Source organism: Thunnus albacares, chromosome 13 (assembly GCF_914725855.1).
Source record: "Thunnus albacares chromosome 13, fThuAlb1.1, whole genome shotgun sequence".
In the NCBI taxonomy this organism is placed as follows: Eukaryota; Metazoa; Chordata; class Actinopteri; order Scombriformes; family Scombridae; genus Thunnus; species Thunnus albacares.
In genome coordinates this window covers 7,760,833-8,200,578 of record NC_058118.1, presented here as the reverse complement: position 1 = coordinate 8,200,578, position 439,746 = coordinate 7,760,833, and the positions used below count along the sequence as shown (strand labels likewise).

The window sequence follows — 439,746 nt, the reverse complement described above, 5'->3', positions numbered from 1 at the left end:
ATTTTAACGTGCAACTATGTAGTCTCCAGAGGGGCCATAGCGACTGTAGAAATGGGTCAACTCTCCTTCTATAAAAATGAGCACTTATAAAGTACAAATGTAACATTAAAAGGCATGCATATCCTTTATTTGGACCACAAGTCCTGAGTGTTAAACTTAGAATATGGATACACATTTAGATGTAAAAATTCTGATATTTCCTGTATGGTTCTAGTCTCGTTTCTTGCACCCCAGATTAAATATGCTTTTTCTACACAACCTGAATCATAGGCTCCTGAGACAACATTTACGAGAAGTTTTCAGATTGATAAATGATATGTTGTGTGAAGAGAAAGCCTATCTATCAAGCACCAGAAAAGAGGGAATACACATTGTTTAATGTGTATAACCTCCAATTTAAAAGTTTGGTTATAAGATCAGGATGTTATGCCAAATCAGACAGTTGACTCACAGTGGTGAAAATGTTCCTGGCTGTTACACTTAAAACACTGATGCTGTTTGGATGCTGTATCATGTGTTATGTATTAGTTACACTGATAATGTGCATTATTCTTTAAAACTTCTTTTTTTGGTGGAAACTCTGGTTTAGCCAAAGCTGAGCCCTCTTCTTTTCACTTTCAAGAGTACCAAAATTGACTGGTAATGAAGGGGATAGAGAAAAGTGTGCTGAGCCAGGTAATAAATTGCAGCGGATCAGCTGCTAGTTTCCAGTGGGGACTCCAGAGGGAGCCAGTATGTTGGTTAGTAGCAGTCATCCACCATTAATGTGACTCATCAAATAGCTCATCATGAGGAGGGTTAAGAAGCTAACTTGAAGGAAAGGTTCCCAATTTTTCAAGTCTGTCTTAAAACAACATTTTTCTCGCCTTAATCTTTCCTCACATTCATGCTGACCACTGGAAGATCCCTTCATAATGCACCTACAAAGTAAGTGATGGGGGCCAAAATCCACAGTCCTCCTTCTGTGCAAAAATGTATTTAAAAGTTCATCTGAAGCTAATATGAAGCTTCAGTCATCCAGATTTGTCAAATCAAGTAGATATCTTTCAATGTTACAGTCTTTTCAGTGCCAAAGTCCCTCTTTTTGTTGCTATACTTCCATCACAGCTCAACAGGGAAACACTGTCTGAGGAAACACAAAGAGGGAATGTGATGCTGAAAAGACTTGGAAAACTTGGACCTGGATTTAGTGTCACCTCCTGCCCGAGCAGTCTCAAATTTTAGTTCAAGAAAGGCATCCCTAAAGTGAGTGTAAAACAGTGGAAACAAGAGCAGAGTCATGACAATGGCTACCATTTAAGTTAGGGCTAATTACATTACTAAAGGCCTTTTCTGTTGTCACCTGAGCAGCACAGACTACTTCTGTGACGGTTTCACCTGATTAGACCTCTGGTTCCTGTGTTTTAAGTGTGTTTTGTTGCATGATTACCATCCTCCTGTCATGTTTGTCCCACATCTGCCAGTCCAGGGTTTCCTGTGGTATTTTACAGTGGAGGTGGACCACCTCACCTGATACAAAAACCTTCAAGGAAAAAGAGGAGAGGTGCTATTTTACACTGAAGAAGCCATATAGTTGGTGAGTGCACTTATGAGTCTTTTTCACAGTAGACATTTTAAGATGTCACAGTGGGAAAAGCACAGGTGTAAATAATAAACTTAATAATGGCTGAATTCCATTTAGCTGCTTCAGTTTCAGGGTCCTGGTATTGTGAATGAACCAGAATGGCTCACTGTCATAGTTTAATGGGACACTTGAAGCCATTGTTAATATTGTGTGCTTTTCCTATTAAATTACAAGTCAAAATGTCTGCTGTGAAAAAGGCTGATTGTTTAGGATGTCATGAGATACCTCAGCTAAACAAGACCCTGAAAGAAACCCTGAAGTCCCCTGAACATTCACCTGCCTGCGCATCTGCAACCTATCTTCTCTACTAATCTGCTCATGTAATCTCATTCAGTTTTACAGTACTCTTTTGCTGACTGAGAGACTGAATTCATACCAAGTAAAGACTGGTTTATCCTCTACTACTTTGTCTGTCGAATCACATTGTCTACTCTTGAAACCACGGCTTTGATAGGCTTTTTCATGGTATAAATAATAAAATGAAAGGTGGCTGAATTCTGTCTAGCTTCTTCAATTTCAGGGTCACTGGGACACTTGAATAGAACAGGGGCATCGTTAATGTTATTAGTTCTCTTTTAGTCCCTGAACTTCATGGAGGTGCCATAATAAATTTCTGAAGTTCTAACTTTAATGTTGTCTTGTCTTGCCCTGCGGTGATGTCAAAATGTTATGAAAAAGGCAGGTATAATCTTTCTACAGCTAACTGTAAGTGTGTGGTGACAAGAAATGAATATCCCAGTACTTGTGTAAATTAAAACCAAATTATATGACTATACCACTAAAGGTGAATGAGAATATATGTTGTTGTTTTGTTTTGTAATTTATATGAACCCTTTAACATTAACTGTAACTAAGTGTACCATGTTACAGCAGGTCCAGACCTGGACAGGTGGCTTTAAGTTCACATATAACAACTCTAGTATGCTGTAATGTCTGATAAAAGACATTATGACCAAGAGGTGACCAACACATTTGTTCCATACATCCTGGTATTGACGTAAAGGGAACCACACATGTCTGGAGCTCTATCCTGATGGTCTGAAAAACATTGGTTGGACATTGGATTTTGAATCTGGTAAAACTGAGTGAAATTCAGTATTGTCAGTGATAAATCAGAGCCAGCCCATGCCCATGGGAGGTGGATGGGATGTGGGTGGGAGTGTGGAAGAATTGAACATTGTGAGCGGGAACAAACCTGGAAGAAAAGATTGTGACAAAGGGGAAGAGAACTCCTAAGATAACGATATGGATAACATACAGGTAAAAGCAATGAGGTCAGAGCAAAACAATGAAGAGAACTATAAAGTCCTAATTAAAGCTAAGAGGGGCCCTAGTTTTTCATCTGTCTGTCCCCTGAAACTATCAAAAGAACTTAAAAAGAAGGTAGGTGCATGGTGCATGCCACTATTTTGAAAAATGGAATGATCTCCACCATATTTAAGTCAGCTGTGCAACAAATCAGAACACTCAAGATTATGTGTAAAGGTGAAAATGGCAGAGGAACTACCCCAGCACTCCTCACCTTTAAAGATGATGAGTTACCGAAGGCGGTAATGCTGGGATACATGAGCTACTCTGTGAAAGCATATGAGAGGCCCCCTTTAAGATGTTTTAACTGCCATAAGTATGGGCATGTGATAGCTGTGTGCAAGGAAAAATGATGTGGCAAAGATCATGATTGGAGAGAATGTAATGAAGTAATCAAATGTTGCAATTGTAGAGGCGATCATCCAGCTTCCAACAAAGGATGCCCTAATTATGTCAAAGCGGAAAATGTAGAGAGAATAAGGAAGGAAAACAATATGCAGAAGCACCGAGTAGGATGGAAGGTACAAGCGAACAAGTGTGAGCTGATTCTGTTAGCAGAGATCCAACAAGGGGAACTGCTAGACCCACTAATGATGACTCAGTGGTGGTTAGCAGAAAGGTGCTATTAGCATTTCTGGTTGAAGCAATGTGAAGAGTAAAACTGGTAGCAAACAAAAAATCAGATGTGGCATGAGAAATTGCCTCTGCTGCAGAGAAGTTGTAATGCTTTAAGGGAATAAAACCACGGGAGATACAGGATTTTACTTATTTCCCAGACAGTGAAGGACAAAAGTCAAATGGGAGTCAGTACCTAGGAATGGATGAGGAAGAAGAAAACTTTAGAAATAAGATCAAATCTAAGGTGGAGGAAACTGGTATTATCAATATTAATGTGTGTCCTCCAGTTGTAGCATCATGGCTAATCCCAGAACCTGAAGTTGATCTATGCATACTGTTGTAATGAAACATCTACTGATGCTAAGCTAGGGCACATCGTCAGTGATGTACCCTGAGGTCATCGGGTGTTTCGGGTCCTTCAAACATCAGACACCCTCACTCAAGTGACCCGGCTGAGATTGATCAAGGCTCAGCTTGTGCCTAGCTGCACTCTCCCACAGATCCACTCTCTTACTCTCTTGATCCAGAGCCATCTGGAGGTTTTCTCAGCAGCCTCTTCGTTGTTGTAGATGGCCCTCCTCCTCTTACCTGTGATGCCAAGCACAGTGTAAGCCCTACACAGCAGCTGTCCTACAAGGCCTCTGCACCCTACTTCCACAGGCAAGCACCTTGCCTTCCAGCCTTGTCTGTGGCAGTTGCTGACTAGTCCCTCGTATTTCTCCCTCTTGCGCTCGAAAGCCTCCTCCATACGATCCTCCCATGGCACCTTGCCGTGCTGCCAGTGATATTGGCCTTCCTCCAGAGCCGTTGGACAGCAGCTCAAGATGTGCTCAAGGGTCCCCTTTCTCTGGCAAAGAGAGCATGCTGGTGTATCGACCAAGCCCCAGCAGTGAAGGTTGGACAGGCTAGGGAGGACATCATAGACAGAACCTGATGTGGTGTGGCTGTGACCTCCAGAGGTCAGTCCACGAGATCTTCCTCTCCACAACTTGCTCCCATCTAGTCCAGGCGCCTTGCTGTCTCTCTCCCACTGCTCTGCTGGACCTCTCTTTCTCCACAGCAGCTCTCACCTCATTCTGGACTAGTTGCCACTGCTCCTTTCCCCGAGCCTTGTCATAATGGGGAGATGCGCTGGTTCCTAGCCCAGCCCTTCCTCTGGCCACTGTTTTCATACTGAATAATAACAAGAAAGAAACCAGGGGAAATAATCAAGGAAGTTAATACCCATCTGCAACAAGAGTGGACATCATATTTACAGATTTATACAGACAGATCATAGGATCTAGAGAGTGGGAAAGTGGCATTTGGAGTAACTATTCCTGAATTAAGAATTAAAAAGGAACATAGAATTTCAGATCACATGTCAATATTCAAAGCAGAGATGCTGACAATATTATGGGCACTTTGGTGGATAGAGGATCAATAAACCAGACAACTCAGTCATATGCAGTGATAAAGCAGCAGCTTTAACTACAATACGAGAAATCAAATCCAAGTCCAGACCTAATATATTGACAGAGATTTATCAAACATTATACAGAATTCACAAAGCATGGTGTGAGGTGGGTTTTATTAAGGGAGCAGCACACATGGGTGTAGAGGAAAATGAGGAAGCATATTACTTGGCAAAGAACATTGTACATGAGGATAGAGTAGAAATTGCTCAACAATATGAACTGTCAGAATACCTTCTTAGTAAAAGAAATGTGGCAGAAAACACAGGAAACAGAAAAGAAAGAGGGGGCTTACTTTATCATAGAAAAAACAGTGGAAAAAAGCAATTTTGCCTACAAAAGAAAAGATTCAGTTGTCATAACCAGGTTGAGGCTTGGGGATTGTGGTCTTTGGAAGGCCTTTGGAGGAAGCTGTTCAAAGACCTGTGAGCAGCTGGACAAACAGTTTTTGGATCCTTCCATGGAAACTGCTCAGATTGGTACTTGGAATTTTAAGACTTTTGATCATAACCAGACATAGAATTTAGTATTTCATAGCATGAAGAATATGTTAGACCTGCAATAAAACATATTTTGCAAGCTCAGGCACTATTTTTTTAAATTTAATTTTACACTAAAGCCTGTGACGGGGGTGGAAAGAGTCAAAGTAATATGGCCAAAATTCTCTCTGTTGTCAAAGCTAACAGCACACTTAGCATGCAGCTAAATGAGAAAATCATGTTTTATATAAATACATTTTGAAATTTTCATTTAAAAGTAGTTTTCCCATGTTTTTTGAGTGATGATGTGGATATGTTATGCTTGACAGAGAAGGTTTTGAAAGAAAAATGTATCAAAAAATGTTCTAAAAGAAAACCAAAACTAACCAGCATTTGAATTTGTCTTCTTCAAACTCTTAAATGATGTAATTTCCTCTTAGTGATGTCACTTAAATGACATAAACTTAAACTTCAGGGTGCAGAAATACATTAGTGTGACAGGGTGGAACATGAAACTTATGGACATACATTAATCATTCTATTTTAACCAAAATATGTGTTGTGTGTTTTTTTTTTGTTTTTTGTTTTTTAAAATTTGATTAATATTGATCAGAGTGGACATAAGAAAATGACTATAGTTTAACAGAATAATAGTTTAACAGTATAAGAATATAAAAAATGCAATTTCATTATTTATTTTTATTTTACTTCATGCTAATAAGTACACTTGAATTAGTGTCCTCAGCCATTGAAAACAATATTGACGTTTTGTAACAGTTTTCATGGAATGACTCCTTCTACTCTGCACACTTTACTGAACCTGCATAACTGGAATAAAATGAAGAAACTGATGGAGTATCAGTATTATTACCAGTATTGGACTGTATAACAAAATATAAATAATTGTCAAAAGGAACATCAATAACAAACAGCAGAGGACGAGAGAGTAGAGATGGTTGCTGATGCAGCAAGAATGTTTTTGGATATTGTGGAGATTACTGGAGATGAAGTGCAGGGCTGTGACGAGAGGCTTCCAGGCCCTCTCAGAGGCTAAATTGAGAAGTTATATTAGAGAATAGGATGAGGGGTGGGGAAGAACTTTATTTATTTACTTATTTTCATTTTATTTTACTTTATATATAATCATTTAGATTAGATAGGAGAATTAAGTATTATTTTAAATCCAACCGCCTTTAAAAACAACGAAGAAGAAGAAGACAAACAGTAGGCCAAATTTGTTTTCCTAGGACGGCGAAGTCATAATCCGCTCTACTCTGCCTCTGATTAGCCAGTACTCGTTGGTTGTGTTGTTTAGGTGCCGTACTTTGCCGTATAAATAATCTTAACGTATAACTCTTTATACGGCTCTGGTTAGATTTAGGTGTGAAGAGTGATATTGGTTTGGGTTTTGGTAAAAATATCAAGGAAATCCAATCAGAGGCAGAGTAGGGCGGGTCATGACTTCGCCATCCTGGGAAAAAAACTGCTAACAGTAGATGGCAGCAGTACGCCACTGCAGCATCTAGTCTGTTTATTCCAAAGAAGAAGAAGAAGAAGAAGGAGCTGACTTTGTGATTTGTAATGGCAGGTTGTTAAACATTACACCTAACAACAGGCGAAACCATGTAGTGTTTAATAATTAATCTCGGACTTACTTTTCGAAGTAATATATTTTATGAGATTAAACACTTGCCTGTGTGAAAGTGAAGCGCCAAAGGAGTAAAAAAGCGCACTACTAGACTATTTGTGGTGGGGGTCTGTACCGACTGCACGGTGACTCCTCAGGAAAGTACGTTAGAGTGTATTTTAAGGTGCGAGTTTATTTAATTGATCAATTGATCAAAACTATGTTTACTCCCGCGATGTTCGGGACGTTAAATAGTAAACTGCGACCTGCTTATAAACAGACTCAGCTACTGTGTAGCCTCAGAAACACACAGATACCATGGAGACACAAGACGCAGACCCGAGCCTGCTCTGCGCCTGCAGCGACTTTCCACTTACTTGATGACTGTCTTGGTGAGTTTAATGACATCCTTGTAACCCAGTTACAACCAGAAGTGTTATTTCTGACAAATCTTTTGTTTTACTTTATTAAAACCACCCGTCAATAACCTCTGAATATGAATTCACCAGTGCTCAACTATGGAGGCACCCCTATGCATTTTAACTACGTGTGGCTTCGGGATCACTGTCGCTCTGCCTCTTCATACAACGCCAAGACTAACCAGAGAAACCTGGACACTGGAGGTATAGACCTCACCATTCGCCCTGATAATACAAGAGTGGAGGATGGTCATCTCGTCCTCACGTGTAAGTCAGTTATAAGTGCAGTACTGTTAAACTGAATGTCTGGAAACTAAAGGATGAGTTGCTGAAGCGGTGAGTGTTGAAGTTAAATACAGCTGTCTGCACCTCTGCATTCAATATAAATGCAGAGTAATGACTCAGTCAGTTATTAACTCATAAAACAAGGCTGGATTGCTAACTGGGCAAGATGACAGCTGCCCTCAGATGGCCAGGTTCACTACATGTCAGCTGGTGGTCATTTGAATAATTGCAAATTTGTTGAAGAAGTAGCAAAATATCAACTAAAGTAGGTTCTGCATTGCTGCATGTGCACGACAATGTGTCAAAATCTGTTTTTAAGACTATATTTTGTGCTCATGTAGTGCGTATTCTTAAATAAAGATGCATTTAATCAAATTGCTTGATAAAGTACCTGACACACAGAAAACCTGGGGCCTGGTAGCACCCCATCATAGGAGTGCTGATTGGTACTCTGGGTCTCTCTGGGTTTATACAGTGGTAAAGCAGTCATGTGTAGTCTGCTGTGTGCACAGTACTGGGCCAACTACAAATGTTTATCCCAGTGCTTTTAACAATTAACAACATTTAATAAATTAACCTCTGACAGTTGTAAAGGACATCACAAGAAATTTATGAATGGTTGGAGCAAAGAACCTTATAGTTTCAGGCTTAAAGGCCAGAGAAATAAACATTGATTTTTGCATTTAACAACAAAAGTCATTATTTGGATACATTCAGATTTAATATATTTTGATATTATGTTATTCATAATCTACTCAAATAAATCACAGCTTGTTTAACACACAGTTATACATGGTATGTTACAAAATGTATTCCAAAAAATTCCAGTAATCTTTTCAAAATCCTTGTATCAGCCATTGACAAAAGTAATGGTTTTCACTGAGTCAGCAAAGGTTTAAGAAAATATGTACCAAAGACACTAATCCATAAAAGATTAAACAACACGGCACTACATCATGTAGCCTGAGTTCAGATTTAATCATTTACTTTTAGTGAACTGATAAATTGCATCCAGGAATTGTCTCTAGGTATCTCTGCTTGTAATAAACTAAGAGATAATGTATTTGAAGCATGCTAATTTTTGGCGTTCATTTCTAGTTTGGCACTTGCACACAACACATAAGGAGAATATACTGTAGCTGTAAATGACAACAGTGAAGGCACATAATTATGACACATGACATATAATGTTCTCTCCACAGGGTCATATTCTATTGTCTAAAGATTCAAAGGGTGCAATCAGGTAATGAAATAACACCCTTGACTGTTTCAGTTGTATGTCATAAAACGTGATGAAAGGGCATTATGTAACCAGGGTTTAGATTCTAATCTCCATTATAATCAGGGAATTGCAACATATGGAAACAGTTGGCCTCAAATGGACAATGTCACAAAAAAGATGAGACTGAAAATATATTACATGCTTATTTAATGTATTCTGTGGAGAAATCAAAGCTGCCAGTTTTCAGACACAATGAAAAAGAAGTGTAAACATCAAAGCTTTTGTTATTGTGTCCAATACAGCTGGTGAACACATTTTATTCTAGAAAACTGTAACACCACCCAAGAAGCATCTTGGCTTTGAGGCAGAGATGACTGGTTTTGCACAGGATGCAGAAAGGATTATAGATTTCTCTCACATTACTCACCAGTGAAGAAACACTTTCCATAGCCATAGCAAAGCCATGTTAGAGGAACAAACAATCCCACAACAGCCAGGTGTGGAAATAGAAACAGGTGTTGCCAGTGAAATCTGCTGGCTTCATGTGCAAGCACTCAACCTTAAGTTTCCCCTGCCTTGTCACCACACAGCTTTAATGTCTGTGACCCCTCATTCCAGCTTGGGGCAGCTCTAACATGAGCAGTAAGCCTGCTGGAACATTCAGTTTTTAAAATGGGGAGCACAATATGGACTGGAGGATACATCACTGCAAGCTTTTAATACCATAGCAGTGCAGTCAGAGTCTGGTAGCTTGGAGATGCCCGTGCTTTCTCTTTCGCCTGTGGCACTCAGGGTCATGCTAAAAACTGATGCCTCCCTGTAGGCTGCTCCAGCATTTTTGGCGCAGAGGATGGACTGTCACAGTGTTTTTATGTACACACTAGAGTGACACTGTATCTTACATAAAGTGACAAATGAGGACGTGCCAGCCTCAAGACAGTTGATGATGCACATACTCCTGTGGGCGTACTGGTAATTATGCCTCTCCCTGTTAGTGGTGCATACTCAAGGTCAGTCGAGTCTAAGTGTGCACATTCTCTCTATCCATGAACAGTTTTTATTCTGCAAGTGCAGCCTACTCTAGCAGCACATCTAGTTACCAAAAAAGGTCTTTACCTATTTCACCCCATCCCTCAGATCCCATGGATTCTGGACAAGAAGATGGCAGAACAGACGATATCTCATTCAGATAGCTTCGTATTAGCCATCATTGACTTAGTCTTCTAAATACTCAATCTCAATGGTGCAAGGGCCCTCATGGATATTCATGTTGCACGCGGATCAGAGCCCCATTTACTCATTTGCTGCATGCATACATGCATATTGTATATGGCAAGCTTTTATGAGCTGAGTTTCCAGTATACTTGAATCCAGCAGTTGGATAAAGAGAAAATGTCTTATATGTTACTTATTAACCTGGCCAGTCATGATCATTTTAGATGTGTGTTGCTAATATTGAACAACAAATTAAGTTAGCATTTTGACAATATAAGTTGAATCATCACCCTGAATATGCTTTAACCTTTTGTTCAGAATTGATAAAGACAAGTCGAAATCATGTCAACCATAGTATTAAATGCGCTTGAGTTATACGGAATACCAATATTTTTCTTCTCTGCTTCCCAGGGCCTGGTGGTCATGTATCAAAGTACAGCCTGGGCTGGCTAGCTGAGAACAGCTATGAAAGACAGAAGCAGATGACTGTACAGCCACGCGTCCTTTGGAATTCAGACATCTATACAAAAGCAAACATATCTTCTGCCAAATGGGACAAGTTTATGAGCTGTGATGATGAACTAAAGAAGTTTCTTCAGAGCTATCTTCTGTATGGGATCGCTTTTGTCGATGATGTCCCAGCTACAGTTGAGGCCACAGAGGCAGTTACCCAGAGAGTCAGTCTTATCAGGTATGAAGTGCTTCTTTTTGGCCTGTGCTACAGTGCAACTGTGTTTCCTACTAATTATAAACATACACACTATTCTGCATTTGCATTCTGTGGCAACAATCACTGGTAATACAGGAAATGTTCGGCCTTGTCTAATTATTCCTAATCCACCTGTGTTTTGTGTGTTACTTGTCCACAAGAGAGACTACATATGGACGAATGTGGTCCTTCACTTCAGATTTTTCCAGAGGAGACACTGCCTACAGCCAGCTGGCCCTAGACCGTCACACTGACACCTCATACTTTCAGGAACCATGTGGGTAAGGTCTGAGGTGGGATTTCAAAACACCCCCGAAGAAATTAAAGAGAAGGGAGACAATGTGTCCTTCCAGGAACAATGTTAGGCTGAATAATCCACAGATTATTCACAATGTCCACAATGTTTTCTTTATACTGAACAGTTTTACATACCCTTACCTAAACCCAAGAAATGTAATGTTGTTAGTATTTTTTCTAGCAACCCATGCAGTGGTTTTAAAAAACAGTTTATTATGGTAATTTTATTGCACCATTTTACTGCTTTAATACTGTGTTTTTTGTTGTTGCAGAATTCAGGTTTTCCATTGCCTCAAGCATGAGGGAACTGGAGGAAGGACACTACTTGTGGATGGTTTCTATGCTGCTGAAAAATTACGGCAGAAGTCACCTGAAAATTTCGAGCTGCTTGCCCGTACACCCATCAGACACGAGTACATTGAAAACACTGACAACCACCGAAACCACATGACAGGCATCGGCCCTCTGGTTAATGTCTATCCTTGGAACAATGAAGTTTACATGATCCGGTATGTCAGTGATTTCATTTTGAATGATGTTTTTCTTACTCATTTTTGTGCAATAGTGAATTATTAGACATCTATACTTATATAGCGTTCTAAGAAGGAGTTTGAGTGGAGGTCAGGTATTGGAGGGGTGATTTAAAAAAAGCTTTAAACATCCCTTCAAGACATATAAAAATACTTTGCTTTGTCTGTCTGTGTCCTACTTCACCAAAAACTTTTCTTTTAGAAGTAATAGGTGATCATTTCCTAACAAAGGAACTTATTAAAAGTTTAAGGAATTTTGTACAAAGCTTATCTTTTGCTATGTTTTTTAAGGCTACATTAAAAGATTTTTAACAATTATATCATTGATGATTGTTATTTTTCCAAAGAAATTAACTTAAAAGAGGCTGCTTTTTTCTTTTAACTTTTTTTTTTAACAGATACAACAACTATGACAGATCAGTGATTAACACAATCCCCCATGATGCTGTTCAGCGCTGGTATGTGGCACATCGAGAGTTGACCACAGAACTAAGGCGTCCAGAGAACGAGCTGTGGGTGAAACTGACTCCAGGAAAAGTAAGAAGGTTACATTTCTTAAAGGGAAAACAATAATTATAAATGCTTCTCCAAATGTCAAAATCAATCAATGAATATACAGCTTTAAGATAATTGAAGAGTAAATAGAAAGATGCAAATGTCATTGTAATTCAGTGTAATCTAAGGATTTTACCCTCTCTTGTCTTCATGAGGTGATTTTCATTGACAACTGGCGTGTCATGCATGGGAGGGAGTCTTTCACTGGTCTGAGGCAACTCTGCGGATGCTATCTGACCAGAGACGACATCCTCAGCACTGCACGCTGCTTCGATCTGCAGGCATGACCCTGGACAAGAAGGTCCCTTCACTTCTGTGCCTTATCAGTTGGCCTGTAATGTACAGCAGGTTTAAATCTCAGATGCTGAAAATTCTCTTGATTCAAGACAATCAACCAGTCCCACTCATGGTGCATATTGTACCTCACCTATCCCTGTGTATTCTTTTGTAATTGATGTTTGTTCCCAAACAGCTTGCAATTGTTGAGCTCATACAATCATATGATCAAATGAAATGATGTAATGGAGAATTGAGCAAAATGCATTAAGAAGTCAGTGAGTTACAGTCATGTTTACTGCACAGTGTTGTGTTTGGCAAACAAGTATAGTATTGGATGTTGAGTTAAAATACTGAACATGTAGGTCTTCATGACAAAAAGCTGTGGAGCAATAAAAGAAAAACAACTCCATTGTTAGAATCCAAAGTCCAAGAGTTCAAGTGACACCAGCATTATTGTATTCTACAGTAGTGAGGTGTGTGTGCGTACACGTGATGGTTTTTAGAATCACTGTCAAATACCCATCTACAGATATGATGAAGTCAGAAATAATAATTCAAAATTGTCAGAATACTGACGGCCAGTATGCAAAGGAACAAATGAGCCACTTTGTTACATAAAATGTACATAGTTGCACACAATTTATGAGTAATTACTCTTGACTAATATTTATTGTTATTTACTTATTATTTGAGATGTATACCTTATCATAATTGCAGTTTTAATTGAATTTCTGTATGTTTCCACCTCCTAACAGTAAAACCATCATTTGAAGCCTGAGACCAGACTCAGCCATATTCACTATTTCAAAAACAATGTGCCCAGAGTGTGTAAAGATGGCTGACTTTATTGGTAGGGTGATTATGTGTTTTTCCCACTGTGTAAGTGTGGAACTGTCCTCAAATGCTGCCAAACAAGCTCTATGAGTTTATGACTCTATGGCTGTGGTACAATGTTGGCAGTGATTTATACAACAGCAGCTCACTGAAAACAGACAAAGGCAAATTAGGTTGGTAAAATCTATTTAAAGCTAATGTGTAATCTGTGTAAGACTAATTAAAATTAAGGTGCTGTGAGTAAAGTATACTCACCATTTGTCTCCATAAAGACATCAAGTAGCTCTTTAATATTTCTTAGTGAAAGGAAACATATTGAAAGCGCTGCCTTCACACTTGTCAAATATTCATAAATTTGTGGATACTAGTTTTGCTTTGTCAGAGGGTACACAAGATGCCTTGCATTAAATTTATGGATTTGGTTGTGCCAAAGAAAGAGCCGTTTAATATTTGCTTTTACTAATGGGGAAATAAATAAGGTTGCCCTGAATCTGTAGTACAAAATGTCCATAATTCATATGCAGCTGTTAATATAGTTGGAGATCAAAACCAACGACCCAGTGATTTCTGGCTTTTACTTTTTGTCCTGGAATGAAATGGATCAAGTTTTTCAGCGCTGTCCTAACCATTTATAACTTGAATTAAAATATGGAAAGGTGTAGAGTAATCTGAAGACATGTACATGTGTATTCTTGATATGTAAAAGTAAGATCTCAGTCAAACATACGGTGGACTATTTCAGAATTAAACCCTTATTTTGAAGGACAATCTGTGGGAAAAGACTTATCTGACACTGAGGTTTTAATTTTATTCTTAATATGAGGTCACACAGATCACTGGTTTCTCCCCTTTGAGTGGTGAAACAGATGTCTACTGTACAGTTGAATGGCTCCTTGTCTGCGAGAACCCACCGGAAGCATGTAAGCAAAACCAAAGTGTAGAACCAAGACGCTCAAGTTAGAGAATCCAAACCTACACGTGTGTGAAAATAGTAAGAGTCGTGAGTATAGGCTTGTTTTCTTCCTCCATTCGGGTAGCCACATGGCTTACACAATACTCAAGAAAGAAGGACACTGAAACCCACATGTCAAATCTTCGTAGTCCAAGGGACTCTAACCTGACACTATGCTTGAGTTTTAGTGTGAGGCTCCAACGTAAGTCTGCTGCCACCTAGATGATACTTGATATAGTCAGCTATGGTCAAACAGGAAGCAGCATGAATCAGCAACTCAGAAAAACATTATTTAATCATGATCTGCAAATTGCTTGAACATTATTAAACAAAATAGTCATACTTCATCTACAGTTGCTTTACAGTTCTTATTACCAAAGATCAATTAACCTTTCAATCTTGCTGTTTGTAATAGCCATTTAGTATGAAAAAGGATTTGATTTTTTATTGTAGCTGTAATATTTAACATATTTTATGATTTTTATCATTGAGTTTTAAAACAACAATGTCTTACTATAAAAAACAAACAAGCAAACAAAAAAACTTAACTGTAAAAGACAAAAACACATGTTATTGTAACCCCCAGTATTAGGACATCAGTGATCAATTTATCACATTGATCCTTTGCATGATGCAGACTCTGCAAGTGTCATTAAACATACCTACATGTTTTGATTCTTACAATAAATTCAGATATTGGTTCTGATGTAATGTAAATCTAAGACCGAATGAGTCATCAATATGCACTGATTGTCACACTTACTATTAAATGGTAAGACAAACAAATGAAAGCACTAAGAACAAACTAAAAAATGCTTTGTGTGGTCTAACACTACAAGAAAAGCTGTAGAAGACTGAACTGATTGTGAGCAGAATAACTTTTTTGATTCACAACACATGTAACAAAGCACGGACATGAGCTTCATCATGTTGATTAAATCTGAGAATGACGTATCTGGAAGACTGAACATCCTGTTGTTCAGAACTGTGACGTCATCCCAGTTGTTTTCACCAGGCCTTTTTTTAGGCTTGGGGGTCATCTGCCTCAGCGTGGCGGTTGCCGGCTGTGGTTGCTACGGGAACGCTGTCTGAGGCTTCCTGAGCCTGTGGAGGGCTCCTCCTAGTGGACAGAGAGAGAGTTAATGTTACACCCTTCAATTACAAACGACATGATGAAATGTAGCATTAAGATCCTCACTTCATCTCGTTGGCCTCCGACATTTTGAGCGCTCTGTATTTGTGCTTCTTCACGGTGTGAGCGATGAACCACACAATTAGGATGATCAGGAGACATCCGAGCAATGCGCCGATCACTGCACCAGCAATCACCCCGTCTCCCGCTTCTGTACACACACACAAGTTTTTACCCATGAATGAAGCCCTTTTTATGATCTCAGCTGATGTACTTTTTTGTACAGATATTCTCAAAAGTAAAAGTAAATGTGAACATACCAGGACTCAGCTCGATAGTGCAAGTTGAAAATCCCACTGCATTTGTAGCATTGCACTGGTACTCCCCAAACTCAAACTGGGATATATTTCTGATTTCCAATATTCCAGTTTTGGTCACTGAAGAAACAAGTGCACATGTGTTTCATAAAAAGGATGAATGTGCACATATTTATATCACAAGCAGTACTCACCTCTTCCCAGTATGGGCCTCCTTGTCCTTGTCTGATCCAGTCTGATCCAGGTGTATGTTGGGGTCGGGCTCCCACGCTCACTGTGGCAGGTCAGAGTGACCAGGTGACCTGATTCCACGTCACCGTGGACAGCGCAATAAGGAACAGAGGGCCTCTCTGACAGACCACAAGGAGGATGCAAGAGTTTATATAGGTGATATATTCAGTCTTAGATCTACTAGACATTATTATGCAGCGCATGCATCATATGTTGAGACCATTGACATTTTTCATAGCATTTCAGCAAGAGTTTCTGGCTGAAATAATCAGCTTAGGTAAGAATATAGAATTTGATGGAACATTTAAATTGTAATAAGAGGCAATTATCATTTTAATGCTAACAAGACTTTGCTTAGTCAAAATAGGTCATGAAAGTCATATCAAAGTGGAGAAAAGGTGTGTAACAAAGACCGTTTTCAGATTTGAGTTTGTTGAAAACCTTGTTAATCAAACACAGTGTCACATGTCTCATCATTAGTCATCATGAGGTGGGAAGTGTGTTGGGAGTGTCCTCACAAGTCTACTGCTCCTGAGTTGAGACTGAATCCTTTCTGTGTATTTCATGGTGCCTGACTATTCATCATTAGGCTTTTCAATATTGATATGACGACTCTGCTAAAACATTTTTACAATTGTGTTTTCACATTAGTTAAATATTGATTAGGAACATAAATATTACCATAGTATAATATGTAAAAGTAAGTGATGAAAATTGTCTTTGATCCCATGATAATCAGCATGAGAACATCCATACATATTCATACGGTGCTTATTCATGCATCACATTCAGTGTGTAGAAAGTGTCCTGCAAACATTTTCATATGAAGTGTGGTTAGCATGCAGCAGATGCTGATATATATTCTGTATGCAGTACAAGGATGCAGTCACAGTCCTACTCTAATTTCCAACACTGACAATGAGGAGACTGCTGCAGTAACCATGGAAACTACTGAGGATACTGAGGCCTGCGAGGTTGTCCTGGTAACTCGGTGAATGAGAGGATTCAAACTGAATGTAATTCCCTAATCGCACTATTCAGGGCCACTATTTTAATAGATGTGTTAATGTTACGACACTGATAATAGATGCTGTAATCTCAGATGTGGATTTCACCCACAGTAATTCAGACTGGAATTTTGTGTTACTCAGGTGAAAGTAAAAGAATCGTTCACTCAGACATGACTTAAGTAGCCCTACTTTCCTTGAAAAACATTAAGGGGGGACAAAATGACAAATGTGGAAGCAGAAGGGTTACTGTTGGATCCTAAAAATGTTAAAATACAAATTTAGATTACAAATAAAACTTCAATGTTACATTATTTTCATTCTCAGAGACCAGAAACTTCAAAGAGACTGCTGGTGTGCTTCGGCTCTCCCTTTCCAGGTATAGCCACACCTTTACAATCGAGAATAATGGTCGACGCACCAGCAGGAGGTTCAGATTAGGCCTTTTCACTTTTTTAAAAGCTGTTTCAAACAGCACCAGCAGCTTATGCTGTCAGACTAGACCCATGTCCAGGTGTGAACACTACTTCGAAAGTAGAACATCGGAGCGCCATTTTGACACAAAAATAATCAGTCACTCTTACTTCCTCTCATAATGCAAATATTCAAGCGATACTACTAACGGGTGTGGTCCAGTTGTATGAAATCTCCTACACACTCATTGTATTCTCTTCTTATATTACTTGAAGTAACGACCAGTCGGTGAATAAACTCACCGTAGGGAAGTTTAAATTTGCAATATTAAAAGTTCTTCTTTTTTCTTGAAGGTGTTTAACTTAAATCTGAGAGGGTACAATAAAGTACTTGAATATTGATAATGCAGTCAAAACACTTTCGACACCTCCCTGGAGTTAACCAAACTTACCGAGAACTTTCACATGGATATTGACCTGAGACTGTCCGGACACATCAGGAAGGTTGTGAACCTCACAGGTGTAGACTCCGGCATCAGATGGCTGCATGTCGCTGATTATTATTGAGGCGTTTTTGGTTTTGCTGGGATCAGGGGGAGGCTGAATCCGGCCCTCATAAGATTTCAAAGTGACAGACTTTCCTCCTTGATAGTAATACACCTAAAAGCAAACGGCAAGAAATCAACACAGTAAAGACACTTTCCAAATGATACCATAGTAAAAACTCATGTTGTGGGGCTGGTTTGTTCGAGAGGTCTGAATGTAATCATTTAGAGAAATGAATTCAAAGTTGGCTAACTAAATTTATAGATACAGAAACTCAGTTTTACATTGGAGTTGTGCTCAACTCAGACTGTGAGGTCAACTCAGGCACATTTTATTCAGTCTCTGCTTGCTAGGTACCATGTACATTTCTTTAAAAGCATTTTTTTTTAGTTGGATAAAACTGCACTTAAGAAAAGCAGCTGCAGTTGGTTAAATTGGCATTATAAAAAAAAACAGATTTTTTACTTATTCAAAAACAGCACTAAAAAACAGTAATACATATTCTTGACTAAGTACATGTCAAATAAAAAAAAAGTTGTCCTAAGGGCCTGAATGATTTACTTTTAGTGTAATTACATCAATTGGATGGTAACATTTTATGTAAAAAGCAACTTGACTATCTGTGACTCTGACAATTAATCATACACATTACTATCTGCAATGATTCTGTTTTGTTTTTTTAAAATAAAATCTGTTATTATCTGACTTCTCAGTCACGGGCTTTGTTGTATCAGCAAGGTGTGGTTCCTAACAGTTCATCAAGAACACGCTGTATTTGGAAAAATTGAGCTAACCTGTGTGTGTGCACGAGCAGGTTTTTTTGCTGAATATTCAAGCTTTATAGAGTTTCTGTGAGTATTTCAAAATACAAGCAAGTTAAACTCTGAATATCCTCCTAAATGCTGAGTTTTGTGGTGAGATTCCGCCCAGTTTAAATCCAACTGAAGTGTTGTTTCCGTAATTAGGCCCAAAATGACATAAATGCCAGTCAACATGCTGTGTAACGTGTTTGGTAAAGAGCTGTAATTTTGACCTCTATGGTGGTGAAGCACACAAGCTTGAAAGAAACACAGAATGACTGATGTCTTACCAAGGCTTGCTGCCTTGTACAATCATTAAACAAACACAGTGAGCTACTGGACAAACTTTGAGGAAAAATGATTACTTTTGTGCTCAATCAAATTTTTATTTAATTTAACAATTTGAATTATTCTTATTCGTCACATTTGATCAAATCTGCTTCATTTGGTGCAGAGCTTGGATCTGAGCAGCAGTGTGTATCTACCTGTTGTGGGGACATGGAAGACGATGAAACAAAGTCCCACTGGATGGTAAGGCTGGTGGTCGGTTCATTAGTCTCAAAGTTACACTGGAGAAGGACATTTTCTCCCTTTGTAACATTGACATATTTGTGCAGAGTTGTGACTGTGATCAGCTCAACACATCCTACAAAAGAACAAGTTTACCAGGTTTCAAGTATCATTGGTTAAATCCAAAACCGCGCATTCTTCACTAAATGCACCATGTAATTCAAAAACTCCCTAAAACACAGAATCACAAGAGGAAAAATAATGAAATATAGTTACCTATTATGCTTGTAAGCACCAATAAGCGCAGCATGGAGCACATCTTCACAAAATGTTGGAGTATGCTCACAGATCTGAAACAAAGAAAAAACTGAACTTGGCCACTGAGTCCCTAACTCTCGCAAGCAGCGCCGGCAGAGTGTGTGTAACGTTACAGTTTCATAGGTAAGGGTACATTATGCTTCGTAATGGACTGGCTGATACTGTGCATGTTGATAACACAATGTTTGCATATCCATGTTTGCCAGACTGGGTGTGTATACTCTGTTGTTTTTCAAAAACCACTGATTTAGCCGTTAATTTTGGGTGGAGGCAGATTAAAAGGAGATTTTTTTCCTCACACATATACATATAACTCAGTAAATGCAGTGTACATTAAAAAACAAACAAACGAACAAAAAAACAGCAAAAGAAGTCAAAGCAGCCTATAGTGTGTGTTTCAGGTTGTTGACTTTATATGGCAGCTTAGGGGCACAGTGTGTTGTGACACTGATGGCTAATTCATTTTTCAGTGCTTTGGCAGTAGTTTAGCTACAGCTCATCACTCCATCCTCCTTGTCTTGTAAGTCATTCTCGGTCAGGGCTTCTGGCGAAGGAATTAATGTAATTTAATCTCCACCTGGCCTTTATCACTCGCCTCAAGGAAGTGTAAGCCAAAGCACTGCAACATGCTGCTTATCATTGGGGAGTTCACTCCCTGGTGCTGCGTACTTAATAAAGGCAGTTTCACCTTTGTCGTTTTCGCTCACACAGTGTAGAGCACAGTGCTGACAGAGAGAGACAGTGAATCACACATGATTAATTGTCTATAATTAGCAGAAGCTGACATAAGTGATTAACAATGTGAAAAATGTTGATCAGGGGTGACTGAAGAGGTGACGGAGGGAGGCTGTGGATAATGTGGGAAGTGGAGGCAAGCATGTAGAGCTCATTATCCTGAAGGCACTTGATAGGCTGGGAAGTTAGATGATCTCAGTGTCTTAAAACTTTATCTGAACTTGTGTTGGCGGCTATGTGTTTAGGCGGAACTGTACTGCGCCAAAACAAGGGGCAAATAAATGAAATCAACAGCATGACTCATGACCAACTTATCAGCGTCCAAGACCGAGAAACATTTAAAAATCATCTTGCCAGCATGAGTAAATAAGAGATAATGGGGTTGAATTAATTTTGTATTTGAATAAAATAAATTTTAAAAAATGAATAAAATCATTAATAATGCATTAGTTGAATGCACAGTTAAATTTTGGAACTGGGTGTTATTCATTCTGACATAAGTTGTTCATCAGATCCAGAAAAAATACAGTGAATGCTCCCTTGTTCGATTGTTCCCTTTGTATTTCCTCATCGTGAAAGTCTGCAGCCATGCTAGCAGCTCTGTGAGGCTGTACTCGAGCTAAAGGCTAACATCAGCATGCTAACATGCTCAAAATAATAATACCAAATTTGACTGGATGGCTGAGATGGAAAAGTAAGGGCATCACCAACATGGATATCTGTTCCAAATTAATGTTTTGTTGAATCAGTTTTTTGCTTCTTCCTGGTGCTCTTCATGATTTGTGTGCTGTCTTGTAAATGCTGATTTTGTTGATTTTGCTGTCATTTTGGCATCTTATTAACCTGTTACTTCATTGGTTTTGGAACATCTTGGTGAAGGACTGCAGTTGAAAATTAGCCAGCTGGTGAATACTGGTACATTTACAGAAATTTTGATTAATGCGTGTCGCCCTTATCCTCCTCTGGGGACCATGAATATCTGTACAAAATATCATGGCAGCCCATCCAATAGAGAGGATTTTCAGTTTTTAAATGTTAGATTGTTGCCATTTTATGACAGATTCACCTCTCAGCATACTATACTTATTCTTAATGATATTATTATACGTGTGTGGAGGGCCGATGACAAATCCAACCTCCTGCATGCACAAACCTCGAGAGCTGTGTCATACAGTGAAATGAAACTTGCTGGTCCTGGAAATGTGTCCTACTCAGACCTACAGCAGCAGGTTTCAGTGTAATACCTCCACACAGACTTATTCATCCGCCCCCTCCAACCAGTGTTTCCGTGTCAGCAGACTGTGAGGAGGTGTGAATCAGAGCTTTGGCTCAGATGGGGTGAGTACACATTTAAGGTGTGGTGTTGTTTTTCCACTTTTTTCTGTTTGACAGACCTGTGTAATGATAGCTTTGACATTACAACAACAACATATACTCAAGTATTTATAAGTGAATTGTTTTATTAATGTATTTATCCACTTACTGTATTTTGTAGCAGTATAGTTTGGTTGAGATACTGTTACTGCTGTTGCTTTTAATGTGGATGCAGTTCAGATGTAGACCAGCAGATGACAGGCCAGGCTGTTAGATATTGAGTGTTTGTGTGTGTGTGTGTGTGTGTGTGTGTGTGTGTGTGTGTGTGTGTGTGTGTGTGTGTTGAGGCAGCCGATGGCACTAGAGACAGGAGCGCCACACTCCGGCTTTGGCAGGCCTCACTCCTCCTCACTCTCCTCTCCCACTCTCAACAGCCTTGGAAAAAAATATATAGGCCAGACATTTAGCATGACTTCACTTACTATCCCTACAGCTACCAAGCACCACTTATAAAAATAGTGATGGTACAAAACCAAATCATATGCGAGAATAACAGCACAGAGCCACAAACAGTAGTGCGAAACATCATCTGACTTGTGCAGAGGAAAAGGTCTCCTTTGCATTGCTTTTTTTTTTTCCCTTGGCACTAAAAGCAAATGCAGTGACACTGAACTATCATCTTACATCGGCATCAAATGCAAGCATGAAACACTGCTTTCACAAAGATTGACACAAGTGTGGAAATAAACCTACAAAAAAAAAAAAAAAAAAGTGGGGCACTCACAGTCAGAGGCAATATCTCCTGATACTTTTGTCATCTCTGAAATTCAGTCTGTTATTGGCGTAGGTGACCTATCATGAACTGTCTAAGGAAGAAAACATGAAACAAGGGGCAGAGGAAGAAGAAGAAGAGTAAGTTTACATCAACAAACAGTCTCCAGTAATAGACAGCCTGTCAGTGCTGCATATGAGCTCTAACTTTCATACAGTGTTGGCAGTAAAAAAAGGAGTGAGCACACACAGTTGACCCTTACTGGCGTAGAGAAACATTATGCCTTCCTGAGACACATTATGTTCCCATATCCACTTTGTCTAAAGGCAGTTTTGATCATCTAAAATGTGTCCTTCTGTGACTGTCTTCATTCCAGGGGAAAATGCCAAAATAAATTAAGGAGGATGTTGAGATTTGCCAGAAAAGTATAATTTGATGTGATCTTATCCAGATTTCACTTTTGCATGTACCAAACTAATGTTTTGAAGTGATTCTTGCACTGCGCTCTCTACCTCTAAGATAAAATACTGATCTCCATGCATTGTACATACCTTCTTACTGTACATTCATCATACAAAAATGCAGAGTTTACATTTTCTCTGGCACATAGTATATGAGCCAGAGAAATACTATATGTGCATTTTATATGTTTATATAATTTCTTCTTTAACTGCCCCACCGACACCATCCTTTTTGCTATACCCTAGGATTTTCGAAATGATGCCCCTGGGGGGTGGATTTAGTGGTTCAGCGATGGTCACATTGCATAAAAGAGATGTGTCTTAATATTTTATTAGACACATTATGTTTCCACTCTTCTTTGTCTCTTCACTCGCTTTTCAACCCCCAAACAAGAACTCCATGGCAACACAGATGAACATCCTGTAAAAGGAAAATAGATGGACACACCGGGCCACAAGAGGAGCATGGTTTGACATTTTATCATGTCAAAAACTGCGCCTTTACTTGAGAACTTGAGATTTTTGTTTTGGGAGTAACTAACAGATATAACTGTTTATTGGCTGAATAATTGATTATTTTAGTGGGCATTATCTATTATCTAGGTTTATCTTTGCCCTGAATCCAAAAAATCTACTGTTTATTACTGATTTATGTCTTTGTTAACATGAGCTGTGCTTGAAATATAGGATTAATTTAAGGTGTTGCATGACTGTGACAATCACAACTGTAAGATCAAAAGCTTTACATTAATCTGCAAGTTGCATAAGAACAAATGTTCAAATCATATTCCATAAAAAACTGTAGGTCAACCTTAACACATTGGTTAGAATAAGTGAAGACAATTTATTAAAAATTATGTCAGTGGCAGAAAGCACAAACAGGCATTCTAAGTCACAAAACCAAAGCATCCTTGCTTTTTGACTGCTTTCTGTTTTTTTTCCCCCACAGAGGAACAGCCATCAATTTCTGACCCATGTTAATGCACCCTTTCAATATTTTATGTTTTTATATGGAGTGCTGACAATAGAACACGGAAATGGAAGGCACATTTTGCTGAGCTACTTCAGCGGCTCTGTATCCATTTTCTTAACAGAGCTGTGCTCTCCAATGCAGAAAGAGCCAATCTGCGGAGAGAGAGAGAGATGAAAATACAGGCAAATTCAGCAACAGCAAACCTGCTGAGCATTATTACGTTTATCTTTCACCCACAGCAGTATTTTCTCTACACATTGTTGTTCTGCTTGTGTGGTTTTTCAAAGGCTACTTTCAGTAAATTGTAATAAGTTGTGAAGAGTATCATTTGATCTTGATTTCACACGGGTGATTTCTATACATCACTTCATATTGGACATATTATTTATATACCTTAGCTCCTCTCAAGGTGAACTGACTTAGCAATGTAATCAGCTAAACATGATGAAATACAACACACACAATAACAGCAACAACAAAAAAGCTTAGACACACAGTAAGTTTAAACACAGTAAGGAAGCACCCTGTGAAAGTTGAGGGCCATAGATCTTAAGCCACTTACCCACAAGGTAAAAGATTTGTGGTCAGATTTAAATAAATGCCACTTCAGAGGAATATAGAAAAGCACTTTTGGGCATAAAGATTGGAAATCAATCACAAAAATATTGTATCCAAGTGCAATTAGATTTTATAATGGTGTTTTTGTGTATGCTTCTTTGGAAGACATGAGAAAACTTAAACTTACAGTAAATAGAAGTCAGTCTATTTAATCTCCTCACTTCCTGCTAGTATACATTCAAACAGACTTGACTAAAGCGCTGCGATCAGATCCCATGGTATGTTTTTCAGATGGTCCAGATGATTGTTTGGGTCAAGGATGCATTAGCATTAAACTGTAGCTCCATTATCTCTTATTGGTGATGCTGTAAAGTCATATTTTAAACAAGCTGCTTCATCACAACTTTTTATGACCTGCACACATATCAGTGACATTGATTCTGTCCAAGTATTAACCAGGTCCCCTGGTTATCTTTTTTCATTTGTTGGAATCAATATTTGACCTCTGACCTCACATCAGTCTTGTTAATATGTGTAAATTCTGGTATTAACAGGGTTCTCCAAAGCTCAAGAAGAAGAGTAGTCGAGTATAGTCACTGATCAATTGTTTAACAACAGAGATTTTCAAATAACGACGCTACATTTTTAAAATACATAACTGACATGCTTGATTATACACTGTAGCACTATATAGAAATAAAAACATCTGCAATGTGGCGGTACTTATTTCAACTTAACTTAATTCTTATTCAATATTACCCTTTAATACTTTTCATATTATTTTACTAAATATAATATTGTTCCCTTTTCATATAACAAGAAATGTGTAAGAAATTAGTATCATTAATTTATCAACAATGTTGTTTCAGTGTTTTAACCATTAAATTTTTTTTTCTGTCAATTGAGAAAGAATCCTAAAATTATGTATCAATTTTAATGCTACATCATTATATTTAAAAACAACAATCTGTGGATTAGCGTCTTAGTCTCTATTTTCTGACAAACCATCTTGTGTAAAATACATTGGTACATACGACGCACTGTATACACTGTAAATTTAGAGAATGATTCTCTCCCTCTTAACTGTGCTGCTGCATGCCTTTTCTTGCCCCTATGCATTATTTATATTAAAACAGCCATGTCTCAAAAAAGAACGATATATGGAGCAGAAAAAAGGGGAACTGGTGAAAAACAAGAGCGAGGTAGGCTGTAGCTATTATTTTAATGGTTGCTAGGTGGCTGTTTTGCATGTTTGAAGTTAGACCTACAGCTGCTACCCAGCTCGATAGCTTAACCAAACCCTTTTCTTTTTTTTCTTTTTTTTAACCAAATCAAATTATACACCAACTATTAGGCATTTTAATTTTTCGAAAAGAATTAGTGGATCATTGCGCATGTGAACGACCTTAACAACCAGAGATTCTTGCAACCCCCCTTTTTTAGACCATTTTCCTGTGTACCATTAACCTTTTCATTCAACTCTGAGTAATTACCACATAAAAACAAATACTAGAGTAAACTTTAACAACATCTTTGCCACTTAAACTAATCAAGGATGACTGCAGTATGGTAAGTTAATCTATTCTATCTTTTCTTTTTCAGTTGCATTAAACATTGTTTGGTGCCCATTCCCTGCCTATGTTTAATGAAACAGACTAAACAACATAATTCATCAGCTTCTGATAGGTCTTTTCATGGAAGACGCTGGCTCACTATGATGATTTACTGGGATACTTGAATAGAACAGAGTCATTGTTAATGTGATTGGTAACATATGTGCTTTTCCTACAATGGCAAGTTCAAATGTCTGCAATGGAAAAGGCCTATTGGCTGGCAGCACAGATAACTTGACAGAAACAAGCAGATACAAGTCCAAGTAGTATACTGTACAAACTGGCCTCAAAGTACTGAATATCAATATTTGCTTTCAGTGTGACATCACACTGAGGAGCAGCTCTGATTGGCTTGTTCAAACGCTGCTATTTCATCACTCAAAAACATGTGGTTCAGTACTGTCTTGACAGCATATTAAAAGCAAAAGAGCAGAAAAATCCTTTTCCCATACTGTGAAACCCACTTTTCACAAACTCTAAGAAATGGTGGGCATAAGTATGATCATCAATGGGTTTTTTTATTTTGTTTTTTTTTTCTGATTATTTTCTGCAATTCTTCACCTTTATTGGATAGTTGTTGTTGGTGATACAGACAGAAAACACAGGGAGAGAGAGAATGTGTTGCAGATCATACCCCAGTATGACATACAACAAAAGCTAAAATCAAACCAGGGATGTTTCAGTTATATGATCTGAACCACAAGACCACCAGGATGTCATATCACTGTTCTTTCTTTTTTGAAGAACTGAATTTTTATATTTATTTTTTATTTTTACTGTTCTAAAACAATTGTATTGAATCGATGAGTATTTCAAATGCTTCAAATTCAAATAGGTTTTTGTGAGTCAGGATTTCTAGGCCAACAGATTAGGGAATATACTGTAATACTCTCTAATTCAGTTTTATCTATTATGCCTTGGACTGTATAATAAAATAATATTTCCACATCATAAGTGACTATCATAGACTCATTTAGACTTTGTACGGTAATAACATCAGTAAATTATGCATCACCATATCCCAGACCCCAATCCTTTCATAAATTATACTCGCTGTAAATCCTAAATGCTGCACACCATGCTGTGTACGTGTCATTTGTATGCATGTGCGCCATACCGTTTACACATGAGGCCTCGGGTCCTGCTCCTGATGACAGTGAAGTATTAGTGTCTGGGGATGTCACTGCTCCAAAATCATTAATGACGCTTAAAACTGATGACTTTTTAAAGCCATTGATGCACAATTAATAACACACTCTGGTATGTGATGATTTCAGTTAACGACTTAAAAGGCCCGATCAAGATTTTTCTCTGACCATATAAATTACAAGTGCGTTGATATTCACATATAATTTCAGAGTTTGCCATGAAAAGTACATCCATCCATTTTCTAAACTGCTTATGCTGTTAAGGGTCACAGTGATGCTGGAATCCATCCCAGCATGCATTGGGCATGAGGCAGGGCTCACCCTAGACATGTTACCAGTCTATCACAGAGAGACACACACATGTAGACAGACACATTCACACTCACATTCACACCTACGGGCAATTTTGAGTCTCCAGTGGACCATGTCTTTGGTCTGTGGGAGGAAACTGGAGCACCCGGAGGACATCCACACAGACACAGAGAGAATATGCAAACTCCACACAGAAAGGCTTCTGAAATTCATACAGAGTATAAGAAAGCTGAGATTTTTGTGCTTGTCAGCTGTTATGGGCCTGTTTTCCAGATGGATATACAAACAGTACTGATGTAAACAGACCTTAAACAGCATTAATAACTTAGTAATTTCACTATGTATTAAAAGTTCATTTGGAAGTGGGAGGTTCCAGTTATTTATTTTCAGTTTTGGTGGTGTGGCACAGTTTTTGAGCCACAGATTGTGCTTTTAATCAGATTATTGTTTCACTTGGGACTCAAACATGAGACTGAGGTTGCACCCGAAGGCTCCCACAACACCACCACTCTGCTCTGAATCTATAAATCAATGAGCTGGTTTGGACTGCAATTCATTGTTTCCTAATGCTTAGAGGCATATGTGGAACATAATATTTCAAATGTCTCACTGGATCATTACAGTTCTCTGTGCTCTAGGTGCAGTCACATTTAGAGGCCGTTCTCTTCACCTTCACCACAGAAACATTCAGTGAGCCCAGAGTGCATCCTAAAGAAAAAAAAATCAAAATGTGCTGCCATATATAGTGTCATGTCCTCGAGGACAAAAAGTCTCAGCAAAAAGTTTGCATCTGTGCAAAACAAATTAATTATCTAGAGCTTTGTAGGCGCAGAACTCAAACTTCACTTGTAAGTTTTAACTGCCCCAGACAGGCCACAATGCTACAGTACATTGTCCCAACCTGTACTACATTGTTACTCATGTTATATTTGCCAACCATGTAAAAAAAAAAGAAAAAAAAAAAGAGATAATTTAATAGTTCCTGAATTGAAAATGGGGCAAATATTACACTTGTCAGCAGGAGTCACTTTGCGTCTTTATTCAGGAAATAGGGTATGAAAGGAGGTATATTCTCATAAACGCGCAATGTTTTATAATCAAATTAAAAGAAGACACTCTTGATTTTTCTTAAATTTTGTTATTGGACTGTCTTCATATCCAACAGTCCTCATCAAAAGCAAGACACCAACTAAGAGGTGAGAGCTCTGACAACAACCTGGAATAGCAATGGTAAATACCTGATTTTATCCTCTTGTTTTGCAACATTGTATGCTATTTACCTTTTGGGGACCAATATCTTAAAATAAATTAATAAAAAGTCAAAGGAAACAATGCTGTATATTAGTCCTCAAAGGGCAAATGAAAAGACATTAGCTTTCTTTACTGTATAAGCCTTTATTTGTAAAAAGTCTGTTGTTTGAATGATAACCCTTTTTATACCACATACTTGAACACCTTGTATTTGTAAAAAACACATTTTGTTCAAACACCTAAAAAAGCTGATTGACACTATAACATTAATTTGCACTGACAAAAAAAATACAACTTCATACTACACAAATGTTGATTCCATGAGTACTGATACTCCAAATGAAATCAAACACCTTATTAAACAACTGAATCAAATAAGCGCCCAATGTGAACAAAACAATTACAGTACAAAAACCAAATGCATTTTTCTTCCAGTGCCAGTATATCAGATGAATTACATTTCCTTCTTATGATAAAACAACAACAACAGTAAGAATAACAATCCATAACAAATGCAACAAATACAATAAATCAGAAATGAACACAGAAATGAATAAAATCATTTACTAATTCATATTCAAAAATAAATGGGCTGTTGGTTTTGTGGGTTTCTTTCTTTTTGTTGCCAATTTTTTTTTTTTTTTTAGAAAGTGTTGGAAAATCTTTCATACCTACTGGTTAAACATGAGATAGTCTCCCTGGTAGGCTCTTTCAAAGTGGGAGGTATACTGATGTGTAACTGGGAATCAGCACAGCTTCTGGCAAGTATCATCACACAGTAATCGACAACAGACCATAACCAGAGGCAACTTATTAAAGAGAAAATACAGGGAACACCCACTCAGTGTGCAATCACATGGCTTACGTTCAGATGCTACTGGTGAGCATCCTTTACATCCTTTGTAGTTGAAGGGCGATTGATGTTAATGCTTATGCTGAACCTGATAAAACTACAGCATGCACTTTGTGCATCTATTCCAAATTGCGTGATTTACAGTAAGTACATTTTATAGAAGCACACATTCGCGATTCACACGAATCACACGATGTACGTTCTATGTTTACATTTTTCCTCCAGTTTTACGAACAGTTTGTTTCACAAGGTTTATAGAGCTGGCTGTAAAACAAGTGCAATTTGAGCATGTAAACACTGGATCTTTCTTTTTCCTGGCTGTGGAGATGAATCTGATGTGTGTGGAGTAAAAATATATGAAAATAAACCTTTCAAAACTCAGGTCATGCAAAACAAAACCTACAAGGTATACAAAATAATGAATGCACCAACAAAAGTTCTTCCAACAGCGAGGAGTCTGTCAGCCTTGTTCTGGTGTTCAGTGGATGAAATTTTCTTGCATGGTTATGGTCCACTGTTTTATTAGAGGTCAGCCTCAGGCTATTAATAACTCAGCCCATTATGCATATCTTTGTTTAATTCTGTCTGGGAGTGGTGTTAGTCCCAAATGAAACGCTTTAACATGAAAAGTGGAGTCAACAACATGATTTATAACTTTTCCCAAATTTTATCCTAGCTGGCAATCATGGCAAAAATGTGAAATGGCATCTAACATGGTGCTTTTCCACAAAAAATCATCAAAAAGACTGTAAGGCTGACCAATACAATTTAAACTACACTAAAATGGGTTTAATTTACTATACGGAACAACAGGAAATTTGTGGAAATGGGACTGCGTGACATCTTGTTGTTTTTTTTCCCCCCCAAAATAACTGTTGTGTAAAGAAGTGGAGGGTGTATAGTTTAAACGTTGATGGAAAAATTGTTTCCACTGTGTGGTTTTGCATCAAGATCTCAGAAAGATCATCTATTTTTAATTTTTTAAAAAATCTTTACACTTTATCCAGGGAACAATTTTCCATCAATACCCTCACATAGCTGAACATAGTTACTTCCGGGAGCTAGCCTGCACAGATGTAGACTTCTATTGTTGGCAAGTGAGCAGCTGCACTTGGACAATTGGCTAAGTACCTTGCTCAAGGGCACACATGACTGTTTTGTTGAGGAACAGGAAAGAACATCCCACTCGCCTTCTTAAGGCAACCCTGCTCCTCTAGCCTCTATAAGTCAACTAGGCCATAATGCCCTTAAAATTATTAGTAGATACATGGATGATTCAGTGATTTGTTGATGGTTGAGGTAAACGCTGCAGGTATACTGTGCTTAAAACTCCCGCTAGGTTAGTTCAGATATGATAAAAGGGAAAGCCAGACTAGAGAATTTCATTCAAGACAGCACCATCCCATTCGCTGACAGTGAACCAAGGCCTAGATTTCCAGGACTCCTCCACAGCATTAACATTAGCCTTGTTCTTGAGGGAATCGGTGCACCTCCACCAGAAACTCCTTCACTGTGAGAGGACTTTGCGGTTGATTTCTCCATTATTTTGTTCACACCGTGTATTTCTTGTGTTTCATTTTTTAGGTTTCGTTTGCAGAAGTATGCCAATGCTAGAGAAGCTGTCCATGCCATTAGCAGTGAGGCTAGCTGGTATTACGAACTGCCATGTTTTTGTTCATGCATTAAGAACTAGTAAGTGAAAGATATCATATTTACAGTACAATTCACATGTAATTACACATATACACTAGAGGCAAGAAAATTCACATTGAAATCGGTTCAACACTTTTTTTTCTCCTCCTCTGCTCCTTGAACATATGTGTCAAGAGAAATGTATTTTCTCTCTTGTAGAAGCAAATATCCTAAAGTAAAGCATAGAACTTAAGATCCTCACAGCTTTTGGGATGAATGTGCTGATTTCATGTCCAGAAAGCAGGTAATACATGTTCTGAGTGAAATGAGTGGTGAATATAGTTACTGCAAGCATGCAAGGGCTGCTAATGTTCCTCCTCTGGATGTGTTTGGAGTTCATTAAAGATGTGCATCTATGAGCTTAAAAAAAAAAAGTAAATACCCAAACAGGCATTTCTGTAGTCTGGGAATAAACCAACCTGAATGAGAATTTGATACTTGCGTTAGTTTGCGCTATAAAATGTTAAGTGCATTTCATTGAATAGATGGATTAGGCTTCTTTCTGGTTGAACATGTTCCATTGATTTAGTTAAAATAACACTTATGGTTGCCCTAAATCCCATATTTTTACAAATAATATGTATTCTTCTTGCACTGGAACAAATAGCATCCTCTGGCCTCATAGTCTGCCTCAACTCTTAGTAAAGATCCATCATATTGCCTTTGAACAGTTTGACAAGCTGTTACAATGCAGACCAGGATGAAATTTTGCAAAAAAACAACAACCAAACAAACAAACAAAACACCCCCCCCAAAAAACCTTTTATGTCTATTAATTATATGAACTTGCTTTCATTATCTACTAACAATTACCATCTTACTTTGTTTTTATGTATTCAAAAGCCCAAAAGGACAAGGTTACCTGAAACATAAATGTGAACGTGCACATCGATAATCAACACCTCACATCTGAAATATGCAAAAGTGCCCTGATTCAGACACGCCTATCCACATCTAACATCAAATACCCTTATACCAACCATGGACTAATATAAATTGTGGGCCTGCGATCAAAATCTTCTCTTTATCTGATTGCAAAACCCAATTGGCAAAAAGAGAATTATATGTAGTAATGATGTCATTGGGAGTGGGTCAAATGAGAACTGCTTTCATCTCTGTAAATTCAAAATGTAACATACAGGGTCTATATTATGAGTTAGTATAATGAGTTAATACTGTAGGCATTCTTAAACAAGGTGTGAAAGACTACATGATTACACTTTATCCAAGTTCATTGCATTTCAATCTTAACTCTCTTCCATATGGCAACTTTTGCAGAATTCGGCATTTGTGAAGGTTACAAACTATGACGAATGTCTTTACTCTTACAGTTTGTCAGTCACGTATAATACTGAATATGTATTTTCTGCAAACACATTAGGTCCTGCTTCAGTGCAAATTCTGTTTTATTTCTATATTCAGGCTTCCAGATGGTAAAATTTTAACCTGGGGGCCATTTTCTCACAATATTTGCTGCTAATTTACTTCGTTGTGGCTCTTGTTCGCTTATTGTCACCTTTCTCATAAATAATAAAAACATTATTTTTGTTCACATTTAAATCACTAAGTTTTGGTCATGTAATCCTTTGGACATCACAGTTGACTGAGAGACAAACAACAGATTGTTCAGCTGCAGACAGAAAAAGAAAACTCAGCTCTTCCTGTTACTCTCATCATCTTAAACACTCCTCTATATTTTTATATGAATTACTAGATGTTTAAAGATGATCTATTTTTCCTTTTTTTTCCCTACATGACGACGATGCATAAAATTTAAACAAAAAGAAATACTAAACTCGGATCACAGCTTGGGCCACATCACCGTACAAACTTCACTATGACTTATGGTGATAAATTGGTTTCTGATCAGTATTCCTTTTTGAAGATACCTTATGCACACACACCCTGCGCTCCAGAGGGGAGTGGATACTTCTGATGATAAACTGATACTCCTGCTTTACCATCATTACTCTGCAGCTCCTCCATCTTTGTCTTGTCCCCATGTGTTTGTGTATGTGACAATTTCTCCTCTCTTTTTTACTTTCGTGTGTTTCTCTGGGACCACGCTACGCTCGTATTCTAATGAGCCAATTGCTTCTCTGCTACGGGACCCAGTGGTATATTTAGTTGTCTAGGTTTTGCTCAGGGCCTGTTTCTCCCTGTAGAGCCTGTTTGTGCCTGAAGTGAAGATGACACCGAGGAAGATGCTGATCTGCACTTCACCTGCTCTAAACAAGCATTGGAGAATTTTTTTTTTTTTTTCATTTTTGCTATTTTCTGTCTTCCCACAATGTCCACTGTGCTCCAGTCCGTCAAATGCTCTGACTTCATCTTTATCTCTTTAACTCTATAAACTAAATTGGGATTGCACAACCTAAAAACATAGGATTATCAAGTCTGACTTATAAAAAAAAATTAAAAATCCTTAAAAAGGTCCTACTGTCTCACAGAAAACCTTTTTTTCTCCTTTGCAAATAAACCTGAGCACTGGAAATGCAGTGTGTGTGTGTGTGTGTGTAGGTGGGAGAGTGGGAGAGCAAAACAAAATGATAATGCATGTAGATTATAGGCCTTTTGGTCGTCATTTCAATTCATGGCTATTTTTTTTTTTTTTTTACACGTTCTTTCTCCCCCAAGAATCATTGTATCATTACTGATCCTTGGGGTTTCAGAGCAGAGTTAGAGTTTGAGTGTGAAATGTCGTCTTCCACCTGGCCTGCCCATTACTATCCCAATCAAATAATCTTGCCTTCACAAACTGTGACTCCAACACTGAAGAAATGCTCGACGAACAAAGAAATACTGTATACTGAATGACAACTGGTCAAACTGTGGGCTGATATGTTGACTCTTTTGAATATACATGTTCTCACATCTTCACTGTGGAATAATTTCAAACGAATCACAAAAGCAACGCCCCCATCACCCCCATCCCCATTCCCACCCCACCACCATCCATTTACCTTTTAGCAAACACAAAGCAGGATATGACGTAGATGAACTCTGCATCTAAAGAGCTTGTGAATCAATCAATAGGAGGAAATAAACAGTACAAGTATACTTTCATGAGAATACTGAATGATAAAATGTACAGAATATGTTTTTTTTTTCAAACAATCAAAATGAGTAATGCATACCTTTGACTCTTTTATCTCATAATGCCCTAGCTCTAGAACATGTTCCGACACTCTCTGAAATCACAGTATTTTTCAAGACAAAATCATATCTACAATAATCAGCATTGTTTCGAACCATAATGAAAAATCCCCCCAATCCCCCCAGGACGTGTTCTAAAAATAACATGAGAAGAGAAAGGAATACAAGTTTGCGTTGACTCTGGGCAGGAATGCGGTGGTCAAACATCCCATCCACACGTCCCCCTCTAATGGAGACCATTAGGCCAGAGCTGATGTCTGATAAAGAGAACGATATCACTTCAAAAAACCCAAGGAACAACACATAATCCAAACAAGGTTGCTGTACATAGTAGAACCGGAGATTTCCGTGCATGTTATCCATGGGTAATGTAGGGGGGGTGGGGTGGGCGGAGGGAGGGGGGTTGGGGGTGTCAAGGATCTCACTCAGCTGATGCCTGAACAGACAAGCCACCACTGATTTCATGAGCTGCAGTTGAGGATTTTTGATTACAATAAGTATCAATAAAAAGTCAATGGGACTCTGAGACATCTTTTCTCTCTCAAGAGCTTTCACTTTCTCTTTTTTCTTTTTTCTTTCTTTTTTTTTTTTTTTTTAGCAAAAATATCATGCAGTCTTTAGTTCCAAAAACCCCTGGTGGGATCTTGCGTTTGTTTGTTTGTTTGTTTCAGGAGGAAAAAGAAACTCAAAGCCTTGAAATTCTTCTCTCACAATTATTCTTAAACATTCAAGTCATCCTATTAATACTTTGTACAGCAGAAAGGTCCTTCAGATTTCACACGTGTATATATAAATATAATATATAGAAATATGCATATACATATGTTCAACTTGTATATGTGTATACATATTTTGGAACTGTATCAAAGCCAATTTAATGTGCTCTCAAAATATGGCCCATGATTCCTAGTGGGATGCACATCAATTCACATAGTACAACCAGTAGATTAGGTTGAAAAATCCAAAGGTGATAGGGAAAATGACCCGGGACCACTTGTCAATGGTGCTAACATCTGACAGGTTTGGGATTTTTAACTTGAGCTTGGAGGAGCGTCGTCGTAGCCGACAGTTGGCCCGGCTCCGCATGGCGCTCCGGTCCAGCGAGTGGTGGCTGAAGCCATCTCGGGGCGCCATGGGCTTCCTGAATTGGACCCCGGAGCTGTCGAAGGACATGACCGAATTCCGAGAGTCACTGACACTGCTTCCCACATCAGAAGGCATCACTTCGTTATTCATCTCCAGTGTGGTGAGGAGAATGTTTCCATACGCATCCACCTGCGAGGAAGACACTGAGTGTCAGTGAGGGCTGAAGTGTTGAGCAGTAGCCCCAATTTCCCTCAATAATGAAACTTATATTAACCCCCCCACCCATCCCCCAGACTTTCAAGCTAAAGCAAAATGCAGTGATGATATGGAATGTCATTTCTTGCATGCCACAAAAATAGTTAAAGAGTTTCTTTATATAGACATAAATTAGTGATACAAGTAATTTGAACAGCCTTAATCATCTGACTTTATAGTGAGGGCTGGCCTACAGCTGATATGATTTCTAAATAAATGTACCCCAACTTTTCTTTGTTCCTCGAGATACAGATTTCTTCGCTGTGTAAATGACCTGAAGGTGTTGGTTTGAAACGGCACGGAAATGGAGTCCTTGCAATGTGAAAGAAAAATGAAGAGAACATTAAAACGGCTATAAAATACTGGCAAATAAGCACATTTTCATTAAAATACACAATGCATAAGACATAAAGTTAACAGGAACAACTTTGAATAAGCATAGCATTTAGTACTTCACACAAAAAAATAGGGGGCTTCATTCAGTCTGACCATTTCAACATCTGCTACTGCCAAACTGTCATTACCTCATGCCGCATTTTGAAGTTTTGTCCCATTTAGTTGGAAAACACATGTTAAAATACAAGGTAGCAGAGTGAGAATGAATGAAGCCTACAGCATAAACATAGACAACAACCTAAATAAGAAATGAGAATGTTTACACCACTGTTGAGTTAGATGAATCGCTATCTCAATGAGGAAGGCTATGCTCGATAAAAAGCAGTCAGTGCTTGGGGGAAAAGCAATGGATGATGGTTGGTGAATGCATATTGGGTTGTGGTGGCATCAGTTTGTTTCTGCAAGATTACTTGAGGGAATACTGTATATGTGTCTTTGGATGAAATGACTATGGCTAGAGATCTTATGTGTAGACATAGTTGTTTTGTACTTGAACTCTGACTGACATTAGAGTATAACAGAGGCGGTAAGATGAAGATGCAAACCTGTTCCCTCAGGCGCTTCTCTTCGTATCTTGTGCGCTCGTTGTTGGCTTTGTTCAGCCTCTCATTGATTTTCTTCTGTTGCGCAGGGCCCCGGCCAAAGAACACGTAATTTACAAAGGCATATTCGAGTAGGGCCAGGAACACAAACACAAAACAGCCCATGAGGTAGACGTCGATGGCTTTCACATACGGAATCTTCGGGAGAGTCTCCCTAAGGTGGGTGTTAATTGTTGTCATGGTAAGCACCGTTGTCACACCTGAATGCAGCGGCACACACAGAAACAAAGAATTCACCATCAGATACAGAATTTATATTTAACTCTCTTTAAAACATAAACACATTTACATTTACACTTAATAATACTGTATATAAAATCAGCTGATATCTGACAAAGGTTACTGTGGTGGAAGAAGTATTCACTTTCTCATTCAAGACAATGGGAAGATGTGTCCAAACTTTTGACTGGTACTGTAAGTGAAAGTAACAATATTGTACTGTAAAAATGCTCCATTATAAGTAAAAGTCCTTACATTTTTTTTTTTACACATTATAAGCAAAATACACATAAATGTTATAGTACTCATTAAGCAGCAGAATGGCCCCTCTCAGTGTAATATTATTATATATAATATTATTTGATTATTACTACTCATGCACACAAGCAGCATTTTAATGTTGTAGCTGGTAAGCTGTAGCCAGTTATAACTACTTTACAGACTGTTTCATTAATAAAAAATGTATCATATTTTATTAGATGATCTTAATTTTGTATTTGAAATCTGAATTTGTGAGGTAACTGGCAGATTAATGTAGTGCAGTAAAAAATATAATATTTGCCTCCAAAAATTAGTCGAGTAGAAGAATAAAGTACCAGAAATTGGAAATACTTAAGTAAAGTACAATTACCACAGAATGTACACAGTACTTACTATACTTACTTATAGTAAGTACAGTTCTTGAGTGAATGTACATTCCACCAACACTGTAATTTTATAATGCAGATGCTTTTGAAACTCACTCATTGAGATAGTTTGCTACCTAGATATTTGTATTTATTTATTGTTTGATGATGAACTAATCAAGCCAATTATACTAAAAGCCAATACACAAAGTTTTGAGAGTTTTAGAGAATTGATTGTTACCACGTTAATGTTTGCAACTTTCAACTTAGCAGCTAATTTCTGTTTGAAAACATTGTAGTTATATCCATTGTTCTAACTCGTGTTAGATGGTTGGGATTGTGCTTTGAACAAAAAATTTAATTCAGTGACATTTACATGAAGTTGAATTCACAGAGCTGAGGCCTGTAAATACTCCTCATATGTGGTTCCATTGTACAAAAATAGAAATATGAGTGATGGTTTTTTCTTCTTTTTTTGTCATTGAGACATTAATCTAATTGTAAATTTGACAAATGTCATAACATGATGACAAATAGAGAAAGCAACTGGAATTATTATGAGTAAGTATGTCTCTCATGCATTCATGTACTTTAACATGTACATCAGTATTTGGTTAATTTCAGTGTTCAATCAGCACTAGTTTACTTAATAAGTGATGTTGCTTGTAGCCTGTGGGTGTGTCATTGATACAGTACATTCAAATGATGATCAAGGAAACTGGAGTACTGGCATTAATTTTTTCTTCCCTCAATATTTAAACTGATTACATTTCTTTGGATCAAATTAATAATTTCATATGCTTGTAAATGTAGACTAAGTACACAGCAACATTAAACATTTGACAACCAGGTGCTGTTAGTTCCTGTGATAATCACTGGATTTTAATGGGGCCAGTTAGAAGTTTAATAATGCAGTGGTGGCTATGTCTTACCCAGGGCCACCCGAGCTGCAGAGGCATCATAATTGATCCAGAAGGACACCCAGGAGAGGATGGTGATCAAGATGGAGGGCATGTATGTCTGCAGGATGAAATATCCAATGTTCCTCTTAATCCTGAAACTCAGCGAAAGCCTTGGATATGAACCTGGAAGGAGAAAGCATGGAGTGATAGTTCAGGAAAGAGCATGGCAGAGTGAAAACACATCAGTAAAAAAAAAGGAGAGAAGGGGGAAATGTTGGCACAACTTAAGAGTTCCAAAGTCTGCAGTTTGACAACGCGCAGGGTAGTCATTTCTCCATTTGTTCAGATGGAGCACTTAATTTCCCCAAAGCGATGGATTCCTTTCCAGGGACAAGTTCGATTCCAATTAAACATGGCAGAAAGTCGCAAACACGGCAGATTTTTCTGCAACCCCCTATCTCGGCAGGCAGCTCCAGCATCCCTCTGAGAATTGTCACAGAGAGCCGCTTTGCTTTTCTTTTGCACTTTCTCTGTCCTCTAAATATGACTAAAGGGACATTTTTAAGGTGCATAATAGGAATGGATGCCTTTACACTACAAGAGGAAAGAGTATATGTAAGTACATGTGGTTGTGATGTGGCACTGTAAGTCATTCAATTGTAGATTTTGCAGGAAAATGACAGCTGGTTGTGCCAAGACATTAATTGGTCTTTTGATTGCACTTTAATTCAAACAACCAAAACAATGAAATGCTGATGCCAAAAGCAATATAAACATCACGGCAGGATATTTACTAGGTTGGAAAGTATACAAATTGCTCTAAATATAGTGAAATTTCATTCTAGAGTTTTATTTCCAATTCGTCACCAAAGAAAAAAGGCCTGAGATAAGCGTGATGGTTTTAATCTAAAAGGCTATTTACTATGAGGAACACACAGTGATGAATGACCTCATCATCTCCAGGTTTCTGTAAATCTTTTAATGAATCAATACCTTAGCATACATATTTCATCAAGTGTGAGAAAGACGCCTTAGATCACCCAAGTACATTCCAGATTAATGGTGGAGACAAATGTTCACCGATTTCGTTAACTCAAACACAAAACATTAAATTTGACTTGTGTCTTCCTTTTAGAAATGTGAGGTTGATTATGGGGTAGCTGGGGTCGACTGAAATAAGATTAATGGTTCAGTCACAAAAAATGTACCCAAAAGTTTCTGCGCCTGGCCAATAAATAGTCCAGCACACAACCACCTATAAAACTTTGGTGTTTTTTTATACTTTGTTAAACAAGATATAATGTGTTAATTAGGGAGCTTTAGAGGTGCTGGTTGGCAGATTTTTTCAATTTTCTTTTACCTATGGACAGAACCAGGCTAGCTGTTTCCCCCTGTTTCCAGTCTTTGTACTAAGCTCTGCTAATCACCTGCTGGGTGTAGCTTCATGTTTAGCATACAGACATGAAAGTTTCTTCTCAGCAAGAAAGCAAATAAGTGTGTTTCCCAAAATGTCAAACTATTCCTTTATGTAAAATGACCAATACCACAGTGTAAAAATATGAAATTGTAGTCAAAATTTTTAAACAAATATAAGTAGCAGCCAAAGGTATTAAAGTATCATGAATGAAAGATAATTACTCAATATGCCTTCCCAGTACCACAAAAGTGCCAACAAACACAATGTCTCTAAATTTATTGTACTTTGTTTTAATTGAAGTAGTTCTGATTCCAAATAATAATTTCAGGGAAGCAGCAGCCACCTTCAGCGTCATTATGTCTGAAGCTCTTTTATCACAGACTTACCTGTAGTAAATCTGACCTCCCTGGACACCAAGCGGATGTCCACAATGGAAAATTGAGGTAACTCTAACTTGTCAACGCCCGTCACAGCATTGTCTCCTCCTTGCCAGAAGAATACGATGTCATCTGTGGTGTATCCATCTATGTTGAGGTCAGGGCAAATTCAGAGGAGAGAAGAAAGAGGAAAACAAAACATGTTGAGTGTAAATGTGGTGAAGAAACAACCATTTAAGTTAACCATGTTTCCATTTGAAGTCTGTTGTAATAGTACGGATGATGAGTGGAGGTCGCTCTGACAAATCATACACTAGTTTCTATTTACTCTATGATGCATCACAGTCATTCAGAGCTGAGTAGCATCACAACATATTAAATTTTGGTATCTTCATATGTTAACTTTTGGAGACCATTATATTGTGAAAACCAGCGACTGCATCCCAAAAAAGCTTTATGGTAACAATCTTACTATATTGTCATAAATAAACTGTGTGAGAACAATTAATGACAACTAATGTCTTGTAGAGTTTTACCAACTAAACGATATTGTCACCCACATGTGAAACACACAGTTTGTTGCTACTGACCATAACTTATAAGATAAGTAAAACAAAATGAAAAGACAGTTTCCTCACATGTGCACCTTGCTTAAAACCTCTTTTTGACAGTGCTCCACCGTATTTAAATATCCCCTCCAGACAAAAAAAATTCAATTATCTGACAATTATCTGAATGACATCTAGTCATTCTTCCTCATTGAAAAATCCAGAGTCTATGAATATGCAAAGTTTAACTGCTGGACACAAGATGTCTCCTTCTTCACTGAAAAGTCAGTGCTCATTGTTTGTGTACTGGAGGCTTCAAGTTTCCACATCACACTTGTGTGAGTTGCGCACTGAACGACAATCGGCTCCAAACTAGTTGTGATGCCACAAATCCTGCTAGTAGGTACATGCATAAAAATCCGATTTTTTAGTGAGCACAGGGAAACTTTTACTTCAGCAGATGAATGTAAAAACAGCCTTCTAGTGTCAAACTCTGCAACATCCAACTGAAGTAACAATAAGCAATACACATTTTTGTGTGGAGGCGGACTTAAAGCAAATTGTAAAACCTATCCTAAATTGTAAAACAAATCTTTGTTAGTGGATACACTTTCAACATTTGATTTGCCATAACTGTGCAGTAATTTAATTTCTTACAGTTTATCAAATTAGTTATTGTGTTCAAGTAAAAGTTGCATTTATGGCAGGAGAAGTGGTTTAGAGTAAAAAATGGAAAAAAGGTTCTGTTTCCCCCAGTATGACAACAGCAGCACTGAGGACCGCACCAGAACAAAAAAAAAAGCCTCCTTCAATGGACAACATTCCTGTCTAGGACTTAAATCTGTCTTTTCTTTCAGCCTGCAATCACATGCTTCACTGTCCAGACTCCTATAGAGCTACTGTATATCACTGCATGCATTACCACCTGCATGAATATTCATTAACATGTGTCACTTTGTATGGCTCTCCTACACATTCTCAACTGGCAGCGCAATTGAAAGTGACCACAGCAGTAGATTTATGTCAATAGGCCAGTATGCATTCACTGCAGAGCAATTTCTCAGTCCGGGAAGTGTTACTACATTTCACATTCTACTACCCCATGTCCAGACCTGGATGGCATTAAACTCACTAAGGGACCAGGATTCATTACCATTAAATCTCTCTCTGAGGTTATAGGGTAAGGAAATGTGACATTGTCCATGAAATTGAAACAACTGCCTGCCTAATCAATCAAACTGATGGTTAACGTGCACTATTCCCACTGAAGCAGAGCATGCCATGAGCATAAACAGCACATATTCCTGCAACTTTTTAATTCATGGCATATCCATATTTCATTGCTCACTGATGTCCCTGAGGGTAAACACTCTGCGGTTTTATCTTGAACAACAAGAGCCACAAATATCTGGTGTATTGAGCAAGTGTTGATTGATGGAGTGGTCAATGAAAATGATCAAGCAAATACAATTTTTAATTACACCACTAGCACATTTTCCTCCTGGGTAGTGATTTATCTAAATTAAAATATTTGAAAAAAAAAAGATGTGAAGCAACTGTCAATAAAATTATATTGTATAACATCACATAAATGTTGCTTTTTTTTTATTGTTTTCTCCTATGATATATGTACTTACACATGCCTGTTCACAGATGCACATGCAGGTGACAATTGAAGATTCTGCGCTACAATTCACACGTGTGTCCTTGCTGATGTTACAGATATATTAAAGGCTGTTTTGAAGGAAAATTCAACTCTGACTCCTGGTTTAGAGAGCCCAAGTTCATAGTGTATACAAGTCCAAAATCCTGAATTTAAACACCAGTGTGCACACTGAAATATTTAACACTATGATATGTGAATTTATAAGTTATATGTGAATAGGAAGCTAATGCAACTTGTTTACACATCAAATTATTTAATATTTGTTTTCAGTGAAAGACAATTGACAGGAATAGCACAAAAGGAGAAAACCCTACAGCATAAAATCACGTATGTGGCATTTATCCATACACTTTCTTTCAGAAATACAAAAAATTAGCACCAATGAAAAGAAAATAGAGTTTGTATGATAATCCCTGCTCATTTAGGAATTTTAATAATGTTCTTTGATGCAATCCAATTTCAAATGGGATGCAGCAGTAATGTGATGTGATGATAAGATCAACAAAATCAAGGAACAAGTACAAAACAAAAAATCAAAAGCTAAATTGCTGACCAGTCGTTCTGGATAACATTGAATTAAGGATTATGTATTTGTATATATGACTGTTTTCAAGAACTAACTGCTAGATTTGATCTTATTGAACCAGACATCTCAGAAACTACATACTGACCCCTTTTTCATAAATCTCTGAATCAGGTTCTAAATGGCTCTTAACCAATGACTAATTATTACTTTCTTGTTACTTCCACATTAGTCACTTTTTTTTTTACAAAATATTTAAAATAATAATTACGTGGTGGGTGTGAGCAAATTTAAAACTATATTTATTCATGACACCAATGTGATTTAAGGGGCCACAGTGACAAGTAAGTAATGTCCCCGATGTTAATGTTATTATTTTGTCTCCAGTGGTGGCCCTGTCCATCTGTCACACTGGAACAGTAATCAATGCACATCACCAAGCACTATGATTTCTTCTTTAGTTATTAATGCAATCATCAACTCCAGATTTAAAACGTCTGACAATGGCATACATTGGCCAGGATGCCAAATATTTCACCAGTGCCTCTGCTAAATTATCTAATGCTAAAACAACTCACTTAATTGTTGGAAGTAGTCATGATTTTAAGGTAGCTGGCGAACCTGCTTATTGCATTTGAAGGTTGCTGTATGCACAGTTTGGAGGTTGCAGTTAGTTGCAAGACACACAAATAGAATATTTTACATTAACTTACAGCTTTCAATTTCCAGGGTGCAGTTCTGTTCATCAAGAGGGTACCTTCTTAAGTCCATCATGCAAGCAGCAGTGGTGGTTATTCTAAGAAAAGGACAGAAACACAGAAGACACTTACAGTAGATGATATCACAAATACACAGATAGACAAGAACACAGAGTATTTCATGTCATTTTTTTTCCCGCAAATGAGAGAGAAGGTTAAGAGAGAGGTCATAGTATGGTGGATGAACTGTTTGCACAGAATGATGAGCCAACAGTTTGTCTAAAATACACAAAATAGTACTCTTTTTTTTTGTTGTTGAAAACATGAAAGCACTACAGCAGTTCAACAATACACATGAAAATATTTTTCCAATACCACTTGTATCTAAGTGGGTTTGTATGAAACTGCAGAACATTCATTTTCCTTAACCTCTTAAACCTTTTAAGGGTCATGGGAGTTGGAGAGTCTCTTTGTGTCCATACAGCAGAATGCATTTTTTTGTTTTTGTTTTTGTGAAATTCAACTATTTCCTACCTTTGCAGAGACTCTTAAATATGATTTATTTTTGAAGTTTCTGTGAGTAGTCTGGAGACATATTTCCTTTTCTGTGGATCACTAACTGCTCAGCATCTGTATGCGATTTTGTCAATGTGTGTTATTTATTGCTAGTTCGGAGATATGCATTTCTGCCAGGTAGCTTTGGAAAAGATGTATGCATAGCAGTTTATTAATGTCAATAAATCCAGTAGCCCAGGAAAACAGCTTTGGCTACAAATTATACATGTAGGAGTCTTTGGCATTTAACTGAGATATTTACCGGTGCAGCACATTTTAGTAATTACATTTCTGCTGTTCATACCAGCTGGTATGTGTTCATCATACCAGCTTTCATTCGCTTACCATCCTCCTGTGTAAGTGAAGCTCATCATCTCTGTGTCAGTGGCATATTCACAGGGGACGTGCACAGTTTATGTCTCTGTGTGTATGTTAGAGCATGATGAGAGTGATATTAAGTTTTACCCTTTAAAAGCACATTTCACATTTTGGATATTAATCATGTTTTAGTCAAAGTCACCAATGCAGCTACATTGTGTGGTTTTACGTGGATGCAGCATGCAAATGTACACAACCATTTACAGTATACCCAGAATTAGTAATACAGTAGATAATAAGCTGTTTTCATTGGAAATGTATTGCTTGAACACAGAGTGTGTAAATTGGTCATGGTGGGGTGAACAGAGTGCTGTCGGCAGGTAATTGGAAAACAAAATATGTTCCACTAAAGCTGATTGGGCCAGATTAACACAAAAGGATGTGGGGCTGATGATGGCAGAAGGTGCCAGAAGGGTAAAGAAAAACATACATAAACAAAATGTGTGACAGGTATATATTTATTATTCACAATGACACTGAGCTGCATTCTGCTGCACAAGCATTAAGCTGCTCAAACGGCATTCTGCTCTACTCTACTGTACTGCACCTCCCTGCTGCCTCACAGCGCTCCTCTGCTGAGAGTGTACAGCAGGGCTACTACTGATACACACTGTGAGGAGATAACATCATGCCTAATTACATTAATAGGAAAGGTCACTTGGCAATCATGATTTTCCATACAAAAAGTTGAATTAAAAAGCAACGTTGCCATTAATAACATGGCTCAGAATGTGTGTGCATAGTGGGTGATATGCAGTTTTACAGTAGTAGCAAATTAAATCTAATGACAATTAATTTCAAGCATACTGTAATGGAAACACATTATAACCACAGCCTTTCATAAAACCTGCAAACTGTGGCCTCAAAAAGGGAACTAATCGTAAAGTAAATATATAATCAAAGCTGCATCTTTCTGTACACAATGAAAAATGGGACAAAATAAAATATAGAGAGAACCTACTATACAATGTGCTGCCTCAAGCCTTAAGCTGAAGCGAGACCCGTGCGTCCTCTGTGATCATAAACAGGAAGACATATCCTGTCAAGACACAGTTACTGTTCTTTAAGGACAATACCCCTGGTAGAATAGTGAAGCAGTAAAATCCTGGTAGCAGAAACTCGGAATAATGGACAGAAATGAATTCTTTACCCCTTGGCAGAAAGAAGAAGAAGAAGAAGAAGAAAAAACCCACTACGAATAAAATTGCCTTTATGTGTGACAGTTAACAAGTCAGGGGAGAATCGTCATTGAGTAGGCACAAGTTTAGGATGGCTCACAACGAGGACCTGGGATTTGGAAATGTCAGCAGATGTAGGTCAGCAACTTACAGTCCCGCCAGAGATGGTCAGCAGCAGCCTCAGACCTGAGCAGGCACTGCAGTCCAACCCTAAGCAGTCTGTTGACTTTATAGATTTCAACATGATACGCAATTATTAGTCAGTTTGTATTGGTGTGGTGGAGACTGTAGCTATTGAGGAGGTAAAACTTTTGTCCAACTATTAAAGGCGCATTCCATTTATTTTTACAGGCCACTCCTGGCATTTCTGAGCAGACATGTTTGTGCCAGCGCTACACGACAACTAAAAGCAATCTGGAGGTGGATCCCAGCGGCTCGGCACTCCAGACAGGGAGGCCTTCTTCAGATATGTGAGCAATAGTTTTGACACCTACGCAGTCTACTTCTGTATCCTTTTCTGTGAGGTAGCTCGCTTACCAAAGAAGATCATTGTACTACACTGTGGTTTAATAAACAGAGGAATATGAAAGAGTGGATTCACAGGAATGGGAAGAGAGACAACACCATCTGGCGAAAGCTTAACTCAACAAAGCCCTCAGTGCTCACAAGACCCAGCGTGCTACCAAACTAGACTGTCAGTTTGCTAATGATGATTCAGCCTCTCAACTCACTGGCAAGTTAGAAAAACCTGCTCCGTCGTGCACATCGGGATCTACACTTTCTACTGACACCGACTTATTTTATTGATGTTTTGAATGACTTTGTTTCTTTGCAACACCCAAATGCTCTCCTGCACCTCCCACAATGCTCAGCAGTCTTCAGATCCAGCCTCCTCCCTCCTCTCCGCAGAAAAATAAAGCACAAGATTTAAGTCTTGCTACAGTGCATCTCAAGAACAAAATTAATTCTAGTGTGATGGGTGGGGGCAGTTTTCCAGATTGGATTTGACTTTTGGACCTACAGTACACATGTACCATCGTTGCTCCATTAAATACTTAATGGCAAATATATGTACACTTTAGAAAATGTGAGGTCTCCAATCCATTTAACTGACATGTCTTTGGACTGTGGGAGGAATCTGTGGCATACAGTAGTAGTAGTAGTACTCACATAACCACAGGCCCCGTCACCTCAGAAGGACTTAGGCAAGGCAAGGCAGGTTTATTTATATAGCACCTTATCATACATAGAGATTATTCAAAGTGCTTTACAGGCTAAAGATAAGAAAAACAAAAAGACTTAAACATGATCTGAACTGGAACTTCTTGACTTGGTAATGTTCACTACTGCACCACCTGCAATCCCCAAACACTGCCGATGCATCAAAATCTGAAAAAATTCAGGACAATTATTAACTAAGTCTATCACTCAACAGTCAAAATCAGATTTCAGTTCTTTGAAAGTTAGTTGTGAAATACCAAATTATTTGTTATTTTGTCACTTTGAATTTTTTGTGATTAGAGCATCTATATAACATAAAATGATTCTGATTGCATAAGTTTTTCTTTGTAAAAAAAAAAAAAAGACAATACTGTTAAAAAACTGGTGCAGTCTGACTAGTTTAGCCACAGAATAGAGACTGCAGGTACAGAGAATGCACTATTCAACAGTCGATTCAAGATCAGCGGGTAAAAAGATGAGGACGCAGTTGTGAAGCAGAGAGAATGTCAGCTTGTACTTCAAATGAATATAAAAATAAAACTGGTTGACCAACACAAATCAGCGCAGCTCTGAATAAAATCACTGTAAGCAGTAGGAATCGAGTTAAATAAAGGCAAAAAAACAGACAAACGCCAGTATCAGCACATTTCACAGTGAGTGGATAGGTGAGAGCGCAGCACAAGGTGCAGCAGAGTGTGTAACGTGATTGTCCACACTTTGTATTCTATTGTACTCAAGAGTAGCACATGGGGATACATTCAAACAGGCAGTCTTTACAAGAAAATGCAGTTAAGACAACAAAAATCTCAAGCGGTCAAACTTGAGAGGCACAACATCCAAATGAATTGAAGTGAGAATACAACATCTATTGTTAAAGTCACATCTATTGTTCTGGAAAAAAAAATGTTCACACACAACCCTTGGGCAAAGTCAAACATTTCAACAAAGCGATTTAATTACATGCTTACAGGAGGCTGGTAAAGGTTCTGAAATCACCATTGCATGTAGATTATGCTCTTCTTCTAATTACTGTATACTGTTGGAAAAAAAATGGTCTGGAGGACGGATCCAAGGGCTTGACGCCATCTGTGGTGTACCATTACTGCAGAGGGTGATGATAACAGTAAAACCCTGTGCAGTGTGTTTGGAGATGAAATGTTGCAGAAATGGTTGACGCTACTGTCCCTAGTAACAGTCTTAGCTTTCTGTTTTCATGCAGGCACAAAGCCAGTAGAGGTGTAAATGCAGGTGTAATGCCATTTTCTTCTGGCATGAGTTCATTTCACTACGCTTGTGCCTGCTTGGTACTTTTGTGGCTCCAGAGGAACCTGCATGTGCTGAGGTACACTGAGCAGAGCAGCTGGGAATGTTTATTCAGATTAGGTAGTGTAGTGAGATTTTGGTACCATTGTCAGGAAATTGTTCCTGTGTTTCTACCTGCTTTATTTGGTGGCACACATATACTGTTATAGTTTTTCATCTAGTGCACATTTCGAAATAATCAAAGCTCTTAATTTTAATGGGATTAAAGCAGAGTTTGCCTCTGATTTGATTGGTCTTTACTGAGACACATCCAAACTCTACCTGCTGTAAATGTATTCCTCAAGCAAACAATATATTCATCCTGATCCTGCTCATTCTCAGAATTGCACTCTTACACCTGATCACCAAAATTGCAAAGATTACCTGGCCACGCCCATGTGCAACTGTCATACAGGTTGAAGAACAAATCTGAAAATTCATCTGGCGGACATTTGCAGTGTGCTCTTCAACAGCACAGAGACTGCATTTCTACTGTGCTGATACTTTAATAGCCTTGTGAAGAGTCATAAAAGGAAAAAGAAAAAAAAACGTGTTGCTGTCATATCTCCTTTAGTGTCAGCACCAATTCAGTAATTCAGAGTTTCTGAATACTGATTATTGCATTAATAATTCATTACTTCGTATGATCTAAACCTTGTCAGTGCCATTTCCTTTTATTCATGGAACAAAACACATTCCCAGCTTGCTTGCCTCCATCAAACTACTTTATTTTAATGACTTGCAGCGATTCATCCTGAGTTTGAACAAACCTCAGGACACTTCTTACTTTTAGAAGCCCCCAAGGGATTTTAAATGAGTCCCTCTGTACACATTTACTGTTGACTGAATTGTCTAGTTTGTCATGCTGATCTGGGACATTTAGGTGGTGAGCATTTTGAACCTTTTTTTTTTTTTTTCTTAGCTTTCTGGGCCAACATATTTTGGATTGAATGTGCCCTTCCCTTCTTCCAATATATTGTTATTGTTGGTCTTGAGTCACACTTAGAAGTTTGTAGACTATTAACTTTATAAATAAAAAATAAAGTCCAAAAATAAATCTGTCATGATTATCCTCTCACAGGCCCAATTGATGCATACTAGCAGCTTGTTTTTCTGGTGCCACTTGTGATCAAACGTTATCAAAATTATCGCTTGCTGTATTACTGCCACATGACAGAGGCAAATGACAAAAACAGCAGTTATCTAATTAAAAGTTATTATTTGTATGTCTGGGTCTTTGGCAGTACAATATTTGCAAAAAAACACAGCTCTTTCCCATCTGTCAATTAAGTGCTGAGGAGAGATGAGAGGACCATTCACAGTACCTGTTTAGGGTTAGAGAGGGGTGAAACGTCCCAGCAGGGGTATTTTTCCTGTACATCCAGATTTTCTTCTTGCATTATTAAATCTTTCCAAAAGTAAAATTTAAAAAAGACACAATAAATCCATCCGTCCCTTCTCTATACTGTAATAGCTTCCTTTTTGGGGTTACTCCCAGCATGCACTGGTGGAAAGACAGAGAATCACCCTGGACTGGCAAACACGCAGTCACACTCACAGTAACACATTGGGACTATTTAGAGTGTCCAATTCACCTGAACCTGTTCAGTCTTTGGACTGCAAGAGCCAACTGGAGCCATATAGAATATGTAAAATATCACCCACTTGGCACATACATGCAGTGATGGATTTACAATTATCACTGTGGACATCTGTTCCAGACTATTGAGTATTTACTTTTTGTGTCAGTTTTTGTGGATTAAAATCTTACTGGTTACACAAAACATCAACAGCCATGTCATTCCTTTTCCTTTTGTAAATCAGCTCTGAAAACGTTAACTTGTACCTGTAGTTCAAGTTGTAGATACATGTTGAAATAGAACCCCACAGCCCCCAAAACAGGACGTAACAGGACAAATTACAAGCAGAAATGCTCATGTAAACCACTGGACCAGCCATATAGAGTGTATGAAATCACTGCACGTAATAAAAAATAACTGTATAACTGTATAAATGTTGTTCTGGCATGTTAGGTTTACACTGTTCTTACCTCAGCCCGTATAAGACAGTGCCATCAGGGTGCAGTCGGATCATACGGTTTTTTACTGTCACACCATGAAGAAAGGACTTCTTGTCATTAAGGAAGTAGGTGTCAGGGAGCCAAAGCTGGTCTGCTACACGGTTATCCAGAGTCAGGTTTAGGTTCAGCTCGCCATAGGCTAAACGCTTATCTCGCCAACTCTGCTGGAAATACATTGTGATGGTGTAGTCCTAGGAAAAAGAAAAAAAAAAACTTGCATTAAGTCAAAGACAAAAAAACCAAACAAAAAACCAAACAATTTGACTGTACACAAAGTCACAAGTTCTTCTAACAATTTTATGAAAAAGCTTGTCTGTAAAGACATTTTGTTAGTGTTTCCAGTGCCTGATGAAACTAGACATATAGACCTGAGTGACCCCTTTAGATATAGTAGGCATTCATCAAACTGGGAGTAACACTTGAAAGCAGACCTGATCGCAGGCACATTACGTCTTGGTTCAAAAAAACAGAACAAAACTATTCAATGTCAGTTCTAAAATCACAATTAACAGATATTACCATAATTTATGTAGAGGAAAGAACAAGGTGGTGTGTGTACTAGCATGTAAATGTAAAAAATGATAAATCCCTATATTCAGTGCTTTAACACAATGTAATTTAATGAAGTGCAAAGAGTGGAATGTGCAACTTTGATAAGGCTACAACAGCAATAAAAGAAATGCATCTGCTATATGGGAATACAGCACTATTTGTAATGCCCTCAGATGATGAAAATTGTTTAGCTTTTACACAGAGTCAGAAAAACTAATCAGCTCAGCATTTGTAGAATAGGACATGGGCAGCAAACCAACAAATACAGCTGTATCTAACTGAAAAAGTGTTCAAGTGGAGACATAATGTCTGCCAGCCAATGCATCATTGCCCCTCTGGTCAAAGTACTGTAGTCTACGGGCAGAACCACGAAAGATGCACATTGGTTTAATTTACCACACACATAGTCCAAAATTTACAGTGATTTTGAATATTGTGTGCTTAAGTAAAATTAATTTCAACGAAAGGTGTTTATTTCCTCATCACATTCGGTGGCAGGCATTAGCACAGCTGGTACTGACCAGTTTTCTGCATGCCATTTATTTTGGTAACTCATTTAACACATAGTACAGCTCAGACGTAACATTGGCAGCTGTGCTAAATGGACTAGAAGCACTGTATTTCTTGTTTTCCTTAAATATTTTAAAACAAACAGAAAAGTCTGCACACCATGACAGAAAATATTATTTAATGCATGCACATTTCAAGCTGAGCCCTCAGTGTGCTTATTATTAGACATCAGGCCACACACAGGTGATGGTTATACCATAAATACTTACCTTAATCTTATTGCACAATTTCTGGCGCTATATCTCAGACTATTTCTAACAATTAAGATAAAAAAAAAAAATCACCCACACTTGATGTGATTGGACATGATGCATAGGAGACATCTAGTATTCCTTACGGATTCATTTGTTGTTAATGATACAAAGTGTTTTCTTTGAAAAGTATCACTTGTTACCAAATTCATGAACACAAAACTCTTGATGAGCACTCAGCCCTACTACTGATAAACAAATTAATCAATCTTTTCTATCACATCTGTCATTAAAAATGAACAATTTCAAATGCAGATTTGAGGAAAGGTACTGTACATTGCTTTGAGAAAAACACATGACAAACATTTTGACACTTGACTGTCTACAAAAATATCGAGCAATTTATCTGATTTTTACTTAGTCTGAAGGAGCAATTTATCATGTTACATTTAAAATGCACACAATATCTGTTATCACTGAGTACATGTTTTGACTTATTAATCAAAAGTGTTCCTATGTTGGCATCTTAATCTCATAAATCAAAGACGGTACAAGAGTGAAGATATTTCAGGAAAATCATGAACACATATAAAACAAAGTCTGCTGTTGCTTTGAAAATCATTTGATCACTCCAGAAGCAAAGGCCAGACAAACGAAAGAAAGGAATAAAGAAAGAAAGAAAGAAAAAAGAAAGAAAGAAAGAAAGAAAGAAAGAAAGAAAGAAAGAAAGAAAGAAAGAAAGAAAGAAAGAAAGAAAGACATTGAAAAGCTGTCTCCTCACATGTGGGAGGAGTGAGCTTCGCTATGAGCGACTATGTCATGCTGAGTGAAATAAAGAGAGTGCTAAGAAACAGAATGACGTCATCACTCAAGACACCAGCCATATTGCCTCCTTCACTAGTCAGCCTACATTTCTGACTGCTCTCAAGTCTGTGCCAGAGAAAAAGAATATGTGCTGTATTTCCTGCAGAGTAGTGTGTATAAAAAAACAACAACTGTGTACTGTGAATGAAAAAGAACCCTCTATTTTTATAGTTATTGTGAAAATCAAGTTTTCATACAGTAAAAAGATGTGTAAATTTTTGGCTCATCACCATACACTTCCTGTAGTGCTACCTTTGTCTTGGTCATTCAGTCTGACAACACAATTGGTCGTGTTTGCGGGTGTGAAGCCAGTGAGAGATCATGTCTTGGTACTTCACTGGTACTACCTACTGGTTGTTCAATGTGAGGGTGAATTGGACACATTTTGGAAGGAACCAAAAATAACAACAAATAACATAAGAAGCAGAGGTATCTTACCATGTTTACTTCTGAGATGGAGTCGATGCTCGCTATGTTGATGCTCATTCCTACGATGACTGGAGGACCTGAGGGAACAAAGGAAAATCTGATGTCACTAAAAAAGTACAAAAGATGATCATGTACAACCACTGTACTCTGAAAACACTTTTGTGTGCTCTGTCTGATCAAAATATTTCACCAAGCAAAGTAAATTTATGGAGTAGTGATAATGTTAAATTCATTTTGATTACCTCTTATTTTACAGCCTTAATTTCACTGATTATCTCTGGTTAAAAGGTGTTAGCTAGGTTTGTTTTAGTTGTGAATCAATCATGGCTAGTAGTAACCTTCTCCTCTTTAAAATGCACTGTACCTTTAAGTGCAAAACACATTTTTTCGCAGTTCGGATACATGGATTCCACTCATACGTCTGAATGCAATATTGCAGGTTAAAAAACCAACATCAGATGGAAGACTTGCATTATGCATTATTTGCCAATGTAAACTATGTTAATGAAAAATGACATTTTCAAACAAACTACTGCAGAAATACATAGGCTACTCTATAGTGTACAATACAGCAGTGACAAAGCAAATTTAAATCTGTTTTTGCTGCTTCAAGAATGTATGTAAAAACAGAAGATAAAGATCAGTTACTCTGAGAAGCTTCTGAAACAACACTGAGGAAATGCACTCATCCATACTAATTTGTATGCTAGCAATTCATGTAAAGGAAAAGGAAGAGCCTCATTTACATGATTACAGTACATGCTGTAGACATGTAAACAGCTATGCCCAACGACTCCCTTACATGCACTGTAAACACTTAGCCCACTTCAATATTCAGACAACTTTAGGTTTACAAGGATAATCCATTCACAGTGCCCATGTACTATACCCGCAGTAACCAACAGTAGCTGACTTCAGACATACTGTGGGGCTATATGATCATTGAAGATACAGTCCTAAAACATAATCGTATGTTTTAGGACTTAATGTATATGCCTATTTCACATCTTTGTGCTTACTATATATTTTAAATAATTACCATGTACAGTATCATGTGCTAGTGTGTTCCCTGAGCTTCAATATGGTAACCCAGGGTTTATTAATCTTGTTAGTATCAGCTCTGTCAGATTTGTTTCCATCCATACAAACTTATTAGCATATTAGCATCACATTACAAGCAAATTTTCTCTTTGGTCAACACAGACAGGAACGCTGAAGAAGCTAGATGCAGAACTACAGAGAGGGCTGAAGACTAGAGTCTATTCAAATACATATTACTTGTTTTATTTACTTTGTCTGTTCCTCAGTTGATACCTTGTCTAGCAAGTAGCAAAAGAAAGATTTAGTTCTAAGAAAAGTGGCACCCACGACTCAAAAGCTGCTACCCCCAGGCAGTGGTCTTTGTGAGTGAATAGATTTGTTGACAATGATTCTCAGTATTTTTTCATTACAAAATGTCCTTCTTTCCTCACATTTTTAGTCCTAATGCGATCCTTAACATCTAAACACCCAACGTCTTCAACCCTTGTCAGCCTTGCATTGCTTGAGTGAGGATGTTTAGGCCGTAAAATATGAATTGCTGACAAAGAAAATAGAAACAGTGGAAACTGTTCAGTGATTGGCTGTGCTGAATCAGTGTATTCAGATAATGTTCCATGGTGTAATAGTAGAAATGCCATTAGCATAAGGATCATAAACAACAGAGAAAACAGCTCTACTACAGTATGTACTTTATCGCGTGCCTCGTCAAATTTAAAAGGTAGAAGAGAACTTACGACCCTCTACTTCTTAAATGAAGGACGGCAGTGGTATGGGTTTGCAATAATTTCATGTATATTTGGGCTTTTCCTGTTCCATCTTCCATGACACCCTCTCTCTCTGACACTCTTTCTGTCTACATCCTTTTCACTGACTCATTACACAAGAACAAAACAGAAGTGACAAGAAATGCAATGAGGAGTTTTTATACCACCCTGGTCAGAAGAAGCAAGAAGTTAATTGTTTGTTCTTTGTCAGATTTGTCCTTGCGCATCTGTTTAAATCACTTGTTTTAACAGTTCTTCTCTTTTTCAAGGCTGTCCTGAGTCAACAACATCCATGAGCTACAGTCACTGGAAGTGTAGGAAGCTTTAAACATATTTTTGAAGTTCAAGTGTTGAAGTGTCAGGTTTGAGTCATCAGTAGGAATTTCTTAATTTTGGGGGGTAATAATGTGATATAATTTGCACGTTTTATGTTAAAACACCAGGATCAGGTACAGACAGTTATGTGTACCCTGTCCTCTGTGACTCACAGAGGACAGGGTGATTAATTTCTTGACTCAGCTAATGGATGTACTGCATAGGCTCACATAATAGACACAGATTAAAAATAAATAAATAAATAAAGTCAACACCTTGTCTTTCTTTGATTGGAACAGATCTACAACAACTTTCCCTCCCTTCTGAATCCTCTTAAAATACAACACTTTGAAATGCAGAGAGAACGGAAGAAGGATTTTGACAGTTACTGTAGATAGCAAAAAGTCATGGGTTGCAGACTGGCAGTTCAGAGCCCATAAAGATATTTGAAAATGTATAACAATGTATAAAACTAGTAATATAACCCTAATCTGTCCACATTTCTTAAGTAACTTGAAATAAATGCACTGGGTGCATAAAAATGCTACAGGATACCTTCCTCTGATTATTAGATATGGCTAAAAATACATTCCAGTCAAATCTGTCTGTATGCACTTTACCCTCACTAACTATGGTAATTGTCACTCTAATAACAGCATAGACCCACAAATTGTGTGTCTGCCAATTACTTAGAGCATGGAGCTCATTGTACATTCTGTTAAATAAGAGAGGAATGAAACATTTTGTTTGAACAAATATGTTGATGAAAATAATTTCTAAAAGCATTTGGTTTGATGACCAATTAGCCAATTGAAGCTCATGCATTGGGTATGCTTAAATCACACTGCAGTTTGCTCTGATGAAACAAATATCTGATTTTTTTTTTGTATGGGCGAGTCTTCGCCAAGCACAATGTCCACTTAGTTTATTAAATATTTCATTGCACACTGCTTCTGAACATTTCAGCGTATCCTCACACTTCAAAACAAATAAAAAACTAAACTTGCAAGAAAGCATAACGGACTCCAAGCATCCGAAGGCTCACTGACCCGAAGCAATCATAAAGTCAAGAGCATCATTGACTAAGGCTTAAACAGGCGCTTTTGTTTGTATGCTTGGGCAGGGTCAGACGCACTCCTGCAGAGCATACTGTCAGGATCTGATCAAGCCTTAGACCACAAGGACTAGCTGTGTTTTGATCAAAAGTACACTCTGTAAAGCATTTTGTGATTTAAGTGTCTATTAGTTTAAGCACTTTTCCCTCAAAACCTACTGGCAAATATCCAATGAACGTACGTACATCAAAATCCCTAACTACATCACACATTTCAATGCATGAATCTACCTGAACTACAAGTACCTATTGTGCTTGCAAATGTAATCGTATTGGCACATATGCATGTGTTAAACACCACCTGGGTGTATAATATTGCTAAATGCTTGGAAGCTGTGTGGTGGGTACTGCATGCATATGTGGACACAGTACAAGTTAACAGCATTTTTCAGCGAACTCAGTCAATCAGTAGTCAGTACGTCTGTTTTCAAGTTCACTGTAGAAAGCAACATCTGAAACAACCACCGCATTATGATGAAATACTACATGCAGGAGTTACAATAAAGTCATAAGTGTAATGTAGTGAATACATGTAATTCAATTTTAGTTGAATTGAATGGAATAGTTACACGTTTCTGAACAAAGTAGACATGCCAGCAATACCAGATGATTTAATTTGCATCAGTGGATCACATAATCAAAATATGTTATTAATTATCTCAACAGTGCAATTTGGTCAGAGCTTTGATAAACCGCTATATTAGTTATCATAATAGGGTCCAAATGAAACTACATACTATCCTGTACTATCCTTACAACCCTGAGGTATCAGGGTCAGGAAACTCTCCCACTGAAGTAAGACAGTCATGACTGTACTAATCTATGACATCACAGAGTTAAAAAAACAAATTTTCTAATGTAAAACTAGTGCACTATTGGAGAGGAAACTGACCATGATATGTCTATCAGATAGTCAAAAGGCAAACAACACAAACTGTTTTAAACTATGATGGTATGAAACTAACTTAAATCCATTGTCAATGTAAAGATGTGCGCTGATTCATTAAAATGCCTCGTCTCAAAGATCATTTCTTCCTATGGGGCCCTTCCTGAAGGTATTGGTTAATTATAATGTTTCTCCAAATACTGGCACTAAAATATTAACCGGCAAACCACTTGACTAAAAAGACCCATCTATCCTCTCTCTCTTATATTCTCTAATCCCATTTCTTCCCCCCACTCCTCCCACTACACTAAATGCCCTGAAGCTTTGTCATATTCCCTGACCCATCTCTTTCTAAAAAAAAAAAAAAGGGAGGAGTAGGGCCATTTTCCATCGCACTTTGTGAAGGCAACCAGTAACAGTTTTCCCCAGAGATGTCAAAGTACATTCGTTCCCTAGATGAAGACAGAAAGCACCAAATCTCTCTTTCTCTCTCTCTCTTCTCTCTTCTCTCTCTCTCTCTGCATATTTTGACCCTGCTCGAGTAAAACAGAGGCACTCACTTTGTCACCACAGTCATCTCAAAATAAAACCGCTACCTGTACTTGCACTTCACAAGTTGGGAGAAAAACAACAGTCCTCTAAAATAACCTCTAGATCTTTAAATAAGCATTTCTCCGCTAATTGTCAACCAACATTTAAAAACTGTGTCTACAAAACACTTATATTTTTCTCAAACTGAATACTTAGAAATGATTTAATTATATTATTAATAACTGATGAACAAAGTGCCAACTACAGTCATCTTTTAGTCTATCCTTTTGTTAGGATTTTATGCAAAAGCAGTGAGTGAGAGAGGTGGGATCATAACATCCCGAGGCAAACATAGTATGTCTGCACAATTACCATATCAGCGTGTAAATAGTTTTCACTACTTTTCAAAGAAGTCACTGAATGTGTCAACCTGCTCTTGTTTGCTGACTTTATTCAGATGTCAGCCAATATCACTATAGGAAATGTTTCCAACAGATGTCTGATATAGATGTGGTACATTATGCCCTGTAGGGGTTTTGACCACTAGTGTCATGTTAGTGTAATGGTCATGTGTTCTACCAGCATGCACATGAGAATGCGTATGCTCACCATGAGCACATATTGACGGCAAAGGGTGGTAACAGTTGGTGGCACCGATGCACCAATAACAGAAAATAATCAGACTCGAAGCCGACGTAACTAATGTAGGCTGAATAAAGCTGCAAATGTTTCATGAGGTAAGACTCGATACCTTTAAGTGATAAAGAAATTGAACTTTGGCAGAGCATTTACATGTTAGTGACTATCTCTCACAGTTCGTGAATGAAAATGTAAATTCAATAGCTGATAATAACTAGTTAGCAGCTTAACAATATAATATAAATGGCAACATTTTGCAATGATTCATTTAAATTCATTAGAGTAAAAGTTTTAATTTTAGGAAAGTAACTTTCTTGCGGAGAGTTAGATGAGAAGTTTTATACCACTCTCATGTCTGTCCAGTAGAGAGCTACAGCCAGCTACCAGTTAGCTTAGCTTGGCCGTAAGACTTGAAATAGGGGGAACCAGACCAGATCTTGACCCAGAGCAGTAACTTCCAGAAGTCTTGTGGTGTTGAGTGGAGACTTCAAGATGTCACTGTTCCTGACCAAGAAATAGTCCCACAAAACTACAACTCGTTGTTACATTTTAGTCTGATTACACAAATGAGGTAGGACATTAGAGGTGCTAATACTTGGAGTTTGTTATCTCTGGACAGAGCCATGCTAACTTTACGCTAAGCTAGGCTAACTGGCTGCTGATAGAGAGCAGTAATGATTTTTACATCTAACTGCAAAAAAGCAAATAAGTGTTTTTCCCACAATTTTGTAAAAGCTCAGGTTAGCACAGAAGACCTACTGCTATTCCTCAAGAAAATTTGTTTGGATGTTACAATGACCTTTTTTTAATTGCCTCCTTGATGTATAAAGATTTTCATCATATAGTATTTGCACATTTTAACTGTAGATGTAGTTGCAGTAGGTTACAAAGGCTTAATTTTGTGTTCAACACGCAACTGTTGTCTCTCACAAAGATGATGCCCTACATTTATACATTACTGATAACACATAGAAAGACAGATAAACAGAGTGATAACAGCTAAAAGTGAAAAACAATGTACAATTTTACAGAACGAGTCATTTATGTGACAACATTTTCTTACTGCTCTTGTTTAAGGAAGTGGTATTACCATGGCAACAAACTATCCCTATAAATACGTAAATAGGTGCTATCCATAGAAACAGATTTAAAAAAGAAGAAAATACTTTTATTGAAGCTTTTATACCATAAGCATAATTTGTCTTCAAATTTAGTCATGCAATCAGCTGAATATGACAAAAAGACTCTCTAAGCTTCAATCATTACCTAAAATCTGCTTTGGGCATATTCAGATATTCCAACACTCTACCCAATGGCTTACTACAGCACTGGGACTTCTGGAGGTGGGCATCATGTCAGGATGCACAAATTATCCTCTAGCTATCACTATGGCAACAGAGGTGATTATTATTAAATCACAGTGTGAGAATTAACACTGTGAGCAATACAATAAAGTCATCTGAAGTACATTTAATTCTTATAGAATTTCAAATTCAGCTGATGTTTTGACAGTCAACAATCTTGTTGGTTGCCAAAAACTGACTACCATGCTCAGACTGTTGTTTTCTTGCCAATGGCATATTGATTATTGAGTGCAAAACGGATGATAAATTGCCATGTACAGTAGATATCTTACAGGGCGGATGTTAAAGTGGTACATTGTATGTCAATAAAAACATCAGTGGAATTTGTTTTCACCTAAGCTTGTTGGTATTTCACCAAAAGTCATTTGGTTTCTGGCTTTCCACAGCCACCTTTATCAAACAGGCTGTTTTGGGACCATTCAGTTAATACTTGAATTATTTATTGTCAGTCCCTCTGATTGGGTAACAGTACTGCTGGCTTCACCCCTTACCTTGACATTATTAAAGCAATCTATAAAGAGTCTTCTAGCAGAACAATAAGTGATCACTTCAAAAACATTTTGAAAACAAATAGTCATGACTAGATAAAATGCATAGCATAATAAAATTGCGTACACTTTTCATGAAAGTAATCATGTTTGAAACGGTTAAATGAAAGTGGAACAATTAGTTTTTCATATGATGTGTTTGAAAGACAACTGCTTTTTGTGGGTCCTTACTGGGTCAGTCAGTCCACCACTTTGGTCCAGACTGAAATATTTCAACAACTATTGGATGTATTGCCATTAAAATATGTACAGATATTCATGGTTCTCAGAGGATAAATCTTACTGACTGTGGTGACCCCCTGACTTTACATCTAGTGCCACCAGCAGGTAGACATTTTCACATCAAAATTTAAATCTGAGCAATACTTAGGTTTATGACTAAATACCTGCAAAACCAATGACATTCCCATCAGCCTCAGCTGCACTTTTGTGTCTGCTGCTAATTAGCAAATTTTAACATGCCAACATGGTTAACTAAGATGGTGAGCATGGTAAATATTATAAGCATCAACACGTTAGCATTATCATTGTGAGCATGTTAGTATATTGACGTTGGCATTTAGCTTAAAGCACCACTGTGCCTCGGTACAGTCTCATAGAGCTGCTAGCAGAGCTCTAGACTCTCAGTTCTGGTTACATTTATTGACTAAAAGCAGGTAAAGACATGATTGGTGGCTAACATTTTTTCAGTGTTTCTAACTCTCTCCTTCAATTTTTGCTGCTTCTTTTCTTTCAAATAACATGAAAAGGCCAAAAATGACCGCACAAAAAATCTTAAATAAGACGTAATTAGGTTAAGGGGAAATATGGGCAATGTAGGTGACTATAGCACTAAGGTGTGAGGACTGACTCTGAGATGTCAAAACTACTGCTGAACCTTCTGGCGTGTCCTGGGCCTAATTCCTCTTACAGTATCTTTAATGAGAAATACCCTCTTATTAATATTAATAAACCTGCACACTGAAACTAAACCCTATAACATTTACATTACGCGGTTAGTGAATGGTACTGCCTGCCTGATGATCCCTATGGTAGCTGTTTATGATTAGCTCATCATCCTAAATTGGGTGTCTGTATGGATGATTGGCCTGGATGATGGCTCAAGAAATTATAAGCTGCTATGTCGAGTAGATTCTCTTGATGGTTCAAACACCAGCCTGCCATGCCTCTTGCTGTCCTTATAATGTTTTCACTCTTTTTTGACAGTTGCTTTTCTTATTTAGCCTAGCTGTCCCCTCCCTCCTTTGCTTATTACCTATGTATGCTGTCCTCTTAAATCCAACAATGTGTTGCCACATTCAGCTTCCAGTTTGACAGACTTATCTAGCCTCAGGGCAGACAAGCTTAACTGATGTAGTAGGCGGAGGATAGTGTTTTACTTGGTAATGGCATTTCATATGAAAACACTATAAGTCCAGTTTCAGGGAGTGGTCAAGACATATTCCAACTTTAACTGATGGAAACGCAGAAGTATCACTATGGGAGCAAACTCTTGAAGGGATCTACTAAGTGGGGATCTTCATGTTCGGGCTCACTTGGATCACCTACTACAATGGCTGGACTGTGGATATTCAACACAGTCAAATCCCATGGTATCTGTCATGTTGTAGAAATCTGACAAATTCTTAAGAAACCATTTTTGGTTGTAAACAGACTCAAAAACATTCTAAAAAGTAAGTATATGTGTTTGTATAGACAATGTCAGCAATACCCAGACTGTAATAAACATTCTAAAAATAGCCAAAATCTTATGCAACAGTAATTCATATGCAACAGTGTGAATTTTTAACCCATTTTAAGTATGCATTGAAATTAAATGCTAGTTTATATGCGTGTGACCTTTACCTGTACATTCCTTTACTAATAAGCAAAGCATTATTGAACTGCAAGATTTCTGACGTTTGACATCACGTTCTCCACGAGGGACAGTAGTGGACACATCAGGCCTGTTCCTACTCCAGCATTTGTTAGGGTTCACTGTGTTAATTCCAGCCTCATGAAATGTGATATAAGATATGTCTGCCATTTGGATAATTACAGGCTTTATCAGACGTCAGGGGAGTGGAGTGGTTGTGTGCCAGGGACTGTGCAAAAGAGAGAGGAACACAGGTTTGTGTAAATCCTTCGTCAGACTACTAACATTAAATAGACTACATGGACAGAAAGCTTTTGTGCTGGTGATGAAGCCAGGGGGATGCAGAGAGAGTCAGACCTCCCTGCTGATATCTGAAGCTTGTGTTTTATATTTTGCTAATTTGGCATTTTTTATGTGAAAAAAGCCCCATACTAGTATTTATACATTATATTGTGAACAGTCTGCTTTAGAAATGATGGTGAATCTCACTACACACGAAGTGTCTGAAAGGAGAACTGCAATGCAAAAGCAGTCATCAATAAAAAAAAGGATTCTCCACTAATAAATGGTTTGATCAGTCTGATATCTGTATGCAACCACAAGAGGGCAACATAATGATATTCACTCACTATCTCCACTGCTTAGAAATTGGATATTTTACTAAATGAAGCAGCATAAATTACCAGCATACAGGTGCTGAGATTAGGGGCTGAGTAAACGCTTTTGGCATATCTGGGTTGATTCAGTATTCGTGCTGAGAAAAATGAGATTTCAACAGACAAGAAGACATCTCGTTTCACCCCATACAGAATACAACATGATGAAATCTGATTAAAGAGGCTCCTTAAGGAAGCACGACAGTCACAGATATGGTCTTGTATGGTATACATATGAGAGTGAAACACTGCTTATCCCCTACACCAATGTTTACCAGGGAAACCTTTCATGATGTTTACATTTCATGTAAATATGGAGTGTTTGAATATTCAGTATGCCACAAATTTCATTCCAGAGCATAAACAAAAAAAAAAAACTGGATAAATTACATTCAAATTGAGGATAGCCTTGTCATGTTATTACACAGATCCTGTTAGTTGTAAAGCCTTCTGAAAACAAATTTGCTGGACAGCAAAGAAAACACCACTCTGCCTCTTATATAAAAACTCTGATAATCAACCCATTGCCTAGCAACAGAGGGTTCCATAGCAACTGTGCAGCATTTTCCCTACAGTGTTGCAAGAGAAGCATGATGATTTATCCAGTGGAGTCTGTGTTTGCTTTTGTTTTCAATGGCTACCACTCTCATGAAACCCTTTCCTCAAGAAATGAACAAATAAAACTATGTTATATTGCGCCAAATTCCTCCCTTGCATTTAATACAGTGGCCTCATCAATTATTTCCATCTCAAAAGAGAGCAGCCAAAACAATTGCAGAAAAGCCACCTTTTCCTTATACAACCAGAAGATATCTTTGATAGACATCGATTGTGACCAAATACAGCAGATGTACAAAGTAACAATTACACCTTAAAATTCAATTATTGAACACAGCGTTCACTTGCATACTGAATTCAGCTGCACTATTGTACTGGAAGTCATCTCATTGTGTCCATCCTGTACATTGGCAAATGGTTTTTGCTAGTGTGATCAGGTTAGAAAAACACATCTATCCTTGGCTGTGATGAAGAAATCACTAATTATGTGGAAACTCAATGATTTTGAGTCCTATGTTTTCAATTAAACACAGTTTACTTATAGATTAATACAATATATCAAAAGAAATGAAAAATAATAAAATGTGCTTAACTAAGCTGCCTGTGAGGGGAAAAAAACTATTTTTGAGTTTTTGTTAGTAAAGTCAGAGACCACAACAAACACATGATGTTAAATCTAAAAAGAAATCATTACGATAAAATACAGTGTAACATCTGTTATAATATTGCTAATAAATTATTCCAATTTAGCCCCTAATGAATAAGAAAAGTCTGAGATCTAACAACCATCGTGTGTGTCTTGTCACCTAAGCACATATTGAACACTTACTAAATACCTACACAGCATACACTAAAAGATGTTGGACAAATGCAGTTTGAGTATATGGCATATAAAGGCTGGTTACATACTTAAACATGTGAATAAATAATAACATCTGACTAAAAACCTGTCATATCATGCTTGTTAACGAGGTGGAGATATTAACACCAGGGAGAATGCATACATCATGTACATTGAGAGGGAGGTAGTTCCACAGTTGCGATACATAGACCACAAGTTTGTGAATGTAGATTGTCTTTATGAATGAAGCTATTTAGGTCACCACAGGGAACTGCTGTAGATGTCTGTGCTGGCCGAATCTATTCATACTGCACCCTCAAGACCTTAAATATCCCCACAAGCTCACAAACTGAGGATACTTGAGTGTGTGGTGCTCTATTCACAATTCAGAAATCATCAAAAACAATTAGATATCAACTTCACCTCTAAAAAGCAGTGTTTTATTTGCAGGTTCAGCCATAACAGATAGTTAGATAGATAAATCAACTTTTTTTTATTGCCATAGATGAACAGTTTTTAAATAAATATTATTCAATTTTCTATACATGCTCTTGTTCAGCTGGAGCCTCTCTCAGCATGCATTAGGATGTAAAGAGTACACTCTGGACAGTTCACCAGTGTATCACAGGGCTAACACACATATAGACTGACAAACACATTCACACCTACGGGCAATTTAGAGTTTCCAGTTGACCTAACCTGCATGTCTTTGGACTGTGTGAGGAAACTGGAGCACCCGGAGGAAAACCACGCTGACATGGAGCGAACATGTAAACTCTACACAAAAAGATCACACCACATTTGAACAGACTGGCAGATTTGAAGCCAGGACTTACCAACAAAAACATTTCTTCAGGCAAATATATCGAGGCCTACCACAAAATGTCTGTGTAATTGCCTCTCCTCCAATGTGGCCACCTGTAACCATTAGTAACCACTTTCAAAAGAATGAAGAAATGCTTGTTTTCTGCATTGCGGTTAAGGAGGTAAAACACTGGAAAAGTAGGATATCACTGCTCCAATGCCTGTTTTTTTCTTTTCTTTTTACAATATGCAGCTTTACTGTAATATACCAATTTATTACCGTTGTTTGTATATTTTTCATATACGGACATTCAGCAACCATTGTTTTCTACATAGCCAGTGTTGTCCCTTTCACCACATATACTGTAGAGTAATAAAGCATTTCAAACATTCTGTTAAAAGTCTTAAATTTTCACTGAGGTCCAGATTCTTTGCATGTCAAAATGGGAGACTTTGTGCATGAACTAGGTCAAGGCTTTTTGTGCTTTTAACTTGAGATATATATAATTTGATCATCTATTGTAGAGTACAAAAACATAAAAAATGATAAATCAAAAAAATTGGAGTTGACTGTATAATTACTAAGTCCAGACAGCAGAGTTTTAACTGTGGTATATAAAGCCTGTGAGTTAACTTAAACGTGCTTGTATTGTGGGTTGCACACAGAACAGCATTACCCTGCATTAAGACCTTTGTTTGACTGATGATAATGATGAGGGGATGTACACAAAGATGGCAAAGATGGTGATAACCAGGCTGAGTTGGAAGGCACACAAGGGGAGAAGATTAGGTTCTGACTAGTCTGACAAAACATACTTAAAAAAAGGAAGAAAATGCACTGTTATGTGTGTCTTTTGCCGTCGAGGAGCAAAAGGAGACAAAATTATTAAGTCTGCAGTTACAAGGTTAATGCTGGAAATGGTAAACTAGATATTTCAGCACAAATGTACCCACATTGACTTGATCTAAGCAGAGGCCTATTACAGGAACAGCAACAGGAAATCTACTGACTTGATAGTCCGTGGATGATGACCTCCTGAGCCACAGACTTTCTCTCCCAAATCTTTCACAAGTCTTGGTCCCACCTTGAACAAGTGCTCATATTTTATGTACTCTCCTCATTCAAATAACAATCATCGCACTGGACATGTCAGTGACATCCAACTCTAACTAGACTATCTCATTAGAATAATAATAATTTTTAAACAATGGGGTTCTGATTGTCTTTAACACTCACTTACTGACCGTGTATGTCAACTTGCAAAAATGTGATTTGACAACTGTATGTTCAGCAGGTCACATGCATGTTACAGTGAATATATGTTTTTATTATGATTATTATACCTGGCAACTTTTACTATTTTCCAGTACATAATATTGCTCTTCAATATCTTGTAATTTCTTTTTACATGCACTCAAATCTCCCTTTAAAATGAAATCTCAATCTTAATGGGACTTTCTTTATTACAGTCATGTTATGTGACATCAATCAATATTGTCAAGGGATATTTAGCTGTAAAACTGCTCGCTCAGACACTACTGAACAGCTACAGCTATGCACAGTATATTCAGTACACTGCTACAGCAACTACGGATAAAGAAACAGCATAGTAAGATAAGTGATAGCTGGTGAATAAAGGGAAATCATTAAAGCAGCTCAGGCGCAAGGAGTGAAAAAGGACAGAAGAGGAGGCAAAAGAAAATGATGAGGTAAAACAGGAGAGCAGAGGCAGTACATCACAGGAAGTCAGAGAGACAGAGGATAAGTAAAGGTGGCCTCATCTTATCGTCCTATCCTGTCACAGCCTGGACCTGATATATGAAACCTACTTAGATTCTACACTAAAAAGCTACATAATATGAACAATGCTTTCTACTTACATATACAGATTTTGTCAGTGAATTATGAAACACTGCACATATTACCAGTGGACTCTCCAGCTCATAAATCACAATCCCATGAGGAACATTATTAATATACTTACTTGAGTAATGTATTCATACAATAAAATATTGATGTAAGTAAATATAATTGTAATGTTTGAGATGCTGAATGATCCATTTTGTGGAAAGTAAAACAGAAATACATGTCCATTCTCGTACATATCGGTCAACCGTAAGATAACACTAAAACGCAGTATGCCTTAAAATGATGCTTCATATCACTGAAAGATGAGCAGAGTTGAATTTGACGGCTGTGTATTGTACAGAGGACAGAATGTGCACAAGGAAAGTTGTGAGTCATGATTTGTTCATGTTCTGTTTTAAACTAAAATTTAAAAAGAAAAGTAATAAAGACTCTTGAAATTGAAATTTCTTTACCCGTTGTAAATACAAACTGAAAGAAATGAAGTATGTCCGTGTACAGTAGGGTACTTGAGGACAAATTGTGCCCACTGCAGGATTTATCCCGAAGCCATCAGGAAACTTATTGGCTAAAGAAGTGTATAATTCATTTAATAGCCCTTTGTGGTCCAACTTATATTTTATTTACTCGGCCTAATTTATTCAGCAAGTCACACACTGACACTCCTAATCAATGCCATTATTTCCATGTGGGACATGGGAAAAGTAAAGATTTTCAGGTAAATCCATTTTCCTCTGCAGGGACAGTTGTCTTGTTGTTTTGTTCAACAGATGCCATGTCTCAAAGCTAATCTCCTCAGTAACCTTACATGTATAGTAAATCCCAGTTACTTCAGTGGCTTGCTGAAGTCCTGCCGAAGCTGCCTGCCTAATTATATTAATGTGTGGTAATTATGTGTAGATCCTCCTCAATGATCACAGCTAATATGTCTCAAGAGAGTAAGAATCATGAATTAGTTCTTTATTAATATATTAATTTGTGACCGTTACACTAACTCTGGTGCGCATGCAAGGGAGTAGGGGAACGTGTTGTTGGATGCCATTTGGACAACTGCGTTCATAAATGACAGATTCTTTTCTAGTTTTTTGTTCACGTTGTTACGACAGTAAGAGCGACCTAAAAATGTTATAAAAAATGAAGACAACCATTGAAGCTAAAAAGAAAGAAGGCAAATTATATTCATGGCTTTAAAAAATTGTAATGTGCCACTATAAAACACACTATACACTATAAAATATGATATTTGGTGTTGCTCTAACATAAAACATACCTTTGTGTTATGGCAAGCAAATTTCATCTAGTCTAGAAACTCAGTCTAGATACATGCCATTTAAAATCACACTAATAAAAATAATGTGACATTGTCTGAGTTGAGCAGTGCAGAATATAAATGAGGTGGGATACCTCTATATGAGAGTTATGAGAAACTTATTACTTATTTTTTTAACCCATGTGAATCTCACTACTTAGTACTCTTTGCTTCTCCTGTACTGCCATCTAGAGTTTAGAGTTCATTTATTTGCACATAAAATGAAGATACATGAAAAGACCAGACAAAGTCACTTTGCGCAGTGGAGATAAAAAAAGAAACTTGGAAAAACATCCCACCTCAAACGAAACCAAGAAAAAAAAATGTGACAAACAAAAGTCAACAGAGCTGGATAACAGACACTAAATGACAAACTCAAAAACAAGGAAAAAATAGCATATCAAAAACAAGCCGCATAAATGTAAAGTTAGGAAAACAAAATAAACTTGCACAGACCAAATGAAAAAACTGGAATCAAAAGGAAAAGTGACAGTGTGGTCTAGTGAGTGTGTATGTGTGTGTTCAAAGACTCAAAGGAAGAGGAGACAGAGAGAAACAGAGAAGCTGTGTCGTGCTACTAGAGGAAAACTTCAGTCAGTTTGGCTCATCAGTTGAAACGTATGTCTATATTTGAACTGTAGGTGCATGCGACCTTATAGGCAAAATGGATGTATCCATTCCAGATGGTAATGGAGACCAGCCAGAATAAATTATAAACTAAATGAGCACTTTGCATGTAGTAATTGAAGGTAGTCCAGTAGATATTTGAATTTACTGTATAAATAGCACTATATGCATACAGCAGTTATGTTGTGAAAAGGAGAATATCTGACCATTTGAAGATCATCTGGAGGTCATTTCACTATGAACCACATCAGCAGAAAAACAGCCTGTCAGACTGACCCAAAAAGATATACTCAAGTCATTTCTAAATGTTTGCATAGTGATCTTTGATTGAAACGGATGACTCCATTAGAGAAGCCTGAGTATAGATGCAATGTCAAAGCCACAATGTATCCAGCTAACAAAAACATCTTAAATAATGGATCATTTTTTGAAAGCATGCACTTAAAAAACATTGCCAACAAACAGCCAGCAACACAAGTTCTTTACTTGATGATGACAAAGCTCCTTTGAGCTTCATGCTTGCTCTAAGTTAATGTGCATGATTTTAACATAGGTGTGATTGTAGGGTAGTTAAGAGGAATAAATCTTATACCACTGATGTGCATTATGTTGCAAGTCAAGGATCTATGCAAAGTCAACATCACCAGCCTCAAAATTATTTCAATACATTAACATCAAAATGTCTGTAAATGTCAAAACTAAAGGACTACAGTTTGGTTAAAGTTTGGCAACTGCTTGCACTTGAACATCAATGTACTGCATTTCCTCCATTGACACTGAACATTACCACTGTACATATATCGTTGATGCAGTGCATATAAGCGATAATACACATAACGGTGTCATGGTTATTTTCTATATATAGGACACATCAGAGTGTATTATAATGCTTATGGTCTGCACAGCACAGAGTACTGTTGTTACGGTTACCTGCAGTTTATTTAACATTGTGGTCTGTGTTTAATATGTTGATTGAAACTACTGTTAGGTTGAGGTGTCCTGTTATACAGTTTTCATGGATAACTTTATAAAAAATAAAAATTTTCCATGTCCTCAAATTAATATAATTTGTAGGAGAGAGTGGGCTCAATTATCAAAGCAATTAGCAAACAAAAATTTACTGTATATTTCAGACATGACACTGTATATGGATCTACAAACTACAGTTCATCTTTTCCAAATGTTGCTAAATGTCTTTGTGCTGAACCATCACACACATGAGAACACAATGCAATTTATTTCCACCATGGTGTAAAATCCTAGAACAGTAGAGAAATAGATACTAGCACAGTCGTAGACATGACCAAACACTGGAAAGAATGCACCAACAAAGTCCAATTATTAAGATCTCTGACCTTAAGCATATTAGTGCAGTATAAGCCTACCATAAAATCTAGCCTTATATATTTTTATATATATTTTGCCTTATATTGTTGACTTCAACATCTACACTCCTATCTTTTTTTCTTTTCTCCATCTCTGCATGATGCACACATCATTTTTATGTGGAAACCCATGTTATATGGCTGGCTGTTGAAGTTCAATAATGAGATGGACTTTTAAGCGTGCTTCCTGGTAGTGAGGCTGACAGCATCTATCTCCAGATGCTGTAAAATGACATTTCATTCCTTGTTTATCTATGTGAAACAATTGGATAGCTACATCTTGCCCTTGGCCAGCCTATCCCGGACCTGTCAAGGGCACACCTCCCATCAATCACAGCGGGTTCAAAAAGTGCGTCACTGGGGACCTTAAGAGGAGAGTCGAAAAAGGGGAGGGAAAAAATGCCCTGCATGCAGAATGCCTCACCAATGTCTGACCTAGGGTTTTTGTACTTTGCAGTCCACTGCGATACATTCTGGTGCAATTCTATCAGCATTTTTCTCCTTCATTTCAAAGTTGCTGAAAACAACACTTTGAATGGGAAGATGAAGTATGTCCTTTCTCCTGCATGCTATCTCTCACCACCCTTGCCCCCCTCCGCCTGCCTACATACACACCTCATTTAATTCAAATAGAAAATCTAAGTGAAGGGAAAAGGGAAAAGCGCCCAGCTTGAGCATTTTTCCTGTGTTTCCTCTGTAATAAATCACTGGGCGTTCTCTCTTCATCGGGATAGATATCACTTGTACATGCCCCAACATCCATCCTGGGATTCTGACAACACACTCCTGTTTTGCGCTGAATAGGCATTACATTGAGACTGAATTACGATGGCCTGTGCTATCAGCCCATATGCAAAACAGCCCACCATTTGACATGTGGCAGCACACAGACGAAGAGGTTGTCCTCAGTATTGAAAAAGTGTCGACTGGTCTTGAAAGAACTGCTGCTATATATCATTTAATAGCCGCAGGTTGCAACTGATGTCCTGCACACATCAATCAGGTAACAGAATCATGCAGGAAGTGATTTCTGTAAATAGCTGCACAGATATGTGAACAGCATTTAGCCTGTTATCTTGTAGGCAGACTCAAAGGATAGCCTAGATCAATTACACTTGCATTACATACAGTAGTGCATTGGAAACTGAATATAAAGTGCTGCAGCTCCTGCTTTTACTCACATGTGTTCGGGCCCTCCCTTTCATATTCGGTCAATTAAGTGTCTATTCTACTCACCAGTCTCACTGCAACTGATCTGCAGTTTCATGGCTACATTTACTGCTTTTCCATTACAAACAAGATCAAGCTGCAGCTGGGACTCATTTGGGTCAATGGGAAATGAGATCAGTAAAACCCAGGCTGCGTACGGCAGACAGGGACAGGTGACCATACTTTGATGACATGGCTGCAGGCTGAACTGGCACTGAGCTGCATCAGACTGGTAAAACAAATGCCACCCATAGCCAGAGATCAGGTGCTTACAGTTATGGCAACAAGCTGCCTTACAGAGAGAGTCTGGCTCTCACGTTCCTGTGGTCCTGGCACCTATTGATGCCTTTTAATGTTCTAGATCGTTAAACTGCAAAATGTACGCTAATGTTCCTTTGGTTGGAACCATTAAAGACTTCTGTCAAATTCCTTTACAGTACATTGTGATAAATACCCAGTCGAGCCATAACTGAGTCCTGAAAAACAGCTGTCCTGCTGTGGAGAAACATGAAAACGACATTATGTGCGGCTATGGGAGCAAGACAATTTACTGTATATTAGAGTATACATATAATTTAATATTTAGTGTACATGTAGGTATGCAGAACCAAACCATATTGGGCCACTGAAATACAAAATTTATATTTACATATATATATATATATATATATCAGGTTTTTCTTTTCCTTTCCAGAAGCAAAATAGACTGCACACTAAATTAACTTTCCTGGTGGTAAATGTCTTTTTGTTTCTTTATTCCATCACTAATCCAATAGCTCAGCAAGATTTGTAAAGCTAGTGTTTCAAATCCATTTTTAAAGCCGTAATTTGTAGTGTTGTTGGATCATTAGGTTTTTCCATCCATGTCTTGTGCCTTTTAGATTTCGGATGAAGCACCTCTATAAGAGCCAGGTTACATACATGCATGTGTTCAGTAGTATGTGATGTGACGTTAAAGGGAGTTTTGGTTGGCAATTTTAAGGCAGCACCAATCAGCAACTACTGTTTCATAGTTAAATGCTGAGTGCCTTAAGATGCTGTTCCTCTAATGACTCGCAAACACCGGCTCCTAGACAACTCCAACTGTATGGAAGTAAATTGAAAAATTCCCACTATTTTTCTGGTAACGCAGAGTTAAGATGTTTTTTTCCAGATGCAGTTAAAGTCTCAGTTACTTTTACTTCTTCTAGTGTATCTGCTTTCTGGTGGCAACTTTAAAATCATTGTTCCAATAAAAGAAGGATATGTTTGGGGACACTTGATCCTTTGCCCAAATTTGTATTTTCTGGCTGCTGGTGGTCCAACTCCAGGCTTCAGGAAGTCTCTTTGGAAAGTTATGGGTGATATCACCGGCGCTGCATCCATGTTTTTATATAATGTGGGATGTTATACAACTAGCAGTAGATACGGCAGCAGTCAAATATAGTTTCATTCACTATGTTACACTGTAAAGTTTAAGATTAAGTAATATGTACTGTATATTGGTATACAAATTACTTTTTATATGTACAAGTTAACCTGCATATATACAAGTTGCATATACAGTATAATGTATTGTATATAGGTAGACAATATATTGTTTATAGCATCTAAAATTTGAATAGTGATGGTGCTGCATCAATAAGTTTACATACAGTTCCAGAAGAGTTTAGACAATATTAGTGTAGCTTGGAAGAAAATAGCTAATTAAAAGCACTGAGGACACTTTTACCAATTTAAATATGCAAAACTCATGTCTATGTCTGATGTCTTGACCTACAATAAGTAGTACATAGGACTTTGTGGACACATTGAATGTTTACATGAGACTTCTCAACCAAAAATGTTTTATATTATAGAGCTCATAAACACCGTGAAACAGAAAATGCTCCCACAACCCCAGAGAAACCCCTGAGCACTCTTACAGTCACCTCTTTCATCTTTTGTTTTATTCGCAGTGGACCTATACATTGCTGTGACATTACAGTCCTTGGCCAGGGCGTATTCTTTTCTGTCCTTTCTGCCTAAAAAGGTACTGACATCTTGTACAGAAACCTTTTCTGTACTGCATCACCAAACGCATATCTAAAGCACTTTATTTGAAGTTATCAAAAATAATCACAGGACAGATTATTACTTGCAATTTTGAGGAGTCACATGGATTTCTAAAATCTGAAGTGCCATCCACACCAACAGAGAACATGTATCACTGGTTATTATACCAGATGAAGAAAAAATAAGGGTGAGTAGCTTAGGAAAGCATGACAGCACTGTATTTGTGCTAATAATCTAAATTATTTCCATGTTCAGTATTGGGAAGAGAGACAATGTAAATGCTGACATAATCAGCTACCCCTGCAAAGAAGCTGAAAGTATGAAAAGTATGAAACAGCCCAATACACTAGATACTGTACACTACAACTTTTAGAGCATTATATTTATACTGTTATGATGTTGGATGTCTATCTTAAATGTGGTCAGAGTTCTGAAACTTGAAGTGAATGTATGTAAAAATGCTCCCTGAAAGTCAAAAGCTCAGTCTGCTCTGAATGCTTTGTTTGCAAAATTCCCTCTAGTTCCTTCTCGTGATGGCGTCATATTGTTCACGCATGCCCAGAAATGGACATTTGTTCCATAGCCTTTGTTGCTAAGGTTGTTTCATGTGTTGTTCACATTGACCACTTGCATAATTTGGATCAGATTTTGGCTCAAACATGTTCAGATGTGTATGAGAGGTTGACATTTGGAGTAAAGAACGGGAAAAATAATTGAAATGCTACTACCACCATTTGTTTGCATAGCATCTGGAGCCAGAGGAAGTTTGCTGTGGGGCAGCTTCTGGAAGCTCACCGATCAGAACAGAATGGGCTCATCGGGAGGGAGCCTAAAAGAGACAAGAGCTAAAACAGCCTGTTTCAGACAGAGGCTGAACTGAGGGGCTGCATAAAGAGTTAGTATAAGATAAATAAGTTGTTTTTTGAACTGTAAATCATGCAAATATATTCCAGTAGAGGCCCAGTATAAACATATAGGCCTAGAAATGTGCATGATATGTCTCCTTCAAGAAAGATGCCAGCAGTTTCAGTTTCAGAGAAAATCTATATGTGGAAAAATTGAACGACAAATTATATGGCAACAGCATCATCCAACCAGTCACAACTAGACTGAAAATGTGGAAACTACACTGAGTGTATGCAGAAGTGCTCAAACTTCCTCACAGTCCAAGTTAAATTAACTTAACTGTTGACTGTTGAGTTGCAGTTTATGAGTCAACACTGGATAACTGAGTCAGTTGACACCAAACAGATCTAGTTAGTTAGATTGTCATTAAAAACCTATGCTACCAGCAAGTTTTTTCCAGCTTTCCAATATGATGAAGAGAAAAAGACAAATGTGGACTTTAATCAGTTAAAGAGCTTCAATCCCATTGCTGAGTGATCATCGCCTTTAAAGTAGAGCAGCTTCAGTGCTCCTTGCCAAGTCTGTGGAACTCTATTGGAGGAATGAACACCATTCCTCCACAAGATATTCCCTCATTTATATATACAACCTTTATTTAATCAGTAAATCTCATTGAGATCAAGATCTCAACCAGAGTACAGCAGATAGAAAGACGCAACAACCACAGCCATAACAAAAGGACATATAGCATCAGAGACAATCACTAAACACATTTGAAGATGAAAGTTTATATTATATATTATAATATATTATACCTGTCTTATGGAAGATGGTGGTGGAGAGAATTGTCTTACACATTTGTCCAAAATCTTCAATAGTTGTTCAACTAGGTTGAGATTTGGTGACTGTAAAGGCCCTAGCATTTTATTCACATCATTTTCAAACCATTTCGTGAACCCCAGTACACGGAAGCATCTGCATTATATATGTTTCTCTACTCTTTTATTAAGGTTTTTCCTTTAATTTGTCCCCTGTATGTGTATATATATATATATGTGTGTGTGTGTGTGTGTGTGTGTGTGTGTGTGTATGTATGTATGTATGTATGTATGTATGTATGTATGTATATAATTAATTAAATTACAATTAGCTAGTATGCTGAAGCTAGTCTACATTGGGTTAGTCATTTAAAAATACACTATCTCTATGACTACAAGCTCATCCCAAAGTCACCATTTCTGTGACTTTTCATTTCAAGTGCTTGCTCAGAATACCCCCTGGACATTTGTCGACTATATTTAGTGAGGGTGGGGGGTTTCAACTTCACTGCACTGTATGCTCTTCATGATAAGCGCTTGTGTTTTAACATATACAGTATTTTGCCATTCTATGCATTCTATGTACAGTCTACTTTTCAAAAAAAGAAATTAAAAAAAAATCCTATCATAGCACATTTAACTATGAATATATCAATAAAATCTTGTGATTTTGATTAGTGTGGATAAATAAGATTTGAACAGATCCTATTCTTTGTGGTCCAGGGACGTCATGCACTTTTAGGGCTCAGCAGGAAGAATGGCATGTTCACAGCATGATATGTCACCCTTCATGCTTTGTTAATGGTGGAAGCTGAGATCATAAAACCCATTCCTGTGATGATGACAGCTTGATTTGAAATATGTCCTCCAGAAGGACAAATGTGTGAACGAGGTGAGAGCTAAGCATGGGTACTCGTCCTCATTTCTCCGCACTGACTGGACGTCATGTTTGGGTTTTTTTATTTTTCTTGTTCAGTATGAGATCAATACAGTGAATTTCTCTCACTCGAATCCTGGGCAAGTCTGCACACTGGTATTTAGGGCTGAATGATTTTGAAAAAATATCTAATTGTGGTCATTTTGACTGATATTGCAATTGCAATGATTTGAGATATTAGAGGGAATGATCATTTTTACATCATAATTCTCATTTTCATTGAAAAACATATGAAAATGATCATGGTGTGATTTTTGCAAGGATTTTGCAGCGTGACAATATTTAATTTAACATTGTATTTTGACACACATTTCGCCTTTAACAAATATTGCGCCTCCTGTGATTTTGATAAAATTTCGATGAATTGTTCAGCCCTACTGGTGACCCATTATTCCACGTTTCTAGTTCCCATGTGCACATCAGTAATGGCTACAGAAGCAGTGTCGAATCACCCCACCCTTCATCCTGACCAACAACTAGATCACATGCAGAAACAGATAAAGACATGCATGTGACCACACCGCGTGGCCATCCAAAACATGTCTGTCTTTACCACCATCTAAAATAAACAGCTATAAAACATTCATTTTCTCGTTGTTGTTGTTATTTATCTAAAAAAAATATATAAATATATTAATTCATCTACTAGAAGGTAATACCATATTTGTAAATGTATTGAGAGAATGATTAATAATTAAATGGGCCTCTTATGAAACTGATTTAGCTAGGTCATGTATTTCATTACTCTACTTTATAAATTTATTCAGATACATTTTATGGGTCATCACTTTTATGAAAACCACTTCATCATACAGCATAACATCCCACCGTGCTAACACGTGTTGAGGCCATGTGTCAGAGACACCATGCCATTTGTTTCAAGGGGTTTGTAGGTACCAAGGTGGGCTGTGTCATCCGGGATAGGCAGTATTTGCAATCGTGATTTTATTGTAGTGGTGGACAACTCGACAGAGAAATAATCATTTGATATGGAGACATGCAAGGTCTCAAGCACTCTTGAATGCCTACGTGTGTGTGTGAATATGAGCGCATGCATGCAGGGCTGTGCGACTGATAGATGGAATACAAAAAAGTGATGTGAGATGGATGGAGGAATGCAGAAAATATGAACAAACAGAATTTTCTGCAGAAAATTAAATGTGTTTGCTTGAACCAAGAACATGGTTGCAGTGAAATTTTGTACAGATACACAACGAGTATCTCAATTGCAATCAATTTGTGATTTACTGTGAATAATCATGTATCTGTTTGCATACATTGTGGTATACAGTGCATATTGCCAAACTCGTGAGGTTAATGTGAGTTCTAATAATTCTCGGCTTCTTTCTTAATGTGTAGCAAAAAGATCAATTTAAGTATATGTACATGTAAATAATGAGAAACCTGAATAATTAAATTGCTTACCAGAAAAAAATACAAAATCAAATGATAAGGCCGTTGTTATTTTAACTTTTTATTATTATCACCAATTCAAAGGAAAAGAACCAATTCATCCCACTATGCCACTGTACTATAGAATTTCTTGGAAATCCACATCCGTGGCCAACCTTCTGCCACGGAGAGCTGACAGTCTGATTACCTCAGCAGGTGATTCAACATTGAGTTCTTCCGCTCTTGAGTGGAGTACTAATCAGTGGGAGGATTCTTTGGTGGGTTGGAAAACCTGCAGACTGTTGGCTCTCCACGGCATGTTTGGCCACTTCTGCACTTGGCGCCTGCACCTGAACAAATCCTTGTGCCTTTCAATGTTGGCCTCATGTCCATTTGTTTTTCTTTTGGGGCTGATACAATGGGTGACAGCCACCGGTCCAATGTGCAAATGCTCTAACTTCTCCTATATTTTTCTCTTCATGGCATAAGGTGCAAGCTGAGTTTGTAAAGGCACAGAGTTGCCTCTGGATTGACGTGCAGCCTCACTTTAGATGGTGGATTACATGTCCTTATTTTGTCCATTCATTTCCTCATTGACTGATAATGATGCCCCAACAGTCTCAAATATAACAACTCTCAACATTTATATTGATCTGTGTCCCCTCTGAATACTTCTGGCATTGTTTGCAGTCATCTTCAGGTCACAGAGAAATCTCAAGTGTTTCTTAAAAGTCAGAGAAGGGGGCTCTCCCAACAGAAGGCACTGTATGCTATCATCATTAAAACTACATGGACAGTCTGTTATGGAGCCTGTCATCAAATGCAATACAAAAGTCAGAGTGCTCAAAAAGTTGCTGCAACTCCCCCGCAATAGACTACAAACTGCCCTTAGGTCCTAGAAGTCTGTGAACTTCTGGAAATTCTGAAAATCAGGGGCCACATGCATAAAATTCTGTAGATTCATGACTAAAACTGTGTGTATGCACAAAGCCAGAAATATGCATATGCATTCTTTCTGTCAGATTTATAAAGCCGTGCGTACACATGGTTCTGTTTTATAAATCTCAGTCATTGTGGATCTGGGTGCACATGCACAAGCCTTATTTCCACTCCCACAATTATCCATAAATGGATGAAGACGCACCCTTAACCAGCCATTTTCATATCAATTCGCTGCCTGCTCCACCATTCTGTACACCTGTCAATGAAACAAACAGAAAATAAAAAGTGCCATTTCACCGATTGTGTTACACAGCGAGGTTCTCCAACAGCTGAACAGCTGTCATTATGCGCGACCATTACACGCGGCTGTGCAGCTCTTTATTGCATCCATATCATTAATTCATCACATGGACCGTAATCCATTGTCGGCAGTGATATCTCAGAAATTAAATCAATGATTAGTTTGTAGCTCTCATATCTAAACTGATTTTACAAGGTGACAAAACTAATGATAAAATAAAAAGAATATTAACAGCAAAATAAAATGTTGACTCCTATGTAAGTTAAAATAAGGATCAAATTAATCACACAAAAGTCCCTATCTCAGTCTCTCCTAAACACTCCACAAGTTTCTCTCCACAAGTTCACTGACACTCCCAAACTAGGCCATTGTGCAATGTAGCCTATTATCCCATTCATCCTCACACCCTGTAACACATCCACTTGAATCATCTGCCTAACCAGCTAACACACCATCAACTTGATCAAACTACTTAAAACTGCACACACTTTTCTGTGCTTTTGAACCAGCTTTACTGAGACTAACCCCACATCAAATTTTTCATCTAAAGCCATGTCAAATTTGTAATTCATACTTCCTAAACAGTGTTTGCCCATCTGCTAAAGCTAGGAATTGGGTTTTTATTTTACTAGCCTACAAAAGCCATTGATGAGTGAAAATGTGTAATAAACAGAAACTGGAACTGAAATGTGTTTGGCCCTTATTTTGATAGGATTAAATAGGGATGGATAAAACAAATCGATACTGAGGTAGCAGGCATGCAGGTACTGGGGACAGACACTGCTGAGATGCCACTGGCCACTTTCCAAACATTAAACATGTTCAATGCAGATAAGACCTGACATAAGGTGTATTCAGGTAAATGTGACTTGAGTCCCAGCTGAAAGCTACTTGAGCACATTTTGAATTGATATCTGCCCTAAACAGTGACCAACACATGTTCACAAAGTGATCTAGTGTTGATGCCAAAGCGTAATCCAAACCCTGGTGTCCTTTCTCCTGTCACTGCACAACATTCATTTAAGGAACTGAGTTAAGTAGTAGTAACACTATGCATCAGTTTTAATTTTACACTCTGATATCCCAAATTACTCCCATGCAATGTAAGTAAAGAGAAACCTTTTGTACTAAAGAGGCTTAATCATTCAAACTGGGCAAACATATATAAAAATATGTTTTCTTAGCCAGGTCTGCGATGCTCTGGTTACTTGCTGAACCTAAAACAAAAAAAAGAAAGAAAGAGGTGCACCATTTGTGACTAATGCATTAGTCACAAAAACAATCGGTATGGTTTTTACACAATAACAATAAAAACTATAATTGCAATTGCACTGCAAAATCCTGAATAATGGGATAGCTGAGAAAGCAAGTGAAAAGAGGTTCTAAAGCCTGCCAATTGGGATTTATTGACCATGTTGGAACTTTGTTTCTTGAACTCCAGTTTGGCTCCCAGATCAATGGGGAGAAGAGGGCAGGGTCTGAATGGAGTGACTGCAAAGTGGGCTTTTCATCTGGATATTCTGGAGGTACTGTACAGCAAGCACACACTCCGTACAATCCTACGGCATCACTCTTGGCAACCTCTTTCTGAGTATTCAAACCGCAGCCTTTTTCCATCAATGTACACCTCTAAGCTAGTTTTTATTTCAATTCTTGGTTGTTTGTTAGGAGCCACAGTCAGAGTCCAGCATTGTGCCAAATGAAAACTCTTTGTTCAATCTCCAAGAGCTGAAGGTCGTCTGCAGTTGTGTCATGACAGAAGTAGCTGACTGATGTTGGAAATATCAAGACATGATGGACTACAGCTCCCTGGCCTGAGGGTAAAGCACAGCTACTCTCTGCCTGGGATACTCACTCTTTAAAACTTGCTCTACCTGCTCCAGTGCGTGCAGGCTGCTAGACAATAGCAGGCTATAACCAACAAACCTTTAAGCAAACACCAAAGTAGATATGTTTGTTGAAATCATCCTCAAGTCAACGTAACTCTAAAATTGTTTAAACGTGCCAATAAAGAAGTATAATACAAAAAGAATTCAATCTAGTACCATAAATCAAAACAATTCCTCGTTCATTTCCTAACATTTAGGCTGAGAAGTCAAAATATGATTCCTTTTCTTCTTCTGTTGCAGATAAGAGGCGATTAATGCAAATTTGCCTTTCTTATACTCATAATTATTGCATTGTTTGATTGTTCTTTGTGGACAAGATAAGTGTTTTGAATTGTTGCTTGCATGTATACATTTTTATGTGTGATTTTATAGCAAAGTGATGTATTTTTTCATATCTGCTGGCTGTTTTTTAGTCAACTAGATGTGAATCTGACCTCCCGCATTCTTTGACATTCTAACTGCTGTGTCAACAAAAATGTGCCTCAAAATTTGAGAGGTTCCCTGCAAAATTCAGTTGTTCCTTTGACTTGTAGAAATGGTGAGTTACAACACTGTTGCTGGTGAGGATGACGCGAAAGATGGAAAAACTGTCATTTAGATTAGTTGAAGTTGCTGCAGACTGAAGGCACTATTTGAAATGCCGAACACACAGAGTTGGCATTCGGTAGCACCAACTAGCTACATTAATGGGGCAGAGTAACATGTGTTATAGAAACACTAACTTTGAAACACTGTTTGATGTAACCCAACTGAAAGTGAAAAATCTTAAAATGTGAAATGTTCATTACTGCTGTTGAGCTTCATATGCTTGTTTCAACAGTCAGAGACAAAGCGAATTCCTTTGCTGCTTAATCTCATTTTCTTCCACTGAATCTATGATAACAACTCTGGAATGGCAGCACTCCAAAACACAGAACGAAGACGCAACCTCAACTATAACATATTTTTACAATGGCTAACATCAGGCTAACATATTTTGGCACAAAAGCCTTCATCAGAGCATCTGTTTTTGGCAGAGCACCCAACCAGGGGAAAGGTTATATGAGGAGGCGCACCTGCTATATGTTTTCACTGCTTGCTTTCATTCTCATCAAGCGTGGCGTTGTTGTAGGACTGACAGGCTGCTGCCTGCAGCCTTTTTAAAAAAAGATACTGGTAAATAATGAGCACAATTTAGGTTTTATCCAATAAATATAATAATAAGCAGCCAAATTAGGTCTGCAGAATATAAATGCATGTACTGCTACATGTAGAATTATATTGAAACTAATTCAATATTCTAACCATATAAGCATTACAGAGAAAAAACAGCCAAACTGCCACAGTGAGTTAGGATATGTTAAGTTCTTGAGGCAATGAGCATCATCATGTATTGTGTAATCATTAGGATAACATGACTTTGTTTAATGTAGTCTTGCCTTTTTACACTTAACCTTGCTGAAAAGCATATTCAGATATTCTGTAGGTGAGTCATGACACATTGGGCCTCATGCAAGAACATTTGCGTTTTTTTATCCTAAAACTCTCTTACTTTTCTCTGTGAGATTTGCTCGTATGAGTGTTCCAAGTTGGATTCAACAAACTCTTTTAACTGCCTGAATTTGTCATAAATCGCTTGTTTCAGCCTGATGAATGTCACCTGTTCATGAGGAGTTGCGCATTTGTGAAATATGGTCATTAGCATAATCCATGCCCTTAAAATTGCCATATAAGGCTCCACGTTCCACTCTGTTTGTGGGTGAGTTTCATTCACAAAAGTTCCAAAAGAGTAAAAACCCAGCGTAGCATCAAGTCCTGCTTTCAGAACTAAGAAGACAAACACGTAACAAAATTAGGAGTGTAGGGGACCCAAAACAATTAGAAAACATGAATCCAGCTGCCGATGATGTGTCATCAGAGCAGTGATGTACTTTGACAAAAATGAAGAGGGAATGCTTTGACATGAATTTAGATGCTAAAAAACATCTTTCTAAAGGAAAGCGCACCATGGTGGGAGGCGGTCAAGGTATGTGACAGTCACAGAGATATTAGAGGAGAGAATATTATGGTCTATGGGTGATGTCACACTGTCAGCTACAGCACAAGATGATTCTGGACAGAAAGCTGCAGAGAGACACAGAGGCAGCTGTCAGAGTGAGAGAAGTTTCCAACAATTACTGAAATGCAGAAGTTGCTGTGCCAAAATATGGCCATAAAAATCATAAAATCTAAAAACCCTTTTAGTAAATTGGCAGCCATGATAATGAAAATATGGTAAACATTAGTTTTTGTTAATTTCAGTGTCATATTTAAACTTCAAATTAATCCAGATAAGGGCATTATAACTGTAAGTCAAACAAGTGTTTCTCCCTGTGAAGAAAGGCAGAGACGATCTATTCATGACACGTACGACAGGTCTGGACCACTCGTAAATTTTGTTCGTTCCTAAGAGAAAATTGATGAATGCCATAAATGTTCTTAAATCACTCGTATGTGCATCTTAAGAATAAATCTATTCCTACAAGTGGCTCTTGCATGAGGCCCTTTCTGTCTACCTACCTTTCATTAAAGTTCATTTTTTAAAATAAGTTGAATATCACATTTATCATTTCTGACTTTATTAAATTGTACACACAATCCATCCTTGCACTCAATCTTATACTTGGAAGCACAAAGTAGTGATATGAATGTCGTTTTTTTGTGGACAGACTTGTGATCTGACCACAATTGATAAACAGAAGAGCTGATAAACTAATATTGGAGATTTAAAGTGATTGTGACTAAACATGAGATGATCGTTCATTTTATAAGCATGGAGTTTTTCAGCATGTTGATATGTTGTCAGATACTGTAGATTTTTGGCTGTGCAACACTGGAGCTGGGACAAATTTAAGTGGCAACAGACTATTGTGTGTCCCGGCACTCGTTAAATTAACATCACACTCCATTAACATGTCCTGGTAATGAAAAGCCTCCTTTGCTCTTTGTTTTTCAGGCAGGAACTGCAATAAGTGGTCATAGGCTTTTCTGAACACGAAAGTTTTTGAATACATGTGTACAGCAGGAAAAATGAAGCTGGTGCTAAAATGAATGGGTAAAATCATAAATTCTGTATAGGTTTTGACATTAGAGCCATCATTATGACTGCCAGTCGGTGCTGAGTTATGACGTCATCAGTTACACAGGCCAGGCCCTAGATACTAATGTCAAGACAATGAAAACCTCTTTAAATTCATCCCATCCTTTCATACACTGTAGGAACAGGTACCACACTTAATCTGCAAAATCTGTTTTTTCTCCCCAAATTTCTCTTAACTTTTCATTTTATGTTAAAGTACACCAGTAACTAGCTAAACCATTAGCAAAAGCCTAGCATGCAATCCCAATATCTGACTATTTTTATACTTCTTAACGTCTATTGTGGTTAAATAGTTTCGTAAAACAATCAACCCAAATGACATACTCTAATGACTTGCCCCCCACGCCTTCTTTTTCTGCAATTATCAAAATAACCATTATTCTAATGAGCGGATGTAAAAGATGCACAATTTCCGATAAAAGTTAATGGGCCAAAAGTGTTTCCCTGATCTGCAAATCAAACACCCAGCAACACTGCTATATACTGTGATATAGAGAGGCCATAAAACATCTCTAATCAGTAATATATTAAAAATCAATACATTTGATATCCCTGATTTAAAAGACAAAAAACAAAAAAAAAACACGTTTGACTGCTCTTCTCCATGTGTCCCCTATTTGTCCAGGAGCAGCCATCTTCGATATGTGAATAGATGCATAGTAATGACACGGTAGTCACTTCAAAGCTGTTCCCTATATTTCGCCACAAGCCAACTCTTCAACAGATTTCAGAAGAATGACTTGGAAATATCCTTGTGTACAAAGTTTGACTTGTCAATACCCTCGACAGCAGAGCTTGAGCCCCTAAAAACAGATGGCTCCACAACACGTACCTCCAAAATCAGGTCTTAAACGGATGTCATATCCCTTCAGCAACTTGTCCACGGTGGTCTTGGCCACAGACATTCCAGTGCTTCCAGTGGAGGAGCTGAGGGCAGAAACCACAAATGTAAGAGAGAGAGGGGTAGGGGTGGGGAGCAGCAAAAACACTGTCTGATACTTTTGTCAGGGATATTTTGTTTCTCTACAGCGCACCTACTGTAAAATGAAGCCTGAGAATGACTGTACATACTCTCTGTTCTCAGCATTAATGACATGCACACCATCTTTACATCAACGTGGAAACTTTGACAAGGGGGAAATAAATTAAGAACCCTGCTCCTTCTGAAGTAAATATTAATATATTTCATCAAATTTTGTTTGGTTCATTCTTAATATTAGTCAGCTACATTTTCACATTCTTGGCTGTCATCACATTTAAATTTAAATTAAAACTAGACATTCATATTGCAAAGATTTAAGTCACAGCTAGCAGCTGTTACTGACATTTTTTGTGTGTTGTAGTCAGTTATCAGAGCTGACAGTCAGATATATTGTCCTGACATTCTACATAGTATTAAAAGCATGCTCAGCATACTGTTGTGTTGTCGATCTCTTATGGAGTATTGTAGAAGGTTCAAAATGTGCCTTGTGTATGAATTTTCCCCTCAACCTACAGTATTTTCATCTAAACAGTTGAGGAAGTGTGATGATGATAATGATGCATCTGTCGAGCATTTTATTCATGTCAGCCCTCCAAAACAGAGGCATTAAAACTGACAGTGTCATAGTTTCTTTGGCTCACCTATGCCCAGTCTTATTCATAGAGATGTATTTAAATAAGCTCAGGATGATGCTGTCAGAGGCACAGGCCTCCTCTGTCTGAGCCTGAAGACAGACTATCCCCAGGAGGAATGTATAGTCTGCACTAGTCTGACTGACACCTATAACATTGGTGCCATGACCTGCATCACCTGGCCTAGACCAGCACTCCAGCTGAGGTTGGTTGTTACAGGGGGAGGGTGTGGAATGAAACGTAGGGAGAATGAGGAGAGGAAGTGGGTTAAAATTGCTCCCCTAGGAGCACTAGCCCCTGGCTCAGTCAGGGAAGCACTGTTCAATTAGCTCATAGGCAGTGCAGCTGTTCATCAAGCTGGCCAGCTACCGGACTTGTGGGTTTGACACCTGAGAGCATCATTATGAGGGAATATGAATGACATCTGAAACGCATACTGTAGCTACAAAATTACGCACCTTTCCTTTGTTATTCAGGGTTATTATAATGGAGTCAAAATGTCAAAAAGTGCGAGCCTGTCCTCCTCGAGCACCTACATCTCATAAGTAAGGCTGTGGGTTACTGCAGACAAGGAAAAGGAGCAGGCCACAAGGGATATATCAGTGCCTTTAACAACGAAACAGCAAAGGAATTGATCAGGAGATTGTGTCTGTGATGGTTTTGTGCAGTGATTCATACTGTAAACATTATACAGCCTATAGAGGAGAAGCTATTAATTGAAATCTTATACACTGCCTCCTATCTTGAGCGCATCAGCAGCTGATGACCTGCTGAGATTATTTTTCGATCTTGACTGATTTGGTTCCGGTCAATAAAAGGGGCAATTAAGATGATTACAGGAATAGCTTATGTATTGAGATGGAAAAAAAAAAAAAAGTAGGCTTGCAGGCCAAGTGGCTCTGGCACTGTAGACTCATACATGAACCATAGCGTAATCAATCGATCGTCGGCTGATTGATCCTATCATCTAATCATCAGCTGAGCCGACATGGAGCCTACTGAGGGCTGTCATTTTAAGTAGGATCACACTGAAAGTCGCCCTATCCAACACACACATATGTATATCCCCATTTTGATATCGGGAGTAGGTTACGTTTCACAATAGGCTTGATATTGTGCACGCGCATGTTTTTACGCTCGCGCGCGCCACAGCTCCGTCTAATAGAGCATATATCGGCAGCAATGCCCCTAATAAGTAGGCCTGGGTACCCCCGTTAATGCGATTTGCCACATCTCAGCCTTTTATTGACCGGTAATCACGTCTATTGGTGTGAAAGGTTTTTCCAAGCGACGTTTCCTTACCTTTGAACAAAGCATGCAAAGGACAAAGCCGCCAGAGCAGAGAAAATTCCACATAATTTATCTTCTTGACGACCCAACATCTCCACAAATCCTTATTTATAGTTTCTATAATCCAACCAGTCCAGTGGTCCTCCCGAAAAAGCACAAAGTAAAAACTGGCAATCCAAAAAGAACTGCCTTTTAAAAATGTCGAATAAACTAGCCTACATCTACGCATGCGACGTCTTCATTAAAGTAGGCTTCTCGATTTTTAAAAATCTCGTAATTGGCCCCCGCTGTTTTCCCAAGCTATGGAAATCCGTGCAGGTCACAGAGCCCCTCGACCAACACCAGAAGATCAGACATCTTGCTCAAAAAAACAGCATACACAATACTTTTAAAAGTGATGACAAGTATTCTTCCCCTTAAAAAAACAAACACTGGCATGAATGACTGAGCAGCAACCTCTTGATGATCAAATTGGTGGATGAAATTTCCCAGTCCAAATCTGCAGAAGAGGCATGGTTCCAGCGATGCTCTGGCGCCAGACTATTCCACAACGTGCTGTTGTTAAAAGATAGGCCTATTTGTTTGAGCTGGGAACGCTGGTCGGCTGAAGGGAGCGGTGGGTTTAAAAAAAAAAGAAAAATGAAATCTTCATTCCCTTTTTTTTTCCTCCCGTTGCTGCTGCTGATGATGTAGATCAGCGCAAAGTCACTGAGGGGAAAATGCACATTGAAAAAGCACTGGGTAATATCTGATGCAGACGTCAGAGCAGGCTATATCACTCCTCTGGTGAAAAAAAATAGATGCCGAGAAATATGGATGGCCCCTGATACGCCAATGCATGTAGCTATCACAACGCCGGATTTCATATCAAAGATGCAAACCTATTTGAAAAGTCCACTTGCCTCCGCTGTCCAACGTTAAATGGCGTTTGAACACGTTAATAAGGTCCGCTCCTCTTCTCCTCGAAACACTGCTCAGATGACAGAGATTCAACAGTCCAAAGAGACATGATGAGCGAAGCTTGTCTCTTGTTTCCTTTCAAATTTTTAAAGTTCTTAGTTGAAATTAAAATAATGTCCTATTGCTGGGGGGAGGGGGAGAAGGGGGGGACACCTAAGGTGAATTCCTTAGCGACAGCCTGTTCATGCGCTGAATTGTCTGTCTATTCTCTCTGAAACCTATTAGGATGCTGTGAGTGTGTGCCGGTGCGTTTTCATGCATTTCTTCCACTTTGCCACAATTTTGAAACACACACACACACACACACACACAGAGTGAGAGAGAGAAAAACGCACGCACCCACACACATTTCAACATATAGTCACACATGCGCGCACACAAGAACACGCACAATCTTTTTTTCTTTCTTTTATTTAATTCCTCTTCTCAAACAGGGACTCGCTTTTGTGTTTGAAACATCCTTACTGGAAATCGCTAACACGCGCACATCACAATTCAAGAATCACACGAGCTTGTGTTTTATACAGAGGAGGAGGTTTTCTTCAGGGATCGCTGTGCTGTCCAGTTGCTAAGCAACCCAGCCAGCACTGATGCAGTTGTGGTGATTCGAAGGCTATGCGCAAAGGCTCATTTAAAGGAGTAGACCCGATGCTGTCACCACCGTGGTGTCAGTGGGACAAAAGCAGACAGCAACTGATGTACCATGGAGCCATTTCTGTTATGTTAAACGGGGGGAAAACGCCATTTACTATAATACATGTGGAAGAAATGTGGCGTGGCAGGGATATCACTCTACTTTTGCTTCATCATCACAGTCCTCCTCCTCACCATCATCCTCCTCACCATCATTGTCAGGGCCACAAGCACTGTGACAAATAACCGAGTCAATCAGTCTATATAGCCTTTCATAGTTTTTTTTTTCTTTTTAGTTTTGAAACATGTTATACCCAACAGGCATCTGTTGCTATTACTGAATTTTCTCTGCTGTGCTCCATACACAGAAATAAGGATTTTTTAAAAAAATTGTCCCACCCATAGGTGATGTCACAGCATTGAACACAAATGATATGAATTGGCAAAGAAGGAAAAATTACAGTTTGGGTGGATTTTGGACAATAATGTCATCCTTTAATGTAAAAAGTAAATTAATTGTGTGTTTGTTTTGTGCTCTAGCTTTGGGAGAGACGTGGTTCATGCTCTTAATAAGTGGACTGACTTCAATACCTCAATCGTACGACTGACATAATGTGGAAATTATAAATAGAGTGCCATTCCAGCTACATATTGTACATCAAAGGGCAACGCCATGATTGACCATGACCTGGCACTGAAGGGTGGGCAATTAACATAACATGATCTTCAAGACTTAGCCTGGCTTGCTCAGCTCCTCCTGAATGATGCTAAACTAGACCAATGACTGTTAATCTGTTGCAAAGTATAAACTCAATCAGTAAACTGTGTGTGAAAATTCATTTGTGACATTGGAAAGAATAGTTAAGAAAGCTAGTTAATGGACTTTGAGTTAAGATTATATATTTATTTGTTTATTTATTTATTTTGTTTGTTTATTTTTTGTCAAACTAAATCAGTGAAGCACTTTAAAGTTTGTTCCAAATACTTTATCTGATATTCAAATAATACCTTCACTGAATGGTCTACTTCCTGAGTGATAGTTAAAATCCGGTTTGTTACAACCACAATCAGCCAATGCAAAGAGGTTTTCTCTGCAGCAAAGTGTAAAAGGGGGGTTCAGAGAGAGTACGGTATCCTTGTCGAAAACTTTGTCTGAAAGTTTATTTATCTTTGACCACTAAAGAAATCATCTTTTGTGGTCAGAGACAATTTAGAGTGGTTTAAAAGATACTTAGAAACAGTGAATCATTAAATATTGGAATACATTAGTCATATATACCATAGATTTATAAGGCATGCAATGAATAGTTTATAACACAGTATATTAAAGTGTTTATTAATGTACAGTATTTGTCAACAATTGTAACTTCTCGCATGAGGACATATTTTATATTATTAGCTGTGTTTTACCTCAACATATTAGTGTCACTATTCCTGCCTCAGTCCTGTGTCTCCCTATCTGTTGCCATGTCCCCAGTGGCTCTCTCCTCTCACCCCCTGTGTGTGTGATTGTGTGAGTGGAGACAGGTGTGCTGGAGTCAGAGCAGAGCCCCACCAGCTGCAACCTGTTCCATAATCAAGACCTCTACGTATACTCAGCCCTGCCAGATTGTAGCCTCTACTCAGCCAGTCTATGCTTCAAGCCATTTCTCCTGCATTTATCAGTTTTCTTGTTGTTGCCTCTTTTCCCTAGCCTGTCCTTGTCTCCTGTTCCCTGCAGTCTTGTCAGCCCTGCTTCCCTGCCCTGGACCCATACCCAGCTTCCACTGATTCTGCTCCCGTTGCCCCAGCCTGCCTCAGCCCCAGGTTCCCAGCTACCAGCCAAAGCCACCATCTAGGGGGTATCTGACTTGCTAGCCATCAGCCTTTTTCTCAGCCTGCTAGCTTTGGACATGCTAGCCATCAGCCTGTCTCCCAGTCTGCTAGCTTTGGGCCTGCTTGTCACCAGTCTGTCTACAAGTCTGCTAGCCTCCAGTCTACCTCAGCCCCCGAGTCGACTAGCCTCCTCCCTGTTCCTGCCCCTGAAGACCCCCAGCAGTCCCCCTTCTATGGATCTCACCTTGCCATTTTCCCTGGGTACCCTCGTTTGGGACCCTCCAGAAGAAAGTGTGGTCCCAAGGCTGTCGGTTTTCTCTGTTGCCCAGCTCCTCCATTGCCCAGTGCCACTACTGAGGCCCAGCTTGTTCAAGTTCCTGAGCCATCAGGCCCCTGCCAATGCTCAGCCTGTTCCAGTTCCCAAGTCGTCAGCCACCCCTGCCGACACCCTGCCAGACCTCCAGCCGTCGGCCACATCTGCCAACACCCCGCCAAACCCTCAGCAGTTGGCCACACCTGCCAACGTCCTGCCATACCTCCAGCAGTCAGCCTTCTCCACTGACCTCCAGTCTCTTGGCTGACCTAAGTAGTTTCGCTGATGCCTTGGCTCTCAAGGTCTCTGCCTTGAGCATGTCTGTTGACCTCTAGAGTGGCCCTGCCTACGTCGTCAACCTCCAGAGTGGCTCTGCCCACCTGTCCTGATGTCTGGTCAAGCTCCTGAGCGGTCTCGCTCATCTGTCCTGCCATCTGGTTGACCTCTTTAGCATTCCCGCACATCTGTCCTGGCATCTGGTCTACCTCCAGAGCAACTCCACCCATCTGTCCTGCCTTCCGGTCGACCTCCCAAGCGACTCTGCCCATCTACCCTGTCTTCCAGTCATGGTTTCCAGCCCCTGGACCATCCGCCTGAGGGTCCATGCTCTGCCCCTGTTCTGTCCTTGGGCCGTCCACCTGAGGTCTCCTGCCCTGCTCATCTCCAGTGTCCAAGTCATCCATCGCATCGGTTGTGCTCCCTGGATCTTGCCACCAGACCCCTTCCACCTGCCCTGCTCTGTGAACCCTCTTCGTTTCTCCCTTTTGACCAGCCTGGAGGGATGTCTGGGAGCCGTCCCTTGAGGGGAGATTACTGTCACAATTTCTGCCTCAGTCCTGTGTCTCCCTATCTGTTGCCACTTCCCCAGTGACTCTCTCCCTCTCTCTCCTTGTGTGTTACTATGTAAGTGGAGACAGGTGTGCTGGAGTCAGAGCAGAGCTCCACCAGCTGCAACCTATTCCATAATCAAGACCTTTACTTGTACTCAGCCGTGCCAGATCCACACTGCCAGATCGTAGCCTCTGCTCAGCCAGTCTATGCTTCAGGCCATTTCTCCTGCATTTATCAGTTTTCTTTGCCTGTTCTCCCTAGCCCGTCCCTGCCTCCTGTTCCCTGCAATCCTGTCTGCTCTGTCTCCAGTCCTTGTCTCCTGTCCCTTTTCTGGTCAGCCCTGCATCCCTGCCCTTGTCCCTCACTCTACCCAGCTTCATTGGATTCCGCTCTGCACCTGCTCCTGTTGCCCCATCCTACCTCAGCTCCAAGTTCCAAGCTCCAGTTTCTCAGCTACCAATACTAGTTTCCCTGGTCTGCTTTAATAAATACCCTGCCCTACCATGTCCCTGTCTCCTTGCCTCTGTATGTCTGCACTTGGGTTCACCTGCTCCGCCCCCACGTGACAATTAGTGCCCACAGGAAGAGTTTACTACATTAGTAAACAATTATATCTGCTTGCAAGTACATTATAGTGTGTTATACATCATTTATGACATGTTTATATACTTCTTATAAATGTTAACCAAGTGACGTTAAAGTGTTATCATATCATTTTATTGAGAAGCTATGTCTTTGTTGAGCGTGATCGTAATCACCAACAAGTCAGTACTGCAATACTGAATAAACTGATAATTGTCTTCACATTCAAAAAGCTCAGGTATTTTGCAAAACATTATATTCACAAATTCTGAAATTCATATGCTTTTTTTCAACATGAATAAATATGCTGAGCATATTTAAATTAATTTCTGTCAGTTTTTCTTGTTTCTGAAAAGTAAACCTTGTAAATCTACTGTAGTGATCCATTTGCAACCAAAAGAGGTTCAGTTGTCAAAGGTGGGAGTGTAGCAGAGCAGCATTTATAACAACCCCAGATCTTAAATGTATCTGTATCTAACCCTACATGAAGATTTGCTTTTGCCTTACTAATGCAAGATTGTTTTTTGAAATGGGATTCAGTGATTTCAATGCAAATTATTCACTTGGCTTGACGTATTCCCATTTTTCGTGAATAGGTGCCAAGACAAAACTCATGTGTTCTGGATATTTTCTGAAAAAACAGGCTTACAGGCTTGTGCATACATGTATTGTTTGAAGGTAGTCCATCTCCCATAGGTTATACTGGTGAGAGCCAGGACAGAGCAGTGTCAGTACATAATGGAGAGTAATATGGAGTTGGAACCTGTGTGACAGCACACTAGATGGTTCCCTTCAGTCTCTGGGCATGCTCAGGCTGCGCTTTCCTCTGTAGTCACTCTCACTCATAATAGTGCTTCCATTCACAGCATTCCTTGATTAGTGCAATTAACTATAATTGGCATCTCTGACAAGGAGATCCAAGCCCCTGAGATGTGCATGTACCATGCTCTTTTTTGCTCCATTCATATGTTGCATAACACATGTGAGTTACTGGGTCACCCTTGCTCCTCTGATATAAATAGTATCACATGGTTAATGCATTGGTGCCTTCCAGTCACTCGCTTTTCCTCTTGCTGTTCATATCTGTCAAACACCCCAATCGACTCCAAGTAATAGATGATATATTTCACTGAGGTGTTTAGAGATGTTTCACCATGTTTCATCCTTTCTTCTTGCAACTTCACCATCAATCTGGGACATAAGTGAGTATGTATGTATTATGAAAGGCAGCGACTTAATGTGGGGTTCAATTAACATTAATGTGGTGTGGGATTTTGTGCTCTGAATGATTAGAGAACACAGTCAAGGTTACTCGTGAAACTGTTAAGTTTCATGTAGTTTGTGATGATGGAGGTGAGATGACATCTTGAGTTCATGCCCCCCCTTCAAAATTGGTCAAACCAGAGGGGAAAAAAATGCATCAAAACTGAGAAAAGATACCAGAAGGGAAACCAAAACGTATGCAATAAGTCACACAAGTCTCCTTCACACACTCCAGTCTTGCTGCGTCCTAAGATCCACAGGTGTTTTCAGTTCTGTCAATGATCCTGGCCACACACGAGCCAAACTGACCTGCTGACTTGTGACTTCATTAATATTGACTTATAAAATCCCTGTAAAGTCAGAGTGGAATTAAAACATGTGATCTATGTGAGCATTGTGCCAAGATCTGTAAACAGGAGTTTGACAGTAGGTGAATCAGCTTTAATCTGTTTCAGGCTGAAGGTGTACTATACTGCATGACTCTGCTTCATGATTATCCACTGTTCACCGTGGTATCTTACACTATGATCACACACAGTGGGTCAAAGCAGCGCTGCGAGAGCTCACCTCCTCGCTGTGCAGCCGTGCACCTGACAAGCTTTGAGAAAATGAAGGTTCAACTTCAATGTACAACACGCCACTCATTGACCGCGGTGATGAGATTGGAGGCTTTGAAAGCACACGGCACATGGCTCTGAAGACTACCTCGAAGCAGGCTACCAGGCAATTGTTGCTATGCTACCGTAGAAAGCCCAATCAAAGTGCAGCATGTTGCTCGTTGAAGCTGAACTGCACCACAATGTTCCAAATACTTGTGAGGAGTGCTGTTTACACTCAGACCACAGAAAGCACAAAGGAAAGTAGGAAAATGCTTGCTAATTCTTCTGCTTTGTCCACCTCAGGTATGTGCAGAGAGCAAAAAAAATCATGTAAACAGCCAGACTGATGTATCACATGAATAATATCTGCTACTGATCATTATCCATTTACTATATATACTACTGGATGCCTGATGGAAATTCTGTTTCAGATTGGCATGAATGATGTCCACTGACATCCATTCATGACTATTAAACATCATATAACATCATAAAAATGAAAGACATTCAGCTTCAGCATTTACTACATGGTTTCATGCTCGATTGTTCAGTTCTGATGTTAGATCGCTCACAGCAATATACCAATGTTCCAACATAATTGGGAATTAATGAACATGTCCTGATTGACCATAAACATGAAAGTCATGGCCCTTGAAGAAAATCTGAAAAAAAAGATCAATAATGATGGCATGAGGTGCTTGTCCTCAGGGGGCCTGAATAATACTAATCAGACTAAGCAGAGGCAAGATGTGTCAAAGCACCCTCTGTAAAATAATTCTCTCTTTGTATTTTTGTGCAGTTACATATAATACAGAGCACACAGCCAGCCAGTGGTTTAACACACAGTCTACCTGTTCATCCTTCTAAGTGAGTAAACCAAATGCTTGCCACCCTGCAGGCAGCACACAACTAACTGACCTGAAATGCTCATCTGTCCTCTACACCGGAGGAGTGCACATCTCAAACAGTCACATGGCTCGCCAGCTCCAGAATTAGCATGGGCGAGGCGCAACACTTGATGCTAAATAGCTATTGATGGAGGACAAACACTAATACGAATCTGTAATTCTGTCCCTTTCCTTATTCTGTCCCTTTGCAACTCTCAGCGCATTTCATTTATAGAACATTTGGGGTGGTGCATATTTAACCAGACCCTCATGGCCTTTTATTGATACAATCAAAATGAATAATTAAGTGTTTGTAAAGGTCTGGCATGAGGTTAATCTTCTCAATGGTTTATCAATATCAAAACAGCGCGTCTGAGATGCATACCTTGTCCAGCAAAGTCTTTACTCGGTAACAGCATTACCTCTCTCCCTCTTGAGAGCTTGTGTATGTAAGTGTGCTTGTTTGTCTTTGCATGTGTGAGTAGGTATGCTGTCTGCATGTGTATGTCATATATCCCTCTTCGTTTTTTTATACTCCATCTATCTTTTATATTACGCCGTCTTTCAGCGAGATGGATTTCAGCATGGCATTGATTTATCTTTTATCAAACACAGTCTTACTATTTCTCCCTGTGAGGATGGCTTAAAGCTGCAAGGTAGAGGCTTCAGTTGTTCCTCTGGCAAAAGGGTAACTCATGCAATGTCCTAATTTGCATTCGGAGAGTCCTCATTTTAGTTTTCCTAAAATTAAAATGTCAAAGCCTGACGCAACACCACTCAGTTGTCTTGATAACACAGAAGCCCAGAATGTCAACACCAAAGAAAACATGGATTCACCACTATATGCCAAAAATATGTAGCATTTCATAAATAGTATCATTTTGTCAAAAATAGCACTGTAGCATCCCTTCTTCTTTTCCTATCTGTATTCTACGTGGGATTTCTACACGGAACTCCTGCGAGAAAGGGTTAATGAATTCCTCACACAGATAGATATTGCCATGGAAACAGCTGCGTGACTGCTTGCAGCTTGTATACACACAGGAGAAAAAAAAACAATGGTGCCAAAGGTATTTTAAAATTCAGCAAGCAGAAGCTTTCCAGTGCACATAGCTGCATTTAATTTTTTTTTTTTTTAACAAGCACAGAGCCACAAAGAGTGAGGAGTAGCCACCTTGCATCCTCACCCGTGGTCCTCCTCCCTCCCTCCCTCCCTCTCCCATCTTTCAAATTCAAAGGAATGTGATTGGCATTGGAGATGCATTTGCAATAGCCATGGAGTTAATGCATTCAAAAATATGAGGTCTGGATGTGGTAGATGGGAAATAATACTCTGCTCTGTCATTTCCTTTGCAATAACAAAGTACACACACAGACACTAAAATACACACACACACACACACACACACACACACACACACACGCTCTAACACAATTCCAGCAGAGAATAATTAATTCACAATATGAAACAGACCTTAGGCAATATGCCTTGCGGTTGAGCTGAAAAAGAAGGCATAGATTGAGGGCCGCGATGCTGCTTACACTCTTAAATATAAAAATGTACAAATACGCAAAACCATGCATGGCTGCACACACACACACACACACACACACACACACACATACATATTGTGCACATGTACATGCAATAATTATTTGTCCCTTAAGATTATACAATCCCGCCCATGATTTCAAAATAGGTGGTACAGTACACTATGTGCTGGTGGGATAACCTAATCCATCTCAGCACAAAAACATGTTCTTTTAGTGCCATTAGCCATCCTCCCAATAGCGAGTCAATAGTCTCTCGCGCTACCCAAATGGACTTTTATGCTTGGGTCTGCAAATATGACTCTATAGGTTGGTTCCTGCAGCATTCATCGCTGGCACTCAGTTGCTGAAGCAAAATAACTGTGTTTAGATTCATAAATATTTTGAGATGCATTGAAAAGCTTTTAAGTCCATAGAGGGGACTTGGCATGGCGATGCAAGGAACTGTACGTGCAGCATACATAGAGCGCAGCGTGTTTAGGTAAACAAACAAACAAATGGAAAAGATAAATAAACAGGGACACACAGTAACGTTAAAAACACAGCTGAGCCTGTTTTGTGACTTGCAGAAATCTACGTGGCCTTCTGTCCATTTTGGAGTAAAAGGTTCTCATGCACTTGAGGTTGTTTTTTTTTTTTTTACTCTCCTCCAATCAGAAAAAAGACCAAGGAATTCTCCCAGGATCTGAACCACATTCCATCAGCATGTGTCTTGTCCATTACGCTGGATGTCGAGTGTGTAGCATGCTCCATTTTTCCAGATACATATACTATATACAGTGATATGGCAACAACATTCTTAATGTACAGAAATGTAACAAAGTGCAGGTTTAAGAGAGTCTGCAATCATACAGTCAGTTGATTGAAATATCTTCTTTTACTTTTGTTTTGTTATATATGTGTTTAGAGTCTCTGCAGAAAAGGAAATTTACTGAAACCCATTTGCAGAAGAGCTAGTAAACTGTGATGCCTCTGCAGTCTGCAATGTTGCTTCTCATATTCTATCCCCGTTTAAATAACAATGCAATAAAAATTAAACATGAAAAGAAATCCAAACAGGCACTGAAGAACACGACCACATCAAGTGTTCACAATCACTTGACAGAAATTAAAAAAAGATATTTTTCAGAAATCAACAAAAACATCGGCTGTAATTAGTCAAGAAATGTCACTGGGGATCAGTCAATTCATAATTAGAGCTCAGACCAGTGCATCGGCCTATTCTATTAAGTTTTTGAGCCACATGCATTCAGGTTAATTAAAAAGAGGTGGACTCCAGCAATCCCCTCATCACACAGCAGGACGAAATGTGGTCAAGTATAATTACACAGCTGTAAGCAGATCATAATTGGATAATATTTTTTTAGTAATTCCTTTTGGGATCCAATCCTCCACTGGGAATTTTTAATTGATGAGATAGCTTCACAGCTGCCAGAAATTACAAGATTAGGTGACTATCATAGCTTATCGCTCAGGCACAGAGAAGTAAGTCATAAAGAAAATTAGTGGGAGGCTCTGTGACTTTGTCAGGCAGGTACGTGAAGTGATATTATCTTATTTGCTAAATGAGCCATGGATGGACACTATCATTTTTTATAGCTTGACATTACACGCCAGGCTTATACAATGACATTAAAAGGTGCATTTTTCAGGCCTTAGAAACATCTTCATGTTTCTAATTATTAACAAAGAAAGATAAGATAAATAAATACTGTTTTTTTATCTAGAGTATACTGTATAATATGAATTTGTTTGGCATTTTCTCCAAAACACATTCTCTACACACACTGCATACTGAGTCAGTGATGTCAGTTCATGAAAAATGGGCTTTTCTGGGGTAGAAAAAGTGGATGATGTGGGCAATCTGAGGGTCAAATTTCAACTTAATTCAGTGGAATAAAATGAAGGGAATGTAGGCATATTACACACACAAATTAGTATTTTGAAGGGATAATTTGTAATTTGTCAGAACATCTTGCTCCTGACACCTGCTGGGCTCACTAACTTGGAGATCTTGCATATTATAGCTTTGTTTTCTCATCCATGACCTGAGCAATTACATGTCTCCCTCCAGATGGCCATGTATGGAGGACATTGCTCTTTAAACATTAAGTAACATATTGATACAGTGGATGCATAATTCAAGTGGTTTGTAAAGTAAAGTTTATATTTTTTACTATTTAGGTTTTAGAATTTTTTGGTGCAAGAGCCAGTAGAACTTTTGAAACTGAATGGAAGTTTCAAACTCCGGAAAATACACGTGACAGAGCAACAATTTTGATTAAAAAGGAAGATCAAACATTGAGTTTGCCTTGTTCATCCTTAAAAAACAGCTATCATACATCATTTAGTGCCTTAATTATGAAACTGACCCCAAAAAAACTTCTTTGATTACTTTAGGTAATAAGAGGCTTGCACAGCTTTAAAAGTTGCTGTGACTTCTCTCATTGTCTTTCAGCACCAACGTTGTCAGGTCACAAGTCCCCATCACCCACACCTCCAGGATAATGACTACCAGCAGTTGTCACTGACATAAACCATGAAGTCACATTTTCTGAGCTCCTAATTACTTCTGAGACACTTGAGCCATTTGGGAGTAGAGTTGCATAAGAAATGTAGGTAATATGCAGTAACACAACGCAAAATGAAAAGGCCCTTTTTTGGTTATGGGACAAAATGGCTTGTGATGCCAGTCGGTCGCTCATAGCACCGTCCTCCATTCTGGCGCAGGTGAAATTGGAAGTAAGTAAGAGAGAAGAAACGTTTTTAGATTCCAATGAACAAGAAGGTTCAGGTCAAAAAAAGGGAGGAAATCTCAGCACCTGGTGACTTGCGTTGATTCATTGGTATTGATCAATAATCCTATCAACCCACTGCAGATATATTATGGTCATTTTGTGCAACGGGGCAGTAAAATCTTACTTATTACCACCTTTACAGTAATGTGGAGCTGTTATTTATTGCAGACATTATTTAGCCTGATATTCGCTTTTGAATCAGCTCCGGTTGTATGCTGACCTTGAGGCTTGAACCACAGTTCTTTCATTATATATATATCTGTACATATGGCACACAATCCCGAATCCTTAAAATGGACGTTTCAGCAAAATTTTATTTTCCAAATTAATAAAGATGAAGAATGCAAATAAAACAGTGACAATGTTCTACCAAAATGAAATGTCACTGAATAGATGGGTTATAATTTCAGTAGGTGTAAAATCCATCAATCTCTTTTTATGTAGCTGGTCTGTAGCATCTGGAGGGAAAAGTGCTGTCTTCATGTTTTTTGAATGTAAGCTGAACTGCAGCAGTCAGTACATTTATTGTATGTTCAGTAAAGGACACCTCTGGTAAATATGTGTGTGCCAACAATACTTTATAACTTTAACGTGTAAGAGAAACCTCATATTCTGAACTGTCACATACTGTTCACTGCACATGAATCAACTATACTCCAAATGTTTTACTGCATGTTTGTTCTGCCATTAATAAAAAAAAGTTTTCTTTGTATTCTTGATTTTTTTTTTCTTTTACTAGAATGATACAGCTCCCAACCTGGGGGGCGGAACCCCCACAAGGGAGCCGTAAGACAAATTTGAGGGGCTGCTAAAGCAGAAAAAACACATCTCTGCTACAGCAAATGTCTTCTAATATCTTCTCTTGTGAATTACTGGATAATTTTACCCATAATAATTTTAAAAAATCATCAAAACTCATCTCACAAATGCAACCTATGATGATGGATGTTTTAAGGAGTTGCAATCCAAAAAGAATGGGAAGCACTGAACTATGAAACACTGGTTGCCCCTGTGGTGTAGTATCCTGACTTTATTCATATGTTGATCAATGAAAAAGTGAGTAATTCTGCTGTTTTATTGAATGGTAATGTACAGCACATGTCATGGTTCAAGGGCATGTCTTCAGACACAGCTGCTTGCTGACCTTCAAACCCTTGCCTAAACCCAGACAGCCAATCTGAGCCAATCTGTCAACATGCTCATTTCTATCAACACATCCAGTTGTGTTGACACGCCCACTGGTTTCTGTCAAAATGGCCATGTTTCAGGGCCGCAGCTGTCTGTAGTGGTGCACAGAGGTTCTGTAGCAAATAAATCCTTGCTTGTCTTTCCTCTCCTAAACAAAGGCACACGCCACACAAATTTTATTGCCCTCTGGATGGCATTGGGAAATCCACCTGAATCTCAAATATCATCTCAGTGGCCTATTCAACTTATCATGTTGCTTCAGTGCTGTTACAGGTGTCAACCCAAGGCTGAAGGTATTAATCACGACAGCCTACAGTACATCCTCTTGCCTTCATATGATTTTATGTGGCCTGGGTGGCTGCTCCACCAGTTCACTTCTACATTTGGCTAGAGGACATCAACATTTTCCTTTCTCAGTTACAATTATTCCTGTTTTTCCTGACTTTGTCAGCAAGCTAAACCCATCCTTAGGTGCCCCCAAGGATGCAGTTAAGCCTTCCTTGGCCCAGGATTTAATCAGATGGAGACTCTGGAGCCATGCAGGCTAACTATTTGCCTCCCCCCCACCCAAGACCAGTAGTAGTAGGCAAACCCACGCTTCTGAAGAAGGTCTTTGTAACTTGTCAGCCACTCAGCTGGACAGATAAATTACTGTGCCCACACACTCAGAGCCAGAGCAATGAGCTTAGCTGCTGCACTCCAGACATGCTACTGTACATTATGTTTCTAGCTGACCTGTACCAAAGGTCGGTCACAGGAGAGGAACACCAAGCCCTGAATGGCCATTGTAATCCAGAACCTGTTTAATATAACTATCATCTTTAATGGGGGAGGGAGTAGGAAAGACAGTGCTCGGCCACTGTGACAGATGGCTTATGTATAATGACCCACAATAACCACCATCATCGTGTCTTGTGGATTCGAGAGTTGTATTCTATATGTACAACGTCCAACATAAATATGAAAGCCCCGGGGCTCCTCTTCCAGGCTGACTGGTAAAAATGAATCCCTATCATTAGGTAGTTGTAACTCCCAGTCCACACAGAGGCAGGCTTTGCAAGTAAGCCTCTGAGCCCTTTCTAGTTACCCATGGTTGCCCACCTGACTACCACAAACATGCATTCACAATGGTTAAGCCTGGAAGTCAGCGATGCCATAGAAAACACAGAGGAACACAGTAGAATCCGTCCATAAACTCTCAGATCTCTCACAAAATCTGATACCGGGGATGCACTAAATAACTGGAGCAAGAACAATGGGAAAGTGTTGGTGCATTTTTACTGAGCTATAACTTAGTTTATTAAGGCAAAAAAAAATCTGAACCAGCTGTAAGAATATTACCACAAAGAACAGAATCTTTTGAATTTGAGGATATGTTGATGTGTTATCCCTGATAGCCAGCAGTTACTCATGCTGGTAAACTCTATACCAACATAACAAAATTAACTGACAGAAAATATCAATTGTAATCACTATTCTATCCTAAAAGTTAACCTTACGTCCATTCAAAATGCTATCCAATAAATAAGTTGTTCAGTCATTAAGTGGTCCAGTCAATAAGTTATAACAAAAGTTTACAAGCTTACTGCTCTTGAATGAAAAAAAGTTTCTGACCAAACATTATTTAAAGGCATACTATGCAGGATTTTCCTTAAAGACAATGACTCAAACAAAAATAATCCCTCTCAATAGTCACTTCTGACCCACTAGGTGTGGGCGTGTTTATTTGTGCTTTAGAACGTAACTGCCATGAAACAATCAGAAAATTATTTTTTATTTATCTGATTCACAGTTTTGTTCTTGCCAGTGCCGCTTGCTCTCTTCATTCACTCTCTAGCTCACTTGGCCGCTACTCTCTCTTTCTTTTGCTAGTTGAGCCGGGGAGGAGGGGCCAACTTTGAATGCTCTGTGTTTGCAATCACCAATGACAAATCCTGTGTCCTCTACCTTTACCAGATCTGGAGTCAAAAATCCTTCTGAATAACATCTTCATATTGAAGGCTATACAACATAGAAGTCATTATTACGCCTTTATGATTACATAGGACAGGGGCACTTTTAGGCATCTACACTCAGGCCCATCTCATAATCTGTATAAATTACACCATTTATCAGCAAGTGCCATTGCTCACATACTGGATGCCACCACCTTAAATCACACAGGTAGTAGACCTCTGTGATGTACTACAGTATGCTGCATCTCTCTCATATTTCAGCCGTGTGATCCCCTCAGTGGCAGGGACGGCACAGGTGTCATTTAAAAAGAGGAAATCCCCCCTGCTGGAGAAACAGGAGATCAGACTAGTTCTCCTGGCAGAGATACAATGCTGGTTTTACAGCAAATATTTTTAGTGCCAATAACATTTTTGTCTAGATGTCTGAATGCATATATCCAAACACAAAAACTGATTTACAGAAATTCAAATCATTAGACATGAAGCATAGTGGTGACAGCAGATGCCTCCTTCACACACTGTGGATGGGTAGTGAACGAGCGGCCGTGGTCAGTGGACCACAGTGCATTCCAAATGAATTATTTGGAAGCTTCTCACCGTCTCTCTTGCTCTAACATGCTTTCATAAGGAAAGGTGTGTTACCTGGCCACCACATTCTGTCATGTTCTGGCAACAGATGTAGCGGAGCACAAATTAACAAACATGCAAGAATACAGTCTTTTCCCATCGCATAAACTATTGACTTAGCTGACTCATATCCCAGAAGTGAGAAATTTACCAGAAGATATCCTCTCTAACCGAGATCCTATAAGCAGAAAAGAGAGCACAACCATGGGTTGTATCACAGTTGTGTAAAGTATTGAACTGACAAATGTTTGTTTGTCCTCTCCAAATACAATGTAATTGTTGTTATGTGGTATTCTCATGCCAGGGTCAAAATGATTGCTGTTAGCCCATGATGTTGCATTCTAATCATCATCCTTTCCCCAGTTAAGGCTGTGTTTGTATGTTGTGAAAACATACTTATAACATATGCAGTTAATGTACTACACAAAAACCTTTGCCCTCACCCATGCTCTCATCAATAACTGTTAGTCTTTGAATCACTTGGTTAATTTTCATGCCAAAAAACATTTAAAAAGTCTCTAATAATGAAGTAAAATGAGCACAAACTTCTCACCGACAGAAGTCCTGAGGGATGAGGGTTCACTGTCCAAAACAGATATGCTGTTTCACACACGACCCAAAAACATACTTTTCTTCTCACTGTGAAGATGTTTCAGGTCATACTTAAGAGCAAGATAATTGATTTGAAGGCAAGGTTTTAGGAGGCAATCATAAAAATAGGTGTTGTGAGACTACATTTTTGGGCATTAGAAGCTACAAAAATGATTCACTATTACATTGCCTTCCTTCTTGTGATTTATTTTACATTGCTTATATGAGCCGTGTAACTATATGATTCAGATCACTATATAAACCAAACCACTAAAGCACATCATCAAATCACAATCCAAGTACCCTGATCCATAAATGATAGGAATTGCGGTGACACAATTGAGGCCAGCATTGTCTTCCCTTTTGAAACAATACTTACTATGCCAAGAGTTCTCATGTTTGACTCTAACATATGCATAGTCATAGTGGCATATTGCCACTTTCAATTCCGTAGTTGACCCTTTTTATAGATTTCATGCTGTCTTCCCTCCCCATTCCTGTAAATTGATAATGAATGGGATGTTGTCACTTTGATTGGCTTGCTAATAGAATTAAGGCATTACTCTGAAATTGCCAACTTTTGCAAGACACATTTTGTTTTGTTGGTCTAGGCTGAGAAAGACACTGTGTGTGACTACAGAGTCTAATCTATAAAGCATTGTTGCTGTTGAGAAATTTCCTCTCTTATAGTACCAGTTAACATAATTTTAAAGTACTGGGAAATTACGACAGCATTTGAAATGCAGGAAAAATAATTTCCATAAGGAGTCATATCACATTTGAGGTTAACTGAGGCATTGTATGTTCTTTGCAATATGTAACAGATGTATGAAATTACCTGAGGCCAATGCCATTTTAGTAGTGAGCAATCAGCAACCACTGTACTGTCCATGCCTCATTGGCCTCACTGATTGTGATGCGATCAATATATGGATAGAATAGTGGAGGGAGAGACTGGGTGTTAAATAGCTTTTATTTTTCTTAAAAACTGTACCATTTGATTGAGTAATGTCAGTAATGATAATAATATACTTATTAATTATTTTATTAATCAGAGCAATCAATATAATAATACATATATTAATTAATTATATGAATTTAATTTTAGGTGTACTTTCAGACTGAGTACATAATCCATCAAGGCTTTGATTAAAATAAAGATTATAATATCTCATCTTGCTGTCTATTAGCTAGTTTATACAGCATTGAAATGCATATAAAACTGTCTGTGAGGTATGTTAACGTTAGCTTTTACTCCCAGTATGCACAGTGTGGTACTCTTTCACCCAAGTCAGATTGTACTTGGTGGAGAGAAGGATACATGATACATGCTAGTGAGAGATTATGTTTTACTAGTTTGTTTTAGTTACATAATGGGTAGTATAAGCCTGAAAATAATGTGACTACAATCCCAATTTAGAATTCCTTTAAAAATATAAAGTCAAGACTGACCCTATGTTTAAAATGTTCCTTAGTTGATATAAGTTCAAATCAGGATAACAATCAGGATTACCAATTTTGTTACCAATTTTGAAAATAATGACTAATTATTACTACTACTTAGTAGATAATTTTATGTGGTTAATAAATAAGTATCAGGATTGACATATATTGTGAGGTGAAAGATAAATATTGTGCAGATGGGGCATGCATTTTAACAGGGGCATGCATTTTAACAGCAAACAAAACAAAGTAAATGTTCCGCTTTGTACGGTTGTCCGTACAAAGCGGACAACCATACAAAGCCAAAAATAACATGAAACGGTTTCACAGCTAAAAATAAGAATTTTGTTAGTGAAGCAAATTATGTCAGTAGTGCCTTAAATTTCCTGGAATCTTTTTTTTTTTTTTATCACAGAAAGATACAGCAGAGTATCATCTGCATAGCAAAGAAAAAAGAAAGAACTAAACCCTGTACTATAAGAATTATAAGAACTATAAGAACAGTAAATCCACAGATGTTCTTTGATAAAGCTTTGTTATGGATTAGCTCCTAGTGCAGGTGAATCCCTTTCTTCCACCAAATGCATGATGTAATGAACCATGACCCACCCCTGTTCTGCAAACCCAACCCAAGACTGAGCACAAAAACTGCACCAGCAGTTTGGATAAGAGTAAGTTAAACACTAAGATGCTGAGAACCAGCTGATGAGGTCAAGATGGTCGAAAACCTTTGGTGAATAAAACAGTGTACTGGAGAAGAGTTGTGCGATGTGTTTTAATTTGGACAGTGCTAAGATGTTAACAAAACTACTGACATTTGTTTCATTAATAAAAGTATTTACACAGTATTTTACAGTATACAGTATTTTTTAGAGTTGTTTCTGCATGACTTTGGATGTAATACATCATTTTGAAAGATTTTTATAGATTAAGTCTGTTAATAAAATAAACATGAAACTTGTTTTATTATGCAGCTAGTCTGGCACAATTAGAATCAATCCTCTTTTTTACATGAATTTACTCAGAGAATATTGGCTAAGCGTTTATACTTTTTCAGAAATGCCCACAAAGCCACAGTCTAATGTGATGGCCACTAGGAGCAACCCTGGTTAAATGCCTTGCTTAAGGGCACTGGTAATTTACAGTACAATACTTGCAAGATATTTCCAAAAGCATCACTACAGATGTACAAATTCACAGAAATATGGAATATATTTTGTTAATTTTTTTTTTTTTTCATTCACACTAATCTTCCTTAAGGCACCTATTTTTCCTGACATGGTGTAGACTTTGTTCTGGCCCAAGTGATCCAAATCACACAGACTCCCAACAGGAACAGCTGCGGAGTCTACACCAGGGGAAAGGAGGTGTGTGTGTGTGTATCTGTTTGTGTGGTGGGGTTCAGCCAAGGGACCTGAGCCATCTCAAAGCAGCTGCGCTACTCTTAGAGAGGTGGCCTCACAGAGATGGGAATGAATTAATCTGATATAAGCAGCATATATTAGCTTGATATGTCTGTTCATCATAGTTGGAAACATGAAAAAAATGACTAAAATGAACTCATTTAAACCTAGTTCTAAATGCTTAAAATGATTAAAATCATGTAATGTACGTTGATATAGCAATATCTGGCTTTATCAGCTATTAAATGATTTATATATAATTAAGCACACAATACATATAGTATACTCACAAATAAACACGACTGACTGACTTGTTTTTTCTCTCTCTCTCTCCCTCTCTCTGAGATGGTCAGTGTTGAATTAAGCGCACTTGAAGCCTGATTATGCATTCTTCCGTAATGCGGCCTTCAGTGGCCACTAATTTAGAAACAGAATCTTCCCTAGGGCTTCTTTCTGCTTTACTTGGTATATATGGACTCCTATATAGATGATTCACCTCATATTCCAAAGGCACGGGGCTGTGAACTCATGGGCAGGTCCTACTGGGTCAGGGTTTGGACCTCCATATTTCTCCTGGCAGGCCATGCTTTCACACTAAACCAACCCAGAAAGTAGTGGTCGTTACTGCAGGCAAGCCGAGCCCTTCTCTTGTGGTGTCAAACCAAATGTAAACTAATCTGTCAACCTAAATGTGCACAGCTCAGTATTCTGCATGTCTGAGAGACCCGAGGGAAGAAACTCATATACTGTACAGTATCAAGCAAAGACAAGACCAGAGCCAACTAAGGGGCCTGCAAAGCAAATGGATTGTGCAGCACAAAAGGGAATAGAGAAACAGAGATTTGAAAGGGAAATTATAAAGTGCAAGTTGTGATTGTGGGGAATTAAAATATGAGTAAAAATCTGATTTTGATGCATGCATGTTAAAAAAATTTTAGTCATCCAAATGTGTACTATATTGCAGCATTGCTTTATTCTCATCTTATTAGTCATGATACAACAACAGTATTGTGAGGATTATATTTTAATTGAGAATTTAGCGACTTTTGTGGCCTACTTCTCTCATTGTTTTATATTTTGCGAGACGTGTGAAGTATGGCCAGAATCACCTGTCCCCTGGGCAGCCTATGGTTATTTGTGTGTGATGATCCAGTGTAGGTGCATAAAACGTGGCACATTTGTGCCTTCTGATCTCATCTGACAGAGCTGAGAAAAAATGGTGGTGACAAAACAGTGCTGATTTGTGCAGATGTGAACTGTCCTAAGGGAGCCCTTTTGCGCACGCGCTTCATTGATTTCCCAACTGAGGGTAACTGTGGAACCAGAGGTCAGAGCCCAGTACCCTTGCACAGATATTCACCCTTTTAGGTGAATAAGATGTACACAGTGAGTGTAATATCACACATTGCCCACACATGCCACCACTTGTGTCAGCTGGCCTGAATGGACAGCAGCCTTTAAGGTGTGCTGAGGAGATAGAAAGATAAATAGACAGATAGATAGATGTAATTCCAATAAGTAACCCTTGACATATTCTGGTTAGTCTTGTAGTGGTCCAGTAAAGCTATTGGTTTCTCTTCTAGTGAAGAGCGTTAGAAGCCACTACATCATTCGTCCCACACTGTCAGCTGAGAAGTGGCATGCGACTGTCTCTCCGCACATTCATCATGCCATTAACCGCTGAAGAAAGGCAGGCAAAGTTAAAGGAAGGAAAAAGAGTAAAACATATCATTTTAATGGCATCTGGAATTGATTTAAGTTGTCAATGCTAAAACATTAAGTACCATTCATTGGACCAGTAGTTTAATATCAAGGTGTGCTCCATCATTGTCATTTCTCTGCTCCAAATCATCAATTTGTTTGTCAAGTTGCATCAAAGACTTACAGTGTAATGTTGTATTTTCTCCATTCAGCAGTATTGGTTTTGTTGCTGAAATACTGTATATGTAGAGGGGAGAATGACATAATCTGTTTAAAATAGATCTCTGCTACATACTGTGCAGTAATGTAGCAGTTAATAAATGAAGCAATTTCATAAGATTTTATTAACATTTTTGCTTAGAAGGTTTGTTTTTGTTTGGGGGGAAAAACAGCAAACTGCTGACATGCCCTCTTGTCCTGCTATTGTAAGTGCTCTTGTACAATCAGAACCTGAAAGACAGGATTGATTTATGAATCTACCTCCTTCTGCCCGGGGGTATTGATAGACCACTCGTCACACCGCATCTCATTGCCAATATTGATTGCGCTGTATTTCAGGGTGGGGGGCTGTGACCTTAGATACTGTTGTGGATTGCCTGACTGTCACTCACTTCACATCAAGGGTCACACGCAGCCCTCATACAACCCATAATACTGGCATAAGATCACGTCCTCCTATTTAGTCTTCACGAGGAGCACTCTGTCTGATAATCAAGGGTGTCCTCTAATACTTTCTCCTCAGCTGAATGTGGAGAGTTACAAAATAAAGGATCCACATTACATATGTAAATGCACTACGCATGTACCCTATAAGCCTGAGGAGAGGAAAATACAAAACAAATAAATAGCTCTTGTTGTGATGAAAAATAGAGCATAAGGACATACTATACATATGCTTCTGCAATAAAACTGTTCTCACAAAAGAAATTAGCTGTGAAATCCAAACAGACTCAGCTGCGCTGGCTTCAACATATGCTGTCAGAGATTTTTAGAGACAGAGATGATGACAAAAGCTCCTTTAAATCAGCACCTATAGCCTATCTTATACCTTGCAGTCTGCATGTGCTCTAACCACATGTAAATATGGCTATTTATAAATGCTTGCATGTTTACATGTGTTGGTGGGTGTGCAGCGGGGCTCCATGTGTTTTGCATAATGAAACCTGCTTGAAATATCACAGCTTTGGACTATTTTGTGCCTCCGTTTATGTTTGTATTGGCATGCGTGGGACAGCTCTGGAAGTGTGACAGGTGAAGCCTCCACCTGGCCCTGCTGGGTCCACCTGCTCCCTCGCTGGCAGGTGACACACAGGGGGCCGACTGTTGCCATAGGGAACGGGCGGACCGGTGAAAGGCTTTCTTTTAGGGGAAATCTGGTGGACCATGGGTGAGCATTTAGTTCCTCAGGGCTACTGGCATCTGTCAGCACTTGTGGACTGGCACAAAAGGCAACACATAATTAACTTAATTATCTCACCTGGCATTGTTAGTTTGGGTGCTAGCATATTCTTTTACTCTTTAATGGTGTGCAGGCTGTATTAAATATGAGGGTGTACATCAGTCGGCTGTTCGCCTCAGTGGTATATTTCTGTCTCTTGCTTATATTTCATTGGAGCGCCTCCTCAGAAGCCCCCACCCCCTTCATGTTGCTACCATTATAGCTCCTATGACTGTCTGTACTCCTCCCTCTATGTGTGTGTTTTTGTGCACCTAACGCCTCTGCTTCCATTGACAGCATATGTTTGTGCTGCCAGGCCACGTGACCAGAAGGAATCCCGCAAGTGGAGCTGAATGCATGTCCTGTTTCTCAAACAGAAAGCGAGTTATAATGGCAGAAAATATTTTGATGAAGAGATGACTAATAGCTGGGAAATCCTAGATGGAATAATGCGGATGCTGGTTTGTTTGCACTGCTTAATTAAGTGCACACAGTGACACGATGAATATATTTGACTAAACAATTCAACATGATTTTTGCAGCAGAAAATAGGGTCCTAATTGCAAATATTGAAAAAATACTACATCAACTGCTATCAAAATGCATGCATGATATGCATTTTATTTAACTCATTATATTTCCAGATACATACAGTGCATAAGCAGGGCAAAAGCACAATGAACTTAAGAGTGATAAATGTCTTCTATTAATCAAATCATAAACAAAGCCAGTAGTACAGCATGTGTTTCAAAAGAGGGTGCCATACTGCAGTTATTGACTGGGGAAGATGCCAGTAAATTTGCATTTCTCAGCAGGATCCAGTAAAGGGGGAAAAAATGGGGAAACCCCCTTGAACCGAACAAAGCCCACAGAGATTTTTGGTCTCATGAAAGTAGGCCTCACAGTGGTAGAAAAACGAACAGCATCCAAACTGTGTCTCATGAGTGAGGCGTGGGTTAGTAGAGAATTACTCTACAACAGCACGCCCATTGGTTCAGAGAGGAAAAGACAGCTCAATCCGCTCCTGGGGGGAGGGGGCTGGTGAGGGGTGGACGGCGTGGAGAGATGAGGATCCAGGGGAGGAATCGTGCATGGGAAAAAAAGACGTTCATATAGCATCTGGAGAGGAAATGTCATAAAATATGGGCCTGAACAAATCTGATAATAAGATAAAAGCAACAAAGGTATATAACAAGAAAGAAAAGACTATGTTAGACAAGGAAGGCTTGCAATATAGTTGCCATGGAGATGAGCAAAGTCTCCCAAGCCTCGTCATTTCTCTGACTCCTCCTGTGAATGCTGGGATAAAAATAGACATGGGCAGAGAACAAAGAGCTATTTAAAAAAAAAAAAAAAAAAAAAAAAAAAAAAAAGACAAGATGAGTGAAGAAGAAAGGTTGTGGAAAAATTGGGACTTGTGTATGTAAGTGCATGCGTGTGTGTGTGTGTGTGTGTGTGTGTGTGTGCGCGAGTGAGTGTGTGTGTGTGACTGGTGAATGAAATGGTGTGAGGCAACCATGCAACCATGCTTCTCCGTCAAATGGTGGAGCAGAGTGAGTGACAGATGTAGCCCCGCGTGTCTGGGCAAGGAAATCCCATCATTACCAGTTGGCATTATTAAAGCAACAGAAGAAGAATGTGAGAGGCGGCTGGCTTTATCTTTACCAGCCACAACGAACACATACATTGCTTATACATTAATTTTCTTCTTCCTCTGTATTTCCCTCTTCCTCCTCTTGTATTATAAATTATCATTAACAATAATTATTACTATTATTAATTTATTATTATATTTACTATTATCATCATCAATAGTAGTTGTTGTATCATCATGCATATAGTGTGTATATTGTGTGACAATAAATATTTTTATTATCTATTATTATCCAAAGACACCTTATTGTATTATGTATCATTTATTGTGTAATTATTTATTGTCTAATTTTTCTACAACTCCAATACTCTACCACAATTATTAATAATAGCAATAATAATAATCATCAAATCTACATTTTGATTCTCATCTGAAGAATATTTCCTGATTATGACTAATACATATATGTATTATCTATTAATATCCAAAGAAGGATTATTGAAATATTGTGTATTAGTATTACAAATACTACAACAACTACTAATAATAATAACAACAACAATAATCATCCGCATCATCATGGCAACAAAATCTACATTTCAACTCTGATCTGAGGAATATTTTCTGATTACAACTGCTATGTTAAATATGTGATACTTTTTTAGATAAGATTTTTCAGTAAGCCATAAGTTAAACAAGCATATTTTCTTTCATTTAATGTTTTTTTTTTTTTTTTTTGCCTCTGAGCCCTTCACGTCGTTAGATATGATGTGATCTAGCTGCTCCTCACACTGGCCTGATATTAGTGCTGAAATTAGGAAATTAGATCAGCAAATATAAAAACACTAGTTGGTAATACTTTGACAGATAATGTACTGTCAGTGTAAAAGTTAGATGTGAGCAGACAGTTTCAAATACTGTGTTTATGTGCATAGTGGGTTCAAACGGAAAAACGACTTGGACTCCTGCTGTAAACCTTGTCTGCTCCTTATATGCTGTTTCATGTGTGCAAATGTTATGCGTAAGCCATCAAAACAGCAACCATAAAATGAAGAAAAAGGTTTATTCTGTTGACTCAGGGGAGAGGACGGGCCCAGAGAGAGACCCAGAGAGTGGCAGCTGGCCCTAGCTAACAGGACAACCGCTAATGGGACACCCCATCTGCTGCTCCCGTTTCCCTGCCCACCGCCCATCCCAGAGCCTACCTCAGGGGCCAGATGCATAAAACTCTGTGGAGATTCATGACCAAAATTGTGTGTACGCACAAAGCCAGAAATATGCATACGCATGCTTTTCATCAGATTTATAAACCCGTGCGTACGCATGGTTGTGTTTTATCAATCTCAGTTATTGTGGAACTGGGAACACGTGCACGAGCCTCATTTCCACTCCCATAATTATCCATAAACGGGTGAAGACACGCCCTTAACCAGCTGTTTTCATACCAATACGCCGTCTGCTCCACCAGTCTGTACACCTGTTAATGTAACAAACGAGAAAGAAGTGCAGTTTCAGATTGTGTTGCACCGGCGAGGTTCTCCAACAGTAGAACAGCTGTCATTACGCACGGCTCTGCGGCTCTTTCTACAGTTATTGTCATTAATTCATCACATGGATCTGTAAACAATCGTCGGCAATGATAGCTCAGAAATGTAATCAATGATTATTTTGTAGCTCTCATATCTAAACCGACTTTACAAGGTGTGACACAACTAAGGATAAAGTAAATTTTATATATATATATATATATATATATATATATATTAACAGCAAAATAAAATGTAAATTAAATGAATGATAAAATGAATCACACAAAATTATTAATCGACATTACGTTTGTAAATGTGTCTTTGACTGGCATTTTACAAATCTCTGTGTAAACGCAAAAAGTCACACAATCAGTGCAGCTGGTTATCAAACTATACAATGTTTCACTAAATGATTCCATCTCTCACCTCATATTTCATCTCCACCTCATCACATCACCCTCAGATTGCTTTAGAAAAACATGTGTACGCCTGGTCTGAATAACGCGTGAGGTGCGCACATTCAGATACCAGTTTATGTGCGGAGAATGACGTATGCATGTTGTGTGTGTGTGTGTTTGCGTATTTGCCACTGCAACTTGTAGTGCGTACTATTTGGTTTTATACTTTTACGTCTTTACATGTCAGAAGAAAATTTTGCCTTTTTAATCCACTATATTTATTGACCTGCTGAATTGATACTTTACAGACAGTATTTACACGTACAGCTGCTTTCCAACAGTGTGAGGAAGCTAAACTGGACCACCACCATTAAGGTGCTGCTTTTCAGTTAACATATTGATAATTTAACACCAGAAAGACCATTCATTCTTCGGAAAGAGCAGTTTTACTTTTTACTCCTTTTGTTTTTATTAATTTCAACACTGTTAAACACTGTGATTATTTTTTCTTCTTTTTGTTGCTCGCTATCTTGTTAATTGTCTTTAGTAACATTTTAGAGGCCCAAATAAAAAAAAGTAGGACTTTCAACCACAGATTCCCCACAATCCATCCACCACTGCCACTCACCATTTCCATTCATTTGATGCTCAAACTGACGAGTGTAGTAAGAATTCTCCGTGGTGATGATATAGCTTTTCTAATAAGAAGTAAGGAGCATTGTCCCCTATGACCTCTCTAATTTCTAAAGTGCAAAGCCTCACTCTCCTCCACAGCATATATAATGGCCTGTTTTCTCTTGTGCTGGATTTACAGCTGCCATCGGTCACTTGTCTGCATGCCAGACACCAGAGTTATGATGATTATCTTGATGCAAGTGCCCCTCCACTTCCTCATTCCTTCATCCTCATGACTGGTTGAGCAACACATGGATCAAACCTGCCTTTGCAGCACCATCTGGTGACCACTGCTATGATTCAGGAAGCCTTCTTGCAGATGAATGAGGGGGAAAGTAATTCCACTCATGTTTTTGCTCTATCCTTGTAATACCACTCTGATCCTCTGGATGGTGTCTCAGTCCTGTAGTCCTTCCTCCACGATGATGGTCTGGGGGAATTGACAGCCGGCAGACAGGCGACCAACATGAGAATTTTTATACTTTTCTGCGTCATTATGGGCACAGCTCCTCTGATAATTATTACTCTTTGCTTCATACGGATGCACTCCTCCTTGAAGGACTTGTGTTGGCCCTCACATGGCCCCTGTTATTATCTCACCCCCCCCCCCCCCCCCCCACACACACAGCTCCCATTAAAGCTGCTCATTCTGATGGTCTCTACAAAACTTTGTATATCACCACAATTTAAATGAAATTTAAAAAAAAAAAAAAAAGATGGTTTGGGTCAAGGTTTTTTACCGCCAAAGAAAAAACTTGGATCCTAGATTTCTGTCCTATGCAAAAAGCAGCATCAAAACTGACAGAGTAAAGAAAAAACATTGAGTTAAGTTTTATATTTGTTGCACAATTTGTCTAAGGTTCTAATACTAAATGGTCATGAACTCTTCTGCTTCAAGCATATTTGATAAACCTGAATCAAACTCCATGATGTGTGATGCCATCATAATGCCACAGATGTAAAAGTACAGACATTTTGCGAAAGACAAATAGACACTGAGATAATAGAGAATGTTATTTCCCTGAATTTTCTTTCTGTAAGATATTTTTTTACTCCAGAAACATACGTGTGCTCTGACTGGAGATACAACAGAGGAGACAATGAAACCTCTGATTTGAATGGTGACTATGATTCATGACTTCACTGAGCTGGCTTCAGGGCAAATAAATATGAGTTCACTGTTTTACACTATTTTTCATTTTGCAGGGAGCTCCCGGGTCATGGTTAAAGAAATTGAACTTTGAACTGTGGTTCTTTTAGGTGAATACACAAACAGCAGCAGCAGCAGCAGCAGCAGTATTACATATATTGATGGTGTCTAGCTCACTGTCTCCACAATTGATCATGAATGCAAAAAAAAAAAAAAGCTGCCTCATTACCACTCTGAGAATTACATTTCATGGTGAAGCGCTCGACTAAATATCTGCCTCAATACAGCCAGATTCAAGAGAGCCCCTCTCATCTCAGAGAATGTAACTATTCACACATCTACCCCAGATTACACTGCAAAAAGCCACCTTGTAGCTTCTCTCATCACTATAATTTCCCTGAGGCCTTTATGTATGAGAAAGTTTTTAGAGATGGGTACAAGCTACACACACATACAGTACAGTACACCCATCCAAACACTTCTGCAGGCTCCTCTGCTGTCCTCATTTGCTTCCCCTTATTCCTGCAGCACGTCTGATAAAAGCCCGTCCTTTCCTTTTTCACCATTTGGTATTCCCAGCTGCAACCTCAGTTTGTCATATTGGTTATGATGGCAAGTCATTCGGTGTGCACTTTGCGCTTACTTTCTTTATGAAGGACACACACCAATTAAAATCAGTACATAAACCTGTCATTCTCTCTTGAGACCTGTTCTTGGTAGACAGATGCATTATTTGTGGCACTTTTTGCACCCCCGGACTCGGATTGGTCGTCTATATTTTGTCCTGTTAGACTGCATATGGCACTCTAATCAGCTAAAGGGGTACGTGATTTACATTCACTGTCAGTTCTCTCCTCCTGTATCACCATTCCAGACATGGCCAAGGTCACTTTGCATTCAAATCCAACAGATAGTCCGTCTGTCCAGTGTTTCTTGTAAGACGTTGGCTGTTAACGTTAAGGACTCTTCTATTTTGCCCTTTGTCTCGACAGAAGAAAAGGCTCCATATTGTCTATGTACATGACATGCATGACATATCTATGGTGAGGTCATGCCAGGGAGTCCGTCTGCATATGCAACCAACTAATATTGCAAATCCTGTGCCACATAAGTTACTTTAAAGCATTCCTCACATCGTGCTGATCATAAAATAAATACGATACATTTTAGGACAGTCTTATGTGACACTATTTTACTGTCACAGCACAGCAGACAGTTATAAATGTGGCCACTGTAATGTTAGCTGCAGTTATTGCCACAGCTGAGGGTGATCTGGAGAAGCCACATCATGACCAAGAAACTCTGAAACAGATTATGTGTTATAGATATGAGCAATATGAAGTTTAGTTTCCTCCACCATGAAAGTTCTTTGTGATATGAAATGGACACACCATTTCCAAGTGTACACTGTATTGTCGCAGGAAGGCAACTGTATACAGCCATCCATCGCCAAGATCTCCGCGACCACATTTATACCTATTAATTTCAATGCCAAAAGTGTGTTCCTAGTTTTGTCTCCTTTTTACATTGTGAAAATGTATTTCTCCAAGTAGATGTGATGTATGTCAGTATATGATGTGTAGCAGGGAATGGATGTTCACTCATGCAAGTGGTTAGCAAGCAAATCAAATAGAACTGCTACTGTCACAAGAAAAACGACAGTATAGGTCAAAAATTCAGCTGGCAAAAATGACCTATAGTTACGTTTGAGTGGCAGACACCATCTAGGCCATAGTAATTATGACCCGGGGAAGTGACGACATTTCATATTAGGAGGAGGTGAGTTGGGTGGATGGCTACATAGATAGATGGCAAAAAGTGAACTTAGTTGCAGGAGACCACTGTTGGCTTCCTGTTTCCAACCGCAAGAGTCATATTTCCAACCATGATCTAGGACAAATTTTTAAATAACATAACAACAATTGTTTTGATGTTTACGGTTGCCATGATGACAAAGGTTGTGTAACTTTAAGGAAGTAACTTTAACCCACAACATGTTTCAAATGATCATTTAACCCGAACCATGATTTTTCTCTAACCCTAACCAAGTGGTTATTGTGCCTAAACCTAACCAGACCTTAACCACAGCGTTGTCACATCATAAAACATTATTTTTTACAATTACTGGTGATAGAGGCGGCATATTAGAAAACATTCCTAGGGGTCATCTTGTGTTGTCTGACCAACAGTTCAAAACCCAAAGATATTCTGTTGATATTCTGTTGATGACAGAACAGAGAAAAGCAGCAAATCCTCAAACTAGAGAAGCTGAAACCAGTTTGGCATTTTTGCTTGAAAAATGACTGAAACAATTAATTATCAAAACTTTTGTTTATTAATTCTCAGATCTTTTCAACTATTTTTTTCAGCTGTAAAAACAAACTGAGCACACAATTTATCACTAAGTCTTGCCTTAACTGTGCACACTCAAATCAGGGTGCACTATATACGAGCTTGCCACCTGCAGTATATATCTGAATGTATGTCAATCATTGAAACAAGTTGTAAAGTCCAACCTATTTGCCAACAAGCACATCCAATATCCATCATAGTTCTGTGTACAAAAATGGGAGAAAGACAGAACAAGCTGCTGTCACATCAGCTGTCCAAAAAAAAAAAGAGGGAGCAGACTACACAAAAGTTGTTTCCCTAATTCATTTTGGATGTTATGCACTGATAGCAAAAAAATAATTACTGTGGCCATTTTAGGCAGTGATTTCACCAAGTGCTCTGGAGCTAAAAGAGCACAAATAGCAAGGCAACAGACCCAGAATGTTGTACCAATGAAAAAGTCCCTGACAGGCCAATCAGCCTGAGTAGATGCAGTACTAAGATGAGTGAGAGCTTTACAGTCAGTAAAAGAAAAACTCACCTCTCCATGATATACTGCGTTAAAAGCAAATAGACATAGGGTAATGTGAACATAATATATATATATATATATATATATATATATATATATATATATATATATATATATATACCTTCAGCTTTGCTGCTTTGCAGTGCTTCCCATTACAGCTTAGTATTACAGCTGCACCGGCACACGATTAAATTATCATGTGTGTTGGGCTTCTGCAAGATCATTCAGGGCTGTGGTGCTGTAATAAAGAGCAAAAAGGGAACAGGATGAGGAAGGAAAAGGGATACATATGAAGAAGTGGAGGAGCTTCTGTACAGTAGTGTGAGAAGGAAAAATAGGCCAAGGCTAATCCCCAACATTACAGCTCATCATATGATTAGGGGGTGCTAGAGTAATTGCGTAACCAAGTAAAATGCCATTAAGTCACAAAAATAATATTATTTTCCTGTCTCTTACATCTACAGACCTGCAAATCTTTAAACATAGTCAAATCTGGAACTTACATGAACCCTTAAAACTCATTCTTTAAGTACTTAATGCTGAATATAAAAATTACAACTTTTACATAAAAATGTGCTGTTTTGAGCAGCATGTTCTCGCACTTTCCTCTGTATTTTCTTGTCATCACACTTGTGGTAACTGAATTACATCCCTAACTGATTATTATTAATATTCATCTGTGCTATAGGTTTTTGACTGAATGTATCTGATGGAGATTCTTCACAGCATCACTGTTTATTTTCAGCAAAAACAAGCTCCTCTCCTGAGTACAACCGTTGGCAAGCTGAGGGGTTGTTCCAGTTAGATAAAAAGAAATGCCCAACATGTATTCTCACAATCAGCTGTGATAAAACATTTGGCAGGTGCCTCGGTAATGCTGCTGGGAGAGTCATGCATGCACAGCTGGGCCTAATCCAGTCTTGATGTAAACTATGGGAGGCTTTTTTTTCAAATGAAAACACACTTTGCAGATACAAAGTGTGGTGTCAGAATCTGATTTGGAGCAGTCTCTTCCTGCCTTATCAAGCTGTGCTCACTCTTCCTGGGAAAACACCAGACCGTGGTGAGCAAGCCAATAACTCAACAACTTCACAGTGCTTATTGGCAGGTAGAAGTCGAGAAGTAAACATCATAGTTTGGAGAGTTCACACCCTGTCTCCTATAAATACTGTTCTTATACAAGTATTCTTTATGGCATCCTGTCACGCTAATAATCAGCACTCACAGTTTTATTAATTACTGTCTTTCCTACTTCGGCCGAAAATTATTTCCATAATCTTCAACTACAATACTGAAATCAAACATTAGTTTCCATCAGCTTTCGGAGTAAATAATTGAAAAATGTTGGCAGTGAACATTTTGCAGATATGTTTGATATAAACATTCTGTGTAACATGAAGAAAATTGTAAACCGAGTGGAGAAAATAGTTGCATTAATGTAATTCATTCACTCATTTATTGGTCAGTGAACCATCTGTTGGTAATTATCATAGATAAGAGGGACTGATATTACCTGTGGAGATGATCTTAATCCATGGACCTAAAGTAGACACAGAATACAAGATAAAACAATAACATTACATTTTGTAAAAGTCACTCTGAAAGAAAGAATTAAAGCTCAAAACTGCTTTAGCTACTGTACCTTGGACTTTGAAGCAGTCTGGAGTCTCCACTCAGTAGATCTGAGGCTGCACACTGGCTCATAAGGAATTAAAGGGTCTGAAAAGTATTTTCTGAAACATCCTGGAAACTAGTGCAGGGAGGCTTTCATGGGCATGATATGATCTTAACTTTCTCGGTTGGTTAAAAGCACATTGGCTGCATGTTGCGCTAATTACAGAAGGTGGAGTGAATTCTGGCTGAGCGCAGTGTAGAGGGAGTTGAAGTAATCTAGACAAGAAGAGATGAAAGCAGTTATAGCTTTAAGGTCAGCAAAGGATAATAAAGTAGAAAGAGAAACACTGGAGAAAGACCAAACCACCCTCTTCACGTGATCATTAAAACATAAGAGATTGGAACGGGTGTCCTGGTAGCTTAGCTCACTAAAGCGTGGACCATAAAAGCGGCATCCCTGGGTCGAATCCAGCCTGGGACCATTGTTGCATGTCGACCTCCTTTCTCTCTCAATCCATCCTGTCTGTCGCTTTCAGCTATAAAATAAAGCTAAGTAAGGTCCAAAAATACCTTTAAAATAAAATAGTGAAAACAGTATAACACTCGCCTACTGTTTTAGCACAATGCTCTCATCTCTCAGCCAATGGGGATAAGCACAGTTACCAATCCACACACGCCATTACAATTTATATCTCACCACACTCACCATGCTGCTGTCTGTCTGAGATCCCTGACAAGCTCTCAGATTCTTTATTCTGTTCCACCATCCGCACTGCTGTGGAAGTACCACTGACAAGGTTAGTGCACTTATGTTGACAAATGAAATACACTGCAACACGTCAGTTTTATTCAGAGCATGAGAAAGATTATGTAGAGAATATACTATAGGAGTGAGAGAGTGAATTTATTATGGACACTTATGTCACGGTCACACCAAAGTCGCAAGACTTTGTCCTTGTTTGTATAACTGCTTGCTTGTGTGGAATTCTGCATACATGTATAGACTTTAAGGAGCAGACTAGTGGGGCCATTCTATGGTTGACTATGATAGAGAAAAACAACAATACAGTGTTCAATAATAAGGTGTATCATTCTCAACTTGTGGAATGCTACTGTTAGCCTGATAACCAGCTCCAAAGTAAAGTAATTATCACTTTACCAATTTTGCTATAACTGTGGCATCAGGATATAGAAGCACCAATGATGGGATCACTTGGACAGGTAGACAGCGCAGAAGGCAAATTTTAAAAACCAAGACCAAGGACAATGAAAAACCTATTGTTTATTTGCTCTGATCTGAATCTCTGGATAAATTGGTAAGCTTGTTGCATTTTGACCTTGGTTCAGGAACATAAACACAGGAAGATGGTTCTGCAGAAGGTCCAATCTGCCCAAATATCAATCAAGGCAATGAACTTTGGTGGTAGTCATGATCAGACCTCAATTCACTGTGCTAGCAACACCAGTATGCAAAGCAGACCTGGCTATGGGAGCTGTTTAGCTCAAACTTTCAGAGTACGTCCTGTACTGGGGTCAAATTGAGATTGGATCACATTCTCCACACAAATAAACCGCTCCACAATTCGTTTTTAGAGGGTCTTGGTGTGATCATTTTGGTCTGCAACCGAGCACGATTGCTATGTTCAGATCTATGCAAATGAACCAGTGTCAGATTCAACTGGACTAAACAACACAGGTTTGAAAATGCCATAAGAGTCTACAGCCAGCAGCTCTATGAGGCTGTACTAACATGAGTCAGCATGCTAACATGCTCACAATGACAATGCTAACATGCTGATGTTTTCGGAGATATAATGTTAATCCTCTTAGCTAAACTGAGAGTGCAGCTGAGGCTGATGGAAATGTTACTAGTTTTGCAGGTAAAACTATGGTAACTGATTTTTATTTTGTGAACCTACACTACACTTACACTAGACTTAAATGGCATTTGGACTAACAGCATAGTTGAGCTGTTGCCCAAAAGTGGCCAATAGTAAGAGGTATCAGTAACAAACTAGATAGAGCAGTTATCTCAAAATCATTTTCTACTTTATCTGAAGCAGAAAAACTCTTGCCGTGATACTACAGTTGCCAAAAATGAGGCACCTCTACAGTGCCAGGAAGATGTTATTGGTGAGAATCAGCCATCCTCCCATTTCACTTTCTTGTCCACCAAATAATACTGTTTCCAGTGTGGGGTTAATAAGACCAGTCTTGACTGCATGCCACAGGGATAATTCCCCACTGTGATACCTCTAGGGTAGACTGTGACTCATCCCCCTCCTCCACACATATTTTCCGAGAAAATTTGATCATTAGTAGCGGATGTCTTCCAGGTTCAAGTCTGCATTTCTCACCTTGACATTACAGCTCCATAGCCCCAGTGGTAGGGGATTAAATTTATAGCAAACTAGCTTGCTACAGTACTCTTCTCCCACTGGGCACAGAGCAAACAGGGTTATTTTGTCCAATTTGAAATGTGTTATTCAAAATAGTGTCCTGCAGTGTGATGGCACAGTCACCTCATTATCAAAATATTCATTTATCAAAATTCAGAGGACAGAGAGTCCTTAAATGCCGGGCCATGTGTACAGCATCAACTGTGAAAACCTGACACTGTTTTCTGGTAATTGTCCCTTGTGGGAGCCTATAAAGAGGAATAATGGCTCCAGTGTGCTTTGTTGGATCCAGAGAGTAATATCAACTACAAGTTCAGTAAACAGAATATCTCCATGCTGTTTAGTAATATAATCAGAGAAATTAAAACATCTACTAAACTAGAAGAAGAACTCAAAACAGACACAAACACAATCTGTAAAATTCAAGCAACCGTGTGAGGCTTTTCTTTGCAGCAGACCTTTTAACACAAGTACAGCTGAAAATCTGATGCTTTGGAGACGTTTAAGGCAATATTAATGTGCAGTTGCCAGTTTATTAGGTTCACCTGTACAATTTTATGTAATTTGGTGCAATAGTGCTGCAAGAAATAATTTGTTTATCAAGCAAAAATACCAAATAACCACTGTTTACAGCATTTTAAATGTGAGGATTTTATGAATCTCTCAGTTTTATATAAGCATATATTGAGTATATTTGGGTTTGGTCAGACAATCAAGCAACTGTAGATGTCACATTAGACTTTGGGAAACTGTAATGGGCCTTTTGCACCAATTTCCACATTTCATAGACTACATGATCAAAAATGTAATCTATAAATCAATCAATAATGAACATAATAATGAGTTAGTTTCAGCCCTACTGGTAATTGACACAGTGTAACAGTGATTCATCTCTATGAGGTTGTACTTTTGAGGCTGGACTGAATTATATTGAGATGTGTAATATATACATGAGAGGAAAAGAATATTAAAAAAAACAGTCACAGGTGCTGAACACACCGGGGTGTATTGTAAGAAAATTATTTTGAGTGACAAGCACTCTTTTCATGTATGGGTATGCTTTCTGTTCTGATACAAACCACAGAATGACTAAGACCTACCACAGAGTTGCTTTTGTTGATATCACTGGACGCCTTGCTACTGTCTTGACTGCACATGGACACATTTGCTTCTGTCAAACCTATGCATACCTCTGTGACATACACGTCCATATATCAAACCAGTACTTGTTTTTGTTCTTGTGTGTGTGCTGGGAAAAAAAAAAAAAAGACTCAGCGGTTGGAAATCGTGGCCAGTGTTACACAGACCTTTAGGATGTGCTGATGTGCTTTGTGTGACTTAAAGCCCTGATTCAAATGTCACAACTCAAATTCCTATGTTGATTACTGCACAGTTCACTGTGACAGGTCTGACACATTCAGAAGGCTACTGAGGACTTACGGTGATTGTAGACACAAGGCCACATTGGTTCATTGATCATGCAGAGCTGACAAGATAACTGCTTCAAAGACTTTCATTACCATACCTTCTCCTGTGATTGTAAAGGTCATGACCCTTCTTGTCAGCCTCCATGTTGATCAATTCCAGTCATCTGACAGATTTTATTCATTGTCAGAAAATGGGATACAATCAATCTTTTTTTAATTTCTTAGGAATCCATGATCCAGTGGTGATTTATGTGTATAAAAAACAAAATCAGCTTTCAGACACGCCCACAAACAAGCGTGTAGTGAATCAGATTAAAATCGCTGGCTAAGACTTTGAGTAAATGCATTTTATTAACCACAACCTGTCATCATATCATGAATTACTGTAAGCCACCTATCCCTTGAGATGAATTTTCAGACTTCGGGTCCCAGATACAGCAAAGTCGTTTCTCTTCCACCACAGCCACTTGCTGCTCTGTTTTTCTATCTGCCTCTGAAGATGCCTTTGGCTGTTGATGAAAGCCCCGGCCACGTTTTTTTCAAGCTATAAACTGTTCACTGTTCAGCCTTGGCTGCATGCACTGTGTTTCCACCGTGTTTATGCTTTTTGCTTCCATATGCCTGATCTAAAGCATTTACAGCATCTTCCTATGGCACAGTGAGCTCTCCAAAGTAAACAGAAAGCTGAGTGATGGGCTTTTGCAGGAGGTCAGGTCTTATATGCTGGTGTTTGTTTTCTTTGGCAAGAAAGCAAGTTGGTATTTGTGTGCTTGCATTTCCCCTTCCCATGTGTACCCAGGCTGACCTAACTTGTGCCTACTCAATAATTCTTTCTTATTTTCTTTCCACCTAAATGCCATAATGATGTATGGTTGTCTCTCATAACACATCAATAATTAATTTCTCTTGGTTTACTTTGAATTACTACTTCCACGCACTGCAGCAAATGGTTATGCTGCCAGTGCCAACTGTATCTACAGAAAGACTAACTTTGCATCCTCTAAGGATGTATCGCAAGTATTGCTGTGTCTCTCCCTCTTTCCAGATAAGCTTCTTTCCCTCTTTACTTTCTGAATTCATCAAATATCCCTAGCTAACATGAGAAACCTTGGCAACAACAGGGGATTTACAGCAAGATCTTTTACAAAGTGATTTTCCTTTTATAAGACCTTTACTTACAGTAGCGTACTATAAGACTCACCAATAGAATATTTGACTGGACAGAAGGAATCATGAACACAGGCACAAGTAAGGATGTTATGTCATTTTGTGCAAATAAAACTGCACTTCATACAGTTTATACATGTTTAGCTTGTTCAATAACAAATTAATTTGTGCAAATTGAAGGGTAATTTCCGCTCACAATTTAATTGAAGGATCTAAGGTTGTTATGTCTGTACGACTGCTGCGGGAAATGTTCCCTGGCAGAAGTAATTCTTTTGAGTATTCTCCACCCAAAAAAATCTTGAAAGCATAGTTTCTGCTTCATAAAATCCACATCACAACTGCAAACTCTTTGAAGCCTATAGAGCTGGCTGACAGGCAGGTTCTTTCTCAGTGATGCTACATGTGGCTCAAACCAACAGGGCGTGTCTGAAGATGTACATCTAAGAAACGGATATTATGTGAACTTTCTTTTTTTTACTTGATAAAACCTTGTGTTAAAGAAAGAGATGAATTAAACATGCTCAATATCACAATACACTTATATGAAAGCTACATGAAAACCTACATTCAGCCTGTGTGCTATCATTGTGAAAGAGGACAAAATTTTTTTGACATTCTCTGAGGAGACATATCAGACAAGTGTGTGTCCTTAATGAAAATCTGTCAACAGCTTGTACACTTTAGGTAAACCATATGTTATGTAGCTGGTCTAATGTGTGTACCTTGCAAATGTGACATTCTGATATTCATTTGCTGAATATCATCCTCCTAATCTTTCCTGACTGTCTGCTTGGATCTGTGTGATAAAGACAAACACACAAATTAGAAAATAAACAAGCATGAATTTAAAACATTCTTTCCATCAACCAGCCAGTCTATCACATTGTAAGACAGTGAGGAACGTGTCTTACACTATAATTCTCTCTTGGTTTAAAAAGAGGAATTCATAATGTAGCTCTTCTTCCAACATTATACGAATTTTATGAGCACAGTCAATAGTATTCATCATTGTTTTACTATCACCATTGCATTCTAACAGAATCGTGCTTTCGCTGAATTTCTCTCCTCTAATATTAACATTAAATGTGCATTATTCATTGTGTCATTATTATTCTATTTAGCTTCAGAAGCTTAAATACCCAGGGTGACTGAATCTCCAGAAATCTCCAGAGAGCTATTTTTGAGAACAAATGTAAACTTCTGTTCTGCGCTCGACAGCCAAACAGGCACACACTTCTGGGACGAGCAGTGCTCACCTCGTCTCATGGGGCCAACTGTGATGTATATATACACATCTGGGGAAGACTATGGAGGGTTTCAGTTTAAATATGTTGTTGGCCTCCATTTCAGCCATCTAATCAAGGACTGATTAAGGATTGGAATACTCAGGAAAATGTAATAAGCCACAATTAACAAGGTGATAGGATAGAAAACCAGCAGTACCCCCGAGTGCCAGGGAGCAGGATTGAGAAGTGTTGCTGTAAAGTGACGTGTTTTACCATGAGCACCTCTTGTCCTCTGAGCAGCTACACATCTTGTGTCTAGAATGCCCATCTGGGATTATTTTGAATTAAATGGCCTGAATTCAGATTGCTGCTGTGTCTTTATGGGCATTACATTTGTGCAGCATGAAACCAAGTGGGAGTCATGATCAACTTTGGCTTCCTTTAACCACGATGGTATTCTGTACATAATCTCAACTATGATCACGACCTATCCCTCACCTTAAAGGATAGGTTCACAATTTTTGGCTGGACTGGCCACAGACCAGCCGTATAACCCCAAATGTCTGTCCATCACTGACTCACTGAGTGATGAAGTTACACCATTGGCCGGCCGGCCAGCCCAGTATTAAAGTCTCCCCATTGGCTGTTGCTCTTTCAAAATGAGTTTCAATTACATCCTCAGGGGGTGTCTACAACAGAGCTCCGGGCGCAGCACAGTCCTGAAATAACTTTTAAAAACACAGACCAAAGCATCTCACACGGAGGCTCCGACACTGACACACCAACCCACAGATACAAAGACACACGATAGATCCATTTTACCAGCCTGCAGCGAGCAGCTAGATAGCATGGCTAGCATTGTTAGGATAGTCATGCTGTGCTGTGTATAGTCAATAGAGTGTATAAAAATAAAATGTAGCTGCTAGCTGCAGTATTTCCCATTTAACAGCACGGTGCTAGACATGTGAAGGGTGTGTTTATGGTGTTTGTGTGTTCGACGTCACAGCACAGATATAAAGTCACACCGCTGATGGACTGTAAACCTAGCATGCTAATCCTACGTAAACATATGGATGAGACAATGTTTACAGACATCTGCAGATAGAGTTATAATTAAAATTACAAGAAGTTCTCTTTTGAATCAAACATTCCAAGATATGAGTGGAAAGTATTGTTCTTACAATTGCATTTATAACCCTTTTTGACTCAAACTTAGCTTAACCATGTCATGTGATATGTTACTTCAGTACACTTTAACAATATATCACTGGGACCACTACAGAAAATTGCAGATGAACATTTAATATCCAGGAATTCACATTATAGACACTACCACTGACTGTCCCTGTAACACATTAGCCACAATTTTGCATTGACCGTAAATGGTCCAGCCATATAGGTTTTTACCTAGTAACTATTCTGTCTTAAAACAACAGTCAGATGCCCATATGAACACTGAAAGACGATTTCCTCGCTGTAATCGTTCCTCCTGTTCATAGTGGCTTTGAAAAGATCCCCTTTAAAGGTGTTTTCAATGTAAATGATGGGGGCCTAAATCCACAGTGTGTCCACATGTTTTATCTTCAGCTTAAGCAGTCTTAGTTAGTCATGTCAAGTATCTGCCACAGTAACAGTATTTTTAGCATCAAATTCTCTTTTTGTATTTCCTTGGAGAATGTTTCCCTGTTGAGCTGCGGTGGAAGTATAGTAACAAAAAGAGGGACTTTGGCAGTAAAAAGACTGTAATGTTGACAGATGTCTACTTGATTTGACTCATTTGGACAACTGAAGCTTCATATTAGTTTCAGTTAAACTTTTAAAGACATTTTTGCACAGAAGGATTCTGTGCATCCTTCTGCAGAACAGGAGGGATGATTGTGGCAAGAAAAACCTATTTCAATGTTCATTTGGGCAACTGACTGTTGTTTTAAGACACACTCGAAAAATTGTGAACCCGTCCTTTAACAGTAGTGGCTCTCACACTGACAAACCACCTTTTTAATTTGTGTATAAGGATAAGCATTTACAGAAAGTAGACAGGCTGATGGATGGATGGGAACTTGTTAACAAGCAACAGTATTTTTCAAAAGCAATTAGCATCAAGCTGCTTTTCTGGAATCGTGACAAGTAGTGTTTATGTGCTGAATCCCAAAACATTTGGTGATTAATTATGAGCTTGACAATGATTTGTGTTGCTTGATTTTTGTGTGATGATCACAGCATTTTCCTTATACACTCCCACTGAAGCAATATACAGACATTTAAAGGCAGAGTTTGGCTCTGTGGTAACTGTGCACATTTCAGCCAGAAGCATTCCTGTCATGAAGTGAAAACTAATATTGTAAAAAAAAAAAAAAAAAAAAAAAAAAAAAAAAAAGTTTGGCAACACAGATTCTGCACTCACACAGTTCTCGCTGTCAGAATCCAAACAGCTCAAGATCAAATTGCCCCAGTGGTGCATAGAGCAGAGCCCTGCAAACACATATAGCTGAGAAGTGTGCTGCATGTCATCACGAGGGGAAAGTGCCTACAGAAACATACCACTGCAAGAGTATTTGATTACTCGGGAACGAGAACAGGAAGAGGCTGGGGTGGTAAAGTCACACTGTGCAGTGTGGCAGAACCTGAATGGAGGACAAGCTGACAGCTTAAATGAAGAGCTGACAGCTTCGATGAACTGCCTGGCATTAAACGCTGAAAGTAATTAGCATTAATAAAAATCAGCTGATGGCAAGCTGATGTGGCATGCATAACTTGTGTTTCCTGCCTGAACTTGTGAAAAGCTTTGTCTGTAAATACACACATTTTGTCACGTTTAATATGTAATTTACGCAACATTGTTTTATGCATAGTGATGAAGTTGATTATTATCATTATCATTAGGGGACCTATTATACTTTTCCTTATTTTCAGTCATATATATAATGTTACAATGTCGGATGTTCATATTGAACGTGGCCAAAATGTCAAATAATGAGGTAAACATACGTGGAAGTATTTAGTGTGAGCAAAAAAGACCAGCTTCAGATGCTTGATTTCTAAAGTTTTTTTCTATTTTCAGCCCAAGCTGACGTCGGCTCATGACATATTTCTTAGTATGGTCATCTGTTCCATGCACAGCACTGAAGTTCACTGCTCTGCTCCGCAAACATTATGGTGTTTTTCCATTGTTTTGGGGGTAGACACACCAAGCCATGACTCGTGTCAAGCTAGCAAGCTGTCAGTGTTTTTTCCATTACATGGCAGGGCAAATTAAGTAGTAAGTAGTTTACCTGTTGGAGGTGTGGTGATCGTCTGCAGCTCTTCATCAAACATCATCATCACTGTGGCTGTTTCTGCTTGTACTATTCCTCTCTGTATTATTTCTAACTGATCTGCTGAACAGAGAGCTCCAAATATCTCCATATGTTGTTATATCAAGCGGTTTTTAACACCACAAACAAAGCTCTGTTAATTTGGTGAGGAACATGTTTCATTTCCTGTAAATTCTTCAAAATAAAAGTCTCCAATTAATTAGTCATTTAAAAACTTTTAATATGAAGCAGTAAGGCAGGAAATGTTGGGTTTGCATCGGTGGTAACTTAACACGAGTCTGATATGGCTGCCTCTCAGCAGGCTTACAGAAAGCTGGCCAATCAGAACAGAGAGGGCTCATTGGGAGGGGGCCTTAAAGAGACAGGTGCTAAGACTGCCTGGTAAGAGACAGAGGCTGAACTGAGGGGCTACATAAAGGGCCAGTACAAGATAAAGTGTTTTGAACTGTAAATCCTTCAATGCTACTCTAGTGGAGGCCAAAAATAAAAATATAGAGCTTGAAATGAGCACAATAGGTCCCCTTTAAGCAATTTAAGTAGCTACTTAAAAGGTACCACAAGGGGGCTCCACAGTGGGTAGTTAAACAGTGATTGATCTCATCTGACAGTACCATGTAGCATGTCTCCAAGTATCTAACACATGGCTCCGTCTTCATGAAAGAAAAAGCATCAAGTCTTCAATCATCTCACATTTATTTATCAGCCCTGACAACCCTCACACCTGTGGCTCAGACCTGGCCACACACACAACAACTGAGAGCATGAGCCCCTTGGTTGAATTTACAATATGCGATAATGAATGTAGGAAAAACAGCAGCCAAGAGACTCTTTTTCAGGAATACGAAATGTCTAAAAAGGTTACATTCATTAGGCGCAGAGAATAGAAGAAAGCAAGAGAAAACAAAAAAAGCGAAAGGTTGGATGTAACAATGAGATTGCTTACAAACATGACATTCAGATACATGTGTTCACACCTTCAAGCTCCCCAGTGCAACCTTTTGGCCAGCAGTACCTCTCGAGGCTCAAGCATCTCGCTCAGAGTGACCCCCCCCCCCAGAAGTAATTGTCATCGAGCGATAAGAATTTCACATTCACATCCAAACTAAGCTGGATTGTGTACCGACAACCTCTGAGTCTCAAGTCTGCTTCTCGAACAATGGGACGACAGGGATTACAGTGTTTGGACCTGAAATGTGCTACAAACGACAGATTCAGTGATGCAGCAATGGTAGGATTTGTCTGTTAAATGCTGATATGGATGAGAAGACATCAACTAGTAAACAAATTGCAAATGCAACTGGGCATTTTTATTATAAAATGATCTCACATGATACAGAAATGTGGAATTATCTAAGAATCTAGCATATACATCTTTCTCATATATACATGATTCAGTATTTGTCAAGTCCATTTTTAAATAAACTTTCACCCTTTTTGGCATACAGTTTTTGGTGTAATATGGCTCAAAAAGCCAACATCTTTTTCCACAAGCTGGGACTAATTAACAAAAGCAGCCGAGACATACACATATCTCAGTGTCAGTTTTGCCGGAGTTTATAATTATTAGCTGCAGGACATGATTATGCCGGCTTAAGGAATTAATGAAAGGAAGCTAACTGTAAGGCACTTGGTAACTGTAGAAAGCGTGGAAATGGCACATTGTGCTTGATTCATTTTACCACTCCTGCTCAGCCACACATTTTGGAGGTATGGGAACTGAAAAAAAGTGAAACAAATCTCATGCTTTCAGCTGGTCACATTTGCAGGTACTAGGAGTGGATTACAAGTAAAAACAAAGAAGGAAAGAGATTAAAGATACAGTTTAGACAGCAGGTGGCATTAATGATATAGGCAGCCTTTAGCTTTGGGGAGCATGGATGATTTTCACCCTAAAATAAACAGTCAGGACCTGCAGTCAGGCGCTAAAACTCTGACTCTATTCCAGCTTCACAGGCTCCTTGGCAGAACTGCTCGGCACCTCTTACTCTGCTCGCCCACAGGAGCTCACAGCAAATCAAGTTTATTACAACCTCTAATTAGAATTACACTCTCAAAGGGCTTGACAATGAAACAATAAATGAAAATGATAAATGAAAATGGCACGCCCAACCTTAGACCATCAGTGAGAACAAAGGGGAAACCCTCCATTGGAAACTTAATTAGGGACAAGATGCAAGACACCTTGGGCTGGACTTCTTGAAGAGGAATTCCCCTTCCAGAAAAGCCATGCAGTAGGTGGTGAACTAAATGGTAAAAAAATATGGACATGTGCTGTACTGATTTAACTGTGTTTTATTTTCAGAAGGCAGGTTCATGTTGTATTTGAAGCTCAAAACAGTTGCCCCACTGAACTGTGTTCAAGCCCTGTGAGAAGCTGCAGCAGAATGCTCAGTTTCTCAAAAAATTAAGCTATTGGCAAAGTTGTCCTATGGGGTATTATAAATGATAGCAAACAAAATTAACATACTGTGTGGCTTGAAAAACAGTAAAACATATCCTTTAATTCTTTAATCATCCACCCCGCTAAAGTAATTTAAGACTAACTGCTACAGTTTCACTTAAGTCACCTAAAGGTTCGGGCCTCGTCTGAGCTGATATGATAAATGAAATCTCAGAGGGTTTGGCTGCAAAAGTTGTTAATTTATTACTCATAAATGTAAAGCGTTTATTTGGTTTGCCACTGGCTACCGTAGCTTGACAGCACTGGCATCCAGAACATTACCAGGACTATCATTTTCACTTTATACTGCAGATGCAACATTTAGCAGTAGCAGGCTACTGGATATTAAAGTGGACTACTGTAAAATGTTTAAAGACCTGAAAGGTATCTTTAACAAATATGAGAGCGTCAACCGAACAAGACAGTAAATTCAAGTTTGGTAAATTGCTATGACGCACTCAGCATGCCTGTGTCACTTGAGACAGCCTGTACTTTAGATTTGCATGCTCGTCTAACTATACATTAAAATACATGTAAGCAACATGTATCAACTAGACTTGTAGGGGCCTATCACGTGTATGTATTTAGGAAAATACAGCGGGGTATTTATGCATGTTAAGTTTAAGAAAGGAGCCAGTTTGGCTTCAGAATTAAACTTGACAATTAATCTAAAAGATATCAGAGTTGCAAATTAATTTCAGCAACTTTCACATTCATGGAGCTAGGATATGTCAAGAGGGAGAAGCATTTTTTTCATGAGATCTAGTACAGGTTAAATGTGCACTGAAATCACACTGACAGGTCACTTTTATCAGTTTTGCTAGTTGCAACATATTACATCTTGCACATTAAAAAGCAGAAGACAAAATCAGGTCAGAGACTGCTTGCTGCTTGCACAAACATTCACACAAGCACGCCTGGGACTTGGCACAGTGCAAGCGCAGTCTTGTAGCCTACTGTTTGCAGCTGCACGAGCAGAGGTTAGAGGTGACATTGCACACCTTGCACAAGGGCACCTTGAGCCCATCCTGAGATGAAGGTGAGTCTCATTTGTCTCTTTCTTAGCTCATCTCTCCAATTAGACCACACTACCCCAAGGTCACAGAATGGGAATGATCTGCTCCCATTTCCTACTACTGCAATGACTCAGATGAGATTGCTATATCACTGTCAGCAGCAGCTCACAGGCTTGGCATCTCTGTCAACCGTGGTTGGACCTTGGGCACCTGCGTCAGTGCTCAAACCGCGGAGCCCGCTGAATAAGTGGGCCCACTCACTGCTGTTTCTCGCCTGGGAGGTTGTTGTGCAATAACGCACAAGGGGAGTAGGGGGGGGGGGAGTCCCTTCCAGCTGTCGAGAGCATCTTTGACAAGCTGGTCGGTGAACAGTGAGCGCACCGCAAACGTCCACCGCATGTCCATGTGGGCATTGATCCGCGTGACAGATTACCGCCTCTAAACCAGCCCTCCGGTTCAGGGTTTGCCCCTCCTGGCCAGCACCAATCTGAGATGGGTAGAAGGAGGGGGCGGGAAGGTTAGTTTGAAGAGGGCTGAGCTTTGCGAGAGGACGCCGATTTCCCTATTATTTTACCGCTGGAAAAAAAAACCCAAACCCAGTGGACAATAACAGCTGAGGGAGAAATCAGTCGGACCAAACGTCAGAACCTCATTAACTCCACGGAAACCAGGTCGGGAGAGAGAAGAAACAACCAGAAGACAACCCCTTATTCCTGCTGGTGAGATTATGATTTTTTTTAATGCTGTAGTCATTACCTATGGTGTGTTGAATGTAACGTGATTTGTGAGGTTTCGCACATGTCGCTGCCAGGACAATAGCTGGAGATGGTTGCAAATGTGCTCAATAGCAATGTTTCATTCACATGCAACAACTGCTGTTTGCGTGGCTGCTGCAGTATAATTGATGGTTTAACAGGTCTCCCTCGCATGCTGAAGTGGAGATGATGCTGATGAGAGGATGCGGCGCTGCATGCCGTATAGAGGCTGCTGTGATGAAGCTTTTCGCCAGGGAATTAAGTATTGTTTGGGCAGTATAAGCAACAAATGAAACAGTATGGGAGGGTTTTTTGTTTGGTTTTTTTTGTTGTTGTTATTATTTATATTTTTGCGGGAATGCAGTTCAGACAATGGCGGTGTTAAATGATTTTCTCCAGCTTGAGTGGACTTCTCAGGACGGTCGAATGGCAACACAATGCGACACTACGGCTGTGGCGATAATTGTTACTTTCCGTTAATGGGCAATTAGGCTTAACGACGGTGCCAGTGACGTTTGTGTTAATAAACCCGCACCTGAGCCCCGTGCTTTGACCCAGCGCGTCGGAAACAGGCTACCGCAACCAGTGACAAGACTGTTGAGCAGAGGCTAACTTAACCTTGGAATGAAAAAAAGCCCCCTCTTATATACAGCGGAGGGTCTGGCAGCTGTCTGAAACAAGACTGCCAATAAAATAAACACCGGCGCCGTGTTTGTGTTACATTGTTCCGAAATGATAAGTTTAACTGACGCAAAAATCAGACTGACTGATGACGACAGAGAAAAATAACATTTCCATGCGGCCACGTTTTTCATTTCAGGGGTTCGTTTCTGTTAATAATTTAAACTAAACAGTGTTTTGCCTGGCATATAATGAGAAAACAAAAGCCTGGCTCGTTAAAAATAACAATTCTCTCTTGAAAAGATTCTCTGCCTGTCACTTCCCCCTCTTTACCTCTTACCCCTCCTCTGTGTCAGTGAGAATGCATGGCATACTGTAGTGTCAATGGCCACATATGCTGAGCAATATATATTTCATTAACATCAGACCCAGCATCATCATGAAACAGCAAGCCTATACATGCACACTCCCCTCCTCCCCCACCACCACCACTCCAAAAACGATCATGTGAAAGTGGGTCATAACAGACTACACAAACAAGATTCCCCAAAATTCTTGTTGTTTTGTTTGTTTGCTGCACAATAAGCAACCCAGTCTCACATCAAAATGTGTAATAACTACGTTGGTCCACAGCGCAAAACGTATTAGTTTCACAATAACAAAACTTGTGAGATGACCTATTCTTTTCTATTGGCCTGCGTCCACATCACGTGATTGTCAAGTTTCTGTCTGCGAAAACAAAAAAAAATGGCTGCCATTTCTTTTTCTCTCAGTGGAAAATGCGATATTTTAAGATAGCTTCAGCATTAAAATACGTTTTGATAACATTTCTCGCGAAAACTGTGCATTTTATTGTCAACATTTTTGTTCAGTGTATATGATGTCCAGTTTGTCAGCTATTCGTTGCTATGGTGGTTGCTATGGACGCTGCTCTGCTGAAACCACGTAGTTGCATGTTGTTTGAATCACTGTCTTTGCGTTGTGTAGGCTAGTTATCTGAGCTGTTAAATTATTTGTGTTATTTTATGTAATTGTTTGATGTTCTCTCAATAAAAATGTAGATTTTAGAGCGCCCCAAGGATGAATTCCTTGAAATCCAGAATTTGAAGTTTTGTGGGACTCACCCGAAAGTATTTTCCTCATCATGTTAAGGTTTTCTTTTAATGATATCTTTAACATTTCTCAACACAAAAACACGAAAGTGTCCTTGATAACTCAACAACAAGATAGGTTCATATTAAGGCCATTAGTTTGAATTATTTTTCCTTCAATTCTGAGAAAGTTTTTTTGTCAGTTTTTGATAGCGCTAGGCTAAGGAAGAGGATTGTGTTGTTGGCGGACTTGGCACTTTCGACTACTGTTTTGGGTTGTCTGCCATCAGTGGGCTTCATTCCATTTCAAATTGCCGCCAGTCAGCCTCAACGTCAATCAAAACACCACTATCTCTGTTAAAAACAGGCGTTTCATAGCCTGTGGTTGTAAAATGTGAAGTTGCTTATTTAATTTTATATTCCCCAGTCTTCAGCAATTAATATTGAGCCACGTCATCCAATAAAGCAATCCAACGTTGTGTGTTTGTGTGCGTGTTTGTGTGTGTGTGGTCTGACAGATGGAGTTATCAAACTGGACTTTACATTTCACATCCCTCATTTGCACTTGTCACTTTCATATATTTCATCAAACTGGACTTAAGATTGTACATTGCATTCAACCTCCACTGTTACATAATTTAATTATTTATTTACATGTCACATTTAATTTTTGCTCTTGTCACCTTCATATATTTCATACACTTAATTTCTTTGTCCGCAGCACAGTCCATATTTCCTTTGTACAGTCAATATTACATTTCAAGTCTTATATCCCATTTCAAAAACTATTACTGTTCCATTCTCTAAATAGATTTTAAAATTTCAATTTCATTTTAATAGTACTTAGAAGAATAAAAATAAACTAAACTATGTTGCGTTTTTTGAGAGCAAACGCCAAGACGCATTCTTTATATGCTTGCACTGGCTAATAAAACAGATTATGATTGAATGGGCTACTGTATGTCATGCTGACATAAAATCCCAAAACCAAGAATCATAAAGATGCAAAGAATCTCCAGGGTTGTGTTAATAATAGCCTATGCATGTGTCGGTATTTTGACGACCTGGGAATGAAAACAGGTTGGTCTTTTCAGCCCTAATCCAAACCCAAACACTTCAGGCCTTCCTCCAAGCCTGTACTAATGCCCTAGATTGTCAGCAGTATTGTATTCTCTGAAGGTGACTCATTTTGGTCACTATTACCACCAAAAAAGGAAAAACAAACAAACAAAAAGCTTCATTTTATATATATTGGTCCTTCAAAGTTCTCTGAAACCAGGCCTGGGGTGCTTGTTCAAGCTCATTTTTCTGATAAGTTTGTTTTTAATTAGCTATTTGATGATATAAAAAGGGGGTGTGATGTCATGATTGACAGCTGTGACAGGCCCTCTCAAACCTCCGTCAGGCAGCAGGACGACTGAGGGGGCATGTCCTGTAGATAGAAAGCCTGAAAAAATCTTCGTAATAACTGACAAACATCATACACATTCACTAAGTAACAAAGATTATGCAAATTTCACACCAGAAATGTTATCAAAATGCACTGTAATGCATTTAAACTATCTTAAAATATTACATTTTCCACTGTGATATAAAGAATGTCAGCCATTTTTGTTTGTTTTTGCAGACAGACACCTGACAGTCACATGACCTGGATGCAGGCCAATCGAAAAGAATAAGCCAAAAACAAAAAAAACCAAAACATAGGCATCTCACATTTTTAGAGCTGTTATTGTGAAACTAATACATTTTGTGCTGTGGACCACTATTACACATTTTGATGTGAGGCTGGGTTGCAATAAGACATGGTCACGCACATATAGGCAACACATGATTTCCACCAAAGAGTAGTATTGGATGAAGTCCCTGACTGAGCACCTATGCCTTTAAAAATTGATTATTTGGATGCGTCTGTGTGCTTAATGTTGTAACACAATTACCATAGTGGCACTTTTCCAGATAAAGCAGAATTTATAACAAACAAACCTGTTGGTTCTGCATGCTTCAAAGTGGTGAGGTGAAAATATGTGTGCACAGGTTAAAAAGTAGGTTTGACATGATGCAGCCATTTCATCGAAGGAAGAACTGCAGTATGATATTTCATTAACTTTTACTTCATCTATTCACACTTTCCAGCCAGCCAGTGTCAGAGGCCATTCTCCGGTCTGAATTACTGGACAACATCCAGATCAAGGTTATAAGACGTCACACACTGAGGATAATTCTCCACTCTCTGCTCAGTGTTGTCACATCTTAAGGAGTTCCTCCTCTGCACATCATATATCCATGTTTTACCACACCTCTCATTTGATGTAATGCACAGTCATCTGTAGCTGCTCACAGCCGCCCCCTGCCATCTCTCAGTCTGCACGCTGCAAGGCTCATAATGCGATGACTCCCTGGACTCATGAGTGTGACCACAAGTAAATGACTTTTCTCAGCCAGTTTCTTCATCTGTTGAGACATACGGAGCAGAGACCCACCCCCACCCTCTTTTCACAGTAAATGGCTGCGTGGTGGAAGGGAAGCAAACTCAGATTTATTGTCCAGCCGTGAATGTGTCAGGAAGAGCAGATTTTGTTGAGGGAGAAGGTGTTTTCCTTTCTCAGAGTTACAGATGGATGTGCTTTGCTGCTGTGATTCGTGAACCTGCTACATTTGAAGTGGCGTGATTAGGAGATCTGTTTGTAATTGCCATTCATCGGATTGGATGCAGTCAAATAAAACATGTAGTAGGAACACGGGCAGATTGTTGCAGGGATTTGCATTTCTATATTGTTCCTTGAGGCACAGTAAGGCATGATGCAGTAAAATGCAAAGTATCTCGAGTGATTACAAAATAAACAAGGGTAATGTCTCGCAGAGTGTTAAGGGATAGTACTGTCTTTGTTTTTTGCAGGAGGCAAATATTCTACCCATAAATTAATGTTAATGTCTACAACATGTTTTGGGAATGACTCAGTATGCTTAATAATAGGGTTACCCTCCACTACTGCGAGCAAACTAGCCTACTTGTACCACGAAGCTTGTTTTGGAGATGTCAATATGTACTGAGATCCACCACAAAGCACAAGTAAAGGGGGGCAGGGGGATAGCGCACCAAGCTACTGTCTGATGATGAGAATGATAATAGCTGACAGGAGGTAATCACAAGAGCCCTAGTACATTATACATTGAAGCCTTGACCATGACCATGTCAGTCATGACCAAGAAGCTTTGAGGGTATATTTACAGCTTGACTTGAAATGTGGAACAAAGCAGGACAATGAGAAGGCCATGCTGGGTTAATACAGACGAGGAGAAATGGAGACACACTTACTTCACCTACCCGGCATGGCCAAGCATAATCTGTAGGATGAAGTGAGGAAATTAAATTTTTTAAGGTTGTAGTGCTTTTACATTTGAGGTTACTTACATTAGAATGTATCAATGTATTTGCTGCTTCCAAATATTGTACTTACCTCATTCATTCTCTGTCTTGGTGAGCTCCCATCATTTCCCCATCTATGTGCAGGAGAGGAGTAAGATTAATCACTGAGGCTCCATTCACATAGGAATAATGTTACCTCGAGACGCCTACTGATTTATGATAATTTCTGTGATTGTCACTGATCTTAATCCTGCACAGATCCTTCCACATCTGCCACTTGTTACATAAAAACTCGATGATTAGATGACCTGTATTACTGTATTTTGGCAGAGACAGAGGACTCCTGATGAGAACAATCTCATGTGAATGCACATCCCAGTAATTTAGGGACTAAAATTGCTTGCAAAAACTGCATAAAACATTTTCAACAAGTAAATTATTATGAGCAGATCAAATCATCAACTATTGTTAGATGAATGACTGTTGGAACTCGTGCCATAGTTGCACCATTACCCAATTCAAATATTTCCTGTTTAGCTTTTATTGAGATTGAAAGTATACATTTAAAAGTATATTAGCTTTCAACCACATGTCAGCAGCTGTTGAGGGGGTAGAATAACCATAAAAACGAGTAAAGAAATTTGCGCAACATTTTTCACAATTTATCGCATTTGCCTCCAAATTAATTCATGAGCATTCATTCCCTAACAATACATGAGCTCAGGATCTATTGTCACCACAGATGTGCACCTTTTGTCTCTCACACTCTGTGTATAGTGCACAGGAAGGAAGGGATGAGAAAATAGCCATTAGAGAATCATGTTCTATAGTCTACAGCCATGTACATTCCTCTGTGAGGCTGTACCTCAGCATGCTAACATGTTCACAATGACAATGCTAACATGTAGATGTTTAACACATTTACCATGTTTATCATGTTGGCTTAGCTTGTTAGCATGCAAACATTTACAATTTAGCAGTAAACAGATAGGAATATCATTAGTTATGCAGGTATTGCATGTCATAAACCAAAGCACTGGACAAAATTAAATTTTGGCCCAATGATGGCACTAGAGTAAAAACTAAAGTCTTTAGAATACTTTATCTGGGAACCATGAACGTCTGTACCGTTTTGTGCCAATCCATCAAGTAGGTGTTGAGATATATCACAGGATAGGTGAAAACTTCAACCTGCTGGTGCTAGAGGAAAAGTCAGAGGATCGCCAAATTTATTAGAATGCATCTTCTACAGACCTTGAATATCTCTTGTAAATTTCATGACAATCCATCTAACAGTTGTCAAGATATTTAAGTCTGAACCAATGTAGTGAACTGACTGACCAACAGACTGACATTGCAGAAAACAAAAAAGCATGAAATCCCAATGGGCATCTACATTTAGTTTTTTGTAGATTTGGAGCTAATTTGTAGTTATTGTTGGAATAATCTTTTTTATTGGTTGTTTTCAATAAGTTGAATTAATAACTGTTGGAAATATAAGGCCACCTTGCTCTTGCTTACTTTCATCTTCTCTCTTCAAGGTTTACTGTGACCTTTAAGGTTGACAGTCAAAATCTCTCAAATGTCAGAATCCTCCAGAAGCCTTAAGCTTCATATTAGGACTAGCTATATTGGAGAGGAAGAATGTCTGCAGGGCCTGAGAAATTTCTCCAAATGTCCAAGATTGTATTATACTCATTCATGACCAGAAATGGTTTTGAGGAAAGATAAATGATGTATTTAAAACTGTAAAGCCTTTCAAAATGTGTTTGTCCAGTGAAGAATTGCTCCAGTCATGCATTAATTTGATCAACTGGCACTGAAAAGGAATTAAAGCATTAAATATTAAACTTTTGATAGAAGTCGGCAGAGGACTAAGAGGTATTTTAGGCTTTTCAAGTCAAAGACAATAAGTGGTCAGTTCCTGATCCAGATAAGTTGAGAAGCATTGTTTGAAGGCAGTCCCTCAAGGAAATTATGATTTTGCGATCACAATAATTAATGCAAATTCAAGAAATCTGTGAGAGCCTCCAATATTGCTAAATTACCATAATTTCCATATGAAATGGTCAAATAAAAAGACAAATCTGGACAAGTCTGGACAAACTCAAATGAGGTTTGCATTCAGTTAGTCAGAGGAATACAAGTTGATGCATTAAGACAGCAAAGATGGACATAATCTACCTCAAACATGAAAATGGACACTTTGGAAATGAAACTATATTTTTATGTTAATGGATTTATTTTAATGGCAATATTGACTGCTTTTATTTGGTGCTAATGTTGAGGTGAAAGTACAGTATTTTATGTTTTATATAACTTGAGCTCATGGTTCTCATGTTCAGGAAATACATTTAAAATTTTGCACTGAAATAATTGTTTCTATGAAATGCAGTATGCTTTTTATTGAAAGAAGTGATTACATATGACTCTTCATTGGTGGTAGTATTTTTATTTATTTTTTTTTTTTAAATCACATTTTCCTTTGCTTGCAATTTTTCCTAATTCCCTCAATTTTACTGTAAAAAGAGCACATAAAACATTACAAATTGTATCGCAATTTTTGAGAAAAGCCACCGCAAAATCAAGCATTTTTGACTGCAATAATCACAGAAAAACTCCTGGAGGGACTGCTTGAAGATTATAGTCAAAGACAGTGGGTGCAAATGTTGTGAATCAATGTGCATGGCACAAATTGCAGCAAAGTGTGATGTGTGCAGAGGGAGTGGTGACACACTTTATAACTTCCTGTTCAAGATCTAAAAAAAAATCCCTACATGAAATTCTTGTTTTCTGTGATATCGCTATAAAATGTAATCAACACAATTCCATAAACAGCCATTATTCTGCACTACCACATCATCATGCACTACACGCCATCTCAATCATAGGTCTACCTCCATTGCAATTATAAATATGATGCTTCAGGCTCTACTTTTGTCAGACACACAGCTGTTGCCTCGGTAACCTGTTTTTTCTGGCTGAAGATACGAAGAGGTGATTATTGGGAACCAAAGGTTCTGAGGGGTTTTTTGTGATGTCAAGAGGAGAGAGAGGCTTTAATTGTCTCAAGATTTTTTTTTAACAAACCTGCACGTGTCGTAAGTGTCCTGAGGGTGCCACCATCTTCAACACTGATTTTTTTTTACCACATCAGCTAGGAAAAAGCGTAGTGTCAAGATATAACTGACCAGTGTGAGGCACACAAGAACGCAAGCGTTTTGGTGGTTATTTTTGCAACAGCCTGGTGCTGGCTGCTCAATAACTTATCAAAAAAAGGGTTGGGGTTAGGGTTGTGTGATCTCACTTTGGAACTCATGATTGAATCTTGACATCAAAATTACATTGCAGTTTTGACATATCTCCTACTGAGTCGGCATCTGCTTCCACCACAGTGCAAAATCATAAAAGCCTCACATAGATTGCTCCTCCTGGGTTTGTGCTGTTTACTGGATTTGCCTGCTTAATTTTATCCATCAAGAAATGTGTATTGTTTTCTTCAAGGGATGCCACTGGCCCTAAGATAACACTGGGGTCTCACCCTAAAACCTATGTCAGATAGTACGGGAGGCTGTAATGGTGGAAAGTAAAGTGAATCCCTGCTGTTGCAGCGGTTCATAGTTTGAACCATGTTTAGAGCAGCTCTTCATCACATCCTCATACCAGTTGATTGTAGACTGTTTTATAGCCTGTGCAGAGGACTGTAGTGTATTTAATGGAATTCAAAGTACATGTTGATTTCTGTGCCTCTTTTTCATAAGTAAGCTCACCACTAAGGCCATAGTATTATTCTTTTTTTTTTTTTTTTTTTTTTTTAATCACAGCCTGCCAGATGACTGTGAGCTTTTGGCCACCCTCACACTGTCTCAGCCTGCTCTTCATTGCACCAGGTATAGCAAAGGGAAAGAGACATTTCTTTTACAGAGATTATTTTACATCACTGTTGTGTTGACATTCTCAAACATAGTGTAGGTGTGATGATGAAACACACGGTATCGGTTAAATGCACAAGGGGATTTATAGTTTAAATTGTAATATAAATTGTTTCTGTCAAGAACAATAACTACCTGATTAAGTCAAGACCAGTCAGTTTTATTTACATAGCACCAAATCACAACAGAAGTTATCTCAGGGCACTTTTCACATAAAGCAGGTCCACTCTTTATTTTACAGAGACCCAACATTCCCCCATGAGCAAGCACCTGACAACAGCAGCAAGGAAAAACTCCCCTTTAATGGGAAGAAACCTCGAGCAGAACTGGACTGTAGGTGGGCAGCCATCTGCCTTGACAACAACAATAATAACAATAACAACAACAATAATAACAGACTAATTATTTTCACATTATCTGCATTTGCCACAGGAAATCAGTTAGTTAAGGTTATAATGACTAACTAACCTAAATGCCTCAACAAGCCAAGGGAGTCATAGGGATAACAAATTGAAAAGAGTGAGATCAGACAAGGCAGCAGGGATGCAAGAAAAAGAAACATCAAAGATGATTTAAAAAAAGGCCTTAATTGTGATCTTACTATGTTGGAAACTAGGAGCTCTGACAGCAACAGCATGGTCACCTTTAGTGTTTAACCTTGACACAAGAACTGTCAGGAGGCTCCTGTCTGAGGATATCAGACTGCACAGGGACAAGTTCAGGGACAACTTGGGGCCAGATCATTCAAAGAAACATTAGCAGTTCTAAAAATCAATGCTAAAAAGAGGGGAGATGTGGTCCTGCCTCTTTGCATTAGTTAAAAGCCTTGCGGCAGCATTTTGAACACATTGTAGCAGCTGATAAGGCAAGCATTGTTATTGAAGTAATCATGAGCAAAAAAAATCATCATTTAAAGATCATTTCACAGTTCACATTTCATCTCCACTATTAAATATTCACAACTAACTGTGAGGATATAATAAGGCTAACATGGTTTTCTCACATTTCCTAATCCTGCAAACACTTTTATCAAGAGACAGTGCTACTTTATTACATTTGATAGACCTTGAAAGAGCATCGTAGACATAATGTACCTCAACAAAATATCATTCATATGTCTAAGGATTTCTAAGGTTTTACCTTTTTGGTATCAGCCTGCCAGTAGAGCTTTTATTGGCAGTGTAATGCACTGTGCCTGAAAATATACCCTACAAACATGAACTGCAGTTTATAATACACCTCTAATAAGACCTTTACAGTAGCCATGGGGCATTCCTATGAATACTGATTCAAACCTTATAACACTAAAACTGGGACTGTGTAAAGAAGTCAGTGCAGTGTTAGTTCGTCCTTCCACCTGCTCAAGAAAGCTTTTCTAAAAGATGACAGTGGAAGCTTTATATTAAACAGTACGTGTTACTGTATGTTAAGTATTTTCACAAGCAGAAATGCAACAAGCAAACTCCACAACAGCCACAAGTACCGGTCAGACAAAAGGCTGAAAGGATGACATTTTTTTACAATCAGCATAGATGCCATCCTACTGTCACTGAGCTGGGCAGTCAGGCCTTGCCTTGATGCATATCCATGAATGTCATGAATAGGCGAGAGGACAACTTTGTCGGACTCTGACACCTACCTTGAACAACTCTGACTTCTTGCCAAGAATGTGAACACAGTTCTCTATGAGGACAAAATGACTAGCAGGAGTGACTCTGTCCTCCAGTAGTGACTTTTTGTCTTCCATAATACATCCATATAATAGTAGGCAATAACGCAATAAACAATACATTTGTTGTTTTAGTGGAATCATATTGATATTTTGATAGATCATTCTGTTCTCAGATTCTTAACTTTGCCTTTAAATTTCAGACATTTTCAGCCAGATCATATCAACTATTAATAAGCTGTTTTATATCCAAGGTGCCAAAAGTATTCAGATGACATGTGTGGTTTGTTTACTCAGATTCCAGTCATGTTTTTCATATTTCCGGTATTGTGATGGCCTCATAAAAATTCAGGGCCAAGTGATTATCATATAAAAGTGAATACTGCCTGTTCCTGTTGGCTATATTCATTTAATTGCTCCTATTTTCAATGTGGCAGACTTGCATTTTACCTACAAGGTGCACACACTAAACTGGAACGACCCGGTGCTCTGTGTTTAGCATTCCGTGTCTGGTAACATTCAGAGTTTTGCTGGTTTTCAACTGTGGATGAGGAGAGAAAAAAAAAAAGAAACAGGACAGTCTTAGTGAATACAAACTCCATGGAAGCTATTGTTGGAGTTTTATTGGCTTTGAAGTCTAAACAAAGATCATTTATATCCACGCTTATACTGGCAAAATGACCAAAACAATGAATTCATTATTAAGATTTCCATCAATTATTTTCTGTCAATTGACCAATTGATCGATTATCAATCGTTCTAATCTAGAGTTTTTTATTGATTGGTGATTACTATTTTGTGCATAAGTGGCATGTGTATATAATGTGCAATTTCTTGGTATTTTGGAGCACTTTTTTATAAAAAGTTATTTTTCAATATGTAGTTGCAAAAGGAAATGATGACAGTGACAGTAGAGTAGAGTAGCAGTAAGTTGCAGCAGTATCCACATGATACAGACGAGTAGGACATGAAATGCTCAACAACAAACTGCAGAATCTCCTGAAAAAGTACAAAAAAAAAGCAAGACAGTCTTTCCTTACAGCCCCTTTATTGATCTGTCTTGGTTTACTCAGTATCATTAAGAATTAAACACTCCAGTGCTTTTCACCCCCATGTTTTAGTCAGGAATGTTGGGGAGTGTGGTCAGAAATTCAGACTTCTTTATGCTAACTGCACTCAGGATGAATAACTTTGATGATTCTTTGGTGAGGTCAAAATTTAAAATTGTACAATACTTTTGGTTTTTGGCTAAATACCCGCAAAACCAATAAACATTCACATGATTAGCCTCAGCTGTACTTTGTGTTTAGTGCTGTTATTATGCTGCATGTTAATACACCAAATTAAGATGGTCAACATAGTAAACATTATACAATGTATACATTGTGAGCATGTTCGCTCATGCTGTGCCTATGTACAGCCTCTCAGAGCTGCCAGGATTCCTGAAGACTCTTAGTTTGTTAATTCTTATTCTATAATGTTCAGTAGAGCCATGCCAGCTCATTATAGAGTGATGAAAGCCAGGATGAGATGCTGCTAGTTGAAATGTCAATAGATGAGATAGATGTATCATTGCACTACAGTGAAATGTGACACCACTGACTTGGCCTGAAACCTTCAGTCCATATAAGTCAGTGCAACAATGCTCCAACAATGCGTCTGTTTCATCATCTTCTAAAGACATTTTAACTATAAGGAAACATTGTCTCTGAGCTGTTTTGTTGTTTTTATTTTATGGATAATCTCATGTCACTAAAGTGCACAATATCCCATTATTATATTCCACAATATCTTCAACAGTGATGTTTTACCATGAGGATCTCAATAGTACTCCATGTTGATCTTTTCTACTAAACTGCAGAACTGAACAGAACAGGAAAAAAAAAAAAAATCACATCTTTGAACCGATGAAGAGAATGATGAGAACATAATATTCCCTATGAGCAGTGCCCTGGGAATTGAAAGCACTCACCACTTTGTTGAGAGCATCGTCTGCTGTTTATTTTGAGACCAGGCTGTGATCTTACTAGTTTACTGTATATCAGTGGTACCAAAATAAATGAAAGCTACCTTGCCTTTCAGAGGCTGATGTTTCTTTAGAAAAGAAAGTGATGATTTCTGTACAAGCCAGCATCACATCATCATGAGACACATTTCTAAGAAATTATTTTAAGCAGGGTCCTTAAAAGTAGTCTAATCAATTACTTCTAATTAAGACTTATTATGGACAGGTTTTTCAAGCCAGCCATGTCAGGCATCTGTTTAGCCTGTTAATTGTAATTTTGAGTCGATGAGCAAGTTTTCTTATAGTTGTTGGTTGCAGAAATCAATTCACAGCCCAATGAGTCTTTTCAAACTAGTTAAGTCACTTGAGGTTGAAGATAGCTGGGTGACATAATGTAGGAGAGTGGTGCCAGTGTACTTAAAGTGTGATCATGAGTGCCTAATCAGTGCTGAGCTAGTTATGATACTTAGCCCTCTGCTGATGTCTGCAGATGTCAAAGTCATAGGACTTATTCAGTTACCAATTTGAATTAGGTCATGCTTGCCCTTTCCTTGTAAAATCCATGCCAGATTTCTATATATTGCCAGCCTCTACTTAAGTTTAATAACACTTTGTAATGTTAGATGACCCATATACTTTAGTTACACCACATGGTTACTTTATAGCTAAACCAAATATAGGCATCTGTCATTTGCCATAGTCACATATACCTCCAATTCACCACAAACAGCCACATTTGTAACCAGAGACACTCACCAGTGCCTGTAGATTGCAGGAGTACTGGAGCATATCGGCCCCACACTCCATTCCTGCTCGAAACAGAGTAGCATGAACAATGCTTAACTGAGTCTCGCTCACCACAGCTGCAGTCAGTCAAACTTGTTGTAGTAGTGGCCTCTGCCCAACCAGCAAACTCCACCAGAGTGATACTTGCTGCACCAGCAGTCAAAGCAGCTTTGATCACCAGAATTACTTTCACCACAGCCTGTCGGCCTGTACCGTAGCATCCCACACAGAGCATCCAGAATAATGCTCGTCACAGATACTCAGTCACGCTTGCCACAGTTGGGCTGATGCAGTCACAGTCCAAGTGGCCAGCTGCACCGAGCTGCTGTTTACCGTGATCTGCCACAGTTGTAGCCAGAGTTGCACTCGGCCTTGCTGCATTCAGCATCATTCTCGCCAGAGACGTGCTTACCTCAGCCACAATCAGTCATGCTCACTGGAGTGCTACACAGCCTGAGCAGCTGGCACTGTATGCTACATGAGACCAAGCAGCCATAGTTGGAGTCACACTTGCCAGAGGCACCCTCACAGCTGCCATCATTCACACTAAGTGGGATCCTACTGGCCACACAAAAAGCCCCAGTAAACATCTCATCCACAGAGATTCACAACTGGAGCCAAAGCTGATCACAGGCCTGTGCAGAGTCATACTCACCTCATCCCACAAGAGGGAAAACTGATTATTATCTAGACCAGGCATAGGTAAATTACAATGGTCGAGAATACTGGAAAAGCTATGAATTTATTTATGCACATGTGTTTGTGTGCTGCACCAACATCCATGGATGGAATTTAAATATGTCTTCTATCCATCTGTGTGGTGTAATATGAAGGTAATGAAACTTGATGTGTGTTTCCAGATTTGTGGCGTTTCACTTTTGCAGTGTAAGGTCTTTTTTTTGATGCACAGTATCTGCTCCTGAGATAAGATTAAATATTTCTTGCAAGCCTAATGTATTTCAGCAAGAACACCACCAGTAATATCCCTCTGTGTCATATTGGAAAACGGGTGGCCAACTCTTGCCCGTGGCATGCACGCCTATCTGGCTGAATGACGATAAGTTCAAATATGAATTGCCTACTTAAAATTCTCTCAAATGACAGTATTTGTTCAATATATGGACATTTATAATAAGAACATGACTCTGAATCACCTGTTCAAAGTGGTGAACTGTATCAGATTATGCTGATTTTCTGTATTTCAGCAGAAGCCTCTGAAGTTAAAAAAAAAAACAAAAAAAAACCACATTGCTTATCTGCTGTTATGACCCTACTTGTGAAATATTAAGTATTAAAGGTTAATTTAAAAAACTGAACACTGTCTTGCTTACTGCTGGTTTGTTTCATATTTATTTAATACATGGTTTCAGTCGAGAACTCGTGAAGTTGTGCTGCCCTCCAATGTAGCTGTCACACATTCACAAGTGCACATTTTTAATAAAACTGATAAAGTAAATTGGTGAAAAATTCTATCTAATACTGTCAGATTTTCTCTGTAATGTCAGCAATCCCTCTTTTATGTTAAATCTGAATTTGGGCTTTACTACTACAGTATATAGCATATTTCTCCATTTAAACCAAACAGTCCAGATTAAATTTAGGCCAGGACCCCACCTCATTAATCATAAAGCTGCACTTTATTGCTCATATTGTATATAACAGTATATCCTTGTTTGGTTAGGATAAGAAAACAAGAACACATATTCAACACATTTTCTGGCTAAGAGGCAAAGACAAGCCTGTAGCACCTCAAGGTGAATCACCGCATGGATGTTTGATTTATGGTTTAAATTATTCTGTTGGGCCAGTCTAGTGCGTGTGCTGAACTCTACTGCTCTTTGTATGGCTATTACCAGAGAGTGAAACCTTGCATCCCAATTACAGTTAGGCTATATAGCTGTCATTCATGTTAGTAATGACTATAGCTTCTACTTGTACTGAACAGGCAGCCTGCCTATGAATATTTTGCCTGTTAGAGTGATCGATCGCTACTGATCAAGCCACTTCAAAGATGCACTCTTATTGTAAATTGGATAGATTAAATCCCAGAAATTAAGTGACTCACATGAAAAATAAGTAGGCTCTCAACAGCAGCACAGGACATCATACATGCATGAATTGTGGTATGCGTGTTCAAAATTTAATTCTAATGTGCACACCAATGTTGATCACAGTAGTCAACATTTACCTTGAGGTATATGCCCATGTGTGACTGACCCATAACCTAAAGGAATATCCATCATGTCTAACTTTGATGATTCAATAAAAAGATTCAGGATATGGTCAGCTACTGTACTGTAGCTTTACTTTAAAATTAACAGGATCAGAGTTACAGATTCTAAAATATTTAGAGGAGTCATTTGAGAAAATGTTATTGCTTGATTGATCATAGCTCCAGTGCTCTCTGCTTTAATTTCATGACTCTATTTTATGTTGAGACATGTTCATCCTTTACAATATCATTGGTCTCATAAATTAACTAGATAGTCATGGGCTGCATTGGATGGCAGTCTCCTCCAAACCACTTCTATACTGACTAAGACTCTACAGCCAGAGGCTTTGTTAGGCTGTTTTCAAGCACAGTGGTGCTTTGAGCTAACATGGTGATGTTTAGTAGGTATAATGTTAACCATGGCCACCATTTTAGTTGTGTTAGCACACTTACATTTGCTAATCAGCTCTGAACACACAAAGTACAGCTTTGTGAGGCTGACGGGAAATGTCATTACATTTGCAGAACAAATTAAATTTTGACCCAGAGGAAAAGTCAAGTACCACCAAAGTTATTACAATTTGTCCTGAAGAGAAGATGTATATCTGTATCAAATATCATGGCTATCCATCCAGTAGTTGTACCCCAGGTTGGCGCTAACGGAAAAGTCATTAGGACTAAGTCATTAGGATAAATCATCTGGGAACCATGAATATCTTAGCAAAATTTCATGCCAATCCATCCAACATTTGTTGAGAGTTGTGTAAGTGGGGACCAACCGTTGCCATCCCAGTAAGGCCATGCTGCTAGTTCGGCTGATGATGTACAGTAAGGACAGAAAGTGAATATAGGTCTGGAGAACACCTGACATGTTCATGCACAGGCCATCTTTGTTGCAGTAGTGATGGAAAGTGTTGTATGGAGCATTTGATTAATGGTGATGACATGGAAGTCCCATCGGATAATAAACAGCCCATGTCATCCAGTGTGTCTTTACTCCCAGTGAAATTACAAGACCCGGCACAAAATGTAGCTAGACACATTTGCCCTGTAGGGTCTAGCCCTTCTCTTATCTTACTCCATTTCTCCTATTACTTTGGAGGACTGTCTGACAGTCCGCTGCCAGTCTTCTGAATGGACTGTTGTATGAAATCAATGCTATCAATGCTGTTACACTTTTTAGACTCACTTTAAGACCTAGAAGCTAGTTTTGATTTAAGTCATGGTGTACCAGGTTACTGGGCCAACAATTAAATGTTGCTGGAGAGGTATTACATTTGTGGCACAGGATAACCAATGTTAGTTTCAGTGGTAATGACTGTAGAAGTTATGAAAAGATCAAATTATTGGCTTATCATTTTAATACAGAATTGTGGAAGTAAGATCATTACTTTTTGCTCTGTTACTGTGTGTGTTGGAAAGGAAAGTTCTCTTATTATTCTTGTCTCTCTCAAATTAGGTGATGCTCTGGGTTCCTACTTTTTAAGGAGGGTAAAACTCCATATATGTGACACCAGATCATATAACATCTCATGGCCTTATGCCAATTGGTTGAAAGTGTTTAAGATAATATACATTGACCAATCACAGATAATTTCTCCGTTCTTTCACAAACTATAATAGATTAGGTTTGCTCCTTGTTCATTGAGACAAGCTGATGCAAACCTTTGTGTGTGTTCTGTCTCCTTATTGTACAATAATAATTTTTAATCTTCAACCCAGCAGTGTTTTGTGTATTATTTCGCATGTGTGTTCAGTGTTTTCAGACAATTTCCATGACATGACCTTATGATTTCCACTTTGTACTTGTTTTTACCTTTTGGGACCAACCAGGGAATAGGTGCCATCCAGTCCCTCTTTAATTAGCGAATCCCACATATTGCCTAGAGTACAGTATAGTATATAAAGGAAACTATCTGAGAACCCTAAAGCTTATGAGTTATCTAATACAGCACATTCTACTAACAGTTCATAAGTATAAGATTTAGATGTAGTAATTTGGGGGTGCAGTTGGAAAAAGTATTTTGCATAGTGCCTGAAAACCCCAATGTGACATGAAGGGTTTAGCTCATTAACAAAACTAGACAGTGTGGAAGTTTAAACAGCTGAGCTGCTGTTGCTTCTGGGCTCATCTTGAAATGTCTTTAGAAATATACTTTATTGGATACTAAATGTTAAAAATGAACAAGTGTGTAACTTATCTGTACAAAGTGATCCCTTGTTTATAATTTATGGATTCCTGGCTTGAAGCCAATGTTCCTCTGGGAGACAAATATGATGGAGCGGTGACTCAGCGTCCAAAAGTGGACAACAGTTTGTTCGCAGTTGAGTGATGGATATGCTGTCTCTCTATAAATGACTTTGCAGATAATTAGTTTGAGCACATGTCATCGTAAGTTTTAAATGATTTATTATGATACTTTCAGTCCTGCTTGTTAGCATAGTCATTTTTTATTTTGAGTTCTAAAGAAGGATTTTTATTTTTAATGCATCTATTTCATTGTGAGATTCCTATTGGTGAAAGTTGCTCCAATAGTAACAGTTCCTGTAAGGTTAATGTTCCAGGTGTTGAGTGTGTTGAGACTGCTTTGAAATCAAACAAAAATCTTTGATTGTAATTAGTCTTCAGGTCAATGAGTGTTCTCACAGCATATTTAAGGCTTGTGGTTGTTACCAATTTCAAACTCATTTTCTACTGGATTTGGTGTCAAGACACCAGCTGACCCCCCCCCCCCACTCCAAAAACTGAATTGTTCCAACAATCACACACCAGTGAGATAGCTAAGAAGGGTTTAGAAAATGAATCAAGTGAGCAATCAGCAGGTTAATCATAAAACAATTACTGCCATGCAAACAAGTGGAACATGCTGTTACCCTTGAATAATGCAGGCGCCCCCAGGGCCAATTAGTGGGGGTGCATCATCACTTCAAATGTGATTTCTCAGGTGATAACTTTGTCGCCACTGGCCTGATTTTGACAAAGACCTAAAGGGATAATGCAGTTTTGCACAGAGTGTGGTGTGCACTGACTCCAACTTTCAACATCACTGTTCATTCTGCTTGTTTATCATTTTTCAGTGCATCTCTATTCCTATATCCTTTTCCACTGGCATGGTATTGCATGCTGTATCCATTGCATGCTTTGTCATGCCACACTCATTTGTATTCCCATAGCATCCTCACAGCAGTGGGTTGCTGTGCTGACCCGCAATATTATTCCCTGCACACAACATTACTGTGAACTGACTGGCTAAACATGTCTAAACATGTATGACCATGAAGGTCACTACTGAGAAGAAGCATTTTTGGTCCGTCTTGTTATGGAATTTTATTTCACTTTAAAATCCCTGTTCTTACAGTCATCAAAATATTCCTTTGGATCACTCTATTTTTGTGAATGGATCAGTTGCAAAATTTGCAAGGAATGAAGGGAAGGAAAGAGATGCACCACATGTGAACTATATAGCAGGCACTTCCAATCTCCATATACATCATATACAACATCCCAGTTGTCACAACACAAGCCTCCAGCCTAATGGAAATCTGTCATGAGTGCTGGCCAATCACCAGATCAGACTTTTGGTAGCTGTACTGTAAGTTGCACATATCACTCCACAATCCTTTCCAACTGGTGCCCATTTGGAACATTCAAAGCCAGTTTGGTTACCCCTCCTAATGGGCAATGGACTTTGTTCCAGCTGTAATCATAATCCATTGAAGAGATGCAGAACTTGTCAGTCTGAACAGAGATATTAATTTCCCCTCCATGTGGGGCCCCGCTCTGCTAGCCATGTAATGCTATCAGCTTTGAAGGAATCTTGTCTGGTTAAGCCTTTCACAAATGTTCTGTTTGACATCCATATTCTTGCTTAGAATTTATTTGCACTGATGGTATAAGAATGACATTCTTTTCCATATAAGAGCATCGCAATGGCGAGCTTGGATTTTTTTTTTTAGTTAAGATGCCTCTGAAATTAGACGGTTACTTTTGATGTAAATTAATAATCTTTTTATTTATTTATTTAAATTTTTGAGTATGTTTTGTGCTAACTGTAATGAGCAGTCTAAAATAATAATGTAATAATAATAATGTACAGTATTTGCACTAGATAATAGGTGTCCTGATGTTTGGACAAATTGTTGTGTTCACTCTTCATAAATTAACACACAAGTTAGTATCAGAAGATAATGAGTTAAAAATTACAAATGGGTTAGTCAGTACAAAAGCACTCGATATATGTATGTTGTCAAGGATGCTGAATAGAAACAGCACTATTTTTGTATGTAGTTGAATTGAAACCCCAATTATCCACTGGACACTTCAACAACAACATTAATTGTATTGGGATTTATTTGTCTTTTATTGTTTTTTTCCCCCGCGTTTTTTTTTTGTTTTGTCTTCGGTAAACAGTTGCTTCTTATTCATGCTCTTACTCATAAAGCTAAGAATGTATCTTTGCCTTAGAACGACTGCTAATGATGTTGTTGTTTTGGGGGGGGGGGGGGTTGCTGTTGCATTAGCAGAGAATTACTTAAACTTGATGCCAAATAACACATTGGCATTTGCACCCTAAACTAGAGTATAAAAGAAGACCTTTTTGCTGTTTGAGGACTTATATTTCTTATATTAATTGCTGTCATTATGTAAAAAGCTACTTTCTGAAATGTAAATCTGTATCAACGTAGTCATTAAAGGGATAAACAGAATGTAAAGAATAAACAGAGATGGTTTGCAATCAGAATTGTTCAGCTGCAAACAGTGTATCAAGGCTGGAGGTCATGCATGTGCGCAGGTGGTGAGTGCTAGAGAAAGTATTGCTCTTCACCAGGAATCCGTGATGAACTCTGACAGATTTTACCTACAAGGCAGGCATCCTGTCCCTGTCTTAACAGCTGCTTTCCAGTTTTTTTGGTCGTTTTTAATTAGGGCTGCAGTGACTTGTATGCAGATCTGCAGCAGTTTGGGGTTCTCACTGTCTCTAATTGTAAAGTCACACTGATTTGCATGATTATTCTATTTATCTGATCAAATCTCTTCCTCCCGGCAGCGTAATTAATGTTATTTCGGGGACAATGGACCTGTTATGGTACGTTTATAATCAAGTGTGATTTCAGTAGAGAGTGCAGGTACTGTGCAGTACATATTGGATGTATTGTCACAACCCTTCCAGTTATTTTAAAACTACTGGTTGTAACCTGTCAATAAATAATGGAAAATATTCTGTAAATAATGGTATGCTCCCTGAGATACAGGCTTTTTTTTAATCATCAGGGTTATTGCGTCAAGACTGGTCATTGAGCTCTGTTGTATCAGTGTCTGGGAACACACTTGAGTCATTTCTATATTGTATACTTTGCAGATTTGATAAATGGATATCAAATATTGTAGATTCAGCAGTATCTATGGAGAATTACCCAGCTGTGCTCTGTGTGTGCAAACAAGCTCAACTGGGTAAGCATTATAGATCTTACCCATTTGCAACTTGACAGGTGAGAACTGTTGATGGCTTATAGAAATATTGAATCAAGGTGTTAGCCAAATCGGCTTTATTCAGACACAGAGGGGACCGTTAGATCCATCCAGCAGCGAGAGGATTCTGCTCCCTCACTTTTACATGTGAAAAGGGAAGTAAAAATGGTTTGAAATGGATCATAAGGCCAGGGAGTAGTCTTAGATGAGGCCATTCCCCAAGCAGCAAGTCATCGTGATTTCATGGAGGCCAATGTGAAACGTTAGTGGGTTTAAACACTACAGCACCTGCGAGTACTTACAGGAATTTGCACTTCTCTGCTGTTTCTGTTATTGTTTTATCACTTGTCTCCGGTCTGCTGTTGCACAGCCTTGAAAAAGCCTAAGCCCCTGAAAGCCTTGGCTCGTCAAGTCTCAAGTCATTTTCACTGTCAGATGCACTGCATTGTCACCACACCTACACTAGATCACATTCTTGTGCTTTCAGTTTACATTTTATTTTTGAAAAAAAAAAAAAAGGTTCAAGCTCCCTCTGAACATCAAAACACAAATGTTTAAGGGCTGTGACAGTGTTTTGCTTTTAACCACTTTGGCCTCATTTTTTGAAACCAGATTTCTGTTATTCCCTCTCTGCTGTCATGTAAATTTACACACAGCATGAAAATTCCAAATCTGCCTCTGTAAAAATAACTCCATCTGTGGTGTATTTTTTAAAATTAATTTCCGTATGCTAATAAATCACTCTGGTGAATTTCAGGATGACGTATGGTTTGCCAGCCCTGTGAGCATGTATTCAAAGGGTGAGTGCACTTTTTCGAAAATAGATCTTGGAGAAACCAGCACCTTATTACTGAGACTTACTGTAGATTCCTGCCAAGTTTTGCACTCATGAAAACAATGAAGTTACTTCACCTTAAATTCAGCTGAGATTAAATATGTTTAGCATTGATTAAACTGGACCAGCAGGCATTTAGGCTGCTTTATTCTACGGCTTTATAGTTCCCTTTTAGCACCTGTGAACAGTATACTCACACTGAGCATTAGTCAGCCAAGTCTTGGCACAGCAAGATGAAAATGACAGCATGAAATCTATCTTTCCTCTGCCCTAAAAACGGCTACAGAGACGTATTGTCATGTGGTGCTGTGTTCATAATGGATCCACTGTACTCTCATTACATGTCTGTGAGGAACAAACCTAAATCTTGACAAATTAGCACTGGCGTAACATAATAGTGATGGGGCCCCAGTGGTAACAGTTTTGCCCAGCAGCCCAGTACATTGATCATTTGGCAGCCTAATGATCATGGTATTGTACATGGCCACAGTCCCAAAACAGAATGAAAAGTTGTGCTCAGTCATTAGAGGTGCACCTGTGTTCCTTGTGCAGGGCATTGTTTACATGTCGCCTTTTAACTCTGAACACCAGCCTATGTTACTATTGTTCTTTGAGGATTTATCAGATTTTAAAAATTATTCATCACCAGCCTTATTGTATTCCTTTTGTTTTTTGTGCTATTCAGTTCTGCTTCAATATGGCATCATAATACGTGTTTTACTTTACAGTTAGTGCAGAAATGGCTGACCTGCACCTGAATACAAGTCACTCACCAAAACCAATAAAGGGTGCAGTTTGAAATTCTTTTGACACTTTGTGGTAATAATAGACCACAAAGATCACCGCTAGATGGTCAGTGCATGACATGTCACATCAAACCAAATGTGACAGGATTTATGGCTATTTATAGTTAACAGCCTCTTGGATTACATGGCTATAGAGCTGTGTCCTAAATTCAACAATTACTACAGTCGACACTGTTTATTGGCTGATGAGCTCCACTGTTTCTTTGGATGTCAGCTGTTCCTTGACATCCAGGACCGTGCAGTAACTGCACCAGGAGGATTTATTTGCATTTTTAAAAAATACCATGAACTTTATAATATTAGAGTTTGAGCTGCAGTTTGCTTTAGGTCATGACTGACAGCGAAACTATAAAAATAAATGAAAAACTAAATTGTCCCCGGATGACATCTTTCTAGTCAGAAACTAGGGCTTGCCACTTCTTATTTTACCACTTATTATCTTTATTGTTCAACAAATCACTCAGCATAGTCGTCCAGTCAGATTATTCAGTCAATTTGCATCAAAGGCATTTACAGCCTTTTAATTCTGTCAAATGTGATTACATTACTCATTGCATATGCTTTTTTTCCTCCAGACAAAAAGAAATAAACTGACAGTAGAACTGAAAACAAATGTTAGAAGAGCAGGGAATGTTGAGTGCTTTAGGTCTACTGTCACCTTAGGCAAGCTATTTTTAATTTGCCAACAAAAGCACCATGTCTTTTTTTCCTCCCTCCCTTCGTATTCTGTTTCAAGCTCAGTCTGAGCCCCAGGGACTGCTGAGCCCCTCATTTGCATGACAGGTATTGGTAAATCAGGTGCAGAACTGTAGACAGCAGGCCGGCAGCAGTCTTTCAACGCCTGTTTGTCTTATTCTTATGGAAAGGATTTGTCGACAGTTGACTAAGCTTTCTAGATGATTTTTCACTGCAGCTCTAATTGGTGCTTGTGTTGAGAGGACATGAATAGAAGTAAAAGAACAGAACAGAGATCCTATAGGAAATTTGATAGATGATGGCGTTTGTGGAGTGACTAATGAGAATGATTAAATCTTCCCTTTCTTTAGCCCTTTGAAACTTTGTTTTACTGTGTTTGTTTACTGAGCACATTATTAGAGCCTACCAGTATCTGTGATGTCTTTCTTTAATGAGAACCCATCCTCCCTTTAAACTACTACAAACTATAATCACTGTCTGCGGTGAAACTACACTGAACCTCAAGCCATACTGCAGAGGAATCTAAGTATTTTCAAACGATTTATTCATCCAGGACATTTAGAGCCTTAAAGATGACACATACGCAGTGATCATGGTCCCCATGTGAATGGAAGCGACTTGAATAGGTGGCAATATATGGCAGGAAATTAGCAATGCAATTTTCTGCCAGACATTATAAGACAAGGAAATGATACCTCAGACTCTGGAGGGCATCCTGTATTTTTATGGGGAACATAAAATCTTTAATGGATAATGATCCAGGATTAGATTTAACAAAAACACAGTTTGCAAAATGTACAAAGAGAAAAGAGAGAGAGGAATTGAAAACACTGGTGCTTAAAAAGATATGCACACAAAAAAGATGAGGGCTGAAATTATGAAAAGTAACATTTCAACTAATTTAAATGAACCATACTCAGTTTAATTGCATTCAGAGGCGTCATGCATTCAGTATTTTTGAAGGGGCACAGTTTCCCAATGCATATATTAACATTCCCACCAAACCAAGTTGTTACCAGTAATTGGCTGCTACGTTATCATCTATTGTCCCCCTATCAGCGACTATCTTTAACTATGATGTCATTTATTATCAACAGTTTAATCTACTTGTCAATGTTGCATTTAATAGCAATTTTGAACATTAAATTGTTAGTGAAAAGGCTTTAAACTCAGGGCTAACATTAGCTGGTTAGTTAGCCAACACTATTGATTGAAGAGACCTCACAAACATGTAGATACTTTTTCTTTCTAACGCTATATAACTCTTGACTCTGTCAACAGCTCATGTTTGTCTGTTATTGTAGAAGGAATTTCAGTCAGAGAAAACCAATTAGTTAGCTACTAATAATAGCAAAGGAGAACAAGCTAACGCTATTGTTAATTCCTTGTGGGTGATAGTTAAAACCACTGATGCTAATGTCACTTAAAATAGAAAATAAATTCTAAAGCTCTAAGTAATATACAAATCCATTAATCCATTAAGTCATACTTTTTTATGGAGTGAGCTAAGATTGGGTATTCATATCTCACAGTGCGGTTAACACAAATGCAATTTGCAATGATTCTACATGACTTCCAAAGCCGATCAGCTCTACAAGCTTCATAGATACTACAGAGATCTGAAAGAAACTAAGTAGTCTAAATGGGGTGGGGTTATATGAATAAAAACATATAGAAACTGACTTTTGTTTCTATATTATGTTAGTAAGGCTAATTAAAAATGCTTATTGTGAAAATAGAATTTAACAATTCTAAAGTCATCCAGTCTTAAAAATTTGAGGGGGCACATGTTACACAATATACTCACTTTGGCTATCATGGAGCTTCTACTCCAGGTTGTATTTCTCAGTCAAAGGAGGACGGCTGGGCTGATGATTGCATATAAAATGGATGGAGGGACATTTTATTTATGGCACCAATGATACACAGTCATAGATTAATAAGGATGACTGTAAATATTGTTACATCAATAGCACCTCATGGCTCTTGGGTTTATGATGCAGAATGACAATGCATATTGATGCTTGTCAAATCCCCTGTTAGTACATTGATTGTCAACATGTTTAATACATATTTTTTCTATCTAATAGAATAAATTATTGAAGCACTGCATTTTCCTTAAGCTTGATGTGATGAAACATATTTTACTATATGAGCATTTTTCTGAACTATGCATTGCATAAAGTATCTACATTTATTGAAAAGTGAAGTAAAACTGTCACCATCCCTTTATTAGAAACAAGAAACATTTTTTTTAAATCTTGGTTTCAGGTTTTCATATTATTATTATTTTTCAGGCTGTCATTATATTTCAAGAGCAGTTTGGCCGTTTGGCCTTGAGGCATCAAACTAGATTTCTTCCTCCTCAACAATCTTTTGTTCATTGCAGTATATTTTATAGAGCGTGCAGCAGTCAATAGCTGTTTAGTGACACACACTGAGAAGGTAAGGCTTGTGGTGAATGCCACAAAAGGTAATGTCAAAGTGTTGCTTTATTTATTAAAGCACCACTGTGTCACTTGAAGGAAGGAAGGAAGGCAGGAAGGAAGGATTGACTGATGGTAGGTAGGTAGGACAGAAGTTAGGATGGTAGGTACTTTTATTTACTCAGGGGAAACCAATAAAGAGCAACGCTCTCATTTACAATGGTGCCCTGCTAATACACAACCAAGCAAGTCATATAACCAAAAATGTAAAAACTGTAAAACCAACAGTCTTCTACCAAACATAAATACAACACAAACACAAGACAAATGACTTATAAATTACAAAAACTTAAAAATAAAATGACAGTAATATCAGTAGATTACACATGGGAGTATCTCAATAATATTTGGATACAAACTGCAAAGAAATCTGCAGCCCTATTTGAGAAATGGAAAGTAATTGGTTGCTAATTCAGAGTTCTCTGCCAGTATAAAGACTTATTAGTTGTGAATCCTGGCAACAGTTAGCTCTAATCAATATTAAGACAACTCTTCTAAAGTGGTTTCACCTCAGAGTCATCACAAACTTACAACAGTACACAAGGATGGTCACAGGCTAGTGTAATCTCCCATCTGAACACTAACCCGAAGTCCATCCATTCATTTGTTTACTCCTCCTGTAATGATCAATGCTCTACAGTAACACAGAGAACACTGATTCCCCCGAGGAAAGTGTTTGATCCTCTCTCTGCATGGTGACAATAAAAGGAGGGGTGAATCTCAAGTACATTGAAAGCCTTTTAAGTTCGACACAGCTGCTACAGTAATGCTTGTTTTTAAAGTAAAACATAAGGTTCAACCCCCCTTCCCACCCTAATAATTTTTGTACAGTTCTTATCTTATTTATACCTAACTATTACCAACACAGATGGGGTTTTAATAGTCAAGTCTCAAACTGAATACATTAAGTATAGATTCAAGATTTAAGAAGATTCAAGAGTGTTTGCCATTTGCTCAGGTACAGATGTACAAGGGCATTGGAATTCTTGTGGGGATCTCTCAGTCAAGTAAAAAATACCATAAAAATATGAAAATTGAATTATAAAATAAATAAAAAAGATACACACAATTAACAGATAATAAAAGATGTACATAGTAAAAAGTATAGAGTGTGTGTGTGTGTGTGTATGCTCAAGTGGCCATGTAACTGCTGCACCTCAGTCATTTGCAGACATTTGGCTTCCTTTCCCTCATCTTCCTGGTGTTTCTAGGCTGCATTCAATAGCAGGCAAGCCAATTTCCGAGCGCATGTATTTTTAATAATGTGAGGTCATTTAATCTTTCTGTAAATTACCAGACTGTAATCTCCTTGTAATAATTACCGATAATTACAGAGTTGGAAATGCAGTTGCGATGCAACATCTAGAGAGTGCAGATATAAGGAAGAAGGAAACGATGCAATGCTGTAATGTTTATTCCAGTATTATTAATCTGGTAGTGTCTGGCCAAAATGAACACGTGGCAGGCAGGGAGGAGTTGGTCAGCAACTCTGATGACTTGCTAGCTGTGGGAGGCTAACTCTCCCGAGCATTCTACTAGCCAACATGCAATCGCTGGATAATAAAATGGATGACCTTTTCTGCAGGATTGCCACACAACATATCAGAGACTGCATGGTCCTGTGTTTTACAGAAACACTGGCTCAACCAAAAGACCCCCGATGAGGCCATTACACCAGCAGGCTATGCGTTCTACAGATGCAACTGCAGTGTGGAAGAGTGCAGTAAAACTCGCGGAGGGGGCACTGCAGCTCTCATCAAGCAGTCATGGTGTGCAGACATCAAGGTTTTAGCCAAATTATCTTGCAGGCCATTCTACCTACTAAGAGAACTACAGTTTATCATACCTCACATACCAAGAAGCTTAAAGCTGAACTGGTCACGGTCAGGACTGTGCAAAAGTTCTGCTTTGAGACAACTGACATGGAGGTGTTTAGGGAGGCCACAGACAACATCCACAAATATACAGAGACTGTTAGCTGTTACATCAGCTGGTGTGCATCCATGTGTGCCCCTCATGACTATCCAGGTTTTTCCTCGTCAGAAACCATGGTTTGATCAAGATGTCCAAGTTAAGAACAGGGAATGAAACATGGCTTTCCAGTCACAAACTACAAGGGAAACAAGCACGCTGTCACCTCTTCAGACATCATCCTCCCAGAAAGATGCTAATGCCCTTTACGCCCGCTTTGATAACTCCCATCTGGACACTTCACCAGCACTACCAACACTACCATGTGGCCCCAGGGAGAACGTTCTCCAGGTGATATGCGCACAGGCTCTTAAGGCAGCAGGGCCAGACAGAGTGTCACTTAGAGCTCTGAAAGCCTGTGCTGCTGAGCTGGCAGAGGTGTATACAGGCATCAACACCTTGCTGGCCCAGGCTGTCATCCCGCACCATTTTAAACACTCAGTCATTGTACCAATTCCCAAAAAGTCACATCAACCTGCATGAATGACTTCTGTCCGGCAGTGCTCATATCAGTCGCCATGAAGTGCCAAGAGACACTGGTGCTAAGATTCATGGGCTCCATCATACCTGTGACCACCGATCCTCTTCAGTTTGCCTACCAGGAAAACAGATCAGTGAAAGATGGTGCGGGTCCCGCTCTCCACTCAGCCCTTGAACACTTGGACAACCCCAGCACCTAGCCCTGCTCATGCTCTTTCTGGACTATGGCCCAGCTTTTAACACTGTTAGTAGCAACACAGTTAGTAGAAAATCTGGCAGATCTGGGGCTGCCCACTCCCACCTGCAATTAGATTTGAGATATTTTGACAGTAAGACCTCAGGTGGTTAGAGTGGGGAATAGTGTATTAGTAGTGCTGAACATCAGCACAGGAACCCCCCCAGGGCTGCTGCCTCAGCCCTAGACTCTTTTCCCTCTAAACTCATGACTGCCTGTCTACCCATAAACCTAGCTACATTTTCATATTTGCAGATGACACAACCATCTTAGGACTTATCAAGGGAAACAATGAATCACACTACAGGCAGCTGGTGGACAAAACGCCTTTGGAGGAAGGACTATTAAAAACCACAGAGAGGATCATAGGAACACAGCTCCTCTCCATGGACACTCTGTTCCCCCACCACTGCAGGAACAAACTGCGGGCCATTCTCAGAGACCCACATCATCCTGGACACTCTCTGTTTACGTGGAGAGGCTCCAGGCACCAGCTAAGATACCATCAACCAGAGAGCATCAGAACAAACAGGAAGTGCTTCTACAACAGTTTCTTCAAAACGACCATCATACTACTTGCAAAAGACATTCCAGCTGGTGTGAGACCCTGCTGCCCCAGCCCACCACACACACACACACACACACGTACTTGTTAGTATGTACATCTTTTATTATCTGTTAATTGTGTATATTTTTCATTTATCATTGTGTATATCTTTATTGTATTTTTTATTACTTTAATTATTTATTATTATGTGCATATCTTCATTGTATTTTTTATTACTTGACTGAGATCCGCACAAGATCTTCCAATGCCCTTGTACACGTGTACCTGAATAAATGGTAAATAAAGTCTTGAATCTTCTTGAATCTATACTTAATGTATTCAGTTTGAGCCATACTTGACTAATAAGCCCACATATGTGATGGTACTAGTTAGGTATAAATTAGTTAGGGACTGTACAAAAATTATTAGGCTGGGGAGGGGGACTGAGCCTTATGTTTCACTTTAAAAACAAGCATTACCCTCTCGATAATTAAGAAAAAGAAGTCCAATACCCAACCCCCATATCTGAAGAATAATGTAACAGTATTGAAGTGGTGCAGGTCCTTTAATCAAATAACAGAGAAATTGCATCTTTAAAAAAATAATGTACCTCAATTTAAACATTTAATATTCTAATAAAACATTAATTTTCACAATGTTGCTGTATCACAATTGTGCCACCCGTATGCATATCACAAGTAAAATTAGCATTATGCCAAATTTATAACAGGCTAGGCACTTAAACCAGCTGTGTTTCAGAGCAGCAGCTGGACACTTACAAGGGACTGTTCCCTCCAGGCAGTTTCCCAAACAGCGCACTGGCAAATGTTATAACCCAAGTTAATTACTATTACAAAATGGTTGAAGTCCACAGCTCACTGATGTGCAGAAGAGAGGGAAACAGCTTTCCAGTATTGCTCGTTTTACGCACCAGGTGATTTGGTTTCATGCCCAAAGTCATACAGTGGAAGAATGGAAGATCAAGTGTGTGTGTGTTCAGTTCAACCCCAGACTGAAGAAAACACTTGAGCCGTACAGATCATATTAATTATGTTGCAAACTGTAAACAAACACAGTCAACATGTTTGCACTTCACTATATTGATTGGTGGGAGAGAATTACTGGCAACGTGCGATGCTGAACTTGCATTATATGATAGTCAAACTTTTTTTTGGCACATTTAATAGTCCTACTTTCTGTTCTGATGCAAATAACTGACTGTATAGCAAAAAAAAAGAAGCAATAAGAAAACATTCAATCACTATTTAGATCCGCATGAATTGTGTTTCTTAAAATGGACATATTGGTCTTTCTAGCAACTTGTTGCCATGCTATCTCTGGGAAAAGGACTACATATGGCAAAATGCACCTTTATTGCGCACAAGAAAGCCAGCTTATTGATGTAACTATTCAGTCTCTCTTTTTTTATATATACACACAGTGTATACATTTCATAAGGGAAGGCTGAATTAAAATAAAATCTTATCATTTTGTCAATTCACTTGTAAGCTGTTTGCCAGTCTTTGTCAGTTAATACTGTAGCTTAAATATTCTCCCTCTCACTCTTCTGTCATTTCTACAGGAATCTTCTGTTTAAACTGATATGGCTGCTGCACTTTGGAAGCCTAAATCACTGGACTTGGGCTTGTGGATCTTCCTTCTGCTCCTCAACCTCATTCCTCAAGCCAGGTAGAACAACACAGTGTCTCACCTTCCAGTCTCTCTCTTCCTCTATTTGCTATTTACAATCTTCCCTTCTCTCAGCCCATTTCATTCCCCCGACTCCTTCCCTCCTGTTGATATTCTGGTGATGTGTTCTGTATAAAACCTGTATTAATCAGGCTCACTGCTGCACTAGACTAGTGTAATCAACATCCTTAGAAGCAAAAGTTCATCTATATTGTGAGCAGAGAATAAACAAGATTTTTTTTTTTCTTTTAATACATTTTTGTTTTACACAGGGAAATGGTCTCAGCTGTGACTGTCAGTTTGCCAAATGAAATAACCACATCATATAGTGGTGTTACTGCAGGACTGCCTAGGAAAGCACACTTGGTTTTCAATAGTTTATTAGTTTTTTCTCTTGCACTCTCAGTAGATAGTTTCTGCACTCAAGGTCTACCTGGACAACATTGTGACTTTCAAAATGTTTGGAGAAGATTAAAATAGAGCCTGTGGCACTTTGTCCTAAATTAGGCCAAAAAAAAATGAGAGCAAAAATAAAGTGAACTTATCCTCCCATCTAATCGCAGCTTGTGCTCTCCTCTGCACCCGTCTAAATTTCACTGACTGGTGTATTAATTTGCATTGTGCAGCACACCACAGCTATGATTGTCCATTCACAGCATTTTCACTCCTGCATCCTGTGCACATTCTTCAGTCCGTGTGTCAAGCGAGTCAGCAAAAAAAGAAGCTCCAGTATGTCTAGGAGTCATTCTAGTCACACTCCTTGTAATTTCAAACGAAGAGATTGCACAGGTTGCCATGTTAGCATTGTTGATAAGGTAGGATGTTGTGGCAGGGAGACGCGGCAGAGTGTAAATCACGTTAAGATTTTGCACGCTATAAGAACGGCTCACCAAACCTGGAAGAAAGCAGGCTGGGGAAAGAAATCAGAACAGTGTGACAGGGATTAGCCCAGTTTGCTTTGTCGTTGTGCCACTTGGCTCGCCTTGCTTATTAGGAGCACACAGCGTTTGTAATTACATTATATAGAAATGTGCGGCCAGGGGAAGGTGCTAGCCAAGAGGTCTTTAACAACAATATGTGCCTTGGCCTTACTGTACACTGCCATTCAAGACAAGGACATAGTGTATGCAGTTCACCTGAACATCTGAGGACTAAACCTGCTGTTAGACCCACTTTTTCCACATACTTGTGTGTACTTTTGGTCTGGTTTGGTCTGGCTATTTCTTGTGGGTTGGCCAGGAAAATCTACCATTCAATGATACTTCACACAAGAGCTGTTACACAGACAAATTGATGATGAAAATAGTCATTAGTTGCAGCACTACTTCACACAAAAGTGTGGGTCCAACTTTGTTGCTATAGTTTGATAAGACATTTCCTGTTTCAACATGATAATGGTCTTGTCCATAAAACCAGGTTTTAAAGAAATGGTTTTTACAGTTTTTTGTGGAGGAACTTGACTGGTCTGCACAGAGCACTGACATAAACCCCACACTTTCAGGATGAATTTAGAACAGGAACTATTAGCTCGCACCAGACCAACTTCCAACATCTAGTGGAAAGCCTTCCCAGAATAGTGGAGGCTGTTAGAACAACATATTATTTACACACTGTCAAATAAGGCTACTAATTATACTTAATTAAGCTTATCTTAAGCTGAGTTATAACTAAAATGTATCCATTCAAGCATTTTTAGATTTAGAAAGTAAATCATAAGCACCTCATGTTTCTCATCACAAATGACAGAGCCCTGATACTGTCCAAACCTTCACCTTGTTAACCAACACACAGATTCATTAATAGGTAATTAAGGTATTCATAGTTAGAAAATTGAAAAAAACAAAACAAAACGCTGGTATCTTTGATTCAAGCATTCAAGCATGAGGCCAGAAAAGACGGATGTTAATGAACAGAAATACGGATAATCATTAGATGTGATGAGAGAAGCAGGTTAGTAATGAAAATGTATGAAGTGTTGACATATTCAGGTACAGAAAATTGCCATCACACCCTTTCTAGCCGTCAATGCCATTTATTATGCATGGACCTCACGTGATGAGGATTTTCACTGAAGTTAATCTCTCTGCAATTAATTGAGACATGATGTAGTGCACATATGCAAATTTATTGCACATCAGTCTTTACTATTGTGTATTTTATTTAGTTTAACCTGCACTGGATTAGGCTCAGTTAATTTGAGGAAAAACAAGAAATCCAAACCTGAACCAAAAATGGAATTTCTCTTGAAATTTCCTTCTTAAAGTGAAATTATATAATTATGATCCAGCTCTTAGGCCACAGCAAATAGGGGACACACCAGTGTTAGAGGTTTTAACAAAAGGAATTTATTAAATTAAATTGAATGAATTAAAAAAATAACTGAATATTTAACAAAGCATTGGGTGTGCATGTCAGTAGTGTCAGTGGTGTCATTTGTGCATGAGTAACGAATGTGCCAATAACGGGTGCCCGTGGGGAGGAGCAGAGAGAGAGAGGTTAGCTGTGTGTTCCCAGTTGGGCTGATGACCCACCTGTGGAGACAGACAGGTGAGTCACATGAGCACACAGCAAAACAGCAAAACAGCAAACAGCGGAGTCATCACATATATATTAATTGTTCATCAAAGTTCAAGTCGTTGGACTTTATAAATAATCCTTTTAGACCTCAGAACGTGCACATGCTCTCAGAATATCTCAGTATCAGCAGAGCTGTTTCTCTGAGAACTGCCACCTCCCTGATGCCCACTGATGCTATCGGCAGGCTCCAAATCGGCTTTACTACAGTTGAGGCAGGAGACTTTCCTAATGGATTAAGGTGTAACAGACAAATCCCCTATATAAGGGTCTGTCATTCTGCACATCGCCAAATTTCCTCATTTCTCTCACACTGAAAGACGGGGCATGATTAAGCTATTACTTCCAGCAATCCATGTATTAGATATGAATGAGATGGCTGTGTTTATTTTCATTCTGGTGAAGGTCTTTCAATCCTTCAGCTCGCCTCGCTTCCAATCCCCGCCTTCCCCTCTTACATTCAACACTTAACAAGTGCGGACAGTCAGGGCGTCTTGTTGTCTATTTTGCTTGTAATCTGTTGCAAAGCTGCTGGCTAACATGGCACATAATCAATAGCTTAAGGATGAGAGTGCTATATGTACACTTTGCCTATGGATCGACTCTGATGTTGCCCAGACTCCGTTCGCTTTCTCACCCCATCTTGTATGAATTATTCACGGGATGGCAGAAAGGGGCATCACTTTGAGATGTGACCTGGTCAACAGATAACATTCTGTTTCGGTAGTGTTGTCAAGGTTAATGTGTCACAGGTCTGGAGAAGGGTAATGTATTCATGGATGAGCCACTTTGCTGATTGAATGACCAGGCAAATAATGTCTTCTTGGAGTCAAAAGAAAAGTAAAAGGTTCACTGGGTGTAATTAATGTTAAACCATAAATCATCAGTGAATGTATCCTCCTCCTTTAGTTTATTGACAACAAAACAATTGCATGCTGCCAAAAATCCTCTTTTTTTAACAGCCTGGATTTTATTTATGTAGTTGAAGGTATTATATCACTTCATTTACCATTTTAACTGGTGAGAAATGGGTTACAGTGTGCAGGTCAAGTGTGAACGGAGGTGAATTCATCCAAAATGTCTGTTCTATTCATTAATAGCATTGGAGAACTGCATGCACACACAATTAGAGTAAGTACAGTAGGTCAAAGTGGTACCCGAGACCAGCACTGAGAGATCTAATGGATGCTTAAAACGGATGGTGGTAGGTGGAATAAATTCAAGCTTAACTTCTGTTTTCACTAACAAATAAGTGGTTTCGATGAAGAAAATGAAAGTGGATTTGTTTGTGTTCATGAGTAAATTATCCTAACTGAGAGGAATGATGGCCAAAACCTTGAAAATAAGACCTACATTAATTTTAAAAAATGGATTCTTCTTCTTTTGAAGTTTTATTGACCTGTATTGTTATTACCTTGAGCTTGTGTCAATATCCTATTAATAGTAACTGGTTAGTCAAGTAACTGACTTACAAAAAGCTTAATTTCCAAGAGAAAGAGCGGACTAGCAACCGGAGGAATAAAGCTAGTAGCAACAGCAGATTCATGTGAAACCAAAGTCCTTCCAAGATCCCTATTTTTAAAAATTTAATTGATCTGTGCCCTAATTACTTTTGAGTTTCAGTCAGTGAGCATCCAGCCAATGATCTTCAAAGTAACCGATTATTGAACATCCCCAGCTAGCATGAATCAAACTGAAACTGGAATGGATTTCCCAGAAAGTATCTGCACAGCTGCACACCGAACACGTATCACTCAGTCCTGCAAACACACAGGCAACAATGCTAAACTAATGTCTGATGGAACACTCAAGATGTTACCAATCCATGAAATTATGAGATTACAAACGTAATATGGTGTTTGTTGTTCTAACATAGCTCATGCAGTATCTTCTGTGTGTTGTTTTTACATGGTTTCTTTTTTCTTTTTTTGAGGAAATGGTTCTGACTCACTTTCCACGGAGCATTTTCTCATTTCAGTACATCCCATATTCTTCGCCACCAGCTATATCCACCCCCGACTCCCTCTGAAGTTGCATCTGAGTCTGAAGTAACGCTGCGGATAAACAGGCCATTCAATGCAGATTAAAATCCCTAAACCTAACTGTGCCTCTGAAAATGTACCATAGACTGAATAAGTGTTGTGAACAAAGGGTTTGTAATGGCTTTTCATGGAAAGTAGTTTTAATTTTAACATTCAAACAAGAAATCTTCTGGGGCATTTTAAAGAGGGTTATTTTAATGTATTATAATGCTTTTGTGTTGCGCTTTGGCAAATAAACATGTTTAAAATCATGAAATGTCACATCCCACACCCTTATCCTACTGCTAGAAACTCAAAGCAGGTGAGCATTTTCTTCTGATGCTGACTGCATGAACATTGTCTTCTGCTCAAGGCTACATAAGTTGTTTACTAGTCAAAACAAGCATTTTTCTCTGCTAGAACCTGCTATAAAAACCAAAAGTATCATCATACAGTAAAATGTATAGACACAGAAGCTGTGATAAATAATGCAGCCACACAGACCAGCTGTACTGCATATTTTAACAAGCTAAAAATATGTCAGACTTCTTTAGCAGTTTGTCAAACAGCTTTTTGGGAAGCAGACAATAACATACAGTAACACCTGATGGTTGTTGTATTGTACGGCCTGTGGTTTTAGTAATCAAATGTTTGATGATACTTCTCTCCAGATATCCAGATAATTCACCACAATATCTGTGCACTTCAAATGTAATTGCAACTAATTAACCTGATGTTATCAGCCATTTTATCTTTTTAGTATTGTGATCGTAGTTGATCCACTCACAGGATAACAACCAACAGTACTGATAATAACAGTAAGTGACAAGTAATTACCCTTTATTGATTCCATAGATTCTTGGTCCTGTAATTACAGCTTGTCCTCTTTACTAACTACTAACAAATGTTTGGTTTGTGGCTCATGATCCAAAGTGTTAATACTCTACTGCAGCTTGTGCTAACAGTGGTTAAGCAGGGAAACGTGTAACACAGTCTGGAACAAGATGAATGCAAAGTCAGCAGGCCCAAGTTGGCTTAATGAAGTAGCCTCATGATGAAAAATGTAACCATGTGGCTGTAAGTTCACAAACACAAGCCTATAGCTCTGCATAAATAGCAGTCCTTTGTAGTCCTTGGAAATAATTCAATTCAAGACCATGTTGTCTGGAATAAACGGGAAACGTTAGTCCAAATAGTCAGATGGTGTCTTAGACTTACATTATGCTAAACATTCTGGTGTCTCGGTCTGATTTTGAGAAATGTGTTTTCGGCAGATGGTTGGACTCGACATTAATGAAGAATATACATGTTGTAACTGTGGTAAAACACACATAAATCCTTGTACAGTGATCTTGATGGTGCTTTAAATACAAAAATGATTTTGTCAGCTTCTTTGGACTTTGGAACATAACAGACTGAAAAGACAATCACTTCAACTTCTGTTTAATATATCTAGTGGAGGAGAAGCTGTTTGGTGCATTTGAATGTATATTGAAAATACATTTTAGCTTTATTAACAATTTTGCTTTCTTTCCATTGAGCAAAGCATTAACACTATGATGTTGGTGAAGGGCTTAATATCTCACATGCTGCGGTATGTTTGAAATCCAATCAACTGTTCTGACATAACTCAGTTTTGTTGTTTGTTTTTTTTTTTTAAATCACTAATAGATCTATTCCTCAGCACACCAGCAGAGTCTTAGAGGAAAAAGAGAAATCTCAAGGTATTAATTTGCTCTCCACTGAACAGAGAGGACTGCATGAAAAATAATTGCTGGAATCCTACAAAAAAAAAAAAGGATTAAACCGATCAGATTATGTTTATCTTTATCCAAATACCTTTCAATTTAAAAAAGGCAGGGTGACATGAAAACACTAATGAATTCCAAACAAAATTGTTCAGCAAATGGCAGTTACATTTATTCATGTCATATCATCGTAATGGTAGGAGACTATTTATCATGCTGGTTTTGGGACAGCTGGACTTGACACTTAAACTCATCGACCAACACAAAAAAATGATGCAGCAGGCATAAAATCTGCGAGGTAGTGGCAGTTTTCTAGTGTTGGGTGCAATCCAGTAATTAGCTAGGTTTGGTTTTTATGGATTACTTTTAAAACGTTGACAAGATAAACATATTTGTGTCTACATTACAGGCTCTGTGCAGTAGGAGGCTATTGCTCCTTACTAACAAAGATGACTACCTGCCACTGACTAATAGGTACAAGCAGTGCAGCTGGTTAATTGTACTGTGATAGCACTTCCTTCACAGTTTGTGTTGTACCTATAGCCCTACCACCTTCCTCAGTCACACCTCTGTCACAAGAGGTGGTGTGATGTTTGTCACCAGGTTGTCATATACAATAGGTGTCTTGCCAGAGGTGGCAACACAGTGATTACAATGTTGCCTGGTAGCATCCCAGGTGTAATATACCAGTTTATTCTGGTTTACAGTCCACTGGGCCCATTCCTGAATTTCTGTCACCTCAGATGCGACATTTCTGCCCCCCTACCTGTCTATAGTACCTTTCACACATGTACTGCAACCCTGAAATTTTCCACAAATTACCTTAATGTAATAAGCTTAAAAATGCTGAATTACAACCACTTTTTACATCATGTCCTGCCTCCTGCACCCCTTGCCTAAACCAAACAGAGTATTTCCAGTGGGTGAAAACACGTCTGACACGGACAATCTCCTGCTGTGTGCTACATGTGTGAAAGGGCAACTCCAGAAAATGTCCAGACCTGATTCTCTGGACATTGTCCGGAGTTCATATGTGAAAACAGCTTATGATGTGGTTTTCCATATTGCAGTGATGTGAGATTGTTGACTTCAGAGTAATCTTGGTTTTAAGTCACATCATGACTGTAATGAAGGCTGGAAATCAGTGATATGTAACCATGATCACCAGTTAGTTACTATGTTCCGAGCACAGAACCCCAGCTTCTTTCTCTATTGCCTTCATGCTCCAACAGCAAATATATAAACTTAAAGAACTAACTTATTGTTTTCAACTGTTTCTATTATGATTCATTGGGTAATTTATTAGTTGATCACTGCCAACTATTTTGATAATCCAATTTTTCAAGCAAAAATGCCAAACATTTTCTGGATCTGGCTCCTCAGTTGTGATGATTGGCTGCTTTTCTTTGTCATATGTGATAGTAAACCGAATATTTTATGGTTTTGGACTGTTAGTTGGACAAAACAAGCAAATTTGAAGATGTCACCTTGGGCTTTAGGAATTTGTGATTGGACTTTTTCAGTTACGTTTTAGATTACATAATGAATCAAGATGATAATCCACAGATGAATCAATAATGAAAATAATCATTAGTTGGAGCCCTACAGTAGTTTCTATCCTGTGCATCCCAGTCACATGAGTAGGTCACTCCATCATCAAGTGCTCATCACAATTCTTCCCATCAAATATCTGCTATCTCATTACAAATTTGTAGAATCAAAAGTTACAGATCACAATTATTATAACTATTTCAAAGTATGATTCAGTTGTGTTAAATCTATTCCGTGACTTTGCTGTAGAGTACTGTAGATGTGCTCCTGTCTGTATGGAAGGTCATCCGAGTGTCCTTAATGTCACAGTATGATTGGCGTGCTGAACGGATGGCTGTGACTGACACACCACTGACAGACACTTTTATTGCAGAAGTCATCCTGGCTATACTGTACCTCTCAAGCCTGTGAAAGAACAATGAATGATTGTGTTAATGTTAACTAGCAATTGTTTCCAATGAAAAGGTACATCCATATTTACCCTCTTATTTGTACATTGTGGAAGTCACCTCCATACATTTATTCTAATATACTACGCCGTACTTGTGTGTCATATGCGCCAGATCAATAGAGTAACATTTACATCTCTTTCTGCTGGTGTCAGCAAAAAAAAAAAAAAAAAAAAAGAGGGAGAGAGAGAAATCAAGTTGAAATGAGCATAGTGATCAGAGATGAGGAGAGAGAACATGCGTTAGTGAGATGGAAAGCGATGAAAGAACACTGCTGTCAAAGGTGCAAGAAAGGAGAGAGGGGAAAGACCATCTCCTCCAGTATTTTCAGCTTCTTGTTTCACAGAGGACCAAACACCATGACAGACACTGCCTAGCCAGATGGGGCTATACTGTATATGTTTGCCATAAATCCTGTGAAAAACTGTTGTATGTGTCCTTTACCTGTGGCTTCAGGATCACTAAGTCAAGGCACTTTAGGCTATAAAATAAGAAATATACACACTCCCAGGTTGGGAATTATACCAGTTTCCACAGATGGAGTGTGGTATGGCTTGTGTAGCCAGGATTTATGTGTTGGCCTGTTACAATAAACTCAACACGGTCCCATTTGATATACTGGCTTCTGTTCCCCCCCTCCTCTAGCTGTAATGACGTTGTATTCCTTGGAAACTTTAATGAGATTTTATGTTAGAAAAGGGGGAATGTCAGCCTCAAGCTCATCAGCACTTGAGTTGTTTTTAATCTAGCTTTCCTGCGGCTTTATAGGAAATTATTTAAGACATGAAATAGACTACCGGTCCTGCCATCCTCCATGAAAAATAACCATATCTTTGACAGAGTCAGGTTTTACAAGCCTGCGTAGCATGGAGTGCTATGGAGCATGCTTACAGTTATAAATGATCCCGTCATTGCTGCTGATGCAGGTGATTGCGCTTTTGTAATCCCTGTAGATATCAGTGCTGCATGTCACACCGAGGGATGTGGCTTTCTTCTTCTAAAAAAAAAAAAAAATTCACCTCAGAAAGTAGGTTGGTGTCACAAACATTGATAGCACGTTTCAGATCTTATCTCTATGTTTGATAATTTTCTGCTGTCGTAGGGAGTGTGTTGCCCCATCCTGCGTATGTCATTTGTGGTGCTGTATTTCCAAATAAAATATTTGCATGTTATCTGTTTAATATTGCAGAGTCTACATCCACTGATACCGTTACATAAATGACACCCAGTGCTTTTTCAAAATATGTTACTTTAAATAATATGTGAAACTCATTCTTAAGCATGCTGTGGAGTTTATTGAGCCTGGGCTGCATTTTAAAAATCTGGTTGGGCTGAAATAATTGTATACAATCTTATGATGGGAATACTGAACTTTACTGACCTAGCTCTCATTATTTTTGAATAACATTTCTCCAGTTTTTCTTTTTTGCACGCATCTTTAAGCCTCTCAGATGGCGGGTCGGCTCTGTGTTTGCAGCCCAAGCAGACACGGGAACGACATTTCTCTGCCCTCCCTCCGACCTCGGATGTCGTGGCAGTGAATTAAAGCTAGTTAGAGATCAAGGACAACAAGAGAGGCGAAAACTGTTAAAATCCAAGATCAAGTAAGGCAGAGGCTTTTACAGCGATGGACTGGGGAATTGAGACTGCGCGTGGGAGGTTGCGTGTGTATTGAATGCAAAGAGGAGCACAGTGCTAGAAAGGGATGGACCACTGTTTAACTAAACATGCACCAAATGGTAGTGCGAATTTAAAAACAGCTTGACATTTGAGTAGATTCATGAGTCACGACAGAACACTTGCAAGTGTGTGTGATTTCTCAGTGGATATCAGAAATCTCAAGTACACATGCTGTAAACACACATTTCTGTAACTTCACCAAACAAAACTTCGATGCAGAGCTGAGACTGCAAAGTGTTACGAGTAATTATTGAGCCACCTTCCACAAACAGTCAGAGATAGCATCTTTTGTTCTTGACACTATCAAATATAGGGTACAGTGTAGCAGTGTTGGACAACTTGTTGGTAGTACCAGCTGGAAATTAACATTTTCAATTGATTTTATTGTCCTCCTCTTGTTCCTTTGTCTGGGCAGAGTCAGTCTGTTAAACACTGTTTCCAACTTTTGGCTTCTAATATTGATCAATGGGCCAACCACCTCTTGCTTTAACTGGAAGTGTTAAACAGATGCTTGGAGAGGAATCCGTGCCTGTTGGTGTTGCTGAACAACTATTGAGAACCTTTTCGCAAGTTGAAATAGTTTCACCAGCCCTCTGCTCTGAGCAAGAAAACCAATGCAAACCTCTTGGCACAGTCTGAAATTTGTAACAGTTTGCTCTTTAAAGTCAATACAATGGGTTAAAGTAGTCAGTGGTCTGAAGTAATGTTCTTAGTGGACGCATAGCCAAACTTGGCATCTACTGCAAACAAACATTACAAAGTGTGTCCAGTGGAGGTGGTTTAGCCATTTACTTAAAATGTCCCCCAGGTGCCCGCCTCAGGAAATGTACCAGGCATGGCCAACTGGGGAAAAGCCCAGGGGCCGACTCAGAACATGCTGGAGGGACTCCAGCCCAGCTGGCAGGGGTGCGCCTGGGGATCTCACAGGGAAAGCTGGAGGAAGTTACTTGGGAAAGGTAGATGGATGTGTGAGTGGATGGGCAGATGAGTTAGCAGTAGATATTTCTGCAAAAAAGCTTGGGGATTCAATATGTAGAAATGCCATATTTTTAGAAATCACAGCTTCTGTTTATTTAAAGTGCTTTCACATTTCATTATACAAGTTCCCACAAAATCAAAAATAAGTTTTCAGGGCAGCTCTTCTCCAAAACTGAAACAGAAGTGGATGAAAGGCCTAACAAGAGAAATTTAGTCCGAGATAAACTACAGTAGATGTGGCAGTTGTCCCTGGAGTCAGCCAAAGCTACTATATGTTAGCAGCTATTACATCCCCCCCGTATTATCTGCTCAAAACAGGCAAGTGGAAGACAGGAAAAGAAGCAAACAAAGAAAAATCAGTTATATTGTTAAGGCTTTGAATGATACATGGCATCCACTGGTTAGAAACAATATGCTGCATAATGTGCTGCTGCATAACATTATCAATATATTGTTGGTAGACTTGGAGAGAACGTGAGTGAGAGGATCTGGTGAGGAAGATTAGTTACGTTGGAAAGGTTAACTCATGCATCAATTCAAGCTTGGAATTTACTATTTATTAATCAAGAATGTGCTAATTAGACGCCAGCACCCCTGTGCTTTTCCTCCCATTGTGGGATTTAGATGACAGGAAGATGGAATTAAATATTTGTTGCCATATGTATAATAAACAAGCCAGTGCTCCCATAACCACAGTCGGGAAAAGTCATCAGCCTCCAATATATATTTTACACAAAGCTCCAAGCAGCCTCTCTAATCCTTTCCATTCGATTTCGGTTGCCCCCGGCGCTCAACAGCAAGACAGTTTGATGAGTGCGTCATCTGGGCATTTTAGTGGTGGATGGATATCAAGGTGGTTATCAGTCATCCATGGCTCACACGTCACTCCAAAGAGGAGGTGACACACACTTTGAGAGAGACAAGGAGGCTGGGTGAGGCATTTCCTGAGGTGCTTGCTTCAAATTCAAGATGCATGATTGGCAGCTAAATGTTTGAGATTAAATAAGTAAATCAGAGAGTCTATTGGTTCCTTCCCTCTGACATATTCTTCTATCATTATTTGACTATATTCACCTTTTCTCAGGTAATACCATACAGAAACACTGTACTATGTAACATGTCATTTTGTAGTGGCCAGAAACCACTTTGTTTAGCTGATGTGTGCACATTAAAGTTATAATAGGTAACACTTATGATTACAGCCCGCACTGTACAGCATAATTCCCAATTTTCCGTGTAATTTTTTTGGATGGTACAGTGAGCAGCAACTGTACGGTACAGTATGTACTGATACATACATATAAGTATAAGGAAAGATATGAAGTGAGGGAACAAGGAGGAAACAATCTGGGAACTTAAAGAATGTAGTGTATGTATACATTAATCCTAGCCCTTTTTGAATTACTAGATTGTCAAATTCAAAGAATTTATTGTCATATGCACAGTTAAAACAAGTTTCCCTGTACAATGAAATTCTTCCTTTGCCTTCCACTCCAAATGCAGTTTCAAAGAAACAAGAGGTATAGAAAAGAAAAAAAATAAAAGAAAATAAATAAAATCTCAGGAGAGATAAAAGAAAATAAATAAAATATCTAAAGAACACTATGTACAATATACAGAGTGGTATTAGGCAATGAAATATCTGCAAATTCTATATACAGACAGTGGGTAAATGTCTGAGTGTGAAAGTGTGGAGTGTGTATGTGCATCTGTGTGTGGAGGGGTGGGCAGAGTGCAGCTTCCTGTATGGTGGGGTGTGTTAGGGTGAGGGCAGGGGCAGTGGATTGGACTTGTTGATCAGTCTGATGGTGTGAGGATAAAAGCTGTCCTGAAGCCTAAAGGTCCTGCATTTCACACCTCTGTACCTCTTGCCAGAGGGCATAAGTGTGAAAAACCTGTGTCGGGGGTGAGCGGGTCTTTGATGATGCTGCAGGCTCTTCTATGAACTCTCCGGTAGTACATGTCCTGCAGAGATGGTAGGGACACCCTGACGATCTTCTCAGCAGTCTTTACCACTCTCTGCAGGCATTCACAGTCCATGGCGGTGTTGTTCCCATATCACACAGCTGGTCAAGACGCAACTGTAGAAGCAGCTGAGAATCCTCAGTGAAAATTTCCTCAGACTCCTTAGAAAGTACAGCAGCTGTTGTACTTTCTTGACCAGCTGGATGATGTTACATATCCAGGTGAGGTCATCACTAATGAGGTCTCCTCTCCTTCCTCATGTCCACTATCATCTCCCTGGTCTTATCTGTGTTGAGGGGGGTTGTTGCTGTCACACCATGTCACTTGACTTGCCACCTCTCTCCTGTATGCTGTTTCGTCACTCCCAGTGATCAGACCAATGACTGTGGTGTTGTCAGCAAATTTCAGGACAGTGTTGTCCTTGTGTGAAGCGACACAGTCGTAGGTGAACAGTGTGTAGAGCATGGGGCTGAGGACACATCCTTGTGGGGTGCCAGTGTTCATCATCACATTGTTTGAGGTTGGATTTCCAAATCTGACAGACTGCGGTCTGCCAGTGAGGACATTAAACAGCCAGTCACAGGTTGTGGGGTTCAGGCCAAGGTTGTACAGTTTGTTTGTGAGTTTGTGGGGGAGGGCCGTATTAAAGGCTGAGCTGTAATCGATGAAGAGCATTCTGCTGTAAACATCTTTGTTTTCCAGGTGGGAGAGGGCTATGTGCAGAGCTGCAGAGATAGTGTCCTCGGTGGATCTCCTGGGGCGGTACACTTACTGCAGGGTTGTTAGATTGCAGATTGTTACCTCCTTATTCCATAACTTCCCATCTGGTTCCCTTGTACTTACATGTATGTATTGGTAATACTGCACCAGTACACCATAAGTACAAAGAACAACACTGTAAATTGGGAATAATTACGCGGTACATTGTATGCCATAATATAAAGCGTTACCCTATAGTCCGATCCTTCTACATTTCCCGGAAATGTAGGAGTCATCTTCAGTGATGACCTCATGCTGCACCAGTGGGTGTAACTTAAAACTCCAACCAAAAAACATATCAAACATTTTTCAACAATCCCACCTTCCTGACCATTATGTCAAATAAAACTACCTAAGCTTATTATCTTAAAGAGATTAAGATTGGGCCCTCACTGTCTAATGTGCCGCTCCAACATGCTGTTTTAAATAGAAATACATTATATTACAGAAGTAATATCATATCATGGGACCTTTAAGTCGGTTGTAGCTTTGCTGTGTAGGTGACAGAGGAGCAGAACATTCACCAGCTTAACCACAGTTTTTCACTCAGGTCTTAATTGGTCAACTTTCCCGCTGGCTTCTGTCAGTGTCCCCTCAGAGCTCTTTTCTTCAGCTCATAATGAAATGTGTATGTACAGAGAGGATTTAATCAAATCATTTCTAACTGCTTCAAATATTCAACATTCAGGAGTTGTAGGGTAAAATAACTGACCTTATGAAACAAGTCAAATCAGTCACTGAACTGAACACATTTACACACCGCAGCACACTTGAACTATAACTTGTGCATTTACTCCTCCTTACTCAAGTCTATTTGCCATCACTCTGTCAGGTCATGAAGCACCTTCATCTCATACTGCCACCCAAACAGCTTCACACACTCCTCCTGGCTGGCAGCACGGCACTCGTGTGCCCAGAGAGACGACCGCTACATCTCTTCCCTGGCCAAACCTGCAATCCCTCACCTGTCAGACTGGTTCAGTGCACCAACGTTGGATCGGAGCCAGTCCACTCACTCAGTACATGCCAGTTCCACTAACTCAGTCTGCTCAGCCCACACACGCATTTGTTCCAAAAGTTTGTACCCCATTCTCCCTCCCACACTGCTCACCCATTCTACAGGACACAACTGCCTCCACAGTACAAACTGAACACTTCATCATAACTTCAACATCCACGAATAACATCACAATTTCACAACTTTTGTGCAGTAATAAATGGTGCATATTTAACATTTTTCAATCCCTTACATGTTTCTGTTCCTCCTCTCTAAGAGAGAAAAGAGAAAGAGTAGCCACACTTCTTTTCAAAAATTGCTGTAAATCCGGTGCCTCTCAAAAATGGGACTGAGCAATAATTAATCAAAGGGATGGCTTCTACAGAACATGACCAATCAAGAAACTTTATTTTTGCAGGGTTTCAATGCAGAGTGCGTCTTCTTCAGAGAGAATAAACTTCTCCGAAAGGTTCAAAATCTGTTTACACACACAGTATAAAGTTGCTTACTTGTCCATGTTGAGTATAGCATCCTTGACTTAGTATGAACCTGACCAGGTAGCTGTTGTGTTTAATGTGTTCCTACTAAAATGCTATCTTTTAATCCCATATTGAAGCTTTTTTATATAATAGCCATGATTCAAAATTGTGATGTTTGTCTCCACAGGTGAAAGAATCTCATCCTTTCAGTGGAAAAACACCATTCAAAGTATCAGAATAACAGTTATCAGTATTCAGTTCAAACTACAGTATCTGAATACAAAAGATAACATAACATGTAACTTTAGAGTTTAGGGTTTAAATATTTAGAACTATGTCAACAACACTTCAGTAAAGTAATAGTAATAGTCTCTGCCTGTATGAATACATATGCTTTATGGAAATTGCTCTTTTACTACAAATCCATTTTTGCTTATCTTACAGTGAAACCCACCTCAGGTTGCACTATTGACTGCTCCATAATGTCTGAGGTGTTGCTGGATGTGGCACTGAATTTCTTGTCACAAGTGTTGCCGCTTGAGTTGTCAGTTTTAGTAAAATGTCAGTTTAGTGATTTTTGCGACACTGGCAGATGACGAGCAACAGACATGCAGCAAAGATAAAATCTTTAACAATTAATGTACTGCAACGAATACTAACACATAGTATCTTAATATGTTTTGGTATCTGATAGCTCTGATGTTATTTTGTCACTGTGAAATAAGTGAAGACTGGCACATTAGTTGACTGATTAGTCCTTATGATCCTGAATTTGTTGGAGCTTCAAAAGTCTGTTAGATGATGTGGCTGAGCAACAGATGGCCTATCATAAGGACACTGACTAGACTTCCTATTAATTTCACAAGTTAAATAATCAGGCAAAAATATTGAAATTGCTACAAGTAACTAAATGTCTTTCCACCCTGTATAGACTTCAAGTAACTGTATGTCCATATACTTTTGGTGTGGGGTGGTTTCTTGGGGGCAACCATATCATGTATATCATACACTCATCAGTTGACACTGCATTGTGATTATTATTCCTTGTCATTAGCTAAACTTAAAGGCCATGCACACACACACGGGTGATTTCACTTAATCTGGCTAATTAAACCTCTGCTCAGTTTAAGGCTGAGTAAAGCCAAACTCCGTATACGAATAGACTTTTTTTTAAATAGCTGGAATTAATATGTAATGACATTACATGATGCCTCCATTCCATATAAGTGTCCCATAGTCCCAGTGAGCCAGCATGTACAAGGACCCTGGAAATGGTACACCTGAATGGAATACAGCTATTATTAAAGTTATTAGTTACAGTTGTGTTTAAATGTCTGCTGTTGAAACCAGTCGATATGAATTATCAAGATGCAAGTTGTAACAGGTATAATACACCTAAAAGGGGAGTAAGGGAGATGTCAATCAAACATAATCTGAGATGTAATCAGGCAAAATAAATGAAAACACCTGTGTGGGTGTAAAATTAGAGTGTAGGTAGAGGTTTTAAGTTTAGTTGTGACTGTGACATACATGCTATAATTTATAAATTATATATCCCTCTCTCCTTTTTTAGAGAACTGGAGACACTTTCCTAAAAAGCCTGCAAAAATCACTGATTTCTTTAGAAAATATGGCATTGTTCTCAAGCTGTAAACACCCAAATTTAGTGTGCTCCTTTACAGTATTAGTAAAAGATAATAGGGATGGAAGAACAGAGCGAGGCTAAAGACTAATGTTGTGAGGCTTGAATCATGTTGAATATTTATTGTAGACTGTTATTCTGTAGAGAGTCATTTTCCAAGAGTCCAATTTTTACGGCTTTCACAACACAACAATGCATTGTTGTCTGAACAACACCATGGGAGCTTTTTCTAATCTGGCATCCCTATCAGCAGTAATCAGCAGGACAACATTTGTTTGTGGTCTGGTTAGGTTCAGACACAAAAAGATTTAGTTAGGTTTAGAGAAAGATCATGGTTTGAGTTAAATGATCACTTTGTTAGGTTAGAGAAACATGTGGTGTGGGTTTAAGTTACCTCTACCTTAAAGTTAGTCCACCTTTGTTGTCATGGCTACAATAATGGGGTTAAGGTTAGGGGATGAATGTAGTTATGTTTTTGATAGCATCTCTCACTCAAACGTAACTATATGACATTTTTGGGTGACTGACATTACAACCTATTGTGTCATCTTTTTTTTGTGAAGACAGTCTCCATCTTTCATACCACCCCTGAATTTCACCTTGCCAGCTTCTTGCAACAACATGTGTAATTTTGTAGAATTGCTACAAAGAACTAATTGGCTTTTCAATTAAAAACACTTTCTCACAGTTTTGTTGCAAACAAACAAAAAACATTTTTGTTTTAGTCTGATGTGTGTTGGGGCCTTTTCCCCAACGCAGTTTTCCGGGCTCGCTTCACACAGCATTGGTTAATATCAATCATCTCATGATCAAATACTCAGAATTCACTTTTAACCATCAAACTTGGACTTCACAGGGACTACAAGAATAATGCAATCAGACAGCAAGGCAGTTATTAAAAATGTATATTATTTATACGGTAAATCCATGACCAATATGAATAATTTATAAGTGCAGAATGTGTCAAAATTAACATCACACTGAATTGACAGAAGATATGCAACAGTGGTAGGCTTTATGAAACATTGAAGGTGTCAAACTTTACACCTACAGAACCTTTACCTTTTCTGCTCCTCATGCAACTTGTTCTCCTTCAGGCAAAATTCAGATGAATTTGTTCTCTTCAAATGTTTTTTTTTGTGTGTGAATAGTTCAGGAATATAATGACGGTTCTGTCCTTCCTTTACTGTCTGTATTGAGACGATGTGAATAATGAATAGGACTGAGAAGTAAAACAAGCGGCTGGCATGATTATAAAATCTGTGTGTTTTAACAAAAATAATATCAAATTCAGATGGATTGTTCCATTTCTTTGTCCTTGTCAGTGAATTTAAACAGCTGGCTGCTACTGGAGGAGGTTAGGATGTGTGTGTGTGTCTCTGTGTGTGCGCATACCATATGTGTGTCAGAGAATGTGTGCCTCAGTGAAACACGCAGATGCTACACGCCACACGGGTACTTTGTTTTTCTGAAGTGGATATTTTAGTGCGGAGAAGACATTGTTGGAATGGTTTCTCGGGGACTAAAGGTTTCTCATTAATTTTTGAATTTCCACTGGTGCTGTCAGAGAAGCCACAAAGGCTTTTTGTTTAATATATGATTCATGTTAAGTGAGATATTACCTACTGCAGTTAAACTAGTCCCAGTTATTTCTAAAGCTTTTTGTATTCGGTGTTGTCGGCGTGTCTGAGCTGCCTCAAACACATGCATGCCTGTCACTTTTTGATAAGGTGTATGAATGAACAGCCAGAAATGTATATTTTCTTTCAAATATTCAAGAGTAGACTGCTACAGTGTTATGTTATATTTTTGGCAGAGCTTAAATATACACATTTGACAACCTGAAGATATCCAACTGTGCCCCACTCAATGATGTCCAAGTCATGAGCTCAGTGTTAAAAGGCTCAGTCTCAGTGGAGTACATGTTGGAGAGCCTCGGATATCTGACATCAACTGGCAAATCATACTACCTTTTTTTTTTTTTTTTTTTTTTTTAATAAACAGTCAGCCCAAAAAGGGTCAGTCTCAAAATACTACCATGTGAGTATGAAGTGATATTCAAAGATAATTTTTGATTAGAAAAAGAAAGATGGAATTTAAACTTTACAAAATGTTATTTAGCACAATAGTTTAGAAAATTGATCATATTTTGCTGACATCAATTAATAATTAATCCTTCTGCAATCTGGGCAGTCACAACTGAGCATCTACACAAACAAAATATTATTTACACGTTGGTGGAGCAGAATGGCCCAATATTTACGGAGTTGGTATTAATGCTGCTATCAAAACTTGTAGTAGTAGTAACAAAAAAGTCGTTCTTCCTTCCCCTTCTCCTTTCCCAAGATAAAGACGCACATTTTTCTTTTTTGTCTCTTTTTTGGCTTCATAAATCTTCCTGTATTGGTTTATTATACTGTACACATCACAGGGACCATTACGATATGAGCAAGTGATAACTGGAACACGAGAGAGCTGTGATGCTAAATTGATATTTATTTATTGCCCACATATGCCTGCATAATAGCCACTTATCTGTATCTGATGTAATTTGCCCAAATGCCTCAAAATGATGATGTGTTTCCTGTAAAGAGCATGCAGTGATGTGGTTTTAAAGTCTGAAATACCCCCCAAACTGATGATAATTGCAACTGCATAGATTTTAAGCAGTGACCTTCGGCCGGTAAGTGTTTTAATGGATGGAGGGTTGTAGCTCAGATGGTTGTTATTGTAGAGCAGATTAAACCACGGAAAGACAGATTTGCTGTTGAGAGCGCAGGCTTCCCTTTAAGCAACATTCAGGAAAATTTGGGTTCCTCCTAGAGCCCCAAATTCCTTAAAAGCTCTGCCCTTACCATTTGTGATAGTGCATCAGTGCATGGAGTGGTTGTTGATGGGGATTACTCGGATATTATAGGTCAGCTCCTCAGGGGATTTTAGTTTAATTAAAGACGCTACTCATTAACTCATCAGTCCTCCACCTACAGTATAGTGGCCTTTTCATCTCACCACAATATTGTTCTGCAGGGGATTGTGGGCCATGTAAATTAATAACTAGTGGCTGATAGCATATGATGAATTCTCCGACAAAATGCTGCAGAGTACATCCTTTTTGGGAAAGAATTCCTCTCCATAAATTCAGTGTTTTCTGTATGTACGGAGGTTTCAGCTCTGTAAAAATGAATATAACAAAGCAAACACAACCAGACATTATTATCCAAATATTGATCGAAGCCTGCAGCAGATCACTACCATGAGATTTTCTCTGAGAGAGAAATATTAGAAATATTAAGCAGGCTGGTGGAATTACATGATAGAACCGATGTGCTCTTAACATAAACAGATCTAATTCACAACATTGAATTACACTGAATGTTATCAAGGTTATCTTCAAAATTAGTTCACACTAAATTTCCAAATGAAATTAACTTATGATCATGGTCAAAATATTAATTTATACTGAAAGCTGGTATCTGTAATGTTTTCATTAATAAATCGTTGATGTGGTGGAAAAACATAAACTTGTACACACACTGAGATTATAGATCAATATATCATATGATCCTTATTATGTTTTGTTTCCCATCTTTTTGACTCCTTCTTCTCTTCATTTCTTCCTGTAGGGCAGTAGTTGGACACAGAGAGCCGTTGCCTGATGATAGCAAAGACAACATCACCATTTTTACCCGAATCCTTGACAGGCTGTTGGATGGATATGACAACAGACTACGTCCTGGGCTTGGAGGTAAGCTATATGTTAGATACCGTAAATCACAGACAGCAACAGAGAAAACAAGGTTTCAGCCAACATCTGCAGGACTAGGCTGCTCACTGTGTCGCTATTTTAACTCTTAAAAAGAGTTGATGTCAATCTCTAAAAATATTGACATCAACATTTTTTGCCTATTGCTGTATTTCTTGCCAGACACTACATTGATGTTACTAGGTGTTCAAATTGTTTATTTCCAGTTCATTTTTGGACGTCATAGATCCAGACTGCCACTCACTCGCTTGCTATTTAATCTGCTGCTGGTGGACATTAGGAGGCATGGTAACTTGTACAGACAACTCACCAACAGTAGAATCACACTGAAGTCAGGTCCCTGTGTGCAGCACTGTAATGGAAATGTGCGTTCCCTTGGGTGGAAGTCTTTGTTCAATCATGCCCAAATGGCAAATATGCACATATGTCAGTGGAAAATATCTCACTAATTGATGTCATTTGATCCAAATATTCAGCCCCTGAGGACAACAAACTGCTTAACAGCAAGCCCACATGCCCAAGCAGGCTTTGCCATTTCTCAGCCAGCCAGCTGGAATGGTCATTTCTGCTCTACTGCTTGCTGTTGAGGCCACAAGCGTGGCTACCAGGCTGCAGACCCACCAGGCTGGATGACCTGGACTCTGTAGCAGCAACCAGTGAGAGGAACCAGGCAAGAGACATTAATGTCATATTCTGCCTCTGTTCAGAGGTGAACATCTCCAAGGGCTCACTACACTGTCCAGTGCAGTGAAAACTAGCAGGCTTTTCCCTCAGGATCAAGAGGCTATACAGGCAGTCATATACTGTTGTGCTCATCAGTTTACATACCCTAGTAGTATTTGTGAAATATTGGTCATGTTTTGGAAAATACGACTGATCATGCTGAAAACTTTTGTTTTATTTAGGGATAGTGGTCAGGTGAAGCCATTTATTTTCACATAATTGTGTTTGCCCTTTTTAAATCATAATGATAACTGAAATCACCCAAATGGCCCTGATCAAAAGTTTATATACCCTTGAATGTTCGACTTGATATTATACACACAAGTTGACACACACAGGTTTAAATGGCTATGAAAGGTAAGTTTCCACACCTGTGACTTGTTTGATTGTAATTAGTGTCTGTGTATAAATAGTCAACGAGTTTCTTAGCTCTTGAGAGACCCTGCACATTTCATCCAGGGCTGCTCTGACTTTACTGGATGCTGAGCCATGGGGAAAGCAAAAGAACTGTCAAAAGTCCTGCAAGAAAAGGGAGTTGAACTTTATAAATCAGGTAAAGGATATAAAAAAGATATCCAAAGATTTGAAAATGCTAATCAGTAGTGTCCAAGCTCTGATAAAGAAGTGGAAAATTAAGGGTTCTGTTGATACCAAGCCACAGTAAGGTAGACCAACAAAGATATCAGCCACAACTGCCAGGAAAACTGTTCGGGTTGCAAAGAAAAACCCACATGCAGCTTCAGCTGAAAGTTGCATATGGCTGTTTCAAGATGCACAATAAGGAGGTACTTGAACAAAAATAGGCTGCGTGGTCAAGTTGCCAGGAAAAAGCTGTTACTGTGCCAATGCCACAAAACACCCTGCTTACAATATGCCAAACAGCACCTAGACAAGCCTAAAAACTTCTGGAACAAAGTTATTTGGAGTGATGAGATCAAAACGGAACTTCATGGTCACAACTAGAGACGCGATGAATGGTACACATCTTACAAATTCTGCCAGGGTATGTAAACTTATGAGCACAACTATATACTATATGAACAACATGGGCTACATTTTGTTTTTTTCTAATTTTAGGAAATTATCACTGGACCACAAGTGATCAGTACAATCATAGCTAAAAGACTTATTGTTTAAAATATTTATTCCTGAGCGTCATCGCTTTAAAATTTGAACAAAGATTTTTTTACTTAATTTATTTCATCACATCTTTATGAAAGCTTATATTGTGGGGCGATTTTTTGTTAATTTTATTCATTAGGTTGTTCCCATTTGAACCTTTTTTATTTCTTCTTTATAGATTTATTAATTCTTCAAAAATATGATGAATTAAAATGTTTTTGTTTTTTGTTTTTTGCCAGTGTACTCAAATCACTATATTGGGTTGTTTTAGTTGATATTTTAGTATAAGTATTTTTTGTCATGAGCTCTGGATTAGCAGAACAGCAAGTCATTCTGTGATGCAGATGGATATAAATCAATCAGCCAAGATTTATTTGAATATAAAGTGAAATTACAAAAAGTTGGATATAAATGGGTAGATTTTTTTCTCTGAGATGATTGGAAGACACCTGCTAATGGTATTGATTTTGGACCTCAATAGTTAAACCATTTACCTGCAAACAGACACAGCGGTTGAGGTCCTCCTTGGCACAGCCAGAGCGCCCAGTCTAAGTCAAAGGCTGCTGCTTGTAGCAGAGCAAGGCTACCAATGTTCCTCCTGTTGGCCACCCCCACGCCCCGCCATCCACAGTCTTAGTGACAAACAGTCATGTGGGACCATCTCAGATAAACGGACTGGATAAAAACTGCAGAACTATGGACAGAAACTTGGCTGTCTGATGGTGACAACGTTTCTCTTGTTGAATGCTCCTCACCTGGTTACACTTTCCTAAATTAACCCAGAATAATGGGACGTGGGGGTGGTCTAGCGGTGTTATATAAAAAATAGCTTTAATTGTTGTAGATCTTATCTTGGTTTATTCTCGTCAACTTTTGTTTTGACAGGGTCAACAAAAATTCTCTGTATTTTAGTATGTAGACCACCCAAATCCACTGTAGGTTTAATAGAAGCATTTTTTGAATTTCTGTCTATTGTTATGCCTGAATATGATTATATTCTTATTCTAGGTGATTTTAATGTATATGTATGCTGCCCTGAGAATCCCCTAGCTTCAGAGTTTTTAAGTGTGATAGATTCTTTTAATTTTGTTCAGGCTCCGACTGAAGCCACACACATAAAGGCCACATCCTGGACCTGGTTTTATCTTCTAGTTGTTTACTGAATAATGTGCTAAGCAGAGAAATTGGGGTTTCTGACCATAAACATATTTTGTTTAATACCTAATTTTCCAGTACCACAAGCTATGATGCTCAAGTCACTCGCTCTTGTTTTTTCAGTTCATCCTCAGCAGGTAAATATTGCCAAGCCCTGACCTCCTCTGACCTCCTGCTCCGCTCCTCAATTAACACCTTGGCTATTTTAAAATTCTTTTAATTCCACTTGTGTAAATATTTTTGACAATATTGCTCCTGCGTTAAAAAGCCTAAAATCCCATCTCAGCCTTGGCTTAACGATGACATCTGTTTAATAAAAGAGAACTTGCCATAAAGCAGAACACAAATGGAGGCCTACAAAACTTTCCACTCATCTGGAAAGGCTGAAGGATTTCATGAAAAATTTTAAACTTGGAAGTGAAAAGTGCACGTACTAATTATTTTTCTAATCTTATAGCTAAACGTAAACATGACTCCAGACACCTCCTCAACATTATCAACCACACCACAAACCCTCCCCCTCTTTTTATTTAGCCCTCAGTTGATAAATGTGAGTTTTATCTTTTTGACTCTAATAAGGTTCAAGCTGTTAGGAATGCAATTATCCCTCCTTCTCAAACTGGCTCTGACCTTTGCTATAAAACACCTTGCACCCTGCTAGCATTTAAGTCAGTCACTAATAAGCATCATTAGTGTCATTACTAAAATGAAAATCATCCTCCTGTTCACTGGACATTCTTTCAACTCACTTCTATAAAGAAATATTTCATTCAGTCTCCCCATTTGTCCTAGCCATTATCAATTCCTCACTTTTATCTGGTCAATGCCTGATAATTTTAAATCCTCTACAGTTCAACTACTTCTCAAAAAGCCATCTATTGATCCATCCATTTTAAATAACTTCCGCCCAATATCTAAACTTCCTTTCCTCGCTAAGGTCTTAAAAAAAAAGTTGCTGGGCACCTCATTGAACATATGAAAGGCAACGGACACTTTGATAAATTTCAGTCAGGTTTTAGGGTGGGTCACAGCACTGAGACTGCACTTCTTAGAGTTCTTAATGATATTCTTTTAGCAGCTGACAATGGCCAAACATCTGTTTTATTGCTTTTAGATCTTACTGCAGCCTTTGACACAGTTGTCACAATCATGTGATTTTAATTGAATGACTTAAGCATCGGGCTGACATATCAGGTACAGTTTCAGATTGGTTTTATACCTATCTTTCTAATAGGAAATTCCGTGTGGCCAATGGTAACTTTAAATCCTCCACCTACCATTTCTCCTATGGAGTGCCTCAAGGCTCAGTCCTTGGCCCTTTATTATTCTCCATTTATATATTACCTCTGGTCAAATCTTTAAGTACAACATCAGTTTCCATTTTTATGCAGATGACTCCATGATCTCTTTCTCGTTTGACTCCGACAACACAACACAACACAACACAACAGGTCAAAATACAATCCTGTCTTACAGATGTTAATAACTGGCCCTCTCAAAACTTTCTTCAGTTAAATTCAGATAAATCAGAAGCCTTTATCATAGGTCCAGACCCTTCCAGTGAGCCCCTCTCCTCTCACTTAGGTTATTTACCCTGTTGTATCAAAACCCAGTGCAGAAATCTGGGTCTTATCTTTGATGACAAACTTAAGTTTGACCAACAGGTCAATTGTGCTCTCTGCAACTTCCCAAAATCTCTAAAATTAGATCTATAATATATACGCTAAGCATCTGGAAACTGTCCACACTTTAATTACATCCCGCTTAGTCTACCATAACTCGCTGTATTCCTGTCTCACTCAGTACGTCTCCAAACTTCATCTAGTTGATGAAGATGTTGCAGCAAGACTACTCACAAAATCCAATAGAAAAATCCACATAATGCCTATTTTAGCATCTATACACTGGTTACCTGTACGTTTTAGAATTTATTTTAAAATTTTACTTTTAAAGCACATTGGGGATTGGCCCCCGATTATATCACTGATTTACTAACCCCTTATGAGCCTGAATGCAGCCTGAGATCCTCCAGCAGAGGTCTGTTAGTAATTCCTAGGTCAAGGCTAAAAACCAGAGGAGACAGAGCCTTTGGGGTCAGGAAACGACTCTGGAACGACCTGCCGAAGGAGATCAGGCAGGCTAGCTCTGTTTCTTCTTTTAAATCTCTTGCTTTCTCTTGAATTGGTTATCCTTCTGTTTTTACTTTACTTGTTTTACTGTGTTTTAGTAATTCATACCTTGCATGTCTTTATTACTGTGCCATTCTACTTTTATTTATTATTTATCTGGAAATTTCTCTTGTTTTGATGTCTTTTTAAAATACTTTGTAACCTGTTTTTGAAAAGTGCTATGTAAATAAAGTTATTATTATTTATTTTTACAGAACTCTACTTCATTTCATTTTCAGCAGCATCTATTAGATCTACCCTATGCTCTGGTGCATTGTTGTAAACAGAAAAGGGGGCAACTCATTCTGTTCACCGCCTCTGCCTGCCATGCAAACTGCTGACTTGGTGCTGTGATAATCACGTATTTGTGAGGGCTATTTGTGTTGCAGGAATGATTAATGTGGTCGTGGATCTTGTCTCACAGGGGGCCCTTTGCCAGAGGATTGGAGACTTCACCTGTGGGTGGTCTCTTAGATCTGGGACACAGTTAGAGCTGAGGATCTATTCACTTTCGGAGAAAAGCCTCATCACTCTCTAGTTGTTGCACTGCTGGGAGCAGCTATTTGTCTCACCAATGGCCCAAAAGCCTGCTTTACACATTTCCTCAGAGGAGCTGATTCAGCCCACATTGAAGAGGGCAAACTTTGATCTGTCACGACTTTCATATCATGCACTACTTAACAATATATTAACATCATGTGAGAAGTATTTGAAAACAATTATCCCACTGCTTGTAATTAATATAACATTTAAAAGTCTTGACTAACTTACTGTATGATGATCAATTTGATTGTTGTTACAGTATCAAGATTCAACTATAAATCATTATGACAGAAGAAAAGCAATTATAGAGCTTGTAATGTGATGTAATGTGCAATGATACATGTAATTATAATTAAAGAATATGAGCAGAAAAGCCTTGTAACAGTCATGCCAGATTCATACTACAATAGCCTACATCATGTCTAATGTGATTATAATTTGTGTATAGAATTGTGTAATGCCAACAAAGTGTGCACATTATTTGAATAAAAAACACAGACACGCTTAATACTGAGCTGCTGCATTTTATTCCTGAGCCAATCCCTCAGGGACTATTAAATGTTTTTGGGGCAGGCTAACTAAACTTATTTTGGGTCAAAAGGGATGTCTTCTCTCCAAAGATACAGACTTGGGCCTGGCCCAAGGCACATTTTATGCTGTAGTGGACAAAACTAGCTTGAGCCAAACAAATGGTAGTACTGAAAAAAAGACTTGAAAAAGCATCTGTGAAGTTGCTCACAGTAACATTTTTGCCCCTGGATAGAGATTGAAAAAGCCCTCCTGGGCCAAGAATGTTGGGAGTGCTACATAAACAATGCTATCTAGCAATGCTTGAATCTAGGAGACATCTAATACAGCTGGTCCAGAATGATGTTGTTAAACCAGCAGTCTATAGCACATCAACACTGACATGGATGGACAAAATGATGACAAAGACAGTAAGAATCCAGGTACTAAGCCATCCAGAAAGGAGGACTAAATCTGCAGTTCCTCCTTAGTTTGAAGTGTTCCTCTAACTCTTGATTACTGTTGAATTTTTGTGAAGAGGCTTAGTTAAATGCCAACAGGCTTCACCATCGTGTACACAAACAATCAGCTTAAAGATAGAGCTGGAGTAAAGCTTTTTGTATACAGACTGCACTGTAATGTTTCCTGGTCCCTTTTTGTGTCTTTCCTCAGAGAGTGTGACAGAAGTGAGGACAAACATCTATGTGACGAGTTTTGGGCCAGTGTCAGACACAGACATGGTGAGTATTATTCTCTTCATCTTGCTCCTCACTAATCATCACAATGTCATCAAATCTGGGAAAGTTATCAGACTGTATTCCTCTATCCTACTAACATCTGATCATATAAGATCATATAAGCAAAATATGAACTTATGGCAGAGCAACATTGAAGTAAACATCTTTTTACATGTCAGGGATAGATAAGTCTAGCTTAGTATCAAACAATAAAAAAATGTCATGTGTTCATTTAAGATAAAGCACGATGACGTTTATTCAGTGAAGGAATGAGTAAATGGTGGTAACCAACTAACCACAGCAAACCTGCTTGCTTCTCTTATGTTTTTTGCTCTCTGTGGCCACAGTTTGACAGACTACAGCTATTTTAAACCAATATTCCTTTTGTACTCAAAAGGAAGCCACTTTCCGCATGAAGGGTTCTACCTGTCTACTTGATGCAGCTCCTACAAAGTTCCTTACAGACAATTTTGACATTGTTGGTCCTAGTAATTTATTTTTTATACATAGTTATGTGGCTACGGGCACATTTTCCTCCACTTTCATGCATGCAACACTTCTGGAAACACCTAGTCTTGTTTGAATACAGACAACTACAAACTCTAAAATGCTGTTTCTAGCAAACCACTGAAAAATCTAATATGACTATATCACTTACTAAAGTGGGAATATTTTGGTTGGACAATTAGTGTTGGGTGATATGATCAGATTTAAAAAGATCATTACTAATGTGATTTGCAGCCATTATCCATTGTTAATTTCACTACTCAGATGGAGCAGTCAAAAAAAAAAAATAATAATAATAATGCAGCCTTTCACAGCAGGAAAAAACATTTCATGTACATGTCATTGTATTGCATGCATCAACCGAAATCCCTAAAACCATTTTAGAAAGTTGTAGTAGTTAGAGTGCTATCTTTTTAAAACAGTATAATTCTGGAGAAATTCCCCACAGCGCCCTGGATGACCTCCTTTAAACAGCAGATGCTGGAGATGGTTCACCCTTTGTCTTGGGACCTTATGGGGCATTTGACATATTTGATTATGCAGCTCTAATTGACCGCCTTGAGCACTGGGTAGTTTCTCTGGCTCAGCTCTGAGCTGGCTCGACAGCCTGTGTGACGTAGCTAGATTAGCGGGTTTTGAGTTGAGTTTTTTTGGTCTCACGAGAGAGGCTGTTTCACATTATAACAAGGCTCGACGCATAAGCTGCTCTGGTGCAGCTTTCGTTTAGGCTGTCAGACTCAAATTTTACACGAGTGAGGATGAGGATCTCATGAAGATTTCATGGATTTAAGTGAAGATAATTACAGTGGCTGGGTGGACGGCAAAAGTCTTAAGAAAGGATCGCTTTTCTTTCATTGATAGTGTATTAGCAGTAGATTATGTGCAAATCAATTGGTCACCATTGCCAAAATTATGTCAAGTAACACAACTTATCAAAGTGAGGTCATAACTGTGACAGAGACCATTTCCTTTGACATTTTGTAACTCGCTGTTGTACTGTGATCAATGTGCTTGTATAGACTCCCAACCATCTGCACACTCAAGTAGCACTTAGCTTACATTAGTTAACATAGTTATCAATAATTTACCAGTTTTAACTTTGCATAATGAAAATCTCGACAGGGATTGATTCAGTAGCCTGCAAACATTTTTCCATCAGCGCAGCCCCGGGTGACATGTGCCTGACTGTGAATATATTTTCACAACCTCAAGGTGCAGGAACTGATGGGGTGCTTATACTTTTCAGTTGATTTAATGTACAGCTCCCATTCATACATTAGGAGCTGTGGATTGTACTTAACAGGAAGTAATGATTTACTGCAAAACAAAATTTCCTGCATTGGAAGTTTGTTACATATGCCATGTTTTTGAATGAATGTTTCTATAACTCAAAAACAGAAATCTTGGGTTTGACGTCAACCTTCATGCCACTGTGGAGATACAGTATGCTGAACTTGCTTTGTGAGACTGTGTTAGCTCTCTTACTTTATGACAATAGGAAGTACTTTATCTTTTTCAGCAGATATCACCTTTGGGGTCTCTCTGGGCTCAATTCTAGCCCCAATCTTTTATTCTCTTCACATGCTCCACTTGGCAACTTCATGAATCAATGGCAAACGACACAGAGCACAGTCAGCAGCACACGAGATGGGTGCACAGGACATGGCAGCCCGCTTGTGGTGATGTTCTGGTCAGAGCTGCATGTTGTATAACTGTAGTGTAGTTAGAGATTAGAACTTGCATTGGTCTCTATGCCACAGGGCTGTATGTACAGTAGCTGCCACTGTTTGACTTCTCATATGTGGAAACAAGGCATCAACATATAGATTTTTGTTCTAATTTCTGCATTACTTAGTTATCTTTAGATTTGATGTCAGGATTTCACCGATCATTACCACGGCAAGGCTCATTCTGCCCCCTAGCTATACTGTGTGTTCATTCTCAATATGCACATGAACACTGCATGAAGGCTTCCAGCATTTCCTTTCAAGATTTTTCACAGTCTAGCCTCAAAAGATGATAAGGATTTAGCCCTCAGGAAGCATCACAGTATAGAACAGACGAGTCAGTATCATCTTGTAAAACACTTTGAGTCTGTACATATATGCATTGCAATGTGCATATTATATGCTTGTTTTTATCTTTTGCTTCTGTGATATATGTAGTGTATAAAGCCGAATCTCTTTTTTTCACTCTTTTTTTCCTTATATCTTGCATTCGGACTGTATCAGCTTACAGTTTTAATATTTTTTATGTTCATATTGTAGACTGCTAAGGCCCATCCAGATACATTTACAGGTTTTGTGAATAAATCTAAATTTTGTGCAGTGTTCACAACAAAGCATAAGTGGGAAAATGCATTTGTGCACTTTGCATTTAGAGCAAAAATTATGGAAATTCACTGAACATTTTCTCTAACACTCCTGCTGTATCTACTAAATTCTACCCTCACAAAAAAGGTAGAATTTGTTGTTGAATGATTTAGTTGGTCACAGATCAGCAATAGGAGCTCTGGTGCTCTTTCAGCAGAGGAGGGAATCAAAGGACAACAACGTCGATTATACAGTACAGTGAGCAAATGTGGATAGGAGGCTGTACTAAATAAGTAGGTCTTGACTCTGGACTTAAATAATGAGCAGTCTCAATAGCTGAAATTGGTGCCTGTTTCGAAAACGGAGGGCACCCTCTGAGGGTGAGTGGGTGGGAGGGTGGCTCAGTTGTTCTTTTGAGTTTAGAGAATAACAAGGACTGTTGCATCTGGTAAGCAGAGAGCGGCACCGGGTTTTTGAGATCAGGTAAACCTGTGATGTACTGATGGTCGAGTTATTTTCAAGTTTTTTTATAAAGTAATTCTGGGTTTTGAAGACACTGAGCTCTGCTACACACAGACAATGAAGGCAAATCTACTGTAGGTCAGGGTCGTGCAATCATGTTTTCTGGTTCACAAGTTTCCAGGCTACCAAGTTCAGAATGAGTCGGATGTGTTATTTAAGTGTGTAAAGGGGGACAGCCTCAGTGTATTGCACTAAACTGTTCTGGGAAACAAAAGCAGGGACCAGTTTTCTAGGTCAGTTAAAGGAGAGGAAATGACTAAGCCTGGAGGTATTTCAGAGGTGAAAAGAGGCTTTTCAAGATATCTCCTTGAAGTGTTCTCCAAAGGGAAGTTCTGTATCGGAGATAATTCACCAGAGTTTAACAGATTAATTTGGGGCAACTATGTATCTAGCCATTAAAATAAAGTGAGGGAAATCAGGTGTATGCTGCTGAAAATGAACAAAAGAAATAAATCTAATTCTTATCATGTTACTCTGTGATTGTTTAGTCAAAGCTAGTTGTTTCCCTGTAGATTCCTTTAATAAGCCATTTAAATAAAGCTCATTAAACTCTTTAATAAGCTTTAAATTGAAAGTGCTCCCTCTGAATAAACTAATACACCACTCAATAAATGCTACCATTGCTTTTGATTCAATGCAGAAATGGGAACACAAAGTCACATGGACAGGTTGAATATCTAAAATAAATGTGAATAAGTCAAAACTGTTCATATGTGCAGATTTTTGGTATTAATTAGTTACCTTGAAGTTGTAATTAAGGCTTGCTTTTTAGTTTTGTATGGGGAAGTACATGCACATGGAGCTAGCCCTGGATTGTACTTGGCATCAAATACCATATCACCCAAGCCAGAGAGAAATACTGTCCATTCAGTTCTGTTCAAGGTTCTTATCACCTACTACCACCACCACCTTTAGAAAAGTGTTCTTTTCTAAATTGTTTGGAGCGCATTCACAGCATTCACTGTATTCACTGCAGGTGACCTTGAAATCAACATCTGTTGGAACATTTGTTGGAGCTTAAATTCATGAAATGGATTATTGATGTGTTTCCAATAAGGCTAAGAGTCTATAACCAAATTAATGGTTCTGTGATGCTGTACTTAAGCAAAGCAGTACTTTGAGCTAGATGCTAACATCAGCATGCCACAGTAACATGCTCCCATTGACAATGCTAACATGTTTAGCAGGTACTGTTTACCATGTTCACCTTCACAGCTGAGAATGAAGGAAATGTTTTGACCACAGCAAAACATTTCTGGTTTTACATGTTGCCCCATCATCAGGTCAGCTTTTCAGTTTGTCCAATACTTTGGTTTATGACCACAATCATTCATCCTTTAGGGAACAACAATGTTTGAAACAAATTTCATGGCAGTCCATCCAGTAGTTGTTGAGACATTTCACTCAAAACCACAAATGTCAGCCTCATGGTGGTGCTTGCGGAAAAGTCAAGGGATCACAAGTCAGTTGGATACATTGTCTGGGAACCATGCATGTGTGAGCCAATCGTCTGTTAGATGTACAAACATTCACCGGATAAGTGAAAATTTCGACCTGGTGGTGACACTAGACGCAAAGTTAAGGGGTCACCAAAGTTTTCTGAATTCATCCTCTGGGGACAATGAATGTCTGTACTAAATTTCATGACAATCCATCCAATAGTTGTTGGACGAAAGTGGTGGACTGACCGACTGGCATTGCCATCCCTTGAGCCATGCTATGCCACGAGCGGTGTGGCTAAAAATGTGGAGCATTAAATGCTTGAAGAAATTGTTAAAACTGAGATGTCCCTAGACAGAGCACACTCTATACCCAAGGCATCTCATACTTGATGTTACAGAGATGGGTAATTGGACCACTGGATGTACACGACATTAAGTGTCCCAGAAATGTCTGCTTCTCGCTCACACTAAGGGCCATTTGTTCAGCCTTCACTTGGACCCCAGTACGCCACATCTGCCTTTAGTGTCCCACAACCACAACAGGAGAAGAGCTAACTGCACTTGAATATTATGCGCCACTAAGAAGGCACGTTGTTCAGAGTCTGCGCGAGGAGCTTAGAGTGTGTGACCATGGCAGATTTCTCCAGTGTCACAAGACCCAGAATGTGGGTTACGATCTTGATGTTGATCTCTAGTAAGTAGGCGGGTGTGTTTCTCTACCTCAAGCCTACCCCTCCTCACTTCCTCTAGCTGATTTTTCCTTTGCTTTTTTTCCTGTCCTCCTCCCTTCCTCTCGCAAGTTCTATGCATCGCATCTCATCCACATGTATGCAGTGTCAAGGCACATTTACCTGTTTCATGGTAGGATGTGACAGGTCTGCTCTGATGAAATGGGAAGCGATTTAGGCTGTCACAGGTACTGTGCTAAGGCTTGCTTTCACAAAGATGTCAGTGATGGCCTGATCTTGCCAAGGTTTCACAGTCTCTGCAAGTAAACATTTCTGGAAAAGCTGAATTTTCAGCACACAGCCAGTATGTTTAAAATGCAGGAAACTCAAACCCCAAAATGCCTGAGCAGCTCAAGGTCTTCTGAACAGAACAGATGGAGGTTTGTGTTACTAAAATTTGAAGGTGAACTCCTGGATTCTGCATCAATCATGGTGTCCTTGTTCAAAGACTAGCAATTAAGCCCCTCTTCACAAAAATACAGAGAATTGGAAATTTGTCTTGGTCCCCTAGCACCTTTTAGAAAAACATACACTCTTAAAATAGGACTATGATTACTATAGCTGAATATGTACAATAGCAATAGAAGTGATTATTCAACTCTGACAACTGTACACCATCTAAGCAGTCTGTGTGGATTAACAGGCCTTACATGCAGTTCCATTACATCTACAGTCTCTAACAAGAGGGTTGAGACAGAGTATGACCAGCCCTGGTAAGTGACGTGCAAGAAATAATTTTTTTTTTTTGCTAGTCAGGTGGCTAAATTCTGGCTCAACAAAAGAACTTGTTGACATTTGCTATCGCATTCAAATTAGCTCTACGAGACTCAACATTAGCTTACGTTAAATCACTGCAACAAAGTGCGTTATTCAGGCATTTTCTGCGGTGTACCTGGGAAACTGGGCATGCTTGTCATCATAGAAATAGATCATAAGATTGTGGCGTTTTTAAAACTTCAGCATAAAGGATTGTGACGTTTATTGCAACTTTGGCAATATCTGCTACCTTACCTTTGAAACGCAGTTCCACTTGCTCACCGGAGCTGCTCCAGTCTGCAGATGCAGCTCTGTGCTGTCTGTTGCACAAGAGCATGCACAGCCTTCAGCGTTGATAGGCTATTACTCATGATGTGTAATCAATCAGACAGGACAGGACATTGCTCAAGAACACAGAGCGATGACTATAGAGAGAGGCTGCCGCATCAGAGCCAAAATAGCGCATATTGGCAATCAGATAGGAAAAATAACGATTCTGATAATCAGCCAGGCCAATAATCGGCTGACCCCCGCGATGACAAATACATTTGAGCCAGTGGTGGTGGCACAATGGGACCTTCTCCCCTGTTGCAGCCTCTTGTTGTGAAACTTGTGTTGTTAGACTGAGTGTGTATATGACATAAAAGGTTTCATAGAAATCTATGTGTAGTGAAAAACATGTTTCCTCCCTCAAGACATAACCCTCAAATACTTTTGTTAAGTATCTTTATTATTACTGCACAGTGATTTCAATCAATTTTCATCCAGTTAAATCATTTTGTTTTAGCTGTGCCACATTATGTGTACTAAAATCTATTTTAGTACACTTACATAATCCATTCTCTTTGACTATATATGAGGGCTACCTTGAAAATAAGGAGTATTTCTTCTCAAGGTGTGCTGCTGCTGTTGTTTTAATACTATAGATATTTTACATTTTGTGGCCAAGTGGTGTTGACTAAGATTGTGATATGATTGTTGAAAGATCATTGGTGAATCCTGGTCTCCATAATCAAAGTCCTATGCTCTGTACAGCAACCATCGATCCTGACCAATAATGTAGTACTTGGTGAACATCAACCACACAGCAATCATGTTTCCTTCATTATATCTGAGGCAAAAATCAATTAGTAAATAAAAGTTAATTTTTAGAAGATATGGTTGCACATGGACATTGTTCTTCTTGAATGTGAGCCACTTATGCTCATTTACTTGAGAGGAGCTCAAAATAACCATAATTTAATAATGTGTCTTTGATCTTAAAAATGCATTATGTTTATACTCGCTTAAATTATTGCATGTTCAGTGCAACATATCCTTCATTTGTTTGCTGCTATCTGATTCTACGTCGATTATATCTGTGGAACAAAATGTTGATGTCTGAAGTGTGGCATAATGAAGTGCTAAAACGTGTTTGCGCCTCACAGCAGCAGACGCTGGTGAACACTGAAGATAATTGGAGTTGGTATGGGATTCACAGCTCATTGCAAGTCTCGCACAGGTTACACTCCCAACAGGGAAAGGTGAACTGTACGCAAAAAGCAAAGCGAGAGAGAATAATTGACAACGGGAGAGCAAAGAAGGACTTGTAATTAAGGCATTAATCAAGTCTTTGACTAATCATTACAATGCCCAGAGTGTGAAGTTCAGAAAAGCCAGTTCTAATAGATATGCTTCCTCCAGGAAGTAGTCTGTGTCATTACCACACCAGCTAATCAAAGAGTTATCTCTGGCCTGCTGTGAGCTGTCAAAAATAAGACATCATCACATATATCACACATAACATTTCTGCTCAAGAAATTGTGGAAATGGCTCTCTTGCAAAATACAATATCTTGTCAGGGACACTAAATCAATCCTGTCAAACGAGTCAGTTAATGTAGATAAACACAGTGTGTGTGTTATGTTTTTACCAAGTAAGAACATTGGGCAATAAATACGGTGCAAAATATTCAGCAATTTCTTTGACAGAGCAGCGTGGTAATTTTCCTTCAGAGATGAAAGATTCATTGTTATTTTGTAATTTATTTGAAAAAAGAAAAAGATTGTTGGGCTTTTAAAATGCCAGATATGTAGCAGTGAACCAAATGATTCACTGAAATAAAAAGAAAAAGTGGTTGGACCTTAAATCCACAGGAGACTGAAATAAGCCATTAAAAAAAAAGTCCAAATCTGTTCATGAAGCCAAATTAAAACTAAAACCTGATGACATTATTAAAATCTAAATGTTTAGAATTTAATGAACTCATTAATTCAAGATAAAAGGCTGCATTAATATTCTATCAGATATTAGACACAACCTTTCTGCCATTATCAGGGAACCAGACATGGTCGTTTTTTTAACGTCTAGACTCATTTAGCCCAGTCTACTGTACATCCTACCTTAACTGCCACCTTATCAGCCTTTCCTCATTTCCTTTCATTCTCATCATTTTCTCTCCATTTCTGCCCCACTATTGGACGGTTCTCTCTACCACTCCCCCTCCGCTGAGACTCACTCTCACATATGAGCAAAGGAGACATTTCTTTGTGTGCGTGACAAGCTTGTTCTTCCTCTTGTCTTTATTTATCTGTCTGTGCGTTCTCTTCCTGCTGTGACAATCCTATAGTATTTACTGAAAGTGTTCAGTAATTAATGTCAACATGAAACATTAGAGACCCATTTAGTTATGGAATATAAAACAGTGACAGTTGGAAACCCAACCATACAATATTAGTTGTTGTATATATGCAACAATCAAGGTGACTTGCTTAATGTAGCCTGATTTGACCCCTTAAAACTTCTTCAGCTCTGTGGAGTAGATGCTGAAATTGTGCTTGAGACTGTGCACTTTGAAGCTCATGTGAAGCATACTGGATGTGTGTCTAGAAACAGCACAAAAGACTGCACCTTCAACCTTCTTAGTTTTTTCAAGGTAAACCAAAAGTAAACCAAGTTTCTGTATGAAGGACATTTATTCTAACATTTCTACAGCAGCAGATTCATCAGAAAATGAATCAGAAATGAGACAAAAATTGTTTTAGCTTTTGAAATGTGAGGATTTGCTGCTTTTCTCTGTTTTATATCATTCTCAGTTTCATTTATATGGTTTTGGACTTCTGGTTGGACAAAACAAACAATTTGAAGACATCACCTTGTGCTCTGGAAAGTTGTGATGGGCAGAGACTAAATAATCAAAAAAATCATCAACATACTGTATGAATTGATAAAAAACAAAACAAAACAAAACAATCATTAATTGCAGCACCAGAGAACTACGCCGCATAATCAAATCATCATTCATTCTAATTTCCATTTTTATCTGGGGATGTCCTGATCAGTTTTTTTGGCCCTGATCCCAATCAGAGTCCTTTATTATTGGGGACAATCTGATACTTAATTTTAAATAGCAGCAACAGATGTGCAACATTGATTATAAATTCAGTACTCTTTATCACTATCTGCATAATCCAAATAGGTCCAGGTTCAAATCTATTTAGTGTGTAAGCTTAAATTATTAATATGATATGAATAAAAGTTTAACTGACTGTTGCAACATGTCGCCCCCCGTTTCTCTCTCCCCACATATCCTGCAGCTCCTCACTGTGCTTTCTAATAAAGGCAAGATGCCAAAAATAATATATAGGTTTTAAAAAAAAAAAAAAGGATATGTGTTGTATATCTGAAGAGTAATTCTGTATTCATGAATGTATTTGTAAAACTGTCATTCAGATGCCACAAATGTGTTTTAAAATGCCATTTAGATTACAGTTTTTTACTACAGTAAATCCATTCATGATCCTGCTATAAAAGACACATTTGAAAAGTGCTGTTGAGTAGAGGCTCTACTCTGTCCCTGTGTCAAGGAGAAATCAATCACTCAGTCCCTGGAGGAACACCAGCTGGCATTTGAACTGATTGTGCCATTTGGCTCTGTGTGGAGATTGAAAGACAGGAATGAGGAAAAACGTAGTCAATTTTCAAATTAATTCCCTGTGTTTACAGAAGATTTCTGCTCAAAAGAAGCAAACAAATGAGGGCTTTGCCCAGCTGAGCCAAACACACCATTGTCTATTCATCACCTGACGTTTTACAATGATTTGGATGAGATTTGGCAATGCTGTTGGATGTCAAAAAAGAAGACAAGAAGAAAAAAGTGCATTTACGTGTATAACTGCGGTAATGGAGATGTAAGTGGTCCTCAGTTTTTCTGTGCCAAACTTTCATGGATTGTTGCCGGAAAGTTTTGGTGCAAGATGCGCAGGACACAGAATAAATCAGCGTAGTGTGCGTCTTGGTGTCCATGTGTGTATGTTCATCAGTCTTACTCATGACCTGGGGAGTCCTTTGTTATCTGCAAGGGGCACATAATTCATGACTAAACTCAATGTGATAGAATTAGTGTAAAAATAGATAAATTATTTTGAACCCTGTTTTTTTTATTAGATATAAAGAGATGGTAGACACAAACAGTACTGAACAGAGACTGCAATTAAATTAGAAACAAAGCTCAATAAAAAAGAAGAAAGGGTTTGAGGCAAACGTGTTTGTCACATTCCCTCTTTTTTTCTTGCTGTTATCCATCTATAATGCTCTCTGTGGGCTTTATTAAGAGCACTGTTGTGAGGCCAGATGATGTTTTATTGCAGGATTGCAGGCCATCAGGAGGTCAATCATATCAATTAACAGGCATCAATCCTGCACTGTTCATCCCTGTTGATGTGCTGAGTGGAAGCTGTACATCTCCCCTTTTGAGGGTGATGGCTTCCTGTTTTTAAAGCAACTGAGAAATGAGCAGTTACAGCTCACAGGTGAGCTACGAATGCCCTTTCACTGTACAAAACGAAAGCACAATTATTGATCACCAATAACGTGGACTGTTGCATGTTACAGTCAAATGATACAAACAGCTCATTTCTATCTCACTCTGTGAAGACAGCTGCACTCAGTCTGCACAGCCGCTGCACGCAACTGATGAGGGAAGACTGTTGCTAGGACACCAAGTCCTATTGAACGAATAATGTGAAGTAAATTCCTTTTGACTGGCTACTTCCTGCATTCATTTTTATTTCATTTACATTTACATGCGTTAGTGACAACACAAACACATTGTTGCATATTAATAAAACATGAAACAGATGTATTATGAAGTTTCAAGCTGAAGCTAATTTGTGTCTCAGCCAATTCTTAGACATAAAGTTTGAAACAATATTGTTAGAGTAGTAATTACATGTTACAGAAGAGATTTTTTTTCAATTACTGGTATGGCTGACATGTATACTTGTGTGAGCACCATGTTTGATAGAGAGGATGTTGGACAGTTTTTCCTTTTAAAGCTGTTTCTTATAGTTTTGTTTTTTTTTTTAACTTGTGGTTGACAGATGGCAAAGCATGGCACGTGTATCTTTTTAAACAAGATGACTGATAATAATTTTACATTTACAGTTGCCACAAGTGATGGTTCCACTACAAATCTGATAGTATCAGTTTATTATCAATCGTTTTTGTCAAATATGCACAAATATCTTATTTGAATCAGTTGGATTTTCTTGATTTTATATTTTCTTTTATTATTTGTCCGTCGAGTGGATCAGTGAGTGTTAAAAAGGTTAATGTTATATACTGCAAGTAATTTCCTCAGTATAAAGAGTGCCATCTATTTCTGTTAAATATTACATATCGTTTCCCAACTCTGTACACTGTTTCCTTCCCAACTAATCCCTCTCGCTCTCTTCTCAACAGGAGTACACCATCGATGTCTTCTTCCGTCAGAGCTGGAGGGATGAGAGGCTGAAGTTTGACGGGCCCATGCAAGTTTTACCCCTCAACAATCTCCTGGCCAGTAAGATCTGGACACCTGATACCTTTTTCCACAATGGAAAGAAATCTGTGGCCCACAACATGACAACTCCGAACAAACTGCTACGACTAGTTGACAACGGCACCCTTCTCTACACTATGAGGTGAGCCGCTTTTGAAATCACCCCGCAGTCAACACTGACGCTTTTTTGTTTAATATTGTGCTTTAACAAGACAGAGTCTGCAGCCATGCTAGTGGCTCTGTGATGCTGTACTTGGGGATAGCAGTGCTTTGAGCTAAATTCTAAACATGCTCATAATGACAATGGTAACATGCTGATGTTTAGCAGGTATGATGTTCACCATGCTCACCACCATTAGTTTAGTGTGTTAGCAGGCTTGGTTCAAGTTTAACTCCCTGATGGGATGCTGTTAGTTTTGCAGGTATTTGTTAATAAACCAAAGTATTGGACAAATTAAAGTTTTTACCTTATTAGAGCTAAACAATTAGTCGATCAACAGAAAATTAATCTGAAACATTTTTCATTTCTATTAACCGTTTAAGCCATTATGTTTAGTTAAAATGTCAAAAAGTCTTCCAACTTCCAAGTTCTAAACTGAATATTTTCTGGTTTTTAAGTCTTATGTGATAGTAAACTAAAAATCAATGGGTTTTGGACTGTCACCTTGATCTCTGGGAAATTGCGTTGGATATGTTTGCCTATTCACTGACATCAGTTCAATTGATAACGAAAATAATTAGTTGCACCCCCAGACCTAATAATGTCACTAGCGGGAAGTCAGAGAATCACCAAAATTCTTCATCCTGAGGGGGGCATAAATGTGAGGACCAAATTTCATGACAGTCCATCCAATAAAGACATTTCATTTAAAGCCAGCGCTCCATGAAAAGTCAAGGGATCAAAAATAAAAAGTTTGTGAGAGCTGATGCAGCAGCTACTGTACCTGAATCATTTCTGATAATTTCATCTGTCTGACAGTCACAGTTTCACACACCGACAGATCAGTGAATAATATTCACTTGATCAAAGAACTGACATTCTGTGTATTTCGTGCCTGTAAAGTGCACTGTAAATGGACTCAGTGACTAAGACAGTCACAGTCAGTGAGTGCTATTATCTACAGGAACAGAGAGAATATAATTCATTGGTTTAAACCCTCTAATCATTGAATCTGTCAATCAATCAGCCTTCCCTGCAGCTTTGCATCACAGCTTTTAAATCACTTGAAAAGAAATATCTTCATGTGGCTCGTCCACAAGGTCAGTATTGATTTTCATGGGTGAAAATAAATAAATAGAAAGAATTTCATTTTGTGGTCCCACATGAGTAGATTTGATGTGGTGGCAGTTCTGCCAAGGCCAAGAAAGACATCTGAGCTGTAATGGAGTATTGTAAGGACTGCCTTGTTTACTATACATAAACAAGTTAATGTGCAGTAAGATGATGAATAGATTGTATGAAGCAGTATGATCAACATCTGTCAGACAAAAGCAAAAAGTCATCCTATATCCAGATTGAAGCAACATTTCTATTCAATTTCAAGCTACAATACAAAACCCAACTTGGGTCTCTATCTTTTGTGTTGCATTTGGACCAGGGTTGATTCAGATCCTCTGGTTTACTTGTGGTATTAAGAGCTTAAAAAAAAAAAAATCTTTCAGGTCATTCCTTTCAGTGTTTCCCCTAGGTTGACTGCCTTGGGGTGACTGATCAAAAACTCGAAGACAGTAAGCAGCCAGACATTTCTCCATTCTCAGTTTAAGAGCAACTGAGATTGACAATAACATGAGAATTGCTGGTCGACCTTAAAAGGTCAGTCCACTTTAAGTGAGCCTGGTCAGGTTAGGCTGGTCACACATTGTTGCTAACTTCAGGGCTAACCCCCTTCAATAGACGAGTTTTTTGTTGGTCTTGACAAGCTGCAGCATTTAGTAACACACTGTAGTCTGTACTGTACATCTACTGCCATATTGAACAACTTACTGCTAACCTTTTCCTCCTTCTGCTCCGCTCGCATTCACCATCACTTTTCTGCCACTCGCTCAACTACACACTCACTACACACACACACACACAACGCACTGCCCTATTCCTTAATGGAGCTACGCTATTCTTATAACAGTACCTTTCACGTAGATGTCCTTTATGAATGAGGAGAGGGAGGATGACTCAAAACAATTTCACGATAACACCCTGTGTTATCGTGCTCGCACAGTGTGTCAGTGAAAAGCATTAGTAGCCCATTGATATTAATAATTGTATGAAATTTTAGCAGCTGCGCTCATAATTTTGCAGTGGCAGTGCACCACTGCATAATGAATATAGGGGAAACGCTGCCTTTTTTAAACTGGCACTATACAAAATGCGATAAGAAATCCTAATGCTAACCAGTATTATTAAGAATTTTATATAGGTGTTCAGTTCATGGGCTACCTTACCTTCATGGACTATAATTCTCAAAAGGAAAGACTGATAACTTTAAAATTTGCTTGAGCATACTTTTCAGGTCTTAGGATTTAGAAAATAAATCCATATTTTTATTGGAAGTTGAGTGTGAGGTGTCTCAGCTGTGTTGATTGGCATTCCTCACTAAACAACCGCTTAAATCCATGTAATCAGCACGTCTACAGCATCTGAACTGACAAATGCTGTGAGGGCCTCCTGTTCTGCAGGATTTCGTCATTATTTTTTGAATTGAGAGAGCTGGTATTATCTGCCAGTGCTGCTGCAGTCCTGTTTTTGTGTGAAAGCATTTTATCACTCACTCTCAGCTCACTTAAATTTAAATCAAACTCTATGTGGTTACTAAAGCAATTTGGTTCCCCTGACAGAGAATATTAATTCATGAAAAGTTTAAAATATCCTCATCAAAGGAAGTAGTGTGTACTTTTTGCAATAATTTAGTTACTTTTAAATACCTGAATGGGAACAGCTTATGAACCACCAAAACAAAAACAACTGTACACCCATATTTGTAGATAGCCATTTCAGAGTGATGAAAGTGTGTGCAATGCTGCATGTGTTATATTTAGATAATGAAAACAAAGCTTTTGCTTGCACTGTATAATCTAGTCAGTCTTGCTTTTTAGGCATGCTAGCAGAATGGGTCTTGGGATAGCAATGTTGGACGTGTGGTCAGTCAGCCAACCGCTTTGGTGCAGAGAGTAATATCCAATTGTTAGATGGACTGCTACTAAATTTGGTACAGATATCCATGTTCCCCAGAGGATGAATCTCAGATTCCCATGACCTTTCCTCTAGCGCTACCATCAGGTTGACATATGTGGTTTTGTGAGAAATATCTCAACAACTATTGAATGGATTGCCATGAAATTTTGTTCAGACATTCATGTACCCCTTTAGGATGTATTGTAGTAACTTTGGTGATCTCTGACTTTTCCTGTAGCGCCATCATCACATTTCCATTTGTCCAATGCTTTGGTTTATGACTAAATACCTGCAAGACTAACTAAACTACATTCCCATTAACCTCAGCTGTGCTTGGTGTTTACTGCTGATTAGCAAATGAGTAAGATGGTGAACATGGTTAACGTTATACGTGCTAAGCATCAGCATGTCCTCATGCTAACATTGGCTCAAAGCAGTTGTGCCAGAATACAGCCTCACAAAGCGCTAACACATCTTTAGACTCTGTAGTCTGGTTCCCCTTATACTAAATATGAAGTTCTGACATTGTACAAAGACAAATTGCCTTGTTGTAGTCTGTGATCAAAGTAATTCTAATATCTGTTTGGTTTTTCTCTTTTTTGCCTTTGTTTCTGTCAGAATGTCAGTACAGCTTAGAAATTAGATGAATTTCGTCAATTAGTTGCCAGTTTAAATGCTGTATGATGCGTAGTTAGTGAGCCACTTTTCAGCAGCCAAGTAGGTGGAAGACAGGAGGCACACAGTTGTTGCGAGGGCAACAGAAGGAGCTAAGTAGAAACAATAAGTTTGTCTGTACAAGTGGTCCCTGATGTTGCTGCTGTTATTACTAGTGTGAAAACTTCACATGTGGAACATTCTGTAATACGAAACTGGGAATTATACATTCTCATTGTTTAACTTTTTTTTTTTTTAACTTTATATTTTACTTTCAATCATGCTCAATATATAATAATAGTTTACATGTAAAATCGGTACACACTCCCAAGGCATACAATATTAACAATAACTAATATAAGTATGAAACTAATTGTGTATCAAGCCACATTTAGTACAGCTGACATGCTTTACAAATGACTTGCTCAGTTGCTCAAATAGTTCAGTTTTGAAGTGACGCATGGACTGTAAATGTTGTAATTGAGTCACAATAACCCATTTTGTGGTCCATTTATTAGTAACTCAGTCCACTGTAGGATGGTTTTATGGGTTGCCGTTTCGTTTGAACTCAGCTAATGTAATACCCATGTTGAATAAACAGTATGAGTATGAGTGAGATAATATGCCCAATTTCGCCATTTACTCGCAGAGTGCACTTTGTAACTCAGCCATCTGACCAAACGAAATAAACTCTGGTGCAAGAGATAGATTATTTTTGTTGTTGTCAGTCAGCTGCGCACTCATTACAGGAGTACAGGAGGGAAGAGAGAGAGGGTAGAGTCTGTTCATCCTCTAGTTTTTCTTCAAACTTCCATAATGCAGTTTTAAAATGCCTGTACTCTACACTATCTGTGGGCATATCTCAGGTTGACAAGAATATTTAACTGGTTTAATTATTGCAGTGATTAATCTCAGTCATCGGGTACAAGAGGTTCATGTAAACAGACCTTGAGCAGAATAAATTATGTGTCTATGAAAATACAACCTGCATTTTGTGTCATGATGTCATGATGTGTTCACAACGGCCACCTCAAGCATATTGCAGCCTGACTGGTGGAGTATTTTCTCTCCCTCTGACCCCCTCAGGTTGACCATTCATGCCGAGTGCCCAATGCACCTGGAGGATTTCCCGATGGATGCACACGCCTGTCCTCTGAAGTTTGGCAGTTGTAAGTCAGTCCAGATGGTCAGAGTCAGGATTGTTCTCTGCAGGTGTTGGGCGCCTTTCCTGTCCTAGAAAAACTTCAGGTCTCAAACTGCACTCAACTATAGAAATATAATACTAGAGGATAACTTTCATGCTTAGAGGTCTGTTTGTTTGGGGGGAGGATGGGTTTGCAACATAGCAAAAGTAAACACTGACTTGAAATGAGAGTTCCCTTAATAAAGATGAGCAAGGAAGTATAACATTCAACACACTAAATTATAAAACATGTTCATGTTTCTAGCATGTGGACACAACTTTAAACACAATTAAACGGGGGAATATCACTCTACTGTTCGTTAGTGCTAGATTGATAAATTGTCTGGGCCAATATTGACCAAGAATGATCAGTATCGGCATAAACACCAATCAGCCAAAAGATTAAAACCAATGACAGGTGAAGTGAATAACAATGATTATCATGTTACAATGGTACCTGTCAAAGAGTGGGATATATTAGGCAGCAAGTGAACAGTCAGTTGTTGAAGTTGATGTGTTTGAAGCAGGATAAATGGGCAAGCATAAGGATCTGAGCGACTTTTACAAGGGCCAAATCTCGATGACTAGATGACTGGGTCAGAGCATCTCCAAAATGGCAGGTCTTGTGGGGTCTTCCCAGTATGCAATGGTCAGTACCTACCAAAAGTGGTCCAAAGAAAGACAACCGTTGAACCTGTGACAGGGTGGTGGGTGCCCAAGGCTCATTGATGCACATGGGAACCAAAGGCTAGCCCATTAATGCTGGCTACGATAGACATGTGTCAGAACACACAATGCATCACAGCTTGCTGTGTTTGGGGCTGTGTAGCTGCAGACAAGTCAGAGTGCTCATGCTGATCCCTGTCCACTGCCGAAAACGCCTACAATGGGCATGTGAGCGTCAGAGCTGAGCAATGGAAGAAGGTGGCCTGGTCTGATGAATAAAATTTTCTTTTACAACATTCGGACGACCGGGTGTGTGTGCCTCGTTTACCTGGGGAAGAGATGGCACCAGGATGCAGTATGGGAAGAAGGCAAGCTGGCGGAGGCAGTGTGATGCTCTGAGCAATGTTCTGCTGGGAAACCTTGGGTCCTGGCATTCATGTAGATGTTACTTTGACATGTACCACCTACCTAAACATTGTCGCAGACCAAGTACACCCCTTGATGGCAATGGTATTCCCTGATGGCAGTGGCCTCTTTCAGCAGGATAATGCACCCTGCCACACTGCAAAAATTGTTCAGGAATGGTTTGAGGAACATGACAAAGAGTTCAAGGTGTAGCTTTGGCCTCCAGATTCCCCAGATCTCAATCTGATTGAGCATCTGTGGTATGTGCTGGGAAAACAAGTCAGATCCATGGCAGCCCCACCTCACCCTTAAAGGATCTGCTGCTAATGTCTTGGTACCAGATACCACAGGACACCTTCAGAGGTCTTTTGGAGTCCATGCATCAATGAGTCAAAGCTGTTTTGGTGGCACAAAGGGGACCTACACAATATTAGGCAGGTGGTTTTAATGTTATGGCTGATCGGTGTATGTTGGCTGTTAAGTGACAAGAAATTTGACCTGCTGCTGGTGCTAGAAGAAAAGTCAGGTGATCACCAAAGTCATGAGGATCTGGGGACCATGAATGTCTTCACAAAATTTCATGGCAATCCATCCACTAGTTGTTGAGACTGAAATATCTCAACCAACTGACATTGCCATTCCTAGAGCCACAGTGTTAACATGGCTAAAAAGTGAATATCAGCTGATTTTTTAAAACACTTTATTAGTATCAACTTCAAAAATTTATCAGGCTTATCGATATTGGGTTGATACTGTGTATAACTAAGAGTCAAAATTGTCTTAGAATGTGCTCATCTCATTTCCTTATTCCCTGAAGTCTATAGTAACCTTTTCTACAGCAACTTTTTTGGCATAGCAAATGTTCAATCATCTGTTCTCAAGTGTGAGTAGATAGGAATTGTAGGAAAAAACATAAAGTTTTAAAGTTGCCTCATATGTTGACTCTAACCCATGTTCTCCACTGCTTCATCTCCACTGTCACCCAGATGCTTATACCAATAACGAGGTGATCTACCTTTGGACCCAGGGAGACGAGAGGTCTGTCGCTGTGGCGGAGGATGGCTCCAGGCTGAACCAGTATGACTTACTGGGACACGTTATTGGCAAAGAAACCATCAGTTCCAGCACAGGTACACCATATATCCTCTGCAGTCCAGACAGAACTATACAGTATTGTATAAATGCAATCAAATGCTGTGAGTTTAAACAGACAAAAGATTTAGTCCTAAGAGAAACACACCAGGGTTGTATGCAGTTCGACAGCGTTTGCAGACACAACAAATTCTATTTTGATGGAGGAAACTGCAAGCAGTGAAGCAAAATTAGTTTTTCATGGGATGAAACTCCCACCTTTGAAATATAAACTCTTAATGCATAAAATCTGTAGTAAATGAAATTGCCTTCCCTCTTTTCTGTTGACACATACTGGCATTCTTTTTTTGTGTGTTTTCATAAAGTAACAATCTGCGCTCTTCTCCAGTGTCTGTCATTTTGGATTCAGCTTGCATTATTTGGGTCCATCAAGAAAAATGACACTATTCAGCATATTTAAAAAGATAATATGAAGAGGTGTGCCAGAGGTGAAAGTCTTATTTCCATTCTGGTTTGGGCTATAGTCCAGAGTCAACTTTAATAAGCGCAGAATTAAAATGAAAATCTGCCAGCCCATACTTTTGATTACATATTCATTTGATCTTAAATTCTCCTCGTCAAAACTGTTGCAGAAACCTTTTATCTGTCACACTCAATCAAATCACTTTTTCGTTATTTCCCCACTGGGGGACTTAAAGCTTATGGTAGCACTTTAACATAAAAGGATGAAATAACAAGGTGAGGGCTGGGGACTGGCATACGCTAGTAACAACAAGACAATTCACAGTAATTATCTGGTAATATAATAGAGTTCAACCACCTCAGAAGACTAGATATAGTGCTGAAGCACTGATTACTGCAGAGCTATAGACAAAAGGTTGCTTCAGTGGGGTGGCTGGTAATTACTCAAAGAATGCATACATAGCTTACAACTGAGCCACACTCACTTTCCTTTTGAGAGATTTAACCTCTGCGGTGAAGCTGTTTGCTCATGCAGCTCTCAGGAGGTGAGCCACAGAGTCACAGAGATCTGTCAGACTTCAGTTGTGTTTGGAGACTAAACCACCACTGACACCACTTTATTAGATGGAGCTCAGGCTGTTTTTCTAGGAAGCAGAAAGTGTGTTGAAAGCTGCTGAAAGAATTGCACTTGTGTAACTCTACTGAGAACACTTTCCTTGAGCTCATCTTTATTGTTGTGTTATTCGGTGGTTTGAACTTAACAATGAGTGTGGCAAATTGCAGAGGTATTTTTGAAGGAACAAGAGCAACTAAAGTGTGGCTACAAACACCAGCATTCGAGGTGAAGTCAACATGATTCCTTTCATAAACTGATTCAGCCTCTGAATGTTAAAAAAATCTAATTTCTACCAAGACTTTAAACCTAATGGACTACAGCGAGCCGAGGGGATGGGAGGATTCAAGCCAGTTCAGCTCTGGTTAGAATCTGCTCAGAAAAACACCTCAGGGAACGAAAGGCTGTTTTTCTCATATCTTTGCAGCACAGATTACAGACATGGCAATGAGAGCTGGTGCTTAGGGGAGCTGTGAATTTGTCCATTTGCTGCCATCAGTGACAAAATCTGAGCTGAAGGAAATGTTCAACATCACGGGTTAGAATGACGCAGGCAGAGGCTCTTCACATTTACAGCTAAGAGAGCTACAGGAAAATGTAAATATATATTTAAAAAAGGAGTACTCCACTGAAAATCCATATTTGGAGAATCAAAGCTTAAAAGGAGGCACCGAAAATGTAATGTAAAAATGTAAAATGTACCTTGCTTTAGTAGTTGTAGTCAGACCTCTGCGAGGGATCAAGCAACGGACGTCTAGAAAGAGACAGAACATAAAAAGATACATTGTTAGTGGAGTATTCAAGTTCCTAAAGTAAAACATATTTTATACCTCAATGATCAATTTATCTCTCTGACCATGATGTTCAAATGGATTTTTTGACATTTTGAAAGGAGTGGCATTGGGCGACAGAAATCTTATTAAGCAGTACCTTTTTCATTTGTACCTCAACTCAAGGTTTCCTCCGATATATGTAACTGTCCTCAGTTTTCTAGTATGTGAGGTGTTGCTCCTTTGCTATGACCTCCAAATCTTTCTCCAGAAAGCACAATCATATATTCTATGAAGTCTGCACCAAAGTTATCCAAGTCAATGATGTCATCCATCATTTCACGTCTTCCCCTCTTTCAAATTCCACTTTCTATGCTTTTCTGAATAGATCCAACTTTATTATACAAAGAGCACACGACAACCTCTTTGTAATATTTCTAAGCATGACGTCTTTTTAAATGCTTTCATTTGTTTTAATGGCTCCTCTAAGGAACTGAAGACAATCATATGAGCTAATTTTATGATGCAAGCGTACACATTAATGTTCTAAATTTAATAAATCTAACTTTGAATATTTCAGCTTGTGTTGTTCCTGATTGTGCATAGCTGTATTAATAATTATGCTCCTGTGTGTCTCTCCATCTCTCCCTGTTTCTCTCCTCTCCCTTAGGAGAATATGTAGTGATGACAACATATTTCCATTTGAAAAGGAAAATTGGCTATTTTGTGATTCAAACCTACCTCCCGTGCATCATGACTGTCATACTGTCTCAGGTCTCCTTCTGGCTAAACAGAGAGTCAGTTCCTGCGCGCACTGTATTTGGTGAGTGCCATTTTGTGTTTTTATTCAACTCAAAAAAACAAAGAAATAAAAACATTAAATGATTGATGTCTGATGATTTGATGACCGGCAAAAATGGAGCTTTTAAATTGTAAGAGCAAAAGAAATGTGCAGAGCTGCGTTTGTTCACGTCGTCGGATGATTCAGCAAACAGCAGAACAAGCGGAGGGTTTAAAAAAGGAAAGTTCTAGTTAACATAATGATGTATAAAACATAAGATGGTGCATTTAGGTGCACATGGGCATGAATGAGTCATTTATTTTTTCCAAAGCTTTTTATCACAGTATTGATTTGTGCTTACACCTTTGTAACTGAAAAACACTAATTAACCAAAGATAAGTAGAGGCCAAGCTGGAAAATAAAATTGGAAGTGTGGCAGGTGATGGAGGAGGTGTTGCATCACTCAAAGAGGATATTAAGCTGCTTTCTCAACTATATAACAGCCAGCCTAGTTCGAAGTGTTATTATTCACTCGATAAAACCAGGCACATGCTTTTTAAAAACAGAGATAATGCCACCAAAATCACCATTAAAAAGGGTCAAATCAAACATTTGCAGTTGGTGGGACAAAATAAATCTGTTAAAGAAATGGTTGAAGATCAAATCCTCGCCATCTAGTCTTATAAAACAGTGTCACCATTACACCAAAATTTAATCAAATCCAAGCTTTTATAGGAGCATCTTAGATTTTGCAAACTAAATGTGAAAAGGGTTTTTTTTTAAAGTGTAAGCTGCTGTGCCCTTTTTTAATTTTTTAATATTTGACATTTTCTCTGTTACATATGTGACAATTGACTGTGTTATCCTCCCTGTGTACTGTGATTAATAATAGATTTAATTTGTCCATCCAGCCGGCTCCATTCACATTAAGAACATTTTGTCTGCTTAGATCACCCCACACTCAAAGATGAGATGTGATTCACCCCTCCTCTTCTCCTTTCTGTTTTTGTTGCACTGCATAATCTATGAAAGAACCCCTTAACCCATGTGTATTGATGTTTGTTGAATAATTAGCATTTTGAATTGGGAATGAAGCACACATTTACACACTGTAGCACACGTTGTGCAATGGAGGTTGAATAACATGGACAGCAAGGGGCAGTTTTCATCATTTTGTTCAGGATTCAGGATGCATTCTGAATAACCATGGCTCCTCCACATGGTTCTCCACACATACACACACACACAAGACCATTTTTCCTTGAACAGTCATTTGAAAATTATTTCAGTCACACATGAAATTCCATTTTTAGAGAACAATTTCCTTCACATGAGGAGAGAAGCTATAATCAGTGTCTTTTATCTCAGTGGAATGATTGAAACATTTACTGTGAAGCACACAGTTTCCAGCAGTGGTCACATCTTGTATCATTTGTTCTCACCACCACATAGATCAGCTGTAAGAAGGATCTTTCTACTCAGTTATTAGCTGTTATGTGTTGTAACTAAACTTATACCTGTATTTGACTTGAATATCCACATTGATATTACAAGTGTCTCCATGGCCTCAAGTTATCTGACATTAAAAAGGGAAACTCAGTATCTTTCAATCTAAGTGACTAATGGGAACAGCAATTTTTGAAAATTAGTCCAGTATTGAGTGAGAACGCTTCAGCTGCCCGTCGTGAGCAATAGCACCCTGTCAATGCACGTCTATTAAAGGTGCTTGTTTTTGCTACCGACAGGCTCGGATTGTTATTATAAAAGTGTCAACACTATGAGACGGAGCATACAGAGAAATAAAATGTTTTTCTTCACCTGATAGATAGAGAGTCATGAATTATTATATTGCCATCTCTTATTTGATTTTTAAAAATCCCAGGCATCCTGAACATTAGGTATTAATTGGCACCTAGATTAGATCGTTAATAAATAGGTCTACATTCAATTTTCTTATGTTGTCTAACTTTAATTGATTTTGGTGGCGATACCAGAATTTTAATCTTCCATACACAGTAAATAACTGAGTGGTCACTGAAGCAGTCTGACAACACACCGGCTTTAATATGTCTGTCAGGGAACAAAGACTACTTTCCGTCTGTGTGGGAAAAATACAGTGATTGAAAGAAACATAGCACACAGTTAAAATGTTGGAATATAGTCGAGTTATGTAAAACACAGTGCCTGAAAATGAATCAATCTCTGTCCTTAAAGAAAGTGAATAGTTACCTATCAATCTTATTATGTCACAAATTTTAATTTCTTACCCATGACCCTCTGAAATGAGCTGACCTCGCTGTTCTGCAACACAATATTCATTTTTAGAGCTTACTGTGTATCTATTTTTCAGCAGATGAGATAGGCTTGGAACAGATGAAGTGATTGCTTTGATATGGTTGGATGAGCAGCCATTGTCCGAGCCACATTTCATTCCCAGCAACACTGACTGTAAAGGCCAGGATGTGAAATGATCTGCCAAAGTTTCAAAGTCTATATGCCAAAGGATTAATTTCCAGATTTATTCACTTTAGTAGTTGGAGATCTGTTTTCACTCTTCACACTGGTTGTAATTTAAACCAACCGTGGCACATAATCCTGCACTTGAGATTGCTTGCATCAAATGTGTGAAGGACAATAGTGTGTCTTTGTTTGTGTATTAAGTAAAATAAATATGAACTTTTTTACAACTTGGGTCTTATTGTCATGGTTTTTAATGGACCTGTATTAAACATTTGTCACTGTAGACTTTTGTTCCCTTTAACTCCACTAGAAAAAGCTTTATGAGGGCATCTATTGGAGCCAGGAGAAAAACACAGCCCAAAACACTGATTACAATGGTTCATTGCACTGAGAAGCTAATTCATGTTTGAACTTGCAAGATGAACTTTGCTTTCACTTTACTTTGAGCCCAAAAAAGTCGTTTAGATGGTTGACCTAAACTGTTTGAAAGCTATGTCACTTCCTGTGAGTAAAATGTCACCATAAACAATAACGAAACCTCTTAACTGATCTTTTCATTTTATCCTCAGGGGTCACCACTGTCCTAACCATGACCACCCTGAGCATCAGTGCTAGAAACTCCCTTCCTAAGGTGGCCTATGCCACCGCCATGGACTGGTTCATGGCTGTGTGCTATGCCTTTGTCTTCTCTGCCTTGATTGAGTTTGCCACAGTCAACTACTTCACCAAGCGCAGCTGGGCATGGGATGGGAAAAAAGAGGGCATGGAAATAAGGGTGAGTGTTCCTTATTTGAAACAGTTTAATATCAAGAAATGAATGGATATCACACGCCTGCACTTTCTATTCGTCACAGTGCACCAACATTAACAAACACAAACACGTCTTCCTAAGAAATTAAATGCAACACACGTTTTTTTCCTCATCTCTTCTCCAATTTATTCCATTCCAGATTAATTGTTCCCCATCATCTTTTGCTTTGATAACCTTGGTAAAAATGCTTCAGATCACTCAAAGTCCTCATTTTACACTGGAAGAGCGATGAGAGCAAATTGCACTTTGGAAACACTGATAGAAAGTTCCCTCCTTAAAGCAGCGCGGAGTACTTTATAAAGACTATAAAGCAAGCTTTTATTTATTCATTAACAGCCAAATGGAACAGGGACAGTGGGGCGGAACAGTGAGAGCAGAAACAGAGGTAAACTCCCAGAGACACTGGCCCTGATTTATGACGGTAGCATATGTTCAAGTCTCTCTCTTAAAGTCAGTGTTGGCTCATTCTGCCCGGGAAAGATGGCTTCCTTGCATCCAGTCTGCACACTGAAAAGGCCCAGTGATTAAAAAGGAGTGAGGGTGTGCATGATTTAAAATGAATCCCCTCAGGCTGACATTTTTATTTTTCAGTGTGAAATCTGATAAATCACAGCTTACAGATTGGTCAATAGTCTGGGTTGTTTTGTGTGCTGTTTATACGCACGGAGGACTGTGAGTGAACTTGCATCAGAGTAGGAAAGTAGAAATATATGTGGGTACAGAGCATGGATGTGTTATAAGAGCTGGATACTGGACCAAAAATGGCACCTATTCAGTCCAATAAGAACTGCTCACCTGGCACATACGCCAAAAGAGGTTTGTAGCTCTTAGATTCTCAGTAGTGTTTCTCCCGCTGGCCCCACCCATGAGTTCCCACTCAGTCCACAGACTTAACGTTGTGATGACACAGATTTTTTAAATCACTTTTCTTGGCTCAAGGGATCCATGGATCAAAAATTCATAATAGAAAGAGTCATAATTGACCTTGTTTGCAGTTGGAGGTTTCCTGTCAACAGTTGTTTAGACATCTCTTTTACAGTTGTGGTCTATGGGGAAAATGCTTTTCAGGCTGCAGGGAATTTTTTTGCTGCAATACTGCGAGTGACCACTGGGGAAAAAAATTGGCTGCAAGGCTGAGTGGCGGCGCCCTATCCAGCTCTTGTTATATATCCATGGTACAGAGCATTTTAGCACAAAGTAGTTTTTTGTGCTTGGCTCCATTCAAAGGATTTGTGGTTTTATTTGGAGGGAACTGTCAAATGTGGATGCAGCAGTCTGAACAATTTGCTTTTCTCTCAAGCTGTGATGAAACAACATAAAAAGTCTCATGATAGATTTACCATGATTTCTATGCTGCTTTATAGCTGATCACATCAAATGAAAGAGATCAGAGGCATGAGGTGGTATCAGAGGGGACATAGAGAAGCAATGGGGACAATTAAAGCACTTTGTTTTGTGCTGAATGTATGAAATACCCATGTTTCTCTCCAACTCATTTAGCAGTAGCATACGCTTCAAATTTGTTGAAGCAGCAATGAAAGGAACAAATGGTGATTTTCCAATTTCAGTACACATTAATGACAGAATCAGGTGCTGATAGCCTGCTGAGATTTGAGTGACTTTAACATATGCCCAGATGTTGTTTGAGATCAGTTACCTTAGCAAATGTGCACACGATGTTGAGAAAATGTCAATGAATAGCTTAGAGTAACTGTACAATTTGCAGAACCACATGTGGAGTTTACAAAGTCGCACTGATTACTGACAGCAAGAGAGCAAGAAAGCTGGCAAACACACCGCCATGTATTTCATGCATTTCAGATGTTAGAAACTGAAGTGCAAGACTTTGTTTTATATTAAATTCTTTAAAATCTAATTTTTAAGAGAGATCTGATCAAGAAGACAGCACAAGAACACTGTCATAATAAAGGAAACATATAAATGCTAAGGCTAATTACTGCTAATTGTGCTAATTACAAAGTTTAAAGCTAAAATGGGATGAATGGCCATCTGGGTGTTACACTTGTAAGGCAGCATGGAAATCACGGTTGCTCTGTATTGCCTTCATCCTTGTCATTTCTAGGTAAATGTTGTTGTTACAGTATGTTGCTGCTAGTACACAAAAATGCTGGAATACTTCTATCAGCCACAGACAACATGAAAAGAATCATATTTCTTCTACTGTGACAGAGTGCCACAAATCTATTTTCTGCTACTAATGTACAAACTGTTTGACACAATCAGTACAGCCCTTCCAGTTTTTTATAGCTTGACATTTGCTGCTCTGAGTGATTGGCAGAAATGCATATTGCTGCCACGGAACTTTTCAGTCGGTGCGGATAATTTGCAGCGTTACATTGCAGCAGAGTGGAGGGCTTTTTCTTTTCCTTTTTCTTTTTTTTCCCCCCTTTTGATGCCTCATCTTAATGGCAACAGCCTGGGCTGCGTACTTGGGGGGCTGTGCTGAGCACGCAGTTGTCATGATAGATAAAAAAGAATGGGGTCACAGAGGGAGACATGGAACTCCCATCACACTCCCCACCACAATGAGCTACTAGGCAAAGGGACCACACTACAAGTGCTTTTTTTCCTTTTTAACATATTTACAATAAAAAAAGGACCTACAGGAGGGGAACCTACACAGAAAGGAGAGAAGGTTTAGCTCAGTAAGTCCTTTTGAAAATACCATCCACAGTCATCTGAGGCCAGGATTCAGCCACCACTCTTACTGGAAACAAACAATGACTTAATCGCCCCTAGGCTCCTTCTTTTTTAGGTCTGAAATGGTGAGCTGCAGACGAGTCAATGTGCGCTAATTTACTTTGGTGGTTATGGAGCTTCTCCCTTTTTGTCGCCTAACATTCTGTTTGACAAGCGATCTACCTAATTAGCTCTGCCCTCGCCGGCTGAAGGTGTGCTTATTACAGAAATTAGCCAGTGGGGAGTTGGGTTGGAAGGAAAGCCTGCATATTCTTGGTTCTCCATGACATATGATTGGACACTACTGTGTTAGATATTATGCGCTGGTTTCATTAGCAGATGCGAGGGCAATGGCTCATTGTGCAGTGGGCTTTTCTGCTGGAGCCAATGAATGATCATAGTTTCACATGTATGCCTCATAATCTTGTGTATCCACACCTGCAGCACAAATTACTACTTGTACAGAAATTTTGACACGATAGTTGGTTAGAAAATGGTGGTGACACAGCCTGTCATCATCATTCCTTGCAGTCACATTACAGCAGGGCACAGCAGGACACTGGTACTCCTGGTACTACACTTTACTGAACAACAAGGAAGCTGCTACAGCTAGTTGGTAGCAAAACAAAACTTAAGAAGCGAAGCTACAAATGGGAATTTGGTTCACTGAGGTGGAAAAAACAATCCTGAGCTACCATTCCTTGAGGCACCTTGTTCAAACCTTTTTTCATGAGAATTCTTTTCTCCGCGCCTTTGTTGTTTGAGCTAGAGGTGTCGCTATGCTGCCTCTTGGAAAGCTTCCTCTTACTGCTGCAACTAGGAATAAACTTTGTAAAATAGCAAGATGAAGAGGTAATATCTGACTGACCATCCCTGTTTTTATTGCATATTAGCATCATCCTCACATGATGCAGGGCTTTTATCAGTTCAGTGTTGCAGTATGACAAGTTGATTTTTTCTGGTGGTGAAAAGCAGATACATGTTTGATGTGCCGTTTTAGGAATCGATGCTGTCTGAGAGAGACAAATGAGAAACAAAAAAATAAGCACAGGAACAAGTAAAAGAGAAGTAGAAGTGTTTGAAGGAACCAGTGTTTGCTTTAATTTGGGATTACAAAGTGTGTTTAACTAACACTCGCTGACAAGTAACCTATAACACAACCTGCCGTGATGAGATCACACTCCACCACTACAACTACCAGATTTCCCAAAAATGTGGTAGCGCAAACACAAAAAACACCCTCACACACAGGGACACAAACAGGGACAGAGTGGCTCCCTAAACGTTGTCCACACGCTCATACACCCACATGCTCACATACTTGAGGCTATTAAATATGCCAACACCTCATCTCCAATCTTAGACAGGGACAGACTGTCACAAGGTTCGGTTACACGCACACATGCACACACTGAGCTCCAAACAGCAGGACACAGCGAGGTTCATTTACCCCCAGGATATTTAATCACACTCATAAAGAAATTCTGATGCAACAATTTGCAGAAGTTACAAAGACAAGGTCAATAGATGCATTGTATTCAGGGGTATTTGTGCCTGCAGCTAGCCAAATGACTTTGAATAGCGTGCAAAAATCTTTGGCCGGGAGTAAATTATGTGCTGTGTCACATTAGGTTTATAAAAAAACATGCACACAGCCCAATGACACATGCAGTTTCCCCAATAATTAGACCATATGAATTACTGCAGAGAACAGCCCAGCTAAGTAGCAACAGAAAATTACTTTGTGTTGCTCGTTTGTCAGGTTTCTGGGCACAGAACATCACTAATGCCAGGGACCGAAGACTTTAGATGGTTACGATTAAGGTCATATGACACATTATTGTAGTGCAGTTCACTTTTCCTGCTGAGTAAGCTACTGCTGTGACAGGGAAGGCCTCGATGTGGAGGAATCAATGTCCTGGGAAAGTATTTGGCTATCCAGGGGGTATTGGTGCGACTCTGTCTCCCTGTGCTAATTGACTTAAGATGGACCTCTTCAGGCACCGACTTGCCATTTCTCTGTTAAATGCAATCAACTGTCTGCAAGTTTTGTTGGCTCGCTGTTCTTGCAGAGGAGCTTGAAGGATCATCCTTGCGTAGGAAACACTGACAATGTTTCCTCCTCAGTCCTGCAGTCTCCATCACTGTGGACAGCTTGTCTGAAGCTTAACAACAACTTGACATCATTGTGACACCTGCTGTTAATATTATTCCAATGTGTCACATGTGACATTGAAGAGTGGTCTCCCTGTGAGTTTTATGCATAATGACACGCTGAGCAAACATACAGTACATCCCTTGCCACATCTAAAATCATTTTTCTGCCTCCATTTGTGAGTGTATGTGAATGTTAAAGGATGAAGACCAAACAAAACATTTGGTGATGAGCTGCGTGCGAAAAGAGATCCACCATGAAGCGTTTTGGAGGGGAAAGAGGGGACATTAGTTATGCTAATTAAAAAGATGGAGTGAAGGGGAAAGGAAGGGAAATTAAATAAAGCTGAAAAAAGTAGAGCAAAAATTAAAGCCGGGCTCAAGACAAAAGTGAAATCAGGGAGCACTGAAAGAAAAACACTATTACATTACACACAAACACAGCTTAGTTTTGCTGCAGATCTTAAAGTGGCCACAATGGGGATGAATGGTGTGAAGAAAATGACCCCAGTACGGGTTCAGACACTGCATGCCACACAGGAAACTGAAACTCTGCCTGGTGATCAATCTTGGTGCCCTACTTGTTCTCTCACATGTACCGTTTGCAGGGCATGGCACTCTTTTAGGCTGACAGGATCCTCAGGTGATGCAAGTTAAGCTACCAGAGTGTACCAATTTAGCAAATAAAACTCTGTCTCCCTCTGCGATTTCAATATGAAAGACAGTAATGATTTCTCTCGTAGAAGGAAGAAGACAGCTTCTCCAGCCAGCTTTATCACATCCAGCCTTTGTCTTGTTTGTTTTATCGTGAGCTGTTTGCCTGAAGAGCCTTGGCTGCTCTCATTGATACAGTTTGTCAGACATGTCTGCAGGCACCGTTATTTTGCTTTGTTTCTAATCCTGCTCTGTGCTGCTACTGCTACTGCTAGCAGTATCAGACGCCAGTCCAGCCTGGTCCTGCAAATGATGAAAATAAAATTGTTACTATTTCCACACTTTTAATTTTACCAGCCTGATAACTCAGTCATGAATTTTTATCATGACCTTTTTTTTTTTCTGCAATCCAGATTTGTATGGTGTAGATTTGAATTGACAGTAGTGTAAAATGTTCAAAAGTACTTCCAGCTAGATACTGATGAATAGAGTATGTAAGTTGGGTAATTTTAATATAATTGGTAAACTTTTTTTCTTTTCTACTTTTCTTTTCAGGAACCGTTTCAGGCTAACATGGCCAGGATTAACGATATGGTTAGGCTTTTGTTTTGTTCTTGTGTGTGTCGTGTCTCGTGGTGTTGCTTCTATTTCCTCTTTATGAGTTCAAATGGAAGTATTGTTGAGTCTGGTGCTTCGCTCCTGACAACCTTTACTTTACTGCCTTCTTCCTTTTCAGAGAAGAGAATCGGCGACTCTGTCCAAAAAGGCAAACAACACCTTCAACATTGTTGGAACCACCTACGCCATCAACGTAGCTAAGGACCAAGGTTTAACGACCATTTCCAAGAGTGCCACCGGAGCGTCGGCCAAACACCCCTATCTCCATAAAATGGATGACCCGTACACGGAGGCCAAGAAGTCCTACAATCGTGTCAGCAAAGTGGACAAGATATCACGCATCATTTTCCCAGTTCTTTTCTTCATCTTCAACCTAGGCTACTGGGCCACATATGTCAACAGAAAGCCCGCTATCATGAAGGCAAACAACCTAAACTGAATTTGACCAAATGCTAGGCTTGATCTGGTTTGGTTTGGAGGGTAGACAGGTTTGCAGGAGGCCAAGTCCATAACATCTTATTGTGTGTGTATGTGTGTGCGCGCGTGTTTCGTGTGTCTGTTTTTTCTTAAGAGTTTGATATTTTGCACGTCTGTATAGATGGAAGGCAAATTTTAACACAGTAGATTCACAGTGGACCTTGGAGGGAGCACATTCTCACATTAGACTGTGTTTCATTTCTTTTCTCCCCTCCATAGGGCTGAACAATTGATCGAAATTTTATCGAAATCGCAATATCGCCTACTGAAATTTTCAAATCGCAGGTGGTGCAAGATTTGTTAAAGGCAAAATGTGTCAAAATACCATTTTAAATTAAATATTGTGCTGCAGAGACGTCCTGACCTACATATTATATTCTACAGACTCAAGAAAACATCTTTGTTGCGTACAGATCCCCGCAAAAACAACACCATAATCATTTTAATATGTTTTTCAATGAAAATGAGAATGATGGTGTAAAAATTATCTTTCCCTGTAATATCGCGAATCATATCACAGTATCAGTCAAAATAATTGCAATTAGATATTTTTTCAAAATCGTTCAGCCCTACCCCTCCACACTTAGCTCTGGCCCTGTTCCCTGTTGTGAGTAACCAAGTGCTCCTTTGCTGTATCTTGATTGCTTGCCGTTTGTAGAATAGTCAAACTGTGTTTTCATTTTGTTTTGAAATGTTTGCGCTTTGCTTATGATAAGTTAGGGCAAGCATGCGTTCGAAATTTCATTGTAGCTCATTACCAATGATAAGGTTTTGACATGTCCATCGAGTTAACAACATGCATGCACGCACGCACACAGAGACACACCGTGATGCATCAGAAAACGCCAGCGGAGCCATTCGTCGCTCGCTTTACTGTGCTCCGTTAGCCGGGGGCAGCCTGTATAGTTCCATAGGAAAATCATTAATAATCGTCAGTGTCTGGCCTTCAGCTCAGACCCGATGCAGTATCATCTGGAATTGCTTTCGCGTCCCATGGGGCTGCCTGTACATTATCTAGTCCAGTGGCTCTTATTGTTTTAACTGGCTGAGGATGTTCAATGACAGAGAAGCTATGTGCCTTGGTGTATACACACATCGTAAATAAAAAGGCTCTGACACGCTCACACTCACATCCACAGCACACATATGCACGCAATGTCTGTGTATATAGATTACAGCACATACTGGTGTCCACGGGCTCCGTACACTGCAGTATGTGGCTGTGCCCCACCCACCCACGGCCTATGGGCATGGGCACCGAGTGTAAAATTGCCCATTAGTGTGGAAGGTTAACAGACCTCTGCCTGTGAAAAGATGAAGCAAAGAGATTAAAGGATCCAGCGTAGTACACAACAATTATCGTGTGCATTTATGCTTTGGCTCGTGGTGCTGCGTCTCCATGAGCAGAGCAGTCATAACAAACTACCACCATTACCTCAGACTGAAGTCAAATTCTCAATTGCAGTTTATCATAACTTTTCCATGGAAATGCATTCAAATACACTAGACCCTCGTCCTTTCTTTATGTATGTATATTGTGGGCAGGCACTCTGGTGCCTTTATTTCTTTGTTTTTTCTGCATCAGTAACTGTAGCTGTTATGGGCTCTGTTATGATTTTTCTGCATTTCTGCCATGAGCTAGATTTTAATTCATGTTGTACTTTTGCCATTTTATACTTGATTGTGTAAAGTATATTGGTGTTGATTTGATTGTCTACATATGCAGTACTGTTTTTGTGTTTTGTAGTAGGCAACAAAAGCCAACACATTTCAACACTGGAGACTGTATTAAGCAGCATAATGCTGTAATTTCTGTAAAAAAAATTTTTGATGATTTATTGATATCTCCAACAATAAAATAAACCAAACGTAATTGTTGTGATCACACTGAAGAGCAAACTAATAGTCAAACTAACTGGATATTTTTCAACAAGTGATTGTTTCAAAGTTTCAAATCAAATTTGTCTCCAGCTGTGTGAACTGTCTCCAACGTTTGTTTTCCGTTTTAGTGACATCTGTGTTTCTGTTATGTGTTGAATTTTGTACATGTTGGTACAAATGTTATATGATTCTAGAGCAATTTCTGTTGCTTTTTATTTTTTTCTTTGCACCGGTTGCACTCTGGATATTTCATTGCATCATCTTAATTACAGACTCTTTGACGACCACTGTACTTAAGACCCCAACATGCAGTCATCTCTTTAAACTGTATCTTCAGTGGTAAGCATAGGAGAATGAGTAAACTGTGTTGTGGCCTCTCTAAAAAAGGTGTGTAAATGTCACAAACCATGTACAATGTATCAGTCATTAGTTAATGCATGACAATCTGTACACGTGTACAGACAATGGTATTTGTCACACTGAAATAGGGCTTAGTATCAATGTTTGTGTGATTCATCCCAGTTACTCATCAATTAGCCTACCTACTCGTAATCTCAGCAACATCTACATAAACAAACTCCCATTATTTGTGCATATGTATGTGATGCTAACAATTGAAGGTTGCCACAGAGTTCTGAAAGTGTTTTAACCCTCATTTGGCAGCATGCAGATTTTAAGTTTAAGTCAATGTACACACGTTGACATACAAACAATCTTTGATTTGGTCACCACCTTGGAAAAGATATTCAGGTCACATTTCAAACTAGTAATTACAGGTTCCACTTAAATATAGCACAATGAAGGATAATTCATCTGTTTTGTAGATCACTATCTTGAAATAACTGAAAAAAAACTAATTGCTCAGATATTTACTATTATTTTTTTAAGATTAAATGTTGTGGCAGGTGGCATCAGTCTCACAAACTCCACTATTGCAGTGGTTTTAAATTATTGGACGCTGACTAAAACGTTTAACTATACATACAATCAAAACAAGTGTCAAAAGTGGACCTTAGAGGATATATTGTTATGTGCAACACAAATGGACCAGCATGAACATTTCCTGGTGAACCATTGTCATATTCAAACAATACACACATTATAAACTCGAACACAGAACTGACAGACTTGGTGAATCATGAAACTATAAACAGTAGATTTGTGAGGAACTCGTGCAATTTTTACAGTCATATTAAATTCATAATTACAAACCAGGTGAAGGTGTCATTGTTTAATAGCAATTTTTAATACTTCCACATATTTCTCAACACCATGAGGGAATAAAAAAAATCATACTGCCGACACATTATATCCTTTTGAATCAAACGTATTTCATGAACTGATGCATTGTTCTGACTACTGTTACTGTGAGACACTGGGTCTCTTTTTCAGATTCGATATCTGTCATTTTGTCTTGAATTGATTCATGATATACATCTGCTCAGAGTGTTTAAAGCCTGCTGCTAATTCAGGATGCGATGAGACAGAGTGCTAATGTTTATTTATGATTCTTAGCTATGTGATCGAGATACTGTAAGTAAGTAGTTCAAGTGGCAGCCGCTGAATATTCAAACTGCACTTGTGAAATAACTTGCCTCAAAGACAGCCATCCTCTGAGTGACACAACCATCTCAGTCATGAATATTACCAATATGCCCACTCGTCTTTAGTCGATGTGACTGGTAGCTTGTATAATGCTGTAACCAAAGATACATTCATATGGCAATTTCAGATGTTTAGAGCCGTTCCATAGTGAAAAAGAATCCAATTTAATCCCATTAACATTGTGAACTGATTTTAATGAGTAATACATCAATACTCATTACTTATTCATAATATAAATTATACATCTTAACATGTCAAATTAGCCATATTAGGATAGCAAATGTGCCCCATAGAAGTTACATTAACAAAATGGTTCACCAGGAGATTTGTTGAGAGTTTGTTCTATTCCTATTGTATTTGTGATGTGACTGTGAATGTTCACTCTACTGTATGTTAACACTTAAGTCTGTGTATCAGATGACCACTTTGACCCATTTTCTCATTGGTCCGAGTTGTTTAAATTCGTTTTCCATTTTTTTTGCTGAGCCCGATATGCAGGATTAGCTTTTTCATGCACATATATCTTGTCTGTCAGTTAGTAGTAAAAAAAGGGAAAAACACTTTCAGAGCCACATAACCAGAACCTCTGCAGTCTGCAGCTGAACTACAGTAGAATCTCTGTCATCCAAACTGCTCACTGACTGATAAATGAACGGACCTAAATATGCAGTAGTGCAAAAAGGACTCAATACAACCATGTGATTAATTGAGGTTTTTTTTCCAAAGGGTGCATTAGATTAATTAAAAAATGTAATGAAACAGTATTTTGAAGAAAAGGCATGTGCAATTGGTATATAAAGGAGAAGAGTTTGTGGTAATTCAGGAATCAAATTTTGAGGGGTTTTGATCAACAGGACTCTACTGTATTGTTGCCATTTATGTTTGGTTATGGGCGTATTATTCATGTGGTAAATCTTTTTCTCACAGGGCCAGAGTTAACTTCAGCAGAAACATGTCATCCTATAAAATACAGTATATTAAGAGTATATTACTATATGAATATATTTATGCTATTCAGTACAGCATTAAATATTATATGTTTTATAAAACATAACCTCTACAGCATTGATGCAAATCTCTTGATGGGTAGAAAGCCGTAGAAAAATAGATAAACTGAACAAATTATTAAACTAAGTGGCAACAACTCTAATTGCTCAGAATAGTGTTATTAAGTTGTGAATTTGTAGATATTGTGAAATCAATTCCAATAGTTTTTGTGAATATTGATATGTCACGTCATTTATTTTTTACATCGGATAAGTACCGCTGTCTTACATTGAGCTCTGTAACACTACGTGTTATAGTATTTTAAAGACGTACAGTAGAGATAATATTCATCAAAGCTACTTACAAGATCAATACCTTGTGTGCACTTTTCAAACCTAACTGTGAATTAGCAGCTGTTTGCAAGCAGAGTTGTACACACTGTGTTCTCTCTCCAGCAATTTCACTGCATGTCCCTACGCATTGAGAGATCAAAGACTTCCTCCACAAAGACAGCTCCGGGAACATAGTGGACTTTTGTGTTGTTGTTGGGAAGTTACTCTCTATATGCTCAGTGACTGGACTCTGTATGTTGCCCTCTCTCGTTCATGTGCTTACTGTATGAGATGTAGCAAATGGAAATGGGAATTAAAGAGGACGTTGTATTTTGTCTTGGAGTTACAAGGCCCTTCTTGGTCACATTCAAGCCTCAAGGTGCATATTTACAACACGGTGGACTCATCCGACATTCCTTTAGAGGCTCATTTGAAAAAGAATTTCTGTCTTTGTGGTTTTCATCATTGTCTGGGCTGTGCATGCGAGTCATTTTGTTTGTATTGTTAACACTGTGATTTATTAGGAAAAAAATCAAGCAGTACAGTGTGAAACCATCCTACAGTGAACAAAACACAAAGCACAGCCACTTGAAACGGCTCGTAATATTTCTGTAAAATCTTGCATGATGAATATGCAACTCACAATATTTAGGACTATTGTGCATTACACACAAAACAGGTTAAATAGCCAGACATATTTTCATAAGCTCACTATTCAGATATCTAACGCTGCGCCTCGGTATTCATAATGTTCTTCCTATGAAAACTGCTGGAGGTTACACTGTATAAAGACATTTTGCTTCTGCAGAGCCTAGCATAGAAACATGCTTTCAGGCTCCACTGGTGAACTTTGGCCAGAAGGTGCTGCAACAATTCACCCACAATTCAACCTACAAATCCTCAAAGCCAATGTTTTCTATCTATCTAAAGCTGAGATCTCCAAACCATAATGGAACAGACAAAAAGAGATCCAAGAATCATAAAAAACTAAAATTCTCCTAAAGTCTGTGCAGAGCAGCACTGAGTATTTTGAACAAACAAGGCTGTGCTGCTAACTGCAAACTTTGAAGGTTACTGTTGCCGTCTGGCTCCGGTCCAATCCTGACTGCCCTGTAGGTGCCTTCAACTGCACAGGAACGTTATTATGTTTAAAGCTAAAATGCCTCATTTTTCCTCAGCACGCCGGGGAAAATTGGCTCTCTAAAGCTCCCCACATGGACATATAAGGTTGTTTGCTTGCTATGATAAATGAAACAATCCATTACACATTTAGTGGCCATTGTTCATACCAGCTCTAGGACCATATAGTGCTTTGTGTTTGTGTGCTGCACCACTGTTGTGCTCATGCTCCCTGAGCTCAAACAGAAAAAAAAACAAAAAAAAAAAAAACCACATTTGAGAATTTTATCATAGTAAGATGAAAGACCTGTACGCATTTATATTTAATCAAGGTAAAAGCTGTCTTCTACTGGGGTAACAGCTCTATTTATTCAGAGACAGTGTAACATGCAAGACAGAGTGAGAATACTGACACAAATCTTAAATACAAATAACTGAATTATTTTTCTGGTGGTATATGATGGTTATTTAGACATATTCAAAACACAAAGCAATTCCAAAAAGATACACATCACTTGAAGTACGAATTATATGAGAGGTAGTGTCATAAAAAATGATGAAAGTTATCCACATATAGTCTGTGTACAGTCAAAGAAACTGGGTGAAACACCTGGATATAATACCCAAAAATATGCTTTCTCCACATAGGCAGCAACCTGACGCACAAGACGCCTGCTTTCATTTTTAAAATATGCCAAGTTAACAGTTGTGTAAGTCATACATGCATGAAAAAAGTGCAATGCAATTGTTTAAGTGTGTAATTTGTACTAACCGTACAAACTAACTGTACAGACGGCCTCAGTGATGACAGTAAGTCAATGGAAGCTAACACTGTTCATGCAAATAGGGCTAACGTGCTTCTCTCTGTGACCTGAAGTAAGCTGTGTGAAGAAACTGAATTCAAAGTGTTAACACTGGCCCTCTCCTTGATGTGAAAACAGGATGTTGCAGGAATGGAAGAAGTTGCTTTCTGATCTCCGCTGACTTTGTTCTTATGAGGGTGATGCAGGGCAATCCTGTCAGACAAAAAGATGTTTCCCCCTTTGTTTTAACCTTTGTTAACTGTCATTTTAAAAAAGAAGTGTCCACATTTCTATTACTGAGGTTTATTTGTGGGGCTACTGATAAATTGTTTCCATCCTTTTGTCCAGGAATTGCTGTTCTTTACAGTGAATAAAGATAAAGTGCTTTCATGTGTCTGTTAGTGTGACTGAGTGTTTGGTAAAATGCACTGCTGATTTCAGTTAATGAAAAACATCACAGAGAATACTGCGGGCCAGAGACACGTCCAGTAATAGTCTGGTCCACCAAAAGCTTCTCAGGGGAGTCTTCAATCTCAAAGACATGCAGTTGTGCACAGGGAATAACACCATTACGCTGCAGCTAGCTAGGGGGCACTTGAGATGTAGTTCAAAAGGTGCAGACACACTTCTTAACGTTTCAGTCAGCCAATTCACATGGAACGGATTCATATGAATGCAGAATGTACAAGTTTCCCGTGTAGGCCCTGGCCTTATCATTCCCTGTACCAAGTTCAGCACAGCAGAAATAGCAGAATGACAATAAACTCTACCACTCCAAAATCACATTATACAACCTGATGCCACATTATGTAAGGAGCTGACATCTGGCCGCCGCTGCCTAACAAAGCACCTCCACACATTGCAGGGAAAAAGCTTTCTATTCAACTGAAATGGAAATATCTAAACCCAGATGTCCACCTGATATGCAGCAACAGGCAAAGGCATGTCATCTATGCAGCTAGTAATTATTACAGATCCCTCCAGATATGTTTTAAGATATATAAAGATACTCTGCTTTGAATAGTAATTAATATGTTTTTCCACAAAATAAGCCTAACTACCTTGTTAAAATCCTTAAAATTAAATCTACTCCTCCTTCGTATTTATGGGAAAATCCACAATCTATGAATATGCAAGTCCGTTCTCGGTGTGTGTGCACTGGAGGCTTCAAGTTTCCACACCACTCTTGTGCAAGTTGCGTACTGGACCGGGATTGGCTCCAGACTAGTTGTCCCACAAATCATGCTCATAGGTACACATGTTAAACTGAAATTTAAGGTAAGCATAGAGAAGTCTTCCCACAGCAGATGAATGAATACTTTATAGTGTAAGACTTTACACATACACGATCATGTCAAACGTTTGGACACACTTTCTCATTCAAGGCAATGGGAAAGTGTGTCCAAACTTTGGACTGGTACTGTACATCATTCTGCACAGTGAAGCTCAAACATCACAATGAAGTAACTAGAGATGCACCGATACTGATATCAGATATAGGTCTGATACTGGCTCAAACAGCTGAATCTGGTATTGATGATAATGGGCCGATCTGATATCAGATACCATTATTTTGATAAATAACAATTCAGTACATTTATATCTGTGTATTTATTTGTTACATGTTGTTTTACAGAGTTAGGAAAGCAATGTTTAAGTCAAGCCTGATGTTGCCTGATGATCATAAGCAAAGTAAACTCACTTTTGAGTGGAGGGGGACACTATTAACTCCGAAAAATTCATGGCTTGAAGCAGACAATCTCTACTTATGTAATGTTACGCTGTGTTGTTAAGCAGCAGATGACCCTACGTACAGTACATTATATATGAGTTTAATTAAACCAGCTGAAATGTTTCTCTAATGCTGAGATAAGTATTACAGAGAAGAGAGGTCATAGTCTGTTTTTTTCTTTCTGAATTACTTTACATTACCACGCTATACGTTTTGCATTCCTTGTAATTTACCAGCCCCTATATCCATAGGACAGGTTAATGTGTTGGTCAGCCCTTCAGTGTTATAATACAATGCCAATTTGGGATCTGCTCTGCAGATTCTACAGAAGAGAAAGATTATGGGCACTTCACATCATGTATTTATTGCTGGTTCCTTTCATAAGGTCCGAAAATATACAGCCACTGAATGTGACCACAGCTGTAACTGGCTATATATGTGGCAGTGAGGTGAGCTATGGTTGAAGCTGTGGCTCGACCTGTGACTGTGGATATGAGGGCTAGGGTAACAGATGTAACTGTGGCTGTTTACATTGCTATTGCTATGGATATGGCCGCGGTGTAGCGCAACTGTTCTTCACAGGTCCCATGACATTAGCTGAAAAAGCATCATAAAGCCAGATGTGAACCAGGTTATGAACCCTGTATTTCAGATATGACAGATGTGTTGCCAATATACACCACAGGAGTTCAGGAATAGCTTCACTACAAGCACAGCCATGTCAATTCACTACACACACTCACACAATCCCTGCAAGTAATTAGTGTTACACCTATTAATGTCACAGCCATGGTAACCATAACAACCAGAGCCACAGCCATACAACTTTGGCTATTATGTGACAGTGACAAAGCTATTGCCATCCTCTGTCCTCCGTCAGCTAAAGTACGTAAGTCTGTGGAGAAAATGTGAATGTGCCACATACCTTGTGTGTCACAAAAACCTTTAGTTTCCTATAAAGCCAATATTACAGGAAAATAACTATGTGAGGGAAGTGCAAGACAACAGTCACATTTACACACCCAAAGCAAACAGGTTTACAATATTACTCTCTATTAGAGAGCCCAAAACAACAACAACAAGCGGAGAAGAAAGATGTCATAATTCAGCTCATAACACTTTTGAGTCATGTTGAAGTAAAAAATTACTCACTCAACTCACTACAAAAGAAAAAAAACACTACAAGAAATTAATTCACACTTAAAACCAAGAAAAATACTGCACTAGGGTAGATTCAGGTAGATGATAGCAGCATAAAGAGCACAAATTAGGAGCTTGCAGAAGCCAAGAAAGCAAAACCACAAGCAACTCTCTGGTAAACAGCCAAAACCCAGCAGCTTTGGCAGCCATTTTACCAAACATATACACAGAGCAGTGAACAGAGAAAATACAGGACTCATGATAGCACAAGCACCAAATACAAACTCACCTAGCGTTGAAATGAAGTAGTTATCCTCTGCATCTCACCAAGACTGAAATTTTTGAGTCATAAACTTAACTTCCAGCTTAAAGTTTATGTTTGTGAATCTCTGAATGGCAGCAACACCAGCCAGTCATGGTTACTCCTTCACAAAGCCGTCCTGAAGACACGTCTGTTACAGGTGAGCTAGCAGCAGGTGTTTAGCATGTTTGCTAATTAGCGAGCAAAATGGGGGGCGGGTATTAAAACGTTAAATAGACCGCGTTTTTTCAAAGGGTGCTTTAGATAAATGTCACAGCAAGCACGGTGGTGTAGCAGCTCAGTTGTCCCCTTGACCTAGCATGAAGGGTTCCTGCCATATAACAGGCCTTTTTCACATTTTGACTTGTCATACTAGGAAAAAGCACAGGTGTTACTAATAACATTAATAATGCCTCTGTTTCATTCAAGTGTCCCAGTATGCCATCATTAACCATCACCAGAAGTGGAAAGTAACCAAGTACATTTACACAAGTACTGTACTTAAGTACAATTTTGAGGTACTTGTACTTTACTTGAGTGTTTCCGTTTGATGCTACGTTATACTTCCACTCCATTATATTTCAGAGGGAAAGATTTGATACAATGGATAATATAACAAGCTTTTAAAATACAACACATTGTTAAAGATGAAACCAGTGGTTTCCAACCTTTTTGGCTTTTGACATCTTACATAAAGCAGTGTGTAGTCGGGGTCACATTTCAGATATCTCTGAGTTGTTAACAGCTCCACCAAATAGTGATTTTTCTCTCTAAACTTCTCACGTGGTTTCATTTCAATAAATGTTCAAATGATCCAATATTTCACCAAAAATCAAAGATTAGAGAAAAAGTCCAAAAACCGAACAGAGATTTTTGTGTATCAGAACTTTGTTTTTTCTTCTTTCTTCTCCCATTAATCATCTCATGACCCCTCAGATTTATCTGGTGACCCTTTGGAGGGGCCTGACCCCCTGGACTAAACTAGCTAACTGTATAAAGTAGTTCAAACTAGCTCCACCTCCAGCAGGTACAACAGTAACATGCTGCTTACACACTGATGCTTTAGTATTAATAATCTAATGATGTCATATATAATAATATATCAGTCAGAGGGACCAAATCACTACTTTTACTGCAATAGTTAACTACATTTTGCTACTAATACTCTTCTTAAGTAGGATTTTTCATTGCAGGTCTTTTACTTGTAATGGAGTATTTTTACATTGCTGTATTGGTACTATTACTTAAGTAAAGAATGAGTACTTCTTCTGCCAATGGCCATTGTCAATTATACACATATGCTTTTCCTGCTGTGACATGTCCAACTGTATTCTGTGAGAAAGGCATAGAGTCCATTTTTAAGAACAATTTTGAGGTGCTTTCTCTTTTATATATGTACTTGTTTAGCTACTTGTACTTCACTATGCTCCATACCTTTTTACTCCACTATTTGACTGTTTTGGAAGTCAACAGTGTCTGTGGTTGCAAACATTTTCTTAATAGACCCATTTCACAGCAGACATTTTGGCTTATTAAAGCAGGAAAAGCACTGATGTAAAAAATAACATTAATAGTTGCTCCATTCCATTAATTCCATTAATTGTCCTAGTTAGCCATGTCGGTGAGTGAACATGCACAATACCAGAGTGCTGGAACTGGATCACCCAAATGCAATGCAGCCATCATTAACGTTATTAATTCCACCTGTGCTTTTCCTGCTTTGACAAGTCAAAATATCTGCCATGAAAAGGGTCTATAACATTATCTTGAGACTGCAAATTACTTTTCTCGTTATATTGGGATTACAGTTGTTTTTTCGTGATAATGGTTTAATTATCTTGATTATCTGAATTTAACTTAGTTAACTTAGTTTAACTTAAACTAACTGGTAAAGCTAGTTTACTACTTTACAAATCTTCATATACTTTACATCTCCAACTATTTCTCAAAGTGTAATTTGACTAATTTTACCATCTCATTTTACAGCACATCACTACACCAGCCACCCTCAAACACGGTAAGGAGACTTTGTCCAAGCTATTAAAGTGTGTCTCTGAATGTTTAATATTTAATGTTGCTGATATTGTCTTACAAAACTGTCTGAAGCTATAGCAGTTTTTACAGTCAAGGTAAAACTGTAAATGTTGAAGAGACCCCAAGAATCACTGCTGCTAATAGAATTTCATCTCCAGGCAAATTCGATAAATACATCCAAACTAGGCCAAATAGGGCACCTTGTTCAACCATGTAATTTGACATTAATACAACTTTTATGGATATAGGTCACAACTACCACTACCACATGATTTCAATAAGCAAGCAAAATTTCTTCTAACCATGTCAAAAAAAATTCCAGTTAAGTGACACCGGCCAAAATCTATGACTGTAGTAAATTTGTCCTACTTTGACAACTGAACATCACTAATTTAAGAAAGTGCTAATCTCTCCATGAGAATAAATAAAGTTTTTTAATGGATTAGGAGATGTTAAAGTAGTCAGACAGTTTTGAGATGCTTTGGAAATGCATGTGGAGGTGTGACTGAAATGCATCAATGTCAGCTGGCATTTAATGAGCCAGTCATTTTCAACATCCCTCAGCTTCTAAAAGCCTGAACTTTGTGCCCACTGATGTCTCTGACAAGCACATGTAAGGCAGTGTTATTATCTTTAATTGTAGCCATGCAGTGGAGCAAGAGCACTGACTCGCTGTCATCAAGTCTTTGGAGCAGTTTCTCCTCAGCGTCAACCCCGACTGTTACTGTGACAACAGCCTGCTTCTTTCAGCCATTGCAGTGAGTTACTATATGTTCCATCAGAGTGTGAATGGAATCCCATTTGTACATGAGCCTTTTCAACAACTTGGTCTCTTCTGGGTCCACTATCCGCCGCAAGTATAATGCCCAGCACGACTTGACATTATTCTTTCAGCAACTTGTCATTTGGACAAGTGAAATAACCTTTTACTTTCCCAAACGCATACTTATTCAGACAGAAAAAATCTGTCTGTGTCTGTAGATGTCTGTGTAAAACATACAGTAAGGTAGCATTTTGTATAACACATCAGAAATATGTATTATTTATCGGCTAATTATTAGCTAATTATTGGTAGAGGAAGTAATTGGCCATAACAATAATAGTAATAGCGTAACTATCTAAAACTTTGAGACTAATCTAAATCATAAATGAGTATCCTCATTATTAAGTACTAGATAATGATACAGTTATCATATACAAAGTGCAAGGACCTCAAAATAAAGTCAGGTTTCCTTCTTGTTATTACCAGGTGCCTTGTATGCTTGATTATGTCCTTTTCCATTTTAAGGCTATTGGAAACCATATAAGGGCTGTGAACATACCCACAAATATGTGGGTTGAAACTGAAGCATTAATTTGATATCTTTTCCTTCAAGGGCCCCTCTACTTTGACACCTTGTAATAGGGCTCGCCTTGTACGCTGAACCAAGGCTCAGCACAGTGGTTTTTACTGAGCTGAGATACTGCTGGCCCTGGTGCATGCTGCCTTTTCAGCGATTAGTTCAGGTACTGGAACCCCGCAGGCACATGCTTTGCCTGAAGGGTTTGCCGAGGCAGGCTTTTGTGGCTTTGTTGTTTATTAGGTTGCTTTTTTTGTGTCATGTATTAGTGAAAATAATACTGGAACCTTCCCCTTTCATTTCTAGTTTCTGCTACTCTCATGCTACAAAACACATGAATATAAGTAATAAGTGGAATCATCACATGAAACACTCACAACATGTAAAACTGAATATAATGGAAGGAAAATGAAAGATAATAAACTGAATTGCCTTAAAGCACCACTCAGTGACAACTCAAAGTGTGCTGTGCCCTCTAGTGGGCAGGTAGGACAGGTGCACAATGCTTTATAGGTACACAACTTAATTAGGAAGAACTGACTGCATAGTTACCAAATCAAGGAAAGATTTGAACTGTGAGAACCATTGTGTACTTGCCAGTGTATACTTTTGGTAATCAGTTAGTAGATATAATAGACCTTTTTCACAGCAGACATTTTGACACAGTAGGAAACGCTCTGATGTTACTAATTACATTGACAATGGCTCTGTTCTATTCAAGTGTGCCAATTGCTTTGACAGTGTGTGAGCCAGCACACACAATAACAGGACCCTGAAACTGAAGCAGCTAAATTGAATTCAGCTACCATTCATTTCATTATTTATGCCCGTGCTTTCTTTTCCTCATGTGACATGCTGAAATGTCTTCTGTGAAAAAGGCCTATTAAGATTACGACACACGCGGCTCCTTGTCTTATATTTGCAGACCTGTGTCAGTTACAGAAGCTAACATTTGATAACCTTAAAATGTATAAGTTAAATTCAGGTATGGAATTAGAGAGAAACAAAAAAAGTCTTCCTCAGACTGCCTTTGTGGAGAAATTGTAAATTGTGGAGGACACACATTTGCCAAGGTTTTTGTAGGTTCCTACATCTGCCAAATAGATAAAGAGCCATTTTTTATTGATTTTACCTTTAATAACACAGTGAATAGCACCAACATTTTGGCTCAGGGTGACTATGATTTAACCTCAGGGAGCTCGGCACAGTGATGACAATAAGTTCTTTACTCAACACCTGCAATTAATACCCTGAGAGCATTTATTTGGTCTGTGCAAACCAGACTGAAAAGGTATTTGTTCTGATCTGAATTGTTGACTCATGGGGCATTTTGGTGAGCTACAGCCCTGATGTCTTATTGTGACGTGCAGGACTTATTTGACTATGTGAATAGGGACCTTTGTTACATGCTATTGCCATGTATCTTTCACTGTGCGCCTATCTTATATGGAAAAACTGCCACAATAATAATGTTTATGTAATGTTTAATTTGTGTTTGTGTGTGCATGCGTACGTGTGTGTGCGGGTTTGTGTGTGCGTGCGAGTTTGATGGTTTGTCATTTTATCTGCCCGGGAAGAGACTGCCCCATAATCTCTGATGATTTCTCAAGCATACAAGAGCAGACTGACTGGTCTAAACATTACGACGAGGCTATTCATCTGCCTCTGAGTTCTGACACAGCACTCTGCTGCTGGGACAAGCAAAGGCCCCTGTGGCTTCAGACTGTGGATGACTAACAAATGGTTTTTGGAAATAAATATGTTATGACCCGAAGAAAACTTGACTTTAAGAAAAGTTTTTGCCCTCAATGACAAGGAGACACTGGATACACACAGATGCAAATATGAACGAGTTGTGTATATGAACTTATCATACTGTGTTATGTTTTGGGGCAAGGATTGTGCGTGTGCTTAATCAAATGACTCCTAATTTTTTTAATGTGGAGAAGGCTGTACTGCATAGGAAAAACATAAGTAAGTATGTGTTATGATGTCAGTTCCATCAAAATAAACATATTTGACACTGACACTGAAGTGTCCTTGAACAAGACAAAACATTATATGGGCAACAACAGTGTATTACATCATTGTTGGTATGATGTCACAGCTGTCATATGTCAAGTTTTCATTCACATATCCTGTCATAACAGTATGGCTGAGAAGCTTCCCCTTGCTGCACATTGCTTAAAAATCTACCGCTATGCAGCCTTACCTCCAGGAGTTGAATTTTACATTCAGCTTTGGTTATGCCATTGATTAGCGAGTTAAAATGGAATATGTTGGCATGCTTCTGTTGCAGTTAGCACACTTGACAGTCGTGGTACATTAGATTAGCTGTGGAGTGGAAAGCTCATGCCCTGCAGTCAGTATGGGGTATCCTCATGGAGGAAACAACTCGACAGCTGTACTTGTCCTTGGGAACATAACCCAGTGCGAGCAGTAGAAACAGAGAGGCAGAACAGATATTGTGTGAAGGCGATGAGAAAAAATGAAATGCAGCATATTGTAGGTAATAAGAAAATGGACTGGTCCTGAATTTTAATATTTTCAGCTACTTGTGTGCCTTATTACAATGGCTGGAGGATTAGATTGCAGTAAGATGAATTACATTAACATATATATATTTCTTCTTTTCCCACACAGGAGACACGTGTTGTTCTTCGCTGGTCACTGTTGCGACTGTGACTCTCTCAGTTCTCTCTGTGGCCTTTTTGTCATACAGATTATCATGTGCTTCAGTGAACTATGCACAAATTTTGTTTTGATGGTGCCAACCTCTTCAGTTTGGGTTTTATTGTGTGCCTAAAGTCAGCCCACATCACATCTCCTGAGATGATACCCTGACACACTTACCCATTCAACTCCCTTCCTCAAGCCCCTCTACCTCCCCCAGGAGATGCATGGATGAACAAGCTTATTCTCCTTGTGGGGTGTTCCCCATGCATGACTGATGTTTAGATTAATATCCTTGACTGATTCCTGCTTCGCAGTGAACAGAGGAGTAGGCCTATCAGGGCACAGTCGCCTCCTCAGGAGTCCATTGATTTTCACATCATTCTGACAAACATAAACCCCCTAGACCCACAAAATACTTTATTTGTTGTCCGTTTAGATGCTATCTCCTCGGGCTCAGCTCAGCTGTCCACATCTGCTTTTATAAAATTGGTGTCCTTCGTCTGTTCTAGCAAAATCGAGTCTGCTGCCAGCGATATATTGTTAACCAGATCCACCTAGAGATCAGTTATGTAAATATATGCAAAATGTGAATGATGAAAATACACTTTGACTGCTTCAAATAATTGATTGTTAAATCAAATATTCAAATATTGTCAAATATTGATGTTTTTGGAGCGTCAATACAGCTTCCTCTGCAGCAGCTCTAATCATCTCATGGTCCACACAGTAAAATCTAAATGATTAAATCAATATTTAATAAACAAAGTTATAAATACTGTAATGAAACAAATGTAAACAAAATGAAAACAATCATAATCAATATGAACATTTATGTTGTGAAATAATGACTTACATTGATTTATATACAATGTGAGCTCCAAATGTGGTTTGGCAGCTGCAGTGTTGATTAACTCTTAAGTAATTGCAACATGAAAATGACACTATGACAATAAAATGCAGTTTGGGGATTTTAGTGCACATTAAGCAGCTAAAGAACTAGAACCCTATAAGCAATTGCTCTGTAATTGGTCTGCATTCAAGGAGGTTGGGATTTGCAATGAAGTGGCACTTTTTCAAATATCCTCCAAAAAGCCTCATGTGGAATGAATGCTGAGATCCACACAGGGAGGAAAAATGGTAACATCGCCCCCTGGTGACACTAACAACACTGAGGAAAGGCTTGTCCTTTTGAAAAAGAATAAAAATTGTATTGCAGTATTAACTCATTTCAAAAATGAAAATTCAGTTTGTAAAAATTGTGATATTGTGTGTTTGGTGTAAGGTTTCATCCCAAGTCCAATCAGAAGTGAGCAGAACAGCAAAGCACAGGCATTAGAAACAGTACTGACAAATGTGATACAGGAACTTGTGTATCAGTGTGTGTGTGTGTGTGTTTGTGTGTGTGTGTGTGTGTGTGTGTGTGTTTGTGTGTGTTTGTGTCAGACATAATCCATTTTATATTTGAACATGGGGTTTTGATTCAGTTGTGACAACACTGGGCTCATAATTTTTGCAGTTTGGAGAGCTTGAGAATCAAACCAGCTTTGAATCCTAATGCTTTCTCGTTGACTCAGAGCTTAAAACTGTCATGCAGCTCTGTATGAGCTTAACAACTGACACTTTTTAGAGGGACAATTTGTCTTTATTATGGAAATAAAAAGCTATCGACAATCAATGAGCCAACCTAAATATTATTACAGCATTGAAGGAACATTGGGATAAATGAAATCAGCATAGTAAAAAGACTAGGGAGGATCCAGTGCTCAACATTTCAAAATAAATCTACAAAAGGATGAAAATAAGGTAAATTCTAAGACAAGTATGACAAGTATATAATTTCATATGCATTTTCCATTCTAGCACAATCAAATAAATCCCATCAAGTATTTCTGACATTTATGTGCAGTTACACATTTTTTCAGTGTTGACAGTCTCTTAGGGATGCATATTCTTTAGCCTTAGTTGCAAGCGTAACAAAGAAACAGAGACCAAATGTCAGAACTATATATTCCTTTCAGGAGAAGGCTAATGTTGAAATTGTTCATATTTCTCCATATCAGTGATCTTCTGCTTCTTGTGTTTCCTGACAAAGAATGCAACCTTGAAACTATATATACAGTACATTAAAAAAACTGTAACCGAAGCTGTGCTGCTGTTTTCCTTCCCTTTCCAGCTGTTCTTTCTCCGTCTTCTCACTCTTAAATTAATTGGCCTCTTAAGGTCCACCAGACTATAAGAGTCTTGATTTCAAGTTGTTCCTATCTGACAGGTTTTTTTTTTTTGAAGAGCTTCACATCTCGAGCCAAGGGACGGACTCGCTCTTTATCCCTCAGGATCAAATGCTAGGAGGCCAGTTGATCTTTAGCCCTCTTTCTGCTCCTCTCCACTTCCTGAAGCGAGGCCTGGACTTAAGCCAGCACTGGCTTTTAAACTGAGTCAGCGCATTTCCCCTCATGGGACTGAGAGAAGATACTGTATTACTCTTTTAAGAATGTTGGAAATTGGATTCATTTTATTTTCTTGGGCAGCAAATGATGGGAAAGTGTCTGCTGATGAGACAGTTTCCTTATCAAATGTCAACAGGTTTTCTAGTTCCTGAACGGAAGTCTGATTCACCTCAGCAGACTGTTTGGAGTCTTTCAGGTTGATTAATGTCACATTACGGCTTTTAATATCCCTTTTCTAATATTAAAACATGATCCCAAAGAATGTGACAGCAGAGGTCAGTTTTGACCGGTCAGATAAAGTTGGCACCCAAACACCGAAATCAATGGTAACGACTCACATGAACCTTGACAGGATAAGATTCCAGTAATTAGTTATAGATAGAAAAACATCATGTTCATATACAAAGATGAAAGGATGTTTTCCCTCAAAGGAAAAAATAACTTTGTACCAAAGTCTGCATCTATTTTACTGGATAGTAACATAGTACTGTGATTGCATGCCTGCTCATGGGTGTCATTTATTTAAATAATAATAATACATTTAACTTGTACCACACTTTTCATTCATAGTGAAACTCAAAGTGCTACAATATTAATAACATAAAACACACAGCATAAAGAAAATAGTAATACGAGTTAAGATGAAAAAGCCTTCCTGAATTAGGCCTTTTTTTAAAAGAGATTAGGGTCTATGCTGCCCTCAGATGGTTAGGAAGGCTGTTCCACAAGCGTGGTGCAGCGGAGCAGAAGGCTTGATCCCCCATGGTGCAGAGCTTAGTACTGGGGGCCCAGAGGAGATAGCTGCTGGCAGATCTGAGGGTGCGGGTGGAGGTTTGTGGCATGCTCAGGAATATTTAAGGTATTTGTATCAGCTATATATTAATTTTCAACTCACTCCTCTTTGTGAGGCCTTTCTGTGCACCTGCAACAACTTTGTGAGACTAGAAACTGAATATACACTCAGGCTCAGTTTCTCCACTTTACCACCATTAAAACTAAACCAGAGTGATATGCTAATTGCTTGCTTTGCTCAGTAAAGTAGTTTTGGCCACAATTGCAACATTTCAACACTGTGTCATTTACACTCAGAATGATGGATGCTTTCAAACAGGCCCTGAACTACACTGAGTGCTACACACACACATCGTTACACTAATGGAAATATGTCAGTTTGTGGTTATTTCAAAAACCAAGCATCGGGCAACCAAAGCAGGTGCTGTGGGAGAAACATTAGATACAACCCAAAGCTTCCTCACTTCTCTTTTCTCTTCCCACACGAGTCTGTGTCAGTCCAGTCCCAGCGCCCTCATTCAATCCACTCCATCTCCCCTTGTGTGTTTGTGAAAAAGTATTTGCCATATTGAAGTGCATTCCAAACCAATTAGCGTGGAGAGTGCCTACGTCATTTCCCTCTACTACGACAGAAATCCAGTGCCAAACAGGCATGCAGGAAAGCAGCTTACAAGTGAGTTCTCTGTGGACCTCAATATTGGCAAGTATTTTGTAATTCACATCAATCAGACTTTGCTGCCTTTTCCCTACTTAATGAAGTGATTTCAAAGGGAAATATTTGGGTCCCATCATAATCCTAACTAAAATAGTTAAACCTTACTATTGCTGTGGTCTTTGATCAGCTCTGTTCATAGTTTTAAGAGGATACATGTGTTGTGATAACGTTTTATATAGAGGAAGTTGAAAAGACAAAACAATTAATAACAAGTAGATGATGTATCTATTGATAGCCATGGTGATGGCTGATTTCTTCCAGCTGGTGTCCCACAGTTACCAGTTCTTTACCTCTCACTCATTAAGGTGCACTCTTCATTTGGAGTGATGCCATGCAATGAAGTGGTGGTGGGTATGGAACCAGAGAGTAACACTGGAAATACTCTGTGTTCGTGGCAAGCATTCAGCAGATACATGCGTTTAAAAGTGTAAAAACTGGCCTGATGGCAGTGCTTGAGGAAAGGTCAAAGGGTCACTAAAATTAAAAGGTTTCCTGCTCTTGGAAGGCTGAATATGTACACTTGGTTTTAACTGCCACATTGAAACCTACTAGAATGCTAGGAGAACTTATTGTTACTGTGTTTGTCCACCAGTGGAGATGCATAGAGGTCTGACAGGGTCTGAATTGTATCCTTACTCTGTGGTAGCAACATCAGGAAATAAATATTGCACTGAAAAAAGTGTAACTGGTTTACAACTTTATGATTCAGTGATTCTTTAACTTTATTGGCTAAATCAAGGGAAGCTAAGAACCCCATCTGAGAAGCATTTCCTTATTGCATAGCATAGAATTAAATAACTGTATCATAGATTTGTCCTTATGGAGAAGGAAATCCACCATCAAAATAACTAATATGCAACTTCTCATAACTCCCATGTGTGATGAAATTAAAGTAATACTCATTTGGTTGAGGAACCCACCCAAACATATACTGTAATTTATTACTTAATCGGAAGCATGTAACATTTCTGATTTTTATTGAACGCATCATCCTTAACATCACGTGTGTTATGTCCTTGCTTTATCGGGTTTTTATTTCCTCAGTTTTGGCTTACAGGCATTGCTCAACCTGTGCTAGGGTGAAAAAAAAATCAGATTTTCCTAACATGAAGTTGCATTTAAACATCCGACAAAAGTCATAAATACCATTTGTGAACAAGGAACATCGCTGGACTAATTGTAATCGTGTTTAAAAATTGAGATATATACATGTACAGCTTAATTGTACATTTGACTTCCATATCTTTATATTAATGTGTGAAACACTATATGGTTGTTGTCTATTGTTAGTAGCGAGTAATTAGTTATAGGTTACTCGGCAAGCAGCAACAAATTCGACATTTTACTTATAGTTTGCGTTTATTAGTGTAGCCTTTTACACACACGCGGCCATTTTCCCACTTAAACTAAGGGCCATGAATGCAGCACCTACGCTGAGAACCAATTAGATTTGTGTTCAGCCTGAGAGGCTAAACTCAGGGTGGAACATGTTTCGAAGCACCTTTTCGGCAAGGTAGGCTCGGTAGCTAAGCTGTAGCTAACTCACGCTAAAGTCAACCTCCAGGAAACTGCTGCAGACAGCTTGATGTGACTCAGGGCGCGCAGCCAACATGCCTGCTCGCTTCGTATGATACAGACTGTCCACGTTAGGAAGGCTGGTCGCTGTTGTGTGAGAGGCGTGAAAGAGGAGAGAGGCTCGCCACTGCCCGCCAGCAGCAGCAGCAGCAGCGGCAGCTCCGGGTAGTTTACAGCTGCATCCTGCTGCTAGCTGAAGTTCCTCATCCGTCTGTGGAGGAGGTGGTTCGGAGATTTAGCTCAGCTGGAAACACACCGAGGCGGGTGGATACATGTCTGCCTCTCAGCCACGACACGAGCTACGAAAGGGAAATCTTGCAGTTCATGTTTCGCCAAGAAGTCAGTGTTACGTCTTTTATTCCATCTTGTTCGTATCTTTTCCAACACGAGAAGAGGAATATGTCCAGATATAACATATACAGCCTGTTAGACTGGGTCTATGGCGGGGTGGACCCGAAGTTTGAAGGCAACGGGGGGCCCGAGTGTGCCGCCTTCATCGCGCCTCAGCAGCGCATCAGTGAAAGTCTGGTCATCGTCGTCATCTCCATACTGGAGATCTGCGTGGCGCTGAGGAAAATAAACATCTCCAAAGAGCTCAAAGTGGTGGGAAAAGACTGTGTAAGGGTAAAGGAAGATAGTCTGGGCAAGAACCTGTTGCTGGTTGCCCTTTGCATGACTTTTGGTGTGGAGGTTGGGTTCAAATTCGCGACCAAGACTGTGATATATCTGCTGAACCCATGCCATGTGATGACCATGGTTCAGGTAAGCATGTTCCTGTGTATTTGGGTGCAAGAGACACATTTGACACATTTTTCTCCCTTTCTTGGTGGTTTTATGGTTTCTATTGTGAGATGTTTGTTGACTTTGATGGCACTTTGACTTGCAGGACGTCTTGTCCCCACCCATCTACAGTATGGTGAAACACACTGGTTGATGTTTTCCAGTCTGTGTTATCTAAGTACTTGTTGCTTCCCTGAGATACATATCAACATGCTATTCATTATGGCTCCATAGAAGTGGAAACTATAAATCTTTATGTTGCAAGCATACTAGTTATGTTTTGTTTTTTGTTGTTTGTTTTTTTTTTGCTATATGTTTTATTTAAAGTTTTCTCCCTGTTTGTTTATATGTGGTGTTTAGCATTGTTTAGTTAGCCTTATTTGTCTTTTTTCACATCTAAGCTCAGTCAATGGTTAAGTCCAATCAAAATCTGGCCATCAGAGCACCACTGCTAGTAATAATGAGACGAGGAAAAAGAATAATACATTTCAATGATATATCTCTTTAGAGGGTACTCAAAAACAAGAACGAACAAAACAATAATAGAACAATGTAGAAAAATACTAATCACAGTAAGCAATTATACTCAGAAAAGAGCAAGCTCAACTTAAAAACATGAAAGTTTAGGGTCTTGTTTTCAATGTTTAGGAGAGGTGGTCAACATAGAGAGAGAGTGCTGCTGTGAAATAAGACCAGTTGTCTCAAGTTCAGCCTTTGAGCTATGCAGCAACAGCTGGGCGTCATCTGATTTGAACTCGTGGGGATTGTTTATGACTAAGCTAAGTTTATAACCGCACAGGTAGCAGCATTAGAATTAAGGTGGTGTTTGTAATGCTTTTATTACATTGACAAGTGTGAATCAGAGGGCACTGTCCTTTTGATTCATATGGGTTTAATTCCCGAGGGGCCACGATCACTGCTGCCATAACAACATACAGTACCTGCATGTTTTCCTTCTTCACCTCCAGGCTGGCTGACCTTCACGGTACACGATTGCACACCGCAGGGTCGTGGTAACAGGTCACCGCCAACTCTCTTTTAATGCGTTTGTCATTAACATGAAATATGGAGAACAAGTAATATTGATGTATTCTGGTTCATTTACATTACAGAGGTAGTGTGACAGCCAAGTGGACACTGATGAATAATTCCTTCTGATGAGGAGTTGATGGATGGTAGCAGAATGTCCTTCACAAATGGTGACCAAAGTTAAGATGACTTACAGTAGGTATACGTGATGCTTGCTGACACTAGAGAGTGATTAGAAGAGGAAATTAAACATTTAAAAAAGGAAGAGGTGCACTGAAAGGAAGTTGAAGTCGCCAGCTTATTGTAAAAATTCTATTTAAGCAGTTGTTTCAGTGCACAGGGTGATTTCAGAAAAAGTGCCTCCAGCTTAAAGGAGCTTATTTATTGCATAGAAGAGGATCAGAGGCTCGCTGGAGTTGTATGATAGCAGGAAAATATATGTATGTGTGTTGTATATTCTTTGTTGAAAGTGACGTTTGTGGGCTCGTGGTGTAGCTGCAGAAGATTTCCCCATGACAGGGCTGGAATTGTTCTGAGGATGTTTCTTTAAGTTTGTTTATATTCAACTCACTTTATAATCTGAGTTCTTAGAGTTGGTGGATCAACAGTATATGGGTGTGGTTCCTTTTCTTTCTTTTAATCCCCTTTAGATCCAATGGAATAATAGTGCAAAGAATGGCCCAAATGCAAACACACACACATCTGTAATTAAAATATCAGGTAATGCTTTGTCATGTCAGCAGAGGAGTTCTCACACATATAGAGTACATGGTGAGAGAGCCCCAGTGAGGGTGAAGAGTTCAGAGTTTGATGACTGATGAGTTGATACTTCACATCAGACAGCGCAGATGTCTGATGTGATTTCCTCCTCATCAAACAAGAGCAGTCATGTTGCCACACAGGCTCACCGCGCGTTCGACCGATCACTCACCGACTGACTGTCTGTCTGTCTGACTGATCAATCCGCTGTCGTGCATTTTCATTCGATGAACACGCAAGTCTTTTTCTTGAGTCAGATAGCAGATGCCCCACAGTATGGATGAGATGGACAAAATACAGATATGGAGGTGCTGAAAAAATATGCAGCCACATACATTTTTGTTTCTTTTTCTTTTCAGCTTCCAGCATTGTGTGTGTGGATGCTGGGGTATAGGTATAGAATAGGTAATGGAAATCAAGTGTCTCTGTAGTGTTTAGGCTGTGTGGTATCCAAATGACTCATCAACTCTAGTCTTGTCCGAGGAGATGGGAGTTTCCATTTTAACACATGATGATAGGTAAGCTCTTATCAAGTGAACTTTCTTCCCTTGTAGATTTTTGTCAGGCTGACAGTTGAGGATGAATGTTGCTCCAGGAAACAATAACTAATCATTTTCAGAACAGGCCTCAGGCCTCTCTGCAGCAGCTCTCAACGGGTTTAATAAGAGTTTAAAATACTGCTTTACTTTACTTTAAACACACGGCAGCGATGATTATACAGATTTCGTGCTTTGTCTTTGTTCCATACGTTGACAGTTTGCCTATAAACTGAAGTACTACGCTGTTAACAAGCTGCGCACACGAAACATTCATACAGTGTCAGCGTTATCATCGAGTGTAGCCACATTTATCACACCCAACAAAAAAGATTGTTGACTGAGTCATTTAGATTACGCTGAAAGCACTATACCGTATTACTTTATGACTCCACTTGTAAAAAGGAAGTATGGTTTATCAGTAATGAGTTCTCTGTTGTATAAATAGTTCATTGATCTTTTTTTCTTTTCAACAGTTTTTCTTCTCAGCTTGAAAGATGATTATACAGTCACACACGCGCTGCAACAAATGACCAGAAATGTTTTTTGCTGAATTGAAATTGATTTATATTTGCACTGTACAAGTGTATATCGTGAAGTTAAGTCAAATTTACAAAAACAAATTATCTTCTTTTTACTTCCAGTTTTTTCATCGGTGGTCTTCAGTACTTTTTTGGAGGTTTGGATTGTTTAGTGAGATTTCTTGTTTTTTTTAAATTAGTGTCTCTTTGATTGAAAACTCCTCATACAACCCACTTTAATCACCTGTATGATTACAAAATGCAGGTCTTCTTTGGTAGAACGCTGCACCTTATTTCTTTTTTTTCTTTTCCCGGGTCTCTCGTGTCGTTTCCCAGTCAACTGTAAGCAGAACATTAGGAAACAGGAAAGATGTTGACATTATGTGTAAGTCTGCTGTTGCCACAATACCTCCAGATACGTTTATGTTTCTGTTGTAAAATTAACAGGGAGATACGACCGTTAAAGTTAATTGTGTCTTTAATTCTACAACAACAGCGTCAAGTCTGGTTTGCTTCTCATAACTGTGATCATGCATGTGGATACAGTCGGGGCCCGACTTTTATTGGAGCTGCAGAAGCTCCAGCTCAGTGATGATGAAGACTGTTGACTGTTGAAATAGTGACTTGAGTGTCACATGTGTGTCAGTCAGCATATTTTTTTTTTTTAACCCTTTGTTAACTAAACAAGTCACAATCCAGGTAGTTTAAAAATGACTTTATCAACGTGCAATAACTGATTCAGGTTAGGTTAGGTCAGGTTTTTGAAAAAGTGCAGCCATAGAACAACAATATTTAGCCCAGTCTCTCACTTCTCACTCTCTTCAAGAAAATATAAAATATACAATAATAGGTGTAACAGTGTGTTCAGTCAGAGCAGAGCAGCGTTGCTTATTTGTTAGAACAAACATATTATATGTAACACCTACTTGGCTACAAATATGAGTCTCTTGTACCTCTTTGAACACAGTTTTTAGTGGGTCACATTCATTCAGGATTTGGCAGACTTGACCGGGGCTGCAACTAACAGTTATTTTCATCATCGATTAGTCGTTAAGTCTACAGTATAAAATGTCCACTACAGTTCCCCAGACCCCAAACTGACATCATCAAATATCCTGTTTTGTCCAACCAACAGTCCTCAAGATATTCAGTTTACAGTGATGTAAAACTAGAGCCGCAACGATTAACTCTTTTAATAATAGATTTATCATTTTGAGTCGTTTTTTAAAGGAAAAAATGCTAACATTCTCCTGCCCTGCTCCAGCTTCTTTAATATGGATATTTTCTGTGTTCTTTAATCTTCTATGACAGTAAACTGAATATCTGTGCGTTGTGGACAAAACAAGACATTTTAGGTTGCATTCATCTTGGGCTTTGGGAAACAGTGATTAGTATTTTTTTTACCATTTTCAGACATTCTACATATCGATTAATCAAGAAAAGAATTAGTCGCAGATCATCATAAAACATTAAAAAAGAGAGAAGCAGCAAATCCTCATATTGGAGAATATTCAACCAGACGATGTTTGGAGTTTTTAAGGTTAAAAATGATTTAAACGATCAATTGATTATCAAATAGTTGCAGATTAATTTTCCGTCTGAATTCTAATTAATCCATTAGTCGACGAAAGGTTGCAGCTCTAGACTACTTATTTTGGCAGATTTTTCAGACAACAGTAAAAGCACACAGCAGGAAATGCCTGCTCCCACTGAAGGACTACCACACCCACATAATACCAACACAGAGTGTAAAGTCAAATATTTTTGCATTTAATTTGACTAAATACTGATAGAATCTCCAAATGGTGCTTAATGTGAGTCATCTAAACATTTGGAGGACTTTTTGACTTGACAACATTTCTAATGTCACTCTGTCTTTAACAGTAGATCATCCTTTTAGCTGAGTACTTGTGTGAAGTGCTACTCTGCATATTTAATGAGCACAGAGTTTCTGAAAGCACAGTGGTTTAGATAAATGTGTTATCTATTTAATGAACGCCCAGGATGTTCTCTTCCGATATATACAGCACTGGATTATACCCAAGCAGAGCTCCTCACCTATAAATAAAACGGGGATTAATGCTTGTTAGAGACTGAGGTGGCCTTTTGAATCAGATTAACTCAAATTGGCTTTTCCAGACATTTTTCTTGGGATAGGCCCAGATTTAGCATAGTCTTGAATAAACTGAACTGGTTAAATAAAGGAATATTTGTCCAGGAGTGTGTCAACAGTGACACATGGATGGTTAGGTCCATTTCAGAGTGGACTAGCAAGCATCACCAGTCAGACATTTTCTGTAATGTGCTGCTATGCCAATATCAGCATCAAGGCCAAAACTGCTCTTTCCTAGATGATGAAAGTCGGCAGTAAAATCCTAACCTCACTGACATGTGTAACAGACAGGTAGCTTCACTCTGAGTTTCAGAACCCACATTCTGACTCCTGGTTCAGATTTCTCCCTGTAAAGAGCAACTGATACAGACACTCATTCATTCCCACCACCATGTCCCTTCTGAACTCAGGCCAGGGGGGTAAATAGAAGTGAATGGTGCTGTTCTTTAAAGGTGGTGATGATGATGATGATGATGATGATGATTGGGAAGGTCAACCTGGGACTGCTGTTGTTTACCCTGAGTCCACAACATTCAGTCCCCCCCCCCCCCCCCCCCCCCCCCCCCCCCACACACACACACACACACACACACACACACACACACTCACACACACACACACACTCACACATCCTGCCCCACCTATTGACAGAAGAAACTTGTTCAGTAATTTGCATGAAATCCATTTTGGAGTCTATTTGTTTATGTACAGTGAAAATGCTGGAGGGATGATATCAGACTTGCATTACTGTCCATAAACAACTGTTTTCCGTTAGCAAAATATGTTTTGGGTGAAACATAATGCCTAAATTCCACTTTAACAGCATATCCGATAATGTTCATATCGAAAATATCAGCAAAATGTTTGCAATCAACTCATTGAGAGAGTTTGTGTGTAACTGGTTTGATGTCAGACAGGAGACAAAGAATCCAAGTGACAACGTTTTACCGCGGGCATCATAATACCAGACAGAGTATACAATGATGACTGACATGTGAATTTGGAGCCACAACTATCAGCTTTGACAAGCAATTTATATTCATAAGATAACCATTTTATGTATTGCATCACTACTTGGAAGTAAATATGAACATTAAAGATACATCTATACTTTGATTTGGACAAGGTAGAAGAGAAAAATGATTCAAGATGTATAATGAAAACATTTTAAGTGTTTACATGTATTTAAAAGTTCACGATTTTTGTTTAAAGCTTTTTTTTTTTTTTACAGATGATTTCCACCAAATTGACTTGTTCTAGAAATAAACGTCCTCTCAGTTGTGTTCTCACTAGTGCAGGTTGATATGAGTTAAGTGTGCATCAGATCACTCCTGAAGACATATCCTAAAGATCCCTGGCCAGTTGGACAACAGATTCAAGTCACTTGTTGTCTTGTAATTCTGTTTCCAGGCTTTTCCTTTCAGGCAAACTGACTCTTTCTTGAGTGTCAGATGGTATTTTGAACCAATCTATGTCTGCAGTCTCCCACAGGCCACAGTAGGGTCGGGTCATCACTAAGTGTAGATGAGATGGATAACTGGTATTAGAAGCCACTTTCAGAACGCTGACTTTGTCTGGGAGCTTGTAACTTAAATCCTTATTCAACAATAAAACCAGTACATTAATCTGAATGTTTCTGACAAAGGAAACGAGGGCATTAGAACCCAATTTAAAACGTCAGCAGCCTACACTTGCTGCTGTTAACATATAGGCTACTTTGATAAATCATTAGTGAATTAATGTTGGATTCATAAATCTTAACTCTGCATTTTGTTTTTCATTTCTCTTATTTGAAGCGAGCAGCACTTTATAGTCGCCGTTGGGACTTTCCGTTCAAGGCTCCTGCTCTTATTATAATATTCAAAACTTGTTAAAGCAGTTTGTTCATTTTCTTTACGTACAGCTCTGAGCACTGTTAAGCTCTTGAAGCCTTCAAGCTGCTCCATAATGAGTTTAATGTGATAAAGTGAATTCTCATTCATCTCTCTGCTCTCCTCCACAGATCTTCCTGCTGGCCTGCCCGCCATGTAAAACGGCAATGGTCGTATTTAGGTGAGTATAATGTCTCCTCGTGTGGCTTCAGAGTTCAGACCTCGATGGGTCCACTGCATTCAGGGCTGCCCATTTGTGATGAGATCATGCTGGATGCTTTTTAGTGCCACCTCTTCACAGATTCTTACATCAATTAATCATCCACCCTCCATTTCAACCTGCCGTTGGATGAACGCAACTCTTAAATGTGATATAAAATGATTTGGCAGACGGAACCAATGAAACGCAGATTTTATCCTAATGTAAAAGCAGTTGCCTCATTGATTATTATTACTTGTAGGCATCCACAGAGTAAATTAGGGTTTCACAGTGTTTTTATGCCTCGGTGCCTGCGGCGTGACAGCCATGGCTGGAGGCGTTATGTTTTCAGGTTGTCCTTCCGTATGTATGGACCATTCTCATGAACAGGATATCTCAAGAACGCCTTGAGGGAATTTCTGCAAATTTGGCACAAACATCCGCTTGGACTCAAGGAGAAAGTGATTAGATTTTGGTGGTCAAAGGTCAAGGTCACTGTGACCTCACATCCATCCCATTCTCTCGTGAACGCAATATCTCAGGAACACTTGGAGGGATTTTCGTTACATCTGGCACAAACGTTCACTTGGACTCGAGGATGAACTGTGGTGACTGTATAGATCTTCTGTGCTACCAGGTTGAAGATGTGTGTGAAGCATCCATGTTGTAGAATTCGTAGCTTCTTTGCAGCAACATCCATATCTGAAGCTTCGTCTACTGTCATGGCTACAACTTTGTGTTCAGAATCAGCTTTATTGGCCAAACTTGTCAGCACATACAAGGAAAATCAGTTAATACCTTCAAAGTCTTCACTACAAATATTATGTAAGTCTGGACAGACATGGATGTAAACTGCAACTCTACTGGTTGGCGGAGGCATACAACCGTGAGGCGGTATTTCTAGTATTGCAATGAATTTGTTGGAGGTTATAGCCTCGTCTCCTCAACAACTGCCCTGGTCTGAGCAGTTAATTATTCAGGGGAAATGATTGTTTTTTTTGCCAGTGGGAACAGGAAGTGGGATTTGCTCAGAAATAAATACAAGCAGGGTCACTTTCTGTTACAACAGCCTGCAGAAACCACATAATAAACCGACACTGTAGCTGTTTCTTGCCTGAAAAGACCATAATGTATTGTACTAAATATAAGAAAATGAGTTTTAGAAGCTTTATGAAACACATTCTAACAAGTCTCTCATATTTAAAAACAAATACTTAAATTAAATAAGGCAAAAATATCTTTCCCTGGTATTTATCCATCAGAGCAAGATGTTCTTTCACATAGTAGACTAGTTTATATAATACTGTATCATTTCATGGATATGTCCAATGAGAAATTCTTTTATTTATGTCTATTTTATTAATTGCATTAAGTGCATAGAAATTAGACGTTGAGCTGATTGCAGGAGTTGTTCGGAAGTTCAGACTTAGCCTAGTTAGCTCATAACTGAAGTATTTACTAAGTGCATATTGACGCATCACTAATTAAAACCGGTTGCACCACACGAACGAGTTCTTATGTAGAATGTAAATGAACATAGAGGTGAGTAAATATTTAAACCTATTAACTCCCAGGTGGAACTGTTGAATTAGCGAACCGCAAAACTGTCATTTTTAGAGGTTAGGTTACAGTTTGTGATGCTACAGTCACTTCCTGTTTACATAGTTGGTTGTTTCTTATTGGACAGATGTTTCTAGCAAAAGATTTCTAAAGTTACTAAAGAGAAACATTACTAAAGTGTTTACTAGATAAGACATTTCTCAGATTTTAATGGTGCAACCCGATTTAGTGCTCGTTTGAAACTAGCTTGTAGTCACTAAAAACTTAGGAAGGACTTTGCACACAAACTTACTGATGAGACAGCAACCCAGTCTTGGTTCAGGAGGCTGCCAGTTGTAGTTTGTGTAAACATAGCATTTTACATCACCTGGCAACGCTAAGGTCAAGTGGTACTACCACCAACGACCAGAAATGAGGACAAAAGGTTTTCAGAACCCTGTTTTTTTTTGTTCTTTGTTTTTGGGGTTTTTTTTGTGATCTGACAAAGTTCAGTGGAAGACAATTTGACTGACTGTCATTTTGCCATTTGAGTTTCTAATCTCTACCTCCTCAGCTCCAGTATAAATCTGTATCAGAGATTCAGTATTGATCGGACAGGCCTATGACAGAGTAGCATTTACACATGCCAAACCTTCACCTCACTTTAAAACATATTTTCAAACTTATTCAATCAAATGAGAAATATTTCTGGACAAAGGTTGCTAATGATCAATTAATGTGATGAACTTAAATTCTAATTCAAATGAAGCAGATTGTTTTTCCTAAAAGGTCCGGAGGCCGGCAGAGTGACAGCTGGGCTCATTTGAACTGACATTCCTACAGCACTGCTGTTTTCCCAGTGACCTTGGCTGTCACAACAGTTATTTTGGCTCATTTGACAAAAAGAGCAGTCAGAGGAGATAGATGTCTGCCCACACTTTGACACATAAGCTCCTGGGTTTTTATACACGGTGACTCTTAAAATAATTGTTGGTTGAAAGAAACATTTATTCTCATGTTGGATGTGCAACTCTGCAAGTGAACTGAAGAAGCATCACACTCCCTCTCTGCAGGAGCAGACAGGCTGTGTGTGTACTGGATGGTGAGTGAGATGAAAGCCGCTGACTGCGCTAACTAAAGGCTCCCAAATGTCCAAATTATACTAATTATGAATGAATAGCTAGAATGACTGATTTGTCAGAATCATGGCAACAATTTCGTGTGATTTCTTAATGTGTCATAAAAATGTCAAGTCTCTACCACACACACATAGAGTGCAAGGTTATAATTGCCTGAAACAGCAGTCATCTGACTTTTCACTCCCACAAGGAAGTGACCCTGGCAACGAATGAGACAGCTGCTTCTAACAGCATCAGGGAGGACTCTGATTGGTTTTCAGCAACATAGAACTTAATCTGCACTGTCCTCCACCTGCTCCTGTGCGCTTATATCAGTACTAATCAATTCATACTAATATGTTAGTAATGCAATGATGTGGAGATGATTGTTAAAATGTTGCTCTCTGGCAGATGTGGTGAAGGAGGTGAGGTTGCACACATCTGTGGTTTGATGCAGCCATATTGTAGAAACATTCACGAATGCAGATTTGAATATGTAAAATATTTTTTATTATTGGCTTATTTTTTTCCCCTGTGTGTTTTCAGGCTGCAAGTCCACATGTTGAACGGTGCACTACTGGCTTTAATGTTTCCTGTAGTCAACACTAGACTGGTAAGTAACCAGGACTGTCAAAAAATCCTCAACAAAGCCTTGATCTCATTCACAGCTCGTCTCCTGCTCTCATCCTGTGAGCCCCTGCTCTGTCTGCAAGGTTTACAAGTCTTTGTTCGTTTTTCATAAATTTCATATTTTTTTCTTGTGACAGCTCAACAAGAGAGCAGCATTTATCCCATAGCTTTGATAGGTTAAAGAGTACCTCTATGTGACATTTTATCACCATCTTGTCAAAAATGTGACGTTTCAATGAATAGAGCCTGAAACTGAAGAATAAATTCCAGCAAGACCAGCAGAAGACAACATTTTGGACACAAGAAGACACTGTTTTGGATCTGCAGCTCTCGCTGACAGATGAAGACTAGATGATTTAGCGCTAATGCAGTAACTTTAAATTGAATTTGTGCAAATTAAATCAAGTTTAAGAGTTTGATCTTTGGACATCATCCAATTCTAACATGATCTCCGTGAAGATAAAATGTTCTTGCTACAGAACTGTTCTTACCAAAGTAAAGTCACAAAACTCTATTTCCCTATTAGATAAAGAACTCGTTACCTTGAACAATGAAAGTATGCCTTCACAGGTTGAGGTGCATCTATGTACATTGTCATTAGTGAGCTTGGCCTTCTAAGTAGTTTTCACAGCAGATGTTCAAGTCTGAGGACTGAACACTAATTGACTCATTTTAACTTTAACAATTGTAAATGGAATCAACTCAGGAGGCGATTTACATCAGATCCTGTTGAATCTTCCTGTAAAAACATTAAATTATGCATTAGATGAATTAAAAATGAACACACACATTTACTGAGAATAGTTTTAGCATTTTATCATTAAAAAAAAAACTGATCTCTGTACTGCTTGTGGACAAAAAATTCTGAAGTTACCATTTGAATTATGAAAAGTTATGGTTATTAACTGTAGTGAGTAATTTTACATTAAATCAGGGATGTTTTTCCTGACTTTACCTTAAATGTTTCTTCTGTGGGAGTATCTGTCTCAAGCTGCATGCGTGTCGTAAAGAACTGAAATGGTTAATTCTCTCCCCAGCTGCCGTTTGAGAAGGAGATCTACTACATCCAGCACTCCATGCTGTACCTGGTGCCTCTTTACCTTTTCAGGAAAGGAGGTAGGTGTTGATCCTCAGTAATTATAATCAGCTGTGTTGTTTCCGTTCACTGACACCCACAATGAAATACCTTTTTACTGGCCAACCGAGCAAGGTTATAATACTATGACGTCTTTATCCTTAAATCTTGACATTTGAGTTGATGTAGATCCCGGCCTCTTCTTTATTCCGCTCAACCGTGGTGGCTGTTGCTGCTCACGTCAGCTACACAGTTTATTCTACAAACCTCTGAGGACAAGAAGCCACAGTATGATCATTCTGCCTGCTGACAGCAGCAGCTCAGCTTCAACACAACAACCTGACTGTACTGTAACAAAATAATCTCAACTCAAAGCTTCACTAACACTTTTTTTTTCTCACAAAAACTAACTTCATTATAGAGATGCAGTAACTTGTTAATTAGTCTGTAATGTAGCTAGAATAAAAATCCAAACTGTAGCTTAATAAAATAAAACAAAATTAAATATAGACGGATCTGTTCAATTTAATACATTTATATTTATGTAAATGTGGTGACATCTATACACATAGAGCCCCATTGGCAGCGCTGTTCTGTCCAGTAAAAACATGAAGCTTCACTTTACAGTCAGACAAACTAATGTGGCAGCTACAGTTGTTAGATTTCATCTGTGAGACCAACATTTATCTTCCAAAAGGAATTCTATCATATATCAAAATGCTACGGAGACATTAGAACCAGCTGTAAGGTGCCAAAGAGATCACTTCATCAGATCATGTTCTTCCCGGGATGACGACGGACGTTGACTGGCCAATCATCTCAGGAGTCGGGCTGCTAGTGGCTGAGATGACCGGCCGGTCTCACCCGGCCAGTGGCTCCTCACTTCTCCGAAAACATCAGAGGAGATTTACAAAGAGGCATTATTTGGGTAAACTGACCACATTGGGAATCGAAATGGTTACTTTCTCACCTGAAAAAAATGACATATTAACAGTCCTACAGCAAAAATTACAACAGCTTAATCTCTACCATCGCTGCCGGTTGGTGCAAAATGCATTCTGGGATACTTGGCTTCAGCCGACCAATGGTGTTCATCACTCAGTCAGTGACAGACATTTACATTTATAGAGTTAGCCCTGCTGTTGTGGTCCAACCAAAAAAAAAACCTGCTCACTTAACCTTCAGATATGACCAACAGCTGCCCACGCTCTGCAGCTGCATCATTATCATGCATAATGTATTTCACCTTCTGGTATAAAGTAATCCAAAACGTCTGGACAGGGTAAAAACATGAAGGTTTGCTTCCTTTAACAAGACTGGGTCAAAACCTAGTGTATAGCTGGACCGTGTATGGTCAATGTGTGAAATTGTGGTCAATTTGTTACAGGGACAGTCAGTGATAGTGTCTATAATGTAATTTCCTGGATATTAAATGTTCATCTGCAATTTTCTGTTTTGGTTCCAGTAATATTTGCTGGTAAAGTTTACTGAAGGAGCATATCACATGACATGGTTATGCTACCTTTGAGTCAAAGAAAAAAGGTTATAAATGCAGTTGGGAAAACAAAACTTTCCACTTATATCTTGGGATGTTTTATTCAAAACGGAACTTATTTTAATTCTGATAACTATTCTAATTATCTGTTAACTCTCCCTGCTCTTTCATCTGTTCCTCTCTGCAGATGTCTCTCGTTTTTCACTCCGTATTGTGTGTTTTGGCAGTGACGGTTATTTGAGGTGTTTTAACTGTGCTCTCTCCCTCATGTCTCTATGCACCTTTTTTCTGCCTCTTTCCCAGTCCCAGGCTGTGGTGGAAATTGTAAATGAAAGTTTTGACAGCAGTTTGGTTGTAAATACAGGAGGCTTATCTCTGCCCAATTACCACCGTTACAGTCAAATCAAGTGCACCTGTAGAGCAGCCCCCCCCATGTCACATGTTTTACCCGTAAGACTCGTGTTTTAATGTTGTTCATCATTTGTGATGTGAAAACGTCAGAGAAATAAAAAACTAGCATCCTTGTATTAATTCAGTTATAAAATCCAAACGCACCGCAGAGCATCTCTCAACAACCGCGGTTATAGGGCTGGTCCACGGCTGGTTTATTTGGTAGAAGTCAGGTACATGTCGGATAAATTCTCTAGGGTGTAGAACAGTAATCAAATCCTCCCAATAGTGCCTCATTGTTCTCTAGTAACGTAACACTGGAGCCCCACAAAAGGAAATATTCATTGTTCTAGTTAAACCAACATAATCGTTGCACATTTGAAGCCTTCCCCTGGTACGACTCTCAGGAATGCCAGCAGTGAAGAAACAGGAAAAGACACTTTGACACCACATCTTGTTACTGGCTTCGCTGTGGTTGCAGAGTGTTGCATCCGTTGACTCTTCTAGTTGACTTGTTACACATCAATCAACAGGGGAGATAATAGAGATAGTATTTGGTTCTTTAGTATTTTCCCCGTCCAAAGTGAACAGATGGCCAGAGCTGGCACAGAGAATACATTTTGTGTCGTTAAGATTTCAAGGTTTTTTTTACGAGCCTTTCTTTTCACAGGTGTGTACAAACCGGAGCCTCTGGGAGACATGTGGTGGGCACTGCTCTCCACTGGCATCCTGTTCCTCTACCACTTCCTCTTCTTGCAAGTTCTGGGCCTGGTAAGATGGAGCCCTCTGCTGGGCCTGCATGATAGTTCACTATGTAAAGTACATGGTTGCAACTGTGGCTACACACTGTTATTTATGTCACTGGTTTCATTTAAAAGAGACTGAAAAGTCATTTATTTAAACATGGAGGTGTGATAATAATAATGCAATGCCACACAGTTGTGCTTCAATGAATACTACCTTTGTGAAGCTTATAATGTATATTTTTGTTAACACTCTGACAGAGACAAGTATCCATTGATCCTTATTTCGGTTTCAAATAATCAATCAATGTTAAGAGACAGTAGCAATAACCAGAAAGGTACAATGGTTTCAAATCATCCTTAAGATGGTTCCTTAGATTAATAATACACAGAATATACAGACAAATCTAAACTATCTTGACAACAAAGACTAAACTCTAGAAAACTGCATTAGCAAAGAGTAGAAAAAAGAAAACTGAAAAGAAGATCTGAAAATTGAACATTATAAGCTTCACAAAGTCAGTGTTTACAAGCAGTGTTACTGCATTGGAATGTGTTTGTCATTTTTTCCGCCCTCTGCAGATTATAAAAACGGAGAAAATCTATAAAAGTCTAAATAAGGTTTAGAGAGTCACAAACAACAGTGATAAAATGATCAGAGCTGTTGTTGTAGAGGATTAACTATAAACTCATCCTTCAATCAAGTTATTTAGTGATTTACTTTTTCAGAGTAGGAATGAATGATTATAAAAATATGTATGGTGAAGTCAACCATGCCATTTGCTGAAAGCTACTTATCAAACTGGGTACTCTTACTTATTGTGACTGGTAGCATCATGTTAAGACTTGTACTTACTCAACTTGTCTCTCTGTCTGGCTCTCTGTTCCCCTCCAGGCGACTGAGGTCAACCTGAACAACATGCTGTGCCCGGCCGTGTCTGATCCTTTTTACGGGCCTTGGTACCGGGTGTGGGCAACAGGTCACCAGACCCTGCTGACCCTCATTCACGGGAAGGTCCTCACTCTCCTCTCGCAACACACAGGCCCGGTCTGCAGATACCTGCTGGACACCCTCCGACTGCGCAGCAAGAAAGTCGACTGAATGTCCACAAAGACGCACACAGACCTGGCCTTTCAATCTTAAATGCCTGCTCTTTTCATGGAGTTTTTTTTTTGTTTGTTTTTTTTTTTAATCAACATTTTAATGCATCTTTTAAGACTCGCCATCTGTTTTACACGTGAGCATTTCAGGGTCAGTGAATCAATGTGTCATTCTTTTTAGTGTCGTCGTTGGCTTGCATAAAAACAGTACTTGCATGCACAAACATAATAGGCATTTTACGGCTGGTAGTTAGCATTGTGGAGTTAGCCAGATTTAGCCTTTTTTTTTTTGTTTGTTTTGTTCTGTTTATTGGAATACAATTTCCACGTTAAGAGAATTTGAGGGAGATGACTATTTCTCAAGTTGCCTTTTTTGTAAATGTTAAGTTCTAAGGACAGAAAATAGGAGTCACCCAAATGTCACTATTGATCTGCAGTTGTTACACTTTCAGTTCTTTATGTGATAGTTACGCTAGATCATATGTTAGTGGGTATAGCTGCCATTTTATTTGTCTCAAGTGCGTTTTGAAACAGATTGTGAATGTGAGCTATTGTTAAAATTATTGCTTGTTTATAGTCGGAAGATTTTTGACATGTATGATCACCTCTCAGTGTTGTCATGACTAAAAGTAGAAACTTATTTATGGCGTCCCTCTGTTCCCACTTTACTACACATATACAGGTTAAAAAAAAAAACAACAAACATTACTGTAAGTGGCCTCTTTTGCATTTCTGTCTCCCACCTCCAGCCCATTCAGATCATTCCAGTTGTGATAATCAGGGGACATGAGGATGTATTATTGTGCTGAGATTCAAAGTGATGAATGAGAATTTATAGAGTTACATTGGGGGTGTTATTACGACCTCTGCCAAGGAGGTTTTGTTTTTGTCTGTGTTATTTTATTGTGATATTGGACCATATTCAGTGAGGTATAAACTTCAACGGTCGTTGGGATGAATGTGATGTTTGCCGAGATGGAACAGATCTTGACAAAATATGTATCTGGGCTGGAAACATGCATCATGACACTTGAATAGATTTCTTTTTTTTTGCTTGATGCTCAAGTTAATCTTTCAAGTCACCCTGAATTCACTCCACCATTACAGCTGTAACGAGTCGCAGTCTCGGGTTTTGTATGAAAAATTCATCTGATGATCTGCATGAAGTCATTTTGGGTCATTTATTGACTGCCCATTGGAAAGAAAGTATTAACTATTAACACTGATAATTGGAATATGTCAGTCATGGTATCTATCATTTCAAGTGTGTGGGGTGTGTGTATTGTACTGTACTGTAGCATATACTGTACTTCACTGTAAAGAAGGGATAAGACAAACTTTTGTATTTCTATCGGTTTGAGTGTATGTGCTGTATTGACAATAAAAGTGATTTCAGTTGACGAAAGTCTTCATTGTTTATATTTGTTTTGTTGGTTTTGTCAGGGTCTATATTGTAACACTTATCTTGGGATTTTACATTTTGTGCAGATTAAATACTTGAATCTCTCACTTTTTGCTCACTTTTTACACTTATTTTACGTAGTTTTATAAAAGACTTAAAAATCATTGGAAGTTACTGAATAATTTGATATTGTGGGAGCTCTGTAGCACTTTCTTAGTTAGGAGTTGATTGATACCACTCTCATGTCTGTCCATTCAATATGAAACTGAAGCCAGCAATTAGCTTAGCAGCAGGGAACAGCTAGCCTGGCTCTGTCTGGAGGTAACAAAAGTCGCCTACCAGCACCTCTAAAGTTCACTAATTAACATGTTATATTGTGTTTGTTTAGTCTGAGCAAGAAATTAAAGTGTAAAAACAACAATCTGTGGTTGGACGTGGTTTATGTGCAGGACTATTTCTCGGCCAGGTGCCGTGACTTCTTTAAAGGTACTATGTGGAGTTTTTGACCAGTAGTAGCACTTTGGATTTTTACCCGTTAAATGCTGGATATTTGATCTGCAGGTGATGTTAATGCACCAACAACGACAATAAAAAAGAAGACTACAAGTTTAAGAACTGCTTTGCAAATGTTTTCTGAGAAAGAAAATGCGCTCAACACATAAGTTAGACCTCAAGGACACAGACAGTGTTTTGGTGAGAAACACTAAAGATAAACTTTGTTTACAAGAAAACTCCACAGGGAACCAAGACTCCAGGAAGTCACTCCACCCAGCTAACAAATAGTCCCACGCATAAACCCCTGTAAAACAAAGTGTTGTTTTTACACTTTGGTTTTTGTAGGGATTAAACAAACATGATATAACTTTATGGCTGCTGTGGGTGGGTTTTATTGGCTGTAGACAGAGCCAGTTAAGATGTTTCCAGTCTTTGTGCTAAGCTAAGCTAACCAGCTGCTGCTTGTAGAAACATATTTAATGGACGGATATGACAGTGGTATCAATCTCTCATCTAACTCTTGGTAAAAAAGGAAACAAATGTATTTCCCAAACTATTACTTTAATAATAAGGCGTCTCAGCACACCACAAAACTACAGTGAAGCCAGGTTCCTGCCTAACACATGACTCATGCTCTCATACCGTATATTTGGATTTATTGAGGCCAGACGGGGTGAAAAGCTTTAAGTGCAGCGTATCGACTGAAGTGAGCCGCAGACAGTTTTCACAGGCCTGTAGCTTCTGACGGTCACAGACAGTCAAGAGGAGGAGGTCGATCTAAAACCACCACAGCGACTGCAAAGAGGGCTCAAGGTGACTGCGGATTAAGTGGAAAAATATGTTGAAATCTTCTCTTCAAGTATTCCATGTAGATGAAACAATACATAAAGTCCAGCGACTTAATTGTCATTAAGAGTACTTAGTGACACTTAGTCGCTATGTGTTCCTGTTATTGTGTCCAACCCCGTTAATGACTTCTTACAAATCAGACAGTGATATATTTCAATTTGAGTACAATTAGGTGATTAGTAAATTCTATTTTCATGTTGATAACTAATTGATCATTTCAGTTCATTATTAATTTTGTCTTGGTTGAAGACTCATGATGAAGACTTAGCCCTATGTGTGTGATTTACACTTTATGTGTCTGAATGTACTGTGAGGTGTCAGTGTGTTTGCAGTTGGAGGTCAGGCAGGTCGTTCACTTATCACTATCATTTATTCAGACAGATGGAAGCCCAGCGGCAGACTCAGGAGAGAGAGTTAAGTGCTGGTTGGATTTGATCACAGGCCAGCGCTGAGTTCAAGTGTGGCTACACACACAGGCATCAGACTGAACCTCTCAATTATCTCTGAATGTTCAGACGCGAATATCATGTAACAGGCAGCAAAGTATTTTCAGATACACCTGCTCAGGTTTCTCCTCACTCAGTGCTGAGCTGTTTCGGTGGAGGAAGTGTCAGAGAAGTCGGCCAGACGTGAGGATCCTTCTGCTTACTACAGTCACAGCTTCACAGGAGCCACGAGTGCAGCTCAACATGACCAGTGTTGCTTTTGGAGACGCTGAATCACTCTGCTCAAACTCCAGTACGATAACATCTTCCATACCAACATAAAAGTTTCACTTTCAACAAAAAATTATCACCTCAAAATCTAGTTCTGGAGCTTTTGATCATAACACATGATCTTCATCAGTAGATAAAGTTTGCCCAGTTGTCATGAAGGGCAAAATAATAATGTATTGCTGCTGTCACATAAAGATTTTCAGGAACAAAGAGCTCCTTTGTTCAGTTTATGCCATAAATTTGGTTTTATAGTGTTTGTTTTTTGAATTTGGGCCGAGCTCTCAATGCCACCTTTATCAGTCACTGGAGAAAATCCTTATTTAGCCCACAAGCACAGCATGTGCCCTGCATGCTTTATCTGTGGTCCAAACATCATAAAAGTGTGTGATGCCTGAAGAAAAAGCACTGATGCATCAATGCACACTATCAGACAGTGCCTGCAGGACTGTGAGGACTTTGTCATATATAAAGAGTCGGTTCACCAAAATCTTTTTTTTTTAAATTTTCTCACTTATCTCTAGTGGCTCTAGACATGCAGATGATTTGTTTAGTGTTTGTCCAGATTATGAGACACCTGAAATGTCTGTCACAAAAGTGGGTAAGTGTAAATAAAAATAGAAATACTTCCAATGAGAACTGTTGACAGTGGGTTTGGCTTGCAGAAAAAGTAGGCAAGAGCGCTTGCAGGGGTCAAACTTTTCCACCGAACCAAACGCTGTCCTGTTCTGTCATTTGAGGCTGTGAAATATAACTGACATCCTGACCATCCAGCATTCAACTGCACTCGGACAATTTAAGAGCACATTGATCAGCACGGACCAAGTATACTTGTAGTGAACAATGCCGCAAAATGTTGACACAGAATGTGAGCATTAATCAAGAAATTAAAGGAAGAGTTCACAATTTTTCAAGTCTCTCTTAAAACAACAGTCAGGTAACCAAATGTACACTGAAAGAGGTTTTTTTTTCTCTGTGATCATTCTTCTGAGTTTACCTGTTGAATGATAGTAACAAAAACTGGATACATTTGTGGAGGGATCAAGGACTGTATGTAGATTTGTAGATTTTGTCTCCCATCACTTACATTGAAAGCACATTAGGAGGGGATCTTTAAAGAGCCAGTATGAACAGGATGAGTGATCACAGCAAGGAAAACCTCTTTCAGTGATCATTTGAGCACCTGACTGTTGTTTTAAGATGGATTTGAAAAACTTTAAGCATATGGATTTGGCGTTTTAAGTTCTCTGAATCTATATGTGACACACTCCAGACACACTGAACATACTGAATGTTTCAAATGTTGCAATGGCAAATTTATTTTAATTTAATAAATTGCATACTTGAAAATAAATGCTGTATCTGTGGATGTGTGTGCTGAAAGAAAATAGAATGACACATTTTCTCTTTTCAGTTGATTTTGTATTTTTTATTGAATAAATGATTTAAAAGGTAATAACAATGTTTAAAACTACATTATCTTCACAGCCATTGCTTACATACTCAGATAACCCATCTATATATATTCTTTCAATCCCCCCCACCCCTCCCCCCACTTTTCTTTTGCAATTTTTTTTCTAATTTCTTTTTTCCTTTTTTTTTGTATTTGTTTGTTTGCTTTTTTTTTCTTTTGGAGTCATACTATCATAATAAATGCCCATTTCAAGTCTCGTCACACTAACAGCAATTCAATAGGAAAGGAGGAAGGGTCTAGCTCTATAGGGGATGGATTTGAAGTTCCCAGTTCATATTTTTCCATCAACATTTTTCAAGTTACTAAAGCAGAGAAAGAAAGTTCCAAAAATCGAACGGAAAAGAAATAAAAGTTGGTATGAGGAGTTACACCAGGCAACCCTCCCAGCCCATCAGGCCACTGCAACAGAAAAAATTCATTTTGTACAGTGACACGTCTTAGAAGTCAGTGTCTCAAAAATTCAGAACATAGAAAACCACTAAAATAATTTTGAAACTAGATCCAAAATATTCTTTTGAAAAGAATTTATTTTGATGTACAAAAACAGTCATTTTCTTTTTTTATTTGCTTTTATAGTTTTTTTTTATAATAAAAAAAGTTTCAAACACAAGTTTATTGTAGTTCTTATTTCATTTGTCATTATCATTATTATTATTGATTCATTTATTCTTTTTTTTTTTTATTCATCTATCAGTGCGATTGTATACCAGTGCAGCTACTGGGTCCAGAGTAAAGAAAACAGGCTTTTTCATCTTTAATGGCATAAAAAATAAGGAAAAATCCATCTTTTATACAAAGTATAACTGCTGGTCTTTAGGGAAAAAAACATTTATAAACCCATAAAGCTAGGAGGCACACCATGGGATTTTCATTTTTGTAAATTATAGCAATAATACTAATACTAATAATAATAATAATAATAAACAAAACAAGTAACAACAATTTGCAACCATTTTAAACCATCCTTGATGCCATGAACGGCTTCAGAGACAGACTCTCAATGAAAATTCATTGAAAAATTGGGTTGCTTAATAAGTCAAGACAGTTGAGAAATCGCACACACAAAAAAAAAAGACATAAAGAACATTTTGTCAATTGCAGGGGTGTTTTTTGGAAGGACAGGAAGCCAGGCCTGAAGAGCAGCATTTGGGCATGGCCGCTGGCATCTTTGGTTCAGTCGAACATACGAAGGTAACATGAGCTTGAGCATTCCACCACGTATGAGAATGACCACACAAGGAATGCTGAGGCTGAACTCTAACCCTGGTATGGAACCAAAACACACGATCTGCTACAACAAACTACACATGTCGTTCCATAATATCCCATGAGGTATCAATGCTTTTAAACAGTTCATCAGTACAGAAACAGAACTATCGTCTGCGTGTTCTACGTAAAACATTAACTCCCAGTATAGGAGATGCTCATCTTCGACTTAGGACCTTTCTACTGGTCAACAAATCAAACCATGCCTTTTCAGAGGTCAAACGGATTCAGCAGCTAGAGGAAAACGGAGGATGTGCTCTGAAGAAAAAAAAAAAAAAAAGCAACATCCGACCTTCCGGGAGAGGCAACGATCACTACTACTGCCACTACCTACCGAACGACGCACACATCACACCTTGACAAACTAGGCCATGAGGTTGGGCCACAGTGTGGGGGAGTAATCGAGGGAAGGAGGTTAACGTGTGACTTCTTGTCCTTTCAAACCTGCAGGGGTGTTGACTTGCACTGGTAGGAAAAACAAAAAAAACACCTGTTGAACAGATCTGCATATATCAAGGATAGTAAAGGTAACACATGTAGGATTTTCTCTTAACATATCACCGTTAAATTGCAGTAACGACCACTGACAGTACATTCCATAGCCCCTATGACGTGTTTGCTGCTGGGACTTGTCCTTCTTCATTATATGTGAAAGTATCTGTTTTTCCCATAGGGAACTGATCCCAAAAAAATCACCCACACTGGACATTATGAGAGCTGGGGCTACTATGTATCGGTGACAGTCACATCCATCAATATTAAAAATGTGCCGTCATGACCAATTTCACAGCAATACAATAAAAAGAGAAAATCTTACATGTAGCATCTTTAAGTATGATATGATCGATGAGTCCGCATGACCAGTCACGAGATGTGACCACCCCAATATGAGGTCCGATAGCACCATATTTGTCTTTTAAATCTCTTAACGGTTAATAAGAGTGTCTAAGCCATAGATCAAGCATATCATGGATAAAACCATAGGTCTCATACTCATACATACATGCAACAAAATACATTGCATGTGTATACAAAGACATATATGTAAAAGAGCATGGTCAATTTGGTTTTGCAGCAGAGAAATTCAGGTTGTGCTGTATTAAATGGACCAGGAGATGAAGGCCTGACTGCTCCTCTTTGAAACGTCATGAAGTGTGTAGTGTATTTTTCTAGAGGCGTGAAACTGTCTCCCCGTGGTTTAAACGACGCCACAGTGCGCCAAATTATTTTAAAGAGAATGTGTTTATGAAGAGGCTTAAAAAAAAAAAAAAAAAAGCAAATATTGAGGAGCAGCAGCTGGGTAAGACGTGAGCAAAAACAGGAGACTGCAGGCATACAGGAGCCCCCATATGTCTAAGAAAGTATTAGCAATAGCATTCAAGTGAGGAAGACACCATCTGGGGTCCTCTCCTACCCTGTGGTGTGAAGATGGAAGTGGGAACAGAGCAAACCACGGGACAGAGGAGCACTCAGGAGCAACATCTACTGGTCCATTACTTATTAAATCATTCATTTAAGGCAACACAACTTAAATCTGGGTCATTTCGGGTTACTGTGGATGGAGTGCCAAAAGCCCTTGACATTTTGCATAAAGAAAAATAACCTGTCAGTTAGTAAAGGCTGTTACAAAGAAAGTTGTTGGTCAAGTAACCTCTCAAAAATTCCAGTTAGCAAAACCGAACCCAAAACAAGCGGATCACGTGATGATCCTCAACAGTTCAAAACATTCCGGAGAGTATATCCGACTAACCTAGTGTGTGTGTGGATGTGACTCACAACAAGTAATATTTGGATGGGAAATGGCTTCTTAAGTCCTTACAAAGCTCTGGCTTTTTTTATTTTTTTTTTATTTGTAGACCTCAACTGCAAGCCGCCCCCGGCCCCCCGTGCGGAGATTCCGCTCAGACTAATTCGTCCCTGTCTGCTCTAACTTACTGCCAAACAGCTGACAAAACAGACCACATATCAAAACATTTCCTGCGCCGGGGACACGCAGATCAAACGGGATCTCACTGAACAGCAGAGTGTTAGAGGGGGACGGCTTCGACAGCTAAATCCACGAGCTGCATTACTGCAACTCAAGTTTCAGAATCTAAAAAGCACAATGACATGCAGTTCTAAATGACACAAACATGTTGATTACATCACTTCCTTTGTGCGTCAAGTGGCGTGTCTTCATTCAAAATGACTATTTTTAATACATCATACTTTGTGGACAAGTGACAATGGTTAGCTATAATCCGAAAGGGCAAGACAATGATTCCACAAAGACGCAGGCAATATACACCAGACATCAGACAGATGGCTGAAACCGCCGGGTTCGACGAGTATTCAGTGATGCAGCCTTCGCCTGAGGCTGGCTGGTCTAAGTTTGCATTCAGAGGTTGAACACCCCAACATGTTAAGTGGCACCAAATGCAAACACTTCAAGCCAAACAACTGACCACTCTTACAAAGTGTGGAATAAAAAGAGAATATGGCTTTAAGTAGTTATAGCATGTCCCTGTCGAGTGACTCCCTGCCAGTAAACTCAGAAACCAACACACATTTGAAAGCATGCACTTGTTTTTTTTCTAGGGACCTGTAGTTACGGCTGCTCCCCTTCTCCAATACGGGGAGCTCAGACCCACTTTACAAACATAATCAACAAATCACCTGCACAGATGTGATTATCCTCAGACAAAATGGCTTCCTCCGCAGTTACCGTATATTTGAAAAAAGTTTAACCAAAAAAAAAAAAAAAAAGGGAAGGAAGAGGGAACGCCGCTGTGAGCTCTAGCCAAACAAACGCAGTTCAGGGTTAACAGGTTCAACCACAAACACTACAGATACTCGGGGGGGGGGGGGGTTTCTAAAATATCTCAGTGGGGAATCTTTAGGTTAAATCCAATTTCTAATAGACTTTACTGGTTTTCATCTTGTGGCAGACCAATGTCTATATCCACACACAGAAATACACACACACACACACACACACACACACACGATTGTGAGCTCAAACAATAAACAAAACCAGCGAAATGCTGGTCAAAGAGCATCGCAATCCTACAATCTATACTTTGGAGTATACAGATCCCAGTATATATAGTTCCTACTACAACACTACAGTTTACAAGGCTAAAACAACCTCAACAGTCAACCTTTTTTTTTTTTGAGAGGAATCAGAATAGAGACGACACAGCCTTTGAGAACTGCAGTTGCCTTGCTACATGGTATACATAATGTCTGGATAGTAAGATAAAGAAAAAGAGGAAAAAAAAAAAATTAATTTTCTTAGTAAATGTAAAATTGTAGCAAAGCCTAAACAATATAAGCGCAAGACTAATCCACTGTAAGAGACTTCCTTCCATCCACAGAATCAAACACCTGATTAGGTTTGCTGAAAAGATTAATAAAATCTAGTATTTGTTAAATTTTCAAAAATATGAATGAAGGGGGTTATAGATATAGGTATACATATGCTGCAAAAACTTAACCACAGGCAAAGAAAACGAAAAATGTGGATTTCTTCCCATAATCAAATGATGCTTCGTTGCCACCCGTTGCCATGTCAACGTCTGGGAGACGGCCAGCATGGCAACGGAAACTATCATCATAAAATGGTACAGTAGTAGAAATAGCTAGACCAGGAGGGGGCAGGCTCTCCTGGGAAAAGGTCCGCGGAGAGGTCCAATGATTGGTCATGCGGCTCGCTGTCAGGAATAATGGTTGTAGGGTGGTAGAGGGTGCCCAATGCCATTCTGGTAGTGATGGTGCTGGCGGTGGGCAATGTACTCTGCATAACCCATTGTCATCTTCTCGCTACGGTACCTGGAAATGAGAACAGACGTGTTGGTGAAGGCTAGCTGACCCCTCGTGTCCTGTTGGGAAAGCTATTATCAGCCACAGTCTGCACACACTGTGACCCTGTACAGTTTAAGTTAGTTTAACACAGATGAGTCAATACTAGACTTTGGAAGCTTCAGTCAGAACAACAAACATTCTTAAGGATTTTTTTCTTAAAGGGGAAGTATCATCAGCACATTTCCAGGTCTGTATTTACATTGTGGGACTCTTACTAGAATATGTTTGATTTACAGTTCAAAAAACTCATTTATCTTAACCCCGCCCCTCTCCTGATGAGTCCACTCTGTTCTGATTGGTTTGTGTCTAGAAGCTGCCCCCTACAAACAATAGTAGTAGGATTCCGCCTCTTTTTCTCGTTCTTTATTCAAAATGTCATCTCCTCATATACACCCGTACATGTTCAAGCCTGAATCTGATCTGAAATATCCAAGTGGAAAATGTGAACAACCTATTAAAACAACCTCAGCAACGAAGACTACTGTGAGCGACCAATCTGACGTCAGTTTGATGGGAAAGTAGAGGTAACTTTGCAAATGAAGCATTCAGAGCAGGCTGAAGCCTGAGCTTTTGACTTGCAGGGAGCATTTTTACATATGTTTACCTCGAGTTTTGGAACTCTGATCATGTTTAACATGGATAACAGTATATAAATGACAGAAAATCACAAGAAGCGTAATGTGTCCCCTTTAACCAAATTGACTGATAATAGATAAACTGATAATGGAGGTGACGTTTTGTAAAGCTCTATTGTGATTAGGTCAAATTTTCTCTTACACTTTATGTACATGGACGTAAATGACAGTATGTGGCACACAGAGAGAAAATCAGCGATATATTACTGTTTCAGCATGTCTGGAGAACTATACAGTGTCATCTTACCTGGTTAACTTAATGGTCTTCCTGAAGTCATTTGTGATGGGAGCTTTGTAACCTCCCTTTCGTAATAAGGAATCTATGGTTTGAATGTGGTCCCAACCTAGATAAAAAAGGGAGTTAGAAACATACACAGTCTGCTTATTTGAATAAAAAGTAGATGAGGTTAGCTTGTTAGAAGCACAGAAAGATCTCACCTTGCTCCTTTGCAACCTCTGGTAGGTAGGTGGCGGTGCGCTTTGATCCTTTTTCATTGAAAAACTCTATCCTAATACCGTGAACACCCACCTAGGATTCAAGAGAGGAATGAAAAAGAGATCATGTATATATAACTACATAAATCTCTCCATCCAACAAAGTTAGCTGAAAAAACATTTTCTTGTGTTACATAAGGTTAAACCGACAAATAATTATACCACATTCTTAGTCCATCTATGCTTTCAGGTGCCATACCAGAAAAAAAAAACAACTCAAAAAATGTGGAAGAGCTGCTGTGTGTCAACAGGAGAAAGAGTGAGACACCTCTGAGTGAACTTTTAAGATGCTGTGAGGCACCAAAAATTCTAAATGGAAAGGATATTATTACCTCCCAGTCAAGGTAATCACCGACGTCTTCAAAGTTGGTGAGAAGAGACACTGAGCAGAAGAGGCGAGGCAGCTCATCCCTTGTCATGGGGGGGAAGCGGCTGTCTTTAAGGGCACTGCAGACATACAAGCACAAAGAAGACACATTAAAAAGTGGTGATTCGGGAAAAAAAAAGTTATCACAGTCGAGTTTTTAAAAAGGTGCCATAGTTTGATTTCTATGTGGAGGATTTGAAAATGTCTGACTTTGGCAATAAACACTGTGGTGTGGTTGCAACATGAGCGTGGCTGCTCACAGCAGCTCAGTGCTGTTTTTGACACGTGTGTCTGTACACAATACCAGTAATGCCACATGAGGAGGAGCTGTGTGTGTTTACATGCATTTGACAAGTCAGCTGCCCTCAGGTCAAGAACTGCTGGAGGGATAAATTCCACACCAGGTGTCTACAGAGGACCTGTTTACATGAAGAGACCAACTCAGACTTGAGTCTGAAAATTAATAGTGCAAATGTAACTACCAACAGTACAGAAGTACCAAATAAAGATTTAGTTACAGCTCTCTTCACACACACACACACAAACACGCCCATTTGTGCCGCCTCTCTTTTGTTAGACCAGTCATGTCATAGCTTACATGACATTTAGTAGTCAGTAATTACTATAGTAAATTTTTAATTCCCAACTGAAACACCAGTCCACCAAAGCCAAGTAGTGCCCAACCTGCCTTGGGAAGGAGGTCAAGGAGACCAGCAGGTGACACATGCTTGACCCAATTAGATCAACCACCAGCATGGGTTTAACTTATGTCACTGTCTGTTGGTCTGCTAAGAGAATAAAACCGTCCAATAAAACTACACAACAACTCTTTATTATCACAGCCTTACATTTTTTAAATTAAACATCTTTACAATAATCAAACACATTACAGATATGGCACATATGGTTATCAATACATTTCATTTATGTCAGTGCCTATCCTTTTGATTCAATAGTCAGGTTGTGAAGAAGGAGAACGATTTTAGCAGCTTTCTACATCAACTCTATTGTTAAAAACAAATTGTGTTGCTATGTTTGCACATAAGTGCTGTTTGACTCTTAAACAAAATTGCTTGCACATGTACATCTTAACAACATCATAAACTTTTAAAGGCATCCTGTCTTTTCTTTTTTTTTATATATAATGGATATCAAAAACTAACTTAAGGAGATTAGTAACTCTTCTTTGAATATTTTTTTGAACTCCTAGGACCTGGGATGATAGAGAAACATGCTCCGCTCACCGTTACAGCAAGCTACACAAATGACACAGAGAACAAAAATAAATCAGAAATATAAATGAAGTTTTTTTTTTGCAGTCATGCACAGTTCTACTATGAGTGCTGTGGGCAAGTTACTATTACTGTTAAGACAAAGTTGCCCGTTAAGGTTCTTGATTTCAATATGCTGCGTCACTGCTCTGTCACAGCACTTGTCTAAAGCTTTGATATATAGAAAAATAACTCGGTGTTGTTGCTCACCTGGTAAGGGTGTACTCCCTGAGTCCTGAGTGCAGATTCATGGCAGAAAATGTACCTATACAACCCCTCAACCGCTTGTCTCTGCCTATTTTCCATGTGACAAACAGCGGGCTGAAAAGCAAGAAAGAACAAGAGACCAGGTTAAAGCAGATCAACTTTAATTATGCGCACAGCAGATGTTTAATGCAGGTGATGAATAATACTGTTGAAATACTTTGTCTTCAGATTATTATATCAAGCACAGAGGCATAAATGTCAGGCAGCAGCACACATAACACCCCGCTGATTCGGATTTAGTATGTTCAGTTCTTATCACATTAGGTAAAAGTGGCACTAATGTCTTTCACAGCATGATGGATCAGCTTCCATCAAAGACTGCAGATTTTTGTTCATAGAGTTGTGTTATCTGTCCACTTATGACTGGATAAGCAGTTTTTTTAAAAACAACAACTTTCTACCCTTCATGGAGTTAAAAAGGAGTTTCCAACTTTGTGCTTTTTAAATGGTGAAACAGAAAATTAGCCTGTAAATAAGCCTCGGGACAAGCAAACCGATCACATGAAGATACTTAAATGGTCAAATACAAAGATTCATCACATGTCCGTGTAATCGTTATTTGAGCTGCAGCGATTAATCGATTAGTTGCTGACTGTTTTTATGATTGATTTGTCATTGAGAAATTTGTATTTTTTCCCCCTAAAAATTTTCTGATTTCAGCTTCTAAAGTGTCAATATTTTCTGGTTTCTTTTTATATCTATAGTATCTTTGGGTTGTGGAGTGTTGGTGGAGACAAAACTAGACATTTTAGGACGTCACCTTGGGCTTTGGGAAACAATGACCGAAAGTTTCACTATTTTCTGATATTTTATGGACCAAACAACCAATTGATTAATCGTGATAGTAATCAACAGATCAATCGATTATGAAAATAACTGTTAGTTGCAGCCCTAATCATTATCCATAAGCAAAATGTGTGAATTGCTTTTCTCAACAATGGACAACCCAGTTCAATACTATATTACGAGACTGTTTCTGATCATTGCGGAATATATGATGTTATATTTAACAGTTTGAATGCCTCTTTCTGCCACAACATGACTTTGTTGGTAGGCATCATGGTGGAACAGATCCAAATTCAAGTTTTTTGTCACGTACACATAAATTGCACAGATACGCTTCAATTTTAATGAATACAGCTGTCTACATCGGTCACATCATGGCTCATAGTTCAATCAAGCTTTACATGCATTACTGTGACCAAAAGTGTATTTTTATGCTTCCAACTTTTGGAAGTCATTGATTATTGTGTACATATTGTGTACATTATGTGGGTCTGTTTTCCATAATAGATCATGATTACCATCAAACACGTTGGAGCCTTTTACATCAACACTTTGACTATATCCAACCCATGATATGCATTTGAATTTAATTTTACACTTTAATCTGTCACATGACAGTAGCAAAATACACATTTTAAGACAAAATACAGTATTTTTTAGACTCTTTAGAAGTATTTAAATGGGATCCTTGTCAATAAGTCACTCCAAAGTTTCTTCAACCATTTTAGGTCGATAACCTGAATTAGTCAACCGTGGTTTCACAGCGTCTTGATGTAAGTAAAGCGGTCGCAAAGTCACACGCTATCACATTACAACGCGTGTTTAAAGGTGGAGTCAATATGTTTCAGCGGAGGGCGCAGGAGTGCGGTTACAGACAGAAAATATACATTTATTTTTTCTTATGGTAAAAGTGGTCACAACACAAAAAACTCACGCTCAATGAATGTTTCAAAATGTTTAAAACAGTGGTTGGTACGTCTATTTATCACTGTCACAACGCATTTTTGGTTAAATTTAGCTATTCAGGCTGCTAAGTACTTGGCAAGAACCACCTTTTCTTTGTTGGTTGATGCTAAACTCAGTTGTTAGTTTCCTTTCATTCGACAGTACACTTACCCCTGTCAGACAAAAGCTGCTGAAAAACGACTATTCTGAAAGGTTGTCTGACCGTGATATCAGAGACTTTTAATACATCTAACGTTACCATTAAGTTAATGACTACAAGCTCATTAGTCCTGCCGTTACTAAGCTAACGTAGCTTTAAGCTAACAAAGCTAAGCCTAGTGTGTGGCAAGCCAGAGTTCATTGAGGGTAACTTAAAAGATTAAGAACACTAACGTCAACTTTTGATGTTTTATATTTTAGTGGTTTAAATTGTCTATCCTCGCTCGTAAAAGTGGCACTCTTAAACCGAAAAAATACCGATGTTATCCTGCTCGTTCCAGCCTCTTTCTTTTAACGCTAAATGTTAGCGGCTAGTAGCAAACAGGCTTAGCTAACGTTAGCCAGTGTTAACAAACAGTATCGTATCGTATTAAATGTATTTTTCGCCGAGTATCGACGGGAATTTTAAAATTTAAAGAGTACATCATTCAGCGGTAGGTGACATAACTTTATGACACCGCGTCAAACCATTCATTTGTAATGTTTAATGTAAGGCTAGTTTTAACCGCAGGCCAGTGCAGACAAGGCCCGGATTCCAACTTCGCCAAATTTAAGCTTTTCCTGTTGAAATTATTATGAGTGAAATGTTGTTTCAGTGTGACAGTTAGTGTTCTCAACGCTGAAGCACAATCTAGAGGCAAAGCCCATCGAGTGTGCCGCAACAGACATCATTAGTTGAGAGAGCACAGCTTTGTGCTTTGACGTGCAGCAGGACAACAAAAGACAGAAATACTCACTAGGGATCGTTTGTAAACCTGGGTGTTCTCGGAGGTTGGTATCCGTACAGATGGCAATAAAGCACGTCGAAACAGAAGCAGCACATCTCCGCGGAGACGACCATTTTTCTGCCCCCACTTCCCGAGCCAGGTCCCGGGCTGAGATTCGGGGAGAGGCCGGATGAAGTGTAACCGGCCGGGGCTGGGGACAGAGCGTTTGTGCCGCCGCCGCTGCCGCCACTACTGCTGCCGCCGCCGCTAACGTTACCTCCGGGTCCCCCCAGGCCGTTGGCTCTGCTCGCGTTCGCCGCCGCTGCTGCCGCTGCAACAGTCGCGGAGGAGCCAATCCCCAACTCCGATCCACAATGTCCGGTTCCTGCCACCCCGCTTCCCGCCCCCACCCCGCCGGGACCCCCCGACCCGGGCGATCCCGACAGTTTCTGCTTCTTCACCCCGCAGCACCCGGCCGCCATCTTGGAACAATCTGCACCGACACACCGCTTCCGACCCATAACCGTCACCGCGGGAAGGGTGGGGGGGAACGCCGACCAGACGTAGAAATCCCACTGCGTTGATGCGTATGACGGACAATACTCCACTTTCACTCTTTTATTTTTTTGTCGGACGACGAAATAACCGATGTGGTGAGAAGACTGCAATGTCACCCTAGCGTTGCCTTTAAAAATGCGTGACTTCGCTACGCAAAATCCATAGCTTGACAAGCGTTTTTTCCTTGAGTAGTCAGCCAGTCCAGCTTTGGACAACGGTGTTCCCAGTGGATCACCGATAACGTCAAGTCCCAGTCAAATATTCACCCCTTCCCTAACACGACACCATCCGAGGCGATCTCAATGAGTTCCCCACTCAAACATACAAGTTCAGGGAGTGCACAGTCCGAGCAGGCCGCAGATGACAGTATCCAGGCGGTCCAGATGTGAAGCCGACAGCCAGTGCGCTGTAGCCCCGCAGCACACCTCTCCAAGTGGAAGCCGGGAGCTGGAGTACGCAGGACCCATAAGCTTCAGCACAAATTGCGCACAATGCCTTGGACAACGTAGCGTCTCATTGCACCAGCTTGTTTGCCACTGCCTCACGGACTTCTAATTACAGAACAGGCCCAGTATGTTGGAAGTCCAGACGCTGGGGTAACGCAGAGTAAAATGGCATCTGACAATGCGGGGCTGGCATGGCACAATGAAACGCGTCAGCGCCGAGCAAGTCATTTCAGTAACGTTAGCCCACAGTTTGCACCTGCATGATGTCTGCTCTTGGACCTGGTTGATATAAAAATCTCAATAACACCCCCGCGTCAAATGTAGAGCTGAAAGTTTTCAGCGTAGGTTTGTTTGGAGGTTGTCATCCGTTTATGGGGATACATATAGAAGAGCATTCTAGTCCGTGAGCCGTGAGAAATCCTCCGGGTTTGGCCGCCCTCGCTCCGCACCCGTCTCTCAGCTGCTACCATTCAGTGCTGTTCGGGTAAAAGCCCTGTGATCAGTCCGTGGGCACGCAGGCATCGGTGTCGTCGGCACGCCGGAACCGGATTCAGGAAAATGTATTGCGCCCACTTGCTACACATTATGCGTAACTTCTGGGGTATCAAATGTGCAATTCAGAAGAAATATACGGTGCTCTGAAAGCGTGCGCGCTCATGACGTTTATGCGCGCGTTAGCGTGCGTGCATGAAAAAGTATCCCTGTCTATTAGATGACCAGACTATTGTTTTTCTCTGCGCTTTTTATAAATTTCCCACTTAATTGTAAATAGATGCTGAATTGATTTGTCTGTATTTCACTGAATGATGTGTCCTTGAAAAGCTGACTATAAGCACTCTCTCTCTAAATAGTCTCTGAATAAGTAATGTGTCATTTTGTTTTCACTCTGAATGGACAATATGTCATTTTATACACATCATATCGCTTGTTTTCAGGGCTGCTATTAGAGATATAGGCCTCATGGTCACAGCTCATCTGACCCTAAAACAACAGATACTGTAATCTGCAGCAAATGTCGCCTGTCCAGCTCCCGTGCCTCTTAGTCAGAAATGATTTAAGAGAGCGATGAGCATTGTTTAAATGTCAGTGATACACATGTTAGGATCAGCTGATGATGATCGTGTCCTGACTCATGATGCTGGGCAGAGAAAATGAAAACACTGTATGCCTGATTTAGTGTAATGTTGCCGGGGTGGGTTTCATGGGTGCAGGAGATCTTGATTTTTAGATGTTAAACCTGCAGCTCATGGTGCTGGGTTTAGGGTGCACATTTATCATCTAAACATCTAGATATTTAAATCATTAAATTTATTCAAGTTTTCCTCCCCTCCCATGCATTCATAATACTGAGGCCCATATGAAATCAGACTCACACACTCAGATCTAAATTTGGCTGACTGCTGAAGTCAGTCTGGAAGCATTTTCCTCCTGTAATACATATTCAAGGCTCACAAGACTTTGACAGTTGTTTTTCCCATACACATTTTTCAATTGAATTTATGGGGATTTCTTTTAGATTTGTGGTCCAAAACTTAGGCAAAGCTGCATACTTTGTAAAAAGAAAAAATGAGAGGCCAAAACAGTTCATAGTGTACAAACGATCATCAGACTTTAAACTTATCTGATTCAAGTACCTCAGAGGACGGTGCTTCCTCGAAGTCTCTCTGTTGCCCAACATTTAAAGTCTGGCTGGCAGTAGAGAACAGGGTGATTATGATAAAGTTGAGCCTAATATCCTCAATGCTATTTGCTTTATGTGTGGTGTTGATTCTCATAACAGGACCAGTGCCAATGAAAGTGATGTAAATGTCTGCAGTACCGCAGTGCCAAAAAAAGAAAAAGTGCTTTTATTAAACGTTACTATGCATTCAGTGCCCACCAGCATTGTCTTTACCCCCATTTACTCTCAAGTGCAGACACATTTGAGTTCATTATCTGGGTCAGAGTGGTAAGCAGTAACCCATAGACACCCCTCTCTTAAAGTGCCTCATGCCTTACACAGCATGCAGCCTCAAGCCTGGTTTAAAATTTACAACTAATTATTGTAGGCCCTTGAAGATACTGCATAGTGGCTATCCAAGCATTCGCCTGGTAACAGCCCCCTTGGGCAGACTCAAGTACATTTTAGGATAAACAACATTAGTTAAAGCAAAGGTTTGTCGTAGCCTTAAATCATCATCCTACTGCATTAATCACTTGGACAGTCCACTACTCTATTTTCTGTAGAACTTTGTTGGGAAATTAATCTGGAAGGCACGGAAATTGATACGGTAACTGATCGGCTGACACGCTTTTATTTGTTTTAGACTAATTATGCTTTTGATTGCATTGTATTAAAAAGACAAACAGACAACAAAGCCCTTGAAAATGATTGCACCACTTCTTCCCAGATTACATCCATCACCTGTACTGTATGAATAGTAATATGAATGTAAAAGCTGTAGCAGCAGGGTCAACACTCATATGGTTTTCATTATCTGAGAAGGTTGTTCTGAGATTATTTAAATGGATGTTGTGGTACTGTGCAGACTAAAATAGTGACAATAAAATGTTGTAATATGATATCTGGAACTGTCAAACCATACATGTAATTCTACTTTAAAATATGAGTGAACTGAATAATATGGAACATGTCCTCACTGGTGGTGACATTACAATAAGATATACAATATTGTGGCTTTATCGTCACATTCAGCATCTGAAATTTGCTGTGTCACAGTCGCTCTATTTAAAACTCAGCAGTCAAATAAATAGCGCTGTTAAGTTATGGAGTCTATAGATTAATCAGCTCTTATATGGAATTTGAGCAAAGTGCGAACTTTTCAATAACGAATATCTGTACCTGAATACTCAAATTCAACTGATATACAGTAGATTACAGTTCTTTTGATCAGACGTTAATTTTCACAGATAAAGGCGAAACTCCATTATAGATCGTTTAGCTTAGCAGAGCATGAAGCTGGTATGTACACACAGCTTAGTGCAGCCGAGCGGACTGTATTCTTGACAAAACCCCATTCATGCAACCATTGGATTTTAGGTATGGGTGATGTCATTGCAATGCAGTCCCCCCCATCCAGATTATCTTTTGAAACTACAACAGGAAAGGGGCGAGCAGGCTGAATTTCCTCCCTTTCCAGCAACTGTATAAGAATGTGCACTGCTGTTCAAGGTCTGGGTGGGTTTAAGTAAGCCAAATGGGCTGGGCTGAGAGCGTTTATTGTTCCTTCTGTAATCTTCCTATTCAAGAAAAAGTCTGACGTGTAATCATTATTTAGTGGATATACGTATATGGAGAGAATTGACTGGTTTGTTCCATTCATTCACTGTCTGTTCTATTCTTGGGAGCAGGGACAATCTGGTATGTTGTTATTAAGCCTTGTGGTGGAATTTCCCGCAGCGGCAGGACTCCACTGGCCTCTGAGACAACGTGTGCAGTAGCTGACTGACAGAAAGTGAGACACAATGAAAATTCAAATAGACAGAAAGTTTGGTAAAACCTTACAGGCACTTCAAAAAGTCAGAAAATACAAAATAACACTATGATTGAACTGAATGTGGGGTCAACCACATACTTCTTGGTTGAGAAGGAGTAGAACATTCATGATATTTTTACTTCTCGCAAGCACAAAATGGCCATAGATATCAGTAGGGGTCTGGTAAATCCACACTAATGACTATTACTTCTCTCTTCTCCTGCTGGGATTCATAGATTTCAAAACATCACTTTTCAAATAATATTGAATTTTTGCACAAAATCTCTCCACCCACTGGAATTGCAAGACCCCCCCCTGCCTTGTCACAGTTTCAATGTATATCGTTAATTATTGTGTATAATATATAATTATTGTGTATTGTTGTGTATGACGTGTGTTGTCTTATATGCCAGTGCCAAAGATAAATTTCCATTTCATGTCAATTTAATGGACAATAAAGTAGTCTGAATCTGAATTTCAACCACTCTGTGATAGGTGATAAATGATAATCAGTGTGATGGTTATAAATGCCAATGACCAGTATCTAGACATTTTATTACAAAATTTTGCAACATGCTATATCACATGCCCACGAAATACTTCTGTGTGCTCTCACAGCTCATCCATTCATCCTGTGAAAATGTGACTTCATTGTTTGTATGTGGGGTTTAACAGCATCTGTCACAGGAGGGGTGGAGGCTGAGCCAGACATCTGTGTTGGAGAGGATAAGCTCTATCAATGTTGCTGCAGTTCCCAGCGGTCGCAAGGTCACAACAGTGCTGTGAGTGCTCGTTTGTCCTATGCATTCAATAAATCCTCATCCTGTAGCATGTACTGGCAGGACAAAAAACTGGATGCAGGAGAAACATTTCGGTGACACTTATGTGTACCAATATATATATAGCAATATATAGCAAATTGCAATATAATTTATATTTGTATATATTTTAATTTGTCTCTCTCATCTTTCTCTTTTCTTCCTTTTTTTTTATAATTGTAAATATTTTATTATATACTCTAACTGGAACCAAATCAAATTGATTTCTTCATAGCATATTTCATACAATGCAATCTCAATGCACACCACACATTTATACATATTTAAATACATATATACATATAACTCTATATAATGATATAAATAATTCATCCCCTGCCCACACACACAAACAGACATATGTCTGTGCAACACACCCACTCACATACACCCAAAGAGAGAAAGTGAGAGAGGCAGACATACAGATGGAGGCACTAGCTAGCCGTAGGCCAGAGAGAACAGGTAGGTCTTAGCTTGCTTTTAAATGATGACACAGTTGTGGTACATCTTATATTATCAGGCAGTTTGTTCCAGAGATTGGGCCCATAATGACTCAATGTCACCATATTGACTTCTGATCATGGGTATAGTTAGGAGACTAGTGTCTGATGATCTGAGGGTTTGTAAGCAGTGAGAAGGTCAGAGATGTATTTAGGAGCTTGACCATTATGTGATTTGTAAGCAGTGAGCAGTATTTTTGAAGCCAATTCTGTATTTTATCAGAAGCCGGTGAAGTGATCTAAGTCCTGAAGTAATATGTTCAGTTTTTCTTGTCCCAGTGATACTGGTGATACTAATGTGCAACATTTTGGGTGAGCTAGAGCCATTACAGTAGTCTAGCCTAGAGGAGATGAGTGCATGAACCAGTTTTTCAGGGTCTGACAGAAACAAGATGGATTTAACTTTGGAAATATTTTTTAAGTGGTAAAATTCTGTCCTAGTTATACTTGTAATGTGGCGTACGAAGTTGAGTTTTGAATCCAAGATAACACCTAGATTTCTAACCTGCTCACTGGGTTTCAGCGAGATCAGTTTGGAGCTGATCTACTCTCTCTGACCTCTAGTGCCTACCACAAATATCTCAGTCTTGTCTTTGTTTAGTTGCAGAAAGTTTTTGGTCATCCAGATTTTAATGTCACTGATACATTTTACAGGTTAATTTAAAGGGCTGAGGTTGTCATGGAAAAGTGAAATATACAATTGTTTATCATCAGCATATGAATGGTAAGATACATTGTGCTTCTTTATGATGGAACCAAGTGGCAGCATATATAGATTAAACAGTAATGGACCTAGAACTGAGCCTTGTGGGACCCCACAACAGGTGTTGAAGTTGCCAGATTTAAAGTTGCCAAGAGACACAGTGAATATCCTGTCTGTTAGATTGGAGGAGAGCCAGTTAATGACACGGCCAGATAAGTCAACTGAGTTTTCTAATCTACTGAGTAAAATGTCGTGATCAACAGTGTCAAAGGCTGCAGTCAGTTCTAATGATATTAAAATGGAAAGTTTGTTTGCAGCACTGTTGATCTTCAGATCATTGACTACTTTATAAGTGCTGCTTCAGTGCTGTGGTTAGTCCTAAAACCAGATTGATACACATCATACGGATTGTGGATTGATAAGTAACTATGCAGCTGTTTGTAGACAGCCTTTTCAAGTATTTCACTAAGAAAAGGGATATTGGAGATTGATCTGTAATTGCTAATCACAGATGGGTCTAAGTTGTTCTTTTTCAGTAATGGTGTAATTATAGCATGCTTGAGGGAAGAGGGGAAGACTCCTGATTGTAGAGAACTGTTAATGTTCATTATGTCAGGTGACAGGTGGTGGAATACACTTTTAAAAAATTTGTGGGAACTGGGTCAAGGGAGCAGGTGGAGGAGTTGCTGTATCACCTCTGCTAGATCATTAGAGGTAATAGGTGAACAATTACACATTGTGCCCACGGTGGTGTGATGATGTAGGGGCAGAGACAGGCCAGATCCATCAGTACATGTAATCGTTAGATTTTTTTTTTTCTTTTTTCACTGCCTTTAGTGTTGCCATCTGCTGTGTTGCTGTGCATGTGACAATAAAATAAATGTGACAATAAAAGCTTGAATAGCATTGTGGAGTAATTTCTGGAAATATTAATGCAGCTTTTCAGATGCACACAAATGCAATGGTGGTCCACGCTCTGACTTCTGCCACTATTGCCTGCTACGCTCTCTCTTCCCTGCAGAAACCTTGTCATCACTTTATCTGGACTCAGCTGTTTTCTCCTCTGGCTCCCAGTGTAATGACCTTTCTCATCTAGCCAGAACAGAAGAGTCACTTCCCATTTTCCATTGTAGGCTGAAAACTCATCTCATCAAGAGGGATGTCATGTCGCCCACTCAACTTCAGTTCTGATCTGAGCTTTTTATTTCTTCACTCTACCCCACATCCTTGTCTTGGTTGTTTTATTGGTGATCTGAGAAATGGTGCTTATTCCTTTAATTGCCTTTATTGCTATTGACATGGATAGTTTCAACAAGGAAGCTCCCAACACATTTATCTTTGAATCTACAAATATTAAAGGTGTAAGAATGATTTTTAAAAAGGTTTTGTACTACAAAATTTGTACTAACACTGTGTTTTTTCTTTTCTCCTGTAGAGGTCAGTAATGAAGCCCAGCTGCGTCGGCTCTGCCACAAAATTACGGGTAGAAGAAGAAGGAGGAGGCGGAGCTGCGTGTTTGAAAGTGGCGGGCAGCAACAACATTCATTTCAAAGATATTGGTGTGAGTACACGGGTAAAGGACAAAAAAATCAAGTTAAACAGTCATTTCAGAGTAAACGGTTCGTTAAGGGTGTCTAATGTTAGTCCTGTCGACTGTCAGATCCGTTGAATACGTGTTTCGTGATATTTAAACAATTGCACTGGAGGAAACTCAAAGAGGTAACTTAACGTCTTGCTAATAACTGCTGCTAGTTAACGTTACGTTGACGCCAATTATCATTTCTCAGCCAGGTTGGAAGCGGTTTATTTTGCCATTGGTACTCAATAAAAATGCACCTTAACAACCGCTAACCATGAAGTTGGCAATGTTAACTTGTTTTGCAAGTCTTCATTGATATAACACTAAATGTCAGGTAACGTTATAGCGCTAGCGTTAGCTTTGTCATTCGTATCCTGGCGACCTGTTGAGTTTACGGTAAAAGGGAGAATCCAGGACTACAACTGTTTAACATTATTGCACAGCTCGGTTTTGACCAGTCTATCTGAAAGTGAGATGTGTGCATATGATGTCAGACAAATCCTGGAGCTGCTCCACAGACATTGAATAATGGCTCATCTCTTTGGCATGGCGACCATAACAACAGGATGGTGATTTTACTAAGATGTGGACCGTTTATTGATTTAACAAGTGAGAGACATACTCTCAAATGAAAGTCATTTGGATGTAACGTCTCAAACATTTTTAAAGAGTTAGTCAGCTCAGTGACAGTGAACCAAATTTGAAAAGCGTCTTTTTTACGTTATGAAATGTGTAGACAGTTAGGTTATCTACATTTGTAAACACTAACCTTTCTGTTTAAAATCATTTGAGAAGCGCGATGTGTTCACTGAACACATTTCGTCTGTTAATGAGATTTTATTACACTTTATTGACGTCCAAGTAATGCAGATATACCACATTAATGTATACAACATTCCACCTTTATATTGTTATAGTGATGTCATGTTTAATGGAGGCAAAAATAGTTAACGTTAACTAGGTTTTGTTATCTTATGTTGGCATCATACATTTAAAAAGTCAGCATCAACTGTTTGTGCAATTGTTTAGATCTCTCTTTTTTGCAATGTCTTTAAATTAACACTTAACTGTTTACATGATGTTTCATTACTCATGTCAGCACGGATAATAAACCTTATCTAGTTTATCACACCCACTTATCAAGTTTAACAAAGTCAGCTGTTAGTTTGTAGCATGCTAGTTGGTCACATTATAGGGCTGATATTACTTGGCTTATTTATGATAACCTCTTCTGTTTCTTTTATTATCAAGTATTAATTGGAATCTTGCATCATGACGAATGAGGATGCAAAGGTGATCCCAGTGCGGGTCGCCTTGCGATGTCGCCCGTTGGTACCAAAAGAAATCAACGAGGGGTGTCAGTGCTGTCTCACTTTTGTGCCTGGGGAGCCACAGGTTGGTGTCCAACTGGGAAAATGTGTTTTTTCTGTGCGGTTTCAGAATAATGTTTTGTAACAACTCAACCTTCATCAGAGACAATTAAAGCTCAATAATGTAGGTATCAGCCTCATGATACTTTAATTATTGTTTTTGCATTAAGGTTAAGTATAAAGACAAAAGTGTGGCAAGAATAATATCAAGACTGATAAAAGTTTTAATTATTGGCTATTAGTAATGCTTCAGCAACACTATGCAACTGTTTAGATCATGTATAGGTGGATATAATGTGTTTTTTTTTAATCTTATGCATTGCTATACAGTACATGCAATCATTGCTAAAGTGTTGTATATTTTCAGGTGATCGTTGGCACAGAGAAGGCGTTCACCTATGATTATGTATTTGATCCCACCGCTGAGCAAGAGGAAGTCTTCGGTTCTGCTGTGTCCCCCTTATTGTGTGGGCTTTTTAAAGGTAAATGTATCTTTTTACACAATGATTTTATTGAATTGTTTAAGACTGTGGTCTTTCAGGTTTTACACAGTTCCTGGGAGCTGACATTGCAGGGTCTGCAACATGTGAACCGAATGAGAATGTATTGTTGAATTTATGGATAGAAAAGACACTTCAGTAGTGACAGTGTTTGCCATCGGCTGTGCAAAAATTAAAAACTAAAATGACAGTAGCAAGAACAAGAACAACATAATTCAATTAGCTGAGATGTTAAATTAGTACCATATCTTTTTCCTTTTGAATCATTTTGCCCTCCCGCTTTTTGTAGGCTACCATGCCACAGTACTTGCATATGGACAGACAGGATCAGGAAAGACCTTCTCCATGGGAGGAACGTACACATCAGCTCAAGAGAATGATCCTTCAGTCGGAGTTATTCCACGAGTCATCAGAAAGATCTTTGAAGAAAGGGAAAAGAGGACGGATTGTGAATTTGGCCTGGCAGTATCTTACCTGGAGGTTGTTGGACATAATGTTTACTTTACAGATAATGCCTTTGATTACATTTATGAATGTATAGTGGTCAAGATTTCAACTAATTTAGTCAAGCCTTTTCCTTTTTTTTTATTGTAGATCTATAATGAAGATGTTTTGGATTTGCTATGCACATCTAAAGATAAACCTGCCATCAGCATTCGAGAAGACCCTAAAGATGGCATTAAGGTAAGTGAATGACATGTTTATAAGAATCCCCCTATGATCCTGTACTTCTGTGACACCTTTTTCAGCAGCATGTTTAAGTATACTGTGTCTGTTTCTGTTGACGATATCCTATTTTTACAGATTGTGGGTTTAACTGAGAGGCAGGTGTTCTCTGCCCATGAGATGGTGGGCTGTCTGGAGCTTGGAAACTCTGCTCGCACCGTTGCCTCCACAGCAATGAACGCTGCTTCGTCCCGCTCACATGCTATCTTCACCATCACACTGGAGCAGCGCAAAGGGAGAGACAAGTCAGTTTGTCATCATTGCATCAAGTCTTATGCTAGACATAACCGTTTTAAATTGAAAGTAATTATCTAATCACTTTTTGCCTTGGACCATAGTTATTTGTCATATTTAGAATAAGTTGAATTGGCTTTAAAATAAGCCATCTGTCCTCCTCCTCATTGGATAGTGAAGCCCAGAGGGAAAGCTTGGAGGTTTTCTGTGGTGAACTACAATATATGAGTTGATGATGCAATAGTTAATTTTCAGCTAGTCCATAGACCATGAGAATGGACTGAAAAAAATGCTTTTTAGAGATGAATTTGCTGTTTTTTCATAAAGACAACAAATGATATTGCCCCTGAAATTGAGTCTTTTACAATTTGAGTATTTGTTTCATCATTTGTTGCAGAGTCGACTCCATTGTCTCAAAGTTACACCTTGTGGATCTGGCTGGTTCAGAGAGGCAAAAGAAAACCAAAGCAGAGGGAGATCGTTTAAAGGAAGGTAACCTAAACATGTTTTTCTTCAGATCCACTCAGTTTCATGAATTTAACATTCACCTGATGATACAGTATATGCTGCAGTGTAGAATTTCTGTGCTGTCTTTTTGTGTTGTGATGGTGTCTTGAATTATCAGTGTTTCTGTTTTGATGCTATTCATTTTCATCTTCAGGCATCAGCATCAATCGAGGCCTTTTGTCTTTGGGTAATGTGATCAGTGCCTTGGGGGATGAAAGCAAGAAAAACACCTTTGTTCCTTACAGAGACTCCAAGCTGACCCGCCTACTACAAGGTATGCTTTGATTTTAGATGTTCAGAAGTTACATAGTGGTTATTAGGACTGTCTCAGACATCATCTCACTTTTAGGACCTTCAAACATATTAGCAAATCATATTGGGGAAAGCACACAGTGTGCATCCTGCTTCTCTTCGATTGTTTGATCAAAACTCTTTGTTTTTCATGCCTGCATTTGTTTGTTATGGCAAAATTAAAGCTTGTTTTGTTGCAAAAATGGTGTGATTACTGGTAAATGTGCACCAAAACAGGTGTTCAAAGCAGCAGCAGTCCGTCTTTTTTGAATTTTTTTTGTGTTTGTTTCATTAGATTCTCTGGGAGGCAATAGCCACACATTGATGATTGCGTGCGTCAGTCCTGCAGACTCAAACATGGAGGAGACCATCAACACACTGCGATACGCTGACAGAGCTCGCAAGATTAAAAACAAACCCATAGTCAACGTTGACCCCAGAGCTGCAGAAATGAGCCGTTTGAAACAGCAGGTACAGAAAGTGAAAAAAATACTCTTTAGTGGTGCTCAAACTGCCATTTTGCTGGTGTAGCAATGCTGGAAGTTAATGCTGTTCAATTGTTTAGAGAGAAAGGAAAAAAAGTTGAAAGGACAGAAAGTTTGATACACAACCTTTCTTCTATTTAAAATCTGATAAATGCCTCAAATGTTGTTTCATACACTTTTCGCCCACAGGTTCAGGAGCTGCAGGTGATGCTCCTTCATGCCCGCGGCGGAGTTGCACCAGTGCTGTCTGGGTAAGACATACAATTTCCCAGTAACCTGGTGTAACCAGGGTGCTTATTACCCATAACAAAAGAGCATAACAATCACTCAGTTCCTCCGTTACAGGCCAGAGTCAGCGGAGAACGTGACTAAGCTGTTGGAAAAGAATCGCTCTCTGCAGGATGAGAACAATAAACTAAGCAGGGAGCTGAGTGAGGCCGCTGGACAGACCGCCCTCATGTTTGAGAAGATCATTATGGTGAGCTGGACCTTAACAACATTTACCGATCCTTCCTCCAAAGTCATTGTTGAAAGCTGAGGGAAAACTGTTGCCACTACTGAAAATTGGCATATAAAACCATGAGTTGGTTAAAGTGCAGGACATACTTAATTTACACAGTCTATGCTTTTTATACTTCCTTTTTTCATCCTTCATGGTTATAACATTGTGTTTGTTTTACGTTATAGACGGAACAAACAAATGAGAAACTACAAAGCAAACTGGAACAACTGCGTCACCATGCAGCGTAAGTTTACAAAGGCATGGAGCCAAGAGGGCTTTACTGTGTGTCTGACAAAGCCAGAACACGGAATACTTTAAGACTATTCTTGTCAAAGGCTTTGTTTGGTTTTAAATGGCCTAAATCAATTTTGTTCATGATTTCAGCCATTTGTTGTTGCATACTGAAGATCTCATTAATAGCTTTAAAAGTTCGACAGGTTTTAGCTCTGGAAAAACAGAGAAAAGGTAGCAACAGTCTGATATACCAGGTTTATTGAGCAAGATGTTGTCTTACATCCTCACATCTTTCTTTCAGATGTACGGTGGATCTTGAGAAAATGATGGAAACACTGGAGGACCAGGAGTTGAAGGATAACGTTGAGGTGATGAGGAACCTCCAAGAAATCATCCTGGAACTCAAGGTACCAAAGTCCAACTTACATATTAATGCACCTACTTATCAGGACTTATGTATTAACAGTTTTAAATCCAGCACTGTTGATTTGAATGTTTATAATATTCAAATTTCATGCATTACTGTTTGTTTGTTTTTCTAAGAATGAGAGTGCAGGCATCGCTGCCTCTATCGATGCTATGGCTGCAGGAGAGGATGAACCTGAGTTATCAGAGAATGGCAATAAAAACGCAGCAGACGAGTCCCCATCAGTACGTTAGCAATTTTGTTCTCTTAATATTTATAACAGTTGATATTTTAAAAAAGTGTCTTGCTTTCCATGACACTTTTAAGTAGTAAAACATAATATATTCACTCTTTTGCACACATCAGTTGATCAAAGAATAAAGACCACTGCAGCTCTTATTTTATTTCCTAACTAAGTGTAAATGTAAACGATTTCCCTTCTCTCACATTGAACAGGATGCTGCTGGTAAGGACTCGCCGGAGGCCTTTACAACCCATCATGCACTGCGGCAGGCCCAGCTCTCCAAGGAACTGATTGAGCTCAACAAAGTATTGAGTTTGAAGGAAGCTTTTGTGAAGAAAATGTGCCAGAATGACGGCCAGCTGGAGTCAATGCAGTCCGAGCATCAGGTAAGAGGATATTGATCTTTTAGATCTTTGACTCACTCGATCATTTTAAAATCACTTAAATTCCAGTTATTTAATTAGTTAAATTTGAGTGAATTTTGAATTACAGGATAAATTAGTAATATTGTGTTTAAGTCATGAAACTTTGTTTCAAAATTTGGGAAGTTAAAAATTGATATTTAATGATATTTTTGAACTTAGTGGCACATTGACTTTGCAGCGTATGAGTGCATTTGAAAAAGTTAAATGTTTTTATAAAATGCTGCACCGTTCACTAGTTAACTTCAGGGGCGTTAACCTGTGGTCACATATTTTATGTGAGAGTTGAAATCGGTTCAATTGTGTGATTATATGAATTATGAACCATATTGTCTTTTCTTTTTCATTATTGAGAAATTAAATGACGATGACTGTACATTTAACCCCACAGAAAAATGTACAGAGTCTACAGTCGTCAGTCGACTCTCTGCTGAAGGAGAAAGAAGAACTTGTTTTGGCACTTCAGTCTGCAAAGAAAGACACCAACCAGGCGAAGTATGAACACTTGGACTTTTTGGCTGTGCCTGTAGAAGTGCTTGTGCTAAATTTGCTTTGACATAAAATCTCAAAAGTAATCTCATAAGCCCCCACCCTTCACGATCTTCTTCATCTGACATACACCATCTTCTTCTAGGCTTAGTGAGCAGCGGAGGAAGAGGCTGCAGGAGCTCGAGGGCCAACTCGTAGACATGAAGAGGAAGCTTCTTGAGCAATCCAAGCTGCTGAAAGTCAAAGAGTCTTCTGTTCAGAAAGTTAGCAAGCTCATGCAGGAAATACAGGTAACTAGTGATTTTTTTTTTTTGCTTTTACTGACTTCTTTTGATGAAGTATGTTACCTAACAGTAAACACATGAATGCCATTTTTGGATGTAATTAATTAGCTCTCTGTTTGACTATTTTGCATTGATTGATAATGAGGAGTGCATAATTATGTTGTTCAAGAATAAACATGCATTAACGCCATTTTGGTTAATCAGGATTGAAAGCAGAGTAATTGACATGTTGCAAAAGATTCATATCTGGTGCCATTGACTTTATATGTTAACACATTTTACTGTCATCTTAAATCTATTTTGCCATTCACTGGAGTGTATAGAATATTTTGGAGAGGTCAATTTAATACGTGTCATCACCATGTGCTCTGAGTTGACACAGCACTGTTAATAATGTGTAAGCCACAGATATCAAATCCTAGCACAGTAACTGTGTCCTTGCAGGCTATGAAGACCCAGCGTACACAGCTGATGAGGCAGATGAGGGAGGACTCTGAGAAATTCAGAGTCTGGAAGAGCAAGAAGGACAGAGAGGTTCTGCAGCTCAAAGAAAAGGTTTGTGGCGATCCAAGTTCTTCTGGAGACACTGTCAGGGTTTTATTCATAAATGCACTAAATCACATCTCACTGAAATTTCTTTTGTCCTTTTTTATGTGGGGTTCTTTTTCTTCTTGAAATCAAAAGTTAAATTTTTATGTTTTACAGGATCGTAAACGCCAGTATGAGTTGCTGAAACTTGAGAGGGATTTCCAGAAACAGGCCAATGTCCTGCGTCGCAAAACTGAGGAGGTGAGGCTTCTTGCCCTATTGTCTATGCAATTTCATTTGTGTGATCCAGTAAATGTGCTGAATTAATATTTTCAAAACGAGCATATAAAATAGAAAGTATCTACCACTTATTATATTTTAAATTTTTTACGTGTTTGACTCATTCACACTATCCTGGTTGCAAACCTCTGAGTCACTCCCCCATTTCTCAAATTCTGCATGAAGTATGAGGCTCATGTTAAACTGTTAGTGTAACTGAAAATTATTCAAAGATTCTTATGTTTTTTTTTTCCCCCTTTCAGGCTGCAGCTGCAAACAAGCGGTTGAAAGATGCTCTTCAGAAGAGAAGCGAGGTAGCAGAGAAACGCAAAGATAGCCAGAACAGAGGAATGGAGGGAGCTGCTGCAAGAGTTAAGGTAGTAAATCTGATTCTAGGGCTTCTCTGTACTCACAATGACCCGTATCTGCTCTATTACACTTCACTAAGTGCAAAAAGCCTTATTTATTATTATTAAAAAAACATTATCCAGCTTGAGAGGTTTAAGCTAGTTGTAATATGTGTAAATACACCCAAAATGAATCCAAATGAGACAATAAGAAAATTTCTGCATTAACTCTGTGACTGTATTTATGTGATCAGACTTGGTTTCTCAATGAAGTGGAGGTGATGGTTAGCACAGAGGAGGCCCGGCGCCATCTCAATGACCTGCTGGAGGACAGGAAGGTCTTGGCTCAGGAGGTCAACCACCTCAAACAGCAGATGGAGGCAGGGGAGCGATCCGCTGCCAAAATCAGGGTGAGCATATACTTTACACTATTATAAGAACATGCACAAAATGCAGAATAATCGAGAAACCAGTGCAACAGCAAGGTATAAATATCAAGAATCCATCCTTTGCTTTGTGGTGGCTTTCTGTGCAGCGCCGGACGCTGATTATCTCTGAGCTTGAGAGCCATGGGGCGCTGGAGACTCCTCTGACCAAACAGGTGGAGAACCTGGAGACAGAAATGGGCCTCAGGTGAGTCAGACAAACCAGCTCAGTCTTACCCTGACTCCCCATCGGTGGAATTATCTTCCTATTATTTCCAAGCCATTATGCTACTCATCTACACAACATTTAATGACACACAAAAAAGTTTTAAAAATCAATCAAAAGTTTGCTCTGCCAGATGTGTTGCTACCACCTACCGAGAGAAGACTTTTAAGAGATATATGTGCTTTTATTTCACATTTCACTACTACAGAAATGTCTACAGGAAACTATTAATTTATTTTGTACGTTTCTGCTGTAGAGAAAAGGTTTTAAGATTTTCAATATGATTTGTATTCTAACAGGAATGCCCAGATAGCTGACCTCCAGCAGAAAGTTCTTGTCGCAGATAGCGAGGGGCGTCTGAAGCAGCGCATAGACAGCATCACAAGCATAGTCGATGCCAAGTGTGCCATTAGGGTCCTGATGTCTGAGGTGAGCAAAATGCTAATGCATGATTTTATATTCACATTTGCTTCTACTTGTTCATGTTACCAAAAAACACAAAATGTTCACCTTTTTATTCAGCTGGTGTCTGCAAAGACAGCCAGCGCCAAGCTGGAGAGTGAAGTCAAACAGGAGAAGGGGAATTCACAAGATTTAAGAAAGATGCTGGCTGATGAGAGAAATGTGATGTCAACCATGGACATGGAGCACCAGCAGCAGCTGGTGGAACTGGAGCAGAGGCATCAAGAGAAGGTGCTCATACAGTATCTGTTATTCATATACCAGTTTGCTTCTATTTTTAGATACATGCATATTTATGAAATGCTTCATTCCATATATTTGATTTGTTTCCTCTTACAGGTCCTTTACCTCCTGAACCAGCTACAGAACAAACCAATTTGTGGAGAGTCGGATGAAACAAAGCAGAAAGAGGAGGAGAGTTCAAAGGAGAAAGAGCTGCTCCAGCGCCTCAAAGTTCAGGTTTGTCTCCTCGAGCTAGAACCTTTGTCTCCACATCTTTCCTTGTTTTAGGAGTAAGTGTGCAGAATTATCTCAGTGTTAATAGTGTGGTTCTTTGTGTTATCATTTTAGGAAGAAGAGCTTGAAAAGCTGCGAGAATTAAGTGAGCAGAACCAGCAACTGGTGGAGCAGAATGAGCAATACAGACAGGTAACCACATCTGGTTTCCATCTGTTGTTATTTTTAATTATTTTAATGTTAAATTGAATTATAGATAATCAATACTATTCACACAGGTATAACATATGTGTAAGAATGTCAAGTGGAAGCTGTGTGATTTGTTCAAATCCAAACATGTCTTGTTTTTTTTCCCTCCACAGAAACTCTCACTGCTCCATCTGGCAAGTGCAAAGAAAATCCTCGTTCCTACGACCAACAATGAAAAGAGTCCAGATGACTCGTTCGACTACGTTCCTCCAAAAGTAAGTCATTGCAAATATTCTGCCTTCAGTGTTGGTTTTTATATAAGGTAACAGTCCATTTTTATTGCTAAAGTTGACTTTTAGTAGACACGCTCAGATTATGAATTGAGGTTTAATTTATTGCTATTACAATGTAATTTAAATTTAAAAAACACATTTTGATGTGAGATGTAGATGTAAAATTCTCTGAGTTTGCATTGAAAACAGCTTCAGGGATATACTGTATTTTTAAAGTCCAAATGTGTTCATTTTCCTTTGCTTGTGTTCTCCACCAACAAAAGCCTAAAGGGAAGCGCTTCACCACAGCTAAAGCACCGCTGAACATGGCCATCAACATCGAAGAGCTGATGTCTCCCAGTGAGGATGAGAACGAGCAGGAAGAGGACGAGTGGCGCCCTGAGAAAACTGAGAAAGGACGCAGAACTTCTAAGAAAGCAAAAACAACTGGGGTAAGTCTGGGATTAAGATTGAAATCATCATCAAACTTTAGTAGGTAAAAATAAAATATAGTCACCTTTCAGTCATCAGAGATAATGTCTACGTCTTATTACATGTATGTTTGTGTATGTGGGAAGTTAAAGCCGCTTTGTAACTGAATGTCATCAATACAAAACACAAAATCAGAATATTTTGATTGCTTGTGACTCAACAGAAAGACAGTGATGCCAATGAGTTTCTCTTTCTTCAGTGTGCGTGTAAAGGTCGCTGCAGCAACAAGCAGTGCAGGTGCCGCAAAGGAAAGATGACATGTGGGGAGAACTGCCAGTGTGACCACGAGAAATGTCGAAATCTGGACAACCAGGTGCTTGCTGAGGTAAGTTATCTGATGATTTTCAGTTATCCATTGATAACTTACCCTGTGTGTGTGTGTGTGTGTGTGTGTGTGTGTGTGTGTGTGTGTGTGTGAGAGAGAGATGTAGTTTCATTCATTTGGGACATTTTGACATCATTGCACACAAAAACTAGGTGTCACTAGTGACACTGATGATGACTTTGCTCATGTAAGTGTCCCAGTAAGCCAGTGTGACAGTGTGCCCAATACCAGAATCCTAAAACTGAAGCAGCTGAATGGAATTGATTCATTTTATTATTTACACCTGTGCTTTTCCTGCTGTGACCTACTGTTGTTAGCATACTTAACAGTTGATACTTGTATTTTATGTTAATCGTTATGTAATAATTGAGAATAAGGCTCAGAACTGAGGGTATTATTAGACCATTAGACTAATAGTTGTTATATCATTAATTATAGAATAGAAATAATACATTACAAATGATAAATAAACCGTAATAACCTGGTGCTGCTTTAACAGGTTATTACATGATGTGTCATTTGTTACTACAGACGTTTTTCTTCTGTCCAGTCAGAACTTGACTTTCATTGACAAGAATACTTTGATTTTTGATTTAAAAAAAATAAGCTCTGTTGCTCATTTCAGGATGTAAGTCAGACAGAAAATGTTTCCAGAGACTCTGTGTCTCTACAAGACCCCACATCCGTCAGCCCTGACAACACCACATTCTTCAAGCCGCCGTCTTGTACACCCACCAAGAAGGTAAGCAGCCTCCTTCTGAAGACTCAGCAATACAAAGAATAATCATCTGTACGGTGGCCTGGAGAGTGATTGGCACACATGCAGAATTTAAGCTTAAAACACCCCACTTGAGTCCAGGACGTCCCGTATGACTTTCCAGTGGTGAATGGTATCAGTAGCAGTCTGGTCGATTCTGCAGGAAAAAAATAATCTTTTTATTTTTTTATTTTTACTAAAGTACTTTGAACATCGCCAGTGATTTATTCTCTGGATTGCTGCTTGCTCACAGCTGTTTTTGTATTCTGTTCCCAGTTATCGATCTTGATACTTTTATTCTTCCTGTTCAATAAACATCTCACACCAGGGGGGCTGATAGTGAAATGTATGATTGTATTTGTGTATTGTGACATATACTATCTTGCCTCTGCTGCTTGTCGCTCCTGCACTAACACTAATGAACTAATATGTACCGTTTTAGGTGCTAAAAGAAATTGGAGACATGGGACACGCCACTGCAGACCTAAAGTCAGTGGGGAGATCTGTCTTGTCAGATGATGAGGAGGAGGAGGAGGAGGATGCCGATGAGCAGGAAAAAACAACAGTCAGCTTCCTCAAGAAGAAGAAAAGAATCCTGACGAGTTTTCAGAACAGTTTTTTCTCCGGCTGCACTCCAATTAGAGAGGAATCGTAATCAGGGCAGAGCGTGGTAGAGTGCTTTTTACGTTCGGTGTCTGTGTTTAAATGTTTTGTCTTGTGTCTTCAGTCTTTTTTTTTTTTATATGTGACTAAACTGTTGTGTTACTGTAACTTGAAAGTAGCTGTTGATTCTAAAACATTTGTTTTCTGTAGAGGGTAACAAAAGGACTGTGAATAGCATCGAATCATTTACATGGAATACACAATGAGATGATCAAGAAGCCTGTACATAACTTATAGTTTCATTTGTTACATGATATTCCCCATAGAGAAAGACTAAATTTACTTTGCTAATATGTATAATTAGTAGTCCACCAATCTACAGTTGGGCACCATTCAACAGATCATTATAACACAACGTCTTCTGGAGCAACAATGAGGTTTTTAACTGTTCTTTTAGTATCAGAGTTGAATAAAGTCTTAGAGTCAAATCTTGGTTTCAAACAACGACAAACTGTTTTTCTTTCGTGTCTGAACATGAACCCGTGTGTAATGTCTTAGTGTAATAAGTTGATTGAAAATAATTTATTTCATTCGTTAGTCTGTTTATGATTCATGTTTTACATTTGACTCCCTTTTATTACTGTTTCTTAGAGACAGTTAATCTATAGTGGAAATGTTTTTTGACATTGAATTAAAAAAATAAATCTGAAACAAAGTCAAAATTCAATTCATGTAATCTTGTTCACTATTCTGTTATTAAGTGTTACTGTCAAAGTGCTTATTTTGGTTAACAAATGCCTGAACCTCACAGTATTAACACAGGTATCAGTAGCACCAACATAGTGGTGAGTTTGGCGAATGAATGAAATGCTGAAATTAATACAAAACATCACAAAATCTTTATGCAGCTAGACTGCATTTTTGAGACCGATATTGATGTTTGACAGTTTTAAAAAAAATCTGATTTGATGATTGTGACACCATTTGATCGCTGATTTTGTTTTTTTTTTCACAAACATAATAAGGATCCATTTAATTTGTTCATTAAGGAATTTTGACTAAGACATGTACTGAATGGGATATTTCACTGTTTAGAAATAAACCTGTCAGTGCACTTGTTGGTGAACCATCTAAGTAATGGAGACACTGATTCTAAATCACCTCAAACATCTTTGATATTCCTGTACTTCATTCTCTTGTTACTTATCAACCAACGTATATGCTGATTACTGATCCGCAATGAGCCAGTACATCAGTGTTTTCTTCATGGTGTCGTAGTATCACTGGCAAAAATATTTTTACATTTTTTATGGATTGTGTTGACAGCAGCATCTTCAGGACGTTTGGGTATTTTTCTTCAGTGTCTTCCTCCAGCTCCTCTTGAAGGTTCTCCAGGTTCTCTGAGCGCAGTTTGGAGAAGCTCGTTTTTACCCTCGATCTGCCCAGAGGTCTCCCGGGTCCACCATGTCTGATACACACTACCTCCAGAACTGATGTTTCAGCTGAGAAACATCGTCAGGAACACACCAAGTCAAGTCCAGTCAAAATATTGATCAAGTTTTTGATTAATGCCAATGATTCAGCAATTAAAGTTTTTAAATCACTGCCAATTCCTTTCCATAACTCCACAAACATTTTCACCTGATCAAGAGATATTTATTGATTTTTCAGATAAAAAGCAAAGTAGGAATTATGGTCGACTTCACAAAGGCAGTTAAAATATTTTACGAAAAGGGGACATGGAAGCAGAGGAATACTTGAACCAGCAGAGAAAACAGGCACGTCTAGTTTAAGAGGAGAAGAGATTTCAACCGGCCTCAGGGAAACAGGTTATGAAGGCTCCGTGAATACTGAAAATATTCATTTTGTCTGAATAACAGCATCAGATTTCTGACACAGGATAAAAAGGGAAATGAGAGGTTGCTTCATCCAGCCAGGAGAGCAAAGGACACAAAGGCTTTGTTTAGGATTTTAAGACATATTTCGAGAAAGGGCAACAGAAAGTTGTAATGGAAACCAGCATATTACAGAATTATTGCTTGTGATGTTTGGGTTACTAGAGCTTTTCTGATGGGCCTCAGAGGCTTGAACTATGAAGCAAGTTCAATTTAGTCTGGCTCTCTTTGGGTGAGCTGGCTTCACACAGGCACAGGGATATTGATCACGGTGAAATGTATACAATATAATCACATAACTACAATAGAAGATACAGAAACATGAGAAATAATTCCCAAATACTAAAGATAAGGTTTAATATAATATAGAGTAGGTTTGTGTATATTTTTTTGTCAGATGATAAAATATTCTGGATGCACATAATAAAGTAATTTCAGAGTGTTTCTGCTACCAAACCAGAGAGGAATGGTAGTTAATGCCTGATGAGGTCTATCTGACTGAAATATAATGATGAGAGCTGATCATAGTGCGTGGATTATTTTTCCAGTGTTTCCAGTTGTCATCACACAGTCACCTCATGTTATTCTGAGCTACAGTGATGGAATAAGAGTGTAAAAGCATCGACACTGCCAGCTTTCCCTTTTAGGAATGACAAAAACTTTGCACAATTATAATGCAGCTTTACTCATCAGAATCGTCTTCATTAGTCAAGTATGTTTGTGCATACAAGGAGTCTGACATTGGTTTAGTGACTCAGTGTATTCACACACAAGATAAACAAGGAATGACTACAGGTGAAACTTTCTATGAACTGTAAACAGGATTCAAATAATGCAAAGAAGTGAAGAGTGCTGAGATAAATATTGAATGGGTTTAAAAAAAAAAAAAAGATTTTACAGTGTTTTTGCTATGTGTTCTTGTCACTCATAGAGGGCGCTAGAGGTCAGACATATTTTAAGGCCTGTTGAAGATCCATAGTATTTCTCAGCAGGTGTTTCACTACTAAAAGTTGATTCCACCATCTGTATAACAGCTTGTAGATCATTACCAAGCCGCTCTGTATCAAACACTACAAGTGCAATCAGAGTTTGACAGGTCTAAACTCTTTGTGCGGAAGAGATGTTTTCACTGAAGACTCACATTTTCATATCCAACTTGAGTAATGAGGAGATCTTTGAGTGGAAGCAGAGATGAAAAGCGTGATCCTCACTGATGGTTAATGTTATTCTCATTTGCATGTTAAGGAGGAGAAAAGTCTTTGAGGTTTTTAATTTGTTTAATACATGATCTAATGATTATTATATTTCACAGCGGGTCCATAGCTCGCTGTGCAGTAAGCGTATGCATATAAATGTTTAAATAAGTTTTAATTGAATAACTTCTCCTGATTATCAACTGACTCTATTTACATTATATATATGATATAAGTCAGTGTAAACTATCTAATATTAGCATGGAGTAAAAAAAAACAGTACTTCTGATGCTATTCTTGCATTTTTCAGTTTGTCTCATAACTGCCTGCATGAGATTTTTTTAGATTTTTTAGTTTATTCTTTAGATTTCATTCAGGAGATATTTGCTTCTCATACTCTTAACAACTTCTTGGAAATCACCGTCTGCAGTATTCTGGTTTTAAGATTGGGGAAAGTGCTGATACTTGTATTTGCAGACAGATAAAATAAGATTAAGATAATGCCAAAAGAAAAGTACACATCTATGTATGTGTACATAGATTAGATCAAAATAAATATACCAAAATCATGAAGATTAAAGTTACAGTGTCCTAAATGATTATGACAGCTTAAGAGATATACAGATGTTTGCAGGTCTGTGCCACTGTGTATATTACTACTTGTGCAAATACGCAGCACTGAATATTAGCTGTGTACTGAAACTTAGAATTACAGAATTGTTGTTATTGGTTTATCAGGCTGACAAAAATGCATTACAATCAATAAAATGTAGATATTCTTTACTATAGATGTCACTATCTGTGCACTGAACAACAAAAATGCAGCAAACGCAGCTCCTAATCTGTTATTTTATTAAGAATGTTTGACAAATCATGACCTGTGTATTGTTGTGTCAGTGTCAGTATTGGTATCTGTGTCAGTGTTGGGAAATTAACAAAACAGCTCAGCTCTATGGAGCCCCAAAACTGACAAAATGTAGTGAGAAAACAAGTTATTATTAGACACGTCAAAAATATAACTGAATACATCAATAAATCATATTGTTGGTTAAATAATTGAAATTCAGTGTAAAATGAAATATACTTTCCCTCTGGAGTGGATAGCACAGCATGACTAGCTAGCTTAACTTTAAACATGGTGGCTAAACACACTGAGTACCTTTACAGCTCGCTACCTAGCTGAAGCTAACTTTCCTCATAAAACTACACTAGCTAATAAAGATAATGTTTATCACCATGTACTTTACTGCACACTGCTGTAGCATCACAGATGAGCTCTTGTACTGAGTAGTTAAAGCATTTATCCTATAAGCTAACAGTGACCAAGTTAGCTCACTAATATTACTTGGAAGGTTAACAGACACCATACGTCTATCTTCATAACAGTATCTTTATGTGCCTCTTCTCATCAAGGATGGCAACAAAAATAGAAGAAAAAGTGAATTGAGATATAATTTATTTTATCAGCTGATTGGTGGCAAAGATTATAATTATTTAACTAATAGTATTATTTATTGATGTATTCAGTTATATTTCTGACTTATCTGATCAAATTTATCTACATTTTGTCAGTTTTGGAGCTCTATACAGCATTGAGCCATTGAAAGGAAATAAAAGTTCTGCAGGCTGAACATTGATGGACAGAAACAGTGTGAATCCACAATGGGGCAAACACAAATTACTAATACTATAGGTTCATATTACTGACCTAATAAAACAAACACAGCCAACATGGTTAAACTATTAATATCATAATGTTTTTATTGTTGAACTTTGTGCTTTCAAATACAGCTACCTGGCGGCGCCAACGTGTCTGTGGACATGAAAATATTAAGAAACTGTGAATGACTCAAATATGATCAGTTACACTACTGGATTTTTCTGGATTTTTCAATATCTTTGAAAACTCACATTTCAACCTTTTTTCTTTCTGCCTCACTTCAGTTTGGCACTACTAGATCAAAATCCAGCAATAGTAATGTGGAATAGAGATAAAGTTGTGTAGCTGCAGCATGTGAGTGACCCTCTCCACAAAACTCTACACATAGCTATAATTGGCTGACACAATACAAAATTGACTGAAATATTAAATTAGTAAATTGAACTCAGGAAATGGAACAATCTGTCCATTAAAAGAGCGTCAACTACCCTAAGAGAGTAAAACATTTCTGAAATGAGATCATTGTGTGACAGGATCAACCAAAGTTAAAATTTGAGGACCGTTTGTGATCTGTGCTCGAGACGATTTCATGCTCAGCAGATTGATGTCGTTATCTGATCTAAATTGCAGCTGAAATTATCATGACCTTAGGCACTGTCAATTCAAAGGCATAAGAAACGACTTTATCTGTGTGGCAGATTAATGTTGTGCACATATTCTCTCTCTTAAAGACACTGGACTCTGCACTCTGGCATACCAACCCCTTGAACTTCTGAGATAAGATAGCTCAAGGATATGAATGAAAGAGGAGGAAGAACATGTGAAAATGCTATGACTTAGAAGAAAAATGTCTATATTTTAATACATACAGTATTATAGTATGTATGTTGTTGTTTGTGCAGTTGAAAGTGAGGCCCTTAAAACAGTGAACCTCATGAATGATCGTCACCATGAGGACAGAAAAACATGGGAAGCCTTATCTGCTGATATACATTCTGTTTCATTATGAATCTGTTAATATGACTTAAAAGACTTTTGCCCGTTTTAGATCACCAGATAGCATATCTCTTCTTTTGCAGGCACTCCTCTAACAGATCAGAGAGGAGAGATCTTTATTTAATATTTAATTAACAGCAGAGAAGAGTCTGATCCAGAAATGCAGGGTGCATGAGAGTAAAATATAATGAACTGATGGCAAGAGATAGGAGCTCCTTTAAAACTGTACAAAACAGCAAAATTGAAATGTTAATGTTATTGTACAACAGTTTTACTATCAGCAGTTTGTGTCACATGTCATGTACTGTTTTACAGTCTCCTCAAGAGTTAAAGAATGACACATCAGGCAGAGTTTATCAGTCAGGGTCATTTATCATAACTTTATATGTTCTGTATTAAATGATAAAGAACTTTTTTGTTTCCTGTGTACTTACAATAAAAACTATTTGTTAAATTATTAATAATTTGCATGTATCAAAGTTCTCTCTGTGCCCTCCTCCTCTCTACCAATCTTTAACAAACCATTCAATCAGACTTTTATTGTGCTGTCGTTCACTCTTGCTCCTTGACTACAGTCCTGCTTCCTCCTGCACTATTGCTTCATACCCCTGACTTTCATATCTGCTCATTCCAGTAATTGTGCGTAGGTGTGTGCCTGTGTAAGAGAGATGAATGCAGCAGTAAATGTAGATTTGGGCTCACGTGCTGATACGTTTGTCCTCACGCCATAGCTCGCGTCGTGCTGCATTTACAAAAACACAAAAAGCAGAGGGAGTGTGGTTCATCATATTTTGTCATACCCATTATGGTGGATAGATGGCTGGCTCTTTTACAGTACAAATCTCAATTAATATGCAAAAGCATTATGAATTATGACATGGCAAATCACATAAGTTCACGTTTTTCAAATCACGGAAAAAGCACTTCTTACAGAGGTTTTTCTTTCTTTTTCTGAAGGCCATGTGAGGCGTTGAATACATATTTTGTGCAGGGGACAAAAGAGATGTGCTTGACACTGGCCCTACCCTCTGTGTCAGTCAGTGTGGAATCAGGATGTTGGACCGAGGGGCAGGGCGCAGGGCCTGTTAAATATTGACTGCGAGTGTAATAATTAACCTTCCAACAACTCCCGATCTCTTAAACTGGCTGCTCTGCCTCGCTGCCATTGCTCCGCTGTCATTGCTCACTTTAACATCAAAATGGGCCTCTTTAAGTTTGCTTCTCGCTATCCGTGTCACTCTTCATCTGTCTCGGTCCTGCCTGCTGCCTGCTGTGTTTCTACTCTTCTGTACTGTGTTTCCCTCCTCTGCTGTTCTGGCCCAGCTCCCTGTGTCACGACAGCCTGCTGTTCAAAACCTTTGGCCTTGTCCTGTGAACGCCGCCGGGCCATGTTGCATCTAAAGGTGAGTACAGCTCCTGTCCAAAACTGAGGACTTTTTCTTACTTTAATATCCTTTTGTTTTTTTTTGCTCTTTTCAAATGTTTGAAAGAAATCTGAAGTTTGGCAGGACAGTAGTATTATTAGTATGTTTTTGGTCCAGCGGTTGAATAAGACATGCAAGTTAGTAATTTTGTGATTAATGTATTTCTTTCTTTGAAGAGGCAGAAAGCAATGGATGCAGTCTGATTGGTCTATTCAACGGAGTTAAATAACGACCAAGTACATGCATAGACGGCCTAACAGAGCAGCTAATCATTTAATTGTTTTATTGTTCTGTTTTTTCTGAAGTCATAGGTGGAGAAGTTTTACCGCAAGGCAAAGTCTACAGAGATATTATTGTACAAGCTGAGCAAGACAGGGTGAAAAAAGAAAAAAAATGTATTATAGAATTTTAAAAAATGGCTCAATTTGGTTCAAACTGATAGAATATTGACCAACTATGAATCCAATCTTTTAGTAATTATGACTAAAAAGACTAATGTCAGTGTAAGCAGGAAATGCAGGGCCCGGAGGTACACAGGTCAGACACACCCATATATTCACATATTGAAAAGCCGCCTCATGTTGACAGCTACCATAAAATCTGTGTTATCTATACAGGCTTTGGCCCTTTGGCCATGCTGTTGGAGGAGTGTAAGCAATGATGGTGTCTACTTCAGGCAATAAAACTGGGAGGAGGAAATTGCCAGGTCAAAGTCACTTGTGAGCGGAGACTGTTCATGTACTAAAGCAGCTGCCCCCAAGTCCAAATCCTGAGTTAACCTCGGTGCTTTCTTTTGCTCCTGTTGTCCTCTTTCTCTCTCTCGCTTTCATCTCAGGTTTATTTCCACACCAGCACCCAACCGTCTTGAGGAAACTGGAAGGGAGATCTTGTCACAGGTTTGTTCGTTTGTAACATGACTGACTCGGAAAACACCTGGAGAAGCGACACTTTGCTGTCGGTGATGGTGCTTGCTGGATGTAACAGCAACTCCATGTGGAAGCTGTGGCTGTTCCAGTGGAGGTGCTGTTACCTGCAGAGAGCCACCAAACGCAACATGAAGCCTGCACTTTAATGTTTTTTCTCTTAACAGTTAATCTTTTGTCTCTTGCCGAGAGATCATAAAGTTCACTGTTAAATAAAGTGTTTTTTTGTTGAAGTAACTGGAGAGCAATGGGGCACAAGGTGATGACCTATGAATTGACAGCCAGTGATGGTAACATCTGCCTGTCAGTTCTGTAGGCCACTGCTGTGTTTGTCCCCGTGAACATGTACAAATAACAAGAAGATTTTGGTTTCGTGGATGTGTCTACTGGTGCATCAATGAGCAAACTGTGACTTTTGTGGCTTTTACAATAATCCTGATTGTTTCTGAAGCATCCTTTATAATGAATAAAGTTTGACTGTGTTGCTCAGTGTGTGCATGAGTCTGTCTTTTACTGTCTGGTTGATCTGAATAAAATAAATATGAGTCACCAAAGAAACTGAAGTTTATTTATATATAAATTTGCCTCAGCAGTGCATTTAATACTTAACCTACTTTGTGACTTTGTGTGCTCATGAAGAAAAGCAATGATACAGAAGCCAGAGTGTTACGCAAACATAATTATGGTATATTAATAATTACAGGATCATTAAAGGAACAGAAAAGATAAAGTTACAGTTGCCTCAGACCTCAGTCCACACATTTGTTTGCCTCATGTTATACTTAAGTACTAAATAATTTGACAAGTGAAAACTGATAGTGGTGAGGAAGTGCTGGCGCCATTCTCACCTACTGTTTCAGCCTCACAGAGACAAGCTGACGCCATCTACTACATCTATTTGACACTTTGGAGGGCATAAACTCACTATGATTGGTTTTATTTCACATGATATTGAGCATATATATCAATAAAAATACTTTTTTTTAAAAAACTGACAGTTTGCCAAAATGGTAATTGACAAATTCACTAACTGATGTTTTCATAATATATGATGTGGCAATATGTTATGTTGCATGCTCTTAATTGAAATCCAGTCTGCAAACAAGTCGACTGTGTTTACCAAATCATCATGTTCTATTAATAATTCACCATTTTGCTAAGTCACATGTTCACTGGACTCTTAAATGTTACTGAGCATTAATGACAAAATAGTGAGTTTATGTGTTTAAATGCATCAATTTACCTTTAATCTAACACGTGTCTCATCAGTGGAGGTGCAGTTATTCTGCTAATTTGATCAATGCACAGAAGAATTAACAGAAGATAAATTTAGACCAGGTGAAGATATTTACACCTCTAATTCAAGCTTCACCACTGTGTCAGGTAACTGTTTGAAGGGACTAATCCAGTGAACTTGAGTGAACTATGCAGTCCTCCACTCTGAATATCTTCTTCATTGGATTACAGGTTGGAGGTGGTGAAGACATTGAGCCGCCACAGGGAGTCCAAACAGTCCAGTGCAAAGATCACGCAAACACCCTGTCAAGTTAGGTGAACAATTTACTACAAAATTACAGCAAAAATACAAATGACTAAAACTATAAATAACAAAAATACAACAGCTGTACACATAGAGAGAAGATTCAAGCAATGAAGCAATATCATTGCAACTAGGCTGCACAGTATCTGAAACCTGTCATGGGATGAGACAGATGTGAAGACTTGTGAGTCAGAAAACCCACCAGCAGCCACGTATTTGAACATTAGTTGGTCTCACTCAGTGTAAACTTGTTTGCAGGGTTTTGATCAAATGCAAATCTGTTTTGGAATATGTACCTGAAAAGCACAGTATCGCCTGAAATATCAGGGGCCTTTCTAGGACAACACACGTGTTGAAAAGGTTGCCTTTGCTGCCATCTAGCAGTAAATAAGATCACCTTAATGCGCACATTGCAGTATAAGGTCAGTGTAGGGTGTTGTATGAAAGGCAACAGACCTGAAACCTTCAGTATGAATTCATAAGACTACATTTTGACAAAGGGGCCCTTTACAGTACAGGGCCACCAGTGCTGACAATGATTAACACCTAGTTTGGGCCCAAATCATTTTGATTGATACTTAAATTGTGCAAATGACCTCTAAAATTTGCATTTCATAAAATAACAACAAAACATTCTGAACCAAGGCAGTTTCCTCTATTGTCTGAAAGATATAAAACATTGGATATGAGCTGGTTAAAGGGACAAGTCAAATATTTAATATAAACAAATATCAAAATATTAAACATCATACATCGTTTGTGCCTCCTCTATATGTACAGTGCATGTACATACAGTTTATAATCTTTTATTCATCTATAAATTAGTTAGTCAGCCCTAAATAATCAATGAACATCCTCATATAATGTGCTGTTTGAGGAATTGCTTTTCAAGGAAGATGGCTTTGCTTTCCATTGTGTATCTGATTGGAGTATTTACTCATCAGAGCAGACAAACACTTATTTATGAGTGAATCCACCACTTCTGAGTGAAGAGGAGTGAATCACATTACATTCTTGTAGCTACTCTTTGTGAATCATGATGTCTCTTCACTTAGAGTGGTTGTAGTCTTTAAAGTCCCCCTCCTCTCAAAAATGTGTTTTTCTTCTTGTTCCTACAGTTGGATGTTTGAGTTTCACTGTGCAAATTGATGTGTGTGCAGAGTTTGACACTAGGAGGCTGTTTCACATTCATCTACTGAAAGTGGAAAGTTTTTCTGAGCTCATTGAAAATCTGATTTTAAGGGGCGGGTTTATGAGCAGAATTAGTGACATCACAACTAGTTTGGAAGCCAATCATGGTCCAATATTCAACTTACACAAGTGTGATGTATAAACTTGAAGCCTCCAGTGCACAAACACTGAGAATGGACTTTACAGTGAAGTGGGAGACATCTTGTGCCCAGCAGTTAAACTTCTGAAATGAAAAATGTTTGCATATTGATAGATTCTGGATTTTCATGAGGGAAAAGGAGTAGATATCAATTTAAGGATTTTAACAAGATAATTGAACTTTTTTTTGTGAAAAAACATATCAGACACAAATTATTATTCAAAGCAGAGTATTTTATATACAGACTGGTAAAACTGGTACAGGCCTGAATGCTTGACCCCTACAGTGAGGGGATCCAGTGGGTCTGTTATGGTGTGGGGGACATGTTGCTGGCATGGTTTGGGTCCACTTGTCCCTTTAGAGGGAAGGGTCACTGCAAATCAATACAAAGTCATTCTGAGTGATCACCTTTATCCTCTGATGAAATATTTCTATCCTGATGGGACCACCATCATCAAAACACCAAATAAGGGAATATCTTTTTGAAGAAGAGTCCAGAGACTGTAGAATCAATGCCAAGGCTGAGGAACAATTTGTCACCTGTCTAAACATCTTAAAACATGTCAGGAGGGGATCTTTTAATTTAGTAATTACTTAAATAAAACAAACAGCCCAAGTTCTATACAATGTGTTATTTATCTCTGATGTCTTGATGTTGTAGCTTACTGTGATTTCTCAGCTGATCAGCAGACAGAAGGTTGTGGAAGGTTTGAATTCTTGTATGTTGCTACACTGGTTTATGACTTGGTTGGACTTTATTTCTGGTTAACTGAACGACATCAACTTTAGTTTTGCGGACGTCGGGACTTGTTAGCGATAGAATTAGGTATTGAGGGGAACATTTTGTAGCCTATATAGGTCTGGAATGGTATTGTTACACTGTTCCTTACAAACTCTGACAGGATGGCAGGGAGGGAGACGGATGGTGACAGCAACAGCATTGAGTTTAGTAAGGGAGATGAGAGGAGGGAGTGGGAAAAGGCAGTGAGAGGGAGTAGAGCCATGAAAACAAAAGACCGTAAGAGAAAGAAAAAGGACGGCGCTAGCTCCGGTAGAACGGAGGATGAGGGGAAGGACCCAAAGGCGGGATCACTAAACGTAGTGGTGAGATTTGAGGGAGAGGGGGGAGTAAAGTAAGTCGATCTGCTGAAGCTGACAAAAATCATCAGAGGACAAGTTGGAGAAGTGAAGTATACGAGAGTTTTGGGAGATGGAAACTTGCTTATAGGGTCCAACACTGAAGTGCAGATGGAGAAGGCAAAGAAAATAGGTAGTGTTGGAAAAGTCAAAGTATCCAAGGTAGCAGTATTAAGAGTAGGGGAGCAGGGGTCGCTAGGTGTGGAACAGTTTACAATTACAATCTTACACTTTCATTTAGCAGATGCTTTTATCCAAAGCGACGTACATCTGAGAGCTGATACAACACAAGCAGGGCTCTACTCAAGTTCAGTTCAGTCAAAAGTAGTAAAAGAATGACAAGAGGAGCCAAGAAAAAGGAGACCGAGACCATTTTGATAGAGTTTGAAACAAAGGTTCTCCCAAAAGAATTATACTTTGTATTCATGAAATACAGAGTTAGGGTGTTCATACCAAAGCCAACGTTGTTCTAATGTGTTCTAACTGCCAGGAGGTTTGGGTATGTCGCTCAGGTGTGCAAAGGGATGAGAAGATGTGTTGGGGAATATGAATATGAGAAGTGTGAAACCAGTGTTGTAACTGTGGAGGGAATCACAGTGTTGCTTATTGGGGCTGTGAAGTGATGAGAAGAGAGGTGGAGTTGCAACAGATTAAAGGGAAAGAAAAAGTCTCTTATGCAGAGGCAGATGGCCAGACAGGAAAAATAGGCTAAGGAGCATGGCCATCATAAAGGACAAATGATTCACAAATGAAATGTGTATATAGAGCAACACGATAAAAGGAAGAGAAGAAGTTGGTGACCTTTATAGCAGGAGTGATAAATGCAACAGACGAGGTTAAATCTAAAACTGAAAGGATTCAAATAATTGTCAAAGCAGCAGTGCATCATCTTGATATGATGGGTTTGAAATGGGAGGAAGTGATAAACAATCTTAGTGTATAGGCAAGTCAAGAGTCACCATGTGTTGGTTGATAATAAAGGCAATTTTAATACTCCAATGGAATAAGAGGAGTTTAATAGCCAATTTAACAATTTATACACAGTCGGAGGGAGGTACCGGACATTTTGTGTGTTAAGGAATCATGGCGGAAACCAAATTTAGATTTTGTTATGTATGGATATGAGGCAATTAGGCTTAGTTGGTCTTAGAGTTAGGAAAGCTGGGGGAGGAGGGGGCTGTGACACATTTATTAAACAAAGGACTCCTTATACAGTACTGGATATCGAAAAAGAACCAGAGTATGTGGTGGTGGAAGTATGGGTGGGAAAGAAGGAATTAGTGGTTTTGTATTATTATAACCCTTGCAAGAAAATAGAATTGAACAAGCTTGAAGAAATAGAAGGTCAAAGTAGAGCAAGCACTGTGAGAGAGTGAGAAAACTGATGTTAATGGCCAGGTAATAGAAGACTTGCTGGATGAGATGAATTTAGTCTGCTTAAATGATGGAAGTAAAATTAGAGTAGATGTCAACACAGGCAAGAATTCGACCCCGGATCTGACATTGGTCTCAAATAATATTGCTCCCATACGTGATTGGAAAGTGTACCAAGAGGGAACCATAGTGACCATTATCCAGTCTTGTGCATTATAAACATTAATGCATCAGTGACTGAAGTGGACAGGGGTGGAAAATGGGTGTTTGGGAAAGCTAACTGGGAGAAGTTTAAGGAAGAGAGTGATGAACACCTGAACCAGATTAATGGTAATATGACCACAGAAAATCTGGATAAGGAAATAAGAAAAGGTATCCAAAGGTAACAGTTGCACTGAGATCCATTCTTAAGAGTAAAGGCAAAAAAATGCTCATCCCATGGTGGGATGATAAATACAAACAAGCTGGCATTTACACAGAGTTAAAGCATTTAAACTATTGAAAAGAATTCATAATTCTCAACATATGGTAAAGCACAAAAAAGCTCAGGTGGAGGTAAGAAGGACAGTTAAACAGGAAAAAAGGTCATACTGGAGAAAGTTTTGTGACTCGAATGGGAACACAACCCCAGTAGGAGAGGTGTGGGGGATGATCAAAAAGATGTGAGGGAACAGGAGGGAGAGGAGTATTCTGGTGCTAACAGATGGAAATGAAATAGCGGTAACTAATAAAGAAAAAGCTGAGTTGAATGGCTAATACTTTTATTAAGGTACACAGTTCTAATAATTTGTCCGATGAGGGAAAAAGTGGCAGGGAGAAAATAAAAAGTGAAAACATGGAGGCCTAAAGGAAAAAGGAAAATACTGGAGCAGAGTGTTCCATTTACTTTGGGAGAGGTAAAAGGGTGCTGGCTAAAGCTGTAGCAGTATGACTGCACCAGGGAAGGATGAAATATGCTATGTGATGATAAAAAACTTAGTGCAGAGGGTCTGAACAAATTATTATACCATATATAATAAAGCGTGGGAGGAAGGTAGAATACCTGTGAGTTGGAAGGAGGCGGTCATTGTTCTCATAAGGAAGCCAGGGAAAGATGCAAGCATACCAACAATGATGAAGTAAGGAAAGTGCAAACAAATAAAGAAACGGCAGTTTTCTTTGATGTAGAAAAAGCACATGATATGCTAAGGAAGGAGGGGCTTCTGATAAGGTTACATGCAGTGGGAATTGGAGGTAAAGTTTTTAACTGGATAATGGACTTTTTGAATAAAAGAACCATCCAGGTAAAGGCAGGATCTGAAGTGTCCAATAAGTATGAGGTCGAAAATGGGACACTGCAGGGGAGAGTGATAAGTCCTATATTATTCTCTATTATGATAAATGACATCTTTAGAAGTGTATCGTTAGATATGGGAAGATCATTATTTGCGGATGATGGGGCTCTGTGGAAAAGAAGGAGAAAATTGAGTCATATAGTTAAAAAATTGCAAGAAGGAATAAATCAAATTGAGATGTGAGGGAAGAAATGGGGTTTTAAGTAGTCAGTTGAAAAGACTAAAGTAATGTTCTTCACAAGAAAGAGGATTAGAGGAAATACTAATTTGAAACTATATGGAGATAATTTAGAGACAGTAGATTCTTTGGAGTTTGTTTTGACACCAAATTAACATGGAGGGAACACATTAAAAGTATTGTGGATAAATGCAAAAAAGTTATAAATGTGATGAGATGCCTTGTAGGGTTGGACTGGAGAGCTGATGTAACATCCTTGAAATATCCTAATATATATGTAGCACTAATTAGATCAAGGTTAGATTATGGGAGTGTAGTATATGGATCTGCAGCAAAAACTGTACTTGGAGGATTAGATGTGATCCAGGCCCTGGCCCTGAGATTGTGCATAGGAGCAGCAAGAACATCACCTGTGTGTGCTCTACAAGTTGAGGCAGGAGAAATGCCGCAGGAAACAGCTCAGAGTCAACTATTGGATGAATTTGAGAGGGCACGGAGATAATCACCCAACTAAAAAAGTGCTACAAGCCTGCTGGGAAAGGGAGGGAACAGAAAAATCAAGTTTTGGTTGAACAGGAGATGCAGCAGCAATAGATGTGGGTTTCTTCAAGTTAACACAAGGAAGAAAAGTGCAAATTTACTAAATAAATTCTATAGTTATACAGAAAATAAATACACAGAGTGTGTACAGGTGTTTACGAACAGATCAAAAGATCCAGTTACAGACAACACTGGTTCTGCAGTTGAAGTTCCTAGCCACAGAGTTGCAATATGCAAACGAGCATCAAACTTCTTAAGTATATACAGTTGGGTTGTACGCCATTTGTATGGCTTTAGAGTGGGTTGAACACGCCAAACCCAACAGAGCTCTGATCTGTAGTGACTCAGCATCTGTTCTGTACAGCCTAAAGCTAGGTACATCAAGTTATCGCCAAGAGTTACTATTTGAAATGAGTAACAAAACAAAACACTGTGGTCACGTTCATTCATTCATTTGGGTATTGAGAGAGTGGACAACTAGCCAAATGAGCTGTTAAAAAAGAAAACAGACACCCCAATTACACTTTAAAAATCAAAGGGAAAGGGTATTGCATGGAAAAAAAATCAATAAAGAGTGGCAGCAGCACTGGGATCAGGAGAAACCAGGAAGACATCCAACTGGACTTTGTGAGCATTGTCAGGTACCAGAAACAGTGGAGCATGTACTTGTTAACTGCAGGAAATATACCTCAGAAGAAAGGACATGGTGGAGGGGATGAGGAGGTCAGGGCTGACAGGGGCAGGTCTGAAGGGTATATTGGAGTGTGGTGAGAGTGGACAGAGCAGGAAGTGTCCGGTCAGCTTTGGTGAACAGGACTGATAGGAAAAATCTGACAAACCAGACGCTGTAGGAGTTGACTGACACCGGAGGATGGCAGTAATGCAACACCAAGGATGCAAGCTGCCATTAAATTCTAAAGAACAAGAAAAACTGCGATTTTCCAAAGAGCCAAAGACGAAACGCTGCCATCTAGCGGTAGACATACATGTAGAGACAACTGGATACATCGTAGGAGGCAGTGTCCCGTTCACTCCTATAAAAGGCTTGTTTGTGGAAATCAGACCCTTCCTATGAAAGATGCTCAGTGGCGCATGAAGCCAAAAAAGCCACTTCCCGCTGTAAAGAAATTACCATGGATGAAAACATACTGTCGACTTCCGCCGGCTGACACGGCTAACAAATCTTTCGGCTCTTCTAGAATTTCGAAATGTGATCAGACCGACTCCATCAAATTCTGATAGTGAAATGAGTCATTTCGCGGGGGTTGTGACGCTCAAAAAATTATCCGCTGATTTACAGACGTCTCCTTCACAATGTAAGTCCATGGGAAAACGGTTTTGGGGGGGCGATAGCGTCACGTCACATTGTAATTACGGTTTGACCGCTAGCTGGCGCTTACTCAATGGCGGACGCAGAATGAGCACTTCCCGTGACGCACAGAAACGCGGTAAAACGATAACGTGATTCCGGGTCGCAGCAAGAGGGAAGCAGGCAGCATGGCATCCGACAGCACCGTGGCTAACATTAACGGACGCGAGACCATGTCCCTGAACGGGGAACCGGTCGTTAAGCGAGCGCGGGAGAGCGGCCCGCTACCGTGGCCTGTCCGCGTGCCGAAGGAGCCCAAGAACAAAGTGACCGTGGTGCTCGGAGCGCAGTGGGGTGACGAGGGCAAGGGGAAAGTTGTGGACTTGCTTGCAATGGATGCGGATATTGTATGCAGGTGCCAGGTACCAAACTACACTGTTCATTCAACTTCACTTTTTACATTCAAACCGACTGCGTCACACAATGTCGTTGTTATTAAACAAACCGAGTCTGTTCGTCGTTACCGTTTAGCTAGCTTCCGTTAAATATTCACAATCTGGCTGCGACGTCAACAACCTTGCCTGACCTCCCGGATGTAGGGGGGCTAGGTGAAGTTGGTATCAGCTATGTTTGCTTAAAAAAAATGTCTCTTCGATTGTTAAATGCCGCCATGGAAGAGGAATGTGTACTGAATCCAGCACATGACCTCCACACACGGTACTGATAACCGTATCCAGTGAATGTTCCGTTATGTAAGGCGCAGACCACACAGCTGTTCCTCTTCCTCTTCCACTGACATTTAACACATGTGATATATATTTTTAATTGTATCTTGTTGCGGAAAACAGCTGTATGAATTCTGATAATTCTTGTAAAAATCAATAAAAGTCTTGCAAGACGTGCAAAACATGTATTTATAATATGTATGTGGTATAATATGTAAGATCCAATAGGGAAAATACAGATTGCCAGTAGGACTGAAAATCCTACAAGATCCAAACATTTTTACTTTATAAAGGGAATAAAGTATTTTTATTTTTGAAAAAGATTTTTAGAAATTTACAGGAATCCTAAGGGATTTTGTCAGAATTAATACAATGGTAAATGCATTGCATAAATATAGCGCCTTTCTAGTCTTATTGACCACTTAAAGCGCTCTATAACACATGTCAACATTCACCCATTCACACACACATTCATACACTGATGGCAGAGGCTGCCATGCAAGGTGCCAACCTGTTCATCAGCAGTGATACAGCGCTTCCTATTCAAAGCGCTCCACAATGTTTCTATACTCATACTCAAGGACACTTAGACATGCAGACAGGAGGAGCCGGGGATCTAACCGACCCTCTGATGAGTGGGCAACCCGCTCTACCTCCAGAGCCACAGCCGCCTGAGAGCCTAGAAGAAAAACAGATTTCCAATAGGACTGAGAAAATCTTAAAACCCCAAATTTTTCCTCTAGAAGTCCTATAGGATTTTTAGAAATTTTTGGAAATCCTTAAGGATTCTATTGGAAAACATGAAAATCCTGTAGGGTGGACACACAGCTTCTGCATCAGCTGAATCACATGACCCTTCTGTGTGTACACAGTGAAACCCAGGCTGAGATGTTATCAAAGAGCATGACACTGTGACTGTCCTCAGTAGTGTTGGTATTTACTTGCCCACAGTGTTGTGTCTCATGAGGAAAAACTGCCTCACAGCAAGTTGAATGTTTTGAAATGTTTTGCAGGGAGGCAACAATGCTGGTCACACGGTGGTTGTGGACACAGTGGAGTATGACTTCCACCTGCTGCCCAGTGGAGTGCTCAACAAGAACGCCACCTCCTTCATTGGTACAAAACAGTCTCTGTGTTTTTGTTTAGAAAGACTTTGAAATTGGTGGGAAGATAAAGAATAAAACACCGGTGTATATGACCATAATCAGTGTAAACATCAAAGAGCACTGCTGATAATCTTATCAGCAGCTGTGTGTCAGTAGTTGAGGAAGTGACTGTTTATGTAGTAATTGTTAGATATATGACTATACACAAAGGATCGATATACTCTGTTCCAAGTTTATTAAATATAGCAGCAATAAATCCTACATTTGTGAAGGTTATTATGTTCAGTCTGTATTGAACCAGAGTTCTTGAGTGGTTCATCTTTATGGTTATTTTGTTTCAAATATTTTGTTTACCCCATAAATATCAATGAGTGTAGATTAAGTGTAAGAGGCACCTCTTGGCATACAGTTCAACAACATCACAAACTGAAGCCTTCAAAAATGACCATAAAGTTGAATCAACACATCTCTGAAAACAGTTCCATCAAAAACTGAACATTATGACCTGCATGATGGTAGGAGTTACCTATCACAGGACTGTTGTATTAGACTGCATCAGTTTTAACTGGATGTATATGAGAGTTCTCACATGTACACATGGGAGCAGTCAGTACATAACGCACAGAATACATACAGGGAGTAATACAGACAGTTAGTGTATGTTGTTACATAAAGGGTGACTAAAGGTTAAACTAAACCAAAGGTAAATAAAGGTAAACTGTCAATGTAAATACATCCACTGTCTAAATATTTCAGTCTTACTACATTGCTCTGGTATCATAATCACCATTTAAATCGGAAGTATTTCCTCTTTTTGGTTGCTATTTTTTCCACTATTATGAATACAGGAAACTAGGGAAGTGGAAACCATTTTTAAAAAAAACATGTCACAGTGATGATTTCCGTTGTATAAATAAAACATCAGTTGTTTGTTACTCCATAAGAAATATGTTATGTAGTCATGAATGAAGCAATTTTGTCATGAAGATTGAAGAAGCTTGATTTTTACATTACAGGCAACGGAGTAGTGATACATCTACCAGGTCTGTTTGAGGAGGCTGAGAAGAACCTGCAGAAAGGCAAAGGTAATGTTTCCTAAGAAGTAGGCTGTCTGGAAGTGTCAGCATTAGTCCAGTAGGCCAAAAGACATTTTCACATGTCACAGGAGGCATCAGAAAAAATGTATGTCATTTAGTTCAATGGTCAGACTAGAAAAATGATCAAATTCATGGTGTATGGTTTTTTTTTTCTTTTTTCTACACTAACCTCTAACCTTGGCTTCAAAAACATATAGATGTTTCCCTAATAGAGAGGAAACCTGCAGGAGAGGTGTAGGATGTAGTAACACCTGCTAACATGAGTGCGAACATGTGATGTGGGATTTGTTGTGTTTCACACAGGATTACAAGGATGGGAAGACAGACTGAAGATTTCCGATCGTGCCCACATTGGTGAGTAAGAATTTTCTCACGTAATTCTTTGAATGAGAAAATGTTCTCTTACTGACAGACCCCTATGTCCATCTCCAGTGTTCAACTTCCATCAAGCTGTTGATGACATGCAGGAGCAGCAGCGGCAACAACAAAAAGGGCAAAAGTAAGTGTTCTCTGATTCATTTAAATACGTTATGAGTCTGTAGGTAGGTGGAATATATGTTATAATATGTACAACAACTCTCAAGCTGTAGTATTTTCTATTAAATCAATAGATCGCTCTGGTGATTAACGTTGTGTTTTTGTTTGCGTTTCAGTTTGGGAACAACTAAAAAGGGTATCGGACCTGCCTACTCCTCCAAAGCTGCTCGGAACGGTTTGCGAGTCTGTGACCTTGTCTCGGATTTCAAGGTTTTTGAGGACAAGTAAGTGTTTTGTTTGTTTTAATCTTTGTACTATAATTTTCATATTGTCTTCACATGTTCATCCATGACCATGAATCACATCAAGTGATAAGGAGAAGTGATATGACTCGGAGATTAGCATTTGAAGGGTCACTATTATTGTTCCGGGCATTTTTGCCTTTGATACTGTACAGTCAAGAGGCAGACGGGAAATGCGGAGAGAACGAAGGGAATGACACGTAACACAAGGGTCCACGGCCAGGTTTGAGCAGGTTTACGTGATGCTCATCTTAGCCACATAGGCCACTGTGAACTCAATGTCCTAATTTGTTCATGAGCAGCTCCTTTAAAGTGCAGTTGAGTTTCCATCCTTCTTTTGTCCTTCCCTAAATGTGATCATTTAATTTGTAAGATACAAGTTTAGTTAAAGATCTTCTGTTGTAAATTGAGGTTTGACCCTGTAGACATTAGGGTGTAATGTCTTTTTTTTAATCACAATCAGCAGATTTATTTTTAAGTGTAATAACTCTCCTGCCAGCAGGTGGCCACACCAGACTGTAGTGCACAATGGAAAACTGCTGCCACCCTGCTTTCATGAAAGCATTATAATATGTAAAGTCTGTCCTGTGTATCATGTTGTGAAATGGATGTGTGGAGGAATATTTGCATAGAGAGAGTTGCACAGAGACGTGCATGAATACATGTATACAGACTATTAAACTCTGCTCTCCTTGTGTTTTTCAGGTTTCGTATGTTGGCAGGTCATTTTGTGGCGATGTATCCAGACCTTAAGTTGGACATCGAGGGAGAACTGAAGCAGTTGAAGGTGAGAACTGACAAGTGCTGACAAAATCACTCATCACAGTATTTTTGGCTCCTTTGCTTGGCATTGAGGTTTGTTGTGACACTCGAAATGTTGTCACAATTTTTTCAATCCACATTTGGGATGATTAATGTACTCTCTTGGAGGAATATCATTTGTAATGTTGAGTTGTACTCAGTATTTATTTCTGAACATTATAACATTCTCACTATTTTACATTATTACACAATCTGTTGGTGTCACTGTTTTCTCAGGAATACGCAGAGAGACTGCGTCCTCTGGTGACTGATGGTGTGTACTTCATGCACAAAGCTCTTACTGGACCCAGTAAGAAAATCCTGGTGGAGGGAGCCAATGCTGCTCTCTTGGATATTGACTTTGGTGAGCAACAAGGGATTTGTGGAATGAATTATAAAGACGGATGGATGTTTTTACCTCTTCAGGTTAACAGATGTTTCTCTGCTCAGGGACATATCCTTTCGTGACGTCTTCTAACTGCACCGTGGGAGGCGTGTGCACCGGTCTTGGCGTGCCACCATCACACGTCGGCCGAGTATACGGTGTCGTCAAAGCTTACACCACCCGCGTGGGTGTTGGTGCTTTCCCAACAGAGCAGAACAATGTGAGTATAGAGACACATGTGTAAAAAAAAAAAAAAAAAAAAAATCAGTTTCAGGAAGTGTGTGGATGAGCAAGATCCCACTAATTGGAGATAAATTATGTCAAGGTGAAGTTTCGTCAATGTTGTGATTAAAGCATCAAATTCATCACAGTCTTCTCAGGCGCTCAGCAGCAGCTTTTTGTAAAATAGCCAACATAGTGTTGAGTTTAATGTGATGTGTGTTGTCAGATCAGATATAACAGTCAAACATGTTTACTTTTAAGACTGTGTTAATGGAAATAAAAACCATTCAGGCAAAAAACTGACAAAAATATTACAGAAAACTCAGTGATTATTCTATTATGGCATCATTTCACTGATGATGAACAATTTTAGTTTGATTTGTTGAAATCTGAACTTGTTTGCATACACAGTTGGGTTTCTCCTAATTCTTACATTACACATGTGAACCTGAAACCAAACCCAATATTTAGGTAATCTCACTTATTTAAAAAAAAAAAAAAAAAAACGTCCTTCAAATTGAACATAATAAACTTCAATACAAGATAATGTGACAACAGAAAATAGGTTTTCAGTGAGCAACCAGTCATTACCATTAATGTGTCTGTGAAATGAGTATTTTAGTGGCTCCATTAGTCATGAGAACAGAGTAGCAGTGATATCCATGTTTAGGCTGCTGAAGTCCCAGTAATACAGATTCTTCCGTGAGCAAAGCATCAGTGCTCTCCACTCTTTCAGAAACATCTGTCAACAAAGTTACAAAGACTTAAAAGTCTTTCAGATGAGTCTTTTACTGCCTGTGGTAACATCCCCAGTCATTCCGGTATTGAACAGATCTGTCAGATTGCTGGGAAAACCTTTGTGGGGAAAGGTGGACAAAAGTCTGCCTCTTTAAGTAAGGCACTTTATGCCCATCTACTCTGGTCGAGCTTCTCAGTGGTTGACAGCAGAGGAGTGTGGTTGTACTGGGCAGCTCCCACATGCAAGTTTGTAAAACTGAAGCAAGGAGTCAACGGAAAACGGCACACATTCTCAGCTGACTTTTCTTGTGTAGGTAAAGTTGGAAAAACTAGCAGACCAGGTGAAGTAAATGTGTCCCTACATAGTTTTTATTTTTGAAAGCAGTTGTTTTCCTTTCGCAGCTGACAGTGCTCTTTGTGTTTTAGGATATCGGGGATCTGTTACAGTCCAGAGGGAGAGAGGTCGGTGTGACGACAGGCAGGAGGAGGCGGTGTGGTTGGCTGGACCTGATTTTGGTCAGATACGCTCACATGGTCAATGGCTTCTCTGCGTAAGGAACCGTCACATTATTTCACCATATTATCATCCCCTGTTGATGTAATTACTGGAGTTCTTGCTGTTACAGTTTAACAATAAGATTCATCATGCGTTCTGACTGTCCACTGCCATCAGAGTTGAACAGAGCGACTTCCTCTTTTTGCAGAATCGCCTTGACGAAGCTGGATATTTTAGACACATTGCCAGAGATTAAGGTGGGCGTGGCCTATAAGGTTAACGATAAACCTCTGTCAAGTTTTCCCGGTAGGTCATTCTCCCCTCTGATGTTTAATAGATCTGCTTGTTGTCTTCCTATTACTGGAAAATAATATGGGCTTTAACAGTCAACAGTTCAGACATAGTAAGACTGACCAATGTATCACTGCTGCTTTAAAAAAAAAAAAAATCATTCGTTAAAACACACATTTGTAATTGGATTGAAGTGGGGCAGAGTTTGATGACTGCAATTCCTCATATAAGCTTTGTCACATTTTACCTTGTTACTTAATTCACTGTTTATTTAAAACACTGATGTTTAAGGCTGTGTGTTCACAAAAGTTTGAATTTAGTTATAGGTGAATGAACAGCTTTAATGCTTCCTGATGTCTTAATTTAAACAGGTCAGCTTGTACTAGCAGGAAATGCAACATCTTTAGTTTTTGAAAATCTATTTCGCAGCAGGTTTAAAGCTGCATTTATCTCCTGTATGTCTTTGCTTGTAGTGCCAAATGGAGCAAAATTGAATTGTTAAGCTAATGAACCAGAGGATGATAAAACAACTTCCTTCTTTCTGCGTCATATGACTCTGCAGCTGCACCTGACCAGCATGTTGACACTAATTTCTCTTACACATTTATCATTTTTGTGGACAGTGTACCAGAGGTTTGATGAAGTGGCTTTATTCCTGATTCAGATTTGTTTCTACAAGTGTTTTCTGGTTCTTTAAACAATTAGAGAAGCACTCTAATCACAGTTTATCAGATCATTAAACCTGTCATTCCTGCATGTGGACCATAAATACGTTACGTACAATTGTCCAGCATCTTGTTTTGATGGTGGTCTCCTGATGAATCGGTTAAAAATGTCATTTTTCACTCAAGATTAATGATCTTCTGTTGTAGCAAACATGGACGTTTTGACGCAGGTGTCTGTGGATTACAAGACGTTTCCCGGCTGGTGCCGCAGCACTGAGGCAGCTCGGAGCTTTGAGGAGCTGCCGTCACAGGCACAAGATTACATCCGCTTCATCGAGGACTTTCTCCAAGTGCCAGGTTTGTAAAGAGACACTTTACATTAATAGAGAGACTGCAGACAAAATATTCTCCGCTTTGCCAAACCTGCCAATCATGTTATATCTTTTTTTCTTCTTCTTTTTTTTTTTAATCTCTCATTTTAGTGAAGTGGGTCGGAGTCGGCAAGTCCAGAGAGAGCATGATCAAACTGTTTTGATCCGTCTGCAGACCTGCAGTCGCCCTTAACGACGGCTTAGATGTTAACTTCAGGTTTTGATAAGATCACCAGATGCGTTTTAAAATGCAAACTCTATCCTATAGGAAATACTTCACCAGCAAGGCTATTTGTGAAACTTTTAGTTGCTGCTTGTGCATCACATTTACAATAATCCCTCATAGATATAATTTATGCATTCCACATAATGTTTTCTATATTTATTAGGGTGTTGATTTTTAAAACCTGGTGCAAATGGATAAGTCATTCCTAATTCTATTCCACAGAAAAGCACACTTGGTTTATTTTTTTAGCATTTAAAACTTATCGACCTTTACTGACATCTGTTCACCATGTAGTTATTTTTTTACAAAGATTTGAAGAGCCATTGATGAACAGATGTAGAAGCCTTTGTATTAAAGGGAGTCACAATAAAGTAAAATTATTTCCAGGCTTTGTATGAGATGGAAAAATAATTGAAAGCCATCTTGCGATCAGTACGATTGTGAACTTTTCTATTGAACAATTTTAAAAACGTGAAAGCATCTCAGTCGTTGAGTTTGTTAACAATATTTTCATGATGATTGTTGGAATACTTTTTAAATCATCCTCAAGACATAAATCAACACTAAGAACCTTGAGTTGAAATGTTTTCTTCATGATGTTTGAGGAAAAGTCACGTCCACACACAGACATTGGCTGGTATTTGAAAAGTTTGTGTAAATGTAAAGAAAGCACAGTTCCAGACTACATCTCAATATGTTTCCTACAACATTTCATTCATTTTGTCAATAATGTAAAAGACTCAGCTTGCTATTATCAATAAAAGGAAACTGTAAAAGTGTAGTGTTTGGTTTTTTGTTTTTATCTAGCTCTAGAAAAATGTTTAGCTGTATACATACTATGTTGTTTACATTCCTTGTAGGGGCTCAAAAATCTGATAGTTCTGGGTGTTTAAAAAGAAATCATCAGTAGAGCTTCTAGGAAAGTACTTAAATGTCACTAAAATAGCTGTTTTAATTCATGCCTTTTTGATCAATGGAATCATACAAGAAACATGAATGACTTCTCATCATTTACTGACCTACTCAACTGTGGATAAATTGCAATCAAAGCTCCGCAAACACTGGATTTTCAAGGACTGATGTCGATATTTGAGACTTTGAGAAAATCAGTTACATTGACCTTTTTTTTCACATAAGCACACATTTTTGATAAGGTTTCTATTTTTGTAATTGTCACCGCAATATGTATGGAGTAGTGCATTTTTACTTATTTTTACTTTTAACTTAAAGCACTCTCAGGTGGACAAACTATGTAATGGAAACAGTTTCTGAGCTACCTCAAATGTATTGTTGACATTTGAATCATTGGATGAGTCTTATGTTATCCTTTTCCCTTTCAAATCTTAGAGTTATTTTATGGATCAAAATGTAAAATCTCACTACATGGGCGAAGCCAGTAGGAGAAAAGTGACAGGGGAACCCTCAGAAGGGTAAAGTTAAGACAAAGCTTTGGGACTAGAGGTCATTCACACCTTGGACAAAGCCAAGGAATTCCATCCATTTTGGTTAAACAAACCATTGGGTGAGAAATTGCTCATTTGCTGTTTTTTTTTCTTTAGCAGAAAGGCCAACAAATATGACCCAAGCTCCACCAATTAAATTGGTAAAACAAATGAAGAACCTCATTTAATGTTAGATGTAAATGGGTTGGAAGCATTCCTATGCGTCTACCTGTATCTGAGCCTACTGCAGACTCTATAGGCCTTTTACTGAAAGCATGTCGTGTTTTATGACTTTAAACTTTTCTCCTATCAGACACCACACCTGTGAATCTATGAGGGTGAGATTTGTTATGCAAACTTAACTGCACCATCTATTGCACACCAGACAGCATCCTTTAGAGACTAACCAGGATGACACAACAGCTGTACTTGCAGCCCTGGTAGATCAAAATCGACCCATGAGTGGAGAAAAAGGGGAAGTGCATGATAGAATAGTGTCCAGTCTCCTTCTCCAATGACGTTGATTTGATTAGAACTGCTGAGCCAGTACAGATAGTACTAAATAATAATGCCTCCCTGCCAATGATTTCACAGTATCCTCTTTCTCAAGAAAAGAGAGAAGATATTCGACCTGTAATTCAATTTTTGCTAAACTTCCTGTACTTAAAAGCCAGGGAAACCAGAATACAGAATTGTATGAGACCTAAGAGTTATCAATGAAGTGATGATCCCCCATCTCAAAAATCTTTAATTTCCAAGTGGTTCTACCCCAATGCAATATGTAGCATTTGACAAGTTCCCATCTATTGCTGGTGATCCTGTTTCATGATGCAATGCTTTGGCTGACCATGCAGCTGCCAAAATTAGCATTCCTGTCCATGTAAAACTCTGTCCCTCCATTCAACAAATGAGAAAACAATCTCATTCTACTTTGACCTAATCTCAGCTGTTCAGCCAACCCATTCTTAGGCACAGACCATCCAGTTTCCTCCAAGGGACAAACTGTGCCACAACATCCAACCAGCAGACTGGGTCCGCATCAGAGAGCTCCACTAACAAACACCCTGGAAACCCTGCTGGTCCAAACCACAACACATCCTGTTTACCACCACCACAACAGTCAAGTGTGAGGGTCATCCCACTTGGGTCAACGCACTGTAAGCAGAGGTCTCCTCCACCATGCACTAGAAATCATCAAGACCCCTCCTCATCCTGTGGATCCTCTTCTTCCTTGTCTACGGAGCCATACAATGTTGGCTGCATCCTTGGGAAGGACCTCCTCCCCTGAAGGCAACATGGGCAGCGGAGTCCCAGAAGAAGACATAGGACATCCACAGCCGTCAGAGGCCCAGATGAAGCCACTGCACGTCCAACGCTTAAAGCACGGAGAAGTAACACCAGAGAGAACAATGGACCAACAAAAAGCCTGAGTAGATTATACATGACAAACAGGGAAATCTACATATAACACAAATGAGACCTTTCTGTATACCACACGAGAAAAACACCAAGTGAATATGAACCACAGCCCTCAACAAGCACATACATACAATTGGCAGAAATGATAGCTTGATAATAGCTCAAGCCCTAAGAACTGTTATGTGAGTGCATTCATCTCACATGGTACAAGAGAAGGACTCCCAATAATGGCTTTGCCTATTACTTCCTGTGACACTTGTCACTTGCTACACTTTAACGCAGCAAATGGACTTTATTCATATGCCAAAATGTGATGTGTAGATATGTTCTCAAACTGGTTAAAAGCATGAGCTTGCAAGAAGGCTGACTCTGCCTCTACAGAGCATCAATTCAAACAGAGGTAGTCATTTCACTGCTCAAATAAAGACTGAACTCTGTAAATCATGCAAGATTAAACAAAGACAACATTGTCCATACCAACCACAGTCTGCAGGGCTAGTTGACAGACAAAAGGGTATCCTGAAAAACAAACTAGCCAAACTGTGTGCTGAAACAGGCTTAAAATGGACAGTGCTGTTGCCTCTAGCCCTAATGTCAATGAGGTCCACACCCATTAGGAAGAACAAATTTATACCTCATGAGATTATTACAGGTGGACCAATGACTATACCAAGTAATTCAGTGACATTACATAACCCTGTCACCACTAGTTTGTTTGATTGGTGTAAGGAAAAGTTAGGGGCATTGGATTATTTAATTTTTGGATTTGTCTTGTTTGGTTTTGGAATCCTGACTATTATTAGTCTCCTGATCACCTGTCTCAAATCCATTTGCAAATAATTTATCACTAGAACAGCCACTAGAATCATGTATTCCACAGCAACTCAACTTGTTCCACCATTAGAGGAAAGTTCAGATTTGTTGTTTGAAATTGAACTTGTTTATGACTATGTAGGCTATGGATATAACCTGTAGCATAAAAAACCCAACAACAATATTTGAGCCCCTTCAGACTCACTAATTGATTGAGTCTGGGAGCCCTTTCCAGCCCCCTTGCTAGTTCGTCAACTGTGTGTCCTTCCTGCCTCTTGCAGGTCTGAATACAAATGCCCCTCTTCCTTCCTTCCTTCCTGATCACTGCCCTCCCTTACCCTTTGAATACTACCTATTTACATACTGTCTGATCACTGCTGTTGTAACTGTATAAAAGTGCTTCTCTGTCATTGCTCTTCATCAGCTCACCGGCTCAGATCCTCTCTGTGTTGATCAGTTCACCAGTGTGCCGGCATGCTTCAAGAAACTCACAACTCTACAGCAATCCCCTGAACTAGACTTGAATGATTTTTTCAATAACCCTCACACGCCTTTCAGCCAGTAATATTTTTCTCTCGTTCCTTCTTCCTTACTTTACACCTTCCTTAGTTATGTTGACTTCCCCTCCTGGTTTAAAAAGCTTTTCAGGATCTGGAGGGATTAGATTAAAGTGTAAAGTGTATTCCTTGGCATATTGATTGGAGGTGTAACAGTGTACTGCAGCTTCTTAGATATTCCAGAGTCCTTCTAATGAGTTAAAGGCATGGATATATAAAGAGAACTGGATACAACATCAGAGGCGAGGCCCTGTTCATTCCTATGAAAGTTGCTCAGTGGTGCATGAAGCCAAAAAAGCAACTTCCTGCTGTAAATAAATTACCTGGATGAATGCATACTGCACACACTCTATGGGCTCAATGCACCCATAGAGCATGCGTACCAGAGACTTCCGTCGGCCGAGATGGCAAGCTTCCGGTTTAGCCCTCTGGCTAACTTGAATGGGGATGAAATAATTAAATTGTGCAGCTCTTCTAGACTTTCTTAATGTTATCGTACTGAATGGATCAAATTCTGATAGTTAAATTAATCATTTTGTAGGGGTTGTGGCACTCAAATAAATGTATCAACTGTTTAACAGCCACCCCTTTTCCGATGATTGTGTGTGGGAAAAATGCTTTTTGGGCCCCTGTCAGACCCAGAGGTTGTAATTCCACAGTTTGGCCACTATGTCAAATTGGCCTCAAAGCCCAGCGCTGTTCCTGGGGACTTTGTTAAAGGCAATGCACACCCACACAGGTGTTTTCCGTTAGTCCGGCTGATTGGGCCTTTGCTCAGGTGAATGTTGGGTAGAACTTTGCTGGGGTGTTACATGATGTCATTGAAGTCTGTGTACTAATAAAAGTAATAAAGGTAGAAAATTATGTTGTTTAGCATGTGCCAAAACTACCAGTAGAGTCAGGTAGAGGTCAATCAACCATAGTCTATACACGTCCACACAGTCCAAGAGGGCTTGTCAGGCAAAATAAGTGAAAATATACTTAAGTTTTGTTGCTGTTCAAGCCTTTCGGGTCATTTGACTTAAACTACTCGATCAAAACTTTCCCCTGCTTGTGTTTTTGCAATGAATATAATGTGTGATATACATGTTTTAGCCAGGCTAGTTGGCTAATGTGCCTCAATGGATGGCATAATGTCAGTCTGTCGGTACACCACTTTGGCCCAGAATATAAGAAAACATGTTAGCAAATGTTAGCATGCTAACACACTAAACTATGATAGATGGTCAACATTAGCTCAAAGCATAAAGGTACAGCCTCAGAAAGCTGCTAGCATGAGTATAACTCTTAGTCTTGTTTTTATATTGACTCAATTTAAATCACAGACACTTTTTATGTCAAGTTGTAAGTTACTGGTACTATCTTATTGTTGTTACTGTATTCTAATCGATAAACTGACGCAAGTATTAGGTACAGGAAGGTCTGTTTCAAAGTGTAGTCCATAGCTGCGTCCTACATTTAGCTTACAGCCTGACTGATAATCACAATACACAGCGCCAATGTTAACAGGAAATTACTACACATTTTAATAGAATTACTGAAGTTAAAAATATGAATAGCATGCACTTCACAGTGTGTAAATCAAAATGCCCCGCTTCTTTTTAAATATAGGAACCTGCAGATAAATAAACATTTTCATGTCATTCATAACAAAGACTTTACTTTCATTTTTGTGCTGCTGCCCTACAAAATTTTAAAAATTGTTATTTTCCAATGTTTTCTCTACTAATGTACATGCAAAGTGCATCTTCCCTTAAATGAGCAAAGTTGCAGACGTTTGCAAACCAATCAATTTCCGGTCCAAGAAGTCCATGCATCATCAAAAAAGAAAGTAAGAAAGTAAGCTTACAGAATGCAAGAAGGCTTAATTGAAAATAAAGTGCTCATAATAGCAGTGTAGTCATCTTCCTCCTCACTTTCTGTCCATCCCCCTCCCTCTCTTTTATTTACTGCCACCTTCCTTTACTTGTAATTGTGAGCATAGTTATCATCAGGTCAATCAATTTGACCATTTTATTCCAGTGTAGCTTTTCAGATGTTCTTCACTGATCAGATCTCTTTCCAAAATCGGTCTCTTGTTTTTCTCCACTGGATGGACCTTAATTAATTTGTCCTCATATTACCTACAAAACCACACACAGAATTAAAAGGACACCTGGGACTAAAGCCATCAATCGACAAAAAGTAAGGATCTTTACATTTTCTAACTTGTTTGCATGAATGACTGTTTGTGGGACCACGAGCTTGATGGATTTCAAGGCTGATTTTGTTTAGTGTGCTTTGATGTAATAAGAATCCACTCATACAGATGCTGCAAGAAAAGAAAATCTACCCATGAATATAAACCTTGAAAAAATGTCCTTTGTTATTTGTAGACATATTTTGGAGATCTAGCAAAAATTTTTGTGTCATCTTTTAAGGAAGCCATGGAGTAATGTCTGTATTTCTGAGGGTTTTTCCATAATTAAACAATTTATGATGAGAAAGAAATTCAGAGATGTTTTTCTGACTGATTTATGCAGAAGGAAGGAAACATTTTGTGTTAACTGCATGTATTTAAAAAGTGCTTTCCCTGCACTATTTTTAGCTGTGTATTCCATAGAGCTTTCTGTTTAACATTGATTACTGCATTTATATTTCCTCAGAATAAATAATCACTCATTTTTTTCCATTTCCGCAAATGTTCCTCATACTGCATTGTGTCGTGGTTTATATAACCAGAGCGTTAAGATGTCAGTTTCGTTGCAGTTGGACTGTGTTCAGTTTTCATAAGAACCGACAGACAGCTCTCACACAGATTGAATTGAAGGAGCTAAATGTACTTAACAGTTTATTTCGTGAGTGCATAAAATAAATCAAATTCTGCTGTTCAGCAAGAACAGATCAAGTACAAAGTGTTTGCAGGAAAAGATGGAGAAAGATGTGCTAAGGTCTATCTCATCACAAATAGCACATAATCATTTGACAAAATGCATCTAAAGAAATTACAACATAATGTAACTGTCTGATATATTTCTATAATATTGTTATTTAGGCCTGTGTCTGCTTTCATTTGTTACTTAAATTCATAACCTAGCTACAGTTATTTACTCAATTAATTATTAGCGATAAGAGATCGAGATCAAAGTCTGCATTTGTACTTCTTAGTAAACTCAAGAACATATCAGTTTGCACTAAAATGTGCATTTGTAATATAAGCTCAATGCTGTATAGTATATTTATGTTTTTCTTGCTTGGGTCCCTGAAATTAAAAATTCATTTTCTGTACCAGATCATACAGTTTCACTCTGCAACAATGCATATTTATATGTTGAAATCCCACCCCTTTGTTCCTGTAAAAAGTGACAAAAACCCAAAAAACTCATCTTGCAATTAAGGGGTGTGTCATACAAAAAATGTCATCCAATCAGATGCAATAGATAGATCTGCAGATGTGCTGATCAATACAGCAAAAATATAATCATCAGAAGAAAACTAGAACATTTGTATGTTTTTAATTGAAGAAAACATTCATTTTGGTTGAGTTTGCTCCTTCAATCGTACTAGAGAAGAATAACCATAACAGAATACATCTGTTAACATTGGCTTTTGATTAGTTTCTACTACACTGTATATCAGGCACAGAATACATTATCTGTTCTTAAAAACATAAACTGATAAGCTGTGAAATGTGTATCTCAGTAGTTAAGTCTTTCCCAACATTCAAGGACCCTCCTGCCACCACAGATGTGTTTTTGACAGCTTCAAAAGACTCAGTAACGTCCGCCCTCACCATCGACCACTGCAGCAGTGAACTTATGGGAACCCTGAGTTTGCTTGATCCCAACAACCTGCTCTTCTGTCATGACGCGTCTCCACTCCTCCCACAAACACCACCTCTCAGTGCATGGGTAGGAAAAGCATGATTAAATGTGCAAAAACCCTCTTCAGGCTTCAGATGATATATATTAGGTTGGACTTCTCTAAAATGTGCCTGCCTGCACAATGACATGAAGAAATCTAGTTTGATGCACAGGTTTCTTGCTTCTCACAGCTAAAGCATACATTTATGTTCAGTTACTCATAGTTGTGGGACTTCAGCAGAGCACCAGCAAAGTTTCCAGGGTGAAAATGGCAGTGCCAGGGTAGTATATCAGGCTGAGCAGGATGAACTGAGTTATTGTTGGAAGAGAGAAACTTGGAATTGGAGGTAAAAAAACAGTAAAAGGTCACAGTAAAAAGGATTAAATCGGCATCCAGATTGTAACCATTTATATAATATATGCCAAAGCAATCAGCTGCTTCCAAAATCTATGAGTACTAATAACTGCTGATTTGGTTTGAATGAACTTTACTGAATGACAATGTATATGATTAGATGTGTTTGACTGAAAATTGATTGTTTACCATCATCCCATTTCCCCACCCAACAGCTGGGTGGAGGCTCCTCATATCCTCTGTGTGGTCAGAAGCAACATCATTGATTCTGTCAGGAGGCAACGCAGGACTTCTCCAAGCATGAAACTCTGAGTAACACATACAAAAGCCTCCTCCATAAAAGAAGGGATTTAAATTTGAACTTTTGAAGCTTAAATGCAAGCAAAAAAAATATTCTAAGAGTTATTTTTATGATTCATCAGACTGATCGATGCATTAGGTGATTATATGAGTTTACAAAATGCAGCGGCTGCTCAGCATCAAGTTCCGGTTTGTGTTTTCCTTGTTTAGCTGAGTAACAGACTAATATATTTGATCTCCACAGACAGTGATGGTCGGCTCTGACTGAGCAACACTGGAGCATCTTGGGTACTCGCCAACCTGGCTTTATAATCTTAGTTGTCTGTCTGTGTCGCCCGTATGTCTCTCTTTCAAAAAACATGATGTATTTTCCACATTTCTTTTTTTATGTATAAATAAATCTGATAAAACGTCACTTAAGTGCTCCATTTATATCAGTGTAGTGAAGCCATTGCTTATAATGTTATACACTAAGAGTTCAATAACAGTAAAAAATACAAAATATTCTCAATAATTATGATGCAGCATTGATGTCACAATATTTTCAATTATATAGTTACTGCAAAATACTTTAGTTTATATAAAAGTAGTATTTGCTTGTTGAAGAACATCTTTTTTGTGGTCATCTGTTAGCAATTTAGCAACATTAGCAACAAAACATTTTTGTAAATGATACTAAAACTTTTGCAGAGAAATACATAAGCTGAGCAGACAGGATGTAGTGAAAGTGTTCAAAGAGAAAAACTATACTACTGAATGTTAGAGCTAACTGTTACATTACACACTAACCTGATTTGGAGTGATGTAATTAATCTAATAATAATATCAAACTTTGACATCTGAAATCTGCAGCAGAAATGTCCTGACCCGGCTGCTACTTATGATTTGTGAGATGAATATTGAGACTTCACTTCAGTCTCCTAGATACGTCTGAGAAACATAATCCCACCCCGGTAAACACACACACACACACACACACACACACAGAAAGAGAGCAGCAGCAGTTCTGTCAAGCAGCATGTGAGGAAGATGGGATATTGAGAGCAGGGTGAAGGGTGGCTGAGTTGGCAGTGAAGCACCAATCAGACCTAAATGAATCTCAAAAATTGATCCCATGTAGAGATACACATAGCTATGCAAAGATATGACCACAGACATTACTGCTCTATACACATTTAAACTATGGACTGATTAAATTACACACTAATGCATGTGTGGTTGCTAACCCCCCCCCCCCCCAAAAAAAAAAAAACCCTGTTGTGTCCTGAATAGGTCTGTCTAAAGTCTTAACCTCCTATCTGAGAAACAAACTGCAAACTGGAGCTTTTATCATCATCTCCCCTTTAATCTGTGCTGCTCTCTCTCTCTTTCTCTTTAATTCGCTCTCTCACTCCCTATATAAAGTCAGTTTGTTTGAGAATCTTTTTCTTTCTTGTGAGCTCAGCAACAGCCTCCCTCCTCGCCCCCCTCTCCCCCCATACACCCATACACACTCACACATGCTTGCTGAATACGGCTGCCTGAACTCATGAAACACTCTGCATGAGGTGACTGCTACTCTGGATTCTTATGGTCCTTCTTTTTAAGGTGAGCAGACACAGACTGGACTGTCTGGCGCATTTGTCAGTATCGTACATCTTACAGACCCGTAGGGACTCTAAGTGGTAATAAAACAGGATTACTATGGCTGTGGCTCTATTGCAGCCGCACTGTTGGCACTTAATGCAAGCCATATTACAATTTCCTTTGTCGAGTGGTGCATAATCTGTCTGGCATTGTGTGTTACTGTCTGAGGTAGGTATAAATTAAATAAACTGCATATTAGCTGCTTTATTTGAATGCATTTTGTTTGATGGATTTTCTTTTAGATGTGTAGTTCTGTCAAAATGCAATAATGTCTTTAATTATATGTGCATTGTAAGTTACATGTGACAAACGTATATTCATCCCATTTTTCATGGCTGCTTTATGCATGAAATGTATGTATGAAGAAGGCATTTAAAATAATCTTGTGCCACTTAAACTATTATAATGTAGGTATGAGTTTTACATAAACTGCTAACGTCTGGCTGCTATGTGATTCATTTAGTAATGTGGGCGCTCCCTTTGTTCATTCCCAGCCGCTGTTTAGAGAGAAAGTGTATACTTTTCTGTCACCATGTAACAGTTTCTTGCTCTAATTTTGGATCAAGACCAGCAGATCTGCTGACGAAAGAGCTGCTGTCGCTGAAGTTGTACTTTAGAGGACCAGAGCTTGTTTTATTCTAGCTTGCCGTCCAGTGATGCAGAGTGAATTGCAAGTGGCAGGCCTACTGGTCCAAAAGATAAAATCCTTCTCTCTCTTAAATACTTTTCCTGGACAAAGGGAGTGTCTGGCACATCTATCAGTTTCTTAACTCCATTGCTTTAACAAGGTAAATATGCATCAGAGTGCAAAGCCTTGGCTCCCGTTTCAGTTTTGAATGAAAATGCCTTCTTGGTTTGAGCCAACAATGACAAACATAATCACAACAAATGCTTCCACAGCTAGACACTGCACCTCTAAGGCTTCTGCTTCTCCAACCTTTACAACATATATGCATATGTCTCTGAAGATGATATCTGCTATATTTGAAGGCACATGAGCTTTACCATATTTCTTCTTTAACAACTGAAAGGAAATCTACAATGAGGCATCGTTTTTATCTGGAGCTGGAAATTTCCCTTTATTTCATCCAAAGTTTACATAGGTGTGGGTGGAATAACAAAGCTGAGCTGTCTCTCATCAGAAACTAAAGGCTTACATGGTGCATGTCATTAGAAGATGGGTACAGACAATGATAATGAAAACACAACAGCATATGGCTGAGGATCTACAACAGCTGTTTGTGTGACATTGCCACGCCTGAGAGCTTCAACTTGTTGTTGATTGTTGTCCGTCATCAGGGACTATCCTCACTGCTGACAGCTTTCGTGTTTTTGAGAAAGTGAACATGTTCTTTACTCATTTAAAATCTTTGACATAAATGCTGCTTAGGTGCATATGCAGACATGTTTCTTTGGTTCTGTCTAGTGTCCCCTCCTTCAGAGTGCGAGGTGGACGGAGTCCCCAGTGGTTACGGATCCAGGGACTCTATCCTCAGGCCTGGAGCAAAGAGGGACTGGAAAAGACGAAGGCGTGGGCAACTAAGGCACGAAAGGTTAGCTCAACTATTATGAGTGCACCTGTCTGTGTATTCATGACACAGATCATTTATATTTTATAGGCAATCACATCTGTCAGAAGTGTCAGGCAGATCGGATGGCTTTTTATCGAGGATGTTGCATTTACTGTGTGTCAGCAGTGTGGTGAGGCCCGAGTCCATTTAATGCCTGGTGTGCAGCTAATAGGCTGGCTGCTGCAGACGTGTATACAGCTGTGGTTGCTGTCAGGCACTGTGGTCAGTGTGAAACCCTTGTGTTCCTGTGGTTGCTGATGTTTCAGCTGCAGCAGCTTGGATCTGGGCCACACCAGCACTGACGCTGGCAGAGGGAAACAGCAGCCTGCGTTTGAACTGAGTGGAGGTGCAGCCATGCGCTGCTCCACCCTGCTCGGCATCTTCACAGGGGTGCTTCTCTACTTGGTGCTGGGCGCCGTGGTGTTCAACGCCTTGGAGACTCCACGAGGGGAGAAGAAGCACATCCACCTGCAGGACACACGCCGGGATTTCCTGCTGAACTTCAGCTGCATTGACCCAGACAATCTACATGCCTTTATACAGGTAGGGCACATCTTCTCATGACAAGAGCCACACTGGCTCTGGCTTTCATTTTGGGATGTGTAATCTCTCTAGGACAGCTAAGGTACTCTTCTCTGTTCTCTCAATTTCTAGGGGGCAGGGCATCATGGTGGGTAGGTATGCTCAAGTGTCTCTTGTTTTAGTCTTTAAATGGGTTTGAACATATCTGTGACATACCACGACCACTTTTGTGTCAATTTTGTGTTTCTCAACCGTTTTGGCTTGTGATCTCGTAAAATGCAGCATCTATTTGTTATGCCTCATCACAGGTTAAAGGATACATTTAATAATTTTAAATCTTTCTTAAAATAACAGTCAGGTGTCCATGTAAACATTGGGAGAGTTTTTGCTTGCAGTAATCATTCCTCCTATTCATACTGGCTATTAAAAGATCCCCTTCATATACTTACAATGTAAGTGATGGGGAACAAATTCTACAGTGTTGTTTTGTACAAAAATATATTTAAAAGTTTATCTGACGCTAATATGAGCAGCAGTCTGAGTTAGTCAAATAAATATCTTCCAAAGGTAGTCTTTTTAGTTTGAGGAAATTTAAATTCCCCCTTTGTGTTTCCTTAGAATTTGGTACTAAAATGACTTTGACTGCATAATATATGCAGTCTTCAGATAAGCAATTAGCTTCAGATAAACAATTAAATACGTTTTTGCACAAAACGAGGACAGGTGATTAGGTCCTACATCACTTACATCGTAGGCGATATGCAGGGGATCTTTTAACGGTCAGTATGAACAATGTGCAAAACCTCTTTTGATGTTCATTTGGTCACCTCACTATTGTTTAAAGAAAGACTTGAAAGACGGAGGGATTTTACAGGCTTGAAAAGGTAAACATATTCAGCATTCCACAAAAAAAGCTAAAATTTCTCGTCCTGACCCTGATGAACCACTGAAAAGTAATCTAAACACAACTTGTGACCAACCATAATGTTGTATTTCCTTCTTTAAGCGTCATGCAAAATTCAGCTATTGGGTTTGTAAATGACTTTGAAGGCTAAAAAATATACGAGTGTATGCTCAATAAAGCTGAAAAGCTATAAAATTAATCTATAAAAATTAAATTGGTACAGATAATTTTACACAACATTTTTTATTATAGTAAGGTGAAATTTTGTGTTCTTTCTCTGTGTCAGTTATTGAACCTGCAAACTGTACATGTAAAAGTGATTCTGCCACTGTACAAAGTCACAGATTGTGGCTATTTTCCCCTCTCCTACCTTCCCCATCCAACAAACACCACAGAGGATCTGAAGCATAGAAGCTTGACCACCTCTCAGCTAAAAATACATTTTGGCTTGGCGTCTGACAGATAAATGGCTCAACTTGTTTGACTCTGACAATACAATTTAAAATATTCTGTATCTGTTTTGTGGGTCCTCAGGGTGACCCATTAGACTTGTGTTGAGTATTGAGCAGATAACATGTGTGGTCAGTGCGGCTATGTGAGGATGGGTCAACTCCCTAGTGTGCATGTGTGTGAGTGCATGAAAGCTGATCCATGCACAGGTTGAGTGTTACAAGCTGGCTCGACAACCGTTTCTGTGATCCAGAGATGTTTGTCCCCACTCCAGAATGAAAGTTGTACATCACCATTTTAGCCTGTAAAGTGATCTATAGATGCAGCAGCTGACATTTACAAAGGTTAAAGGTCACTACAGAAGAAAAGAGTGCAGTCCTCAAGTCAACAAGGCCGCATTTTGTTTTTGATCATTTAAAAGAAGATGATAAGTACATTCCTTCAGCTACACACTCATTCATCTTTAATTAAAAAAAGCTTCCAGTATAATATTTCACTCCTTTATAATAATATACTCACAGAATGAGCACCCAATGATTTGATGGTTTCTATTGTTAGGTGCTGTCAGAAAAAAATTCAAACTGGAGAATCGTTAAGATAGTTTGGGTGAGTTTGCACAATAGCACACCTATAAAAACATGAACACGTGTGCTTAATGACAGATTACATAAAAACTAAAGTCCTCTTATTCATGAGTGAGCCAGGCAGCTGTTACAAAGTAATTCCTCTCACGTTGTTCTGCATGACAAGCCGGCATTGTGGGTCAGGTTTCAAACAAACCAGTGTCAGCTGATGTTTCAACAGGTCTTCAATAAATTCAAAGTGATCCAACTACAGTCTGTTGCCCACGTGAGTGATGCAAGATGTGGCAATGCGTTTTGCAGTTGTTCATTTTCCACCGCTGGCTTTTAACGTGGAGGATCATGTGTGTGCTGATGGTGCGTGATGTCAGCTGGCACACGGGTGTGACTATGAGGTCTAGATATCAATGCTGTCCTAACTCAAACCCAACTTAGAAAACTGATCAACTTAGAAAACTGTATTTGAATCAGATGAAAATGAAGAATTTATTAGAGCTGAAATGATTAGTTAATTAAGCATCAACAATTTCGTTTAACATTTCCTTGTTTAAGACATTTATTAAGCAAGAAGTCAAACATAGCTGGTTCCAGTTTCTCCAGTGTGAGGTGTTGGTCACTGTAAATCGAATACATTTGAGTTTTGGACTGTTGGGCAAAACAAGTCATTTGAAGATGTCACCTTAGAATTGTGATGGGAATTTTTTCAGTATTTTCTGACAAAAAAAAAATCAGAGAGAATAATCAACAGATTAATCAATATTGAAAATAATCATTAGTTATAGCCATAAATTCAGGTCCAATCATCAATCTGTAACATAAGGAAGATCACAGTGTCAGTCTTGTCTTTGTACATTTTCTGTTTTGTAAAACAAAAGCCTTTTCATTTCATCCATCTTTCTATTGGTTTTGTTCCTCAGTGGTGTGCTCACAAATCTACACATTGAAATACATAAATCTATAGTTACATGTGGTGAGACTGATGTATGTCATGACCATAGAAAGCTGAAGTTCACTGCTCTTGCTTGTGGCCAGTATTTCCCTTTGCAACCACACTTCTTGTGTTGTTATGCCTCGGCACCGGTGACAGCTGTGGCTGCAAGCATTATGTTTTCAGGTTGTCCATCCAACCATCCATTCATCCATCCCATTCTCATGCATGCAATATCTCAGGAACGACTTGAGGGAATTTCTTCAAATTTGACACAAACGTCCACTTGGACTCAAGGATGAACTGATTAGATTTTGGTGGTCAAATGTCAAGATCATTGTAACCTTACAAAATTCATTTTTGGCTATAACTCAAGAATTCATATGTTAATTATGGCAAAGTTTCTAATTGGATAAAATCAAGTGATGACATTTTATATCCAAAAGGTCAAAGGTCACCTTCACTGTGACATCATAATGTTCTGCAAAAACACTTTTCCTGGCATTATTCAATGCCATAACTCAGGAACAGAAGGGGAGATTTTGACCATATTTCACATTTGGATACTAAATTGGTGACACCAATCTTGGTGCCCACCGTGAAACTGTGGTGATTGTTTAGGTCTTCTGTGCTGCCAAGTTGAAGATGTGTGTGAAGCATCCACGTTTTAGAATTTGTCGCTTCTTTGCAGCAACATCCATATCTGAAGCTTTGTCTACTGTCATGGCTACAACTTTCCATCAGAATCAGCTTTATTGGCCAAGCATGTGAACACATACAAGGGAAATACACTTAATACCTTTTGTTAAATTCCTTCAAAGTCTTCACCACTAAAATTATATGAGTCTGGACAGAAATGGATGTAAACTGCAACTTAACTGGTTGCAGCTTAATATTATAGCACTGAAATGTTGCTAAATAGTCAGACAGTAATATTGTTTTTCTGGCTCCAAATAATTCAGATAAATTTCCATGGAGCCCGCCATGTTGCACCGCCATGTTGCACCGCCATGTTTCTACAGTAGCCCAGAACGGACAAAGCAAACACTGGCTCTAGAGAGGGCCTTTTGCGTGTTTTTTGCGAGTTTCGCGGCAACCTTTGGTTCTCCTACACGCTTGGAAGGGGAGGGGGAGGGGTATTTAGTTGATAGCAATCTGCAACCTCACCACTAGGTGTCACTAAACCCTACCACTGGTCTTTAAGTCTTTGTTGAACTAAATCAACTCCTTTTTAGCCGCTAGATCATCTGCTTCTAATATTCTACAAACTATTGCTGGCTTGTATTATTTCTAAAAATTGTATTTCCTGTAAACCTCAATCTTGACACACCCTTTGGGCAGAAGTTGCACCGCCCCCATGTGAAGTGGTCAATGTCCACAACTATTACAAATGTATTGTGCTGAGATTTGGCTTGGTTGAATCATTATTACCAGTATCAGCAGTAACAAACTGCATTTACCTAAAAAAAAATATTGGAAAATATTACTGATACAATAATTTCAACAAATATTCAATGAAATAACATTAAATTTATCATACTGACTATAGTTTGTAATCAGAAAACATTTTATTCCACGGCAATATTTAGCTTTTGTAAGAACTTATTGGCAATATTACCTTTACCATTACTGGAGCATGTTTTTAAAAAAGCATTACAAAAATTGTCAAAACACTCTCTGAAACTACATATATAAAAAAATATGATTATCTTTTTCAAATGCCAACCTAAACAGGCCAAATGCCAAGCGGGACTCTTGTACCCCTAACTCCCTAGAAGGAAACCACCTCAAAAGGTGTGGTTCTGAAAACACGCCGTGCAATCTGAGGATTTTTTTTGAGCCTAACAAACTTCCACAGAGTTGTAGTTTAGCTAATTATAACTTAGTTCAATTTAGTTAACTACACTTGTAAAACAATAGAAATCGTCCATTTTCCCAAACCAGTTGGGACTGACCTTGTACGCGGTGGCATCAGCCCAACAGACAGGACCAACCAGACACAGCCCTATCTCTGTAATCAGAAACTTCTTATTTATTAGAAGTAATGATGTCTGCAGAGTCCATGTTCAATCACAGCTTTATCATATTCAGCTTTAAATTTAGAGCTAACAAATGTCTTCAAGCACCAACTGACACAAAACAGATAATTAGATCGGGGAATTAGATTATTTCTGCGGGCAGTGGTTGGACAGAGTGGAGCCATCACAGTTCTTTGTCACTGACTGCTTGCTGTTGATCATGTTTAGAGAAAAGTCATTTTTTAGGGCATTTCCAACATTACTGTGGTGGACATAAATCCCTGCAACTGGCTGTAAAGTAATAAATTGAGTTATGTTTAATTGGACAATAAAAAGACACTCATGCTCATGTGTTTGTCTTTGAAATTTTACAATATCAGAAATGAATCATGTACAATTTAAATTAATTGATGGGTTATTTTACTAAATTGTGAAGTCTTTTGCTAATTCATCTTTATATTTATTTAGTCAAATTAAATATCATTTACTTAACTGTTTTATAAAGTAACCACTAAACTCTTAACTCCTCTCCACCATCCCATCCCAGGAGGTGGTGGAGGCCATTGGTGCAGGTGTGGATCCCAACAGCAACTCCTCTTTTGTCAGCCAATGGGATCTGGCCAGTGCCTTTTTTTTCTCAGGGACAATCATCACAACCATCGGTGGGTGTCCAGCAGAACCATCAAGACCATTAAACTAAATTCTGATGACATATTCGTGGCTGGAGTCTGTTTTTTCTGACCTTTACATTTCGTGTCTTCAAATCCACTGCTCTTCCACCACCACCTCTGACCTTGCATGTCCAGGTTTTGGAAACATCTCCCCCAAGACAGAAGGGGGTCAGCTGTTCTGCATTTTCTATGCCCTGGTGGGAATCCCGATGTTTGGTATCCTGCTCGCTGGAGTTGGAGACCACCTGGGAACTGGGCTGAGGAAAACTATTGCCAGAATAGAGACACTCTTCCTGGTCAGACCCTAAACAGAGCTTTTGACATCTTCTTCACTTGCACTGTGCATGTTCGTCCCTTCATTTGTCTCATCCCATGGTGTTGTTTCACCTTGCTGACAGAAATGGCGTGTTAGTCCCACCATTGTGCGTGTGATCTCAGCCGTCCTATCCATCCTGCTGGGATGCCTGCTGTTCGTTGCAGTGCCGATCCTGGTTTTCCAAGAGGTGGAGAAGTGGACTCTGCTGGAGTCGGCCTACTTTGTAGTTATCACCCTGACAACAGTGGGGTTTGGCGACTATGTTGCAGGTATACATGTGTTAATCAGCCACCATAACCCTAACCCTAACCCTTTCTGCACACAGAGATGAGAGAGGTGTTTATTTATGACCTGAAGTCACACCAGAGCTGAGCTAGGGAAAACAAAACATGGAGAAATGTCTAATCAGTGCATCAATAAATCCCCATTAAACAACCTACGGGTCTTTTTTTTTAAGGGAGCAATACAACACTATGTTAACTGCTGATAAGGCAGCTGTAGAATTGCCTGACTTGTGCTTGCTTTTGCATATTTTTGCATTTTTTGTTGAATTTATTGATCTGAACATAGTCTGCTGGCATGACTTAATTAGTCCTCCGTTAATTTAAATGTCAACTGTAATGCATTAAGTTCGCTTAGCACAGATCATTTTCATTTACCTTTTAAATTATTCAGCATTAGTTTCTTGTAAGAGATGAATTATTGATTATGTCATCTGCTACATACTATCTCCTATCTTAAATTTTCATTTACTCGGCAGGAAAGACATGGATGTGTGCATGTATGGACTTAACCCACTGCTACTGTGTCTTTGTGTCTTCCCAAAGGGGATTCTGGAAATGCGGGGAGCGACCACTGGTATAAGCCTTTGGTGTGGTTCTGGATCTTGCTGGGTCTTGCCTACTTTGCATCTATCCTGTCGATGATTGCCAACTGGCTTCGAGTTCTGTCCAAGAAGACCAGAGCTGAGGTATTTCTTCTCCTCTGCTGTCTCTTTTATCAGCCTTTCCCTTTACCACTTTCCTTCCATCATGATCATTTTGTCCTCCTCTCTTAGATGGAGGAGCTGCGAGCCCATGCCACTGACTGGACTCAAAACATCCAGAATATGTCAGTGGATTTTCGCATTCCAGGAAAGATTGATGACCCCTTCAGAAAGCGTCGGCGAAGGCGGCGCCATGGCCCTCGCAGCCATAGTCGTAGTGCGCCAACTCCCGGGGCCCCTGAGAGGAAAGACGAGCAAGATGAGAGTCAAACAGAGTCTGGATCTTACTCCTCTTCCTCGTTCTCGACTTCTAACGAATCAGAGTCTGGATCGGAGACAGACTCTCAGACCACTCAGACAGAGCGAGTTCCTGAAGACAAAACTGAAAAAGAGGACATTGTTCCAGAGCCCCACCTTTCACAGCCTCTCGACTACTTTGGGGAGAACCTAGCGTTTATTGATGAGTCTTCAGATGCTCAGAGTGGTAAACTACATTTAGATCCTCTCCTGGATCAAACACAACCCAACTCTGTACGCTCTCGTCACCCCAAGAGGAGACGCCACAGAAAGCCTGTTCAACAGAGAAGCCCCAAAATCAACCGCCCCAACCCTGACAGGAGGGAGCCCAATGGAAATCCAAAACCAGTTCCAGATCTACCACTGAAGCCTTCAGATCGAAGCTGATTAGAGGAGCTCCACTGCTAACACAAGTATCGACACAAGAAATATGAGGTGTAATCTGACAGAGGAGTTCTCCATGTAACGATTTATTTGTGCATATGCATTGCTTACTTACAGACACTTATAATGAAAACATGTTGCAGAAGCCTTAGCCTCTTGTGGTCTGCATTTGATGCTCTTAGCATGCGAGTGTGTATGCCTCAATCAAAGATGATGAAGTGATTTTTATGCCAATGTTGCCATTACTTTCTGAGGAGTTGCTGCTCTCTACTGGGCCAAGATAGAAATGCACTACCACTCTCTCAACATGAGGGTTCTCACCCTTTACTAAACCAAATACATACTGCAAGAAACCAAAAAGATAAATCAAAAACCATTTGTTCAGAAATGTGCCACAGCTGTGTGGTGCTCATACTGAAGAGAGGATGGTTTGGTCTGAGGCAGTTACTCTTGAATCCTGCCAACAACTAAACGGGTACTTAACAGGCTCTTGTACATTTTTGGTATGTAACAAAACTTTTTTAAATACTGTGTACAATCATAATATTTGCATTTTGATGGCATTAATCCTGGTGTACTACATATATGTAATAAAGTTGTTTTTTTTTAAATGACAGGAGCACTGTGTGTCCTTCGAACATGTTTAGCATTTTAATAAAGGGGCTCCTCTGGGAAACATGGTTGTTGAACAAACAGAATCCAAGTGCACTAATAGTGACACACCCTCTACTTTCTTATACGAAAACGTAGGTCAATATTTCTAACAAAGCTGGGGTCAAGCACAATAAGGCAGGGCTGAACTACACTTTCAGTTTTAAATGTTTGTCCGTGACAATATGTGTGTCAAACCTATTGAGATTTGGTTGCAGTGCTGAAGCAATGTCAACAGAACTCAGCATTCAGTGCCACTTCTTATGAATCATCTACAGACTGTCATACTAGATTCAGTTATTCATGTCAAATAACCTTTTTTCTGGAGGTTTTAGGGTCTGTCCTGCAGAAAATGTAGCTCACAGAACTAGTCACACTACTGGGCTGAGAAAATTATGTCCCACCTACACCTCATGGTGGCAGTGTGAGCTTCCTCTAGGATGAAACCAGGATTTGTCGATATTAACACCAGCACTGATGTGTTTCATCACAGTAAAGTCATATAATTTAGTTTACAGCTCAAAAAACATGTTTAAGTGTGCAGTACTTCTTTAAATCCCGCTCCACTCAGAAACATTTTTGCTTATTGTTACTTCACTTGGATGTTTGACCTATACTGGGCAGAGTTTGGCACTAAAAGAATGTTTTCAGAATGTTAACTGAAAATCTGAGTTTAAGGCATATACCTACGAGCAGTATTTTATGACATCACAACTAGTTTGGGGCTAATTGTGATTCTGTATGAGACTTACACAAGTGTGATGTGGAAACTTGAAGCCTTTAGTGCACAAACAAACATGAGAATGGACTTAACAGTGAAGTAGGAGACATCTTGTGTCCAGTATTTAAAACTTTTGAAATGAAAAATATTGCATATTCATATTCCCTCATTCAATGGGGGAGAAGGAGGAGATATAATTTTAAGGATTTTAGAAGGGTAGTTGAACTTATTTTGTGGAAAAACCACATTTGGTGAAAATTATTATTCAAAGCAGAGTATTTTTATATCTTGCAACATCTTTGGAGGGGATCTTTAAATAAAATGTCACCACTGTTTATTGATGTCTAATAATTCAGTGTCTAAACACCTACAAGATATCCAAATAAAAAAATACCTGAAACAGCTACAGGTGAAGAGGAATTATGAGAATTGCTTTCTAATTTGAGCTGTTTTGAAAATGCTTTTGGTCTGAATAATTCACATATTTACACATTTTCACATATTTAGAAGTAACAAGAGTATAATGTTTAGCATGTTCACCATCTTAGTTTAGCATTTTAGCGTACTAACATTTGCTAATTAGCACTAAACACAAAGTACAGCTGAGGCTGATAGGAGTGCCATTGCAGGTGTTTGGTCATAAACCAAAGTTGGACAAGCTGCTAGATGAAAAGTTAAGGGATCACCAGAGTTGATACAATTCATCAAGAATGTCTGTACCAAATTTCAGGGCAATACATCCAAGAATCGTTGAGACATTTCACTCAAAGACACAATGTCACCCTCATAATGGTGCAAGAGGAAAAGTCAGGGATCACCAGAGATTTATCCTCTGGGTATTATCAAGGTCTGTACACAATTTCATAGCAATCTATCAAATAGTTGTTGAGATATTTAAGTCTGGACAGACTTTGGCATCCCTTGAACATTCTGCTGCAACATACTGTATGTAAGCTTAGCTTTAAAACTGATTCAAGGAAATATTAGTTGTTTCTACATGCAATTTATCAGAGTTCAAATAAAGGCCTTGTTTTATGCACAGAGAGGGAGGAAAGTGTCACTCATGTGGCTTTATGCTCTCTGTAGATCAATCTAGTTTGGTGGAGACAGGTCAGGCATATGCTGCAAGATTTGAATAGCATACATACTGTATTGTGAAGGCACAGTAAAAATGCCCTTCAAGTTTTTAATATGACCCTTTGAGCATACACAGAAGCTCCTCAGTTGATCCATGTAAGTGATACTCTGCTGGAAACTCTATCTGAAAATGTTTCAATCTGAAAATGGCACCAAGGACAAACATGGTGCAGACGTAAACTGCGATTGTAGTTCTTTTGTTGTCTGTATTTTAATTCCTTTGAAAGAAAAGCTGATGTGGCCAAATGTCACAAAATATCTTATGTATCAAAGCAGCAATCATTAACTTGTAATGCCCCCCCCCCCCCCCCCCCCCCCCCCCCCCTCCCACTATAAGTAAATGACCGCTGATTTATTTTTTAAAACAACCAGCAGATGGCACACACTGACACATTTCCCTCTCTACAACAGTCCAAGACTTAACAGTATAATTCAATACATCCAAGATCTGAATCCTTTGACTTCACTTTGTTCATTACCGAACATTTGAATGATTTTAACAAAAATCATTCAAATTGCAGTCGTTGTGTTTGTATGGTGAGTGAAGCAAAACGTTTTAGAGGAGCAGAAACCATGTGAATATTCATCTGCCCTTTGGAAATCTGACACTTTCCTGCAGGATATGTAAAAAGAAAAAAAAAGCAGCGTTCTGGCATTGCAATCAGGAAGTCAGCAGGCAGTGATGATGTGCAGTGGCAGTGTGGGTGACCTTTTACTGGAGGACACAGACGCTCAGCTGCTATAACGTCATCAGCACCGCTGCTGCAGTTTCCCGTGTGCTGCCACTAGAGGGCGGACAGTGGGTCGTGATAGTAGTGCTGATGTAGGCTACACTCCTGACCTAGAGTTAAAGGGAAAATCCACCCCAAATTAGAAGCCAAATATGTCATGTCTACAGTATCGCACATACCAGCTTTGAACAAGTTTCTCCTTCAGTTGAACAACAGACTGGGTAATTTAGAGACAAATCCTGGAGCTTCTCCATAATGTGGCTGTTTTCTAATTTGAGTGTTTCACATTCAAATCAAACTGATTACTGACATATTTTTAAAAAACCCTCAAATTTAATTGGACTGACATTTATGACATTGCCAAGTCTCCAGCTTGGGGAAACAAGTCCATATTTGATAATCATTTAAATATCATATAATGTAGATCTTGTTTTAGGGTGGATTTCCCCTGTAAACCTGATACAAATTGTGCAGCAGTAGCATTTAGCATTAAGTAATGCGAGCATGGATATAAATGTAGCAATTAACACAGACATTAAGCTTTTTTAGAAATGTCAGCATCCCTTGTGCTTTATTTCCTGACATGGTTTACTTCTGTCAGCTGTCCATCCATCTGTCAAGTCTTCTGGATGTGAGACAAACTGAAGGCCACCATGGTGTTTGTAGTTGAACCCATAAATATTCAGTTTACTATAGCCCAGTAATTATGATTATATACAGATCAAGGTGTTTCTAGTATAGGTGGAGACTGTTCTCTATCAGTTGTGTTATCTGTGACTCATTGATGCAATGCCCAATGTTTTTTGTGTCCCACAGGCACAATGGCGTCTTGGTATTTATGTAGACTATCAGCTGACACCTGTCTGAGGTCACAGCCTGCTGTAAGGAGCACCCCAGGGACTCCAGCTGGCATTTCTACTCCTCCGTGCTTCATAGTTTAAACACATATCCTCCACAACTACACACAGTCACGTGTGAGACACTTGCACTTATTATTTAAGACGCAGTAAATCTCCTCAAAACATGAACCGTTTCTAATGAATCCAATTTTCTGGTTTCTGAGTAAATCTCATGAATATAGCATGACGGGCTTCGCCTCTCTGACAGAATGATGATAATGCAGACTCTGCACCAGTATGATGCAGCCCCGCAGAATTGCAGTGTCTGCAGCAGAGACGGAATGACCTTGCTTCAAGGTCGCAATGACACTGCCGTCAGTTTTTCCTCTCATGCGCGCACCAAGAAAATCCTGTCCAGAGCCCGGAGCCCGCTGCTTACATGTGACCACACCAAGACGCAGACACCCTGTTGTCCTGCACTTTTGGCACAGACAGGGGAACGCAAGTGTGTTAGTGCTTATTGGTTTAAACAGACTAGACTAATGTGTAATAGTCCATAATGAGAGAAGGATAATGCTGGGGTCTTTAGAAATTACCTATTATACTATTTTTTTTTTTTTTACATACAACACCCTGTTTTTTTTTTTTAATTCCTTTTTAAAAACCAGAGGACAAGGTTGTCAACTCCGCTGTGACAAGTTCTCTCTGTGCCAGCTGTTGTCAGGCATGTTGAAGAGCGCAGGCTACAAAGTTAGACGGAACAATCATTTCTTTACCTTGAACCACACGTAAAAGATATCTGAGACATGTTTGAGACTATTTTATAACGCATTTGGTAAATTATGTGTTGCGTCCCCCCCACCCCCCCCTCAAACTACAATCCCTTCATTATTCCCCTTCCCCATCCCATTGCGGTGATCTCCTGATCTCCTCTTCCTTGGCTCCGGTCCAAACAGTGTAGTGGTGGAGAGAGCCGGTCAGTGTCACAAGACCGACAGCATGATTTTCCATAGAGGTGTGCTGCAAGGGACATGCAGCCTACTGCTCTCTCTGCAGCAGTCCTTAAAAGCTTGTGACAATTTTAATACAAAGATATCTTCATCGGATATTGAATTATATGGTATTTTAAGTTAAAAATATTAGAATAAAACTACTATTAGTGGACAAAACGTACAATACAACCAATAGAAACTTACATTTAAACTTAAAGTAGTATTTTAGGCATTTTTAAGTGTGTCTGGGAATATGACAATTTTTCATTTACAGTGGGGAGGCACTTTTTTGCTGCGAGAACATGCACTGATTGATTAGTTGCACGACACCATCGATTTGCAGAGAACTTATCAGAAATCAGCACTCTCTAATCTAAATGAATAGACCTGGACTACATTAGGATTAACATAGACTGGGTCTTTTTTTTCCACAGGAGTTGCAGGCCCTTATTATAATGCTGATGACGCTGGTGGATGGAGCGTGCGGACGTAACGGAGACACAACGGACGCAAGTTGGCCAGAGGGAGGAGGAAAGGCGCGGGATAGAGACTACGTCACCGAGCTGCGTCAAGCTACCGCGAGGGAACTAGCAGGAACCGGAAATCACACTGTTTAAGCGTTTTAAAACAAAACAACGAGTTATGTTAATGTAGTAATATTAGGCTTAGTGTCATTCTGGTGAGTGAGTGGTATATTCACGTAGTATAAGACGACTCTCTTGTGTTAAATACAATTTCGCTTCGAGGCTTCGTCCAGCTCGAGAAACGTTACAACGGTTATGTGCGTCGACAGTGTTTCATTGTGAAACGTCGTCACCGGACATTCAGGTTTCCTTCTTTAACGTATTGACGCTAAATGTCCAGCTACAACCTCAGCTGTGGCAGCCGAAGGCGAGAATTTATAACAGCGGTGTACGGAACCGAACAGGCGGATAATCAGACGGTACGTGTCGCTGCCTGTTGTTGATGTTGTGACGGGATGTGAGAAATCCTGCGAGGCTCGGACAGCGCCGTTAAACCGGGTAAACCGACTGTGGACACCCCAGCCGCAGAAGACTTGGCTGACTTCAGATAAAAAGCAACCCTGCGATGTTTTTTTTGCATTTCCCAGTAAGTATCCTCACTTAGCCTACACTGCAGAGATTGAGCTCACAGTGGGTTTAGGCTATTATTAATCTTTTCTGCTGTCTTATCGGTAGTCTGGTGTGCATGCACAGAGCTAAGTTCGCGTGGCCACGTTATTGGGGGTAGGGGGCACGAGCCGCTGAATAAATATTTGTGTAATAATTTGCAGTAGGAGCCTCTTGTCGAGCTGACACTCCTCTCATAATTTACCTCCTGACTAATTCACGCGTTAATAAATGCTACAACACTCTATGAAAAGGTTAATCCTCTCCTCGCTGATGAACCCCCCTCCTACACACACACACACACACACACACACAGACGCACACGCATACACACACACACATACACACACAAAATGTCTTATTAAATTGGATGCATTGTCACTTAGAGAGTAAATGAAGAATGCCGGCCCATGTTTGAATAAGATTACAGCCGATAATAGTGCTCCTATGGCTCACTGCATGTCCTCATTTAAAAGGGTAAGTGACACCCCGCACTTCTTCAACTCTATACACAGTTCAGCTTTTTTTTTTTTTTTGAAATATGTATTTGAACCCCCTCCCTGAGTTGATCCTCCTTCTGCCTCAACACACTGACCTGTGCAAGTCACCAAGCCTGCTGGACCAGGATTGAGATCACTGATCTTAAGGCATAATCCACTTTGGCAATTAACCTTTCACCGGTCCAAGATCAGTAAGCAAGGTCACCCCTGGGTGCTGTTCTCGTCGTCTCCACAGTGCGCCGCATGTGAAAACCTTAAAAAGAGTTTTATGTATAGTCAGTGTGATGCATTATCAGTGACAAAGACCACCGGTCCCCCCACCCCCAAACAATTGAGAAAGCTTTTAAACCATGTTAGACAAAGGGAGGACTGGTTTATGTGCTTTGACGTTTGGTTTTTCATTTAAAAGTGTGTTCAGAGGTAACATTTTGCACAGAGGATCATTTGAGTGAATGTCATTCACTACTGTAGTTTGTTTAACAGCCTGTTACGATGCAAAAATCTAAATCTACAGCTTTAATTTAATCAATTGTTAGGTTTCTGTGGCCAAAGAATGGATAGAAAGAATATATAGATAGAAAGAATATAGATATACATCACAGTTTGTTTCCACAAATTATTACAGACTTGTTCCTCAAATAAGTTGAAAACAAGAAACAAGGGGGAAAAAAACCAGGAGGTTCCTCTTGGTTAAAATTTTGAATTTAATGTTGACTACTTTTTAAAATATCCAAAGCCAGAGTCACATCTACACTGTAAAAAGTAACTATAATAATGTTTGCTGTAATGTTTTTTTAAATTAAAACTAGTCTCTTGAAGTGTTTATACAGAGTTATCACCAAACTTCAGCTTATGACTTTGTAGGAGTGAGAGAGACAAGGTGTTGGCTTTACTCTGTCTGTCCTTCAAGCATTCCTGTGACTGTGACCTTTGGAGTGTGTCACGCAGTGTAAGGGGGGAGGGAACTCGAGTAGCGTACAGAAATCTGGACAGATACAGTGGGTTATGTATTTTAGGAAGGAAAAGCCAGTGTTACGAGTATACACAGGCCTTATAATAGAGGAAACAAAACTACTGCCAATATATACAGTAGGTTCTCTCTTGCACTCATGGAGATTGGCACTGCTGTTAATGTTAAGAGCCCTTTAATAAACTAATATGTACAGCTTGCTCTCACAAATCATGGTTGTCATTGTGGGACAGGACACAATGTACTTTGGGGTATTTGACTATTAAAAAACCACAAATGGCAGGTTAACATGAAAAGTATCTGTGACGGCACTCAAAACCTTTGCTTACTTTGCAGGTGTCCTGATAACTGCAGACTTCAGCTCAAAGCAATAGCACTTCATTGAACCACCACTGGGAATCACGGATACATAGGCTTCAAACACCAGTTCAGCAAACAGGTAATCTCTTCTCACATCACCTTTTATGCTGATGAAATATTACGCTATTGTGCTGTGCTCCATCTGGGATTATGTCTGTTATTTGTGCTGTGCGGTCAAGTGCCTCACCTACCTCACATTTCATTCTTGTAAGGCTGTAGCTGGGCAATGTTTGGGTCTTCTTAAGAAAATACTCACAGACAAAAGAGGGATGTGGAAGGAGAAATGCAGCTAAAACACCAGAGTACAATTTTTGAAGGTGTTGACCTCTCATTTCACACCCAGAATATTACGAGTGGTTAGTGATAGCATACAGCATGCCTCATTCTGTTGCAATCAAACAGCTCACAAGACATGTTCCTTTTTGAGAAAAGCAGGGTCAGCAGCTGCAACTTAGTCATATCTTTGGGTCTGTTGCTCTTAAATTATAGTGCATGAACTCATTGGAAGCCTGAAGGGGTGGGTTGTGATTGCCCTGCAAACCCAAAAAGGATAAACAAGGGACATGTAGTGGATAGAGGGGAGAGAGGATTGCCCTCTGCTTAAGTAGCATGAAATCAATGTGAGAATGTCCAAAATCCTGTGTGAAGAGAAAGGAGCAATCAAGTTATCAGTGTAAACGGCTTGATGACGCCATAACTTTAGAGTCCTTTGTTTTTTGGGTGCTGGATGCAGACTGGGGGAAAATGAAAGCTTTCTGCAGTATTTTCCATTTAGCAGAGTCAACATATGTGCCACAATACAATGAAGGTGGAATTTCACGGTGTGCAAAACAAATTAACACCAATTAAATTATTAACACTCACCAGTTAAATGTGTGAGTCAAACCTAGCAGACAGACATTCATCATAAGGACTCTCTTTTGGTATTCTGTCAGGTAAAATAAGTTGAGAGTGTGGAGTTATGGTTCATGTAAGTTAATTCCTGACCATGCCAGTCAGGCTCACAATTAGGGTTGAACATATTTCTCCAGTGTCACAACAACCACGTTTTTGTGATGTTCCTCTGTCATATGAGAGCACATGAGTTTTGTTTTCTGAACTCTAAATTACTGAGAGTAGTTTGTGAAGAACATTGAAGCCTGTGCAAAAAAAGTATATTAACAGCGAGTTGAATTGGCAGTTAAATAATGCTGAAAACTGCATTTGTGTCCAGAGAGCCTCTTGAACCAACGTGTTATAGCTGCAGTGCCTCCATCCTTTACTGTCTAGCAGCTGGTAGTAAAGGCAGATTGTAGCCCGGCCCATCGCAGCACTCAGCCTACAACGAGCTAGCAGCTGCTGGACTCTGATTTTCTGTCAAACCTGTGCCATGTTATCACACCGTGGAGACACTTCAGTGCTGTACTAGTCACCGTTATCAAGGTAAGATGCAGCATAGTCCGGGTCAGAGTGACAGAAATAGAGCTCAGTCAAGATTAACGCCTAGCTTCTGCTAGCTAGTTAGCTAAGAGAAGCTAACCTGCACTTATAATGTATTCGGTGATGTTAAAGCTAATGCTAACCCAAACATGCCTGTACATTAGTTTACAGTACACACGACACGTTTCTCTGGCATGTTAAATAGAAAACAAAGCAACGTAGCCAACCCCGACTGGTTTTAGACACAGTTTAATCTGCTTTGGTTAAACGAATAAGTAAATATTTAGCTATTATCGCTTGCTCCTTTAACATTTTCGTGACTGAAACTGATGTTCCTCTTATGTGGCCAGCGGTGCACATGGTGCTCACTGGTCTGGTCAGAAAGTCTGAGCAAAACAGAATGATATGGTTGATTTTCTGGGCTCATATACTGTTGGCTGATTCATTCACTGAGCTTGTAAACTCAGTCCAAGCAAGCTAAACTTTAAACAGGCTGGGTTTGCTGTGACCCCCTTGCTGAGCTTGCCAAACAGTGCTACTTTAAAGTACAGAGGGGGCAAACTCCAAATAAAGTGTTTGACTGCCAACCACTATTGGATGGCATTTATTGCTGTAGCAGTAAATATGATAAAAGCATACTTGGTTTGCATTCAGTGATATCTAGAGTAAGTAAAGATTCAGTATCTTAGTGTGTTGAGCTCAAGGTGTCAGGTAAAGAGTCTTTATCTATAAACTGTACATACTGTACACATACTGCATATATGTAAATAACACATAGACTGTGTTATGTGAGATTGTTGTGGCAATTTCGCTGACTTAGTTTTCCTCATAACATCAACATAATGTGAGCTATCTTCCTTTTTCCCTTTGTTTTTTTCCCCTCAGTTGGTCTTTAACCCTGATATTGTCCAGCTTTGGTCAACCTTGAAATCATATTTTCAAGTACATGAACTGACTGAAGTAGGGCTGCAACTAATGATTATTTTCATTAGCAATTAATCTGTCAGTTTTTTTCTTGATTAATCAATTAGTTGTTTGGTCTATAAAATGTCAGAAAATTGTGAAAAATGTTGATCACTGTTTCCCAAAGCCCAATATGACATCCTCAAATGTCTTGTTTTGTCCACAACCCAAATATATTCAGTTTACTGTCATAGAGGACTAAAGAAACCAGAAAATATTCACATTTGAGAAACTGGAATCAGATCATTTGGACATTTTATTTCCTTAGAAAAATGACTCCAAATGATTAATCAGTTATCAAAATAGTTGATGATTAATTCAATAGTTGACAACTAATCAATTAATTGACTAATCGTTGCAGCTCTAGACTGAAGGACAGAGGCAAGAGTATTTAACTGATAAGTTAAAAGACGGTGTCTTTTAAGTGGTATGTTTATCTAATGAAGCAGAGAAAATCATGTTTTTCTAAGGACAATGTCTAATCACTCTGTGATGTGAAGTGTATCTAGATGTAAAGTTGTCAATAGAGGCTGTTCATTATAGATGTCTTATAAATAAATGAGAAGTATATAACATTTATTCATAATGCTGCAGCCTGACAGACAGTATACAGTACAGGTCAGGACTGACTAATTATAGGCTATGCCATAAACTCACATATTGTTGACTGATAGTTTTGTGTTCAAGGTTGACAGTTAATGTCTTTAGATAAGGCATATCAGTGTTTAACTTCATGTAACTCAGAAATTTAGTTTCAAAAATGTGAATCAATCAGAAAATGATTTACCTGGTCACATTGCTCAATGAATCCCCTCCAGAATCAACCATACCAGTATGTACAGAACATACTACTGCATGTAATGTTGTCATTGTGGGCAGGGTGAGATATTGGAGCATTGAACCGACCATAAGCACTGTATTTTCAACATTGCAACACTTTGTAAACATGCCGTCTGCTACTGAATTATCAGCCCAGCTGATAAACAAGAAGAAAGCATGGTTGGTTGGTAATTGCACTGGATTGCCAGTATGTGCATGAGAAAATCACAAGTCACTTTCAAGTCTTAACTGGATTGAGGCTATTTAGGCTGCAGAGATCCCATCTCATCGTCCTCACACAGTGATCTATTAAGTTGGAACAACAGTACAATCGTTCAAGTAAGGCCCTGCATTAATATATCCACTGATGAGTTGGAGCCCAAAGACAGATGTGGCACAGACTACAACTCATGCCCCGTTTATTCCTTTTCCCCTCCTTGTAACCAATTTCTCTGATCCCTGAAGTGCAGTTGATTAAAGTAAATCTATCATTTGCTAAGAATCGTGAAAGTACAAAGTCACTTCCAGACAGTATAATGAAACTTGAATAATTTGTCTTTGTGTGGCTTTACAGTATACTGACCAGACCTCCTTATGGGTGTAATTACAGGAGTAGTACACCTATGCTCTTGATTAATTACCCTAAAGTAGTCAGAGTAGTAGTCATTTTACTCTGCTAATAACCTGGCTCAGATATTCACCCATCTGCCTGTTCCTCACACTTATGCCCATTTGATATTATTACATCCCGTGTCAAAGAGATCAGGCTGTTTTAGGCTAATTGTGTCATAAATAATGGGTGCAATGTATGATTGGCATTGAGGGTTCAGACATTTGGCATCAGGACGAAGTTACTGGAAGCTGAATCGCTGCTTAAAAGCATAAATCAAATTACTCATGGCTATTCACATTGCTCTCCACTGGGTTTGCACTTGCTGTTGGGAGTCAGAACTGTACACTCACTTAAGACATTAAATCTTCTCTTTCGATTGTCATAATGTTTTTTTGTCTTAAGGAATTATTTTAAGGAATGCTCATTTGTTTTATGTTGTTGTTGTAATGGCTTACAAATAGATTATAAATGTCGGTGTCGGGAAAGCGGCTGCTGCAAACTTCTTCTGCCCCCTGCAGAGCTGAAATTGTGCCATAGTTTTTTTTTTTTCCTCATTTAAGAAGTTACAGGTGCAATATATACTAGCTATAATTTTGAACTCATGAGCTTCCTGTGTACTTGTATTTGGAATCATGAACATATTTGTAATTTCATGGCTTGCATGAGGTATTTACTGTAATTTCTTTCTTGGTGCTTATTCATCTATGGTAGGAGAGGCTATAGTTTCTGTAATTAAATTGAGAAGTACAGACAGTCTTTGGCAGGGAAGCAGGTTGCTGCAGCACTATTACTTGCGTGAACATAACTTATGTGTCTGTATAGTGAGGAGCGGTCACTGTTTATGAGCATGGCGACCTTCATCCAGTCACCTTGGCTATTTTAATGTCTGGAAATGTCAGAGACAAAGACTTCACACTGTGGGGGTGCACTGGGGACTGTATAGTTTTTTATTAGGTGTGAAAAGGTTTTAGTGAATCCAAGGTGTTGTTTTCTTTTTGTTGTTGATGGTTTAAACAACCCAGCTGAGAAAAAATAGTCCAAACAAAACAACATGGAGACTCAATGCTGCTAAAGCTTTTGTGATATTAGCATATTAGCATGCTGATAATACAAAATCCAGGTGCTTCCACAGTCCATGCTTCCAGCAAAGAACAATGACCAAGATTTTAATAATAAAAATTTAATAATAATTTAATAATAATAATAATAATAGTCACTGGGTGTAGCTTAGTAATTGTGAATTGGGCTTTAACCAAGGTTAAAAGTCGGTCTGAATGTGTTGGTACATTTGTTTCATACTGGATTAATACTGGTTTACACCATGGGTCTTGACTCCCAGTTCAGAATTTTTGCTTGCATTTGTTTTGCTTTTTGCCACATGTTCACTTCTGATTTCTGTGAAATCTGTAGGCAAAAGGGCAAATAAGACAATAATAATTAATTACTGATCAGTTGGCATGAAGACCAGGTCTGAGGCTGCAGGGTGGGCTGGGGTAGTGAAAAGGTCTGGCAGCCTGTGTTGGACAGTACTTGTGTTTTCTCCCTCTCTTTTATTTGGAAAATGCCAAAGAGAAAAACAAATCAAGTGAATTAGTCATTGTGATTATGAAAATGCCAATCTTTGCTTAGATAAATTATTATTAGAAGATATCTGGCTCCTTAAAGATTTATTTCAACTTACTGAAAAAATCCAAAATCAGAAAAAAATCTGAAATGAATGTAATGCATGTACTTTTTACCTGTTTAGATGTTTATATTATATATCTGACCTGCAGCATGTGTTTTTATCAGTTGGTATGAACATAGTTTAAAAGACAAACATTTGAGGTAAAAGTTGAATGCCTTTATTTACTTTGACCTTTCTTTGTTGTTTATTTTTTCCCCTTTAGACGTCATGTCTTCCAGGGAGCGTCGGTCCGATGTCTACATAAAAGCAGAACCAAGCAGTCCAGAGGGAGGCGGGGGAGGTCGGACCAGCCCTGGTGGGGCCTCCTCAGACTCTTCTCAAAGCGGAGGTGGAGGAACCAGAGGAGACAGCGCTAAACGTTATTCCCCGCCACTCTATACACCAGCTCTGCGTTGCCACTTTAAAGACGAGGGTGGTGATGGGGCAGAGGAAGGCTCCACTGGAAATGGAGCAGGGCGATGCAAGTACGCCCTGAGCACGTTACCCAAGAGGCTGTGTTTAGTATGTGGGGATGTGGCTTCAGGTTATCACTACGGCGTAGCTTCATGTGAGGCCTGCAAAGCATTCTTCAAGAGAACCATCCAAGGTGTGTGTTGTGGTGAAGTTAAATCATTTGCATTGGAGTGTACAGTTGATGATACTCTGATACCTGATGTAAAGTAACAAGAGGACAGGTTTTACATTTGGAGTACGTGAATCATGTTAAACATGGAGCCTTGTGTCTCACACTGACCACTACTGACCACGGCCTTCTGTGTGACACTGTCAGCTTTTTCATCCGTGAAACACAAAAGTGTAAAATTCTTTCCATGCTTTTGAGAAACAAATTACAGATGTTTCTATTTTTCTACATATAGCTGAACCCTGCCCGTATTCTATTATTCCACTGAAGCCTTTCAAGAGCACAGTCAAAGATATATTATTATATTTGTCGTAGTCAATAGGAAATTTCTCTCATATTCTCAAAATATCTTGTAGTGTTACTCAGTGACCTGTGAACTCACTACATACATTCTTTATATTTTAATGGAGAATAACTGGATGTTTATTACACTTGCCTGAGAGCTGGTATAGCTGGAGGGCAGGGTAGCGAAATAGTATAATATAGCTGGTACCGATCAATGGAAATATGCCCTCATCAGCTCCAGCACAGATCTGCAACAGCCCGAGGCATCCCCAGTCTTCATAGCGGTAGTAAGGCTGAAGAATGCAGGAATGACTACGGACCCACATCACATACTAACGGTGTTATTCTTTAACATGCTTCAATACAAGGTCACTACAACTGGCCCATCTGGTTTATACTGGTCTGTTAGACAATAACCATGAAAACTTAGAAGTTGTCATACTGTTTGTACGTTGGGAAACATGGTGGGTAAATTGGCTGATGTGTTTTCAGCTCTGGATAGATTGTATGTTTAAAATAAAACATTGTCTCTTCTTCTATAAAGGTAACATTGAATACAGCTGTCCAGCATCAAATGAGTGTGAGATCACCAAAAGGCGCAGAAAGGCTTGCCAGGCATGCCGCTTCACCAAGTGCCTCAAAGTAGGCATGCTGAAAGAGGGTGAGTGTTTGTGTTGTGCAGTGAAGTTCCTTTGACAATAGCAGAAGCTGTGTAGCCAGTCTTTGATATTATATGTTCAGTGTCATTGTGCCAATCTTTTAAATGTAGTATGTTTTTTCTGCCATAAATCATAATTATTTTATGTTTCATGATGTAGGAGTTCGTCTTGACAGGGTCCGAGGTGGAAGACAGAAGTACAAAAGGCGCCCAGAAGTGGAGAATGCAACATACCAGAGTGCCCCTCTACCACTGACAAAGGAGAGTGAAAAAGGTGGGATTATATTCTTGTTTTGTCATTTGTGTTTTCTTCTATAACAGACAGCATAGTTTCATACTATTAGGTTAATAAAACTGAGGAAAAACGGCTCAATAAAAGACTTTTTGTGAAACTATCAATTGCTAACTATCAGTCAGTAAAGACACCATCAGCTTACACATTCACTATATTTGATATTGAATTCCAACTACATGTTTCAGGATGAGTTTTTTTTATCTTGAGGGGCATCTTGCTGTTGCTAGGCACACGTAATCGGCTGTCGATCAATTGTGTGCTGGCAAGCTACATGTAACAACCAACAGCAACTATCTTCAGGCAACTAAAAACAGCAATAACAGACAAATCTAAGTTCTGGGGGGTCAGTCACAGTTCAGTTGGGAGGTCCTCTCTCTAGTTAGAGATATAGTTAATCTGCTCAGAGTTAAACCTCTTTTTTTCTTTTTAAACTGGAGGCGATCATAATGCTCCTTCAAAAATGTGAGATGTGCTGGGGAGTTAAAACTCAAGGTGCTCAGAACTCAACTTGATACATCCATTGACCAGAGAACACAAGCAATACATAAAACTCTTCAAACCTATTGGAATTGATAAGAAAACAGCGCCCTCTTCCTGCTTTTTCCTGCCATCAACACAAGAGTGAAATATTATAACTGTGCTAATTTGAGTAAATTTACATGATGATCTATCGTGCAGCTTTTTGCATAAACCTGACTGTGCAGAAACTACTTTGCACTACTATAGAATTAAGTATACACAGGTGATTCCAGTTAACACCAGCACAAATCAGCATATTGTATAAAGCAGCATGTTAGTTTAGACAATAACAGAGTAGATATTTTGGGTATCAGTCCAGCTATGAATGTACACGGCAAGTTTTATTCCATCATATTAACCAATTCCTCTCTGTGTATTTTGTGACACAGGCTCCTCCAACATCATCGTGTCCCACCTTCTAGTGGCTGAGCCAGAAAAGTTATTTGCTATGCCCGACCCTCTGCAGCCCGACACAGCCCAGCGCACACTCACCACCCTTTGTGACCTTGCTGACCGTGAGCTGGTCGTCATCATTGGCTGGGCCAAACACATTCCTGGTAAGAGATGCAGCGAAGATCATACTGGGGAAGAGAGGCAGTGATAACATGGCAGCAGTGAAAGAGAAGTATTGAACCAATCTCACTGACTGGGAAGAAGCATATTGTGTCATGTTTCACCCAGACCATGACTTCTGGATTTATTCCCTCAGAAGCAGAGGACTGACTATTATAAAATGACCTGTGTGAACATGATGATGATGATGATGATGATGATGATGGCTGAACAGTGTAATTGTTGGGTACAACAAGAACGTCTCAGCATTATCAAATGGTAATATTAGTTATTGGTGCTTAAAATATATACCAAGTTTTAAATCTTAACCAGGTTTTGTTTAAATAATCTTTATGCACATTGCTCAAAATGAAAATGTTTGTGACAAAATATATAGTCAAAATATATTATATTGATTATTGGGTGTGTGTCAGGAGAGGAGATTGGCATTTTACTTCTTTGCTGAATCTGTGCTAATGGTTCAATAGTGCAAAGGTTATCTGTATTACAAGCCAGAGTAAGGTCACCAGCTGTCTATGAAACCACTACTTGGTACTATAAAGACATAGGACCAGTGCTTGCTGTTTCATTTGACCTTCCCAAGTTTTTACCTATAACCAGTCGGCCTCCTCTGCATTCAGTCTTCTCTCTCCATCGGTTTTATTCCCCTGCAGGCTTCCTGTCGCTGTCTCTAGCAGACCAGATGTCCGTGCTGCAGTCAGTTTGGCTGGAGGTGCTGGTTCTGGGCGTAGCGTACCGCTCGCTTGGCTGTGAAGACGAGGTAGTGTTCGCAGAGGATTTTGTCCTTGATGAGGAGATGTCACGTGTTGCTGGACTGACAGAGCTAAATGCAGCAATTAGTCAACTCGCCCGCCGTTTCCGTGCACTAAACGTGGACCGGGAGGAGTTTGTCATGCTAAAAGCCATCGCACTCACTAACTCAGGTATTTATACTTCTGTGATTGGACAGTTATCATACTTAGTATTTTGGCGAACCAACATTTACTTACAGCTTAAAGAACTATTATTAGTGATATAGTGCAAATTAGAGGTTTTCATATCACTTGCAGTCAGTAGACTAAACTCCATCTGCTTAAAAGTGTGCTCTGGTGGTATTACTGAACAATTCCAGTTTCCCACAGTCTCTGCTAACATCAGAGGAAATCATTACATTTTAATGAGACATAATATTGGGCTTATAAAGGGGCAGCACTCACCACTTCCTTTAGGGGAGGATCCTGCACATAACTTAGTGGAATATAATAAACTGTTTTACAAAAACCACACTCAGTTCCCAGGTTATTACATAGACCTGGTTAAAACTAATAATACGACAGGCCTGTGATAAATCCTACTTTTTATGAATGTTATAATGTCCACTTTCTCTAAAAACTGCTTTAGAGAGGTGTTGATTCAACTGTATGGTCGTTTTGGAGGTTTTAGTTTATATTGCTGTTGAACTGTAATATGTTATACTAAGAGATGGTCCTAATATTTAGTCTACACTCAGTGATATAATCTCTGCATAACACAATGTATTTCAACAGCACCACAAACTACAGCCACCAAAATGACAGAAGCTTTTTTTGACCGAAACTGAACATTATAACCTTCATAAAAGTTGGATTTATTGCAAGGTTGTTGTATTAGATTGCATGATTTTAGCTTCTTGTACCCAATAAACTGGAAACTAAGTGTATGTTTTTCTGCCTTAATCATAGTGGGCTTTAAATCTACTATTTTTTTTTTTTTGTGCAAACAATTTCTCGTATTAGTTTGGTTTACAGTCGTGGGAGTGTATGTTCTGCCACATGTAAGTAGCTAGTTAATTAATGTTGTCAGTCGTCATCTAACTGCTCAGTATGGCGTTGGTGGCAACAAAAAGCAGTAGATTAGCTGCGATGGGTGCAGACAATGTCTGTTGTCAAGCTTTGAAGCTTGATGGGATTATGCGCATGTCAGCAGCCGAAGGCCCATGACCCACGAGAAAGATCTTATACTGCCAGTGTTAAAGGCAGCGAATGTTTTCAGTTTTTAGACGACAACTACTGCAAAATTACAAAAAAATATATATTTCTAATGGTCTTCACGTCTTTGGCTGGCAGATGTACTGTGGCAGAAACATGCATACATAAATGGAAGAAATTAGTCTAATAAGTTGTAACCTTTATGTAGACTTCTCTAAGAGATCCACTCAAGATTACTGTCAACAGCAGGTTGTGTAGCGTGCCCTGCTTGCACTACAGATGCACTGTTTGTTTTGTAAATTCAAGCTTCAAGATGTTTATTGTCACTCTGTTTATACAAGTACAATCATGTGAAATACTATGTCTGGGAGGCTGCTTTACAGAAAAACACTAAATAAATATATATAAAAAGACATAAAATGTAATATATATATATATTTATATTTATTATTTTTTGAAAAAATATGTATTTAAAAATATATACATAAACAGTTTATATAAAAAGACAGACTCAAGGCACAAAAAGGTTGCATATACAATCATTTGTCAGAACCACACATAGAGCTTAAATAAAGGCTGCCGTTAGTTTGTCTTTGTGTTAAGTGACTGGGCAACACTGGCTTTGTTTCTGTGGCAAAAGCTGAGAAAAGGTAAACACTCTACACACTGCCTTACCGTATCCTCCCTGTTGTTCTGTCAGACTCTGTTTACATCGAGGATATGGACGCTGTGCAGAAGCTGCGGGACCTCCTCCACCAGGCCCTGCTGGAGCTGGAAAGTCAGCGGCGCCCAGACGACCCTCAGCGGGCAGGACGCCTCCTTTTAACATTGCCTCTCCTCCGACAGACTGCTGGACGAGCTCTCACCACCTTCTACAGCATCAAGACCCGTGGTGGTATACCCATGCACAAACTATTCCTGGAGATGCTGGAAGCCATGATGGACTCTCCCTAGGACGGAAAAGGCAGCAGAAGTGATGATGATGAAGAGAAAGACCCAACAGAGATCTAGTCTTCATGAGTGGATGAGTGGTTTGTGAGAAAAGGAAAGATTTTATTTGATAATTAACAGAGGAAAATGGTCTTTTTCCCCTTTAGGCTACATAAAGAAAGGAAAAGAATATGAGAAAAGAAAACCCTCATGTATTCATGTTAATAAGGGGGAATTGGTTATTTACAGTAAGTTGTAACTGCCAAACTTCAGTAAAAGGCTCCGAGATCCACATTAGTCCAAATGTGGAAAAAAAACTGAGAAAACATTTAACATGAATACCAAGACACTTCTACTTTTCAACTATTTTCATGTGGTGTGTTCCATCACAGCATCGGTCTGCAGTAACATAACCACTGACAAGCAACATGTAGGTACTCAAGAACAGACTGCAAACATGTGGGTTTTGAACTTTTTTTTTTTTTTTTTTTAATAATGCATCTACTCATGAAAGCCATAATAACATATCGGGCGAAAGACTTGAGGGTCCAGTGTTGGGTCAGATTGACATGCACATGGAGTGCTTGTATTTACTATAGTTTAGTGTGCCGTTGTAGGCAAATTCATAGGAATTACTTGCAATATGTTAAAAGCAATATAATGACTCGATTATTGTCTGTCACATTTAAAATGTGGATAAAATGGTGAGACATCTAGTTGTGTGTATGTCAGTAGTTCTCCACTCTCAGGACCCCAAGTACTGATTTTATTTAAATTAAAGCGTCTAGTATAGACTGGTTTGGGTCGGGGATGCCACGAATGATGCCATGAATAGACTTAAAACCCGCTAGGAGAGAAAAACATCAGCACTTGGGATGTTGAAGACTGGACTTGGGAACCACTGGTCTACATAGGTGCAGGATTCTTTATAAAAGGTTGTGCAATGGATTTGTTGTCCAGGAGAGGTGCATATGAAGACTGTGTACGCATAAAATGCTCTACTTGGAAGGTAATATATTCAGTGTTGTTTGTAAATCCTATTGACACACAAAAGACTGGCATCCATACAAGCAAAGCGTGTGCGTACGTACGTGTGCAGTCAAAACCAGTGAGCTACACTGAGATCAGGGAAGAACACTCTTTGACATTAAAGCCAGTGTGGCAACAACAGTGGTTAGACAAGAAATGCATATGCCTCATCTGCTTTTTTATACCATCGCCCTCCAATAGATCGAACCACTATTTTTGACTCCAGCAGCTGTGCTGTTCAAAAGTAATGGTCCGACCTATGTAACCTGTTTCATTTTTGGGGCTTTAATGTGTAACACTAACCCACACGATTGGTGTAACCCGTATTTGCAAGGTGTATGATAAGATTTAGCTGCATTTTCTGCAGTAGTGAAGAAAGTTGCATAAAAGATCTCAGTTGATTCAATGCGAGATCCCTCCTTTGTGTACGTACGTCTGTTTAACTTGTAAGTGCCCGTAGTGGGCTCAGGGCAACAAGAAATGCAACATATGCAACATCTTCCTTTAGGATGTTGAAACCTTGTCTGACAACATCCTCAAAGTCCTACTCATTGTTCAGCAGGTTTGTATACTTACAATATAAATGATCATTATAGTAAGCTTCACATGCAATGCACAGCTAATGTATCTGATGTAAAAATCAGATCCCTAAAAAAAAAAAAAAAAATTTAGTGGCCAAAGGGCCATTAATCTTTTAGCCATGTACAGTTCCATTTAAATAAAGAGAAACATGCAATTTATAATGAAAGATAATAAAGCCAGCAAATGTGATACAGATTCCCCATTACGATTATGCTGTATTTGTGCAGCTTATAGTGTACTGAAATTTGTAAAAACTTGAAACTTGCTTTTCCTTTCTAGGATTTAAGGGTATTTTAATTACATTGTGACACACTTGTGGGTTTGGTATTGAAATGAAGCTGTCCATTCTGGATATTAGGAATGCTACTTGTTTTTTTTTTTGTTTTGTTTTTTTTCATATAAGCAGTGTGTGTTTTCTGAAGCTGATTGTCATTTTAGGGATCAATTTACATGGCTCTATACATCCTGCGACATGGTGAGGCTACAGAGGGCTACCTCAGGAGGCAGAGTAAGCCAGATGGCCAAGTAACTGTGGAGACAAATGTAATTCTTGATCTTTTGATTTGTCTGGTTAAATTTGGATATTGGGTATATTGAATGTCTTGCAGTTGCGCAAACGCCTGAGATCATTTTTTCTTTGTTTTCATAACTTTAAGGTGTATATGGCTCATTAATCACGCTTTACAAGATTCCCCGTGGTACAAAGTATCTCACATGGGAGGGCAAGCAAATAGTTGGTGTGGTTCCACAGGATTAACGGTGCACCTCAGAAACACAGCTCATTTATGGCAGTTCAAACTGAAACACAGGTATTATATTAACAACAGCTAGCACCGTGGAGCAGGGGCTGATACTGTCTGATTCACCTGTTTGGATGTGTTTTCACTCATCTTGTTCAGTTCTTCATGGGCCTCAAACATGTGAAGTAATACAGCATTTAATAGGTTTCAGCTTCCTGTCATCTAAAACATGCTTTTGGTGTCTGATTTGCTTACTGAACCTAATTTCTCAAGTAGCAATCAGAATTCTGAAACAAACAAATATAGATGCATGGGTCCACTAAGAGCTGTTACAAGTTTCTCAATACAGTATAAACTTGGTCATTTACACACAGGTAGTATTTTCTTTAGCCTAAAATATGTATATTTAGGTACGGTGGGTTAGGGTGGAGGGTGGGTCATTTGCAGTCACTGTTTAAATTATACAGTCATTTGTAGTTTCTACTAAATACGTGCGCATTAATATAAATGAGCAATACAATAAATTACCAAACCTCACACATTTCCTTGTATAGCCACACTGTACATTTAACATTGCCAGTTATAATGAAGAATAGCTACTAAACGTTATATTATTTAGAAGTTCAAATCAATGTTTGTATTTTGAAAGACTATTTAAATGATTAAATTCTATTTTTTACTCAATTTACTGTTGTTTGTTGACACTGCTTTATTTTTGTGTGTGATATTGGCTGTGAATTTCTGTGTGTAGGCTTTTTTTTTTCATTTAGATAAAACAGTTTGATGTCCTTGTCTAAACATGTCCACATAAAAAATCACTGTGAAAAAAGTGAGATCATCCACTGTCTAAAGCAACAGGGAGTGGATTATTGTAGGTGCTTTGTGTTGTGTAATAAATGGACACACCACCACCACCACATATCATTGGTCTCATCTCTACCTGCGTATGTTTATGTATGTGTATGTGTATGTGTATGTGTGTGTGTGTGTGTGTTAGATGGGACTACTGTTGGAACTTTCAACTTCATAATTAATATTTTTGACCATGCAGTGCATGTTACACCCTTAACTGATGATGATGAGACTTCTCATGCAGTTGCTGAACTGGCCCTGAGAAATGAATACTTAAAAGAGTAAAATAATCCTAGGATGGTAGGATGCAGGTGTCAAATATGTGAAACAGCATTGGAAGCTGTGCCCTCAATGGTTTTGTCATTCTGCTTAGTCCCCTGTTATAAGTAGCTGGGTATCTGCTCAGATGAAAAATTATCTTTTAAAACTCATGTTGAAGAACTGCCTAAGAAATTCAATTTACATTTCTTTATTAGAAACAAGCAGTGCTTCTCTTTCAGCAGTAGACTGCAGATTGTACGCAGCATTTTGCAGCAGTGCTTGACTATGCAGATGCTCATACGCTCAAACTCCCTTGATGCTGTCTATCTATTACAGGTGACAGTTTTAGAGCCCATCATTGGATCCTTTATGAGATGGTCGGGTGGACATCACTTACAACTAGAAGGGAACAACACTGTCTCGTTTTTATTTATAAAGCCATCCTAAATAAGCTACCATTTTACTTATCATCACTTTTAAGACTTTAAGAAACTGTAGTGAGCGTACTTGTTCACAAGATTGCATTACCTTGGATATCCCATATATGAATACGGAAATGGGAAAAACTGCATTCACTTATCACTATTATTGCTACTACTACTATTATCACGCTATAATATATCACTGTCTTTTCTTTGTGTTCTTTTGTATTTTATAAGTCATTTATCGTATATTTTTGCTGTATTTCTGTATAAGATTGTTTATTTCAGACTTTTTGTTACATGGCTTGTTTAGGTTTTGTATTTGCAGGGCACCATTGTGAGTGAGAGCTTTACTCTCAGTTGGTATTCCCTGACTAAATAAAGGTTTTCTATCTAGTTTGTTTGGGATAGCCATAAGTGTGCTTGAGCTAGTATTAAATATGCTCAGAATAACCCGGTGAGAGTTTTCAACTGGCTCCAACATTATTTCAGCTAATAATAAAATAAAGTAATCTTTTTTTCCCCCTACAATATAATGCAGGGTTTGCCTTGCCTGATATTTAACAGATAGATAGAAGCCTTGATGAATTTGACCAATCTTGTCATGTCTCTACCTGCAGCTTTCAATTGATGTCAAACGATTAAAACTACTGTTCACAAAGCACCACTCATCTACTACATTAGACGTATGGCTTCTTGCTAGCAGATGGCGCAGGAAATAAAGATTTAGTAGGCCCAAATCTGGAAGCGAGGTTAAATCCCAGCAGCCAAACTCAATGCGAGACTGTAAGTAACAGTACGGAGAAGCAAAGTCAGGTCGAGGTGTGTCCCGGCTTTAAACGGAGCGCAGGAGCCATACGTCCTGCAACCTCATCGACAGATACTGTGAAACGCTAACAGCTAGCCGGTTAAATAACAAGCTACGATGCTTTCAATCACATCCTCTCTCATCAGAAGCAGCCGTGTCGTCCAGTGCTCAACAAGGCTGATCCACACTTCTCCTCTCGCCAAAATGCCAATTCAGGTAAGACTTGCGTGCGTTTTATCTAACGTTAGCTGAGTGTGCTGCATGGTGTATTCAAAGACTCACAGATGTCGTTGTATTTTCCTGCCTGTGAATTAGACAAACTGCACCGTTATTCGTCTCTCTCTGAGTAGCTCACAGTGCTCACTCCCTCTCTGGCACTGGTCGCCATGATGTCAACCGTTAGCTAGGAATGAGAGGATTTGTTTATTTCTTTATCACAACTACAACGGCCCCCTCTGCACTTTACCAGCTACTTCCTTCACACCTCTCTGACTTGATTTGAACGTCACATAAAGCAAACTGTCAATGATTACACTGCTGCGTCGCCACTCGGGCTTTCACGCCTTATTAAAGGCCTGTGTAGTTCAAATTAATCTTGCGTTGCCCTGCTTCAGTTTCTGTCTTTAATGTAGCGTTAGTTTAAGCATAACTTCACATGTTACACGTCAGTTAACTTACTCAAAGTGCGCTTGCACTTCACAGCTGATCTGCGCACACATATGAATGTATTTAATATCCTCAAGAATTTCACGCTGACAGTTAAAGTGTTCAAATATTTATTAGGGCTTTTTGAAGCAGCTTTTAAGCACTCAGTGTGATTTGCGTTAAGTGTGACACTAAATCCGTCCGTCAATGTCAGTCTTAAATAATTTGAAAGAAGCCGTTCAGCCATTTTTAAACACGCACTTGAATCTGGGTCGTGTCTACATGGTAACCCTAGTTTTGCGAAACTCTCTTGAGCCGCTTCAAAATATCCTTGTGTCGCTGTTTTCAGAAGTGACAACACTGTGGTTAAGGTATGTTTAAGTTTAGGGACAGAATCTACTTGGTTTGGGTCAAAATAAAAACTTGAAACGTGTTGTGGATTAAAATTAAGACTGCCTTGCAAATCCCGCGAGAGTTTTCACAACTCGAGGGTTATCGTGTAGACCATGCAGTCAATGGTATTTATATATAGTCAATAGTGCAGACACGCATCTGTATGTGGGGGTTTGTCGCCCTCCAGTGGCCAGCAGCCAAATTGTGCGCCTATTACAAGGTGATCAACTCTTTACTAAACCACGAGGCCTTAATCTAAGCTTTAACGAGAGGTCTAATTGGAGGTTTATTTTAATAATCCGTTATTAAATTGAGTAAGACAATAGCATTACTAGGCTATACTGTACGCAGGTGATGTGTATGTTGTGCAACTATGCTGACACTTTCTGACCTATTAAACAGATTTTAACAGTGAGGAAAGCAATGCTTACAATGGCCTGTGGGGGGAGATAAAAATAAGTACTGGCATTATTTTGATGTGGGAATTTAAAAAAAATAAAATAATTTTGTTGTATATTATCATCTCAATCCCCATTAGGTAGGTGAACATCTTCCAGCAGTGGAGGTCCAGGAGGGGGAGCCAGGAAACAAGGTGTCTATGGATCAGCTCTTCAAGGGGAAAAAGGGAGTCCTCTTTGCTGTACCGGGAGCTTTCACCCCTGGTTGTTCCAAGGTGAGTCCACACTGTTCACTTTACTTGTCATGTCTTGGGCACAATGATCTTTGCATCAGTTGACAACATTTCTCTTGTTGCTTTCAGACTCACCTCCCAGGTTTTGTGCAGCAGGCCGAGGACTTGAGGGGTAAAGGTATTCAAGAGGTTGCCTGCATTTCTGTCAATGATGCATTTGTCATGGCTGCCTGGGGAAAGGAGCATGGAGCAGATGGCAAGGTATAGACTAGAGTTTTTGTGTGACATGCAATTTCTGCCACAACCTGCACCAAGTCTACAAAGTCAAACTGTGAGATAAAAGCTGACCACTTATTATAATCATTCAGAGGTTAATAATATGATTATTCACACATCCTAGATGTTAGAGAGCCATGGACAATTCCTGTCCAACATTTTGTATGCTGAAAGTAAATATGGAATTTCGATTTGGCACCCGTTTGTGGTGGATTTGACCAGTGAGTAGTCCAGCAATCTGCCACACATTATCACAGTGCATTAGGCTGTTTGGTCTCTCTGACAGCAACATGCTCACAGTTGACCATAAAGGTGAAGTATCACACTCGTAATATATTCTAAGCACTGACATTATCCTTGAGTCTGTCGACACAACAGTTATACTTAGATTATTGAGCTTGCTGCTACTTTCTTCTCCAGGTTCGAATGCTGGCTGATCCTACCGGGGCATTTACAAAGGTAAAATAAATCCTCTGGTATACTATATGTACTCTCCATTTGAAGTTTCAGGTCTGTGTGCACTGATCGGTCTTTTTCTCTCTGCTTCTTAGGCCGTTGACTTGTTACTTGACAATGATCAGATTGTGCAGGTACTTGGGAACAAGCGATCCAAGAGGTACGGATATTTCTTCCTGTTTCAGTTTTTTAGCAAAACATTAATATAGCATATGTGTTTAAGCTGGACTTTTTTTATCTATTAAATCCAATGTAAACTCAGACCTTGTCCAAAAATACTCCCTATTTACTACAATAGTGCATTTAACTGTCCACCATTTGATTTGAGTGTATGAATTTAGAATGTGAAATGTACAAACTATATTGTGCCAAGTCAAATATTCCTGCAACCAAAGGAAAGAAGTAGTAGTCATGGTGTGTACAATACTTTCTGCTAACAATCCCACTATGCAATACATTGCATTTTTATAAATGCTAAAATTATCGTCATGTGACTCTGCACCTGTCAGTGACGCATGATGATAATGATGTGTGTCATCATGTGAGGAAATGGTGAATGGTTGAACAAGGGAGCGATTTCGGACACAGCCTCAGACGTGCAACCTCTTTTTGTTTGCAGACACACACAGATACAGGTACATGTAGGCATATAAGAGTCCTTGAACGTCTGCCATTAGACTCTCCTCTGGTGCAAAGATCAATGACAACATCAGTTGTCACATAAATACTAGATTAGATATCAAGGCATATTTTCATCTAAAATCAAATCCCTTTTTCACATCAGATGCATCAGACTGAGTAAGTGTCTGGCTTTTACAGTCACATTTGAAGTTCATAGCTATGAACCAGTGTGTACTTCATCCTGCGTTTCAGATATTCCATGTTGGTGGAAGATGGAGTCGTGAAGAAGATCAACGTGGAGCCTGATGGCACTGGGCTGACCTGCAGCCTTGCTTCCAGTATTCTGTCTGAGCTGTAGGCTTTTTCAAAGCTTATTGAACCAAACTACAAACCTTCAGTTACTGTAAAAGCTGCACTAACAAACCCCAATACAAACCCGTTAAAGTTTCCTCCTCTTCTCAAAGATGGATGCAAATGCCACATGCATACTAGTATTAAAAACAGAGCTGGAAGGTACTTAATGCGCACAACTATGTGATGAATGACACTCCAAAGGACTGTACATCATCCTCTGTATTCTGTTCCTTGATAGTAAATAAAAGTCACCCCGAAAGCAATAATCACTGTTTTCCTGTATTGCTTTTAGTGTAATTTAAGTGTTATTTAGTGAATATTAATTAAAAAATCCTGCAGCTGTGACCTTTTTTTATAATAAAAGATGCAAGAAGATAAACGCCCAGTGTCATGATGTTTTATGTCATGAAGTACAATACAAACAAGGCACTTTGCCTCAAAGTAAAAGAACTAAAGTAATCAACATTGGCCATCTGAAAGTGGATTTGGATAACAGGGCAGACAAGCACATTGTATTAAAAATAGCTGAGTTTAATCCACCTTACACACTCATGCAGAATTTATGCAAATTAGAAGTTTCAGAAACACATTTCATTAATCATGTAATACTGTCAGTGTCACTATATGTGGGCTTTTGAGGTTTGGCAACATGTATGAGCAGAAATGTGCATTGCCTCAGTTATTTGAAATTTACAGTGTTTAAGTTTAGAAAGTATGAACCAATCTTTGGTCAGTTTGTCATAATTTTCAACATTACTTGATAATTGTATTAATCTGAAGGCCACTGATCTACATGACTATGAAAGGTACATGAAGATTATGCCCATGAATGCTGTGTGAATTTTCACTCAGATCTATGCAATATTGGGATATGAGACCGCATTGAATTTCTGCAAGAAAAGGCTGCAAACTAGGTGAAGATGTAGAAAATTTGCTCTTGTGGATATAAAATTCAACCATCAACATATAGAAAACGACAATGTGCTGAAAGGAGCTGTTTTTGTGCTGGTAAAATATAACATCATATAAAGTAAAAGTATAAGGCTCAGCCAACTACCAGGATAAACATCCGCTGTTGCGTGACGTCACCGAGTGACGTAGAGGAACAAGAAGAGAGCGCGTTGCATTGTGGTCACCGGGGTGTGTGTGATTTGTACAGAAACAGAAACTAACGTTATACGGCAGACAGACACAGACAGACTCAGACACATTGGAAGGTAAGTCAACACTCAGCCATAATGTGACGTGGCTGTAATTATCCTAAATATCCTATAAACTAAATGGTATAGTTTGAAGATAATAGGCAGTAGTTAGCTAGTCTGGCTAACGTTGATGCTACATTAGCATTAAGTAAATTTGAAGGCGCCTAAATGCTGATGAGCTATTAGCTCCTCTCTGGTCTCACAGAGCTAACTTCATAGACTACGACGAGGATCACTTACAGATCGCATAATGTTTTTAAATAGCGAACAACCGCTGCCAACACCTAGTGGTGACTCGTAGTCAAATAGACGTTAACGCCAATCGGTGTGGAGTTAGTGAACATTAGCACGTTGTGCTAAAGCTGTTAGCAACAAAAAGGTATTGCGCGCGCGATTCAATGCAGGTCAGAACGAAAGAGTGTAAACACAGGCCTCAACCATTATTCATTGTAGTGTTTGTGTTTTTGTGTGGGTGTGAGTGTGGCTCTGTTTGAATACTGGGCAAACCTGATCGCTTTTATTATTCAAATCATGGCCTTATCATGAAAGTTTTGTGCAGCGCCCGTTCGTCTGCGGTTGTTTCCTAGTTCCTTGTCAAAGCAATGGGGCCAAAACACACTATTAGTGTTAAAAACTGGTATTAATATAACTTTAGAATAGTTATATGTTGCTATTTCATTAATGTAATTATTGAAGTGCCTCTGCCAACGTATTCGTAGCGCAATTCCAGGTGTCCCGTCCTTTTCACTAGTTTTAAAATCTCTAAAGGGCCAATACAACTAGTAACATACAGTGTGCGATTATTCAATTAGAACAGAGGTTAAATCTTCATAAAGACATACCTTCGCTATTACCACGAGGGTAAAGCCATGTCTATATTTTGCACCATGACAGTTTGGTCCAGATAAAAGCCACTGTAGACGTATATAACTGGGGTCAAAGTTATCAGGCATAGAGCAGTTTTAAATTCATATAATACCTAATTCAATATATTGTACACGTTTCCTCCTGGACAACTTTTCAGGCTCACAAATCTTTCCTTGCTTTAATCCCTGATATAAACAGGGTGATACAGCTTTAACAATCTGCACACTCCTGCCAACGGCAATCAGTTTCTGGTAGATGATCACTTCTTTGCACGACAGATGACTGGTGCCATTTATTGACTGGAAAGGACTTGCAAGCAAACATGAAATAACATGACTTAATTGAAGTATGGTATCTTGTCCAATTACTGTAAACGGCTACAATTGCTACACTGCTCATCTGATATGGATGAAAATACATGAACTTAAAGCTGAGGCTCAGCAGTCAATTCCCCATCACCCATTCAGAAAAAGGCATCACAAAAACAATAAAGAGAAAAACAAAAAGATTAAAGCAATTGATGGGGATTCAATCCCTCTGTGGAATGAATTTTACTGTATTTATTTTCCATTGTGATCTTTGCATTACAGCTCAGCAGTTGGTGATCTGTGACCGTCTACAAAGCAGCCATGTCGTCGACATCCCAAAAACATAAAGACTTTGTGGCCGAACCCATGGGCGAGAAGTCTGTGATGGCTCTTGCAGGCATCGGAGAGGTTCTTGGCAAAAGACTGGAGGATAAAGGTTTTGATAAGGTGACAGATGATTGAAAATTAAGCATGACCAGATTAACCGGTTATTCATCACTCATTTAAATGATTCAGCAAAAGGGCCTTCAGCAGTTAAACTGGCTTCAACTTACAGCAAACTCAGGTTATTATAGAACTTGGATTCAATTCTATAATGTGGGTAAAACAAGTTGCCACTTTTTTCTTTTAACTACTATCCTGTTGGCTGCCACACTTGTCTGGGGGTCATTTTGGCATTTCTGACATTTGTTTGTGTGAAATTTCATTAAGCTTGATCTATTGTTGTTGTACTGTAAGCTGTCAAGCCTATTAAGAAATACAAATCTGTGCTGTTTTTCAATTTCTGCCTAAAACTTTGGCTGCCTAACAACAGGGCGTCCTTTAATTTGCTTTTCCATTGTGTGTTCATCTCACCTCCACAGGCGTATGTCGTCCTCGGGCAGTTTCTAGTGCTAAAGAAAGAGGAGGAGCTTTTCCGGGACTGGCTGAAGGACACTTGTGGGGCAAATGCCAAACAACAAGGTGACTGCTATGGCTGTCTTAAAGAATGGTGTGACGCCTTCTTATAAACCATTCATCCGCTGTTTTCTACTTTTGAAGTCCAAACTGTACATTACCTCTTCAGTGATCTTCAGCTACACCATATATATCAACTGACACTGTACAAAGTAATGAGGTTTACTGAAGTCAACGTGTTTTTAAATGATGCGTAAAGCTGTTGGTGTGTTCATGAAATCCTTCAGCCTGAAAATCCTTCTAAAATAGAAGTCACACATGCTCTTCTCATGGTCTTTGACAATTTATAGTCGCTAACCCTCTTAAAATTTTGACCACTTTGACATTCATGGTAGTAAAAGAACAGATGTAACTAAAAACATTAAAGGCATACTATGTAGGATTTTCCTAAAATCATTGAATACTATACAAAAATATTACCTCTCAATCATCACTTTTGACCCACTAGAAGTGTGTGGTGGTGCATATATCTGCAGAGACTCTGCCCTCTGTATGTCTTATTATTTTGCTGTGTTCTGGATATTTCTTGGGCAGTGGGTGTGTAGCCCCCAGCCAATAACAGCGTGCAGGGTGTGAGGTCAGGACTCTGTAAAAACTGTAGTGACCACATTACATTGCTACATTGTGTTTTTTTTTTTAAACGTACCTCAGTGTTTCCCATAAATGCTGTCAACAGCAGTGCAGCGCAGCTGCTAAATGATGAACGCCACTGCTGAAATTTTACATTGTAGCTACATAATAATCACAATGAATACAAACCACAAGCAACTGTCCGTTTCAAGCAGCTTACAGGTGCTAGTGGGGAGAGAATGGGACGTTTGTTTCTTTGTCTCTCTTCTCTGCTCTCTGTCTGTTTGACCGAGGGCTGAGCTACACGGGCAGAGCAGAGAATGTGCGCTTCAGCTGCATTCACACCAGCTCCGGCAATGCTGGGAGGTGCCACATTGCCGGCTTGAGGTGTGGGTGTGTTTATTTGCTTTAGTACGTAACAGCAAACAATCAGAAAATAACATTTTATTGCTCTGATTCACTGCTTTGTTCTCGCTACCGCCAGTCCCTCTCTACTTTCACACTCTAGCTTGCTCAACCACCGCTGCTCTCTCTCTCACTCGTGCTCTCAGCTCACTCTGGTGTCGTTGAGCCGGGGAGGAGGGGCCAACTTTTGTGTTTACAAACAGCAACCGACAAATCCTACATAGTATGCCTTTAATGATGGCTCCATTTCATTTTGCCCGTAAGTCATGCTACTGAGCTAGCATGCACATTATTAATGCTGTGACATTGGTTCACCTAAATGTAATGCAACCATTATTAATTTGACTACATCTGTGTCTGGCAAGTCAAAATGTCTGCCACGGGAATGATCTATAGAGGAGTTTCAGATTGAAACTGAAAAGCCTCTCATGTTCATAAAGTTTAGTTTGTCCAAGATCATTGGAATCCTGCATGTGCTGTCTGTTTAAGGTTGAATTTTAAATTTATTGTTCATCCATTGTTCACCATTCACAGAGAATTTGCCTTTCCAAGCTCAACATCGGCAGTTTGTTCATTGTTTAACTATTTTACCATTTTGATATTATTTTAGTTCACGCATTGTTCTTTCTTGAAATGTGATTTACCAGTACAATCCAGACTAATACTCAACTTCAACTTCTGGGCTTCTTTGCCTGTTTTTAAAGCCATTGGAAAGTTGATGTAAGCTGTTTTTTTCTTCTTCTTCTTTTTTTTTAAATGGTACATCATACCACAGTATAACGTACTGTAATTCCATCAACAATTTGGTTAGTCTGGTTTGCAGATGATGTAAATGATATATGTGAGACTCATGAAAACTAAACCTCAAAAACTAATGTGACACTGGTCTTTGCAGAGAATTTTATATATTTTTTGTAATTATGAAGAATTTGCGGTTTTAACTTGTTGAAACCCCCCCCACACATCTGGTCCGCTCAAAGCTTGTTTGAACCTGAAGATGGAAATGTATACAAATAAAGATGCAGATGCTACAAACTCAAACACCCAAAAATGTGTCTATTGCTGACGAGCGGACTGCGATCTTTCCATTAAAGAATTAAATTACAAGTGTGTGTTTACTAGATTAGCTAGATAATACTTTTTATCACAAAGCATTTAGTACTTGCCTGAAGTTCTAGAGGTCAAAACAAATGGTGCGATTGATGTGGCTGGTTGGTGTGTTAAATGACTGCCATGATGTTAGGAAAATGTGAATTTTCATTGCACATTGTGGTGACACAGCACCAAATGCATTGCAAGGTTCTCACACTATTCACACATAAAACCATTCCTACGACAACATTGTCAAAATCATATGGCAGCCATCTTAATCATAACAAACAGCCATGATACACCAGTCAGCACTATTTGTCCATTAACAGTTAAGTGGCTGAAGTAGCGGAGATGCTGAAGTAATCTGATTGAATGTGTTTGAAGCCTTAATAGAAGTCGACTTTGTTTCTCATTCTGCAAATAAAAAGCTCAACAAGACTGAGAAAAAAAACGTCCAATCTTTTTCTTGACTTAAAAATAAGAAGTCTCTAATTTGCCTCTAAACATGAAAGAGTACATGACTGATCTAAGTTTCCAATGGCTTTAAATGAAGATGGATACCACCTGTGTGTGTATTTTGTAACATCAACAAGACAGATTTAGTTAGGACTTCATAAAAGAGTGTAATATTATCTTTGACTGTCTTTCTAAACATGAAATGCCTTAATGCATGATAGTTTTAGCATATTATCTAGTCAGATAACCTATAAAATCTGCAGTAGTGCATGTCCAAGCTGGTTACTCAGTTATCAGATAACCTCACATTGAGTAATGCTTGCACCCAGCAGTCACCTGCTGTATGAAGATGTAAGGCTACGTTCACACTGAAAGCCGTAGTGCTCAACTCAGATTTATTCCTCAATCTGATTTTGTTTGGCTTTTCACATCGGGTTTTTTTTGGTCATGGTCCTGAACTGACCCGGATGTGCAAAAGAACAATAACAAAGACGTCACACGCAGCACGCTGTCACACAAAGTAAACATGGAGGCCATTGAAGTCGGTGTTTACGGTTTCATTTATAAATTGTATGAGCAGATGATAATGACGACGAGGAGAAAGAGTGACACATTTTTAATTATGGCTTTTTGTGGAGCAATGGCTGCTACTTCTGTACGGAGGTGTGTGCAGCTGTCTTCCATGTTTTGTATTCAGAATTGTGATGAATGTCGATTTAGAGTGACGTTAAAAAAAAAAAAATCAGATTTGGGCCACTTTTGCCTGCAGTCTGAACGTAGCCTAACTGTTTTGTAGCCGCTCCTTGTTAAAACGCTGGCTGATGTGTTTGCCTCTGACTGTGAAACCTTTGAGTTTCTATATTTCTCTTATTATTGAAAAATAAGGCAGGTATCAGATTTGGACACTTTTTTTTTAACATCTTCATTAAAGTTTGCATTTTTATCAATAAAGTCACAAATGAAAGAAAACCTTTGATGACAGGAGGTTTTATTTCAATGCTTGATATTCCACGGTTGTTCTTTCACCAAAGCTTCAAATTTGATTTGCAAGTTATTGAAAATACATTGGTCAATTTTTGAAAAGGTCCAGAGCAGGGGTCCCCCCCAAAAAAAATGAAGCATGCCAAAGATGCTACGGAGCTCGTGATGGGATCACGTCAGGAGAGCAGTTTCCTTGTTTTTTGGATATAATTTAGAGCAAAACTGAGCAATTGCCTGTACTGTAGATGGAGAAATAACCATGGAAAAAGTGAAAGCTTTAATTAAAATGAGAACTCTCAATTCATTCTCATCAGTCCTCTCTTATAATGATCAGAATAGACATATTATCCATGATCCTCTGGAAACCGTCAAGGACCCCTCTGCTCTGGAGAACCTGATTAATCAAAGTGACAATGCACACCTGTCTGTAAAAGTACATTATAACTGCTGTATTTATTATTTGACTTAAAGAAATAGAAAACTGTTAATGCGACACTCATAATAATCAAATATCTCATTTTGCTTTAATGGCTTAGATTATACATATCCATAACCCCTGGAATGTTATTTTTGGGTTTGTGTGCTATTGAACTATAAAATCTTGATTTAACAGTGACCAGATGCTCAGAATTGTTACTGAAGTTTCACAGTAGCACCTAATGCATACACACACACGTCCACATCCACACTACAGCAACAGTATAGAAATGAGCAAAATGCTTAATAAAACTTTGACCGACATGATTGTAGCCCACTCATAAATAGCTGTTGTAACAAGTAACTGCCAAAACACAGGAAACACTTCAGTGGATACAAAACATGGCAACAACAGATGGGATTCAGCTGTAAAGGACGATGTACATGTTAATTGGAAAATGAAGAACCTTTAAGTGAAGCATTGCTATTCTGATGGAAGAAAGGATGTTATTACCTCCATCTACAGGTAGTCACCGAACGTTAGCGTGGAAACAATGACAATTATGGGAAACGTCATACTTAATTATCTATCACAGGCTATTCTTTCTCTCAGTTTCCTGGTCTCAAATGTATGCGCAATTTATAAGTGGAGAACTGACAACCTGGACCTATCGGAGCAGCATCTGAGACATGTAGCACCACCACAATCCAAAGACCTAATGTAGGAATTTAGCATCCCAGTTAAAAGTTTCAAATGCTGCAGAATCCAAATGAATCTGTTCCTGTTGTTGGTGTATTCTATTAAGACACTTGATGCTCAGCATGTTTCCTTTTTGGCAGTTACCTGTGATATATTTGTGCATGAGATGTCCATGTTTTCAACCAGATGACAGTTGTTTTATAATTCTCCTTTAAACTTTTGTATTTTGGGTCTTGATAGCGATAACTCTTGACTCATTATTATTGATTGAATGTTTAGGTTTTGTCTCAAATTCCCCTCTTAACATTGAGACAGACGTTAGCAGTTAAAGAATTTAGTTCAAGACATTTTGTTGTTTATGTACTGTACATCGGCAGCTTTTATGCAAGGTTACTATAGTACATTGATGTCTTATTTAGATTGGAAGTACATGTACACACTGTACATACATGTACATACTGTACAGTTGTACTTTTATCACAACAATCCCTGATTGGTCTCAAAGCAGAGCGCAGAAGAACTTCTTCTCCCTGAAGGGGTTCTCTGAGGTGGGTACGGGGGTGATCAGGGGGTCGTCACAGGCGTGTGCGTCACAGTACGCCATCAGGTCGGCCGCTGCCTTTGATACCTGAAGATGAGGATGATCAGATTTAGAGCAGTTCATGTCACTTCTGATGTTCTGTAGGTAAAATAGTTTAAGTGCTGACTCTAGACACTAATAGTGTTCACAGGATCAGACTCACATATCTGTATGACCCTCATTAAGAGCATTAGGCAATTGTATTGGTGATTTTTATTAATATGGCTTTTATATCCCATTTGGGACAGATTTCCATTGTTTTTTTATAGAATAGTTTTTTCCTAGCATGTTTTGTCACCAAAAGAGCAAACGCATTCATTCTTTTGATTCTGTCTGAGGTCCTTGCATGTTGTTGTTGTTACAGTCTGTAGTCACTCAAGCTCATAATAATGAAAGTTCGTAGTTAAGATCCCTCACTGGTCATGTGCCTGAAGATTAGACACTGATGTCCTATAGGTATGATTTAACACACAGTCTTTTTTTTCTTGAGTTTGAAGCTTTCTTTCAGTGACATGGCTCAAATTGTCTCACTTAATCCTGGACAATGAAGACTTTAAAACAAAATGAAGATGCAAGAATTAAATGTAAATCTGGGAAGTTTGCTCAAAACCAAATTATATATATGTCACTTAAAACCCAAACTGTATCAAGCAAAGCTGAAAAAAAGAACATTTTTTCAATGTATTTGGAAATAGAATATGTAAATTGATATACTACTACAAATAATACCAACAGGATGAGTGGATGAAATATATTGATCAGTTTGAGATGAAAGCAGCTGCAGAGGTATACAACATGTAATAGTAACAGAACACGAGGGCAGAAATAGAAATCGATAAAAATAGAAAACTGACTGAATGGAATGCATAGGAATTAGATACTAGTATTTGGATATGCAACAATTTTTGCCGTTTTTATTGCTTAATTAAATGTGGATTTAAGTATGAAAGTGAATATATAAAAATAAAGAACAAGCTGCTTGATTGCAATGAAATATCACTGCCTTCAGTGACCGAAAGATAAACTGAATTCTCATTTAGTCTTGGAACATGTTTCATTTTGCTTCATGAAGTTTTATTTTTTAACAGTCTATATACAATTATTTAAAGGGTCACAGAAAATTGCTAAATATGTATAACTACATATGTTTTCATCTCACTAATGGACAGTCAGTTTTGAATGGCTGATAGTAAAATCAGAGCAGTCATGAGTCTGAGTTAACAGGAAGCAGCTCTTCCTCTGTTGAGCCTCTGCAAAAAGAAACATGGTTCTGAACACAACTGAACTTCTTTTGTCTTCTGTCTTTTTTCTCTCAGAGCAAAACTTTTACTTCAATCTTACCATGAAGTTATTTTTCACTCAAGGTGACAGCAGCTGAAAGTTTTCTCTAAGTTTGTCCCCCTGCTTAATTTTTACACAGATGGGTTGTTCTTATTAAAGGGACAAGGTGCCTCTGTAAGTTGATTTTGATGCCATTAGGAACATGATGGAAGCCAATACCATTTGGAAACCGTCCAATGGGAAGCATTGACTTCAAGTGCAACAGAGAAGGTCACTGGTGCTTTTCTACATCTGTAATCCAGTATGGATAAAATTCTTCATTGCTGTCCTTTCAACTTTGATTTGACATGTACAAGACAGGAGTAACTCCACAATAAAAACGTCTTTTTTAAAAGTTTAGTGTGTTACACTGTTAATCCTTTAATTACAATATGGTATTATAATTATGACTTGTGATCTGTATGATCACATACTTTACCTGCTGCTATATGTTGCAAAAACTGTCAGTGTCAGTTTACTATTGAAAATGTTTCACTGTATTTTTTTTTTGTCATCAGTTGCTTCTGTTTTGCCTTCATATGTGTCTCGTGATTTATATCTGAATCTGAGTCTCACCTTTATCCTGCAGAAACTAGCCTCTATCTTCAGTTGCTCCACCAGCTTCCTGGCTTGGCCGACACTCATGGTGCTGTTCACTGGGGTGTCTCCTTTCATCCTAACCACAAACACAGCAACATTCAAGCTTCATGCGTTTAAACTGGATAGAAACACATATTCAGTATTTTTTTTTTGCAAGATGTATATGTATATATATATATATATATATATATATATATATATATATATATATATATATTTACATCTTTAAAGGAATCAGTTTTCTTGTAGCCCTGCTTCTGCAGGAATGCCTGATCGACTGCTCTTTGCCCTAAAAATACAATACTTTCCTTTGTCAAAATGTATTTGTTACAATACATAAATAATGTTAATAGGTTGCAATGTGATTTGAATGTTTATTTCCTATTCACAGTGCTGGTTTATTTTGTAGCAATATTAGCTTTTAATACACCGTTAGAGGGTTGATAAAATGCATTACACAGTGTGTCAATTAAGAGTTTAAAGACAAACACATTATATAGCACTCTTATGTAATATACAATAAAAGCTATGCTCAAAAATTATATTATTTTTTGCTCATTTACAAGATTTTCATCCAGATTTTGCCAGTTTCAGCAAGCATGAAAGCAGTCAGTCTCCAATAACGGAGTATAAATATCAGTCAGTATGGTGTAATAGAATTGGCACAGCTGCTTCATTAGGTCATCTTACATGGTGGAAAAAAGCATGTACACATTTTCAAATGGAAAGGAGACATGTTATCTGGGCCAAATGGTTAGATTTATTCACCATGGCCCACAGACTCTCCCACTAGGAGCAAGAATAACAACAGACAAAATCAAATGAATGAAATAAGCACTGCAGCCATACAGTCGTTTAAGAAATGATGAATAAATATGCACATCACTGAAAAAATGTGTCACAGATGGAAAAGGAATGAAGTCAAATAGATTGTCAACAGGGGGGAAAAAGCAGCAAAGGAGCGAATCTATATGAACCATTCTGGACCTTTCCCCATTGTCTTTTTTTCCTTCTCCCTCCATCCACCTCCTTTTCTCCTTACCCGTATTATATTCCTCTTCAGGTGCAATCTTCCCCCCTCTTCTCTCTCTTTTTTCCTCTCTTTTGCTGTCTTTCTGTGTCCCTCTGTAAGCTTATGTTTGGTGGTATCAGTGTAGCCGGACCCCACCCCTCACAGACAACAGCCTGGATGGTACCCTGCTCTCAACAGCCCAGTGCACTGCAATTCTGCCACAATGAGCACTAGATCTGTGGTGGATGGATAGGACCCCCCCCCCCCCAACCCCACCCCCTCTGCAGTGAGTGGTACCTGCCAGACGGAGGGAGGGGGGAAACCATTGGTGAAGGTTTTCTTATGAGGGTGGATCGTACCATATCTGGCTGTAGGAAATTGGGGCCAACTAGAATCTCTCAGGTTTTAATCTCTGACATGGGACAGAATTGTCTGTTTGGTGTATGGTTTTGGTTTTTAGTGCTTAAAAAAACAATATACACCCTGGGATGTGAGCTCCAGAGGCCTGAACCATTATGTGTTTCTGTGCCTTTTTGTGATGCCCACCCTCTCTCCTCTGTTGCTATGGGGACTGCTGCAGTCTGGTTTAGTGGTTTACATCACATTTTAAATTGGGAATTTTCTGCTGGCATTTAAATGTGACTGTAGATGGAGATACAGATGAAAGGAATGTCTGATTTTCATGTTGAATATACGAATAATAGGGAGTAGGAAAAGCAGAGATTAGGAAGGGAAATGAGAGTATATTTTGTCACTGTAGCCTGACTCTGATGATGTCCTCCTCAGCTCAGACCAAAGACCCTGTGGGGGGAAGAGCTCCATTAGCGCTACGACCACAGACGCAGCCGTAACGTTATGTGCACGAACAGCACTCCTATGAATGTATTTTATGGTTCAATAAAGGTCTTTTTACAAACATTACAACACATTAAATCGTTTACATCGTAGGGAATCGTGGGAGCTCGAGCAGGTAGGCTAGTGTCTAAAACTTCCTCCATAACACTGCCGCCATCTTTGCTAAGCTAGTGTTTCCTCGGCTTTAATGGCGCTGTTCAGCTCCCTCACTTCTCCTCGTCGTCGGCGACTCATCTTTTAGATTTATTATCTCTGGCAGCGAGGAGGAGGCTTCATGCTCACTGTGGCGAGATCTGCTTGTTAGGTAGTCAATTTAGTTGAGAAATGACTAACTCTCAAAGCAAAATATTTCCCTTTATTGGGAGAAAAACGACGAGATGTTTGATGGTTACCAGTTGTGGAAGAAGTTCTCAGATTCTCTACTTCAGTAAAAGTACAAATACAGTAATGAAAGAATACTCCATGACAAGTAAAATACCTGCGTGTGTAGTTTTATTGCATTAAAAGTAGTGGTTTGGGTCATCTGACTGATATATTATTATATATGACATTATTAGATCATTACTACTGAAGCATCGGTGTGTAAGCAACATGTTACTGTTGTAGCAGCTGGAGCTGGAGTTAGTTTCAACTACTTTATATACAGTTAGCTAGTTTAGTCCAGTGGTTCCCAAGTTAAGGGCCAGGCTCCCCCAAAGGGTCACCAGATGAATCTGAGGGGTCGTGAGATGATTAATGGGAAAGGAAAGAAGAAAAAACAAAGTTCTGATACACAAATCTGTTCTCAGTTTTTGGACATTTTCTCTAATCATTGATTTTTGGTGAAATATTGGATCATTTGAACATTTATGGAAATGGAATTATGTGAGAATTTTAGAGGGAAAAATCACTATTTGGTGGAGCTGTTAACAACTCATAGACATCTGAAATGTGACCCAGACTACACACTGCTTTTTGTAAGACGACAAAAAGGTTGGAAACCACTGGTTTCATCTTTAACAATGTGTTGTATTTTAAGAGCTTGTTATATTATCCATAGTGTCAAATCTTTCCCTCTGAAATATAATGGAGTGGAAGTAGAAAGTAGGATCAAATGGAAACACTCAAGTAAAGTACAAGTACCTCAAAATTGTACCTAAGTACAGTACTTGAGTAAATGTATTTAGGTACTTTCCACCACTGATGACTGCACTGAACAAATGTAAACTATAAATATTGTCTTTTCACAATTCTACAATACTAGATAAATTGATTTTGCCACAGCTTATCAGTTCTTATTGATATCTAGTAATTACTCATTTGTGCCTGGAAATGGTTGTTGTTGTTCTTGTGAATTTCTCTAGAAGATGTCATTAAAAACAATATTTGTGCATATTAGAAGTTCAGATGAAAACACTGTCATCTGGGAAATGGTGGTGAATATATTTAAGTCAATGTAAGATGGTTATGAAAATGTACTTTTCCACTGTGCTGTAAACATCAAAGAGAAAAGAGTTGCACACACACTGTATCTATACTCTTTATTTGAACTCAATGTTTTGCTTTTTATTGTATATAAATAATTGATGTTAGTGTTGATACCCTGTCAGGGACTGCAGATGCACCTTGTGATAGGACAGCAGTGGATTTGGATTCATAAGCTCCGGCTGCAGTTTGAGGACTCCATCTGCTGGATGATGAGGAGACATGTGAACCCCCAGCTTCTTTTGAGGTAAATACTAATCAAATTCTAACAGGAACCTGGTTTACAGAAACAGTAGCCAGTAGTCAGTGACAGCACAATTTACAGAAATGTAAGAAAGGAAATCAAAGATAAAATCCATGTGAATTAAGTGGACCTCAACTTTTTTGGGAACCAATCTCAACACACATTCAGAGATGAAATATCTCACTCACTGTCCTGAGAGTGAAATGTCAATAAGGGGTTGGAGCAGAAAGCAAGCTTTCCAGGGAAAATTAATAAGAAAATGAATGATATGATTTATGATAACAGACCTTTTTCACAGCAGATGTTTGACCTGTCGTAGTAGGAAAAACCCAGGTGTTACTAATTACATTAACAACTGCATCATTTCATTTAAGTGTCCCACTAAACCATTTCATAGTGTCATTTTTTGTGTTTTTGCAAACCAGATGCATGTCCATGTTGAGGAGAAAGTTCCACCTGAACTGCATCTTTTTGGTTCATGGTTCATAACAAAGAAGCTCACAATGTATTCCCAGCTATAAGAGACTATTGACTTTTACAGTAATGAATTAAATAAATAAGTATAAATACCCAAATTTAGTTACACTGAGATAATATGAATTTAAAAGGTTACTCAAACTCACTGTATTACTCCCGTGTGTGACATTTATAACAAACACTTTAGAAGGTTTCTTACATAATTAGGTATTTTTTATTTGTCAGGGCAGGAAAACCAGCGGTGTAACAATTAACGTTAATGATGACTGTTCCAATAGACCTTTTTCACAGCAGGAAAAACACAGGTGTAATCAATAACTTTAATAGGAGCTACATTACATTTAGATGATCCAGTTCCAGGTCCTTGCTACTGTGCAGCCTGTGAGCCATCGTTAATATTATCAGTTCCACCTGTGCTTTTCCGTCTACAATTAAAAATGTCTGCTGTAAAAACGCTCCGCTGTGTCCCAAATAATGTGGCCCAGTGAACTGCCTGGAACTGCACAAGAGCAATCAATGACATTATTAATTGTCGCCCTCCATTTAGGTGTGTAGCCAATAATTATGTTATTAATCACACCTTTGCTTTTCATGCTGTGATATGTCAAATGTCTGCTGTTCAAAACAAGTGAACAGGAGGCAGAATTACAGAGAAACCACAGGAGACAGAAACACCACAGCTAGAACCACCTTGGGTTTGACACAGGCTTTTCATACAGAGCGGTCTTGGCTTTTACATGTGTGCTGTTTGTTTTGTTGTGCAGATTTTGAGACCACCAGCTGATCCCAAGGACATGGCAGCACCACCACGACACTCACAGCACCTCAGTCAACCTCTCACATCAACCCTGGTAAGATTGAGGCTTTAACACAGTGTTGTTAAACCTCCTGGTGTTTGGTTCACTTCAGTGCAGCTGCTGTATTGATAAAATCAAAAATGTTTCTGATGCAGTGCCTCAATATTCCTTCACACAATACATAATTTAAAACATGGGCGTGTTAGGGTCTCTGAGAAACACACTTCACTGTTTGTTTCATTTTGTAAGAATAGTCGAATATAATAAGATCAGAAAACTTAATTTTATTACAGGAAAACAATCAGATTTAAGCTGTATTACAACACCACAGTAACATTAATGATATTACATCTACCCTCATGTTTATGTTACATTGATATGACTTACAAAAGGTAAATACTCTCCATTCTGTATACATATAATGTACAATATATACCCCAATAACTCAGATTTTAAATGAGGTGAGAGCACATGGAATAATGATGTCTCAGATAAAAAATAACTCATAACAAATAACTACTAAGCCAACTTCCCATCATGCATATTTCAGGCTGATCTGCTGCAGTAATTTCTTAACTGTTAGATATGTTTCAGGCAACATATCGAAAGTTTAAACTCACATTTTTAATCAGCTGGGAATTGGCACCATTGCTTGTAATTTGCAGACCAGTTTTTAATCCTCATTAACCATTTTTTTTGTCTTGGCACAAACTCTGAAAAACAGTGACAGCAGGTACAAACCAGTGCATGACTGCAAGGACCGTGTCTAAAACGCTCACCAGATGGTCCACGAGAGTTCCTGTTTCATCTCTGCAGGTCATGCTCCGTTGTAATTAGTGTGGGTGCAAGCCATCCAACAAACAAATCTTTAAATTACATGCTACCATAATAATGGCAAAGTTAAAAATGTAAATGGTGATAAAGGAGTTACGTATTAAAATGATTTAGTATATAAATCAAAGAAAACTTTAAATGTCCTTTCAAAAAGTTTTTGAGGAAATAGCATAGATTAAAATTCAATTATTAACTCTGTTGTGTGTATAATTATCCCTAATGCCACAAATATTACAATTAATTAACTCTTATTAAGCCTACTTAATTAATAATGCTTAATTAAGTAGAAGTTAATTACTGCAGTGGCACACTGGGGCCTTTAAGACTGGAGACCTCAGAGCTGAGAGACAGCCGTTACTCACTGATGTTTTAGTAAACGCACTTAATTCAAAAAAGAGATTTTAGCCTGTGATGCTTATACAAATTCACATTTGTGTAAATCTGACAGATTTTAGTCACGTGAAAGTTTGATTTGTCTCATAAAATCAATGGACATTAGAATAAAACCTAAAAGCTGTCTTGTTATCTTCTCGTGTGTAACGCTGTCAGATTATCCTCTCAGACAATCGGCTGTTTCAAATAAAACTTGCGTGACCTGGTCAATGCATTGTTGACATTTTGATTTGAATCCATGCAGGAGATAGTGCAGTTCTCTGCCTCGAGGTTGATGTCAATAAAGATTGAAACAATAATGCTAAGAGATTTTCATTTCAGCCCATTTGGGCCATTGATTCCCTGATGGCTGGCAGAAACTGAAATGCTGGATGTGTTTCAAGCTCAGCAGCAACAGTGGCGTTGATATCGAAGAACAAAATGCACGATGACTGGAGGCTTTTTAACAGAGCTGCTGCATCTAAATATTCTCATGTGGCCCTTGCAGCCATTTAACCACCGCAAGACTTCCACTATAATAACCAGTGGGTGATAAGCTACAGGCAATCATGCAGCAGCGCCTAACGAGCTTTTGTGTAGAGTGCCTGATTGTCCAGTAGACTGATGATGGCAGTTTGTAATTCTTATTCATAAATACAATGTAGTCTATAAATATTTCACACCAGTGCACCACACACAATGGTGGAGTTTACAACACATTTGTGAACAGTTGAGATGCAGGTGTGTGCCAACAAAATGTTACTATGGAAACATTTCACATGATGAGTAATATATCAGTAATTGTGATGTCAGTTTTAATTAGGTGAATTAAGAAGCTTGTATTCCATTAACACTGCACCACCTGTGCTGTTGTATGCAGCATTATTTAAAAGTCCTCTTTTAGTATTTCTCATATTTATATAACTAAGATATTGACTGTATATAAATTTATTTTTAAATGTGGACGTTACAACACAAGCTAAGAATCTACAGCTAAGCTAGCGGCTCTGTGAATCTGTACACGTTACTTTTACGTATTAGCATGCGGACATTTGCTAATTAGCACTAAACACAAAGTACAGCTGAGGCTGAAGTTAATGTTTTATTTATTTTTAACTAGCTTTGCAGGTATTTGGCCGTAAATTATGGGACAAATAGAAAATTTGATATGACAATGGCGTTAGATAAATAGTCAGCAGATCACCAAAGTTATTACAATTCATCCAGAGGGGTACATGAATATCTGTGCCAAATTTCATGGCAATCCATCTAATAGTTGTTGAGACATTTCACTCAAAATCACAAATGTTAACCTCACGGTGGCGCTAGAGGAAAAGTCAGTTGATCGCCAAAGTCAGTAGGATTCATCCTCTGGTTGCCATGAATATCTTCATGAAAACCCTCCAGTAGATGTTGAAATATTTCAGTTTGGACCAAATTGGTGGACCAACCCACATTGCCATCCATATAAAAATGAAAATAGGTTTAAATAGGGAAATTTAAGATTTCCAGTTGTACTCAGGTTTTCAGGTTAGAGACTCAATATGACTGATCCTCACAGTTAAATATTGTCAGGACCGTTCTGCTAATACCTCTTATTTTCAGTAGTTATTGCCAGACAGACATTGAGTTTGTTTTAGCCCCTCTCACTGATTGATCCGCCCCCGGGTGCTGGATCACACAGCTGTGAATCTCAAACCAGCTCTTATGCAATGATGAGCAAAGCAGATGTGGGTGGGGGGTGATCATCTGAATCATCAATTGCAATTGGCTGTTTGTATCGACGGTAATGTAACCGGTCAATACTTTCCAAATAGACACTCTTGATTTTCAGCGAGTGTGGGTGATCAGTCAGCAGAGTGAACTTCAGCCTATGACAGTGCGACGTTTTATTGGATATTTGAGCTCAAAGCTTTCAACGCATTTGAATCTCAGCAAATTCCTTCAACTAGCATCTTTCATCATTTACAGCGTGTGCTGCACTTATACATCTGTGCAGGGAAGGGTAACAGAAAATCACTACAAATGATTATTTCTCAGTTTTTTTCTTTTATTAAAAGAGCCAGTTCCAGTGTGTTTACTAGAAATTAACATGGAGAACAACTTCACAATCCAGCCATCAGGTTTTGTACTGCACTTTAGGATGCTATTATGGTAACATTATCATATTCAGCTATAACCAACAAAAGAGAAGACAAGACCGCAATTAAATCACTTGATGGGAAATCTTCAGTCAAGTCACCAACACAGGTATCAGATTAATCAGGTCTGCTGCTAATCAAACACGTAAGAAACGGAAGAGAAAGTACATGTGTTGTCACTCACGTAGAGCAGCCACTGTCCAGAGAGCACTTCCAACAAAATGTGATTCATCTTTCTACGCTGCAAAGCCTCGTTTCCCAAACCTCTTTGTGCATCCGGTGTGCCTACAGTATGTGTTGCACAACTGTTCTGCCTGGATGGGAGTTTGACGTCATGCTCACAAACTGTAGTCACATCTAAACCGATGATCAATTTCCACACACATCGCTTTTCTTGTCATCTACATCATTGTAACTCCACAGTGTAGAAACAAACAAATCACACCAGCTGCTAACAGCACAGTAATGCTAACAAACACAATTCAACACACCTTCATTCCTCTCTGGGAAGGCCTGTGTATATTTGAGATAATAATCTTGACACTGGCTGATTTGCAAGCTACAGATGCTCTGCAGAGTATTTCAGTATAACTCCACTTGAATTTTTTGCATATTATTTTGTGCTACAAGATGATTTATAGATGCATTTTTTTGGAATTTTATATCTGAGATCTACTCAAGGTTTCTCAAAGTTTATCCCACATATACTAAGTATATATTTTGTTGTATAAGAAGGCAAATTAAACCAGGTTTAACATATTGTAAATGCTATTTTTCACAAGCTTTGACTTCAGACAGTTTACCTCACAAGCAAACATAATATGCAAAAGGCCCATAAATAAATGTGAGGATATAACTGTGTCTGTATTTTTGACATTGTTATGGGCATTATTGTCATTCTGTATTAATTTTATCAACCAATTCTATTTTAAAAGTACTTGACATCACATCATGACATGAGATCAACTACATATAAATGGATGTAATTCAATTTAGACTGAATATTTTTGGTATCACTGCTGCAAAACCAGTCTTCTGGCAGTTTTGCTCAGCTAGTCAACAAACAATCAAGATAATCTAATTAAATCTTGCATCTGAAATACAGAACCAGTCAAAAGTTTGGACACACTTTCTCATTCAAGGCAATGGGAAGGTGTGTCCAAACTTTTGACTGCTACTGTATATGTAGTTTGCGTATGTGTGTTGAAATTTGCAGATTTGTATCACACCTATGTTAACATGCACAGTAAAATTTACAAGCTGTAACCTACTTGATAGCAACACATCTATGTAATGCAGGTTCTGTACATTTTTGTAATGTGTGTATGTCTATGGATATAATTACAATTCTTGTAAGCATTTGAATCTGGGTTTAATCCTGTGTTTATGTCCTTTTCATGGATTTGTTCGTTTCAAATTATGAATTAAAACTTCTGCATTTGCAAATTTTGATATACTTCACATGACAACACTGCAGAATTCACACATGTACTTTGTTACATGTTGCAAGATATGATACAAATATGCATCTTTTCAAAATTTCAGTCACAGGATTTATGTGTTTTGGCTTTTTAAAATCACCTGATTCTTGTATTTTTCAAGACAGGGTGTCAAATATTCCTGCTAGCACATTTTTCTCAATCAACTAAATGACCGAACAACAAAAAATTTCTGCTGAAATCAACACTGTTGCAGAAAAAGCAACATCACAGTTTTATATAACCACAGTGAGCAATAAAATGGGCTTTTAAAAAATACTTTATCGCTACATTTGACTCTTTCTTTTTCTCTCTATCATGCTCGTAAAGGAAGACCAGCAGGAACAGCTACAAATCCTACAGTTGTGCACGCAGTCACTCTGAGGTTAATACACTGCACCAAGGCAGCACAATGAAGCCTGGATTAAATTGGAACAATGTAAGCGACGGGCTTCCAGTTTCAAGCCCACTTTGTATCCGTCACCTTTAGCGATAAATGTGACGTACGAATAAAAGTCTTTGTGATATAGCAGCATTGTATTAGTCACAGTGCACCTCAAAGAATTATGAAGAGTATAGTCGGTACATGAAGGTAAAAACATCGTCTAAATACAGGGACCAGTTATTACAATATGAAAATATTACATTTGTTTAAGAGAAACAATCCATTATGAAAAGGAAGAGGGCGTCAGAAGAGCATCACAGGTGAGATAACATGGGGGGGTGAAACAGCACAGCATTACTATGATCATCATACCTGAAGAGTTCTTACCACCATTAGGAAGGAAGGAGGTGATCTGCTTTTTTTTCTTAAATCATCTCATCATCATTCCTATTGATCAATATCCTTAAATTCAGTATTTGGTACAAGGAAATAACACACTGTTTAAAAATAAGCAGTAAAATACAAACAGGAATAATTCAGTTCCCACAAATAAGCAATGCACGGATATACAATGTTTTCAAAAAGTTATCATACATACAGTAACAACTTTCAAATGTTTCCTCTTTTCAAGTGCAAAACACAAACAGAAGATTTTTTTTTACACACACTGACACTTACAGAGACACTGGCCCTTCACTTCATATGAATTAAGAGAAAATGTTCAGTTTCCTTTCGATGTGTCTCTCAAGTACAAATGTCTGAGGTCAGCATTGACGCAACTGCACAGTAAGTCCATACAGCATGGAATCAACGAAACTGCTTCGACAGCCATTTTGCATATCAAGTCCGTATAAAAAAGAAATCAAGGAGCGATAGCATCAGGCCCTCCTCAAAGATTAACACGACACCTACTGTGAGCTGAGCTGGAGAGACCGGAGGTGTGAACAGCATGTTTGGTTGAAGTCTCTCCGGCTGAAATAAAGGCGAGAGGTAAAAACAGGAGTACGGTATGTTGACCCACATTTACTGAGGTCTGATAACAGTGAGAGTGTACTACTGCAACGCAAAGCATGGCTGAAGGTCCATATTGTCACTGCAGAGTTGGAAGATGTCATTCTGTCCAAACAGCCTTTTCATACAAAACAAAGATTCATGTAAAAAACTGTAAATACACAGATTTATGTGTATACCCAATGTGATGAAGAAATCTGACTGTAGAAAAATATATAGCCTATATCAAAGTCACTTAGCCAGAAAATAAATCCAACAAGCAAAATTCAGAAACTATCATTTTACAAAGTCATATTTATAATGACACTGGCGGACCAAATTACATAAACTGAAGGCATTTTGGTTTTAGGAACATGTTGCAGGGCATTTTTAATCACAAGTTAAAATCTGGAAAAGGGGCGACTGGAATTTGGCTAAATATTATTATTTTAAAAATTCCAATAGTGCTTTGTTGCGCTTGGATCATGTGAACTCTGAGCTCACTTTATAATCAGTCACATACACTAGCTATTACCTTGCCTCCCTCTCTTAACTTTGTTAAATGATCTATAATCAATAAGAGCTGTGTGTCAAATCCCTGGACTTTCAGAGTGCCCAAGTGTCCCTGTCAGACTGCACAAATGTTTCATTTCCTCTGTTTTTAAAGGACTAAGAGAAGAGAACACGTTTAAAATAATAATAATAGGAGCAAAAATGACCCCTCTGCCCACAGCCTTGCATTAAGAAACTGAATCTTTCTTTACAGGTATGTCATACTTGACACTTTTACAATTGATGCTAGCAAAAAATACTATTTTCTCAAATGTTTAAATCTGAAATTACTGAATACATTAACAGCGTGTTATCAAAAACAGTGTATGGCATCAGTTTAGAAAATGTGCAAAATAATTCTCATTCTTAGCGAACAGATTAGAAAACATCAGTTCTCCACTAATCACTAATTCTTCCCATAAACAAACTGATATCATATGGAGTATTAACAGGAAGCTATGATGCTTTCAAAATCCTGCAAATCAAAACTGAATAAACTGCTATTTGCATCACATTTTTCACACTTTTTTGTAGCCCCAAATTTAAGAGATTGATAAAGTACCACACAACACAGAAGGCAATCTGCACTGACTTATGAGCCACAGCTGGAGAAAGAAGTTTTTCCAAGTGTTTTGTAATATGACGATACTTTGAAAAAACCTTTTTCTTAAAGGCAAGTTCCATTGTTTCATATCTTCCTGTGTCCAGTCTGTGCAGATTGGCTATAAAGGGGCTGTAACTGTAATTCAATGCGTACTGAATAGGACTCAGGAAGAGTTCACAGTGAATCAAGTAACCTTCTCTAATCAAACCAAAGCCTTCATCATAAGATCATGCATAGTCATGAGGGGCACAGTCAAGAAGTTCAGTAGGGACAGTAAGGCAAAAGAACATAGTGAGGGAGTAACAACGGGCATCAGCTAAAACATTACCATCTCTGGCAAAACAGTCATGTTTTTTGAGTCCTTCACTACGGAAGAAGATTATTTGAGTTCTGACTTTTAATTCAGAGCTCATAAATTTTTAACATGTGGCCCTAATCCTCTACCGTACTTCATAAAGGTAGTAAAATAACAAAATATAAAGTAGATTTGGCTTGAAGAGAATTCATAACTTAAGGTGTAATGTGAGAAATGCTACATTTTCCCCATTTTCTGGTTCTGTGATTCCATTTGGGAAATAAAAAAATAAGTAACCTGCCACCGGATGTTAAAACAAGTCAATCAAGATCAGAAATCAAAAGCATTTAGTTTCCATTTTCTCACAGTTTCTTCACCATAACACATTATAATGAATATTTTTGCTCCATGGTCTGACAAATTATCTCGACCAGAGAGGTTAAGCAGGATGTTAAATGCCTTGTTACTTTTACTGTGTCGTCTCCAATAAATCTTCCATGTGCTCTTTGAATTTTAAGAAATATCAGTCCATGCATCATGAAAGGACTGTTTCATGCTTAACACCAAACAAGAACAAAGTTTTTTTTACATCATAAAAAATAAATTTAAAAAATGCATTTCCCTTATGAATTAACCACAAAATAAACAGTGCACAGTTGGAGAAGGTCTGTTGTTTAAAGCACATTATAACAGCAGTAAAATACCTGCCAACTCACACGTCCACTCAAATATACCGTAAATCATGATGTGCATAAAAAATATATCTGAAAGTTCTGTTGAGTTGCGGTTTCAACTCTGTAGTAAATGTGTTTATAATGACTTTATTTCAGTGCTTTAACCTGCATGTTTAAGTGATTTTAGTTCATATGCATTAACTCTGTGTTAATGACAGCTGTACTTGCATTATATTGCTACTGTGAACACTTAATCCGAGAGAGGTTTTCAGTGCACAGCATTATTTTAGACTTTTAGACTATTGTACTTTTTTTCTTTGCTTATATACAGGTTGCTTCATTGAAATAAAACCATCCTAAGACATTTTGATGAGCTGTTTGTCCCTTTAGAGATAAGTTTCCCAGGTTTATGCTACTCACTTCTCCACTAGGTCTGTGCTGCTCTGCTGCACAGATCCTAAATACGAAGTAACCCAAAGACATGATAATATAAACCAAAAACACAGACTTTGTGACAAATTCTTATCCTTGTGACAATTAAGTTGTTGATAATAAAAGAAATTTTAGAAATGCATGGGAAGTAAAGTGCATTGCAATAACCTGTGTGTTGCTACATGTGGCGGAAACATCAGAGTGGTCGTAGTACGACATGAACAGTGAATCCCTTCCATGTTTGCGTTCACGTTCTGCATGCGTTTATGATTAATAGCAACAAAGTCGCTGTATTTCTGTGTGTGAGGCTGTAAATGTAAACGTCGGGAACAAAAAGGAAGAGGCATCAGAAAAAGAAGAAGTTAGATATCTGAGAGTGATGTTAGATCTATACAAAATATTGGCACATTATCTTATAAACAGTATACTGGATGATGATCAAGTTGTCTAAGAGTTACTACTTAAACAAATGAGCCATCCAGTCATTTGTCTCATGTTTCACAGTATTAAAAGTGCACTAATTGCCAAACATACCACTGTTTTTCAGTTGTAACATTTCTTTTAAAATGTGCTGCACTCGATCTTTCACGCTCATTAAAGCCACTTAAATCTCACTTTGTCTCCTCTTAACCTGCGGTGACTCTATGCGCTCCTGACCACCAGACCCTTCTCACACCTGCGTCTCCACACCATTAAGTTTAGGCATCAGGATACGAGGAGTCACCCCAGAGTTGAGGTCCCTCTCAAACTCCAGAAGCTGGCCCATGAAGTTTAGATTCGGGGACACCACAGGACGGCGGCTTCGCACGTATTTGTAGGCATCTGTCATTGTCATGAGGGTGTGCTTCATAAGGTAGGCGATGACAATAGTTGCCGAACGGGACACGCCTGCCTGGCAGTGCACCAACACTCCCTGTCCACTCTGATATGCCTCCTCTGTGGATAGGAACAACAAAACACATGATCTCAATTTTCTGAATTAAATAAGTAAAAATTGGCTTAATGCTGCCTGCTGGCCAGCTGTGAGATTATATGCTCATCATAAATGTTGTTACTGAAACTTGGTTACTACTATCACTATAACAATTAACAAGTACCTAGCAAGGCCTATGAAAAATATGCAGAGTTAAGCTCATTTACCACCAAAATGTTAATATGCATGTTCCTAATATCATTCAAGGTTCCGTAAAACTTCAGGGAGTTTATTTAAACTATAAATTTACATTTAACCAATAAACCTTCTCAACATTTCATTCCATTTACTAACTTTTTGATAAACACAAAACACTAAAGAAACTTGTCTGAAGGTGAATCTCTTCTACCACAGTGTGGGTGGCATGAGCAGGGTTGGGAATTCACTTCATGATGACAGTCACAATAGTCAGTGCTGCAGCTTTGAAAGGAAATAAACTAAGTGATGATCACATTGCAAGTCAGTGCATTCGTTCTCTTTTTTGAGTAGAAATAATCGGAGAGAAAAAAATCTGGTTATCAGGAAACAGTTACAGTTTACTGACTTCAGTGCCTGTAGATGTCTGTCATATTGGCCAGAACAATCATATTATCATTTATTACCTTTGCACTAATCATCAGCTACTTTAGATCGGTTACTTTATGAATGCAAGTTACTACGCACTGTTTTACTAGCCAACACTGCAACTACAACATATACTGTATATACACTCACAAACTCAACATAATATCAGAGGTGGAAGTCTCACCAATGAACTCAAAAACCTCTTCAAAGTATTGTCGAAGGTTTTGCTTGCTGTTATCGGTGGCTGGCAGCCTTTTGTAGCGCAGTCCAGAGTTGACATGGTAGAGGGGCAGATGTGTTGTCACGTTGACCACGTAGCCGATGTTGAGGTGTAGCAGCAGGTCCAGGTCCTGGGCGTCTCTCTCGTTCCCCAGAAACAGGAAGGGCAGGATGGGACTGACCACGGCGTTCTCTGCATCAGGAGTCATCACAGTCTCATCGGACAGAGAGGCCGGCAATGACGAGGAGAGCGGCAGTGAAAGGTGCACTGGGAGAAGACGAGACAGACAGAAAGTGTTGCGAGATGTCTTGTGCATTATGTGAAGACGGTTATGTTAGAGTTAAAACTGCCACAGAACAAGAGAGGTACACATACATAGTGACAAAATAACAAAAACCTGAAGTAAATCACCAGTGAAAACACAAGTGGGACACATTGGTCTGAAAGCTATTTAGCAGTATTTGTCGTCTATAAATGAGGTCTGGCAATGAGCACTAATGTAAATGAAAGAACTTGCTGAGATCCAAAGAGGCTAAATGTTCTGAAATGCAGGCGCAGTAGTCAAAAATACTGCAAGACTATTTAACTCGTCAAGGGGAACAAGCTCAGAATCATGACAGCATACACCAAACACAGAGAGGTTGCACTAACAAAGTGGAACTGCGGTCACAAGTTGAAAGTAATCAACAGGGATTTGATGGATAACTGCAGAATATAAGTGGTTGAAAAATACTGCTAAAAGGCATTCAGCCCAATATGACTAAGCTTTATGTTACTGAATGCAGTACAAATTGAGTTACTTCACAGATAATGTCCTTCAATGTGCTGTGCTCGCTGTATTTTTGCTTATACATTTTACCACTTGCAAAGGTGAAGTGTCAAGAGATTCTTACTTCTGCTGTTCTCCTCATCTTGCTCTCTGTTCAGTGAGTTCAGGGCCAGATGAAGTGACTGAGCTGACGGCAGAGAATGCCCTCCCTCCCTGTCTCTCTGCCATGGTTTGGGTTTGATGAGTGTGCTAGGGGCGGAGGGTGGAGGCGAAAAGGACACAGGTGATGGCGGAGAGGCAGAGCGGGGAGAGGGGGAACGAGGATATGCTGCATCTCTGTCATGCTCAGGAGAGTCCCCCATTCCTGCATCTTCGGCTTTATTCAGGAGCCTCTTCAGTGAATTCCTGCCTTCATCATACCCAGATCCTGACCTGTAGCCCATAAAATCAAGGGCGGCCATTTTGCCCTGCTGTAGCCGTCTTCGGCCAGCGTGGTCTGTTAGCTGAGGCTGCGTATATTCCTGGAGATTTTGACAGTCCAGGAGGACAAGGCCTGTTCCATTGCTACCATTTTGGACCTGGCTTGCACCAGTCTTCCCGACTCCTACTCCCATCCCGGCACAGTGATTCTTTTGGGCTTTAGAATGGGTCATCTTCTTCGCCAATTCTTCAGGCCAGATAGTACGCACACTGTAGTCATCATCATCGGGTTGGAACATACCCATTGAATGAGTTGTTCCCATGCCCCTTCCTGGAGGTTTGCCTCGGCGAGGGTTGAATGTCACCACTATGGGGTCGCTGCTGCAGTAGCTGCAGGTGGAACTGCCAGTCTGAGAGGCTTTAGGGTTGCAGCCTGTGACGCAGCTCTGTATTGCCCGGAGGGGGGCCGTAGAGCACAGCGGGGTACAGGGCAGGCATCCTCCTACCAGTTTTTTACGAAGGATAGCAGGACTCTCAAAGTTTCCAGCCTCACCGGAGCAGGAGGCACAGCGGAGGGGTTTGAACAGGCTTGCTCGGCAGTCAGACACAGTGCTGTTGGAGGAGGAGGTGTTGGAGGTGGAGGCGTTGGAGAGACACCCACCCAGATCTCTCAGGCCCATTTCTTTGCCTCCTCTCTTCATAGCTCCGACATTGTGAACACAGGAAAATGAGGTGGAAGAGCTTCCTCCACCTCCTTGGCAGCCAGCTGAGTGCCCCTTATACCCTCTGCATCTTACCAGCCTCCAGCAGCCGCAACTGAACGGATGGGTGCAGTCGATGGTGCAGGTATGGTCAGGGCTGGGGAACCCTCCGGCGTGGGAGGAGCAGGGGGAAAGGGGTAGACCATGAAGAATGTGAGGACGGTGATCCCTGGTACGGGACGGGCGAGGCTGGTTGAGTTGCTGAAATGAGATTGGGACATGGGTAGGTTGGGGGGGAGGGGATGAGGGATAGTTGGAGTTTAGGATGGCAGCATGGGGTACAGGGACAGAGTTGTGGTGGTAGGACAAACTGTGATTATTATGGCTTTGATGGACAGTTCCCAGTTTGGAATTTTTCTTGTGACTGAGAGAGGGAAATTCCTGGTCACTTCTGTTAAGAAAACTACTGTTTTCCTTCTCCTTTTCTCCCCTGAACTTATGCTGCTGCGCCTGGGCGGGGACAAATTGTAGGACCCCTCCAGGGGAAGATGAAAGCTGATTATGGCGACTTCGTTGTGACTTGTGTTCGGCTCCACCTGGCCTCCCTGCAGTTCCAGTTTTTCTCTCACATTGTCCTTGATCAAACTGTGAAGAGTTGCATTTTCCTCTGCCACCCTTTACACTTCCGCTGCGCCCTAATGAGTTGCTGAATCCTCCTCCCCGTCCTCCTTTGTCTACTGTCACCCTGATATCAATAGTATGTGTGTGGGACGGCAGCCGTGGGCCAAGAGTTACTGTGCCATTGCTGTGGCAGTGGCTAGGGATGTGTCTGACACCTGCTGGGATAACAGGCTGGTCGCCCTTGAATTTCTGTGCGCGGGAGGATCTGCGCTTGCATTCCAGAGTCAGAGATTTACAGGAGGGTGAATAGAAATGGGACTGAGAAGGGTGGAGATGAGGAGGATGGGCGACTTGTCCATTGGAGGAGGCTGATATTTGAGAGGAATGCTGTGGGATGGTTTGTGGAGAAGCCTCACACAGGGCTATGTTTTTAGGGCGCTGAATGACCACTATGCGCTCGTCAAGAGGGAGGGGAGGCATCTGGGTTTATGCAAAGCTGTCCAAAGAAGAGGGAGAGAGAGACAAAAAGAGAGTAGTCAGCAAATTACTGTAATTTCACAAACACTGAAAATGTGGGGCACACTTTACATTCCATCAGTTCAGATGTAAACAGCACATACTGATGCAAAACTAGGAACATTGCCTTGCAGCTATAAAATATTTAAATAGCACAATGCATACACATAGTTCTGAGCACAATTGTTTGTTCTTTTGATGTTGTGGTACAATATTGTGTTAGTGAATTCAAAAAGGATGATGGTCAATTATCTGTGAAATGTAAAGTAAAACCCCAAATCCACCACCACATACCAAAACATACCAAGAACAAATACAAAAACAAAAATGTTGCATCTCAGTTTTGGCCATGAACACACATAATTCCTTTCACATTTGCTGCAAATGAAAGGAGAAAATAAAGGAGAATATACCCACTGAGGTGCATGTTTAATTTGAATGGATAACATCGTAGCCAAGAACCACTCAGTGATTACCTTTACCGAATCCATTTAAACATGCATGTCACACTCTGCTACCTGCTTATACCAGGGCTGCTTGTCAGGAATTGAATGCTCATTTATATTTACAATAGTTTGACATTCAAATTTAAACTATTTCCCTGTAATACAAATTACCATTAGGATATAAAATTCAGTACACGAAGATTTAAGAGTATGTACCTGTTTGCTGTTAGCGGCAAATAATCGCAGTTAATCCTGATGTCAGCGAGGCTTCTTAGAAGCTCAGTCGCAAAGGCTGCATAAAATGAACTGCAACTCCCTCTGAGGACTCATCATTCTTAACAAGACACATTCACTGATGTGAAATAATAAACCAAGCCAAGTCATGACTGATGATAAAAATAACTAAATATAAAACTGGATGTGCACTGCTCTTTAAGAGGAGCACTATATAATGATGTCCAAGCTTTCATTGCTATCTTTGCACCGCTTTGTCACAGAAAAACAACACAGCGACTCTCAAAGTTAGCCAATGGCTCAGTGGATTCTTGGAGCACAGTCACATTAAAGACTGTTTAATGCTGAAGAGCCATGTGATTATCTGAAATGAAACACTTCCAGCCACCAGCCATTTGGCCTGTTCATCCTACCTCTGGAATAAACCAAATTAACTGGATCCTTTGGGCCAATTAAAAATGAGCATTTGTCTAGGCCATGGTATAAACAGAAGGTCACCACATACACAACAATACAATTCAGCTGGAGAGAAAGCTTTCTCACCATGACACAGCAAAAAGAGATTAATGGACTGTAGCTTATAAATATGCACTTTGTAATAAAATACACATAGGAGAAGGTTTTTGTATCATTAAATCACCTTTATGATTAATGTTACTATTAACATGTTGGTGCAGTTACTCCAGGACTTTACATTCTTATATTCATATGGTACATTCATTATAAGGATGCTCTCAAATGTTCAGATGAAATATTATCATTGTTAAGGTGAAAATCCACCCTCTTATACACACACTGTTAAATATGATCAATATGTGTTGTTTAGTGCACCCAGGAGTTGTTCAGTTGATGAAGTGCTTTAATTTACTTTTTAGCCACACTAGTGGCGAGGCTATGCAGGTCGGGTGGGAGCATGTTAGCACGCTAATGTTAGTATTAAGCTCAAACAACAGCTGATGTTAACAAAGTGCAGAGTTCTGTTTGAAGGAGAGCAAGAGAAATAATGCTCTTTACTGTAGACATGACAAGTATGCAGTCTGCTTGGCATTCTGTTTGTGGACGCTTCTTGTATCTCTGCCTCGTGTACGATGGATTCTCCTCTTGTGTTTGTAAGTTGGCGTACACTGGAGAGACACAGAAGCACTTGCTTATTGATTGCAGTGGGCTGATGCCAAAACCTGAGGTTTACTTTTGATGTTTTAGATCATTAAAAATATGACTATATTCAAAGGGTCTTTTCACAGTTCACAAAAAAGCAGATTTTTCCATGTGCTTCTACAGATGTCTGTCTAGATATGCAGATATTTTCTGAGGTTTCTGCTGCCACCCCAAAATAGCAGTGAATGGAATTTTCTTTGTGGTGCTCAGAGCAATTAAAAATTCAAGCTCAACATCCACATCTCTACTCAGAAACAATGGCCTGGTTACTCTGGATAATCCAAAGACCTCAGCGTCAACAATTTATATAGGAACTACTTTCTACTGAAGAAATAGTCCCACTTAAAATGGGTGGCTGTGTATTCTCCATTGTCTTTCTTAACCTCTATTGTACTGAGGTGGAGGCAGAATTCTCAGAGACAGATATCTCAAAACCTGGACAAGTAAAACCCAAACTATGTGCATGGCCACTAGGGTTAGGTAGGAAAATATGTTTTTTGTAACGTAGGTGAAGAAACCCTTTAAACTGCTTAAGATGCACAACCAACAGCACGTAATTGAAACATTGCATATAGTTGTTTGAAACAGTGTTTGTTAGGGTGGATTTTCATCTTAATCTTAAACCCTTTGAGCCATATTTATAAAGAATCTCTCAGGGAGTCAAACAGGGAACCAGGAGGAGTAGATAACTGTGGACAACACTGGCTGACAGACACAGAGTGGGTAGAGAGAAAATACAGGGAGACAGATTATAACATGACACTATAAACCACAGACTACAGAGGAGGAAGCAACACGTCAAAATAATCTGGGGATGCCTTCAGTCCCAACACAACACAGATACCGACCCACAGAGAACCACGCTCCAGTGTCGCCATGCTTATATCCTCTGTCTGGTGATGGTATCCTCATCTTTTTTTTTTTTTTTCCTTTTTCAGCCTTGCCTGTGGTGGAGGGGGTGGGGGTTACATTGACCCAGTTTTATCATGGTGGAAGTCACTATCACTCTGATCACTTTTCTCTCACACACTGTAAACTGCAGCCAGGCTAGTGGCCTTTTCACTCACTCATAGTCATAGCTTCAGCAGACAGTAAGAGCCAGAGAGAGAGACATGGAAAATACTCAGACATAGTAATGCAGTGATACTTCTTGAATTGTCACCGGTACACGTTAATGATATTTCACAGCATAACAGATAACAGATAATGCAGTACTGACTATGGTGAAGCATTATTCTGGAAACATTAAACCATCTGATGGACTGGTTAAGTGACAATAAACGTTTCTGTGTTGGAAATTTCTCAAATCTTTAAAAGGAAATAATAAAACGAGCATTGAAATGATCTGCTTTGTCGTTTTATCTTGGATTATTTGATGAGGTTTCAGTCAAATGTTCTGCCAAATCTTCATAATTAATCTCATGTGTAATGGTAAATTTAGTGCATCAAGCAATATACAAGGCTCACAAAGTACATGAAATACAACAAATGAATGCAAATAGTACAAAGTGGTTGAACAATTTTGCTTTCTTGTTCACACAACATCTATTGCACGTCTGTCCGTCCTGGGAGAGGGATCACTCCTCTGTTGCTCTTCCTGAGGTTTCCTCCATTTTTTCCCTGTTAAAGGGTTTTTTTAGGGAGTTTCTCCTTATTCAAATTGAGGGTCTAAGGACAGAGGATGTTGCATTGCTGTAAAGACTGTAAAGCCCCCGGAGGCAAATTTGTGAATTGTGACATTGGGCTATACTAATACAAGTTGACTTGACTTGAACAGAAATGAGAGCAGCGACTGCAGTGAAACACATTACAGTCATGGATTAAGTGCATAATAATTGAGAATAATGTCAGATGTGATGGGTCTGTGGGCGCACCAAAGAGCAGTCAGGTATCTGTCAGTGTAGCTGTTTATCACAAATATTTTTTTTTACTTTGCATTCTATGTCATGTTCATATTTTTAATTGTTTAAGACAGAACAAGTGTAATGCAAGTGCTTGCCTGTGTAGAGCCTTCTCATCTGCACAGTAGATTACTGCAATAACAAGGTACATTTAGAAGAAAACTAAGAGTTATTATGTGTTTACATCCTGAACCTCTGTGGTCTGTCGTGGTGTTTTGGTTTTGGTTGAAGACAATTAAGAATTTAAATGTCCTGTCATCATCTTGTTCTCTGGACCTGAAGGCAGACTGCTGCCAAAAGTGGTTAGTGACAGTAATCTGCTACAAGAATAAAACTGTAAAAGGGTGTGAACACTGTTGATTATGAGGTTAATTGAATTGTGTTTAATTAACTGTGTTTGTATGAAATTACTCCAATTGGTTATTCCTAATTAATCTGTCTTTCTAGCACATTAATGGAATCTGATAAAAGGTGTGTAAACTACCTGCGGTGCCATCGTGCAGTGCATGCTAAATGTTGCTGTTGTGTGTCTTTTCAAAAATGAGCCGCCTCAATCTGCTTCACTTAGAAGTTACAGCCATACAGTACGAAGCGTGTATAGACATATTTGATACTTGTCAAATAAGGAAACTGTTGATCACACAATTAAAGACACAGACTTGTTATCAGTTTGTGATCTGACAGTTTTTATTGCCGCCTTGTTAATAGCTTCAATTGGCAGATCCAAGCCTCTGAGGTGGCAGCCAATCTGACAGCTCATAAAAAGCACAACAGAGCGTAGAGTGCTACTGTAGAGTGGCAGAGCAGAGAGACAAACGTTAAGTGGCTCATTACTGACTGAGAAATTGTTTTAAAAAAAAAGGAACTCTTCGATCAATTTGAAGGCCCCAATCAATGTCTTACTGACCTGAAGATGTCAGACAATCTGCACTGTTTACTGTGTAAATGTGTATAGATTCCTAAATCTGTGAGGTAGCTCCTCCCTTTGTAAGAATCACAGCTTAATACCAAGTGCATAATTGCAGCATAATATATATCAGACAACTCATATTAGTGTGCGAGATTGCATAATATACCTACCAGGCACATATGACTTCAGAAGTTATGAGAAACTTACAGAGGAACCGAGGCATAACAGCCTATATGAATATTTGACAGAGTGAACCACTTATATTAGGCTAAATAAACAAATGTTGCAGGTTGGGTCAGCCAACGTAAAGGCAGATGCAAGTGTATGCGTATGATTAGGTGCATCTTAATATTTGAGGATAAAGGCTAAGGTTTGCTAAGCATTGCAATCACGTTAGCTGCTTCAGAATTTCAAGCACATGAAAGTGTAGCGAGATGAAATGCAAACTTACACAGATGAAAAGAAATTAAAAAAAAAAAAAAAAGAAGAAGAAGAAGAGTGCCACTCAGTTCAAGTTAGCGAGAGCCAAGCCTACGGGGGAGATCATGACGCCCTCCGTCGGCTCACTGCTGCTGCTCCCCACCAGCAGAATGAAGATAACAGCTTAACAGTCACAAGCATGAGCCAGAGAGAGTAGAACGGTACACATGCTAATGTCTTTCCAGATGATTTAACTCTTTCCCAAACACCTGAGTAAAACCTGCAATATTATACATAGTTGTGATTTATTTAAATACTTTCAATCATTCCTTTTCCTCTGCCTAATACCTCTGAATGACGTGATATAACTGTTTGTCAGTCAAAATTCAATCAGAGTTGGAAAAACTTTAAGTGGCAGGTATAAAGATTCATTCATTTTGTTTTGAAAAGAGAACAAGAACATGACATAATGTGTACTGACATGCATGAAATGATGAGGCCTCACAAACAGAGCAGGAGGACAGTACAAGACTTATAGTAGAGGGTAGACTATAAAGAATAATATGTCACTGCGCACCACAGTAATAAGTCACAGTGTAGATTTAGGCAGTGTGGTGTACAGTACGTCTCCAGCTGCAGAGGTAGTGCAGTGAATGTTTTTCTGTTGAGGGGGCTGGTGTTTTTGGGAACAGATGGCTGTCTGGCTGTGCGAGATTGATGGCGATCTTTCCGTTCCTTCTCTCCGTTCCGGCTTAACAGTATGCGGCTCCTCCATCAGAGGCACCTGACAGCCAAACACCCACACAGCAGAGTGGACAACACAATGGGGCTTGAAATAGGACAAGCCAGAGGAAAAAAAAACAAGCAGTAATATGAGGATGTGCTCAATTGCTGGCTTGGAAAATTGCTTGAGTTATAGAATCTATTTCTCTGCTGCATGAAAAAGATGTTCACAGATCACAGTGGCAAGCTTCTCGAGATAGTGGAAAGCAGGAAATTAGTCATCTGAGTCACTCTTTTTCCAGAGGCTGATGGTCAGGCTGTTTCCTGTCAGAGGACAATCCACATCTCTACATTTTTGCTCGTGTTTAGCTCTGAGTTGGCACGAAATGACAGGAGGCGGTCCACTTCTTTCTTTTTATGGTCGTCCACACGCATAACCAAACTGACAGATGGATAGCAAGAGCTGTGGGCGCTGGTCACAAAGGAAAAAAGCAGTAAGATGTTCACAGTCATACACATAACAGCATGTGGAGAGATTCCTACATCCAAACACAGACTGGGGAGGTTTGCTGCAGAGCTGCTGATGTGAATGAAAATCAATGAACAGATTCCGGCAGTGAGGACAGTGGTGTCAATGTGTTTTAACTGTAAGAAAATGTCTTGACTGATTTACGCTGTCAGCAAACTGACAGAGGTTACTGACCGGATCTGTGACAGAGCTAAGATAGGAACGTGACGGGAGCTGGACACTGTTAACTGTGTCTCATGCAGAATTAGTAAATTAATAACACAATTAGTAATTCTTGCATAAAAATCCAGTTCTTCTAATGCCAATACATGGTGGCACAAAAAAAGGACTAGTTGTGATATTAAAGGAATAGTTTGACATTTTGGGACATACGCTTATCTGCTTTCTTGCTGAGAGTTAGATGAGAGCATCATTACCACTCTCAGTTTTACAGGCAGTTAGCTGTGGGACTATTTTATTGGCCTGGAGCAGGGGGCCGTTGGTTACCTGGCAACCTCAGCTTGACGACAAGACTCCAGGAAGTCTCTAGTCCTGGCCAAGAAATCGTCCAGAACATAACCTCCTGTAAAACCAAAACTTGTCATTTTTACACCTCAGTTTTTGTATAGATTAAACAAACGAAATATTAGAGGTGCTAGTAGGCAGATTTTTTAAATTTTTAGACTGAGTCAGGTTAGCTGTTAAGCTGTGTGTCCAGTCTTCATGCTAAGCTAAGCAAATCATCTCCTATATTCAGACCCTAAGTATAATTTGGCAATACAATGGTAAAGTATAATTCTAGATGGTCTCTGCTTTGTCTCTGTTCATTGTGTGACAGTGCTGCTCCACTGCACACCAGCTGGCCTGATTGTAAATAGCCTGTGTGAGCTGCCTTGAGTCAATTTTTAACTCAATAGCAACCTGACCACTTGATTGTCAATGAGGAACTAAAAGGAAAATAAATCAAAGTTGCTCCCTGTGTAATTTCATATGATGGCAGCTTTTATAATCTTCAGGAACATCAGGAGTTGCACATGTGTCTACCATCAGACTTCCAACTTGAATGCTGAGACATTAGGACAAATTTAAAAATTTACTATACATGCTATTTTAGGAGGAGCAAAAGAGCCTTCTGCTAAAAGCAAACGTTTGCCTCATGAATTTAAAAAAAGACTTTCCTTGACTTGCGCCGATGTTGATACCAGAGAACGAGCTAATGCACCAATTATCAGGCTTATCAAGAATTAAACACTCAAGCAGGATTTGTCATAAATTTTTAACAAGCCAAACAGCAGAAAACAGACTCTGTTGGATTGCTAAACCCTGAAAATACATTTGGTTAACAACTAAAGCTTTATAGGTAGTAACATTCAATTCACAGACCAAGTACCAAATTCACAAACCAAGTTAAAGTCCAGTTCTAAGAAATACTGATAATTTGCACAGCACTGTAGTGGGATAAAGGTTTGTCTTGACACTGGTGTCACAGCAGCATGTAGAGTCTCCCCTTTAACATCCAGCAGGGTGGAAATGTTAATTGTAACTGCAGCAGAATGGGTTGTAAATGTGAAAAGGCAGCAGATAGTGATGTGCCTCCTGCCCATCACAAACATGGTATGAATGATAACGACTATTGAAGCACCTGCAAAAACGGCTGCTTGCCAAACAAGGTGAAAAGCACCTTTAATTGAGATATTCAACCCCAGACTTCTTGAACTTGAGACATTTATGTACTAACAGCGAGATGTAATAAGCGTGGCATGCAAGTGAATGTCAAGTGTTTCTGACACAAAGACTGAATAATTAATCAGTTATATCCACGCTACCCTGAAGTATTCTAAACATAGTACAAATTATGCAATATGTTACAGTATGTTTACATGTCAGGTGTTTGTGTGAAATAATGAAATAACTGAGGAGCATCTCAAACAACAGAAAAACAAAAGACCACATGTAGTTACAGATTGAAAAAAAGAATAAGTCTGAGTTGTAAAAGAGAATTGCTGGCCTCAGAAATGCACAGCGGTGTGGGCATAAAGTCATTATGACTCACACTCTAATCAGGCTTAAGTCACACGTCTAATGATGTAAGATTTACTGGGGACAAAGGAAGAAGACTTGCAACTTGAGCTCCTTCTGCGTGAGATGACGTGCTTGTGATTCAGATGCCCAAATGAGAGTGTTATGTCAACAATGGCATGATAATAGTACAATAATGACACATGAGGATGAGCCTCATAAACATTAATTTGACTTTACGACATGTCTAAAACACTGGTCGTCCTAACGTTGCATTAATCCTAAATTACTTGAAAAGACAAATTCATCTCCATGTTCACGACCATTCTGTGTTTTGTTTTTCTTTGTTTTACTGTCTCAACACTACAGGCTACTGAGGGCAAGTCAAAATAATTACATCACCTAATCTCCACAGTCAGCGGACAGAAAGTGATGGAATCAACAGCACAAACTGGCCAATCAGTGGGCGGCGTGATAGGAAACATTCAGCCGCTCCTTCTCCCCTCCACTACTGTCCAGTCAGACTGATTTAACACTGAGACAAATACCTGACTTTCAGGACATACGCTCACATAATCCCCACACAACCATGGTTATAAATAATCTACATAATCTCTACTTTTGATATACTTTCTCTAAACTCACTGTAACTGTAATCCAGAGTGTGTGTTGACCTTGAGCACATCACTTTCATAACAGCACCATAACACCACAAAAGTACATTTTAGTAGGATTATTTTATATGTGAACAATTTATTTGGTGGCACTTTGGTTGCAGAGCAATATTTTCCTGGCTGTTTTAGATATAATGCAAAATAACATATTTTATTCACAAAGCAAATCAATGCTAATCAGTTACACATAGCACCTCTGTCAGCACAATAGTCTCTATTCAAGACCATGAGGAGAGCTTCGCCTGCAGCTGCAATGTTATTATAATGATTCAGGAGGAGTTTGACCTCAGTGCAGTTTAATAAGAAAGCCCCCCAAAAGACACTATCCTAAAATAGAAAACTAAAAATAGAAACAGACAAAAGCAGCTTAGAGAATGGGTTTTTGGTTGGTTGGGATTTGAGCCCTGTCAGATAAAGATAAGAAGAACAACAATATGCTTTAAGTGTATTTTAAAATCTTTACAGAGTGATGTCAGTAGGATTGGTTTGAAAAAAACACACTGTCATGTTAGAGATATCTATGAAATAATCAGCTGACCACTAATCACCATCAAAATGTACTTTGATGCTTGCGCCAAGACATTTACGTCCACTAAAAATCACCCCAAACTGTAACTTTCTCATATACTGGATCATGTTGAAAAAGATAGACAGGCGTGAAAACACGATCCTTCAAATGAATTGTTAGAGGCAACAACTGAACAAACGTGGTATAATATTACCACCTGACACAGTCTGTGTGAGTGTGTCCTGTTGCAGTATTCGATCGATTTTGTTTCTGTATTTTGATCTGAACCAGCGAAGGTGTTACTGCTCGGATTCGGATACACAGGAACCCTGCAGGAACTTGTTGAATCAAGCAAGCGCAGGTCCGCGGATCCACTGTCTCCCCAAAACATTTATTCTCCTTCAGGGTTTTTAATTTTTTCACTGCAGAAAAACAAAACCAAAAACTACCTGACGCTATTCTTTTTGACAGGGGCTTGCTCAACTTGAACAAAAAATATCAACAACATCTGCCCAGTTGCAGTGTGGTAACAACAGTCTGTTTCTATTTCCCCTCTGGAATTTTATGTAAGATCATCTTGATATCCTAAAAGAAAACCTCAGTGAAAGTATGAGCATGCATGAAAACAACAACACAGGACACCTTGAGGCTGTCACAGCATCTCCCTCAGCGTCACAGCCGGCCTGCAGCGTCAACAATTGGAGGAAGGGAAACTTAATAAGATGATTATTATTGATGGTGGGAGTAATATAAGATTATGTTTGGTGTATTCAGTCTTGTCTGGAGACACCAAAAGCTCTGCCATGTAGTGACAATAAACCCTGATCACATATGTTTTAATGTTTCATTTCATATTTTCTGGCCTGAACTGTACTACTCATTTAAAGCAGCATCTTAGCCTGTGTTAAGCCTGATTATCTTTTGATTAGATGTGTTACAAACTTTTTTTTTTAACATTGACAGCCAACAACTTATGACCTTTCATTTTCATTTAAATTCTTTTGGCTGGTACAATTATAAGATGTGATGAAGTGATATTAAACTAGTTATAAAGTAAAAAATAAAGTGCTTACAAATGGCACTGATCTCCTATATTCATTAATTTGCATTCATTCACCTATGCAGATGACACATTTGTAAAAAAAAAAAAAAAAAAAGGATATTAATGAATGGATGACAAATAGCTTTCTGCCACTAAATAATGTTAAATGGATAAATGAAATCAAATTTAATTACCTTTGCAGTGCTCCTGTACTTTTAGGAATAATCAATCATCAGTCAAATCGAATCATGTAGAGCGTAAGATCTGATGATACACAATATCTTTCCTGAAATAACCAAAGTCAATTCAGTTATTGTTAGATTGAAACATTAGACCGATATGACAAATGGCTGCTCGTGGTTTTATATGAGGAGGTTTATGAAAGCAATGAGAGCAACTCAAGAAACCAAAACTATGAAATAAAACATAAAAAGCAACTTCAAACTGTGAGCTGCGGAGCTGGATCTTTATTGTCAGCGGGCTGGTTTCTATGACTGATCCTGAAATATTACAGACTGATATTAATACAGGTTTAAGTTTTAAATTGGTTTGTATCTGTCCCTGCATTGCTTGAAAAAAAAAACATATTCCTGCAAATGCACTGCAGTGATTCTGTACTGTTGTTTGTCTTCATATGAACACACTACCTGTCACACACAAGATATCTGAGCTCACTATAGTTAAGAAAATGAATTCACAAGCTTTAACCATGTATATGTCTGATTTCCAAATGAGTCTGAATGTGTAAGAACATTTCAGCTCTCATCAGTCAGCTACAGATGTGTTTGCTCCTTCGTCTCTGGAGGATCTACATCCAGGGCAGGAAGACTTGACTTTCAGCTGGATTTTTGCACAACTCACAGCGTGACTGACTGGATGCTTAACATTCAATTCAATAAATCATAGCTGCTATTCAAAATCTGTGCAATATGCTCATATTTGTCCCTCTCAGCAGCTCTTTGTTGCAGCAGCACAAGCAGAAAACAAAGCAGCTATTAATATTTACAGTCCTCTGCATTGTTGTTCATGGTGCTATTCTGCAGGCTCGCAATGGAAAATCTATTAGTTCCTTTTTATACGGTCGCTAGATGGCGCGCTGCCTAATTTCTCTGTATTTTTAATCGCGTTTTCGCTGCACAGTCTTTGAACCTTTATCATGATGAGAGAATAAAGCTGATGTGGGCGACAGGGCCCGAGCCAGCAGGCCTACACTCACTGATCCAAGTGCAGATACTATAATTAAGGTTTATTTATTATTATTATAGTACTTGGCGCATTCACATGGCTGCAGCTATGTGTCTAAATGAATAAAACACGCATGCAGCTTATTATGGCAAACACTCATAACTGCTGACATCCTCCGGGCAGCGGTGAATAACACGAGGATGCATTGCTTGGTTTTAATATGTGGCATTAATTTAACTGCAAATTAAAATACACGAGAAGCATCAAGACATCCAGAAAGAGATTTTTTCTGTGCTGTAAGCTAAACCTGACCAACACGTAGAGCTGTGACAGCCGCGACACTGGACACAGGCTGCTGATGGGGGACTCATAGCCTGCAGGCCGACCGGACAAACCGCTACCATACTAAAAAAGAAACATCACTTACATCAGCTGTGGCAGTCCCGGAGTGTATTCATCATTTATGCGCAGCGTAATGATGAATCCTCATGTTCTGTAGTGGCCCGAGTAGCACGACCCGCTGTGTTGGTATGATCCAGATGTGTAACACCTTCCCTGCCTGCTCGTTTGTTCATGTACTTCAAAAACACGATTAAAAAATAGACCTGGTCTGACTGGAAGAGGCAGAGCTCTGCCGGATTTCTAATGATAGAAGATAAATAAATAAATGTCATCAGAAGTGCTTGGCCAACTCAGCTGGCGTCACGTCTGAGCGTGTGTCACTCTGCGCTGCGATGCGTGTGTGAGCAGACACTGACTGGGGGGGCGGGGGAGGAGGAGGAGGGGGAGGGGGAGGAGGGGGGGTGGGCTCTATTGTCTCTACTGTGGATGACATCATCCCAGACCAATGGCGAAACACACGAGATGAAGGGCTCAGGGGCGAGCACGCAGCACGTGCGGGCTGAAGGAGGAGGAGAAGGAGGAGGAAGAGGAGGACGAGGAGGGGGAATATGATGATAATGATGGTGATGATGATGGTGATGATGATGATGATGATGATGATGATGATGATGATGATGATGATGTTGATGATGATGATGAAACCTGCCAGATAACAACTCGTACTTAGTTTGCGTGAGATGTCATTGAATAAAAATATCTTAAAGTGCATGAAAGATCAGCTCACTATTGAGCACCAGAGGTGGAATATGAATACATTCACTCAAGTACTGTACTTAGATTTGATGTACTTGTACTTGAGATTTTCAGATTCATGTTGAACTTTTTACTCCACTATATTTCAGAGAGAAATATAGTACTTTTTTACTGCACTGAATTTATTTGACAGCTTTAGTTAGTTGGGTTACTTTACAGTTTAAGATTTTATGTATAAAATTTATGATGACCTCATAAAATGTGATGCACAGTTATAGATTAAACTACACAACAATATGAAATAATATAAGTTAGCTCCACCTCGACAAACTACTACAGTAAAATACTTAGACCATAATTCATGTAATAGCTATATATATTATATATATACCAGTAGAGAATACTTCCTCCTACACTGTTAAGCACTATAATAATATGTATATATAACACACTGTAGAAACATTACAGAAATATGTACTTTTCATAGTAACTTAAAATATAGTGAAGTACATGGAGAAAGTAAAGTTCAAGTACCTGAAAACTGTAGTTAAGTACAGTACTTGAGTAAATGTGCATAGTTATATTCCAGTTAGTAGTTAAGTGGTGCATTTTCAAAAATTGCCACATGAACTTTTTTTGTTGTTAAAGATGATGTTATTATAATATATTCATGATATAGATGCCTACATTATTTTTCCTACATTATTTTTCAAACATTGCATGTCATTTTTTACCAAATGATCAGTTTTGTCACGCTTGTCTTTAGTTCGGTTTCCATTAAGAGTATTCTGAAATGTGCACACACACACACACACACCATTAGCTGTATCTGTGTGTTATTTCTGGCAAAGCCGTCTTCGCTTGAACAGAAAAAAAATCCACATTTCTTGCTTCACAAGTAGAGGAGATGATTGACGCGGATGTCATGCTGATCAGGAAATGATCTTCTCATCGTGTGAAATCAGAAAGGAGAATAGAGCCTCCAGTTCCAGACTAATTTTAGCTGTTAGAGCAATTTTAACTGTCACGGCTGCTGAGAGAGGCAAGCAGAGACATTCAGCTATCCCAGGACTTACACATCCAGATATAATGGAATAAATCGAGCTGAAGGACTCAGATCTGTTCCATACGTGCTCTGCACTCTAACAGGCAGCACTATTGCTTCACACCTCAGCACCTGGAGACCGATGAAGACACTCACCGCGCAGTCAGGTGGTAGCATGCTCTGGAGATGAGCAGCTAGCTCTTCTGTCGGCTCCCCTTTTCACACAGTTCACCTTTGAGACATTTCTGCCCTCCTTTATCTACAGTGAGAATGTTGATGACCTGCAGGATCTACTTGACACCCACAGGCCCTCTGGATAGCCGTTCCTCCCGTTATGCTGCCCTCCCTGGCTCGAGGCGGCCTCCTGTCCTGCTTTGCTCGTGCTTCCCCAGCAGAGGCAAGAGTGGCACCAGCATCTCACTGTCTTTGCTCTCTCCACACTGACTAGGCCATGACACAGTTTACACATCACTCAGGGTTTTGCCTCATCAGCTGCATTGTACAGTATCAGGCTTACAGACCTGACACATGCCTTTTAGATCTAAGGCAGAGGGGCATTAAGTGTGTAGTCAGCAAGAGCCCCTGGAAAGTGGTCCTTTGTTGTCAGCTCATTTGCACCCAATCAGGGGTTAGTGTTTTGCATATTTGTGCCCAGCTGGGAGTGCATATATCTCTGCGGTCCTTCATAAACACCTTTAGTTGCTTTTATCAGCTGCTTTTTGAGCCACAACTATGAAGCCTCTTCTCCTGCAATCTGCATTCTGTTCCAGTTTCAAATTTACCAAAAAAAATTTGCATCCTTATTTCAAAGCTCTGTGAAAGATTCACATAGATGCTGTTGTAGTTTAACAATGATATCACCAACTGTAGCCAAACAGCAATTTGGCAGAAACTGTATGCTAACCAGCCGGCACTATGACCGCCTGTGCTCACTTACGTATTTAATCCCCTTCGTTCCCTGTGGAACATAAGGCTGCGACTATCTGCTTCCATCTGGTCCCATCCTGTGCAGCATGTTGTTCTTCGCCCCAAGTTAGATTAGCTGTTTTCAGTTCCGAGGTCACAGTTCTCCACCAGGTTGTTTTTGTGGGTAAATTGTGCCCACTTGCAACCTTGGAGAAAAATCCTGGCTGTGGATATATTGAGCTGGCCCACCACACATATCGTGATTAGAGGAATTATAACTGACCAGTGGTAAAACATCACCCAGTTTCCTCTGTGCATTTATAACTTTGGAAATGTGTGTCTCACAGCTTCCACACAGAGGAAAAATCACAACTCACCCTTCTTGCATTACTGGTTCATTTTTCTCTTGCTGCCAACACTGGAGATACTTCACCCAACATGTCTCAGTTCAGGCTCCTTTTCACCTGTGACCTGTAATGTGTGGAGAAAAGTCTCCCATATAAACAGCTCAGTTCAGGCAACAGTTCAGTGGATAAGTTATAGAGACGCCTGCACCTCCTGCACTTGGAAATATAATGATGTGTAAATGTGATAATGTGAATAATTAACACAGCACATTCAACACCTGCAGTGTAAATGTGTGAAAAGGCAGTGAGGCACATTTCACATCCTGCATATACTGCATATTCTTAAGGTGTAAATGTTTTCAGTATGTTCACTGAAAACATCTGTAAACCTCTTAATGTGTCAAAATTCAACCTTGTATTAACGACTGTCAGCCGAATCCTTGTGTCCCCACTATTAATATGTAAAATGTCTTTCCTACCAATTATATATTGCTGCAATGACCTTTCATCACCTCAAAAAGTTTTCTTTTGCTGCTCTGTCTTGTACGACAGAGATAATACATGTTCATTGTGAGTGGTTCACACTTGTGTAGTTCTCTTTCATTTCAGAGCAGCAGGAACAGAAGGGCAGTGCTGAATTATTTGAAGTAGTCACACAGACTCTGAGAATCTAAAAGACCTGAAAGGATCAGTAAAGTATCTTTTTTTTTTTTTTTTTTTTTTAATCAGCCATTCTCTTTACCTGCTTATTCCTTCTCAGAGAGCTGGAGCATATCCCCGTATGCTTTGCATCCAGCCCCAGCATGTACAATACAATACAGCAAAATAGTAGAGCTGGGAAATATGGATGACAAATAATAATCTCATGTTGATGAAATGGTTTTTAGAAAGCGAACTTTGTAAACAGAACAATAATTTAGACTAGCTATGCTTTAATAAATGCCATTAGATTTGAACAAGCCAGTGCAAACACGTATTTCATGGAAGATTATTAGGCATTTTTATTTTATTTATTTATTATGTGGAAAATTTATAATGAAATGTTATTTCTGGTTCTGGCTAAATGGCTGTGTAGCACTGCAATATACAGTTATGAACTCTTGTGTTTTTTTCTTTTGTTATTGTGTCAGACTGGCAGACCAGTCGCTTCTCAAGACTGATGCAAAAGAAAGGAAGTCTACAGGGTTACGACACGTAGTTCTGCAGCTCTGTCTGCTCCCAGCATTTCTATTCAAAACAATGTTCAGTTCTTCTGACCTTCATGATATATAGAAGAAGTGACCTTTAATACAAACCCCGCTGGAGAATTGACAGTGTGTGGAACTCCTATTTTAGTTGTCAAAGAATCCATAACACAAAAAAAATCACTTTTTTGAGTTACTGAGCAAAGCACAAGGTCCAAAAACTCACAAAAATGTGTGCCTACAAGAAAAAATAATAATCTTTTGCCACAGTCGGTGTTCATTTCCCAGCTAATGAGTTTGCAGTTAGAACATCTTTATGTTTGCAATAAAAAAGGCCTAATTATCAAAAGCGGGAAAAGATCAATCACCAACATGATGACATTATCCTAACACTTTTAAAATCACACAAGTAGAGCTCTGAGGTCCTTCTCATCAAAGACAGACCTCATCAGTTGAGCAGTTTGACTATGAGTTTTTTATGATGTAATCTCACATAGCTGAGAGACATCATCATGCCCTCAATCAGTGTCAGCCACATCCGCCATGAGTTACAGGAAAGACAGATTAAAGTGGAATAATAGTATTTATATTATTGTAAATAATGTAGTAACATAATTATGTGATTGAGAGCTGGAGTCCAGCTGCCCCACATCCACAGACGTCTGTCCATGAATGTGTTGGATGTTTATCGTGTTTTTTGCTTACTTAATCACATTTACTTGATTTGCTAAAAACAGCAAATCTGTCTCAGTGACGTTGGTGCAACTATGCATTAACTCACTCAGTGGCACACTTACATCACATTACAGAAACATGATTATGATTATAATGCAATCCAATGTAATTGATCTGCAACACTACTGAAGCTTAGAATATTCATTTAATATTTGATTTCTGTTAAAACTGTATCTGCATGTTGTTTTGACTGAGTATGGTGGTTTTAGGGCTGCATTTTAGTTGTTGCACTGGGTTTCAATAAATTGTCAGACAACCATCCAGCTGACATTGTACTACTTCATATGAAGAGATAATATTCTGCATTTGCTAGATATTTTAACCATGTGCTTGTATAGACATCATTTTGAATAAACCCATTCAATAAAAACATTTTTCTGTGAGAATATTCAGTGTTTTTTTTCCATTAAAAGCATAATTAAGAAATCAAGGCATCTTACAACATCATAAATCAGCAACATTTATTTCCACTTTTTATACATTAAACGTGCATATCAATAAAACTAAAATTGATCATATAAATACCTCTACTGTAATACTGTTACAATAAATATGGCTCTACAGATTCTAGGTTAAATAAAAAACAAACTTCAATATCAACTGCTGTGCGACACAAGGAGACACTCTGTGTAATTCTGTACATGTCTTCTCTTTTAGCACGTGTTGTGATCTCAAATGATGGACCCATTTAGTGATTGTGCTATGATAAGGACGTAACTGTTCTCACAGTCATCGGAAAAGTGGCCCCTTAGCTTTCGGCTGTGCTTTTTCTAAAAAGTGATGTTGTTGAGAAATGTTCACAGTGTCAGTGTGACAGATAAGAAAACCGATGTCCCTCTCGTATCCGGTCTCAGACCTTTTGTTTTTTTGTGTGTGTGTCATGAACACCCGTACCATTTGTGGAGAAAAGAGTAAATGATAAGATAGTGCCATGCCTTTGGCCAATTTGTTCTGGAGAGCAGAGGCGCACGCACACACACACGCACACACATACACATCACACACACACACCACACACGCAAAAAACCAGCAATGTGCTCAAATAATTTGTGCTTCATAATAGAATTTAAAGTGGGCACTCTTCTCCAGGATGACTTATGTTGTAATAAAAAAGGCATTTAACCGTGGTTATGTCAAACAGCATACTGATTGAGAAAACTTTGGGGAAGAGGGCGCCAGGCAGTGAGAGATTATGATACAGCTGTGATTCACATGTACACGAACACATCAACACGTCAACAGCCATGTCAAAAATATTACAAACAGTACTTTAAAATAGATTACCAAGAAACTCTTAATCTGCTACGTGCAAAAATAAACACACCTACTCTGTCACAAAACTCCCACGCACAATGTTCATCTTTTATATGATATACAATGAATAATTAATGTATAGATTGAATAATAAATATCAACACACAAATATGTTTTACCGCTCACTTTTGTCTCAGTAATTACTTTCTTTTCATATAATAGTATGACGTCGTCCCATGTGCTATCTTTCATTTTCCATTTTATAACACCTTTTCAATTTTTTAAAATGTAAAAACGCAAATAATCGTCCACACAAAGAGAGACATGAAGCAAGAATTTGTACGTGTCTGATGTGATTTATGCTAAAAGCAGCGATTGGATAAATGTTCTGTGTTATATAACATTTCAAAAAGGAAGAAAAGTTGAGTCAATTTCAGTGGCTAAAGCTATCCTTCACAGCATAGTGTCTGGTAGCAAAGTTCCAAAGTCCAAAGATTCAAAGTCAATCAGATATTGTGCCGTATCAGTAATAACTAATGATACAAATAGTTATAAACCTTTGTGAAAATAGACAAAAACTGAGAGAAAACACGTTCAGTAGACTGTAAAAACAAGGAGAGGAGCTGTGTCTGTGTGTTTCACTCTGTCTCAGAAACCAGGCACGTGGCAGTAGGTCTCCAAAGAGGACAACAGGATGTAGATGAACCAGATGGAGAGGAAGAGGAAGAAGGTGAGGAGCTTGGCTGTCCGTGGGCCCCCGAGCTCTCCGCCCGATACGCTCGGACGCCGGCGGTAGAGCAGCACCAGCACGCACACCAGCGCCATGATGGTGAAGAGGGTGACAGAGAAGGCCAGGGAGCCCGGCTGCACCTTGAACACCTTATTCTTGCTCTTCCAGTAAACAGCTGCGATGGTCCACGCCACCCCGATGCCCAGGAACACGTTCACCGCGTTGCTACCTGTCACGTTCCCGATGGAGGCGTCAGCGTATTGGTCCTGGATGGCGGCCACTTTGCTCGCAAATGTGTCTGAAATAAAAGAAACAGAAATATGGATCAAGGACACAGGAGGCTTTGTTGAAATAAGCTACTGATGGTGGTCTGATAGGGGTGCATGGACTCTGACAGGGCAGATTTCTCCAAAAGACCCCCAACGCTACCAGACACTTCAACACAAAGAATAGATATTTAGTTGCATGTATGAACATTAAACAATTTTAAAATGTAACTCTTGCCACACATTTAAAATAACGCATGTGATATGGTGTTTAAAAGTTGCTGATGATTAAGAGGTGTTTTCATTCACCCAAATTTTTTTCATTTTCAAACTCGTGACATCACATGAGACAATTTATCAGATTTCACACAGCTCCCTCTGGAGACACAACAGGCCTTATACAACTTTTTTCACATTTGAAGTCGCACTTCCCAACACCTGTAAACTTTGTGTAAATGGGTGGAGTTCTCCAACAAATGTAGAAAGTAGAGCTGGAACAAAAAAAATAATTGGTGACTATTTTGATAATTAATTGTTTGAGTCACTTTTCAAGCAAATTGCTAAACTTTTGCTGTTTGTCATTTTCTGCTTTCTTCTGTTTTAGATCATTGTAAAATGAACATTTTAGGGGTTTTTGGGCTGTTGATCAGGCAGAACAAGCAATTTGAACACATCAGTTTGGGCTCTGGGAAATTATGAAGGGCATTATGTGGAGAGTTTTGACTTTTTGATAATCAATGAATCGAGAAAGTCATTGGCAGATTAATTTATAATGAAAATTATGGTTAGTTGCAGCCCTTGTAAAAAGAAAACAATGTCTCAGAATGGTTCTACCCAATAAAAATGAACTCTTAGCCTCGGCTAATACTGCCACTACATGATAAGGACACTGTCATTGTCACTGATAATTGCTTTCTGACTAATTTATGCAGGGCAATTCCCAACATAACCAGTCTGCCAATTTGAAGGAGAGTGTGTGGTGGCTTACCTCGCTTAAACCTGTAAAAAACAAATTTTCATGCTCTATGTAAAGTCTCATTTGTGCTTCTGTGTGGCAGTGTTTGGGACTTAGTAAGATGGGAATACAATTAGGCAGCACAGAGAGAATAACAACTGAAACTGTTTTTCTTTTGTTTACAGCTTGTTAATGCTCAATACAAGAACCTGGAGAGAATTACGCTGACAGCAAAGAGGTTACACAAGTCTCCCAAAGCTGCTGCTTGCAAACCTCAGAGGAAACCCAGGACAAGTCCACTGTTCAGAGCTGATGCCAGACGCCCACCTGGAACAGAGGTGCCGAGGGCCACGAACACCACTGCGGTGACCGAGTCTTTGAGACCGATGGTGCAGCCGAAATGAGAGGCCAAGTCTCCGGTCACAGCTGTCAGAACGCCAATGAGGGAAATGGACACAAAGAAGCAGGCCCAGCCATTCCAGTACTCAGTGGGTGGGACAAAAGCGAAGAGGACTTTCCAAAAAACTGTCAGGAAGTGCATGATGTAATCAAAGCAGGACGGCAAGCGTTCCTCCCCGCTCTCTTCCTCATCATCATCACCTGGCAAAGACACAGAAGAGTTGCATGAAGGCCTGATTTAGACTTTTGTTTGGGTGAGTTAGATACTAAATATTATTTCATCCAGCTGTGACATTTCATCTGAGTTCAGAAGTGCTTGTTCGAATGGTACTATATTATAAAAAAGTTGGTGAAACAGTAAATAGTTCCAGCTTCATGCTTTAATAGAACTTAGATTACAGCTCTGACAGCAAAATCCAGCCAAAACTAGACTGATCTGGTTCTCCACAATTCCCCTCAACACCTTTAATCTATTTGATGAATATGTAGGAGCTAAGCCTTTCAAATCATTGCGCTAAATCTGTAAATGTAGCTATGACTCAGTGATTGAGACATATACGGTATATATATAAACAGCCAGTAAGCGTACGTTCTATTTATATACACACTCAGCATGCAAACTTAGGTGACCTCAACCAGAGGGAGAAAGAGAGAAAATTAGAGAAAAGAGCACATTAACAAAATGACACGTCTCTGGTGTGTGAGCCAGCTTTTAGCCCAAATGCTTTGTGTACGTGAGCAAATCTAAAAGGTTCAGAAAGCCAAATGAATGGCTTTCTGAAAGGGCAAAAATAAAAAGGGTTCAACATACCACATACATTAACATGAATTCTTCAGAGCCTTTAATTGTTCAGGCAGAGCTGGACAGTTTAGTTTTCATGTTGGGCCACAGGAGGAATTCACCGTCATGCATTTTTAATAAACTGTCTGGATTAAAATGATGCAGCAAATAAGCACAGAATTGCCAAAATGTATAAAACAAGCTGTTTTTGTAAGGTCTTTTATTCATTATCTGTTAATTTGGGATTTTTTTTAATCGCACAATGGCAAGCTGGAACATTTGGGATTTTGTTTTTAAAAAATATCTGCATTGAGGCTGGTGGAAAGCAGCTGGTGGGCTAGATCCAGCCTGCAGGCTCTATCTTCCACAGGTCCGGTCTCAGAGGGATGAACAGATGAGACATCTCAGGACGCTGCGACTCACCTGCGCTGACAGTGACAGCATTAACAAATTGCTCTCTCCAGCTGCTGCTCCCAACCACCAGAGCCAGGTTTGTCTTTTTGATCAGTTTGTCCACGGTGCTCTGCAGACAGACACAAACACAAAGAACGCAAAAATAAAAGGACAAGTGGTTTCTGGCTGTATTTACGCTTACCGATACAACACTGTCATATCAGATGAGGGACACTGATGGATTAAGGTACCATTATGTGTGACTCTCCTCCCACTCTGGTGCACAGTGAGTCACCAAAACAGATGCAGGAGAGCAGAAAGCCTTACTGTCCCTCAGGCACTTTGCCAGCATTAAGCGGCTTTACACCAGAACAGGAATTAGAGCTCTTAAGTATCAGCACATGAAACTGGAGCCTTAAGTGTCAGTGTCATATCATGATGCGGCTTAAAATGCACAAACTGTCTACTGTGGCTCTGGAGGGAGCTCTGATGATGTCACAGTGATGTCATCAGGGTTATCTCAGCTTGGGCTTGGGGATGACACATTTTAACAGAAATGCAGCAAGCAGGGATTACAAACAGGGTGTGTTTAGTTTGATAGACATGGATGTTTAATAGGCCATTAACATTTAACCCTCCAGTTGTATTATGGGAAGTGTAGGATACAGCGTTTTTGGAGTTTAGAGTCAGGATATCGTGTCCTCTGCTGCATAAATTTTAAGCATTTAATTTTTAATTATCCTTAAATCTCTCTCACGTCTTCCAGCTTTATGGAAGAGCAATAATAAATCAATTAAGTGCCCTTAAAGGCTACATAAAGGTTAAATGACACAATTTGCTCAACTTATTTCACTACTCCAGCTGAGTGAAATGATGAGTGTATGTCTATACCAGCAGGGCCATTAGTTGCATGCACATCACTAATAATTTATTACCTATTTCTAGTTACATTAAACATTAATCTCCAGCCATCATATCCAAAATATTGTGACATAACTGATGTAAAGAGGAAAAAAATCTATGTTTTATTTTGTCACCGAGTTCTATTTAAGTTGCAGTCATACAATTTGGGGTTACTGTTATTTACAGAAAAGATTTTAAATGCACTCCCAATTTACATAGTAGTTTTACATCATTTGAACATTTTGGTTTTATGGTAAATTCTGAAGATCCAGTGACAGTTTTGATAATGCAGACCAAGAGTTTGCTGAGTTATTATCACATTTTATATCAAAGTATGCCAAAATTCTTATTTTAGGTGATGTTAACATACATGTCTGCTGCCCTTCTCAGACTTTTGTCATCGATTTTGTTGATACTTTTGAATCTTTTAACCTCACTCAGGCAATACAAGAACCCACACACTCAAAGGGCCACCCCACAGCGGTCTCAGCCCTGATGACTTTCAGACTAATGATATCTGTGTCTGATCACAAATCAGTTTTATTCAGTGTGGTTTTATCCCAACAACCTATTAATCACAGCACATCTGTCCGCTGCTGTGTTTTTAACGATGTCTGCTAGCAAATTTTCCGAGCTTTTTACTGCTGCTTCTTTAACTACCTTTAATCCATATTTAAACACAGAGGAGCTGATCTTCCCTTTAAGCATACCTGCCAGACTGTCCTGGACTATGTTGCCCCCTACAAAGACAAAAAGTCAAAAAGAAGGCTGCAGCCCTGGCTAAATGAATCCACCCAGGAATTAAAGAGAGATTGTAGGAGAAAATAATGCAAATGGAATAAATTGGGTTTATTTGTATTTTATGAAATCTGGAAAGACACAATGATGAATTATCAAAAGGCAGTTTAAGAAGTAAGAGCATCCTTCTTCTCTAACTTAATTTTAGCAAATCACTCTAACCCCAGAATTTTATTCAAGGTTGTAGGCTTGGTCATCAGCCCTCCTCCTGTCATTTTACCGATGCCTTACAAGAGATGTGTGAGAAGTTTTACATTTTTTTTATGAATAGAGTCAAGAATATAAGGCAACAAATTATCCCGCAGACCGTGTTTTACATGCCAGTGAAAAAAATGTTCATATTTATTTTAGCAATTTTGAACCTGTATCTCTGTCCTTTTTATCTGAAATCATATCCCATCTGAAATCAACCACGTACAGCCTTGATATTATCCTCACTACATTTCTTAAAGAGGTTATTGACACAGTTGGGCCCAGTATTTTATTGATTATTAATAACTCCTTAGCAAAAGACAGTTTTCCATCTATTTTTAAACATGTTGTGGTCCAACCTCTTTTAAAGAAATCTAACCTTGATCCTTCTGTTCTCAACAATTTTAAGCTTTTTTTATCAGAAGTTTTAGAAAAAGCTGTTTCAACCCAACTTTTATCTTTTATGTGTCATAATAACATCTTTCAGTCAGGTTTTAGAGCTTTGCACAGAAACTGCCCTCCTAAAGGTAACCAATGACCTCCTTTTAGCAGCCGATGGGGGGAGAGCACAATTTTATTTTCTATCTATATACTTCCACTTGGCCAAATCATCCAACATCACAACGTCTCTTCATTGCTACGCAGATCACACACAGATATATCTTCCCCTGAGACCTGGTTATCCAAAAAGCCTACCTACTGTTAAAGATTGTCTCAGTGATGTCAACTGTTGGAGGGCACAAAATTTTCTTCAACTCAAAAACTCTATCTAATTATATTGTTCAGTCCCCCAAACCCAGTCGGTCTCATTGAGAGCAACCTTGGTCCCTTGTCTGCAAATGTGAAGCCTGCGGCCAGAAATTTGGGAGTGCTATTTGGTTCAGATTTAAACTTTGAACCACAGGTAAAAAAAAAAGCTGTCTAGTCCTGCTTCCTTCAAATAATTCTCCAGAATTAAACCAATGCTTTCTCACTCTGACCTGGAAAAAGTCATTCACGCTCTAATCTTCTCAAGACATGATTAATGTAACTCCCTCCTCTCTGGCGTAAACCAAAAGTCACTTTCTCACCTCCAACTAATTCAGTAGCTTCTTACTGCTTTTAACGGATGACATCACATCACCCCAATCCTGGCTTCTCTCCATTGGCTCCCTGTTTGATTTAGAAATGATTTTATTATTTTACATCTTGGTCTGGTCCCAAGCTACATAACAGAAATGTTGACCCCCATATGAGCCAGTTTGCAGCTTTACATCCTCAGGTGGGGCCCCTCTGGCCGTTCCAAAGTGGAGGCTTAAATCTAAAGGTGCTTTTGCCATAAGAGCACCTGGAAAGACTTGCCTGAGGAGATAAGGCTCACAGAATCAGATCAGACTTCTTTTAAATCACTTCTTAAAACCCATTTTCATAGACTTGCTTTTATGTCATGTCATCTTTTTATTGCTTTTACCCTTTTTATTTTTATTTTTATTTATTTATATTTACATTTTTTATGTCTTTTAGTCTTTTTTTAATCTCTTTTACTATCTTCATCTTCATCCTTTTGTCTGCTCTCTACTGTGTTCTTTCTTCTTTTGTCTTCTTGTTTTAACTTTATCTTAACTTTACTTTAATTTTGTCTTGCTGTTGTTTGAACTTACTGTTTGTGTTCTGAGTATCCTGCTTTTACTTTGTCTGTCAAAGCACTTTGTAAACTCTGTTTTTAACGGTGCTATATAAATAAAGTTATTATATTATTATTATTATTATGCAATTGAACAAACACTTGAATGAGGGGAAAGCTACTTCGGGGATCAGGATGGACAATTTCAAAGGACCTCTGTGATGGATATTCAGTAGGAAGACGGCAAGTAAATCTTGTGAGAACAAACAAAATTCTGCCATTAATCACTTCTCGAAAGCTTGTGAGAAGTGTGATGAGTGAGGGTGGTTCTGAGGTAAAAAGCTGCTTATTATGAATTACCTTGAATTCATAAGACTCCTCAATGACCACCTCTAGCTTAGTATGCTCTCCCAGACAGGGACAGCCCATCTTTGACACGTCATCGGGTCCCACCGCTGTCTTGTTATCATTGGTGTCTCCTGCAGCAAAGGGAAAGGCGTGTAACCTGTCAGCCAGTGTTTCTTACATGAGCTTAGGAAGGTTTGTTATGAAATAAGATACAGTATTAAAGATTAATGAAGCCCAGTTTTCCATGTCTACTGCTGGCAAGAGAATAAGGTATATTCACCAGTGACATTAGGAGTCGTGTAAAAACATTTGCTGATAACACGACACATGAACTATATTTCCAAGTACTGTCTGATTCATTCAGGACGTTTTTCGTAAAACCGTCAATGTTGTGACAATGTTGATTTAATTATTTAAAAAATTATGAAATTAAATATAATTTAAAAAACAACTGGCAAACTAAATTCAGCAACCCTTCATGACATAAATACAATAAAGAATGAACAAAATGCCAATTTTGAAATCAATTAAATTACTGTTTTTGTGCAACTGTATGAGGTATGTGTAGAAATGTACAAATTATATATAACTACTTTAGCCTTTGTCCCTTTTAGCTCTAACCCTGACCTAAGTACTCTAGTGCAAGTTATTTTAAAGTGCAACAATTAAACTTTTAATCCTCCAGCATAAAGCCTGGCCATGAAATGCACCACAGGGACTAAAGAGATCACAACAAAGAGTTCAGAGGAATATGTGTCAGTGGAAATGAACTGCTTTAGTCTGAGAAATTAAATCAAATATGAAGTAAAATGTATTTTAAGCTTTAAATTAATGAGGAAAATCCCTCTGTTGTTGAGTAGGACTGCTGTAGCACACAGCTGTACTCACCATGTCTCTGTCCCACCTCCAGCAGAACCGGCTCCTCCAACACAATCGTGAAAGTCTTGTTCTTCTCGTACTCCTCATCATCGATAATCTTCACGTTCAACAGCTTCCTAAAAGCACAAGGGTTAAGGATCATTGAGAGATGGATGAATACATTAATTTGAATCATTTAGGAAATAACAACAACTAACTTTTTTTTTACTAACTCTGTCAATATGAGCTGCAGTTCTTTTGACTCGGTGCAATGTGCACTAGTGAAATAAATCCCATCAAAAAATAGCAACCACTAAAAGCATTTTCTAATGCTAAGCCAGCTTTTGTACACATTTGAATAAAAACAGTGTAGCCAAGAGGTAGACTGCCTACACAGTGATTCATGAAACAGAGCTGTTAGATAAGAAGATGGCAGCACAAGATTTTAACAAATGAAAAAATATCTTTCTGTAGTTCAGAACATTATGTACAATTATGTAAAATTATACAAACCGTATTTCAACCGTAAATCACTTTTTTCCCATCACCCCACAAGAGGGCGGACTCCTTCAACACCAGTATATTCCATTAGCGCACATGAGATATAACTGTAATATAGTGAGATAGCCCACACCCCTCCCACACACTAAGTTACATGTAATGGGAAATTATTATCTTGTTCTCTGTGGAAATTAAAAACGGTCTATTGAAGAGTCTGTGCAGGTTAAAACATACTCTTAAGACCTTTTGAAAAGCACAGTTTGTACTGTTAAATGTGAGTGCTACAGAAACATGTGAAGCCGTGGTGTCAAACTGTGACCGACATATTTTCCTCAGCCCGCTTCATTCTCCTACACTGTCACAGTGGGTCTTTCTCTCCCTCCATCTCCCTAATGATATGTGGGTGGCTGTCTATTTCTGTCTACACATATACACTCAGGATTCGACAACACGCAGGAAGAGCTTTTGCTCGCAGAAGAAAAGATGTTTATTTTAAACATGAATGATATGTCATTCGCTGTCTAATGTCAGGGAAAATCATGCCAGTGGGAGCAAAGGCAGTTGTAGTATAGCCTGGAGTCATTGCAATGGAAACAAAAGAGTTTATTTTTTAAACAGGTTGTTATTTCAAGTGCTATATGTGCAAGAACAAGGTAAGTTCACATTGAGGCATCATGGAAAGACCTTTTAAAATGTGATAGTTCAGTTGCTATGGACCATACTCATGCAGCAGCCATTTTGGTGTTACATCACACTTGGGGAAGATACAGTTTGTCTTGCTATAGTGCATCAAGATGAACATGATATAACTGTTGAGCATCAGACAAACATTTAACTCTCCACTAAAATACACACTAGAAATTAGGCTCTCAAAAAGCAGCAGGGAAGCAGATTCAGATACGCATTAGGACTGATTAGCTTCATTCTCAACCTCATGCTCATTTACACTTATGTCAGACGAAAGGTGGGTAATAACACAAAGAGAAACAAACTCGCGATTCTATAGTAAACTGACAAAAAGGCTGAGGTGAGGTTAGTTTTATCAAATAGTCTTACAAAGTAAATAGTTGTTTTTTATTTTAAATGTTACATTTTGAAGTATTTCCAACACTTAAAGGTCACCCCGATTTTCTACAGGAACAACCATTGTGCAACTGTATCAAAAATGTAAAAAAGTACAAAAGTAGGCCTACTTGAATAAATACAGAAATGTATAGAGTCCCATAGAGTTTCTATCATCAGCTAATGGCAGGGTGAAGTAAACTCAGCATTGTAGAACCGGATAGAATCAATAATCAATTCAGTTTGGATTTTGTATAAGTTATAATACAATAGGCTATACCAGAAATCTGACGTTACAACAACACCCAGTGAAGCTCACTGAGACTTATGGATAATGTACTATAAAGCAAAAATCAACATACAAAACTGAAAAAGTACCAATGGCCATAATATACTATTGTAGTCCTATTTATAAATTATCTATGTGACTTCCATGTTTCTGAGTTGACTTAGTACTTCTTAATACTTCCATGTGGCTTCTCTGATTTCATAACTCATTTGTCTTGAGGTCTGACTTTGCAAGACTACCAGAAACCAATCTAAAACTTATCTCTAGTAGCCAATTAGCTCATAAACTAGTTAAAGGAATGATTTCACATCTTGGGAAATATGCCTATTCACTTATTTGCCAAGCGTTAAATGAGAAGATTGTCTGTATGCTAAATATGAATCTACAGCCAGAAGTCAGTTAGCTTAGCGTAACATAAATACTGGAAGCAGGGGAGCTGGCTCTGTCTTAAGCTCAATAATTAACAAGTTTTAACTTGTTTGTTTTATTCATACACAAACAGATATGTAAAAATGACAAATTGTGGTTTTCAGAGTTACGTGCTGGAACAATTTCACAAAATGTCAAGCTATTCCTTTAAAATTGGTGATAAATTCAAAAGGTGTGTGTATTTATTGTTCACGTCTCCCTGCATGTGAGTTTGAATCAGGCTCTCTGATAGCACCTCCCGCTTCTGCATCCTGAACTCTGTATCTCTGCAGGTCGGTATAAACTCTTTACAACAGGAACAGTTGGATTCTATCAAGACTGTAAAGCCCTCACTTACTGAATATCACATTTCACTGTATAGCGGCTGTCTCTGTTCGTCTGTCAGCTCCCTGGGATAGTTTCTGAGAGGCCATAGTGGTCAACCTACCCTGTTATTGTATCTGTCACACACAAATGTGGAAGACAGGATTGGTATTGTCAGAGCTCTAAAGATTGAAGCAAACACAGTCTCCACAGCATGTGTTTAATTCACTGCATACTGCAGAGGATCTTCTCTTTACAAGTTCCAATAAAACCACCAAAGGTGCTTTATTCCCTTCATACTTGACTTTTGTTCGTTTTACTGTAAAAAGAAGGGTATGTTTCTTCATTTGTAAATGAAATAGCAGGATTAACCTGTATTAACCTATTTAAATTAAGGCTGAGTAAAAAGAAAGCTGTGGCCCCGGGTGGTATGCTGGCTCAGTGGTTGACACTGTCACCTCTAGAAAGAACAACCAGGCAGCTGTGATATTTACAGCACTTAGGGACCTTTTTTTTTTATTTTATTTGGAGTTTCCCTCTCCTCCACATTCTGCATTGGTTTGGTAAGGATGCTCCAGTTTCCTCCCACAGTCAAAATACATTTACAATAAACCATGAGGATTGGAGTCTCCAAACTGCCTACAGGTATGAGTGTGAGAGATTTTATGCCTCTACTCTATGTTCATCCTGGGAGTGCCTCTCTGCTTTCTAGCCTCTGCATGCTGGGAGAGGCTCCAGCTCCCCTGAGACCCTGACAAAAATGAAGTGAGTAGGGAAAATGAGTGATTTCATAAATATCTGACAGTATGTCAAATGCCCACGACTGAGCGGAGCACTAACATTTGGTTTAAGAGCCATAGATCAAACCAGTTTGTCAGCATGTATCTGCCAGGTGTCCTTGAGCAAGGTACTGAATCTCTCCCAGCTCCATTGTAGCAGAATATGGGCATGAAGCAGCAGCACTGTGAAGAAATGTGTTTCTCATATCTACAGCAGACAAAATATGAACATTATTTTGTCTCCACTCTAATGGGGTGTCGGGTTATTGTGCACAGGATATTTATGTGGAACCAATAAGTTTTTGACAGTAATAATGATATATGACCCTACCTCTGATGACTTATACTGGCAAAGATTGCATGGCAACATAACAGAGAGGGCTACCTAATGACAACTGAGCTAATTAGTACAGGAGGAAGCGAGGGAGATGAGGAACATCATATAACACCTTATAACACATTAACACCAAGAATCTACAGCTACAGTAGCAGCTCTAGGCATGGCTGCTCAATGGATGGGAAGTGTCGGAGAGATTCCCATATTAAGGACTTATGAATGTTCATGTCATCTGACAACTCAGAAACGTTGTATAATAACTGAGTTGGTCATATGAGGGTTTAAAATACTCTGCATTGACAAATTTTCATTATATCCATTAAATTTGGGTTTAATTACATTGAATGAAAGACTTTGGCTGATGTGAGGCGTCCATGTTTGCTTGGTTTTCAGGCACTTCCAAGTCGGATATATCAGAGCTTTCATAAAAATCCCAGTTTCCCTGTTATATTTACAACTTGTAGGTTGCCATGAACGCTATTTACAAATCAGAAATTCGTATTTACAGTAAGTCGTAATGATATGACATGAATGCCCCAATAGCCACAGCGCTGCTGATCACAATGCCAATGCCAACATGCCTGTTTAATGTTTACCATGTTCACCATCTTAGTTTAGTGTGTTAGCATGCTAAAATTAGCTAGTTAGCACCAACATAAAATATATTAGTGCTAATGGGAAAGGCTGATGGGAACATATATTTTTAAAGGTATTTAGTCATAAACCAAAGTACAGGACAATTTGGACCTGATGATGGCACTAGAAGAAAAATTAGAAGATCACCAAAGTTATCACAATTCATCTTCAGGGGGACATGAATGTCTGTACCCCATTTCATGGCAATCCAACCAATAGTTGTTGAGATATTTCACCAAAATGGTGGACTGACATTGCTATCCCTATGCTGCTAGCATGGCTAAAGAGTGTTTAGGAATAATATCAGGAATTACAATTAGATTTGATGAATTGCTGTGAGCATAGACTACGTATGAGAATGAATGTTGTCACATCAGTGCTGTTAAAATGGAGCACCTTTACTTCTACCTTGATGAGTCTTCAGAGGAAGCGTGCAATTTGAGAGAAGGTTTTGATGGTTCTGAATGTGTTAATGTTACCCATCCCTGATTCTGCTGCTGTGCTTTTACCCATGTTTGTCAGGAAGTTCAAGATGTTATTGATCCTGACTACATTAAGCGTGAGAAATAAAGAATACCAGGGTATTGATTTCCCTTTTCAGAAGTGATCCTCACATCGCTTTCATCTTAGCTTATGTAACTGCCCCCGTTATCCACTTGAGCCTCAACTAGTGTATAGTGCCACACATTTTGAGGTGCTAACAAAAACAGATACAAGAGGAAGCTACACACAAGCATCAAAGGGTCTGTGTAGATCTTCCTCTAATCCATACACATAATGTAAAATGGTTCTGTATGTCAGCCTGTTTATTTTGGCTCAGAGGTTTGTGTCTGTACATCATAATCTATTTACTGCAGTGCAGAATTTAGATGGTAAATTATTATTTAACTGCACGCCTGGATTTTAAACCGTTCCTTCTGGCTCCATGTCAAAAGCTTAAAACTTGGCTTGCTCCTCTTTTGCTCCTCTGCATGCTCAAACATCGACCGGGACAGACAGATGTACACAGACACAAAGACACACAAAACCAGAGACACTAACAAACACACATACACATAGCGCTGCTTGGCGGCCGCCTGCCTAGTGTCAGCTCTTTGTCCTGAACGCCCAGGGAAACACTTGGGTAAGAAAAGCCAGCCCTGTTTGAGGGATGAACTTTGGCAGCTGGCTCAGCAGTCAGGAGCACAGATATACATTTAACACAGAGCATGTAAAAGCTTGTCTGCTCAGAGACACAAATACACTCACACATACATACGTACATACATACATACATACATACATACATACATACATACATACATTTATACATACATACATACTTACATATATACAGTACATAAACAAGCGGAAACTCTTTAAGATTACAACGCAAACACACAGTGATTGGATATCACCTGCATCATTTAACAGGCCTGACTGAACACTCCAAATTAAACAGCCTCATAAAAATTTCAGTCTGACTCCAGCATCTAAAGTAGGAACAAAATGCGAGCTTGTAGAAAGTCTCAGGCCCTTAAAAATCTGTTCAGCTGGAGAACTTTGAAGTGAGCTTTGATGAATATATTTAATCTTCATGTACACACAAAGCAGTGTGGCAAAGGAATGTTCCTTTCCAACAATAAAATTTTTTTCTCTAGCCGTCTTCAGCTGACTAAACATAAAAGTAAGCTACTGTGACTTGACCCAACTGGACTTTGCAATTCTGACTCAAGAACTGAGTCAAACCTTTTTTTTCCTCTAATCAGAGAAATCCTGCATTCCCCTTTGCAGCTGAGCAAAGCTTTGCCATTTACTGTTTGGGTTTTCTTTTTTATCGTTTTTTTTCTGGTAACAAACCGCCCTGCTCTGCTGGAGTCTGCTGGGGCTGCATGGCGACTGTCGAGGAAGGCATGACTCCTGATAATTTAAAGTGTGCAGATGCTTGTGTCACTGTCAGCTTGAAACAATCTGATGAACAGAGTCTTGGCTCAGTGGGTGAGGGTTTTATCTAATGTTCAGTCTCCATTTCAATGCAGATACAAGCTGCCTGCCTCCCATCTCACACTGTTACACACTATTGTCTCATTAACCGCAGCTTCTGTAGCTGTCTGTGCTTTGTTGAGAACTTTTGGGACTCCTTTAACCCCTCTTCACTCTCTGTAATTGCTTTGGATGCTCAAGAAGCTCTTTTTAGTTCCCCTTTGGAGCGACATTTTGTTTGATGTGGGTGTAAAGTGGATTCAATGCACAGACACACATGCTTACACCCTTAAAGAATACACACATACAAAGGCGCAAAAGGCAAAGCAAACATGCAGATATGTGCACAAGAAAACGGACAAATGTATTCAAATCTCACCTGCACTATGAGGCAAAAAAGACAAACAGGGAGATCTGTATTCTCTTTGACACCATGTATTCACCTGCCTCTCCTCCCACTCTGCCAACCTACACAATACACCTACACACGGGCCCTGAAATCCTCCTCTCACAGACGTTTTCATCTGACACATTTTATTCAGCACCTTTGTTTTAATTGTATTTGTGTTGTGCTTTGGTGTGCTGTAAATCATTTTGTGATGAGCTTGAAGCAATTGAGGCCATTTTTCTTTTTCAGTTGAAAAAAATAAAAAACACCACTGTGGATAATTGCCAGGTGCTTTGCTCATCACATCATAAAAAACAAAGACTAGAAAATGCTCACAACTATCAAAGTATACTCATTGTTCAGCTAAACCTTCCACACAGTGTCGAAGAAAAAGCTGGAAAAACATCCCACTTTCACCCTTCCTCCCTGCTCTTTTTATCTGCCTCTCTGCTGGTACATCCATGAATCCTTTTGTTAAAATTATCACACAGGCTTCATCACATGCACTTGTTTCAGTAGCTGCTTAACCCTCATCCCTTTCTTGCTGCTGTGTAAGTCACCTGTCTGATTTTCTTCCCTGTTTTCTTTGTTTTCTCCAGTGGAGTTTTCATTCCTCTACATTACAATGATCTCTCATATTATCTCCACAGAATTCCCAAAGGACTGAATGTAAATTTTGCATTCATTCATAGAAAGCTGCTTCTTCTTCTTCTCCTCCTTTACATCAGCCACAATGTTTCATTATCTGCCTCACAATTATATCCTTTTATCCTCCCACGTCAACCCTTTGAAAACCCTAAACTTCTCAGAGTGAATGTATCTATGACTCATAAAAATAGTCCTTTACCAGAATAGGCAACCTACAATAATCTAGCAGGACTGTTTGACATACCAATGTGTAGGCCGTAATGTTTGTTCAAGTCATGAGAAGAAACAACAAGATGTCACATCAAAGCTGATTTGTCACTCACATGGTCTCATCGTTCTGAAACTCCAGCTTGCCTGACACCTCCTCGTAGTCCTCCCCGGCCTTGGCGGTGCCCTCGGCGGTGTGGTAAGGCACCGCCACTTTCCCCCTTGCCCCGGACGTCCGGTGAACCTTCACCTGCATATTTCCGACGCTCTCGCTGACTCTCATGGAGTTACTCTCAAAGGTGAAAATGCCAGCATGGTCGTCGTCATAGATGGTAACTGTGGCGGTGTGAGCGCTACCCAGGGCCGCCTTTGGGGGGATGTGGGAGGAGATGCCCACTGTGCTGTTGCTGGAGGTGATAGAGCTTGGCTCCAGGATGGAGACCTCAGCTCGGTGCACTATACGTGGATTACTAAGGCGCACGTAGAAATGCTCATCCTCTTCAAAAATGTCATCATCAATAACACCGACGGTGAATTCTTTTGTCGTCTCACCAGGCTTGAAGACCAAAGTACCCTCAGCAAACTCATAATCTGAGCCAGCATTAGCAGTCCCATCCTCTGTACGGTAATCCACCTGTGTGGCATAGAGAAAGAAAGAAACTTTATTAAATATTTAGTGACTGGAGTTATAATAAAATATTGAATTATTTATACTTCTTATGCCTCAAGCTGTTAAAGTTGATTTTAAATTGACCTTGAGAATTTACAATATTTCTATCATTACTTTGCCTCTTACCTTAACAGTGCAGCCACTTTCTCCTCCATGCCGGCTCACTGACAGCTTTAAGGAGCCACAGTTCTCAAAGCACTGGTAGTGAGAGGGGTCAAACTGCAGGTAGATGGTGTTGGGATCCTCCTCTTGCCCACTGGCCTCATGACAGCTCACCACCTTTCTGGCCTGGTCAGCGGCGTGCTTTTTCAGGATGTTCCCCGCTCCGATCATCATGCGTGTGGCTTGAATGCGGTAGAAGGCCCGGCTCTTCTGTTGCTGGACCAGCACTTGGTAATTGGCCATCTCAATCAGCTGCTCCATGTCTTTCTCTGGGTACCTCTGTTTTAAATCTTTCAGAGTGCGAGCCATCTCCCGTCGGGCCTCTTCCTCTTGGTCTTGCTCGGCACTCATCCCTCCACCTTCCTCCACCCCCTCCAGCATCCCATCCAGTGCCTCTTTGGGGTGAGTGTGGGAGTTTACACCCTGGCCATCCATCTCCAGGTCCATCTTGGTGAACATCGCATCTCCCTCTGACTCAATAATAATGCCGCGGGTCTTGTCAGCGCGATAACGCTTATGGACGTACTTGTAGAAGAGCAGGCGACGGTCTGCAATCCAGGCTTGCAGCACACAAAGAGGGAAGAAGAGGAAGGTGAGGACTGCCTCCCAAACCTCCACCTCTCCGGGGGAGAACACAGACAGGATGAGATATAGCCAGATGTAGGCAAAAATGCTCCAGGCAGCAGTGACAAAAAACACCCGCAGGTGCTTTATCTTGCGAGTTTCATTCTCTGGCACCACATAGACACAGATAGCGATGATAATGAACATATTGAATGCAGCACTGCCCACAATGGTGCTGGGACCCAGAGATCCAGCCTCGAAATTATGGCCGACGACTTCGATGACAGACAGCAGGATCTCTGGTGCTGATGATCCAAGCGCCATCAGGGTGAGGTTCGACACTGTTTCATTCCAGATGCGCACAGTAGTCGTCGTGGTCTCACCATTGGGCTTCTTGATGGTGATCTCCTTTTCCTGAGAGGTGATAACCTCGATAGAAGACATGAAGCGGTCTGCGATGATGGACATGCCCAGGAACATGTATATGAGAGCTGCAAAGTAAACAATGGCGCGTGCCACCTTGTCACCCACCGCAGGGTTTTGTGGATTCCACATGGGCAGCACCACTCCGTCAGAGCAGTTATCTTCACTGGAGCAGTTGCCTGGTGTGCTGCCAGTATCTTCATGGCTGGTGCTGCCCTGGGAGAGATGAGTGACTCCCGGGAGCAGAACCAGCACGATAGAGATGAACATACAAGGGGTAAAAGATGGAGTGCAGCTCAGAATACGCTTGTGCAGTAACATGGTGGCGCGATGACGCTTGGAGTCCTCTGATGTTCAATCCACGTTGCATGCGGAGGTTTATACAAACCTCTGAAAGAAAAGAAGAAAAAGAAATGTGTGTGGAGGATGAGATATTCACACTCACTGCTTCAGTCAGATGTTCATCATTCAGAGAGCTATTCCTGAAATAACCTCTATAAGGAAAGGCTTGACATCACAGAAGTGCTCACAGTCATGCTCTTTTGTATGCAAATGATGTGGGATCCAACAGTTTGGTTGGTCTGAGTTTTGAAAACCAAAAATATTGGCACCTACTAATCTTTGAGTCACTGGTATTGAACTCCCCTGTCAAACTCCCACACATGCAATGTGGTCATTTTGTGCTTAGCAGCTGTAAAAATGTTACCCTGTGCACCTGTAGTACTGAGGGAAAAACTGACTCAGTCCACCATGTACTGTCAAGTTAGAAGGGATTCCAAAAATAATCTTCACTAACAATGAGTCTGACAAGAAGGGAGCAGTTGTTCTTAAACAGCCCAGGGCCCTTTTTCCCTAAAGCATTTTAGGCTAAGATTATTGTAGTCCCACTTTAAGTCTATGATGTATCATCCTAGCCTTTAGGTGCTTTTGGGAAATGGGTTGCAGAACTATTGATAAAGACTTAAGATTATTTACAGGAGAAATAATCCTGGTCTCTCATGGAGGTGCTTCTTAACGCTAGTCTCAATGATACATACACTTTTTACATTTTAAATAAGCCATTTAAACTAAGTAAGGGGACAGCTTAAAATAATTTCACAGAGATTTTCTTGGCATAAATGTGGTCATCTCAACATCTTGAGTGAACAATTCAGAGTACAGCACCAATGCTATCCAGAGGATTAACATCTGCATCAATGTGAACAGAGAGAGAGGAGATAGAAACATCAAGAAATGTGTCATCTGATGCTTCTTAATTAATTTTTTAAGACCCATCTCAAAAAATAGGTTGCCTACCTACAGCACAAGAGATTTGACAATGCTTTATGTATGGCGCATGCTCTCATTGACATGCAGCAGAGAAAACCTGCAATCTCCACTCTGACCTGCATAACAGGAGTCCATGTTTTCCATCAGTGCTACATTTCAGGGTGAAGCAGCGCAGCACAGATGCAGATATTAAGTTATTACCTCACAAACAAATGACTAAAAGAATGTACTTGCGCAACAGCAACAGATTTATGCAACAATGCAACACAGCCTGCCCATCAGATTGAGTGAAACATCAGCAAGATCAGCACCACGGACAGCGACTCCAGCACCAAGCAAGAGGGACCAGAGATAAAGGAAACATGTGACCCTTCAAAGAATGTTTCATCCATGTTCTCCACTCTCAGAAATTCCTGATAAAGAGAGTTTGGAGCTTTAAAAGCTTTGAGATGAATCATCAGCCCATAATATAAGAGCCAAGAGTCCAAAGCTGTGTACTTCATGTAATGTAGAGGGAATTAAATACTCCACAGCACTACCATTTGTGTTATTGATTCCCTCATTTTCAACAATAATATAATATAATATAATATAATATAATATAATATAATATAATATAATATAATATAATATAATATAATATAATATAATATAATATAATATAATATAATATAATATAATATAGTTTTCTTCTGGCAAACAACTCTGCACAAATTTTGAGTGGGTGATGTTTCTATGGTAAAAGCGAGCTCACCAACTGGTGGGAATTCAGGAATAAAACATGTTTTTTTGACAATACTATAGAGACAAAAGGTGTCTACACCTTTTCTTGTGGTGTCACAAATTGTTCAGTGACAAGCATTCCTCACTGAAATCACCAGATAGCAACGAGCTTACAAGATACAGTAACTTACTATTAGAGGCGCTCACTTGTTAAGAATACAAGTTTTTTTAAGTCAACGCAGCTACCAAGGCTGAAAGGTTTTTATCTTACTTTGATCATTTTCAAATCTTGTCAAAGATATTCAATTGGTTCCAGTACATACTGTAAATACAATCCTCTGCCATCAAAACTCTGCTGAGATTTATTTATTTCTGATATTATAACTTCAGCAACACTTATTCATCAACTATTTACAAGCCCAGCTAGATGCCACTTTTACATTTCATACACTTCTCATATAACCTTCAGTAATTCAAATATTATCCAAATCTAAAAAAGATAATAATAACACCTATGACCCAAATAAAACTATGATGATTTAATTGTCAAACGTGCACCAGTTTAGTTAGCAGAGGTCTCAGGTTGGCAAGTAAACACTTGTACATAATGAGTCACACTTTGATGCCAGCACCCACTTTGTGAGGGAGGCGTTTTTTTCCCAAATGGTGGCAGTCTCAATTTGTAATGAGCCTCCTCATAAATGACTTTTCTACTATCTTGGGAATGAGAAGTTATAAAATTAACAAACAGAAAGAAAAAGAAGTGTGAACAAAAAAAGGAAAAAGACTGTTAGCAGAAAACATCATTTCTTTGATCCCTTGTGTTGGACAAAAGCCACAATCAATAGACAGGAAACCTTAGCAAAGATGACAAGTAATATTGGTTTGCATGCAGTGTGATGTAGAAAAACCAAGATGCTCATGTTAGAATATATTTTCTACTTTTAATATTCTAAGAAACTGCATTACTCACCTGGCTGCAGCTGTCAGTGAGTCAGCTCAGTGTGGAACTTGTGGCCTCAGGAGATAAACTTATCTTTCATATCACTCTGTAGAGAGAAAGGTCATCTTCAATTAACTGTAAAGAGAGTTTTATAATCACCATGAAAACTAGCACACATTAGAGTTTTAAAAAGCTTATTAAAAGCCAGAGAAATGTGGACCAGCACATTTAGCAACTGGGGTAAAAATAAACCTAAAACATCACTGTTCCAGGCTAAAGACAATTTAAAATGTTAAGTTATAAATGTGTTCTGAGACAACTAGATTATTGAACATTACAGATGCAGGGAAAAAGCCGATTATCTCCTCAGTAGGCTGTGCATGAGGGACAAATAGACTGGTCCATTTGGTGCGCAGAGCAGTCCCACAGATACTCACAGAAAGCCCTGAATCTCAGCTGGACTCTGGTCCCAGCGTGCCCACCCTGCACCAGTTCACCAGAGGAAGACACCCCGTGTGCCATTCACACAGCAGGCTGGTGTAATGGTGTTGGCTTGTTGCGCTGGTGCCTTGGAAATGACGCGTAGCTTTCCACGGTGCTTCTTCGCTATTTTTTTTTCTTTGTGACAGGTACCCTACCTCAGCAAACTTAATATATTAGTTCCTCTCATTAAAATCCCCTTGTTCCACCGCGGTGACACCTTCTGCAAAGCTAAATAATGTTTCAAAAACCGGAATGCGTTTTCAGCTTTATCCTCTCCAGGCTACGTGCGATTGTTGATGCGTAAAATAATAAATTAAATTACTGACTCTGTCCTCCTTCGTCCCGCTTGTATCACTCAGAAATTCTTCAAAACTGTCAATTTATAAAAGGCTTTAAGGGTGTTTTTTATCCGAAAAAATATACTGAGTGAAAAAAAATTCCTTTCTTTTCTGTCTGAGCTGGATAACGCAAAGAACCAAACAGGACTGCACATGAGAGTAGGCGTGAATGAATGGTGAAGGATTAAGAGAAACCACACATTACACGGATCAGGACAAGATGGATATCAAGCAGAGGGATGGTGGCAGACAAGAAAGAGGAGTGTGGTGCTATGCAAATGGAAGTCTCGTCTTACTCTTGCGGTGGGCAGCATTGGCACAAGAAACGATGAGCGAGAAGGAAAAGCAGTAACACTGCAGAAACAGGGGAGGAGACGTTCAGAAACAGCGCTACACGCACGGCTGGTCCTCCTGACTGCGCATCAGGAGTCCAGGAGGAATGACCATTTCACTCCATAATAATTATCCTCCTCATAATTTGCTCATTATCTTTATCCCTCGTCAGATCAGATAACCGGCCGTAAGATAAAGATCTGAGATTCGTTTTGAGACACCCAGATGTTGTTGCCTGTAGGTCTGCTGTGGGTTGGTGGTTTGATTTTGGTGTAGTCTGGATCGTTACAGGCAGAGATAAAGTAGAGAAAAACACATCTTAAAGAGAAATACATTTGCGATGTAAATCCATGATACTAAAAAACTGGTAGAAGTCAAGAACATAAGCTATTATTGGAGAGAAAAAACAAAATAAAACAAACTAAACCAAGAAAAAGAAGAAAAGAAAAATAAATAAAAATCTATGGAGTAATCATAGTAGCCCCATCCATGTTACTCATTACACACCAACAAACAATACTAGACTGGTGAAAAATGGAGAAACAACTTTGTCATTCAGCCACTAGTGGGGTAAAAAAGAGATGTAAAGTTTGGCTTTAGAGTGGTGCCAGAGCAAAAACCACAGATTTTACACCAAGTGGTCAGTTTACTCGTCATGGAGGTTAGTACTCAGCCTGTGAAAACATTTGTATAATGTCCTCTGTGGCTCTAGAGGAGGGGGGAAATACCCTGATAATGTCATCAGGGTTATCTTGAGTCAGCTCTGTCATATATTTGACAGAAAACTGGTGTTATAAACTGCGAATTTGAAAGATGACGGTATTCAATAGGCATGTATGGTCTAATGAAAGATGCACTCGAGTTGCATTATGGGAATTGTAGGATCCAGTGTTTTTTTCTAGCTTGGACTAAAAATCTGTATATCTTGGCTCCTGCTGCAAAGATTTTGACCACACTTCTTTTAATCTGTCTCTTGTGAGTTATTCAGCTTTATGGTAGTAAAATACTAAATTGCTGGAGTACACCTTTAATTCATCAATATCAACCAATCAATATCAATAATTAACATGCCTACAGGTTGTATGTTTACATCTAGTGTATTCAGTATAAACATGCTGACATTTAGCATGTTAGCTTTAGTATGCTAACACTCTGTTTACAATAATCTCAGAGAACAGCTGAAGGTGATGGGGATTTTGGTATTAAAGGTATTCAGTCATTAACTTAAGTGTTGGACAAGTGGAAATTTTGACCTGTCAGGTAATCACCAATATAATTACAGTTCATCCTCTGGGGCCCACGAGTGTCTGTATCCAAAAGCTGTTGACTCTTGAAGTGTTGGATCACTGACTGGCAGAACATCTCCACACCTCCCCTAGAGCCCCTCTGCTAGCAGAGCTGAAAATATAGCTTTAATTTGGATAAAATTCATTTTGTTTTTATTGGTGGATGATTGCCTGTAATAATTATGGAATAGAGGCTGCAGATTGCCCACATGGAGGGTTGATTACAGCAGATCTCAGGGAGAAATAAAAGAGATTAGACTGAGATCTGGAGGACAGAAAGCACCGTGGGGGGGAAACACCCCAAACACCATGAGGAGGAGCAGCACATGGAAGCTTCTGTTCCTGTGGAGAAGACTCGGTTAAAAATGTTGAAATCTGTGGAAAAGGATTGCACCATTACCTGTGGGGAAGCATTCAATCCAACAGTTCTGTGCTCTGCAGCCTCTGGTTTATAAAATAGATAATAAGGTCACTGTTGACTTCGTTAGAGAAAGTCTAATCTCCCATATGTGATGTAAATTTATAAAAAGGTTAAAAGACTACAGGAATTTCACACATTTAAATAAACATAGAGAGGCACATTCAAACACATTTAATCAGATTAAATATATATATGAATATGAATATATAAATATGATCCTTTAATTGACTTACTGAAAACCACTTACCCTTTCTTTTTTCATCTTAGCAGAATGTACCTTGTGAAATACTAAATAGCACTACTGTAGCTAGTTTATTAATTCATTGTAAAGGAGAGTCAGATGGTGATATATCTTCCTATCTTATGTAAGAGAAAAGGAAGTGCTGCTCAGTGTAACCCATGATACTGATGCAAATGTTTCTTTATCGAGTCCTTCCACACATGCTCACATATACACACTACCACATTCTCCAATGTGCTCAAATTAACAGATATGTCTGTCACAGGCCAGTCAACTTGAATAATGTCACTATCAATCCAACGAATTTCATTGTGTCATTCAGCACCAAGGACAGCTCCTCGGACCTTATTTAACACCGAGTAAAGGCAGACAAAATGCAAAGCATGATTTATAAATGTCCATAAACAGAATCATTGTTGGAAACCACATATATAATATACTGTAGAGAAGGGATTCAAATATTTAAAGTCTATAAATCTTTGCCATTTTGTGTGGTTTGTTGTGTGTTTTGCATGTGTGTGACTGTTCTAAAACGTTAGAAGTGATAAACCCAAACCTGTGTGAAAAGAGTTGGTTTCAGATTATGCAACATAAAATCTC

The 439,746-nt window shown here is 39.0% G+C and overlaps 15 protein-coding genes and 3 long non-coding RNA genes across 31 annotated transcripts; 10 read left to right on the top strand and 8 right to left on the bottom strand.

The window, feature by feature from the left end:
* Positions 1 to 7,015: 7,015 nt before the first annotated feature.
* Positions 7,016 to 13,399, top strand: tmlhe (trimethyllysine hydroxylase, epsilon). 2 transcript variants are annotated; one of them, XM_044371533.1, is made up of 8 exons: positions 7,018 to 7,272; positions 7,391 to 7,502; positions 7,620 to 7,796; positions 10,663 to 10,942; positions 11,122 to 11,241; positions 11,530 to 11,766; positions 12,186 to 12,324; positions 12,498 to 13,399. In XM_044371533.1, the coding sequence occupies exons 3-8, from the start codon at positions 7,643 to 7,645 to the stop codon at positions 12,627 to 12,629; spliced, it is 1,062 nt and encodes a 353-aa protein (XP_044227468.1). In that variant the 5' UTR covers positions 7,018 to 7,272; positions 7,391 to 7,502; positions 7,620 to 7,642; the 3' UTR covers positions 12,630 to 13,399. The 2 variants fall into 2 exon arrangements, with proteins under 2 accessions (XP_044227467.1, XP_044227468.1); XM_044371532.1 differs by having other exon boundaries at positions 7,016 to 7,502.
* Positions 13,400 to 13,501: 102 nt separating this feature from the next.
* Positions 13,502 to 19,759, bottom strand: LOC122996018 (V-set and immunoglobulin domain-containing protein 1-like). The gene is made up of 7 exons (XM_044371534.1): positions 19,640 to 19,759; positions 19,339 to 19,499; positions 17,960 to 18,167; positions 16,051 to 16,206; positions 15,860 to 15,976; positions 15,606 to 15,750; positions 13,502 to 15,527 (listed from the first exon to the last, which is right to left on the bottom strand). Exons 1-7 carry the CDS (start codon positions 19,680 to 19,682, stop codon positions 15,431 to 15,433), a joined length of 927 nt encoding a protein of 308 aa, XP_044227469.1. The 5' UTR covers positions 19,683 to 19,759; the 3' UTR covers positions 13,502 to 15,430.
* A 15,459-nt stretch (positions 19,760 to 35,218) lies between these two features.
* Positions 35,219 to 119,568, bottom strand: gabrb4 (gamma-aminobutyric acid type A receptor subunit beta4). 3 transcript variants are annotated; one of them, XM_044371078.1, is made up of 13 exons: positions 119,479 to 119,568; positions 119,078 to 119,325; positions 118,949 to 118,975; positions 117,557 to 117,673; positions 84,577 to 84,671; positions 53,164 to 53,231; positions 50,519 to 50,739; positions 43,850 to 43,932; positions 40,409 to 40,546; positions 38,636 to 38,788; positions 36,802 to 37,058; positions 36,083 to 36,172; positions 35,219 to 35,794 (listed from the first exon to the last, which is right to left on the bottom strand). In XM_044371078.1, exons 5-13 carry the CDS (start codon positions 84,647 to 84,649, stop codon positions 35,441 to 35,443), a joined length of 1,437 nt encoding a protein of 478 aa, XP_044227013.1. In that variant the 5' UTR covers positions 84,650 to 84,671; positions 117,557 to 117,673; positions 118,949 to 118,975; positions 119,078 to 119,325; positions 119,479 to 119,568; the 3' UTR covers positions 35,219 to 35,440. The 3 variants fall into 3 exon arrangements, with proteins under 3 accessions (XP_044227013.1, XP_044227012.1, XP_044227011.1); XM_044371077.1 differs by having other exon boundaries at positions 119,078 to 119,568; XM_044371076.1 differs by lacking the exons at positions 117,557 to 117,673; positions 118,949 to 118,975; positions 119,078 to 119,325; positions 119,479 to 119,568 and adding an exon at positions 86,661 to 87,772.
* Positions 119,569 to 119,604: 36 nt separating this feature from the next.
* LOC122996048 lies at positions 119,605 to 139,077 on the bottom strand. Its single transcript, XR_006406923.1, has 4 exons — positions 139,004 to 139,077; positions 137,967 to 138,009; positions 137,825 to 137,853; positions 119,605 to 124,838 (listed from the first exon to the last, which is right to left on the bottom strand). It is a non-coding gene; the product is annotated as an uncharacterized LOC122996048 (long non-coding RNA).
* gabra3 (gamma-aminobutyric acid type A receptor subunit alpha3) lies at positions 130,317 to 228,131 on the top strand. Its single transcript, XM_044371571.1, has 11 exons — positions 130,317 to 132,757; positions 163,588 to 163,694; positions 184,161 to 184,282; positions 191,191 to 191,258; positions 203,244 to 203,464; positions 208,232 to 208,314; positions 210,386 to 210,529; positions 213,007 to 213,159; positions 216,147 to 216,352; positions 222,452 to 222,490; positions 222,633 to 228,131. Exons 2-11 carry the CDS (start codon positions 163,609 to 163,611, stop codon positions 222,951 to 222,953), a joined length of 1,443 nt encoding a protein of 480 aa, XP_044227506.1. The 5' UTR covers positions 130,317 to 132,757; positions 163,588 to 163,608; the 3' UTR covers positions 222,954 to 228,131.
* Positions 166,017 to 232,963, bottom strand: LOC122996047. Of its 4 annotated transcripts, XR_006406921.1 has the most exons (6): positions 232,880 to 232,963; positions 212,269 to 212,320; positions 173,419 to 173,585; positions 172,929 to 173,034; positions 171,985 to 171,993; positions 166,017 to 166,225 (listed from the first exon to the last, which is right to left on the bottom strand). It is a non-coding gene; the product is annotated as an uncharacterized LOC122996047 (long non-coding RNA). The 4 variants fall into 4 exon arrangements; XR_006406919.1 differs by lacking the exon at positions 171,985 to 171,993; XR_006406922.1 differs by lacking the exons at positions 171,985 to 171,993; positions 173,419 to 173,585.
* Positions 232,963 to 261,769, top strand: LOC122996045 (transmembrane protein 164). Of its 2 annotated transcripts, XM_044371570.1 has the most exons (8): positions 232,963 to 233,051; positions 234,878 to 234,908; positions 235,569 to 235,683; positions 252,211 to 252,260; positions 255,482 to 255,548; positions 256,603 to 256,681; positions 259,196 to 259,296; positions 260,164 to 261,769. In XM_044371570.1, the coding sequence occupies exons 4-8, from the start codon at positions 252,247 to 252,249 to the stop codon at positions 260,368 to 260,370; spliced, it is 468 nt and encodes a 155-aa protein (XP_044227505.1). In that variant the 5' UTR covers positions 232,963 to 233,051; positions 234,878 to 234,908; positions 235,569 to 235,683; positions 252,211 to 252,246; the 3' UTR covers positions 260,371 to 261,769. The 2 variants fall into 2 exon arrangements, with proteins under 2 accessions (XP_044227505.1, XP_044227504.1); XM_044371569.1 differs by lacking the exons at positions 232,963 to 233,051; positions 234,878 to 234,908; positions 235,569 to 235,683 and adding an exon at positions 244,332 to 245,232.
* A 4,248-nt stretch (positions 261,770 to 266,017) lies between these two features.
* On the bottom strand, positions 266,018 to 280,871 carry ammecr1 (AMMECR nuclear protein 1). The gene is made up of 6 exons (XM_044369786.1): positions 276,134 to 280,871; positions 273,390 to 273,500; positions 271,874 to 271,988; positions 271,485 to 271,575; positions 271,294 to 271,390; positions 266,018 to 270,378 (listed from the first exon to the last, which is right to left on the bottom strand). Exons 1-6 carry the CDS (start codon positions 276,622 to 276,624, stop codon positions 270,264 to 270,266), a joined length of 1,020 nt encoding a protein of 339 aa, XP_044225721.1. The 5' UTR covers positions 276,625 to 280,871; the 3' UTR covers positions 266,018 to 270,263.
* A 388-nt stretch (positions 280,872 to 281,259) lies between these two features.
* kif4 (kinesin family member 4) lies at positions 281,260 to 296,969 on the top strand. 2 transcript variants are annotated; one of them, XM_044369784.1, is made up of 32 exons: positions 281,260 to 281,365; positions 284,040 to 284,165; positions 285,435 to 285,578; positions 285,921 to 286,035; positions 286,343 to 286,533; positions 286,648 to 286,737; positions 286,858 to 287,024; positions 287,411 to 287,505; positions 287,675 to 287,794; positions 288,107 to 288,282; positions 288,486 to 288,547; positions 288,642 to 288,774; positions 288,984 to 289,042; positions 289,334 to 289,439; positions 289,576 to 289,683; positions 289,895 to 290,068; positions 290,496 to 290,599; positions 290,739 to 290,883; positions 291,322 to 291,432; positions 291,583 to 291,666; positions 291,948 to 292,061; positions 292,286 to 292,441; positions 292,567 to 292,664; positions 292,982 to 293,111; positions 293,205 to 293,375; positions 293,484 to 293,603; positions 293,715 to 293,792; positions 293,963 to 294,064; positions 294,346 to 294,513; positions 294,753 to 294,878; positions 295,504 to 295,620; positions 296,078 to 296,969. In XM_044369784.1, exons 3-32 carry the CDS (start codon positions 285,456 to 285,458, stop codon positions 296,288 to 296,290), a joined length of 3,756 nt encoding a protein of 1,251 aa, XP_044225719.1. In that variant the 5' UTR covers positions 281,260 to 281,365; positions 284,040 to 284,165; positions 285,435 to 285,455; the 3' UTR covers positions 296,291 to 296,969. The 2 variants fall into 2 exon arrangements, with proteins under 2 accessions (XP_044225719.1, XP_044225718.1); XM_044369783.1 differs by having other exon boundaries at positions 284,040 to 284,323.
* A 16,187-nt stretch (positions 296,970 to 313,156) lies between these two features.
* On the top strand, positions 313,157 to 321,754 carry adssl (adenylosuccinate synthase, like). The gene is made up of 13 exons (XM_044370877.1): positions 313,157 to 313,493; positions 314,810 to 314,912; positions 315,919 to 315,987; positions 316,303 to 316,353; positions 316,432 to 316,498; positions 316,653 to 316,760; positions 317,484 to 317,565; positions 317,817 to 317,943; positions 318,030 to 318,184; positions 319,351 to 319,475; positions 319,629 to 319,726; positions 320,584 to 320,733; positions 320,859 to 321,754. The coding sequence occupies exons 1-13, from the start codon at positions 313,260 to 313,262 to the stop codon at positions 320,909 to 320,911; spliced, it is 1,422 nt and encodes a 473-aa protein (XP_044226812.1). The 5' UTR covers positions 313,157 to 313,259; the 3' UTR covers positions 320,912 to 321,754.
* A 10,963-nt stretch (positions 321,755 to 332,717) lies between these two features.
* On the top strand, positions 332,718 to 341,568 carry LOC122996108 (potassium channel subfamily K member 4). The gene is made up of 7 exons (XM_044371661.1): positions 332,718 to 332,880; positions 333,165 to 333,441; positions 338,849 to 338,963; positions 339,108 to 339,268; positions 339,371 to 339,557; positions 340,116 to 340,258; positions 340,346 to 341,568. The coding sequence occupies exons 1-7, from the start codon at positions 332,732 to 332,734 to the stop codon at positions 340,955 to 340,957; spliced, it is 1,644 nt and encodes a 547-aa protein (XP_044227596.1). The 5' UTR covers positions 332,718 to 332,731; the 3' UTR covers positions 340,958 to 341,568.
* A 5,089-nt stretch (positions 341,569 to 346,657) lies between these two features.
* On the top strand, positions 346,658 to 363,584 carry esrra (estrogen-related receptor alpha). 2 transcript variants are annotated; one of them, XM_044370211.1, is made up of 8 exons: positions 346,658 to 347,135; positions 348,962 to 349,064; positions 354,689 to 355,072; positions 355,938 to 356,054; positions 356,212 to 356,325; positions 357,255 to 357,422; positions 358,092 to 358,361; positions 360,085 to 363,584. In XM_044370211.1, exons 3-8 carry the CDS (start codon positions 354,694 to 354,696, stop codon positions 360,336 to 360,338), a joined length of 1,302 nt encoding a protein of 433 aa, XP_044226146.1. In that variant the 5' UTR covers positions 346,658 to 347,135; positions 348,962 to 349,064; positions 354,689 to 354,693; the 3' UTR covers positions 360,339 to 363,584. The 2 variants fall into 2 exon arrangements, with proteins under 2 accessions (XP_044226146.1, XP_044226147.1); XM_044370212.1 differs by lacking the exons at positions 346,658 to 347,135; positions 348,962 to 349,064 and adding an exon at positions 350,118 to 350,407.
* A 1,306-nt stretch (positions 363,585 to 364,890) lies between these two features.
* Positions 364,891 to 368,650, top strand: prdx5 (peroxiredoxin 5). The gene is made up of 6 exons (XM_044370213.1): positions 364,891 to 365,224; positions 366,585 to 366,719; positions 366,807 to 366,938; positions 367,374 to 367,412; positions 367,505 to 367,569; positions 368,283 to 368,650. The coding sequence occupies exons 1-6, from the start codon at positions 365,126 to 365,128 to the stop codon at positions 368,386 to 368,388; spliced, it is 576 nt and encodes a 191-aa protein (XP_044226148.1). The 5' UTR covers positions 364,891 to 365,125; the 3' UTR covers positions 368,389 to 368,650.
* An 840-nt stretch (positions 368,651 to 369,490) lies between these two features.
* Positions 369,491 to 374,237, top strand: banf1 (BAF nuclear assembly factor 1). Its single transcript, XM_044370215.1, has 3 exons — positions 369,491 to 369,601; positions 371,044 to 371,208; positions 371,625 to 374,237. The coding sequence occupies exons 2-3, from the start codon at positions 371,083 to 371,085 to the stop codon at positions 371,769 to 371,771; spliced, it is 273 nt and encodes a 90-aa protein (XP_044226150.1). The 5' UTR covers positions 369,491 to 369,601; positions 371,044 to 371,082; the 3' UTR covers positions 371,772 to 374,237.
* Positions 374,238 to 374,879: 642 nt separating this feature from the next.
* gng3 (guanine nucleotide binding protein (G protein), gamma 3) lies at positions 374,880 to 380,076 on the bottom strand. The gene is made up of 3 exons (XM_044370216.1): positions 379,882 to 380,076; positions 378,816 to 378,915; positions 374,880 to 376,967 (listed from the first exon to the last, which is right to left on the bottom strand). The coding sequence occupies exons 2-3, from the start codon at positions 378,912 to 378,914 to the stop codon at positions 376,839 to 376,841; spliced, it is 228 nt and encodes a 75-aa protein (XP_044226151.1). The 5' UTR covers position 378,915; positions 379,882 to 380,076; the 3' UTR covers positions 374,880 to 376,838.
* A 156-nt stretch (positions 380,077 to 380,232) lies between these two features.
* On the top strand, positions 380,233 to 417,752 carry LOC122995185. 5 transcript variants are annotated; one of them, XR_006406753.1, is made up of 4 exons: positions 380,233 to 380,821; positions 382,296 to 382,417; positions 383,656 to 383,742; positions 417,660 to 417,752. It is a non-coding gene; the product is annotated as an uncharacterized LOC122995185 (long non-coding RNA). The 5 variants fall into 5 exon arrangements; XR_006406752.1 differs by lacking the exon at positions 380,233 to 380,821 and adding an exon at positions 380,830 to 381,010; XR_006406755.1 differs by lacking the exon at positions 380,233 to 380,821 and adding an exon at positions 381,029 to 381,139.
* On the bottom strand, positions 386,205 to 409,668 carry si:dkey-175m17.7 (dual specificity protein phosphatase 10). Its single transcript, XM_044370210.1, has 4 exons — positions 409,385 to 409,668; positions 395,096 to 397,209; positions 394,167 to 394,469; positions 386,205 to 393,381 (listed from the first exon to the last, which is right to left on the bottom strand). The coding sequence occupies exons 2-4, from the start codon at positions 397,191 to 397,193 to the stop codon at positions 393,116 to 393,118; spliced, it is 2,667 nt and encodes an 888-aa protein (XP_044226145.1). The 5' UTR covers positions 397,194 to 397,209; positions 409,385 to 409,668; the 3' UTR covers positions 386,205 to 393,115.
* Positions 416,172 to 437,187, bottom strand: slc8a4a (solute carrier family 8 member 4a). Its single transcript, XM_044370209.1, has 9 exons — positions 436,482 to 437,187; positions 436,075 to 436,150; positions 432,087 to 433,499; positions 431,407 to 431,924; positions 423,780 to 423,886; positions 422,904 to 423,022; positions 419,078 to 419,177; positions 417,802 to 418,074; positions 416,172 to 416,551 (listed from the first exon to the last, which is right to left on the bottom strand). The coding sequence occupies exons 3-9, from the start codon at positions 433,428 to 433,430 to the stop codon at positions 416,172 to 416,174; spliced, it is 2,841 nt and encodes a 946-aa protein (XP_044226144.1). The 5' UTR covers positions 433,431 to 433,499; positions 436,075 to 436,150; positions 436,482 to 437,187.
* Between the last annotated feature and the right edge of the window lie 2,559 nt (positions 437,188 to 439,746).

Bases quoted from the DNA above. Each gene is read 5' to 3' on its own strand.
- tmlhe (XM_044371532.1), top strand. From the start codon at position 7,331: ATGTTTACTCCCGCGATGTTCGGGACGTTAAATAGTAAACTGCGACCT. The intron at 7,503-7,619 runs GTGAGTTTAATG...TGAATTCACCAG, and splicing joins CTTACTTGATGACTGTCTTG to TGCTCAACTATGGAGGCACC. The intron at 11,767-12,185 runs GTATGTCAGTGA...TTTTTTTAACAG, and splicing joins AATGAAGTTTACATGATCCG to ATACAACAACTATGACAGAT.
- LOC122996018 (XM_044371534.1), bottom strand. From the start codon at position 19,682: ATGTGCTCCATGCTGCGCTTATTGGTGCTTACAAGCATAATAG. The intron at 15,751-15,859 runs GTATGTTCACAT...GTGTGTGTACAG, and splicing joins CACTATCGAGCTGAGTCCTG to AAGCGGGAGACGGGGTGATT. The intron at 15,528-15,605 runs GTGAGGATCTTA...TCTGTCCACTAG, and splicing joins TCGGAGGCCAACGAGATGAA to GAGGAGCCCTCCACAGGCTC.
- gabrb4 (XM_044371076.1), bottom strand. From the start codon at position 86,740: ATGTTGGGTCGTCAAGAAGATAAATTATGTGGAATTTTCTCTGCTCTG. The intron at 53,232-84,576 runs GTACGTGTTGTG...TTGTTCCCTCAG, and splicing joins TTTAAGACCTGATTTTGGAG to GTCCTCCAGTCATCGTAGGA. The intron at 37,059-38,635 runs GTAAGACATAGC...CGCTGCATTCAG, and splicing joins TGCAGCTCGGGTGGCCCTGG to GTGTGACAACGGTGCTTACC.
- gabra3 (XM_044371571.1), top strand. From the start codon at position 163,609: ATGGCTGCTGCACTTTGGAAGCCTAAATCACTGGACTTGGGCTTGTGG. The intron at 163,695-184,160 runs GTAGAACAACAC...TTCTTCCTGTAG, and splicing joins AACCTCATTCCTCAAGCCAG to GGCAGTAGTTGGACACAGAG. The intron at 203,465-208,231 runs GTGAGCCGCTTT...TGACCCCCTCAG, and splicing joins ACCCTTCTCTACACTATGAG to GTTGACCATTCATGCCGAGT.
- LOC122996045 (XM_044371569.1), top strand. From the start codon at position 244,795: ATGTTTCGCCAAGAAGTCAGTGTTACGTCTTTTATTCCATCTTGTTCG. The intron at 252,261-255,481 runs GTGAGTATAATG...GTGTGTTTTCAG, and splicing joins ACGGCAATGGTCGTATTTAG to GCTGCAAGTCCACATGTTGA. The intron at 256,682-259,195 runs GTAGGTGTTGAT...TTCTTTTCACAG, and splicing joins TTACCTTTTCAGGAAAGGAG to GTGTGTACAAACCGGAGCCT.
- ammecr1 (XM_044369786.1), bottom strand. From the start codon at position 276,624: ATGGGTCGGAAGCGGTGTGTCGGTGCAGATTGTTCCAAGATGGCGGCC. The intron at 273,501-276,133 runs GTGAGTATTTCT...CTTGCTTTTCAG, and splicing joins AGGTTTACAAACGATCCCTA to CCCGCTGTTTGTCACATGGA. The intron at 271,576-271,873 runs GTAATAATATCC...CTTGAATCCTAG, and splicing joins GTGATTACCTTGACTGGGAG to GTGGGTGTTCACGGTATTAG.
- kif4 (XM_044369784.1), top strand. From the start codon at position 285,456: ATGACGAATGAGGATGCAAAGGTGATCCCAGTGCGGGTCGCCTTGCGA. The intron at 288,548-288,641 runs GTAAGACATACA...CCTCCGTTACAG, and splicing joins GTTGCACCAGTGCTGTCTGG to GCCAGAGTCAGCGGAGAACG. The intron at 290,069-290,495 runs GTAAGAGGATAT...TTAACCCCACAG, and splicing joins CAATGCAGTCCGAGCATCAG to AAAAATGTACAGAGTCTACA.
- adssl (XM_044370877.1), top strand. From the start codon at position 313,260: ATGGCATCCGACAGCACCGTGGCTAACATTAACGGACGCGAGACCATG. The intron at 319,476-319,628 runs GTAAGGAACCGT...CTCTTTTTGCAG, and splicing joins ATGGTCAATGGCTTCTCTGC to AATCGCCTTGACGAAGCTGG. The intron at 320,734-320,858 runs GTTTGTAAAGAG...CTCTCATTTTAG, and splicing joins GGACTTTCTCCAAGTGCCAG to TGAAGTGGGTCGGAGTCGGC.
- LOC122996108 (XM_044371661.1), top strand. From the start codon at position 332,732: ATGTTTCTTTGGTTCTGTCTAGTGTCCCCTCCTTCAGAGTGCGAGGTG. The intron at 333,442-338,848 runs GTAGGGCACATC...ATCCCATCCCAG, and splicing joins ATCTACATGCCTTTATACAG to GAGGTGGTGGAGGCCATTGG. The intron at 339,558-340,115 runs GTATACATGTGT...GTCTTCCCAAAG, and splicing joins GTTTGGCGACTATGTTGCAG to GGGATTCTGGAAATGCGGGG.
- esrra (XM_044370211.1), top strand. From the start codon at position 354,694: ATGTCTTCCAGGGAGCGTCGGTCCGATGTCTACATAAAAGCAGAACCA. The intron at 355,073-355,937 runs GTGTGTGTTGTG...TCTTCTATAAAG, and splicing joins CTTCAAGAGAACCATCCAAG to GTAACATTGAATACAGCTGT. The intron at 358,362-360,084 runs GTATTTATACTT...TTGTTCTGTCAG, and splicing joins CATCGCACTCACTAACTCAG to ACTCTGTTTACATCGAGGAT.
- prdx5 (XM_044370213.1), top strand. From the start codon at position 365,126: ATGCTTTCAATCACATCCTCTCTCATCAGAAGCAGCCGTGTCGTCCAG. The intron at 365,225-366,584 runs GTAAGACTTGCG...AATCCCCATTAG, and splicing joins TCGCCAAAATGCCAATTCAG to GTAGGTGAACATCTTCCAGC. The intron at 367,570-368,282 runs GTACGGATATTT...CCTGCGTTTCAG, and splicing joins GGGAACAAGCGATCCAAGAG to ATATTCCATGTTGGTGGAAG.
- banf1 (XM_044370215.1), top strand. From the start codon at position 371,083: ATGTCGTCGACATCCCAAAAACATAAAGACTTTGTGGCCGAACCCATG. The intron at 371,209-371,624 runs GTGACAGATGAT...TCACCTCCACAG, and splicing joins AGGATAAAGGTTTTGATAAG to GCGTATGTCGTCCTCGGGCA.
- gng3 (XM_044370216.1), bottom strand. From the start codon at position 378,914: ATGAAAGGAGACACCCCAGTGAACAGCACCATGAGTGTCGGCCAAGCC. The intron at 376,968-378,815 runs GTGAGACTCAGA...CCTCATCTTCAG, and splicing joins CTAGTTTCTGCAGGATAAAG to GTATCAAAGGCAGCGGCCGA.
- si:dkey-175m17.7 (XM_044370210.1), bottom strand. From the start codon at position 397,193: ATGCCTCCCCTCCCTCTTGACGAGCGCATAGTGGTCATTCAGCGCCCT. The intron at 394,470-395,095 runs GTAAGAATCTCT...GTCTTCTCCCAG, and splicing joins AGATGAGGAGAACAGCAGAA to TGCACCTTTCACTGCCGCTC. The intron at 393,382-394,166 runs GTGAGACTTCCA...TCCTATCCACAG, and splicing joins AGAGGTTTTTGAGTTCATTG to AGGAGGCATATCAGAGTGGA.
- slc8a4a (XM_044370209.1), bottom strand. From the start codon at position 433,430: ATGTTACTGCACAAGCGTATTCTGAGCTGCACTCCATCTTTTACCCCT. The intron at 423,887-431,406 runs GTGAGTGACAAA...TTGTGCTTTTAG, and splicing joins TTTCAGAACGATGAGACCAT to GAAGCTGTTGAACGTGAAGA. The intron at 419,178-422,903 runs GTAATTCATAAT...GTCTGTCTGCAG, and splicing joins AGGAGTCTTATGAATTCAAG to AGCACCGTGGACAAACTGAT.